Source organism: Ovis canadensis, chromosome 23 (genome assembly GCF_042477335.2).
Source record: "Ovis canadensis isolate MfBH-ARS-UI-01 breed Bighorn chromosome 23, ARS-UI_OviCan_v2, whole genome shotgun sequence".
Lineage (NCBI taxonomy): Eukaryota > Metazoa > Chordata > Mammalia > Artiodactyla > Bovidae > Ovis > Ovis canadensis.
In genome coordinates, this window is record NC_091267.1 from 45,804,387 (window position 1) to 46,301,846 (window position 497,460).

Consider the following 497,460-nt stretch of genomic DNA (forward strand, 5'->3'; position numbering starts at 1 on the left):
TTAGCAGGGATGGCCATCTCTGCTCCATGAAGCATTAGTTGGGGTGATTTGATAAGGACTAGAGAATTACTCCCAAGAATGGTTCTCTCATATGGCCGACAAGTTGGTGCTGGCATGTCAACTAAGAGGTCTTGTCCGCATGGGCCCCTCCACAGGGCTGCTTGGGATTCCTACGATGCAGGGTTTCAAAAGTGGTTGTTCCAAAATTCAGGACTCTCCAAGTCTCTTAAGGCTTGAGTCCACAAGCTGGCACATCATCACTCGATCTGTGTCTACAGAGCCCACCAATATTCAGAGAACAAACATGGGCCCAATCTCTTTAAGGGAAGGATGTTAACCGATTTGTGGCCATCTTTAATCTTCTACAGGACATCAAGGCTTAGAATGGATCAGCTATGGTTACTCAGCTGATGAGACCCTTTTCTTTCTCCACCAAACTATTCTGGATTGGTGTGATGATTAGTGCACCAAAATTCATCTAAGTCATTTGAAATTATTTCTTTCCTTTGAAACCAGTAGATAATATATTCAACAACTCTTCTAAGTTAGAGTACAGGGATGAGTTCTTAAGAGTAATTTTTAAAACTACAAAATGCTATGAAACACATCACTTCTGAGGCTGAGATCTAAGTGTATATATAAAACCCTTTATTTTAGTTTCTACCAATGATTTAAACAGTGGACTTTAAACACTACCTCCCATAATATTTATCACCAGTAAAATGCATATGAATGCATTATATGTCCTAAATCTAAGAATCTAAGCAATTTTAATTCCAAAATGTTATGTTTATCAAATTATCTCAAGTAGGAAGGGAATTCATTTGTTACCTAAAAATATCAAAGATTAGAAATGTTCTCTTAGAGGTAAGACATCTTCCATGGCGTGAAGGTCCCATTTTACGGAGAAGCTCTATAGATGAGGTAACCATTTTGCTTTGAACAATTATATCTTGCAACCAAACTTGCTGGAAAGAAACTATTCCACCAAGTGGGAGATAACTGACCTGTGATGCTTCATGTTGACAAATGAGGTTGTTAAGCCATCAAGACTTGGGGAAGCATCCTTTGCAATAGAGAGACCTGGCTGTCATCACCGTAACCAAATGGTCACACTCTGCATCCATATCACTAATAGAGGAACAATCTGACATTATATGCTTCCCAGCATGATACAATAGGAAATATGCACTCACCCCTGTAAAGTATTCTTGCTAAAAATGTTTAATCTACTTTAAGACCTAACCCCTTTTTCAGCTGAGGTTCCTCAACTGAACCATCGATCACAGAAAATGAGTTGTGACAATTTCCTCAGTTCTCTCAAGAATGAAACGTAATTGTATTGTGTATTGTTCAGTCACTCAGTCGTGTCCGAGTCTTTGCGATCCCATGGACTGCAGCATGCCAGGCTTCCCTGTCCTTCACCAACTCCCAGAGTTTGCTCAAACTCGTGTCCATCAAGTAGGTTACGCTAGATGCATGGACTAGAACTCAATTTGCTATATGAGTGCCTTAGGACAATACATTATCTCAATTCTTTCATGGATCTTTAGTTGTGAAGGATCAAGTTAAATGAGGAAAAGGCAGACCATCCTGAGTTGGAGGCATTCCACAAAACTCACCTGGTCTCATCAAAAAAAAATGTCATGAAGAAAAAGTGCTGGTTGTTAATTAAAAGGGAACTAATGAATTCTCTCAGTAGATTTTTGCCCATTTTTTTACCTTCATTCTAGAATTCATATGGTGTATGCTGTTTGTATTAAGCTTGATTTGCAATATATGAACTTCACTCAAGCTACTGCATGATTCAATCTCTTTCTCCTTTTTATGGCTGTGTAGTATTCCCTTGTATAAATATCCATCTTCTTGCTAATGGACATTTGGGACAGTTTCAGTTTGGAGAAATGATGAATTAAGTTGCAATGAGCATTCTGGCACAGGTCTTATAGTGTTATAAATAATAATTTCCTTTGAGAATATACTGAGGAATAGAATTGCTTGGGTCATAGTCAGTATATGTTAAATTTTATTAGATATTGGCAGACAACCTTCCTACATATTTGAACCAATTTGCACGTTGAAAAAAATCTGAGAGTCAGCAGTTCCCTTGTGGTCCAGGGAAGTTCCCTGGTTAGGACTTCATGCTTCCACCTCAGGAGGCACAGGTTTGATCCCTGGTGAGGAAACTGAGATCCCACATGCTGGGAGGTACTACCTGGTGAGGGGGGTGGCTTGGGGAAGGATCTGAGACTCCCAGTTATTTCATAACCTCACCCCTTTTGGGAGAAGTTGAAGAGCTATTAACAGGGAAAGGGCATGAGGAAGCCTTCTGGGGTGATGAAAGCATTCTATTTATCAATCTGGTTACTAGTTATGTAGGGGTTGCTGTTGAGTCGCTCAGTTGTATCCAACTGTTTGCAACCCCGTGAACTGCAGCACGCCAGGCTTCCCCGTCCTTCACTATCTTCCAGAGTTTGCTCAAACTCGTGTCCATTGAGTCAGTGATGCTATCTAACCATCTTTCACCTACATAAAAAACTCATCAAAAATCTAAAACTGCTATAAAAGTCTAAATTCACCAAGATATACATTTAAGATTTGTACGCTTTGAATATAGGTTTCATCTCAATTAGAGAAGAGAAACCAGGAGACTTTTAACCTAACAGCCAGTTTTATAGGTGGGTCTTGATTGGCTCCTGGTTCAAAACAAAAGTCAATTACAAAAGATAGTTTGGAGTCAATTAGAGTCTTAATATGCACTAAATATTAAATGTTACGAGGAAATGATTTTTAGTTTTCTTAGATGGAATGGTTATTTTGTGGTTATGTAGGAGAATGTCCTATTGGGAAATGCATGCTGGAGTATTTAAAGGTAGTTAGAAAGGTAAAACGTCATAATGTCTATAGCTTACCTTCAAATGATTCTGTGAGAATGTTTGTATGTGAGAAAGAATGTACACACATAGAGATAAAGATAAAACAAATACAGGGGAAAAAAATGTTCACCATTGTTGAATCTAAAGACTGCTGGTAGCTCAGAGGGTAAAAAATCTGCCTGCAATGCAGGAGACCCAGGTTTGATCCCTGGGTCGAGAAGATCCTCTGGAGAAGGGACTGGCAACCCACTCCAATATTCTTGCCTAGAGAATCCCATGGACAGAGGAGCCTGGAGGGCTGCAGCCCATGGGATCACCAAGAGTCAGACATGACTGAGCAACTAACACACACACACACGCACATTGTTGAACCTAGGTAGTGGATATAAAGGTGTTATTTTTTCAATCTTTCTAAATATTTAAAGTCTTCTATAAGCAGCAATCCCCAACCTTTTTGACACCAGGGACTGGTTTTGTGGAGGACAGTTTTTCCATTCACACTTGGGAGATGCGGTGGAGGATGGTTTGGGGCTGATTCAAGTGCATTACATTTATTGTGCATTTTATTTCTTTATTACATCAGCTCCATGTCCAATCATCAAGCATTAGATCCTGGAGGTTGGGGACCCCTGTTCTATAGTAAGTTGGGGGTGGAGGGCAGGGGTGGAAGATGTAGAGCCCTGAATGACCAGCTCAAAGTGCAAAGTAGCTAAGAGAAGACCCAAGAAGGAAATCTAGGAATCTTGGCTCCTAACCCTCTGTGCCATCCCCTGCATTGTTCCTTTCTGTGTTGCAAACTGTTTGCTAAATTTGGATATGCCTTTTTAAATTAATTTCCCTCTGCAAAGTACTCCCAATAGTCTAACTAGGCAGCACAAAGACACCCCCAGATTTCTCTTATAAATAAATTGTACTTGCATTCTGCCTGCAAACTCACACTTCCCTCTGGAGATCTTCCCCTACCCCCCCACCCTCTCACCTCCTTCCTCCCCCTGCCATCCCCTCTCTCCATCTCTCTCTTAACCACTTTCAAAATCTCTCCACAACCACTCTATCCATGCCCACATTCCCTTCTTCTAATGCAGAAGCTAAATTGAAAGCTGAGTGGCCCTGCCAGCACACAAAGCCCCATGATTCCTACCCCTCCCCAACACCCCCAGGGCAGGAGGGGGACTCAATGGAATGCACCACGTCTGTTTGAGGTTCACTGGCCCAGCTGCAGTGCCCAGCAGAGCTTCTTAGGTGGCTGGGCCGCTTTGAAGGTTTACTTTCAATTAAAAAAAATAAGAAAGAAGCCAAATCAGCAGCTGTCAGGGATGCAGGGAAGATTTATTCAGGGTGGTCAAAGGGGAGTTTGGCCGGCAGGAAAGGCCTGGAGGTAGACGGGAAGGAAATTCCAGCTGGAGAGAGAAATTCCTCCTGGCAAGGTCAGGCCTGCACCAGGCTAGTCCTTCTGGGTCGGGCTGCATGGAATCCTGTTGCTGGGCTGGGTCACGGGGGAAAAGCGTCCTGTTGCAGACTCTTGGAGGATGGGTTTGGGAGGGGAGCTACCAGGGGAAGCAAACGGGTAGGGCCTTGAAAGCATAGCTTATTAATCAGATGAAACCAGGCCTGCGGGATCAAAACATGACTGATTTTAAAATTGCTTCCTGATTCAAAAGCTGGTGTTGCCCACCTTAGAATGTGATGAGGGGTGAGGAGGCCAGGTCCCTGGGCAGTTCTACAGGCGCAGAGCTTCCATTGAAGTCTGCCTGTGTGGAGAAGCCACGCAGATGTGCAAAGAAGAGCAGCAGACAGAGTCTGTAGTTTTTATCACCTTTCATTTCCTGTCTCTCTTCTTCTGTGGCTTTAGACATTTGATGGGCTATTGTGAAAACTAATGTGTGCTTTTCAGATGGAATGAGCCAAGTCCTGCGTTAACCCTGATCCATGCCCAGGTAACTTCTCAAAGTAGAGTGAAGCTACAGGCATGAGTCTGAAAAAAATTCTCAGCCCCGCTCCCTGTGTTTACACCCCTTTTCCATCCCACCCAATCTTGGATGGAGTTGGAATAGAGAAGCTAGAGTGAGCTCCATGCTCTATCCCTTTTGTGCAGAAGCAATAACTGTCCATTATTATACCTGTTCCCACAGTACAGTGGGTTATTGTTGAAGCTGCTAGTTATACTAGTAGGTGTTGCCTAAGTATCCCAGACCTCATTAGCTGGTGACTATTTTAAACATAACTGTATATAAACGTAGATATGTACATACACATATATACATATAATAGTTTTATTATTATATACAGGGGCTTCCTTGGTGGCTCAGATGGTAAAGAACCTGCTTGTAATGTGGGAGACCCAGGTTCATCCCTGGGTTGGGAAGATCCCCTGGAGAAGGGATTGGCAACCCACTCCAGTATTCTTGCCTAGAGAATCCCATGAACAGAGGAGCCTGGGGGGCTACAGTCCATGGGGTTGCAGAGTTGGACATGACTGAGCAGCTAACATTACTGCCACAGAGAGACGTAATATTTTTAGAAACAAATTGTGATTAAGCTCAGCTTTGATTTCCAGACATTGGACTTGTGCCTGTCCTGACATTTCTGTTAATCCCTAAAGAGGCGCCATCATACATGCCCACAAACCAGTCTGTCAGCTGCGATCAGCATGGAGTGACCACCCTCTTTTCTGCCTCCAGCTCTCCTTTGTCCACCATACATGGAGCCCCCTGGGTCAGGGGGCAGGGGTAGGGGAGGCCCAGTGCTGCCTCTGCCCACTGGGAGACTCCAGCGGTCATCCTGGACTCCAGATGACATGCTGCCTCTGGGGAGCCCGGCATGCCAGAGTCAGATGTCAGAACAACATTGGGTTCCTCATGGGTGGAGGAATAGCTTCCTTGCTAGCTCTGCCTCATGTTTTGACATGTGGCCACCCAAGGCTGCTCTGTTACGCCAAGAGAATCACAAAGTCTCAATGTTTTACCAACTTCTGGGATCACCTCTTGCCTGGAAGGTAGTCCTCCAGTAAAATAATTTTATTAACTTCTGGTCCTGGTTCCTCTCTTTAGAGGAGCTCAAATATAAGCCAGGAAAATAAATATATATTATTTTCCACTCCTTTATTTTTATTCTCTTTCTTCTCAGCTTTTCTTTTCTAAAATAAATTTAAGTTGGAGGATAAAACCTCATAGGATTTTAATATGAAACACTGATGATAGAGATGAGATGAAGGTATTATTTTCATCAACAATATCTGAGACTCTCCTTTCTCAAAACTTTGAATAAATCTAAAAATCCTATCATTATGCCAACACTTAGTTGTATTTTTCTTTAAGCTGAGAGTTTCAAAAACAGATTTACCTTATGAATCATAAATAATACCCACAGTGTGAAATAGCCTTATTCCTGAGAAGTTGACCATAGAGAAGATTTTCAAAAATGTACAATATTCTCCCTATGAGCATCCATTATATCAAAGAGTCTCATAAGAACAAAATTTTAGCACTGAGAGATGCCCCAATTAAATGATAGGAAAATTTTTGATAAGAAAGATTTTAAATGTGGCTAGACTCATGGCATCCAGCATGATATGAAATTGGAAATTACTTTATGATAAACATAATTTCCCTTTTTAACCTCCTGATCGTAGAATTACTAATAAAAAAGAAGCGCTGTTGCGTCTTTGAGGCTGTGCGCTAACTGAGCTGCAACACCAAATCTAGCCAGTAGGTGGTGCTTTCTTAAACGGGAAATACTTGAAGTTGAAAATTATTTTTTTATGAAGACACATGACTGCAGCCATGAAATTAAAAGCTGCTTGCTCCTTGGAAGGAAAGTAATGACCAACCGAGACAGCATGTTAAAAAGAAGAGACATTGCTTTGCCAACAAAGGTCCGTCTAGTCAAAGCTATGGTTTTTTCAGTAGTCATGTATGGATGTGAGAGTTGGACTGTGAAGAAAGCTGAGCGCAGAAGAATTGATGCTTTTGAACTGTGGTGTTGGGGAAGACTCTTGAGAGTCCCTTGGACTGCAAGGAGATCCAACCAGGCAATCCTAAAGGAGATCAGTCCTGAATATTCATTGGAAGTACTGATGTTGAAACTGAAACTCCAATACTTTGGCCACCTGATGCGAAGAACTGACTCATTGGAAAAGACCCTGATGCTGGGAAAGATTGAGGGCAGGAGAAGAAGGGGAAGACAGAGGATGAGATGGTTGGATGGCATCACCGACTCGAAGGACATGAGTTTGAGTAAACTCCAGGAGTTGGTGATGGACAGGGAGGCCTGGCGTACTGCAGTCCATGGGGTCGCAAAGAGTTGGACACAACTGAGCGACTGAACTGAACTGAAGATACTTGAAGGTAGAGGACCATGACTTTACAGCTACCTGTGACTGTTAAAGTTTTGAATACTTTGGGATATGTGAGAAATAGACAACGCTTTTAACAGATCACTGGAATGTAAAGAGTAGATGTAGGGAAAATGCCAATAAAGTAATAGTTTAGGAAAGATGGGCATAGATTTGTATATGTGAAAACTTAGAAGAGAATTATTCTTTTCCAGTGACTTTCAGGGAAGGAAGAGTTTCATAAGCTTTGAAATTCCTGAAATGCAGTGATTTTTTTTTTTTTTTGAGCCAATAACTTGTAGTTTTTACAAAGGAAAGATTAGCAAGTGAAACTCATGAAATAGGCAAGAAAAACTTTTTATCATCCTAAGGAACTTTAAGAGGTTCTTTGAGAAAAGACTCCTCCTCTTGGAGAGAGAGAGAGAGAGAGAGGGAGCTGGTTTATCTGTGTGTTCACCTGTGGGTTGGGGGGCAGTGAATCTGTGTGGGGGCATGTGTGTCCATATGCCCCGCCTTGAGTGAATGCTTTGTGGCAGCCTTACCTCGCTAGGGAGAGCAGTCACTACTTGTTTTTTTATAGAACTTGTGTACCCTTAACTGCTTTTCTGAGTTTAATTCAGTATAACATATTGGCTGTTATCAGATTCCTGTAAATTGTAGCTCAAAACGGCATTACCCATTTATCCAGTGGCTGCTCAGAAATAAAAGGGAGAAAAATTATGTGGAATTACTGCCATCTGGTGGAGAAAATGGGAGACTGCTGGTGTAGAGTGAGGTGGGGGAAAGACCTTCAGATTTGAACTTTGTTGATTCCTCATGCAAAGAACTGACTCACTGGAAAAGACCCTGATGCTGGGAGGGATTGGGGGCAGGGGGAGAAGGGGATGACAGAGGATGAGATGGCTGGATGGCATCACCGACTCGATGCACATGAGTTTGGGTGAACTCCGGGAGTTGGTGATGGACAGGGAGGCCTGGCGTGCTGCAATTCACGGGGTCACAAAGAGTCGGACATGACTGAGCGACTGAACTGCACTGAACTGATTTGATTTTGTTTCTTTAGGATTTAATTCAGGTTTTTGTTTAGTTCACTCACATTCACCTCCTAAAAGCTCTGATTCACTAACTACCTCCTCTGTCGACTAAGAATAGCTGTGGTATCTATTTTACCGATACCATCTCTAAGGAATCCTATCTGGCAAAAGGAAAGCCTCTCATTTAAGTTTCTGCATTATCCATACAAATACTATTCTGATTTAACCATGCAAATTCAAGCCATCTGCAGGCAAAGCCGTGTCTATACTAGTCTAGGAGTACAGCTACACAACCTTGGCACAGAAGGGCCGGGTTGCTTGGAAAGATACAAGGCCAAGCGGGGCAGTTTGCAATGGTTCTGCTCTAGGGGCTCTGCCCTCTCATCCGTACAAGCATAACTATAAGAGAAATAATTCATCACGCTCTGTCACTACACTGCAGAGCACATTAGTGTGCATATCCCTGTTGATTTCAAGCCAGATGATACATAACTCCTTAACAAACTTGCCCCCCATTGCCTGCTACATTATAGAAACCCCGATGGGGCTATGCTCTCAAAGCAACAGACGTTTCCTCGGTCCTGAGAATAGTGTAGAGGAGTACGGCTTTCCAATTCCAGACCTTCTTTTTCTTGGTCCTCATGAAAGCCAAAAAGTAAGAACACTGAGGAATAGACCATTGTGCCCAGCTCCATACCACGGGGGACTGCAACACCTTGAGAGGTACTCCTGAAAGTGAAAGTCTCTCAGTCATGTCCAAATCTTTGCAACCATGCGGACTGTAGTCTGCCAGGATCCCCTGTCCACGGGATTCTCTAGGCAAGAATCCTGGAGTGGGCATCCACACCCTCCTCCAGGGAATGAACCCAGGTGTCCTACATTGCAGGTGAACTCTTTACCCTTTGAGCCACCAGGGAAGCCCGTTGAGAAGTACTCCTAACTCAGGGGTAATGAGGCCCTTCAGCCCAGCTTGAGCCACGAGAAGCCAGAGGGACAAAACCCAAAAATAAGGGTTGAACTCAAAACTCAAAAGTTGAGATTCCAGAAGCCAAAAAGGGCAGAAGATCCAACCAGTTGCCTAACCGCCACCTCAGCCATGACCCAGATGCCCTAGAGTGGGGTGGGGACACAGGAAGGATGGAGTAATAATTTAAAAACAAGTTGTCTTCCCATTTCTAAGAAGGAGCTGATAAGTGTCTTTCTATGGAGAAAAAAGGCATGTCTTTTACATCTTTATCTTGACTTGGAAATTTTAAGTTAGAGTGAATGTCCAAAAGATGTTTTAAGTGACCTAAACATTTCTTAGGATTTCTGTCTCTGCGCTTACATTGTCCATCTGACCTTGCAGGCTGATTGCCTCATCCACTAGAGACCGCAGCACATTCATCAGAATGGGTTTAAATTCCCAATCTGATAATTCCAACACCCACACTGTGCTGCTTCTGATGATTCCTCAGTGCCTTCAAATTGTGGTTTTAGCCTTTTGATATGCTTTGTAATTTTTTCTTCATAGCTGAATATCCTGCATAAAAGAAACCACCATAGACTTCTAGCAATGTGGTAGTGAGGTCTGGGGGAGGGAAAGTTTTCTGTAGTCCTATGATTAGGTCTCCATCTTTGAATGAACCTGTATCTTCGCTGTGCACTCCAAATGTATTTCTGGGAGATTTTTTATCTCCACAACTTAGGTGAGTCAGGACAGCTAGAGACGGCTGGAGTTGACTATTTCCCTTCCCCCAGGTCAGCTAGGCTCTGATATTATCCCAGCAGGTTAGACTCTGGTTAACTAAACTAAACTTTTCCTGAAGGATGTTTTCTTTTATGGTCAGTTCCTTATGATCAGTAGTAAGAGAGCAGAGAAAAGCAATATAAAAATTTGAAAGGAGAGATAAATTTGATTTCTTCCACTGATCTTCACAGAACTGCTGCTGCTGCTGCTGCTAAGTCGCTTCAGTCGTGTCCGACTCTGTGTGACCCCATAGATGGCAGCCCACCAGGCTCCCCCGTCCTTGGGATTCTCCAGGCAAGAACACTGGAGTGGGTTGCCATTTCCTTCTCCAATGCATGAAAGTGAAAAGGGAAAGAGAAGTCGCTCAGTCGTGTCCGACTCCTAGCTACCCCATGGAATGCAGGCTACCAGGCTCCTCCATCCATGGGATTTTCCAGGCAAGAGTACCACAGTGCGTTGCCATTGCCTTCTCCCTTCATAGAACTACTCATCATTAACAAAACTGGCTCATTCTACTAAAAGTCCTTCTTCTCTTATTCCCTGGTAGACATTTAATCGTATTAAGAAACTGCTGCAGGCCTGAGCAAGAATAGGATCAAAAAGAGAGGCTATTTAATACAAAGTGTATAAGCAGTCTGTAGATTGCAGTATCTGACTTAAGATGGAAATGTGAAGAGACTGAACCTGATGATTGAAAGAGAAATGCACATAGCTAAGAACAGCTTAGCATTTCCAGTGGTCATGTATGGATGTGAGAGTTGGACTGTGAAGAAGGCTGAGCACCAAAGAATTGATGCTTTTGAACTGTGGTGTTGGAGAAGACTCTTGAGAGTCCCTTGGACTGCAAGGATATCCACCCAGTCCATTCTAAAAGAGATCCGTCCTGGGTGTTCTTTGGAAGGACTGATGCTAAAGCTGAAACTCCAATACTTTGGCCACCTCATACGAAGAGTTGACTCATTGGAAAACACTCTGATGCTGGGAGGGATTGGGGACAGGAGGAGAAGGGGATGACAAAGGATGAGATGGCTGGATGGCATCACTGACTTGATGGACATGAGTTTGAGTGAACTCCAGGAGTTGGTGATGGACAGGGAGGCCTGGCGTGCTGCAATTCATGGGGTCGCAAAGAGTTGGACATGACTAAGTGACTGGACTGAACTGAACTGAAGAACAGCTTGTTTTGACCTTTCTCTCCCCATGGTATAGCTTTAGCCTCACATGTGTATCTATCCTACTATTGTTATGTTGTCTAGTTTACAATGTTTCAAAATCAGTTATCTTTGCTACTAAATCATTTTGCAGTGACTATGTTCCTGTAGAGAAGTAACCATGACCTTTAAAAAAAATACTGTCCTATTACATAATAATGTTTGTCTTTTTTTGTCTCAGTTATCGCAAAAGAACAAGCGATATAAATCTTTATCTCTGTCTAATACTCAACTTTCAGAGGCTGGATTGAATACACCGGAAAGTGGACACTCCCCATGTCAGTTAGCTATTACTGAATATCAGAGTGTTCCCCAGATGTAGTGACTTTCATTGCTCAGGAGTCTCTGGGTCAACTGAGCAGCTCTCCTGGTCTGGGCAGTGCTAGGCTGCAGTCAGCTGGCCTCATTTAGCCAACATGTGCCCAGGCATCTCCAGTCAACTGTTGAGTCAGCTGGAGGCTGGCTGCTCTTAAGATGGTCATAGCTACACCAGCTTGCTTCTGTCCTGGGATGGGAACATCCCCTGGAGAAGGGAAAGGGTACTCACTCCAGTATTCTGGCCTGGAGAATTCCATGGACTGTATAGTCCATGGAGTCACAAAGAGTTGGGCATGACTGAGGGACTTCCACTCTACTTCATACAATGTTTGAGTGACTGAGTCTTAACCATTGAACTGCCAAGGAACTCCCAGCAAATTGTTTTCCTGAGGGAAGGTGGACCCAATATTGCTACGTCTTACAATTTCTAAGAAAACCAAAAAAAAAAAAAAACCTGAAAATCTCAATTTTAATGTTGAATTCCCCAGGTTTTAAATTATTGTTGTTGTTCCATCTCTAAGTCGTGTCCAACTCATATTCATGTCCATTGAGTTGGTTTTCCTATCCAACAATCTCATCCTCTGCTGTCCCTTTCTCCTCCTGTGTTCAATCTTTCCCAACATTAGGGTCTTTTCCAATGAGTCAGCTCTTCATATTAGGTGTCCAAAGTATTGGAACTTCAGCAACAGTCCTTCCAAGGAACATTCAGTGTTTTAAGTTTTTAAATAATAACACCCAAATCCACTGATCCTATAGTCAGACACTTTTATGAACCACCAGCTTGGCATCTCTGTAGGGAACCCACCAACGATAGCCACTGCTGAGTACCATGCTTTCCTGGACTTCATTCCTCCGTCACTTGCATCAACATTAAAATGTTGTACACTTCTTAAGCACTAAAGTCCACGTGATAAGAACAGAGGGGAAGTAGATTTTATTGGAATGAGGGTGCTGGGCATAGTGTTGCTAGAGCTGCTCCAGGTTTTTGCTCAAAATCCTCCACCTCCCGACTATTAGCAAGAGTGTCCTTGCTCAAAACCTGCCGACCCTGCACCTTTAGCAGGTGAACATAAATCTTTAAAGAATCTAGAGATAAGAAAGGAAGCTGCACACACGCAAAGAGAAAACCCAGATAGAACCAAGATGGCAACAAATCTGACCTCTAACAAACTGAATCTCATCATATCTTGATTTTACTACATTAGCATATTAGTAACACACCTACCAGTAGCCAGGACCAGACCTTAAAGACCAATGTTTCTGCCTTGCTGGCTCCCATCAAAGGTACTAGCAGAAGCCCTAACTGCATTTTCCACCCCACCCCTGAGGGCAACCTAAGCACAACTGGCCCCATCCCTTTGGTTGTCCAAGCTCTACCATTGGCATCAGAAATTAATCAGGCCTTCAAACATTAACCCTCTAATGATTTCTCCAAGATCCTAGGTTCTCATAACTTCACTTCTCTTTTACTCTCTCTAGTCTTAAAGATGACCAAGAGCTCCAGGCTTCAATGGTGCAGGAGCGGCTGAGAGGAGCTACCCCATGCCTGAGGTCAGGGGTGGCGGCCAAGAGGAGCTACCCCACATCTGAGATCAGGGGCGGGGGCCGAGAGGAGCTACCATACGTCCAAGGAGTGGCAGTTTCACGGGCACAGCAGGGCCGAGAGGAGCTACTCCACATGCAAGGTCAGGAGAGGCGACTTCGTCCAAGGTAAGGAGCAGCGATTGCACTTTGATGGAGCAGCTGAGAAGAGATACCCCACATCCAAAGTAAGAGAAACCCAAGTAAGATGGTAGGTGTTGCGAGAGGGCATCAGAGGCCAGACACACTGAAACCATAATCACAGGAAACCAGCCAATCTGATCACATGGAACACAGCCTTGTCTAACTCAGTGAAACTAAGCCACGTGTGTGGGGCCACCCAAGACGGACGGGTCATGGTGGAGAGGTCTGACAGAATGTGGTCCACTGGAGAAGGGAATGACAAACCACTTCAGTATTCTTGCCTTGAGAACCCCATGAACAGTATGAAAAGGCAAAAACATAGGATACTGAAAGAGGAACTCCCCAGGTCGGTAGGTGCCCAATATGCTACTGGAGATCAGTGGAGAAATAACTCCAGAAAGAATGAAGGGATGGAACCAAAGCAAAAACAATACCCAGCTGTGGATGTGACTGCTGATAGAAGCAAGGTCTGATGCTGTAAAGAGCAATATTGCATAGGAACCTGGAATGTTAGGTCCATGAATCAAGGCAAACTGGACATGATCAAACAGGAGATGCCAAGAGTGAACGTCGACATCCTAGGAATCAGTGAACTAAAATGGACTGGAAAGGGTGAATTTAACTCATACAACCATTATATCTACTACTGTGGACAGGAATCCCTTAGAAGAAATGGAGTAGCCATCATGGTCAACAAGAGTCCAAAATGCAGTACTTGGATGCAATCTCAAAAACGACAGACTGACCTCTCTCTGTTCGTTTCCAAGGCAAACCATTCAATATCACAGTAATCAAAGCCTATGCCCCAACCAGTAACACTAAAGAAGCTGAAGCTCAATGGTTCTATGAAGACCTACAAGACCTTTTAGAACTAACACCCAAAAAAGATGTCCTTTTCATTAAAGGGGACTGGAATGCAAAAGTAGGAAGTCAAGAAACACCTGGAGTAACAGGCAAATTTGGCCTTGGAGTACGGAATGAAGCAGGGCAAAGGCTAATAGGATTTTGCCAAGAGACCACCCTGGTCATAGCAAACACACTCTTCCAACAACACAGGAGAAGACTCTACACATGAACATCACCAGATGGTCAACACAGAAATCAGACTGATTATATTCTTCGCAGCCAAAGATGGAGAAGCTCTATACAGTCAGCAAAAACAAGACTGGGAGCTGACTGTGGCTCAGATCATGAACTCCTTATTACCAAATTCAGATTTAAATTGAAGAAAGTAGGGAAAGCCACTAGACCATTCAAGTATGACCTAAATCAAATCCTTTATGATTATACAGTGGAAGTGAGATATAGATTTAAGGGACTAGATCTGATAGGTAGAGTGCCTGATGCACTATGGACGGAGGTTCATGACATTGTATAGGAAACAGGGATCAAGACCATCCCCGTGGAAAAGAAATGCAAAAAAGCAAAATGGCTGTCTGGGAAGGCCTTACAAATAGCTGTGAAAAGAAGAGAGGGGAAAAGCAAAGGAGAAAAGAAAAGATATAAGCATCTGAATGCAGAGTTCCAGAGAATAGCAAGAAGAGATAAGAAAGCCTTCCTCAGTGATCAATGGAAAGAAATAGAGGAAAACAACAGAATGGGAAAGACTAGAAATCTCTTCAAGAAAATTAGAGATACCAAGGGAACATTTCACGCAAAGATGGGCTCAATAAAGGACAAAAATGGTCTGGACCTAACAGAAGCAGAAGATATTAAGAAGAGGTGACAAGAATACACAGAAGAATTGTACAAAAAAGATCTTCACGACACAGATAATTACGATGGTGTCACTTACCTAGAGCCAGACATCCTGGAAAGTGAAGTCAAGTGGGCCTTAGAAAGCATCACTACGAACAAAGCTAGTGGAGGTGATGGAATTCCAGTTGAGCTATTCCAAATCCTGGAAGATGATGCTGTGAAAATGCTGCACTCAATACGCCAGCAAATTTGGAAAACTCAGCAGTGGCCACAGGACTGGAAAAGGTCAGTTTTCATTCCAATCCCAAAGAAAGGCAATGCCAAAGAATGCTCAAACTACTGCACAATTGCACTCATCTCACATGCTAGTAATGTAATGCTCAAAATTCTCCAAGCCAGGCTTCAGCAGTATGTGAACCGTGAACTTCCAGATGGTCAAGCTGGTTTTAGAAAAGGCAGAGGAACCAGAGATCAAATTGCCAACATCCACTGGATCATGGAAACAGCAAGAGAGTTCCAGAAAAACATCTATTTCTGCTTTATTGACTAGGCCAAAGCATTTCACTGTGTGGATCACAATAAACTGTGGAAAATTCTGAAAGAGATGGAAATACCAAACCCCCTGACCTGCCTCTTGAGAAATCTGTATGCAGGTCAGGAAGCAACAGTTAGAACTGGACATAGAACAACAGACTGGTTCCAAATCGGGAAAGGAGTACGTCAAGGCTGTATATTGTCACCCTGCTTATTTAACTTATATGCAGAGTACATCATGAGAAACGCTGGGCTGGAAGAAGCACAAGCTGGCATCAAGACTGCTGGGAGAAATATCAATAACCTCAGATATGCAGATGACACCACCCTTATGGAAGAAAGTGAAGAGGAACTAAAAAGCTTCTTGACGAAAGTGATAGAGGAGAGTGAAAAAGTTGGCTTAAAACTCAACATTGAGAAAACTAAGTTCATGGCATCTGGTCCCATCACTTCATGGGAAATAGATGGGGAAACAGTGGAAACAGTGTCAGACTTTATTTTTGGAGGCTCCAAAATCACTGCAGATGGGGACTGCAGCCATGAAATTAAAAGACACTTACTCCTTGGAAGGAAAGTTATGACCAACCTAGATAGCATATTCAAAAGCAGACATTACTTTGCCAACAAAGGTCCGTCTAGTCAAGGCTATGGTTTTTCCTGTGGTCATGTATGGATGTGAGAGTTGGACTGTGAAGAAAGCTGAGTGCCGAAGAATTGATGCTTTTGAACTGCGGTGTTGGAGAAGACTCTTGAGAGTCCCTTGGACTGCAAGGAGATCCATCCAGTCCGTCCTAAAGGAGATCAGTCCTGGGTGTTCACTGGAAGAACTGATGCTGAGGCTGAAACTCCAATACTTTGGCCACCTCATGTGAAGAGTTAACTCATTGGAAAAGACCTTGATGCTTGGAGGGATTGGGGGCAGGCGGAGGAGGGGACGACAGAGGATGAGATGGCTGAATGGCATCACCGACTCGATGGACATCAGTTTGGGTAAACTCTGGGAGTTGGTGATGGACAGGGAGGCCTGGCATGCTGCAATTCATGGGGTCACAAAGAGTCGGACACGACTGAGTGACTGACCTGAACTGAACTTTCGTTTTTTTAATATGTATTTTTAAATAATTTTAAAATAAATATCTTTAATTTTAAAATTTAGTAAGTACTTATAAACCAGTTATACTGGGAAGTGGAGGCTAGTAATTACTCATACTAGAATAGGAAGTTTCATTTTATGATAAGTCTCACTTGAAGATATCTATAGGCGGTTATATCAAAGTTTAGATATATAAATATGTTTCTAGAAAATGGGATTATATCATTCTTTTCTTTAGAAACATCTACACAAAACTAATAATTGTGGCTGGTTCTTGGGTAAAGAAATTGTTTAACTGTTGTCTTTTTGTAATAAGTACATATATTTTCGTTATAATGAAAAACATTTTAAAAGTTCTTACAGTGCAGATTTAAAAGACTGAGACTGACATTCCCTTTTTAAGGAAAATGCCTCATGTGCGTGCCTTTTCAATAAATAGCTATGAAGTGCACTGTACTAAGAGAACCCCAATGTATTGGGTTGGCAAAAAAACTATTTGGGCTTTTCTGTGAGATCTTATGATAAAACTCAAACAAACTTTTTGGCCAACCCAATTAATATTTCTGCCCCAGGGAATCTAAACCTTATTCAAGGTTCACAGTCATCTTTATACTAAGTAGCTAATATGTGATAGACTCCTAATTTACATTTGTTTCATGAATACCTCAATGTACCATCAAAAGTTTTTATTCAGAGTCTCACTTCATAGAAGATTAGCCCTGTTCTGTGCATTTCTCATACCTGGCTCACATTTCATCACTTCTGAAACATACATTTCTCACTTTTCAACAATTCTGAAATTAGAATAGGACTTACCTATAAGTGTGATTCTTTTAAACCTTGTTTCATAGACAATCTGCAGCATTTTCTCTTTTATAATATAAGATGGTATGTCTTAGATGGACAGTATCTTGGATTGAATGAAATACAATACATATTACATTTTCTGACTTTAGAAAATACATATGACTATTTAGGCATGTTTCCTCCAAGGTTCAACTGGAAAAAGTTTTCATGGGGCCACTCCATTCAATGATCATTCAAACCTCCAGTAATGAGATGAAATCCACAACTACTGATTTATAAATGTTAAAACTAACAAGCTACAGCACTGTAAAAACTTGTGTGTTTATGAGGGTTTATTTCTCAAGTTTTTCAATTATGATTGAATATCAAACATATTTCCTATTTTGAAACTAATGTTAATGTGTAAGTGTATGTAAAAACCCATGTGCATTTCTCAGCATTTATGATATACTTCAAAGATTTTCGTATTTTAATGTTTTTGATGAATCAAAAGTTTAAAAGATCTAAGATATGAAAATGACTAATCTGTATTATAAGAATTGTAAGAAATTGTAGAAATACTGGTAAAATCTTACTGAAGAGATTAACTATGAAATCACAATGAAATGTTATGACAAAGACAGGTAAAGAATACTCTAAAAAATTAATAATGACAAAAAGACCAAAATGTCACGAGACTAATAAAATGCAACTCATCAGTTAGGTATAACCTACATTAACTGCATAGTGAAGGAATCACTCTGAGCACTACAATATAAAATATTGAGCACATGAGTTAAAAGATCAAAGACAGAAATATATTTGATTCATAATTATTGACACATACTAGTTCTGTGAATGTTATACCAGATACATCAGGTTTAATCTTATAGTCCTTTTGCATCTCTTAGCCTTTCTCATTCTTTCATATTTTCTCATGGAGAAGTTTTAGCTGATGTGCAAGTTAGGACAAGGGGGCAGGAAGGAAACGGGAAAGCCATCCTTTCAACCCATTACCTATCCCTCACCCTGTCATCCTATGATTGCCAGGGACTCCAAGATTACTTCATTGAGAACCTTCAAGAGCTGCAGTGACCTCCTCTTTCCCCCATCATCCCACACTTTCTTCTTTTCTCGGATCAGGAATGCAGAGTCTGGAAGTATACATGCCCTCTGCTCTTTCATCTGAGCATCCTCACCTCCTCACCCTCACTCAAACCCTAATTCTCCTGCCCAGTGACCATAACAGCGTTACCCACCCCCAGGAAAAAGGGCTAAAGAGCTCGTTTTCCTTTTGTATGCTTTAGAGAATGATCTTAAAACGTGATGAGTTTTCATCACTGTAAAATGAAAATGGAAATTCACTTAAGACTGTGGCAACACTGAACATCTAGAAAGAAAACCAAAATTTTTGAATTTCACAATCAAAGTTATCTTAAGATCTAAAAGACAAAGAAGAGGTGATGACTAAGAAAAATATAGTGCTTTTGTGGCTCTGAGTTTACAAAAATATTCTTGTCAGTTTCTAATAATGTTGTTATTCACCAGAATAATTTTCCACTGACTTATAGGTTCCAGGGGTTTTTTATTTGTTTGTTCAGTGTTTCAAGTGTTACATTTTTATGGACTTTTTCAGTAGAGTGGAAAGGGCACAATGAAAGCCAGACTCATTTAAGTGAGAGCAAGACTGAAATTTACATAAGCAAAACGATTATCTTCAATTAGATGTTGACCGATTATGTGATAGTATGGACTGCTTTTTCACCCGAAATAATTTCAAGAAGGCCTTCTGAAAACTCTTGTGACACAAGGGATACAAAAAAGGATTGACAAAGGAATTGAACCACTGAAGCCAAAATGTGAACTCGTACACAGCGTTTGAGAGATCTGAGTGTGTGCCATGACATGAACGAATAATTGTGAACAGAGAGTAGGGAGCCCAGCAAACAGCAAAAACACCCAAGAGAATGGCCAGTGACTTGGCTAGTTTCTTGCCTCTGCGCAGCTCAAGATGTTCCCTTTGGTGAAGAGCTAGGGAATCTGAATGGGAGAGAGAGCTCGTTTTGGAAGCGGTTAAACTATTCATCTGGGGTCTTAAGGAAGACAAGAGGCTGCTCTTTCTTCCTGATTTCTCAGAACGAAGGGATGCTGCTGATTCCTCCAGGTTGGAAAGAGATGGCCTCGAAAACAGTCCATTCCTGAATGAGCGTCCACTGCTACTGGAAGGGGCAGAAATGAATCCAGAATGCCCCCTACTGAGATGACTGCGCTTCCATAGGCTCCAGTAAATATACATGTTGAAATAAGCCACTAGCAAGACTGGGATCACGAATTCGAAGAGTAACGTGAGGGCAAGGATATGCCATTTTTCAAGGAATTCAGGTTTGCAATCCGCCCCCAATTCCTTCCTAGTCTCTGAAACTAGTATTGGCCCATGCACTAAGAAGGCCGCCACCCAGACGGCCACCATCAGAGTCACAGTCTTCAAGGTCCCAGTATGTTGAGCTCTGTAAGACACCTAAAAGAAACCAAATAAATTATTTTTAATACAATGAGCACATGTTGATTGCACAAAGCATACCGTCAGCCCTCAGGAATTTCCGTGATGTGCACAGTGGAGCTGGTCACTGAATCTGGGTAATGTGATTGGGCCGGGGCAGAGGGTTTGGTTTTGGTGAACCCTGGGCCTAGATGTAGGCTTTCTTACAGTTTAAGGTTAAACATCTGACACTACGGAAAATGTCAAGGTTAATATCTAAAAGAAGAACACAATTTTTCCTAGTCCACAGACACTAATCTGAACTGTTAACTGAAACTGAGTGAACACGTTCACAGTGCTTTTAACCTGCCAGCTGGGTCGTGAGCAGCATTTTTAACAAATTGGGATAATCAATGTCAGAATGCCTCACACATCATAAGGCTATGTATTGTTTGATGAAACTCTTGCTTTGGGAAAACATTAATAGATATACATAAGAGAGAGAGAGAAATGTGCATACCAAATCACAGTGTAAAATGCATTTATCACTGAAATCACAGTAAAAAAAGTTTGAAAGACAGAACCTATTCTGCAGTTTATGCTGAGCCTTCCAGGTGGGGTCAAAAAGGACAGAACTCTTACATTCCTCCCACAAGATGATGCACAAAAAGAAAGAGAGTTAAATCAGCTGTAGGAAGAGACTACAGTGTTACAAGCAAAACCTAGCATTTATTTCTACAAACGTATCCACCCAGCAAAAATGGTACTGAAGCAATGGTGGCCAGCCACTTGGGGAGATGAGTGAGTGCTGTGGTGAGTGCCACGGTCTTTTTTAGGAGTGAAGAATACTCTAAGCCCACTTGAGCACAGGGACAGGCTTCTATCAGGAAAGATGAGATTCTGTGGGGGAGGATTGCTGTCAGATCCCAGGACCTTTGATAGATTCTAAAATCTTAAAGAATATCTTCTATAAGAAATCTAAGATGCCAACTACCTGTATTAGGGGTAACCATGTGACCCAAGACTTTTCCAAGGGGACTTGGAGCAGACAATCTCTCCAAACCCCTTTCAGATCAGTAAGATTTCTTCCAGCCATATTCCATGTTTCTCTGCTTATACTCAAGGGAAAGGAAATGATTTACCCATGACGTGGGAACACACTTCCCTTTTCACCATCTTTCAAGTACCATTTTCTCTGAGTTTTTAAGTCTTGTCCTGAAGTATGTTCTCATTTTTATTAAAAGGGTATAACAGTGCTAAGCACTGTCTTTCTTTAATGGCTTGTATGTGCTGAGGAGGGCTCACCAACGGGCTAGAGGTAAAAGGAGGTTTGTTTAAATTTTTTAAGTTACTTTTTTAGAATTGTTTTTTTCCCCCCTTTTTTTCACCCTTTTTCCAAATTACTGGTATTTCTGAGGCTAACCTAAAATGTATATGGTGCTAACCACAAGCTCCCATGTACAGTACATCTTTTTGCCTTCTGCTTCTCATACCACTAATTAATACTTGCACTTAAGTCTAATGATTATGAAGATAGTAACAATACCCAGATGGTCATAAAGCTGCATTTAGTTTTTTAATTGCTTTGTTCAGCCTTTGTAATGATATGGTACAATACGCTGGAAAGTGATCTCTTTTCTGTTATGTATAAGGTCAAATGGAATAACAGACATCCAAGGGAATTGAGATGATGATGCCAGTCTCTTCCCTCATCTCTGGGTAGCATGTTAGACAGATGACAGTTCAAAATTGCTTGAATCCAGGCCCATGCCTCCCTGAAATTCATCCGTGGCCCACTTCTCACCTTTTACAGAATATGTCCATTATTCAGGATGTCTCCTCTTACCCTGCCTCCTTCCCCACTTCCATAAGACATCCAAGCATTCTGTCAGTCAGGTTTCTTTTGTGAGGCAGAGCAGCCCCTGGAACGTGCTGGTGTTAATAATGAGATGGGATTGCAGGGCCATTCTAAGTGCTTGTCAGGCATGGCCATTTGCATTGAACCTTCCTTTCCTCAGTTATTGTCAGATTCCCATTTCTCAAGCCCCTCCTGTTACCCTGACCTGTTACGCTGTCTTCTCGACTTTTAGCTACAGCAAGGGCTCTGTTCCCCATGATCACTTCCTACGAGCTCCTGTGGTCTTTGAAGGTTTCCTTCTGGCTTCCTACAGCTGGGCTGGAACTCAGCCAACAGAGGTGCTGGTGCTGCCTGCTCACCCCCATGAGCATTCACACACCGCTGCCTCTAGCACCTGTTATGTTTGTCTCTGCCGTGTGCTAGGGACCCGGGTCCAGCTGACCTGGCCCTCACCAAGTTTACAGCCTGCATTGTCAGGGAATTTCTCAGGGCAAGACCAAGAAATAAACCCATCCATTTTCCTCTCTGGGCATCACTCCTCAACTCTCTGTAATGTCTAAGCCTTTTTTCTAACTGGGAAAGCCGCCCCTTTCCTTTACACAAACCTGAGGTTCACTCAAGAGTTTGAGCCTGCAATGAAGAAATGTCCCACTGAACACTAACTAGGAACACTCAGTTGAGATTAAAAAGAAGACACAGAAGGAAAGGAAATGTTTAAAGTACAAATAGGGAAGATAATTAAATAATTAGCACTGCTTTTCAAACATTTTGACTGTGACCTCAAGTAAGAAATGCATTTTAAACCCTTAAGGATACTGACAGAAGTATTCATAAAACAGTTCTTACCTTTATTATACACAGGGTACTCTGATTTACTCTAATTTGTAAGTTCTGTTCTACTTGTTTTCATGTTTTTTCATTCTAAGAAAAAGTGATGTACCAGGCCACTGAACTGACTTCATGACTCAATAATGAGTTACTGCCTGCAGTTTGAAAAATAGATTATACGCTTCTAGATTGCTAATCCAAACTGATCTGTACTCTCTCCAGAGTTCATCCAGTACAAACTGCAGTGGACTCTGGTGCCAGTGAAGTACTCAATGTCAAGTGTCTGGCTGTCCCACCACATCCCATTCTCTACTTCTTCCTTGCCATATGGCAGCTCAGCTAGAGAACACACTTCCTGGCTTCCCTTACAATAAGGTAAGGCCATGTGGCTACATTTCACCAGTGAAAGGTGAGTGGAAATGATTGTGTGATTCTGCACTACTTGGTTAAAAGAAAATCCTTTGCCCTGGACTTCTGCCTTCTGCTCTTCTTTTCTGAAACCTGAAATGACAACAACTTGACTTTGAGCATGCCAAGGAGGTTAATGACTTAGGATGGGGGTTAGCAAACCACTGATCATGGAGCACGTGTGGCCCACCAACTATTTGGATGATAAAGTTTTATTTGAGCAATTGCAACAGAGGTCATAAGTGCCTGCTCTAGAGAGTACAGAGCCTGGGTCCCTGGGTGAGCTGCTGGAGCAGAGCCTTCTAATCTTCCTGAACTGTTCTATGAGAGAGAAATTAACTTCTGCCTTATAGTCTGAGTCTCAGCATTTTGGAATCTCTTTGTAATGGTATTTTATCCTATCCTTATCCAATGCGCCCTCCCAGTCCTGTCTGCCTCCAAGATGCGCAGCTCTCCCAGGACAGAGCTGTCCCTAGCCTCTCAATGCCTCCAGCACCACACTTAGTCCCTTTGTTTATGGATCCATTTCCACATTAGACTGTTATGTTCCTCAAAAAAAAAAAAAGACTGCAGATTCAGTGCTGTATTCTAGTCCTTAACAAAATCCCTGTCACAAAATCATTCCCTATACATTTAGGTCCCTGGGACTCGGGAGTGAAGGAAGTTTCCCATCAAGGCCTCAAACTCTTCAGATCACTGTCCCATTATTTCTGTGGCCTCCTCCCATCCTTCATCCTTCCTAACATCAATCTTATTCTCTCCCTTGTTGCTGATAAATTTAGCTTGCTTAAGAACTGTCATGAACTAATTGATGAGACTATTCCAGATCTTGGTTAGTTCAGACTTGCTTGGCCTGGGTCCTAAACTGGCACTGGTTAGTTCACTGGTATAGCCTGTGGCTTCCCTGTACACTGTTTTTTCCTTTGGTCATTCAAACTTAATTTCCTCATGACATGCAGAAGTCTGGGAGTCTTTCTACCTGCCCACCAAGTTCAATCGTGAAGAACACATTTAGGTCTCAAGTTTTCTAAGGAGTTGAACAGATAAACCTACTGTGAGACTCATGCATATCCAACCTACTACAGACTCAGTTTACCACTTCTTACAACTTGCCTTGGATTCTGTTGGACATTTTCCGATTCTCATTGGACACAGGGCAGTGACTTAACCAAACACACAGAAAGTGTTCACTAACAGCCAGTGAGAATTTAGTGCCAACAAAAGGGTAATCAGGCTTCTCTAAGGTTGGTCAATTAAACAAACAGACAAAAATTCTTGCTTAGGGACCCAAAATTTATAAAATTTACAAATATCTAATCTTCTAAGCAGGATAAATTAATGTTTTGACTTACAGCATTTGAGACTGACTGGTATCGATCAAAGCTGATGAGTACAATGTTATACACAGATGCTGTACACAAAAGATAGTCAGTAGTGAGCCAAAAGACACAAATGTTATTTTCAAACTTCCAGTTGAAGAGCTTGTGAGGGATGAATAAAGGAATGGAGATCACACCTGCATGGGGGGAAAAAATGAAGGTTAAAAAATATAGCACGTATCAATGAATACAAAGAGACGCAAACACGACACAATGAACTATCTAAAATGACCAAACCTGCTTGATTATAATTTAGAAATTCATGGTATTTCATCAACAAATTCAGTACTGATCTCTTACATGTTCTTTAAATGTCATTTTAAAAATAGCTGTCACAAACATCATACCTTCAATGGCTCCTTATTACTTTCCAAATTAAGTTCAGGTCCCAACATGTTTTGTGTTCATGATCCAACCCAGACAGGATGGACCGCCCTTCCCCTAAACACATCTCACATTGCCACATCTTTTTGCTTTTGCCAAGAACATTCTTCTTCCTTGAAGATCTCTCTTCTACAGAGAAGTCTATTTAACTCCTTCTCATTCTTCACTTAGTGTAAAAAAAAATGATATCTTTCTTATCATCTTTATTGGAACTTCCTAGGTAGAAGTGACCCTTTGTCACCTGCCCTCTCCTGGCACCTCAGTCATCTCTCCCTCTCTCGTGTACAGACACATCCTACTTTATAACATTGTCACGTGTTAAGATTGGGACCATGTTGGAAGTCGGTCTTCATATTTTTCACAACATCTAGAACTGACTAATGGCACACACATTTAACTCAAGTAAATTAATAACAGCTAATAGGTTTTGTACAATTGCCATATGCCAGACACTGTCCTGTGTGCATTACATATATCATCTCATCTAACTGTCATAGAAACTCTGTAAGGTAGGGATTGCTGCTAAGTCACGTCAGTCGTGTCCGACTCTGTGTGACCCCATAGATGCACAGCCCACCAGGCTCCTGTCCCTGGGATTCTCCAGGCAAGAACACTGGAATGGGTTGCCATTTCCTTCTTCAGTGCATGAAAGTGAAAGTGAAGTTGCTCCGTCATGTTTGACTCTTCACAACCCCATGGACTGCAGCCCACCAGGCTCCTCCATCCATGGGATTTTCCAGGCAAGAGGTAGGGACAGTGTGAGAGAAAAAACCCTCTGCTATTCCTCCACTCCTGGCTCACTCCTCTTCACCCTTGTTGTTGTTCAGTCACTAAGTCATGTCTGACTCTTTGCAACCCCATGAACTGCAGCAACTCAGGCTCCTGTGTCCTCCACTGTCTCCCAGAGTTTGCTTAAATTCATGTCCATTGAGTCAGTGATGCTATCTAGCTGTCTCATCCTCTGCTGCCCCCTTCTCCTTTGGCCTTCCATCTTCCCCAGCATCACAGTCTTTTCAAAGAGTTGGCTCTTCACATCAGGTGGCCAAAGTATTGGAGCTTCGGCTTCAGCATCCGCCCTTCCAGTGAATATTCAGGGTTGATTTTCTTTAGTATTGAGTTGTTTGATCTTCTTGCAATCCCAGAGACTCTCAAAAGTCTTCCCAACACGACAATTCAAAAGCATCAATTCTTTCGCACTCGGTTCATGGTCCGACTCTCACATCCATACATGGCTATTGGAAAAAACAGAGCTTTGACTGTATGGACCTTTGTTGACAGTGATATCTCTTCACCCTATCTGACCTCAAATACACCACACCCACACCCACACCCTCAGATCCTTGCGTGGGTATCCTGACATGCAGCACACTTCCCTGCTGTTTACTCAAGGCTCCTTCTGTTTACTCAAGTGAATCTTCCTCAGAGAGCCCCACCCCTGAAGTTAACACTGTAACCTCTACCTCCAACATACTTCCTCCCCACTATGTTTTTCTCAGTAGCAAATGATCACCCTCTAAAATGTCATGTAATTTTATTTATTTATTTATATTGTTTATTGTCTGTCTCCCCACCCATGTTCCCCGAAAAAGTACAAGCACCATGAGGGCAGGGATTTTTTTTTTTTTTACTGTATTTTCCCTGATATATCCCCAGCACCTAAAAGGGTGCCTGGTTCAAAATAAATCAGTATCGGATGAATGAGTAGATGAAAATGGGGAAGTCTATTTTCATTAAAAATTGCTGTCAATCCTGTATAGCCCCTTCTTTCTGAAGCCAGTTAAGAAGCTACATCTTGTGGAAAGTGGAAGGGAGATTCAAGAGGAGGGGACATATATATAGCTATGACTGATTCATATTGATATATGGCAGAAAAGTGAAAGTGAAGTCACTCGGTCATGTCTGACTCTTTGTGACCCCATGGACTGTAGCCTACCACACTCCACTGTCCATGGGATTTTCCAGGCAAGGGTACTGGAGTGGGTTGCCATTTCCTTCTCCAGAGGATCTTCTCGACCCAGGGATCGAACCTGGGTCTCCAACACAGTATTGTAAAGCAATTATCCTCCAATTAAAAATAAAGTTAAAAAAAAAAAAACTGCATCTTCCATGAGAAGATGACAGTCAAAAGGTAGAGGGGAAGCTGAAAGCCCTAGTGAATTCTTTGGACCAACAGAGCAATGTGTGGATAACAGTGATTGTATTGAGGGTGCTATGGACTGAACGTTTGTGTCACCCTCCCCCAAAATTCACATGCTGAAGCCCGAATCCCCAGAGTGATAGGGCCTATAAGGGGGTAATTAAAGTTAAATTAGGTTGTAAGGGTAGAGCCCTAATCCAACAGGCTTAGTGTCCTTAGAGGAAGAAACACCAGGAAGCTCACTCGCTCGCTGTCTCTCAAGGCCAGATGAGGATGAAGCAAGATGGCAGCCATCTACAGGCCAGGAGGAGAGCCCTCACCAGGCACCAAATCAGCTGGCACCTGGGATGTCCTAGCCTCCTGAGCTCTGAGAGAGTGAACTGCTATAAAGTTACTCAGACTGTGGTGGTTCTGTTGGGGCAACCCAAGCTGACTAACACAGAGGGAAAGAGAAGAGTCCGGACCTGAGGCCTCAAGGCACCAGCACACTTCACTCTGTTACACTTCGCTTTGTTGCACTTCACGGATACTGCATTTATTATGAATGGAAGGGTCATGGCAACCCTGCATCGAGCAGAGTCGGGCAGCCGGTATTTCTTCCAATAGCCTTCGCTTCTTTTGCGTCTCTGTGTCACATTTGCTACTTCTCACAATATTTTTATTTTTTTATTATTATGTTTGTTGTGGTGATCTTTGACATTACTGTTTTAATTGTTTTGGAGCTCCATGAACTTTGCCCAAATAATTCAGTGAGCTTCATAAATGTGTGTGTTCTGACTGCCTCACCAGCCTGCCATTTCCTTGTCTCCTCAGGTTTCCCTATTCCATGAGACATAACAACATTGCAATTAAGCCGATTAATAAGCCTAGAATGACCTGTAAGTATTCAAGGGAAAGGAAGAGCCAGCGAATATGGCAAATTTCAGTGTTGTCTCATTTTAGGAAATTGCCACAGGCACCCCAGCTTTCAGCACCCACCACCCTGATCAGTCAGCATCCATCAACATCAAGGCAAGACCTTCCCATGAGCAAAAAGATTATGACTGTGTTAAGGCTTGGAAAATGGTTAGCATTTTTTACCACAGAATATTTTTAAATTAAGGTGTGTACATTATTTTTTTAGACATAATGTTATTGCACACTTAGTAGACTGCAGCTATACCTTTTACATGCACTGAGAAACCAAAAAATTCATGTGACTCTTATTTTGATTTTTGCTTTATTGCAGCAGTCTGGAACTGAACCCACAATACTTCTGAGTTATACTAAAGATACACTTTGCCATCCTGAAAATGTGGTTCTGACTCTGTCATCAACAATAACCTTTTGCCCTTGAAGATACTGTCTGGATCACCCATCATGTGCTTTGTAGCCCATACATACCCACACAAATGTAGATATGAAAAAGGTACCCATAGATGGAAGCATTGGTCATGTGATAATTTAGTGGCTCAGATGGTAAAGCATCTGTCTACAATGTGGGAGACCCAGGTTCAAGCCCTGGGTTGGGAAGATCCCCTGGAGAAGGAAATGGCAATCCACTCCAGTACTATTGCCTGGAAAATCCCATGGACAGAGGAGCCTAGTAGGTACAGTCTATGGGGTTGCAAAGAGTCGGTCACGACTGAGCGACTTCACTCGCTCACTCATAGATATAAATAATATTTTTCTGGAGTAATATATAGATGAGATATGTTAATGCACCTGATACTAAAATTTTTCCTCAATAAATCTTTCCTTTTCAACTAAATTCAGCCTAGGAAGCTGCTCAGGTGGCAAAAATTTTAAGAAATTACTTCTGTAGGAGGCCAGTTCAAAAACCTGTGGCAGGAGGACATTCAGCCAGAAAGCCCACCATATGGAGCACATGATGCTCTAACCTGCACTGGCATCACCACATGGATGTGGAGCTCTGGATCTCATGACCCTAAATATTAAGAACTGCTATCTTACAGCTACAGAAAATCTCTCATAAGGCCCATCTTGGCCCACCACCACCACCGTGAGGTCCTATAGGCTCAGAGCTAAAAAGACACACTTCTGAGCATGGCAAAGGAGAAGGAACAGGACTGACAAAAAACTCAGATCTAGTTACAAAATGCTCTCGAAGACGCTGCCAAGCCCTGTGTTGTCATGGTGACTACTGCATTAGATCAGTGGACCTCTGGATGGAGCTGGCAGGGAGCAGGGAAAATGTGAAGGATGAGACCAGCTGATTAAGAGAGATTCTGGCCCGTGTCCAGCTGCTGTCATCAGGAGCAAAGCCATTTCTTTTCCCATCCACCTGACGATAGAGGAGGACCGCCAGGACTGCTGAGTCATCACATCTGCAGGGACATTTCTCAAAGAGGAACCACAGATTGTGATGCTCAAGACCACAGTGGTAGGCCTGCCATGATGCTGACCCTGGGCCTTATACAGAGGCACTCTGTTCTTGTCTAGAACCATCTTCATTCAAAAGCTTCAGGCCTCAGTCTTTCTCCCTTGGATATATTTTTACTCCATCCCTTCTGACCATGAGGTATACAAGTCCGTCCTTCCTTTGGAATAGTCAAAATACATCATCCATTTTAAATGTTGAGTATCATCTAAAAGTTGTACAGCTCTGTGAAGAAGGAGGGGGATACATATATTTATAATAGAATATTCTCTGTTCATATAAATATACTCGTGTATTTATCTGTGCAGGCTTCCCTTGTGGCTCAGAGGGTAAAGCATCTGCCTACAATGCAGGAGACCCGGGTTTGATCCCTGGGTCGGGAAGATCCCCTGGAGAAGGAAATGGCAACCCACTCCTGTACTTTTGCCTGGAAAATCCCATGGACGGAGATGCCTGGTAGGCTACAGTCTATGGGGTCACAAAGGGTCAGACACGACTGACTTCACTTTCACTTTATCTGTTTATGTGAGCATAAAGGGCTTCCCTGGTGGCTCAGCAGTGAAGAACCCACCTGTCAATGTAGGAGATTTGGGTTCAATCCCTAGGTCAGGAAGAACCCCTGGAGAAGAAAATGGAAACCCATTCCAGTATTCTTGCCTGGAAAAATCCCATGGAACAGAGGAGTCTAGCAGGCTACAGTCCATGGGGTCACAAAGAGTCAGACGTGACTGAGCAACTGAGCACACACCCTTGCACATGTGAGCAAAGAGAGTGATGTGGAAGGATCTGTATCAAGTTGTTGGTGTTGGTTACCTGGAGAGGCAGAACTGAGGAGAAAAATGAGACTGCTGCATGTTTTTAATGCTTCTATATTCGTTCTCCACTTTTTTCTGTGATCCTGTCATTTCTATACCTGGATTCCTAAGTCAATGTTTCCAACTAGAGATTCCCTCCAAAACTTTTATCATTGCAATATCAGAAGCATAAACTGCTTTCCCAAATGCTCCCTATTTCTCTGAGGAATGTCATACTTCTCTCGTCTCCAGAACTGGGTCTTTAACACGTCTTTCTCCTGCCTGACAACCCCACCCCCATTGCATCTCGCCTCCTAAACTTATTTCCACTCTTACCCTCGTTGGCAAAGTAATGTCTCTGCTTTTTACTTAAAGCAGAGACATTACCTTGCCAACACATTTCTGTCTAGTCAAGGCTATGGTTTTTCCAGCAGTCATGTATGGATGTGAGAGTTGGACTATAAAGAAAACTGAGTGCCGAAGAATTGATGCTTTTGAACTGCAGTGTTGGAGAAGACTCTTGAGAGTCCCTTGGACTGCAAGGAGACCCAACCAGTCAATCCTAAAGGAAATCAGTCCTGAATATTCATTGGAAGGACTGATGCTGAAACTCCAATACTTTGGCCACCTGATGGCAAGAACTGACTCCTGGGAAAAGACCCTGATGCTGAGAAAGACTGAAGGCAGGAGGAGAAGGGGACAACAGAGGATGAAATGGTTGGATGGCATCACTGACTCAATGTACATGTGTTTGAGCAAGCTCCAGGAGTTGGTGATGGACAGAAAAGCCTGACATGCTGCAGTCCATGGGGCTGCAAAGAGTTGGACTGACTAAGTGACTGAACTGACCCTCTCTCAGAGCCTCACTGCTGATTTCTGCCAGGGTCACTGCAAGATTCTCAGAAACCAAGCCACCCCCTGCTCCAGCTTCTCCCACCTCCTACATCTCTTCTGATGCCTCTAATGTGAAGCTTCAACCCAGTTACTCAGTTAAATGTCACATTGCCTTCTGAATAAGCTCCAATCCAGACTCACACTAGTATTCAAAGGCCTTCATTGTATAGATTCCAACTATTCCATCTTCACCCTTTGCTGTTCTCGTATAGCCCATTTGCACACAAGCCAGCCTGGAGCTTACACTTAGAAAGCTATATGCAATGATTTTCTATCAGCATATCGCTGTTGATTCTTGGAATTCTCTGCCCTCCCCATCTCTGCCTATGGAAATTATTCCCATCCCCTAACATTCATTTTGGAGGCCACTATTCTCTAACAAAGGCAATGGCACCCCACTCCAGTACTCTTGCCTGGAAAATCCCATGGAGGGAGGAGCCTGGTGGGCTGCAGTCCATGGGGTCGCTAGGAGTCGGACACGACTGAGCGACTTCACTTTCAATTTTCACTTTCATGCATTGGAGAAGGAAATGGCAACCCACTCCAGTATTCTTGCCAGGAGAATCCCAGGGATGGGAGAGCCTGGTGGGCTGCCGTCTATGGGGTCGCACAGAGTCGGACACGACTGAAGCAACTTAGCAGCAGTAGCGGCAGCATCCTCTAACAAAATGTGTTCCCCTTGCCACCCACCAACCGCTCCCTGCCGCCCACCTCTGAATGCCTATAACACTTCGTAGGTCTTTGTAGGTTCTCATATCAATTTGTCCTGTTAGTCATTTCTGAACTTCTCTTATCTACTGTACTATTTTGAAGGCTTATTAAAGAAACAGATTAACCTAGTCCTGTCTATCTCTCCTCATCATCTATTTGCACTTGGTACTTAACAGTACTTATACATGGTAGGTACTCTACTAACATTTGTGAACTTGGTTTGAGTTGACATTTGTCTACAGAGAGATCAAGAGTGAAAAGACTAACACAAGTTGAGCAATCACTATGTTCCAGGCACTAAACTTAAGTGTTCTGTTAGTCTTGCTCCATTTTAACATAATTGTAAGTGTTTATGTAGCTATACACAATAACAAATTAAGAGGTCCTATAAAACAATATCAGCAGTAGACACTTCTGCATATTTACTTATTATTACAAGGATATGCACTTCCCTGGTGGCTCAGCTTGTTAAGAATTCACCTGCAATGTGGGAGGCCTGGGTTCAATCCCTGGGTTGGAAAGATCCCCTGGAGAAGGGAAAGGCTACCCACTCTAGTAATCTGGCCTGGAGAATTCCATGGACTGTACAGTCCATGGGGTCACAAAAAGACACAACTGAGTGACTTTCACTATTCACTCACTATTATAAGGATTGTGGAAAATGATCATCAGGCAATAAGAAATTATGAAGTGCACATTTTCAAAGAATGATTACTTTGATTTCTATGATCTTATAGTTATTTAACACTATGATAGCATATCATATGCAAAGTAGGTTAGTGTTGGGTGTACTTTACAACATGCTATGATATATCATATCATAAAATAATATCAGCTATACTATTTGACCTGAACATCCTATTTTCTGATTGTCCCAGTTATCAGTATATGCATCATTTCCTATAACTCTAACACTGTGATATTAAAGAAACTATGCTTACTTAAAAAGGAATACTTATAAACCTAAACATGCAAGGAAAATAGCTCCAGAAACAAAAATAACTCTTAGATTAAAGCAATACTGGACTTATTTTTATTCCATAAAAAGAAACTGTTTTTAGAGGAAAATTCCCCTACAAACCTTATTTACATATATATATCATTCCCATATAGTACCATACAGCCTCCCCTGAATTTAAATCCTTAAACTTTTTATTTCTAATAGTACCCAATTTTATACAGTCCTTTGAAATAATAAAAGCTCATTTTATGCTTTTAGAAATAAATTATAATCGAGAAAGATTATCTTAAATAAATATATGTAACTTACCAACAAAGAAGTCCGAAATGGCCAAGTTAAGGAAAAAGTAATTACTTCGATGTCTAAGATTTTTGTCCACCACAAAAGCTAAAATGACCACAGCATTTCCTAGCATTATAGCAAAAGCTAGTAAGCTCATTAAAAATGCTAAAGCAATGTTTGAAAAAGAATTTATGTCATTACTAGCTGTCCTCACATCAGAAGAATTTGTGTCATTAGCAAATGGCATCACATGAGAAGAATTTGTGCCATGAGTAGACATGACATCAAACTTACTACAGCGAACTAAGCCAGCCAGACAATTCTGACAAGTGTCTTCTCCAGTCGAATACCTAAAAGATATAGTCTCCTACACATAACAACATTTTTAAAAAGTCTAATGCTGATCTCATAGTACTTCCTGATTCTTGATAAAAGCAAACTTGTGGTAACAGTTTCCTCTTAACTGACACTGAAGAAGTGTTTCCAAAGACAGTGAAAGGTTTTATCTTAAACATTTTGATGTAACTCATCTATTTCCCATTAATAGAACAATATTATATGAAATATAATTGATACACTCTATAGGTAAGAAATTGGGCTCAGATGAGAAGATACAGATCCAGTTAAATGTCCCCTTCTGACCAAGATATAATATCAGGGGCTGAATTCACCATCGCAGCTGAAACAGTGAAAAAAAAATGGACAAAATTTATGAAACTGTAGTTTTTGAGGCACTGGACATCAGGAAATGAAGAATATTGATCCCTGAGAGAAGAGGAGAAAATGAGGAGAGCCCCGCAGTTGCCCCAGCTCACTGTCTTGAGAATTCTTCCAGGGCACGGAGCAGAGAAGGGTACCCAGGGGAAGCCCAGCAAATTCCCTGAGATAGGGAGGGTAAGCTGAGAGTTTGGCAGTGCCTGACAGAACTCTGAGCTGGGGAGCTGAAGAGGGCCCTCCTCAAGCATTCACCAGAACACTGACCAGCACAGAGTGTGAGGAAACGTCCTCAGACAGGAAGAAGAGCCACTCAAAAAGATTAAAAATACCCAGGAGTCACAGGGAGCCAGTTACAAACTTTGTTCCCACCAGTTAGACACAAAATCTCAATTCATGAGGCATTGAGTAACATTACATATTTAGAAAGGTCTTCCCTCAGTAGTCAGAAATAGGTAGCCCCTTACTGAATACTGCTAGAATCCTGCCTCACAAATCTTAAAAGCAAAACCTTAGAGGATCAAACTAGTTCCAAGTGACTTAACTGTAGCTCAAGAGTATTTGTAGAACATAAAAATATCCAGTCCCCAACAAGGTAAAATTTATACCATCTGAAATCCAATTAAGAATAATCAAACATGCCAACAAGCAGGCAATAACACCCATAATGCAGAGAAAAATCAATCACTGAAACCCATAACTGACACAAATACAAAGACATTAAAGCGGTTATTCCAGCTGTATTCCATATTTTTAAACAGATATATACAGATACAATTTTTAAAAACAGGATGGTAGAGTAGAAGGATGTGAACCCATCTTCTCCTGTGAAATCTCCAAAATTGCAACTAAGCTCTGAACAACCATCGACAGTAGAATGTTGGATCCACCAAAAAAAGATATCCCACTTCCAAGGGCAAAGGAGAAGCCCCAACCAGACAGTAGGAGGGGCGAAATCACATTTAGAATCAAACCCCATAGAGATTTCTTCAAGAAAATTAGAGATACCACGGGGACATTTCATGCAGAGATGGGCACAATAAAGGACAGAAATGGTATGGACCTAACAGAAGCAGAAGATATTAAGAAGAGGTGGCAAGAATACACAGAAGAACGGTACAAAAAAGATCTTTGTGACCCAGATAACCACAATGATGTGATCACTCACCTAGAGCCAAACATCCTGGAGTGTGATGTCAAGTGGGCCTTAGGAAACATCACTAAGAACAAAGCTAGCGGAGGTGACGGAATTCAAGTTGAACTATTTCAAATCTTAAAGGATGATGCTGTGAGAGGGCTACACTTAATATACCAGCAAACTTGGCAAACTCAGCAGCGGCCACAGGATTGTAAAAGTTCAGGTTTCATTCCAATCCCAAAGAAAGGCAATGTTAAAGAATGTTCAAACTACCACAGAATTACATTCATCTCACACACTAGCAAAGTAATGCTGAAAATTCTCTAAGCCAGGCTTCAATAGTACATGAACCAAGAACTTCCAGATGTTCAAGCTGGATTTAGAAAAGGCAGAGCAACTAGACATCAAATTGCCAACATCCACTAGATCATAGAAAAAGCAAGAGAATTCCAGAAAAACATCTATTTCTGCTTCATTGACTATGCTAAAGCTTTTGACTGTGTGGATCACAATAAACAGTGGAAAATTCTGAAAGAGATGGGAATACCAGACCACATTATTTGCCTCCAGAGGAATCTGTATGCAGGTCAAGAAGCAACAGTTAAACCAGATGTGGAACAACAGACTGGTTCCAAATTGGTAAAGGAGTCCGTCAAGGCTGTATATTGGCACTCTGCTTATTTAACTTATATGCACAGTACGTCATGCGAAATGCCAGGCTGGATGAAGCACAAGCTGGAATCAAGGTTGCTGGGAGAAATATCAATAACCTCAGATATGCAGATGACACCACCCCTATGGCAGAAAGTGAGGAGGAACTAAAGAGCTTCTTGATGAAAGTGAAAAAGGAGAGTGAAAAAGCTGGCTTAAAATTCAACACTCAGAAAATTAAGATCATGGCATCTGGTCCCACCACTTCATGGCAAATAGATGGGGAAACAATGACAGACTTTATTTTCTTGACCTCCAGAATCACTGCAGATGGTGACTGCAGCCATGAAATTAAAAGATGCTTGCTCCTTGGAAGAAAAGCTATGACCAATCTAGACAGCATATTAAAAAGCAGAGACATTACTTTGCCGACAAAGGTCCCTCTAGTCAAAGCTATGGTTTTTCCAGTAGTCATGTATGGATGTGAGAGTTGGACTATAAAGAAAGCTAAGTGCCAAAGAATTGATGCTTTTGAACTGTGGTGTTGGAGAAGACTCTTGAGAGTCCCTTGGACTGCAAGGAGATCCAACCAGTCCATCCTAAAGGAGATCAGTCCTGGGTGTTCACTGGAAGGACTGATGCTGAAACTCCAATACGTTGGCCACCTGATGCGAAGAACTGACTCATTGGAAAAGACCCTGATGCTGGGAAAGATTGAAGGCAGGAGGAGAAGGGGGCGCCAGGGGATGAGATGGTTCGATGGTATCACCGACTCAATGGACATGAGTTTGAGCAAGCTCCAGGAGTTGGTAATAGACAGGGAAGTCTGGTGTGCTGCAGTCCATGGGGTCATAAACAGTCGGACATGGCTGACTGACTGAAGTGATAACAGATATAAAGGGCTTCCCTGGTAGCTCCCCTGAAAAGAATGTGCAATGCAGGAGACCCCGGTTCAATTCCTGGGTTGGAAGGTCTGCTGGAGGAGGGCATGGCAACCCACTCCAGTATTCTTGCCTAGAGAATCTGCATGGACAGAGGAGTCTGGCAGGCTACAGTCCATGGTGTGGCAATGAGTCAGACACGACTGAGTGACTAAACACATAGATAAAAAAGATATTTTTAAAAGACCCAAATGAAACTTCTAGAAATGAAAACTGAAATGTATGAACTAAAGATTAATGACAGATCAGAAATTGTGGAAGAAAGGATCGTGAACATGAACACAGAGCAATATAAACTACTCAAAGTGAAAAATGGATGTAAAAGAGAATTTTTCTTTTTAATTTAACAGAGCTTTACTACACTGTAGAACAACTTCAAGTGACTTAATAAATACCTACAGGAGTCCCTGTAGGAAAGTAGAAAAGAGGGAACATAAGGGAAAAAATTGCAGAAATCATGGCCAAAAGTTTTCTTCATTTGATGAAAACTATAAGCCAAGAAGTACAGTGAAATTTAAACACAAGAAACTTGGTGAAAACTGAACAAAGCACATCAAATCAAACCCTTAAAAACCAGTGTTTTAAGAAAAAGTCTTAAAAGCATCCAGAGGAGGAAAATTACATACAAAATAAAAAAATATATGGGTGGCAACAGATTTCTCATCAGAAACAATGTAAGCAAGAAGATACTAGTCAACATCTTTCAAGGGCTGAAAAAAAAATCAACTTAGAATTCTGTACCTAATAAAAACAATTTTCAAAAAAAAGTTGAAATAAAGAGTTTTTCAGATGTATAAAAACTGAAAGGATTCACTATCAGGAAACTAGCACTACAAGAAATGTGAAAGGAAGTTCTTCAGGCAGAGGAAAATAGATCCAAATGGAAATAGGAATCTATACAAAGGAAAGAAGAACAGAAATGGAAGTTTTCTTGCTTGTTTCCCCTAAATAGAAGTAAGGTACTAAGGAATAAGGCTGCATTTTGTTTCATTTTGTCTTATTATTTTTTATTTAAGTATGATATATACGACCAAAGTACATAAATCACAACTGTATAAAGTATACACATCATAGATGTGTAACTGATTAATTTTTATAAATCGAACATAGCCCTGGAACTACTACCCCAGGCAGGAAACAAAGCACCTTGGGAACTTCCCTGGAGGTTGAGACTGGGTGGTCCAGTGGTTGAGACTACACACATCCAATGCAGGGGGCTTGGATTCCATCCCTGGTCAGGGAACAAAGATCCCACATGGCATGACCTAAATAAATAAAGGAGAAATTTTTTAAAAAGAAGCAAGCACCTCAAAAATTCCTTTACCTAGTCAGTCAACCCTGTGGGTAAAGCTGTCTTGACATTTACAATCATAAATTAATTATGCCCATTTTTGTATTTTATAAATGAAACTGTTCAAAATTTACATTAAAATACTTCATATATTCTATATGACATGATTAAATTATAAGAAACTTGTATTAATATATTCTACCCCAGTATAATTTGTTAATTTCATTTGCAGTGCTTCTAAATTTACTAAAGTGAAGAAAAAAAGAATTGGCTACATTTCCCCTTTTCTTATAATTTCAATGGAAGGGGGAAAAAAAAAACTATTTTTTCTTACTTGGTAACTGTAAGCTGAGCCTGGAGCTTCCTTATTGGACAAATCTACTTCATATGTATTCATTAGGTAACCACTTCAAAAACCTACAGTAGGATCTGGGTAATAAAAGAGGATATATACCTCAGAACCTGCATATCTTTCGAATATATATAGTTTTCCAAAGGAAAGAGACTGATGAAGGAAGAAGCAAACTGGTTCTTCCCATTCCATCCCATTCCTCTTACCTCACACTTGGTAGAAACTTAGAATGAATTTAGCCTTCCAGCTACATCTCTTGATATCAAGGTCCTCCGTTCGCTGCCCATGCAGGCAACAATAAGGAAAATAATATCACATACCACTGACTTATTTTACTTATCAATCCAAAAGTAGTAGGTTAATAGAGGGGTTCTCTGGCGGCTCCAATGGTGAAGAATCCACCTTCAATGAAGGAGACCCAGGTTCGATCCTTGGGTCTGGAAGATCCCCTGGAGAAGGGACTGGCTACCCACTCCAGTATTCTTGCCTGAAGAATCCCATGGACAGAGGAACCCAGCAGGCTACAGTCCATGGGGTCTCAAAGAATGAGACATGACTGAAGGACTAGGCACAGGTTAATAGAAAATTGGCATGGATAACCAACACACTTGCTTAAGAAGACGGCCATGACAAAGAACCAAGGGACTGATATACAAACCTCCAGCACTGGGTTTTGCAACATAAGGTGAGGGGAATTAAAAATAGGCTTTTGTGAGATAGATGATTACACTGTTGTGGTGAAATTAAGGGGGAAGAGTTTATCTTTTACAGGAATTTACAAACAAGTCCCCCCTACCTCATCAAAATTTTCTTTCTCAGTGGTGGTTAATCCCTAAAACTAGAGCTACCATTAAGAATCCCAAGAGTTGGACACAACTGAAGTGACTTGGCATGCACGTATAGTTGATTTAGTGTTAATGTTTAATTTATTCTGTATAGCAATGTGACTGTTATACACAGATATACATATAAAAGTTACAGATATATATACAGATACAAAAAGATACAGATTTATATTAAAAGTTATATCTTTTTCATATTCTTTTCCATTATGGTTTATCACAGGGTATTGAATGTAGTTCACTATGCTCTACTGTGGGACCTTATTGTTTAGGATTATCATATCTTGTGCCAGCCATATAGACCAACCCAGTGAGTTAACCAGAGGGACCTTCATTAGGGAGAAATATTTGGATTAAAGTAATGATAAGTGGAAGAAAATTGAAATTATTGCTAAGGGGAAGTTAGCTAATCAATAGGTGTTACAAAAGGCAAAGTCTAATAAATTTTGGTACCTTAAGAGAAGCATAGAGCAAGAGAATATTATTCTCTTAGTTTTAACTCAGATGCCCTTTGGGTGAAGGACTCATTTATCAAAATATTCTCTTTTGAATAATCAAGAAGTAAGCAGAATAGCCAACCCAGTGATCATACATATACACATTTGTGAGAGTGGTCTGTGTCCTCATGATGGATGAACGAAATGTCTGACCGTAACCATATGAACAATACGAAGGTGGCTATGTCTTTTGGTTACTATTTCATAGGATAGAGCTATTATGGAAGACCTGAGTTAGGAAGAAAATAAAGGGAATATATATCCACACTGATTAATAATCATCTAGGTTAGCAATTGCACGCCCATTAATTTTGATGGTGAAGATTTAAGGAATATGAAAATAGAAGCTCATCTTCTGGAATGCAAGAGTAGAAGTTCATCTTCTAAATGTTCCTTTGTCAAAACATTGTGTGTGAAAATAGCTCCTTGCCCAACACTGTGGGTGAAAAGCCATAAAGAGGTAGAGGAACAATGAGACTCTCGGATCACTGAGAAAGGAAAAGAATTTAGTATAACTTGGTATACTTGGATCACTGAGAATGAAAAGCCTGAAAGTCTGTGTGGATGGCTGTGGGAAGCTCTATGTCATATCCAAACCAAATTCCACTTAGCAGTCACAAGTACTTGCAGTATCTTACAGCCTAAGGGGGGTCAATGTGATCAGCTGCCAGGTGTATTTCCTAATTGTAAGAAAACTTTTCCTCAGTCGTGTCCAACTCCTTACGACCCTTTGGGCTGTAGCCCACCAGGTTCCTCTGTCCATGGGATTTTTCAGGCAAGAATATTGGAGTGGGTTGCCATTTCCTCCTCCAGGAGATCTTCCTGACCCAAGGATCAAACCCAAGTCCCTTTGTCTCCTGCCTTGCAGGAGGATTCTTTACTGCTGAGCCATTAGGGAAGCCCTAATTGTGAGAAGCTAATACTCTAAATGTCAACAGCAGGTCTAGTGGATCAAACAGCTTGAAAAAAGAGAATCTTAGGAGAATTAGGAGCTGGTCTAGGAGTAATTGATGAAGAGGGATTCACTTTTAATGAGGAAAGATATTTTGAAGGAAAAAAAAAAGACTTCTGGGACAAATGGGGGACCTCCAAGGCATTTTCCTCCAGGAGGAAAGATAAAGATGGCAATTGAATGGTAACACAGCACTGGGAAAATGGGCTTTTCAACCAGCACAGACACTGTGACAATCTGCCTAAACTCAGCAGCGGAAACAGGCTTGTACATCACCACATCTGGGCTCTTCGCTGTCGTAACTCAAATGGAGTCTGAGCTGCCTGAGGCCCAATAACCAGAGAGTCTCACTGCATGGGAGACCTGTGGGCTCTACAGTCTGTGGAAATTTGTAACTGGAGAATGTTACCTCTCAAAGTGCTCTGTAGCAACTGTAGTGTCATGACTGATGGCGAACCATTCCTTTCCTGTAACATGACTAGCAGGTATTGGACAAGACTTTAAACAGGACTAGGGGGCTCCCCATAGAGAAGAGTTATTCCCAGTTGTGGAACATCTCGCTAAGAACCACTGTCTCTCAGACAGAGAAAAGGAATTTGACTGTGTTTTCAAGAGGTTTGGAGTCCTGAAATAACAGAGACACACATGGTCTCTAACCTACACCTCTCTGAGAAAAGGTAGATTTTGTTGGAATGGACAAAAATAATGATATGTAATTACATCTGATTTATATTGTACTGTGTATCCATGACACTACTGTGTGGTATAATACACAAATCATAGATAAATTTAATATTGTAGAAGCTAATACAATTTATGGCATTACCAAGGCTGATCTACTGTATTATGAGATTATATTAAAACCCCCTCATGATGTTCTTCCTATGGAGGAGAAATGGCTTAATCTCTCTCGCCTAATGGATATGTACATTAAGTGCTGATAACTGTAAGTCAGGAAGACAGAAGTATTATAAAGTTAGTTCAAAATATGAGGAGGTTTGTGCTAGTCTGTACTAATATTATTGGATTGTTCATCTGTTTAAATCCATACCAAACCCTTCTTAGTTATTACAGATGTTTGCAATTTGGTGAATTTTGATTGTCTGTGTGATTATGTCATGCTTTAAGGCAAGTAATTACTCTCAAACCAAGAGTTATCGTTAGGTCTAAAAAGGGCTTGCTCATAGGTCAGGGAGCTAGACCATGCTGTGAGGGGAAGTTCCAGTTCCAGAAGAACTGGAATTAGCCAGATCAAGACACGGAATGTGCTGGTTAATGGAGTTACTTTGGAACCATGAGTTTGAGGAGTTCCCAGCCAGTCTGTTCCAGCTTTGAGCATTGTTGATCGATAACAGTGAGACTGATGATTTGCATCTGCTCTTCATGTCTCAGGAAGCTGTGCTGTTGGGCGGATTATGTAGCAAGAATATGCCTATGTAACCAGCAGGGAATAAGAAACCCTGGCTGAGACTCCCATTCTGGCTCCCTAGGTTCAAGGTGCTCAAAGTCAGTTGATCCTAGGGAAGAAGCACACATGTGTGGCCCTTACAAAGAGAGGACATCTGGAGCTCAGCCTGACTTCTCCAGACCCTCTTTGTAAAGCAGCCTTGGGCGGTGACGTTTATCTTTCCTCTATGCTGATGCTGTATCAGATCCCCTTCCTGCAATAAACCACGGATTTGTAAGCATTTTCATTTTGGTTCTGTGAGTCTTCCTTAGTGGTTGAATGCTATCTAGCTGTCACCATTAATGCAGTTAGATTCCAGATGCATTAGAAAAATAAGGCGTGACAGCCATAATTTCTCACCCTCATCTCCCCTTCACCTCCCCACCCCCGCACCACATACATAAACACGTACACACTCTCTCCTAGGATGACAGCTCACATCTCTCACCCAGGAGAACGCAGACCGCCTAAATAATACACAGTGGAAACTTGAGTCTGTCAAAAACTGCAAGATACAAGAAACTCCTGGGACTTGATCTTATCTGTGGGGTACGGGGAAATCCCAGGAAATAGTGGGGAAAGGGCTTTGGTAAGAAATGGGGGTGATTAACGAAGAAAGACATGAAGAATGGGCTAAAATAAAAATGTTAAGTAAGTCTGAGAGAACATTCACTTGGAACACTGCTAAAGCCTTATATCCTCACTCACTGTGGGCGCAAAAAAGCTGTCACAGGACCCATCCATAAAACCCAAGCCAGTCTCCATCCACAGTACTGGTCAGACTCTACTGAAAGTTTACAGTTAAGAGCTACCTAAACCTGCATCAAGGATCAGTGTATTCGAAATCAACAAAACCGAAGAGAAGCCCAAGGCAAATAGGGAACAAGAGACAAACCGACAGGTGTCTTAATTTATGTAATCCCAGAAGCAGATCCTGAGACAAAGATCTATACAGGAAGTTTGAGAGCTGATTCCAGGAGTACTAGGAGAAGAGTGGGAAAAGGAAGCAAGCCAAGAAGGGTGCATTGAAGTTACACTTTGACTAATGAAATCTTAATCCTCCTGGGACACTCTGGAAGCCAGTGTAGAATGGGCTTCTCAGAGTTATTCCCATAGTTGTAGGGGGGCCACAAATCACTGGATAAAGATTGCTAGAGTTTGAGGGTGGCATCAATTCTCTGGTATTTCCAGCCTGAGGTACATATGCAGAGCAGTATCAGGCCACCAGAAAAAGCCATCAGCAAGGAAATGCAGATGCTGGCAGGTGGGAGGCCAGAAGGTATGAGCCACAGCAGTGAGGCCAAAGGAGATAACTGACTACATAGTTATAATCCCAAGAGCTTTTCTCCAGCAAAGAGTAATAGCAGCCATCTTTCCAACTTTTACCTTTCTTAGATGGCAGCTAAGGACTCATCTTGTAGACAAGAAGGAATGGGTTTTGTCTCATTGGTTACATTAGGGGCTCCCGTGTAGGGTTTTTGAACTTGAGTGCTGTGTCCAGCTATATCATACTTTAGATTCATATCCTAGAACTGAGCCACCCAGAAGATATATGCCACCCCTTACCCAGTACCACTATGGACACAAACCTGTTAATGGATAGACACCAAGGAACAAAATTGACCTAACTAAAGGTGTAAGGGTGCTCAGAATACCCTCACAGAGTGAGTAGGGTATGTGAGTTGATGCTACTAGAGTGCTGGAGTTGATGATGTAGTTAATGAGTGGATGTTCCAAAGGGTAGATAAAACTTTATTAAGAAAATATATTATGCAGGTTTTAACCCTGTTGCAAGAGGCCAAATGACATGCAAAGCCTGAAATATTTGCCATCTGATCTTTTTTCAATGTTGACCCACTACTGTAAGCCACAAGTGAGTCCCCCAACCCTAGTCAGGCTCTCAATACCTCACCCCAGGAGAGGAGATCTCAAGGAAGAACCAGAAGGATTGACTGGTCTGCCTTTCTATTGTCGGGGCTCACCAAGACCACCTTCATGTTCTATGATTTGCTAGAAGGGCTCACAATGCAGTAAAGATGCTGTACTCACAGTCACAGTTTAAGTCAGCAACAGGATACAAAGTAATGTCAGCAAAGGAGAGAGTCCAGGAAAGACCAGGCACAAACTTCCAATTGTCCTCTCCCAGTGAAGTCATATGGATAGTGCATAATTTTAGCAATGATGAGCAGCAACACGCATAAACTATTGCCAACCAGAGAAACTCACCTGGGCTTTGGTGTCCAGGGTTTTCTTGGGGATTGATCATATGAGCATTTAGCATCCACATGGTTGATCTTCATTACCCAGTCTCCAACCCTTCCAGAGATCACACTGATACCACATGGCCCAAGATTCACACCATGAATCACCTTCTTAACACAGACTATCTGGCTTTGCCTAGGCCCCAAGTAAACAAAAACACTTACATGGCTAAGATATTCCAAGACCTTAGAGGTTATTTCCTAGGATCTGATCAGTGGCCAAACTTTTCTTTGAAATAGGAAGCATTTAGACAACCCAGGCCTGCTGAGTTAATCCTTCATTGCACCCTTGCCTTAGTGTTTTCCCAGAACTGGATGAATGATGGAGAAAAAAAGAAGTAGCTCAGGAAAACATATCAAGGAGCTGGATGGAGAACAGCCTGGGGAGAGGCCTGAGGCCTCCTGAAGAATGAGGAGCTGTGTTTCCTTCACCTCACAGTGGGCTCCTTCCTGGGTACTCACGGATGGTATGTTTTCAGTTGTTACGTTCTCTCTGTGATCTTTCAAAAGCTTTCCACCAAGTTGGAGGACATGAGTCAGAGAGAACTAGACAGAGCTGTGGGAGCTATAAAACATGGTATCATTAAACAATAAGAAAGCTTTAGCAAGTACTCCTTTAGAAATGCAAAGGGAATTAAATACACAAACTGAAAAGCATACAGAAAAGTTATGGCAGCTTAACTTAAGAAAAAAAGGAGACAAAAAAAATCAATATGTGAAAAAGAATAAAAGAAGGAAAAAGCTATAAAGAAAATGCAAGATAGTCTCAGGAAGAAAAGAGCTTGGTTTTTGTACTTTCCCTTCATCCCTCAATGTAAGCCTGCTAGGAAGTCCCTGCATGGTGATGGTTTTAGTCTCTTGGTGGTGGTTTAGTTGCCAGCTCATGTTCAACTCTTGTAATCCCATGGACTGTAGCCTGCCAGGTTCCTCTATCCATGGGATTCTCCAGGCATGAACACTGGAATGGGTTGCCATTTCCTTCTCCAGATGATCTTCCCAACCCAGAAATGAAACCCAGATCTCCTGCATTGCAGGCAGATTCTTTACCTACTGAGCGTGAGGAAAGCCCTGTTCTCCTGTTGGCTGAAGGAAATGGAAGACGTTGGAGGCTGAAACCGAGCAAGATCTGTAGGGTTCCTGGGCATGGAAACCTTTTTGTGTTCCTCATTTCTTCTTTGCAGATGACACCACCCTTATGGCAGAAAGTAAAGAGGAACTAAAGAGCCTCTTGATGAAAGTGAAAGAGGAGAGTGAAAAAGTTGGCTTAAAGCTCAACATTCAGAACATGAAGACCATGGCATCTGGTCCCATCACTTCATGGGAAATAGATGGGGAAACAGTGGAAACAGTGTCAGACTTTATTTTTGGGGGCTCCAAAATCACTGCAGATGGGGACTGCAGCCATGAAATTAAAAGACGCTTACTCCTTGGAAGAAAAGTTATGACCAACCTAGACAGTATATTCAAAAGCAGAGACATTACGTTGCCGACTAAGGTCCATCTAGTCAAGGCTATGGTTTTTCCTGTGGTCATGTGTGGATGTGAGAGTTGGACTGTGAAGAAGGCTGAGCACCGAAGAATTGATGCTTTTGAACTGTGGTGTTGGAGAAGACTCTTGAGAGTCCCTTGGACTGCAAGGATATCCAACCAGTCCATTCTGAAGGAGATCAACCCTGGGATTTCCTTGGAAGGAATGATGCTAAAGCTGAAACTCCAGTACTTTGGCCACCTCATAAGAAGAGTTGACTCTCTGGAAAAGACTCTGATGCTGGGAGGGATTGGGGGCAGGAGGAGAAGGGGATGACCAAGGATGAGATGGCTGGATGGCATCACGGACTCAATGGACGTGAGTCTGAGTGAACTTCGGGAGATGGTGATGGACAGGGAGGCCTGGCGTGCTGCGATTCATGGGGTCGCAAAGAGTCGGACACGACTGAGTGACTGAAATGAACTGAACTTTCTTCTTTGTAGGGATTAGGCTTCAGCCTCTATGAGCTTCCCTGAGTTCCAAAGGGCAGGTTGCTATCAGAAAAGGGAGGCCATGCAGAGACAAGGGAGGAGCAGTCAAGAAACAATAATACAGCCTTGCAGGCAGGGTCCTGGTTCTGCCTCAAGGGATACATATAACAGTATCTAAATGAAGATGTTAACTACTAGACAAGGCATTCTTCATTTCAGAGATAAAATCAGTTTCTTAACCTCAAGAACCACAGAAGCTCCTCAGGAGACCACCTGAAGCTAGATTAAAGGAATGCAAGCCTGCACACACCCTGATCCTTATCAGCAACCTCACCCTTTAACCATTGATGTAAAACTTTTCACCAAATCCCCCAGACTGGGACACACAATTCTGAGGGCAGGGGCCCACTGTATCCCTCTTTGTCTGGCAAAGCAATGAAACTATACTTTTCTACTTCACCCCAAACTCTATGAGATTCCATTAGATAGTGATGTACAGAGGCCGTATTTTTGGCATCAAGACTATGATACAGAGTCCATCATCTACTGGGTAAGATTAAGCCTCTTGCTTTGTCCTTTTCTTTGTTCAAATTAATTTTTGTTGGAGCATTGTGGATTTACAATGTTGTTAGTTTCTGCTCTATAGCAAAATGAAACAGATATACATGTATCTACTCTTTTTTAGATTCTATTCCCACATAGGTCATTACAGAGTATTGAATAGAGTTCCCTATACTATACAGTAGGTTCTTATTAATTATCTATTTTATATATAGCAATGCATATATGTCAGTCCCAATCTCCTAATTTGTTGCTGGCCCCCCCACCTCTTTTTGCCCCTGGTAACCATAAGTTTGTTTTCTACATCTGTGACTCTATTTCTGTTTTGTAAATAGATTGATTTGTAATATTTTTTAGATTCTAATCATCAACATCATATGTTATTTATTTATCTTTTTATGTCTGACTTAACTTTACTCAGTATGACAGTCTTTAGGTCCATCCATATCACTGCAAATGGCATTATTTCATTCTTTTTTATAGCTGAGTAACATTTTATTACACACACGCACACACACACACACATATATATTCCTTCATCAATGAACATTTATGTTGCTTCCATGTCCTTACTATTGTTAGTAGTGCTCCAATGAACACTAGGGTAAAGTGAAGTTGCTCAGTTGAGTCCAACTCTTTGTGACCCCATGGACTGTAGCCTGCCAGGCTCCTCCATCCATGGGATTTTCCAGGCAAGAATACTGGAGTGGGTTGCCATTTCCTTCTCCAGGGGATCTTCCCAACCTAGGGATCAAACCTGGGTCTCCCATATTGCAGACAGACTCTTTACCCTCTGAGCCACCAGGGAAGAACACTGGGGTACATGTATCTTATTGAATTACGGTTTTCTCCAGATAGATACCCAGGAGTGGGATTGCTAGATCATATGGTAACTCTGTTTATAGTTTTTTAAGGAACCTCCATACTGATCTCCAGACTTTCCTGGTGGCTCAGTGGCAAAGAATCTGCCTGAAATGCAGGAGATGCAGGTTCGATCCAGGGTTGGGAAGATCCCCTGGAGAAGGAAATGGCAACCCACTCCAGTATTCTTGCCTGGGAAATCCTGTAGACAGAAGAGCCTGGTGGGCTATAGGCAATGGGATCGTCAAAGAGTGAACACAACTTAGTAACTAAAACAACATCAACATACTGTTCTCCAAGGTGGCTGTATCAACTTACATTCCCACCAATGGTGTAGGAGGGTTCCCTTTTCTCCACACCCTCTCCTTACTGTGTCCCTCTTGACAAAAGCAAGATGAATCTTTAAGTCTGTGTTCAATTGCCTTCTATTCACTTTTTTTCCACAGTGACTGGATAAGGCAAGGTAATGTTTATTTCTGTTCTTAGCTATATTAGAAAGTTAATGAATTAAGTTAAAGGATCTAAACAATGTCAATAGATCTTGGACCACTAGTCACAATCCACTAAAAGAAAATTATTTTACTTCTTTGTTTAATAGCAAATTGCTAATTGTTGGCAGGGTTTATTTATGTATATTTTTGTTTACAGAGCTTGAATTTTTAAAGAACTGTAGATACTTAAAGAAATAGACATACATCAGATGTGATAGAGAGGGAAGGGAACTGGCACACAAGTTACAAAAAGACTTGACACTTCAATAAATCTAAATAAATTCAAATAGAGCACCAAGAGTAAAATTCTGAGCTTTGCTCCTAACAACTGTATGTTCACACAAAGTGAGAGAGTGAAATGTAGCCAATGTGATTTCATCATTATCCTATTTCCTCAATGTTCTCTACTTGGCAGCCCATTTCTGTGAAAACAGTTCGACACAACCTAAGGCTAGGTCTCCAGGGCTGTCAAATTGCTTTCTCTTTCCACATAGAATTGCAAGGAAAAAAAAAAAAACACAAAAGGTGTAAGTTATCTGGACAATCTGTAAAGTAAATCCCTGTTTACTTTCTGGACCAACCTACTCAGTAGCCATTCACCATCTTATCTACAGCGGTTAGAGTCATCTTGTTTACTTTTGCACCTTATCTAATACTACAACATCAGCAGTGTATTTATCAACCTTGCTTTCCTTCCTGCTTCACAATGAATGCTCTCTAGCCTCTCCAGTTTAGAGACTGGAATTAAGAAATTACATAAAATAAATGCTTCATTGGCAGGTGGATTCTTAACCACTGTACCACCAGAAAAGTCCTGTATCCATAGTTCTGCCTATTCTGGGCGATTCATATAAATAAAATCATATACTACAAGCTCTTTTGTGACTGGCTTCTTTTACACAGTTCAGTTCAGTCGCTCAGTTGTGTCCGACTCTTTGCGACCCCATGAATCAAGCACGCCAGGCCTCCCTGTCCATCACCAACTCCCGGAATTCACTCAGACTCACATCCATCGAGCCCGTGATGCCATCCAGCCATCTCATCCTCTGTCCTCCCCTTCTCCTCCTACCCCAATCCTTCCCAGCATCAGAGTCTTTTCCAATGAGTCAACTCTTCTCATGAGGTGGACAAAGTACTGGAGTTTCAGCTTTAGCATCATTCCTTCCAAAGAAATCCCAGGGTTGATCTCCTTCAGAACGGACTGGTTGGATCTCCTTGCAGTCCAACGGACTCTCAAGAGTCTTCTCCAACACCACAGTTCAAAAGCATCAATTCTTCGGCACTCAGCCTTCTTCACAGGCCAACTCTCACATCCATACATGACCACAGGAAAAACCATAGCCTTGACTAGACGGACCTTAGTCAGCAAAGTAATCTCTCTGCTTTTGAATATACTGTCTAGGTTGGTCATAACTTTTCTTCCAAGGAGTAAGCGTCTTTTAATTTCATGGCTGCAGTCCCCATCTGCAGTGGTTTTGGAGCCCCCAAAAATAAAGTCTGACACTGTTTCCACTGTTTCCCCATCTATTTCCCATGAAGTGATGGGACTGGGTGCCATGGTCTTCGTTTTCTGAATGTTGAGCTTTAAGCCAACTTTTTCACTCTCCTCTTTCACTTTCATCAAGAGGCTTTTTAGCTCCTCTTCACTTTCTGCCTTAAGGGTGGTGTCATCTGCATAGCTGAGGTTATTGATATTTCTCCCGGCAATCTTGATTCCAGCTTATGCTTCTTCCAGTCCAGCGTTTCTCATGATGTTCTCTGCATATAAGTTAAATAAGCAGGGTGACAATATATTCATCCATGTTGTAGCATGAATCTGATTTCATTCTTTTTAAATGACTGAATAATATTTCATTATGTGGATAGACCACGTTTGTTTATCTATTTGTGTATTGATGGGCATTTGGGTTGTCTCCACTTCTGGGCTATTATGAATAATGTTGCTATAACATTTGTTTCTAAGTTTCTGTGTGCAAATATGTTTCCAATTCTCTGGAGTTTATACCTAGGAACAGAACTGCTGGTAACTCTATTTTTAACTTTTTGATGAACAGCCAAATTGTTCTCTAAGGCAGCTACATCATCATTTTGTGTTCTAATCAGTAATACACAAGGATTTCAGTTTCTCCACATTATTGCCAATACTAGTTATTTTCCATTTTAAAAATTATTATATTATCTTAGTGGATATGAAGTGATTTCTCATTGTGGATTTGATGTACATTTCCCTGGTGTCTCCTAGTGTCAAACATTTTCTCACGTGCTTCTTGACCATTTGTATTTTGTCTTTGGGGACATGTATATTTAAGTATTTGGCTTGCTTTTCAGTTGGGTTGTTTGTTACTTTGTTGTTGAGTTGTAAGATTTCTTTACATATTCTGAATACTCACCTTTATAGATCTACAATTTACAAATATTTTTCTCCCATTCTCTGTGTTGTCTTTTCACTTCCTGTGTCCAAGGTCAGGGGCAGCGGCCGAGAGGAGCTATCCTGCATCCGAGGTCAGTGGCGGCGGCTGGGAGGAGCTACCCCGCGTCTGAGGTCAGGGGCAGCGGCCGGGAGGAGACACCCCGCGTCCTAGGTCAGTGGCGGCCAGGAGGAGACACCCCGCATCCGAGATCAGGGGTGGCCAGGAGAAGCCACCTCACGCGAGGCCAGGGGCAGTGACCTTGAGGAGCCACCCGGAGCCCGAGGCCAGGGCCGGCGGCCTGTAGGAGCAACCCAAGGAGTGGTGGCTGCGCAGGCACAGGAGGGCCTAGAGGAGCTATCCCACGTTGAAGGTCAGGAACGGTGGCAGTAAGGAGATACCCCTCGTCCAAGGTAAGGAACAGTGGCTGTATTTGCTGGAGCAGCCGTGAAGAGATACCCCACGCCAAGGTAAGAGAAACCCAGGTAAGATGGTAAGTGTTGCAAGAGCGCATCAGAGGGCACACACACTGAAACCATACTCACAGAAAACTAGTCAATCTAATCACACTAGGACCACAGCCTTGTCTAACTCATGAAACCAAGCCATGCCTGTGGGGCAACCCAAGATGGGTGGGTCATGGTGGAGAGGCCTGACAGAATGTGGTCCACTGGAGAAGGGAATGGCAAGCCACTTCAGTATTCTTGCCTTGAGAACCCCATGAACAGTATGAAAAGGCAAAATGATAGGATACCAAAACAGGAACTCCCCAGGTCATTAGGTGCTCAATATGCTACTGGAGATCAGTGGAGAAATAACTCCAGAAAGAATGAAGAGATGGAGCCAAAGCAAAACCAATACCCAGTTGTGGATGTGACTGGTGATAGAAGCAAGATCCAATGCCGTAAAGAGCAATATTGCATAGGAACCTGGAATGTCAGGTCCATGAATCAAGGCAAATTGGAAGTGGTCAAACAAGAGATGGCAAGGGTGAACGTTGGCATTCTAGAAATCAGCGAACTAAAACGGACTGGAATGGGTGAATTTAACTCAGATGACCATTACATCTACTACTGCGGGCAGGAATCCCTCAGAAGAAATGGAGTAGCCATCATGGTCAACAAAAGAGTCCGAAATGCAGTACTTGGATGCAATCTCAAAAACGACAGAATGATCTCTGTTCATCTCCAAGGCAAACCGTTCAATATCACAATTCTCCAAGTCTATGCCCCAACCAGTAATGCTGAAGAAACTGAAGTTGAACGGTTTTATGAAGACCTACAAGATCTTTTAGAACTAACACCAAAAAAAGATGTCCTTTTCATTATAGGGGACTGGAATGCAAAAGGAGGAAGTCAAGAAACACCTGGAGTAACAGGCAAATTTGGCCTTGGAATGCAGAATGAAGCAGGGCAAAGACTAATAAGAGTTTTGCCAAGAAAATGCACCGGTCATAGCAAACACCCTCTTCCAACAACACAAGAGAAGATTCTACACATGGACATCACGAGATGGTCAGCACAGAAATCAGATTGATTATATTCTTTGCAGTCAAAGATGGAGAAGCTCTATACAGTCAACAAAAACAAGACCGGGAGGTGACTGTGGCTCAGATCATGAACTCCTTAGTGCCAAATTCAGACTTAAATTGAAGAAAGTAGGGAAAACCACTAGACCATTCAGGTATGACCTAAATCAAATTCCTTATGATTATACAGTGGAAGTGAGAAATAGATTTAAGGGTCTAGATCTGATCGATAGAGTGCCTGATGAGCTATGGACGGAGGTTCGTGACATTGTACAGGAGACAGGGATCAAGACCATCTCCATGGAAAAGAAATGCAAAAAAGCAAAATGGCTGTCTGGGGAGGCCTTACAAGTAGCTGTGAAAAGAAGAGAGGTGAAAAGCAAAGGAGAAAAGGAAAGATATAAGCATCTGAATGCAGAGTTCCAAAGAATAGCAAGAAGAGACAAGAGACAAGAAAGCCTTCTTCAGCGATCAATGCAAAGAAATAGAGGAAAAGAACAGAATGGGAAAGACTAGAGATCTCTTCAAGAAAATTAGAGATACCAAGGGAACATTTCATGCAAAGATGGGCTCGATAAAGGATAGAAATGGTCTGGACCTAACAGAAGCAGAAGATATTAAGAAGACGTGGCAAGAATACACAGAAGAACTGTACCAAAAAGATCTTCACGACTCAGATACTCATGATGATGTGATCACTAATCTAGAGCCAGACATCCTGGAAAGTGAAGTCAAGTGGGCCTTAGAAAGCATCACTACGAACAAAGCTAGTGGAGGTGATGGAATTCCAGTTGAGCTGTTTCAAATCCTGAAAGATGATGCTGTGAAAGTGCTGCACTCAATATGCCAGCAAGTTTGGAACACTCAGCAGTGGCCACAGGACTGGAAAAGGTCAGTTTTCATTCCAAACCCAAAGAAAGGCATTGCCAAAGAATGCTCAAACTACCGCACAATTGCACTCATCTCACATGCTAGTAAAGTAATGCTCAAAATTCTCCAAGCCAGGCTTCAGCAGTACGTGAACCGTGAACTTCCTAATGTTCAAGCTGGTTTTAGAAAAGGCAGAGAAACCACAGATCAAATTGCCAACATCTGATGGATTATTGAAAAAGCAAGAGAGTTCCAGAAAAACATCTATTTCTGCTTTATTGACTATGCCAAAGCCTTTGACTGTGTGGATCACAATAAACTGTGGAAAAGTCTGAAAGAGATGGAAATACCAGACCTCCTGACCTGTCTCTTGAGAAATCTGTATGCAGGTCAGGAAGCAACAGTTAGAACTGTTCATGGAACAACAGACTGGTTCCATATAGGAAAAGGAGTACGTCAAGGCTGTATATTGTCACCCTGCTTATTTAACTTCTATGCAGAGTACATCATGAGAAACGCTGGACTGGAAGAAACACAAGCTGGAATCAAGATTGCTGGGAGAAATCTCAATAACCTCAGAAATGCAGATGACACCACCCTTATGGCAGAAAGTGAAAAGGAGCTAAAAAGCCTCTTGATGAAAGCGAAAGAGGAGAGTGAAAAAGTTGGCTTAAAGCTCAACATTCAGAAAACAAAGATCATGGCATCTGGTCCCATCACTTCATGGGAAATAGATGGGGAAACAGTAGAAACAGTGTCATACTTTATTTTGGGGGGCTCCAAAACCACTGCAGATGGAGACTGCAACCATGAAATTAAAAGACGCTTCCTCCTGGGCAGAAAAGTTATGACCAACCTAGATAGTATATTCAAAAGCAGAGACATTACTTTGCCGACTAAGGTCCGTCTAGTCAAGGCTAGGTTTTCCCTCTGGTCATGTATGGATGTGAGAGTTGGACTATGAAGAAGGCTGAGCACTGAAGAATTGATGCTTTTGAACTGTGGTGTTGGAGAAGACTCTTGAGAGTCCCTTGGACTGCAAGGAGATCCAACCAGTCCATTCTGAAGGAGATCAACCCTGGGATTTCTTTGGAAGGAATGATGCTAAAGCTGAAACTCCAGTACTTTGGACACCTCATGAGTAGAGCTGACTCATTGGAGAAGACTCTGATGCTGGGAGAGATTGGGGGCAAGAGGAGAAGGGGACAATAGAGGATGAGATGGCTGGATGGCATCACAGACTCGATGGACGTGAGTCTGAGTGAATTCCGGGCGATGGTGATGGACAGGGAGGCCTGGTGTGCTGCGATTCATGAGGTCAAAAATAGTCGGACACGACTGAGCGACTAAACTGAACTGAACTGAACTGAAGCACAGAGGTTTTAATTTTGATGTATTCCAATTTATTTATTTTTCTTTAGTTGCTTATGCTTTTGGTGTCATATCTAAGAATCTATTATTTAATCCAAGGTCATGTGTCAGGGTCCAGCCTCAGCAGAGTCTAGGGATATCCTCAGGATGGACACCGTTGGAGAATGAATGAATCAATGACACGGGGTGACCAAGCTTCAGTGAGCAAGGCCCGTCACTTTATTTTCAGAGAGGACTTTTATACCCTGAGTTGTACACTGAGCAAAGTGAAAAATGCAGAGTCAACTCAACATTCCATCAGTATTAACTGTTATCAATACCAGGTTCCTTCAGGCAAGAGTCTTATTTTTTGTATATTGTCTTCTGGCCCGGAGGCCTGTTGATATTTTATTACCTCTTTTTGAAAAACACAGCAATAATTTTTGAGAAACAGAACAATAATTTTCCCTTGAAGTGTTTCTTCTTAAATTTCTAGTCTGCATCACCCTTAAAGTACAGAGTTATATTTTTATGGAGCAAAGATTCAGTGGATTACAGCAAAGAAAGAACTTATTAATTCACAGTCTAATGTTGCTTATGTTAAGGCTACTGCTTGTTTTTTCTACATCCTGACTATATGCACTCCCAGGAACACAGTGGATAAGGGATGTGGGAACTTGGCAACAAGCATTAGCTCAATAATGTTGCAAGAGTCTGGATAAACCTGCCAAGTAAGCTAGAATGCTAACAGGGGGTTTGAAATACCCCTTTCATGCCCAGGAGATTTATCAACTAGAGCCCTAAGTTGATTTTTTTTCCAGAAAAAGGTGGTTGGGGATAGCTCCCTGTTATTGTCAGAAGAGTTGGTGAAAGGCATAAACATAGTAAGACAGATGGATTCTGTTTTTGGGGTAGATGCTCAAGCAGGTCCAGGGGGTCTCTGGAGTCCTGAAGCCTTGCTTATCAGGTCTCTTCCACATGACCTTGTCATGGGTGGGATCTCCCATGCTGGCACCCGCCATCTCCCCCGTTTTTATTTTTTAAGACAGCCAGGTGTAATTCAGGCGCGAGCTTCTGAGTGCTCTGTCGAAGAGTTTTGACAATACAAGGAAGAATAATTATGAGAAGCAGAATTAGAGTGGCCACAGCAGCATAGCTAAGAATAGTAGACAGAATAGTAGACAGATTTTTTTCTTGAAATAAAGTTAGAGAGTGTATGGAAAAAGTCACTTGTTTCTCCTGCAGCAGCAAAATCTAATCAGGAGTGTTCCATGGTCTTTATCTGATTATGAAGTTTCTCTAAATCTAAACTAATGTTGGAACTATTCCATACCCTCAAAATGTGATTTTTAATTTCCTCTTAGCCACAATCCATTTCATTTACCCTCAGGGGTGCCACACAAATCCACCGGCAGTTGGCATGACAGGACAATGCAAACTCCACTTTTAAAGCCTACAATTTAGTCCCAACATGCATCACCGCCTCCTCCACGGCATCTACAACCTCTTGTGTTGCCAACACCAAAGAAACATTCCTGGACATAGTATCAACATACTGGGCAGTATGCACTTGTTGAGTCAATGACATTGCTGCCACAGCAACAGTAACAGTAATAGTAGTAATTGAAGTAACAGAAGTAATTGCTGTTATTAAAGCTGAATTTTTTAAGATTAGGGAGGATCACGGTCTTTTGTGTAAAACCGTGACACCTGCTTAGTGGGTGGTTCTTTCGGGATCTCCACTGCTGGTTGACTTAGAGTCTGCTGGACTTTCCAGGTGGGTGGTGGAGGCAGGAGCAGAGGAGTGCTCTTCTTCTTTTGTAGTTGAGGCGATGGGGGAACCAGGTGCCCAGGGGACTGTGACATGGTGAGTCAGTCTGTCCAGGATCCAAACAGGAGAAGTGTAATCTTGTGGAAACACACAAGCATACCCTCTACCACTAGTTAGGAACACATTTGGTCCTTTCTACTTTTTGGTAAGGAGGTCTTTTCACTTGACCAGGGGCCGTTTAGCCATAACACCATTTTTTTTGTCTGGCTACCCCAATTACACCTACGGGGGTTTTATGGCAAAGGACTTGCCAAGCAGCTGTCAATTAAATTTTAAATTTTTAAAAGTTATGTTTTAAAAAATTAATTTAGAGATATGTTAAATTAGGTCTAATGTTTAGTTTAGGTCTCTGTATAAATTTAAATAATAAATGTATAACTTTTTAGTCTCATTTAGGTATACAGATATACCTAAATACAAAATGTATTTATATATGTATTTATATACAGTAATAAGTATAAATTTATTGACATATAATATATATAAATCAATGTATTTGAATTAATCTTTATAATTATTAGATTCATCAATACATGTTACAGTAATATAAAATGTATATAACTAATATTAATTAATATAAATTAATGTACTGTAATAATATAAGTATGCAGTGTACATATATATGTATATATAATATACATATTAATTTATATATAAATTAATTAACTATAAATTTATAAATAAAATTAGGTATATCTTTATTATACTTTATTTATCAGTTCAGTTGCTCTGTCATGGCTAACTCTTTGTGACTCCATGAATCACAGCACGCCAGGCCTCCCTGTCCATCACCAACTCCTGGAGTTCACTCAGACTCAGGTCCATCTAGTCAGTGATGCCATCCAGCCATCTCATCCTCGGTCGTCCCCTTCTCCTCCTGCCCCCAATCTCTCCAAAATTCAGAGTCTTTTCCAATGAGTCAACTCTTCACATGAGGTGGCCAAAGTACTGGAGCTTCTGCCTTAGCATTATTCCTTCCAAGGAAATCCCAGGGCTGATCTCCTTCAGAATGGACTGGTTGGATCTCCTTGCAGTCCAAGGGACTCTCAAGAGTCTTCTCCAACACCACAGTCCAAATGCATCAATTCTTCGGCGCTCAGCCTTCTTCACAGTCCAACTCTCACATCCATACATGACTACTGGAAAAACCATGGCCTTGACTAGATGGACCTTAGTCGGCAAAGTAATGTCCCTGCTTTTGAATATGCTATCTAGGTTGGTGATAACTTTTCTTCCAAGGGGTAAGCATCTTTAAATTTCACGGCTGTAGTCACCATCTGCAGTGGTCTTGGAGCCCAAAAAAATAAAGTCTGAAACTGTTTCCACTGTTTCCCCATCTATTTCCCATGAAGTGATGGGACCAGATGCCATGATCTTTGTTTTCTGAATGTTGAGCTTTAAGCCAACTTTTTCACTCTCCTCTTTCACTTTCATCAAGAGGCTTTTTAGTTCCTCTTCACTTTCTTCCATAAGCGTGGTGTCATCTGCATATCTGTGGTTATTGATATTTCTCCCAGCAATCTTGATTCCAGCTTGTGTTTCTTCCAGTCCAGCGTTTCTCATGATGTACTCTGCATAGAAGTTAAACACGTAGGGTGACAATATACAGCCTTGACGTACTCCTTTTCCTATATGGAACCAGTCTGTTATTCCATGTCCAGTTCTAACTGTTGCTTCCTGACCTGCATACAGATTTCTCAAGAGACAGGTCAGGAGGTCTGGTATTCCCATCTCTTGAAGAATTTTCCACAGTTTATTGTGATCCACACAGTCAAAGGCTTTGGCATAGTCAATAAAGCAGAAATAGATGTTTTTCTGGAACTCTCTTGCTTCTTCCATGATCCAGCGGATGTTGGCAATTTGATCTTTGGTTTCTCTGCCTTTTCTAAAACCAGCTTGAACATCAGGAAGTTCATGGTTCATGTACTGCTGAAGCCTGGCTTGGAGAATTTTGAGCATTACTTTACTAGCATGTGAGATGAGTGCAATTGTGCGGTAGTTTGAGCATTCTTTGGCAATGCCTTTCTTTGGGTTTGGAATGAAAACTGACCTTTTCCAGTCCTGTGGCCACTGCTGAGTGTTCCAAACTTGCTGGCATATTGAGTGCAGCACTTTCACAGCATCATCTTTCAGGATTTGAAACAGCTTAACTGGGATTCCATCACCTCCACTAGCTTTGTTCATAGTGATGCTTTCTAAGGCCCACTTGACTTCACTTTCCAGGATGTCTGGCTCTAGATTAGTGATCACACCATCATGATTATCTGGGTCATGAAGATCTTTTTGGTACAGTTCTTCTGTGTATTCTTGCCACGTCTTCTTAATATCTTCTGCTTCTGTTAGGTCCATGCCATTTCTGTCCTTTATCAAGCCCATCTTTGCATGAAATGTTCCCTTGGTATCTCTAATTTTCTTGAAGAGATCTCTAGTCTTTCCCATTCTGTTCTTTTCCTCTATTTCTTTGCATTGATCACTGAAGAACGCTTTCATACCCATACCTAATTAGGCAAACAGTTTAAATATAAATTTGTATATTTATATTTAAATATATTATGTATTTATAACAATGTATAAGTATTATTAATTATACCGTCTGTTGATAACTATGGAATTGAGAAAACCCTCTTCTGAGCAACTCCTAACGGAGGCCCCTTACTCCCATATGTAGGAGGAGGCATGAGGGGACGGGAGTGTCCCATGTTTCTCTTTTCCTGTTCTGGAGATTTAACTATTTGCTGTTTGGATCTTACAAATGGTCTGATTGGGGATGTTTCTCTCAAGCTCTTAGGAGTATCTTTAGCTAAAAAATACCAATCTTCATCAGAATGATAATGAGCTGCTGATTCTTCTAAATCTTTTTCATCTTGGGGTGAAAGCTGTTCCTCCTTTTCATCCCCGTTTTCTAAATGACTATTGGTGTTCATGGCAGCCAGCATACTTTTTAAATGCCGATAGCTAGGCCTGGACTCTTCTTCCTCACTTTTTTCCTTAGTAAGCACTCGTTCAGATTCATGAGCAGGGTCTAAAGCATCTCTAATCATATTTCATAAGGAAAAGGTATCAGTTGGCACCCTTTCCAGACCATGCTGAGTGTAATAAGTTTTTAGCTGTTTCCCTACCTTTTCCCAAGTTTTTAAGTTAACAGTGCCCTCTTCTAGAAACCAAGGGCACTGCTCTTGTACTAATGTAAAAAAGGATTGAACACTGGCTTTTTAAACTTTGATTCCTCTTTTGTTTAACAGTTGCAAAATTACTCCTATAAAGAGTTGTCATTCTTTTGACTCACTTTTTCCAATGTCAAAAATTTTTGTAGAGAAAGAAAGATTTTTGTCTTGTAAAGGTTTGTTTCAACCTCTGTAAAGGAGGTTTCTTTCAACCTTTCAACTGGGTTTTTTCAACCCTTCAACTGGGTTTCTTTCAATCCTTCACCATCCAGTCTTACTCACCCTACCTATCTTATGCAGGGGGGTCCGCGGCACCCTGAGTGGGGTCCTAGTCATCCTGAAAACTGGGGGAGAGTACCTTCGGATGTCCCTGTTCGGGCACCACTTGTCAGGGTCCAGCCTCAGCAGAGTCCAGGGATATCCTCAGGATGGACACCATTGGCGAATGAATGAATGAATGACACGGGGTGACCAAGCTTCAGTGAGCGAGGCCCGTCACTTTATTTTCAGAGAGGACTTTTATACCCTGAGTTGTACATTGAGCTAAGTGAAAAATTCAGAGTCAACTCAACATTCCATCAGTATTAACTTTTATCAATACCAGGTTCCTTCAGGCAAGAGTCCTATTTTTTGTACATTATCTTCTGGCCTGGAGGCCTGTTGATATTTTATTACCTCTTTTTGATAAAGGGTGGTCAGCCAGAACAATAATTTTCCCTTGAAGTGTTTCTTCTTAAATTCCTAGCCTGCGTCACCCTTAAAGTACCGAGTTATATTTTTATGGAGCAAAGATTCAGTGGGTTACAGCAAAGAAAGAACTTATTAATTCAAAGCCTTTTATTGCTAATGTTAAGGCTACTGCTTATTTTTTCTACATCCTGACTATATGCACTCCCAGGAACACAATGGATAAGGGATGTGGGAACTTGGCAGCAAGCATTGGCTCAACAACGTTGTAAAAGTCTGGATAAACCTGCCAAGTAAGCTAGAATGCTAACAGGGGGTTTGAAATACTCCTTTCATGCCCAGGAGATTTATCAACTAGAGCCCTAAGTTGATTTTTTCCCAGAGAAAGGTGGTTGGGGATAGCTCCCTGTTATTGTCAGAAGAGTTGGTGAAAGGCATAAACATAGTAAGACAGATGGATTCTGTTTTTGGGGTAGATGCTCAAGCAGGTCCAGGGGGTCTCTTGAGTCCTGAAGCCTTGCTTATCAGGTCTCTTCCACATGACCTTGTCATGGGTGGGATCTCCCGTGCTGGCTCTCGGCAGTCATGAAGATTTACTATTATGTTTTCTTCAATGTAGCTTCTTCCAAACCCTTACAAAACAAAAACAAAATAACACAGCAGTACAGTGGACAGACAAAAGAACTGAAGAGTGTGATTTTCCACAGTCTTAAGTAGAGAATTTATTTCCAAATCCAGTCATTATGACTACATTTAAACAAGTCAGATTTATTTTCTTGGGCTCCAAAATCACTGCCGACAGTGACTGCAGGCATGAAATTAAATGTCGCTTGCACCTTGGAAGAAAAGCTATGACAAACCTAGACAGTGTATTAAAAAGCAAAGACCTCACTTTGCCAACAAATGTCCTTATAGTCAAAGCTATGGTTTTTCCAGTAATCATGTACAGATGTGACAGCTGGACCATAAGAAGGCTGAGCACCGAAGAATTGATGTTTTCTAATTGTGCTGCTGGAAAAGACTCTTAAGAGTCTCTTGGACTCCAAGGAGATCAAACCAGTCAATCCTAAAGGAAATCAACCCTGAATATTCATTGGAAGGACTGATGCTGAAGCTGAAGCTCCAATAATTTGGCTACCTGATGCAGAGAGGCAACTCATTGGAAAAGACCCTGATGCTGGGAAAGATTGAGGGCAGAAGGAGAAGGGGGAGACAGAGGATGAGATGGTTGGCATCATCAACTCAATGGACATGAGTTTGAGCAAACTCCAGGAGACAGTAAAGGACAGGGAAGCCTGGCGTGTTGCAGTCCTTGGGGTCGCAAAGAGTCAGACACTACTGAGTGACTGAACAACAAAAATATATACAAACCTGGTCTTAAAAACTTCTGGTTTTGCATGTAAGGAACTTGGAAGTTGCCACTCCCTTCTGCCAAGTCAAAGAATGAATGGACTAAAAAATAAACTCTTTTAGAATTCATAAAAGAAGAAAGGACATAGGGCAAACCACTCTCCCCAAAACTGGAGAGATAGACACACAGTCCTAAGTTACTAGAGCAGAACAGAGTTTGAAAACAGGAAATGCCATGGGAACTAGCGCCAGGGGAGAAAGCCTGAACTATAAGATCAGTGTCGACAACTCTGAGAGTTAAAAACTCCAGTTAGGAGTCTTCCCTGGCAGTCCAGTGATTAGACCCTGTGCTTCCACTGCGAGAGACTCAGGTCCCATCCCTGGTCCCTCATGGCATGTGACACAGCCAAACAAAAACTTTTCTTAATAAAGAAAAACAACTAAAGGGGGATCCGCTCACAGGGAGGTACCCACAATACTGTGAGATTTACCTCCTGGAGCTTGACCAGGTTCCCACAGAAATGTCAGAAAAAACCCACGCATGCAGGGGAAGGTGAAAGGAAACACTTTGAAATATGACCGAGCAGTCTGTCCTTCTTAACTAGGCCTACCCAGTGGAAACTAGTTAACTGGAGCCTGATCTACCAGGGCTTTATCAAACCCTAACAGATATGATGAAAGGGAAGTACCCAACTCTAGCCCACTGAAGCTATCCTGTCCTATCTAAGAGGGGAGGCAGAAAAAAAAGAAAAAAGAAAAAAAAACTTGAGAAACATTTGCGAAGTTCATAGTCCAGAGGCATAGGCTCACTGAGAGACTGAGATCCCCTAATAATCACAGAACACTGAACACTTCCTCTCCCCCATACACACCTCACCAGCACATTACTAAAGGCCTGTTTACAGCAGTTTTTTTATACAGTACATCATGGCTGGCCTTTCAAGGAAAAGAAAAAAAAAATCACAAGGTATACTAATAGGCAAAGACAGTTTGAAGAGATAGAGCAATCATCCAAGCCAAACATGCAGGAATGTTAGAATTATCAGGCCAGAAATTTAAAACAACTATCATGAATATACTAAGGGTTCTAGTCAGAAAATGTAGGCAGTGTGGGCAAGAACAAAAGGGCAAACATTAACTGGAAAAAATAGATGCAGCCCCATGTTCATTGCAGTGTTATTTACATTAGCCAAGACATGGAAACAACCTAATTGTCCTTCAACAGATGACTGAATAAAGAAAATGTGAGATATACATTCTATAATATTCTAGTTTTGGAAACAGTGGCAAACATTTGTCACCCCTGAGTTCAGTTCAGTTCAGTCGCTCAGTCGTGTCCAACTCTTTGTGACCCCATGGACTGCAGCACCCCAGGCTTCCCTGTCCATCACCAAGTCCCAGAGCCTACCCAAACTCATGTCCATCACATCAGTGATGCCAACCAACCATCTCATCCTCTGTCATCCCCTTCTCCTCCTGCCTTCAATCATTCCCAGCATCAGGGTCTTTTCCAATGAGTCAGCTCTTCACATCAGGTGGCCAAAGTATTGGAGTTTCAGCCTCAACATCAGTCCTTCCAATGAATATTCAGGACTGATTTCCTTCAGGATGGACTGGTTGGATCTCCTTGCAATCCAAAGGACTCTCCAGAGTCTTCTCCAACACCACAGTTCAAAAGCATCAATTCTTCAGTGCTCAGCTTTCTTTATAGTTCAACTCTCACATCCATACATGACTACTGGAAAAACCATAGCTTTGACTAGACGGACCTTTGTCGGCAAAGTAATGTCTCTGCTTTTTAATATGCTGTCTAGGTTGGTCATACCTTTTCTTCCAAGGAGCAAGCATCTTTTAATTTCATGGCTGCAGTCACCATCTACAGTGATTTTGAAGCCCCCAAAATAAAGTCTATCACTGTTTCCATTCTTTCCCCATCTTATTTGCCATGAAGTGATGGGACCAGATGCCATGAACTTAGTTTTCTGAATGTTGAGCTTTAAGCCAGCTTTTTCACTGTCCTCTTTCACTTTCATCAAGAAGCTCTTTAGTTCTTCTTTGCTTTCTGCCAAAGGAGTGGTGTCATGTGCATATCTGAGGTTATTGATATTTCTCCCATCAGCCTTGACTCCAGCTTGTGCTTCATCCAGCCTGGCATTTCACATGATGTACTCTGCATAGAAGTTAAATATGCAGGGTGACAATATACAGCTTTGATGGACTCCTTTCCTGATGTGGAACCAGTCTATTGTTCCATGTCCAGTTCTAACTGTTGCTTCTTGACCTGCATACAGATTTCTTAGGAGGCAGGCCAGGTGGTCTGGTATTCCCATCTCTTGAAGAATTTTTCATAGTTTGCTGTGATCCACACAGTTAAAGGCTTTGGTGTAGTCAATAAAGCAAAAGTAGATGTTTTTCTGGAGCTCTCTTGCTTTTTCTATGATCCATCGGATGTTGGTAATTTGATTGCTGGTTCCTCTGCCTTTTCTAAATCCAGCTTGAATATTTGGAAGTTCATGGTTCACATACTGTTGCAGCCTAGCTTGGAGAATTTTGAGCATTACTTTGCTAACATGTGAGATGAATGCAATTGTGTGGTAGTTTGAATATTCTTTGGCATTGCCTTTCTTTGGGATTGGTATGAAAACTGACCTTTTCCAGTCCTGTGGCCAGTGCTGAGTTTTCCAGATTTGCTGGCATATTGTGTTGAGGGAAGGCAAACATGTGTCATTGGCAACTCACAAAATCCTAGGGATAGGAGTACCAGAGAAACTCCAAGAAAAGAAAGTTCAACTGGTGTATTTATGAGAGTATCAGAATATGGATCCATGCCAATGGTTCATCCTATTATCTAGTACATCACTGGATTGTAATTTTGCTTCCTAAATATCTTTGAAATCCATCTATTTCATCTCTCTTGCCATTATTCCTAGTCCAAACTATTAAAATCTCTTTATTACTGCAATAGCCTCTTAAATGCTTTCCATGATTCACTTTTGTTACGTTTCAATGTATTTTTTGCCAAGCAAGCAGAGTTATGTTTCTAAAAGACAAATCTGATTGTTCCCTTCTTCTGCTTAAAATCTTTCAGTTGTTTCATATTACTCTTTTTAAGATCTTATCAGGGTCTACAAGATTCTGCTTGACTGATTCATCACCGACCTTTTCTCCTTGATCTCACAAGATGCTCTAGCCCCATGCACTCTAGTGACATCAACACTTCATTTCCTATAAGTAGAAGTTGTCAATAAATTTATAACAGAAAAATGAACTGTTAGGTAGGCTCTTCCACCAATGAAATTCCCCAGATCCTTTATTTCAGTTGGGAATTTTTTTCTCAAATTCATCAGCCGCATGCCTTTGGACAGTTTCCATCAGCTATCATCCTTTCACTGGAGTTTTCTTTCAGCTTTCTTCCCTCCTGCTTTGTTACTTCACCACAGTTAGAACAAAACCACTGCCACTCTAGACCACTTAGGGTCCTGTCACTATTTCTTCAAATTGCAGCAAAATACACAAAATAAAACTGCGAATCTCAATCATTTGTAAGTGTACCATTCAGTAGTGTTAGTGTGTTAACACTGTTGTACAGCTAATCTCCAGAACTCTTTCAACTTGCAAACCCCAAACTGTGTACCTGTTTCCAACTTCCCATCCTCTAATCCTCTCAATTACTATTTTACTTACTGCCTATATGAATTTGACTACTCTAGTTCTCTCATATAAGTAGAATTGTACAGTATCTGTCCTTTTGTGATTATTCACTTATGTCCTCAAAGTTTATCCATATTGAAGCATATGTTAGAATTTCCTTCCTTTTCACAGCTGAAAAATATACCATTGTGTATATAACACATTTTGTGTCTCTTTTCATCTGTTGATGGACACTTGGGTGGCTTCTACCTTTTGGCTATTGTGAGTAGTGCTGCTACAAACATAGATGTAAAATCTCTCTCCAAACCATGCTTTCAATTTTTTTGTGTTTAAAAACAGAAATGGAATTGCTGGATCATATGGTATTTTATGTTTAGTTTCTTGAGGAATCACCATACTGTTTTCCATAGTGGCTTCATGATTTTATATTCCCACCAATAGGGAACAGGAGTTCCAATTTCTCCACACTCTTGCCAACATCTGTTCTGTTCTTTTGTTACTAACCATTTTAATGGGTGCAGAGTGTTATCTCACTGTGGTTTTGATTTGCATTTCCCTAATTATTAATGGTGTTGAGCAGCTGTTTGTGTGCTCATTGGCCATTTGCTTATCTTCTTTGAATAAATGTCTATTCAAGTCCTTTGCTTATTTTCAAATTGCAGGGTTTTTGTTGTTCAGTTTAAAGAGTTATCCATATATTCTGGATAGTATTTTGAGTACTTATTAGAAACATGATTCACAAATATTTTCTCAGATTCCATAGGTTACCTTTTCACTCTTAATTGTCTTTGATGCAAAGTTTTATTTTGATGTTATCCAATTTACCTATCTTTACTTTCTTCACCTGTGCTGTTGGTGTTATTTCCAATGAGTCTTATTAGTTTGTATTTTTATACTAGAATCAGATATAGATAAAATAATAAATGGGAAATATCGAGTTTAAAAGAATAAAAAGTTTCTACATAGAGTCAACACTGATGCCTACTTTATCCATAACTATAGTCTTATTTTTCTTGGAGCTCTATACTCTTTCTGCTTTTTTTCCATGATGCAATATAAACATCTGGTTCAAACCTATAGGCATTTTCCTTCTATATATTGTCAAGTCTTACCTCTGACAAAATATTCAATCCTGCCAACATTCCTTCTTTGACAATATTTCTGCCAGTTTTAAATCTGAATTACCCCTTGGCTTCAGCTGTGCCGCTGTGCTTGACTCTATGGTGGTGTTTCTTACTGAAAGGACAAAAGACTTCTCTGGGATTTTTCATACACACCTTCCCACACAGCCCACCAGTTGAGAATCACAGCTGTACAGGAGCCAGCAGCCTTTCTTCCTGCACACCACTGCTCGTCTCATGACTCACTCTCCTGTCTGTGGTCCAAAGAGATTCTCCATGTTGATTGGAGATCAGCCCATAATGCTGATTTGATCATTCCCTTTTTTTTCTTTTTTCCTTAATATTTATTTACTTGGCTATATCTAGTCTTAGTTGCAGCATGCAGAATCTTTTTTAGTTGTGGCAGTTGCAGCATGCAAGATCTTTAGTTGTGGCATATGAACTCTTAGTTGTGGCATGTGGGATCTGGTTCCTTAATAAGGGATTGAACCTGGGCCCCTTGCAGTGGTAGCCCAGTGTTTTAGCCCCTACACAAGGGAAGTCCTTCCCTTTTTCAAGAAAGTTTCTGTGGGTTCTTTCATCAGGTAATCCAATTTCTCTGATGTCTGGCTTCTCCTTCATCCAACCTAATGCATCTGGGCCAGACAGAACCAAAGCATCACACCCAAACTGGCAGCATTCAGTAGGCAACAACCTGAGGGGTAGATGAGTAAGGTGGTAGAGCAATAGCAATGAAGGGGCATCTAAATGGCAGTGAAATGGCTTCCCAATCAGAAAAACAGGTTAGACTTAAATGGCACCTCCAGCTACCCAGTTGCCCAGGTCAGGACCTGAATGCCATCTTAACTCCTTTCTTCCCTGCTGCCCTCAAATCTAGTGCCAAGTTCTCTCAACTTCACCTCCTCAGTTCAGTTCAGTCGCTCAGTTGTGTCCAACTCTTTGCAACCCCGTGGACTGCAACACACCAGGCCTCCCTGTCCATAGCCAACTCCCAGAGTCTACCCAAACTCACATCCATCGAGTTGGTGATGCCGTCCAACCATATTATCCTCTGTCATCCCCTTCTCCTCCCACCTTCAAATCTTTCCCAGCATCAGGGTCTTTTCCAAAGAGTCAGCTCTTCGCATCAGGTGGCCAAAGTATTGGAGTTTCAGCTTCAACATCAGTCCTTCCAATGAATATTCAGGACTGATTTCCTTCAGGATGGACTGGCTGGATCTCCTTGCAGTCCAAGGGACTCTCCAGAGTCTTCTTCAACAGCACAGTTCAAAAGCATCAATTCTTCAGTGCTCAGCTTTCTTTATAGTCCAACTTTCACATCCATACATGACTACTGGAAAACCCATAGCTTTGACTAGACAGACCTTTGTTGGCAAAGTAACATCTCTGCTTTTTAACATGGTGTCTAGGTTGGTCATAATTTTTCTTCCAAGGAGTAAGCATCTTTTAATTTCATGGCTGCAGTCACCATCTGCAGTGATTTTGGAACCCCCCAAAATAAAGTATTTACCTCCTCAATACTCCTTAAATCTATTTATTTCCATCCATTTCCCCTATTAGTAATTCAGGCCATCGTCATCTCTCATTAGAGGCTCTTCTTTTCATGCCCTTTTGTAGTGTAAGAGGAAAACAGACTTTCCCTCTACCATTCTGAGTTCTTGGCTAAAAACAGATTAACAAGAGAAAAACAGTTTATTAACACTATGCTGCATGTATACACTGGAGATAACCAGGAGAAAAAAGGGTAAAACTTTCTGAGATGGACCAAGCCACTACGTTAAATACCATCCTCAGTAAATACAAAGGAAAGATTTGGGGAGTAGGGGGTGGGGAAAAGGCAATTTACAGGAAGGTGAGAGAAGGAAATGTTTCTCAGCAAAAATTGCCCTGCTGGCAGATAAATCTCAGGTTAAAAAGTTTTATCTGGTAAAAGCTCTCTTCCGGGTATAGGTCCCCTTCTAATGTAAATTTTCTTTATGAATGTAATTTCCCTTACAAAAAGGTAACTCCTACTCTGTTTTCAGAGCTTCTGCTGTGTTTGCAGTTTTCAAAAAAAAAAAAAATCAGCTCAAAGTAACTCAGTGCCAGAGATATATTAGGGTGGCATATTCAGGTGTCAGTACCAAGATCTTACTGATTTACAGACAAATCTGATTCCACTTCTTTTACAGTAATATACTATCCCACCTACTGAGCTCCCACTTTGTGTGAAGCTTTACACTAGTGACAATTCGCACATTATCTCATTTTATTCAACCCTCCAAAAATCCTGAGGAAGGATTATCAGTCCCCCTTTACAGATGAGAAAAATAAGGCTCAAAGAAGTAACAGATAAGTTACAAGATGGTTCCATGCCCAGTGAAAGCAAAATTTAAATCCAGCTCTGCCTTCCAAATCTACTTGATTAGAAACATGTACTTGTGATGTATGTCTGGCTGTCAAATGACAAAAATAATACAACTTGGTAATGAGTTTGATGTTCTTTATTCAAGGAAGAACAGTCCATGGACTGGTGGAGTGCAGTGCCTGGCAAGCAGCAGAACACCCTTCCTGAGAGATTTTCAGCAAGTGCTATTTTTATAGGGATTAGAAGAGGCAAGGCAGGAATGGCATGATTGGCTAGGAGGTCAGGAATTACCTTCTAAGGTGAGCAGGTCCTATTTTCTCGGGCAAAATAAGCTAGCTAAACTGAGCTGGAGCATTGTGATTGGTGTTAGGTTTTCTGGACAGTCCAGGCTGACTTAGGTTTTAGGTTTGTGACATGGGACAGGCCACTGGGGCAGCCTCCCTTTTGTGCATCCTGATACTATGAATTAACTTTATCATGCCCCTAAACAGTATATAGCTGAAAATCTGGGCTAACTAGAAAAAACAAACAAACTTTTTTCTAGGTCCAGAGACCCAAATCCTATCTGTTAGCATTATACTTTTGACCTGCCTGTTTCTCTTTCTACTTGGTCTACACGAAGGGTTGGCAAAGTATGGATCACAAACCATAGTTTGTCTCCTGAGTTAAGAATGGTTTTTACATGTTGTGGTATTGTATTTATAGTTAGAAATATGTATCTGGTCTTCATCCCCATCTCTGGCACACAACTCTTAATAGTTTATAATAGTGAGAAACTGGAAAAAAACTTAAATATTGGAAACTAGTTTATACTAAATGGTGAGTAAATTTTGATATACCCAGAATAGAGACTATGACAAAGCCATAAGAAATTAAGCCATAGAAGAATATTTATTGACATGGGAAAATGTTAACAATATACCTCTATATGAAATATGCAAGATACAAAACAGTATATACAGTTTAATACCATTTTTATGGAAAGAAAAATAGCCATATATACAAAATCATGCATAGGAAAAAAAATAGAAGCATACCAAATGTTAATAACGTTATCTCTAGACAGTGGAATTACAAGTGGCTATACAATTTTCACAATAAATTTTACCTGCCTTCCAAACAGTATCTGCTTCATGCTATTCTTTCTTGGTTGTGATCAATTTGATATAATTTCTCTTCAAATAGGTTCTGTACCATGATATATACCTCTAAATCATATTGTTATTGCCATTTAAAAAGTAGATGCTACTTGCTCTTTCATACTGGCATATGGAGAATATTTCTAACTAACACAATATACTATAAAATATGCCACAGCATAGATCTGGCTATAGAGAATTATTATTTGGAGAATTTGAAAACCTTCTAATAAAGAGAAATTTTAAATAGAGAAAAGGATACTATAACTAGTTAGGGGTCCATAATGAAGAGTGTGAAATAACTCAGGTTCCATAACTGGAGACTTCTGGATCTCTCTTTTTTACTAGCTGACTTTGGGCAAAGGATATTAGGGTTTTTTTAGTCTGGAAAATGTGGTTAATAAAAGAAGCAAAAATAAGTTGTTGTTGCTTTTTTTTTTAGTAAGGGAAAATGGGACCAGAGATTAAAAGGTTTTCTATAAAGATGAATCCCAGGGATGGGGCAGCCTGGTGGGCTGCCATCTATGGGGTTGCACAGAGTCGGACACGACTGAAGTGACTTAGCAGCAGCAGCATAAAGACCTAAATACATGTTAGATAAAACAGCTAGAAAGAAATTCAAATTTGGTGTTGCAGAAAAATTAACTCACATTTTTCTGTAGCACCAGTTCTTACTGTTTTTTATCTTCTTTGACAGGTTTTGACATGCCAAAACAGAAATCATTTTAATGTTAATTAATAGCCTTTAAGTTCTTTAACAGTTAGTACATAAAACATACTTTTTCATGGAATTTGAAGTAAATGTTTTAAATAAATATGCGTTACAACAATTAAACACACTGACAACAAATGTAATTTAGATTTTACCTCTCAGAATTCATTCCAGAGTAAAGCAGTTTACTAAATTCTAATTAAAAATACCAAGTCAAGATGTTGTATCTCCTAAAACATTAGAGAATAGGAAAAAAAAACCAATGTGTCCACTTTTTTTTGATGTTTTCCATGCTCCAGCACCATTCCAAACTGCTTATTTCTGTTCCCTCTCTTCGAAAGAATTTCAGGCAAATCTGTGACTAATTAATCATTTTTAATAGTTGCGTATAACTATTATCTGAAAGGGAATAGTTAATGACTTATAATACCTCACAGACAAATTTATTTTCTAAATGCCTAGTGGCAAATTGTACAACTTGCAAATGAAAAAAGCAACTTTTACAAAAAACTGATGAAAGGAAGATTTTATAAGAATGGGGGAAAAAAAGAGGGATTTTCTGTTTTTCCCATCAAAGATTCATTCTTTCTCTCCAGAAATCATAGAGCTGAGAAAGATAGCTGGAGTATGAATAGGAAAAGCACACCACATTTACGGAACTCCACAGCACACCGTCACTCTGCACCAGCAGCGTTCTGCCGCCTCTATCCCACTCCATAAATGTCCCATTAACCTATCACAGTGGCGGCACAGTTCTAATTCCTCAATGAAGATCACAAGAAAAGTACTTCCAGGTTGTTCGAAGAAACCAGACTATTACACCAATACATTTCAGCGGTTGGAGGAGACTACTGGCACACCGTATTTATTGCTTAACAGTACTAGAATTAAACAAAAAAGTAGAGACTAGAAAATCACTTTTAAAATTCACAAATACCAATTTGCAACAGAAAATTGAGGCATAACACTTATACTAACAAATCTGTTAGATGAATTATCACTTCAGCACATTAACTGCAGGTGTATACGCCTGGATTTTCACTTAATCCATTACTCCATGATGAACACTATAAAATGAAAGGTGACAGACTTATGAATTAAAACCACAAGAAGAAACTCTTGAAGATCATCTTCAATGAGCTCCTACTCCAATAAACCATAAAGAGCAGTAAAAGGTAATACTCACTTAACAAAATGAGAATCCCAATGACGAGAAATCAGGTATTTATGTCCCTCTAGAGACACTTCTTCCCCACCTAACAAAGGCACTTGACATGTAATGAAATGGACAGTTAACTCAGGTACTGCCCTGGGTAACTGTTACCTTTCTAAAATTAGATGCAGTGGTGATTAACTTCAAATTAATCCTTCTGAATCAGCCTGAAACACACATGAAAATATCACAAGTTCTCTATTTTGGCAGATGATGTAACCAAAGAACAACAGATATGCTGGTGTTCACAATGAATTGGCTGACTTGAACAGTCCAGGGTTCTCTCTCTGCACAATATATTCTTGGATGACCATGGAAATTGTATATAATTATAGGCAAATTAACCTTTCATATAGTTTCGGATGTTAATGTTCACTCCTTTTCTTGTCTTTTCTTACTTTTTTGTTCTTTCCCAAAGCCTTAGATGATTCCTCCTGAAAAAGATGTAAATTAATGTAGTATCTTCCTGCACTTAGGAATCTTAAATCTAGTCATACAGAATATGCAGAATAGTGAAAGTGTAATTACTTCCATATGTATCATCTTTCCGTTTTACAAGGCTCTTTCACTTATCACACTCTATTTTAATATTTCCAAAACAGTCAAGGGTAATCAAAGAAAACATTTATCTCAGTTATCTAACAAATGTATATTTAAGTAGTATCAATTTTATTTATAAGTGTATTTTTATTGGACTTCCCTGGGGCTCAGACAGTAAAGAATTTGCCTGCAGTGCAAGAGACCCTAGGTCAGGACGATCACCTAGAGAGGGAATGGCTTAACCCACTCCAGTATTCTTGCCTGGAGAATTTTATTATTTTCTGTGAATATATATATTTTGGCCATGCTGCAGAGCTTGAGGGACTGAACCCATGTCCCTGCAGTGGAAGCCTACAGTCCTAACCACAGGACCCTAGGGGATTCCCCTTAATGTTTTTTAATCTATTGTTCATTTTCCAAAGTAAGGCAGCAAAATTTAAATGAATTAGATATGAACATATCTGAAATATGAGACAAAAATCTCAAAATATAAAAGAAGGCATCTAAAGGCATGCCAGGGAAAAGGGGATATACTTTGACACTAACAGAGAATATTAGAATTTTATGGATGTTTAAAGACCATCCAGTTCACTGTAGCATTAGCTGCAACTTCTACAGGCCTCAACTTTAGGGAGTGGAAACTGACTGGTCTTAAGGTTTTTATAAAACCCCATGAATCTATGAAATTAAGGTCTGAAGAGATGAACCAATCTGCCCAAGATCACACAACTAGTCACTCACACTGTTCTGACCAAAACCTAAGCCTCTAGTTTCCTAGTTTAAAGGTTCTCCTAATGTACGTCACTCATTCTAATTCACTCTTAATTTTCTTTTTCACGTTTTTCTTGTAATCTCACAAGCAGTAGTGAGACACTCTTTAGACATAGTATCAGTAACCACTTACCGGTGAATTTGTGTAGTTCTTCTCCACTAGAATGTTTCTGGCACAGTTGTTGATATGTTTGAAGCGATCTGGTCCTAGCAGAACCCCTCCATACCAGCGTGATACCACCACCATGACATCTCTCACATTCAAAATCTGTTATTTTCAGAAGCATAATTATGTACAGATATGGACAAGTACAAATGTGAGTTTTAAAGAAAAATGAAAAAATATATATACACACATATAAAATTGCACATAAAATTTCCCCCCGACTTTAATGGCATAACCATGAGTGAGTAGAGTGAGGTTAGTAACAACTGAGGGGACAGATGTTAGAATGAGAAGGGAATTTGGAAAACAATCACTGTGCTCCACAATGTCCTCAAATTCTAAACCTGGAGGCCACCAGTCAGAGTGAAGGGGAGGTCATACTGTAGGTTACGCTTCTTGGTAACTTCAACCAGAATAGCTGCTTAGGCAGGTTTCTACTCTTACGTCAAACAGCAGCACAAAACCTGCTTTTGAACAAACCGCTAGACAGAACTGAGGCTGTATGAGTAATCTCTGGTGCCTACCAGTAAGGTTTTCCACAGTTTGACATTTGTTAAATAATGCCCTTAACATGAAGCCCATCGGTCTACAGGCCTGACACCCACTATGTTCCTATCAAGGGAAGGGCCTGGTTAGAAAACAAACCTCTACATACAATGGCAGAAGAAACTACAGCAGCTACCTTAGGGAAAAAAACCAACCCATTCTTAAAATTAATGAACAATCAATGGTCACCAGATAGATGAAGAAAATCCAGCAGCATGAAAGAGAAAGGGCAAGATAAACTAAAATGGACAAGGAGAAATTTAAGGAAGAAAACATCTGAAAAAAACCCTAATTATTATACTCAGAAAAACTGCAGAAGACACTTGCATTCATAAAAGCAGAACAGCAAGCACACTATGAAAAGGGGAAAATAGACAACAAGAAAGAACTCCTGAAAATTAAATATGGTTGCTAAAAAAAAAAAATTTTTATTCAACAGATATTTTGGAAGGCAGTCAAGAAAATGTCTCAGAACATAAAGCAATGAAATGAACAACTTAATAAAAAAAAAAAGAAACATTCTGGATCTACCCAGAAGTCCAATATCCAACCAACATGAGTTTTACAAAGACAGAACAGAGAAAACAGAGAAGAGGAAACTGTCATGAAGAAAAAAGGATAACTTTTTCCAGAGCTGAAGATAATCTTCTATTGTCTATCACTGGAAGAGCTTGAAAGCACAGCACAAGTTATTAACCTTTTCTTTCTGCCCCATATCCAGTGGTTAAAGTTATCTCTCAATCAATGTTTAAAAATTATCTCCTAATAAAACCAAATATGGCTCATTATATATCATATAACTGATTGACTTATTCCTAAATGGAGCTCTGTTTGGCTGAGAAATTTTATGGCTCACAGAACAGGACTGAAAGGGTTTAACTCACACTTACCTCCATGAGATGGAGAAGACGCCCACCAGCTGCTGTTTCCCCGTCATCCTCACAGTCCTGTAAGAAGGTCTGCTTATCCTCACAGTATATTCTAGAAATCCATATCACAGTGTTACACTTTGAAACCTTGAAATACTGAAATAAATGTTATACCCCCTCATACTTGTTGCCATCAATTTACTTCCAAAATTAGCATATTTATTTAAAAAATCTTTCTTGATATACATTGGTTTTATTTTCACTGATGATTTACTATCCAATATGCTTCCCTTTTTATATTCTGGAAAGCTAAAATCAAGGGTACTTCCTTTGAATCAGAAATGCTACAATTTCAGAAAGTGAGCTTACACATATGACACTCTCTGCTTCATTTAATCTTGAAGCTGAGATTAGATAGAGTAGTCACTAAAAAACGTTTACTGAGAGTCAGCTGTCTGAACATTACACATAAGAGGCACTAACAAATGGTATAAAGGAAACAGCTGGTACACTGTCCTCAAAGAGCCTAAGCTCTAGTGAAGGAGAAAAAAAGTACATTAAAAAGATGGAGGTGATAAAACCAACCTAAATCAATATTTTATACTTTTCTAAAGTCTTTATTCTAGCCATGAAGCATTTATCTTCCCCACTATAAGGATTATAAGATTTATTTTTCTCCAGAATTTCCCCTTGGATAGTTATCAGTATCAGAAATAAATCACAGGGTTTTTACCCATTTAAATTATCTAGAAAGTTAGCATCTGGAATAATAAATAGGGCTACACTGTAGTTCAACAAGCTTGGAAGCTAAGTAAGAGGTATAAAAAGAAAACAGTGCCAGTTAAGATATGCCATCTAGTGGATTTTTTGGGCCCCTACAAATAGTAATATTCTATCTAGGACCAGGCAAATATAGCAAAGATATCTTTCCAGCTATTGTGATAAAAAGCCAAATACTACCTTATCTATACACCTAAGTCAACTTTATTAGTTTTATTATACCAATCATATTCATTCATTCATTCATCCGTCTTTCCATCCACCAATCCATCTATCCATCCACCAATCCATTTATCCATTCATTTACTCAGTAAATATTTACTGCCCAGTTCGATCCCTGGGTTGAGAAGATCCCCTGGAGGAAGAAATGGCAACCCACTCCAGGGTTCTTGCCTGGAAAATTCCATGGAAAGAGGAGCCTGGCAGGCTACAGTCCATGGGGCCACCAAGTGTCGGCTAAGACTGAAGCCACTGAGCACGCATGCATGCATACACACACACACTGAACCAAGCTCTACTATTATTTAGAGTTGGCCTGGTTTCAAGAAGAGAGAGTTAGTACTATTAAACAAAATTCTGTATGGCAAATTTAAGGTAAAAAGGAGTCAGGGATTGACTTTAAGGAACAAAAGAAATTTAATTATATAAATCAGTACTGTTAGGTTTTTGTTTTTTTTAAAAAAGAAGTACCATGGACACTTTCACTACCCCTTTCCTCACATGCCAGGAAGACAAAGATGCAGCATCCAATACCTGTGTGGACCAATGGCCTGAAGAGTGCCCCATAACTCCAAAGCAGGGACACAGCCCCAGAACCAGGAAGTAACCTTAAAAGGACCCTAAGCATTCAAAACACACAACACAAAGTCCATGGACCACATACAAGTTATTTCTTTAACTCCCAGTGGAGTCCTTTAAGCCTCCACTTTGTGCCTTTTTAGTCTTCTCTGACACACAATTCTGACAAGCTAAGTTCCTTCATTTCCAAATATCAATTATATAAGGGGGTGATTTGGAGGAGCTGTTACATGCAGTCAGCTGACATCTGTGAGAAGTGATAGTTGATCACCATCAATATGCAAAAATACTCAAGTACTTAAACCTGGGGCTTGAAATACAGTATCTGGCACATTATTTATTTTCAGTTCAGTTCAGTCATCTAGTCGTGTCCCACTCTTTGAGACCTCATGAATCGCAGCAAGCCAGCCCTCCCTCACCATCTCCCGGAGTTTACTCAAACTCATGTCCATCAAGTCAGTGATGCCATCCAGCCATCTCATCCTCTGTCGTCCCCTTCTCCTCCTGCCCCTAATCCCTCCCAGCATCAGAGTCTTTTCCAATAAGTCAACTCTTCGCATGAGGTGGCTAAAGTATTGGAGTTTCAGCTTCAGCATCAGTCCTTCCAAAGAACACCCAGGGCTGATCTCCTTTAGAATGGACTGGCTGGATCTCCTTGCAGTCCAAGGGACTCTCAAGAGTCTTCTCCAACACCACAGTTCAAAAGCATCAATTCTTCGGCACTCAGCCTTCTTCACAGTCCAACTCTCACATCCATACGTGACCACTGAAAAAACCATAGCCTTGACTAGACGGACCTTTGTTGGCAAAGTAATGTCTCTGCTTTTGAATATACTATCTAGGTTGGTCATAACTTTCCTTCCAAAGAGTAAGCGTCTTTTAATTTCATGGCTGCAATCACCATCTGCAGTGATTTTGGAGCCCAAAGAAATAAAGTCTGCCACTGTTTCCCCATCTACTTCCCATGAAGTGATGGGACCAGATGCCATGATCTTCATTTTCTGAATGTTGAGTATTAAGCCAACTTTTTCACTCTCCTCTTTCACTTTCAGATAACGTAAAATCAATATCATGTCCAGTGACTGTTGAAGGGGCAGCCACATAGCCATGTATTGACAGGAATAAGATAGAGATAAATAACATTAAATTCTCAAATTCAGATCTATCACTTAACGACGATGTGATCTTGAAAAAGTTCACCTTTTTACAGGGGCACAATCACTTAAATAATTAGAATTAATGCATGTAAATTGAGTGCACAGAGTGGGCACTCAATAAAGATGTGAACTAAATAAATGGTACCTATTAACAATTTTACAGTACATTCTAACCACTGAGAGCAACCACAATCTAATCTCTCCTTTTTACTGATGACCCTAGCTCACTAAAACACCAAAATTCTATACCCTGATACTCTAATAAGTAGGGAATTATGTAACAAATAGGTTTTTGGAAGATTTGGCATTTAATGGGATGTGACTTAGTAATATTAAAAACACACCAATCAAAAGTGATAATTTTTTTTGAGTTTTCTGAATTTTAGATAGCCTAGATTTTACAGATAGTCTCAATCACATTTTAAGTTTATACCAAATTCCTATGTCTATATTCTGATCTATTTTAGTCCTAAACTATGTTAAGTCTGTATAAATTTGAATATTTAAAAAAATACACCCTTCATCTCTTTACAACAAATTTTGCAGAGATTTGTATAAAACTTTCATACTCAAAGACGTGTAGTGAAAGAAGCACTCCAAATTCACTGCTAATAGGAGCATAAATTGGTTTAAAAAAAACTTCAGAAAAAATTTGGTAATATGGATTAAGAATTTCAAAAATGTTCACATTTTTTGATAATTCTACTTCCAGGAATCTATTCATTTTTTCCTTTTTAACTATACTTCTGTTTCATTTCAAAAAAGAATATGAAATAATCAGAACCTATCCTAAGGAAATAATCTAAAAAGTATACAAAGATGTTCACAGGACTATTCTTTATAATAGTTTTAAAAAATGAGAAACAAAAAGGAAATGGTTAAATAAATTGTGGTGTGGAATCTCAAACAAGTATTACAAAGCCATTAAAATAATGTTTAGAAAGCAATATAACAACATGGAAAAATGCTTTTGTTATATTAAGGAAAAACCTGGATACTAGAATGAAGCATTAAAAAATAAACTTTGCATAGAAAAGATAGAAAACATTTCACAATATCAGTTACACTGAATGGCAGAGAATGGTTAACCTTTTCCTTTTTTTTCTGCCATTTCCAAATATTTTACACATGAATATTACTTTTACAATGGAAAAAAGAAAACACATAATTGGGTGTTTGTTTTGAATCATGCATCTGTTTCCCCCTCCTTTTTTTTTTTTTTTGACAAACTGCACATTCCTAAAGTAGTGATGATCACTTACCGGTACGCATAGATGTTGTGGGTGGCACTAGCAATTTTCTTATTCTCATACAATTTGGCAAGAACCATTTTCACCTTAAAAGCAGCAACAATATAAATAAACTGATATATATTTTTTATTTTCTCTGTAAATGCTAAAAAAAATCTTAAAGCATATTGATATACATTCTGTTGAACTGAAATTAACAGTTATTTAAAGAATTAACTACATTTTGAAAAAGCCATTTCCAAAGTTTTCTCCTCATTTTTAGGGGCAAAAACTGAATTACTCCAATTGGTACAAAAAAACAGTTCTAGAATTTTTGAGCACCAGTTTTCAACAAATATCTGAGCAGTAACCATGTCCAAGATACCTGCATATAAGAAATCTTCCCCATACTGTAGAGAGAAAGTTAAGTGAGAATATGAGAATTTCTAGAAATGGCTCTGAAAATTTACCAGCGTGAGAGGTGCAGAGTAATGGTATGTTTCAAAACTTATGAAACCAAACTCTTCCTGGAAGAAATAAGGTTCAGAGAGGACGTAACAAGAGCCAGAACTTGAAAGATAAGTGACAATTCTGCATCAAAACTGAAGAGTAGGGTGGGGCAAGAAGAAGTCATTCCTTCAGAGGAAAGAGCATGTACAAATGAACCAGATTTAGTAGGAAGAAATAAACAATGCTTAAGTTTAACTGGAGGCTTCCCTGATAGCTCAGTTGGTAAAGAATCTGCTTGCAATGCAGGAGACCCTGGTTCAATTCCTCGGTCGGGAAGATCCGCTGGAGAAGGGATAGGCTACCCACTCCAGTATTCCTGGGCTTCCCCTGTGGCTCAGCTGGCAAAGAATCTGCCTGCAGTGCAGAAGATCTGGATTCAATCCCTGGATTGGCAAGATCCCCTGGAGAAGGGAAAGGCTACCCACTCCAGTATTCTGGCCTGGAGAATTCCATGGACGGTACAGCCCATGGGGTCACAAACAGGCAGACATGACTGAGCAACTTTCACTTTGGGCTTCCCTAATAGCTCAGTTGGTAAAGAATCTGCCTGCAATGCAGGAGACCCAAGTTTGATTCCTGGGTTGGGAAGATCTGCTGGAGAAAGAATAGGCTTCCCACTCCAGTATCCTTGGGGTTCCCTGTGGCTCAGCTGGTAAAGAATCCACCTGCAATGCAGGAGACCTGGGTTCAATTCCTGGGTTGGGAAGATCCCCTGAAGAAGGGAAAGGCTACCCACTCCAGTATTTTGGCCTGGAGAAATCCATGGACTACATAGTCCATGGGGTCACAAAGAGTCAGACATGACTGAGTGACTCTCACTTAGCTGAAATGTAACTCCAGATAAACCACAATATTTTTATTATAAGTATGACCTATGCAATAATGTTTATCTGAAATTCCAATTTAGGTAGGTATCCTGGCAACCTTAACAGGGACATAAAAGAGAAAGGTTCAGAAAGTGACCAACAGTTTTATGCAGCTCTGCCTTTAGAGTATGAATGTAATGACAGATGTATCAGATGATTAGAGCAGGGTCATAGCACAAAGTGACTTGTATAACATGTTTGAATTTCTCCTTGCAGCCAAAGGAAATCAGCAAAGATTATTGAGTATGCGGGGGAAGAGTGACACGTGGTCAGATCTTCCAGAAAAGTAGTTGGCAAGGGGCACGGATAAAACTGGAGGTAGGAAGACTGAGTTAGAGACGGGGACACCAACTTGGATCAGAAATGATGCTATCTTGTGTTTCTCAGACTCAGATTCCTGATTAGTAAAATAAGTAGACACTGACCTCTAAGATTTATTTCAGCTCTCACAAATTATGATCCTTTAAGTCTAAGTGACTATAATCAGAAATGGAAAAGGGATCCAGGATGAAGAGATTCAGAATAGAATGTGTAAGGATTCTGGCAACAAGAGTATAAGTAATGGCCAAGGGCAAAACAGGGTTTCTGAGGGAAAATCTCAGAAGTTTGCACCAGAAGCTCTTATCCCAACCACAAATTAATGAAGAAAAGAACTTCCTCTTCCAGAGAGTAACAGAGAATTAAAAGGCAACCTGGTGCAAAAAATTATATTCCTATATATAGGGCTTTAGAAGAACTTGGAGAGACCAAAGGGAAGAAGACCGATGCTTACTCTAAGACTTCTCTGGTTAATTTAACTTCCTATGTGTACTGAAATTGTCTCTTACATTCATAAACTTTAGGGTAGATTATAGCAGCAAGGAAGAAGAAAACAATTCTGCTGAAGAGATTGAGAAAGACAAAGACCTATGAATACCATTTTTGACTGAAAAGTTTCCCTAATGATATCCTTTGGTGGTTATCAGGTCACCTAAAATCAGAAAGCTGAAAGGAAAAGGAATTCAGGCTGGAAAGACTGAGCTCAACCAGTCTGTCTACTGTCCCCCTACCTGGGTAACAACAAACCAGGCTAGGTTTTATAGAACTCCCCTGTGATATGACAAATGATTTTTTTTTTCACCAATGATTTTTTAACAAGTTAGTAAGCATCATAATTTTCTATGCCACCACAATGGGTTTTTCTTCTTTGAAAATCCATTAGTTAAGCCCTAATCAGAGTCTGCATATAATTTTGAAAGCAGTCATCAACAGAAATAAATATTCCATGATTCCCAATAATTTGGGGGTAGAAAAATCAGAAATAATTTTTGTCTTGAATGAAAATTAAAAGCAAAAACAAATATTTTATTGCAAAACCATCTGCATGAATTACTTTGATAAAACAACATCAAAGTGAACTGGACACATAAATTTACCTGTTTGGGACAAACTACTGGAGCCAAGTGTGCCTGAAAAGTACTTCTTCGGTCTGTAATAGGAATGCCATGATCAATCGGAGGTAATTCTTCTATTTCTATAAATGTAAAGAATTATGTTACTTTTTAAAATTCTTACATACAAATACTGAAAACCGGGCAAATGGTATAGCGGAGGGAGTTAGCAAAGAGATGTAAATTACATGGCCAATCAACTCAAATAACCAATACTGTTTGTCTGTTAAATTACAATTTAAAATGTCCCCCCAGTATATCCTACATTAAGATAAAACTACTTGACTTATAAATGCTTTTCACCTGCTAAGTGGTCACCCAGTGAAAATGGCAGGTTGGCATGCAAATACTGGACTGTTTCAATAGTATAAGTTGGCATAATATCTAACTTTTAAGAGTATAAAGGAGTCCTGAGACCAAAAAGATCGGCTAATACAGAGTATTTATTTATTTTACTGTTGATGGACCTCTGGGTTGGGAAACCTATGACTTTACTTTGTATAGCTGTAATATAATGTTTTCTGCTAATAAAACCGTTCCTACTTCGTAGGACTGAATTAAATATATCAACAGTACACCATATTGGTATGCCATTGAGTACTTGATTTCCAGTTATTCTGCCCTTTAAACAAGCTTAAGAACAATTAATTTTTTTCTATTTCTACAAGTTAGTTTACCTTACAAGTGATAAAATACTTCAACTAATTCATACAAAAATATTTCTGGAGCATTTCAAATAACTTGCCTCAAATCCCTGCTCTGGTTTATGGCAGGAATAGAATAAGAAGCCAGGTTTATGGAGGATGTTTGACCTTCCCCCGAGTTGTTGTCTTTTTGAAAAGATTGTGACCACTGTACTGGTACACTACTAAGGTCAATATGAACTGGATGTGATTTATTATGATTTTAATTTTCACTCTTTTTATAGTGAATCTTCTTTCTCTAAAGAAATCCTATGCCAAATCCACAAATATGTAAATGAATAAAATGAGAGCTACTCAGAGTGAAGCAGGGGCAGGGTCTTCTCCCCCTACTCATTCACTTCTTTGTCCTCTCTCTTCCACTAATTTTGAGAAACTATGCAAGAACTTTACATTTTCATTCACTATTTAAAAGGTACTATATGATAGCAGAGGAAACTCCCTATCTTCAAAGAAAATGAACATCCTCTCAGGTCTACCATGTTTTTGTAAGACAGGTGAGGAACTGACAATATCATTCAAAATTTTAAAATACTAAAATGGAACATACTTTCTGATAGAAACAAAGAGCTAATTTATCACAGCAACCTAGTCATAAGTTGAATACTACTCGATTATGGAACAAATTTGAGCAAAAACTAAAATCAAAGGCGTTTCATTAGCTTTAATTCAGTGGTTGCACCTTCAATTACTGTATTTATATTTGTTAGCACAGACTAAAATTTAACTCTGAGCCATCAGTAGATCTAAGATTTTAAAAATATAAAAACAGTATGAATTGAAAACATTAACAGAGCTTCTTTCTTAGTTTCAATTTCTCCCACCACTAATTCAAAACTCTAACAGCAAAAAAAAAAAGAAAAGAAAAACTAAGTTTCTATTTTTGTCCTCACTATTCTGATAGACTTAGAAAACACCAAAATGACCAAAAGGCAGGAAAAATATAACCCAGTTCTCTGTAAATAAGAATTCCTTAAAATGTGACAGTTTACTAAATCTCTCAGAGATCTAACCAGTCCATTCTGAAGGAGATCAACCCTGGGATTTCTTTGGAAGGAATGATAAAGCTGAAACTCCAGTACTTTGGCCACCTCATGCGAAGAGTTGACTCATTAGAAAAGACTCTGATGCTGGAAGGGACTGGGGGCAAGAGGAGAAGGGGACGACCGAGGATGAGATGGCTGGATGGCATCACGGACTCGATGGATGTGAGCCTGAGTGAAGTCCGGGAGATGGTGATAGACAGGGAGGCCTGGCGTGCTGCGATTCACGGGGTCGCAAACAGTCAGACACGACTGAGCAACTGAACTGAACTGAACTGAACTGAACTGACACCATTCCAAAAACAAATCATAGTGCTACCCCCTGTGCTGTGCTGAGTCACTCAGCTGTGTCTGACTCTTGGTGACCCCATGGACTGTAAGCATACCAGGCTCCTCTGTCCATGGGGATTCTCCAGGTAAGAATACAAGGGTGTGTTACTATGCCCTCCTCCAGGCGATCTTCCCAACCTAGGGATTGAACCCAGGTCTCCCACATTCCAGGTGGATTCTTTACGCCTGGGCCACCAGGGAAGCCCAAGGATACTGGAGTGGGTTCCCTATCCTTTCTCCAGGATATCTTCCCAACCCAGGAATCGAACCGAGGTCTCCTGCATTGCAGGTGGATTCTTTACCAGTTGACCTACCAGGGAAGCCACATCACTACTGTCCTCAAAATAAACTGGTAACATTCACTATACCTGTTCGATTCTCACTGACATCAAAATCCAAAGTTTTAACTTGATTTTCTGGTTGACATGCTAAAACAAGATCATCTTCACATTCAACATCTTCCTCTTCAGTTTTCTTCTTTACGTCTGGGCCTATGTGGATATGAGACATTATGACTGATCATACGACAATAAGAAATGACACTTAAAAAACTTTGAGTCTTCATCTCTAAACGTCAGTCTTCAACAGAAGGAACCAGTGTTCACAAGTGGTTGTCTCCAGAGTTGGGACAAGGAAAATGTAAGATGAGCTGGGACATCTTGTGATTGTAGAGAGTAAAGGGATGTTCAGAAAAAGATGGGAGCTTATAAAAATAACACAGGAGCCTACCTGCGAGCACTCTGAAAGGCCAAACCTGGAACAATCTGAGCAACAAAATAATGACAGTATGGAATTTTAGCTCACTAAATAAAATAAGTTCATTCTAATGTAAATAATCAAATAAATGTGGAGAAGAGACATCTTGTTCTAACAATATAATTACAATTAATCATACCAAGAAGGAAAGAAAGAAGTGAGAATCACCATATTGTTACAACACCATATTGTTTATAAATATTGTTGGGAAGATACACTAATAGATACTAAAATCAGGGGGCGGGGGGATGACAGTTTGAAGACAAATAGGGTATTAGCACAGCCTCAAAGTATCTCCCCCAAGAGACTTATCAACTGTGATAATTTGATATGACAACCTAGATAGACCATGGTACACAGATACTTGGTCAAACACTATTTTACATATTTCTGCAAAGGTATTTTTTAGATGGAAACCACATTCAAATCAGTAGACTTAGCATAAAGCAGACTGCCCTCCACAATGCAAGCGAGACTCATCCAGGTAAGGTCTTAAAAGAAAAAGGAGTGACCTCCCAAGACAAGGAGGGAATTCTGCCAACACGCAGCTTTCACAGCCTTGAGTTTCAATATCATTTCTTCTCTAGGTCTCCAGGCTGTCAGCCTACCTTGCAGATTTTGGACTTTCAAGCTTCTATAATTTTGTGAGCCAATTCCTTAAAATCAATCAACCTCTCCCTCTGTCCCCAACCTTTCCTTCCCCCCACCTCTCTCTATAAATGTTGAGTTGGCCAAAATGTTCATTCAGGTTTTTCTATCACATCTTATGGAAACCCCAAACAAACTTTTTGACCAACCCAATACACAGATACATCCACACACATACATACATACATACATACATAAGACACAAACATTTTATTAGTCTGTTTCTCTGGAAAACTTGACTAATACAGTAACTTTATAGTGGAGTCAGGTACCCCCTTAACCAAGGGATCAAGGTAAATATCACCAATAATAAAGTAGACTGATATCATCAGCTCCTTGATATAGTACATACACTATGGAGGACACAATATCATTTCTGTGATATTTTTGCCAAAATGCCTAGTCTTACTCCAATCATGAGAAAACAATGGACAAACTCAAGGTCATGAAAGGTCATAAAAGTCAAAGAAAGAATGGGGAACTATTTATAGAGGAGTAAGGAGAAAAAAATGCAACAAAGAATCCTGGACCAGATCCTAGAACAGCAGAAGGAACACTAGTGAAAATATTGTTATATTGTATTTACCATCGCTTGCTTTCTGTTCTTAATAATTATACTATGGTTACATAAGACACTACTCAGGGAAGCAGCTATTTCTACTATTTTTGCAACTTTTCTGTAAGTCTGAAACTAGTTCAGAATTTTTTCAAGTATAAATAGCTGTAAATAACTACTTCAAGATTTAATATTTCCATAGTAGAAAAAATAAAATAAAGAATAAATACATACTGAAGATTAGTAGTAAAATAAAAATGAATTACTTGTCAAGTGGGTGCCCTGGAGAAGAAAATTCTCATGACATACCCTGATCACTTCCATTTTAATATGAAGTCTAGAAAATTTTTTATTAAAAAATTCTGAAGAAAATTTTTCAAAATTATAAATTATATAACCTAAATCAGTAACTCAAAAAACTGAAGTGTGGTGAAACTAAATTACAGATATAGGTGGGAAAAGGAAAATACCACATTAAAATCAACAATTTAAAAACCTTCCTAAGAGGTGAGTGATTCTAAAGTTCTGGAGTTCTAAATTTCTACTGGTATACGTAATACTTTTGCAATTATCCCACCCTAGAATGGGGGATTGGCACAAACTAATTTTAAGACCACTCTTCTCAGACACCCTGAAATGCCACAAAATCAGAACATGAATCATAAAAAGTCAAAGAAAACACTTCAAAAAATACTGTCCCATGATCAGAATATCTTCAGACCATTTATCCCTCTGATTTTAATGGAAGCAGTAAAAATACTTGCTTCTATAGAAAAACTGCAAAATGCTCCAAAAATATATATATTTCTATCAACTTTAAATGTTTACTGATTTTGCTACGGGAATCCTCAATAATTGGTTTCCTGTAAATAACCTTCTAAAACTTAGTCAATAGACTATTGAATTGTTGTTCTTTAATTCTTCTTCTCCCCAAACTAAAAACAATTCTATCAGTGATAACAATAAAACTCTATTTGGAAATAAAATCATGCTTAGTAATTTTCCTTTCTAAAAGGCTTTTGTAGTACCTGGAGCAAAGACTAGCAAAGTAAACAGAAAACATAAGAAACTTCTATGCTGTTATATACTTATGATTCAATGAAAGAATAATAATAAAGCAAAATATTAATTCTCAAATGTTCTGAAATTAGATAGTGGTGATGGCTGCACAACTTTGGAATCTACTAAAAACCACTGAATATACATTTTAAAAGGTTAATGATCATAGTATATGAATTCTATCTCAATTTAAAAATCAAATTTCAAAGTCACTTTTTATACCCTAAATATCAGTCAATGTGTTTTCCAAAGTTCTTTTTCTATAAACATTACACTCATTTGAAGCTAATGTCTAACATATCAATAATGCATGAAGAATGTTACATGGTTGATATTGCCATAGAAAGCAAAGGCTTTTGAGCAAAGTTCTTTAACCATAAAATTCTATCTCTGTAAGAGCTTACAATAATCTGAAACCAAAGAGGCTGCACCTTATTGAAAGGAATAACCATATTTACACGAGTAAAGAACTTTTCAGAGAATATATTTTATTATATAAAACCATATAACAAGATATAGATCTTTATTAAAAGTTTCAGTGAGAATATATACATGAGAATTTAATTACTGTAAATTAAAAGAGCAATGATAACGTTTTTCAAACCTACCTGGTTCTGTCATCTGAGATTTTTGTATTAGGACATCTCTTATTTTCTCCACCCACAGGTAAAGAATACTTTCACCAATATTCTGGCTAAACAAAATTCAGGGGAAAAATTGTTATTAAAAAAATTATTTCTCAAATTCAAGATAATATAGATATATTTATAATCTAAGAAATTAAATTATATCTAGCCATGTGTTTTCTTTTTTTTTTTTCTGCCTTGCTGCACAGCTTGTGGGATCTTAGTTCCCCAACCAGGGACTGAACCCAGGCCCTTGTAGTGATAGCTCCAAATCTTCACCACTGAACCACCAGGGAATTCCCTAGCCATGCCTTTTAAAAAGAAATTATAAAAACATGAGATTTACTAACATTTGTAGATGAGTATTTAATACATCAATATTAAAAATCCCAATGGCTTCCAAATTAACATTGCTTACTTAAAATAAGTAGAAGAGCTACAACCAAAGAGGGGAAAGAGAATTTCTGAACTTGAAAGGAATTAAGATAGATATAAACATGATTTTGTTTCTGTCAGTGAATATAATTGCAGTACTGATGCCCAGTCATTGCTTGCTTTCCTAAACTTTTTGAACAATTTCAAACCACTTATTTTGTATACTTATTTCAACAATTAAGAATACAAAGCATTTTAGAAACTCCCCAAGAAAGCCAATTTACAAGACTAATGCAATGCAAAGCTTTAGATTCTTATTTTGTTTTCCACATAATATTCTATTGCCCAAATTCATTTCGGTTCCAAAGAGCTGTCTGGCTGCATCAGATTATTGAATCCATCTCAAAGGCTCACTGAGAAAAAGAAGTCATAGTTCATTTCCACAGAGTTATGTTAAATGATGGCAACAGCAATAAAATAAAGGCCCAAGTGTCTGTTTTTTAGGGAATGATACTAATTTTAGATGTGTTAATATGTGTGTTTAAGGAACTCACCGAACTACTTCATAACACCTTACCCCTTCCTCTAACAGTTGCTCTTGAAACCATTATCTCTCTTTATCACCACTCATCAGCACCCAAAGGAAGCTTTCAAAACAAGCATACAGAAGAAAACAACACTGTTTTCAAATAATTCTGTACCCTCAAACACTCCCATCCCACCTATAATCCCTGAGCACTAAAACGACCCTCTGTGCTCTTTGACAACCTGTCTTATTTAGAGAGGGCAAAAGTCAACTGGAAAAGTTTTAAAAATTAAGAACGTTGGTTGAGTTTCTTTTAAACAATTCCTACTCCCTTCCTCTCTCCTCCATAAAAGATTCAGAGGTATAGAGACAGAGAAAGGTAAAATGTATTGAATATATACTAAGCCCAAAGTACATTATATATTGATATACCAACACATTTAATGCTCATAATTTGCTAACAGAGTAGGCTTTATTTTCCCATTGTACAGATGAGAAAGCAGGCCTGGAGAGATCAATTAACTTGCCTAAGACAGTCTTGTAAGCAGTAAGAAGTCCAGAGCGAGAATGGGAATGCAGACTTACTCCAGAGCTCAGGTCGCCCACATCACTTTGCTCTCCTAGCAAGCAGCTGTGCCCTTAGGCAAGTAAGACACTTGAACTGCCTCAGTTTCCCCACCTACAAAACAGATTTACAGCATCTTGTCTTACTTTACAAAAGCAGTCTCTTCAAGTGGACCTGTCTTAATTCACTCAACAGATCTGCAAGGGCCTCGCCTACACACCAGGCACTATGTGCAACCCTGAGGGTACAGCAGTGAATGAGAAACCTGGGTCCTTGGTCTCAGTGCTTGCAATTACTGTTCTTAAAAACATATGCTTTTATATGTAATTCTCTCCATCTCCTAACCCCATTCTATTGAATTCATCACATCATCATCATCCCCAAAAGCAGGAGCACTAATATCTAGTGTTTATTGAACACCTACCATATGTAAGGTGTAGAAAATGCTTGGTTACTTCATTTAATCTTTACAGCCCCCTTTGAGACGGAAAAATCATCCCTCTGTGAATATATACTCATATTCAGATTTGTTATTTTTGTTAGGGGACTTTTGGGGGAAGGGGCAATGGAAAATGCCTTGGAAGAATTTCTGCAGTTAATAACTAATTTTTCTAATAATAATAAGACATTAAACCTTAACTCTAAATTTCCTCTCCTCTAACCCATGGCTTCCTGAAGAAAAATATTCCAGAGCACTCCATCTAACATCATTTATTAACTACTTCCTTTGTCCCTACTATTTAACTAGATTTACTGAAATCTAGCTTAAGGAAGTGGTAGTAGATGTGAAAGGTTTCCTGAAGAAAATGAAAATTCTTTCCCTTGGACCTCCAAATTCTATCACTGATGGTGGTTTGGGTGATGTCATTGTTCCTGCTTTTTTGTGTTTTCTCTCACAACAGTAGTTTGTAAACCCACCCCCCTTTTTTTAAAGAAGAGTTGATTACTTATATCTTTTAACTGCAGACTAGGATTTGGTGGTTTTCAAACTTTTGCCTTCACTGTAATGAAATCTCTCACGGAACCAAAAACAAATTAAAATAGACAAAAGCTGGAGCCCTCCCTCCTGTGCCCTTCTTTTCCCGCACCCCAGTGGTCCTGGAGGAAGTTTGCTGAATTCTAAAAATCTGTGCAAAATCAGAATATTCATTATACGGTGAGATGCTAAGCTTTTAATTTATGAAATTATTGCGATATAGTAGCTGAATATAAAAAGTCTAGAACAAATTTTTTTCAAATTGAATAAAAGATCAACTTGGATTAAAAACTGCTATTTTAGTTGAGACATAACTGTGATTAACTATACTTAAATAACTATAATCCAATTCAGAATGATCAAAACAAAGTCAAGTTACTTGTGACTCTCATTTGACCTGTGGCTCTAATTTTAATTCTCCAGTATGTATATTTGTTATTTAAGGGTAAAGATATACACTAAAATGTACTACAAAGCTGGGTAACCTCAGACAAATCATTCAATCTGAGTTTCCATCATCTCATTTAAAAATGACAAAACTTGATGAGACGACTCTTCTGACAAGAACAAAAATGAGAGCTGCTATTATAAAGTGCTAAAATATATCACATGGATTATGTCACTTAATCCTCACAATGATATTATTTTATTATCCTCATTTTACAGATGAGAAAGAGGTCGCATTATTTCAAAAACTGACCCCAGAAGCCTGCCCAAGACACCCTTAACATCAGCTTGATTAAACTTCAGACAGGCAGAGCTTCCTGACTCTAGGCCCTGACCTCTCTGTTCTTAGAGCATTTTCTTTAGAAAACTTGTCATTATAAATTCTTCTTTTGCTCCTTTGAGATTATGGGTATCTTTTTAGAAGCTATGTCAGCTTTAGAACCAAGGAGTGTCTTTCTCAAGGACCTGGGAGCCATTCTTCTGAAATGCAGTCATCAAGGAAGAGAATGCCCTGTTGCCCAGTCTCTGTTGGAAGGAGCATCTAACTACTGATGAGCCACGATCTGCACACACAGATGGCCTGACCACGAGAAATACTTGCAAACTCAGAAAGTAACTGAATGTGCTGGACACTCTCTGATCAACCTTCCCCAGCATTCCCCCCTGCTTTTCTACAGGTTAGCACAGCTTATCCCAGCCCTCAGAAACCGTGCTGCCTTTTGTTTCAGCCAGCTGAGTTCAGAGCGAGTTCTGCCTCTCTCCCCTGTTACAATAGTCTTGAAGAGAGTATTCCTCGCCTGCTTAACTTGGGTTGGTGCACTTTCTGCTTTGACAAGGCTCATTCTCTAGGTTCCAACTCTAAGACTTCATGTGATACATCACACTGTGAAGAGCTGTGGGAAATTAATCATTTTCTTGGATTTAAAAGTAAATATTGTTGAAATGATCTATCATAAATTCAAATTTTAAAAAAGCTTAATCTTTTTCATTTTTCTCTTAATACCAAGTGGTATTAATGTTTGAAATATTTTTAAAATCCATCATTTACCTTTGTTTTATAAAAATCATTATTTTCATATATTCAAACTATCCATGTTTAAAATGCAAAATGTTTAAACAAAAATAAGGTATGATAAGCAAATAACTCTACATCTACCCAATCACCAAATCCTAGTTTATGTTCTTAAGTATTCCTCTAACTGACCATTCTTCTCCCCTACATTCTTGTTGCCTCAATGAAGATCTCCCCTGTCTCCCTCCTAGTTACTGACTGCTGCTCTGACGGAGTCCCTTCCTTCAGACTCTTCACTGCCCACCCTCCACACTGCCATCACTCCCCTGCCTAAAATGCCTGGAGCCTAAAGATAATGTCCACTCTCCTTACCCCAGGTAACAGGTTCTTCTTACACCTATATCAATTCCTATCCCCAGCATATCAGACTGTTTGTTGAACTCTGCAGTTCCTTCTATCTGAAAATCTCTCCCTTTCTGAGTATCTGCCAAGCACCACACCCAAAGGTCGCCTTCACAATGGAACCCTCCTTTGCAACCTCACCACATTTCCAGAGACCTCTAAAAGGAACAGCACTTGGTCCAAACCTCTCAGCAATTATGTCACTATAGTGTATTGGTACACATCTATCTTAATTTTTAAATTCCAAACTCCTAACAGAGTGCTAGCATATAGAAAATACTTATAAAATTTACTGGACAAGACTGTTAGCTTTCAGATTTCTTCCCTCCTTGGCATAAAAGAAAACATAGTTCACCTTCTTATCCAGGCAAAAAAATTTTTCAGCAGTCAAAATGATTCTAAATAAATATGAAAATCTTGATAATGTTATAATATTTAGAACATAATGAAACTATAAACATTAAGAACTATATTTATATATTTTAAATGTTTACTTTTCAATGACCAATAGCATTTCACTTGTTGCCCCTTGCTGGGATTTTATGGAAAAATACCATTAAAAGTTGTCACACAAAACTTTTAAAAACACAATCTGCGTTTCTACCTAGACCACATGTGTGAAAAGAATACTATTGGACCAGGGTTATTTTCAAGTGCCTTTAATAAACAAGATGGGACAAACAATATCCTATCTTCAGAACAAACTGCTTTGTTATTTCTGATCCTTCCTAATTCTCTAATAGCTCAAGAGAACCAGCTAAGGAGATCGGCAAGTTGTGCCCTATAGGAGGGTATCTCTTAATAAAGGGGGCACTTTGGGGTAGAAAAAAGGCAGATGGGAAGCCATTTCAGAGTGCATGACACTGTGCAAAATAGAAAAATCTCACTGATGAATATGACTAACAGGACGGAAGGCAAGTGTGGGAAGATTTTCCAAGAAGAGGAAGTGTTCAACACCATCAAAAGTTAGAGGCCAAATAAGATAAGAACTGAAAAATGAACATAAGATGTAAAATTACGACATCCTTGGTGAGCAAATCTGCACGTTATTTATCTTATTCTACCTTAGGGGCTACATTGGTAAATAGGCATAAATAGAAGATTACAGAAAGAAGTTTGTTGGGGGCACAAAAGTTGGAATGGCCAGTAAGATCATGGACAGAAAACATTTCATTGAGAAAACATGTAATATCTATATTCTGAGGACTATGGAATCACTAAATGGGAGCATCTCCCATTGATATCTCCAGTTCTAGGTTACTTCTTGAGTCAAATGTAAACCTAGGGACTCAAGGAAGACCACACTTCCTCTTGGTAAGAACCAACAGAATCAATTCCATGAAGACTCAGTATTTTTAAATTTACTATTCTGTGAGGGAAGGAACCCTGGTATAGACACAAAGTGGGTTTTCTCACTGTGCCAGATGGGGAGGCCACCTAGAACGTGTAAGACAATCCTTATCAGTTCCTGGATTACAGTAAAGCTGATATTTCAGAACATTATTTGTTGTACTAAATTAATATATCCTAATACAATTCACCCGAATCACAGAAACATCTTCTCGGGACTATTGCACCAGCCTCCTAATTGATATCCCAAATGTAGTTGCTCCTTTCCAGTCAGTTCTCCACCCAGACACAGAACGGGCTTTTCAAAATGAAAATCTCACCACAACATCAAAGTACTTTTCGGCTCTTCTAAGCTTCCCATAGGTCTCAGGACAAAGACAGACACTCCACATGGCCTACAGAACTCTCCATAACTTCCCCTGCTCACCTCGCCAGGTTCCTTTCCCACCATGCTCCCTTTTCCCCCCAACACCCCCTCCTTATACCACCATTATTTTGTGTCTTCATATGTTCCAAACTCCTTGACACAGGGCCTCTGCACATGCTGCGGCCTTTCACTGGAGTTCTTTTCATTTAAGTAACTCAGCTCTTAAGTCAAACAAGCCATCCCTCACCTCCTACTAGGTCAGGTCTTATTTCAAACTCAGTACTACACATTAATATCCTTCTTTCACAGAACTTATCACAGCTGCAGTTTGACATCCATTTTTACAGAGTTATCAGTAATATCTCCCCTACCAGCAAATTCTAAATGCTATGAAAACTGGGACCATTTCTGTTTTTACTAATTATATATATCCAGGATCTAGTATAATACCTGCTATGTAGTATCTGCTGAATGAATGAGTGAAAAATACAGTATACTATCAATAGACTCTCAGTCCTATGGCCTAATACAAGAACATTACCATTAACAGTACATGGTAGTTTAAAGAGTAATTATGCTTAGGATTCTGCTGTTACCAGTTTCATTCAACATAGCCTATGAAAATATCAAAATAAGAACAGTGTCTCTGAATTTACTTTCACAGCTAGCTAAGTGTTTTTATAGCTATTAGTTCTAAATGATACTTTTATTTTTGTTTCTAAACAGAATTTATATCAAATGTATATATAAAACTATATAATCTTTCAAGGATTCTTTAACTGTACTCTTTTTGTTAATGGAAAAACAGATTAACGTAAAGTTTACAAAAGGGCCTAATATATCACAGTTCCAATAGCATTGTTTGGAGTCACTAATAGCATTGTTTTATCATCCATTACTTACATGTATATTTCCTCAAGGCTATTAGATAAATCTGCCCGTTCTTGCCCTTTAAGCCAAGGAGCACTAAGATTAAATAAAACAAAATAAAGATGATTACTCAAAGACTGTGTTTATATCACAAAGAAAAAATACTGATTAATCACAAACTGATTTTAAGTTTTAAAACTTTTCTACTTTGATCAAAATATTATTTTATGTTGTAAAATCGCAACAGTTCCAAAATGCTTTCATTTGCATTAACTCATTTAGTCCTCTCAGGAAACCATGATGACACCAACAAATTATTCAATTAAAATTAGTTTAAAAAATTGAGGAGTGCATATCATAAAAGCTGCCTAAGTTTACCTAAGTGGCAGATATGTTCCAGAATCTATATTTCCAAATTCACAGTATTTGCCACACAACCAGAGTTCCCAATTTTTTCTAACTGATGTCCCAAAAAACAACTCTAACAAGTAAGTCAATTGCCACATGACTATAAATCAACATTTTCTGAAAAGAGCACTTATGTTTACAAGCTTTCTATAATCCTATCTTTCATTCTCAATGAATAAAAATGAAAAATTACAGAACCATGAGTGACAGCAAACTTTACTGCTGTGGTTTTAAAACACTCAGGGAAACAGGTTAGGAATGACTCTACAGACCAAGGTTTCTAGATTACTAGACTGTCTAACGAGGAAGATTCCCTTCCCCATCTCTAACGACATTCTGGAGCTATTTTATCCCCTATGAATCCCTTGATTCTTTTATACTAAGTGGCAAACGTCAGTGTGTTTTTACATAATTTAATTTTTATTTTTTTTAATTTTTATTTTTTTTTAATTTATTTTTTAATATGTCTTTATTTGGCTGAGCCAGGTCTTAGTTGCAGCATGTGGGATCTAGTTCCCTGACCAGGAACCGAACCCTGGTATTAGGAGCACGGAGTCTTAGCCACTGGACCACCAGGGAAGTCCCCATAATTTAATTTTTAAATGTAAATACTCCACATTAAGTCCAACGTGTTTTTACTTTCTATATACATTTTGACATTTTCTATATACATATTGACTACAGTCTATATAAACACAAGGTACAGTACAAACAATCTTTGCAAAGTAAAACTCTTTATAAAAATATAAATGTAGAAATATAGCTTACTTCAGTTGATAAATAGGTGGAGCTGTACCTGGGTATTCATTTGGTAGCATCACCTGCAAAGCAGTTTAAAAACAAACCTGCTTATACTTTATCGTGGTTCAAAAACAACAACATTCATAAAGCCAGTCACCAGACAGATTTCTAACTTGCCAAACTAAGACACAAAACCATTGTTTTATCAAATTTCAAAAGCGAATTCCCTCCTCACATTTATGCTTCCACCTTAAATAGTTGCTAGTTGCTCAGTCGTGTCCAACTCTTTGCGACCCCATGGACTGTGGCTCACCAGGCTCCTCTGTCCATGGAATTCTCCAGGCAAGAATACTGGAGTGGGTTGCCATTCCCTTCTCTAGGGTAAATATGTTGTGAGTGAGTGAGTGAGTGAGTGAAGTCACTCGGTCGTGTCCGACTCTTTGGGACCCCATAGACTGTAGCCTAGCAGGCTCCTCCATCGATGGGATTTTCCAGGCAAGAATACTGGAGTGGGTTGCCATTTCCTTCTCCAGAGGATTTTCCTGACCCAGGGACTGAACCCGGGTCTCCCGCATTGTAGGTGACGCTTTACCGTCTGAGCCACCAGGGAAGCCCTAAATATGTTGTTAAGATGATACCAATTTTTTAAGGAGATTATTTGCCAAAGTATAAAAGCAATTAAAATTAGAAAAAGTAGGGTGGACAAAGACAAAAGGGAAACTGAAATAGAGTCATTATACCCCAACCCCGGATGACGAGGGTGGCATTGTAACATGTTCCAGATATTTTTATTAAAAAAAAAAAAATCCTACCAAATACTATTAAATAGCTAACACTTATTAGAAAACCATGCATATTTCTTTTGAAATCAGTATTACTATAAAAATGAATACTGATTAAAAACTCAATTTGGCATCTTTTATGTTGGAAGTACAGACAGGCACCAAAGAATAAGCATTAAACACAAAGCTGTTAAGTTTCATGTATGTATCCTAACCACAACTGATTCCCAATTAACAAAGAAATGAGTTATCTATTCTATGAACCATCTAAATTACTAATCTATTCTTTCTCAGAAAACGTTAGCCATCTTCCCAGGTTTACACCCTCTTCTATTAAATGGAGAAGATAATGAAAGGAAGTGAAACTGGAGTCTGCCAAAGGTACATGAAGAACACTTAAAGAACTGGCATAGGAAAGACGGGTATTATCAATGCAAGCATTACTGGAGAATGATCTAACTACCCATACATTTAGATCATCAATCGTTAACAAAAGTCAGCAACAAAATGACAAATCAGAGCAAGTCACACAAGAATAATTAGAAGAATACAACAGTAGTCAATGATACAAAATCAATACTGTAACTGGAAAACGGCTGTAGATGAAGAAGAAAAATACCTGTAAGCAAAGTGTCCACTTGGGGTCATCTATATCGTCGCTAATTCGAATACAAAATATTTTGGCGCAGTCATCAATGACACACCATTCCTCGCCATATATAGCAGCCATTGCTTCAATTTCCTCATTCTGAAAGAGATTGATGAGGGGAAAAAGTTAAAAAATTTTTGACTACCCTAAAAAACTTGAGTCTTCCTTACTGCTTTATAAGGTATTTGCATTTAACATAACCATCTTGGGTGAAGGAGCCCTAAAGGAACGACACCAAACGTTCTCAGCAGTGGGTCGAAATGTCCTACTCCCTGGGTACCAGACTCTATAGCAATGACTGACGCCAGCCTTGCTCCTACGTCCCTATGCCTTTGACCACTACTGAGCCAAAACATATATGCACTCCTATATTCTGTATGAGACTCGCAAGTGAAAGGATAAACGTATCTTCTCCGCTCCACCTTCTCTTTTTAACAGGTAACCCCTCCCACCCGCCCCCAACCCCTGGCCCACTGCTACCTATTACGTTTGCCCTTATATTACTACTGCCTATCTCCTGCTTGTTTTGAATTTGGCCACGAGGCTGGGTGATTGTTGGGGTTTTTGGTAATCAAATCCTCGAAACGTTTCAGAAATAACCTTTGGTTTCAGGTTAAAAATAAAACGGGATCTAAAGGAAAAAATGGGGAGCAACGTACACTTCCAACTTTGTATGATTTCATTTTGTCCTTAGGGCCCTTTAGGAAAAGCTTCAATAGCGCCCACGTGAGCCACGCGCTGGGGGTAAGCTCAAGCCCAAGAGCATTAGATCCACGGGTCCTCAGGGGACTCCAGGGTCCGTGTTATAACTGCCCCTTTTGCAAACGCAGAAACTGGGGTCTTAAGTGGCCACTACAAGATCACCCGGCAGAGACAGGCTGGGGAGCAGAACCCTGGTTTCTGCCTCCAGCCCGGCGCTGCTGAGTCGCGTGCTGATGGTTGACGATGGCACCGTCCAAGGCAGGCCCCGTGCGCCGACGCCCGGGAGCCGCCAGCGCGATAGATGGGCTGAGATCAAGCGCCGGGAAAATGGGATACGGCTGAGGGAATGGCGCAGCCTCAGCCCCTGGTGGTGCGGGCAAAACCGGGGGTGGCCCCGGGCAGAAGCCCCCTCGGCCGAGGAGGCCCGGGGCGGCAAGACGAGGCCGAGCCGAGCCTGGAGGTCGGCGCCCCGCTGGGGCCTCACCTGCCTCTGGTCGCTGCCTGCGTCCCCCTCAGCCATGTGGCCCCGGGAGCTGCCGGGCGGCCACCGCCTGCCCAGGTCCGGAGTGCGGGGGCGGGGCGCTGCGGCAGTGAGCGGAGCGCGGGCGGCAGCTAGACCCGACCCGGAACCGCAACCCCGCCACGCCGCGCGGCTCGCCTTTGCTTCCGGGTTGCGGGCCAGGTTGGGCAGGGGGCTGCCGGCGCTAGGGCCTCGTCGCGCCAGCCTCTCCCCACCTCTTCCGCCGGGCCTCTGGACGCAGTCCCTCCCAAGCAGCGGCAGGAGTCCGCTTGGAATTTGCTCCTGAAACACTCCGGGGCTGGGGGCTTCTGCTCGCCCACGGCGCCGTCGGTGCTATCGAACTCACCCGTAGACTGGGGAGTCGGGTTCACCGCAGCGTCCCAGGACAGGACTCACCGCAGTCCACAGTCCCAAGACTCATCTTTGCATTTTAAGCAGGGTGGTTTGGTTTTGTTTTACGTGTTTTAAGATGTTTTGTGATTTGAGCAAGGGTAAGATTAATTTCCCCAAAACTATAGAGCAGGAGAGGGCAGAAGGCAATTTTGAAAACCTGCTGAAAAACTTAGAACTCGCTGTTGTCTTGTGATAATTTTCTTGGGTGTCCTAGGACTATTTTTCCGGGAGAGCTTTCGCTCAAGACTCTAGGTTTTACCAGTCAACATAAAAGTCCTTGTCTCACTGTCCAAACATTTGGATCTGTTTGTGTCGTTTCTCCTCTGTCCCCAACCCATGCATTCCAGTATATTGGTTGTGGCTAACATCTGTCACTTTACATGAGACACCTTAATCAAGTCCTTTAATGTCTTATTCGAAACACAGTTCATCCCCTTTTGCTTCACTTTCTTCACGCGCACACACACAAACTCAAAATATTGCACCTTTCCTCTCGTCTTCCCTAATCACGGGCGTGTTTTATTCCCCGCTTTGAAACACTTATCTGAATCAGGAGAATTACACGAAGAATTCCACCCGAATTAACTTTGAAGGGATCTTATTATAAGTCTTGTGGATTTATTAATTCAACAGACATTTATTAGGTTCTTACTGTGCTAAGCTTTGGAAATGCAGATTTAGATGTTGTGCACTGCCTTTAAGAAGCTAAAATGAGGGAGAACAAAAGTAAATTAGTATTTAAATGGGTGGGAATTACCATCTGGCTCAGATGGTAAAGCATCTGCCTACAATGCAGGAGGCCCGGGTTCAATCCCTGGGTCGGGAAGATCTGGAGAAGGAAATGGCAACCCACTCCAGTATTCTTGCCTGGAAAATCCCATGGACGGAGGAGCCTGGTAGGTTATAGTCCACGGGGTCGCAAAGAGTCGGACAGGACTGAGCAACTTCACTTAGTAGCACAAGGCGGAGAAGGCAATGGCACCCCACTCCAGTGTTCTTGCCTGGAGAATCCCAGGGACGGTGGAGCCTGGTGGGCTGCTGTCTATGGGGTCGCACAGAATCAGACACGACTGAAGTGACTTAGCAGCAGCAGCAGTAGTGCAAGGAAGGGCCTCTACTGAATGCCTTCGCTGTTCTCTTGAAATGATCACATTGTTAATCGGTTATGAGTTAACAGAAATTTTAAGATTTTTTTTTTTTAAAGGAAGGGCCATCTATTCGAATTTTATTGGGTTTCTCCTTCCAGAAGATGCTTGAAGAGAGTTACAGAAGAAGAGGTAGAGATTAGCTCATTGAAAAAGGAAGGAAATTGTTTTCGATGGAGAAAAAAATATTAGCAGAAAAATTGTGGCCCGTTTAGGGAACGTCATGCATTTCATTGCCTCTGACATCACAGCTGTCAACCTCTTTTGTCATATGACTTGCATAATCCCTTTATGATTGTCTCCATAAATCTGCACATGTGCACTCATTTTGGTTCCAAGAGAAGGCTTGAAGGACAGCCCTCTTTCGTGTCAGCCACACCCCCTTCCTCCAATTATTTGGTTTGGATAGTATGTTTTCCTTCATCTTCAGTAAAAGTAGTTTTAAACTCCTCCTTCCAATCAAGTAGGGCCCCAAAGTTCATGTGTGACCAGTCCATCACAGTATTTTTCTTCTTGGTGAGGATTTGCCTGAAAGTTACCTGAGGTTTGGGCTTCCCAGGTGGCGCTAGTGGCAAAGAACCTACCTGCCAATGCAGGAGACATAGATGATCCTTGGATCAGGAAGATCCCCTGGAAGAGGACAAGGAACCCACTCCAGTATTCTTGCCTGGAGAATCCCATGGATAGAGGAAACTGGCAGGCTGTCATCCATAGGATGACAAAGAGTTGGACACGACTGAAGCAATGTAGCGTGCACACACGCACTGTGAGTTTTGGCCACTGTGCATTTCCAGGTTGCCTGAAGATTTCTGCAGTTACCATCCTAATACTACCTAGACGACTGCCTATTCTTAAACAGCTGTTTTTCTTCCTTCACTCTGAACTCTACTGATCTCTTCTTAACATCTTACAACTTGTTGCAAAAAATAGTAACTGTCACCCTTAAAAAAGAAAAAAAAAAAAAGCCATAGAATCCTTTCTTCAGTGAAAGCTTATGTAAAACAGATTAGGTTGTTCTGCCTGAAATAGTGGTGTTGGGCCTGAAGTCCCAGCTACCTAGCAACCTCCCTCCCAGTGGACCTGCAAAGACATTCAACCGGGATTTTAAAAGTATTGCATTAAAATATAATAGAAAACAATGCGCAGCACAACTTAACCTTCTAAACAAGGCATAGTATTAGTATATCTAGTTTCTCATACATAGCACCTCTTTTCTTGCCACAGATATCAACCCAGTCTATTTTACCTTCTGGAGACTGCACCCATGATTTTCTATTGATTCCTACTTCTTTATAGCTAGAGTCTTTAAATCTTCTTTTGAGCTCAGATTCTAAATTGAAGTTACTCTTTCTGCCAAAGTACACAAAAATATTTATACCACCACTTTATGAAATGATTCATTTTTAAGGCATTAACTACTTTATGCAATATCCCATCACACTACAAATGTTCCTTTCTGGGTCTACACACAGAGGAAGTTAAAGTATGTCCTTATGAATACTAACATGATTTGAACAGCTTATTATAACTATTCCCACCTAAAAATGCATTTTAAGGGGCAGGAGACTAAGGATGTTGCAAATTGAGATTGTGGCTGTGTCTATTTCATATTGCAAAGAGGACCTCTGTAAGCTTTTTTTTTTTTACACTTCACATCATTCCCTGCAAACAACCCTGAATAAGGTTCTAAACTCAGATATTCAAAGAGCACTTTGGAAAAAGAAGAGGGAAACAATTACTGAAGTAATAAGTGTGGCAGACAACCTAGATTTGCAGAAAGCAAGATTTTATAGGCAATTTAGTTGAAAAGGCTTTACTTAATAGGAACTTTGAGCAGTTAAGCAGTTGCTGAGAATGGACAGCAAATAACAGATTTGGAAAGATGCAAGGTCTCTACACCAGATTCTGCTGATTTCCCTGTCCATTTACCTAAATGGCTGGTTACTGAACATCTTCAAACTCAGTATGTTCAAAACAACTCAGTATCTTTCTCCCTAATCCTACTCCTCTGCTTATCTTCCCCATTTCCATATTGGCAACCCCTGATCCCTGCATCATACTTCCCTCACGGCTCAGCCAGTAAGGAGTCTGGCTGCAGTGCCGGAGACCCAGGTTCAATCCCTGGGTTGGGAAGATCCCCTGGAGAAGGAAATGGCAACCTGCTCCAATATTCTTGCCTGGAAAATCCCATGGACAGAGGAGCCTGGTGGGCTACAGTTCATGGCGTCATTAAGAGTTGGACACAACTGAGCATCAATAATTTGCCAAGCCTGAAACCTGGGAGGAATACTGTACAATTTTCACTGTCTTCATACACAGACAAGTTCTAATGATTCTGATTCCTTAATATCACTTACCTTCCTTATATTCTCCTAGTTTTTCTGATTCCATCTGGACCCTCTTTAAGTTACCCACCTCACATCTGCCAGAGGAATACTTCAAAATGCACATGTCTGATGTGTCTTTCCTCCCTGGAAATCCTTTATTTGCTCCCCATAGCTTTCATGGTAATACTCAAATACCCTAACACACAAGATGTGTTCCTGGCTACCTCTCTGATTTTATTTCCTGCTATTTTACCCAGACCAGCCTCAACTATTTTACTGAAGCTTTCTTTGATGAAAAAATTCTATGGATTTAGCAGGGGGCAGGGGGGAATGTGAAAACTGATATTTTACACCATAGAAACTGTGTGGGCTGTGAAGACATACAAAATGGAAATGTTACTCTGTCAGTCATGTCCAGCTCTTTGAGACCCACGGACTGTAGCCCATCCCTGGAACTCTCTAGGCAAGAATACTGGAGTGGTTGCCATTTCCTCCTCCAGGGGATTTTCCTGACCCAGGGATAGAACCCGGGTCTCCTGTAATACAGGCAGATTCTTTATAATCTGAGCCACCAGGGAAGATGTACAAAGAGACCAGTGAATGGAGTGAAGGAAGAGGATGCATCTGTTTAACAATAGATGGACAGCTTCGTGGTATTAGGATGATAACTGCAGAAGTCTTCAAGTGATGGGGAGGCATGTGGCCAGATCCCTCAGAACTTGCACATAGAGGAGAAATATGATTGCCTGTACCAGAATTTCTATGTAGAGTGGACTTCAGAACCCAATATGATTGGAAGGAGGTGCTTAGAAATTTTTGCTTAAGATTAAGAAACACCTTGGACTGCAAGGAGATCCAACCAGTCCATCCTAAAGGAGACCAGTCCTGGGTGTTCATTGGAAGGACTGATGCTGAGGCTGTAACTCCAATTCTGTGGCTACCTGATGCAAAGAGTTGACTCACTGCAAAAGATCCTAATGCTGGGAGGGTTTGGGGGCAGGAGGAGAACGGGATGACAGAGAATGAAATGGCTGGATGGCATCACTGACTCAATGCACATGAGTTTGGGTGAACTCCAGGAGTGGGTGATGGACAGGGAGGCCTGGCGTGCTGCGATTCATGGGGCCGCAAAGAGTCAGACACGACTGAGCGGCTGAACTGAACTGAAGAAACATAAACTGTCCAAACTAAATACATGGAGGGAGAAGGAGTCATACTCAGACCATAAAGGACCAAAGTTCTCTCTTGGTACCAAAATGAGTGCATATAGGTAGAGAGATGTGGAAATGATCATTAACAGGTTATATAAGCAATGCGACAAAAGGGGTTGACAGCTGTGATAACAGGAAGAGGAATGAGTTATTTGAGTGGGAAAAAAACCTAAGCTGGAATTATATACATCTGACTGTAACTGAGATGACTGTCACATCAGGGAATGGCCTGTGAACGTGAGGAAAGAGGCCTGTGAACAGTTCTCCATAAACCTATTTCAACCTACATTGATGGTTTGAATAGGGGTCTTCTAAATATTCTCTAGGACCTTGCTACTTAAGGTGAGGTCTGTGGACCAACAGCATCATGTTATCTAAGAGCTTGGTAGAAGTATGGAAACTCAGGCCTCCATGCCAGACCCATTGGGTCTGCGTTTTAGTAAGATTCCTGAGTGGTTCTCATGCAAATTAAATTTTGAGAATCTTGTGTGATGGCCATGGGAAAGCACTTCTCAGATCTTGGAGGACAGGGAGGGTAATTGACTGAGGGCCCCACTATGCTCTGAGATCTGTTACTGTGTTTGCACTGTGAGACTGTACTTCCCGTGGGCTGCCTTCAGCCAGGCACACAGCAGTGACCCAGACCGACCCATTCCTGAGGGATAAGACACTCCTGTAATGGGAGGCTTGGGCTTCTGGGCTCCCAAAGGTCTTGCTGAACTTTCCTTAGGTTTACTGCTTCAAAGTCACTGCCAGCAATGACTGCAGCCATGAAATTAAAAGACACTTGCTGCTTGGAAGAAAAGCGATGACAAACCTAGACAGCATATTAAAAAGCAGACATCACTTTGCTGACGAAGTTTCATATAGTCAAAGCTATGGTTTTTCCAGTAGCCGTGTATGGATGTGAGAGTGGACCGTAAAGAAGACTGAGTGCTTCTTTTGAACTGTGGTGCTGGAGAAGACTCTTGAGAGTCCCTTGGACAACAAGGATATCAAACCAGTCAATCCTAAAGGAAATCAACCCTGAACGTTCACTGAATATTCATTGATGCTCCAATACTTTGGCTACCTGATGTGAAAAACTGACTCATTGGAAAAGACCCTGATGTTGGGAAAGATTAAGGACAAGAGAAAACGGGGGCAACAGAGGATGAGGTGGTTGGATAGCATCACCTACTCAATGGACATGAGTTTGAGCAAACTCCGGGAGATAGTGAAGGACACGGAAGCCTGGCATGCTGCAGTCCACGGGGTTGCAAAGTCAGACACAACTGAGCAACTGAACAACAACTGCTACACAGCCTTCCTCTGTCCCTTCTTTCTGTCTCTCCACTCAAGGTCAGATTTGCATCAGTTTGATGGCTCTCAGAGCCTCTTCAGGCTCTTTCCTATTTTTCCTCACAGGCATTTCCTCCAGCAAGTTTCTTGCACATTTAAGCTCAGGTTGGCATCTGTTTCTTCAAGACCCAGCACGGGCTGCTCTAAGATACACTGTAACACGGGTGAATTCTGCCTACATAGTACTGACTTGAAGTCATACATGTTCCTGAAATATTTTTCTGAGGGAAATATGTCCTTAAAATATTTAAGAAGCAAAACACAAACACCTTGGCACATTATTAATGAGTCTTTCCTCGATTCCTGTGCTTATTGTATGCTCCCAGCTAATGAAAGCTAATGTGGCAGATGCAGGCCAGTGAATGCTGAGGCTGTAGGTTCTCTTTGTCCCATTTGTGCTCTGGCCAACCGTTTGACCAATTATGCCCAAGAAATGTGACAGAGGCACAAAGGAGGATTCACATGATGCATATTAAAATATAAGTTTTAAGGAGAAGCTCTCAAAAAAAAAAAAAAAGTCAAGGAAACAGAGCCAAGATTAACAAGCAACTGGGGAAGGAAGGAAATCCTTGAATATTTTAATATCACCATAAATAACACAGCAGCCTAAGAAGGTTAGCTGGCAATTGTACAAACAGTAGCAAGAAAGAATAATAATTTTAGGCACTTCCTGACTTCAGGAGATTTGAAGAGAATGGAAGGGTGACACCTAATGTATACTACTAGAGCTCATATCGGAGAAGGCAATGGCACCCCACTCCAGTACTCTTGCCTGGAAAATCCCATGGATGGAGAAGCCTGGTAGGCTGCAGTCCATGAGGTCGCTGAGGGTTGGACACAACTGAGCAACTTCACTTTGACTTTTCACTTTCGTGCATTGGAGAAGGAAATGGCAACCCACTCCAGTGTTCTTGCCTGGAGAATCCCAGGGACGGGGGAGCCTGGTGGGCTGCCGTCTATGGGGTCGCACAGAGTCAGACATGACTGAAGTGACTTAGCAAGAGCTCATATACCATGAAACCATAGGGTAAGGACCCTGATAGCACTGGTCTGATCAGCAACCCCATTTCAGAAATAGGCACCCCTATCTCCAAACAAAGTGTGCGGCCACTTCAGTGACCTCAGGGGCAGGGGATGGTTTCTCAGTAACAGTGTGTCCAAAGGTGTATTCCATAGAAATTTATTCCTCAGAGAGGAAGGTCATAAACTGAGGTGTTCCGTGGTCAGTCGAGTTTATCATCTCTGTGCTAAACACACCTCATCTGATAATTTTGTGTTAAAACTCTTAACGCCCTTAATATTTTAACATACGATATAAATCTCCAAGAGAGGATGGTAGTACGCAGCTTTTCTGAAAGAATTTAACTAAGGAATCCCCACCTCTCTGCACCCCCTAAAATCTTAGAGCAGTAGAATTACTAGAACGCTTTTAGATAATCACTATCCCCACTTAGCATCATTATACCTTATGTTCCCCTGGTGATGCAAGTTCAAGGTCACTGTTGTATTTATTTCTGATCCAATACTAAGAAGGACCTGGGTCCCCATTTGCCAAAAATACTAACTCTGGCTTAGAAAGAAAAAATTTTTTTTTAATTTTTAAGAAACCTCTTAACAAAGTTCTAGAAGGGATAGTTACCGGTTCTATTGTTAGTTGTTAAAACCTTAGAACAGATTGAGTTACGGCCAACAGAGAAGAGGATCAGGGAAGGGAATGAGAGGAGGGGCTTAGCCTCCCTCAGCATCACACACAGTGACCCTGTCTTGGCCCTGGGTTCTTCCACCTCCTTTCGTCTTACGTGGTACTTCAGTTTTCTTTTTCTCTTAAGGTTTTCCTCAGACTGAAAGTAGAAACAGAATAGGATCAGCTCCCTCTGTACCCCAAAGGAGATGATCATGTGAAATTTTTAAATGCCTGATGAAAATATTGGGGCTTCTCAGGTGGCGCTAGTGGTGGAGAACCTGGTGGCCAAACCAGGAGACTTGAGACAAAGGTTCGATCCCCGGGCTGAGAAGATCCCCTGGAGGAGGGCATGGCAGCCCACTCCAGTATTCTTGTCTGGAGAATCCCATGGACCGAGGAGCCTGGCGGGCTACAGTCCCTAGTGTCGCCAAGTGTCAGACATGACTGAATGGACTTAGTAAGCACATATCCTCTAATGCTACTTTGTTCAGTAACACTGTAAAGTTTTATTTTTTCCTATTGTATCAAGTCTCAGTTCCTCTGCTTGGCTTTCAAAGACCTTCAGGTCAGCTTTCCTAATGCAGCCGTTTAATCCTATTCTCTAAGACTCTCCACTGTAATTGCCAACCCTGTCTATTGTTACTGAAGCTCCCCTTCCAGGCTCACTGCTCATCCTAGTCCAGGCCCTCTCAGCTTCCCCTGGACCACTGCAGTAACTTTTTAGTTCATTTTCCTGACTCCAGACATTTCACTTTCCCATCCTGCTTCCTGCCAACCGAACGCTCTCACTGAAGGATCACTGTGATCATGCCAGTCCTTTGTTCAAAAGTCTTTCCGTCTTCTGCAGTCCCCATCTCGGTAAATGGCACCTCTCTATACCAACTGCCTGTACCAGACACTTGGGCGCCACCCTTATTCTTCCTTGTCTCTCACCCCACTCATGGAATCAGTCACCAAGTTCTGTATGTTCTGTCACTTGTATCTCTCAAGTCAGTCTCCCACTACTTTTCTCCATCTTCAAAGTCCTTGTCAAAGCTGAGGCCCCTTGACTGGACCGCTACCTGCTTCTGACAGCCCTGTAACCTGCTTCTGACCTCACTGTCTTTCAGCCCATTCTCTGCCTTGCCACTTGACATATTTCTCTCTCTGATAGAGCTCTAGTGTTGCGACTCTCTTGCTTAGAACTCTTTGGGGTTTTAATTCCATGCCTTTGAGGATGAATCTCAAAGTCTCTGACACTCTGTAAAAGATGCTTTGTGATGTGGCTCGTTTTATGTCTCCAGTCTCATTGCTTCATCCCAACTCTCTGTCCCACACCTTCTCTTCTAGATTTATTGAACTAGATCCACTTCCTCTCAGGAGGCATGTGATCGATTGCTCACCTGCTTGACTGCTCACCTCGAGCCCTTCTCCAGTGTTACTCCCTCTACCTGGAATGTTCTTTCCTCCCACATCCAACACATTGTTTTGGACTCGGCTTCCTTGGTGGCCATTAGCATGGCTCTCTTCATCTTTACCTTGCAAGCACCCAGTACAGTGCCTGGCATTGGGTGGGCTCTGAATTCAGAGAAGTTAAATTGTTCATGGTCATACAGCTGGTAAACAGGTAAAGAAAGTGAAAGTGGTGTTAGTCGTCACTTAGTCATGTCCACATGGACTGTAGCCCACCAGGCTCCTCTGTCCATGGCATTTCCCAGGCAAGAATACTGGAGTGGGTTGCCATTCCCTTCTCCAGGGGATCTTCTTGACCCAGGGATCAAACCTGGGTCTCCCACATTGCAGGCAGATTGTTTACCATTTGAGCCACGAGGGAAGCCCCTAACAGGTAGAGAGCTGGGATGCAATTCAGGTTTCTGAGTTTTGTGTACCTGCCATTTTACCCCACTCCAGTACTCTTGCCTGGAAAAATCCCATGGACAGAGGATTGTGGTGGGCTGCAGTCCATGGGGTCGCTAAGAGTCGGACACGACTGAGCAACTTCACTTTCAATTTTCACTTTCATGCATTGGAGAAGGAAATGGCAACCCACTCCAGTGTTCTTGCCTGGAGAATCCCAGGGACGGGGGAGCCTGGTGGGCTGCTGTCTATGGGGTCGCACAGAGTCGGACACGACTGAAGTGACTTAGCAGCAGCAGCAACCATTTTACTGCATTGCCTCCTAACTTGAGATAAAACATTTTAGACATAAAGTCCCAGTTCATTCATTCATTCAACAAATATGTTTTGATTTCCTAATATGTGCCATGCGTAGTGTTAGATAGGGGGCGAACTGGTGAACAAGGCATTCCTTGGCTTTAGTATACTTCTACTCTGATGAAAGATACAGATGAATGAAGACACGTTTGTATCACTATGTGACAGATATTATTATAGGAGTACATACAAGGTAAACCTGAAAGACTACAGGAGGGGGTCAGGGAAGGTCTTTGGAGAGACTTGATTTCTAAGCTCTGACAGTACGTAGCATAAGCCTCGGGAAGCTGAGGAAGCTGAGGAAGAGGGTTCAAGACACAAAAGAACAACATCAGCAGAGTCTTAAAGCATCAGAGACCATGGCAAATCAGGGAACTGAAATTTGTTCACAATTGCTGAAGTGTAGAATTGTTCAGTCGCTCAGTCGTGTACAATGCTTTGCGACCCCATGGACTGCAGCATGCCAGGATTCCCTGTTCTTCACCATATCTTGGAGTTTGCTTAAATTCATGTCCATTGAGTCAGTGAAGCTATCCAATCATCTCATTCTCTGCTGTCCACTTCTTCTCCTGCCTTTGATCTTGTCCAGCATCAGGGTCTTTTCCAATCAGCTGGCTTCTCGAATCAGGTGGCCAAAGTATTGGAGCTTCAGCTTCAGCATCAGTCCTTCCAATGAATATTCAGGACTGATTTCCTTCAGTGTTAACTGGCTTGATCTCCTTGCTGTCCAAGGGACTCTCAATAGTTTTCTCCAGCATCACAATTTGAAGGCATCAGTTCTTCAGCACTCAGCCTTTTTTATTGTCCAGCTCTCACATCCATACATGACTACTGGAAAAACCATAGTTTTGATTATAAGGACCTTTGTAGGCAAGATAATGTCTCTGCTTTTTAATACGCTGTCTAGGTTTGTCATAACTTTTCTTCCAAGGAACAAGAGTCTTTTAATTTCATGGCTGCTGTCACCATCCACAGTGATCTTGGAGCCCAAGAAAATAAAGTCTGTCACTGTTTCCATTGTTTCCCCATCTATTTGCCATGAAGTGATGGGACCAGATGCCATGACGTTCATTTTTTAAATGTTGAGCTTTAAGCCAGCTTTTTCACTCCCCTCTTTCACTTTCATCAAGACACTCTTTAGTTCCTCTTCGCCTTCTGCCGTTAGGGTGATGTCATCTGCATATCTGATGTTACTGATATTTCCCCCCACAATCTTGATTCCAGCTTGTGCTTCATCCAGCCTGGCATATTGCATGATGTACTCTGCATATAATTAAATAAGCAGGGTGACAATATACATCCTTGAGGTACTCCTCTCCCAATTTTGAACCATTGTTCCATGTCCAGTTCTAACTGTAGATGCCTGATCTGCATACACGTTTCGCAGAAGGCAGGTAAGGTGGTTTGGTATTTCCATCTCTTGAAGAATTTTCCACAGTTTTTCTGTGATCGACATAATCAAAGGTTTTAGCATAGTCAGTGAAGCAGAAGTATATGTTTTTCCGGAATTCTCTAGCTTTTTCTATGATCCAATGGATGTTGGCAATTTGATTTGAAGTGCAGACTACCACAGATATAATGACAGGAGCTGAATGGTGACATTGCAGGAAGCAAGGAAGAGGCAGAGTAGTGTTCTAAGCAAGAGCATTGTGTTCAGTTCACTTCAGTTCAGTTCAGTCGCTCAGTCGTGTCCGACTCTTTGCGACCCCGTGAATCGCAGCACGCCAGGCCTCCCTGTCCATCACCATCTCCCAAAGTTCACTCAGACTCACATCCATCGAGTCTGTGATGCCATCCAGCCATCTCATCCTCTGTCCTCCCCTTCTCCTCCTGCCCCCAATCCCTCCCAGCATCAGAGTCTTTTCCAATGAGTCAACTCTTCGCATGAGGTGGCCAAAGTACTGGAGCTTCAGCTCTAGCATCATTCCTTCCAAAGAAATCCCAGGGTTAATCTCCTTCAGAATGGACTGGTTGGATATCCTTGCAGTCCAAGGGACTCTCAAGAGTCTTCTCCAACATGACAGTTCAAACGCATCAATTCTTTGGCGCTCAGCCTTCTTCACAGTCCAACTCTCACATCCATACATGACCACAGGAAAAACCATAGCCTTGACTAGATGGACCTTAGTCGGCAAAGTAATGTCTCTGCTTTTGAATATACCATCTAGGTTGGTCATAACTTTTCTTCCAAGGAGTAAGTGTCTTTTAATTTCATGGCTGCAGTCCCCATCTGCAGTGATTTTGGAGCCCAAAAAAATAAAGTCTGACACTGTTTCTACTGTTTCCCCATCTATTTCCCATGAAGTGATGGGACCAGATGCCATAATCTTTGTTTTCTGAATGTTGAGTTTTAAGCCAAGTTTTTCACTCTCCTCTTTCACTTTCATCAAGAGGCTTTTTAGTTCCTCTTCACTTTCTGCCATAAGGGTGGTGTTATCTGCGTATCTGAGGTTATTGATATTTCTTCCAGCAATCTTGATTCCGGCTAGTGCTTCTTCCAACCCAGCGTTTTTCATGATGTACTCTGCATATAAGTTAAATAAGCAGGGTGACAACATACAGCCTTGACGTACTCCTTTTCCTATTTGGAACCAGTCTGTTGTTCCATGTCCAGTTCTAACTGTTGCTTCCTGACCTGCATACAGACTTCTCAAGAGGCAGGTTAGGTGGTCTGATTGAAATCTTGGAAACAGCCTCTTACTACAGAGTGAAGAATAGATTAGGGCTGAGTGTGGGAGAAAAGGTAGGATGGGGAGAATAAGGAAGAGAGACCAGAGTGCTTGCCACTGAGAATGAGAACAGGAGGGAAGCGGGAGAGGAGCTGCATTTTTAGTTGTGCTGAGTTGGATGTGTCGGTGTTTGGTCAGAAGCTCAGCAGTGGTTTGGGGACCTGCGTTTCAGATTGGTGAGACATGAGCAGACAGAGGGTTAGGAAGCCATGGGGACATGGAGCTCTTCTATGGAGAGTGTGAGGAGAAGGGGAGTTTACGGAAGAACCTGCGACACTGCGGGGAAGGAGCTCAGAGAAAGTGAGAGAAGAGCATTCCCAGGTGGCGGGAAGTGGTCACTGGTGTCAGACGCGACCAAGGGTCAGTTAAGGTTAGGACACTTAATGGACTCACAGGCTTTTGCAACAGAGAGGCCTTTGGGGTTCCCAACAGGAGCAGTTTTAGTGGAGTAGCGGGAGCAGAAGCTGCTACAGAGAGATGATAGAGTGCAGAGGAGACGGTGAGACCAGCGGAGACTGAGTTTTAAAGCTGTTTAACTCCACAGGAGTTACTGATCTGAAGCTGAAGCTCCAATCCTTTGGCCACCTGATGGGAAAAGCCTACTCATTGGAAAAGACCCTGAGGCTGGGAAAGTTTCCTGATGCAGGAGGAGAAGGGGATGACAGAAGATGAGATGTTTGGATGGCATCACTGACTCAGTGGACATGAGTTTGAGCAAGCTCTGTGAGATAGGGAAGGACAGAGAAGCCTGGTGTGCTGCCGTTCATGGGGTCGCAAAGAATCGGACACGACTGAGTGACTGAACAACAACAGCTCTGAAGGAGGAGGGAGACAGGGTACCACTCTCTGGAGGAGGGTTTTTAAAAGATGGCAGCGATTGGAGTGGGTTCATCTTGAGAGCTGGAAGATCTAGGAGAGGGTTGATGCTGAGGAGGGGGGCTTGGAAACGTAAGAAGGGCGTGACTGCAGGTAAGCATGTTGGTTTGGTGGTACGAAATTTGGAGGGTTCTCAACTAATGGTTTTGTGTCCTTGGTAAAAGTGCAAGTGAACATGTTAGTCACTCAGTTGTGTCCGACTCTTTGCAACCCCATGGACTATAGCCCACCAGGCTCCTCTGTCCATGGGATTCTCCAGGCAAGAATACTGTAGGTGGGTTGCCATTTCCTTCTCCAGGGGATCTTCCTGACCCAGGGGTTGAACATGGGTCTCCTGCATTGGCAGGTGGATTCTTTACTACTGAGCCACCAGGGAAGCTGTCCTTGGTAAAGTGGGCAGCACAGTCATCTGCTGAGGGTGTCCTGGGGAGCTGGCAGGTAAGGGATTTTAGGAGAAAAGAAAGTGCAGTGAAGAGCAGGAAAAGAAGCTCAGTCCTGGCCCCTTATCTTCTCACTCTGTTCTTTGTCCCTAAGCCATCTCCTGCAAAGCTGAAGGCTCACCTCCCCTCGACACAGATGGTCACAGATGTAGCTCTCTGGTTCAGAGCTCCCCTCTAAGCTCTCAACCAGAGTCTACCTGTCACCTCCATTTGAGCCTCCGCAAGCTCTTTCCACTACTTGCCCCTTCAGTTTCCACTCAGAACTTCTAACAAGGAAGGACAAAGGATTGCCGGGCAGTGCTGAGAATCCAGCCAGTGTCTGTTTCATGAGTCGGCACTGTGGTCTGCACGTGTAGGTCCTGCGCTAGTTTATGTTGCCCACCCCCTCTTAGCCAGTTTTGCTCACAGTCTTATCTGCTTAAAAACCATTTGTTTCTATTTTTTAGGTTTAGCTGAGACAGTACATTTGAAAATATTCCATGCACCGTGTTTCCTCTTTTCCAAGAGTTCTTGTTAAAAATTGTATGCATTCCCGGACTTTGTTGTCATTCAGTTGCTCAGTCATGTCTGACTCTTTGCGACCTCACGGACTGCAGCATACGGCTTCCCGGTCCTTCACTATCTCCCAGAGCTTGCTCAAACTCATGTCTATTGCATCAGTGATGCCATCCAACCATCTCATCCTCTATCGTCCCCTTCTCCTCCTGCCTTCCGTCTTCCCCAGCATCAGAGTCTTTTCCAGTGAGTTGGTTCTTCCCATCAGGTGGCCAAAGTATTGGAGCTTCAGCTTCAGCATCAGTCCTTCCAATGAATATTCAGAGTTGATTTCCTTTAGGATTGACTCATTTGATCTCCTTGTAGTCCAAGGGACTCTCAAGAGTCTTCTCCAGCATTTCCATATGCTCAAATCCTATCCATTAATGACTGAACTTTTTTTTTTTCAAACTTTAAACTTTTTATTTTGTATCAGGGTATAGCTGATTAACAATGTTGTGGTAGTTTCAGGTGAATTAATGGCTTAACTCTAAAAGCCATCTTTCCTCTAAAGCATTCACTAATAGCCCCGGCTTGCAAACGAAACTTTCTTCCTCTTATTCCTCCTTTATCTGAAGTTTTCTTATGGTTCTTATTATTTTCTATCTCTTAATTCACCTGCTGATTTATAGGTCTTACATTGCCTCATCTGTGTCCCTAGGTTCTTAAATTCCTGAAGACAAGGCTGTTTCAGAGTTATCTTTTTCTCTCTCAGCCTTAAACAGTGCCTTGCACATGTATCCACTCACAAAGTCATGTCAGTTACTAGGTTAATATGTATTTAATGACTAATGAAGACACGAATTAATTGATGATGAATGAGAGGTTCTCTGCTCTTATAAGTCCTTGCATGTCATTACTCTAATCTTCTTTCTGTTGGTAATCCTACAATATCATGGATATTTGTGCATGATTCACAAATCTGTTTCTAGCCCTAAGCTTTTACCCCAAATAAATTCTCACATCTTCAGTTTCTTGGTGCATCTCTCAAACTTATTATGTTGAAGGTACTCATTTCCCATTTCCTACTGTTTCTGACCTAAAGCTGAAGCTAAGTGTATATACCACCACTTCTATACACCTTTGTTCTAGTCCTCACTGATCTCGTCTTCCCAAATTCTTTAGAATTTGTTTTATCAGTTATAAGTGTTGTTGTTTTTTTGGTTAGTTTCCATTGTATAGTTTGCTTCCAAAATTAGATTATAAACTTCATGAGGCCACAAATCTGCATATGAATGTAATCACTTTTTTTCTGCACTACTTCCCTTCTTTCTCTGATCTCTTTTCTCTTCCAATTCTATCAGTTGAGAAAAAAATTCACCACCACCAGAGGGCAGTGGAAAGGTCAAGATAATGAGGTTGGGAAAAAGGCAGTTTAGTTTCACAAAAGTGGATATAATAGTACTAAGATTACTATTTTTAGTTTTATAGAAACATATGTGATTTGCTTAATCCTGGGTGTTAATTTTAAGAGATAAAAGTACAGATTGGGTTTCAGAATGCTACGACTGCTGGAGCCTGATCACAGGCTGGAGCCTCTGGAAATGTAAGCCCAGGAAAGAGAAATCAAGGCAGCTCACTAGTCTTCTTTAACTTTTTAAAATAACAGCCTGTGGAAGGCTAATACAGTTTATTCTGTTCATCTTTACATTGAATACCTGGTGAGAGCTGTGTGGAGTGGGCATTTGCCTCCTAGGAGAAACTTCTACCAGGAATAATTCAGCCAGGAGAGTGGTTTGAGTTGCACAGAGGAGCCCCGATGGCTACAGTCTGCAGGGTCGCAAAGAGTTGGACACGACTGAAGTGACTTAGCACGCACGTGAGGCAGTGCTACAGGAAGTTCCTGGGCTCCAGACAGGTAAATTCCTCTTCGCAATGTGGTTGAAGACCATCTGGCTTAGGTGTGATGTTGGGCTGGTAGGTTTCTGCTGACTCTTCCAAATCTAAGATCCAGGAGTCTGGAAGCTGATCTGTACTTCCAATTTAGGCCCCAGGCTGGCCCATCAAACCCCCTTTCTTCGATCTTTGTGATTTCACCAAGTGGATGAATGTGGCATGTTATGGCTGCTCATCAGGTGCTGACAGGTGACTCGGGAATGGACAGTGGGAGTTACTGGGGATCTGGAAAAGAGATGTGTTCTAGAAGTTTCAAAAGAGTTGCAGAGACCTTGAAGTGAAGGGTGGCTGTTGAAAGGCAGTATCAACAGGATTGTTTGTTAGAGATCAGGAACAGGAGAGCTGAGAGCAAGAAAGGGGTCATCACGGTGTGAGGCTCTTTCTGAGTTCAAGGAACAGAGAAACAGGTTACATTAGGTGTAAGAGTGTAGGGATTTACTGCAACGATATATAGAGATAAAAGCAGAAACATCTGTGCTACCCTGACAGGTGGTTGGAGACACAGCTGCAGCCAGTAGTTAGCGCCTCTCAGCAGGGAGCCTCACCCTTCATGCCCTACACGGGTGTTTCCACACAATGGAGTCTCAATCTCTCTCTGCTCTTGCCTCAGAGATTCCCGGTCTCCTCCCCTCTCTCCTTGACCGCCCACGGTTTCTGCTTTCTCTCTGCCTTCACTTTCCTCTGTATGTTTTACTGCTTCTGCCCTAAACACTGTACTTTGTACACTGCACAGTCAAATGGACCCACAGAGAATCTAGATGGTTTACACTAGACAGTTTATACTCGTAGTTTAATACTACCCAGCAGAGATCTTTTCTGTTGGGCAGAGCGTATCTACGGACTTTTGGTAAGCCTGAGGAAAGGTGCTGTTTTGTTAGGTCCTGCCCCTGCGCCTTCTGCTGAGCCAGGAATCAGAGGCTGTGTAAGGAAGCCCTCAAAGAGGGGCTGTGGGCAAGGCAGAATTTCTGAGGCTTCCAGGAAGGGGTAGTGTAACTGTCAGGCACACTGCTTGACCAGACAACTATGGATGGAAAAGCAGGGGTGTGCTCGTGATGAAGAGAGCAAAGGGCTAAATGTGGAGCTGAAAATATTGCCCAAGGAGCCCGTACCTTATGGGAAAAGCTATGAAAGGAAGGGCTTGATTGAAAAACAAAGAGAGACTGTAATAGGCATTTTTGTGACTGTGGTTGCTCATAATTCATTGGTCCTTCTGGTAACAGCACTGGACCTCGCTAGCGTGTGCGTGCGCATGCGTGGGTCAATGGGGCACTACTACTCTCACGGAAGGTAGTTTTGTGGGATTGTCAGCCAAAGTGCCCTGCCCTGTATACCAAAAAGTGTCTCTCTATCTGTTTCTCTCTCAAGTTCGCCTCTTCTGAAGAGGAAGACGAAACGATAGGAAAACAAAAATGAATGGAGTTTATTTTTTCCTGGTGGGAGCAACCTAGAAAACCTGTAGACTAGCCCCCTCCTACCCAGATCCCTGGAAGTGCCCTAGTCCTGTCCTGGCTGGGCCAGATTTTCAGCTGTTTATTTGATACTGTGCAAAACATTCCCTATTTGCTTAGGTTAGCCAGTGTCACTGCTTGTTGCTAGCAATCAAGGAACTATAGATAGAGGGGACCTTCCTAAACTTTTTGTGTGGGGACCCAGCAGAATCAGTCATTGGTGGAAGGCAGTTGATTAGACATCTGTGTGTCACATACCTGGCAAAAGAGGGACAGGTACAGAATTAAGTTTAGATAAAAATAACTTAATATCTGAAAATGTACCAACTCATTTCAGTTATTAAAAAATCTGAGTGTATGGTACAAATGACAAAAAAATTTAGACAGCTTTAAAGAGATAAAAGACAATGACATCACAGTTTTGATGGTATTGGGTTAATAATAACTACAAAGTACTTAATATGTAGGTGTAGGGGATGGTTAATTTCCCCCAACTCAACAGTTTGTCTGGATTTGCCTGATGACATCTGACCTATTTTTCAGCATTCCAGGCAATAATTACCCAAAGCCCTCCCCAAAGTCTCAGTCCATAAAACCCTCCTTTTAATAAGCCTTAATAAGCCTTTAGTGTGCCTTCTGCAGCACTTTAAAATCACATGGGCACCAGGGGAGTGTTTTTAAAATATGCAGTTTGCGAAGTGCATTCTGGGGCATTCCAGGCTTAACAAAACTGCAGGGACACAAACATCATCTGGAGGGAATCTTATTCTGGTGGGAAACGCTGGGATGTGGGGTGGGCAGTAGTAGTTGTGGGCTCCTGGGCTTCCCAGATGACTCAGTGGTAAAAGAATCCCCCTGCCAATGCAAGAAACATAAGAGACGCAGGCTCGATTCCTGGGTTGGAAGATCCCATGGAGAAGGAAATGGCCACCTACTCCAGTATTCTTGCTGGGAAAAGCCCATGGACAGAGAAGCCTAGTGGACTATGGTCCATGGGGTTGCAAAGAGATGGACATGACTTTGCGACTGAGGATGATGAAATTATCTGAAACAAGCAAATGAAATTATCTGAAAGAACCCTAAGTGGATCCAGTCTGAACTAGGCCGTGGATAATTCTGATGAAGCATATTGTGATCTGAAGATGGTTAACTTTCCCGTTGGGTCAGGCAGGCCTGGGAATGGCAGGGCAAAGAGTTAGTTTCTTCCAAATCCCTTTTCTATTCACCCAGAGCTACCAATTCTGTCCTAGTTACATTCATTGTAGATAAAGGGTGACACAGTAACTTTAACATGCTCCATCTGCAAAGTTAAAATATCTACCTGTTCACAAGCTCAGAAGAGTTTATTAATTGTTTCCACATGTTCTGTGTCTATCAAACACTTCTCTAATTAGAGTATGATACAGTTGGGGGCAATATAGTAATTCTTTGTTGTTATAGAATAGCACTATCCATTATGGTTGCTGCTGGCTACATGGCAGCCATATGAGGAAGTGGGCTTCCCTCCTAGCTCAGCTGGTAAAGAATCTGCCTGCAATGCAGAAGACCTGGGTTTGATTCCTGGGTTGGAAAGATCCCCTGGAGAAGGAATTGGCAACCTACTACATTATTCTCGCCTGGAAAACCCCATAGACAGAGGAGCCTGGCAGGCTACAGACCATGGGATTGTAAGAGTTGGACACGACTTAGCAACTAAACCACTACCAGCCACATGGTGGCTATTTACATTAAAATTACATAAAGCTCAGTTCTTTAATCATACTAGCCAAAGTTCAAGAGCTCAGCAGGCATATGTGGCTGGTGGCTACTGTATTGGACAGGGTAGAATTATATTAATAGAACATTTCTATCATTGCAGAAAGTTGCATTGGACAGTAGTGCTTTACAATAAGAATTGTTACATCCTTAATGTGTTTATATCTGTACTAGTCAGGAATAAAAATGCCAAAGAGATACCTTTTCCTAAAGATTGTCTATATATATATCAAAGAGATGCCCGTAAAAATATGTACAAGGAGTGATCTTACCAAGATTAGAACTTTTTATTGGTAGTCATGGTGATTACCTCCTGTTACTTTCATCCTCCTATTGGCTAGAATCTTTACAAACTCAATTTCGTGAACTGAAAGAAGAAACGAGTAGTGAATTTAGGCAATTAAATCATGTTAGTGAGAATTAAGACCTTTGTGGAATAATGAGGATAATTATTCAGGTAGTCAATTTTTATTTTGGCTGTGAAGGAATTCAGTGTTCTTAGAAAATACTCTCTGAAGTTTCCTTGTGAGGCAAATATGACTGCCTTAGTTACCACACAATGCACCCTTGAAGCATTGTGCTCTTCAAGTGCCTTTTTCACTAAGAAAAGAGATGTTAGCCTAGGATATATAAGCAAGGTTTCTTGTGTTCTCCAGAAACATTCTAAGAGGTCTGACACAGCATGTGTCACATACAAGCGCAATGACCAACTGGCCTGCAATAGGCTCTCAGCCAGGATTCTAGACTTAACTGAAAACCTACGCCCCTTAAATACGATACCTGTTTATTAATGTTCATTACAAAAGAACACGTTCATTAAATACACTGGAAAATACAAGAAAGTTCAAAGTGTTTTCGCATGCTCGTAACCTCGTCTTTTTCAGCTTTGCATATTTTTAAAAGGCGTAATTACACTAGAGTGTGTACCTTCACATAATAGACTATGTGTTAACTACTCCGGCTAGACCTGTTGTGCGAGTCCGTAGAGACGGACTCCATGAGAGGTGTGTGATTGGGGGGACGAAGTGAAGGAAAACTTGTAAAATCTCTTTAAGCATACCTTACTCATATCCATTTTAGATGCTTACACCTGTATAGCTTTTAAAGATCACCCTTTGTCATGTGAAAAGAGAGGTGCAGCTAATTTACACTGCCGATTACGCTCCCACGAGTAAAGTCGCAACCAAAGCAGAAAAGAAAAAGCCTGGGCAGCTGGGTAATGTATTGAGTATTTATAAATATATTTGCTTTGGCTTGGAGGGCTTCCTTTCCGTGCCACAGCTCCTGGGTGTTCTCGAAGTAGGGTCCGTCCTTCTCTTGGGGCGGGGCGTGTGGGAGGAGCGTGAAGTCCTTGTCCCTCCTGACAGCAGTTTGCAAATCCTGGAACCATCCTCGGCGGTCGGGGCGGACTGGAGAGTGTTGGGGGCGGGGCGTGCCAGGTCGGGGGCGGGGTGTGCCATTCGGGGGCGGGGCCGGGGGCCGAGCGCGCCACACGGCCCGCGCGCCGGTCACGTGGTGCCCGGGCAAGGCGTAAATAAAACCGGAGCGCGCGCGCGCTCGCGGGGCTGGCCGCGCGGAGGGGCGGCGCCACCTCGCGGAGTGGTGCCAAGCGGCCTCTGGCTCCGCCGGGCGCCGGGATCTCCGAGACCGACGATCCGCGGGGCCGCGAGTCTTCCGGGAGTGCGAGCCAGGTGACGGCCGCCTCCTGGGCGTTAGACGGGCAGCCTGCGATTGTGGTCCCCACCCCGGGAGATCTGGAACCCGGGTGACCGCGTAGGTCAGTTTCCTAGGCCGGCTTCAGGGCAAGCGGGCTCTCCCCTGCATGGTGCTGGGGGTGGTCTGTCCTCGCATGGTGGGGAGTGAGGGCGCGTCTCCGAGGATTGGCACGGTCTGGGTCTGGAGGTAGCGGGCTCGGACCCAGACCTCGACCGCCCCGAAGTCCCTGGCTGCTCTGGCGCTGCGGGGAAGTTGTTGCAAGTAGTAGGACGTTGGCATTTGTTGCATTTCCACTCTGGGTGCTAGGACTTCGTCCCGGTGCCTCAGGCATTCCCTGAGAAGTCATCAGCCGCGTGCTTTCTAGGTACTTGGATGTGTGCATCCCAACTTTGAGTTTCCTACTATCCTGCAGAGGGTTGATTCACAGTGGAAGTCACGAGCTGTTCACGTGACCCTTCTCACTGTGTGCCTCGTGGTCAGTTCCCACTAGCACCAAAGACCATCAAAGGAGCTCAGAAACAGTATGAAAGATTGCAGCTGCCTAATAGAAACTATGCTGCAGTCCACGGGGTCGCAAAGAGTCGGACACGACTGAGCGACTGAACCGAATAGAAACAAAGATTTATTTATCCGGTGGCCCTGCTGTTTTGCAGGAGGCGTTGAAAAGGGTTGCCTTGATGTAGTTACTGTTAGTTGTGAAAGTCTTAGCTTTATGCAGATAGTGAAGTGAACAGTTGGCATGTGATATTAAGTTAAACTAGACTGTTAGAATGTTGCAAATTTAGTGATTAGGTGTTTGTGGGTAGAATCAGAGATGTATTTTTCTTGACAATCTCAGCCATATGGTAATATTGTAATTGATGCATTCTGGGTTTAGAGTTCGGAATGTCCTCACCTCTTATTTCAGAATTTGAAAAATACTTGTTTTGATGGCTTAGGAGTGTTCGCGTTCTGACTCTGATGCAAGGAAATTTTTTGCAGTGAGTAGTAGGTATAATTTCCGGATCCCCCTGGTGAAATTTTAAAGGTCTCTGTGTTAATTACAGAGTAGTTACAAAATCCACCCTCTTTTCATCTCCTGGTTCTACTCTTGGAGCTCTACCTACTATAATCTGTGGGCGGAGAAAGGGGAGAAAACTGTCAGTAATGGTTCCTTTTTAGAAAGTATCTTTTTCTTCTAGCCTTGAGCAACTGATAAGCAAAACAGGAGTTAACTGCTGCAAGTTGAATAGATTTATCTGAAGCAGTTGTGTATTAGTGTAGGGTTTTGCCAGGGTCTGTTTATCAGGTGACACTTGCTGAATATCTCCTTTTTCCTCAGTAAAAGGTTGTGGGGGTGGCTGATCCTTGTCTCTGGAGGCTCTCAGCCTTGCAGGTGTTATTTGCCCAGCACTTAACACCTGTAATTCAGAGCAGCTAAATGTTATTTCTGTAAAACATTGCTTTTTCCACTCTTTCCCCAAAGCAAAGGGAAATGATGCTTGTTTGGAACCAGCGACTAGGTAGAAAAATATAGCGTTTCTTTTGCATGATAACATGATGCAATGTCTGTTTAACAAAATAAAATTTTTCTTCGTGTGGTTTTATTTTACCTAGATACATCTGTATTTAATCATAATATATCAATCTTCATGCTTTGACAGTTTCTTACCTCTTGCTATTGCAAGGAGCTGGCAGGAGATGGTGATGAACAGGGAGGCCTGGCGTGCTGCGATTCATGGGGTCGCAAAGAGTCGGAAACGACCGAGCGACTGAACGGAACTGTACTGAGCTTTTGTACATTATGTGCATTCACTGAGAAAAGTAGTCAGGAGAAAGTAGAAATCAGCTTAACTAGTAACATATGGGGGAGAAAGCCAGGGCATGTAAAAAAATTTGAAGTGGTTAATAAGCCAAGTCTGGTGGTAATTAGAACTTTATTGATTTGTAAATTCTTTCTAGTTCCTAGAAAAAGGACACGTGTTAGCAGTATAGTTGGCAACAAGCTTATACGGATCTTTCCAGAAGTCATTAATGAGGGCTCAGAAAAGATGCTTTCGTGCATTTTGTACGGAATATATTGGTGATCATATCATTTAATTATCTTATAGGATGCTCTTGATCCCTAGAAATGTAGGATTTTCTCTTACGTGTCCTCTTTCACTAATAACATAGGCAAGTATAAGAAATACTTTTAAACGCTTAAAGAGGATGTAGTAGGTCACTCTGAGTCACTATACTCATCAGCCAGCAAACAGGGAATTACTGTGTGCTATACAGTGAAAGTGGTCTTTAACTGTGCAGTTTCCCAGCATGTGACAATGAAAAGTAACCACATTTTACTTTGGTTAAAGTTTTCCTTTAAAGAAAAAGTTCTGGTTATATAGTGGGTAACTGATCAGTACTGCAACATATTTCATTACGTTTAGAAGATAATTTTCAAATGTGGAAATAGGAAACATTTAAATATACTTTATCTGACATATAAGGAATTTTATCATTAGAATGTGACAGTTGATCAGCCTTCTTTTGGTGAATATTATTGTTATATAAAACTAGATTCATCTAATTTGTGGACTTCTCTTGCTTCTATGGGTCCAACCTATTTTGAAATTATAGTTAATAGTTTTTAGAATCTATGAAGTTCAAATTCAAATCAGGGATGAATGTAAGGGTTAGTTCTTGGTTGTAAAAGCAGATAAAATCTATAGCAATTTCAGATTTTAATAATTTCATAAAGCAGGGAAGCTTATTTAATTTTTATCGGTTCTTTTAAACATTAGCATTTTCAACTGAATGAAGATAAAATAATAGCAAGAAGGCTTATTCTTTTATTATATCTGTATGGCATCCAAGTCAGTATGGGTATATAATATGAATAAGAGAAGATAATGTAAATAGGTCAAATATAATTTGGTATAGGCATTTTACATTGATTTCAGTGGCTTACAAATTGTATGTCTTACTACAGTTAGAACTGTAGTAAGGTGTCTCTCACCTATAGCCAGGTGTCTCTCATTTCTCCATGATGCTGTTGATCTGGGCACAGAGTCCTGTTGAAGTTAGCAAGAAAGTTTCACTGAATTAAAAATATTGATTTTTAACTTAATTTTATAATTTTAAAAGAGAGGCAGGTGCTTCCTAAAATGACTTTAAAATTTGCCGTCGTTTTCCTTAAATTGCCATATTTTGGATATGTTATTTCAATGAATAAGGCTTCTTAACATGAGAGGATTAAGCTAAAATTCAGATTCAGCTTCCTCGGTGTTCACACATGTGAACAATAACTAGGATCAGGGACCTTTAATTTTAGAGGCTGAATTGAGTTTTATGAAATGCTGCTGCTGCATTAATAATATTTCACCTTGACTAGAAGTTCTAAACTCTGGTTGTGGCTGGTAAAGTCATACCCTTAGCAAGTACCCTTTGTGCTTTTCAGTTTCTTCATCTCTAGAAGTGGTGTTAGATTAAATATGAATCTGTCTGCTGCTGCTAAGTTGCTTCAGTCATGTCCGACTCTGCGACCCCATAGACAGCAGCCCACCAGGCTCCCCTGTCCCTGGGATTCTCCAGGCAAGAACGCTGGAGTGGGTTGCCATTTCCTTCTCCAGTGCATGAAAGTGAAAGTGAAGTCGCTCAGTCATGTCCGACTCTTAGCGACTCCATCCATGGGATTTTCCAAGCAAGAGTACTGGAGTGGGGTGCCATTGCCTTCTCCATGAATCTGTCTACCAAGGCTAAATTCCTAAAACAAGCAAAAATGCATTTAATTATTTGTTTTATCACAAATGTCATAGTTTTATACATAAACGTTTGTATATGCCTAGGTACAAATAGGTATATACACACACATACATACACCTGGGATACATAATATAAAAGAACTGAATGATTACTTGCTAGGAACTAATAAGATTGATAGCAAAGCTATTTTATTTCTGTCATATTTTAACATAGTCACTTTGATTTTTAATATTTTCCTTATATTAAAATATAGTATTGGAAAAATATTGGGGAAAATATACCATTAAGCAGTTGAGTACTTTGGAATACAGTGCTGAGCACACTGGGTGTTTGTTTTTTTTTTTGGTTTGTAAAATATATTCATAAATATTTAATTTTTCTCACTATTCAAATTCTTAGTATACAGTATAATTCAAATATTTTAATGTATTACCAAGCATAAAATCAATATCTGAGAATCTGAAAAATAATCGCAACATAGTCATAAGGTGTTTTAAATAGTTAGCTTCCTTTGACTTTTTACTAGTACAAAAGCTATTTGGCACTTGTTAGACTCAAATTTCAGATGCTTTCTCATTTTTTAAAATTGTAAATTACATAGAACATAAAATCTTTTTAGCCATTTTAAAATATATTATGCAGTAGCCACTGTCTCTGTCCGTCTCTAGAACTTTCTTATCCCAAATGGAAGCTCTGCACCCATTAAACACTAACTCTCCATTTTCTTCTCTTCCAGCTTCCATTCACCACCATTTCAATTTTTGGCTATATGAATTTGTCTACTCCAAATATATAAGTGGAGTTACGTATTTGTCCTTTGGTGTCTGGCTTATTTCACTTCAAATAATGTGTTCTGGCTTCATTGTTATTGTGGCACGTTTCAGGATTTCATTCCTTTTTAAGGCTGAATAGTAGTCCATTGTACGTATGTAGTACATTTTGCTTATTCATTCATCTGCGAGGGGGCACTTGGACAGCTTCCACCTCTTGGCTGTTGTGAAGAACACTTCTGTGATCATGAACAGATACCTCTTTCAAGAGTCCCTTCAGTTCTTTTGGGCGTACACTCAGAAGTGGAATTGCTGGATCATCCGGTAGTTTCATGTTTAAGTTTTTGAGCATCACCATGCTTTCCTGATATTTTATGATGTCCCGTTAAATATTGCTATATTTGTGATCTAATAAAGTTAGCCTTGGATGTCTTTGAATTTTAACTTCAGACACCTTTAAGAACTCTTTCAAAAGACAAGTAATTTTTTTTTTTTTCTTTTAAGATTGCACCATGTGGCATGTGGGATCTTAGTTTCCCCAGCCAGCGATTGAACACAAGCCTCCCTGCACTGGGAGCACAGTCTTATCCACTGGACTGCCAGGGAAGTCCCAAAGCACATCATTTAATATTTTGAATTTCTGGTACTTGAGTGAATTAGCTCTGATTATTGAACTTTACTGTCTTTGATTTCTCTAGGAATGTTCTTCTTTGATTCTGTAAAAGTTCAGCTGGAACAGTAAAGAAAAATAGCATTCAGTTTGTAAAATAATAGACCTCTGGCTGAACTGAACGAGTTGATTGCCCTTTAAGTTACAGTTTTAGGGTTTCTCTGCCAAGATTTCAGAGTTGTTAGGGCCGTAGAATTTATCCACTGTAATTAGTGGAGATTTAGTGGCATATATCAAGTATAGGAACCAGTTTAATTAAGTAATGTACAGGCTTCCCTTGTGACTCAGCTGGTAAAGAATCCGCCTGCAATGTGGGAGACCTGGGTTTGATCCCTGGGTTGGGAAGATCCCCTGGAGAAGGGAAAGGCTTCCCACTCCAGTATTCTGGCCTAGAGAATTTCATGGACTGTATCGTCCATGGGGTCGCAAAGAGTCAGACATAACTGAGCAACTTTCACTTCACTCACAGTGTTTATACAACAGCAAAATGTAAATTTGCTTTCCACAAAATAATTCAGAATTAGAAGCTTGTCTTCCCCAGTGAACCTTGGAGGAGGGGAGTCAAGGCAAAGTGGCCTCTAGTCTCCTAGTTTTTGAAGCTCAAGATGTTTTTGTCTATTTTCTTGAACACTCTTGGCTATTAAAATCTCGTTAATTAATCTTAAAAACAAGAGTTTGGAGCTGCTTGTATGTGAAAAGAATGGCTGAATACATCCACAAAGTGATACTGAAACATGTCTATACTATGTGTGCTGATAGAATGTTGTTCAAAAATCTAGTCTCATAAGATGCGTTAAGGGTTTACTTGTCTTTCTTTTGGCTTAAACATCAGAGACAGTGCTTTTCTGAAATAAACTCTCCTGAGTCCAAAGAATATTTTTTAACATCTGTTCAACGTTTGAATTTGGATTCTTTGATTTTTGTATTCTAAAGTTAACTGTTGTTGTTTAGTCACTAAGTTGTGTCTGACTCTGTGACCCCATGGACTGCAGTACCCCAGGCCTCCCTGTCCTTTATTATCTCCTGGAGTTTTGTCCAATTCACCTCCATTGAGTCATGAGTGATGGCGATGCTCTCCATCCATCTCGTTCTCTGGTACCCCTTCTCTTCCTGCCTTCAGTTTTTCCCATCATCAGGGTCTTTTCCAGTGAGTTGGCTCTTCACATCAGGTGGCCAAAGTATCAGTCCTTCCAATGCATATTCAGGACTGATTTCTTTTAGGGTTGACTGGTTTGATCTCCTTGAAGTCTAAGGGCCTCTCAAGGGTCTTCTTCAGTGCCAGAATTTGAAAGCATCGCACTCAGTCTTAATGGTCCAGCTGTCACATCCGTACATGACTATTGGAAAAACCATAACTTTGGCTATGCGGACCTTTGTCAGCAAAGTGATGTCTCTGCTTTTTAATAGATTTGTCATAGGTTTCTTTCCAAAGAGTAAAGGTCTTTGAATCTCATGGCTTCAGTCATGGGCCGCAGCAATTTTGGAGCCAAAGAAAATAAAATCTGTCACTGTCTGCACTTTTCCCCCTTCTATTTGTTAACTGTTAACCACAAATTATTCATAAGTTAGAGATGTATTAATATCAAATTAGCAGTGATCATCCTAAATTATCCTGGAATATATATTTTAAAAGATCTTCCTTTTTTGCTATGGTTTTAATATCTTGTGGCATATAAGGGGGAAAAAACCTTCATTTTTTTGATCACTGGATGAAAGTGTACCACTTACAATAAACACGTTACTTTTAGACCTTCCTATCAGTCTATCTTGATTGCTTTGATCTTGAAAAACTAAGTTCACGTTCATCCATTCATCCATCCACTTAATGTTTGGTTGCTTGCTGTGTTCTAGGTACCTTGCTGGATACTAGGGATTTAGTGGGGACACATAATAGACTTGGGACCCCTTTTCTAATTAAGTTTCTAGTGTAGTATGGGGAGAACAAAGAAATGACCACACGAGCACCTACAGACTAATGTTTGTGGCAAACATGAGGTGCTGAGAAGGCTTATTAAGGGGAACTAGTTGAAGTTGGGAGTGGAGATGGCAAGTTAGACCTCGAGAAATGTGGACAGTAATTTATTTGTACAGTTAACTTTTCTATAACATAAGTTATTAGGAATTCCCTGGTGATCCTGTGGGTAGGACTCTGCATTTTCAGTGTCATGGCCCAAGTTCAATCTCTGGTCGGGGAACTAAGATCCTGCAAGCCTTGCATTGTGGTGCCTGCCCCCAAATATATATAAGTATTATACAAATGTGTTTTATATAAAATATAAAAATGTATAGATAAAACATAGCATAAAAATATATAGATAAAACGTGGATTTTTATGTTTTTAAATATAAAAATACGTAGATAAAACATAAAGTTATCCTAATGCAAGGCCTGGTTTTATTCATTAGTGTATCACGACCTAATAGAACAGTGCCTGTACCGTGGTCCGCCCTCAGCGAAGTGTTTATTGACGGTAATGCAGTGACAGGAAAGAAAGGGGAAGGGATGCTGGCCTAGTTGGTGGTGAGCAAACTGCAGCTCCTTGTGGACTTCACGGTGGACACCTTCCTAGCCCATGCTGGCTACCTAGATCCATCCAACCTGAGTGAAGTTTTAGCTACTGCAGATGTATCGAATTCGGAATCTTCAGGTATGCATAGATAGCAGCACACTTTGCCTTATAATGGTTCTTGGATTAAGAAAAAATACAAATGTTTTTATGTCTTGGTTTGGAATATCTTAGTTTCTTTGCGGCATAGCAGAAAGGAACATAACAATCATGTTTTACTGGGCTAATTAAATAGTACTGTTATCATTTTAAGAAGTTTTCTTGGTCTTTAAATTACAGATATTTTTGGAGCTGTGCTTCTTTGACTTGGTGTTAGAGCCACTAAGGGAGAAGGAAGAAGTGTCAGCCCCCTCTCCTATCCCCCCACCCTCCCACCCCCCGCCATTCCTTTCCAAAGTAACAGAAGTTTAGAAAGGAGCAGTGTTGAAATGCCTGCTTGCATTTTGGAGTTTATCCTCAAGGTCTTGCTTATTTGACTATGTCTCAAGCCAAGTGTTAACAGTTACAAACCTTTGAGTCTGCTTAGCCTTCAGACAGCAGCTAGGTTCAGTGGATGTGGTGGTAAATTGTTTTGAAAAGGAGGGACGACTCCCTCCCCCACAAGCCCACTGTCAGCAACTGTCCTGTCTCATACTAAGACTACTCTCACCTATTAAGGTACTTAGGAATCTGTGTCTCAGGAAGTTGTCAGCATCAGAAAGGAGCTCTATCTACCCAGCCCCCACTGGCCCCTTAACCCCTACCCCCAGCCAGCTTCGTGTGGGGCTTCCTCTCTTCAAGGCTAATCCTCCCCTTGGGCTTTTCATCCACCTGCTTCAGGCTCTTCTAGGATCTTTTGCATCTTCATTCTTTCTCCTGTCTTTCAAGCTTTTCCTCTCTCCTGGCTCTAGCCCCACAGCTATGAACATGCCCAGGTATCTAAAAATCTGAAAACGGAACTTATCACCAGCCGTTCAAAACAGCCTCTCTAGAGGAGTTTGCCGCACTCTCTCCCTGTCGCCCCCTTTTACTCCTCAGTTTACCCACGTCTGTCTGCAGGTCTGTCATTTCTACTTGAAATATTCTTGAATTCTCCTCCTCCTTGCCAAACCAGTTGGCATTTTCAGGCCTTGTTCCTGCTCTTCCTTTGACATTTCACACCTTCTAACCCCTGGAAACACTCTCTCTTGGGTGGCACTCCCACCCTCCTCTGGTACCACCCACCCCTGCCCCCATCCACGCTTAGATCTTCGTTGGTACGTCGTCGCTGGCCTTCTTTCCCTTCACTCTTGGTCTTCTTTCAGTAAGAGGTCCTGATTACCCCCATGATTTTAATGAACACTAATGTACTGACTATTGTACTTGTCCTCTAGAACTGTTTTCTTGTGCTCAGGCTGGTATAAGCTGGTTGCTTACCGGACGTCTCTCTCTTTTTCCCACAGGAATCTCAAACTCACCACAACCAAATGGAATCACATCTTCACCCAAGACTGTTCCTGGTGTAACAGTTGTCCAGCTGGGGCAGAAACCTTTGTCCTGCTGGTCTTGGTGACCTCCTCAGTCAAGTCCCAGCTTGAATTTCACTTTCTCTGTGGTTCCTTCCTTCACTAATGCAGGTAAAGGGCTAATCACCCCCCTTTGTCCTCTGGACAGCCGCTATCCCTTGCTCATTACTGTACTTGGAGCATGTTGGTGTGACCGAGCACATGTGTGTCCTGTCTGGAGGGCAGGGACTGTATGATACCGCCAGTGCCTGTAGCAGTTTCTGTCCTTAGTGGGTGTTTTGCAACCTTTGAATAATTTTTTTATTTTTTATTTTTGACCATGCCACTCGACTTTCAGGATCTTCGTTCCCTGACCAGGGATTGAACCTAGGCCCCAGCAGTCCTAACCACTGGACCACCAGGGAATTCCCAAACCCTTGAATAATTCTTAATCTCAATTCCAGTGCTTATCAGTAACTGTCATGGTGAATATGATATTATTGAATATCATATGATATTCATATGAATATTACTGTGGACTGTTTAAATAATAGACTTGACTGTACCCTTTTCATATTTATTATACAGAAGTTGAAAAACTTAAAACTACAACTTTTTTTCTGTAAACCCAGTGTGGTAAGAACCCAAGGTAACATTAAACAACTTCTACTATGTTCTGAAGATACTTCAAGTGTTCTTTGATTCATTCTTGAAAAGCAGGAAAAATATATTAAATGAACATTTTTGCGTGTATTATGCCAGCAAAAATAGATTGTCACTTCTTATATAATGTACTTGTCTTGCTAAAATATATATATAAAAAATCACCTGTGATGAAATGTCCATTTAATTTTACAAGATTTTTTGTTTTATATCTTCAGTAACTTTCTTATATTGTAGGGAGTTCAGAAAGCACAACCCTCAAAAGACAATCAAAGCCATTCATAATTTCACTGTGAGAAGTAACCACTGTTATCCTAATGTATTTTTCTTTTTTGGTGAATATGTAAAACATATACAGAGATTGTTACAGTAAATCCATCTGACTTGATGATACATTGCAGTGCCATAGTTTTAGAAATTCCTTTTACAACCTTGTTGATGATTTTATAGTATTCAGTTTTGTGAACAAACCTTTACTAATGGACATTAACATTTTTGCTTTATAAATAGGGCTGCAGTGAATATAAGTATTAAGCTTTTTAAATGACTAATCGAATGTTTTAATAAGCATGCATTATAAATGAATGCGGAGGTGATTTAGGGTGGTTAGTGTAAATGCCGATCAACAATCTGTTGAGAGGAAAGGACATTATGGTCACTACTAGATGACATCTCCTAGGAAAATATTCTCTGAAATCAGTCCCTGGGTTAGAGTCTGAGTTTGTCTTCCCTGAGGGTTTATAAGAGCCCTTTCAAGGGGACATGAGTGAGTGCTGGGCACAGTTATCTGGTAGCGCTCTGAAGAGACCAGGTTCTGGGCCCCTGTCCGGCAGGAGTCTATGAGGTACACAGGCTGCTCTTCCTGTTCTTCTGAGCACACGGAGGCCCGGCTCTAGTTCTCAGGGATGGGTGGACGCAGAAGACTTTCAAGGAGGAACATGGGCACCCACAGCTGATCAGGCAGCAGAACACAGGCGCGCAGGAGCGTGACTAGCATGAAGCCCAGACAGTCCAAGGATGGTTAAGACCCAAGCCAGGCACACTTAACTCCTAAGTATCTTACTCTTTACCCACTGCCTGCTGGCCTTCAGAGTTTCTCATGAGAAACACGATCATCTTATCGAGGAGCCCTTGTGTGATGTTTTGCTTTTCTCTTGGCTTGCTTTCAAAATTCTGTCTTTTGAAAGTGTGAGTATATATCTCCGATTTCATCTTGGTGTTCCTTGACTTCTTGAATACTTATGTTCATGTCTTTGACCAAATTTGGGAAGCTTTTGGCCATTATTTCTTCAAATGCTCTACCCCCTTCTCTCTTGTGGGACACCTGTGATTCCTGGGTTGGTTTGCTTGTTGGTGTCCTACAGATCTCAGTTGGGGTCACTTTTCTTCAGTCTTTTTTGTTTCTGGTCCTCAGAGTTATTAATTTCTGTTGTCCTGTCTTCAAGTTCACTGATCCTTCCTGCTCAAATCTGCTTTTGAATCGCTCGAGTCAAATTTTCGCTTTAGTGACTGCACTTTTAAGCTGCAAAATTTCTTTTTGGCTTCATTTTAGGTTTTCTATCTTTATTTCCATTTTGTTTATACATCTTGACTTTCTCTGCTTCTTCCTTTAGTTCTTAATCATTTTTAAGACAGTTGTTTTAAAGTCTTTGTTTGGTATATCTGCCATCAGTTTTTCCTCAGGGACAGTTTCTGTTGACTTGGTTTTTTCCTTTGAGTGGGCCCTGCTTTCCTGTTTCTTTGTGTGATTTGTGTCTTTTTGGGAGGGAACAGCACTGCTGAAAACAGGACATTTGAATCTAATACAGTAACTCTAGAAATCAGATACACCTTCTTCCCCAGGGTTTGCCATTTTTTTTTGTTTTGATGTAGACTGCCTCTTTGCTGAAGGCCAGCCTGAGGTATAAACTTAAGGTTGTCTCATGTCTTTTGAGCTTTCGGGTGGGAATGAGCAGTCGCGTTGTAATTTCCCCCACGTATACATTTGGCTGTAAATGTCCTAGTTTTTATTAGGGGAAATTTAGGGGGAAAATGGAAAAATGAATGGGGGGCAAAAGGGTGCTAGCTGTTTAAATCTCCTGGCATTCCAGTCCGTTGGAAAGACTTGCAACCAGGGGCCAGATGCAGCAGCAATGGCTGCCCACTTGTTTGTCTGCACGTCTGTGATCAAAAGCAGCAATCAGTGATCAGAGCCAAGCTCCCCAGTATTGGGAGGACAGGGTCCTCTTTGCCAACCTTGACTGCAGCAGGCTTCTCCAGGAGCATGTGTACAGATGCCTGCTGAGTGTCTGAAGGATAGGGAACCGCTGCTCTGCTAAGAGCTGAAATCACCAGTTACCTTCCAAGTCTTCCCTGGCAGTTGCAAGTCTTCAGTAGGCTCCAGAGTTCCACAGTAGTTACATCAGACAGATTTTGCGAGTGCACTTGTTCAGGTGGAAAGACAGGTCCTGGTGTTTCTTCCTTGGCCATCTCCTGGCATCCTCCCTGGGTATTTGTGTATTTTGAAATTATTTCATCTTGACAGTTTGTTGTCTCTTCCTCCCTCTGCAACATATGTGTGCAATAACTTGTGTATATAACATGTGTATAATAACTTGTGTGCAAGTTATATATAATATGCATAGTATTAACAGTTTACTGGACTGCACATTTTCTGTTCATGCCAGCATTTGGTGTGTTTACTATTTTTATTTGTGCTAATGAGGTAGGCAAAAAATACCATTGTGCTTGATCTATTTGCATTTAACTGATTATTGTGCTCCGTCACTTCAGTTGTGTCCAACTCTTTGTGACCCCATGGACTGTAGCCAGCCAGGCTCCTCTATCCATGGGATTTTCCTGGCAAGAGTACTAGAATGAGTTGTCATGCCCTTCCCCAGGGATCTTCCTGATCCAGGGATCGAACCCACCTCTCCTTTACTGCAGGTGGATTCTTCACCTTCTGAGCCATCGGAGAAGCCCAAATGATTATTAGTATGAAAGAAATTTCTATTTTTTCTGAGATAAATGCTTTGAATTTGGTTGTTTTCCTCTATAGTTGTCTTGAGGCTTGATAAGAAAATGAGAGTTTATTGATAAGTATGGTGGCTCCAGGATCCTTATCTGTAATTTATTTTCTCATAAGTTTCCAATGTGTTCATTTAGATCATTCCAGTCTTTAGATAATTCTATGTGAACTGATGAGTTGCTATATTGTAACTTTATAGACATAAGGTTGTTAATGTTGTACTAATAACTGTTTACAAAATACTTTGATAGTTTTCATAGACATAGTCTTACCACAGGTCGTGAAGTTGATTGTATTTTGCAGGTAAGGAAGCTGAGGCTTCAGAAATAATACACAGGGCACAGAGTCTCAAGATCAGATTTTGACCCTGCAGCTGATTCGTTTAATTGTTCCTTTTGTCTGTCTTATTAGCTACAAAATGAAGATGATTTTTTTCCCATTTATCTGTTGGCAGAGTATCCAAAAGCTAATATATGTTCTTAGATTCATAGCAGTGTTACTATTTTTTAAATCTAGAAATGAGTACAGACGCAGAACAACAGCTTCTCCATCATGCCAGAAACGGCAACGCTGAAGAAGTAAGACAGCTGTTAGAAACCATGGAAAGGAATGAAGTAATTGCTGACATTAACTGCAAAGGTAAGCCTTGAATGTATTTTTTCACTTTTTTCTTGTGAGTATGCACTAGGTGGCTCAGTGGTAAAAATCTGCCTGCCAATACAGAAGATTTGGGTTGGAAAGAGGCTCTGGAGAAGGAAATGGCAACACACTCCAGTATACTTGCCTGGGGAATCCCGTGGACAGGAGCCTGGTGGGCCATAGTCCATGGGATTGCAAGGAGTCGGACATGACTGAGCGACTAAGTTCACACACAAGTATACACTACTTTATCATTTATTTACTGCTAATCCTTTTGAACTTGCCTGCCATAAATTTCCATCTCTTATCCTAAGAAGAAGCCCTGTAAGAGTGGGTACTCTTCTACTCCCCTCTAAGTAAGAGAAATTGAGTGCCAGTCTTCCTTTTCTTAACTTTTTATTTTATATTGGAGCATAGCCCATTAATAATGTGATAGTTTCAAGTGGAGAGCAAAGGGACTCAACCGTACATAGACATGTATCCATTCTCCCCCAAACTTGAGATCCAGTCTTAAAATTGTCATGGATCCTAAACCTTATGAACTACAAGGCCTTAAAGGCCACCTTAAAAAAAAAAGGCCACCTTAAAAAAAAAAGGCCACCTTAAAAAAAAAAGGCCACCTTAATGAGATGAGCCCACAGGATACATGCTATGACAATTTCTTCTCCTCAAAGACGTTGCAGTTGAAGCAGCAGTTTTGAGTGTTTATGTCCAGGATTATGTGAAGTACCTTAAAATACTGTCAGACAGGATCCTTCCCTCACTGAGATTAGTAGATTACTAGCTCAGGCTAGTCTTTATTGCACAATATGTACAAAGTATGGGAGCTATGACGTGCGGAGTATCATGGAATATATAAGAAGTATGTAAGTAGAACTTGAAGGATTAGTTTCTTGGCGGAAATCATCCTAAGGTGATGTATGAAGAGTGCATAGACATAACCAGGTAAAAATAGAGAAGAAAAGGGCTCAAGGCAGAAGGAAGGCCATGTGCCAATGTCTTGAAGTGAGAAGCAGCCTCGATGACCGGGATTTTGCAGATAGGAGGGGTGAGTAAGTAGCAGCCACCAAATCACAGCGTGTCTTGCGTAGCATGGTTACAAATATATTAAACTCAGGTGTGCATAGAATTTATTTTTTAAATTGGCTCAGATATTTCAACAAGCGCCTTCTCCTTCCGGGAGTTTGGAGGACTAAATATTAGTCTTCGGGTCCCTCTCTCACAGTGGCTTTTTCGTAAAACGATTGGCCTCCCAGAGCCTCTCACCTGTGTCCTTTCCCATCTCAGTGTGTGCTAAGTCGCTTTAGTCGTGCCCATCTCTTTGTGACCCCATGGATTGTAGCTCGCCAGGCTCCTCTGTCCATGGGATTTCCCAGGCAAGAACACCTTCTCCAGACTATCTTCCTGAGCCAGGGATTAAACACAGGTCTCTTTTGTGTCCTGCATTGGCAGGCGGTTCCTTTATTGCTAGCGTCAACCTGGGAAGCCCATCTCATTAAGGTGGACTTTTTTTTAAGGTGGCCTTTAAGTGTGAAGGCGAGCCTTTCTCTGTGTGTACTGCCTTTGGTTCCTCTGCAGCCCCTCTTCCTAGCACGTCCTTGTAGCTAAGGTAAAACACACAGGAAGTCACACGCAGATGTTCCAGTTTATCACAAGCACAGAGGTGCTCCTTGGCTGCCTCAGGAGTCTCACCTTGGCTCTTGCTGATTCCATGTCACCCTGACCCTCTCTGTGTGTTCCATCCGACACATGGCCTAGGCTTGCTGGTTCACCTTGGACACACTCTTTGGGTGTGGCCACAGGGTCTTGAGTGACACGTGGGGGCTCAGAGCAGCTCTGGGGACCAGCATTTGACCTTCCCTCTGCCCGCACTGCTGAATTTACTGCCGAATTTACTTTGACTTGGCCGCTGTGCAGGTTGGTGCTCGGCTCGGTGCCTGCTCGGGGCCCTTTTCCTAGCATCCCACTTGTCACTACCTGTTCTCATTGTTTCCTGGACCTACTTCGCTCTCTGGGCTCAGGGTCAGGAGCCACGTGTCCCATCTTACGTCTTTTCCTCTCACATAGCCCTGAGTCCCTAATGGGTATTTTGTTCTGCCATGTCACATTCCCCTCCTCTGCTCCAGCAATAGACCTCATGGCCTTACCCTCAGTGGGGACAGAGTATTATCTTTGCAGCAGGGAAGAAAACATGCTCCGAGTTGTCCAAAAGTTAGCCCGAGGTGGAATGCTAAAGGAATTCTAAAAATCTTCTCATCCTTCACCAGAAACCGGGTTCTATTTTTTAAAATTTTGTTTTAATTGGAAGGTAATTACAATGTTGTGATGGTTTTTGCCATTCCTCAGTATGAATTGGCCCTGGGTATGCTTGTGTCCCTCCACCCTGAACCCCCCTACCCCCTGCCATCCCTCCAGGCTGTCACGGAGCACTGGCTTCAGACTCTGGGAGAATGAGAGGGTGGGGTGATTGGAGAGAATGGTCCTGAAACATACACATTACCATATGTAAAATGGAAACCTGGCTCTTAATCTTTATCTTGGAGTTCTCTTCTGAATGCCAGAAACGTGCCTGGTTGGACCATCATCAGGGACCCTTTACTTTCTACTCAACCTCCACCCTGACCATGGTTACCTCGGGCTAATTCTTGGAAAGTCACCTGCTAGGAAATGTAAAACACATTTGAGAGACAGTTGTTAATGCTTTTTCAAAATTTCACCCTCATTATACTTGTCAGTCAGGCTTGTCTTAAGGGTGGGTTGAAGGGTTTATGCAGAGGAACAGCATAATCAGGTGAGTGAGTTCACCCACAAGACTGAGTGGGGAGAGCTGGGACTGGGCCTGTGAGTGTTTGTGGGTGGGACTCTTGGTGCCTGCCGTTTCTTGATATTCTATCTCATTTGTTTTTCCAAACGCTGGGAAGTTGAGAAAATGGTAAAGTGTAGTATAATTCTTCTGCAAGATTTAAAGCTCAGAAGTCAACATAAGAGATGTGATTGGTTGGAAGGAATCCAACCGATACGATGTCAGGTTGAAGGGAGAGAGGGAATCTCTGTAGGTGAAGGTCAGTACTTCTAGGCTTGGGGCACAAAGGAGGAGCTAATTGGGCAGTTTTGTTTGCAACTGTTGCCACGTTAGAAGTGTGTGTTCATGTCTGTTGCTAATGGTGAGACATTCTTGCAAATAAATGCTAATATGTTTTAATAACATGCTTTATATAAATTCTGTGAGTAGTATTCCAAGAAACAAGTTTTTAAAACAAAATAAGAGCTTGTATTGGTAATATAAAGATGATTCTGTATGACGCTGTCCTCTCACTTTGTTGAGAGGTCTGCATGAGAAAATACTTGAGTTTTACCCATAATGTGTGTACCTGCTCAGTTGTGTCTGACTCTTTGTGACCCCATGGACGGTAGCCCACCAGGCTCCTCTGTCCATGGAATTTTCCAGGCAAGAATACTGGAGTAGGTTGCCATTTCCTTCTCCAGGGGATCTTTCCTACCAGTGATCAAACTCCCGTCTCTTTTGTCTCCTGAATTGGCAGGCAGGTTCTTTACCACTAGCCTCTCCTGGGAAGCCCATCACCCATAATATCTGCTGGTGTTTCCCAGTGTTGTACTATTCGGTGTAGGGTATAATTTTCTGTACATATTTCTAAACTTGATTATTTCTTACTGATCAAAAATTTTGGATATCCATAATAAATAGTGAAGAGTGTAAAGGATATTTGGAGTATTTTAAGAATAATTTAAGATTTTGGAAATGTCAGCTTCTTGATCCAGAATCCCATGTGGAAATACTGGATGTGAGGAAGCTGCTGAGTAACTCAAAGGAGACTGCTGTGGGTCATGTGGGACTGGAAGCAGTGGGAGTGGTGAGAAGTGTTTAGATATAGTTAACATTTAGGAGGTAGAATTGATCGGACTGATTGAGTTGTGGAAGGGGTGAAAAGGAGAAAGCCAGCAAGTGGTACTTATTTCTCCCATCCAAGTACTAACCAGGCCCAACCCTGCTTAGCTTCTGAGATCGGATGAGATGGAGCCCTTTCAGGGTGGTATGGCCGTAGAAAAGTGGATGTTGTTCTTCAGCTGTGTCTGACTCTCTGTGATCCCATGGACTGCAGCACTCCAGGCTTCCCTGTCCTTCAGTATCTCCCGGAGTTTGCTCAAACTCATGTCCATTGAATCAATGATGCCATGCAAGCATCTCATCCTCTGTCACCCCCTTCTCCTCCTGCCCTCAGTCTTTCCCAGCATCAGGGTCTTTTCCAGTGAGTCGGGTCTTCACATCAGGTGGCCAAAGTATTGGAGCTTCAGCATCAGCAGCTTTTTTCTGAACTGAGAAGTGAGGTGAATAATTGGACAGTTGATTGTGAAAAGTGGGAGTGGGGACAGGGAGTTTTTGTGTGCGAGTGGGCATGTGTGAGATAAGTGAGTTCAACTTTGTGCTTCCTAAGCAGAAGGTATTCCTGTGTCCTCCAGGTGGAGGTGAACAGTAGAGAGTTGAATGGTAGAACTGAGTAACACACGGAAATGTGGAGTTTGAAGTCATGAGCATATATGCAGGTAAAGCTGTGGGAAAGGGCCAGGAGGTGTCTTTGTTGGAGATTCCAGTGATGAACGGCCCAGTCAGAGGAAGTAGAGAAAGTGGAAGTTTGCTCAGAGCCCTTGGAGGAGGTGCAGCGCTCTGGAGGCTCGTGGGCTGGGCGGGCTGACACTGTCCGGTGATGCAGTGTGCTGCCGGCTGGAAAGTGCTCCTAGGATCCGGCGACACAACTTACTGGGATGAAGTGAGGACAGCTTTAGTGATGTGGTGGGAAGTGAACCTAGTCTGCAGTCAGTGGGAAGCTCCTGGAGGGAACGAGGTGGAAAGAGTGTAGATGGGCAAGGGGAGGGTGAGAAGGAAGGGGACGATGGTCAGAGTTGGATGCTTTTGCTCTTTGGATGGAAGACCTGCAAATGCTTATCTGCTCCTTCCTATTTGCGATGAAGAAGGGAGCGGTTAAAGATAAGGAGGAAAAGGAGTGCCCGGAAAGTAGGAGGAGAGCATGGGATCCAGGGTATGGGAAGCGTGATTATCCTGAGGCCCCAGGAGGAAGGGCGGAAGGGTGCCTGTGGGCAGAGGTGCAGGGGTGGATTGGTTGCTAGGAAGCCCAGAGAGTCCTCTGAAAACTTCTCTTTTCCCTGAAGCTGAGAGGAGATTGTTTGCTAAGAAGCAAGTGTCTGGGAAAGAGGCTTGAGGGAGTAGTGGGGATTGAAGTACCTGTGGTGGAGTGTAGGAGAGACCCCTGAATAGGGTGCTGTGGCGAGGACGCTGGCGAGGGCTTCACCAAAGTGTGAGATCCTGACTTGATGGAGCCACGAATCCACGGGGTTCTGTTATTTTTCTTCCGCCGCTGTTAGTGACCTGGCTGTGGTTACAGAAAAACTGAGCGAATGTGTTTATCAGGCTCTGGGGTTTTTCTAAGCTGCTGTGACAAAGATAGGATATTGGAGGGTATCGGCAGAGAAATGTTGATGTGAGGACCGAGAAACAGACGCTGGGCTGATTGAAGGAAGTGAGGATGGTGGGGATGCTTACATATAAGCAAAGTGTTTAAAGAACTTGACGGTTGGTCCCATTGAAGAACCAGCTGGGGATTTGCCTGTGTGAACAAGCTGGGAAGTGGGGACTCTGTTCCTGAGTTCAGACGTGACGGTGATATTCAGACTCGGGCTCTGGGATCAGGTACCCAGTGCAGAGCAGAGGCCAGGTTTGTGGGGAAATGAGGGAAGCTGAGAGTCTGAGATACCAGGTTACTGAAGTGCAGTAGACAGTGGCGGTGGCGGGATCTGCCCCAGAGAGACTATGTTGCCCAGAGTCAAGTGGTGAGGGGTGAGCCACTGGGAGGGTGCAGATGGCAGCAGAGAAAGTCTTCTGGGGTGGGGGTGGAGGCTGGGCTAGCTGTGCTTAATGGCAGAAGCCTCAACAGAGGGATCGTAACATGAGTGAGGTCACCGACCGAAGACCGAGTTGGGTTTCAATGGCGAGATTCACGGGGCTTCTGTGCCGTGAGGACCAGCGGGGCTGTGGAAACTGGAGGGCCTCCCTTGTCCAGGAGATAAAGGAGAATCATTGTCATCAGAAAGAGCTAGCTGCCAGTTAAGGACAGAGGGTAAAGAGAAATGTTTCGTGAAATAGACTGTGGCTCATGGATGTGTTGCCTCTGGAGTTAGGGGCGCTGGTGGGCGCCCATTTGAGAGGGGACAGTACTGGAGTCTAGTGAATGGAAGACAGTCACAGGGATGCTGTTGGCGCTGGCAGTCCCTCTAGGAGCGGTTAAAGGTCTGTTCTGGGCACAGCGAGGCTGATGGTGGATTTTCTGTTGGCTCCTCAACCTGAATCCAGGAGCTGAGAGCAGCCATTCACTTCCAGCTCCTCCTCGGGGGGCCAGGTGGCTTCTGGGCTTCAGTAGGCCCTCCAGGGCGGTGGGCTCTGGTGCTTTGACAAGCTGTATTCTCTCCAGCTTGATTGGGAAGTTGGGTGACCTTCTGAAATTTCTCAGCTCTAAACTATAGTGCCTTTTTTTTTTCCTTCCCTAAACTGAGTTATATTGCTCGTTTTCACCAAACTCAGTTGTTTACCTCTCCTCAGCTGGGATCTGACATTTCATTGCTTTTTATTTTGGTTCTTGTTCTCTGGTTGGCCTCGACCACACTGGTAACCCTTACCCTCGTTTTCTCAAGGTTTTATCTGAAGTCAGGACTCCGTTTTCAGTCCCTATCTGCAGCGCTGACCGCTTTCCAGACACAGGAAAGACTGGTTCTTAGTTTCCCCTTCCTGTCCAGCCCGCTAACACGGGACAAGTTTTCAAAAAGGTGCTTTTCATGAAATGCTGTGGCCAAGAGAAGCGCATCTTCATTTGATGCTGGCAAAATGGTTAGACACTCGGCACGTTAGAGCCACAGACTAGTTGGAATATAACCCCCATCAGGCCTCCTGCCCCCCTTTTAAGAAGAGGACACTAAGTTAGAAGGTGGCAAGAATCTGGGCCCTTTGAGTCCTAATCCATCTCACTCCAAACCCTTCTTAGTGTCGAGTCTCGTGACTCTCACACTTCAGCCGTGCTGGGTGAAAGGGAGCCCCTGGCCAGTATGTTGGAGCAACTATTAGGGAGAAATTTTACTGTAAAGTTACCTCAATAACATCTAAAAATGCCTCTTTCCATTTTTTTTTAGGACGAAGTAAGTCTAATTTGGGCTGGACACCTCTTCACCTGGCATGCTATTTTGGACATAGACAGGTGGTCCAGGATCTATTAAAGGTATTTTTATGGCTTTGATTTTTCAATAAATAAAAAAGTATGGCTACTGTGTAAATTATAGAAGTCTTAGGAACAGCCATTTGGGCTATAATGCATAACAGCCTTAGCAATTGCTTATCACTTGATTTTCTTTGCTAAATACATGAATTTGATTAGCTTAATTAAAATTCTATCTTTTTAGTTGTTTGATTTTTACATTATTGACTTTTTAAAGTTGCAAAAATAGACATAGAAATTAATGAAGATACTACGTTGTTTTTTTGAGCATAGTTTAAAAAAATAGCCAAAGCACATTTTATGTATTTAAAAAATAATGTCATAATCTCTTAATGAGCACTTTTTAATTCAGGAGCTTGTATTTCTCAGTTCTATGATGAATAATTTTTCACTCATACTGATATTTCTGAAATTGGATTACATTTTTAAATTGATCTGTTGGCCCCAAATATGAAATCCAGGAGCCAACGCAGCTCCAGTTAAACCTTCAGTTCCTCCACCATTTAATTTGTGATATCTCTTTCTTTTTCCTCTTAAAACTTATTAAATTGGTGGAGAAAATATGCTGTTTTATTCAGAGACGGTTTTCCTGTTTTTTTTTCAACATTTGTGTTTCTAAAGTAGAGTGAAGGGCAGATAGATTTTTAAACAAAAGAAACTATTTTCTGTCTATCAAGTAGATTTTTACTTTCGGGTTGGCCAAAAATTTCAGTTGGGTTTTTCCAAACAAACCTTTAGGCCAACCAAGTATATTAATGTGAACTGAGTTATTTTTACTAGTGACAACCAGTCACTATTAACAAGTATTTTAATTTTTTAAAATATTTAATATATTCTTAGGGAATTACTTTCACCTTTGTATATTTCTTGATATGTGGAAGATGTTTCAAGCTTTCATGTTTACTAGGCTGGTGCGGAAGTAAATGTATTAAATGACATGGGAGACACGCCTCTTCATCGGGCTGCCTTTACAGGACGAAAGGTGAAAAACATTCTATGTTCAATATTTTCAAGTGAAATATTTGGAAAAGCACTCACAAATGTTTTCTCCTCTATAGTCCTGGGAATAGCAAATAGGAAAAGCCACAAAAAATGTATATACCAGCACTTTGGGTCCAAAAGACCGCAGGCTCTTAGTGACGGACAGTGAGGTCAGTTACGAAGGTCATGGGGCTCCACTCTAGTGTCCCTGATAGAAGCTCATTCAGTGTCTGCTTGTGTCCCCAGGATTGGGGAACTCCTGTACCTTCTTTATCATCTTTAAACAGTTTTATTGGGGAATAATGTACACTGCCTGAAATTCACCTGCTGTAAGTATACAGTTCAGTGGGGTTTTTTTGGTGCATTTACACAGTTGTGCAGCCATGACCACAGTCCAGTTTTGGAACATTTCCATTTGCTGCAGAGAGTTTCCTCGAGCCTATTTGTAATCATTTCTTGTTTCTTGTCAAGCCTCAGACCAGCACTGGTATGCTTTGTCTCTAGATGTTTGCTTTTTCTGACATTTCATGTAAATGGGATCATATCAACATTTGTGTCTAACTTCTGTAGTATAATATAGTTAAGGTTCATCCATGACATAGCATGTGTCAGTAATTTGTTCCTTTTTTGGGCTGAATAACATTCTGTTGTATGCACATTCCACATTTTTAAGTCTGTCTTCTGTTTATTGGAGAGACTTTTCCCTCTGTATTGCCTTGACACCTTTCGTGGAAATCAGTTGATCATAAATGGGTTTGTTTCTGGACTTCGGTTCTCTTTGTTTGATCTATATTCTATCTTTGTACCACACACTGTCTTATTATAGTAGCTTTGTAATTAAGTTTTGATATTGAGTAGTGTAAGTTGTCCAACCTTTTGATCTTTAAAAAATTCTTTTGGCTATTCTCAGTCAAAAGTTTGTTTCTATACAAATTTTAGGATTATTCAGTCAATTCTTATAAAAACACCTGATGGGATTTTGATAGAGATTGTGTTGCCTTGAACCTATAGATAAAGTTGGAACACTGTCTTCCAATCCAGGGACATCAAATGCCTGTACAGTTCTTTAGACCTTTAATTTCGCTCAGCAATGTTTTGAAGTTTTCAATATATAGATCTTGTATTCTTTGGTTAAATTTATTCCTATGCATTGTATTTGTTTTGGTGCTATCTTCGATGGAGTTTTTCTCTTAATTTCTTTTCTGATTTCTTATTGCTGCTGTATAGAAAGACAATTTTTATGTTGTTCTTGTGTTCATGCTGAACTTGCTTTTTAGTGTTAGTGTGTTTTTGCAGAGACCTTAGTATTTTCTATATACAGGATCATACCATCTGCAGATAAAGACAAATGTACTTCTTGCTCTGAAAAGCAAGATCCTTTTTCCCCCTCTTTGTTTTACTAACTAGATTCTAGTTCAGTGTTGAATACGGTGAGAGGGGAAATCTTTGCCTTGATTTTTTTTTTTATCTTTGGGGACTAACATCTAGTCTTTATCCAGTAAGAATGACGGTAGTTGTATATTTCTCTTAGACGCCCTGCATTAGGTCAGGAAGTTTCTTCTGTTTCTAGTTTGTTTTTTCTCTTTATCATGAATGGCTCTCATGTCTTTTGAAATGATCATGTGGTTTTTGCTTATTACTCTATTAATACGGTGAGCGTGTGCTTAGTTGCTCAGTTGTGTTCAACTCTTCCTGACTCCGTGAACTGTATCAGGCTCCTCTATGGGATTATCCTGGCAAGAATACCGGAGTGGGTTGCCATTTCCTACTCTAGGGAATCTTCCAACCCAGGGATCAAACCCGTGACTCCTGCTGCTCCTGCATTGGCAGGCAGATTCTGTACCAGCTGAGCCACCTGGCAAGCCCGTCAATATGGTATATTACCTTAATTTAGATATGTTTAGCCAGCCTTGTGTTCCTATATAAATCCCACTTGGTATTGATTAATCCTTCTTCTATGTTGCTGGATTCTATTTTCTGATATTTTGTTAAGGATTTTTCAGTCTGTATTCCTGAGAGATACTGCTCTGTAGTTTTCTGTAGATGTGTTCGTCTGGCTTTGGTAACAGGGTAATACCAGCCTTGTAGAATGAGGTGAGAGGTGGTTTTTCCTCCTCTGCTTACTGAAATAGCTTGTGAAGGATTAGTATTTTCTTTCTTAAATATTTGATAAAATTCACCAGTGAAACCATCTATGCTTGGATTTTCTGTGAGAGAAGATCTTAAATTACCAAATCAATTTCATTTAATACAAATCTGTTCAGACTTGGTGCTTCTTCCTGAGTCAGTTTTGGTTGTTTTGTCTTTCTAGGTATTTTCCCTTTTCACCCAAGTTGTCTTAATTTGTTGGTGTAAAGTTATTAATAATAGTAATTTATAAATTTCCTTGTGATTTCTTCTTTGACCCACAGGTTAAATAGAAGTATATTGTTTGCTAAATATTTCGAGATTTCCCAAGTTTCCGTTATTAATTTCTAATTTAACTTCCCTTATGATCAGATAACTTACTTTAAATTATTTTTTGAAGAATGTATTTTAAATTCTTTTAAAATTTTATTTTTACAGTATAGCATTTGATCTATCCTGGAGAATGTTCCTTGAGTGCTTGAAAAAATACCTACTTTGAGGCAGAGGATTCTATAAATGCACATTAGGTTAAATTACTGGTAGGACTGTTCAGATCTCTTATCTTTAACTGATTTGTTTTATCAGATACTGAGAGTGTGAGGTCTGCAACTATAATTCTTGAATTGTGTATTTTTAATTTTGTCAGGTTTTGCTTCATACATTTTGTGGCTCTGTTAGATGCATATCCATTTACAGTGGGATTATGTGGGATGTGCATACCTTCCTGATGTATTAAACTCTTTATCATTATTTATGTCTGTCTTTGCCTTCAGTAATATTTCTTACCATAAAGTTAATTTTGTTTTATGTTAATGTAGCCACTCTAGTGCTCTTACAGTTACTAGTTTCTCCCTTCTTTTACTTTCAACATCTTTGAATCTTTGAATCTAACATGCCTGTTGTTGGCAGGATATAACTCAGTTGTGTGTTTTTATCATCTGAAAATTTCTCCTTTTTGATGTCGTGTTTAGCCTGTTGTTCAGTCTCTCAGTCCTGTCCAACTCTTTGAGACTCCCACGGCCTGCCACTCGCCAGGCTTCCCTGTCCTTTACTATCTCCTGGAGTTTGTGCAAACTCATGTGCATTGAGTGAGTGATGCCATCCAACCATCTCATCCTCTGTTACCCGCTTCTCTACCTGCCCTCAATCTTTCCCAGCATCAGGATCTTTTCCAGTGAGTCGGCTCTTTGCATCAGATGGCCAAAAAGTATTGGAGCTTCAGCATCAATCCTTCCAATGAATATTCAGGGTTGATTTCTTTTAGGATTGACTGGTTTGATCTCCTTGTTGCTCAAGGGACTCTTAAGAGTCTTCTCCAGCACCTGCTCTTGTTTTATACAAATATTCTTTACTGTATCATTTTATCCCTCTGGATATTACTTTTGGAGTATATAACAGCAGCTTTATACTTTCTATCTGCTAAATTCAACATATGCAGATAACACCAGTCTTATGGCAGAAAGCAAAGAGGACCTGAGGAACCTGAGGCATGTAGAAATAAATACAATATAGAAAATGTAAGTCCAAAGTTATAGTAATTAAATGTGAATAGACTAAACAAACAAAGGTCCATATAGTCAAAGCTATGGTTTTTCCAGTAGTCATGTATGGATGTGAGAGTTGGATCATAAAGAAAACTGAGCGCCAAAGCATTGATGCTTTTGAACTCTGGTGTTGAAGACTCTTGAGAGTCCCTTGGACTGCAAGGAAATCCAACCAGTCCATCCTAAAGGAAATCAGTCCTGAATATTCACTGGAAGGACTGAAGCTGAAGCTCTAATACTCTGGCCACCTGATGCAAAGAACTGACTCATTGAAAAAGATGTTGATGCTTGGAAAGATTGAAGGCAGGAAGAGAAGGTGATGACAGAGGATCAGATGGTTGGTTGGCATCACTGACTGGATGGACACGAATTTGAGCAGGCTCTGGGGAGTTGGTGATGGACAGGGAAGCCTGGTGAGTTGCAGTCCATGGGAGTCTCAGAGTCGGACAGAACTGAGTGACTGAACTGAACTTAAATTCAACATATGGACCCACTGAAAGTCAGTTTCTACTGCTTTTTGTTGCAGTATGGGCCGTATTTCCTTTTTTTGCATGTTTCACAACTTTTTACTGAAAACTGAACATTCTATATAACGTATTTTAGCAACTCTGAATTCTGATTGTTTTCCTCTTGAGGTTATTATATATATATATTTTTTATTAACTTGCCAGATCTGTGAAATTTGGAATGTGTCTGGCCGGCTGATGTCTCTTCTCTCTCTCCTTTTAAGCATACATACATATATATATATATATATAGAGAGAGAGAGAGAGAGAGAGAGACAGAGAGTAGTTTTCTTTTTTTAATTATATATTTATTTGGCTGTATCAGGACTTGGTTGTAGCATACGGGATCTTTGATTGTGGCACAGGGATTCTCTAGTTGTGGCTTATGGGTTCAGTAGTTGTGGCATGATTTTAGTTGCCCCACAGCATACAGGATCCTAGTTCCCCAACCAGGGGTCAAATCTACATCCCCTGCATCACAAGCAAAATTCTTCTTCTTCTTCTTCTTTTTTTTTTTTACAAACAAAATTCTTAACCACTGGACCACCAGGGAAGGTCTCTGCTGATTTTTAAAAAATTGTCTTAATGTCTGAGCATGATTTCTGTTATGTACTGGATGTCTGTGTCCCCCTGAGATAGAAATCCCAGTGTGATGGTATTAGGAGGCCTTTGGGAGGTGATTAAGTCATGATGGTAGACCTTTTGTGAAGGGGATTAGTTCTCTTACAGAAGAGACCTTAGAGGGTTCTTGTGCTCCTTCTGCCAAATGAGGACAAAGTGAGAAGGTGGACAGACATCTGTGAAGCAACAAATAGGCTTTCACCAGCCACCAGCTCTGTGCCTTCATCTTGGTCTTCCCAGCCTCGGAAACTGTGAGAAATAAATCACATTTAAGCCATCCTGTCTGTGGGGGTTTTGTTGTAACACCTTCAGTGGACTAAATTTCCTAGATTTCACCCCCTGCGTCTGCAGAGCCTAGTGCTCAGCCAGTGTTCGGGTGGAGGCTTTACCCGAATGCTCAGTCCCACGGGGCTTCTGCCCTCTGCTGACAGGGTCCGTGTGAGTGTGAGTGTGTCTGTGTGTGCCTGTGTCTGTGTGTGTGTGTGTGTGTGTGTGTGTGTGTGTGTGTGTGTCTGTGTGTGTGTGGAGCGCTGTCAGCCTTAAGCCATTTCTCACTTCTCGCTCTGCTCTTACTTCGTGCAGGGCCTGCTCCTGTGTCCCCTGCACTCTCAGCCAGGAGTGTGTGGGTGGCTTGCTGCCTCATCCTTCGTTGGTTCTCTCACTTCCAGGCTGCTTTGCCGTTTGCCCTGTGTGGTAGGCATAATATGGCCTTCCAGAGATGTGCTCATCCTAGTTCCTGAAGCCTGTGGGCGTGGTAGGTTACATGGCAAGGGGAAGTCAAAGCTGCAGATGGAATTGAGGTTGCTCATCGGCAGACCTTAAAATAGGAAAGTTGTTTTGGATTATCTGGTGGGCCCAGTGTAACCACAGAGGCCCTTAAAAGTGAGAGGGAGGCAGAAGAAGGATCAGAGGGAGAGGTGCCGAGGAGAGAATGGGCAGAGAGAGACAGTGATTCTGACTTGGAAGATGGAGCAAGGGGACCAAGGCATGTGGGTAATCTCTAGAAGCTAGAAAAGCGAGGCAGTGAGTTCTCTGCTAGAACTCCTGAAAGGACAGTAGCCTTGCTGACGCCTTGATTCTAGCTCGGTGAGGTCCATTTTGAATTTCTGAAATCCAGAACTGTCAAGTAATAAATTTATGATGTTTTCAGCTGCTGGGTTTGTGGAAACAGACTCAGAAGGCTGATATACTCTAATGGGAAAAGGAGCCTTGTGATGTAGGTTTTTCATCTATTTCCTACTGAATTTGCTACTTTTACTGACAAGACCTCTTGTCCTATTGCTCCAAATCATTTCCCTCTGGCAGAGCTACTGGGTCATTGCCAGCCTTGGCCTGGTCAGATTTCTTGGGGAATGGGGGTTGGGGCGTGACCATAGCCTGTGGCTAGGTTAAAGACTCCTGTTGTTCTTACCTGAAGTTCTGGTTCCTGTTGACTGTGCCTCGCAATTTGTTTCTTTAATCCAGTGATCCCCAACCTTTTTGGAACCAGGGGCCAGTTTCGTGGAAGACAGTTTTTCAAGGACCAGGGGCAGGGAGGGGTGGTTTGATGATGATTTAACTGCATTACATGTATTGTGCACTTTGCTTCCATTATTATTATATCACCGCCACCTCAGATCGTCAGGCATTAGATCCCAGTTTGGGGGCCCCTGCTTTAGTTGATGCCTCACCCCATGAAATTAGTAGTTTTATAATTTTGTCCAATTTTGTCCCTATGTTTCAGGATGATAATTCACTGATCTCTGTGCCACCATAGCCAAAATTTACTTCATCTTTTTCCTGGTACTTTTATTATTTCAATGATCTGGTAAATTAACTATGACATAGAGTGAATTTCTTGTTTGTTCTGATTATTAACCATTGTCTAACATACTCCGTAAAGGTAGTTTTGTAATCCCCATAATTGGAAGATTTATGTGCATATATCACAAGTTAAAAATTTATTATATGGTTTTATACTTTTCATTATTATGATTAGGCGTAACTGATTTTCATATAAATTATTAATCAACCCAGTAAGTGTGTGCTCACCATGTTTGAATTAGTACATTCCACACTATTTGGTCTATGGGTTCGTATATTGATATTTGTGGACCAGATACAGAGTCTTTAATGGATAAAAAACCCCATTATACTTAAAAAAAAGTTAAGGTAGTGGGTTAATTGCTATGCTTGACTCTGAGGTCAGAGGAGGGGGGAGGTTAAAAAATGAGCTGCAGATAGTTTGATTTTCCTGACTCATATGTGAACTGCTTGCTGTTTTCCTTCATAGCCCTGCCCTTCTCATTCTTCTCTGTGTGCCTCGGAAAGTTCTTGGCCATCTATTTCTACATGACCCATGTCTACCCATTCTTGAAAGTGTAGCTCAAGTGCTGTCTCCTTAAATTCTTTCCTGACTTACTGCAATGAGAAGGAAGCTGTTATTTTCCAGATTCCCTGAGAATATTATAGCATTGTCATCCATCTTCTACATGGAATCTTCGTTGCTGTGTCTTAATTCTACCACTAGATTGTGTTAATCTTGCTCCCAAGAAATTGTATACATTCCACTTAGTTTGTATCTTCCACAAGCACCAGTCTTACTGCATAATTACCATCTGTGTAATTACCTAGATCCAATCAGTTCATTGGTCTGTGCTGGCTTCTTTGCATATTTGACTATTTCCTTGAACTTGGAACATAAGACCATGCTAAATTAGGCCTTAGTTTGATTTGAACATTAGCATACACATGATGTTATCACTTGTGTTAGAAAATAAGATTGAGCTGAAGCTAAATGGTCGTGCCACGGACAAAACGTTAAAAATTTATGTGCTCAATATCTAAGCATGATTAAATTTTGAAAATGTTTAATTTCTAATTGTACTCATGAAAGGAATCAAATTATCCTCTTCTGATGTGATCTTTTACCACGGAGATAGTTTTATGATTGGGTGGTGATTTGATAAATAGAATGAGGAGTTGAAAAGGGATGTGGTTTGTTACAAAGCACTTTAAATTCTTATCCTGTCAAATATATAAAATGCAGCTTCCAAAATTTTATAAGGAACCTGTAGGCTTTTCTTGGCCCACTAGCGACCTCTACTGTTCTGTAATAAAAATTAATATTTCAGGATTTTAAGATGTTGTATTTAGCATTTGTTTCTTTATTTTTCAAATGCAGTTCTCTTTCTGGGGTTTTTACATCTCCTACAATCAACTGAATATTGGAATACAGTCAATACAGTTAGCAATTGGATTGTAGTATGGACCTTCGTTTGCACTTACTATCTTTTGCTGGAGCTGAGACTACATAGAAATCAAGGCTTCCTGTGTTCTGTATCTCAAGTATTTTGTATCTCTCACCTGGAATCTAGAGGATACAGATAATCCTGGCGTCTGCATAAGCTTTGTCTGTCTTGTTCCCTAGGGTATGCTTTCTCATGCTTAAAGATTGAGTGTCTTCTGTGAGTCGAGCACTGTCCAGACAACTTGATGTGTATTGTTGCGTTTAACACAACATGATATTCCTAAAATTTAGGTATAAACATTGCTATTTCTTGTAGATTGTAGATTGAGCTTCTGAGAAGGCAGACAGAGATGGAGGTTAGTGTGCAACAGGCTTATCAAAGTGCTAAGAGTCACACCTTTGAAAGGAGGGGTGAGCAGAGGCTGGGGTCAAGCTGACCCTCCCACGAGGGCAGCCTCAGCTGACCGTGGGGAGCTCCCGTTGCTGTAATCAGCTTTGGGGCCACAGATGAATCTTCCTCTCCCTCTTGGACTACATGCTCTAGATCCCCCCTCCCCTCGGCTCGCAGATCTTGTCTTTGGGGCTTACCTGGGGGTGGGACTCAGGCCCCCAAGCCTGGAGGTCCCAGTCCTTGGATATCATGCCTTCTTAGACTGGGGTTGTTACGCTTGTCCATTTACTGTCAAAGTTGGACAAGGACACACCAGGAGACACCCTTCAGTGTATCATCTGCACATGAAGTGTGGTCCTGTGTTTCTGTTGTGTACAGTCCTCCTTTCTTCTGATGTTCACGTTAATTACCTCTGTTAAGATGGTGACTCTTCTTGCCTCCTGGTCTTTTGACACAGGAGCCAAATGTTCAGGTCTCCTCTCTCATCTGGCACAGGAATCAGAACGTTTCTGCTAGATGTGGAATATGCTGTCCCTGCAACTGAAGGAAGGCGTTGTGCTTCCTCCTTTGTTTCAGGAAGTGCAAGATGAAAGTGCAAGTTCATCACTTTGGGAGCAGTGTCCTGACGTTCCCCACACCACTGAACCCCTGAGAATTTACTGACGCGAAAAAAGCCCCTGAATCATAAGATGCCCACCCTCTGAAGCACATATATCTTATTAAGACCTTCAGCATTCTCCTCCTTGCTCATCTGGTTTTGTTACCAGGACATCATTGGTGAAGTGGACCAGGGCGATTTCTGCAGGATGCCCAGATGGTTCTGAGGCAGAATTACAAGTGTAAATGTGTACCATTGTCTGTGTGAATACAGTGTCTTCTGTCTTTTCTTCTTAGTGAGGATAGAGAGGAATATGTTTGCCAGATCAGTTGCTGTGTACTACGTACTTAAGTAGTATTAACCAGCTCCAGCAAAGATTTGGCATCTGGCAGAATGGCTAGAATTGGGGCTGTTTGGTTGAGTTTGTGGGAGTCCACTGCCGTCCTCCGCTTTCCTTCTGGTTTCACAGTGACAGAGTGGTGAGTTAAATAGAAGCATTGTAGGGACCGTCAGCCCTGCATACTCGGGGTTTTAAGGGTGGCACTAATTGCTGTCATCCTCTCCAAGTGGGATATTGGTTTTTATTTATCCTGGCCGGGATATCGGGTGGGGCAGACTTAGAGCCTTCGGTGTGGCTTTTTTACACTGTAGACCAAGGCAGGGATGTGAGTGTTTGCCAACAACTTAACATGTCTGCTCCGATTACACATTTAGGGACTGGAGAGTGTCCTCTGGATGTGTTCGTGGACTCAGTGCATACGCTCTGAAGCGGACCTGGCCCAGGTGTCTTTTATTATCTCACTCCTCTGTGTGCCTTGTGTCTAACAGAAGGGCCAGATAATGCTGAGTCTCTTGCATCTTATACTTAGTAACTTGTGAAATGTTTGGGTTTTCCCATTTCCCTGGTGTACAGTTACTTGAGTAAATGGTCATTGGTCCCTTTGGGAATGGTCTGAGAGATTTATGAATGAATATTTGCTTTGGGGCTGCAGAATCTTCGCTTCCAGGGTCTGGCCTCTCCTTCGATAACATAGTTCTAAGTCTGAAATTGAATCAGGTCCAGAGACTGGACAAGGAATCATGACTTTTATTGGAGCATCTGTCTTTGGCTTCTGACCATTGTTGATTTCTTTTGATGGTACAAGTTGAGGTGTATTTGGAAGGCTCCTAGCAGCATGAACAAAGCAGTGGCCCCCATTATAGGGGACAAAATGCCAGAAATGCCATGGCAGATAATTGAAGGTTTTAAATCAGCAGGCATGCTGAGTTGAATATGGATCATACCAGATAGTTTGTGCCCTGGGAGGGCTTGGAGATGCATCATCTACCAAAACACTGAGAAATCGTGGGCAGAAAAGGCCCCAGCACCACTGAGAAACTGTTTCTATGTCCTCTGAGGTCCAGGGCTGCCTTTAGGAAATTGTGTTGTGGGGAACTTCCCTGGAGATCCAGTGGTTAAGACTCCGTGCTTCCACTGCACGGGGCGTGGGTTCCATCCCTGGTCGGGGATCTGCTAAAATCCTGCATGCCACCAAGAAAAAGGATCTGCCTGTGCAGATCTGCTCCATTGGTAGCAGTGGGGACAGGCCCCCCAGACAGTAGAGGCCTGGAGGTGGCACTTACACATCAGAAATCAAGTGGCTGTAGTTAAGGTAATGAATGAGTGAGTTGGCTAGATTCAGAAAGTACTACTTCATGCAAATTCTTCAGTAACTTACTATGCATTTGTTAAATGGGTGCTCAGTTCTGTGTTTTCTCTCCTTTCTTTTCCCTTCTTCCTACCACTTCCTTCCTCCACGCCGTCTTTTTTCTCTTAGTGTTTGACTAATTTCTGTTGACCTGTCTTCAGATTTACTGATTGTTTTCTCAACTGTGTTCTGATGTCTACTGAGGTCATTAAAGGCATTCTTTCTCTTATTTCCAGCATTTTCCTTTAACTTAAAAAAAAATTTTTTTTTTAATTTAATTACTTGGCGGTACTGGGACTTAGTTGCAGCATGTGAACTGTGAGTTGTGGTGTGTGGGATCTAGTTCCCTGATCAGGGATCGAACCCTATCTACCTGTGTGGGAAGGAAGTCTTAACCACTGGACCCCCAGGGAAGTCTCAGGGATTCGCTGTTTTTAAGGTTTCATCCCATATTTTCCAGAGCTGTGCTCTCACAAAGCTGATCCCCCCTCTGGGAAAAGGCACTGCGAAGCCCATTTCTCTCACTGCATCCTTGATTGCTCTTCTGGTTCCTACCTGTTTGTATTTGCTCGTTTTCCTTACTTTTCATTTTAGGTGTTCCTCTGATTTAAAAAAAAATCATTCTTCTCTTTCCTCTTGAAACTGTCCCCCTAAGAAACCCATCCGCACTTAAGGCTTCATCGTTTCTCCTGGAGGATTATTTGGAAATCTATCTTGACCTCATACTTCTTTCCAGGCATCCAGGTCTTCTGTTTTCGCTGTGTGTTTGGGCTCCTCACCGCTTAGGGATCTGGAATTTCACGTTTCTAACGTGGGATATCTCTTCCTTCACACAAGTTCTTTATGCAGTATTTGTATTGGTCATTGAAGTACTTGTCACTTTAAATTCTCTTTTTTACTGACTGCTTGAGAACATGTTCATTGCTTTTTACCTGGACTGCTCTGTTTCCCAGTGCCTTTTCCAATCTTTTTTTTTTTTTCCCAACCTTGTAATTCCACCCTGTCCAGCAATGCCCCAGTCAGCATCCTAATCTCAGCTCTGATTTTCGTCAGCACTTTCTCTTTCTCGGATCCCTTCCATATTCATCATCCAAATATGTTTTCCCTGACGTGTGGAGGGCCTTGTACAATGTAAGAGCTTAAGTATGTTAACTGAATAATTAATGAGTGTGGAGAGTTGGCAGACCGTTCAGAAGAGAACCACATATTCAGCTGACATGAGGGAAACTTGTTAGGGAACAGTGGTTGGAGCTGAAATTTTGTGAAAAAGCATCAGAGACTGCTCAGGACTAAATTAGGAATTCTAGATCCTGAGGGATGAGGATTACAGCTAATCTTTTGCTATCTGTACAAAATGTTAGGTCCAGTGCAGGAGATGAAAGAGATGTGGGTTCAGTTCCTGGGTAGGGAAGATCCCTTGGAGGAGGAAATGGCAACCCATTCTGGTATTCTTAGTGGAAAATCCCATGGACAGAGGAGCCTGGCAGGCTGCAGTCCATGGGGTCGTGGAGAGTCAGACACAGCTGAGCACACACAGTGTTAGAGGGCAGGATGGTCTTTAGTGTTGGCATAGAGAAGCATGGTTTGGCTTAAAAACTTCTTTTCCTTAAATATAAGAATAATGCTACAGCAGACCCTTGAAGAAAATTAAAACTTCCTCTACCCACTGAGATACTAAAAATCACTGGTGACCTCTCTGTTAGGGGTGTTTCATTCCCATCCCTGCAGTAGAATCCAATCACCAAGCTGCCTTCTTTTTTCTAATTGTGATTTAAATAAAAACCTCTTCTGATGACTTCTGCCTGAGCACTTGAGTTCCTCACCTGGCTTCTTAACCTACAAGTTTCTGGGTCTTATCCCTGGCATTTCTGATTCAGTGGGTCTGAGAGGGGCTTAAGAGCTTGCACTTCTGGCAATTCCATGGTTCATGCAGATACTGCAGGTCTGGGGACCACACTCGGGGAACATTTGCTCTTCTTCACAGGGTGGTCAGGTGTTCTTTGTAACTTGCAGTCTGATTTCATTCCTCTGAACCGTTTCAAAGGTGTCGCTTCCCTTGCCATACCCCCGAGATTGCATGGAGCAGCTCCGACCCTCTGCATTGCATTGATTCCCCCTGTAGCCTGTTTTCACACAATTGAAGCATATTCTGTTTTCTTAAAGGTACCTGTCTATCTCTGTGCATACCATTTCTTCTGCCCATTTTCCATAGTCCAGCCCTTTGGGGATTTATATCAGTCTGGCTCCACATTAGTTCTTTAAAAAAAAAAAATGTTCTTAAATTAAACAAGTAATTTGGCTGTGCTGGGTCTTAGTTGTGGTATGAGGGATTTCATCACAGTGTGAGATACTTAGTTGTAACGTGGAATCTTGTTTCTTGACCAGTGACTAAACCTGGATCCCCTGCATTGGGAGTATAGCATCTTAGCTGCTAGACAACCAGGGAAGTAGGGTTTCTTTTTTTTTTTTTCATTTTATTTTTTTAATTGAAGAATTACTTTGCAAATTTTTGTGGGTTTCTGTCATACATCAACAAGAATCAGCCATAGGTACACCCATATACCCTCTCTCCCAAACCTCCCGCCCCATCCCACCCCTCTAGATTGTCACAGAGCCCCTGTTTGAGTTTCCTGAGTCATACAGCAAATTCCCATTGGCTATCTATTTGACATATGGTACTGCAAGTTTCCATGTTACTCTCTCCATACATCTCACCCTCTCCTTCCTCTCCCCACCTCACCCCCCCATCCCCCGCCTCATCCATAGGCCTGTTCTCTATGTCTGTTTCTCCATGGCCGAAAGTTTTACTTTTGTTTCAGGTTTGAAGGAGTCATTAACAAAAGAAACCACTCATTACACCCAAATGAACAATTTCAGTATTTAATAGAGGATTGTATAACTTAATTTCAATATACAGTCATTAAAAGAAAAGAGAAACAGAAACGAGAGAGAAGAGTAGCAGCACATGCATCACCAAATTGGGCTGACCAGCATCCAGGCTTAGACCGCATGCTCGGGAGCCCTGAGGAACAGCAGTCTGGAGTCCTAATTGGGGAAGGGTCTTGAGCAGTGTTTCCACTCCACGGGTGAGACTTCAGATTGCAGGTTCCAGGGTTCCCGCTTACAATCCCATGCCACAAACGGATATCACCATCAATTTGCATGCAAAAATGCAGCTCTGGTTTTACTGTAACCTTTTTACAATGCTGTTTATTTTATCTTGTGAGTTAAGATGATGCTGTCAAAGTGCTGCACTCAAGACGCCAGCAAATTAGGAAAACTCATCAGTAGCCCCAGGACTGGAAAAGGTCAGCTTTCATTCCAGTCCCAAGGAAAGGCAATGCAATGCCAAAGAATGTTCAAGCTACTACACAATTGCAGTCGTCTCGCACACTAGCAAAGTAATGCTCAAAATTCTCCAAGCCAGGCTTCAACAGTCTGAACTGTGAACTTGCAGATATTCAAGCTGGTTTTAGAAAAACTAGAGGAACCAGAGATCAAATTGCCAACATCCATCAGATCATCGAAAAAGCAAGAGAGTTCCAGAAAAAAATCTACTTCTGCCTTATTGACTATGCCAAAGTCTTTGACTGGGTAGATCACAACAAACTGGAAAATTCTTCAAGAGATGGAAATACCAGACCACCTGACCTGCCTCCTGAGAAATTTGTATGCAGGTCAAGAAGGAACAGTTAGAACTGGACATGGAACAACAGACTGGTTCCAAATTGGGAAGGGAGTGCATCAAGGCTGTATATTGTCACCCTGCTTATTTAACTTATATGCAGAGTACATCATGTGAAATGCCAGGCTGGATGAAGCACAAGCTGGAGTCAAGATTGCTGGGAGAAATATCAATAACCTCGGATATGCAGATGACACCACCCTTAAAGAGCCTCTTGATGAAAGTGAAAGAGGACAGTGAAAAAGTTGGCTTAAAGCTCAACATTCAGAAAACGAAGATCATGACATCTGGTCCCATCAGTTCATGGCAAATAGATGGGGAAACAATGGAAACAGTGAGAGACTTTATTTTGGGGGATTCGAAAATCACTGTAGATGGTGACTGCAGCCAGGAAATTAAAAGACACTTGGTCCTTGGAAGGAAAGGTATGGCCAACCTAGACAGCATTTTAAAAAGCAGAGAGATTACTTGGCTGACAAAGGTCCATCTAGTCAGAGCTATGGTTTTTCCAGTAGTCATGTATGGATGTGAGAGTTGGAATGTAAAGAAAGCTGAGTGCCAAAGAACTGATGCTTTTGGACTGTGGTGTTGGAGAAGACTCTTGAGAGTCCCTTGGAGAGCAAGGAGATCCAACCAGTCAATCCTAAAAGAAATCAGTCCTGAATATTCATTGGAAGGACTGATGCTGAAGCTGAAACTTCAGTACTTTGGCAACCTGATGTGAAGAACTGACTCATTGGAAAAGATCCTGGTGCTAGGAAAGATTGATGTCAGGAGAAGGGGATAACAGAGGATGAGATGGTTGGATGGCATCACTGACTCAATGGACATGAGTTTGAGCAAGCTCCAGCAGGAGTTGGTGATAGACAGGGAAGCCTGGTATGCTGCAGTCCATGGGGTCGCAAAGAGTTGGACATGACTGAGCGACTGAACTGAAGTGTGAGTTACAGGATATCATTAAACCCCGGTTGGCAGGCCTCTAGGGACTCAATTCCAAGACCCCACTACCCTGCTTATTTAAAGTGCTGCCTGACTAGCTGTGCTTTTGGGAGGTAGAGAACACAGGCAGTGCTCAGGCAGGTCAGAAGCAAGGTCAGAGGTCTTCTCTCCTGCTTCTGAAGCCTGAACAAGACTAACTCCATTTTACTTTCCCTAACAGAAAGTCCACCACATTAGTTCTTATACTTTCTTGAGAATTGGGACAATTAATTACTAGAATACTGGTGCAGCTGCAGAGATTGTATGAAACAATTAGATGAGCTGGATTGAGAAATAACACATTAACTTGAATATGTCATGTGGTACCCAGCTTGAATAATCTCTGCTCTCTTTCTATAGGCACATGATTGTGGTCTATTTCATGTACTTTACAGGTCACCCATATACAATTCAGCGATTCAGGTATGTTGACAGACCTGTGCAACCATTAACACAAATCAGTTTTAGAACATTTGGATTACCCCAAAAAGAAATCTTGTGCTTATGAGCTGTTATTCTGTCACCCCTTCTCCCCAGGCTCTGGCAACCACTAATTTACTGTCTCTTTAGATTTGTGCATTCTAGACATTTAACGTTAATGGAAGCATATAACACATGATTCTCTGTGACTGGCTTCTTTTATTGAGTATAACATTTTCAAGGCTTATCCATGATTATAGTGTATATCAGTACTTCATTTTTTATTGCCACATAATATTCCATTGTAAGGGCTCCCCTGGTGGCTCAGCTGGTAAAGGATCTGCCTGCAATGCAGGAGACCTGGGTTTGATTCCTGGGTTGGGAAGGTCCCCTGGAAAAGGGATAGGCTACCCACTCCAGTATTCTTGGGCTTCCCTGGTGGACTCAGATGGTAAAGAATCTTCTTGCATTGTGGGAGACTTGAGTTCGATCCCTGGGTTGCGAAGATCCCCTGGAGGAGGGCATGGCAACCCACTCCAGTATTCTTGCCTGGAGAATCCCCATGGACAGAGAGCTATAGTCCAGGGGTCGCAAAGAGTCAGATATGACTGAGCGACTAAGCATAGCTTTTCATTGTATGGAACAACATTTTATTTATCCCACCATCAGCTGATGGACATTTGGGTTGTTTCCAATTTTTGGATATTATGAATATTTTTGAACATTCATGTGCAAGATTTTTGTCATGGACATATATTTTCATTTCTCTTGTGTCTTTACCTAGGAGTGGAATTGCCATACCACATGGTATTTCTATGTTGAGTATTTTGCAGAGCTGCCAAACTGATTTCCAAAGCAGCTATACGCCATTTTACTTTGCCACTGGCCTTGTGTGAAGGTTTTATTTTCTTCACATCCTCATTACACTTGTTGTCAGTCTTAATTTTAGGCATCCTAACAGTTGTGAAATGGTATCTCATTTGGTTTTAATTTGCATTTCCATAATGATTTATCGAGCATATGTTCATATACTTACTGGCCATTTTTCTTTGGAAAAATGTCTGTTGAATCCATTGCCCATATATTTATTTATTTAATTAATTTTAAAGACAAATTTGTAGAGTAGTTTCAGGCTCACAGCAAGATTGAGAGGAAGATACAGATTTCTCATGTATATTGTGCTTACACACATGCATCCCATTATCAACATTCCTCACCAGTGTGGTCCTTTTTCTTTTTTCCCTTAAAGCAAGTTATGACCTGCCGGGGTCCTGCCCCGGTGGATCCAGGGAATTCGAAGGGGAGACGGTGTAGGCGAGGAAAAACTTATTTATTTAGAAATACAAAAGAAATTAAGAGGAAATAGTATAGTAGGAAAATTTAGTGGAGAAAAGATGCTGAATAACTTGGTTTACGTGGAAAACCAATAAAGTTCCAAGGCAAGGAACTTGCACCATCTACGTTAGGCCGCTGGCATCCTCTTGAATAGCATTTGGGTGCCCCATCTTGGGCTCCTTCTCACGTGGATCTTAGAAGCTGGGGCAAGTAAGTAGACATGGCAAGCCTCCACGCCCCAGATGGGAATTCAGCCAGAAAATAGAGTAAAGACACGGGGGAAACCAGTCCAATGACTGGCCCATCCTCTATTGTCCAGAAAAGCCTTTTATACCTTTTTTTGTACATAGAGATCAATGGATAATATAAAATTATGCAGTGTCAGCAGCCCTGACTCTTATCGAGACCAGGCTCTCTCTCTGCATACCTAGTTGTATACACAAGTCTTAGGTGATTTACATCATCTTCTGGCCAGAGGGCCAATTAACATTTTACAGCCCTTTTTCTGATAAGGGTTTGTCAACCAGAAGACTTATTTGCCCTAACAGTGTTGTCCTTCCCAAAGTCTGGTGCTGCTCTCAGAAAGCACTAAATAAAGTTACATTCTTACATAGCAAAGATACAACAATTTATAACAAGTAAAAGGAGTACAGTGATTTATAACAAAGAAAAGTAACTCAAAAGTCTAGTGTTGCTAACATCAAAACTACTATATTCCTATCTCTGCATCCCGATTACATTGATTAATATCCCTCAGGTGCCTAAAAGATAAAGAATATGGAGGCCTGGCAGCAGTCATTGAGTCAACAGTGAAAACCTGTCATCAATATAATTTTTAGCTCTTTAGAAAAGGCTCAGTATCTTTAAGATGCTTTAAGTTTTGTGCCTCTCGCAGTTCAGGGCTGTAAGCAATTCACAAGCTGTAAAAAGTCCGGAGGAACCTGTCAGGCAAGTTAGAGAGCCATCAAAGGAGTTTGAGTTGATGCAGGAGACTGAAGCCCTGAATTAACTTTTTTCCAGAGAATGTCAGAAGAGTGAAAAGCACAGTAATAAAGCAGGCAGACTCTGGTTTTGGGGGGTAGATGTTCAGGAAAACTCAGGGGGAACCCCCAAAGCTGGATCACGCCTTTGCATTTTGTCGGGCTTCCTTCCTCATGACCTTTGTCACAGGTGGGATTCCTCACGCAGGCTCCTGGCAATGACCCTACACTAACATATTGCAACCACCCAAAGTCTGTAGTTTACTTTAGGGTTCGCTCTTGTTGTATGTGCACTGAGAAAAATGTAATGAAATGTGTCTATCCTTACAGTGTTTTCACTGCCCTAAAAATCCGTGCTCTCCTTGTTCGTCCCTCTTCCTACTCCAACACCTGGAAGCCACTGATCTTTCTCTTGTCTCCACAGTTCTGCCTTTTCCCAAATGTCATGTAGTTGGAATCATACAGTATGTGACCTTTTCAGATTCTTTGCTTATTTTTAAAATCGATAGTTTGGTTGGTTGGTGTTGAGTTACTTAGGGGTTATTTACATATTCTAGATATAAATCCTAGATCAGATACGTGATTTTCAAATATTTTCTCCCACTCTGGATTGCCTTTTCACACTCTTGATACTGCTGTTTGTTGTAGAAATTTTTTAATTTTGATTTAGTCTAGTTTATCTTTTTTTAACCTATGTTTTTGGTGTTGTATCCAAAAAATCATTGCCAAATCTAATGTCATGTAGCATCCTCTTATGTTTTCTTCTAAGAGTTTTTAAGTTTTCCACTAAGTCTTTCATCCATTTTCTGTTAATTTTTGTATGTGGTGTAAAGTATGCGGGTCCAGTTTTATTTTTTCACATGTGACTATCCAGTTTTTCCCAGCACAATTTGTTGAAGAGACTGTCCTTTTCCCTTTGAATGGTTTTGGCACTCTTGTCAAAAATCATTTGAACACATATGTGAGAGTTTATTTCTGGACTCTCCGTGCTCTTCCATTGGTCTATATGTCTGTCTTTATGTCATTATAGCACTGTCTTGATTACTTTGATCAGCTTGGAGGTAGATTTTGAAATCTGGAAGTGTGAGATCTCCAACTTTGTTCTTTTTCAGTATTGTTTTGGTGATTGGAGTCTCTTGAGATTCCATGTGAATTTTAGGGTGGGATTTTCTGTTTCTGGACAAAAAAACATCATTGGGATTTGATAGGGATTACGTTGAATCTGTGGATTGCTTTGGGTAGTGGTCGCTTCTCAACAATATTGTCTTCCCATTCATGACTCCTAGATGTCTTCTCACTTAGTTATGTCTTTAAGTTCTTTCAGCTGTATTTTGTAGTTTTAGTGTACAAATCTTTCATCTCCATGCTTAAGTTTACATCAAAGCATTTTATTCTTTTTGATGCCATTGTAAATGGACTCGTTTTTCTTAATTTTCTTTTCTGATTGTTCATTTTATCTTTGCCCATTTTTTAATTGGATTATCTTTTTATTGTTTAGTTGTAAAAAGTTCTTCATATATCTTGCATGTGGTTTCCTTTTCAGATATGATTTATAAATATTTTCTATCACTCTGTGTTCTACTTTCTTTACTAATACGAACTCTCTGCATGAAGCATGAAAACACTTCTCCCAAAATCTTTCCTTTAAAAAGATAGGAAATGCAAAGATATTTTGTAAGAATTTACTAACATATTACACTTCTTAGCAATTTTTCTATTTGTAAAATGTGGTAGTACATTTTATAGAATATTTAGTGAAAAGTATGTTCATGAACACTATAATAGCCTAGAAAATGATATATTAGGCAAGTGGAATATAACTTGTGTCATACAAATAAAATTATATTTTTTTAGAAAAATCTCAAACTTATACATGGGGAAAATGATTAGAAAAAAACCTGCCAAAATGTTTGTGGTGGTCATGGAATGACCAGGACAATAAGTATTTTGTTTTCCTGTCTGTGTTTGCATGTGTATTTAAGGTTTGTTTTTTTTTTTAAACTACAAAAAATTCTATTTAAAGAAGGGTAAAAATTGTATGGCCCTGTGGAAAAAGGAAACTCATAGGAGAATATAACATGTAATGACACAGAATATCAATTCCTGCAGGTATCAGTGTACTGTCAACCTAGAGGTTAGTTAGGGTAGCACTGTGTTTCATCCTGTCTTCCTGTAGAACTAAAGAGCGAGTGTTACCACATCCCCTGCCTGAGTGCTACACACCCTGGTGAAATTAAACAGCAAATCTCTAATAGTTTCCTGTAAATCTCTTGCGTGCTCATCCACCTGTACTGTCTTAAGTTATATAACTGAACCAGTGATACCGGGCTGATTAGTTTCAAATTCCCAAGAGAGCTGTTAGCCACTCAGAGTAAATATGAAGGGTGTAGCTGATACTCCGCTGTTGAAAATTGACTTTGGGAAGTCATGTGCTTCATTATAACCCGTCCCTTTGTTAGTGTCGTATCCCATCAGTCTGTATCACTTCAGAAAATTATGTCTTGTTTCTTATAAACATTGAAATTAATTTTTAAAAGATCTAAGTCTGCTGAAGAATTTATTCTTTTTCAACAGGCCTTGGAATAATGTTAAATGAATGTATTGTCTGCTCTAATTATCTAATTTAAATTACTACTTTAAGTAATAGCTTTGTTAACTCATATTTAGTGTGACCACATGAATCAATTTGGTAAAACAACCAGATAATCTACTTTAAATATCAGTTACAGAAGTGGTCTGTGTTAATTGGAGATTGGCTACTGTGTAGGCAGTCATCAGTTATCACAATTAGTTGAGCTGTAGAGTATTCCATTAATGATGCTTACTTAGTAGTCATTTAATTTAAACAGAGCTGAAGGACTTTAAAGATTCCTACATAGTCATCGTTTCTATTGTAAACATTCAGTAGTAATTAGAAATTTGAATAAGGGCTATAGTACAAAAAGTTTTAGTTTAATAATAGCTAAAAATAATTTCTCTGCTATTTTAGGAGTTGGTAATGCTTCTTTTAGAGCACAACGCTGATACTACTGTTGTTAATGGGAATGGACAGACAGCAAAGGAGGTCACTCATGACAAAGAAATCAGAAACATGCTTGAAGGTAAATATTACAGATCTTACTCGAGACAGCATTTATCTTCATTATAGCCATGGCCCAGGATATAAGTAGAAAATGGCTTCTGAGACGCCAAAATAGATGACACTGAGCCTGTGCTACAAAGATACTGTAATTTGAGAGTCATCGATTGGATGTAAAACGGTATGAGAGCTTCCTCAGATCTTTTGAATTCTTACTTTATATAACATTATGGCAAGTTTTAAAAATTCAATCTCCAGTATAATTAAAAGTAAAAATTAGCGACATGAGAGAGTACAGCTGAAAGGCAGCAAAAGTGTGATAATATAGGAATATAGGAGCATAGAACAGGGAAACTAGAAGTGTGTGGTTCCTGGGAGTCGTGTGATTCTGGCAAGGAGAGCTCTGGCCGCTCTGTTATCCTGAGGGCATCATTGTAACACAACGGCCACAGTAACTTCTTCGTGGATCAGCTTCATTGCTGGATGAACTTCAAGGATTCAATTACATTTAAGAAGACATAGGAGGGATTTCTCTAAAAATAGTTTAAGGCAAAAATATCTCAATGCTTACATCAGGAAACTTCGTTTGTTAGGATTGTTACTCAGATACCCAGGGTTTTGGCTGTAATTATTTTGGGTAGTGTTTCTGTAGGAGAGAAGGGAAGAGTTCTTATTTACTCCCTTATGAATAAAGGTATTGAATTTTAAGTTGCAGTTTCACACACATCCTTTGTTCTTTGCAGTTTAGAGGAGGGCACGAAAATGTTTCATTTGAAGGGCATTGACTTATTTATTATAGTAGTATTTTTATCTATGGACAAGGCACAGTCTTGGTTTTTATTACTTTCCAGTTGGCCTTGAAACCTAAAATCTCCCTTGTTTCTCTAGTTATAAGGTAATGTCTGCTTGTCAGACACCTTTTAGGTCAGTATTTTAATTCGCTCTTGCATTTAATATTCATTTTTAATAAATCAACGCATAACATCTTCTATAAGGCTCGGTATTATGTGATTTTGGGGGAAATTGAACATGCTAGATGTGATCCCTGCTATTTACTAAACCATGATCTGATTGGGAGGATGAGGTACTGTCTCTTTGTAATAAGTGTTTGTAATGACTGTTCTGTCATTTTGTTTGCAATAAGATGAGAACCCAGAACTGCTGGACTGGGATACTGGGTTTGCCTGACAAGTTGACATTTAATGGGGCTAGTTGTAAAGACATGCTCTAAGCACCCGACTTCACACCCTCACAACCCAGCTGTGTTAAGGGCAAGAGTTTGGTTGACGTGATGGGCTCTATGATTTATCAGCTACAGTATGATCCTGGCTGGGGAAGTGGAAGTAGAAATTGAGAGATTTTGCTCTGATTCCCTTAGCCAGGTGTGGTATCATTTGTGGCTAACACGATAAATGGGTCAGACTACAGGGAGTGCATCCACAACCTACCAAGACCACACACAGGGAGACCAGAAATCCTATCACAGGTTTGCATATAGAGATAAGAAACGTTTCACCCCAGAAGGACAGGCTTTAGTAGATACAGCAATCATACTCAAGTACTTCAAGGGCTGTTGCATTGGAAGATGGATTTTCTTACTTGAGGCTGACCAGGGCCAGCTGAGAGTCTAGTTAATGGAGTGCCAGGGAGTTCACCTTTGGGTGCAGTCTACTGTAATAGTGGCCTGGGTTGCCTTAAAAGATGCAGTGAGCTTCCCAGACACTTCTAATCCTGGGAGAGGATAGATTACTACTTCTCAAGCACTAGAGAGGACTCCAGTACCTTCTTCATATCATTTGACTTTTTTTATTTTGAGAAATATCTAACCTATAGGAAGGTTTGAAGAATAATACAACAAACACTTGTACATCTGCACTTAGTCACCAGTTATTAACATTTTGCTACATCTGGTTTACATTATTTAATGTTACTTATGTACTTCTAATTTTTTCCCTACACTATAAGGGAGTAATTTACAGACATGATACTTTAGCCCTAAATACTTCAGTTTGTATGTCTTAAAAACAAGGATATTTCCTTATATAATGATCAACTTCATGAGATTTAACATCAATATCATAATATTACTGTTGCAGAGTGCCTCTCAATTTGGGCTTTTCTCTTCTCATAAAAATTAGATTCAGGCTATCCGTTCTTGGCGTACATTGTAGTTGACATAGGATGAGGTTGTATGCTTTCTACCAATGCATTGTTTTAGGTACTTGATGTCATTTGTTCTACTGTTGGTGAAATTATCTTTGATCATTAGTAATTAGTAGTCCACTGTAAAGGTACTTAGTACATAGTCCCACTTTTGTAATTAGTAGATAATCCTTGGGGAGAAAAATTGAGACCATGGTAAATATCCTAATTACCGACAAACTTCAGATCAATGATTTTAGTGTTCATTGATAATTCTTGCCCGAATCACTTATTACTATAGAAATTGCAAAATGGTGATTTTCTGTTAATGAGTATATTTGCTAGTTTCTCACCTACATTTCAGGTGCACTGCTATTTAACCTATCCTGGGCATGTATGTGAGTGTCTTGTCAGGATAGAGTTCGGCTTCATGATCTTTGGGGTCTTCCCTAACTCTGAATTCTGATTGAAAAGAGCTAGTTTACAGTCATATAACATTTAAAATTTAAAGGACAAATTATTTCGGGGGCAGAGTATTGGCTTTAAAAACATTTTTGAGGTATAAAGTATGGAGATAAAAGTACACATTAGTAATGTATGGCTTGCTGTTTTCATAAGGGAACATATCCATGTAAACAGCACCCACATCAAGGAATAGAATATTACTGGCACTCTAGAAACTTCAAGTCCCTTCAACTGGAGTACTTGTTTTTGTTGGCTAGACCAACAGTCTTTTTTTTTCAGTATCCAGAATGAGTATAGGACAGGAACATAAGCAGAGTTTTCACCTCTAGATCCCATTTTCCTTCATTTATGAGCCTAGACAATCTAGAGAGAAGTCGTAGGGAAACATAATGACCCTTCCTTAAAGTCTGGAATGATCATTATTAAGCATTGTTTGAGTATTCAGAGACTATTTATTGGCTAAACATGCACTGTGTCAGATACTGTCATAAGTGCCTAGGATACACAGAAGAGTAAGAACAGGTACTTGACTCCAGGCATGACTGTGGGGATAAAGTGCAGCTCTGGGAAATACATGCAGTAGCAGAGGTATGTAAGGAAGGCTGGGGACTGTTCTCAAAAGCTCCCAGACAGGTGGCTGTAGAACCAGTGAGAAGAAAGGCTGAAGAGCATCAGTTCCAGCGAAAGAAGGCAGTACTGGGAGCCTGTGTGGAGGCTTGGCAGCCTTCTTCCAAGATGGAGAGGGAGGGGATCTGGGTGTGGAAATAAAAATGTGAGAATAGCAGATGCTGGTATATAGTAAGGTTAGTTCTTTAGACAAAGCTAAACTGGTTCCAGCTATTCGAGTATTCAAGCTTTGTGTTTCCTGTAGTTGAAATGCAGGGGCATGCGTCATGTCTTGAACAACTGTTAGTGCATAGTAATTACTATTAATAAATGTTCATTATTTCTCAGGAAGACCTGGGAAGCTTTTATATTCCTCCCCTGTAGCCTTTGCAGAGGACATTATATACATATTTTAAGAGGGATTATTGCTAACCTTTCTATGAAATTGCTTCTTTTCTGGAAGCCAAAACAGAACTCAGATATAGTAGAAATGAGACCTTATTACATATTCCACTCTCTTAAACCAGATTGCTCTCATTCCCTGCAAGTATGAGCAGCACAGAGTAACGGTAAGAACAGGTACTCTGAAACCCCCCTGCCCAAGTTCAAGTCCCAGCTCCTCCATGTCCTGACTGTGACTTAGGTTAAGTTCCTTAGGTTAAGTTTCTGCCTCAGTTTCTTCACCTATAAAACTGGCAAAATAGTAATGCGTCAAAGAGTAGCTACACAGATTTAGTGAGTTAATATTTTTTAAGTGTTTTGAAAGGTATTTGGCATGTAGTAAATGCTATAGTATTTGTTAAGGACATAAAATATTCTTATAAAAATATGGACTTGATATATAAACCTAAATATATTTATATGGTTTGTATGTCTTAGTGGACATGAGTATGAGCAAACTCCAGGAGACAGTGAAGGACAGGGAAGCCTGGCTTGGTGCAGTCCATGGGGTTGCAAAGAGTTGGACACGACTTAGCAACTGAACAATAATAATGTCTTCCTAGTAACACTGTTTCTTATTATTACTTTTCACATTCTAAAGATCTGGAAGATATGAGCTCCTCTCCCCACTTAATCTGTCTTTCCAAGGCACATAAATAATAATATTTCAGCATAAAAAGATAATTCTTAATTATCTGTCATGGGTATTATAGTGAGTAACATACTTAAAGACCTCTGAATTGAAAACATAAATTCATCTGAACGTGAGGGAAGTTCAGCTCTGTAATCTGAAGTCTAAGGCAGTGAGAATAATAATGAAGTCTCACAGCATTTGAATTACAATTCAAAACATTGTGACTTTTCTCACCACTATCCCTTTATTCTTTATACATCTCTGTGATATATTTGCTAATAGGATCCAGCCTAGAAGTAGAGTAATATGTACCTTTCCTTTTGCAGCTGTAGAAAGGACTCAACAAAGAAAGCTTGAAGAATTACTTTTAGCAGCAGCAAGAGAAGGCAGAACAGCAGAACTTACAGCTCTGGTAAAAAAAAAAATGTGTTTCTTTACGCTGCGGGAAATTTTCGATCTAATGTTGAGTTCATAACGTAGTCAAACTGTGGGACAAAAATACTCGAGATCAGAGTAATAGAACAGAAGTCTCTTAATATCTAAAAACACAGTCTGGTGATACTTTAAGCAGGATTCATTTTACATGATGGTGTTTTTCTCTGATTTACTTCCACACTTTCTACTGAAAACCTAATGGTTAAGAATCTGGTTTTTCAAGGTAAACATTTAATGTAAGGGTAGTTTTTTTTTTTTTAATAAGCCAATTTAAACTTGACGTGTAATGTATAGAATCTTATAAAGGAATATCTTTCTCTAATTTTGATGAGTAATTACTTCTGAAAGGTATGCTGTACTTCCAGAAATTAACATACAGACAAGGGACATTAGTTTTGAAATATTTATATCATGTTAGAACAGGTTGAAAACTTTACCCATTTTGTTTTTTTGTCCTTAGGAGACCTACTTTCCAGTTTCCATTTCCTGAAAATAGTCTCATTAAACACAAAACTCTGAATGTGTTCTAAATTCACGACTGAAGCACGGCTGTTTGCCTTAAAGTTATTTCAGCTTGTTTGAAAAGGCTTCTCTGGTTTCCAAGGATGGGGCCTAAAACGTTTTTTAAACGTTCTGAAATGGAGACTGTAAAGAATTGTTTTTAAAGGAGTCAACCGGGAACAACAAATTCAGTAGCCCTTTAATATTTACACATTTAACATTTATGGTTTTAACTCTTCTGAATGGCTGTCTCTGGTAGACCAGTTTGTAATTCTGTTGTCACAAGTGTGAATTGCAAGACTGGTAGGAGCGAGTGGATCTTTGTGGAATCCCAGTGCTCCAGCTTGGTGTGTGGTGTCTGTCGTCAGGGAAGTGTGGGACCTGAGACCCCACAGCAGCTTGAGGGGAGCATGCAGGGTGATGTGGGTTCACCGCTTTTCCGAGCAGGAAGCCACTGATGGTCGAGATGCTAGGGAGCCCAGCTGCCCAGGCTCAGGAGTGGGAGGGTCCACCTTAGTTATCTGTTATGTGGTTTTATGGGAGAAAGACTGTCTTCAGCATATAATTCACATTGCATTTCTTCAATTGTTAGCTCAACCGGCCGAATCCTCCTGATGTTAACTGTTCGGATCAGTTAGGCAACACACCCTTGCATTGTGCTGCTTACCGGGCTCATAAACAGTGTGCCTTAAAGCTTCTAAAAAGTGGAGCAGACCCTAATCTGAAGAACAAGAATGGTAAGCATGTTGGTGATAGCCATTGATGGACATTTTGAAGTTATAAAAAAAAGGCGTTTCGTTTTAGCATCCAGCCTGTGTTAAACTGTTTAATTTTGAAGTCAAGGCATTTATACAAAAGAAAAAATTTATTGATTTACTTCCCAGTTAAGACCTAAATGTTTAATAATGCCTATTTCACCTGAGGCACTAAAGATGGCTTAAAATCTGATTCCTACCCTCAAGGGGAGGAAATGTACAGTTCAGTTGACTCGCTCAGTCGTGTCCGACTCTTTGCGACCCCATGAATCGCAGCATGCCAGGCCTCCCTGTCCATCACCAACTCCCAGAGTCTATACAAACTCATGTCCATTGAGTCAGTGATGCCATCCAGCAGTCTCATCCTCTGTGGTCCCCTTCTCCTCCTGCCCTCAATCCTTCCCAGCATCAGGGTCTTTTCCAGTGAGTCAGCTCTTCGCATGAGGTGGCCAGAGTATTGACGTTTCAGCCTCAACATCAGTCCTTCCAATGAACACCCAGGACTGATGTCCTTTAGGATGGACTGGTTGGATCTCCTTGCAGTCCAAGGGACTCTCAAGAGTCTTCTCCAACACCACAGTTCAAAAGCATCAATTTTCGGTGCTCAGCTTTCTTCGCAGTCCAATTCTCACATCCATTCATGACTACCAGAAAAACCATAGCCTTGACTAGACGGACCTTGGCAAAATAATGTCTCTGCGTTTTAATATGCTATCTAGGTTGGTCATAACTTTCCTTCCCAGGAGTAAGAGTCTTTTAATTTCATGGCTGCGATCACTATCTGCAGTGATTTTGGAGCCCAAAAATATAGGTTCTTGTTATTTGTGGTAGTTTTGTTCTATTAATACAATGTTGCTGGGACCTCTGAATTGGTGGATACCGAACCATTGCTCATAAGGGAAATACTGAGTGAGACTCCTATGAGCCTTTGGTCACAGCATCCCATCCACAGATCACACATAACCTTGTTTTATGTGAGCCTCTGTGTAAAAACACCTTATTTAATGTATATTATTGATGATTAACACTGAGCTCACTACCAGGAACATCATATCTCAAGCCTGAACTAAGATCCTGTAACATGTATTCTATCTGGAAGGCACATCAGAGGCTTCTTCAGCTTACGAGCACTAGACAGCACTTCATCACCGTGCTTGGGGGCCAGTTTCAGCAGTGAAATCACCAGAAACAAGAAGCAAGAAAGGTGAAAAGTGCGGCCCTAGGTAGACTGTGACGAGGACACTTGTTTACAGTCTGAGGGCTGAGACAAAAGGGCAGAGCATCAGCCTTTTCACTTCAGGAACCAATGCATCAGAAGACTCAATTTTTTTTCTCTTAAAAAAAAAAGTTTATTTAATCAGCCTTTGAAGGCACCTAGTTTGTGTATGAAAAAAAGGCAGTAAAATGGCAAATGTACAGGGTTCATGATGGGTAGAAACATGGAGAGGTGGGAAGAAGACTAATTTTTTATTAATCTGGATGTGTCTGTGAATGACCAGAAAATTGCTATGAGTATTGATTGGTAATTGAAGTAAATTTTAACAATAGGCAAGTTTGTAAATGTGGAGTTCTCAAATAAGGAGGATAGATTATACACCCAGGACAGTGTCGAAGACAGAGTTGGGTAACCTTAAGAGAAGCTGCAGAATGTGTCTTGGGTATTCAGTGGAGGGACATCCTAGTAGGGCTGCTCCACATCCCCGTTTGTGGACCTGGAGAACTGGAATTTACAGTTCCTGAGAAGGGGAAGACTGTAGGAGGGGCAGGTGAGCAGATGCTAAGACTTAGAGGCTTGGTTTTTAAGACATTACAATTTTGAAATACTGTCATGTAATGTACATGATAGAGTTGGAAAAAGAACTTTGAGTCTAGGTGGGAGGGGTCTGGGTAGAGATACAAATTTGGGGATCATGTGTAAAAGCTAGATCTAGATGGATCGAAGAAATGAACATAAGAGTTAAAAACCATAAAACTGTAGAACAAAATGCAGGAGAAAATCTTAGTTATCTTGGGTTTTGCAAAGATTTCTTAAATATGACACACAAAATATGAGTGATAAAATATTGATAAATTGGACTTTGTCAAAATTAGAACATTTCCTCTTCAATAGGCACTGTTACGAAAATGCAAGTTATGGGAGGAAATATTGGCAAAACATATACAACAATGAACCTCTACCTAGGATATATACAGAACCTTTATAACTCTAAGAGGAAGATAACCCAATTCTGAAAAGTTTCAGCCATTTCACCAAAGATACACAGATGGCAAAAATCACATTACTAAAAGATCCATATAGAGATCTAGAACTTAAAATTCATTTCCATGAAAAAAGTGCATTCACATAAATACAGGGAGTATGTACCATGATGTTTATTTCAGCTCTGTCTAAAATATTAAAAAGGTAGACATAAGCCTAACAGCTCGAATCAGCTGAGGTTTGCTTTAATACTTGCGGTAATACTAAAATCGAGAGAACAGGGGCTACTTATATCAATGTGGATAAATAAAACAATGAGCAAAGAAAGGAAGTTGAAGCATAATAGGTAAGCCATTATTTCAGTATTAACACCATACTGAACACGTAAAAGCACTTCCTGGGGGACTTTCCTGGTGGTCTAGTGGCTAAGACTCTCTGTGGTCCCAATGTGGGGGGCCCAGGTTCGATCCCTGGATGGGGAATTCGATCCTGCATGCCACAGCTACAAGTCCACATGCTGCAGCTAAGACCCAGTGCAACCAGATAAATAGACAAATAAAAAGAAAAAATTTTTAAAAAGCACTTTATGGGTACATTCCTGTATAATAAAAGTGGAATACACACTTGAGAATGATGATGCTACCAATTTGTGTCATCAAAAAAAATGAAAACAAAATAATAAAGCTGGAAGTGGGGAAGAATCATCATGGTTACCTGTGAAAGTTAGTAGCAGTTTACAAAATGATTGAAGGGTAAACTTCTAAAAGTAACGGAAGGTGGATACAGATATTTGGAAAGTTCAGCATGCCTGTTAAAAGATGTTAATGTGTTCTTGATAAAAGTTAAGATGGTGCTTTCTGAGACAGTACTTTTTTCTTACTTGTTTTTTAAAAAAAATTTGTTATTTTTTAAAAAATAAGAGTTTTTCTTATTCTACTACCATAAGAGTAATAGTGTCTGCATTTTAGGAAGTTTTAAAAATAGAGAAAGAACATACATTACTCCAATACAGCCTCTGGTATTTTGGCATATTATATACCATTCGGATTTATTCTCATACATATTTTTGAGCATTTTTTAAAGTTTCAAAGCATGCTGCTTTTTTCTGGCCAAATGAGGAAAAATGAAGACACTGAAAAGGTATAATCACCTCTACCCAAACATCCAAAGATTTAGGTTTTAGTTGCTGTTCTATGGTAGGCTAGATTTTTAAAATTTAAAATAGTAGATACCAACTCGAGAGTGTAAGCAAAAGGAGGATCATATATTATTAGTATAAGAATACAGAGATATCTCTCTGTATTTCAAAACAGGAAATGCTGTTCACCATCAGAGGGGATGGAATCAGGAAACAGGATGCTGTTAGGCCCCAAGGCGGCTGCCACTCATTGTGTATGTGCCTCTCTGCACTGTGTGGTCCCTCATTTCTGTCGCTTAGCAGACGAGCTCGTTTGTTTTCCGGCCTACATGAGGGAAGATGGCTGCCTGGTAGCTACATTCAGTGGATCATTGTCCGTTAACCTCAGTTTTAAGTCTGAGTGGGGGGCAGTATGATGGCGCCCACTTGTGTTAGGTGCCCACCATTGGTACAGTCAATAGGAGTTGGGGTGGAGGTATAGACATGGTGGCTGGGGCCTTTCCCTGCAGGGTGTACAAAGGGCAGAGGGTGCCCAGAGGATGGTGATAAGTATGGGCTGGCAAACACCTAGGAGAGTATCTACCATTCTTTCTAGTTTATGGCTTGTAAATAGAGTTGACATATTAAAATCCTAAGAGTTGACTCATTGGAAAAGAGTCTGATGCTGGGAGGGATTGGGGGCAGGAAGAGAAGGGGATGACAGAGGATGAGATGGCTGGATGGCATCATGGATTCGATGGACGTGAGTCTGAGTGAACTCTGGGAGTTGGTGATGGACAGGGAGGCCTGGCATGCTGCGGTTCATGGAGTCACAAAAAGTCAGACATGACTGAGCGACTGAACTGAACTGATATTAAGCATCAGCAGTGTTCCATGTTCTTGGAAGCATGATCTTCATAGCTCGCCTTCTGCGTAGTATTTTGTGTGGGTATAATGGGCTCCATGCCTCCAAACCTTCAGTGATAAGAACAATGATAATTTCTATATTTTTTATGACTAAATTTTCCAAGTCTCTTAAAACAAAGATGTTTTAAGTCAAACTTGTTGGTCCTCCTCTTTGATTTCTTCTAAAACCACTAAGCTTAGGCAGCAGTTGGGGCATATCCGATTCTGTTCTCCCCTAGTGTGTCTGTGGCACGTCTATTCAAGACATGCCGAGCCTCTGCTGTGGTAGTTACTGGCGACCCAAAAGTGAACAAAATCTGTCTCCACGCTCTTGGAGCTTGTGTTCTGGTGGGAGGAGACAGACAAAGCAAAAAATACGTTCAATGTCGGGCAGTGATGTGCGGAAAAATAAAACAGGCCAAAGGGAATAGAGGATGAGTCAGCGGGGCTGATGTTTTGGGAAGCAGGGAGGGAAGGGAAGGTCGCTCTGAAGTGACCTTGAGCAGAGAGCCAGACCGAGGATGGGAGGGAGCCCTGGTGAGGGATTCAAGCAGAAGAGCAGTGAAAGCAAAGGAGAGGCCAGTGTGAAAGCTCAGGGTAGGCGGGCACTTGGCATATTTGAGGAAGAGAGCTGCTTGGGTGCCTAGAAGGTGCTCATCAGGGAGAGTGGTAACTCCAGACAATAGCCAGAGGCTCAGCCCTGCTGGCCAGTGTGGAGGGTTTTGAGCAGAAGAGGTGATGTGAGCGTGTACTTAGAATGTGAGACCCTCAACTTGCTAATCACTTGCCTCTGCACCCTTCATCAAAGCATCCGTCCATTCCTCTTCCATTGTTCTGTTAGCCCTTTCTCATCTACTTGAAGAGCTGACGGTGTTTTCTGTACTCACTCGTGGCCTCATCCGTCACTTTCCTTCAACAGTGTTGCGCGTTTAATGTTTGTTTTTCTAAGATTTTATTCGCTGGTCATCTTTCCCCGTACTATTCTTTGTTGAGGATTTTCCTTGATAGTCGTTCCTTAACTGTTTTTCCAAATGGCTTTAATTTTCGTAGGTTCTTAGTAAAAATGCTGTTGGCCCCTGATTGAGATTGCATGCTTTGTAAATTAATTTGAGGCGTGTTGACATTTGTATTTGGTTTTCCCATTAAGGGCCATGTCTGTATCATGCAAAAATTTAAAAACAGGATCATTCCTGTTTTTACTTTATTTTGTTGTGGTTGATAAGAGGTGCGATTCTGAAATAGCTGGTTATGGTGCCCAACCAGGAAAGGAGGCTATTTCATTCCATTCAAAAACATTTTATTAAATTCTCACAATGTGCTAGGTACTGTGGACATTGAATCTGTATGGGATTTCAACTGGTTGGCAGGAGTTCAGAATTTGTTTTTGGTGTTAGGACAGAATTCTGTGAAAGAAACCACAGTGTCCTTCTCTCTACCTAAAGGAATAGTTTCTCAAAAGTGCGCTGTAGATAGAATAAAAATAACAAGTTGCCAGAGCTTTTCAGAAGACATCCTCGTATGTGCTGGCTAGAAAACCTAAAGTGATTATCAGTTGCTCAGTTAACATTTTAAAAAGTTTTTTCCCTACCAAGAAAGTAATCTGTGGCCAGTTTAAGTTTTATCCATCAGCAGCCTGATAAATCTACCTCAAAAATAAATCTCAAACCCATGTACTTTTCTCCATACCTACTGATGTCCCCATTTTGCTACTAACTCTCTAGTTCAAGCTACCAGCATCTCTTTTTTAAAATCAATTTTTATTGTAGTATGGTTGATCTGTAATGTTTTAGTTTCTGCTGTACAGCAAAGTGAATCAGGTATACATACCCATATATCCACTCATTTTTAGATTCTTTTTGCATATAGGTCATTACAGAGTATGGAGTAGAGTCCCCTGTGCTCTTCAGTAGATTATTAGTTATCTATCTCTAGCGATGTGAGTATGTCAGTCCCAGTCCCCCAGTTTATCCCCCTCGACGACCATAAATTTGTTTTCTATACCTGTGACTCCATTTCTGTTTTATAAGTTCATTTGTACCATTTCACATATAAGCAACATCATATGATTTGTCTTTCTTTGACTTACTTCACTCGGTATGACCATCTCTAGGACCATCCATATCACTGCAGATGGCATTATTTCATTCTTTATTTGTGGCCGAGTAGTATTCCATTGTATATACGTACCACATCTGTATCCGCTCCTCTGTGGATGGACATTTAGGTTGCTTCCGTGTCCTGGCTGTTGTAACTAGGGCTACAGTGGACACTGGGGTGCGTGTATCTTTTTGAGTTACGGGTTTTATCCAGATACATGCCCAGGAGTGGGATTGCTGGATCATATGGTAGGTCTGTTTTTAGTTTTTTAAGGAACCTCCATATTGTTCTCCATAGTGACTGCACAAACATATATTCTCACCAACAGTGTAGGATGGTTCCTTTTTCTCTACACCCTCTCCAGCATTTATTGTTTGTAGATTTTTGATAATGATGGCCATTCTGACCAGTGTGAGATGGTATCTTATTATAGTTTTCATTTTCATTTCTCTGATTTGAGCATCTTTTCATGTGCCTGTGAGAATTGTCTATTTAGATTTCCACCCATTAAAAAATATTTTTTATTTTAAAATTTTGAGCTGCATGAGCTGTTTGTAACTAGTATCTTTCACCTGGACCTTTGCTTTGTAACTTGTATCCTTGCTTTTCTCTTGCGCACATTTACAAGCTTTCCCCACACAGACACTGTAGAGATCTTTTTTTTTTTTAATTTTTATTACAGAAATTATCAGAGCTTAAAAAGAGTATAATTAATGTAGAAATTATCCTCTCTCAGGCATTATCAATAATCCACTCACCAGATGTCATATTATTTTGTCTATAAATACTTAAATTCTTTTTTACAAGATATGGTCTTCTTTAAAAAAAAGTCATGATAGTTGCACAACTCTGAATATACTAAAAACCATTGAATTGTACACTCTAGATGAGTAAATTATATGGTGTGTGAATTCTCTCAATAGAGCTATTAAATGGCCACAATGGCACTATCCTGTTAATAATTTTATAATTTCTCAAAAATCATCAAATAGCGAAAGTCCACATTTCCTCAGATACTGTTGAAAAGTTCTTTTAACACACTTTGACAGAGTTTGAACCATAAGTCAGATCATGTTATTCTTTTAGCTAAAACCTTTCTGTGGCTTTCCATCATATTTAGGATAAAACCCAGACTCCTTGTGCTGGTTCACAAAGGTCTGACCTACCAGCAAGCCTCACAGGATGTGACTTCTCTCTCCCTCTGCCTCTCTCTTGCCCACCTAACTGTTCCTACCTCAGGGCCTTTGCATCAGTTGTTGCCTCTGCGTGCAGGGCCTCTCCCCTGGATTCTCATGAGGCTGGACCCTTTCAGTTTAAACATCCTCCCTCAGAAAGACTTTCCCCATCACTCTTCTAGTCTCCAATCTGAAGTGGCATCTCGGTCATTCTTTTTCAGAACATTCACTTAAAAATGTTGGCACAGCGTGGGTGGTGGTTGTTAGTTGCTGAGTTGTGTCTGACTCTTTGTGACCCAATGAACTGCAGCACGCCAGGCTCTTCTAACCTTCACTATCTTCTGGGGCTTGCTCAAACTCATGTCCATTGAGTCAGTGATGCCATCCAGCCTTCTCATCCTCTGTGGCCTCCTCCTCCTCCTGCCCTCAGTCTTTCCCGGTATCAGTCTTGCCAGTGAATTGGTTCTTTGCATCAGGTGGCCAAAGTATTGGAGCTTCAGCATCAGTCCTTCCAATGAATATTCAGGATGGATTTCCTTTAGGATTGATTGGTTTGATCTCCTTGTTGTCCAAGGGACTCTCAAGAGTCTTCTCCAGCACCAGAGTTCAAAAGCATCAGCTCTTCGGCCCTTAGCCTTCTTTATGGTCCAACTCTCACAGCCATACTTGACACCTGTAAAAACCATAGCTTCGAGTTTACAGACCTTTGTCAGCAAAGTGATGTCTCTGCTTTTTAGTATGTTGTCTGGGTTTGTCATAGCTTGGGTTATTATTTGCTGTATCCCATTTTATTAATTTGTCTGTCTTTCCCTTTTTCTTTATCACTGCCCCCCAATTTTTTTCTGTCCTGTTCACTACTGAATCCCCAGTGCCTGAGAAATTGTCACATAATAGACTCATTAGACAATTTTACAAAAAATTGTCCTACACATACCAGGTGATTGGTATTTATAAAAAGTTTATTTGATAGAATGTGTCACTTCCTGTGTAAATAGAGTTCCAGTCTGATAGGTTATTTCTTCAAAGACCTAGGTTTTTTTGTTTTTTTATTTGTAAATATCTTTTATTTCTCTGGGCTTCCCTTGTGGCTCAGATGGTAAAGTATCTGCCTGCAGTGCAGGAGACCCAGGTTCAGTCCCTGGTTGGGGATGATCCTCTGGAGACAAGAATAGCTACCCACTACGGTATTCTTGCCTGGAGAATTCCGTGGACAGAGCAGCCTGGTGAGTTACAGTCCGTAGGGTCGCAGAGTCGGACTCCACTGAGCGACTAACACTTTCTCCTTTGTTTCTCTAGGAATTGGAAACTCTTGAGGGTATGAGATGATTGTTTGGTTTGTATCCTTTACATAGTGCTCACTTCAGAACTCATTAAATAATTTACACACAAATTCTGTTTTTGTCATTTGGCACAACACAGAGTGCTTGTGTGTGTAAGCTTGAGAAAGTTACCGTGACACCTTGCTGGTTTCATTCTCTGTGATCCCTTTTTCCTTTTGTCCTCAGTTGTGGACCATCACAGACTTAGTCTGTGAGTTGTCTCTGCCTCCTATTCTCCAGCGAGATAGCTGAAGAGCAGCTGTGATGAGCTGAATAATGCTCCCCCAGTGATGTGGTTAGTTGAGTATCTGGAGATAGTGAGAGAATCCTGAATTCTCCAGGTGGGCCCAGTGTAATCACGAGGGTCCTTCCTTTTGGGGAGGAGGCAGGAGGATCAGAATATTGAGAGAGAAAAAATGTAAACAGAGGTTGGAATGATGCACTTTGAAGATGGAGGGAGGGACCACAAATCAAGGGATGTAGGCGACCTCCGGAAAAGGCAAAGAAAGAGATGCTCCCCAAGAGTCTCCAAAGGATGGAAGGCTCGCCAGCAACCTCGTTATTGGCCCAGTGCAACTGTGGATTCATGACCTCCCCAGGTGTAAGGAAGTCATTTGTATTGTTTTAACCCACAATGTGCGTGCTAAGTCGCTTCAGTCTTGTCTGACTCTGTGTGACCCTATGGACTGTAGCCCGCCAGGCTCCTCTTGCCATGGGATTCTCCAGGCAAGAATATTGGAGTGGGTTGCTGTGCCCTCCTCCAGGGGATCTTCCCACCCAGGGATCGAACCCATGTCTCTTACATCTCCTGTATTGCAGGGGTAATTTATTACAACAGCAGTAGGAAACTGACGGATTGACTTTCGGCAAGTAAGCCTGAATGATCACAGAACTTATCCAGAGTGTTCAGAATTTAGTTTGACTTGCTGGCTTAATAGTTACTGAAAAAGAGGCTGTAAAGAATTGAGATGGCAACTTCAGGTAGGTGATTTGGATTGTGGTTGATGGCATAGGAAAGATTATTACGTGCTGTCATAGCAGCATCAGTTTTTAGTAGAATTAAGCTCTTGATGGCTTGCTTTCTTGTATTTACACAGATCAGAAGCCTCTTGATCTTGCCCAGGGTGCTGAAATGAAACATGTTCTTGTTGGTAATAAGGTATGTGATAATGGATTGCATTTGTATATGTAGAAAGAAAATTTGAGTTCTTGAAACACATAGATGCACTTTTAACAAAAACGTGTTCTTTTTTAATAGATCATACACAAAGCTTTGAAACGATACGAAGGTCCTCTCTGGAAGGTAGGTTGGAATGAGTTTTTAATTATAATACCGGGAAAGAAGATTTCTTAGGTGATCTCTTGTTAAAATTTGTTTTCATTATTTTCTGAAGTATGTGATTTAGTAATTATTTGATCTTATAATGTAAACCATTGTTTTACTGCTGGACTTCATTAGGCATCCAGTGATTGTAGCAATTAACTGTCTCTTGTGTTGGTCTGACACCTTTAGATGGCCAAGTTTGTACAGAGCAGAGTGGAGGGATTTCTTAAGGATAGGATTATACTATCATTTTTGTTATGAACATTGATCTGTAGAATACTCAGGAGGAATTTAATATTAAATTGTCACAGAACACACATGTAAAATCTTTCTGGTTTATAAACATTTCTTTGTGTTTTAGAGTTCAGTTATTTTCTAGAATTAACTATTTTGGAGCACGTAGTTTCTTCCGCATTTGAAAGCGCTCCTTCTGTATATTTGTGTACAAGTCTGCTTGTAGTGTATAAAATTTAGGATACTTTTCTTTTTTTAGAAGCTCTTTCAGAACTTTGAGGAAATTGTCTTTGAAGCCCACAACTGATACATTCCCCTGTAAATATCCTAGCATGGTATTGTCAGAACTGGAGACCGTGTTCATTGTTGATCTTACCAATATGGCATTGCTTCTGCTCCTGTCACTCGGTAGGGTGTTTTCATTTCTGCACCCAGTTTCTAGGTGACGTTTGATCATGTTTGAGTGTGCAGTGGTACTGTCGAGATGAAAGGCTCAGATAGAACTATCATAACTTAATTACTTTTTATCAGTCAAGTATTTGAATCTAGATGTATCAGCTTGGAAAAATCTGTGTTATTTTCCCCTTAGAGTTCAAGGTTTTTTGGCTGGAGGTTATTCTGGGTAGTGTTAGAACATGGAGTCCTCTCATGGTATAGGAAACAGTAAGTATTATGATCTTTAATACTTCTTGAGTCTCAGCATGTACATTTTGAATGATTAAAACTTTTCACTAATCTCTTTTCCTTTTGCCTTGATAATCTATATTTATTTTGAAGGCCTGATGCAGTCCATAATGCTTATCGCCAGGGATGCAAACACCTAACTCAAGCAGTATGCACGGTAGGATGACACACGCATCTTTTGCTTAAACTGTGAACTCAGTCCTGCAAGTGATTGTGCTCAGTCATTGGAATAAGCTGCTTTGTAAAATCTTGGGGCTGGAAAGCATGTGTGCAGTTTGGCCCTCCCTATCTGTGACTTAATTCCAGAAAGTTCCATAAAGCAAAACTTGAATTTGGATGCACCAGCAACTATTTACGAAGTGTTTGCATTGTAATAGGTATTATAAATAATCTGGAGATGATTTAAAGCAAGCCAGAGTTGTGTGCAGATACTATGCCATTTTATATAAGGGCCTTGCGCTTCTGTAGATTTTGGTATTCTACTCGTATATCTGTCGCCCACAGATACAGAGGGATGACTGCATATGTTTTTACTTGAGAACAAGTAAAGTTGTGGAATTCCATTTAAAAACTATAATCAAGTTTTTTTAAAAGTCTGTGTATTGTAGGATAAGAGAAGCATGATCCAAAAACATTTATACAGAACACTTACCATTTTGTATATGTATGTAATATATGTATGTGTACATATTAACACGTGTATGCACGTAGATATCTATATTTGTGCATGTATGTGTGTCTTTGAACATGGGCACATCTGGATAATGAAAATTTTTCTGGTGGTAAAATTTAAAGGCTGTATCAAAATCAGGATGTTTAGGTTCTCCATAATCCCATCTGGCTGTTTTACCAGCCAGGAGAAAAGAGTTTTTCCTCCATGAAGATTAGTCTAAGACTGGAGCCTGGACACACTTGTTAGCTTGCTGCTTCAGTTTATTTAGGGTTGTCAGCATGCCACAGAGGTGCACCCTTTTTTTAAAGCATAGGACCCAGGACTTCCCAGGTGGTCCAGAGGCTAAGACTCTGCAGTTCCAGTACTTTCACTGCGCAGGGCGTGGGTTTGATCCTTGGTCAGGTAACTAAGATCTCACGTACTGCACAGCCAAAAGTAAACTGATAGCACCATTTAAAAACAAAAACAACAAAAAACCCAGCACCCACCTTTCTATGTGAACACTGCTGGGGGACCAGCAGCACCACCCTGGAGATGTCACAGGCTCGGTCCCCTGCCTCTGCAGTCCAGCCTCCTTACACACCTGGTCCCTCAGTGTCCTCACACCTCTTTCTCCCTTGCATTGGACCAGAGGGCCAGGGAAATGCTGTCTAGTCTTAGCCATCTAATCTTCTCTTTTGTTGGTGCTTCCCAGCCATTCTCATTTGTTCCAGCTTTTGATTCATTTACTGAACTCAGAGGCTTTTCCTCAATTGGGTTCTTTCTCTTTCTTTTTTTGGTTGTTGTTCTTTCTCATTCTTGTCTACCTTAAAAAATCACAGAAGTTGTTCCCTGATCCTTTTAAAATTTCCTGATCTTTAATTTCTTTAGAATTGCTTAGATCCTTCTACGTTACGCTTCACCTTGTTTATAGTTTTTGCTTCTTCTATAAACATCTGCTTAAAGCCTGCATTTAGGAACCCATATGGATCCACTGAAGGTAATGGGCATTAAATGAGCGACTACTATGAGGCAGGCTCTGTTTACATTCTAGACTCTAAAGGTAGATGCTTAGGTCATTGATTTGAGACCTTTTTTCTTTGCTAATATAGATGTTTACATCTATAAGTTTCTTTTTAAAAAAACTATAGTAAAATGCACATAATGTAAAAGCTTACCTTCTTAGCCATTTTTAAGTTCAGTAGTGTTAACTCTGGGCTTCTCTAGTAGCTCAGCTGATAAAGAATCCACCTGCAATGTGGGAGACCTGGGTTCAATCCCTGGATTGGGAAGATTCCTTGGAGGAGGGCATGGCAACCCACTCCAGTAGCAACCCACTGCCTGGAGATTCCCCATGGACAAAGGAGCCTGGCAAGCTACAGTCCATGGGGTTCCAAAGAGTGGGACACGACTGAGTGACTCAGCAGCAGCAGCAGTGTTGACTGTATTCACTTTGTTGCCCAGCAGATCTCTAGAACTTTCTCATCTTGCAGAACTGAAGCTTGATACACATGCAAGAGCACCTCTCTATTTCCCATACCCCCACCCCCTGGCAACCACCATTCTACTTGCCGTTTCTATGCTTTGACTACTTTAGATATCTCACCTGAGTGGAATTATACAGTAATTGTCAGATTTCTTTCACTTTGCATAACATCCTTAAGGGTCATCCATGTTATAGCATGTGACACTATTTCTCTTCTTAAGGCTGAATAATATCCCACTGTTAGGTATAGACCACATTATCTTTATCTGTTCTCTATTAATGGATGTTTGAATTGTTTCTACCTTTTGGCTATTGTGAATTATGCTGCTATAAACAGGAGTGTGAAAATGTCTCCTCAAGTTCCTGCTTTCATTTCTTTTGGATGTAAACGTCGGTGTGGAATTGGTGGGTCATATGGTGATTCTGGTTTTAATTTTGTAAGGAATTTTTGTACTGTTTTCCATAGCACCTGCGCCGTTTTACATTCGTATCAACACTGCTCCACTTTCTCCACATCCTCCCTGCAACACTTATTTCAGAGGGTTTGGTTTGTTTCTTTGCCATTCTAATAGGTATGAAATGGCATCTAACTACAGTTTGATTTTCATTGCCTTGATTATTAGTGATATTGACCATCTTTTCATGTACTTATTGACCACTTGTATATTCTTTGGAGAAATGCCTGTTTAATTTTCTTGCCCATTTTTTAATCAAGTTTTTTGTTTTTTTCCTTGTTGGTATTGAGTTGTAGGAGTTCTTTGTCTGTTCCAGATATTATCTCCTTATCAAGAACATTTTTTTTGAATATTTATTTTTTAATTTAAATATTTGCAATATTTTCTCCAGTTTCATAGGTTGTCTTTTCACTCTGCTAATAATGTTCTTTGCATAGACGTTTTATGTAGTCTAATTTATGTTTTTTTCTTTTGTCACTTGGACTGTTGGTATCACATCCAGGAAGCCATTTCTAAGTCCAGGGCCATGAAACTTTCTTCCCATGTTTTCTTGTAAGGGTTTTATAGTTTTAGCTCTGACCTGAGGCATCTGTTTCTCCTTGGCTTGTAGGTGGCAGCTTTCTTGCTGCGTCCTCACGTGGCTTTTTCTCTGTGTGCAGGCATCCTTGCTTCCTCCTTCTCTCCTTGTAAGGACATCAGTCATACTGGACTAGGGTCCCACCCTTATGATCTCATTTCACCTTAATTACCCCTTTTAAAACCTTATAAAAGCCCTATCTCCAAATGTAGCTTCACTGGGGATTAGGGCTTCAACATATAAAGCCCTTAATCTGGTTGAGAAGTTCTTTTTCCTTTCCTAGTTAACTGAGAGTCCTCATTATGAAAATCTGTTGAACTTTATTAAATGCTTTTCCCATATTATCAAAATGCTCATATAGTTTTACTCATTTTGTTAATATGATTATGTTGATAGACTTTAGGGTGTTAAAATCAATCTTACACTTCTGGGACAAATCTCACGAGGTTGTGATATACTACCATTTTAATATATAGTTCATAGTGAATAGTGAAGTCGTTCAGTCGTGTCCGACTCTTTGCAACCCCATGGACTGTAGCCTACCAGGCTCCTCTGTCCATGGGATTTTCCAGGCAATAGTCCTGGAGTGGATTGCCATTTCCTTCTCCAGGAGATCTTCCCAACCCAGGGATCGAACCCGGGTCTCCCGCATTGTAGACAGATGCTTTACCATCTGAGCCACCAGGGAAGTCCGATACTGTTCATAAATACTTTGTTAAGAATTTTTGCTTTTTTGTTCATGATGGTTATTGGTTTATATTTCTCCTGTGGTGTTCATATTTCTCCAGTGGTATTATCTGGTCTCACATAATGAACTGGAAAATGTTCTTTTTCAGTTTTCTAGAAGAGTTTGTATAGGATTACATTACTGCTTCCTTAAATACTCACTAGAATTTGCCTGTGCAGTCACATGGGCCGGGGTGTGTGTGTGTGTGTGTGTGTGTGTGTGTGTTGTCGTTACAAATTTGACTTGTTCAGTTGCTATAGGGCTATTCATATTTTCTATTTCTTCTTGGGTCGGTGTTTGTAATTTTTGCCTTTCAAGGAATTTGTCCATTTTCTTTTGGCTATAAAACTTAGGGTAATAATATTCTGTTGTGTTTTTAATGTCTTTGTGATAGGTAATGTTGTACACTCTTTTGCTCTTTATATTGGTAATTTATGTCTTCTCTTTTTTCCAAAGATCTGCCTAGCACTTTGTCGCTTTTATTTTTGAAGTGATTGATTTCATTGAAATTTTTCTTATGATTTCATTGAAAATTTTCTCAGGCTTTTGCTATTTCATTGATTTTTGTTCGTTTTAAAGAATTTCTCCATGTTTTGGCTTAATTTGCTCTATTTTATAGTTTCCTAAGGTTATAGCTTAGATTATTCAAATTACCATACAATTCAAAATATATTCTAATTCCTGTTGTGATTTCTTGTTTGATCCAATGGATGTTTAGGAGTGTGTTGTTAAATTTCCAAATAGTTGGAGTTTTCATGATTGTGTTTTTGATTTACAATTTCATTTTGGTCATTGTACATTTTCTATATGATTTCCATCTTGTCAGATTTATTGAGACTTGCTTGATGACTCTACATATGGATTATTGTGGAGAATGCACTAGAGAATAACGTGTATTTTGCTCTTGTTGGCATGTCCTATAAACAGTCATGATGGTTGGTAGTGTTGTTTAGATCTTTTGTGTATTGCTGACTTTTTTTTCATTGTGTCAATTGCTGAGAGAATGGTATTTAAACTCCAGATATATTTGTAGCATTATTTATTTCTGTTATTGATCACATGCATATTTATGATTTCTTCCTGATTAATTGACCCTTTTATCGTTATCTGGTGGCCATCTTTATCTCCTGTAATAATGTATTTTGTTTTGAAATCTGTTCTGTTTGATATTAATATAACCTTTCAGCCCTTCTTATGGTTATTGTTTATATAATATCTCTTTTTGTATCTACTTTCAACCTACCTATATCTTTATATTCATTTTCTGTCTCTTGCAGATCATATATGTTTGGGTCCCTGTTAACCATTCTGACATTTTTTACCTTTTAATAGAATTTCTTTTGAGATTGTGGTCCACTTTTTTGGATGGTATCACTAATGTTAAGTTCTAGAGATCCTGGATCCTATTATTTTTCTCCATTGAAGGTTATTTCCATTGTTTCAGGTCATTTTCGTGGCCAGGTTTGGATTGTAAACTCTGTTTCTCATACAGTGGCTCTGGTCTGCATTCAGCTAGGTGGTATCTCAGCGACTGCTTGGAATCTATTTTCTGTGCATCAGTAAGAGATGTGAAAAGAGTCGGGGAATCCCATCTCTCTCTTTCCTTTGGAGGACTCCCCTACTGTCTCTAGTATTTATGGCTGCCCAGAGACAGACTGTTATCCAAGTACACCCTTGCTGCTGTTGTGTCCCCCCAGGACTGTGCTACCTCAGTGAACAGTTTTGGGGATTTGAAGTGATAACTGCTCAGTTGTGTCCGACTCTTTGCTACCCTGTGGACTGTAGCCCACCAGGCTCCTCTGTCCATGGGACTCTCCAGGCCAGAATACTGGAGTGGTTTGCCATTCCGTTCTCCAGAGTATCTTCTCAACCCAGGGATCGAACCTAGGTCTTCTGCATTGCAGGCAGATTCTTTACCGTCTGAGCCACTTGGGAAGCTGAACTTGGTCGCAAGGTGATGTGCTCTCCCATCGAGTTGGCCAGCCCTTGTTCAGACTCCAGCTCTTCCTTTTCTACGCCTCATGCTTTTACACGCAGTTCATTTTCTATACTCACATCAAACAAAAGGCTCAGGAGAGTGGCATGAGTGAGAAACTGGAGCTCTGGTAACTAAAGGACTTTGTAGCCCAAGTGCATGCTATGTTAAATATTTAATAGGATGAGGGAAAAAACTATATACCTAGTGTATATTATTAGTATTTACTTTGAGTAATGAAGCATATGAAAGCCAGACTTGATGTAGATAAGCTGCAATGCATTTGATACTCCCAACATTACCACTTTTTTCTCAGTATTTTAAATGTTTACTTGGGTAGATTCATATTGATGTATGGCAAAACCAATACAATATTATCAAGTAATAAAAAAAATAAATGTTTACTTGGGTATTATTGTCATGTTAATAGTGTTGATTTTATGTGTAGATCATTTAAGGGTTCTGTTTTATGGGCATGAATGGTATTGTCTTACTGACTTCTTTATATCCAAGGTAAAATCCACTGATAGCTGCCTCTTCTTTATTAAATGCTTCGATGACACTGTTCATAGCTTCAGGGTTCCCAAGAACAGCCTTCAGCAGACAAGAGAGGTAATTTTATGGATTTATTTGTCTTTTGTAAAACAACATTTAAGGACATAAAGAATATCAAATAGGCTCAATATTAACATCTACCCTCTTGTTGATTATTATTTTTAATGGGAGTGATGATATAAAACTTTTGAAATTTGGCTTATGAATTAATTCTTTATCAACATGTACCTGCAGGTATTTTAAGAGTTTGCTTCTGTGAAAATAAGGGGCCCTTAGTTGTTTTAGAAAAAAGCCTAAATGATTATTCAGTCTGCCCCTGAATTTATAGGTGAGGAAACTTAGGACGGTAAGATTGAAGTGCCCTCTTATGATCCTGCACCTGGCAAGCGACAGAGCCTGGCTCCAGCCCAGGGTTTCTGCTTTATTACACTGTAGACTCAGCCTCTCTCTGTGGTAATTTGTATGATAGCAGCAAGCAAGAAAATTGGGATTAATGTGACAAAAATTCATTGTGTAGTTATTTAATGGAGACTCCATATTCGTTTAGATCAAGGCAGTATTGTAAACTTACCTTGTTTTTTTATAAATTATATAAGGGGTTAAAAGGATCAGTTCTCCAGGGGCTTCCCTAAGTAGTGGGCTTCCCTGATAGCTCAGTTGGTAAAGAATCTGCCTGCAGTGCAGGAGACCCTGGTTCAATTCCTGGGCTGGGAAGATCTGCTGGAAGAGGGATGGACTACCCACTCCAGTATCGTTGGGCTTCCCTTATGGCTCAGCTGGTAAAGAATCCACCCAATGCGGGAGGCCTGGGTATATCTCCTGGAGAAGGGAACAGCTACCCACTCCAGTACTCTGGCCTGGAGAATGCCATGGACTGTAAAGTCCATGGGGTTGCAAAGAGTCAGACATGACTGAGCAACTTTCACTTTTTCCTAAGTAGTGCAGCGTATAAGAATCTGCTTACCAGTGCAGGAGACATGGGCTCGATCCCTGGTCTAGGAAGAGCCTGTGTAACACCTACTGAGCCTGTGCTCGAGAGCCTGGGAGCCTTCGCCGCTGAGCCCATGTGCCCTCGAGCCCGTGCTCTGCAACGAGAGAAGCCACCACAATGAGAAGCCCTCACACAACTGGAAAGCAGCCCCCGCTCTCAGCTGCTAGAGAAAAAGCCTGTGCAGCCAAAAATAAATATACAAAATAAAAATTTTCCTAAAAATGTGTTTTCCAGAATGATTAACTTTTGCCTTGCAGAGATACACTAAACAATCCAAACCATGTCTGTCCTAACGTTTCATAAAAGGGTAAGATTTCATCCTGAGAAATGCTGTGAGAAATGAGGTGGAAGTTAGGTAGGTATTTTTAGGGCAAACATTCCATCTTTTTGTAAATCACTGATTTTTCAAAAACAGTAAAAGTTAAAACATCAGGGCAATTTTTTGACTCTCTTAAAATGATCTGAGTTTCTTGTGCTTATGGCAGCTTAGTAAATTGTTGCTAGATGTATTATTATGCAATAACTTACTCAACAGAGTTGAGAACCTATAATTCTTAAGTGAAAAATTCTCCACCCATTGTTTTGTTTTTGTAATGTGTTTCAGTATTAATATGAATGAATACACAAACTTACAGATGATGTTTTTTAAAGGATTGGGAAAATTTTTTATCCAGACACATTATAAACAAGAGACGTGCATCATTACTTTGTTGTTGGGTGTATTTTGCTTTGTTTTTTTGAAGCCATAATTTTTTTTTCTCCATGTAAATTTTATGCTTTTCAGGTTGTCATAATATGTGTTTCGAGTTAAAAGTGTATTTCACTTACTTAAATCCTTGGATTATCTCAGGACTGGCTGGAAGCAATAGAAGAGCATTCTGCTTACAGCACGCACTACTGTTCCCAAGACCAAGTGACTGATGATGAAGAAGACGATGCAGTTTCTGCTGTAGACTTGAAGGAATCCTTAGAGGTAAGTAGAAAATGTAACTTGACCTGTACAGCTAACTCTCAGGTTTTACTAAGAATATTTTTCTTAATATGAGGTTTTGAAATTAAGATTTTTATCCACAATGCAAATAGTATTACTCTTTTAGTAATATTCTTCTGCTACTTATACCGTCTCTCTTATGGTAATAACTGTCAAATATCTCTGTAAATAGGCTGTAATAATAGGCATGTGCCTATGTATATCTTTTTTGGTTAATATGTTTATGCTGTGATCAGATTATCATTCTCTCTGAAAGCTGCCGCCAGGAGGGGAGGCATGCATTGCTTGTCTTACTGCCCTTTATGACTTCACTGTATATTTCAGAGTTTAAATAATGCAACCATAGTGATACCTTCCCTGGTCTGTAGTTTCATTTAAAAGCACGTGTAATCTCTAACTTTCTTGATTAGAGGTAAGGTTAAAGCGTCAGTGATGAATGGAGAGGCCCTCATCTGAAGTGACATCAATGCCTCATCCATAGAACATACCAACATAAGTAATTGAAATGAAATAGGTATCTTTTTTCTTGGCATCAGTTTTGTGGCTGTACCTTTTAAATGATGAATGGGTTTGGAAGAATTAGAACTACAAAAGGATAATGCGTTTTGATTTAAATAATTATATCGGAACATGTGAATTTGCCTACTAAATTTAATCTTTTTTTAAATGAAATGAATTTATTGCAGAATTTGAATGTTTCTACGTCAACAACTTTAGTGAATTTGTTTACTAATATCTAAGGAATTTTATTGACTTAAGTAAGTAAGTAAAGTCACTCAGTCGTGTCCGACTCTTTGTGACCCCGTGGACTGGAACCCACCAGGCTCCTCAGTCCATGGGATTCTCTAGGCAAGAATACTGGAGTGGGTTGCCATTTCCTTCTCCAGGGGATCTTCCCGACCCAGGGATCGAACCCAGGTCTCCCGCATTGGAGGCAGACACTTTAACCTCTGAGCCACCAGGGAAGCCCTTTATTGACTTAAGGATCTATCAACTTGAGATTCAGATATTTTGTATCCCTAATCTTATTATGGAACATGAAAAAATTTGAGCTCTTCCATGTTTGTTGAAGACATTCCCCAGAAGTTGACTGTTGCCTTACCAGCACCCCTTCTCTTTTAAAGCCAAATATGTAAAATGACAACCATAAACATAATTTTCAGATCGGTGAACTTTGCAAAAGTAACATGTAGCAGAACATCTAAGTAACATTAAACTGTTCAAATAAATAAAGAAGGTTTAAATTTCTATACCCAAAGTCATGTGAGACAAGTAAAAAATAAAACTGTGCTAAATATTTTAACTTTTAATCAGTGTTCCTTAAGTAAAAAGAAATCCTTCCCTATTTATGTACCCTCAACAGAAGGGTAAATAATAAAACCTGGAAGGGCTTACAAGGCATGACAACTTCTTTCCCAGGATTATGGTAATTTTAAGACCTTTTTAATGGAAGCTACAGGTAAAATATAAGTATACTAAGTTGCATATCATTAAAAAACTTCCTTGAGGAAATGTTTCTTCTTTAGCTTCATTTTCCAATTTTAGAGTTATCAAGCACAACTCTATCTTTTATTCCTTAGTTGAATATTGTGTTCTTATGTTAACTTGAAAGTCATGAGGTTTTTGCCTTGTAGATTTTATAGCACCTGAAGTCAGTGAGAGTTTCAGCCAGTATTAAGTACTTGAGGTTTTGCAAGTTTACACTTACTCTTTCTAGCAGAAGTTGAATCCTTCCCTCTGTCTCGATTTCTGGAGGTTGGTCAGAAAAGGTAAAATCTGACATGAGCCTGAATTGTAGCTTGTGGTAGACCCGCTCCAGAACACCCTCAGTCCTTGGACTCTTAGGTTGCAGAGAAATACTGGGACCAATTTGTGAAATAGATCTATTCTAGATGTTTATAGACTTTCTAAAGGAAATGAGGAACTCTCGGACTGGAATGTTCTGAAACTACCTGAATTAACAAAAATTAACCTCATTCCCTCAACATGCTTTTGAATGAGTAAGTAGACTTATAAGAAACTGGGCAGGGGGGCCTAGGGGAGTGTCCACAGAGTGACTGTGTCATAGGATGCTCTTGGTCCCATTGTACCTCTTCAATGAGGGGCCTTCAGAAACTTAAACATTTTATCTTAGGCTTCAGTCTGTCACTGTCTCGAGGTTTGGCCTACAGGGAGAGAAGTGTAAGACAGATCATAAAAATATTGGCCTTACAGTGTTGCCTTCATGGCAACTTGAAAGTATTTCTGAAATAAAAACTGGAAGAGAAATTAAAGCAGGTGTTGGTATAGAGCTTTACTGTCTAATATGATTGCTACTAGATACATGTGACTATTAACATTTAAATGAATTAGAGTTAAATGAAAAATCCAGGAACTTTTTGTTTTTAATTTTTGTAGCTGTGCTGGGTCTTCATTGCTCTAGTTGTAGCAAGCGGGGGCTACTGTCTAGTTGCAGAGGGCCAGCTTCTCATTGTGGTGACTTCTCTCATTGCGGAGCACAGGCTCTAGGGCGCATGGGCTTCAGTCGTTGCTTTAAAGCCCAAGCTGAACAGTCGTGGCACACGGGCTTAGTTGCTCCTTAACATGTGGGGTCTTCTGTGACCTGCAGTCTAGCCTGTGTCTCCTACATTGGCGGGTGGATTCTTTACACTGAGCTACCGGGGAAGTCCTAGTTCCTTATTTTAATTAGCCACATTTCAACTGTGCAGCATTTCGGACTCTCTTGTTGACCATGATGGCTTCTCCATTTCTTCTAAGGGATTCCTGTCCACGTAGTAGATAATAATGGTCATCTGAGTCAAATTCACCCATTCCAATCCATTTTAGTTCACTGATTCTTAAAATGTTGATGTTCACTCTTACCTCCTGTTTTGACCACTTCCAATTTACCTTGATTCATGGACCTAACATTCCAGGTTCCTATGCAGTATTCTTTACAGCATCAGACTTGACTTCCATCACCAATCACATCCACAACTGGGTGGTGTTTTTGCTTTGGCTCTGTCTCTTCATTCTTTCTGGAGTTATTTCTCCGCTGTTTTCCAGTAGCATATTGGGCACCTACCAAACTGGGGAGTTCATCTTTGAGTGTCCCGTCTTTTTGCCTTTTCATACTGTTCATGGGGTTCTCAAGGCAAGAATACTGAAGTGGTTTGCCCTTCCCTTCTCCAGTGGACCACGTTTTGTCAGAACTCTCCACCATGACCTGTCCGTCTTGGGTGGCCCTACACAGCATGGCTCATAGTTTCACTGAGTTAAACAAGGCTGTGGTCCATGTGATCAGTTTGATTAGTTTTCTGTGGTTGTGGTTTTCATTCTGTCTGCCCTCTAATGGAGAAGGATAAGAGGCTTATGGAAACTTCCTGATGGGACTGACTGAGGGGGAAACTGGGTCTTGTTCTGATGGGCCATGCTGCATAAATCTTTAATCCAATTTTCTGTTGTTGGGCGGGGCTATGTTCCCTCCCTGTTGTTTGACCTGAGGCCAAACTGTGGTGGAGGTAATGAAGATAATGGTGACCTCCTTCAAAAGGTCCCAAGCACACACTGCCACACCCAGTGCCCTGAACCCTGCAGCAGGCCACTGCCAACCCACACCTCTGCTGGAGACTCCTGGACACGCACGGGCAAGTCTGGGTCAGTCTCTTGTGGAGTCCCTGTGCCTTTCTCCTGGGACCTAGTGCACACAGGTTTTGTTTGTGCCCTTTAAGAGTCTGTTTCCCCAGTCCTGTGTAAGTTCTGGTGGCTCTGTGGAGGGGGTTAATGACGACCTCCTCCAAGAGGGCTTATGCAGTACCGAGGTCTGCTGCACCCAGAGCCCCTGCCCCTGTGGCAAACCATTGCTGACCTGTACCTCCGCAGGAGACACTCAAACACTCAAAGGCAGGTCTGGCTCAGTCTTGTGGAGTCTCCTGGTGCTCACAAGGCTTTGTTTGAGCCCTCCGAGCATCTCTGGCAGGTATAAGGTTTTTTTCTAAATGCGATTTTGCTCCTCCTACTGTCTTGCTGGTGCTTCTCCTTTGCCCTTGGACTTGGGTATCTTTTTTTTGCTATGATCGAACATTCTTCTGTCAGTGGTTGTTCAGCAGTGAGTTTTAATTTTGGAGTTCTCTCAAGAGAAGATGAGCACACGTCCTTCTCTCCACCATCTTGCAAGCTAAATGTGGTACTTGGATGCAATCTCAAAAACCACAGGATGATCTCTCTTCATTTCCAAGGCAAAAGTGTCACAGTAATCCAAGTCTGTGCTCCAACCAGTAATGCTACAGAAGCTGAAGTTGAACAGTTCTATGAAGACCTACAAGACCTTTTAGAACTAACACCCAAAAAAGATGTTCTTTTCATTTTAGGGGACTGGAAAGCAAAAGTAGGAAGTCAAGAAACACTTGGAGTAATAGGCAAACTTGGCCTTGGAGTACAGAATGAAGCAGGGCAAAGGCTAATAGCGTTTTGCTAAGAGAACGCACTAGTCATAGCAAACACCCTCTTCCAACAACACAAGAGAAGACTCTACACATGGACATCAACAGATGTTCAACACTGAAATCAGATTGATTATATTCTTTGTAGCCAAAGGTGGAGAAGCTCTACACAGTCAGCAAAAATAAGACCAGGAGCTGACTGTGGCTCAGATCATGAACTCCATATTGCCACATTCAGACTGAAATTGAAGAAAGTAGGGAAAACCACAAAGAAGGCAATGGCAACCCACTCCAGTGTTTTTGCCTGGAGAATCCTAGGGACGGAGGAGCCTGGTGGGCTGCCATCTGTGGGGTTGCACAGAGTCGGACACGACTGAAGTAACTTAGCAGCAGCAGCAGCAGGGAAAACCACTAGACCATTCAGGTATGACCTAAATCAAATCCCTTATGATTATACAGTAGAAGTAAGAAATAGATTCAAGGGATAAGATCTGATAGAGTACCTGAAGAACAATGGGTGGAGGTTTGTGACATTGTACAGGAGGCAGGGATCAATATCATCCCCAAGAAAAAGATATGCAAAAAGGCAAAATGGTTGTCCTAGGAGGCCTTACAAATAGCTGAGAAAAGAAGAGAAGTGAAAGGCAAAGGAGAAAAGGAAAGATACACCCATTTGAATGCAGAGTTCCAAAGAAGAGCAAGAAGAGATAAGAAAGCCGCCTTCAGCGATCAATGCAAAGAAATAGAGGAAAACAATAGAATGGGAAAGACTAGATATCTCTTCAAGAAAATTAGAGATACCAAGGGAACATTTCATGCAGAGATGGGCAAAATAAAGGACAGAAATGGTATGGACCTAACAGAAGCAGAAGATATTAAGAAGAGGTGGCAAGAATACACAGAAGAACTGTACAAAAAAGATCTTCATGACCCAGATAACCACAATGTTGTGAACACTCACCTAGAGCCAGATATCCTGGAATACAAAGTTAAGTGGGCCTTAGGAAACATCACTATAAACAAAGCTAGTGGAGGTGATGGAATTTCAGCTGAACTATTTCAAATCTTAAAAGATGATGCTGTGAAAGTGCTGCACTCAATATGCCAGCAAATTTGGAAAACTCAGCAGTGGCCAAAGGACTGGAAAACGTCAGTTTTCATTCCAATCCCTAAGAAAGGCAATGCCAAAGAATGCTCAAACTACTGCACAGTTGCACTCATCTCACACACTAGAAAAGTAATGCTCAAAATTCTCCAGACCAGGCTTCAGCAGTATGTGAACCATGAACTTCCAGATGTTCAAGCTGGTTTTAGAAAAGGCAGAACATCCAGTAATCAAATTGCCAACATCTGCTGGATCATGGAAAAAGCAAGAGAGTTCCAGAAAAACATCTACCTGTGCTTTATTGACTATGCCAAAGCCTTTAACTGTGTGGATCATAATAAACTGTGGAAAATTCTTAAAGAGATGGAATACTAGACCACCTTACCTGTCTCCTGAGAAATCTGTATGCAGGTCACGAGGCTACAGTTAGAACTGGACATGGAAAAACAGACTGGTTCCAAATTGGGAAAGGAGTGCGTCAAGGCTGTATATTGTCACCCTACTTATTTAACTGATATGCAGAGTACATCATGTGAAATGCCAGGCTGGATAAAGCACAGGCTGGAGTCAAGATGGCCAGGAGAAATATCAGTAACTTCAGATATGCAAATGACAGCACCCTTATGGCAGAAAGCGAAGAAGAACTAAAGAACCTCTTGATGAAAGTAAAAGAGGAGAGTGAAAAAGTTGGCTTAAAACTCAGCATTCAAAAAACTGAGATCATGGCATCTGGTCCCATCAGTTCATGGCAAATATAAGGAGAAACAATGGAAACAGTGAGAGACTTCATTTTTTTGTGCTCCAAAATCACTACAGATGGTGGCTGCAGCCATGAAATTAAAGGACACTTGCTCCTTGGAAGAAAAGCTATGACCAACCTAGACAGCATATTCAAAAGCAGAGACATTACTTTACTAACTAAGGTCCATCTAGTCAAGGCTGTGGTTTTTCCAGTAGTCATGTATGGATGTGAGAGTTGGACTATAAAGAAAGCTGAGCACCGAAGAACTGATGCTTTTGAACTGTGGTGTTGGAGAAGACTCTGGAGAGTCCCTTGGACTGCCAGGAGATCCAGCCAGTCCATCCTAAAAGAAATCAGTCCTGAATATTCATTGGAAGGACTGATGCTGAAGCTGAAACTCCAATACTTTGACCAGCTGATGTGAAGAACTGACTTATTTGAAGAGACCCTGATGCTGGAAATGATTGAAGGCGGGAGGAGAAGGGGACAACAGGATGAGATGGTTGGATGGCATCACCGACTTGATCGACATGAGCTTGAGCAATCTCTGGGAGTTGGTGATGGACAGGGAGGCCTGTCTTGCTGCAGTCCATGGGGTCACAAAGAGTCAGACATGACTGAGTGACTTAACTGAGCAAGTGCTCAATAGTCACATGTGGCTGTCACCTTGGACAATGCAGATATAGAGTGTCATCATCATAGAAAGTTCTTTTGGATCAAACCAGGATGGGCTCTTACATTTGGGGTGGTACTAGGAAAGCAGGGGTTTTATTCATTGAGGATCTCTTGATTCTTACAGGCTCTGAACTATACCTGTGTTAAAAGAAGTAATGAACAGATGCTAAATTTTAAACATATGAGAAAGTGATATCAGACTTTCTTGACCAAAGAGTAAATGATTCCTAATTAAAGTGAATGCAGGAAGATGAGTGTACATCAACTCAAAGCTGATAGAGTGGTACCCATACAAGAAATCAAGCATATATATATATATATATACACACACACACATATATATGGAGTACTGGGTTATCCTTGAAGTGGATTTGACTGGAGTTTGGAAAGTTTGGAGATGAGTATGGGGCTCCAGGGCTCAGGATGCTGGCTGTTGTCTGCAGAAGAAGGTTATCTGGGTTCTACAATCCATTATTTTTAAAGTTTAATGTTATTAAGGTACAGTTTTTATGTAATAAAATGAGGGCATTGTAGTGTCTTCAGTTTGATATGTTTTGACAAATACCCTGTGCGGCCGTCACTCCTATCCAGGTGTGGAATGTTTTTATCACCGAAAAAAGATCTCCATTCCTCTTCCAGACAGTGCTCTCTGCTCCATCTCAGGCAGCCGCTGAGCTACTCTGTCATCACAGTCTTTGTCAGCTCTGCCCATTCTAGGATTCCGGCTGCATGGAATCACACCATATGTCTCTTTGGTGGCTGTCATCTTTCACCCACAGTGTTGTGTGTATCAGTAGTATTTTTTTTATTGATGAGTAGAAGGCAGTCTGCTTTGGTCCTTCTTTTGAAAATTGAAGTGTAATTGATATACAGTGTTGCGTTTCTGGTGTACATCAATGATTCAGTTATACATACATACTTTTTCTTACTGTTTTCCATTATGGTTTATCACAGGATATTACAGAATACAGTTGCCTGTGCTGTACAGTAGGACCTTAGTTTTTATTTTATATATAGTAATTTTTATCTGCTTATGCTTCAGCTCTCAATTAACCAGCTATGAGATTGTCTGTATGTGGCAAATAGGCTGGAATTAATGACCTCTCTACTATCCTAGCCACTCCTCTGTAGATACCTATTCTGCTGATACACATTTTTGAACTGTGTCTTGTGTCAGGGTGGACAAAGTAGTTTAATATCAACTTAAACCCAACAGCAGAACTCTGGATGGGAAGGAGCAGCAGCAGGAGACCTGTGTCCCGAGTGGGGCCCAGCTGCCCACCCGGGCGTCTGCCACCCTCTGTGGCTGAGGTCTGTTGGTGTGCTCCTGTTCTTGGGCTCTGTGCCCAGGTATCCTGGGTATAAAATACTGTCACACTTCAGCTATTAGAACACTGCTCGCATGAGAGCTCATTGATGTAGGCTCAATAAAAATGGAAACCTAAGAAGAGTGCCTGACATCGGGTGCGTGGCATGGAAGTCAGTGAGACACCACGCTGGGCTCTGCGAAGAACGTATGAACATTAACCTTCCTAAATCCCTGGTGGCTCCAAGGGTAAAGCATCTGCCTGCAGTGCAGGAGACCCGGGCTTGATCCCTGGGTCGGTAAGATCCCCTGGAGAAGGAGATGGCAATCCACTCCAGTATTCCTGCCTGGAGAATTCCACAGACAGACGCGGGCTACATTCTATGGGGGTGGCAAAGAGTCGGATATGACCGAGAGACTGAGCGTGCACACACTATTAGATTTTTAGGTTTTTGTACTGTAACCAATAGCCACTAAGAGGAACTGATAACAAATTGAAGAATGTGGATTTTTAAAAATTGTGTTTATAATTACTGCTGCTGCAATTAAATGACATTAATTGTTGAGATTAGCAGATACCTGTTTGTATACAACTATGAAACCACATGTGTAGATGGAATCTTTTCTAGCTGACGTACCGTGTAACTCTTAAGTAAATTGTGGATCAGGGTAAGATTTTTGCTGTGAGAGATGCTGAAGGACGATGAATATAGTTCAGGTATTTGAGGATGATGCAGGAGAGTGTTTCTCGTCTTCAGTTGTAACCACAGGAACTACGATTATAGATTCACAGTCTGCAAGTGAAGCTAGTGTTTGCTTTTGTGCACCCAGCTAACTTTTCACCATAGAAAAAAAAGAGAGACAGAAAACAGAAGTATTGACGTGCTCATGGGCAGGGGTATTAAATATGTATAGAGTGAAATGACAATTTTCTATTAATAAATTATGAGTGATACATTTGGTTTTACAGTGGATGTTTCCAGTGGCTCCTGATCGACTTTTTTCTTGCCTTAAGTGTGTATTTAAAGACTAGCTGAAAGAATTAGCCAGCATATCTGTGGTGGCACAGAGAGGTATTGGCGCAGTGTAGGTATTCTTCCTATCCCCCTTCCTCCCCCAAAAATGAACTGCCCTTTTATGTTGTTGGAGCTCTCAAAATGGAGTAATGTACATTTTAAAGGGAACATTGCCTGTCACGGATGTGATACCGTGATTAATTCTGCTGTGGTTGAGCTGAGTTGAACCACTGAAAGATTTATCAGGTGGGAAGCATGCATACCTGTATCACCTTGGCACGTAGGTCTGATTTAGGGGGAGTAAAAATGTTGGGTGATGAGCCAGTTGATGTTAGGAGTACAAAGTAGAGAAGATTCACGCGTGCGTGCTCAGTCATGTCCGACTCTTTGCTGCCCCTTGGACTGTAGCCCGCCAGGCTCCTCTGTCCATGGGATTCTCTAGGGAAGAATACTGGAATGGATTGCCATTTCCTCCTCCAGGGAATCTTCTCAATCCAGGGATCAAACCTTGGTCTTCTGCTTGGCAAACGGATTCTTTCAAAAATGAGCCTCCAGAGAAGAATTCATGCGCTTAATGTATTACTCAACCTACAATAGTGTGATAATCTTGATAAGGTCAAGGTTCTCAGAATATTTTCTTATTGCCATAACCAACCAACTTTACAATGATGATTTTCTTGCTTCTTATTCTTGCTTCTTAGTTTCTTTTAAAGGGAAACTAAAAAAAAACTTATTTCAGAACTACATTGTTAGATTTATCTGAGTTTTCAGTTTTGGACTTACAAATCTATACTAAGATGGGATGCACTTTACATCATGAAACTCTTATGTTTTGCTTTTAGGGATCTAAATATGTAGAATTTTCAGATTACATGGAAGACTGCTTTACCTTATTTTTATAAGCTTTCACTGACTGAAAAAATGTCCTACTGGTCTGATTATGTGGGGGCTGTGCTCACTTAGATTTGCTGAACGAAAATCTGGTTGTGGTTTCCAAATGTTAGTATCATCTGGATTTTTTCAAACAAAAACAATTTCTAAAAGATATACTTAATGAGTGCATTTTATAATTTCTTGATGAATTTAACAAGCCTACTAGGTGTGAATAAATCAGAAATCTGTCAGATATATATTGTGTAATGAGTCAGTAGAAGTAATTGATACAGTTGTTTAGTATCTTGGCATGTTGAATGTATTTAAAATTTAGAAATTTTTGTATTAATTTGTACATGGTTATAGTCAGTTTCTAAGGTGATTTTTCTCTCACCCTTTTCTCTCTGTTAGGAACTTGTCTCAATGATTACAGTATATCAACCTGTGAGATAAAAAGTTTCAATGGCAACATTAAAGCAAGGTAAAAATCCTGTATTTAACTTTCCTTTTGTTTTCTTTTCCAGAAAGCACAGATATGCCAACAGAGACTAGATAGAGACATTTCCAACTTTCTCAAGATGATCAAGGAGTGTGACATGGCTCAAGGTAAAAAAAAATAAAACCCCACTCTTTAAGACACCCATCATCATAGATGTTCATCCTTTGGTTATACATTACAGATAATTTTTGGTTTTGAATTCAGAATTGTATTTGAAAAACAAAGTTAACCTTCTGGGTTTGTAATTCATTTTGGCTATGGAGTGAGAGGTCTGTTTATGAATCCCAGAAGACTTGGGTTTTGGAGTCAAATAGTCTTAGATTTGAATCCTTGTTCTGCCACTTACCACTTGTTACTTTTATGCAGGACAGTTAATTTCTCAGAGGTTTAGTTTCCCTGTCTATAAAATGAAGGGGTTGGCAGTTCCCAGGTCTTGGTCTTTGCCATTCTGTGAACGTATACATGAACTTGTCTAATTATTAATCTCCTTTTCAAAAGTAAATTTTTATACCTTTATTCTTTAGTTATGAATTACCAAGAGTTAATTATAAGTACTCTGGAAATCAAAATACAACCCAGTGCAAAATACAAAAATCCTAATATAAAATCCAATATGCAGATTAGGTTTTGAGAAAAAATTGATTACTTTGTAAATTAAACAGTTATCGTGCGCCTTAGACTTGAGACTTTTAACAATTGCTTTAGACTTTAGCTCTGATATGTTTGTGAATAACTCCACTAAAATTTAATCAACTTAGTTGTCTATGAGATGTCTGACTATATCAATTTTAATCATGATCTAGTTTGTATGTGCCCGGGAAAGGTGAAGGTATGTTGATATCACAATAAACTGAGCATAAAAGTTCTGTATCTGTGCAGATGTACCTCAGGCATCACTTTGCTTCAGTTCAACAAACACTTATTTATATGAGTGATGACAGCTTGGGGAAGGATAGCAGTCACTTTGACTATTAACTGCCAGCTGGAATATTTTGTTACTCAGTGCTGTTTATGCTCAGTGGGATTTTAAATAACAGCTTCATTATATTTAATTCACATAAGCCTAGAATTCACCTATGTGGAGTGTATCAGTGGCTTTTTAGTATGGTCACAGAATTATGCAACTATGACTATCAATGGGCTTTCAAAATACCATCCTCACCAAGAATCATCAAAACTCAGCTGAGATACTAACAACATTTAAAAGATACAGAAACTGTACAGAGTGAGGTGAAAGGTAAAGATGATTTTTTTTCATCTGGACCAAAGTAAGAAATTATATCAGAACTGCAACCAATTTTTTTTTTTTCTTCTTTTGAACCTTGAGACAGATGTCTTGGTTCAGGTCACCTGCATGACCTGTCACTCATAATGATGGCATCCATCGGTTGTGCTCTTAGAGACACAGTGGTATTCAGTACCAAGAGTGCGTTCACTTTGCGCAGTGACGTCTGGGAAACTTTGAAAAATATTTGTGATTTGACAGTGCTATTTCATGTATCCGCAGTAAAAGTCAGTGGGTTTATACATGAACAGTTATAGACATTGTTTTCTGAAAGACTGGCATAGGTAAATAGAACACACCCTCAGGAATAGAGTAGAGATAATTTCATGAATGGAGTTAGAGTCTGAAGGTGACCGAGTCTGCTCTTAATGACAATGGGTTGTACAGAATAACCTGGCCCATGTGGTTTATTCACGGAAGCTGATAGATACACATCCTACTCCAAACTGCCTACGTAGTTTTCCAGTGACATCTCAAGAGGAAAAACTAAAATGTTTGTGGACGGAATCCAGATCTTGTGGTTGGGATTGTTAGTTGGTTTATGTTTTGGTACAAAACTGTATGAATGTGAACTTTAAGACTCCACACCCTCTTTCTTACTGTATCTTCTAAGAATGGTACACATTCCGCTCTGTGCCGCCTACGTCCAGATCACCGCAGCGCCTGGCCTTTACTCTCCCTGCCTTCCATGCTTAAAGGGGGTTGAGTCAGAAGGCTTTCAGGAACTCTTGCAACTCAAATGCTATGAAATACTGCATTATTGCTGCCAGGTTAATTTTAGAAAGTTACAGTTTAAAAATGATTATAAATGTGGTGGGTTTTTTTTTTTTTGCCTGAGAAAATCTTTTAAGTGTCCTTGAAACTGCAGAATAAAATGCAAACTTTTTATCTTGGCATTTAAGGACGCTTACTCCTTGGCAGAAAGTTATGACCAACCTAGATAGTATATTCAAAAGCAGAGACATTACTTTGCCAACTAAGGTCCGTCTAGTCAAGGCTATGGTTTTTCCTGTGGTCATGTATGGATGTGAGAGTTGGACTGTGAAGAAGGCTGAGCGCCAAAGAATTGATGCTTTTGAACTGTGGTGGAGAAGACTCTTGAGAGTCCCTTGGACTTCAAGGAGATCCAACCAGTCCATTCTGAAGGAGATCAGCCCTGGGATTTCTTTGGAAGGAATGATGCTAAAGCTGAAGCTCCAGTACTTTGGCCACCTCATGCGAAGAGCTGACTCATTGGAAAAGACTCTGATGCTGGGAGGGATTGGGGGCAGGAGGAGAAGGGGATGACAGAAGATGAGATGGCTGGATGGCATCACGGAATCGATGGACGTGAGTCTGAGTGAACTCCAGGAGTTGGTGATGGACAGGGAGGCCTGGCGTGCTGCAATTCATGGGGTTGCAAAGAGTCGGACATGACTGAGCGACTGAACTGAAGGATGTTCTTAACCTGATCACAAACTGATTTTTTTAGCTTAATTTACAGTTCTTCTCCCCATGATCCCTGTGAACACTTTTGACCAAACACTGTGTCTTTTGATCCTCTGTTAAAGTAATACTTTTGTTTTCATGTGTGTGTTAGTCATTCAGTTGTATCTACACTCTTTGTGACCTCCATGGACTCTAGCCCATCAGGCTTCTCTGTCCATGGGCTCCAGGCAAGAGTGCTGGAGTGGGTAGCTGTTTCCTTCTCCAGGGGATCTTCCCAACCCAGGGATTGAACCCTGGTCTCCCACGTTGCAGGCAGATTCTTCATTATCTGAGCCACTATCGTTTTCATGAGTGGACCTTAAGCCTAATTTCTACCTGGATTAATGCCAAAGTTACGTATCTGATATGGACAATACATCATTCAAGGTATAAAGAATGCAGTATTGAAATTGCCACAATTTGATCTTTACCAAAAACCTGGCTGCAAAAATGAATAAAATAACTCAAACTTATAAAACTTTTGGAAGACTTCCTGAAGGCCATGTAGTCAATCTGTTCTACCCGACAACTCTAAATTTACCCTTAGTTGTAATAGCCAGGTTTTGACCCTTGTAAATAATGTTGTATAGTACACATATTTGATCACATCACTTTATTACCATAGGATTCTTGGCTATGAGAGTAATGGGTGAAAATGTATTAATGTTTTTGAACCTATTGATGTATACTTATAAGTAACTTTCCAAAACAGATATTACTTTACACGCCAAGTTTAATGCATGCGCTTTATTGCTAAATGTGTATAGTAAATCCCTGGTTGAAGACATTATCATGTTTTCACTTACCGAAAAGAAAACATCTTGAAAAGCACTTTTGTTCAACCCACTTACTTTAGTCAAAGTCCTGGACTTTGAGTAAGGATTATCGCCCCTTCACTGTTGCCATACCAGTCTAAACCATCCTCATCTCCTTCTTGCGCTATTAAAAACAGCCTCCTGACTCAAATCTCACCTGTGTTCTCTACAGTCCCTGCCCCAAGGATCCTTCTAAAGCATTAGTGGGTTGATACTCTTAGCTCAAAACACCCCTTTGCTTCCAGGGCTCCTCACTTAGAGTCAAAGATGAAGTCCTTCTAATGATTTACAGAGTCTTCCTGTCCTGTCTCACCTCTCTGTCCTCCTCTCCTGCCTGCCTCTCTGCAGCCTCACTGGCCTTGCTCTTCCTTAAAGCTGCCTGGGTGTGCTGGCCCTTCTGCCTGGAAGGCTTTTCTCCAGGACTTTCCCTGACCCCTTCCCCCTTGTTCCAGCAGAACCTTGCTTGATGCCCTGGGCCCTTGATCACTATCAACTTTAGAAGCATTCTTAGGGCTTCTTTGCCCTTTGCCCTGATTGGCTCCAGCTGACAGAGATCTTGTCAGGAGATGGGGGAAGGGTGGGAGGAGGGGTAGGTTGGGGTCACCCCGCTCCCTCCTGCATGGCTGTGGTCTCCCTGTGGCTGGACTCCCCTCTCTATGGGCCCAGGGCCCTAGTCTGTGACTCCAGTTTCCACCGCCCTCTCCCTCTGCCCTCTGTCCCAGGATGGGCCTGCCTGCCTGCCTGTCCGCTCACCCTCCTCATCTTTGTGAGTCTCCTCCTTTTAAAATTATCTTAGTTACACTTTGACTTTGTGGGCTCTTTCTGCCATGACGTTATTGATACCAAGTCCTGTCTCAACGTCCACCTCGGACTCTCTGCATCTCCGTCTTTGCGTTGTTCTTCTCTTTGTCACTTAGCAACCTTCGTGCATGTGTGTGGAGTTGGCTGTCTGCCTCTCCTGTTGGAGTATAAACTCCACGAAGGGAGGAACTTTGTTTTATTCATTGATTATCTTCACCTAAACTATGTGCATAGCACATAGTAGGCGCTTGTGTTCCCTTGGCCCTTGTCCAACCTCCCCTCCCCTTTCCACACACACACACACACACACACACACACACGCATTTTGAGTGAATGAAATGAGTAACATATTTAGCTAATAAATTTATAACATTTCTGTTGAATTTGGGGAGAAACAAGTACTACATTTATTCTGTCAAGTTAATGATTATACAGATCATACAATTCCGTGACATTTTTTTTTTTACTTTATTTACTTTTTTGGAGGCTAATTACTTTACAATATTGTATTGGTTTTGTGATACATTGACATGAATCCGCCACGGGTGTACATGTGTTCCCCATCCTGAACCCCCCTCCCACCTCCCTCCCCACCCCATCCCTCTGGGTCATCCCAGTGCACCAGCCCCAAGCATCCTGTATCATGCATCAAACCTGGACTGGCGATCCATTTCACATGTGATAATTTACATGTTTCAGTGACATTCTCCCAAACCATCCTACCCTCACCCTCTCCCACAGAGTCCAAAAGACTGTTTTATACATCTGTGTCTCTTTTGCTGTCTTGCATACAGGGTTATCGTTACCATCTTTCTAAATTCCATATATATGTGTTAGTATACTGTATTGGTGTTTTTTTTTTTTCCTGGCTTACTTCACTCTGTATAATAGGCTCCAGTTTCATCCACCTCATTTAGAACTGATTCAAATGTATTTTTAATGGCTGAGTAATACTCCATTGTGTATATGTACCACAGCTTTCTTATCCATTCATCTGCTGATGGACATCTAGGTTGCTTCCATGTCCTGGCTATTATAAACAGTGCTGTGATGAACATTGGGGTACATGTGTCTCTTTCAATTCTGGTTTCCTTGGTGTGTATGCCCAGCAGTGGGATTGCTGGGTCATAAGGCAGTTCTATTTCCAGTTTTTTAAGGAATCTCCACACTGTTCTCCATAGTGGCTGTACTAGTTTACATTCCCACCAGCAGTGTAAGAGGGTTCCCTTTTCCCCACACCCTCTCGAGCATTTATTGCTTGTAGACTTTTGGAGAGCAGCCATTCTGACTGGCATGAAATGGTACCTCATTGTGGTTTTGATTTGCATTTCTCTAATAATGAGTGATGTTGAGCATCTTTTCATGTGTTTGTTAGTCATCTGTATGTCTTCTTTGGAGAAATGTCTGCTTAGTTCTTTGGCCTGTTTTTTGATTGGGTCATTTGTTTTTCTGGAATTGAGCTGCAGGAGTTGCTTGTATATTTTTGAGATTAATTCTTTGTCAGTTGCTTTGTTTGCTATTATTTTCTCCCATTCTGAAGGCTGTCTTTCCAGCAAACAAAAACCCACTTCCAGTAAATTAAATCCCAGGACCAGACAGCTTCACAGCTGAATTCTACCAAAAATTTAGAGAAGAGTTAACACCTATCCTACTCAAACTCTTCCAGAAAATTGCAGAGGAAGGTAAACTTCCAAACTCATCCTATGAGGCCACCATCACCCTAATACCAAAACCTGAAAAAGATGCCAGAAAAAAAAGAAAACTGTAGGCCAGTATCACTGATGAACATAGATGCAAAAATCCTTAACAAAATTCTAGCAAACAGAATCTAACAACATATTAAAAAGATCATACATCATGACCAAATGGGCTTTATCCCAGGAATGCAAGGATTCTTCAATATCCGCAAATCAATCAATGTAATACACCACATTAACAAATTGAAAACTAAAAACCATATGATGATCTCAATAGATACAGAGAAAGCCTTTGACAAAATTCAACATCCATTTATAATAAAAACCCTCCAGAAAGCAGGAATAGAAGGAACATACCTCAACATAATAAAAGCTATATATGACAAACTTCTCACAGCAGACATCATCTTCAACAGTGAAAAATTGAAAGCATTTCCCCTAAAGTCAGGAACAAGACAAGGTTGCCCACTCTCACCACTACAATTCAACATAGTTTTGGAAGTTTTGGCCACAGCAATCAGAGCAGAAAAAGAAATAAAAGGAATCCTGATTGGAAAAGAAGTAAAACTCTGTTATGCAAATGACATGATCCTCTACATAGAAAACCCTAAAGATTCCACCAGAAAATTACTAGAGCTAATCAATGAATATAGTAAAGTTGCAGGATATGAAATCAACACACAGGAAATCCCTTGCGTTCCCAAACACTAACAATGAGAAAACAGAAAGAGAAATTAAGGAAACAATTCCATTCACCATTGCAACGAAAAGAATAAAATACTTAGGAATATATCTACCTAAAGAAACAAAAGACCTCTACATAGAAAACTATAAAACACTGGTGAAAGAAATCAATGAAATCTTGTAGGGACTTAAATAGGGAAGAAACTGTCAGCCCTCCCCTCGGGAGCAGTTTGCATTCTTTAACAGATGGGGTTTCCTCAGTCAATGCCGTTGGTTTTCATATCGGATTCTTCTCTGGATTCAGTGATTTTCCTCAGACAAACCTTTGAATAGTTCTTTTCACTGAGGATCTGTGAGTAGCGAACTTTCCCTCTCATGTAGATCTTTATTTGACCTCCGCTGGGTTACAGTTACTGTCCATTAGTGGTTTTTTTTAATATATAATTTTATTTAGTTCTTACTTTTGGCTATGGGTCTTTTGTCGCTGAGTGGGCTTTTCTCTAGGTGTGGCAAGCAGGGGCTGCTCTCTGGCTATGGTCAGGCTTCCCAGTGCTGTGGCTTCTCTTGTGGGGGGCACAGGCTCCAGGAGTTGTGGCCCGTAGGCTTGGTAGTTGTGGCTTCTGGGCTTAGTTGCTCCTCAACATGTGGGATCTTCCCAGATCAGGGATCAAACCCCCTGCTTCGTTAACTGGCGGGCAGATTCTTCATCGCTGAGCCTCCAGGGAAACCCCTCCATTAGTGTTTTAAAGATGCAACTCCAATTTCTTCTGGCTTCTAACATGGCACCCCACTCCAGTACTCCTGCCTGGAAAATCCCATGGAGGAGGAGCCTGGTGGGCTGCAGTCCATGGGGTCTCGAAGAGTCGGACATGACTGAGCGACTTCACTTTCACTTCTAACATTCTAATGACGATTCTTTGGTAGGCTTTTTTTTTTTTCTTTTTAAAGTTCTCTTATTGCTTTTCAAAGATCTCCCCTTTGTCTTTGTCGTTTTGCAGTTTTAAAGTGTCTTACATTTGCTATTTGAGACTGTTTTTAATTCAAAGACTCGTTCATTCCTTCTTCAGACTAAGAAAGCTCTTTGTTGTCCCTTCACACCTGACTTCTTCATTCCTTCTCTTCCGCAGATACTTGTTGTGGTCATGTTGGGAGGCTTCTTCTTTTATACCCCGTCTCTTAGTGCCTCATTCTGTTTCTATTTTTTCTGTGTTATATTCTGAGTAATTTCCTCAGATCTACTTTCTAGTTTCAGTTTCTTTCTCAATTTGATCTAGTTGGTCTGTTCAGTCCTCTGACTTTCTAATCCTAATGGACTGTATTTCATCATTGTAGAAATTCTAGGTGGTGGTTTTAAAAGTTTTTATATTTTTCCATAGTACATGTATTTCTATGGACTGCTCTTCCATAGTGCATATATTTCTAACTTTATCGCTAATAGTTTCAAATATATAAAACAGCCCTTTTCAGTGTGTTCTTACGTCTCAAGCTGTTGGTGCAGCCGGTTCTTTGGTTTTGTTGGCTGACTGTCCCTTGGAATGGATTGTTTGCTTCACTTTGGATTTTAACTTTTTATGGAGAGTATGTTTTTCCTCCTCCTGGATTATGGAACTGTCCCTTCACAGTAGTTTTGTTTCTGTTGAGTATGTAATCATTTTAAAATCAGATTGCATACTAAATGTGGTACAAGCTAGGGATTTCTGTTTTTCAGGATGCCCACCCAGAGCACTGGAAGGAAATGCCCTTCTTCACTGCTGCCCTGCCCGTTTCTGTTTTTTCTGGGGATCCAGCCCTTTACAAGGCCTTGCTCTGCTTGGTGAGATCAGAGCCACATTTCCCTTCACGAGGATGTGAAGGAGCAGCTCTCAGCTCCCCAGCTTTGCCCAGCTGACCTCTGACCCCCTCCCCCCACCCCCGGTACTTGGCCTTCCCCATTGCACCTCTGCCTGTTCCTGTTCTGTCAGCCTTGACTTTTCTGTTGGTTTCCAGCATATCTGGGATTTTGTTCTTTCCACCTCTGATATATATTATATTATTACTATTATTTCATCAGCATCTTTATGGGTTTGGGTTTGAAGGATGTTTCCTCATCAGTGTAGTCAGCTAGATACCACAAGTGTCCCATGCACTTTCTAATGTGAAATATGTCAGTAGTACACAAATTGTATTATCTAGAATACAGCCACATATAGCCCTTTTTGTGTGTGTACTTTTCATATATTTACTCGTTTTTAAAAAATATTTATTGATTTGGCTGTCCCAGGTCTTAGTTGCGGCACGGAAACTCTTAGTTGCAGCATGTGGAATCTAGTTCCATCACCAAGGACCGAACCTGGGCCCCCTGCATTGGGAGCGTGGAGTCATAGCCACTGGACCATGAGGGAGGTCCTTATATTAACACTTTGATTCCTTATGACAATCCAGTGTTAGTACATGCCTATTATGTCCGTTTTATAAATAAGCTAACGGAGGCACAGAGGGCTTACGTAACTTGTCTTGGGTCACACGGTTGGTAGAAACCAGACAGAGTTTGATCCTAGGCAGCCTGGCTGCAGAGACTGCTCTTCACCAGTAAAGAACCTGGACTAAATAAAAAAATTCTGTATTTCCTTCTAAACTTTTGATCTGTGAACTAGAAAAGGTTACAGATTTTCATGCCTAGATCTGCACCTACAGTAAAAGGTAGAACTCATTGAGGACAGTCACTTGGCTGCTGCTGCTAAGGTATTGTTCCAGTCCTTAAGGTCTCCCATTCAGAAGTTCAAGGGGACAGTGGAATTGATGCAGGGCCGAAGTCTCCAACTCACAACAAAAAAATCCTTTGTATTTTTTCTGTCAATTATTGTTATTATTTTTTACTCTTGTCCTGAGGCTCTTTCTGGTATTTCTCATCTCAAAGAACACATCTCCATTTGATATGCTTGCCCAAGCCTTGGCGTCATCTTAACCTTGGAGTGCATCCTTGCAGCGATGCGCATCCTGTGTCTCCTGTATCTCCCCGTCCCTTTCTCTGTCCCTCTGTCCCTGCACTGACGCAGGCCACAGCCATCCTGTCCATAGGTTGCAGCTCTTCTCATCTGGCCATGCTCCCTCCAGGGAGTGTTGCACATTGTGGTTTGAGAGGTGCCTCTAAACACAAATCAGCTCTTGAGACCTCAGTGCCTTAGGGGGTAATTGAACTCTGCCTTGACCTGTGTCTCCTCACTTCAGCAATATCACCTCTCACCTCCTCCTCAGAGTTCAGCAGCACTGAACTTTTCTCATGCCTTAGGGTCATTGTTCTCATCATGTGAAATACTAGCTTTTCCTCATCTTCTAGAAACTTCTTGGCTTCTCTAAGACTAGCCTACGTGCTCTTACTTTGTGTTTCCAAATGACCCTCCAACTAATTCGCATCACTACCTCTTTCTGTTTCCATTTCCTGCTCTGGGCAGACCTAGCTGCCTCAGGTCTCAGAAGGGGACAGAAGAACAAGCAAAAGCTCAGGCCACTACCTTTACACCTGCCCAGGCCTGTAATATGGGGACTTCCCAGATGGCTTAGTCAGTAAAGAATCTGCCCGCAATACAGGAGACCCAGGTTCCATCCCTGGAGAAGGGAATGGCAACCCACTCTAGTGTTCTTGCCTGGGAAATCCCATGGACAGAGGAGCCTGGTGGGCTACAGTCCGTAGGGTCACAAGAGTTGGACATGACTTCTTGACTAAACCACCACCAGCACCACCCTGCTCTAAGCGCTGTCCCTGATCTCAGTAGGGACAGGGCACTGGGTGGAGAGCGGGATGCTGTTCTGGTCCAGGCTTCCTTTCAGGCAGCCAGGTGGAGGAGTCAGATAGAGGAGACAAAGTGGTTATGAAACAGTGATTTAGTACTCTTACTTTGCCTGGTCCATAGGAGAAAACACCATCACTTTCTCTCTCCTCACCTTACTCATTGAGGCACAGACTTTACCAGCACTTCCCTCCTGACTTTCCTGGAGGCAGGGCTCCCTGGGTCCCACATGACTCTGTATCGTTTGTTTCATTGATTGTGTTTTCTCTCAAGATTACTCCCAAAAGGTTAGGAGCCACTGCCAGGGCAGTGTAGTCACGGGCGATGCAAGTCCAGTTACAGCCTTTGGTGGAGATTTTAATCCAGTTTTCCTCCTTTCTTCTATTCACTCTTATTTGTAAAAGAATGCAAAATACATTTCATAGCTCTGCTGGCTGCTCCCTGATTTTTGAACCCCAAAAGTCTTCCCAACTGGTGCTTTCTTTTCTAAAATTGTTGAATTAATTCATTTTAGTTTTTCTAATAAATATATGCTTTACTTCTGACTATTCTAAAGACTCCCTCTGATCAATACTGTTCATTGAATAATAATTGTTTTACTTTCTGTTTTCCTTGCTAGACTGTAATGTAAGGACAGAAACTGTTTCTCAGTTGCTTACTTACCCCTTTATCTCAAGCACCTGGAATGTAGTGCCTGCCACATGACAGCCACTCAGTAAATGGTAGATGCAGGTCCTCTTACCTCTCAAGTTCTCATTGATCATAATTCTCAGACTCTTCTCAGAACCAGTATTTTCAGACTATCTGAAAATAACAGTTATAGATATTTTGGATAAATTTGTTTTATTGGACATTTAACAATAACAAACTTATTCTTCAAGATCTGACCCAAGTACCCTTTACTTTTATCAAACTCCCCTTTATTATTCCATCCCATAATGGTAGCTCTTTTCTCTAAATGTGTGACATTTATGTGTGTACAGTTTGTTTGCTTTTTATATCTTGTAGCATCCCTGTTATGATCTTTTTATTCTTTTTTAACTCATGCTTTTAACTCATTTAACACATGCTGCTTGAATTATAAATCTTATACTTCCGTTGCAACTAGTACAGATTTATAGATGTAGATACATAGATCAGATGCTCAGTGGTACTTGTTTAGTGGGTGATTGATTTCAAGCTAATCATCTTAATTTGAACAAGAAATAGATAAATTTAAATTTTTATATCTTATATGATGTCAGCAATCTTGATTTTTTTTCAAGTTATGGTTTTATGCAGTAGAAGTTTTTTAGAAGAGTAGTTGATTTTTATGTCCAGCAATCTTTTTCCCCATTTGGGGGAGAGAGTATTGATTGTCTTGAGGGATTTATATAATTCCAATGGAGTATGAATCACTTTCAAAATACCTTTTCTCATGGACATATTCAGATACATTACATTTTCTGTTTTCCACCACAAGAGAAAAATTGTCTTATTTTGATATTTTCTTTATTTCCTATCACCTTAGCTTTGTCACTAGATAGCTTTGGGACTTTTTATTCTCAACTGTTTGGGTTTACTTAAAAAAAAAACAACAAAAAACACTTAAGGCAACACTGTGTCCAGAAGGACTAGGGTGAGAGGGTGAGGAAATGCCATTCATCCAGTTTTTTCCTCTTAAATATCTTGTCCCCAATGATAGAAATATTTGAGTTAAATTGAAAAACAGACAAAAGAGATTTTTTTGTGCCTCAAGTAAAAAGAAAGTGTAGTTTAAAATAATACATTTATCCACCTGTACTAATTAACCAACCTGTAGTAATATAAATGAAAATGTTTATGTCTTAAATATTTCTGGGGCTTCCCTAGTGGCTCATTTGGTAAAGAATCTGCCTGCAATGTGGGACACCCACGTTCGATACCTGGATCAGGAAGATCCCCTGGAGAAAGGAATGGCAACCTACTCCAGTATTCTTGCCTGGAGAATCCCATGGACAGAGGAGCCTGGTGGGCTACAGTCCATGGGATCGCAAAGAGTTGGACACGACTGAGTGGCTAACCCTTTAGCTAAAATCTAATAATTCTTCTGTTGTAAAATAAAATAACCCAGAGTGATTTGGATTTTCTATGCAAGTCAATGGGAATAAAATATTTTTTATTATTTTTCGTTATTCTTTTAATATTTGAGTCTTTGTACAAGGTTTGGTGTACAGTATTGGGGGGGCGGTTAAAGAGGTTTAGAGCTTACTGAGATTAGCAGCATACAGTGAGCATATGTACCGTGTACATGTGAGCAGAGTAGCGGAGCGTATGCAAAGGGCCTGAGTTCTCAGCAAGGGGATGTGGCTATGTATGGAGTCCAGTACAAGAGGTCACCTCCCACAGTGACTTTTAAGAAAGGCTTCATGGGGAGAATGGCATTTGAACTTGACCTTAAATTTTAGTTAAGAGGAGAAACTTCTTAATTACTATTTCCAGTATTCACAAAAAAGGGAACATCTTTAACAAAAGTTTAGAAGTAGTGAAATAGGATCATATTTCTAGGAAAACAGATATTCCCAGGAAAACAGACTGGCTGAAACTGACCATTTCTGGAATGATTTAAATGTTAATCTAAGGAGTGTAGACTTTTTCTCTGTAAGGAGAACAATGGAGGTGTTCTGTATTAGGGTTTAGTTTAACAGCAAGGAACAAGCACTTCCCCACTAGTTTTAAAACTTACCCAATTAAAAATTGTACATTGTAATCATGGAAACGACAGATTGTGAGCTTTTTATACATGTCTCTAAAATTAAGCTTTTCACATATAATCTTCCAGCATCTTTCCTGAGTTCAACAATATTTTTAGTACAAAAAATAACTTTTTCTCTCAAATTAACTGGTACTATTTAAGTGTCCAGTCCTCAGGGTAGGCCAGATATGGTAACATACTGCCTTTTTGCATTTATTATAGCTCAGTCTCTAAATATTAGTTGGCTAAAGCACATTTGCAGTGATTCCTAGTTGGTAACTTTTCTAGAAGCTTAGCCGTTTTCCTTTATGTAATCAGTATGAGACGTCATTGCATAAGAGGCATACTGGTGTCAACCAACTGGCCTTGATACATAGCCCTGAACCAGTGTGTTTACCATAGTCCATGGTTCTATACCATCCCACCATGCAGGTTAATATTAATTCTAGCATGTTGTTTGGACACTAGATTGTCAGAGAAATTAGGTAACTTTTGACTATTCTGGACAGAAGAATTTGACATTCAATGAGATTCTTATAAAAACTTGTCTTAATATATATTTCTTGGAATACCTTTTGAAAGCTTGTTTAACAATTTGTAAAGTGCCCCTAAAACTCATTGGCAAAAACCCTGATGCTGGGAAAGATTGAGGGCAAGAGGAGAACGGGGTGATAGAGGATGAGATGGTTGGATGGTAACACTGAGTCAACGGACATGAGTTTGAGCAAGCTCTGGGAGATAGTGAAGGACAGGGAAGCCCGACGGGCTGCAGCTGATGCAGGTGCGAAGTGTCAGGTACAGCTTGGCGACTGAGAAACAACAACAGTAAAATTTATTTTGACATTTAATGTTTTATGGTAATCAGTAAGTATCTTAAGTGTGAGATATCTAAAACAGACATAATTGGAGGTAATGATGGCATTTAATAAAGACAAGTATATCCATGAATGGACCGTGCTTCCATTTTTCTGTCCTTTGTGCCACGAAGGTGGAAGATTACTAGATTACCCAGATAATTTACGGGAGGCAGAGGCTGTGTCTGTTTTTTCTTGTGCATCTCCTCACATCCCCAGTCCCCAGCTCTGTGTAAGACATCTGTTGAGGTACTATTTGAGTCACATGGCGTCTAGCATATGGTACTCTCTTTTGCTATTTAGCAACTAAGTACAGAATAAATCTTTACAATGTGTATCAAAGATTGCAAAAGAAGTATGTAAAGTCAAATTTATCTTAAAATTTAGTAGTTTCCAATTATTTGGGTGTCATTAATAATAGCAAACCCTAGGAAACTCTATCCCAAGAGATGCAAAATATGATAAAATGTCATTTGGTCTTTATATCAAGATACTAATAAAAGACTGTTCTTACTTCATTCACTATGATCTTTACCTTTTATTGCATACTTTTGCCTTATGAGTTTTAAGAAATAATTTTTCCAAGAAAAGGACTTATCTTTGCTAAAATATATCTCATTCATGTAAAACATTTGGAAAATTTAAAAAGAGAACAGGTTAATACAACTTGATCACTTAGAAATAATGGCTAAATAATTTGTCATATTATTTGTCATATTTCCTATAGATTTTCTTCCCACTGGAAAATTTTTGTTCAGATTTGTTGGCATTTGATTCCCTTGATTCTTTTTGTTTATTGACTTTGTTTACCATGTTTTAAGAATAGTGGTTTAAGTACATCAAGATTACTTACAATACAGAGGATGCGACAGATTTAATTGTCTTTCTCCCTTTATTTTTTTCTTAAAGCTTTCGTATTATAATTTCTCTGTTTTGATGGAAGGGACAGATTTAAAGGATCTTAATGTATAATTAACATTAAATTCCAGGCTATTTCAACTAAGTACACTTTTCTCACATTAATATGACATTTCACTTGTTTAAGTGACATGTATGCATTTTGTGGTTTTCTCTTGCCAGAAAAAAAAAAAATGAATGATGGGAAAAGTGGATTAAGATTTTCTTTAGGGGGTCCAAGGAAGATACTGATATTATCATTTGTTTCCCAACTTATGTATACGGACGGATATTGGACCTTGACAAGGCTGTATTTTTGAGAGCAAAAGACCTATTTATACAGAACGGTTATCCAAATAAGATGTAGAGGAAGTTGAATTAATACCGCCTTCAGATCTCTTAGCTGTCATGTCAACTAAAGAATTATTTTTGTCTCTTTTTAGCACTTTGCCTTGGAATAAAATTACTTATCTAGTAATGAATATCATGAAAGGAGAAGTGTTAATGTTTTATAAGTAATGATATCAGTCCTTCTTGACAGCTGTTTTTCTTAAACATTATTTATGTCTATAAAATTTTTTTTTTTTTTTTTAGCCCTGGCTCTTCTCCTTTTAAGATATAGGCTTTTCTAGGTCAAGGCTTTCTCCTTTTCTTTTTCTATATGAGTTTATATGCCCTGCATACAGTAGGTGCTTAATAATCACGCCAGAGGTACAGTAATTGTATGCTTAAGGCAGCTAGAAGGAAAAAATGAGGTTAGTAGATATGAAAATATGTTCGTGGTCTTGTTTTACTTTACTATTACTTAAAATCCCACTCATTTATTTTATTTATAGAAATGCTTCCATCGTTTCTTCAGAAAGTTGAAGTTGTGGCTGAAGCTTCTAGAGAAACTTGTGTAGCTTTGAGTGACTGCCTTCATCTCTTCACTAAACAAGAAGGGGTAGGTCGTTTGGAACTGAATTTTTACAGTCATTGTTTGGGTGCCACATGCTTGATTATCCAGTACATCATTGCTTTCAAATTGTCCAAAGATAGGAGGAAACAGAGTTAGGAAAGGAAAGGAAAGCTTCATTTTTCACCAGAAGTTAGAACTTATTTATTCTTGATTAAGTAGATTGATTCTGAAATAACTTGTGTTCATATCATCTAATTTGCTTATGTACCCATGCTTAACAAGTATGTTTATAGTTGATCTATTCAGAGATGTTGTGGCGTTTCGATAAGAGGGGTATGAAAATATTCTAGAAACAAAAGGTCTGTATGTAAAACACAAAACAAAAGGTTTATGTGAAAAATACATGCTTTTTTTAGATAATATATTGCTCTCACATTTACCTATGTGAACTGAACTTAATGGATTAAATGTTCTTTTGTGTTCTTTGCCATTTATTCTTTCCCATTTAAAAATCTGTCATTTGCTCTTCCAGATATGAGTACAAGTGGTATGCTATCCATTAGTAACTGTTTTCCTAAGGACTGAAAAGTCGTTAAAGTGCGTTTTGGCTGCCTGAACTTGGACTTCTCTTTTGTGTGCTTCCCCCTCCCCCGCCGCTACCCCATTTTCATGATTTTATGCACACATGTATGTATGTTTACATGCCATGCTGCACAGCTTACGGGATCTTAGTTCCCCAACCAGGGATTGAACTTGTACCCTTAGTGGTGAAACTGCAGAGTCCTAACCACTGGACCACCAGGGAATTCCCCCATTTTCATGATTTTAATGCAAGCCAAGTAGCAATAGGCATTCTTCCATATAAGTTCTAGGTATATGTTTAATCTTAAACTTTTTAGATTGACACCAAATTTCTGTTTTGTTTGTTTTTTTAGATTCCACATATATGTAAAATTGTAGGATATGTTTTTCCTCTATGTGACTTACTGGTCTTAGCACAATACCTTCCAAGTACACTCAGTTTCCTATTCTTGTTATAATTGATTTGTGCCTTTTGTTTAGAGTTGAGGTTTTGGTAAAACAAGGTAGATTAAAATGGTTATATATATATATATGTTTCTCATATATATAAGGATCTAAAATTCTGTTTTCCCATCTTTAGAATAGAAGCCTTGAGAATTAATAGGAGATTTAAAAAACACTGTGTTTGTTATTTATACCACAAATTCTGTAATCATTTTATTTGGGCAATAAGAAAGTCTATGTGGGAAGTCCCTGGTTGTTCAGTGGCTAGACTGTGCTTTCACTGCTAACGGCCTAGGTTCAGTCCCTTCTCAGGGAACTAAGATGCCATAAGCCGTGAGGTGCAGCCAACAAGGAAAAGTAATAATAATCTGAACTCGTTTAAACAAACTTACAGAAAATTAATAGAATTCTGTTAAATACCTTAGGGAAAAAATAATTGTTCATTAAGCATGATAAATGGCTGAATCATCTCTTGTTTGAAATCATCACTTCTCAGCATTTTTATTTTTGGTGGCTTCTGAATTTCCTATTCTAGCTTGTTTAAATGAGGAATGATATGGTGACTTCAGTAAATCCACATAGGATGATACCATCTTATCAGAACAAACACAACAAATTTTGATGTTGCATGATTCAGGTAACATTTATTACATTGTAAAACTACATTTGCATCACCTGTGTGTTACAGGAGAAGGTCTTGATGGCTCTTTTGTTGAGCCATTCTTGAAGGCAAACACTACATTAGAAGTCATGTAATTCTTGAAGAAGCTGATCTATTCTAATCTTTAACTAATTAGAAAAAGAAAAAGCTTAGGTAATCACCTCCATGTGGAAATTTACATGTACAAAAATATTAGCTTAAAGTTTAGCCTAATTAACCTCTTTAGGTCTTTAAAATTTGTCATGAGGATGAAATAAGCCTTTAAAATTTGTCATGAGTATTAAATAAGATAATTGTGAGCAAAATGCTTAGCATGGTTCCTAAGTAAGCCTTGAGTATGAGTCAGCAGTTGTTACTGCAGGATGCTGTCTAATGAACACTTATGACCCCTTTTTTTCTGATGCCTGGTGCTTCCGTGTCTACCACTGGTTTCATCTTGTTTTGGATGGAGGTGGTGTGGTGTAAAGAATATTTACTGGACCATTTGTGGAATGACTGTGCTGTGTTTCCATCCTTATTATTTAAGGGATGATAGTCTGCTTAAGTTCTCTGAACTTCGATCATGTTTGAAATAAGAGAGACATGTAGAAAATCATTAAGAGCCCTGGTGTGAAAGTCTAATGGACCTTTTTTAAGCCTCAGTCTTTTTCTAACCAACTGGAGGACCTTGGGTGAGTTTCTAAAGAATGAAAATATATGAACTCCTGAATGTTGGGTATGGTGATCAACTGTGTGTTGATGAATAATATGTAATAGAGTATATCAGCATATCAAAAGGGTACAAGGTATTCGTTTCGTAAATAGCATTTATTGCTTCAAACTTTCAGAGTATCTTCAATTTTTTTTTTCACTGTAATTCTGTGAAATATCACCCCTATGGGTCCCTAAGTAGAAATACATGGATTTCCTTCTGAGAAATATGATTATAGATGATGTGAAAGCCTAAAAAATATTTGAAAGATAAATGGTATCACTGAAGTTGGTCTTATCAAGTAGCTAAGGATTACAACATAGAAATTTAATAGCTTAATTGAGGTCAGAGTGGAATAATTATGCACCATAATGCCTTATTTATCAGGCATCATAAATTAAATTTTCATCATCTAAAAATCCTATTCAAAGAGCATTGATAAGATTTGAACTCACAGACCTGAGTCCAGTTCCAGACTCTGCTCTTTAATCCCTGTCTTTGACTCAGTTTTAAAACACAATCTCCTTTTTAAAGTGGTAACCAACCAGGAAAGAGTGTTTTGAGGAGTAAATGAGATCAGATTGTCAAACGCGTCCTATAGTAGGCACCACAGAATAGGGACCAGTAGATGTAAGCGATCCCAGCTCCAAGGGCAGTAAAACATTCCTACTCTAATCTTTTTTGAGGACAGTTACTCTAAGTGTTACACATTCAACTTCTTAAACTAAAATGTTCACCCTTTATCTCTGCTGGCTGCCTCAGGATTGTCCTTTCTTCTGTTCATAATTACTCTGTGCCTTAATACAGGTACCTTCAGGGGATAGTGTTTATAGGACTCTTTTTTGATTAAATGGCCCAATCTTGCTGCTGCTTTTTGAATTCCTTTTTATACTCTTTTGGTTTAAAATTTTTTTCTCTCTTGATTTTTAGATCAGCTGGGTGGCTATCTTTAGCAGTGGAATACTGATTCTTTCTCATTTACCCATACTAATTGCCTGTTTGTTAAAAAGAAAAATGGTAGTAACTAAACTTGGCAAAATGATGTCCTCAGTAAAAATAAGATGTTCTTTATGAGGGTGGACAATGAGCACAGACCTCAGTCTGGACCTGGAGCATTCTAGCCTGTGATGTTCTTTGCTTACTTGGAGATGCTCTGATATGGCCTAGATATTCCAAGTATCCATGTGACCGCTCTATAAATGAGGCATTATGTAGGCATATTTTACATGACATAACACTGTTTATGTTGTTAACCAAAAAAAACCCCAGCAATATATAAAATAAGCTGTAGAGTCTGTGATTGATCTACTAAAGGGAACCTTTGTTGTTGTTGTTTAGTTCCTAAGTCATCTCTGACTCTTGTGACACCATGGAATTGTACCCACCAGGCTCCTCTGACCATGGGATTTCCCAGGCAAGAATACTGGAGTGGGTTGCCGTTTCCTTCTCCAAAAGGGAACCTTGCTAAATGTTTTTAGAGTGATGTGCTTAGGAAACATAACAATATAATGGCTATGGTTTTTCTTTAACTTTGTTTGCAAATTCTGTTGAAAAGGCTAGAAACTGGTTTCGTGAATCATGGTTTCTGTAGTTTTTCTCACCAGTGGGTGGTATCAGTGGGTAAAAGATCATTCAGAAGTCATCACTGGTGCCCTTCTGGTTCTGTGTATTATTGAGCTTCCCTCAATATGATTAGTCAGATCAGTTTTTAAGGTAAACTTGCTTATGTTTTATACTATCCTATTAAATCTTCTGACTGATAAAGAGATATAACCCAAATGTATGGTTAGGACGGTAGTGATGCCAAGCTTGTGGTGTAATGGAACGATTCAGACTCAGTTGGAACCAGCCAAAGGAACTCCTGCTCTGGGCCAGATGCTAAAGTATTTGGAGAAAATTCATGCCCTCATGTGGATTCCTAACTTTGTCAAGGCATGGTTTGTGTTACTCATTTAGCTTTCTGAGCTGTTCATAGGCCTTTAATCCCCCTCTTTCATCTGTAATGTTTACATCTTTCAGGCCTTTACCCTTCTCTCATCTCTATTCTAAGCAAAATTCTTTGTTAAATATTAGGTGATCACTGTATTATGCTGTCAACTCCCTACCACTCCCTGATTCCAGGTGTTGTTGTTGTTTTTTTTTAATCTGTCTTCTTTCCTATTATTGGTGGCATCTGTCTCCATCTTGCTTCAAAAGCAGCTACTGTCTTCTGAATTCTCCCTTACAGCTTCTAGCTCCCTGCATCCCTTTCCAGATCCATTTTTGGAAATGTGATACCGTCTGTTTCTACTTTTTTTATTGCTCAGCTGGTCTACCAAGCCTGTTCTTGCCAGTATCTCCTTGTTGCTGAATCAGAGACACCTTTAAATTATCTTGCTTGTCCTTTGAAGGATCTGCCACTGACTGCTGCTTGCCTTTTGGAATGCTTCTCTGTGATGTCCATGGTGCCTGCCTCTTCTGGCATCTCTTTTCTATATAGCCACTCCTCCCCAGTCGTCTTCTAAAGCATCTTTCTTCTGCCTGTGCTTTGCATGTTGGTAGTCCCTAGGTTTCCGGGGTGACCTTCTCACTCAGTATTCTCCATGGATCTCACCCACTCCTTCAATCCAGCATTCCATGATGATTCAGATATCTCCACCTTGGATCTCCTGAGCTATGAACCAGTATATCCAGATGCCTTTTGGACATTTACATATGGATACATCAGAGGCGTTTCAAAACGAAGTGTCTAAAACTGAGTTGTTGATCAACCCAAAGTTACCTATTGTGTAACTCAAGCTGGAAACTTGGGAGCTGTTTGCTTTGTTTGTCCTCATCTTATCTTTTAATCAAAGACTACTTTTACTTTCTGTAGTTATCTTAGTTGCTCCCCTAACCCAGCACACAGATTCCTCATCACCATTGTGTTAGATAAAGTTCTCAGGATTCCTCTCTGTTGGAGAACTGCTACCATTTCCCAACCCCAGGTTCCACCTTTCAAAACTGAGTTAAAGTCCATCCTATTCTAGGGCTTCCACGCTGTTATATTGCTTATGACATTGTGTATATTTTACTTGTCTGATTATATTTTTACTTAAGTAGAACTCAAGTATCTTGTTTTTGTAGCATCTGTGTCTAGCATAGCGTTTGCTTACTTTGTTGTTGCTCAATTGCTAAATCTTATCTGACTCTTTGCAACCCTATGGACTGCAGCATGCCAGGCTTCCCTGTCCTTCACCATCTCCCGGAGTTTGCTCAAACTCACGTCCATTGAGTCGGTGATGCCATCCAACCATCTCATCTTCTGTTGTCCCTTTCTCCTCCTGCCTTCAATCCTTCCCAGCATCAGGGTCTTTCCCAACGAGTCAGTTTTCGCATCAGGTGGCCCATGTATCAGAGCTTCAGCTTCAGCATCAGTCCTCCCAATGAACATTCAGGCCTGATTTCCTTTAGGATGGACTGGTTGGATCTCCTTGCAGTCCGTAGTGAATGTACATGACTAAATGAATAAGGAATGCACAAGTAGAGAGGACAGGCTTTGGGGTCAGACCAATCAGGACCTAAAATCTGGACTCTGAGCAAATTAATGTGTTTGGAAATTACATTTCTAAATCTGAAAATGAGGATACAAATGAGTTGTTTTATGTGAAGCTCCTCGGTACAGTGCCTGGCACATTTTAGGTGCTCTGTAAACTGCCTTCTGAAACAAAGTCGCCTTTATTATTGTTCATTGTTTCCTCTTGCTGCCTAGTACTACTTTTGTAAACTAAATTCATTCTCTAATTCTTAGGGCCTAGGGAGAAATAACCTGTAGCAAGGTCTCCTCTTTAGTTCCAAATGTGACTTTTCAAAATATGGTAATATTTAGTGACCAATTTAGAATGGGAAGAAAAAATAGAAAGCAAACTGACTTTTCAAAGACACTGTGAAACCTCACTGACATTAATTTCCCTTTTCCCAAGTGTGGCCTTGTCTCATTTTTTACACATTTCCCATCTGTAGTGCAAGTTCACTGCTAGAAGAGTGAGCTTAAAGTGCCCTAGGATCTTGTCAACAAAATATTTAATTTTGTTCAGTATTTCTCTGCTTCCCAAAGTGAGGGACACATTTATATACCATAGAAAGGTTTAAAACTACTGTTGAAAAAAAAAAAAAAAGGTTTGTTTTTCTTCAACAGAGCCTCATAATTAACTAGGAATTTCATTAGCCTGAACATCCCACTGAAGTATAGCATTTACGTGGCGGGTCTGCTTGACCACTGCGCCTTCGTCCACCCTTTAAGTGTGGCCAGAATCTCAAACCATCTATTTCACGCGAGTACGTTTCATGTTAGTACGTTTCACGTTAGTAGGGTTAATTACTGTTTTCCTCATTGCTCAAAGGGGAGCCCCAGGAGTGCATAAAAAAATAAATAGGTGCAGACTAGCTCAGGCTTTGCAGTTAACTCTTCAGTGTGAGCCTGAGTGTCAGTTACCTTCAAGTGGAAGACTGCAGAAGAGAGGATCCCTCTGCTTTCCTGGTGGCGGATTTAAAAGTTGCCAGGGCCGCGTCTGCAGGACGGGCGGGGGACACAGCGCCTGATCCAGGGCCGGGCCGGGTCAGGGGCGCCTCCGTGGATGCTCGCAGAGCGAGCGCGGGGAGCGGACCGCCTTCCCCGGAACCCGGCTGGGCAGCTCCCGGGCCGCGCGCCGCTCCCGCCGCCCCCCAGCAGGTCCCTACCTGCGCCGCGGAGCGGGCGGGCGGGCGGAGGGGCGGGGAGGAGGGACGGACGACGCCAGCCGCCGCGGAGCCGCCCGCCGCAGGCCATTCGCCGGCTGTAGCCCCGGAGGGCGGCGGTGCGGCCGAGGGGCCAGCGCGGACCTCGGGCGGCCCGGGCGCTAGTCCTGGGCCGCGCCTCTCTCCCTGCTCGACCGCGCCGGGAGCCGGGGGCGGGCCGCGCGAAGGTGACTTAGAGAGACCTTGCGGTGCCGCCCTGGGTCGCGCCTCCCAGCTGGGCTGGAGGGGAGGCGGAGGGACAGGCCGAGCGCATTCGTGCGGGAGCCGCGAGCTGCGCCGGGCGGAGCGCGCCGCCGGGGGACCCCCGACCCCGCCTCAGGTGGGTGGGCCAGTGCGGGCGCCCGGGCGGCCTCGCTCCGGGGCCCCGGGAAGGGGGCCGGCCGGGCGGGATCGGGGGCTGTGAGTGGGTCCGAGGAGAGTTGGACGCGAGCGTGCGGAGCGCGGCCGCTGGCGCCTGGGGAGGGGTGCGCGGAGCCGGGGACCCTGTCCGCCCGGCCGCGGTGGGTTTGCAGGGGCTCCTGCGGGAAGAGTCGCTGGGGTCGAGGGTGGAGGGGGGACGGTAGTGGAAGCCCCTTGAACGGGTATTTTTCTCGGCTCAGTATTGGTAGTAGGTCAAGTAGGGCCGGAGTGGGAGGAGTAAGACAGTGAAAGACATTGTTGTCCTAAATAACCTTCCAAGTTAGTGATTTTTTCGTTTGTCTCTGCCCTGGCTGACATTGAGATGAACTTAACCGTCCGCTGTTCAGAGGCTGCTAAAATCCCCCGAAAAGAAACAGAGGAGGGGGGAATGCTGGAGTGGACTGAGAAGAGAAAGGGAAATCATACTGGGGCTGGGGAGCTGGGAAGTGGCTTTTAACTTTGTTTTGATTAGCGATTTTTGATTACTCATAGGCTTTCTTTGTAGCCTAAACCAGTGGAGAGTCACGTTCCGCAGCATTCATCGCATGTGGCTAGTTGTTTTGTGTTTTTCTGTTGTGCGGGTGTTTTTTTTTCTTCCTGGATTTGGAGGGAGGATGGTACTGGGGAAGATGCCAGAGAAGAGCTTCTGCAGCTTTTGAGAGTTATTAAAGCTATTAAAAGTTTCTTAATTTTAATCAGGTTCAAAGACAGAACGAAGGCATTTCATTTAGAAGACATAGCATTGCTTAGCAGGAATCTTTTGCAGAAGAGAAAAATGCTTGAAATGCGTGTTGGTGGAGTAATGTGTAGGCTAGAATCTGGAGATCTAAATATAAATTTCCTTTTCAGTTTGAGGACACATCAGAGTTAATCTCCAGGCCAAATAATGTTTGATTTTGACCCGGAAGCTATTGACTTTGGCAAGTTAGCTCAGCTTCAATTGAGTAGATATTTAATCTGATCGTGAAGACCTGAGAGCTATTTTAGCCTTTGTCACAGTGCCACTTTTACTAGATTGTGGGCCTAATGGGATTTGTATCGCTGTGAGTATAATGGCAGAACTCTAGGCTTCCCTCTGTAGAAGATCTTTAAACGTTAATTTCAGGGGATTTCTGTGATGGTGAAAGTGGCCCACATAATCTCCCTTCCCTTAGTTGTCCACTGTGCAGAATGGGGGGGCGGTTAAAAAGTTTATTAGGTTTTCCATATTAAAAGCAAATGCAAAAAAAAAAAAAAGCAAATGCATCTACTGATAATCAAGGTACTATATAAGTACAGTTCAAGCACATTTTAAATATTGTACATAATTTGTAAGATAATTGTGCAGCATCCTATTTTAAGCTCTATGTATAGTTTATACTTTGTTATTTACATTTTCTTAAAAAGGACTGTGAGTTGTGATTACATAGTTATGACTGTTTATCAACTCCACGAAGATTGTAAGGAAATTCTAATTCCTTTAAAAAGTAGAAATTTAGAATTTTTATTCAGTCTGCATTATTCCTGGATTTTTAGCTTGTTGTGTATATAATCCAGAAGTATACTGCTGCAATCTAATCTCAGAAGCGGCTGGGACATAAATAAATGCCAAGTTTATGTACAATTGAGCTGGTTTTCATTTTGATAACTTTTGTGAACTTTTTGAACAGAAGTACATAAGGTTTCTATTAGTGTGAAGTGTGTGGTTTGTGTGTATTAGCCTTGTGATGCTTGGTGTGATCCAAGACTTACCCTGATACGTTTTTGTATCTCACACTTATAACCTGCGTGCAGTTTGTTTGTGTTGTTTGGTGCCATTTTCTTATCAGAGTGCGGTGCCTGACTTCTACTCTAGCTAAATAATTTTTGAATGAGTTACAGGTATACATAATTTTCCTCTCACTTTTAACTTCAGAGTGTTAAATATATAACCCCTGTACATCTTTATAATGATCCGCGATGGATTTGATATGTTACTTTATGCAAAATCTTCTCTTTAGTTCAGTATTTACAGAATGTTTACCTTATAAGATAGTGCTGTACCAGTCTGTCTCCATAAAACTTAAAGAGATTACTGCAAGAGCCAGATGACTGGGCTCTTAAGAGAAATCACAACATATCCAGTGGGGAAGAGAAAGGGATGAATTCCAGCAAACAGTTCATTAAGACTGGAGCAGAGGGGGATGAGTAAAGAGAAGTCAAGTCTAGATGAATAGAAGCAGAGTCTTCTTGAAAAACTTTGTAAAACATACCTGAAGACTTTGGATTATTTGGGGCAGTTAGAATCACTGAAAGATTTTAATCAGGGGAGAGATTTAATCAGATTTGTTCCTTATGAGAAGGATTAGAGGGCAGGCCTGAAAGCAGGGTGGCCAGGTGCAGAAATTCAAGAGAGAGATAATCAGAATCTGAGCCCAGCTGGTGGCTGTGGAAAGGAAGATACAGAGCAGAGAGGAGGAGGAGACTTTGCGATAAACAAGATGACTAGGAGCCGATCATAGATTGGATAAAAGGAATGAAGCAGGTGGAGTCAGATAACTTTAGACTCATGGGGTAAGTCATGGGCTAGAAGGAGTCTGACGTGTAGAGGGTTAGAGAATGAGTTCACCTTTGAACACGCTGACATGCAAATAAGATCCTCCTGACTAGTCCAGTAAAAACTTGGGAATCTTTAGATTGGGAGTCACCTGGGTTCAACATGGTGATTGAGGCTGAAGAAGTAAACATCACTTAGGAGAAGTGTCCCTTGAAATCAAAGGATTGAATTCTACCTATGGAAGAGAGCCCGTGGAACGGACTGTGGAAAAGCAGCCTGAGAAGGCAGGGTCTTGACCAGGGAGCCCAGAGGACAGGAGGCGAGGAGACAACTCAGACTCATCTGAGTTGAGTCTCATCGCCTCTCATGTTAGGTTTGGTAGCCAGGTGTCTTTGATGAGGGAAGTTTTCAAAGCAGGATAGCATGAAGCCTGGCTGCAGTGAGCGGAGGATTGAGTGGGGAGTAGAAGGTAAAAATGATGAAGATAGACTGGGATTCAGTCTCTGTAGACAGTCTGTGGATAATTACACTTCTGTTCCTTTCTTTCAGTCCTTCACCTCTTATTTATTTTTCTTCTTCCTGCCCTGGTAGGGCCTTCTAGACAATGTTGAAATAGAAGCCCAGATGGTAGGAATCTTTGTTCATGCATGGTAAGTTTTTTTTGGCCTCTAGGCATATGGGATTGAACTTGTCTCTCCTACTTTGGAAGCTCGGAGTCTTCACCACGGGACCACCAGGGAAGCCCCTGTCCCTAGTGTTTAAAAGGAATTAATGATTCCCTGTTAAAAATATTTGGTGCATACCATTTATAAGATAAATGAAGTTCCCTCTCATTCTTATATTGCTGAGGGTTTTTTTTAAATCATGAAAGGGTGTTAAACTTACCAAATGTTCATTTGTCAAGAGAATCATGAGGTTTTTCTTTTATTTGTTAAGATGGCAAGCTATATTTTTAGATTCTTTTTAGCGATAAACCTTCCTCATGTACCTGGAATAAACTTAATCTGGTCATATGTATTATTTTCAACATTAGCCTCAAGTTCATTTCTTTCGGTTTTTAGCATCTGTTTATAAGTGAGATTGGTTTGTAGTTTCCTTTTTTGTTCTGTCCTCATCAGGGTTTAATATCAAGGTTACACTGGCCTCATATAATGAGTTCAGGAGTGTTCCCTTTTGCTGTTCTCTGAAAGAGTTGTATAAAATTGAAATGGTCTAGTTTTTAAAAATTTAGTGGAATTTTCTTATAAAACCAACTTTGTGAATTTTTGGACTGATAATTAAATATATTTAATGGTTATAGTGCTATTTTAGTTTTCTGTTTCTCTTTGGGTCAATTTTGACACGTTATATATTTCAAGGAATTTTACCTTTTCCATTTAGGTTCTGAAATATAAGGAAGTTCTTAATATTCTTTTATTGTCTTTTTCACCTATGTTATGTAATTATATATTCCCTTTTCTAATCTTTTCCCATTTTTTTCTAATATTTGGCCATTTCCAAATGAATTTTGCTCTCTTTGTAAGATCAGACTCATTAAGGCTTTGATTATATTTCAAAGAAATACCTAGCTTTTATCTAGTTCATCTTTTAAATTTCTGTAGTTATCTCTTTTGTCCTTGAGTATCTATACATTTATTCTGTCTCCTTAAAGTGGATGTGTTCAAAATTCTTTTCCAGATTTCAAGTTGTATGTTTAATTCTAGTGTTTTCTAATTTAGTGAATATATCACGGTTAGCTTTATCCATTATTTTGATTATTTTAGGGACTTGAATGAAATATTTCCTAGACTTCATCATTCCAGACGAAGGGCTGCTAATGTATGTAGAGTTGTTGTCTAGTCGCTGAGTCATAGCTGGCTCTTTTGCCACCCCATGGGCTGTAGGTGCCAGGCTTTTCTGTCTGTGGGATTTCCCAGGCAAGAATGCTCCAGTGGGTTGCCATTTCCTCCTCCAGGGAATCTTCCTGATGGGGATTGAACCACATCTCCTGCACTGGCAGGTGGATTCTTTACCACTGAGTCACCAGGGAAGCCTGTATGTAGAATAACGCCCTCCTAATATTTAAACCTGAAACTTCTAGAAGGTTTTGGTGACTTGTTTTTTTTTTCCTCTTATCCAACTTTCCTTGTTTTCATTGCTTGGCATTTCTCTCCGTTTCTCTTCCCCACCTCACTGGTCACTTTCTTCCTCTTTCCCTCTCACCCCCTCTTTTTTATCCCTAGATACTTTATGCAGTGGAAGAAGGATGACCGTCTTCCCTTCCCCTCTTCCCTACTTTTTTCTCTGTCTCCCGAGCTTTCTGCCCTCTGACCCCTACCCCACCTCCATACCCGGAGAATTTTTCCATTATCTGCTTCCACATAGTCTGTCTTGTTTCTTCCTTCTTAGAACCCTGGCTGCAGCGCAAAGGAGGAAGATGCCAGTAACTTGGGTCTAATTTCCTTTAGATGCTCAAAGGTTCATCATTCTGTATCTCATGATTTTTATTATTCCTTAGGCAGTTCAACTGACAGTAAGGTTAGGGAGAGGATAGGGTAGGCCTAGGGAGGTGGCCTAGATGGTGGAGTATGAGCTGCTGTTACTTAGAGTCCTGAAATGTGGTCTCCAGTGTTAGTGACTCAGGACCCCACATTCCTCCTGGGTAACAGGGTTATTGACATAGATCCCTTCTCTCTACTTCATGAGTTAGTGCGAGACTCAAATAAGATATGCATAAACCTGTCGGTCCTGTGTAAGAGAGCCTTCTCATGCTTAATTTTCAGAAAAATGTCTTGAAAGGATTTTGTGCTCAGTTCAGGGACAGAGAAGTGGCATAAAAGTGGTTTGTGGCCTGGGGTGTTGGATCAGAGAAACCCTGGTGGGAAGAAGCAGGTGGAGTGACCAGAGCTCAGCTGTGCTCAGCAATCCAGCAGGATTCATAGGGAGGCCTTCGTCCTCTGGGGCGGGGAGCTCACAGCGTCCCCGGCTGGAGACACGGGCGCGTTGTTACCTGTGGCGGCCGGATCGTAAACTGCATCAATACCATCTGTTCCTTTACCTGTGGTTTTATTTGATGCATTCAGGACACTGTGCCTTTGTGAGGCACTTGAGAAGTTACCCTGCACTGAAAATGTTGATATGAGGGAGATTTTGTTGTTCTAGGGTCTAAACAGCTGCATTACAAATGAAGTTTGGGGATATAATTCTCCTTAATAAAATTTCTTAGAAATGATTTAAACTTTCAGTATTTTCTTCACTTATTTTTGTTACTTTATTTTGTGTTATGGATGAGTTGTTTAAAATCACCAATCCATAGGCTCAGTCTTAGATTGTAGAGTGTCTCCTCAGGTGCTATTAAGGTTTTATTGTGGGCTAAGGTAGATCCCAAGCTTCCCAGGTGGCTCAGTGGTGAAGAATCCACCTGCCAAGCAGGAGACTCTGGTTTGATCCCTGGGTCAGGGAGATTCTCTGGACTAGGAAATGGCAACCCACTCCAGTATACTTGCCTGGGAATTCCCATGGACAGAGGAGCCTGGCAGGCAACTGTCTTTGGGGTTGCAAGGAGTTGGACATAGCTTAGCGACCAAGCGACCACAAAGGTAGATGGGCAGTGTACAACAGAGAGGAAAGTAAAGACTCCTCTTCCATTGTGGTTCCTCCAAACAACAGAGTTTGAAATAACTGATACTGTCGATCTCTTCTCCTTCATTTTTACAGATGAGAGTAGGGTCTGGGGAGAGGGCTCGATACCTCCCCGAGTTTGTGTAGTTAGAAGGGGCTACTCTTAGAACCAGAACCAGGAATCTGCCTCTAATTGCTATGCTGAAGAGCAAGCCACTATATCACACACAGCTTGAATTAGGACAATTCACCTGTTACAGAGAAGACAGTTCACCTTGTTTCGAAGCTGAATTGGCCATTTCTAAGCTAATTTCTCAGCTCGATAAAAGGATACCAATTTTAAAAATAAGCAGATGGCCAAGAATATTGCAGTGTCTTCACATTTTGCACAGAATAGCTGTATTCCAGGTCTTCAACAGGAGACACTGTATCTTTTTGTGAAAATTTTGTTTGGTGTAGAGATCACATTTTTGGAATACATAGAATTTACCATGTCTCTAAATATTGTAAATTTCATCCTAAAATTAAACAAGACTATCAGAATGCTACAGCCTGGGTTATATTTTCTTGATTTTCTGAAAAAATGTCCCTCACTGAATTTTAAGTTGGAATTACCCCTTTGGTTGCTATTGAGGGGACATTTCAAGAGCCAGAAGTGGCATTATTGGTTATTCTGCAAATACTCTTAATCCCCTTATATGTTACACTGAATGAGAAATTAGAGCCAAGGGCAAAGAGGGAGTTGTTTTCCCTAAAGAGCCAGTTTTTTTTTTTTTTTCCTTGTGGATAATTAAAAGGGCATAATTGTATTTCACTTTCTGGTGTGGCCTTAAGAGAATGCAGCCCCAAGTTTGTGACTTGTCCGCAGTGTCTGTGTAGGCACCATTGCTTGTAGGTCCTACCCTAATCTGCGCCTGAAGTCATTCTGTTTTCATGGTTTAGAAGTCACGGATTACAGCATTCACTTGTGAACCGACTGGATGTGGCTGGGCCTTGGAGTGCATTCAGATACCATGATGGTAATTTGAGTATAAAGTAGTAAGTTCTAAGTAAATAGTTGTTAAAATGTTTGGAATAGATTTGTACTTAATAACTGTGGTTTTATCTTATGTGAAGAACATACACATTTTGATATTTAGTTGACTTTGTAATAGATCATTGCGAGAACCCAACTTATACTGTATAATGGATGTTACCATGGGAGCCTTTTTTTTTTCACATTAATGCAAATCAAACTAGCTGTATATTTTTGTTTGCAGAAAAAAGTTTAATTACTTTTATTTGTTGTAAAATTCACGTAGCATCAAATTTACCATCTTAACCGTTTATAAGTGTATAGTTCAGTGGCATTAAAGTACATTCATATTGTGGTGTAACCTTAACCACCATCTATCTCCAAAACTCTTTTCATCTTCCTAAACTGAAAATCTATATCCATCAAACAATAACTCATCATTCTCCTCTCCTCCCAGCCCTTGGAAGTCATTATTTTACTTTTGTCGCTCTGAATTTGACTACTTTAGGAATCTCATATAAGTGGAGTCATACGTTATTTGTCTTTTTTTAACTGGCTTATCTCAGCATAATTCCTTAAAGGTCCATCCATGTTATAGCTTGTGTTAAAATGTCCTTTTTTTTTTTTTAAAGGCTGAATAATATTGCATCATATGTATATATACCACATTTTGTTTATCCACACATCCATCAGTATTGCATTTGGGTTGATTCAGCCTTTTGGCTGTTGTGAATAATGCTCCTGTGAACATGAGTGTACAGATATCTCTTTGTGTCTTTGCATTGAATTCTTTTTAGTGTATACTCAGAAGTGGAATTGCTGAATCATGTGGTCATTCTATTATTTAGTTTTTGAGGACTTACCATACTGATTTCCATAGTGGCTGTACCATTTTCCATTCCTGCCAACAGTGTGCAAGGGTTCTAATTTCTCTGCATCTTCCCCAACACCTTCTCTTTTCTGGGTTTTGTTTTTGTTCTTATGGTAGCCATCCTGTTGGGTTAAAAAAAAAAAAAAGAATTTTTTATAAGTGGAATTAATCCTGTTTTCTATCCAAATATTAACCCCATGGTTGCCAGACTCTCTCTTCTTACATTGGTTCATAATTGCCCTTCAGAGCAGTAGGCTTCCTCTTGTCAAACCATTCAGAAGTTGCCCTGGCTGACGTGTGGTGAAGGATGCATGCACGCTCTCAATTCTTTTTCCTCCAGCCAGTAAAAAACAGCCACACAAACCAGGGATGATTCTTAAGGTTTCCATGGACTTTAGACTTTTGGTTTAAGTCCATGTATGTGTATTCTACTTTAATAGTATCTTTCTGTACTTTAGATACTAAATGTTGATGATTTGTATTTCAGAAGATAATTGCTCAGTTGAAAATAATTTTGTCTGCATAGGAAAATGAAAGCAAAGATATGTTTGAATCATGGAAGATATAAAAGAGACAAGGAACCTGATACACAGTTGACCCTTGAACACCGTGGGTTTAAATTGCATGGATTCCCATTATTTTCTAATAGAAAATACTATAGTACTACATGGTCTGTAGTTGGTAGAATCAGCAGATGTGAAAGAATCTTGGATATGGAAAGCAGATTATAAGTAACAGTGGATTAACCCCTGCATTGTGCAAGGATTGGCTGTACTTGAGAAGAGTCAGGCCTACCTTCAGTTGTGCAAGGGAAGTAATCAAGTAAATGTAATCAAGTAACATTTGTTACTCAAGACCAGAGCATGATAATTCTAAAGTGTTAGAATTGGACTGGGAATTTAACATATTCTGTAGTGAAATTATTATTATTTAATCTTTAGCCATATTTAGTAATACAGAATTTCTATAAACTCTGAAGTCAAAGAAATATTTTAAAAATAAGATGGAAACTTGGGAAAATGTAACCACAAAATTATAAAAAGGGATCTTAGAGGCTAATTTTCCTCCCTTTGCAAGAATCTCATCTCCAACTTCCTGCCAGCGAGATGGTACTTTTACATGCCATGTAAACACTGCCACTGATGGGCATACAGGTGGTGGGTGCCAGTGGTTACAGGCTTGGAGCCTCAGTCAAACAGACCTGGGTCTGAGCCCGGCTCCATCATTTACTGGTTCTATGATCCTTGGCAGGTCATGTCATCTCAGTGAGCTTGAGTTGCCTCATAATTAATGAAACGTACTTCATAGGATTGTGGGAGGGTCACATGAGGTAGCGCACCAAGTATTTATTGCCACCACCTCTGACACGCGGAAGACATACCTAGAGGTTAGCTCCTGCTCTTCTAGGTGCTACTACCGCTGTTACACTTGGATAACCTTCAAGGGCCACCCATTCCACTGTAGGAAAATGATGAATACTAGAAAGTTAAAAAATTAAGATGAGGTTTTCCTTTTCTCTTTTCCTTTTTAAATTCATGGTTTCAAATCTGCGCTCTGTGACTTTTTCACAGAAAAGTAAAAGGGTTTGTCGTTGTCGTTCAGGCCCTCCATCGTGTCTGGCTCCTCGCGACCCCATGGACTGTAGCCCGGCAGGCTCCTCTGTCCGTGGAATTTTCTAGGCAAGAATACTGGAGCTGGTTACCATTTCCTACTCCAGCGGCATCTTCCTGACCTAGGGATCGAACCCTACTCTCCTGCAATCTCCTCAGAGATTCTTTACCTCTGAGCCACCAGGGAAGCCCTGAAAAGGAACTACTTCTCTTGACAGTTCCTCTGGTATTTGGAGCATCCTGTACATTCCTCCTTTCCCCACCCCAGACATCTCCAAGTTCCTTCCGCAGTTACTCGTGTGTCAGCCTTTCCAGACCCTTCCTTCTTACTCTTCACGGAGCCCCTGCGGGTACTGTCTTGAAAACATGTCCCCCAGAAATGAGCCTGGCACGGGTCCCGTACGATGCCCTGTGGGGTGAGGCTGCCTCTCCGGCCTCTCCTTTGCTGCCGTCTCACCCAGCTCACTTTGTTCAGAGGACAGTGGCCTCCTGTTGTGCCGCAGACTCACTGGTGAGCCCCTTCCTACCTCAGAACTGCTACTCCTCCCCTCCCGGAGCACTCTTCCCTGACGCCTGCCTGCCTCTCCCTCACCCCGGTCGCCCGGTGAGTCCTCTGGACACCCTGGCTCCCAGGGCTGCCTTCCCCCTCCCGCCTTTATTTTGTCCTTAGCATTTCCACCGCTCAACACACCGTGTGTTTCCCGCCTTCGCCTGTTTGTCTCCCCACGGTAGACCGGAAGCTGTGTGCGAGCAGGTACTTTTGTCCTCTGTGTTCCCTGCCAATGCCCACAGCCTGGAATGCCTGGCATGGTGTAGGTGGTGGATGAATGTTTGTGGCCTGACAGCACAGTGCGAGCGAGAATCGACTTCCCTCTCCTTAAAAGCTGGACTGTACTCTGCTGGGAAGGGGTGCTTGGGCGCCCCCGGTTCAGTCATGGCTCATTTTTTCTTTTGAAAAAAAAGAAAAAAAAATCAGGGAAAGATTTAAGTGCACTTGAAGTAGGGAAAATTAAAATCCATGTTCATTGTTGTAAGACTTTGAAAATTTTTCCAGTCACTTTGATTGCTTAATCAACATTTTATATAGAATCTTACTTGCTCATAAGGTTTTTGTTTTGCAAAAATCAATATTGGTCATTAAAACAAGAATGTGTATTCTTTAAATGTAACTAAACAGAGCTTTCCAAGTAGTGGGTTTAAGAGTCATGATCTTGTCAACCCTTCCACTGGGCAGAACCCTACACCAGGTGCTTGGTCTCTGCTGTGTGTCAGTTCAGTTCAGTCACTCAGTTGTGTCCGACTCTTTGCGACCATGTGAATCGCAGCACGCCAGGCCTCCCTGCTGCTGCTAAGTCGCTTCAGTTGTGTCCGACTCTGTGCGACCCCATAGACAGCAGCCCACCAGGCTCCGCTGTCCCTGGGATTCTCCAGGCAAGAACACTGGAGTGGGTTGCCATTTCCTTGTCCAATGCATGAAAGCGAAAAGTGAAAGTGAAGTCACTGAGTCGTGTCCAACTCTAAGTGACCCCATGGACTGCAGCCCACCAGGCTCCTCCGTCCATGGGATTTTCCAGGCAAGAGGACTGTCCATCACCAACTCCTGGAATTCACCCAAACTCATGTCCATTGAGTTGGTGATGCCATCCAGCCATCTCATCCTCTGTCGTCCCCTTCTCCTCTTGCACTCAATCCCTCCCAGCATCAGAGTCTTTTCCAATGAGTCTACTCTTCGCATGAGGTGGCCAAAGTATTGATGCTTTAGCATCAGTCCTTCCAAAGAGCACCCAGGACTGATCTCCTTTAGGATGGACTGGTTGGATCTCCTTGCAGTCCAAATGACTCTGAAGAGTCTTCTCCAGCACCACAGTTCAAAAGCATCAATTCTTCAGCCCTCAGCTTTCTTCACAGTCCAACTCTCAAACCATAGCCTTGACTAGATGGACCTTTGTTGGCAAAGTAATGTCTCTGCTTTTGAATATGCTATCTAGGTTGGTCATAACTTTCCTTCCAAGGAGCAAGCTTCTTTTAATTTCATGGCTGCAGTCACCATCTGCAGTGATTCTGGAGCCCAAAAAAATAAAGTCTGACACTGTTTCCCTATCTGTTTCCCATGGACTTGCAAAACTTGGGAAGCAGTGCTTTAAGACACTTGATTCATTAAAAACAAGTTGTTCATTTTTAATTGGAGGATGATTGCTTTACAGTATTGTGTTCGTTTCTGCCATACATCAGCATAAATCTGCCATAGGTGCCCCCTGGCTCTTGAACCTCCCATCCCATCCCTCTCCTCTAGATTGTCACAGAGCACAGGTTTGAGCTCCCTGAGTCATACAGCACATTCCCACTGGCTATCTATTTTACTTAACTCATTATTGACTGGGGGATTTTGCAGAAACTGACCCCTGTGGCTGGCGATTTGTTTTGTAAATAAATACTGAATAGTCTCCAGACAATAAAGTCTGTGTAACAAAAGACATATTGTAAGTAATACATCTCTGGTCAGTAATGTGTTAAAATGTTTTCTTCAGATGGAGTTAAAACCTATTTAGTTGTGATTCCAATGTATCATCCCTTCCACCCCCAATTTGAGAACCATGAAAACTACTCGTCAAAGCAGAATAAACCATCAAAATTCTGTGGACTTAATGGTGTTCAGCATGTATGTGGAAAGGTATTTCCAGAGACAGAGCTGAAGGCATTAGAAACAGGGAGTCAGCGATGGTAGCATGGCCTTGCAGTGGATTAGTCCTCAGCAGTGAAAAGGACAGAACTGCTCATACCTGCAGCAACATGAGTGACTTTGAAATTCTACTGAGCAAAAGAAGCCACACACAAGGAGTACACTGTGCATAATTCCATTGACTTGAAGTTCAAGAGCAGACAACTCTATTGCCTGAGTTAGAGGAATCAGAGCAGTGGTTGCCAGAACTGGACCTGGGAAGAACAGGGAGAGTGACTGTAAAGGGGGGCAGGGACCCCAGGGAAGGAGCAAAGAGAAATGGTCTATATCTTCATAGTGGTGCTGGTTACATAGGGTATTCGTTTGTGACTATTCACTGAACTGTGCATTTAAAATTTGATTTTTCATTGCATGTAAGTAATCTCTCAAAGTTCATTTAAAAAATTAAGAGTCAATAGGGTGTTTCTTCTCCTATTTATAACTTTTTCTGTTTTCATCAACAGAACTCTCAACTACAGAGCCCTGGAATAAGATCTAACAATAAGAACTGTTTAGATTAGGATTTAACTTCTTCGCCTTTAAAAATGATTGTTTACCTCTGGTGGCATATCTCTAAAAAGAGAAATGCATTTCAAGGATACATAAGATATATAAATCTGTGGTGAGTGATTATATAAGAGTAAGCTATTTTTAGGTAGAAGCTTTGCAGCCATGGTGAAGCAAAAGTGTGCTTAACAGAATCTCAGATTGGGTTCCTATAGTAGATGGCTAAGAGAGCCTTGCACACTGCACTATTGGAGAATACCTTATAAGTAAGCATCATTTTGTGTTTGATGCAAATACAGATTTTTCATATTTGTGAATCTGATGCAAAAGTTTGCAAACATCACTTCATAAATAGATACACGTAAAGATATTTTGCTTATTGTGAAATTATGAGATACACAAAAGACATAAAAAATTCTGTAAAGTATAGGCAAGAATATAAACACTAGAACCTGGCAACTACTGGCAGGAAGTTTTGATTGGTCTTGGTCCGTTCATTGGCAAATAACACAAATACAGTATACAGTGCAGTTTAATATCCTTCATTGTCTTCCATAGTATCAGAGTATTTTTCTTTGTCATACATATTCTTTGCAGTATGTAAGAAATGTATTTTAAATTCCCATTGCCACTAAGTGAGCGGTCTTTTCGCTATGCCCTTGTTAAATATGCTCAATTTTTAGCTGTATTGAGGTGTAATTGACGTACAGTAAATCGCACACATTTAAAGTGTAGTTTAGTGAGCTTTGATGGCATGTTAACATTGTAAAACCATCATCACTTTCAGAATTAGGAATAATTGTGTTACTCCCCAAAGCTTATTCCTGCCTTAGTAGTACCTCACCCTCTTTCCTGTTCACAGGCAGCTGTTGGTTAGCTTTCTGTCCCTAATTAATTAGTGCTCAGTAGGCACATCCTAGAATTTTACATATGTGGACCCATACCTTTGTGGGCGTGGTGGAAGTTCAGCTTCTTTAATTATCTGCAGATCCGTCTGAGTTGTTGCTCATGGCAATAGTTCATTCTTTTTTATTGCTGAGCAGTGCTCGACTTTATGGACGTACCACAGTTCATTCACCTCTTGATGGACGTTTGAATTGTGTCCAGGTGTTGGCTACTGCACATCTTTGTGTGGGCATACCCTTTCATAACGTTTAGGTGAATACCTAGGAGCAAGTAGAATGGCTGGATCATATAGGAAATGTATCTTTGTGGGGGCTTTTTTGAGTTTTTAATTTTTAGAAAGTTACAGCATTTATGTAGCATAAAATTAACTATTTTGAGCATAAGATTCAGTGGCATTTGGTAATTCACAGTGTTGTACAACTGTCACTCAAAACATTTTTATCACTTCAAAATACAACCCTGAGGATGAGATGAGATGGAGAGAAGAGTGGGAGGGAGGTTCAAGAGGCAGGGGACATATGTATACCTCTGACTGATTCATGTTGTTGTTTGGCAGAAACCAACATGTTGTAAAGTAATCATTCTCCAATTAAAACAAAAACAAAAACCCTGTACCCATTAAGCAGTCATTCCCCATCCCCAGTCCTGCCCCCAGCCCATGAAAATGACTGATCTGTGTTTGTCTATGTGGATCTGCCGGTTTGGGGCATTTCCTGGAAATGAAATCATTCAACGTGTGACCCTTAGTGTTGCTTCTCCAGCCTGTTTTCGAGCATCGTGTGCACTGTAGCGTGTATCAGGACTTTCTCACTTATGGTGGAATAGTTTCCATTGTATGTGTGTAACACATCTTATTCCTACATCCCTTTATGGATATTTGAGTTGTTTTTACCTTTTGGCTATTGTGAATAGTGTTCCTCTGAACATTTTTACACAAGTATTCGTTTGGACACATTTCAGTTCTTCCGAGTATATGCCTAAGAGTGAATTTTCTGGGTCATATGGTAATTCTGTGTTTAGCTTTTTCAAGGAACCACTGCAGTGTTTTCCACAGTATCTGCTCCATCTTATGTTCCCCACCAGCAGGGCACAGAGATTCTATTTTTCCGCATCTTTGCTAACACTTACTTTCCTGGTGGGTGTAAAATGATAACCTCATTGTTACGATTTGCATGCTTCTAATGACTAAAGATATTGAGCCTCTTTTCTTATGCTTGTTGGCCACTTGTATATGTTTGGAGAAAAGTCTGTTCAAGTTCTTTGCTCATTTTAAAATTGGGTGGTTGTGTAAAAACCTTAGGTCAAAATAACTGCTTCATCAGGATATTACATTTATTTATATATATATATATATATATATATATATATATATACACACACTTTTTCCATAAAACATTTTTATTTAATTATTATTGAAAATATATCTTCTTTGATACATTTTCCCCTTAGAGGTTCATTTAAAAAAAACCAAAAACCTAATTCTTGTAGTTCATTACTCTAACATGGTTTAGCCAAGACATGTTCAAAGCAGCTGTAATTTTCTATAGAGCAAATATCCCACACTAAATTGTTTTTCTAAATATCTTCAGCAGTTTTTTCTATCTTACAGCAGTATTTTCTGACAAAGGAATATATCTGAATTTTTCATCACATTGTTCTTTGCTGTTTTTTGTACTTTGAGAATAAGTGTTTTCTCAAGTGATGTAGCTTTTTGTCTTTTCTATTAAAAACCATGAAAAGACTGCTAAATATTTGATTACATTTAGTGAAGAAATTTAAAGCCTAAAACTTCTGTATGTCTTGTGACTGTAAATAAACCTCCTCAGATTTCTTCAGTGGTATCTTCACCTGCTGGATGGTCAGATTTTAAATGATAAAAATGTCACGACTTCACGTGCTTCTTAGTTTGTATCTCAAGAGATAATGCATGCATACGTGCTCAGTTGCATCTGTTTCTGCGACCTTCTAGACTGTAGCCCACTAAGCGGCTCTGTCCATGGGATTTCCCAGGTAAAAATACTGGGATGAGTTACCATTCCCTTCTTCAGGGCATCTTCCCGACCCAGGGATCGAAAGAAAAAAAGTGAAGTTGCTCAGTCATGTCCGACTCTTTGCAGCCCCATGGACTGTAGCCCACCAGGCTCCTCCATCCATGGAATTTTCCAGGCAAGAGTACTGGCGTGGGTTGCCATTTCCTTCTCCAGGGGATCTTCCTGACCCAGGGATTGAACCTAGGTCTCCTGCATTGCAGGCGGACGCTTTACCGACTGAGGCATCAGGGAAGCCCAGGGATTGAACTGAGACTCTAACATCTCCGGCATTGGCAGGCAGGTTTTTTACCACAAGTGCCACCAACAACCCATAAATAGACGGTGACCTGCACACATCCAGATTTCTATACATATATCTACATACATCCATATTTCATATAGTCTCCTGGAGAACTGGCTTATTGTCATCTGATTATATGTGCCCTGTTTTGTTTTTTAACCAGGGTAGCTGGCAAAGAGCTCCCGCCGGCAGTAGAAGCCTTTGCTCTATTCTCTTTGCTCCTATCGTTAGCATCATTAGTATTGTCTTCAGTCTGGCGTTCTTTTTGGCATGGTCTTGATGCTGTGGTTGTATTTTGTGACTTAACTAAATCTAGATAATACAGTCCGTAATCCTTGTAACCACGCTCTCATGAAGTGCGGTGTGTGTCACGATACCCTGAAAGCAGGCACTTTGGTCGGCCTCTGAGGGGCGTCACCACTCTTCCCTGAAGTTACTGGGCATCCTGCACTTGACCCTCGACCCGGTGATCCATGGAGGTGCGTGTGATGGCACCGTTGTCAGTCTGTCTATATCGTATCTGTATATGTAACATACGGTCTAGCATTTTTTACAAAAGTAAATATAAAAGACTTTCTAATATTTGTATGTCTCATGGATAAATACACTCCGCTTTGGAGACTGTAAGGGAAAGCAAATAAAGAACCATTGAAAAGCTTAACAGTAATGCTGAGTTTGCATTTTAAATAGGTGTACTGGGCAGGAGTGTGAAGCGGCTGTCTTTTTCTCCTTCCAGACTATAAACTATCCAAGGATTCACCAATCTCTTCTTCTACTTTGTATCCCTAGCCCTACCTTGAAATATAGTAGTACGTGCCCAGCAAATATTTTTTAACTAAATTGGAATTCTCCTGAGTTGGCAATTCTTCTTTTAAAATTAATCTTCTGGCGGCACTGGTTCTTCCTTGCTGTGCAGGGGCTTTCTCTAGTTGCCTTGAGTTGGGGCTACTCTTTAGTTGGGGTGTGCAGGCTTCTCACTGCGGTGGCTTCTCTTCCTGTGGAGCACGGACTCGAGGTGCATGGGCTTCGGTGGTTGCAGCATGTGGGCTCAGTAGTTGTGGCTCGCAGACTTAAAGTTGCCTCGTGAATGTGGAATCTTCCTGGACCAGGGATTGAGCCCAGGTCCCCTGCATTGCAAGGCAGGTTCTTAACCACTGGACTACCAGCGAAGCCCCTAAACTGGCAATTCTTATCCAGAAGCCACATTAGAATACTTAGTGGTGCTTTTGAAAAAACACTACATGGCAGTTTCAAGTGTTGGGGGTTGTTCCAAATACCAAATTCTAGTTAGGAGGAAGGAAACAGATAAGCAAGCAGAAAATAGGACTGTGCCCTTCCCTTTAAGGAGACCCGGTGAATTCCTTAAATTACTTCCATCTTTGCCAGAACTTAGTCATGTGGCCACAGCTGCCAGAAAGACTGAGCAGTAGAGTTTAAGATGGTGTTCGTTTTTGTTCAGTCGCTAAGCCATGTCTGATTCTTTGTGACCCCGTGGACTACAGCACGCCAGGCTTTCCTGACCTCCACTATCTCCTGGAGTTTGCTCAAGCTCAAGTCCACTGAGTTGGTGATGCCATCCAACCATCTCATCTTCTGCTGCCCTCTTCTTTTCCCCTCAATCTTTCCCAGCATCAGGGTCTTTTCCAACAAGTTGGCTCTTTGTAGCAGGTGGCCAAAGAGTTGGAGCTTCAGCAACAGCCCTTCCAATGAATATTCAGGGCTGATTTCCTTTAGGATTGACTGACATTGTTAATTAACCATGTTTCAGCATAAAATAAAAAAATTTTTAAGAAGATACAGGGCAGTGAGTTCAGCTAACAAAGTGGGTTTCTTACTAAGGAAGAAGAGGACACTAGATATTGGGAGAAATCACAGTACATGGACCTTGTTCATTTTTTAAGTCTTGAGGCAGTAGATTGGGGCTGAAACTGGGCTTTTTGATAAAAAACCAAGTCAGCTCTACAGCTGCTCTAGGTACACTCTTCATAGTGGAGAATCTTAGCTCTAAGCAGGTTAGGAACAGAAGAGATCTTTAAAAAAAACGAAACCCTTCTCCTGGAGGGTGTGATTGCAGTCAGGTTCCTAGTCTATGTAACAATCTCACCATTTTATAGTGATGTCATTCCTGACAGGAGTCCAAGGGATGGTTTTATAACAAGTGCTTTGCTGTGGTCCAGGCAGCTCTGCTTGCCCTCCCTCATCTGTCTGGCCCATCAGTATAGTAATCCCATCTACCCAAAAATGTGAGGCCCTCTGGCAGTCATGTATGGATGTGAGAGTTGGGCCGTAAAGAAGACTGAGTGCTAAAGAATTGATGCTTTCAAACTGGTACGCTAGAAGACTCTTCAGAGTCCCTTGGCCTGCAAGGAGATCAAACCAGTCAGTCCTAAAGGCAGTCAGCCCTTGTACATTCATTGGAAGGATTGATACTGAAGCTCCAATACTTTGGCCTCCTGATGTAAAGAGCTGACTCATTGAAAAAGACCTTGATGCTGGGAAAGATAGAAGGCCCAAGAAGAGGCAGCAGAAGATGAGATGGTTGGATGGCACCACCGACTCAATGGACATGAGTTTGAGCAAACTCTGGAAGACAGTGAAGGACGGGGAAGCCTGGTATGCTGCAGTCCATGGGTTTGCAAAGAATTAGACATGACTGAGAGACTGAACAACTGCTTCTAAGACTCTTGGTCATGAATTGCTGTCAACAGTGTTATTGGGTATTTTGGTTATTGGCAATGCCGTGGGTTGGAAAGCTTACAGGATTCCAAGTTAAAAGATGTTGGTTTCAGTTTTTTATTCTTCTGCTAACCTTTGGCAAGTTACTTAAACTTGATGATCTTCAGTTTAAACATATATGCATTCCTCATAGTGTTGTTAGGAAGATTTAATGATCTCTAACAGCGTGTAAAAGTGCCTTTTGAAAACTAAAATGCTATGCATGTACTTTATCAGTTGTAGACACAGTAACAGCCCTGTGTAAGCAGAACCATTGTTGACACAAATGCTTATGAAGTCCTTTTTTTTCTTTTTTTTGCTAGGTGAACTCTTATACTGAAGTTAAGAATACACAGATTTTAAGAGACATTTTTGCTCACTTAAATGATTGGTTCTGGAATAAACTGTGAAAAATAATACTTGTTAATACTGGTTAAAGAGATTTTATGATAAAAGTCGTTTTGCATTGCATCAGTCCCCATCTATTTCTCCTGTTACTGCACTCCTGAATTTTCTTCATTTTAAAATGCTATTTCAGCAGTTAACTGTTGAGCATGTCATAGGCAACCCATTCTGGGCACTTAGGGAATACACTCATGAACAGCTATTTAATGGAGAATTTAAGAGACATGGTTAAAAGAATAGGCCTTTTAAAATTCCTGAACTTTTATTGAGTAGGTTGATTTGGAATTTTACCATTTTCATAGAGCCAGCAATGATTTTTGACATTACACTGAATTTGTTTGCAGTGTGTTTAATACATGCCATTACATGGCAGTTTAACATCCTGTTCTGTAATTTACATGATACGTAAAAACCTTTTGAAATTTTTAATGCACTATAATTAGAATAATTTGGAGATTATACATTGATGTGGTGCTTTTAGGAATGTAATTCTGTAAGTGCTAACTTCTAGAATGTAAAATGTTAGTTATGGAAAGTACTGGTTATTGTAGTTCCTTATGTGACTGTTACAGTATCAACTGACTCAGCTTTGCAATTGAAAGAGAAAATTACTATGAGATCTTACTTGTACCGAGTTATTTTAAATGCCAGAACTGTTGAGCAAGGGAGTGAAGTTCATGTGTATTGAATCTGCTGTTGGTGGCATACCATGGAAGTGAATGGTACTTTTCTTTCAGAAGACATTTTTCTTTTTTGCTTCTTCTTTAAAAAAAAAAAAAAACATGTAAAAGGTCAACTTAGACGTATTATCATTTGTCTGTAGCATTATTCTCCCATTGGTTTTATTTTTATGAGAGGTTATTTTTAAATCAATCTGACAAAAATAACTATCAAATATTCTGGGTTTATATTAATTCAAGTATCTTAAGCCTTTGCTTTTAAAACTCATCTATTTACTACATTGCTTGAGTGACTAGTTACTGGGCTCTGTCCTACATGTAGGACTACACAGTTATTGCACAATTCCTCCTTGATTTGAAATGTCTGAAGATACATTTGAGAGTAATGGATTTAACAGATGATTAGCAATTACCAAGCTCCACTGCAGTCATTTTACTTAGAGCTTTATCAGTAAGTCAACAAGCAGGTAACACCCTCTCCTTCATTCCCAAGACAGAGCTGAAGGGCAAAGAAGTATAGAGGCAATTCCCAGCAGTTTCCTTTCCTGTTGGCTGGAGCCAGATTGAGGAACACGGTAGTGCCAGTAAGAACGGAGCATGTAACAGTGCCAGGAGCAAGCCATGGTCTCCTGTAAGCAAAGGGAAAATGCTGGAACAGCTGCTTTGTGTTGGGTTGACCAGATGAGGGTGAATGAGGCTTTGGAGGGCCTTGGATCTGATCTCCTTTGAAATCTCAGGGTGCACTTTTCAGTGCTGTGTGTAAGGCATATACTGGGACCTACTGGTTGAAGACCTCTTTGTTTCCTGTTCTCTTCAGTTCTTACGTGCACCAAGACAAAAGGAACCTCTAAAAGAACACTCGGTTACACATACCTACCTGTCTGCATCTGGACGCATGCTGTGTAGTCTCTTAGTCGTGCCCAACTCTTTTACGACCTCATGGGCCATACCCCACCAGGCTCCTCTGTCTGTGGGATTTCCCAGGCCAGAATACTGGAGTGGGTTGCCATTTCCTCCTTCAGGGGATCTTCCCGACCCAGGGGTCAAACCTGCATCTCCTGCATTGCAGGTGGATTCTTTGCTGCTGAACCACTGAGGAAACCTGCATCTGGACACATACATGCTGCTTTTTTCTCCTCCAGCTAAGGATGAGCTGTCCTGCCTTAGTGAAGGCCAGTTGTACTCGTATGGATTAGATCCCATCCTTTTTTTGCAAACTCAGAAGGCTTATTCCAGCAGTTCTCTCCTTTGACTCCTATATCATTAATTTCCCCTTTGTTGAATCTTTCCCATAGATGTAGAAACACGCTGGCATATATTTCATAATAAAGCCTTATCGACCCTCACCCCCTTTCAGCAATTGCCCCAATTCTCTCCTTTCCTTTCTAGCAGAAAGAATGGGCCATACTTGCCCTTTCCAAGTCCCCTCTCATTTCTTCTGACCCAGTCCTGTGAAGCCTTTGTCTTCAGCGTTCTCTCACTGTTCTGCTAAACCTGTCCTTGTCAAGGTCACCGTTGACTTCCTCATCATCAAATCTAGAGGGCTTTTCTTAGTCCTCATGTTATTTGATCTGTCATCAGTGTTCAACATAATCACTTGTTCCCCCTTCTAGCACTTTGTTTAGGCTTCTAGAATTAGCACACACTCCTGAGTTTTCTTCACTCAACCCCCCACCTTCCACCTGTTTTTGTCTGTTTCCTTTGCCGGTTCTTTCTTGTGTCTCCCACCAGAGGGAAAGCTCAGTCCTTAGATTTCTTCCTGTGCCTGTCTCACTTTCTCCCTTAGTGATTCTATCTAGTTTTACAGCTTAAAACATAATCTATTTGCGAAGGACTCTCAGATTGTATCTCCAGCCTGGAATTTGACCCTGAAGATCTGCTTCCCTGGTGGCTCAGCCAGTAAAGCATCTGCGTGCAATGCAGGAGACCTAGGTTCGATCCCTGGGTCAGGAAGATCCCCTGGAGAAGGAAATGGCAATCCACGCCAGTACTCTTGCCTGGAAAATTCCATGGATGAGGAGCCTGGTGGGTTACAGTCCATGGGGCTGCAAAGAGTCGGACACAACTGATCGATTTCACTTTCTTTCACTTATCTACATGACATCTGCCCTTGAACGCCTGATGATACCACCCACTTACCATGTATGAGTTCCTGCTTGTTCCAGGTCCTTCCTGTAGTCTTCCTGCATTGGGTCAAGATGACTCTCTCTTTAACTATGGAGTCATCCTTGACCCTGTCTCACATCCCATAGACCTGCCTTCAGAATACATGCAGAATCTGACTACTTTTCATCACCTCCATTGCTGTTATCCATCTCTTACTGGGATTGTCCCAGTAGCCTTTTAAAGATCTTTAATTCTAAGCTTGCCCTCCCCTCCAGGTCTCTTATTCAGCTTTTATCAAAGAGATTGTGTTAAGATGTAAATCAAGTAACATTACTTCTCTGCTCAAAGCTGTCCAATGGCTCCTCATGTCAGTCAGAGTCAAAGCCGGGGTTCTCACATTGATCTGTAAGATCTATTGTCTTCCTGGGTAGCTCAGCTGGTAAAGAATCCTCCTGCAATGCAGGAGACCCCGGTTCGATTCCTGGGTCCGGAAGATCCACTGGAGAAGGAATAGGCTACCCACTCCAGTGTTTTTGGGCTTCCCTGGTGGCTCAGATGGCAAAGAATCCACCTGCAATGCAAGAGACCTGGGTTCGATCCCTGGGTTGGGAAGTTCTCCTGGAGATGGGATAGGCTACCCACTCCAGTATTGATGCCTGGAGAATCCCCATGGACAGAGGAGCCTGGTGGGCTACAGTCCATGGGGTTACAAAGAGTCAGACACGACTGAGCAACTAAGCACAGCACAGCAAGCTCTGTGCAGTCCCCCTCCCCTCCCCACACCTTCCTTCCATATACTCCCTCATCTGAATTTCTTCCCATCAGACAAATCTGCTTGGCCACTGATACTTCTTTATTTTTAAATGTCTTTCTTAGTAAGAGGAGAACTGGGGCAGGGGGAGAGGGGGAAAGGGCTTGAGAAACATAAAAAAATTTGTGCAGTTGGAGAGGCATTGGTGAGATAGCGTAGAAGCAGGGCATGAAAGTCAATGAAAATGCTAAAATCTAATGTGTGTGAGGGCACTTTGTAAATCTGTAAAACAAAGTGCGTGTCTACCATCCAGTCTTGAAGATGTATTTCCATACTTGATGGTGCCTGGGACATGAGATCAAATCTTACTTTTCCTGGGCTGAGAGCATGATTCAGCCTAGCTATGAACCTAGATAACCTCTGCTTGAGTTCACATGAGAGCGCTATGCCTCCCACCTCCAGCAACGCTGTCATCTTCTACAAGCAGAAGAGCCTTTGTCATTGTTGTTCAGTTAAGTCATGTCCGACTTGTGACCTCATGGACTGTAGCCCACCAGGCTCCTCTGTCCATGGGATTTCCCAGGCAAGAATGTTGGAGTGAGTTGCCATTTCCTACTCGAGGGGATCTTCCCGACCCAGAGATCGAACCTGTGTCTTCTGCATTGGCAGGTGGGGTTTTTGTTTGTTTGTTTGTTTGTTTGTTCTTTACCACTGAACCTCTAAGGAAACCTGGCAGAACCCTTACCCAGCTGTAAAGGACCAGACCCACTTTTCAACAGCAATGTGGCAACAGCAGAGAAAAGTCAGCATGTCATTGGTCCTCTAACCACAGAAATAAGTCTTAATGTAATTCCTTATCTAAGAGGTAAAATTAGATGTTTTTGTATTTAAGATGTATTTCAGTCTGAAGCCAGTATGTTCTGTTATAGCTGTACATCCAGTGATAAGAAATGAGAAAGGCTGATGCTGAAAAAAGAAGAGCTCAATAAAGGACAGAAATGGTATAGACCTAACAGAAGCAGAAGATATTAAGAGGAGGAGGCAGGAATGGACAGAAGAACTGTACAAAAAAGATCTTCACGACCCAGATAATCACGATGGTGTGATCACTCATCTAGAGCCAGACATCTTGGAATGTGAAGTCAAGTGGGCCTTAGAAAGCATCACTACGAACAAAGCTAGTGGAGGTGATGGAATTCCAGTGGAGCTATTTCAAATCCTGAAAGCTGATGCTGTGAAAGTGCTACACTCAATATGCCAGCAAATGTGGAAAACTCAGCAGTAGCCACAGGACTGGAAAAGATCAGTTTTCATTCCAATCCCAAAGAAAGGCAATGCCAAAGAATGCTCAAACTACCGCACAGTTGCACTCATCTCACACGCTAATAAAGTAATGCTCAAAATTCTCTAAGTCAGGCTTCAGCAATACATGAACCATGAAGTTCCAGATGTTCAAGCTGGTTTTAGAAAAGGCAGAGGAACCAGAGATCAAATGCCAACATCCGCTGGATCATGGAAAAAGCAAGAGAGTTCCAGAAAAACATCTATTTCTGCTTTATTGACTAGGCCAAAGCCTTTGACTGTGTGGATCACAAGAAACTTTGGAAAATTCTGACAGAGATGGGAATACTAGACCACCTGACCTGCCTCTTGAGAAACCTGTGTGCAGGTCAGGAAGCAACAGTTAGAACTGGACATGGAAGACTGGTTCCAAATAGGAAAAGGAGTATGTCAGGGCTGTATATTGTCACCCTGCTTATTTAACTTCCATGCAGAGTACATCATAGAAATGCTGGGCTGGAGGAAGCACAGGCTGGAATCAAGATTGCTGGGAGAAATACCAATAACCTCAGATATGCAGATGATACCACCCTTATGGCAGAAAGTGAAGAAGAACTAAAGAGCCTCTTGATGAAGGTGAAAGAGGAGAGTGAAAAAGTTGGCTTAAAGCTCAACATTCAGAAAACGAAGATCATGGCATCTGGTCCCATCACTTCATGGCAAATAGATGGGGAACCAGTGGAAACAATGGCTGACTATTTTTCTGGGCTCCAAAAACACTGCAGATGGTGATTGCAGCCATGAACTTAAAAGACGCTTACTCCTTGGAAGAAAAGTTATGATCAACCTAGATAGCATGTTCAAAAGCAGAGACATTACTTTTTCAACAAAGGTCTGTCTAGTCAAGGCTGTGGCTTTTCCAGTAGTCATGTATGGATGTGAGAGTTGGACTGTGAAGAAGGCTGAGCACTGAAGAATTGATGCTTTTGAACTGTGGTGTTGGAGAAGACTCTTGAGAGTCCCTTGGACTGCCAGGAGATCCAACCAGTCCATCCTAGAGGAAATCAGTCCTGAATATTGATTGGAAGGACTGATGCTGAAGCTGAAACTCCAATACTTTGGCCATCTGGTGCGAAGAACTGACTCATTTGAAAAGACCCTGATGCTGGGAAAGATTGAGGGCAGGAGGAGAAGGGGACAACAGAGGATGAGATGCTTGGATGGCATCACCGGCTCGATGAACATGGGTTTGGGTGAACTCTGGGAGTTGGTGATGGACAGGGAGGCCTGGCATGCTACGGTTCTTGAGGTCGCAAAGAGCTGGACACAACTGAGCGACTGAACTGACTGACTGATGCTGTTAACTGACTGGAATGTAGCTGGTTGAAAGAGCTTTACTAGATTGATCATCAGAGCCAGAATGTCACCTAACCTATAATTGGATAATTGGACATGGTGTTCTCTGAATACTAGTAATTTACTCCCACTTAGTGGTGTGTCTTTGCCAGATTTAATCATTGCCTCTGCCTGGCTTAACCTCTTGGGAACATAGGTAAATAGCAGGGTGCTTTATAGGAGAAGTTGATAAAATGTATATTCACTGGCTAGCACCAAGGCTTTTTAAAACTCTGAATTCTTTTGTTGGCATCCATTCACTGATGGAGTGAAGAACACTTTGCAAGTATTCCTTGTGAGTTTCTTCTGCCAGCATGAAATTGAGTAAGATGAAAGACGGGTCGTGTTAAGGTGATTTTGGAGATTATTGGAAAGGCTTGAATGTGCATTAGTCTGAAGGAGCTGTAGACACAGAGCAATGTGTCTACTAATAGTTGATAATAATGTGTAACTATTAAATGTGTGATGATTCAGTTCTTAAATGTTTCTAATAAAAAGTTTGACATTTATGTTTACTTGGTTATATGTTGTGGCAGAGTGGCTGAGGGCGTGAATTTTATGTGAAATTTGAAAAAGAAAATGTCCATATGCTGGAAATGGTCTAATTAAATTATAAGCACATGTTGGGTTTTACTAATTTTGTGAAGTTATCTGTTCTTTGAACATTAATAGGGTAGTTATCCTTTGAGTCATCCGTGTGCGTGAATTGATACACACGAAGGTGAAGAGCAGCACTTAGAACTGCAGAGAGGGACTGCATGAAGGTACTGTTTATCTCACACCACAGTTGCTAAACTAGCAAATGAGAGTTTGGAGACAGACTTGGAAAGTAAGACGAGGATTTTATGAAGTTACACTCTGCATAGCTTGATGAGTAGTTTACACTATTTCCAGTGCAGGTATCCTCCCAGTGTTTCTGAATTACTGAGATTATAGCGGGGTTAGATTTGGATTGTTCCAGCTGACTATTCCAGCTGATTGATCTGATTGACCAAAAAGCATCCATGCCAGTGAAGTATGTTTTTAGGTGCTTCTTTGCAGCTCTTCACTAGTGCAGTTTCTATGCTACGCACACCTGCTGTCTCAGCTGCATCCCTTTTTTGGATGGCGAGGTGTTGCCATTCAGCAGGAAGTTTGAGAGTAACATGACTTCAGTATCGCAGATCCTGTTAGGCTTGAAACTAATACATGTGTCCTCAGATCAGCTGACAGATAATAGCGAGGTGAAATCCAGTCTGTGGTCAGAGCCTCTTCTCCACCTTTTGTTTTCACCCCTTTCCCTCCTTCTCTGAAGACCGTCTTCTCTGAGAACAGATGTTGAGGCAGCAGAATACAGGTGTGCTTGCTTTTCATGGATAAAAAGATCAGGATTTCGAGTATAATCTTGTTGGGAGAACTTGATATTTTGGAGCCTCAATCATTTATTTTGTCCCTTTTCTGAAATCTAGGGATTGAGTTCAGGTATTTAAATTTAACATAGATGTTTTAAAGCATTAAAACCAATTTTTTTTCAGTAACTATAGTAGTTTCCCCCTTTATCCTTGGGGAGGGTATGATCCAAGACCGCCAGTGGATGCCCGAAACTGGATTTACTGAATAATGTGTATATGTACTGTTTTTTCCTATACATATGATTACATACATAATCATATACCTATGATTAAATTTAACTTATAAAGTAGGCACCATAAGAGATTAACAATAAAATCAGTAAACTAGAACTTACATATTTTTTACCCAAAAGAGGTAACTTAGTTGATTCTTAGGTAGAACAGTTGGAGAAGGAAATGGCAATGCACTCCAGTATCCTTGCCTGGAAAATCTCATGGACAGAGGAGCCTGGTGGGCTGCAGTCCACCGGGTTGCAAACAGTCAGGCACGACTGAGCGACTAACACTTTTTAAAACACTATGTAGAACAGTACAGTGTCAGTAGCACATTTGCATTTTGATACTTGAGCAGCTAACAAAAAAAACCTAAGCTTAATGAAAGAGGAGTGGATAGGGGTGAAAGAGTTTGAATCTGCAATGGCATTTTTTTGAATCTGCAGCAGTGCTGATGTTTTTCCATCTAAAGAAGGGTTCGTTTTGGATATTATGATGAATTCTGTAGTCCTTATTTATAGATAAATGAATTGCCTGGTCAAGTGGAGGAAAAACAGCTTTTTTTAAGGTTGATTTCAGCTATACCAAGAGTATTTCCTCCTTGGATATAAAATTTTAGATTCTAGGAACATTTGCATGTATTTTTCAGTTTCTTAAAAATTATAATATACCTATTTAATTTTTTCCTGTTTTCTGGGTCTTCTCTGCACATTATTGCTTACCATTTATTGCTGTTTATATTTCATTATTGTAATTCTAATAATAAGTATGTTCCTATAATGATAATAAATACTAAGGTACCCAAGGACTAGAGCTGTTACCAAAATAATGAGGGTTTAATTCTGTTTTTATTACACACTTAGCATTTTCTGGTAAGGCTATATTTTAAGTCATATCCGGGATTCTTGGAGCATTGTCCCTATACGTGTGACTGTGGAGTCAGAATGTGGAGGAAGATGCTGTGTCCTTGGGGACCACAGGAAGGAGACTGAGAGAGAGGCCAGGAAGTGGGAGCGGAGTTTAGCAGAGCGCAGCTGGGAGCCGTGGGGAGAAGTCACCAGGGTGAAGACCCAGGGGCAGGCGTTTTGACTGGAGGGGGTTTTGGAGGTCACCCTAATTTTGCCCCGAATTGTTGGAACAGCCCTTGGCTTTGGGCCTGGAGGGAGAAGTCCAAGAGGCTCCCGATCTGGACCCAGCATCCTCCTATGCACTGCTGCTTCCTGAAACATCGGATTTCATGCGTTGAGATTTGAGAAATAGGTTGTGCTGTTGAATTTTTTTCTTTTTGTTTTCTTGAAGACCACTGAGTTGAAGCCACCAATGAGACTCTTCCATGGCAGTAGAATCCTGATTTTATAGGTAAAGAAACAGGCACAAGAGAAATCTGAGATTAGGTGGATCCCAGCTCTTCCAACTCCTGTCTAAAGACCCACATGACCCCTAGAAATTGAGGGAGTTGATGGAGTAGCTGTGATTTTCAGAGTTCTAATACAAGAGTGGATGAAACTGTTCATACTGAATCTGGTACCTGCTATTTTATATGAGAATTAGACTACTTAAATTTTAGAAGGCTTTAATTAACTTCAAATTCAGAAGCTCTTGAATTAGATAGGAAAAACAGATTATATCATCAAAGGAGTATGACTTTGCCTTCTCTATAATCTTTTATTTACTTACTTTTGTTCACTAAACTCAAGGTAAAATATGCAACCAGAATCAAAATCTGGATTGGAAAATGGTAATTAAAATGTCATTACCTAGCCTCTTGTTTCTCTTTATTTGATATACCAACTCTTTTGAGAGTAAACCGGAGGATTATGTCTTAATCTTTGATGTGGTTCACATTTTAATATTTACAACAGTTTTAATTCTTTATTTTGTTCAAAAGCTGGTTTAATTTGATTAATGTTGAATGAAATACTATTTAAAATAAATTTTTATATGATTTTCAAATTGACTGATGTCCTTCTACTAAGGTCCTGATCACTTGGGCTGAATTTGTTTGCTTTTTCTTAATCTATTTGCATTGGCTGGAGCTGTTATGAAAAGAGTCCCCACGGGAAGAACAAAATTAGCTTAGTAATTTTGCTCTTTCAAGCGTGCGTATGTAGCACCACTGTTTTCATTCCTGATGTTGCAATTGAACTGGGTCTAACGTGAGTTATTTTCACATCCTTTTGAGTAAGTCTGTCTCTCCTGTCACTCTGAAGTCTTTTTTGTATTATCTGTTTTCTTCTAGGTGAGGAATTTTAAATTGGAACAGGAACAAGAAAAAAACAAAATTTTATCAGAAGCGCTGGCGACTCTAGCCACTGAACATCACGAATTAGAGCAGTCTCTGGTTAAAGGTTCCCCGCCTCTGAGCATCTTTAGTGAGGACGAGTTCTATGATGCACTGTCAGGTAATTCTAGAACCCCGCCATCTGGGTCTTTGGTAATTCACAGTTGACCACCTAAATGTTGTTTTAAGGTAGATGTCACCTTGAGTTCCCTGGAGTAAACAGATGGAAATGTATTGCTACAGCTCCCCAATGACCTACTTTTTGTGTGATTTTTTTTTAAGGCAGGAGCCCGAAAGTTTGAAACAGAAGTCGTCACTGAGTCTGCCTTTTTGACAGCCTGTGCTCCAGTAGGGCCAGAGGGCTGTGAATCTGGTTTATTATTTTATTCACTGACTGTTAAATACCTCCTGGTACAAGGTGCTATTACCTGTTAAAGGACAGAGAGGTGGATGGTTTATATCCTCAGAGAGGTCTAAGAGTAAAGGACACAGATAAGGAAGAATTGGTTATGGAATTGGTTAAGGAATATGGTATGCTGGGTGCCGAAGGGAGAGGTGAGGCCACGGTGTACCTGGAACAGAGAAAAGGAAGAACCTCCCTTGGCCTCAGAGCAGTGCAGCACCCTGGCAGCGGGCAGGGGCTTCAGAGCCAGATCCTCTGAATTGAAATCCTGCCTCTGACACTGGTGTGAGCTGTGTGACCTTGGGCAAGTCCCATGACCTCTCTGGTTTTCAGCTTTTACATGTTTAAAATGGGGATAATTACAGTTTCCATTGCAGTGAGTCGAGTTGGAATTAAATGAGTTCGTATGTTCAGTAGTGCCTGACAGGTACCAGGTATTCAAAAAATGGGCGATGTATGTGGAGGGGTAAGAATGACTTTCAAGAGGAGGTACTGCTGAGTAGCTTTGACTTTCTTTGAATTTCCTTTAGAATTTGAGGTGGATGTGGGCAGAGTCATGGAAGGAATCCTGGAGGGGATGGCTGGAGACGACTGAGACTGAGAACAGTTCTATGTGAGGAAATTAAGCGCTTATTTAGTAGATGAACGTGTGCAATTGCTGGGTCTCAGAGAACTTGACGGTGGAAGCAGGAGATCTCAGTGGACATGGAGTTAAGGGGCACATTCCTAACAGGAAACTACAGGAAGCGCAGTGAGAGGTCACAGAAATGAGAGCTCCAGAAAGTTTGGTTAAGGAAGTTAAAGTGCTGTGATGATACAGGACAAGGAAAGTGATGTTGGTGGACTTAACAGAGAAGAGGTTCATTGCAGAAGATCAGCAGAGCACACAGGAACATTAATTTTAGAAGTGTGACATGATCAAAAGATGGGGGAAAGCTAATTCTAACAACCTGATTGGGGAATAATTAGAGAACGGATTGTAACGACTATGATGATGGCTATTAGATGGGGTATTTGTGAAAATAGTGATTCAAATTGGGAAGAGAAAGTAGAAATCAGATTTGAAAGCAGCGGAATGAGTGGCGGGGTTAAAGGAGGCTTTTAGCCTGATTGGGGGAAGCGGGAAGAGGTCACTAAGGCTGCTGACATGTCTTCCCTTCTGTCCTCTGCCACATCCTGTACCGTTATCCCCTGTGTTCCTTCTGTTCGGATATCCAGAAAGAGATGTGAATGTAAAAGAACCTACATGCTTCAGCTGCTCATCATTGATAATCTTTTTTTAATATATATATTTTATAAAATATAGTTGACTTACAATGTTTCAGTTGCACAGTAAAGTGATTCAGTTATACATATATACATATATTAATTTTGAAATTATTTTCCTACGGGTTATTACAAGATATTGCCTGTAGTTCCCTGTGCTATACAGTAAAGCTTTGTTTGTTGCGTTTGTCATTGATGTCTTTAAAAAGAAATTAATTTTTAAGAAAGATCGTGTTATAAACAGTTCAAGAGAGAAGTTCTTATAGTGGTGACCAGTGAAATTTTCCCTTCATCCCTCATCCTAATTGCACGCTTCCTCAGAGGTTCTTGTTAACAGCTTGATACATTCTCTTGCAGACCTTTTTAAAGCAATCCCATGTATATGTGCCTGTGTATCTATGCTGTTGTTTTTTTTAAATGGTGGGTGGAAGTAGCTATGTAATTGTCCTGGGTCTGCTTTTCATGTTACAATGTATTTTGGAAATATACACCAGTATATTTCCCACCAGTACTACAACTCTAGCTCATTCTTGTTAAAGGTTCCGTGAAAGTCAGTGATACGGTTGAGCAGAATTTTCTGTCATTCTCTGCCTGATAGACATTCAGGGGATGCTCTCATCTTTCCGCTTCTCGGGTGTATTTTAACATTTGTTTCCATAGTCGTCTCCTCGGGGAGAAGGAGATAAAAAGAACTACAGTCTCTCGGTCAGGACTGGAAAATGAATTTCCTCTCAAGTGCCAGTTCAGGGCTGTTTGCAGTACCTGCCTCTTGCTGGGTTGCTGTGTTGAGAAGGATCCCGGCGCGGAGTCCGCACCCCGCTGAGTCCGCGCGTTCCACGTGGCTGGAGGAGATGAGGGAGAGGGACTGTTGCCCTGAGTGACAGGCGAGCAGTGACAGGTCCCTGCCCTGCGTGACCCACCTGAGTTTTATTACACTTGCCTGAACGTAGTAGCCTTTCTTGGGCCACTCCTCCTCCTTCCTGCCGCAAATCTTGGGAATCCTTTGGTGCAATGTAGAACTCTATTAGAATTGCGAGTCGGCTACCCGAGTTGAAGTCTTCCCCTGCTGGCGACGTAATTCACTGAGATCATAAAAGCCATCATTTGGGAATGACTTCATCTTCTCACTGTAATCTACACATTAGCCTTCGTTCCCACTTCCTCTTTCTCTTCTGTTACAAAAGAAGTGTTCCCTTTTAATTAAGGCCATTTCCTCCTGATTCGTTCTGGTACCCATCTCCAGAACTTTGGTTTAGATATTTTTTCACCTACAGTTTCTTCTCCCCCCCCCCCTTTATTTTTTTCTTCAAGTTTTATTGAAATAATTGACTTACAACCCTGTCAGTTAAAGGTATACAGCTTAATGATGGGGCCTAAATCATGAAATGATTATCACAAGTTTAGGGAACATCCATCATCTCATAAGGTACAAAATTAAAGAGATAGAAAAAATTTTTTTTCCTTGTGATGGTACTTCTAAGTTAGGATTTACTGTCAACTTCATGTATAACATACAGCGGTGCTGATTATATTTATCCTGATCTATGTCACATCCTTAGTTATCTTGTAACCAGAAGTTTGTACCTCTGAAACCTCCTTTCATCTATTCTCCCTCCCCTTTCTCTGCACCTCCAGTAACCAAAAATCTGAGCTTTTCCTGTGGGTTTATTTGCTCTTGAAGCAATGTAATTGACCTATAACACTGTGTTAGTTCCTGTTGCCCGCCCAGGGATGCCCTTCCCTGGTGGCTCTGACAATAAAGAATGTGCCCACAATGTGGGAGACCCAGGTTCGATCTATGGGTCAGGAAGATCCCCTGGAGAAAGGAATGGCAACCCACTCCAGTGTTCTTGCCTGGGACATCCCATGGACAGAGGAGCCTGGCAGTCTACTGTCCTTGGAGTCGCAAAGAGTTGGACATGACTGAGCGACTAACACTTACTTACACAACATAGTGATTTGATATTTCTGCACATTTTTTAACGGTCAGCTTAAGTCTAGACACGTGAAAGTTTATACCTCTTCATCTCCTTCACCTGTTTCTTTCAATACCACGTTATCTTAAATACTAACTTAGAATTCCTATAATAGTTTCCCATTGTTGTCAAAAGAAGTTACCGTAAATGTAGTGGCTTAAATAATGCAGATTTATTCTCTCAGCTCTGGAGGTTAGAAGTCCTGTAATCAAGGTGTTGGCAGGTCTGTGTTCCCCTGGAGGCTGTAGAGATAATCTGCCCCCTTGCATTTCCAGCTTCTAGAGGCCACCTGCATTCCTTGGCACGAGGTCTCATCCTCCCGTCTTCAAAGCCAGCAAGTTGACTTCTGATCTCTCTGACCTTCCTCCCTTCCTTTTATAAAGACCATAGCAATCACAATGGACCCATCTAGATAATCCAGGGCAACCTCCCCAAGTCAAGGCCCTTAACTCAGTCACACCTGCAGAGTCCTTTTTCAGTGGAAGGTGACCCCTCCACAGGTTCCAGAGACTAGGAGGGACAGTTGTTCTGACTACCACAGTTCTGGAATTTGTTTCTCCAGCCCTGACCTCTTGTGAAATATGTATATACTCAGTTGTTAGCTGGATAAATAAAAGATGGATTCTTGATCTTCCTCCTAGGTCCTTTTCCTCCTGGAATTTGCTTAATTTTAGTAAATGGCGCCTCTTTCATCCCCTAAAGCTGGAAATCTGGGAGATTCATGGCACTCTCAGGCCCCCTCCACGAAACACAGCCTAGGGCCCGTCCGTTCTGCCCTTCAGTCTTACCTTGAATCCATCTGTGTTCTGTTACTGCAAGGTGATCATTAAAGGTGTAGGTGCTGCTGCTGGAAGACTGTTGATAAACGGTGGTTCTACCAATTCCTGTAGCCTTTGGAAAATGACTTCGCTTTCCTGTGCCACGTTTCTGCATCTGCAAGTGGGTCATAGGATTATCGGGGGGAATAAACAACTCGTGTGTACTGTAAGCAGTGCTGGCGCACTGAGGGGCTGCCCCGCCTTCACTCGCAGTATCGTCACCTGCACTGTGCCTGCTCTTGTCCAGCCTCTTAACTGATGGCCGTGCTTCCCACCTTGCCCTCTTGACTTCATTCTGTACATACCACCCACACCGATGCTTTATAGACAGTCATGGCATCACATTCCCCTGCCCAGAATCTTTCAGTGGCTCTTCACTGCACCTGGAATAAAATCCAAACTCCCTAACGGGCCTTCCAGGCTCCCGACGTGAACCCCACCCTGCCCGTCCTTGTTCGTTCCAGCCACACCGGCCATCTTCCATCCTCACCACGCACATGTGACAGAGGCTGTTGGGTGGGAGGTAAACAAGAGCAGGAACAAGTATACAAACTTGCATTTCATATAATTTCTGAATCAGAATAATAGAGTAAATCAAGCCTACCTTAATGTTTAAAAGAAATGAGAAAAGTCTTTTAAAGCTACTTCTTTTAAAATACTTCTAAATAATTTTCAGTTAATGCTTAGTCTGCTTTTTAAAAGTCAGTTACAACTTGTTACTTCCTTTAAAATTAAATCCGTGTGACTTCCTGTTTTCCCTTTAAATTTTTTTAGATAAGTAGGGTCAGTGAAAATGTACTACAGTAGGTGAGACAAACCTTGATATAAGCCTACAGTGTAGAGTATTTTTTCCAACCCCACGCGGGTCTTTTAATTATTTAAATTTTTTTTTCCAGTATGCTCAGTGACTGAAGATTTCATCAGATCCCATACGGCAAACATTCTTTCTCACAAATTGGGTTGAGTTCCATTCTATAACAGATGAGAAGGCATTAAACCTAATGAAGCCTCACTTCCTGTCTTCATTGCACGTCTATCTTTAAGGAATGAAATGGTTATGTTGAGTGAAATTTCTGATACTACTACCTGTAAGTGAACACTTCCTGGGAAGAGGGCTAAACATTCATATGTATTAAAACAAAGGATTTAATGAGAAACTAGAGACTGACTAGTTCTGTAGAAAAATTCTATTGTGCAAGTAAAACACAGAAATTATAATATGTAGTAGGTTCCACTTCAGGGAAGAATGAAGCAGCTCCTTCTGCATGTTCTGCCATCTTTCCACTCTTTCCATTGCACCTGCTTCTCCTACCAAAACTCTCAAATGTCTCTAAATGATCACCATCTCCTCTTCTGGGCAGCTTTTCCCACTCCCTCAGTTGTTTCATCTTCTGCGTTTCTTGCCTTTACATTTCTTTCAAGGCCCTTTGGTTGTGATGTGCCTGTCTCTTTTCAGTGGTAGTACGTGTGTGCTCAGTTGCTTCAGTCGTATCTGACTCTTGGCAACCCCGTGGACCATGGCCCGCCAGGCTTCTCTGTCCATGGGATTCTCCAGGCAAGAATACGGGAGTGGGTTGCCACGCCCTCCTCCAGGGAATCTTCCCAACCCAGGGATCAAACCCAAGTCTGATGTCTCCTGCATTGGCAGGCAGGCTCTTTACCACTAGCACCACCTGGGAAGCCCATCTGATGGGAGAGACCCTGTCTATTTATATTCCTGAAGTACTTAGCACAGACTAAACTGCTCTCTAAACGTTTATTAAGTGCAGGTTGTTGAACAAATGTCATTGATATTTCTGCCCTCCCTAAAAATATATTGGTTTTCAATCAAGAACACAAAAGAATCCATAACACTTGCTAATTTCATGCAGCTTGCGTGCTCCACTGTGGATACTGTGGGGAACAGGAGGGGTAGGTGACAGAGGGAGTGAACTGGGATGATTTAAAAGGTAAAATTTGTTCTCCAGGAATTTACCATAATGTGGGAGCTAAGAGACTGGCTCTCAGAGAGAGGGGTAAATGAAAAAGTAGCTAACGGGGAGAAAATTAAAGGTGCTTGACCTTATGCATCGCTAGTGATTTCCTAAGGCATTATTTTTGAAACGTTTCTTAACCAGTTAAATAACTTCATGGCTCTTGCTCTTTAGTACTGGTCTGGGATAGCAGTTGCACAAAAATTTCTGCCTTTTGAATTTTAAAACTTAAAAATTTATTGTTTTTCTTACTGTCTGTTCGCTTTCCTTTTTAGAAACATGTTGAGATCAGTTGTGCAAAAAAGGCTTTCTTGCTTAAACTCTTAATGCTATTTTGGTCAAAATGCGCATGAATAATGCATCCAAATCCTATAGTGTAGATTGGCAAAACCAGTGGAAAGTTAGGTTATGAAATCGAAGCCAGCTTTAGCATGTCTCAGCAGTTGCAGGGGTGGGTGCTCATGTCTTTTTAAATCAGAGCTTTAAGAGTGGAGAGTGGTAATATAATGACTTTGATTTTGTCTGGAGGAGAGTAACATAGGAAGTTATGACCCCTGTGAAATAACGTTTAATCCAACAACTACAGTTGGTAATAGCTGAGAAAAGTAATGACATCTGCTGAGAGTTTCACATAGAAGATGCAGGGTTTGATCAAAGTGACCAGAAGTGTGGGCAGGAAGGCTGATAAGATACCATGTGTTCCGTTCTTTATGTTCCTAAGCCCATTATCCTCCTGCATTTTAGGTTTTTTAAAATTTATTTATTTTTACTTATTTCGGTTTTTTTTTTGGGGGGGGGGGGGCTCTTATGGGTCTTCCTTGCTGTGTGTGGTCTGTCTCTAGCTGTGGCTAGCCAGGCTGCGCTTCCCTACGGTGGCTTCTCTTGTAGAGCACAGACTCTGGGTGCCTGGGCTTAAGTACTTACGCACATGGGGCGCGGGCTCAGTCGCTCTGTGGCTGTGGGATCCTCCTGGACCACACACCAAACCCGTGTCTAACTGCGTTGGCAGGCAGGTTCTTACCCACTGTACCACCAGGGAAGTCCTGTGGTTTAGTTAGTTCTGAAATACCTGGACATTTCCTGCCTGGGCCATTTCTGTGAGTCTTTACTGTGGTCTGGACCTGCCCAGAACTTGAAGAGCTCACTCACTTCTGTATTCCTAGCACTTTTTTCTCTTGTCCTTATTTATCTATTGAATGATTAGCCATGCTACCTTGTTCTTGCCCTGTTTCTCATTATATCACTTTTTGTGCATTTCTTTCTTGTCTTTCCCTAAGCCTGCATTTCCCTCAAGAACAGAGACCTTACCGTGTGAACTTGTGTATTTCCTCTGTTGCCCAGGACAGAACACGTTCATTGGTTGGTGTGATGTGCAGCAAATTGGGTACCACAGACTGTGACTGTTATTAAACACCTTTTGTGTGGAATATGGTACAGCATTCTGTGGAAAATCTTAAGTAGTGCCAAGGGCTCTTAATCTCACTTTGGGCTTATAGCATTAAAAATTATCCAGCAGCTTACTCATGATGTGTATATGTTGTAGGTAAAACACTGGTGAACGTGATTTATCCTTTGTGTGTGCGTGCATGCTCAATTGTGTCTAACTCTTTGTGACCTTATGGACTGTAGCCTGTCAGGCTCCTCTGTCCGTGGAATTCTCCAGGCAAGAATACTGGAGTGGGTTGCCATTTCCTACTCCAGAGAATCTTACGCAGCCTGGGATCGAACCTAGCACTTCAACCTTCATCAGGATATTAGTACATCTCCTTATCTCTCCCGGGTAATCAGTTATTCCTGGTCCCCATCAGCTGTCTTTATCTTTCAGAAATGCTGTGTCCTATACAAATACCTTTGACCTGCATCACTTTGCTCTTCTAGCATTCTCTCTTGAACAGCCTCTATTTACGTTTGTTCTCATGATTTCCCAGCGGCCACTCTTGACCGGGTCACCACTGTCACAGGCTCAGCTGCCTAGGTGCATGGTCCTGTCCCAGTTTGCATCTTTGTCGGCCTTTTACCAGCACTTCAAGTTGCTGATGCCCCCTTCCTTCGTGGAGCGCTTTCTTTACTTGGTTTCCAGAATACCACCCTCATTTGATTTTATTTCTGTTTCCTTTGCTAGTGTTCTTGCATCTTTCTCACTTTTGGTAGTAGAATGTCTTAGAGTGCAGTCATTCTTTTCTTTTCTGCATTTACCCTCAAGATAGAGGTCCCTAGTCGCCTGGTCACAGACCAGTATTGGTCTGTGGCCTGTTAGGAACCAGACCACACACCAGGAGGTGAGAGATGGGCTAGTGAGTGAAGGTTCATTTGTATTTACAGCCTCTCCCCATTGCTTGCATGACCGCTTGAGATCACAAATGACGGTGGTCTTAAAAATACGTTTGAGACAATTTCAGATCTCCATGCATTCTGAATTAAAGTCAAGGTAGAATATTCTAAGATTGCTATAAAAGCACTGAAAAGCCTGCTTCCATTTCCAGCATTCTCTCTTTGTGAAGCAAGGTTTTCTGCAGTACAGCAATCAAAAAGTTCACGCAGTAGACCAAACATAAGCAGTGCATTATGGGTGTCACTGTCTTCCGTCAGCCCTGGTTTAGTTGCAGGAAAACAAGCTCAGGACTGCTACTGATTGTGCATTATGGAGAGTTGTATCATCATTTCACTACATATGCCAGTTTAATAATAATAATAGAAACAGATTGCACGATAAATGTAATGCGCTTGAATCGTCCCAAAACCATCCCCCACCATCCAGTCTGTGGAAAAATTCTCTTCCACAAAACCGGCCCCTGGTGCCAGAAAGGTTGGGCGGTGCTGCTCTAGTGCCCTTGTGCTCAGAGTGAGTTCTGAGTAGCGTTAGCGTCACGTGGGAGCTTGTCGGAATTGCAGAACCAGAGGTCCCAACTCAGTGAATAAGAATTGGCAGTTTTCTTCACATCTGCAGGGGATTGTCCAGACATTAAAGCTTGAACAGCTTGCCTTGCGTTACGTCACCTAGTCCCACACCTGCGAATATTGCCCAAATTCTGATAAATCTGTCAGTTTGTGTCTGTAGACTCAGTCTTGTCTCTGAATTTCAGACTCCTGTCTAATTATCTACTTGACACGTTCACTTAAGTGAGATCTCCTAAGTGTCTTAAAATGTCCAGAAGAGAATTCTTCACTACTGCTCACAAGCCTGCCCCTCCTGCATATTTTGGTGGATGAAGGATGCGTCTTTACAATTGCTTCAGCTGAGGTTGAGAACCTTTGAATTATCTGTCATGGACTGTGGGTGGTTTTGTTTTGGTTTTTAAAAAATTGTTCTTTGATTTCTTTTTTTTTTTCGGGGGGTCGGGAGAAAGATGTCGAATCTACGTTCAGTCCGTCAACACATTCTGTCAGCTCTTCCTACCACATTCAGCAGAATCTGACCCCTTATCATCATTCCACTCTCACCACCTGGGCCCCCGTCATCTCTCGCCTGGACTGTGACAGCTTTCTGACTGGTCTCTCTGCGTGCGTCTTCATCTCCGGCAATATTTTAAGTGCAGCGTTCAGAGGGACCGTTTCCAAACGTGAGGCGCTTCAGATCAGTTCCCTGCACGGGACCCTGTAATGGCTTTGCTTCCAGCTGGAATAAAAGCCAGGTGCCCTCCGTCTGGCTGCCTGCTGCCTGCTGAGGTCTGCCCTGTCCTCCTCAGTCCCTTCCTTCCATCACTCCTCAGAGGCTGTCCCTGCTCCTGCCAGGTGCGTCCCCTCAGGCCTTCGCTTCCCCTCACCCGGAGCTCTCTCATCCCAAACATCTGCAGGGCTTGCCCCTCCACTCCGTTCCTTTTTCTGCTCAGAAAGACCATCACTGTATTATTCTCTCTCCTTTTTCTCTTGCCTTAAAAAAAAAAAGAATCTTTCACACACATTGTTCATTTGCTCCTGGACTCCTACAAGTAGAGTGTAAGCTCCTCTGTGAGGGAGCCGTTTTTCTTGGTGCCTGAGTAGAGAGTCAGTGAAGAGTTCTCCAGCAGGGTAAGGTGGAGGTGGAGTATGCTTTGTGGAGGAAGCTAGCGCCCACGAAGGTAGAGAATTGTTTTCCAAGACATCGTGAAAATGCACTCTGGCCGAAGCAGGGGTTAAGCGTTCCAAATGCTGAGAACTGGTGATGAGATGAAGCCACAAAAGTAATTCAGGACCAGCCTGTAATGAGTCTTGTGATAAGGTTCTGCTGAAGAATTTGCTTTTTAATCTGTAAGTGATGGGGAGCAGCAAACAAGTATACCGATGATGTCAGGTTAGTATTTTATAAAGTTTCCTTTTTTAAAGTAAACATTGTGAATTTTTATAATATGCTTGCATTATACTAAGAATTGGAAATTAAGAGCAAATAAAGCATGATCCCAGCTCAGGAGTTTACAGTCTGTTAGCAAGTGTGTATGTTGAGAGTTAAAATTGATTTGAGATCCAGGTGTCCTTCATGAGAGATGACAAGAGTTTGCATGAAAGCAACTTGGATGGAAAGTTTCAGTTCCTCTCTTTATTGCTTTAATGAATACATATCCTGACCTTTGTTCCTCAGGGAAGCTTGCTTGACATTTGGGCTAGATCAGATCCCTACTGTTGATGCCCCATGCATCATCAGTTCAGTTGCTCAGTCATGTCAGACTCTTTGCGACCCCATGGGCTGCAGCACACCAGGCCTCCCTGTTCATCACCAACTCCCGGAGCTTACTCAAACTCATGTCCGTTGAGTCGATGATGCCATCCAATCATGTCATCCTCTACTGTTCCCTTCTCTTCCTGCCTTCAATTATTCCCAGCATCAGGGTCTTTTCCAATGAGTCAGCTCTTCGCATCAGATGGCCAAAGTATTGGAGTTTCAGCTTCAGCATCAGTCCTTCCAATGAATATTGAGGACTGATCTCATTTAGAATGGACTGGTTCAACCTCCTTGCAGTCCAAGGGACTCTCAAGAGTCTTCTCCAACACCACAGTTCAAAAGCATCAATTCTTTGGTGCTTAGTTTTCTTTATGGTCCAACACTCATATCCATATATGACTACTGGAAAAAATAAAGCTTTGACTAGACAGACCTTTGATGGCAGAGTAACATCTCTGCTTCTTAATATGCTATCTAGGTTTGTGATAGTTTTTCTTCCAAAGAGCAAACATCTTTTAATTTCATGGCTGCAGTCACCTTCTGCAGTGATTTTGGAGCCAAAATAAAGTCTCTCACTGTTTCCATTGTTTCCCCATCTATTTGCCATGAACTGATGGGACTGGTTGCCATGATCTTAGTTTTCTGAATGTTGAGTTTTAAGCCAACTTTTTCACTCTCCTTTTCACTTTCATTAAGAGGTTCTTTAGCTCTTCACTTTCTGCCATAAGGTGGTGTCATCTGCATATCTGAGGTTATTGATATTTCTCCCGGCAATTTTGATTCCAGCTTCTGCTTCATCCAGTCTAGCATTTCTCATGATGTACTCTGCATATAAGTTAAATGAGCAAGGTAACAATATACAGCCTTGACGCACTCCTTTACCGATGTGGAACCAGTCTGTTGTTCCATGTCCAGTTCTGACTGTTCCTTCTTGACCTGCGTACAGATTTCTCAGGAGACCAGGTAAAGTGGTCTAGTATTCCCATCTCTCAAAGACTTTTCCACAGTTTATTGTGATCCACACAGTCAAAGGCTTTGGCATAGTCAATAAAGCAGAAGTAGATGCTTTTCTGGAACTCTCTTGCTTTTTTGATGATCCAGCAGGTGTTGCCAATTTGATTTCTGGTTCCTCTGCCTTTTCCAAATCCAGCTTGAACATCTGCAAGTTCCATGGTTCATGTACTTTTGAAGCTTGACTTTGAGAATTTTGAGCATTACCTTGCTAGTGTGTGAGATGAGTGGAATTGTGTGGTAGTTTGAGCATTCTTTGGCATTGCCTTTCTTTGGGATTGGAATGAAAACTGACCTTTTCCAGTCCCGCAGCCACTGCTGAGTTTTCCATGCATCGTAGTGCCATAGTATTTCCTGTAGTTGACATTTTATACGATTGTTTTTTTTTCCCTGCCCTGTCACTCAAGCAGATAGAACATTCCTTGAAGAACTTTGCACCCCTCACAACTGGCATACATTTTGGCACAGATTAGGAGTGAAGATATTTGAGTGAAAAAAATTTGGGGGTACATTTCAAAGGCTAAATTGAACTTGAGGATGAGTTGGTTGTGGAGGATAGTGATGTTCTTAGACTTTGCATCTGTTTACTGAAAAGTCCTACTTTGGCCCAAAGCATCTCAAACTCCAAATAATGGAAACTGGACTTGTCATCCTGACCTGCCCCCTTGTCATCCTGACCTTGCCTGTCTTGGCTGATGGCTTCCTCGTCTACCAACCGTACAAACTACAAATGTGAAAGTCATCTCTTACCTGCTTTCCTCACATCCTCCCCATTTCTGAGTATCTAGTTGTCTTCTTGTCTTTCTGTTTCTCCCCCAGTGTTCATGGTCAGTGAATCTATTAAGTTATAGTCATTGTTACAGTGGCCCTGGGATGCTGATGCATCAGAAGGTGAAAATGTTGGTTGCTCAGTCGTGTCCCAACTCTCTGAGATGCCGTGGACTGTAGCCCGCCAGGCTCCTCTGTCCATGGAATTCTCCAGGCAAGTATACTGGAGTTACTCACTCCATTATTCTTGCCTGGGGATCTTCCCAACCCAGGGATCAAACCCAGGTTTCCTGAGTTGCAGGTGGTTTCTTTACCGTTTGAGCCACCAGGGAAGCTCAGAGTTGTCTGTAAAGTCTCAAATGGGTCTTAACCTCTCCCTGACAGAGCATCCAGAGGCTCCATACTCCGTACTTACAGGGTCAGTATAGACTCTGTGATCTGACCCGCTTTGCAGCTTTATCTCTGATGACCACATCTTTCCCTCCTGGCTGCCCTCCTCTCTGGCCATGCCAGATGTTCTTGGACACACACCTTGTTCTTTCAGGCCATTGGACTGTTTGCTGTTCCCCTTACCCCTGGTATTCTCTTTCCTTGCCTTGAATTCTTAGTTATCATGGCAGCTCAAATGCCATCTCTGCATGGAAACTTTCCCTGGTTTCCCTAAGAGTGGCTTCTTCAGCTCTTCCCACACTTTGTGTAAACATTGGTTTACTTGTGTGTCTTTCACTAGCTTGGACTTTGACTACTTGGAGGGCACCACCCATATCTCATTAATCTTTCTAAACTGTTTCAGCAACAAGCCCTTTACCTGGTATGTGGTAGCTATTTGGTGAGCGTTGATTTATTAAACTGAAGTCACATGAAAATACTTCATTTTCATTTGTATCAATTACTTTGTAACTGGTCCTTAGTTCTAGAATTATTTTCTTTGTAGAATGTATGCATAGGTGACCTTGAAAATGATTTTAAGAATGTCAACAAGACAAATGGGAAGCTCCAAATTTAGTCATCCAAAACAGATAAAATTTTCAATAGCCCATACACCACATTTTGAATAATTCCTCATCTGCAATTACATGTGCAGATTTTGCAAGTTGCGGAAAACAGTAGTAGATTTAGTTGCTTGGGGACATGCCAGTCCTTTTAAAAAAAAACTCTGTGGTAATCAACACTATACCATTTGGTTCATTTTGACCTTGTGCCTCATTTGGGGAGGATATGTCTAGAATGGCTCTGACTCTTGTCGCTTGCTGCCAAGATTCTGTTTCAAGCTTTTGTCACTTCCTCTGTAGGTTATTGTAGCAATCTCTTGGCAGCCCCTTCTGGACTCATCCTGATTCCTGATTTTCTGTTTACAATTTATTTTGAATGTAGTAGGCCTCATTGATTTTCCTTGTGTCCTTTGTGTTTACTATGTTATTTTTTTAGTCTGTAAAATTGTATTTTAAAGCTGAATAAAAATTTAGCACTGATAGTTTCAGGTTGGGTTACTTTGGGTTACCTTGGACATTCTTAGAACATGCCTGGTTCTTGGGGAAACCATAAACAATGAAGGTATTAAATTGAGCGTGTGTGCCTCTTGACCATTTCCTGTTAACCTTAAGTAACGGGGAGGGGTTATTTGGACACTATCCACAGTCTTCCACATCTTGCTCCTTTGTACTGTTTGTTCTCAAGCTAGTTTTCAAAGGTCATGTTAAAAAAATGTTTATCAGGAGAACATAAGAATTGTTGGCTTGTTTCTATTGTTAACTTTATGACCTCTACTTTCAGCCTTTTAATAGGAATAACTCAAAAAAAGTAGCATAGAGGTAATGAACCTCTTAATCTGAAGGGTTTTTTGTAAGCCACTTTATTGAGATATGATTGACATACAAGTTGTATATCTTATACAACTTGATGAGCGAAGTTTCCAAAGCCAAGTTAACCCAATCACAGCAGTTGGCTTCCATGATGTTTGGTTGAAAGGCGGGGATAGTGTTCAATCCAAAATGTGTTAGAAATAATTTTAAGTCCCCAACTTGGACAGAGCCTTCAAGATCTGGGCCATCAGAGACTTGTAAACAAGCTTTCTACTAAGACTGTTGATTTAATTGGGAAGATAATCAGGCAGAGATTTTGTCTGCCTTAAATGCTTGTACATGAACTAGAGCATTTATCTTGTGGGAAATAAAAGGAAGAGTGAAAGACTAATTTTGTTCAAAATCTCGCTATGGATTTTGTTAAAATCTCTGCTACTGTGTTTAAAAATACACCTGTATAAAAATCCATCAAGATTGCTCTGTGTCTGTGTGGCTTTGCTTCGTCATTGGCGTTGAGGTGAGAGATGACAGGACGAGAATATGGTCCACACATCTGGCATGATGGATATGTGGCTTTGGCTTGACAGGTTTTTGTTTGCTTGTTTGAGTTTTGTTTTGGTTTCATTGTGGTAAAATATACATAATGTATGGGCTTCCCTGGTACCTCAGACGGGAAAGCGTCTGCCTGCAGTGCAGGAGATCTGGGTTTGATCCCCAGGTCAGGAAGGTCCCCTGGAGAAGGAAATGGCAACGCACTCCAGTACTCTTGCCTGGAGAGCTCCATGGATGGAGGAGCCTGGTAGGCTACAGTCCGTGGGATCGCAAAGAGTCGGACACGAGTGAGCGACTTCACATACATAGTGTGTATATCATTTTAGCCATTTTTTAAGCATGTAGTTCAGTGGCATCCAGCACATGATGGTGCAACCAACACTGCCATCCATTGGCAGAACTTTTCCATCATCTCCAAATGAAACTGTACCCACTAACCAGCAACTCCCCACCTCTGTGGCCCTGTTTGTTTTTAAAGCATGTACAGTACTCTGTTACTATCGTGACCACCGTATGACGCATTAAGCACAGTCTTTCCAATACTTGATACTTTCCACTAAGGCATTACTGTGTTGCCCGGTAACACTGAATGGCAGATAATGTCTGGTCTATTTGATACGTGTATGTTCAGGCAAAATTGAAAAACCTGATGTTTTAAGATTGAATTATCACCTTAGTTGCACTAAGATCTGTCACTTGAAAATTAATCTTATAGGCAGGCTTCGCCTTCTTAATCAATAAACCTCCACAGTGGCTGTGACCTTTGCTACTCAGGTAAACATGTTTGAATTTAAATATATCTGAATCTGTGGGTCTGCAAATGAAATGATGCTTTGCTGGAGGCAGATTGGTACGACTCATACTATGAAGGCATGGAAGTTGAGGTTGGCTCCCTGTTGCCAATGGGCTTCCCAGGTGGCTCAGTGGTAAAGAGTGCAGTGCAGGAGATGCAGGTTTGAAAGATTCCCTGGAGAAGAAAATGGCAACCCACTCCAGTGTTCTTGCCTGGAGAATCCCATGGACAGAGGAGGCTGGCAGGCTACAGTCCATGGGGTTGCCAAAGAGCTGGACATGATTTAACAACTAAACAACAACCTTATTGCCAACAAAGTAAGTCTAAGCATGTAGTACTATATACATAGTACTAGAAGTAACTGAGTTTTTGAACTTAAACATTTACTGAAGTATAGTTGTTTTACAGTGTTGTTAGTTTCAGCTGTACAACAAAGCGAATTGGCTATACATATATGTGTATCCCTCTTACTTGGATTTTCTTCCCATTCAGGTCACCACAGAGCATTGAGTAGAGTTCCCTGTGCTATATAGTAGGTTCTTATTAGCAACTGAGCTTTTTGTTCTCCATCAACAAGTTTTTATCTCGAGGACACTGTGAATCACATCATTGATGTCATTTCCTTCTGAAGCTAGAATGCTTAGAGATGACCGGGCGATTTGCTTCTAGCAGGTGTAAGAACCTCATGGCAGGTACTGGGGTACTACCCTGTTCCTGCTTCATTTTATACCCTCCTTGTCCCACTGCCTGCCCCTGATTTTTGTTCACCCTGAGTGGTCAGCTTCATGGCTGAGTCATAGCTTCATGTCCACCCAGCCGCCCCATCACCACTCCTTTCTCGTGTCGTCCACTCCCGTCTCCCCAAATGTTCTCTTCTCCCTGCCGTGGACTGTCCATTCCCTTTGCTCAACAGAGGACAGTTCCTCTATTGTAACTCTCTCCCCTACCCCCACTCTTACTCCTTGTCGGCTTACTCAGCTCAACCATCAGTCACAATCTCCTCTAGACAACCGGTCCCTCACTGGGTGAAGTTGGCTGATACCGCCTGTGTGACCCATTGCCCCCATGCAGACTTCTGTTCTGGCACCAGGAAAAAAAATTCATTGAACTCACGTGTTCACAAAACAGTCTGCCTCTGCTTAACGGTGGACAGGGACCGGATCTTACTGTTCCTTGAATCCTGTCATGCCTTGCACAAGATAAAGAAAGAGAATGAATTAAGTAGTGTCAGATGTGGTAGATGAGTCACCATAAGAATTCACAGATGATCACTGGACTGACTTTGCAATATGGAGGTTGTTGGTAGAGCCCTTCAGGGGAAGGGTGGGCATAGCCTGATTCTGTTAGAGGGAGAAGGAGGTTGGGAGCATGGAGCAGACAAGGAAGAGTTGGGAGGAACAGGGAGAGAGCCTAGGAGAGGGGGCAGAAAGAGGAAGTCACGTGGAGCGATCAGAGTCTATATTGCCATCTTACGTGTGTCTGTAGGGGTAAAGCATAGCGCTCCCATGCTTGGGTGAAGGTGGTTGGTCTCCAGCTGGTGTTCAGTAAGGCGAAATCTTATTTTGAGTCAAGTCTTTACTTCACAGCAGCTCTTTCTGCCTTACCTCTTGTTAGTGTTTACTGTGTATCTGCTTTTTGTTAAGAATTTTCTTTTGAGGTAGATTTGTCCCCATCTTAAGATTTGTATCCCTTCAATAGCAAACACAGTATCCTGTGCAGAGTGATGTTCAGTAAATGCTTGAAGTTTTTGCTTCAGTGCGTTTTGGTTTTCCTGACATCTAAATTATAAAGTAGCAATGCATCATGAATAATACTAACCAATAAAGGCAAAATTATTTTATTTGGCACTTGAAATTCTTTTTTCACATGAAACAGGAATATGTAGACGTGAACAAACCACCCCGGTCTACCCGCCAAGACCACTGTCACCTCTTGGGTCCGGGTTGTGCCTCATGCTGCTTCCTCTGGAAACTCCTCTCTCAGCACAACGTTCATTGTTTTGAGACTTACCTGCCATACCATTGTAGGCAGCTAAGGTGAGGGCAGCTGGTGCCCAAAGAAAATGAACTGGACTGGACATGGCTTTCTTGGGCCTAAGCTGTTTTGTGATCTAAAGTGAAACTGAAAGTCACTCAGTTGTGTCCAACTCTTTGCGACCCCATGGGCTATACAGTCCATGGAATTCTCCAGGTCAGAATACTGGTGTGGGTAGCCATTCCCTTCTCCAGGGGATCTTCCCAACCCAGGGATGGAACCCAGGTCTCCCCCATTGCAGGCGGATTCTTTACCAGCTGAGCCGCAGGGGAAGAGCTAAGCCTGGCCTGAAATGCTTGCCCTTGAGCAGGTCTCAGTAATTAATGATCAAAGGGAATGAAACAGAACTGTTATCAGGCAAGAGAAGTTACAGTAACAAAGTTAATAAATCAATTGTAAAGACTCCCAGTTCTGTTTTCAAAGTAAACATTAGCCTGAAGCACTTTGAGCTCTTTTGTAGAATTCCAACACCCCTCCCTCTGCCTTGAGCCCTCAACCACAAGATCAACTGGAACCTAAGGAAAGATGCTCTTGGCCTTTTCTGACCCTCATAACTTAAGTCAGCTGAAGCTTGGAGTCCTGTCAACATTTGCCCCAGTTCTGTGCAGAAATTCTCCTCTGCTCAAGACCCCTTCATGAATAGGCATATACTGCCCAGGCCACTTGATGGTGATGCGTGCACACTTAGCTTAAAACTTTCCTAGTTTTGGTGTTGGGGAGATGTTGCCTTGAGAAAGATCCCTGGTGTTTTCTTTATTTGCTGCAGTTAAAAACTCCTTCCTTCTCCCGCTCTTTGGCTTGGTTGTCTCTCTTTGCTTGATACCCACTGAGAGATGAACCCAATTTTGGGGAGATAGCACCTCTCCTGTATCCTTTGCTACTGTGCCCAGGACAAACTTCTGTCACTTCACTGTTCTCGTTTGGACATTTAACCTGTTTACCTGAACCAGACTGATTTTTCTTTAAGGCAGAATAAAATTAAATTTTTTTTTGCTTGTATTTTAGAGTTGTAAAATGGTAGCCTGATTTTTTTTTGGTCTTAGTATTATGTTAAAAGTATTTTTCTATTTTATTATAATTTTAGCAGCTGCTTATTTCATCAAAGGAATAACCGTCTCCTGTCACTGGCTATGCAGGTTTTCAGTGTTTTGCAATAAAATGTTACTACCTGCCAAAATTGACAGTGAAAAATAAATATCCCTTAAACTTAACATTAAAATATTTTTCATTGCTATAAGGTATATGTCAGGACAAAAAGCTATATTTATAGAAAATGAAGATAACTTCCCTAGTACTGAGTTTTTGGGCAGATAACTTGCACCATTCCGAGGGTCCAGAGTTTAAGGTGTGCTGGGCAAGCTGCAGCTGTGCAGCAATTGTTACTAATCAGTTCTAATGTGATATAAAGAAGGGCCCATGATTTGGGCTGAGCTGCAGAATGTAGTAGTGGGAAAAGAAAGTACTATTTCCTGAGCACCATAATACATACTAGGCAGATGGGTGAAACTTTTATTTAAATAGGGAGTTTGCTTGCATGTATGTAGGAGGACTTCCCTAGAGCAGAGGACAGTTGTGTGTATGGTCATCTGCTGAAGGATAGTTGCACGTTATCTGGAATTGACTTATTAATATAAATGTAGGCATCTTTTAAAGTCTCTTGGAGATTGAGTGGCTGCTACTTTGAATGTTATGCAGAACATTATATATATATGCATATATATGTGTTAAATTTATATATATGCAGAACGTTAAAGAGTCTGAAAACCCAACTAACAAACCAGGAGAGCGTCAGCAGGCTCGTTAACCCCAGAGCACCTTGGAGGTGCTGAAAGGAAAGGAAGGCCATGTGTGTGCGCCTGAAAACTATACCGTATTGTATGGAAAGAAGTCCTGCTATTCCCGATCAGGCAGATGGCTCCACACTCAATACACAGGCAGTTGGGAATGTGGCATTTTCATTCCTAAAAATGCCTGCCTCATAGTTAGATTCTCTATGGCTACTTCAGGCTGTTGCTGTTGAGAATTTAAGTAATATAAAAACCAGAAGTGTTTTTTTAAGTATTTAAAAATTACCTTTGTACCTCTAGTATCATATGAAATGTATGCTTTCCCCAAGTACAGCCAACTGTAACTTTTTCTTTATATATGAATTTTTTAAAAAAGCTTTTTCAAAGTTATGTTTAAACTGCTTTGAGAAGGGAAGGAAAACAACAACTTCTTTTAGAGGGGACACCACTGAATACAATTTCCTAAAGAATTAGGTAATCTTTGTAAAGTCTCTTTTAATGTATGAAATCTGTTTAATTGTAAGTTTATATAATCCTGTATCCATTTTCTAAATCCCCTTTAGCCTTACTGGGTGCAGGTTCTCTGAAATCCCTGAGGAGGAGGTAACGGCTGGATTGTTGAAGGACAAAGTAGGCTGCTAAAGTTTCAAAGCCTGATGCATGAAGGGAGGGAATCCATTGTTACGGCAGCCTCGCACCAAAGCCCAGTTCATTGACTGTGAACCTGCTCTGCCGCAGATTCCGAGTCCGAAGGGTCCCTGAGCAGACTGGAAGCAGTGACCGCGCACTCCTTTGACGAGGAAGCAGAAGCCCCGAGCAGTAGACAGCACAGAATGTCCGAAGGCAAGGACTGTGGTGGTGGAGACGCGCTCTCCAATGGCATCAAAAAACACAGGTAGGAAGGCCTTTCCCAGCCAACACTGCCGCCTCTGTTCTCAAGCGCATTTGGGTTTGTAAACCAAAGTGTGTGGCCGAGTCCTTATTTTTTATTTTGCTTTTTCCTCTCTGCTGAACGTGTATATTGCTCTAGCACCTCAAGGAAAGGATTCGACTTAAATACTTAGTCCATTTACAGAAAGAACATCATCAGCTGTCATTGCAGGAACTAAGCTCAAAACGTGGTTTTGGCTACCATTTTAGGGAACCGTAAATCCTTCAACTGGCTGTTTAGAAAGGCTCTTCAAGCTCCCTGTTGAAAGTGATGCTGGCTTCCTTTTTTTGAGCATGCATCTTTAATGACTGCCTCTCAATGCTATTTTAGTTTCTTGTCATTTGATCTTCCTGTTGGCTTTGTTAACAATGGATGGTAATATTGCCTGCTTATTGAAACAATTTAGTTACATTTAAACAGAGACTTTTATTAAGACCTGGGGTTTGTTGAACATAGCCCTTTAATACTGTCTAATAACATTAGTATTGTTTTTTTATTCCCTTGATGATTTAGTCCTAGAGATTGTCCCAGTTTAATGAGATGTCACAGACACTGGAGTTCTCTGGTTTCACACAAGTTTATAGGCACAGTGCCTTGTGTACATGCTGGTATTCATAGGGTACAATATTTTATCAAATTGTCAGTGAAAACTGTATTCTGTTGTCATTGTAAAAAGCACTTTGGGGATAAGTACTTATTAATTTCTACAAGTTTTTTTTTTTTTTAACTGTTTAATATTTATAGATTTGTATAGCTTTAACTTTGTTTCTCTATAGGATTCTGGCTACCATTGGTCTCAAATGTTGTTGTACTGAAAAATGGTACTCAGCACTTCTGATATGTATCTGTCCCATGTTAACAAGGAATGTTTTTTCTTTGTACGTATTTGAAAAAAATCAGTGAGTTTTAGAAAACAGACCAGAGTTTTCTTCTGTGCAGTTAGAGGGTATCTTCTAAACATGCTTGTTGGTGTTTATCTTTTGATGGAGGTTATCACAGCAGCTGTTGTCCTGAGCCGTGAGGGCCCATCCTGACTCTGCGCTGCAGTTGCTATCCTCTCCTTTATGGTCTGGGACTCAGTTCTGTGCAGGCCATAAAGTACCTAAGTGTAAACCCAGCAGATCTCAGTTTCCTGGCCTCTAAAGAGAAGACAGCCTTTAACTGTTTAACATACATCATGATGGTCTATTGACAACACAGGAGAAATCTTTGGAATGTTCAAAGTACACAAGTAGTGAGATAGAATCGTTAAGATATCGGAAGGAACACTGTGCTTATTAGATGCTGTCAGAGCCTATGGCTGAAGGGGGAATTTCTTGGCTTTTCAAAAGCCTGGGAGCCTGTTTGTGTGTGTGCCATAATGCATCATAACAGGAGTTATTTTGCATCTGACAGAAATTTATTATATTAATACTGTATTCATGTAGTCTGTGTTCTCTCTTATTAGTCCAACCCAGAATGGCACAGATGTGGAAGTCTCTTCCCTTAAACCCCCCACCCCAACTGCCTCCCGTCCCCTGCTGCACTTGAAGTCACTTTATCTATTTCATGTTCTTAGCCAACGGAAGTACTTAGGCTTTACTTTCTGTAGTATGGATTATGGAAACAACAGGTTCCCCCCAAATATAATATATGAAGCCACTGCAGACCCTGTTCCTATTCCTCTCTGGTGTGTCAGCATGGAGTCCCTAGGAGAGTGCCCACCACACGGGCGGCACTCGGTGTAAGTGACCTCTTTTAACTCTGTTTACTCTCCTTCTCCTCAACAACGATCTGCTTAACTCTGGAGAACCTCTGCCCTCTTGTTCCCTTTTCTACCCCCTTATCATAGGATGACATCATGGAGTGCAGTTTGAAAAATCTCTGACCCAGAGAATCATAAGCTGTAAGGCCTATGTCGTGGTCAGTTAATGTAAAACAAGGTATGCCAGACTCATTGAGTTTATTTCTATGATAATTAAAACAGAGATATTATGGATCTTTAATTCATCCTACTTGATGATTACCACAAAAATAATTCATCTGTTGACTAGGTAAATTAACTCATCTCTTAAATAAAAATTTGGACTAAATGAACTGAGTTCTCCTCTCACTCTGAAAGTCTTGTGATCGCTAACTGAAATCTTGGAAACATGGTTTTTCTACCATATTGAAGTTTAGGAAACTTCTACAATGTCTTTTGATATGATTAGACTTGGGGAGAAAAAGTATTTTGTGTTTTTTAATTCACTCTGAATTCCTGATAGGCTGTGTACTCTGCTGGCCGTTGATCTTTTCTGTGGTTCTGTGCGTGTCTTTGGGCTTTTAGGTTAGTTGGTAGAGAAATATCAACAGAATCAGAGACTGATTTAAGACCTAGAACCAAAAATAGTGCAGAGATGGAATACATACAAAATAAGTGCTTTGTTTTGATGGCACTTTTTTCCAGAAAATACATTGAGTTGCCTTGTGGAAGGTTAGCTTTCACCATTCTGGTCAGGTTTATGTTTTTAGGGCTTATTGTCGTCTCAGTGGTCTGTGTTCTGTGGGATCAGTTCTCTAGTCTTGGGCCCAATTTATTACACTTACTCTGAGCTCTCCTCTTTTAACGTTTTAGGAGTTTGACCTAAGTTGGTATAATTGGTACAGATACTGATATTTATCTAATCTGGATATATATAATGTGAAAGATGCTAACGTAGAACAGGCTAGTCAGAATCTGAAATGTTGGATTCATGTTATGATGCTATAAATGGTATTCCCAGTATTACTAGATTAAAAGATAAAAGCCTATGATCATCCTAATAAAGAAAAAACATTCAATGAAATTAGGCATTCATGATTAATAAACATTAGCAAATTACAAATGGAAGAGAACTCCTTTAATCTGGTTAAAAGTTGGAACACATAAATACTTGATAATGAACTATAAACAACAGTTCTAATTTCAGGAATAAGAGAAGGATGCCTGCCATCACCTTTTCTGTTCAACATTGTTCAGAGGCCATGGCTAGAGACATAACACAGCCCCCAGATTTAGGAATAAACAGAACCATAGATGTCTACAGATAAATCATTATAGTTACGATGAAAGTTTGGCAAGGTTGCTTTGCTACAAAGTCAGCTAACTATTAATACATTTCTGTGCACCATCAACAGACAAAAACTGCAGTTAAACCTGGGGGTGGAGGTCGATTTTAGAATATTTATTAAAAAGTCACTTACCTTGAAATAAATACTGAAAGATATAAAACTTATCAAGAAGGAAAAGTCATTATCATAAGTTTGATTTACCAAATTGATCTATCGACTCAAACATGCTTTTAAGTGAAGTTGCACTTTACCTTGGAAGTTGGAAAATGGTTTCTGAGCTATATCTTTAAGCTCAGAGGGCTTTGAGGAGCCAAGATACTGCTCAAGAACCTGGTTTGAGGGAGGGAAGGCATTTGCCTGACTAAATGCCAAGTTGATTACAAATCTTTGGTGCAGAATTGTCCTGCAGGCAAGACTGATCTGAAGAATGAAAGTAAAAGGTCCAAAGACCCAGACGTATAAGGAAACCTGGTATATGTAAGAGAGGCAACATAGCAGATTGTGGAGGGAAAAAATGGACTGTTAGGTTAGTGCTGCTGGGAGAATAATTTAATACAGAAAAAAAAAAAAAAGGAAATGGCCCTCTATTTCACAAATATAAATTAAATTCTAGATGAACCAAACATAAATGTGTAAGGCCAGAACTTAATAAAATTTTCATAAGAAAATGTAAAAATACCTTTGCAATTTTAAAATAAAGAAGGGTTTTTTACAACAGAAATGTGATAGGGACTAAGTTGTATCTGACTCTAATTAATGTACTTGTTCTTGATGTATTTACCTGAATAAAAGCCTTGCATTCTTTCATAAATGTGGCCAAGAATCTTAAATGTTCAGTTTGCTGAAGTGGTAGATTCAGACTCTAGACAATCCCTTAGTTTACCCTTGGTTTATCCCTCGTGACTACTTTAGAATTATTGGGTGACTGAATAACAGCTGTTTTCTGTGTGTGAAGAATATCCTGACATGTTGAAGTCAAACAGAAAGGTTGAGAATATAAGTTAAGGCAGTCTGCCAAGAAGTAGGATTATACTGAGAAAATGTTGTTAGTTGTGTATAAAAATTATTCAGCTTCTGATATATTTTATCAGTAGTACAAACCCACCTGGACTTCCCTGGTGGCTCAGCAGTAAAGAATCAACCTGTCAAAGCAGGAGATGTGGGTTCAGTCCCTGGATTGGGAAGATCCCCTGGAGAAGGAAATGGCACCTCAGTCCAGTATTCTTGCCTGAAAAATCCCATGGACAGAGGAGTCTGGTGGGCTACAGTCCAGGGGGTTGCAAAGAGCAAGGCATTACTGAGCACACACGCACACATAGAATTACTAGCAAGTCACCCCACTCAGAGGCCCGAAGGTACCCTGGGCAGAAAAACACCCTTGTCTGTCAGGAAATGTTTGGGGTAGCTCCTTGTCATGTAGTGACCAGGGGTCTAGAGACACCTAAGGACCTAGGGGGAAGAGCCTTGCCCAGAATTAGCCAGATTTGAGGTAGTGCCTGGGGCTTCCCAGGTGGTGCTAGTGGTAAAGAACTCGCCTGCCAATGCAGGAAACACAAGAGACTCAGGTTCAATCCCTGGGTTGGGAAGATCCCCTGGAAGAGGGCTTGGCAACCCACTCCAGTATTCTTGCCTGGGAAATTCCATTGACAGAGGAGCCTGGTTGCGCTACAGTCCATAGGGTCACAAAGAGTCAGACACGACTGAAGCATGCAGGTTCCAGAGACACCATGTTTTATGCTCTCACGTTACTCCCTGACTCAGGGTACTTGTTTTCTCTGGAAAGCAGAGGACTGTAATTAAAAAAAAAAAAAAAAAGTATCACTAGAAGCTCACGCAGCTCTCCTGTGGGGCCTTGCTCATTAACAAAGCAGACCCCAGCCTGTGTCACTAGCCCAAGCGAGAAGAGTGCTCGGGACCAGGAAACAGGTAACAGCTCAAGGAGAGAAGGTTGAGAGAGAAGGTGCTGTGTCCTCTAAAGAGAGAAGCTGGGCCAGGGCCCCGCTGGGCTGCAGCCTGGGCAGACTGCCCACAGTCCTGTCTCTGGAACCGTGGGTCTCTGTCATCAGAGGACACGGAGACTGGCAAGTTGGATGACAGTGGCTAACGCTGAGGAATAAGAGCCAGCAGGCCACTCCGATTCCGCGCGGCACCTGTCTCTCCAGCAAAAACATATTTGGAGATTCCTTGACCAGGAGAGGGGATTGCCAGCTTGGCAGATGGGGGTTAGTCAACCAGCAAAGAGAGTTCAAAAGATAACCTGAAACAATAAGAAAAACTTTATCTAGGGTAAGAAGCTGGCAGGCTGTGGTCACTTGGGGTTATGTTAAGAAAGGGGGAAAAAGGTAGTATGGGTCAAGATTTATAATAATTATCTTCACAAACCAAAGCGGACTTGCTGAACTTACTGCCAAGAGTGACTCTAGGAAAATGGAGGCATCTTTTTTTTTTTTTTTAAGGCTTCCTGAGGGTTTCTTTTTCTTTTCTTCAATATTTATGTGTTTGGTTGCATCAAGTCTTACTTGCGGCACTTAGGATCTGTCGTTGCAGTACACCAGCCCTCTAGTTGTGGCCCTCGGGCTTAGTTGTGCCAGGGCATGGGGGATCCTAGCTCCCCAACCGGGGATTGAACCTGTGACCCTGTATTACAAGGCGGATTCTTGACCACTGAGGAAGTCCTGGAGGCTTCTTTCTAGAGAACTCAACCTCTTCCCAACCAATTTTAAAAAGTCAGTTAAAAGGAGTTGCTCTTTTGAAAGAAAGAGCCGAGGCTTAGATGCCCACAGGCCCATCTTCTGATCTTGCCCTGACCCCTAAAATGCCTCTTGGGAGCTTGGGGATCTATAAAACACAGTTGGAAAAACACAGACTCTTCCCAGTAACACTTGGTCATGCTTAGGAATTCTAAGCGAAATACTTAACAGTTAAAAATTCTGGGGCTTCCCAGGATGCTAGTGATAGAGAACCTGCCTGCCTTTGCAGGAGACACAAGAGACACAGGTTCGATCCTCGGGTCGGGAACATCCCCTGGAGAAGGAAATGGTAGTATTCTTGTCCAGAGAATCCCATGGACAGAGGAGCCTGGTGGGCTGCAGCCCGTGGGGTCTCAAAGGGTCGGACACGACTGAGCAGCTTAGCACACAGCATGAGCAGATTTCAATTCTTTTGGTCTCATTTGCTTTGATGTTAGTCAGTTGGGTTTTTCTTCAACAGCTCTTTAAAAATGTATGTGTGTGTGTGCAAAGATGATTCTCTTTAAAAATATTTAATTGGTGATTCATGTGGTTCAAAATTCAGAAATGTAATAGGGTATATTTTGCAAATTTTAACTTCCACTTTTTAAACTTCCACTCCTCTGCCTTTTCCCAATTGCAATCATCAATACATACAATTTTGTTTTTCACACTAATGATAGAAAATGCAGGCATACAGTTCTTGCCCTTGCTTTTTAAAAATACATATGTGCCAAATTATTTATTTGACAAATATATTTTGATGAGCTACTATTAATGCCATATTCTATTCAAAGTGCTGAGGTTACAGTAATGAACAAGCCAAGCCCTTGTTCTGTTGAAGTGCCCATTTCTGAATTGAGGGAGATTGAGAATCTTTCTGTGATCTATCTGTACTTTTTTCCTGTGAATTGCTAATACATCTTGCCTATTTTTTTCTAGGAGTGTTCAACTTACTAATTTTTAGCTGCTCTGTAATACCATTACTAGCTTTTTGTATGTGATACTAGTTGAAAATATTTTTTTCTAGGTTTGTCAAAAGGGACGATAATTCTTAGAAAAATCTCTAATTCCTCCCACATAGCAGATAATTGCCATGTAATTCTTATCACTATATGTCCTTTGAAAAAAAGGACCTTTGACCTAGAAAAGTGTAGCTATTAAGAGTTACTTGGGTTTGATCTCATATCTACCACATTCCTGACTGTAAGCAAGTTGTAATCACTTTGAAACCCAACTTCTTCTGTAAAAAGGATATAATAACAGGGTCTACCTTGTTGGGTTGTTGTGGTAATTCAATGAGATAATCTTTGCAAAGGAATCATAGTGATTTTTACTCATTAAATCTCAGGTGCTGTTATTAGTAGAAAACTAATAAACCTTAAGCAAAAGTAAATAAATGGAACTATTTTTTTTTGTTTTTTTTTTTTTGTTTGTTTGTTTTTTTTTTTAGTTCATAAGAAAAGGACTTTGGATGGGTTTTAGAAGTTTACTTTGGCCTTTGAAATTTGAGAAACAGGTTGTTGTTCAGTTGCTAAGTCACTTTTGACTCTTTGCAAGCCCATGGACTGCAGCACACCAGTCTTCCTGTCCTTCACTGACTCCCAGAGTTTGCTTAAACTCATCTCCATTGAGTTGGTGATGCCATCCAACCATCTCATCCTCTGTCGCCCCCTTCTCCTCCTGCCCTCCATCTTTTCCAGCATCAGGGTCTTTTCCCGTGAGGCAGATCTTTGCATCAAATGGCCAGAATATTGGAACTTCAGCTTGAGCATCAGTCCTTCCAGTGAATATTCAGGGAAACAAGTAGCTAAAATAAAAGTGTTTATTTTGAAATACAATTGTTTTCTTTTGAATGTGAGATAAGGAAAACTATCTCTTATGGTTTCTTTTCATTATATTTTATAAGGACATTTTAAAGTAATGGTTACATCTAAACATAGTTTTTCTTCATTAAGATTACAAAGGTATGGCCGGTTGTAAGCTTATGTTGTCAGAAGTGTAAACAGGAGGTGACTAGAGGCTTGAAGCCTGTTATTCATTCCTTAGTCCCTTGATATTACCTTCCCCATGCAGAGGTCTCATTACTTCTCTTTTCTATCCCTAGGCTTCTTGAATCTCTTAGGTAAATATCCATTTTCTATTTCAGGTTTGCTTTATATGCACTTATAATCCTCAGAATGTCAGAAGAAAGAAGAAATTAAATATTTAATAAAATGTATTTCCTTGCTTGGCATCTTACTCTATTTGAAGATGCAGCCTCCTTCTCTTCCATGTGCATAAACACAAGGTTCTGAGTGCTTGGGAAATAGTCGGTGTAGCTTAGTCTTTTAATGGTCTGCCTTATTCTGTTTACTCTGGCCATTTCTTAATGGTAATTCATAGACTGGGCATCTTGGCTTTTGATGACCGGTGGGATTTGGTCTTTACAAATACATCGAAGTGTCTTCCATTGGAACCGTGCCAACCTGAATTTTGCCTGAAGGAGAAAACAGCCTCAGGGGACATAGAGTTCTGTATTGTTGTGCTTGTTAACACAGAAAGATTTTCCTATTTTAGATGGCACCATATATAATAATAAGGAGTTGTTATTGTTGTTGAATTGCTCAGTCGTGTCCAACTCTTTGTGACACCATGGCCTATAGCCTGCTAGGCTACTCTGTCTATGGGATTTCCCAGGCAAGAATACTGGAGTGGGTTGCTATTTTTTTCTCCAGGGGATCTTCCCAACTCAGGGATCAAACCCCAGCCTCCTGCATTGCAGGTGGACTCTTTACCATCTGAGCTACCAGGGACGTCAGTAAGGATTTGCAAGATGTAAATTAGGAAAGTTATTTTGTTTTCAAAACAAAAAGATCCTTTAACCGTTTCTTTGCCTTGTACCTTTAAAATCTTCGGAAAATGTGGTTCATGCACAACTCTTTACACAGCGCATTCAAGCCTTGTAGAACGTGACAGATCCTATTCATGGGGTACAGCCTGTTGTTGAGTCAAGTTGGTGCAGCACCATGCTCAGCCAGGATGTGAAGTCTAAGCATGAGCTGCCATTCCGCTGCAGTGAGTATTCTCAGAGCCAATTCCTTGCTCTTCTGGAAAAGACTCACATTAATTACACATCCTGGTTCTCGAGCAGGAAGCGTTGCCTCTGTATCTGACAAATGTGGAAAGCATAGATGACTGTCATCAGATCTGCACACTGTGACGATATATGGGGAATATAATATGACTTGTGCTAGAGCAAAGAGACGGAGCCTGGTGTCCTACTAGAGCTGGAGTGAAATAGTGTGTTCTGGGCTGTGAGAAACCCCAGTTTCAGCAAGGCTGGCTGGGTGAACCAAGTAGATTATTTATAAACACAGATCCTTCACAATATTGTCTCGCTTTTGTGCTTTGATGTTTTGGGTCTTTGAGTCCCTTAAGTAGATTGTGAAAAATTCTAGTAGGTGAAAGTGTACCATGATAATAAAGCAATCGAGAACTGTCAACATAGTACGCTTTCCTTTTGCATCTGGTTCTGGCTAGATGACATAGCATAGCTTTGTGGCTTTGGCTAGCATTTAGCCCATCCATGCTTCATCTCTGACTTGAGCAACACCTCACAAAAGCACAGTCCAGAAGCAAGATGTTAGAACCTAGGTCTGACTGTTTGCTGGAGCCACTGTCTTCTGGCTGTAGTGTGTTAACGTCAGACCCAGAGTGCTTCTGCATCTTCAGATGCGTAATATTAATGGCCCCAACGTACATTTGGATTGTAAATTGATATATATAAGATACTTTCACAAACTCCATAGCTTTCGATTCTCAGAATAGTCTGAGTCATAGGTAGGGCAATTATTATTATATCCTCAATTCAACAGATGAACAGATTGAAGCACAGAAAGTTTAATTGACTTGCCCAAGATCACTTAACAAATAAATGATAGGACCTGCAGGCAAGCCAGATATTCTGACTTCAGAGCCTCCATTATTTTCTTAAAATTTAGAGTCTTCATAGATGTTTAGAAGAACAGAGATTTATATGCTTAGGCAAATTCCTGGATTGATATTCTGAAATGTAAAACAGTCTGTCCCAGCTTTTAATCAGTGCAGTTCTGTTTGTTTCTTTTATGTAATAATTTGCAGAGAATTAACATCATCATAGTCCCAGAGAGTTTATTAATCACCCATCTGCTGTTGGCTCAGAGCTAGGCACTATTGCTAATTACAGTGGACATGGAACGCATTTTCTGGGCCTTTGCACATTTCCACTTGTATTAACATGAGTATACAAAAGAACACATGAACGCATTGAAAATTCTGCCAGTTTCAAACAGATATAAAAATTTCTCTTCCTATAATCTCTATTGTCTACCGATTTCCTACCAAAGTAGAATATTCCAAAGGATGTAGGAGTGATTAAAGGTGTAATGTTCCATGGAAATTGTTCCTCTTCAATAACTGTGTGTTCTCTTATTATGAGTGAAGGCCAAGATTTTTGGCTTTTTTCCCAGGATTATGATTGACATTATCTTATTGGAAAGAACAAGAAAATCTCAGAAGGTGAGGTAGACTTCTTCCTCCTGACTGTTGTGTTTGAGGACACTGTGTAATCTTTATTAGCAGAAGAAACCTTCTTAGGAAAGAGAGGAATACTGTGCTTTGCAGTACAGGTATCTTACTGGGCTCCAAGAAATCAGAAAGGAAACTGGCATGTATGTCAAATAACGTCCATGGAGGTGTTATGTGTCGCAGAGAAGAAAGGAACCAGAAATTCATCTCTCCTTAGAAATTCTGTCCCTCTGATGGGTAAGCAGTCAAAAAGATCTCAGGTTACTCTAAAAGGAAGTTAAGTCAGGCTATTGAACTGGCTAAAGCAGATCACAAACTGTTATGTTCATTCTAGAAAAACGCGTGTGGTTTAAAGGGCCAGCTGCTCTCTGAACTGAAGGGCTGGTTCCTGGATATGTTTTCATCAGTCCATGTTGGCTTGGCAATGTGATGATTCTGTAGGCTTTCCTCTTAATCCAGTAATGGTATTAAAAAGTTCAGAGCTACAAAAAGAGGCAGAGTAGTGTTTGCAGAAGGATACTTAATTATCCAGTGCATATCTGCTCCTCTGTGTGTCTTCTCTTTTTGTTGACCACAGCTTGCATAGTCCCCAGACTCTTGTTTTGGGGATCTGAAGCCCTTAACTGCAGTGTCCAGGTGACACGCAGCCTGTTAGACACAGCTTTGCTCCAGAGTTGTGTTCAGGTATCAACCGTTGCCATCAGGCGCTCAGGGCTACTCTGGGGTCTTGCCATACCTCTCACTGCCTGCTGCCAGACTCCTAGTCCAGCTGGAGCACACCCGGGTTCTAAGACGGGACCTTTCCTAGTGTAGTGTCCAAGAAACTCCTGTTATAGTCAGGAAAGGCTGCTTTCCCATTTCCTGCCAACAAAATTACTGGCAGCAAAACAGCTTTAGATCCTTTCTGGAATGTGGGAAGGTGTTAGTAGAAGATTTCGTGCTCCCTGCGTCTGTGCTGCTTAGCTGTCCACACTGCAGAGGGGCTTAGGTCAGCCTTTCAGATGAGACAGGGACGAAGAAACTGGCTCTGACTTGTACTGCGCACAGCAGCTTGCATTTTGTCTGTGTTCTCTGTCTTTAAGACCATTTCCTTTAGGTCTTAGATGACCTTATCATGACCTGCTCTCTATACTTCATTAGTTTACATCTGTTCCAGCCCCCTCATTGCATGAAGTCTTAGTTAATTCTTTGAGATAAGCTGAGCAGAGAATACATACTCTGTCCCTAAGTTAAGTAAGGTCGGCCTTAACTTAACGTGTCATGCCTTCTTGCCAGCTGTGCCAAACACCATTCAGTAGGCTTGACGTGAGGAAATCCTGTTGCCCAAGGGGCCAACTTCTCTCTAAACTGAACGACTGCATTCTGGGTATGTGTTCATCGGTCCATGTTGGCTTGGCGGTGTGATGTTTCTGTAGGCTTTCCTCTTAATCCGGTAAAGGTAATCAACTAACAAGAATAGGAAGTCAATTTATTACGTTACTGAAGTTGGACAAAGAATTCTAAATTTTAGGAAGCCATATGGAAAGCAATTTGAAATTTTAAATATGCATTTTAACTTATTAAAATGAAAATAAGTAATAGCTCTTATAAAACAAGGCCATATAATCATCTTCATCTCCTTGCTATATAGAGCCAGATTTATTAAGTGATAATTACAGGCTTTTCATAATTTAAGAGATCAAAATGAAAAATAATCTTTAAAATACACTGCAAAACCAGATAGCAATATCAGATAATTACATAAAGTTACCACAGTAAGCTTAAAATAGGAAACCAAGTTGTTGGACTTTTAAAAATATGCATAGTCCCTGAAAAGGCTCTGGACTAGTCTTAAGGATCTCATCTTAGACTTGTACGGAGTTTCTTTTAAGACTAAAGGCTGATTTCAACATGAAGATGTCTAGGAGCAGATTAAATACCCAGCTGTCCACCTAACCCCATGACCTGCATGTCTGACTCAGCCCTAAGTTAGGTGCTGATTCTGGGTATGCAGAGAGAACTTGCAACTCCTCTGTTTGTCCGAATTCAAGTCTGGAAGTTGATAGAAGGTACATTACAATATCAGTGTACTCAGAAGCAGTCCAAGCTTGCTTCTGTTGAAAATGGAGATAGACAGATTTTAGAAATGTCATTGTATTGTATAGATATATTTTAGTTATTTTGTGTTGATACTAATATATTACACTTATGAAATGTTTCATATAAACAAAATGCCTTTGAAGATCTTATATCTCCGCATATAAGTACAACTTTATTTACTCTTCCATGACTGAAGAGTGATAGCATTTTTAAGACTATGGACATAAATCAACTTTGGAGGGCAAGCATTGTTTTCCTTGGTTTAATGAAAACATCATTTTCATGATGAAAAAAAACCAGATTGCATCAACTTAAGCTGAAATTCCTTGAGTTGCAAGGCCAGAGAAACTTGTTTTATACCCAGATTTAAATGTTAAAGTATTGAAACAGACTCCAGAAATGAAATAACATTTTGAAACTGAAGTATCTCAACTGTAAACATTCTTGAGTATTTTGTGATCCAGCCTCCTCTTAGTCACAAAATCAATTATGGTAGTTGAAATTCAATCCATATTTATTGAATCAATTTTTTTTTAATTGACTTGTTCTAAAGTTTCCTAAAGATACCTTGTGGAAAGCGGATGACCCCTTTGCTGACTGTCTATGCCAGTGCTTCCATAAACTAGTCTTTTGACCATTGTTGGGGAGAGGGGGTCCCCTAGGATCCTTTTAGGGAGAACCACAAGGTTAAAACAAGTTGCTTAATATTACTAAGATATTAGCCTTTTTAAAATTACTATCCACTAATAAGCATACAGTGGAGTTTTCTAGATACTACGTGATGGTGCGACATCACTGATTCAGTGCAGGAGCAGTTATGAGCAACGAGCTATCTTCTGTAAAACCGGACATTAAAGGGACTGCAAAAGTGTTTAATAATGCCACTCTTCTTACTAAGGTATTCTTGTTTTGGACAATACAGTTACTTTTTTCCACAAAAATGTCATTTAAGTTAGCATATTTATTTTACTGTTATTAATAAGTAAAACTTGTGTTTTTTATTTTTTCTTCTGATATAGTAAGTAGTGATAGATGTAATCCACTATAAAAGAAAACTCACTGGGGTCACAAATAACCTTTAAGAATTAAGTAGATCTTAAGACCAAAAAGTTTGGGAAACCAACAAAGTATAATTTCTTTTTGCTTCTTTGTTGAAGTAAATTTAGCATGCTTTGAAATTCAAGCTCTTAAATATACAATTTGATGTGTTTTGGCAAATTCATATACTCATGAAACAAACCCTCCCTCCCCCCATCAAGATGCAGACTGTTTCCATCACTCCCGCCCCGCCCCGCCCATAACCACCCTCCATTGTCATTTCTGTCGCGATAGGTTAGTCTTGTCTATTATTGAACTGCATTGCGGATGGAATGTGCATGTGCTCTCTCTCTCTCTCTCTCTTTTTTTTTTTAAACTTTTTGCCATGTATTGGAATACAGCCATTAACAATGTGATAGTTTTCGGTGAACAGGGACGGAACTCAGCCATACACATACATAAACATGTATCCATTCTTCCTCAAACCCAGTCCCATCCAGGCTGCTGCATAACAATGAGCAGAGCTCCAGGTGCTGTACAGTAGTAGGTCCTTGTTGGATATCCATTTGAAACACAGCAGTGTGTTGCGTGTAATCTCTTTTTTAGCCTGGCTTTCATCGCTCAGTGTTTCTGAGAGTCATCCATGTCATGTGGTTCAGCGTTGAGTTTGTTTAATGCTGAGTGATAATGCCGTCGTTTGAATATGCAGCAGTTTGTTTCTCTGTATCCCTGTTAATGGACATTTGGGCTTTTCTCACTTGGGAGTTTTATTGAATAAAGCTGCTTTAAGCATTCTTATACACGTCTTCCTTATGGACAGTTTTTCACTTTGTTATGTAGGAGTAGCATTTGGGGGTTCTAGAGAGGGTGTGTACTTAGCTACAGAAAGTTACTGTAATGTTTGCCAAAGTCAGTGTACCATTTCTCTGTGTGAGAATTTCAGTTACACTGCAGCCTCAGCAACGTTTAATGCTTTATGGGTATAACACAGAATCACGTCCTGGTTTTAATTTACATTTCGTAAATGATTTTGAGCACTTACACATGCATTTATGAGTCAGTTTTAAAGTTTTTTTTGGGAAGTGCCTGAGGCTTATGCCCATTTTAAATTGAGCTGTATGTCTGTGTATTATTGATTTAATTTTCAAAATTAATTTTAGTGGAATATAGTTGCTTTACAGTGTTGTGTTTCTGCTGTATAGCAAAGTGAATCAGCTACATGTTTACATATATCCCTTCTCTTTTAGATTTCCTTCCCATTTGCATATAATTCAGTTTCGTTCAGTCACTCAGTCGTGTCTGACTCTTTGTGACCCCATGAATTGCAGCACACCAAGCCACACTGTCCATCACCAACTCCTGGAGTTTACTCAAATTCACATCCATTGAGTCGGTGATGCCATCCAGCATCTCATCCTCTGTCGTCCCCTTCTCCTCCTGCCCTCAATCTTTCTCAGCATCAGGGTCTTTTCCAGTGAGTCACCTCTTTGCATGAGGTGGCCAAAGTACTGGAGTTTCAGCCTCAGCATCAGTCCTTCCAATTAACACCCAACTCATCTCCTTTAGGATGGACTGGTTGGATCTCCTTGCAGTCCAAGAGACTCTCAAGAGTCTTCTCCAACACCACAGTTCAAAAGCATCAATTCTTCGGCACTCAGCTTTCTTCACAGTCCAACTCTCACATCCATACATGACCACTGGAAAAACCATAGCCTTGACTAGACGGACCTTTGTTGGTAAAGTAATATCTCTGCTTTTGAATATGCTATCTAGGTTGGTCATAACTTTCCTTCCAAGGAGTAAGCGTCTTTTTATTTCATGGCTGCAATCACCATCTGCAGTGATTCTGGAGCCCCCAAAAATAAAGTCTGGCACTGTTTCCACTGTTTCCCCATCTATTTGCCATGAAGTGATAGGATTGGATGCCATGATCTTCGTTTTCTCAGTGTTGAGCTTTAAGCCAACTTTTTCACTCTCCTCTTTCACTTTCATCGAGAGGCTTTTTAGCTCCTCTTCACTTTCTGCCATAAGGGTGGTGTCATCTGCATATCTGAGGTTATTGATATTTCTCCCAGCAATCTTGATTCCAGCTTGTGCTTCTTCCAGCCCAGCGTTTCTCATGATGTACTCTGCATGGAAGTTAAATAAGCAGGGTGACAATATACAGCCTTGACGTACTCCTTTTCCTATTTGGAACCAGTCCGTTGTTCCATGTCCAGTTCTAACTGATGCTTCCTGACTTGCATACAGATTTCTCAAGAGGCAGGTCAGGTGGTCTGGTATTCCCATCTCTTTCAGAATCTTCCACAGTTTATTGTGATCCACACAGTCAAAGGCTTTGGCATAGTCAGTAAGGCAGAAATAGATGTTTTTCTGGAACTCTCTTGCTTTTTCCATGATCCAGCGGATGTTGGCAATTTGATCTCTGGTTCCTCTGCCTTTTCTAAAACCAGCTTGAACATCTGGAATTTCACGGTTCACGTATTGCTGAAGCCTGGCTTGGAGAATTTTGAGCATTACTTTACTAGCGTGTGAGATGAGTGCAATTGTGTGGTAGTTTGAACATTCTTTGGCATTGCCTTTCTTTGGGATTGGAATGAAAACTGACCTTTTCCAGTCCTGTGGCCACTGCTGAGTTTTCCAAATGTGCTGGTATATTGAGTGCAGCACTTTCACAGCATCATCTTTCAGGATTTGAAATAGCTCAATTGGAATTCCATCACCTCCACTAGCTTTGTTTGTAGTGATGCTTCCTAAGGCCCAGTTGACTTCACATTCCAGGATGTCTGGCTCTAGGTGAGTGATCACACCATTGTGATTATTTGGGTCAAAATATCTTTTTTGTACAGTTCTCCCGTGTATTCTTGCCACCTCTTCTTAATATCTTCTGGTCCATGCCATTTCTTTCCTTTATCTAGCCCATCTTTGCATGAAATGTTCCCTTGGTATCTCTCATTTTCTTGAAGAGATCTCTAGTCTTTCCCATTTTGTTGTTTTCCTCTATTTCTTTGCATTGATCGCTGAGGAAGGATTTTTTTAATCTCTTCTTGCTATTCTTTGGAACTCTGCATTCAGATGCTTATATCTTTCCTTTTCTCCTTTGCTTTTCGCCTCTCTTCTTTTCACAGATATTTGTAAGGCCTCCTCAGACAGCCATTTTGCTTTTTTGCATTTCTTTTCCACGGGGATGGTCTTGATCCCTGTTTCCTGTACAGTGTCACGAACCTCCATCCATAGTTTATCAGGCACTCTATCAGATCTAGTCCCTTAAATCTATTTCTCACTTCCACTGTATAATCATAAGGGATTTGATTTAGGTCATACCTGAATGGTGTAGTAGTTTTCCCTACTTTCTTCAATTTCAGTCTGAATGTGGCAATAAGGAGTTCATGATCTGAGCCACAGTCCACTCCTAGTCTTGTTTTTCCTGACTGTATAGAGCTTCTATATCGTTGGCTACAAAGAATTTATATATAATCAGTCTGATTTCAGATGTTGACCACCTGGTGATGTCCATGTGTAGAGTCTTCTCTTGTGTTGTTGGAAGAGGGTGTTTGCTTTGGCCAGTGCTTTCTCTTGGCAAAACGCTATTAGCCTTTGCCCTGCTGCATTCTGTACTCCAAGTCCAAATTTGCCTGTTACTCCAGGTGTTTCTTGACTTCCTTCTTTTGCATTCCAGTCCCCTATAATGAAAAGAACATCTTTTTTGGGTGTTAGTTCTGAAAGGTCTTGTAGGTCTTCATAGAACCTTTCAGCTTCAGCTTCTTCACCGTTCCTGGTTGGGGCATAGGCTTGGATTACCGTGATATTGAATGGTTTGCCTTGGAAATGAACAGAGATCATTCTGTCATTTTTGAGATTGCATCCAAGTACTGCATTTCAGACTCTCTTGTTGACCATGATGCCTACTCCATTTCTTCTAAGGGATTCCTGTCCACAGTAGTAGATATAATGGTCATCTGAGTGAAATTCACCCATTCCAGTCCACGTTAGTTCGCTGATTCCTAGAATGTCGATGTTCACTTTTGCCATCTCCTGTTTGACCACTTCCAGTTTGCCTTGATTCATGGACGTGACATTCCAGGTTCCTATGCAGTATTGCTCTTTACAGCATCGGATCTTGCTTCTATCACCAGTCACGTCCACAGCTGGGTATTGTTTTTGCTTTGGCTCCATCCCTTCATTCTTTCTGGAGTTATTTCTCCACTGATCTCCAGTAGCATATTGGGCACCTACCGACCTGGGGAGTTCCTCTTTCCGTACCCTATCATTTTGCCTTTTCATATTGTTCATGGGGTTCTCAAGGCAAGTATACTGAAGTGGCTTGCCATTCCCTTCTCCAGGGGACCATATTCTGTCAGACCTCTCCACCATGACCTGCCCATCTTGGATGGCCCCACACGGCATGGCTTAGTTTCATTGAGTTAGACAAAGCTGTGTCCGTGTGATCAGATTGGCTGGTTTCCTGTGATTATGGTTTCAGTGTGTCTGCCCTCTGATGCCCTCTCACAACACCTACCGTCTCACTTGGGTTTCTCTTACCTTGGCGTGGGGTATCTCTTCACGGCTGCTCCAGCAAAGCAAAGCCGCTGCTCCTTACCTTCGACGAGGTCACCCCTCCTGACCTTGAACGTGAAGTAGCTCCTCTCGGCCCTCCTGCACCCATGCAGCCGCCACTCCTTGGACCTGGGGTTGCTCCTCTTGGCTTCCGCCCCTGACCTCGGGCATGGGGTAGCTCCTGTAGATTCTGATTATCAATTTTATAAATATGTGGAACACTTTATGACTTTGCGGAACACTTTATGACTTTGCATCATCCTTGAGCCGAGTCCATGCTAATCTTCTCTGTATCATTCCAGTTTTAGTATATATGCCGCTAAAGTTAGCACTGGATATAATCCTTTATCAAATATATGTTCAGTTCAGTTGCTCAGTCATGTCTGACTCTTTGCGATCCCATGAGCTGCAGCATGCCAGGCTTCCCTGTCCATCAACAACTCCCGAAGTTTACCCAAACTCATGTCCATCGAGTCGTTGACACCATCCAGCGACCTCATCCTCCATCATCCCCTTCTCCTCCTGCCTTCAATCTTTCCCAATATCAGGGTCTTTTCCAATGAGTCAGTTCTTCACATCAGGTGGCCAAAGTATTAGAGTTTCAGCTTCAGCATCAGTCCTTCCAATCAATGTTCAGGACTGATTTCCTTTAGGAATGACATATGTAGTATATATATTTTCTCTGAGTTGATAGCTTACCTTTCCATTGCCTTAATAATAAATAGACCTCTTAATACCTTCTTTGAACACAAGGTTTTGGTTTTATGAAATCCATTTTACAACTTTTCTCCTTTATGTTAGGGCTTTTTGGGGTTCACTCTAAGAAATCTTTGCCTCTGCTTCTCCCAAATATTATCCATTGTCCTTGGTTCTGTCTAGTATCATTAATGATGTGTGTTCTTCAGGTTAACGTCATCAGTATCTTTTAATGAGAATGACATAATAGTTTGAGAGTAAATAATAGCCCTTTTTGATTGCTATTGAAAAATTATAGGACAAATGGATTGTGGGACTCAACCTAGAGCCCTAGTTAATAGAAAACCAACTGGCATAAAATCTCAACATTTACTGAGTACCTGTGGTGTTCCAACCACAGTTTCAACAGAGTTCAGAATCTCATTTAATAAGAATATAAGTAAATGCTCAACAGGAGCCTTGCATGTCCTTCAGTAATGAGTGGAGGGTTAATAAGAGTGTTATATTCTCTATGGTTGTTTATCCTGACCAGGAGGAAGAAAGGATAGAGAGTGATCCATTTCCAAAAGTGGAACTTGATACTTTTTAATTAACTTTTAAGTAAGAGTATCTTTTTGCATTAACGTTGAGATTACTAGGCTTTTTCTGCCCATTATTTTCTTTAAACGTTTATAAAAGATTTGCAAATTGTACCCCAGATGAACTATGTAAGATTTTACATAATTTGTGAAAATAAGGCTTTTAATTACTATGATAATTTACTCATGCAGCATCATTTTGAAATCTAGTCTTCAATTTTTTGAATATAATTTTTTTTTTTTAGTTTATTCCTAATGGCTTCCTTGTTTGGAAGACTTTCATTTTGGGTGTTTAGCAAACATCAGTAGTGCAAGCAAAATTACAAATGGTTAGTTTCAAATACAATCTGTGTTCTTTAGGGTTATATTTAAACTGGGACTAATGGAAGGGATGATTTGGGGGAAAAGAGAAGAATTCTGATAGCTGAAAAGGAGAGGTGATAAGCACCTAATGAGTGCAAGAAGAAACACACACAGAAGTATAAAACACATAATACATGTGTAAGTGTACACATGTAAATTTTCAGTGTTACAGTTATACATGTTTTAAAGTCTGCTTCTCTATGAAATTATTTTCTTAGATTTTTAGTTCTTAGGATTCTTTTGATCTTGAATCAAAGGTTAGAATTAGATTGTTTTATGCTTTTCTAAATATCCTAATGAATATTCTGCTAAAAATGGTTATTCCTTCAGAAGATTTAAGAAATGGATCTGAAAATATATGTTAAGGAATTTGGTTTTGAAAATGTTTCCTTAAGAGATCACTTAAAGGCAGAAAATTTGATTATCTGTGTTCTTCATGCCTCACTTACCACTTATTCATATCTTTCATTTTTTTGCTGGTTTTCTTTCTGTTGCTCATTTTAACTTGAGATGTTAGGTAAAGACATACAGCATCTGTTAGCATGCAAAATACTCTGCAATGTGGGGCATGCAGAAGAGAATAAGACATAGTCCCTGATCTCAGGAGGAACTACAGTCTCTAGTAAGTGACAGATGTGTACAGAAATAACAGAGGATATGAATGAAGACAGGGAAAATTAAAAACTGTGGAATTTAAGTATACCATGGAACACCAATAAACCTCATTTCTTGAAATTAGCACATTGGAGTGCATTTAAAATTGCATTGCTTAGAGATGTCTGGCAAACACATAAGCATCTCTCATTATTAGAGAAATGCAAATCAAAACTGCAATGAGTTATCACCTCACTACCCATCATCAGAAAATCTACAAACAATAAATGAGGGAGATGGTGTGAAGGAAAGGGAACCCTCTTGCACTGTTGGTGGGAATGTAAATAGATAACAGCCACTTTGGAGAATGGTATGGAGATGCCTTAAAACACTAGACATAAAACTACCATCTGACCCAGCAATCCCACTACTGGGCATATACCCTAAGAAAACCATAATTGAAAATTGGCATATGTACCCCAGTGTTTTTTTGCAGCACTGTTTACAATAACTGGGGCATGGAAGCAACCTAGATGTCCTTTGACAGATGAACTAGATGAGGAAGTTGTGATATATGTGGGATATTACTCAGTCATAAAAAGGAACAAATTTGAGTCAGTTCTAGTGAGGTGAATGAACCTGGAGCCTGTTATACAGAGTGAAGTCAGAAAGAGAAAAACAAATATTATATATTAATGCATACATATGGAATCTAGAAAAACGGTGCTGATGAACCCGTTTGCAGGGCAGGAATACACATGCAAAATAGAGAACCGACTTTGGACACAGTGGGGGAAAGGAACGAGAGGATGGGATGAATTGAGAGAGTACAATTGAAACGTATACATGACCATGTATAAAGTAACTAGCTAATGGGAAGTTGCTGTATAACACAGGGAGCTGAACCCTGAACCAGTTTTTTAGATTCAACATATAGGCGACATCATCTGTATAGCTCTTTCTCTGTCTGACTTCACTCAGTAGGACAATCTCTAGGTCTATCTCGGATGTCCCTTTTCTCACTGCAGATGTAGCCTCCACCTGAAGTAGATCAGCCAGCCATATCACCCTGCTGGAGATTAGTCCTGGGTTACGGAAATGGCTACCCACTTCAGTATTCTGACCTGAAGAATTCCAGGGACTGTATAGTCCACGGGGTCACAAAGGTCAACTGAGTGACTTTCACTTTCATGCTGGGAGGCAGGGGCATGGGCTGCAGCCCTGGATCCCTTCCCCTGGGTCTTTCCTCCCCTTTTGTGAGGGCCTACACTGCATGTGCTGTTCCCATGGGACACATCCATGCCCATTCCTAAGACCCAGAGGAGCTCAGTGGCCTGGTAAAGACAGGCGCATCTCCCAAAGGTATGGGGGCCAGTGGTCTGAATTTTGCACAGCATGTTCAGAGCAAGGGGAACCCAGCACAGCCTTTGTGAGTCACACTTCACGTTAACTCGGTTCAGCTGGGGGTCTGTGTACACCCTGTGATGCAGGGCGTGGTGTCGGGGCAGCGGCTGAGCCCCGAGCAGCACGGAGATGAAGCAACTGGGATGGGACCTTCCTTTAAAGACCAGTCATTGTGCCCTTGTGTCCACAGTCAGAGTGGCATCTGTATGGTTGAAAATAGAACCGGGCCACATCGCTCTCAGTCCCTGGTACAGGGTGTTTTCTCTCTGTGTGAAGGGAAAAAGGAAGCATAGAATTCAGGATAATGACTCTCAGATAAACTCGAAGGCAAGAGAATGATTGATCTGTGTGCTCAGCCTGAAAACTCTGAGGCCCTCTCTCCATGGTTCTGATTTCTGCCTGGAGTAACGCTGCCTCATCCAAGATCAGTAGGGAATTCTTATTATTCTTCCCTACCCCCGCGTGGAAGGAGTGAACATTTAAAATATAGAAACATACCCTTTTAAGTACAAATCATTTTCTTTAAACTTTGATCTACCTAATTTCAAAAAATCCATTCCCTCTGCTTCTTTAGATAATACTGCAGATTTCACCTCCTCTTAATGATTGGGCTGTGGACTGTGTTGCTTCTCATTGACTTTAGACTCATGTAAGTGAGTAATTTTGTGCTCTTCTCTACAGTCTGAGAGCAATCCTAGCCTTTTGTGTTCAGAAGTAATCACGGAAATCCATTATGTCCAATAGTAGACACAGGTGATTTTTGAGCATTTGAAATGTGTCTAGTGTGACCACCAAGAAGCTGAGTCTTTAGTCTTACTTAATTTTAATAAGGATAGATTTTATTGTTAATTTCATAATATAGTTTGTAAAAGTGAAGCAGTACAAAGTATTTTGCCGTTAAACATAACATTACTGCTTTGGTAAGACTGCATTTCATTTTGTTAAAAATGTGGTAGCTAAATTGAGATGTACTCTAAGTGTAAAATCAACACTGGATTTTGAAGACGTGGTGTGGGAGAAGTATAAAATATCTCACTAATATTTTTACATTGATTACATTTGAAATGATAATATTTTGGACCCTATTGGGTTTAATCAAAGATATTATTAAACTTAATTTATCTTGTTGCTTTTTTTTAAAAAAAAAGACACTGCAAAGTTTAAAATTATCTGTGAAACTCTCATATTTCTGTGATACAGTATACAGTATGTATTAGTTGCTCAGTCATGTCCAGCTTCTTTGCGACCCCGTGGACGTAGCCCGCCAAGTTGCTCTGTCCATGGAAGTCTCCAGGCAAGAGTACTGGAGTGGGTAGTCATTCTCTTCTCTAGGGAATCTTCCTGACCCAGGGATTGAACCCAGGTCTCCTACATTGCAGGCGAATTCTTTACCATCTGAGCCACTGCAGAAGTCCCATTTCTATGATAAGTCTCTCAACTTTGGCACTACTGACATTCAGTTCAGGTCAGTTCAGTCGTTCTGTCGTGTCCGGCTTTGCGACCGCAAGGACCACAGCACGCCAGGCCTCCCTGTCCATCACCAACTCCCGAAGTTTACCCAAGCTCATGTCCGCTGAGTCGGTGATGCCATCCAACCATCTCATCCCCTGTCTTCCCCTTCTCCTCCTGCCCTCAATCTTTCCCCAGCATCAGGGTCTTTTCAAATGAGTCAGTTCTTCACACCAGATGGCTAAAGTATTGGAGTTTCAGCTTCAGCATCAGTCCTTCCAGTGAATATTCAGGACTGATCTCCTTCAGAATGGACTGGTTGGATCTCCTTGCAGTCCAGGGGACTCTCAAGAGTCTTCTCCAACACCACAGTTCAAAAGCATCAATTTTTTGGCCCTCAGCTTTCTTTATGGTCCACCTCTCACATCCATACATGACTACTGGAAAAACCATAACCTTGACAAGATGGACCTTTGTTGGCAAAGTAATGTCTCTGCTTTTGAATATGCTATCTAGGTTGGTCATAACTTTCCTTCCAAGGATCAAGCATCTTTTAATTTCATGGCTGCAATCACCATCTGCAGTGATTTTGGAGCCCCAAAAAATAGTTAGCTACTGTTTCCACTGTTTCCCCATCTATTTGCCATGAAGTGATAGGATTGGATGCCATGATCTTCATTTTCTGAATGTTGAGCTTTATGCCAACTTTTTCACTCTCTTCTTTCACTTTCATCAAGAGGCTCTTTAGAAGCTGGATGATTTTTTGGCGTGGTGACCTGTCTTATTCCATGTGGGACGTTTAGCAACATCCCTGGACGAGCTGATGGAGACCAACTTCCCACCCAGCGCAGGAATGCCTGTCAGGGCCATGACCGAAAGGGATCCTCCAGCATCTGTTTGAAGCCCTTCCTTGTTGAGATCTCTTGTCTCCCCTATTTGGAATTAACTATAAGACAGGTTATATTTTATGTTAGCTGTTATGTTGTTATTTAGTACCTAAGTTATGACGGCCTCTTTGTGACCCCATGGACTGTAGCCCGCCAGGCTCCTCTGTCCATGGGATTCTCCAGGCAAGAATACTGGAGTGGGTTGCCATTTCCTTCTCCAGGGTATCTTCCCGACCCAGGGATCGAACCTGTGTCTCCTGCATTGGCAGGTGGATTCTTTACCACTGAGCCACCAGGGAGGCTCATAGCTGTTATGTTAGCTTTATAGAATGTTAGGTTTATAGTATAGTTACCTTGGCTGTCCTGTAGCTCCCACCAGTGACCCTAGTGTTGATCTCTTAAGTAGCACAACATAAACCAAATTCTTTTTTTTAATTTAGTTTTTAATGGAAGGATAATTGCTTTATAATATTGTGTTGGTTTCTGCCATACATCAGCATGTATCAACCATAGGTATACACATGTCCCCTCCCTTGTGAACCTCCCTTCCACCTCCCACCGCATCTTACCCCTCTAGATTCTTTATGAAAGGAGTAATGTGTACCAAAAGGCCTTATAAATTTCCAAAACTCATTCATCAAATACTTAAACCTCTATTCCGAGTAAAGCTTGGATGTCTCTTATCTCCTGCCTTCTTGCTTGTAAAATATGTCCTTTTTTTTTTTGTTCTTCTTGCCTTTAATTAGAATAGTAACCTATACACATACATTTAATGTAAGCATCTGTTGGGGACAATACAGTCCCTTATTCAGTTTTCACAAAACTTATTTTAGGCTCATAACTTCCTAGACATAGATTTTGCTTTTTAATAGACAAGAGATGAAAAATGTAGTTGATATGCATCTCTAAAACTGTATTATACATGCAAATGTTAGGTAATGGCAGAGATTCTATCCCTTGATTCAATTGTTCACATCATCGAGATTGATAGTCTTAGATTGTATAGAGAATGTGATTTCAGTACCATCTGTGGCCACTTATCCAGCAGATTGGGCAGATAACAAATCTGCCAAATGAGCAGTGTATGTTCCTAAAAAAAGGAAAATCAGAAGGATTCTACCACGGAGGATCTTAAAATATTATTTATTTTAAAACTTAAAATTTTAGTAACTTGTATAATTTGAAGTAGTTTATAGAATATAGATTCTATAGAAGGTAAAAATTTTAATATTTTCTTTTTTAATTTTAATAGGATAATTACTTTACAATATAGTGCTGGTTTTTGCCTTACATCAACATGAATTGGCCACAGTATACATGTGTCCCCTTCATCCTGAACTGCCCCCCTGCACCTTTCTCCCCACCCCATCCCTCTAGGTTGTCCCAGAGCACCGACTTTGGGTGCCCTGCTTCATACATCGAACTTTCACTGGTCATCTATTTTACACATGGTACTGTATATGTCTCAATGCTATTCTCTCAAATTTTCTTTAATATTTTAGTTACACGGGTATGTTGCAAACAGCATTGGAAAACCAGCACCCTTGACCATAACCTAAGATAATGGAAAAGAAAGCATCGTTATAAGGGTGTTTCAGGAAGTTGTTCGGGGCACCCCCTGCTCCTGCCCCTGGTAGTGCTGAGATCTCAGGATGCCTGAGCTCAGGTTTGTTGCTCATTGGAACAGCAGACCCTTCGCCGACAACAGCCACCCTCCTCTCAGCAACTTCTCAGCTCCTGCAGAGGCTTTGGGAATGTTCCTTCTCTAGAGGTTAATTTGTAGAGGATTTTCCCGTATATCCAGAATTGGTTGAGTTTGGTTCAGTATCAGTACCTCTGGGAAAGTACTGATATATGATGCCCAGCCTAAATTTTACTTTGGGTTTGGAGTTGGCATTTTCCCATTTAATTTCTTAAAAACAATCTGATAATAGGTTATCAGATGGCATTTTTGTTTCCATTATTTAATAGCTAAAGGAAAATAATTTATTGAGTATCAGAATGTGAGAGGTCTGTCTTAGACCAGACAGCAGGTCAGATATGCCAGAACAGTGTCCCTTTGAGGTGGTTTGAATAGCTGGACAGCAGCGCAGGAGGGTTAGGAGAATTCTGATCAGGACAGCTGTGAGGATGTGGGGCCAGTTGATCTGCTCTGAAATTTTTGAGGGCCCAAAATAGCAGTGACTGGGAATATAAGCCCAGAATGACCCTGTTTTAGCCTCTCTATGATGATGCACCTTTTTTTCCAGTTTTGTTGAGAAATAATTGATATACCTCACTAAGGTTAAGGTGTACAGTATAGTGGTTCGAGTTACATATATCTTACATTTTGCAGTATTGTGACATGATTACCACAGTAGATTTAGTCATCATCCATTCACCTCTCCTGGTGATGAGAACTGTAAAATCTACTTTCTTAACTTCACTATGTATCTTAATTATATCTTCCAGTGTTACCTATAGTCACGTTGTACATTATATTCATGGTACTTCTTTGTCTTATAATTGAAAGTTTGTGCATGTTGACCACCTTTCTCCATTTCTCTCCAGCCACAAATCTGATCTTTTTTCTGTGAGTTTCATGAGGGTTTTGTTGTCATTACTGTTAGATTCCACATGTGAGATCGTGAAGTATTTGTCTTTGTCTGACTTGTTTCACTTAACATAATACCTTCAAGGTCCGTCAGTTTTGTTGCAAATGGTCAGGTTTCTGCATTTTTTTATGGTTGAATAATATTCCTCTTTGTGAGTGTGTGAGTATGTGTGTCTGAGAGAGAGAGAGAGAGAGACAGAGAAGTACATACCACATCTTACTGTCCATCTATCAGTGGACCCTCAGGTTGTTACCATGTCTTGGCTTTCATAAATAATGCTGCTATGAACATGGGGATGGAGACATCTTTTCAAGTTAGTGTTTAATGTGTTCCCAGAAGCAGAATTGGTAGATATTATGCGAGTTCAATTTTAATCTTTTGAGGACCCTCCACACTCTTTTCTGCAGTGGTTGTACCAGTTCACAGTCCCACCAGCAGTGCACAGCTTTCATTTTTCTCCACATTGATGTCAGCATTTGTAATCCCTTATCTTTGGGTGATGCTATTACAGGTGTGAGGTGATGTCTCATTGTGGTTTTAATTTGCATTTCCCTAGTGACTAGTGATATTTAGCATCCTTCGTGTTGTTGCTTTTGCACATGCAGATTTTTACGTGCATATTAATGTCTCCTTAATGTATGCCTGTGGCTTTCGTGGTGATGACAGTAGCTTCTTTTCCCTACTGCCAGTGCTATTAAGGTTATATTATTTTTCTTTTCTTTTTTTTCTAGAACAAGCCTGCCCTCCCCTATGTTTTCCAGAAATGACTTCAGTATCTGGAGCATCCTCAGAAAATGTATCGGAATGGTAAGTTAACTCTGATTTCCACAATATGAAGCTGATATGTGTTTCATGCATATCCTTGAAAGAGAATCTTAATGTTGGCATTAAGTGATACACAATGTTTCTGAAAACTTTTGAGAATCGGAAATTAGGAAAATTCTTATCACTAGGTTTTCCTGACAGAATTTTAACCATTTATTATGTTATTTAATATGACTTTCATGTGACTTTTCATTATAAGGAAATAGGAAAAGAAAATGCTCTTGCCTCATTGTCACACCACATTTGTATGTACCCATGGGATTACTCTGGAGAAGGCACTGGCAACCCACTCCAGTACTCTTGCCTGGAGAATCCCATGGCCGGAGGAGCCTGGTGGGCTGCAGTCCATGGGGTCGCTAAGAGTCGGACATGACTGAGCGACTTCCCTTTCACTTTTCACTTTCATGCATTGGAGAAGGAAATGGCAACCCACTCCAGTGTTCTTGCCTGGAGAATCCCAGGGATGGAGGATCCTGTTGGGCTGCTGTCTCTGGGGTCTCACAGAGTCAAACACGACTGAAGCGACTTGGTGGCAGCAGCAGCAGCAGCATGGAATTACTCAGAAATACTCTCAGAAAGAACAGACTCCCCACAGTATAGAATATAATTTCATTTACACTTCTGTGCACAGAGCAGATTTTTGTACTTTGTAAGTGTGGTATATGTCAGACATTTGGAATGTATTTTTGCTTAGTTATCTGCAGGTGGATCTGATTTTTCGGGAGGAGAGAGATGGATGGCGAAACTGACTATTATATAAATCCTACGCTTAGTCACTTCAGTTGTGTCCAACTCTGCGACCCCATGGACTGTAGCCCACCAGGCTCCTCTGTCCATAAGTTTCTCCAGGCAAGAATACTGCAGTGGATTAACATTTCCTCCTCCAGGAGATCTTCCTGATGCAGGGATCGAACCTGTGTCTCCTGCCTTGCAGGCACATTCTTTACTCTCAGAGCCACCTGAGAAATCCATATAAATCCTTAGATTCCCTTTAAAATAGTAGTCCACGTCACTACCTTATGCCAGTCAGACTTGGATTCTGAGTAAAGTTCTCTTACTTCTTCCAGCATGACCTTTGACCAACTAGAATTATGAAAATTTTAAAGCATGTGAGTCTTGAGCTGCTAAAGAATCTGCTTGGGCATGACGTTTCTTAATTTTGCAATTTAAAGTGCATCCTTAGTACCCCAGGAACTGTCCCTGCACTGGGAAGTGTACTGTGCTCCATCGTTTCAGGCGTGTCCGACTCTTTGCGACCCCATGGACTGTAGCTCACCTGGCTCCTCTGTCCATGGGATTCTCCAGGCAAGAATACTGGAGTAGGTTGCCATTTCTTCCTCCAGGGGAATCTTCCTGACTCAAGGATCAAACTTGCATCTCCTGTGTCTCCTGCATTGCATGCAGATTCTTTACCCACTGAGCCACCTGGGAAGCCTACTGGGAAATGTAGTCACTTCCTAAACATGTTCATTCTGATGTCTGAAATCCTTTTCAGCTGCTGGGGTGCCCATGTTAGCATTTTTCAAACACTCGGGTTCTCTGCATGCAGTAATGTCATCTGAGACTTCCTGAACATAATGTCCAAGGAGATAATCTCAGAAACGTCTATTTTAAGGGCTTCCCTAGTGACTCAGTTGGTAAAGAATATGCTTGCAATACAGGAGACACGGATTAGATCCTCAGGTTGGAAGATCCCCTGGAGAAGGAAATAGCAGCCCACTCCAGTATTCTTGCCTGGAGAATTCCATGGACAGAGGAGCCTGGCGGGCTACAGTCCATGGGATCACAAAGAGTCAGACATGACTGTGCAACTAACTTTTACTTTCACTGTATGGAGAGTAACTCAGCTAACCTCTCTGTAGCTGGATAATAAGATTTATGCCGGTCTTACCACTTCCTGTCTTTGAGACCCTGGGCAAGTTGCCTTGCTTCCCTGAGTAAAGTTAGAAGAATAATTAGTACTTTATAGCTGTGTTGAGAGATACATAAGATAACTTATGTAAAATGTCATGACAGTCCCTGGTTTAGCTTAATGCTCAACATCATTATCAATAGTTAATGACACTTAGGGTTTTCCTGATAGCTCAGTTGGTAAAGAATCTGCCCGAAATTCAGGAGACCCCAATTCGATTCCTGGGTCAGGAAGACCCAGTGGAGAAGGAATAGGCTACCCACTCCAGTGTTCTTGGGCTTCCCTGGTGGCTCAGATGGTAAAGAATCCACCTGAAATGCTGGAGACCTGGGTTCAATCCCTGGGTTGGGGAGATCCCCTGGAGGAGGGAAAGACTACCCACTCCAGTACTCTGGCCTAGAGAATTCCATGGACTGTATAGTCCATACGGTCGTAGAGTCGGACAGTACTAAGAGACTTTCACTTTTGCTTTTCAATCACATTTAATCAGAACACCTGGGCTCTAACTCCATTTTGTTTACATTAAGACTCATCAGGACAAGGCAAATGTATATATTCTTAAGTAAAATGTTAATTATGCACATTAATCTCTTAACTGCAATTTTCAGGACAAAAAATGATATCCTATAGAATTAATATTTTCAAACCTTTAGTAAACGTAATTATCAGTGAGATCCAATATGTAAGTATATCAGTATGTGTGTGTTTAAAGCTAGTTTCATAAAAAATGCTCATCATTAAAACAAATGATATTTTTCTATTAGATCAATGCTGACTCTAGCTCATTAAATTGATTTTGTAACCTGCTAATGAAAGAGCTCCCTGGTTACTCAGACGGTAAAGAATCTGCCTGCAATGCGGGAGACCTGGGTTTGATTCCTTGGGTCGGGAAGATCCCCTGGAGGAGGGGATGGCAACCGACTCCAGTATTCTTGGCTGGAGAATCCCCAGGGACAGAAGAGCCTGGCGGGCTACAGTCCATGGGATCGCAAAGAGTTGGACACAGCTGAGAGGCAGAGTACAGCACAGTGTATAAAATCCACAGTTACTGTAGAATTGGAATCACGTTTGTTGAGTCAACAGAATTTGTATGAAAACCAGATGTGGTTTGGTGTTTTTTGGTGATCAGGGAAAGTCCAGCTTTCTGTATTTCTCTCTCTTAAGTCTGTCTCCTGCCATCTCCTGTCTCACTGGATGTCAGAGTTAGCAGTAGTGTCCTGAGTTTGTTCAGGCTACTAACTGACAGTCATCTGGTGTATGTGTCAAGCAAGCATTATATCTAAATGGAAATTAACCATCCTTTTAAAGATGGTAAATAATGTTATGTTGGCATACTTGGAAAGATGCGCTATTTCTCCAGAAGAATGGCTTTACCTTTATTTTTAGGTGCAGAACTGTTTGTACAGAGACAGGCTGAATCATAGATAAAGCAAATAAAAACAGAGCTGTTTGGGTTGAAAGGGGACCATGGCGTGTTTTGAAACTTGTGTCTGTAGAACTTTCTGAATAAAATCATAGAGAAAGAGCTGCAGAGGAGGCAATATTCGGGGCAAGTGTTCCCTGGTGATGTTTTGTAAGAGAGTAATGTTCTAGATGAATATTTATTCATGTGATCTGGCATTTGGAAGTATTGTTCTTTGGGCGCTGTTGTAGGTTCCCCTCTAAAGGGCAGGAGAATCAGTCCAAAAGGGCCAGCATTGTGCACAATGGAGATTTAAAGTACAACAGGTCTTGAGAGAGAAAGCAAGTAACATCCCCAGAGTAAATTTTTAAAGTAGTTTTTGGTATCAACCTCTCTCATATCTGCCTCCTTCTCTCCCCTCCCAAGGAAAATAGGTCAAAAATTAGAAGGTATTAGCATTCATAGGGAGAAGGCAATGGCACCCCACTCCAGTACTCTTGCCTGGAAAATCCCATGGACGGAGGAGCCTGGTAGGCTTCAGTCCATGGGGTCGCTAGGAGTCAGACACGACTGAGCAACTTCACTTTCACTTTTCACTTTCATGCACTGGAGAAGGAAATGGCAACCCACCCCAGTGTTCTTGCCTGGAGAATCCCAGGGATGGAGGAGCCTGGTGGGCTGCTGTCTATGGCGTCGCACAGACTCAGACATGACTAAAGCGACTTAGCAGCAGCAGCAGCATTCATAGAGTATTAACATTCATAGAGTTTATTACCTTAACTTCAAAGTGTCAGTCCCAGGTGGTGCTAGTGGTAAAGAACCCGCCTGCCAATGCAGGAGACATGAGAAACAGGTTCAATCCCTGGGTCAGGAAGATCCCCTGGAGAAGGAAATGACAACCCACTCCAGTATTCTTGCCTGGAAAATCCCATGGACAGAGGAGCCTGGTGGGCTACAGTCCATGGAGTTACAAAGAGTTGGATAGGATAGAAGCAACTTAGCACCCCTCAGGTAACAGCCTGTATGAGGTGCTAGGTGGCTGTGAAACCAATTGGAATTCGAATTTGAAGTGAAGGTAGATTTGAAAACTCTCCCACTGCACTTTGGTGATTCTGTTCCACTTAGCAGTCCAGACACTTGGCTTCAGGTCCTTTCTGTGTGAGTAGCTCTCAGAAGCCATGGACAGACCCTTCAGCTAGCTCTTCCCATAGCTTCACATTCAGTTTCTTCTTTTCATGATGAAAAGAAAGTGTCGGTCGCTCAGTCGTGTCTGACTCTTTGTGACCCCATGGGCTGTAGCTCACCAGACTCCTCTGTCCATGGGATTCTCCAGGCAAGAATACTGGAGTGGGTTGCCATTCACTTCTCCAGGGGATCTTCCCGACCCAGGGATTGAACCTGGGTCTCCTGCATTGCAGGTGGACTCTCTACAATCTGAGCCACTAAGAAGGCCCTGGCTTATCTTTTTATGATAAGAAGTCTCAAAAGTTGCAGAGGAAATCTGATACACACCATAGCTTTTCATGACATCTCTGTCGACTTGAGCAGTGAGAGCAGAGTGGGGAGAGTGGACATTCTGCTGGAAACCTCCCAGTCCCCTCCCAGCTCTCGAAATCAGTGCTCCTCATTTATGATGTTGTAGTTTATGGCATAGTGTCAGGAAGCCAGTAAGACATGGCTTTTAAGAATCCATGGTAGGCGCTTGCCTGCCAGATGTGGTCTAGGTATAGCTTCATTTTATCAGGAAGGAATGGAGGAGGAAATGGCAACCCACTCCAGTATTCTTGCCTGGAAAATCCCATGGACAGAGGAGCCTGGCGGGCTACAGTCCGTTGGGTTGCAGAGTCGGACACGACTTAGCACCTAAACACCACCAATCAGGAAAGAAAGTCAGTGTCTTCAGGCATGTGACGTCCTGGGCCCGAGGACCTGCTCCAGCCAGGCTTATTGTGCTCCATCCTCCACTGCCACACACAGGACACATTTTCCTTTGCTTTCTTTCCCAAAAGAACATAGAGACTTAGATTTCCAAAACTAATGACACCCTTTTTTTTTTTCTCCCTATTTGTTTTGGACAGGATTATGTTACCCAATGTTGGGTTATATACTACATGAAATGAATACTTTACATAACTGGAATTCAATCCTAAGTCTCTCTGTGATTGAAGCTTTTACTAAGCAGATTCCCATCTGAGCGTTAATACTGGTGTTGGTTGGGAGTTTGAATTCTTTATTCCTTATTTCCTTACTCCCATCATCCTTTAAAGGATTCTAATGTCATAATCCCATTGTCTTCTGTGTCCCCTGTTTTCTTTCTCCTCTTCTCTCCAATCCTTTTACGATTTGTCAGCAGGACTCACCCAGTGGTTAGGTCATGGGTCACCATGCTTAGTGACTTTGGAAACCAGAGCCAGTGCCAGGTCGAGCAACCAAGACATCTGGACAAAAAATTTGAGTAGGTGCCTGCCCCTGCGGGCACTTCTGCTAAATGTCTTGGAGTCGTAAATATTAATGTTCAGTTCAGTCGCTCAGTCGTGTCCGACTGTTTGCGACCCCATGAATTGCAGCACGCCAGGCCTCCCTGTCTATCACCAACTCCCAGAGTTCACTCAGACTTGCGTCCATCGAGTCAGTGATGCCATCCAGCCATCTCATCTTCTGTCGTCCCCTTCTCCTCCTGCCCCCAATCCCGCCCAGCATCAGAGTCTTTTCCAGTGAGTCAACTCTTCGCATGAGGTGGCCAAAGTACTGGAGCTTCAGCTTTAGCATCATTCCTTCCAAAGAAATCCCAGGGCTGATCTCCTTCAGAATGGACTGGTTGGATCTCCTTGCAATCCAACAGACTCTCAAGAGTCTTCTCCAACACCACAGTTCAAAAGCATCAATTCTTCGGCACTCAGCCTTCTTCACAGTCCAACTCTCACATCCATACATGACTACTGGATAAACCATAGCCTTGACTAGACAGACCTTAGTCGGCAGAGTAATATCTCTGATTTTGAATATACTATCTAGGTTGCTCATAACTTTTCTTCCAAGGAGTAAGCGTCTTTTAATTTCATGGCTGCAGTCACCATCTGCAGTGATTTTGGAGCCCCCCAAAAATAAAGTCTGACACTGTTTCCACTGTTTCTCCATCTATTTCCCATGGAGTGATGGGACTGGATGCCATGATCTTCGTTTTCTGAATGTTGAGCTTTAAGCCAACTTGTTCACTCTCGTCTTTCACTTTCGTCAAGAGGCTCTCTAGTTCCTCTTCACTTTCTGCCATAAGGGTGGTGTCATCTGCATATCTGAGGTTATTGATATTTCTCCCGGCACTCTTGATTCCAGCTTGTGTTTCTTCCAGTCCAGCATTTCTCATGATGTACTCTGCGTATAAGTTAAATAAGCAGGGTGACAATATACAGCCTTGACGTACTCCTTTCCCGATTTGGAACCAGTCTGTTTTCCATGTCCAGTTCTAACTTTTGCTTCCTGACCTGCATACAGATTTCTCAAGAGGCAGGTCAGGTGGTCTGGTATTCCCATCTCTTTCGGAATTTTCCAGTTTATTGTGATCCACACAGTCAAAGGCTTTGGCATAGATGTTTTTCTGGAACTCTCTTGCTTTTTCCATGATCCAGCGGATGTTGGCAATTTGATCTCTGGTTCCTCTGCCTTTTCTAAAACCAGCTTGAACATCAGGGAGTTCACGGTTCATGTACTGCTGAAGCCTGACTTGGAGAATTTTGAGCATTATTTTACTAGCATGTGAGATGAGTACAATTGTGTGGTAGTTTGAACATTCTTTGGCATTGCCTTTCTTTGGGATTGGGATGAAAACTGACCTTTTCCAGTCCTGTGGCCACTGCTGAGTTTTCCAAATGTGCTGGCGTATTGAGTGCAGCACTTTCACAGCATCATCTTCCAGGATTTGAAATAGCTCTATTGTAATTCCATCACCTCCACTAGCTTTGTTCGTAGTGATGCTTTCCAAGGCCCACTTGACTTCACATTCCAGGATGTGTGGCTCTAGGTGAGTGATCACACCATCGTGATTATCTGGGTCGTGAAGATCTTTTTTGTACAATTCTTCTGTGTATTCTTGCCACCTCTTCTTAATATCTTCTGCTTCTGTTAGGTCCAGACCATTTCTGTCCTTGATCGAGCCCATCTTTGCATGAAATGTTCCCTTGGTATCTCTAATTTTCTTGAAGAGATCTCTAGTCTTTCCCATTCTGTTGTTTTCCTCTATTTCTTTGCACTGATCGCTGAAGGCTTTCTTATCTCTTCTTGCTATTCTTTGGAACTCTTAATGTTAGATTATTATAAAAGGGTGAGGAAGATCTGTTATATTGTAAATACTAAGTTACTAAAGTGGAAATATTCTATCATTCTTAAAGTTACTCAGTACAACCAAATTCCATAAGAGATTTGAAAACTTTATCTATTTTTTTGCTCCTTTAACTCCTATTTCCGTTCTATATTTACTATAGAGTATTACCCTAACCTAATTTTTTTCATCTTTGTAAGTCTTCTATTGAGTACTGTATCATACTTTGCTATCCCAAAAATATAGAGTAAAATTAAAATTTAAGTATTTATATTTTATGGCCATAAGACTTGAGTACTAGAAGTTTCAATTTCTTCTTACATGAATGATCAAAATAACAAACGTTACAAAGTTTATGAAACTGTACCACAAAAGATAAAATGTTATTCATTAAAAAGGATTTTTTCATTTGGGTTAAGATATCTGAGAATGAATTTCATGCATTGCTAGAATGAGACAGGGCAGTAACAGTTATGTTCTTATTTTTTAGTAGATTTGAAGATTAAGAAGGCTTGCTTATATTAATAGATGGGAGTAGGAGTTCTGTGTTTTTTTAATATCTAGCAATATCATCCATTCTTTGGCCTTTTCCCGACTGTACGTTGAGTCAAATGGTAATATATCACCCATCAAAAATAATTTTTTATGATCCACAAGTTGACAGCTCAATTAAGACTTCTTTTAACGTTATTGGAAACCACATTAGAAAACTCTTAACTTGCAGGAGATTTTGTTACCCTCCCTGGAGTCCTGGGCGTCTGGGTCTCTGGGAAATGCAGCGGAGCTGCTTCGCCAGGGCTCTCAATTTCTGTTCCTGTAACTCACATCTACTTTGCAATACTGAGAGTGGGCTGAGAAAACGGAAGATATTTTCCCTAAAACGTACCTTGTATAATCTTTTTTTCATGAAATTCTTTTGTCTTACCATGAGCTTTAAATGTTTTCCCTGAAAACCTTAGACTCCTCTCATTCTCTTGATGCAGAGTACCTGCCACGTGACCTCAGACGCATCCCCGGTCAGTCACTGTCAGGACTGTGGTGTTATTTTGGGGTTCAGATAAACACGTTGGTCTGTGTCACGACAACTGTCTCATTCTTGAATTCTAAATATAAGCTCTAGATAAGATCGGAGCTTTGCCCAAACGGGTACATTATAACATAAATACCGACTTAAGAGACAGGAGGCAGAAGAGGCAAAGTAGTTAAACAAAATGTGTCATCTCCACCACCCCACTCTACGGTGATCTGAAATGAATATCCGAGAAGTGACCGGAAGACCCTGCTTCTAATGTCGGGTCTTTGTCTTATGAGAAACAACAGGCCTTGACTTAAGGAGATTTCCTTGGTACGAACCAGTACTGTATTTCTTTCTTCTTTTTTTTCAGCTTTTTATTTTGCATTGGGATACAGCCAGTTCACAGTGTTGTGATGGTTTCAGGTGAACAGCGAAGGCCCTCAGCCATGCATATACATGTATCCATTCTCCCCCAAACTCCCTCCCATCCAGGCTGCCACATAACATTGAGCCGAGTTAGCTGTGCAATACCATAGGACCTTGTTGGTTATCCATTTTAAATATAGCAGTGTGGCCAGTACTGTATTTCTAAACTTCCTTTGCTTGGCGCCCTGAAGATTTTCACACATTGGGGCAAAACTGCTACGCTAGGATTCAGGATGGTGTAAGGGGTGGGGTCTCCCACCCCTCCCTGCACCAAGTAAATGAAAAGTGAAAATGTTAGTTGCCCAGTCGTGTCCAACTCTTCGCAACTCCGTGGGCTGTCCATGGAATTATCCAGGCAAGAATACCGATGTAGGTTGCCATTCCCTTCTCTAGGGGTTCTTCTCAACCTAGGGATTGAACCCGGGTCTTCCGCATTGCAGGCAGACTCTTTATGAAACAAAGGGCGTTGTAAAAGAAGTGGGAAAAGGGCCACAGAGTGACTTCCAGTGCAGGTGCATCCTCGGCCCATCAGTTCTTAGGTAGGCGCGCGTGTGCAGGGTGAGCACCCACGGGTCCGTTCCCCTTCAGCATCCCTGCCCACAGTCACAGGGAACCTTCGGGGACTACGGTGTGGAGACCGTGGCTCTGGTCCAAGCGTCCAGCCAGTGCTTTAGGCATCCTTCCGTGTTCCCACCTGGTGCTGGTCTAGTAAGAGGGCTCGCGCAGCCTCCCAACCCTGACAGTGTACAGCTACAAGACAGGAAGAACAGGAAAGGAATATATTGCCCTTCAATGCTTTTCTTGTCTTTTTCCTCCATGTTTCCCCCCCCCCCCCCCCCCCACTGGCTGCATCCAGCTATCCATGGTGTGGTTCATTCAGTTCACACACAGACACCCCTGTCCGGTGTGTAGTTCCTTTGTTTCTGGGTGGCGTGCTCCCCAGGGCTGGTCTATGAGAGCCGAGGAGCAGAGGTGTAACCACAGAAAGAGGCAGGAGAGTGGCAGGCTTGTTCAGTCTGTGCCTCCAGAGTGGTCCCCAAGGGCTGTCCTGCGAGGTTTTGGTGTGGCCACTTTGGGTGTGATTGGTGTATTAGGATGGCAAGAACCCCTCACGTGATGGTCAACTTACAGAGGACAGACCTCTTGTGGAGAGGGAGGGGACTGGGTAGCATGAGATGGGAAAGAGACCTCTGACTGTCCAAGGCCCTTCTGTGTAAGGAGGATACATTTTCACGTCTTTGGTAGCTGTGCAAGGTAGGAGGGCTGTTGTGGAGAGAGGATCCAGTGCCAACCTTGGCACACCCAGGGGACAGAGCCCAGGCTGCTACCAGTGCTGCCCGTCAGTGAGGAACCTAGAAGCCCGCCTAGTGCTTGGGTCGCACACCTGGGTGAGCATCCTGCCTACTGGCAGACTTAGCTTAAGACCCAAGCTGAGCTGCTCTCTCTAACCCGGGTCTTAAATATTTGCTCGGTTGGCCATTATGATGCTAGGCGTAACACTTATAAACTGTTTCTCATTTCAGACTTGGCCTTGCCTGTGGGTTGTTTATATAGTGCTTAAGGGACAAAGCAGCCTGCTTTTTTTTTCTTCTCAGTTTGTCAGCTGATGAGCAGCTGCAATTAAGAGTTTCTTCGGTTTCATCATTGGTTGCTATTAATTTGCATGGATAAATTTAAACTTTGCTTTCAGCTGGGTCACAAGGTAGAATTGCCTGGCATAAATATTTAATTTTTCCAGCTGACTGAAGCTTTCAGTGATAAAAGCATTCTAGCTCATGTTTCTTCCTGAAACTTGACCTTCATAATATGCATTGTTGCTTTTCCTATTACTGGAATATATACCCTATTCATTGGTTGTATACAGCATCTAGAGAATCCAGTACCAAACTTCATTGTCTTGTAAGTAAAAGTGGTGTCTCTGTGAATTTCCAAGAAGGAGCGAAATATAATTTGTATTGCCAAGTTTTTCATTATATATCCATTATATAAATTTCATTATATAAATTTAAATTTAAGCAATTAAAATAATTGTAAGATTTAGCTCAGTTCAGTCACACAGTGATGTCCGACTCTTTGCGACCTCATGGACTACAGCATGCCAGGCCTCCCTGTCCATCACCAACTCCTGGAGTCCACCCAAACCCATGTCCATTGAGTCGTTGATACCGTCCAACCATCTCATCCTCTGTTGTCCCCTTCTCCTCCTGCCCTCAATCTTTCCCAGCATCAGGGTCTTTTCAAATGAGTCAGCTCTTCGCATCAGGTGGCCAAAGTATTGGAGTTTCAGCTTCAACATTAGTCCTTCCAATGAACACCCAGGATTGATCTCCTTTAGGATGGACTGGTTGGATCTCCTTGCAGTCCAGGGGACTCTCAAGATTCTTTTCCAACACCACAGTTCAAAAGCATCAATTCTTCGGCACTCAACTTTCTTCACAGTCCAACTCTCACATCCATACATGACCACTAGAAAAACCATAGCCCTTGACTATATGGACCTTTGTGGACAAAGTAATGTCTCTGCTTTTTAGTATGCTGTCTAGGTTGGTTATGGGGCTTCCCTGGTGCTCAGACAGTAAAGCATCTGCCTTTAATGAAGGAGACCCAGGTTCAATCCCTGGGTTGGGAAGATTCCCTGGAGAAGAAAATGGCAACCCACTCCAGTATTCTTACCTGGAGAATTCCATGGACTGAGGAGCCTGGTAGGCTTACAGTCCATGGGGTCGCAAAGAGTCGGACATGACTGAGCGACTTCACTTCACTTCACTTCTAGGTTGGTTATAACTTTCCTTCCAAGTTTAATAATAATTACAGGCTAATAGAGGCAAAAAAAATTGCAAGTTCATTGCTATATTTTAAATAATCTGTTAGACTGTTCTACACAGTCGAGGTGGTTTTTATGGTTGTCTGGATCTGTATTTGTATGTTCTACCAGGGCTTTTTCTGTCCCTTCCACTCCCTGTTACTTGGGCCACAAGCTTGCCTTTTCATTTTCTTGAGTGCTTGCATTCTGAATTGCTGAAAGAAGCAGGAGAAAGGTGTTTAAATTATTCTTGATGACAAAATTGGATGTAAAGACCCTTTTAGAATTTGGGAAGCTTTTCAAATGATTAAAAAGGAATCTGCCCATTGAATGGATGATAAAACCATGTCCTTTGTGACTTGGTCTCCAGAGTTGACACCACACTCTTTCATTGACTTGCTGATTCATATGAAGTCTAACCAACAGGTGCTAAATAGCCAGTATCTAGCAGGCTTGTGACTGTCCCATTCTTGCTTGTTTATTTTCTCAGGAATATATATGTGAGGGTATGGCAATGCATAGCATAGAGATAAAAGATTAAGGCCCTAGGCCTGGATTCCCATCTGGCGTCATCATCATTGTCTAGTTGCTAAGTCATGTCTGACTCTTGTGACCCCATGGACTGTAACCTGCCAGGCTCCTCTGTCCATGGGATTCCCCAGGCAAGAATACTGGAGTGGGTTGCCGTTTCCTTCTCCAGGGGATCTTCTAACACAGGACTCGAACAGGTCTCCTGCATTGCCGGTGGATTCTTTACCGACTGAGCTACGAGGGAAGCCCTGAGCCACCATGATGATGGTGTGTGCATAGTGTGTATGCGTGCGCTCAGTCGTGTCCAACTCTTTGTGGCCCCGTGGATGGCAGCCCACCAGGCTCCTCTGCCCGTGGAGTTTTCCAGGCAAGAATACTGGAGTAGGGTGCCATTTCCTACTCCAGGGGATCTTCCCAACACAGGGATCGAACTCGCATCTCATGGATTTCCTGCTTTGGTAGGCGGATTCTTTACCAGTAGTGCCACCTGGGAAGCCCACCATCATTATGAAAGCAGCAGGTGTCACCCACTGGCATATCTTTTGTTCCCTCAGTGAGTGTTTAATAGCCATTCTAGTATTTTTAGGGGGAAAAGTTCAAATTCAAACTTCCAGGTAAAGTCCTTCTATTCCTTTACTGAATAAATCCTTTTAAAATTCCTTTAAACCTCACCCTGCTCGTGTGCACCACAAAGCAAAATGTAGAAACGAGAGCAGAGTCAGAAATGGCATCACTCATGTCACATACCGTCAAGGGCCAGGGCTCACATCGCCGCCCTGGTGAAGCCCCTGTCGTCTTGGCGATTGGACCCGACAGCCAGCCTTGGCAGGACTACATGATGCCTCCCGGCTGGGGCGGGGAGGAGGGGAGAAAGAGGTGTCCTTCCCTCACTCCCTCACCTTTTAAGGTCAGAATTCAAGCCACACTGCCCCCAGGGTGGCGCTTCTGCAGCTTGGCTGCCAGGTGACAGGACACGGTATCCCAGCCTTTGAAGCCACCTTGCCTCCTCACAACCTTGGAGGGCTTGGCCGTCTTGCATGTGCTGCTAACAGTAGTGATCCCATAGTTGACATGCATTGCTCGCCTAATGTATGCCTGGCGCTGTTGTGAGTGTTTCGTGTGAGCTAACTAATCTAATCCCAAAAGCGAAGTCCCCGCTTGGTGGAGAAGTGACACCAGCATTAGGTAGCAGGGGCGTGTGCTCTCAGCCCATTCGTTTCTTTTGTTCTTTTCAAGTTATAAGATGCATACAGTGTAATGGTTACCATTCTAACTGGAAGCGTGCAGTTCAGTGGCATTTGTACTTTATCCTTGTGCTGCTTCACCGCTCTCTCTCCACGAAACTCTTTTCATCTCATGTAGCCGATGCTCTGCATCCCTGGGTCAGCAAAGCCCCCTCTGCCCCTCTCTCCCACACCCAGCCCTGGCAGCCACTATTGTGCCCTCTGTTCAGAAGGCCTTCTTTCAGCCACAACACTCTGCTGTCCTGGGACCCCAGGACTGGACCATTCTGAGTGTATCTAGCTGCTCCTCCTTTTCCATCATGCCAGATACACTGTATTTCTTTTGTCTAATTTATGACTAGCAGAATGTCAGCCTGTGTGTCCTAAGGTGGTCCACTTTCCATGGTTCGAGGTTGTCAGCTTCCCCATCCCTTCCTTTGGCCAGGCTGAAAGTGTTAAGATTTTTAAATTGTACCTCTTGTTTTACCCCTGATTGTAAGAGAAATACACGTCCCTTTTAGGAAATTTAGAAAATACAGAAAAGCGCAAAGATCATCAAGATTACCTGGACTTCCAACTCCTAGAGACAACCGCTGTTAACTTTTTGATACCGCTACCTTCTAATATTTCTCTATATAACATACAGTTTACAAAATATTTTTAAACATGTTGCATTGTAACCTACTTTTTCACACATTTTCCCATGTGAACTAGCGTGCATCATTCAACAAGAGGGTTCTGAGCTCAGGGAGTTTGTATTCCGGTGAAAGAGTTGAGAGAGGCTAGTGCTTTGTGATAAACGCCCAATCGGAGTAAACTCGGGGACAGTGGGAATACACGGGAGCACGTGGGAGCAGGGGCACCTGTGTTGTGCTCTGTTCTGAGGGCATGAGGACACAGGCAAGTATGAGCTATTATCCCTTCCCTCGGGAATTGTATCACTGGGTACTTAGCAAGTTGTGTTGGTTAATACTTCTGACATAGCAGCAGGTCATCCAATCTGTGATCAGATGCTCACTTGTACAATACAGATTATGTGTTCCAGGAGCTGGGAGAGATGAGAAATCAAGGAGGAGAGGCTTGAACTGGGCTTTGAAGTTCTACCGGGGAAGAGATACCAAAAAAAAAAAAAATTATGGGAAGTGAGGGCATTCCGGGTCAGGATTGGCTATGACAAGACATTTATGTTTTTAAACATTAATTAATTAATTAGACTGGGCGGGATCTTTAGTTGCAGCATGTGGGATCTAGTTCCCTTGAACAGGGCTCAAATCTACACTCCCTGTATTGAGAGTGTGGAGTCTTAACCACTGGACCCTCCAGGGAAGTCGCATAATGAGACTTTTAATCTGGTGTCTAAAGCAGTGCCTGGCACCTAGTAGGTGCTGAGTTAAAAGTTTTTAGAAAGATATGTTGAAAAAAAAAAAGTTGGAAGAATTTTATTTCTATATGTGTACTTTGTATGGTCAAGTTGCTTTAAAAGAGACCATCTTGGTGGACTTTTTTTTTTTTTTTTTGGTACAACTGACAGATATTTAAAGTCTATATCAAGATGATTGGATGTATGTATGTATTGTGACAGGATTCCCCCATCAAGCTAATTAACACACCCAGCTCCTCACATGTGTAGCATTATTTGGTGACAGCATTGAAGTTCTCCTCTTTCCTTCATACAAAACAGCATTATCAGTTGTCTACCATGTTATGTGGTAGATCCTCAGGACTTATTCATATTATAACTGAAAGTTCATACACTTTTACCAACTTCTGCTTAATTTCCCCACCCTGAAGCCCTTAGGCAATGACTTTCTACTATGTTTTTATTGGTTCAATATATATATATTTTTTATGGTTCGCCTCTGTGTGACACAATACCGTATTTGTCTGGTTTATTTCACTTAGCATAAGTGCCTCCAGTTTCATCCGTGTTGTCATAAATGGCAAGATTTCCTTTTGTGAGGCCAAGTAATATTCATGTATATGTGCACATATAGATACACACACACACCTGTGTTTTCTTGATCCATTTATCCATTGATAGACACTTAGCTTGTTTCCATTGTGTATTCTTGGCAAGAATTAGTTGACCATAAATGCATGGATTTATTTCTTGGCTCTCTATTCCATTCATCCACCTGTCCATTGCTATGCCAGTTCTGTACTATTTTGATTAGTATATCTTTGTGATAGAGTTTGGAATCAGGGGGCTCGATGCCTCCAGCTTTGTTGCTCTTTCTCAAGATTGGCTATTCAAGGTCTTTTGTGGTCCTATACAAATTTCAGGATTGTTTTTCCTTTATCTGTGAAAAAATGCCACTGGAATTTTGATAAGGATTGCATTGACTACATCACTTTGGGTAGTTTGGACATTTTAACAACTTTTGTAATCCATGGGGCTTCCCTGGTGGCTTAGAGGATAAAGCGTCTGCTCACAATGCGGGAGACCCGGGTTCGATCCCTGGGTAGGGAAGATCCCCTGGAGAAGGAAATGGCAACCCACTCTAGTACTCTTGCCTGGAAAATCCCATGGACGGAGGAGCCTGATAGGCTATAGTCCATGGGGTCGCAAAGAGTTGGACATGACTGAGCGACTTCACTTCACTTCTTGTAATCCATGAGTACAGAATATGTTTCCATTTATTCCTGTCTTCTGTGATTTCTTTTGTTAACGTCTTACAGTTTTCAGTGTATAGATCTTTCACCTCCTTGGTTAAATTTATTCCTAAGTATTTTATTCTTTTTGATGATATTGTAAATGGGATTGCTTTCTTAATATCTTTTTCTGATAGCTTATTCTTGGTGTATTGAAACACAACTGATTTTTGTAAGCTGGTTTTGTACCCTGCAACTCACTGAACTCACATATTGGTTCCATTGGTGTTTTGGTGGAGTCTTTAGGGTTTTCTATTTATAATATCATTTGCAAATAGAGATAATTTTACTTCTTACTTCCTAATTTGAATGCCTTTTCTTTTTCTTGCGTTAGTACTCTGGCTAGAACTTACCATGAAAGGATGAATTTTGTCAAATGCTTTTTCTGCATCTATTGAGATGATCATGTATTTCTATTCTTCATTTTACTAATGTGGTATATCATATTGATTGCTTGGCTTGTGTTGAACCATCCTGCTTCTCTGGACTAAATCCCACTTGAGCATGGTGTATGACGCTTTAAATGTATCGTTGAGTTCAGCTTGGTAATGTTTTCTTTTACGTCTGTGTTCATCGTGGATATTGGCCTATAATTTTCTTTTCTGGGTCTGCTTTTGTCCTTCTCTGGTTTTAGTGTCAGGATAATGTTGACCTTGTAAAATGACTGGAAATGTTCCCTCCTCTTCTGTTTTTGAATAGTTTGAGAAGGATCAGTATTAATTTTACTTGAAATGTCTGGCAGAATTCACCAGTAAAGATATCTGGTCTTAGACTTTTGTTTGTTGGCAAGCCTTTGATTACTGCTTCAGTCTCTTTACTAGTAATTGATCTGTTCAGATGTCCTATTTCTACATGATTCAAGTTTGGTAGGTATGTTGTTTCCAGGAATTTATCCATTTCTGAGGTTGTTCATATTTCTTCCTACAGTCTTGATTCCACCTTGTGATTCATCCAGCCCAGCATTTCTCATGATGTACTCTGCTTATAAGTTAAATAAGCAGGGTGACAATATATAGCCTTGTTGTACTCCTTTCCCAATTTTTAACCAGGCATTTGTTCCATGTCGTTCTAATGGCTGCTTCTTGACTTGCGTACAGCTTTCTCAGGAGACAGGTAAGGTAAGGTGGTCTGATACTCCCTAATGTTTATGTTTAGGATTCTGTTTTTTAATCTTCATTCTAGATTTAAAAGTGGACTACTTTGCCCCATTCAATATTTGACTGTCCTTCAGTTAAACTTTTCTATAAAGAAAATGACCATGATTGAATGAACAGATTGGAAGTACTGCTCCTCCCTTTGATGTTAAAAGAAAATCTGACTTCCAGGCAGCAGTGGTAGGAGTACAAATAGGATAAAAGCTTTTTGGAAGGCATTCAGCTTGGGAGTAACAGTAAAAATTTTAAATGAGTGCACACCTTTGACCTAAAAAACCCACTTATAGAAATTTACTTTAAAACCATATTTGCTCATGTTCTAAAAGATTAAATTGTTCATGGGATAGCTATATACCATAGTATATAGTCCATGGTATAGCCATATACCATAAGTGAAAGTGAAGTTATTCAGTCGTGTCCGACTCTTTGCAACCCCGTGGACTGTAGCCTACCAGACTTCTCCATCTGTGGGGTTCTCCAGGCAAGAATACTGGAGTGGGTTGCCATTCCCTTCTATATATATATAGACTTAAAAATTTTTTTTAATGAATAAATGTAGCATTTGCTAATGTGCCCAGAACTAGTCTTAAGTGTTTTGCAAGTAATGGTCTTAGAAGAATGCTTTGTAGTAGATTATGCTATATACATTGTTAGATTAATGCCATGGTATTGTAAGGAAGCTGGCAGAGTTTAACTCGGCCAGAGTTGCATGACTGCTAAATGAGAGAGCCTGTCATGGAGCTCAGTCTGGTTCTGATGTCTTAACCACTGAATAGTACAGGGATTACAAAGAGCTTGACAGACTTAGTGGATGTACTGTATGTGTGTGTAAGACCTCCAAACACCGGGACAGCAAAAAAGGCAAGTCAGTGAGCCAGTACACAGAGCAGATGCCATGCTTTTAAAAAATCCAGTAAGGTGTATGTGTACACACACATGTACATACATGTGTGAAAATACACAGCAGTGTACCCCAAACTGTTGTTGATGCTTTGCCTCTAAGGAAAGAAGCATTTTCATGTTTTTACGTCTATTACTGAGCATTGCATACTCCTCTTTTTTAAAAAAAAAAAAAAGAAAAAAGAAAAAACCCATGAAGGTATTTTAAGTAAAAGGGAGAGTCTGAGACATCTCAGTTAAGACAAGCCTTGGCAGTCCCCCCTTTCTTGACTTGGCCCACCAGTGAGTTTCTGCATTTACCAAGATCTCAGGGTGTTACATAGTAAAGAGCCTTCTGTTCTTTATCTCCTTATGCATTCCTGTTCTCCTTTGTCTTCCCAGAGAGGCAGTGTAAACCTATCATTTCTTTTCATTACATTGAGATGCTACATCTGTCTGCATTCTGCAGTGTTTTATGATAATACATGAGCTTCTTTTGTGTGTGTGCGTGTGCACATGCTGGTTGTAGTTTTGTGAAGGTCACTTTATTCTTAATTGTGTACATGTGTAAGAATGTAGATGTTTAGAGGGGTGGGAGGAAGCAGATGGCATTCAGCCTGGATGGTGCCTTGGGGTTGTTCACATGATCGTGGTTTTAGTTAGCAGGTTTCATGAAAGACCTGATTCCCACGAGAAAGGTAAATAATGATAGGTGGAAGGTTGGGAAGATTATCAGAATAATCTAGAGAAAACCAAGATAAGTTTGTTATCTAATGAATTTTTTTTTTAAGATCCTGTGGTGCTCCTGTTTGCTGGCAGGATATGGTCGTGGAAGTGACAGTGTTAGTTGCTCAGTCGTATCTGACTCTTGGCTTCCCCATGAACTGTAGCCCACCAGGCTCCTCTGTCCATGCAGTTCTCCAGGAAAGAATACTGGAGTAGGTTGCCATTCCCTTCTCTAGGGCATCTCCCAACCCAGGGATTGAACCCAGGTCTCCTATGTTGCAGGTGGATTCACCTTCTGAGCCACCAGGGAAGCCCCAGGATATGGTAAATAGAGGTGAAAGGTTGCAATTGAGGTTAGAGGACCCCTGCCCAGTCATTAAATTATTCTCGGAAGTCTACATGATTGTGTCATTCTATCAGACAGAATTGAATATCTATTCTGTGAAATATACATTAGCCGTCTAGCACCCTAGTTCATAATGCATATGAATGTGCTCAGAAAACCTCAATATTGTCTGTGAAAAGCAGTCTGAAGTTCTTTTGAAAAATCATCCCCCAAAATGGTCTCTGCGGTAGCTTCCTAGCCCAGTGTGGAGATGTTTGGTCTTTGCGTCCCCATCACCTTTATTTGTCATTTGCTAATTCTGAGCTGAGGCAGACTTAGTAACAGTCGTCATCTCACTGATCACTAGTAGACTGCAAGCTCCTCGAAGCCAAGGAAGACCGTCTGGGTAGTCTTTGTATTTCCTTCAAGGCCTAGAACAGTATATTCCACATGGTTAGATGATCTGGGAATACTTAGGAAATTGAACTAATACTAATTAAATTTCCTGGGTCGCTGTTTTCTGTGACTTTCTTTCCAGGAACCTGTTATGTCGGGACGGAAGCATGTAGGTTTACTGTGTATTTTGGACATCAGTTTCCATTTTCTTATTCACTAGGAACTCTCCAAGATCACCATGCCAGTTATATTTAATGAGCCTTTGAGCTTCCTCCAGCGACTCACTGAATATATGGAGCATACATACCTCATCCACAAGGCCAGTTCGCTCGCTGATCCTGTGGAAAGGATGCAGGTGCGTGTCACCAAGCCCTGGGAAAGACTGAAGTCTTGGAAGGTCTTCTCTGCCACCTCCCCTGCCTCCCCGCCCCCAACCTACACGCACAGAAGTCATGTTAAGTTTAATGCTAGGTTAGGAAATGTTATTAATACATAGCATGTTTGGATTGTCATCTGTGCTCCTTCCGCAGACCAGTGAGGATTGGAAGAAAGCAGAAAGGTCCAAAACCAAACCTGAGTTTGGTGAGCTGTTTCTGATTCATTGTTTTAGAAAGTGGCATTGTGTTGGGGGAAGACAATTCAGCCTTTCAGACTTCTCAGAGTGTTTCTAGGAAGACATGTATATACATACACATATAAATAAACGTATTTATGCTTATGTGTTTATATAAATATACACATACTACTATAGGTTAAAAAAGAGGACAAGAAGGAATTGTACGTCTTGATTTTTTTTTTTGAAGGGAAATATTCATGTGATGTATATGGATGGACTAGATACAGGGAGAGTGGATACACTGTTCTCCTTCCAACAAAGCAATAGCATTCTAAATGGAGTCTTGTGTCCTTTCATGTATGTAAAGCAGCTTTTCCCAACCTCATTGGACTTGATACCAGTTTGTTTGGTTTTATCTCTTTACCCCATCCTAAAAGGGATGTGAAAGTGTTAGTCACTCAGTCACATCTGACTCTTTGTGACCCAGTGGACTGTAGCCCACCAGGCTCCTCTGTCCATGGGATTTCCCAGACAAGAATACTGGAGTGGGTTGCCATTCCCTTCTCCAGGGCATCTTCTAGATCCAGGGATCAAACCTGAGTCTCCTGCATTGCAGGCAGATTCTTTACCATCTGGTGATGTACTTTTTAGAAATTTTAAAGGAATTAAAAGTAATGTCAGATTTGAGAGTCTTTTTTTAAAGTCCTTGAGAGTATTTGTAACACTGTGAGTATATTATGAAAACCACAGTTGGGATGACTTACAGGAAGAGACTCAAGAGTCATTTTAATTCTGAATATCCACATTGGCTTATTAGTTTGCTTATTAAGCCATCTTAAAAATACAACATAATTAAACTCCACAGAATCATTTTGTAAATTACTGTCTTCAGCAAAAGTTCAGTTCCTGAAAGAATGAGGAGCCAGTGAGGCTATTTTTAACTAATGCTAACTCTCTGTCCCACAGTGTGTAGCTGCATTTGCTGTCTCTGCTGTTGCTTCGCAGTGGGAACGCACTGGAAAGCCTTTCAACCCACTTCTGGGAGAGACTTACGAATTAGTTCGGTAAGATCTTCCACTCTATTCCAGGCGGATAGTTGAATTTGCATGATTTATATAGCTCTTCAAATGAAAATGGATATTTTTTGAGCATTTACCAACATTTTGTATGACTGGAGAAAAGGTAACAGTTTTGATGTTTGTTTCTGTGATAGTTGTTATTTTAGAGATTGTCAAAAATATGAAAGCATATATAAAGTGGACCATTATTAAAAGTAAATACGAGAATTTCAGTATTCCTGATCTTGCAGGATTAGCCATCATCCTTTCTAGTTATGTAGCTCATTAGGATAGATTTTTAAAAAATAACTGTATAAAATATATTAGCATAAACTTAGATTGTTGGCATAGAGGCAGTGAATGTATCTAAGGGTGCAGTACTGCCTGCCTGCCTGCAATTGCTTGCTTCTTTACACACAGATAATTCATTTGGCTTTTGTTTTTCTGAATCTTTCTCTTCTATCCACAAGTTTTGATCTCATTTATTCCCTAGATGTTTGAAAAGGAGACACTTTAGATTCTTCTGTCTTAGTATAAGGGATGATAAGTTTTAACTTAAGGGATGATAGTATAAGGGATGATGGGATGATAAGTTTTAAATTTACATGGCTAGTATTGTCAATTCATGAAAATCACCACAATTCATGGGTATTCCTTGTTTTAATGTGTTTAAGTAGCTCGATGTATAATAACACTGGTTTTAGTTGTTTGGGGTGCATTTTTGCATTTTCTCATGTATTGTCCTTTTCATCAGGATGATAATAAAGAATTGTTCAGTTTGTCAAATCCATTTCCTTAATACTTTAACATTGCTTTTGAAAAAGATTTATTTTTAATTGGAGCATAGTTGCTTTACAATGTTGTATTGCTTTCTGCTGTACAACAACATGACTCCGCTCTAAGTATACATATATCCCCTTCCTCTTGAGCTTCCCTCTCACCCCTGCACCCTCCTTCCCACCTCTCATCATCATAGAGCACCAAGCTGAGCCCTCTGTGCTATACAACGGCGTCTGATGTATGTTTTACGCATGGTAGTACATATATTAACATTGCTTTCAGACTGAAATGACAATAATGTATATATTTTGTGGTGAGTTTATTATAACACTACCTTTTTTTTTTTTTTTTTTAAAATCTTAAGAGATGACCTCGGTTTCAGACTCATCTCTGAGCAGGTCAGCCATCACCCACCCATTAGTGCATTTCATGCTGAAGGATTGAACAATGATTTCATCTTTCATGGCTCAATCTATCCCAAACTGAAGTTCTGGGGGAAGAGCGTAGAAGCAGAACCCAAAGGAACCATCACGTTGGAGCTTCTTGAGTGAGTTAGAATCATACCTTTTACTCATTTCATGTGTACGTACTCATTAGCATATACACTTACACGCAGACCTGACCTTGTTGTTCGAAAGCTGGAGAAAACAAAGCTGCTTTTATAAGACATAAATTTTCTGCTGTCATGTAAAAGAATTTGAGAAATGTGGCAACAGCCGTGGTTAATCAGCCTAGGTATGTGTAAACAGTTTAACTATGACAGTGGGTTTATTTAGATCTATTTTAAGATTAAATGGAGTTAATCAGTCCGTGACATTATCATGGTGGTAATGCCTTGTTTAATCATCTTTTACAATTAATTCACTTTGAGAAATATTGAAATAACAATCACATTGGCACATCTTAGACATTAGGTTAGTTGAAAGTTCTCTCCTTTTGCGATATAAAAAGATTGCCATGAAATATCTCTCCATTTATTTGTGTCATCTTCAATTCTGTTCATTCCCGTCTTACCATTTTCACTATACAAGTCTTTCACTTCCTTGCTTAAATTTACTTCTAGGTATTTTTTTTTTTTGATGCAATTGTAAGTAAAATTGTTAATTCTGTGCTCATGGATTGAAAAGGTACTGTTAAACTTTGTCATACTATACAAAGCAGTGTACAGATTCAGCGCAGTCTCTATCAAAATTCCAATAACATTTTTTGCACAAGTTAAAGAAGACAATGCTACAGTTTGTATGGGATCACAGAAGACCCCAAATTGGCAAAGCAGTCTTGAGAAAGAAGAACAAAGCTGGAGGCATCATGCTCCCTGATTTCAAACTGTGTTACGAAGCTATAGTAATTAAAAGATAGTTATTGGCATTAAAACAGATACATAAATCAATGAAACAGAGAGCCCAAAAAATAAGTCCATGCAAGTAGGGTCAATTAATTTAAACAAAGAATCCAAGAATATACAGTGGAATGACTGTTCTCAGTGGAGTTGGAGAAATTGGACAGACACATGCTCAAGAGTGAAGCTGGACCACTGGTTTACACTACACACAAAATTGACTCAAAATGGATTACAAACGTGAACCTAAGACTGAAAGTCATAAAACTTCTAGGAGGAAACACAGGTGGTGGACTCCTTGACATAGGTCTTGGCAATGATGTTTTGAATCTGACACCAAAAAGAATAAAAGCAAAAATAAACAAGTGGGACTATATCAAATTAAAAAGCTTCTGCACAGTAAAGAAAACCATCAACAAAATGAAAATGCAGCCTACTGAATAGGAGAAGATACTTGCAAATCATATAGGGTAACATCCAAAATACATAAAGAACTCATACCACTCAGTAGCAAAAGAAAAAAAAGTAATTAAAAAATGGGCCGAAAATCTGAATGGACATTTTTTTCAATGAAGACATACAGATGATCAACAGGAATGAGAAGATACTGTATGTCATTAATCAAGAAAATGCAAATCAAACCACAGTGGAAGGGAACCCTTGTGCATGGTTGGCAGATGTAAATTGGTTCAGTCTCGATGGAAAACAATTTGGAGATTCCTCAAAAAATTAAAAGTAGAACTACCGTGATCCAGCAATTCCACTTTGGGATAATACTTAGCCAAGGATAACAAAAACATTATCTCAAAAAGATATCTGCACCCCCATGACATTATTATACATATTATACCTGTGTAATGTGTTATATTAATATATATATACCTGTTCCACACAACAGCCAAGATTTGGAAGTAACCCAAGTATCCATCATTAGATGAATGGATAATGAAATTGTGGTACACACACATACACGAATATTATTCAGCCATTAAAAAGAATGAAATCTTGCCACTTGCAACAACATGGTTGGACCTCAAGGACATTATGCTAAGTGAGAGAAGTCAGAGAAAGACAAATACTCTATGACCTCCTTATATGAGAAAAAGAAGGAGAAGGAGAAAAAGTAATAAACAGAATTTAATCCTAGAGTGACTCAGATATTGAAATTTGTATCAGAGATTTTAAAGCAGCTGTTATAATTATACTCCATGACATAAAGATGAATACTCTTAAAGTGAATAGAAAGACATTGAAGCAAAGAAATTGACATATTTCTGGAAATTTTAGTACTGAAAAAATACAATAACAAATGTAATAGCTGGGATAGATTCAACAGCAGAATAAAGATAATATGTACAGAATCCACAGGCTGAAAGCTATAAAACCCTGGTTACAGGAATCAAAGGCTGTCTTGAGTAATGGAGCATCTACCATGCCTCACTGTACTTGGAATCCTTAATGTAATTCGTATGTTTGTTCTCCTTTAATTGATCTATAAACAGTGTGTATTAACACAATCCAAATTTAAAAGTCCTAGGATGAATTTTGGTAGATCAAGAGATAGTGGATCCTAAAATTTATTTGGAAAGACAGATGAAACACTGTAGCCAAAATAGTTTTGAAAAGGAAGAACAGAATGATAGACTCCTACCTCCTAATTTTAAGACTTTACAGTGAAGCTGTTGCCATCGAGACTGTTGTATTGACAGAAAGACAGACACATACATCAGTGGAACAGAGAATAGCATCCAAAAACTGACCCACAGAAACATGGTCCATTGATTTTTCATGAAGGTGAAAGAAAGCACTATTGAGTAATGAAGGGCAGTCCTCTCTACAAATGGTGTGAGAACAGTTCAACATGCATGTGTTAAAAAATGAACCTCAACTTACACCTCACATCCTAGGCAAAAATGATCCCAACGTAGATCATAGGCTAAAATCTAATGTACAGCTTTAAGCTTTTGGAAGAAAGCAAGAGAAACTGTTTATGACTTTGGGTTATGCAATGACATCTTATAATACCAAAGGATAATCTAGAAGAAACAAAATTGATAGATTTTATAAAAATCTGTTGTTCAGTGAAAAACACTCTTAAGAGAACAAAGAGAGAAGTTAGAGATGGATAAACATTATTTGTGAATCATTTATCAACAAAGAACTTGTATCTAGAATATATAAAGCATTCTCAAAACAGTAAGAAAACAGACAACCCAGTAAGAAATTAGACAAAAGATGTGAACAGTTACTTTACCAAAGAGATATATGAATGACAAATGAGCACGCAAAAATATGCTCAACAGCATCGGTCATTAGAGAAATGCAAAATTAAAATCATAGTGAGATACCACTGCACACCTGTTAGAATGTCTAAAATCAAAATTTTTAGAGCTGACAGTATCAAGTACTGACTAGGATGCAGGGCAACCGGAAATCTCATATATTACTGGGGGATCTGGTAAAAGAGTAGAGCCACTCTGGAGAACAGTCTGGCTGTTTCTTACAGAGTTGACCTTCTGTTAACCAGATGATTCAGTTCACTCATAGGCATTTACTCTGGAGAAATAAAGAGGTGTATTTTCACAAAGACCCATGCCCAGATGTTTATAGGAGTGTTACTTATAATCACCAAGAACTGAAAGCAACCCAGCATGCTTCAGTGAGTACATGGTTAAAGGAAAGGAAAGGAAAGTGAAGTCGCTCAGTCATATCTGACCCTTTGCGACCCCTTGGACTGTAGCCCACCAGGCTCCTCCCTCCATGCGATTCTCCAGGCAAGAGTACTGGAGTGGGTTGCCAATTCCTTCTCCAGGGTATCTTCCTGACCCAGGGATCGAACCCGGGTCTCCCTCATTAAAGGCAGACGCTTTAACCTCTGAGCCGCCAGGGAAGCCCAGATGGTTAAACTGTGATACATCCGTATAGTAGAATACTACTCAGAAATAAGAACAAATTATTGATACATAGAATTTAAAATGTATTATACAAATGAAGTTAATCTCAAAGGGGACATGATGTATTATCCCATTTATATGACACTCTAGAAAAGGCAAAACTATTGCAATGGAGAACAGATGAGTTGTTTAGGAATTCCAGGTGGGGGAAGGTTTGACCATGGAGAGTCAGCATGAGCGAATTGGTGGAGGGTGTGATGGAATTGGTGGTTGTGGTACTAGTTACAATGATCTACACATGCGCTGAAGCTCACAGAACTAGATAACCCCAAGAAAAGTGAATTTTACTGCTTGTGAATTAAAAATACATTTAAGCATAAGTGTACGAAGATGTAAAATGAGTGTTTTCAAAAGCAAAGAATGTGTAAAATTGGAACTTACTCACATACACAAGTTTTTCCCTTTGGCAAGCTGGAAAGTACCAAATAGACCATTTTTCTTTTCTACCTCTAAATTTATTATGTTTTCACCAAACTTTTGAAGGCTTAAGATGGTTATGTACATAGTTTAATTTGGAGTTTGGTAGAAGCATAGTTTTGTTTTGTTTTGAAGTTTTTGCATCCTTTTAAGAAACAATAAGAATCAACCAAATGATACCTATTTTACTGGGATTAACATCAGCAGTTTTTATAGTCTTAGAGTTGAGTGCTCTCCAGCAGCCTGATAGGTTATCCTGAGTCATGGCATTTGAGGCAGATGTGCTTTTTAAACAGAGTAACACTTCTCACTTCTTTGTCTGGGCTTTGGCTTTCTGTTTTCTAGACACAATGAAGCATATACGTGGACGAATCCTACATGCTGTGTGCACAACATCATCGTGGGAAAGCTCTGGATTGAGCAATACGGCAATGTGGAGATCACAAACCACAAGTGAGATGGTTCATCGTCCCCGTCCCTTCATTTGCATCAGAGGGGTCTGGTAGTCTTTCTGTAAAAGTTCTAGTAGAGGACATCCCTGGCGGCCCAGTGGTTAAGACTTCGCACTTCCCATGAAGGGGGCCTGGGTTTGATTCCTGGTCCAGGAATGTAGATTCCACATGCCATGTGGTGTGGCCAAAAAAAAAGTGCATTGCGTTACAAGGAGTTTCCTGGCAGTCCAGTGGTTAAGACTCCACACTCTCACTGTGGAAGGCCTGGGTTCAGTCCCTGATTGGGGAACTTAGATTCCACAAGCTACGCAGCTCGGCCAAGAATATATGTATAAATCATTTTTAAAAGTTCTGTATATGTGGATAAATTAAAAAAAAAAATTCTAGTAGAGTCTAATGACAACTTAAGAACCAGGCAGTGTAACTCTGTAGTAAATAGAAGCCAGTCCATTTAATGAACAGGATTTAGTAGCTGGGCTCCCAGGCTAAGTTGCCTCATGGCATGTGGAATATTCAGGACCAGGGATCGAACCCATGTCCCCTGCCTTGGATGCTGAACCACTGGACCACCAGGGAAGTCCTTAATGAATAGAGTTTATATTTTTAAGTCTCTAATTATGGAAGACTGGTGAACTCAGAGCTTCGGCAGCCTCAGGGAATCTTCATTCCTCCCTCCCTCAGCTCATCTTGCTGACACCGTTTAGCTTGTATTGTTCACATGGGGCCAGTGACAGGAGGGATAGGAGAGTTGGAAAGAGGTGGATTCAAATTCTACTGTGAGCCTAGGCCCGTGTCCTAGTCAGCTCGGGCTGTGGTGAGAGAACATGGTGGACTGGGTGGCTTCAAGGGCAGCATTTATATCTCATGCTTCTGGAGACTTGGGAGGCCCAGGTCAGGGTGGCCTCAGACTCAGTGCTGGGGGAAGGCCCTCTTCCTGGTTTCAAGTTGGCCATCTTCTCAAATCTTCACGGGGCAGAGGGAGGGATCATCTCCCCAAAGTCTCTTATTCAAAGACCATGCATCCATTCAGTTCCACCCTTAGGACCAGATTACCCGCAAATAGCCTTACATGGGTGATGAGGCTTCACCATATGAATTGGAACGAGGAGTAGGTAGATATTCATTCCATAGCAGCAACTCACTTATTTTTTTATGGATCTTGCTTGCTTTTCCTTTGTGGTGGGTTCAGTACTGATTATGGATTAATTGTGATACTCTCTGTGTGGAGCCTTGTGTGAGTTAGAAAATCATTAAACAGCAGGCGCTGCCAGAGAGTCACTGTTCTCTGCTGCTGCTTCCATGTTGAACAATAACCTGAGCTCACTGTCTCCTTTACAGGACTGGGGACAAATGCGTGTTGAATTTTAAGCCGTGCGGCCTTTTTGGTAAAGAATTACACAAAGTTGAAGGCTACATTCAAGATAAAAGGTAAAGTTCCATTTTAAATGTTGACTGGTACAGGTGTTGTTCACTAAGTGTTGTTATTAAAATCTGCCAACACCGGGATTCCCTGGTGGTCCAATGGTTAATACTGCATGCTTCCACTGCAGGGGGCACAGTTCGATCCTTGATGGGGAAACTTAAGATCCTACATGTGGTGTGGTCTGGCCAAAAAAATTTAAAAAGGAAGATAAAGAAAATCTGCTGTTAGTTCAGTTGCTCAGTCATGTCTGCCTCTTTGTGACCCCATGGACTGCAGCACACCAGGCTTCCTTGTTCATCACCAACTCCTGGAGCTTGTTCCAACTTACCGAGTCAGTGATGCCATCCAGCCATCTCATCCTGTCATCCCCTTCTCCTCTTGCCTTCAATCTTTCCCAGCATCAGGGTCTTTTCCAATGAGTCAGTTCTTTGCATCAGGTGGCCAAAGTATTGGAGCTTCAGCTTCAGTCCTTCCAATGAATATTCAGGACTGATTTCCTTTAGGATTGACTGGTTTGATCTCCTTGCAGTCCAAGGAACTCTCAGGAATCTTCTCCAACATCAGTTGGAAGAAGCATTAGTTCTTCGGTGCTCAGCTTACTTTGTAGTCCAGCTCTGACGTCCATACATGACTACTGGAAAAACCTTAGCTTTGACTAGACAGACCTTTGTCAGCAAAGTAATGTCTCTGCTTTTTAACATGCTGTCTAGGTTTCCTGCTGTTATCTAGGAAACAGCATTTCAGGAAATTGAAATACTCTTCTGCAAGAAATACCCATTTCTTTAAAGAATCTGATTCGTAAGCATCTTTATTTATGAAAAGAGAGGCTTTCTTGATGGCTCAGACTGCAAAGAATCTTCCTGCAATGTAGGAGACTCAGATTCTGTCCTTGGGTCTGGAAGATCTCCTGGAGAAAGGGTATGGCTACCCACTGCACTCTTGCCTGGAGAATTCCGTGGAGCCTGGTGGGCTACAGTCCATGGGGTTGCAAAGAGTTGGACTTGACCGAGTGACTAGTACTTTCAGTTTATGATAATATTCAGTTACCCCAAGACACTGGTTTAATTGTTGGCTCAGCATTGATTTCTCTCGGCAGTAAAAAGAAGCTCTGTGCCCTCTACGGGAAATGGACAGAATGTTTGTACAGTGTTGACCCAGCCACGTTTGATGCTTACAAAAAAAATGATAAGAAAAATACTGAAGAGAAGAAGAACAGCAAACAGGTAAACAATCCCAGAAGATGGTATCGAGGGGATCCCTGGATGGTGGCCTGTTAGTGGGTCACGGTGTTACCTTTTATACTTGGTGCCATGCATGTGATGTTTCTCCTTGACCTTTTTTTTTTTAAATTTTACTTTTGTTGCTGTTTTTAACACCAAAAACATTTTGCATTGGCTAAAGCCAATTGGAGACCCCGGTTGGATTCCTGGGTCGGGAAAATCTGCTGGAGAACGGATAGGCTACCCACTCCAGTATTCTTGGACTTTCCTGTGGCTCAGACAGTAAAGAATCCGCCTGCAATGTGGGAGATCTGGGTTCCATCCCTGGGTTGGGAAGACACTTTGGAGAAGGGAACAGCTACCCACTCCAGTATTCTGGCCTGGAGAATCCCTGTGGACAGAGGAGCCTGGCAGGCTACAGTCCATGGGGTCGCAAAGAGTCAGACATGACTGAGTGACTTTCATATAGCTGATTTAACAATGGTATGACAGTTTCAGGTGAACAGCAAAGGGACTCATCCGTACATATACATGTATCTGTTCTCCCCTAAGCCCCTCTCCCGTCAAGGCTGGCGCATAACATTGAGCAGAGTTGCATGTGCTATACAGTAATGAACAGATGATCGGACTTGCTAGTGAATGCTTGGGATACTCTCCTATGGAGTATGGGTGTGTGCTATGCAGTTACACACACAGTGTTGAATTCACATCGCTTTGGAAAGTTGGAGTTCGTCTTAGACAAATATTCTTACTCTCCTTTCTGTTTATGTGCGTTAGCAGTTGAGCTCTTCTGAATATTTGAAATTACACCCAGAATAATCAGGTGGGTTTTCATGCGGACAGCAGTGTTATTGCCCTCCTCTGTATCTGAGATCCCGGGAGCTGAGAGCATCACAGTTAAGGGAAATTGTTGCTTGACGGCCATCCTCCTCTTGGGAAGCTTCCTCCTAATGGGACAGTTCAACCTTAGACTCTCCCCTTGTGAGGCCACAGCTTCTTGTCGCAGGACCCTGGGAGGCTGGACTGCTCACTGGAGTCTGAGCTAGAGAGAGGTTGCACCTGTTTGGACAGGAAGCGTTGGAGGACTGGTTATTTTTTTCCAGTAACGGGCATCAGGGATCAGAACATGAGCTCTGCTTGGAATCCTGCCTCCCCCGCTTCTGAGTGGTTTGATCTTAGGCAGATCCCTACCCTCTCTCTGCCTCAGCACCTCATCTGTAAAATGGAGACAGTAATGGCACCGTCGTGTCAGAGCAGTTGACAGAGGTCAGGGGCCCCGGGTGAAGACAGCTCAGGTACCATCCTCTTTGAGCATCACAGCCTGGCTCTCTGCTCCCGGCTCCCCTCGCCCCGCTGTGTTGCTTGCAAGAGGCAGAGCCTTGCTCTCCCCTTGCAGAAGTGGGGTTCAGTACAGCAGAAGGCATTGCGGAAATTCCAGAAAATCTCCCTCATGTCCCATAAAGCCCCGGTCAGTCTTTGCAGACAGAAGGGCCTTGCCCCTTGGAGAAGGCACCCTCACGCTTTCCCCATGTCTAGTCTCACCTCCCAGGGCCTCGGCCACTGTGGGTTTCTGATGCTCCTGAGGATATTGAGATGCCAGGCGAAGCTTGTTACCAGTGTCGTCCCCTCTTTGTTGCTGTTTTTAAAATCCCATGTCTCAGCCAGTAGTTCTAGATTTGGTAACAATGACATTGGGAATATGACTTCACTTTCCAAAGGCTTAAATTCTTTATATATAAAACTTTATGGGCTAGTTACGTAAGGACTAAATATACAGAGAGCTGCTGGCATAGCTCCACTGGGGAAGGGGAGGGAGCAGGCAGGCAGTGGAGATGCTGCTTTCTTTTTTAGCCTGACGTCTTTCGATTGAAAACTTTCAGGATCCCTGCTGGTTTGGGTCATTGATAAATTTAGTTAAATGCTCCAAGAATTTAACCTTTTCTTGCCCTCATAATGTTCCACGAACTACTTAAATGAGTTATTTTGGATTTTAAAAAAAGCTTTAAAAATATCAAAACACGACAGTAAAGGCATGATGACTGCAGTGGTGATGGTAAAGCCTTTTTGCCCATAGCCCCTAAAAATGACACAACACAGGCTTGCAGGCTCCCAGCATGGACTCAGTCACTCGACCCGCATTTATTGGCTTCCTGGCCTGGATCGAAAGGTGAGGCTGTGAGAGTGAGAAAGGCTCGGTGCCCTGGCACTCATGGGGTTGCATTCTAATGCCGCACAATGAAAACTGCTTATTTTACAATTTGTTGGTGGTGGTGGTCAGTCATGTTCTGCGACCCCATGGACTGCAGCACGCCAGGCTTCCCTGTCCTTCAGTAACTCCCAGAATTTGCTCAAACTCATGTCCATTGAGTTGGCGATGCCATCTGACCGTCTAATTCTCTGCCACCCCCGGCCCTTTCCTCAGTTTTTCAGGGTCTTTTCTGGTGAGTCAGCATTTTGCATCAGGTGGCCAAAGTATTGGAGCTTCAGCTTCAGCATCAGTCCTTCTGGGGAATATTCACGGTTGTAAGCACAGTCTTTTCAAAGCATTTCGGTTTTGTTCCTCTGTTGGCTCTTCCAGGTGAGTGCTTCTGAGGAGTCGGATGAAATGCCAATGCCGGATTCCGAGAGTGTGTTCGTCATCCCCGGGAGCGTTCTCCTGTGGCGAATAGCCCCGCGGCCTCCGAACTCGGCCCAGGTAAGGCCTCCTGTTTACTTGGATCTGATGGCGCTCTTTGCCCGGCCTGGATGGAACCAAGAGGAGGGCGGGGGTGAGAAGCGGGTCATCGAATTGCTCCTCAGTCATCCCTCTGTGGTTCCCGCCCAGGCCCTGGCATTGCTGCCGCCCAGGCCTCCTGGTGTCTGGCCAAGATGCCTTGGGGTGGGCATTTGTGGGGCTTCCTCCATACATACGGGTGTGGGCCTTTGAAGGGGCTTCCTCTATACTTACTGAGGAGTAGGACTGACTCTCTTTAAGTCCGTGGTGATGCAGCCAGGTCTACCAAATGAGACTTTTCATGTAAATGGAGACTGTTGGTTTACTCATAGTTCTCCCTGGAGGTGATGGTGGTGTCACCTGGGGGGTTTCCTTGAGACAGACTCCCACAGCTGGCACAGACCTGGGAGAAAACATGGAGATGTGTGGGTGCAGAGAGGCCGGCCATCATCACCCTAGAAAAGAGCAGGGGATCCCCGTAGAATCTTCTAGCCTCAGGGTTTCATTCTGCATTAACCTCCAGTACATGTTAATCTGAACATTTTCTTCTTTTTAGATGTACAACTTTACTAGCTTTGCAATGGTTTTGAATGAAGTAGACAAGGAGATGGAGAGCGTGATTCCTAAGACAGACTGCAGGCTGCGGCCTGACATCAGAGCCATGGAGAATGGGGAGATAGGTAATGTGCCTGGCAGCTCCAGGGAAGGTGGATTTCTTTGAGGAGGATGGTTTGCCTTACTCCCAGTCACTGTCTGCGTTTTAGTCTGTTAGGGCATAACATTTTATATGTTCGCACAAGCATCTTACATGTTAGCATTTTAGGTGTTAACACAAGGCATCCCTGGTGCCTCAGATGGTAAAGAATTCACCTGCCAATGCAAGAGACCTGGGTTCTATCTTTGGGTCAGGAAGATGCCCTGGAGAAGGGAATGGCAAGCCACTCCAGTATTCTTGCCTGGAGAATCCCATGGACAGAGGAGACTAGTCCTCTGTCGGGCTAGTCCTCTGACTAGTCCTCGGGGTATAGTCCTTGGAGTCATAAAGAATCGGACATGACTGAGCACCTATACTTTTCCCAGGTGATGCTAGTGGTAAAGAGCCTGCTGCCAGTGCAGAAAACATAGGAGACTCGGGTTTGATCCTTGGGTCAGGAAGATCCATCCCCTGGAGGAGGGCATGGCAACCCACTCCAGTATTCTAGCCTGGAGAATCCCATGGACAGAGGAGCCTGGCAGGCTACAGTCCATAGGGTTGCACAGAGCCATGCACGACTGAAGTGACTAAGCACATGTGTGTTAATTTGCCAGATCTCAGTTGCAGCATGGGGAAGCTTTCAGTTGCGGCATATGGGATCTAGTTCCCAGACCAGGGATTGAACCCGGGCCCCCTGCATTGCGAGTGCAGAGCCTCTGGACCATCAGGGAAGCATTTTAACATGACTTCTGAGGTCTTAAGAATAAGCAGGCTCCTTGGGTAAAGACAGAGGCTGTGGAAGGAGGTGAGAGGTCCTGGATGCCAGCGTCATCTCTCACCAGCTTGGGGCTGTGTTAAGTTTTGACATGCCGTAACTGTGGTGCTTGTGTTCTGATAAAGGGTGGCTGTGCTACCACATGCCTCCATGGAGTGAGTGTGCCAGGTGCTGTTCCGGGCAGCCTCTGCTCGTACAATAACTGTTTTTTCACTGCTACGCTGATTCTAGATCAAGCTAGTGAAGAAAAAAAGCGACTCGAGGAGAAACAGAGAGCGGCCCGCAAGAACAGGTCCAAGTCGGAGGAGGACTGGAAGACGAGGTGCGCCGAGGGGCTGGGGTGTGTGGATGGAGGTGGGGGGCTGGCAGATGTGTGGACTACAGAGCGGGGCTCACCACACCCTCCGAGTTGTCCCTGGGCGTGAGAGAAAAGTACTTTCCTTTGACCAAGTTCAAGCTGAAAGGGCTGCACATGTGCAAAGAAAAAGGACTATTTGGAAATTAAGGTTAAAATGTTTCTGTACAATTCACACAGGTCGATGTCAATTAAGCAAACTCTCTTCCTTATCCAGCAAAACACTTGTCCCTTCTATAAGAGGGAAAGTAGAGTTACAGATTTTGGTATGAAACAGGCTCAGAGTTGTTTGAGTAAATTTTAGGAGCTTTGCTTATACATATATCATGGATCCAAGGACATTTAGACAATTCCTTTACTCTTCCAAACATGGCACACATCGAGGAAATACAGTTTGTTAAAGTGACATCTTGGATTCCAATAAGAATCAGAAACTGGGCAGTAAAATGTCCAAGTTTTGAAAAATTTTCAAAAGAATCAGGAGTTACTTAGTCACTTGGGTTGAGTAATAGAATCTCTTATAAACAGGAATAGAACGAAAACATTTTTTACACTTATATAATAGAAACCATTGTCCCATTATTCAGAGTTGTTAAGTAAATTTCAGAGCCAGTGTGGGCATAATTTCACAAACAGTTTAGAAGATATTACTTGGTAGCCCCTTTGGCATCTTCTACCTTTATTAGAACCAGGAATGATCTTAGGTATCATCAAGTCTAACAGTTTTGGGATTCTTTTTTGTTAGCATCAAAATCTTTCTTGCCAATGAACATACGAAGAATTTGCAAATACAGAGCACATGGCCACAGAGCTGCGGAGGTAGGATGAGGGCTGAGCATCGAGGTTCACCTTCTCCCACCCGCGCACATGCAGAATCCGGGGGACCTCTGAAAGCCATTAGTCTAGAAATCCCCTTGTACGTGAAGAAACAAATGCTGGTTGTATTTCATTTGAGAGAGTTGCTCAGGGACAAGTACACCCTGCAGACCATGATTAGAAAGAGCCACAAAAACCAAAACCACACTGCTTTAGTACAATCCTTTCTGAAAAGACTTGATAAGTTTTTATCATTGTTTTTAGTCTTTTCCAGAAAGCCCACTTTGTGCTGTATTTCTAATTAACTCCTTTATTTTTCTGACCACATTTTCAAGTGTGCGAAGTAAGTGAAAGTCCAATAAGCATGTTTACTGTTGAGTGAAGTCTTACTTTCAGAAAGCAACGAGCTTTGGACAGCTCTGTGGTGGCCTGGAAATAAAACTGGAAGCTAGGTTTGTGAGCTCCAGTTTGGAGCCTTACACATGCTTGCTTCCACTGCTGTCTCTTAGCATCCATAGTTCTTATATGGATATACAGACATTAAAAACGATGCTGCTGACCCTTGGTCAAAAGAATATGTGCTTGGAGCCCTTTCCCATTAGGGGTGAGAGGTGGTGTTCGCTGACTGGGTCTTCTGGCTGATAATGTGCTTTTTGAGCAGCTGGGTTCAGTTTGTGTCGGGGTAGAGGTTGTGCAGCTTCTAAAGGGGTGTGTTTTGCAGGGGTGAGTTGAAACCCGTCCTTACTATAACCTGTCCCAAACTCATCCACACTAAAAGCTGGCTTTCATGTTGATACCAGTTTCAATCATTTGAAAAAAGTTCAGGCTCTGGGATTTTTCAGGCTTTAAACTGCAGTTCATACACATGAAAATGCCTGCTTGTGAGCCTGCGCTGTTTTCTGAGAGAAGCCCAGAGACCTTAGCAAGTGGGGTTATGTGGAGAGGAAGGGGTGGGACTGGGGAGAGACACGGCTTTGAAGAGAAGGTGGGTGATGACGCCACAAAATGTGGTGAAGCCCTCTCTTCCCCCAGTAAGAGCATGATGCAGAATTAACCGCGTTCTAGAATGTTATATTATGTAGAATGTTATATTACTGATTACATTATAGAATGTTGTATTACTGACATGGGGCTTCCCTGGTGGCTCAGATGGTAAAGAATTTGCCTGTAATGCAGGAGATCCAAGTTTGATCCCTGGGTCAGGAAGACACCCAGAAGAAGGGAATGGCAACCCACTCCAGTATTCTTGCCTGGAGAATTCCATGGACAGAGAAGCCTGGCGGGCTCCAGTCCATGTGATCACAAAGAGTTGGACACAACTGAGCAACTAACACACACATGTCAGTCATTGACTCACACACATTACTGACGTAGACTCATGGATTCTTAGAAACATTGACTAAAAGGCAGCAAAGACATCTCCCCATCCCCTCTTTTTTTGCCCATGCTTGTCTAAAGTGTTTGACTTTGGAAAGACAGCATGGACTTTTCTGTTTGTGGAGGGGATACACCGACAGCAGCAGAGGTTTCCAGACCTGAGTGCTGGAAATGAGAAGACCAGACATTGAGAGAAACTCTAGTCCTTAGTATCAGATCCTCAAACCTGATTGTCTTCCGTGCTGTGTTCCAGTTCTTCCCAAGAACAAGTGCTCCGCACAGGGAGGCCCTGCAGACATGGCCTTCAGTGGCTTATGTGTGAATCCAAAAAAGTCCTTTGTTATTGAATCTCCTGGTCTGTGGTCTCTTTGCATGTGACTTGCCCGTTGTCCACTTTGTATGGAGGAAGTCCTGTGGTGCAGGCCTGAGGCTTGGTTAATTTTTAGAGTCATTTTTGATGACCTTGATTTTGATTTGATTGATTTTCTGAAGTGCTTGGATTTTGTTAAGCCTGGTTACAAAAGTGCTTTTATTGCTTGGACTTCTGAGACCAAAAGGAGTGAAACTGTATGCTTCATTTAGACAAAAATTCTGTGACTTTGATCAAAGAAAAATCCTTGAAGTGTTTTCAGCGTGGTTACCAAAGTCTTAAGAAACACATATCTTGATAAATATTTGATACTGATATTTGACTTTAAAATTTTTTAATTAAGGAAAAGTTAGTCCCCAAAGCCAAATAACTTCTGTAATAATTTAGAAATCTGGGCCTAATGGGCATTTACTTTCTCAGCCTTCAAGGAATTCGCCTAATCTGAAGCACGTTTTCCGTCTTGGGGCTTTTCGTGTTGCTGCAGTGGTTAACAGGGACCACTTGGGATTTATCTAACCTCACTTTAATTGTTAAATATTTTTGAGGCAATTTATTTGGAAAGAATGACAGACATGAAACTTTTTATAAATATTACTCTGAAAAACTAAATCTTACTAGAAAATGTTACACAAATTGAAATTGGAACCTTTTGAAGAAGTAATTTTGCATTTCCATTACCTCAAGAAAGCTGGGAATATTTAGGAAATGGGTGAATTCTTTTAAAGGGCAAGAAAATTAGGGCAGCTTTTTCTAGAGTTTGATCAGATGGGTAAGGCTGTTAGAAGCTAGATGCAGCCTATAAATCTACGTTAGTGTGGAAAGAGACCAAGGAAGATGTGGGCCAGATTAATTTCAGTGGATTATGTGTAACATAGTATGTTTGGAAACTGATCTTTAAAAAGGCTTATTTGATATCATGGTTAGCTTGAGCAAGTTATTTAACTTCTCTGACATTGAGCTCCTCATTTGTGAAATGGAAGTAGTATTTTGGGGTGGGGAGATTTACTCTGAATCAGGCACCTTCCTATTACTGTAGGTAGACTGTAAAAGTCTCCTCACCCTGAGTCCTTATTCCTCATTGCTTAAATGCTGCTTTATTCTGGAAGGTAAGTGGTGGACAATTAGATACCGTTACTGAATGCCATGGAAAATCCTTATCTTTCAAGTGGTCTTATTACACATTTCAGAATATTGTTTTACATATTCTGAGCACGACTGGGTGCATGCTCAGTCATGTCTGACTCTTTGAAACCCCCATGGACTATATGCAGCCCACCAGCCTTCTCTGTCCTGGAGTGGGTTGCCATTTCCTCCTCCAGAGGATCTTCCCGAGTCAGGGATGGAACCCATGTCTTCTGCACTGGCAGGTGGATTCTCTACCACTGAGCCACCCGGGAAGCCCGTTGTTCTACGTAAGTGCTCTCTAAAAACATTTCTTAAGTCTTGGAAACCTCTAGCTCACAGAATGAAGTGAATCACTGCAGTAGGGGAGTCTGCAAGCTGGTGAAGCAGTGAGGATTCTGTGATTGCAAACAGTTTCCCTTGTAAATCTTGTCTTAACAGGTGGTTCCATCAAGGCCCTAATCCCTACAGCGGAGCCCAGGACTGGCTTTATTCAGGCAGCTACTGGGACAGAAACTACTTCAATTTGCCTGACATTTATTAAAATGTAGACAAGTTGGGGCGTTTTGACTCATCTGCAGATAAGTCTTAAACCTATGTTTTAAAATTTTCTTCCTTGGTTTCTACTCATCTTTTAAAAAAAAAAACAGAAAAAAACCCTCTCATGATAACTTGCACCTCACCCAACAGAAGTGGGGTATAGGGTGATACCAGTGATGAAAGTCTTAGGAAAAATGGGTAATTCTGCTATCCGGTCGTGCTTCTTTGGAATACTATTTTATACAGAGGTATGGGAAACTGCTGGCAAATATGCTTTTGATGGTTGCTGTTGCCATATTTACCGAAGGTTTATACCTAAATGTAACTTTAGCTTTATGGAATTATATAGTAACCCAAATCAAGTTATTTTGAATATTTTTATGCTGCCATGCTTGAATGTTTTAGATTTAACTTTGAAATGTTTAAAATTCTCCTATACAAGGTTTATATGCTCAAATATAGAGAAGGTGTATGTCATTTTGTAAAGACACTGAAAAGATGGCTTTTCTTTACACTAATCCTCTCAATTTTGCCCCCTCCCATCCCTAAAAAGAAAAAAAAAAAATGCCTGAATGTTTGGAAGAGACATTCCTAATTTGAAAATTCAAAACTGGAAAAGGTATTTCATTTGCTTATTTTAGTACTCTGAATTTACTTTTACAATTTTCTATAATTAATGTCATTAGAATTAAAAGGTGTTTGAATTGTATGTTTGAAAATATGTATAAAACCTAGCAATTCACAAAAGTACCATAGAAATAGAGGTTTTAGGCACCATCATTACATAATGACAAACCTTTTTAAATGCTTCAACTTCCAGTGGCAAATGCCACCAGGGAAACTCAGTTGTATTCATGTATTATAAATATCAAACTATATAAAAGGAGGTCTTGTGCATTTCAGGTTTTCAAGGCACCTGTGTACTTAGGATATGTACGGAGACCTACTGTACAGTAGCTTTGCCCCTTTAATTGGGGTACATTAATCATATGGTATTTATCTACCCAACCCCAGACTGAGATTTTGCTCCTAGGGGCCTTAGGTTAACTGCCAGTAAGTTATTTCAATGGCTGTCTCAAAGTTAACAAGTGTTATAATGAAATAATCTACCTGATGCTAATAAAGGCTTTAGAATGTTCTAAACAGTGTGGTTTCATTTAAACTTTCAAATATACTCACAATTGCAATTCATGTGATCCTAAATTGTCAAGAGTGTCCTTACAAAGAAGTTCGCACTGAGTGTCTTCTGGGTAAGTACAGTAGAAGAATATGGTGCCACTGTATTCACTCGGTGTGAGCGCAGGGAATGAGTAAGTGGAAAACCTTGCTAGAAAACTGCTCGAGTGGAAATATATATTTTTTTACAATGTGTGCTTAAGACCTGGTTATGTTGTTTCTATACCCCCTAAGTTAAAAAATAAGCAAGATGACAAGGTTTTATGCTTGCATGAAGTTTATTGATATAGTGCGCTTGGTGGCAGACTCCACCTTGAACGTCGACTCAAACAATGTCATTTTCGGCATCTGTTAGGAATAATGTAAACAGTAAATTGTTTATTCATACAACTGAACATGTAAAATGAGTGGATGATCAGAAATGCAAGTCCTATGCTCCTGCTCTGCTAAGCTCAAAACTAATGTTACCTGTGCATGCACACTAAAATATCCTGGCATCTCATGCTCAAGACAGCCATTTGGACAGTTCCACCGAAGTCTACAAAGGGTGTGAGTAAGTAAATGTCCTAAGGTATTTTGAAAACAGTGCCTCCTTAAATATAGTCATTATGCCACTTGCACTTGCCTCTAATTGACATCGAGCTTCTGGGGTTCAGATGCTGTCTTCGGGTTCCCCACTAAACTCTTAATCCCATCTTTTCATTTGGGAGGCAGGTCCCCTCTTCCCATCTGACTTCACCTTAAGGGTCTCTCGTCTGTTCTTTCCTGCCTTTGGACTCTGTGGGCTCCTTGCGTGGCCAGCTCCTCCTAGGCACATGTCTGTTTACACTGGGACCAGATCACCTCATCTAATAGACGAGGGCCTGCATCAGTACCTCTGTGCTCGTGTATGTGGTAATAAGTACTGGTTGAAGAAAAAGGTACTGATTTGTGAGGATAAAACTACAGTTAACGCTGCTTTTTTAGCTCTTTAATGTGTCTCCACCCTCTTTGTTCTGCTCTGAGTACTCACTGTACGAGGGAGCACACTTACCACATGGACCGAGTGCTGCCTCTAGAATTGCTCAACTTGCTCCTCCCCGCCCTTTAAACCTGCCAGCTAGATTACAATGACCACATAAGACTGTCTTTTTGTGACTCCATCCCTTTGGCATCTTCTGCAAGGCTAGACACAGGACTAGGTGTTCAAAGGTAAAGGAGCTGGTTGGTGCACGTTTGACACCAGAGCCTTGGTGAGCATCCCTGGTGCTGTGTGCCTGCCATGCACCGAGTAGTAACTGGGCGTCAGGGAGGCATGCACTCAGCTCACTGTCTTAAAATACCTTTGTCTACAGGTCAACAAATCAAATTGCCAAGAACGCAAAGGCCCAGGTACACGAGGAGGAGAATTTACCTGCCAGTTTTAAGTTTCTGCTCTGCGAACATGGGCAGTAGTCACGGTTATTTCTCCAGCAATACCGTAACTTCCAAAGGGAGAACGTTTGTCACCAGATCCTGAACCTCTTTTGGCTACATCTTCTACCGGGAAAGCAACGGAAAGGAACACTGGGCTTTTTGGTCTGGGCACAGCTTGTCCACTTGGAGGAGGACTAGCATTCTGGGGGGCGGGGGCGTGTCTCTGGAATTTCTGGTCTGCAGGAAGAGCAACGGGCACTTGCACTGCGGCATATCTCTTCACGGCCTCTGACTGGGAAACAACAGCGTGTCCAGGAACAGGCTTCCAATCCTGTGCTTCCTGAACATTTGAGCCTACTAAAATAAAAGGCGGGGCACTGGTCTTCTTGCTGTCGTCCATCATCACATAAGTTGGAGAAGTAACTTTCGGTGGATGCTGCAGAAATTGTGGATCCTTAGGATTAGAAAGATAGAGGGTCGCCTGGGGGAAAGGCCCAGGTGCAGGTGGCGGTGATGGGTGGCCTTGTTGATTCATATCAGTTAGACAATAAAGGGTCCACATGTTAGAATATGGTGGTGGTTGTCCTGCTTCGCTTGCTGCTATCGCTACAAAAAAAAAAAAAATTTGCAGGCGTTAAAGGTTTGGTCTCTGTATCAGGCGCTATGCACAGAAATGTAATTTTTTTTTTTTACATATAAACAAACAGCTATAGTAATATGTGCCATAAAGCATGCTATAGAGAGGGCTAAATAAAATGTGTTTGGTAATGTGAAAGAGAGATTCTCTACAGTTGGAAAATGAGAACAGTGTTTTGATAGCAAGTGGCAGGGACACTAGGGTTGTGGCTGAGGAGCAGTCTCATTCTAAGCTGCTGTTTCCAGGAAATTAACTTTAGACCTGGCTTCTCCAGGGTCCTCAGGAAATGAAGAGTCAGCACTTCCAGCTCCACCAAAAGAATCAACTTAAGAGCGTGTGAAGCCACTGGAAAAAGAGTTACTGCATCTGCATAATGATTCTTCTCTTCTCGGAAGAAATCGGCACTCAGCACTAGGTGGCATCTTTTGATCACATAATCAGGTATCGGGCCCTCACAGGTGCCATCGTAGCCCGCCATTTGGTCACCACACACAAAACATCACATACTCTAGGACTCAGTACTTGAGAGCACTGCTCGGGCTTAGGCGAGCCTTGAAATTATAGGTCCTAGGTGGCAGTAGAAGGCTGCGTGTTCGCAGAGTGGCTCTTTAACGAAGAAGAAAAAAAAGGTCTTGGGGTGCCATCCATCCACTTCCACCAAGGATGCTATCATGTCAGGTTAGAGTTGCCTAGTTGAAGCCAGTGCTGTTGTGGAGAACTGAGTCCCAGAAGATGGGACAGAAGAGCAACATATAGCCTTTGTGCAGCTTTTTTTTCTTCCTTCTTCAGGAAAGAAAAAGACACTATGCACATGATTAAGCTGCGTTTTCAGGCTCCTGAAACTGATCCCTCTGGAAGCTAATTAAAGATAAGCACAAGCGAAGTCGTCAGGTGTCTGTGAAATACCTTCAGTGCTTTGGAAGCAGTTAAGCCGCTTGAGAACAGTAACTTGGGATGAAGTGCTGCCCAGGCCACAAGTGTAATGCCAGCGCCCACAGGCTACGCTCCAACGCTGCCCCCTGCCTTTCCAGCTGTGCAGAGTCCCCGTCACACTGCCAGACAATTTCATCCCTAAACACCTGCTGTGGTAACACCTCTTTATCATTCTGACTCTGGTAAGAGTCGTGATTGAGAGAGCTTCTGCAGAAGGAATGGGGGGTGTTGGTCCCTGCACGTCCCAGCTACCTCAAGGGAGAAGGGCTGCTGCACTCGTCTGGATGAAGCAGGAGGGTGGGTGGACCGAAGGCCACTGACTAGACCAAGATGGGAGGTGAGACGGTGCGTCTGTGTCACGGGAGAGCAGTAGTGATAGTTCAGCAGCCAAGCAAGCAGGTTGATTTAGGCTCCTGTTGGGGTAATGATGGAAGCCAGCCAGCCTTGACACGTCCATCCTTCCTGCTGCCGCTACGACCCTGCTCCCCTGAGGGACAGAACTTCACCTTGACCTTTCCCCTCTCCATCCAGCTATGAAGCTGCTCCCTCCACTGTGGGAAGCCCCCAGGCAAGACGGCAGTGCTCAACTGGCCCCCCAGACCAGCTTGCAAAGCTCTCCCTCAGCGCGAAAGCAGTCAAACACACCACCATTTCTTCCATGTTTCCAATGCCACCACCTAGGTAAATGCGTTGTTGCCATTCGCTTTTACACTCACGAGTGAGAAATTTCAAACCAACACCCCGTGATTACAGTTTTGCAGTAGCAGGATCCAGATCACATGAGCACGTTTGTGCCTGACAACAGGCTCGAACATCTTTCGCGACACGGTGTGTCCAAACAACGGAAGAGCACTCAACCAAACTTTGAGGCCAAGCGGTGGTGATGTCACTTTAAAATCACTCATCTCATGAGAGTAAAATCTCAAATACAACAAAGCCTTTATTTAAATAGGTTTGGCATTTTCAGTACTATTGAAAGACTTCTGACCAGTCTGCAGGGAGCCTACCTAGATGGTCACCTGAAATAGAGATGTCACCAGAAGTGTAGTTTTTAATTTTGTAAGTAATTTTCTTACCTGGCTCCATCAAACCTCGTTGGAAGGTGCTGCATCCCGTTCTGGGTCCATTTCTGGTTCATAAAGACCTTCTGGAACAGGAGGTTGGGGGCCACTAGATGATCTTATGGACCCTGAGCGCGCGGGTTTGACCTCCGTCTCCTGGGACGCAGGGTTTTCCCTGGACTCCTGCCCAGCACTGTCAGGGGCCAGCGCAAAGATCTCCACTTCAAGGTGCATAGATTTCTCAGAGCTCACTGCTTTGGTAGAGCCGTCTGCCTCCACATGGACTGAGGAGTCATACTTTGTACTCTCCAACTGCACAAATTTTGTGGAACCCACAGATTTTTCAGACCCGCCTGAGGCTGTCTTGCCTACTACAAGTATGGGACTGTGTGGTGGTGACTGCTCCTTGCTTTTAAGACGAGCAACATGATCAGAGAAGGGGATAACTATTTGTTCTGGTAACTGCTCAACATAAGTAACTCCTTCGATTACAGGCTCATCATTATAGATAGAGGCTATGTGCATGGTGGATGTCACCTCAATGTCAGCCTGCAAAGGGACCTCAGAAGCATGGTCACAAGCAGGAGGTTCTTGTTCACCCTGCAAGGGGAATGAGGAAGCCGTTGGTGATTCAGCCTTACTGCCCACACGTACATGGACAGATTGTTCGCTCACAACCTGCTCTGCTACCATCTTGCCAGAACACACACTAGGAGTGGCCACCGCGTTCTCTTCAGCAGCCTTCGAGCTCAGCATCTCCTCGAAAATACCAGGCATACTTGTTGCCACATCCACCATTAAAATTTCAGATTGATCAGAATGAACAGATGGAACATTACCTAACATCTGAGCAGCAAACTGGGCGGGGTCCGCAGGGACATAGGCAAACTCGGAAGTGACGGCCGCTGGCAACGGTGAGGACGGTGGGGTAGCGTTCTTAGGGCTGGTCGGTTTGGACGGGCCCCGGGGTGCTTCGCTTGCGTCCTCAGGCTCTGAGGCCAGGTCGGCCTGGACTGACGGGAACTGAGTGGTTTTGCTGCTGAACAGCAGCGCTGCTATGTTATCCTCCTCTGTGTCTGTCGATTTTTCCATCCGTTTAGGCTCTAGGGAAATGGTAGATGTTTTTTCTGGCTCTCTCACACTTTCTGCTTTCTTCTCTTGTGCCGTTCCTTCCGACCATTTCTCCACTAAAAATGAAGGTCAAATGAGTTAATAAGTACACAGTCCTCAAAAAAGGAATTTTAAAGGAAGCATAGATTGAGCATACCAAAGTCATCATGTACACAACCTTCAAAGTTTTGTTTCACTCTCGAACATCTGTAACTTAAGTGTGGGCAGTGAAACTCCCCTGTCCTTATCTACTGAAGAGAAATAAGGGACTACTTAAGTAGCACAATGACAAAAGCTAATAATCAGATACCACCTTCAGCTGCAGCATAAATCAGCTGAAAACATCCCTGAAAAAATCCCCTGATCCAAACTTCCACAGAAAACTGGGGAAAGAAAAAAACACTTCATACCTTAAATGAAACACATGCTGTCATATTAAAAGGCATTCTTTAAGAAAACTGGTATATAAAGTTCAATTTACTCAACTGTAAAACTGGGCTACTATAGCATATTTTTACATTAGAAAATGTCATGTATTCTTATCTAAACACGCTAGCACCTGCTGGCAAGGTGGGCTGATGCAGCTGAAGCACTGACCCAGACAAGAGCAGCAAAGAGTTCTGGAAGTGGGCCTCAGCAAGTCCTTGGAAGGGAAGAAAATAACCATGGCTCACAAGGTCAAGTCAACTGATGCCATACAGAAACTCCCAGAGCTGGAAAACTGCTGTAAAGTCATTTCTGGACTCAACATTTTGCTTGTCACTCATGTTTGTCTAACCACCTGAGTCATGACTCAAACGTTTTCATATCTGCCCACTTAGGATTACCTCTTGGGGGAAGCATCTTCCTAATGTCATTAAATCAGCAAGGAAAGTTAAATTTGCCTCAGGAGATTATATTTGCTTCAAGTCAAAACTCTGGAAACGTGTCTTCATGGTAAAGAAACCGGTGCTTGGGGGTTAAGTCCTGGCCCTGAGAGTGTTCTCCCCCAGCCCCTTCTCCTACACTCTTGCTCTTCCCCCTGGGGGCAGCCTGCTGCTTCTCATCGATGATGCCAGGCAGGGACTCGTTGACCTAGGTGGTCCTTTCTCACTGTTCCTGTGGGTTATCCATGGCAGCTGATCTCTGCTTTCTATCTGTGGTCAGTCTTGAGCCAATGTTTCTGCTTCTCCTCCAGTGCTAGGAAGGAGTCCTCTATTTGATGTTGACACAGGACTCCTCTCTGGCCTTCTGCCTTGCTTCCATCTTTCACAAAGGGCCTATGAGTGTGAACTTCCTGTGTCTGGAGTCCCTCCAGCCGAACACCTGAGCCCACCCTTAGGGCAAAGGCAAGGTCAGGACACCCACTGCTAAAGGAACTTGAGGCCTGTAGTGCAGTGAAGGTAGGAGAGCCACCATGAAACCCAAGCCCACTCCTCTCTAGACTCACCTGCCCACTCTATGCCAGCAACTCTCTTTTCCCTCATGGGGACTTCCAATCCCAAAGCTGGCAGTCATTTATTTACCATGAGCATTCTCAAGAACACAACCAGCTTTGAGATTGGATCACTGAAGTCCATAGATCGCCTGCATAGGACCCATCTGAGATGTCACTTAGAGGAATTCAGCAACTGTGAGAAGGCCATGTGTCCTTTTAAAACAGGCTTATCAAATCTAAGAGACTAATCCTTATGCTTCTTATTTTTGCCTTTGGAAGTCCCCTATTAATGACCATTCCGGAAAGGTAAGTGTTGGTAGCTCACAGTCGTGTCTGACTCTTTGTGACCTTATGGACTGTAGCCCACTGGACTCCTCTGTCCATGGAATTGTCCAGGCAAGAATATTGGAGTGGGAAAGGTAAAGCATTATATAATTATGAATCATAACAACTCAGAATTTATGACATTGCTGCCTTCCCTACAACTTTTCATAGTAAAAAGGTATATGAGAAAGTCTGGATCTTAGGCCTAACTGAATAGATTTAATGGCCAAGCCAATGGTTCTGAGCTTCAGCCTCCAAGTCTGTAAGATCTTGAGTCTTTGTAGAGATTAAATGGAATTATTCACCTAAAAGTTACTCTATAAAGTAAAGTCGCTCAGTCGTGTCCGACTCTTTGTGACCCCATGGACTGTAGCCTACCAAGCTCCTCTGTCAATGGAATTTTCCAGGCAATAGTACTGGAGTGGATTGCCATTTCCTTCTCCAGGGGATCTTCCTGACCCAGGGATTGAACCCGGGTCTCCCGCATTGTAGACAGACGCTTAACCATCTGAGCCAAATAAATAACATATAAATGGGGAAGGAATAAATCAACACCTAGTTAAAAAGTTTTGAAATGTGACATCAAATTTTAAATCAGCTTTGATTAAAATTAGTTGGCTATTTCTTAATCTGGTGATAAGATGCAGGATGTTTTTCCCCATTATACTATATGTCTATATATATACACACAGACACATATGTCACATTTCATCACATTGAGATCAAATGCCTTAAGCTATAATAACGGTTTTGAAATGTAAAGCACTAGATTAACCACTGGGTTTGGTTTAGAATACATAAGAGAATGTAACAAATATATACATATGAGTTATCATATATATATAACTTAAATTTACATTGAGTTTCTGTTTATCTACAAAAGGTAAAACATTCTCTCCTAATGTTTTAAAGGTCTGTTTAACAGTTCCAAAGATTGCTGACTTGTAACCTTAGCTTTTGTCTGCCTGAGAATGTATTCTTTCATTTTAAAGGATGTATTCATTCTAGGTTGGCAGCTTTTGCTTTCAGCACTTTAGAGATGTCATTTCATTGTCTTGGCTTCTGTGGTTTCTGTTAAGAAGTCAGCTATTTGTCCGATTATTCTCCTGAAAGTAATACACCTCTTTATCCTTCCTGTTCTCATGATTTTTGTCTCTTTCAGCAATTTGACCATGCTGTACTGAGGTGTGGTTTTCTTTGTACTTATTCTGCTGGGGGCTCAAACTTCTTGAATCTGTAAGTTGATGCCCTTCAGTCAGCCTTAGATAATTCTTGGCCACTTTTTCATCTACTCTCTTTTCTCCTTGACTCTAGTTACACATTTTTCCCTCCTTTTGATCATGTCCCACACCTATCTTACACTCTGTCCTCTTATTTTTCTTCTTGCTTCAATTTGGGTATTTTCTACTACCCTGTTTTTTAGTTCCTAATTTTGTCTTCTGCTAGTAAAGCTATTTAATAAAAATTTAATTTGAAGTTACAGAATAACCATTTGTTGTTGTTTTTAGAGCCTTACTCTGTTGACGTTCTCCAGCTTTTCATCCATGCTTTCTATCTTTTAATTACCTTCTTCTAAATGGTGTTGATCTTGTTCTAATATGGCAAATATGATCCTCCTGAGACTTCATTTTATATTTTGTCAAAGTAGGTATATTACACTTTCTTACTCCTAGCACGTTGTCCTTATTCCCAGGCTGTGATGTTCCTGGGGTCTCAACTGAATTGCCAGTTTCCAGAAGTCTCTTCATTTAGGCTGAGTCCAAACTCCAAAGCCTCCCCACAACACTGTACCACTTGTGAAAATCCTACTTAGCTTTCAGTCTTCCAGCAGCTCTTCTCTGCTAAGCCTTCTCAAACCTTGGAGTCCACACATGAGCACCTTAGGAGTTGGCAAAATAACCAAAGAAAGTATCTTTGCAGACTTTTGGGAAACCCTTCTCTGCAATTGCCTCCTCTCTGGTGCTGTCACCTAGATCCCAGCCCCGTCAGTAGCCCCAAACTCTGCTGCTGTTTTCTCTTCCTGGAGTTACTTCCAGTCTCTGCTTAGTCTCTTTTCCTGCACACGAATTTGAAAAATGCTACCATGGTGAATATGGGGCTCAAGTTTTGTGAACTTTTGTGGTTGAGCTCTGGCTCTGACCCACACATTGTGTTTTTCTGCTGCCTCCTAGTTACCTAGGTAGAAGCGTAACGCATACTACCTGGGTGCTGGTCTCTGACTCCACTGTATTTCTACTCACACTTCTACTTTCTGGAAAGGGTGGTCTGTGTGCTTAATTCACTGAAGGACTAAGATATTCTGCATAATTTGGTTGTCTTTAGCAATTAAGGACTAGTTGACAGTATTTTGGTCCCAGCTTGGACATTTTGCACTTAGCTCTCTGCCGGGTTGAGTCACTTCACTTTTCCCATCTGGATTACTTGCTAGTCAGGACTCTGAGACATCTAAACACATTTGGACCCACCAAAAGCCAGACAGACCATAGGAAACAAATATTTTCCCAGGCCTATCTGAGAAAGACTCTCCAGTGTTTCTAATCCAGTGCATCACATGCAGTTAGTTTATTCAACCAATATTTCCTGAAGGTCTGATCATGACAGTGATAGTGTAGGGTTTGAATGTAGCATGTGATGTGCTAAATGCAGCACCATGCTACCAGTGAGCTACCAGTGAGCTCCTGAGAAGCATGCATTCTTCTAGGCAGCCCAAGAATGCAGAGAACAAGCCACCTGCTTGGGTCTTAGGGAATTCTGATGAGAAATTCTACCTACCTTCCTTATCGCCAGTTTTAGCCTCAGCTAGCACTTTTCATGCACCACAATCCCACTGTCAAGAAGGACTTTCTATTTCCCTCTCCTGTGCCACAGGAAATGGCCTTGGAGCCTGTCTTTTTCCGTGCCTCCTCTATCGTTTATCTAAAGTAAAAACTTGATTCTGGTAACATTAGGTCTTGAAAATTCTAAGAAAATCTCTCAACAAAAACAGGCTCTTCTACAACTCCAAAGTGTTACCGTTTTTATTATGAACCGAGTAATGGATTTATTATGAATCGAGTAATGGATTCTTTGCTGCAGACTCTATTGCCTTTTCCCTAAAGCAAATTAATGCTTCAATGGGTAGAGATCAACAAAGCAAATAGGAAAAAACAGGAAAAAATTTATCTTTTAGAAATATACCTACAACACTGAAGAGTTGGGGTTGATAGGGAGCTATCAAAGTGTCTGGCCAGCAGTCAGATGCTTAGCTTATAAGGCCCAGGATGGTCTTGCTTCTCATACTGACCTCTCCTTGTGTTCCTGACCTCATCTGGTTTTCCTTATCTGCTTCTCAGCCCAGCGTTCTCCTCTCTTAATCCTGACCCTGTATTTCTGTCCCTAGTCTTGACAATCTGACCCCAGCTCTCAACTATACCCTTTTTCTTATAGCATAGCTGCTGCTAAGTCGCTTCAGTCGTGTCAGACTCTGTGCAACCCCATAGATGGCAGCCCACCAGGCTCCCCCATCCCTGGGATTCTCCAGGCAAGAACACTGGAGTGGGTTGCCATTTCCTTCTCCAGTGCAGGAAAGTGAAAAGTGAAAGTGAAGTCGCTCAGTCATGTCCAACTCTTAGTGACCCCATGGACTGCAGCCTACCAGACTCCTCTGTCCATGGGATTTCCCAGGCTAGAGTACTGGAGTGGGGTGCCATTGCCTTCTCCATTCTTTAGTATAGACTACTCCCCAAATACTTAATCTTCCCACAGCATTAAAGCATGAAGGACCTAAGCCCCACTCCCAACAACATCGCCAGATAATTATTCCAGTTTTTTAACTTAATGAAATTCTTATCTTGGTACAAATTACCAGCCTGCCTAGGCAAAGAAATGAAAGACTCCTTCTGACACAATACTCATCCCTGTTTAGGAAATCAGTATAGCCTTACTTGAAAAAATTGCCCAGAAAAGTAGAGTGAACACCCAAGCCTCATAAAATTTGGTATGGATAGTCTTGAAATAGATATTCCTTTTTTGTTTAATAAAGGTGGATAAGCTACAAGTATGTGTAATGAATTCTATAAGGCATAAAGATAGAATTGGGCTTAAGAAACTGGAGACATTGTTATATCTAATATGAATACATAAGACAATATTTAATGGTACACATAACTACTCTGATGCTACATAAAAACTGAAATTGGGCTCAGTGATCAGCAGCAGTTCACAACTATGGCCACACCAAGAATGTCCAACCAGAATCAGTTAGAATAGTTAACAGGCTAATTGGGTTGGGGACCTTGGTGGCCTAAGCCTTCTTGATTCTTCCAAAGTAGTGGCTATTTCCTGCCTCTGTTGGAAGCCAAGACAGGAATAACATTGGAAACTAGACTCAATTAAGCTTAGGAGGATGGAAGGTGCCACTCTGATGGAGAGACCACTGCCCTCTTCATGGAGTGGTGGAAAGGTCAGAATTAGTACAATCTGGGCTATAGGCTCCATACAAGAAGCTGACAGGAGGAAGAAGTGAAAAGTGGGAGATAATGTGGGAAAAGAGAACTGAGATTTCGCTCCAAGTTCAAAAAGTAAAGTTTTTTCTAGAGAAATGTTACTGGTGTGTTACTCTGTCTATTGTGGAAAGAGAGTCATACTACTAGGAAAATCTTCATGCTACTAAGAAGATCTAAGTTGAGATCCCAACTCTATCAAATAGTATTTTAGAAACTTACAAGTTACCAACTCACTCCCAAGCATCAGATTTCTCTTGAGTAAAACTGAGTTGTCTTAATTGACAAAATATACTTTTTTGCCTAGGACAAAACAGGTAGTCAATAAATTCTATTCTCCTTCTTTTGCTAGATATACTGAGTGGTAGAACTTGACACAACTGTTTTGCCTTAAAATAGTGCCTGAGTTTCTAAAGTCCCCTCAATGACTCATGCAGATTAGTGAAGAAATTCTCCTAAGACTGAGAAATAGAAACGCTTTCACTGACTGATACAGTAGTGAGACCTATTTAATCAAATGGCAGAAAAGTCAAAAGAGGATCCAAAAGAGGGTTTTTCATGAGCACCTTTGGGAATGAGCACACATAGGTGAAATATTTGCCAGAGTGGAGGCTGGATAGAGGCAGGCTCTGGAAAATGGGAGAAAAGATGAGAAATGACAGAAGTGAGAAAAGTTTGCTCCCATATCTGGTTCTTTTCTCTCCATCACCTGACTCTGCATGAAATTCTGAAGGTGGTGGGCGATAGGTAAACAGTACTGGTCCTATGACAAGGCCTACCAACAGTGGGGCTCCTTCTAGGAAAAATCCCAAATTGAAGTGTTTGAATCAAACGGTCTGTGCAGGACATACTTATCTCCATACTTCCCATGCATACGGGTAGCTTGGTAGTAATGCTGCTAGGCAGCAAACTCACCAGTTTGGAAATAACTTTGGGGGATACATCTGGTATCTGGGAGATGAGTGGACACCAGTGCATTAGGGATGGCAATTAAGCTCTTGCCCACATCATTAAGTGTTAATAACTGGTGCTGTCTTTTTTTAAATAGAGGTATAGTTGATTTACAATGTGGTGTTATATATAATAATGTAGAAGTCCATTAACCCATTTGGGATGACAATAAAAGGCAGACATCAATACTGGATTGTAACACTGAACTCATTATATTTTCTGGTCATACCTTTGTGTTACCTTCCCCTGCTCTGTGGTAAACTAGAACAAACAACATTTGTTTCTGCTCTGCTGTCTAAAGAGCAATCTGTCTCTACAGCCATACAGTGAGCTTGCTTTCAGGATTATCTGTACATGCTCTGTCAATTTCCTTGATACCTATAGTTTATAGAAGAGAAAGAGCAGTGTCTCTTACCCCTTACCTCCATCAGAAGTACGGCTGCTCCATTAGTTCAGTCTGTTTATTTTGAACCTGAGATTCAAAGATGTTAATCCCTGCTGGACCAAAATCCATCCCTTTAGTCCATATCCTAAATTGAATGGTGGATAAACTCTTCAGTAAACAAGTTAAGTCTCAAAGGCTACCACTTAGTTACCTGCCGCCATAAAGATTCACTGACTTTATCACCATTCTCAAACATAGCCAGCCTGCACAGCCAGTCCTCTCAAACAGCTCCTGGTATAAACTAGTACAAAGGCTATAATAACTTTGCCTCCTGTCCCTCCTCCAGAAGATCTTCCTGACCCGGGGATCAAACCTGTGTCTCTTACATCTCCTGCTTTGGCAGGCAGGTTCTTTACCACTGGTGCCACCTGGAAGCCCCAAGGTTATTAGCAAATCCCAGACCTATTTCCCATGGTAAGCTGAGAATACCATCAGGACCCTGTAGGGAAGCCGCCAGACTAGACAATAAAACATTCCTATTTGAGTGGCGACTCACTCCCCTACCCTGTGAAATGCTGACTCTTGATATTCCTTGTCTTGTTTTGTTTCGGGTGTGTCTGTCACTGTAGGTCCAAGCCCTCAGGATTTTTACATTTTCTTAGGTTTTATCCCTAATTTCTCCCTATCTCGGCTAAGTTATCTATTGACATCAGTAGCAGAGAATAAACATGGCTGTAACTCACTGATCCTACCTTTTTTCTCTATGGTCATTCCAAAATGTTGGTCAGCCAATGGAGCATTACTTAGTTACTTCTCACACTCACTGTAAGTCACCGTTTCCTCCACAGAATTCTTCCAAAAGCTTTTTCTTTCAATTCTTTTAGACATGTGTGCCTGTTCTTGGGATTTAACCAGTATAGACTCTTTTGCTCATATTGATCTTTCCAAATGTTCATCATGTAAATTTTGCCTTTTACATTTTTCCCCTTCTGACTTCCTCACTGTTCATCCATCCTCAGTTTCATTGTTATGTTCACATAAGATAGACATTTACATACATATACATAAAATAATTTTTTCCTCCAACCAGATATATACAGCCTTATAATCCCAAAAACAGGCCAGAGACCACATAATATGAAAAACTTTTCTGAATTTTCTATGAAAAGTATGTTTAATGACACCTAATTGCTGCCCTGTCCTCCAAGCTGGACTACAGTTTAAACCGTCATGGGGAGGGGAAAAACAAGGGTGACTAACCTTTTCTATTAAAATAATCTTCCGAGAGAGTTTATATACAACATTCCTAAGTAATGTGTCTCATTATAATTTGAGTCTTTACCACTACAAAATTCAGTTCAAAGATGGCATATTGGAAAGGGTTTACACACCCTTCCTTCTAGATCTCATGGTACCAACAAAAGTTGAAGGTTTCCTGCAAAGTGTCAGATTTCTTAAAAAAACTGATTCAGTAATAAAAAATAAAGCATCAGTGTGATTAAACATCAGTGTAATTATTTAAACAGACAATATTTGTATCATTAAGTTTGAGCATATGTTAGGCATGATACAGTAATTCATAACTAGGTTTTTATGAAACTGTTACTACTAATGGTACTTACCTTTAATTTGATGAAATTGTTTAACCAGATCTTTTATATCCAGACAAGAATGTCCTGAAGAAATAAGAACAGGAAATGAGATACATAAAATTCCCAATTTAAAATACTTTCTTGTTCAAAGCAACAAATGTATAATCTAAAGCAGTAACAAACCTTCTCTAAAGAGAATAAGTTCTCTGAAATAAACTGCTGCGAACTGGGTGATGTTGGGCGGATGGGTTTTGAGTATGGCTCTGCTGACTCCCTCAAGCAGAGTCTTGAGGCCATAAGGTACGACAAGTCTGGGCTTTGAAGAAATCATGCTGGCGGGATGTCTGTAATCTCAACTACAATGAAGAAAAACAGTCTTATAAATAGTATGGAAGTTTACTATTGAAAATGTTATGAGTTAACTACAGTTTCTAAGAATAAACCTATTAAAATTACTAGTTTTAGTGCAGATCTCTAGGTATTTATTCAAGGAAAACTAATGTTTAATGGTAGTTTGAAAAACAATAAAAACCATACTACCAACAATATATCATGTGCAGATGAGCAATCAAGTACTGTTATAGAAATCCATGGCAAAAGCCCTGCCAGCAACTCTAGGATGCTACTAAAAACAAAGAACAAAAACCAGACAAAACCTGTTTTTACAAAATTCAGTAAGTATTTTGTGCAGTAGAATTTCAAGAAAGATAAATTATTAAGCTCATTTATCTGTGCCTAAGAAACATCCTTCCAAACCACATTGGGAACTGGCTTTTCTGTACATTCATCAAATAGAGTAAATTTCTACAAGAAAATATTTTCCCCTCACTCTCCTAAGCATATCCCCAGACACACTGATCATCCTTAAGTGTATATATTTTAGCTTTGTTTTTAAAATTAGAGTAGTTACATGTGGTATTATACCACCCACCACCATCCATACCTCTTTTCTCCTATCTTCCCTTAACCTCTACCCTAGTTTTCCTCTTTCCCTTCTCTTGGCTTTCTGGATTTTAAGTGGTACCAAAGGCATTGCATAACATTTACTGTAACTCTAAGCTGCAGAGGTTGCTACCCTAAACTGTCAGTGTTTGTGTGTGTTTTATTTCATTCTAAAAACATTTAAGAAGGCTTATAAATACTCATAAAGAACAAAATAAAATATTTAAGGAACCCAGTTCAGTAGTTAAGAGGGAAATTATGGTAGGAAAAATAGGATTAAGCCACAGGTAAAGTTAGTATCTCAATACAAAAACCTTAGGTCCTACACTAGAGATCGATAGTCAGATCAGCCTTCTGAATTACCAAGAAGCCATCACATAATAAACAGTTAAATGATTCAGGTTTCCTGAGATTAAAAAACAATAGATGCTTGGGAGAATCACAGATATTCTGGGCACTGGGTCCCAGGAGAAATTTCTCCTATGGGTCCTCATAAAGAGAACAGTGTAATCATGAACCAGGTCCTCAACAATATCTCTATAATAAATAGAATAATGAGTTTCATAGGGTAAGTGACACAGTTCAGTTACAGCCATTATACAAGGAGCCAGCCTCTAATAAAAAGCAACTCATGTGGCATAGCAAAATGCTGAATATTTAAACGTACAACTTCCCAAAGGTCAAGAAAAAAAATGTTTTGGCCAAAGCAAACTCTTTGAGAACATAATTAAGGATACTATATTCAAGTCCCTAATGAAAACTTACTATTAAGAGTTTCATCCAACAGCTTCACTGAATTAAACCGTCTTTAAACTAACTAGTAGTGTACCTCTGGCAGGCCCACATGCTGAAGGGACACAGGTAGTAATTAAATGCATGGCACATGTACATTTCTTATGTATTTTTTCAAGTATATCCTGTGCACCCCAGTGTGAGCTGAGTAGGCAGGTAGTGTTTTCAAAGTGGCTTACCAGGAACCCCGACAGCTAACTGTAGTCAGCACTTGGTGCTACCAACTGTGAGGGGAGCGCCCCTACCCCACCCCACCCCACGCGAATGTGCGGCGTATTTAGTGCCCCAGGACCAAGGGTTGTGCGTCCTGCAGTGCAGTGCCTTACAAAGAATCGTCCTAAAGATGAGAAATGACCGTGACACGGATCGTACCTACATCACCGGGTAAAGTCACACATAGGGCCGTTGAGGGCTGTGTAAAATGACAGCTTATTAGTTCTCCCCAAACTTATATTTGACAAATATTTGTCTAAAACCAACAAATTTTACAACCCCTACCCCCACAGAGAAGTAACGCCTGAACAGGAACGGCGCGCCTTTGGCTGAAGATGCGAGAGTTGGGGGCTTCGGAGCCACAGGAAACGTCAAGGGTACCCACCACTCACTCCCTAAAGACTGCGCCGGGTGTTCGTTTTTGCCGTTTGGTTGGTTTGGTGGAAAGGGCAGAGAGACCTGGGAGAGCAGGCGTCCCGATTCCACATCGACTACTTTGGCGGTGGCGGACCCGCTCACCCGGACCCCCAAGTCCAGTCCGCCTCAAGGGCGCTGACCGCCTCACTGGCGGATGTGGGCCCGCCCCTCCCCGCAGGCCTCCCACTCCCCTGACTCTAGAGGAACCTTCCAGCAACCACACCGTGCTCGAGAGACCTCGAGGGCCTAACTGTCGCCAAGCCGGAAGAGGGTGGGGGCGGCGCGGGGTGGGGGGGTGCTTTCGTCCAGATCACCTTCTCCTTTCCGGCTACGCTCTATTGAGCTTCCTCCTTGCCCCCTTGCCGGCGGCTCCTGGAGGAGACTGCGCGCCCGGTAGGGTCTTTTATACTCCTGGGGGACACGTCAGGCCTACGTCACAAAGCCTGGCCCTCTCTGAGCTCTGAACGGGCGCGGAAGGAGGCGGGAGTTTGGCGGCCACAGCCAATGGGAAGCCGAGAGACACAAAGGTCGGAACTCCGCGGAGCAGGGAGGAGTGCTTTTGCCTTTTCAAGCAAGAATACAAAGGAGCATAGGAAACGGGAGTCTCCACACCATAGCAGGCTCTCCATTTTGGGTCTAGTTTCGAAGAAAAGAGATTTACGGCAGTTTTGTCTTGCTGTCACTGCATCACACTACTCTCCCCTGTCCCCCTTATTCTGTTGCTCTCTACTCACCTTTTTGAAAAAAAATTCTGCCGATGTACACAACACACACTGGTACAATAATAGGGTGCAGCACAGCCCTCCTCTCAAGAAACATGCCTGCTGAAAGAGAATTTGGCATTGATCCCGAATCTTCCTGTTTCTCGTAATTCCAGATCTTGCAATACTTCAGGCATGGTATATCCTTCGCAAACCATACCATCAGCTGCAGGTTGCAAGTCCGTAAGGACAGTGTAGCTTTAGCTCCCTTTTACCCAAGTGAAACTGACTCCTTCAAATACCCTCTGCTTTTTCTCTACCCCGTTCGGGCTCTAATGTTTGTGCTGGGCATTTATACCATCGGAGTCATGATGGTCAAATTCCAAGCAGCTTTCGTTGTAATCTATTTCCACACGTTTAAAAAGCAATAAGAATCACTGTAAATCAACGATTAAATATCATCAGGGCACATATCTGACAAAACTTTAACTTGAGAAAAAATGAAGACTACCAGAGCAGGTTACAGTAAGAAGCAGTGTTAAAACCCTGGCCTACATCTATGCTGCACACACCACTTTATGAGGATATTAATTTGTCCATTACCTACTGAGTGCCTATTATGTGGCAGACAAGCCCCTTCTTCTTATGAATATTACATTTTAAAAGAAGAAATGCCCTTTTAGTGTGACTTTTGAGTGTGATGATAGATCTGCAGGTGGTAGTTTTTGGTGCTCATCACTGTCTCCTCACCCCCTCCCCCCGACTTTGTAGTGTAAGTAAAAGAGAAATGAAAGTGGACGATTCCTTTCCACTTGTTTAGTTTAAAATATATTTAATTATCATAGGTGTAACGACACTGAGCTAAGAACCCCGAGTACAAACATTTGATATCTCATTTATGGTGACTTTTGGAATGAGGGACATATGCTTACGTAACCTAACCAAACTTGGTCTGTCACCTTGAACACCGACTAGGTGTTACATACTGTGCTAAATCTGCAACACAGAAGGCAAGCCTATATACTTTTCCACATTTCTGTAATGTGGAAGTTCTGTCCAAGTTCCTCTGAAAAGCAAACTGTTTCAGCATAAGCACCTAACAAATGTTAAAACCTCTCTGCGCTGCTCAATTTCTAGAACTCCTAGTGATCTGATGTGGCTTTACAATCTTCTTGTCCTTGTGTTCATCTCTTTCAGTCACTGGGGATCTAACTAAAATACAAACCTACTTGGTTCTCCATTGCTCCCCGTCCCTCCCTGCTTCAACAGAAGTCCACGGTTCTTGCAGTGACCTGTGTAACTATCTCATCTTACCATCTGGTTTCCATTGACCCTCGAGAGACTGGACCTGAAGACACATGCAGTTTGTCACTCTGTGCCTTTGCTCATCAGGTCCAAGGCCTGAGACATCTTTCCAGCCATCATTTTCACATGAATGCATCTTTCTCCTCCTCTAAAACTCAGCTCAGCAATCTCCTGCTTTAGAAAACCAAAGGGTTAGAAGCATTTTTTCCATCAGCCCCATAATATGTATAACTCTGCCATATAGTTGACTCTCTCAGATTTACTAAATACTTACCAAAAGATGATAACCTAGGGCCATCTCTCTCTAATGTATTCTATCTGCATTAGACTTATCCTAGGAGTCTGTTAAAAAGGTCTTCCTAAGCCTTACTTCAGTTCAGTCACTCAGTCATAACTGACTCTCTGCGACCCCATGAACCGCAGCACACCCGGCCTCCCTGTCCATCACCAACTCCCAGAGTCTACCCAAACCCATGTCCATTGAGTCGGTGATGCCATCCAACCATCTCATCCTCTGTCGTCCCCTTCTCCCCCTGTCCTCAATCTTTCCCAGCATCAGGGTCTTTTCAAATGACCTTTGCATCAGGTGGCCAAAGTATTGGAGTTTCAGCTTCAACATCAGTCCTTCCAATGAACACCCAGGACTGATCTCCTTTAGGATGGACTGATTGGATCTCCTTGCAGTCCAAGGGACTCTCAAGAGTCTTCTCCAACACCATAGTTCAAAAGTATCAATTCTTCAGCACTCAGCTTTCTTTATAGTCCAACTCTCACATCCATGCATGACTACCGGAAAACCATAGCCTTGACTAGACAGACCTTTGTGGACAAAGTAATGTCTCTGCTTTTGAATATGCTGTCTAGATTGGTCATAACTTTCTTTCCAAGGAGTAATTGTCCTTTAATTTCATGGCTGCAATCACCATCTGCAGTGATTTTAGAGTCCCCAAAAATAAAGTCTGACACTGTTTCCCCATCTATTTGCCATGAAGTGATGAGACTGGATGTCATGATCTTAGTTTTCTGAATGTTGAGCTTTAAATCAACTTTTTCACTCTCCTCTTTCACTTTCATAAAGAGGCTCTTTAGTTCTTCTTCACGTTCTGCCATAGGGTGGTGTCATCTGCATATCTGACGTTATTGATATTTCTCCCGGCAATCTTGATTCCAGCTTGTGCTTCCTCCAGCCCATCATTTCTCAGATGTACTCTGCATATAAATTAAATAAGCAGGGTGACAATATACAGCCTTGACGGACTCCTTTTCCTATTTGGAACCAGTCTGTTGTTCCAAGTCCAGTTCTGACTGTTGCTTCCTGACCTGTATACAGATTTCTCAAGCCCTACTTAGAACCTATTGAATTACTATCTCTCTGTAGTTGTAAAACTACAACTTGAGAACCACTCCAGAGTCCATCTAAGTTACAAGTGTGTTGCTTCTACTGAATATCCTGATCAACTAGGAACTCAGCCCCCTTGCTAGTTTTCACAAGTTAGCCAAGTGGGTGAATATCACTTTAACTGAAGGAGCCCCACCTTTAGGAACTAACTTTACCTTTTTTTGTTCTCCCTTCCCTGCCCTTTTCTAAATTTTCTAAGTATTTCCTTTTCCTAAGTTCAAGTTCAAGCCTCCCCCCACCCCAACTATGTCTTTTCTTGGGAGGATCTGGGCCTAAAAAGATTTTTTCTATAAAATAAAACCCTAGTGGCCCAGCGATAGACTCTGAGCTTCCACTATATGGGGCATGAGTTCATTTCCTGGTCGGGGAACTAACATCCCACAAGCCAAGTGGTGGGGCAAAAAAATATGTAAATAAAATGTACAAACAACATCCAAACCAAAATAAAAAGACATAACAAACAAAACGTGACTGTGTGACCATGTATCTTCATAGATAAAGATCCATATTTGAATACTTGCCACCACAATCTGCTTAAGGAAGCAATCAACTAGGAAAGTTTACATAGCAAAGCAAAGTGTGTATGTATTTTAAAAAACCATGTATGCACTGTCTTTCAATTTTAGTTGTCAGAAAGATAAAAATGCAAATTCTCTAAATAACTGACTTACACAATATGGGACAATAAATATTCTAATTTTCTGTGACATCTGAAAGTAATAATTCTTTACTTAGCTATCATGTGCTAAAATCAAAAAGATACCTACCTATCCCAATAAAAGTAAAATCTTAAATACATTAATCACAGAGGTACATATTATTACTAGACCATGCCTCAAAGTGTGTCAGATTATAATTGTGTTCCAAGTACAGAAAATATACATTAGAGATTTCTCTCATCATAGGCACAATCTAATACAAAAATATATCTGACACTTAGAAATTAGAAGGTCCACTTGACAGCCTCCAAAACAGGAAAAGGGGAAGGAATGATGCCAATATTAAAAAAGCACACACAGATGCAAACATGATTATTGATTATTTTCTTCATCAGAGAGGGGTGAAGAGCAATTTACACCAAACTAGGTTTCCAGGCAGATAACAGTAACTCAAAGGTTGGGTAAGTCACAGCACGCAGGCCAGACTGTTATAAATTACTCCACTCAATCATGTACTCAGATTTCAGTGAATCTAATGGCTTTGTGTACTCAGCGCAGTTTTGCCATTTTAGTATTTTCAGAACCACTGTCTACCCCCTCTCAGAGCTCTACCACCAGGTTCCAGATAAATTGCCAGGGCTGCATCAAACCTAGCAGCTGCTGCTGCTGCTAAGTTGCTTCAGTTGTGTCCAACTCCATGCGACCCCATAGACGGCAGCCCACCAGGCTCTGCTGTCCCTGGGATTCTCCAGGCAAGAATACTGGAGTGGGTTGCCATTTCCTTCTCCAATGCATGAAAGTGAAAAGTCAAAGTGAAGTTACTGAGTCGTGTCCAACTCTCAGCGACCCCATGGACTGCAGCCCACCAGGCTCCTCTATCCATGGGATTTTCCAGGCAAGAGTACTGGAGTGGGGTGCCATTGCCTTCTCTGGAACCTAGCAGAGACAGTTTAGAAACATATCTATACATGGACTAGTAAAGAGACTCACTGAGCAGTGTTGCAATCATGTATATTCAGTGAAGTGAACTGAACACAGATTTATTTGAAATCCTGAGATCTCTCTGGAAAAACAAAGTTTTAAAGCAGTTAAAGCAGAAAAGTATGAAGCCTTATGTAATCTTTTACTACTGAATAATAAGTAGTTTGAACAATGCCTGATCTGAAAATTCAAATAAGTATGAATACTGGAGCAAGAACTTCATGATTCAGAATGCTCCACAATCATAAGTGAGAAATTTGCCATATAAACTATAACCAACAGGACATGAAAATGGCGAGAGCCATATTTTAAAGATTCATAACATTCTTTCCTTCAAACCAGGTATCTAAAATTTTTAGACACCAATTTTTCCCTTCAGAAGGCATCTACCTGGCTCCTGGATCTTCCCATTCATGAAAGTAGGTAGGCATCTTTTCTCTCTGGCTAGCATCTAAAACCCATGCAGCAGTCCCACTAGAAAGAAAGTCAATGTTAATAAGCGCTTTGTAAGTAAAAAAAACATGAAGCAAGTTCAGCCAAAGTCAGTGAGGAGTAAACATTTTTTTTAAAGAAACTATTATTCCCTCAAAACCTGATTAAGTAGATTAAAGCTGCCAAAGCTCTAGCTGCCCCTCCCATGTTTGTTTTGAAGTGAAATATTAAAACTGCTGATGTTCTATGAGATTATACTTCAGCTAAAAGGATATGTAAATTAAATGACACCCCAAGAAGATATTCTATAGGGTACTGGAAATTTTAAAAATAACTACCCTTAAGATTGATCCAGGTTAGCCACACAATGATGACATAAATTCTAAAATGACTGAGGTATTTAGATTCTTTGAAAACACAGGTATGCAGTACTGAACAAAGAGGTAAATTCAATGACAATAAAAATTAGCAACAAAGGATTAAAAAATAACTTTGAAGTCTATTTACAATATCAATAACCTGAGCTAAGGGGGAAATGATTAAATCCTGGCAATAGACAGCCCAGCAAATCCTTCACCAGCAAATACTTTGAGGCAAAAAAAATCTGTGTGCTTTCAAGAACAGCCTTTTCATGCAATTTGCTGAAAAAGTTCCAAAACTTGGAAATTAGACAATTAATAACAAAGGATGGGAAACACCTATAATGTAGGTGTTACTAATCTTGTCTGTAGTCTAGGTCTTCTAATACATTCGCAAAACAGCTATACTTTGGCCTGTAAAACTATCTTCTATTTGCTTTCATGTCAGCTTTCAAAGGGAAAAAAATGTTTGTCCTTTGAAACATTTTTGTAGACAATCTGGAGATAAATATTTTGATGACGCAACTTCAGCTGAGAAGTATTTTTTTTTAATAAGGAAAACTTGGAATTCTGGGTTATATTTGTTTTTACAATAAAAATTATTTGGTCTGTGGTCAGGAGACCTGCATTCTATTCAAGACTCTATAATAAGAGGAATAATTAATTGGAATAATTCAATTTGCTTTTTTGTGCCTGAGGCTCATTTTCTGGACAATGGAGATTAGAATATCTGTGCTATTATTCACAGGAATAGTTTGAGGATAAAGTAAAACTGGAAAGCACTGCTATTTTTTCAAAACACAATATAAATACTATGTTGTGATACTGTTAATAATTTTATAGGTACGTTGTGTCACCCAGTCAGATGTGTGCTTCAGGTAGGCATTCCTACAAGATCGCAGGTTGAATATTTAGTTTACTTTTATTTTAAAAATAATAAATCACAAAACTAAAATGTTTGAACAAGGTCACTTAACCCTCTCCCCAGGTGGTTAGTTATTATTACTACCATCATCATCATTTTTCTTTTTTAAGCTATGTGTTTAAAAGAGGAGATCTTTAATACATCAGCCTAACTGAGGAAACGTGTCCTGGGCCCAGATGGTTTTCGGAAGAAAAGCTGATCTTCGTAAGAGCGGTGTGCTCTGCTTTTAAAGTGCAGAACCTGTGTTGGGGAGGGACACAGCAGGAACTCGGGGTCTGTCACTGAGGGACCAGTTCCCTCACTGAGGCCAGAGCAGCATGAATGCGGACATGCAACCTGTTTTCAAAGTCGTAGCCAGAGAAATCCTCCTGCAAGACCAGAGAGAGAGACTATTAGCTAAGCTGTCGGTGCGCCTACAGTATTAACCACACTGCACCTTGTGCTTCCCACAGTAAAACTCCTTATGCTCCTAATAACGGCTGCACATTCACTTTTTTTTTTTAATTCCCCAAACTTCAAATTCTTGTCTGTTTTTAAAATGTCAACTGAATATTATTAAATGCTGTCTTTGGAAAATTTCCCTTATGTTATTTGAAGTTGCTGCTAAACTTCTCAACTCACAAACACAGTTGTGAAATCAAGTTATTTTCCCACTCAAACAAGAAGAGTTTCTATAAAGCATGATGAGCAATTTCATAGGAATTTTTTGTGTAATTTTACTTAAAAATCAACTGCTCACTGATTCAGTTATGACTTCCCCCTCCAGAAATATTATCAACCAGGACAATCTTTTCACAAAACCTCTTCAATTCAGGCTCAAGAGTACACACAGAGGACAAGGTCACTGGAAAAAGAGAGATTGGGGATTTTGGGGCATTTTTACCTTTGCTTGAAGAAGGAGAGTTCTGCCTCTTCCTACAGTCTATGAATATAAGAAAAACACATTATCTCTTAACACCTATGTTTATATATACTCAAGCAGAAATTGTTATAATAGAAGATTTGTTAATTCCAACAATTCATGGTGACCTAGAGGGGAGTCAACTGCTCATTCAAGCATAATGACTCAATTTTTCTTTAATATAATGATGTTTACATCAAGGAATTACTTGATAATTTTTCATAATTTTAACTATTATTCTATAAACAACTAAAAGAGTTAAAATAGTTTAAGACCCTACTAAACAATCTAAATTTGATAATTTAAGTTTATTGGAAGTCAGTAAGCTAGATCTCTTTTTGAAGGCAATACTAATTGAGAACAATCAGCTTCATTGTTCAAGAGATAAATCATACTTGTTGTATTTTATGTATATGTATTTTAGGTTGCATTAAGAGTAAAAATTATCTTAAAGAATATGGCGTTAGAAATTTCTACCAAAATTCATAAGAACTGCATTTTCTCTTTTGGTAAAATTAGAATTTCAAATGACAAGACTTATCAGATGACATATTTAAGGATTAGGCTAGAATATTTCTGTTGATTTAGCTCAACTTTTTAAAAAATCCATATATTTGAAAGCTGACTTGAATTTATTGAAACTTAGAATTTTATATAGTCAATAACTGAGCTTCTAAAAGAAGGTATTAAGCAAATCCAGCACTGTTAAAATTCTGTTTTTTAAAAACTGCACCATTGTGCTTAAATATACATCTTAATAATCCATCAAATTTAAAAGGTATTCTAAAAAATTTTAAGTAATCCTACACATCATCCTCATTTATTCTCACTACAGTCTTTATTAAATTGGAAAGGCAGGTATTTTTTATCCTGTTTTATAGATTAGGAACAAAGTATATGGTTAAGTAACTTAATTGGTATCATACACTAAAAATAAATGATAGCACTGGGATCACAATGTAATTCTGTATTCATCTGAATAAACCACATTACATCATATTATAATGATTATATTATAATCATATTATAACTCTAAAAAAAAAAGAATGATTCTGCCTCAAATGAATTTTTGTTCCAAAAGCTATGTTTATCATTGTAACTCCAGGGAATAGATTACGTCCTTCAACTCAGTGATACAGGATTAGTAGCTTCTTGGATTCATCCCATGTGAAATCAAGGAAAACAAAACAACAAAAAAAACCCCAACTTGTTTTAAATGAAGGATGTTTTGTGCCTGTTCACTTCCACAGTTTTGCTGATGAACACTATTTAAGAAAATAGGCAAGATCTTACCTCTGGTTTGTCTAATAGAAGACAGCCAAGTTCATAGCAAGCATATGGCTGAACGTATAAGTTATTCTGACGACACAACTCATCTTTGACAGCTCTCTGGAAGAACTGAAAGTAATACAGATGTTATTGGAATGAACTAACAAAACTGCCTCCTCACTTCCTCCTCCACCAATTAAGATTGTCATCTTTGATAAACAGATACTGTCAGAAAAGGAGCCCATAGGTGAAGAAATATTCAAAGGCTCTGAAGTCACATTAAAAACGAACATGAACCATCACCAACTTCTGGCATCTGAGAGGATGACCTTCATCTAATGAAGTGGATGAAATTCATGCTGTGACGGGAGACTGGCTTTGTGCAACGCTTTTTCCTTTTTCTCATTCACAAGCCTATATGTAGCTTTTCATAGTTCAGTTTCCTTAGCTATGACACCACATGAACAGTTTACCTGAACAGCATCTTCCGAGTTCCCTAGACATTTGTGTATGGCACCAAGAAGCAAATACTTTAATCCAACGACAGATGAATCATCTACTCCATGGCAAGCTTAAAGAGAAGTAAAGACAGCAAGAAGGGAATACATTCACTTTAGTATCATCAGGAGTTAAGAATCTCATTGCTTAGCAACTTACTGAGTTCAAACTGAGAAGGTTCCCCTTCCTCATCCATTAGTGAGTCTCCTTAGTCCAAGAAAGTGATAATCTTTCTTGTGCCTGCCAATTATATTTTATATTTGCATGTGTGTTTGAATTATCTCTAAATACATAGCCTACACTTGTGCATTCAAAAGAACATAGTCCGTAGGATTCTTCACTGTTCCTTTGAGTTAGACATTGGTAGACATTCCAGACTTGCATCAACAATCAGGAATGGGTTTTAAATTATGAATCTTTTTAAATAACAGAGCAGAACTTGCGCATCCGAAAACGATTTTATTTCCTTTCAAGTAATCTCCTTGGGTTCTCTGGTGGCTCAGATAGTAAAGCGTCTGCCTACAATGTGGGATCAACTCGGGTTTGATCCCCGGGTCGGGAAGATCTCCTGGAGAAGGAAACGCCAACCCACTCTAGTATTCTCGCCTGGAAAATCCCATAGATAGAGGAGCCTCTTAGGCTGCAATCCATGGGGTCGCAAAGAGTCGGACACGACGGAGCAACTTCACCTTCTTTCACTTTTCAATCTCCTTGGGAGGGTTACATGCCTACTCTAAATACAAGGCCTCAGTGTACAACTTCTTTTGGAGATGTATTACTCTGCTCTGGAATATCAATACTGACAAACTTTTTGACCTTTGAGAGGAAACCTGTTTTTTTTCTTAATAAGCAAAAGACATCTAAGTCTGATGATAAAAGCATGGGACTCAGGGGCTTCCCTGGTAGCTCAGGGGTAAAGAACCCATTTACCAATGCAGGAGACATGGGTTCGATCCCTAGTCTGGGAAGATCCCACCTGCCGTGGAGCAACTAAGCCCGTTTGCCACAACTACTGAGCCTGTGCTCTAGAGCCCGGGAGCTGCCACTACTGAGCCCACGTGCTGCAACTACTGAAGCCCCTGCACCCTAGAGCCTGTGCTCCGAAACAACAACAAAAATGCTGCTGCAATGAGAAGCCCGCACCCTGCAATGAACGGCAGCCCCTACTCTTGCCCCATCTAGAGAAATGCCTGCATGCAGCAACAAAGACCCAGACTAGCCTAATTCCACTGGAATTCAATGGAAAATGCTATATTTGATCACAAACTAGTGTCACTGCAGAACAATCCGATAAATCTGAGTCCAAAATATTAATACAAAATCAATTCTGGAGAAGGGCAGCATATACCTAAGATGACATTTCCAAAAGATTAATAACCCCGATGATCAGAGAGCATCACCACACACTCCTGAATCTGTCCCTTCCAGGGCTTTCTATCCCTAATACCTAAGTGATGGAATTTTCTTAACCACTAGGCCATCGGTCCCAGAGAGTGACAGATTTGTACTCTGAGTCAGAGCAGATGAGTGAGACACTGAAGGAACAGGCTGCTGTGTGTACTTTCTTTTTTACCTTGACTCATCCTCTGTAGGTTCGGTGGGGAGCAGTTGGGGAGGGCTTTCCACAAGTACAACACTTCGATGGATGCCAGCACGCAGAGTGCTCTGGTTGGGGTTTGTTTCCGAAATCTCTCTGCCTGCAAGCAGTTAGAATGATTAGGCTACATTTAAAACAAACAAACAAACTAAAAAAACAAATACTTCAGAGACATTAAAAAAAATGCATGGTTCATATTTGATATGAAAAATCCCCTCCCACAAAGAAAGCTAAAAATGAAAATTTCTCTCTGAATTTTGCTTTCTTATTTTTGTTATATTGGTAGATATGCCTTTCTCTCATTATTCAATTCAATCTACTGTCGAGATCCAGGACATATTTTAAAAATTGCAGGATGAAACCAGATTCATTTTGGTTTGAGTCAAAGAAATTTATAAAAGCTGGGTGACAGATATTAACTCAATGGGTTTATATGAAGGCTGTAATACTAGAGGCCTTTTAGTTATGGTTTTATTGACTTTTTAGTGTTCTAATTAGTCCCAGTCCTCTTGGGGGCATTCCCCATTACAACCCAGTTTATACTCAACTAAACCACTAAATGTTCATTCAATAAAAACGTCCAACTAAAAACATGCAGAATTCAGGATATGACAAGTTGTCCTATAACCTACTATAATTCAGCTAAACTGTATTCTTAAAAAAGTACAGAAATATATGAGGGCCTTTCTCACTATAGCCCTGGGCCTTTCTGCTGGTCAATTTGATGCATGCTCTTGCTTTTTATTCATCACCCAATGTGGCAGTTTCACTAGATGAGAACCCAGAGTCTGTATCTCTTGCCCAGGTTCTGCTGATCTGTACTCCTCTGAGGCTACCTCACCCTTCAGATATATGCACTCCCTCTCCAGGGCCTCACGAGCTCCATAGGGTCAGTAATGTCTCTTTTCATTCAAAGAAACAATAGCAAACAATAGCTTTAATTATTTGCAACCAACCAGCACTTTGCATTCGGAGCAGGATGACACTCCAGAATATTCTCTCACAGTCGTGAGCTACTTGCTCAGCAAGGAGATCAGCTTTGCACAGGATTCCCTAATTTCCTAGGATTTCCATTTGCTGTCCAAGGTGACCATGGTTAGAAATATCCATTATAAATGACACACCAGATCAACAAGTTCCAACAAACCTTTTTCACAGAAAACTGTTCAATCTGATTGTTTTTCCTTTTGAAGAGCTTCTGAACTTCTTTAAAGACAATCTGTGCCCCGTCCACATCACCGGTGGCTCCCTGACAAACTGTAAGAAACCATCGTCATAATCTTTAAAGTATTTAGGGGGAAAATACCACTAAGGGATACCCAGGTCGATGACGCTTGGAAAAGGTTATTACCAAAGGAGAAAATGGGAGGAGATATTTGTAAAGACTGTTACATGTGGGACTACACCAACCTGCTGATCCTCATTCCACTGATTCAATAATTATTTCCCTGCTGCTAGGTTCCCTGAACTTTACAGGAACATGTTGGGGAAACTATCGTCGTAGATATTGTCACGGAGCACAGTCCCATTAGAGCTCACACACTTGGAAAGTGGAAGAAAAATGAAAACTAGGCAAGAACTGGGAGGACTGTGAAAGCTTCACACTGGTAGAGGGACATCCCTGTGCCTGGAAAGAAAGTCATGAAGTAGTCCTGTATATGACAGTCCTTCACTGTCATGAAGTAGTCACGGGTATGTTCATTGGGCACCTACTACCTACAGCCACCATCAAGGATGTGAAGAAGTAGTACACGTGCTTACAGCCAGAAGAAACTTGAATTTCAGCTGGAGAGAGATCACCCACAATTCCAGAGCTACAATGGACGCAGGGAAGAGCACCTTGGGAGTCCAGGCATCAAAGTTACTTTCAAAAAGCTCAACGAGGGAAGGGATGGTTCCTCTTTGGAGTGGTCGGACAGCTCTAAGGAACAATGCAGCCAAGCTGAGCCTTGGAGGGGGCTAAGACTTTGATCTTCATCTACCCCGAGCCCCAGGCAAAGACTCAAATCACACTGCCTCTGCTTCACCTGCTCTCTCCCTTCTCCAAACTTCATACCAGGCTGCAGTCCCACCTCCTCCATCTGACTTTACCAACCACTCTTTGTCATCCTCTTTGCAACTCCTATGACACTGAATTCCTTTCTGTTAATTTCTTGATTTTGTCTTTGGCACATACTGTTTTTCAATCCCCACTTGGAATGCCCATTGATTTGCTAGTTATTCCTTCTTTATTTGAGCAATCCTAAAACTAGATGGTCCCATTCTCACATTTTGGGGCTTGGTCAAGCCAGGCACAGGGCTGTGGCATGTCAGAGGATGAGCAGCTACTGGAAGGTCAAAGAAACATAAGCAGCAAGGCCTGGAGAAAGCTGAGGATATCAAGGTGATGGGAAAGGCAGAAGATTTCTACTGGGAATCACTGGGATTAGCCTGACTATGAAAAGGGAGAGATAATCCTATTCTCAGTTTTGGAAGCAGTACTGGTCCCAATGTGGGGTCTGAACCCATCCAAAATGACCTCATCTGTTGTGTTACAACATTTCAAAACCAGAAGGAAGGTCGGTGATTGTTTTGTAAAACAATTCGATCGTATTAGAGACCCAGGAAAGTTAAAAGACTTGCCTGAGGTCACACAGTAAATCAGTGAAAAAGAGTAATTTCTGCTGCCCCTAGCTTGGGGTTTCCTTACATAACTGATAATATTATTATATAGTCATATAATTTTCTAAAAAGGAATGAGCAAATGTGGGCACACAAGAGAGTCATAAACATCAACAATATCAGGATCTGAATCACCTTTGCAGGTCTATAACACTAGTACCTCAGATCCTAAAGCATATATATACCACTTCCTTTTCATAAGTTACAGACAGTTGTCTCAAAGGATGCAGATATTAGAAAGCATGAGCATCTCTGATTTATCCTAAGTCTGAGACCTACACAGACTTAGGATGCTTGGCCCGTCCATAAGGACTAAGCTTTATTGTTGTCATTAGTCGCTCAGTCGTGTCCGATTCTTTTGCGACCCTATGGACTGTAGCCCATCAGGCTCCTCTGTCCACGGGGTTTCCAGGCAAGAACAGTGGGGTGGGCTGTCATTTCCTTTTCCAGGGGATCTTTCTGGACCAGGGATTAAACTTAACGTCTCCCCCACTGGCAGGTGGATTCTTTACCAATGAGCCACCAGGGAAGCCCTTAAAGAGATATTCTAATCTTTTGGGGTAACTTATTTTGATGTAATTTCAAACTCATAGAAAATTTGCAAGAATAGTACAAGGATATGGTCCAGCCATCCCACTTCCTACATTACACTTCGGGTAATGTACTAAATGGCACGGAAACCAGGGTTTCAAAAAGAACCACATTCCCAGCAGCATCATTCACGACAGCCAAAGGGTGGGAACACCACCAGTGTCCACGGACAATGAACAAATAAACAAAACGTGGCCTGTACACACGATGGAATATTATTCAGCCTTCAAAATGAATGCAATCCTGACACATAGAACGCGATGGATGAACCTTGAGGACACTATGTTAAGTGAAATAAGCCAGATTCAATCAACAGATACTGTTGAGGCTACCTGCTTAAGGAACCTAGAATAGTCAAATTCATACAGACAGAAGGAGCAGAGTTTATTAGGGGTTGGCATGGGTGCGGGGGGGGGGGAGGTGTGTGGCGGGGGGTGCGTAGTTCTTGTTGAAAGATCATAGAGTTCCACGCCTAAAAGAAAAGAGGGGAATGAGAGAGTCAATTCCTAGGTAGGCTGATAAGAAGTCCCAAGTCCCCGAGGAGGAGAAAGGGGTCTGGGGCTTTGGGAAGGGGATAGAGGTCTGGAGTCCTCAAGAAGGCGAAAAGGACAAGCACTTTTTTCCACATTGGTTTGTCTTAGTCAATGTAACGATGTATCTTGCTTGAGGACATGTTTCTCCTTAACAAGAACCTTCCAACTAGTCTTGTTACCTTAAGAAGTATGTTGTGGGGATGGGTCTGGTAAAAGTATATAAGGCTTTGATCAAAACTAGCAGTGGGGCACTCTCCATCCCCCTTCTGATGTCTGTGTCAGAAGATTTCTCTGTCCCTTTTTCACTTTAATAAAACTGCTACACAAACACACACACAAAATAAATAAAGATCATAGAGTTTCACTTTTCAAAAAGAAAGTTGGGCAGTGGTGATGGCTATCAAAGAACTTAACGCCACTGAACCACACACTTAAAAATGGTTAAAACAGGGAATTCCCTGGCGGTCCAGTAGTTAGGATTCTGGGCTTTCACCTTCAGAGGCCTGGGGAAATAAGATTCTGCAAGCTGTCCAGTGTAGCCAAAAAAAAATTTTTTTTAATGGTTAAAGTAGATTTTACATTATGTATGGCAAGGGTGAATGTCAACATTCTAGGAATCAGCGAACTAAAATGGACTGGAATGGGTGAATTTAACTCAGATGACCGCTACATCTACTACTGCGGGCAGGAATCCCTCAGAAGAAATGGAGTAGCCATCATGGTCAACAAGAGAGTCCGAAATGCAGTACTTGGATGCAATCTCAAAAACGACAGAATGATCTCTGTTCGTCTCCAAGGCAAACCATTCAATATCACAGTTATCCATGTCTATGCCCCAACCAGTAACGCTGAAGAAACTGAAGTTGAACGGTTTTATGAAGACCTACAAGATCTTTTAGAACTAACACCAAAAAAAGATGTCCTTTTCATTATAGGGGACTGGAATGCAAAAGTAGGAAGTCAAGAAACACCTGGAGTAACAGGCAAATTTGGCCTTGGAGTACAGAATGAAGCAGGGCAAAGGCTAACAGAGTTTTGCCAAGAAAATGCACTAGTCACAGCAAACACCCTCTTCCAACAACACAAGAGAAGACTCTACACATGGACATCACCAGATGGTCAACACCGAAATCAGATTGATTATATTCTTTTCAGCCAAAGATGGAGAAGCTCTATACAGTCAACAAAAAGACGACCAGGAGCTGACTGTGGCTCAGATCATGAACTCCTTATTACCAAATTCAGACGTAAATTGAACAAAGTAGGGAAAACTGCTAGACCATTCAGGTATGACCTAAATCAAATCCCTTATGGTTATACAGTGGAAGTGAGGAACAGATTTAAGGGACTAGATCTGATAGATAGAGTGCCTGATGAACTATGGAATGAGGTTTGTGACACTGTACAGGAGACAGGGATGAAGACCATCCCCATGGAAAAGAAATGCAAACAAGCAAAATGGCTGTCTGGGGAGGCCTTACAAATAGCTGTGAAAAGAAGAGAAGTGAAAAGCCAAGGAGAAAAGGAAAGATATAAGCATCTGAATGTACAGTTCCAAAGAATAGCAAGGAGATAAGAAAGCCTTCTTCAGTGATCAATGCAAAGAAACAGAGGAAAACAACAGAATGGGAAAGACTAGAGATCTCTTCAAGAAAATTAGAGATACCAAGGGAACATTTCATGCAAAGATGGGCTCAATAAAGGACAGAAATGTTCTGGACCTAACAGAAGCAGAAGATATTAAGAAGGGGTGGCAAGAATACATGGAAGAATTGTACAAAAAAGATCTTCATGACCCAGATAATTATGATGATGTGATCACTAATCTAGAGCCAGACATCTTGGAATGTGAAGTCAAGTGGGCCTTAGAAAGCTTCACTATGAACAAAGCTAGTGGAGGTGACAGAATTCCAGTTGAGCTGTTTCAAATCCTGAATGATGATACTGTGAAAGTGCTGCCCTCAATATGCCAGCAAGTTTGGAAAACTCAGCAGTGGCCACAGGACTGGAAAAGGGCAGTTTTCATTCCAATCCCAAAGAAAGGCAATGCCAAAGAATGCTCAAACTACCACACAATTGCACTCATCTCACACGCTAGTAAAGTAATGCTCAAAATTCTCCAAGCCAGGCTTCAGCAATATGTGAACCGTGAACTCCCTGATGTTCAAGCTGGTTTTAGAAAAGGCAGAGGAACCAGAGATCAAATTGCCAACATCCGCTGGATCATGGAAAAAGCAAGAGAGTTCCAGAAAAACATCTATGGTTTACTGACTATGCCAAAGCCTTTGACTGTGTGGATCACAATAAACTGTGGAAAATTCTGAAAGAGATGGGAATACCAGACCACCTGGCCTGCCTCTTGAGAAATCTCTATGCAGGTCAGGAAGTAACAGTTAGAACTGGACATGGAACAACAGACTGGTTCCAAATAGGAAAAGGAGTACGTCAAGGCTGTATATTGTCACCCTGCTTATTTAACTTCTATGCAGAGTACATCATGAGAAATGCTGGACTGAAAGAAACACAAGCTGGAATCAAGAGTGCCGGGAGAAATATCAATAACCTCAGATATGCAGATGACACCACCCTTATGGCAGAAAGGGAAGAGGAACTAAAAAGCCTCTTAATGAAAGTGAAAGAGGAGAGTGAAAAAGTTGGCTTAAAGCTCAACATTCAGAAAACGAAGATCATGGCATCTGGTCCCATCACTTCATGGGAAATAGATGGGGAAACAGTAGAACAGTGTCAGACTTTATTTTTTTGGGCTCCAAAATCACTGCAGATGGTGACTGCAGCCATGAAATTAAAAGACGCTTATTCCTTGGAAGAAAAGTTATGACCAACCTAGATAGTATATTCAAGAGCAGAGACATTACTTTGCCGACTAAGGTCCATCTAGTCAAGGCTATGGTTTTTCCTGTGGTCATGTATGGATGTGAGAGTTGAACTGTGAAGAAGGCTGAGCACCGAAGAATTGATGCGTTTGAACTGTCGTGTTGGAGATGACTCTTGAGGGTCCCTTGGACTGCAAGGAGATCCAACCAGTCCGTTCTGAAGGAGATCAACCCTGGGATTTCTTTGGAAGGAATGATGCTAAAGCTGAAGCTCCAGTACTTTGGCCACCTCATGAGAAGAGCTGACTCAGTGGAAAAGACTCTGATGCTGGGAGGGGTTGGGGGCAGGAGGAGAAGGGGACGACCCAGGATGAGATGGCTGGGTGGCATCACGGACTCGATGGACCTGAGTCTGAGTGAACTCCAGGAGTTGGTGATGGACAGGGAGGCCTGGCGTGCTGCGATTCATGGGGTCGCAAAGAGTCGGACACGACTGAGCGACTGAACTGAACTGAACCATAATTTAAAGAAACCTCTCAGCTATAAGATAAACAAGGTTTGAAGATCTAATGTATAACAACATGGTGACTACAGACGATAATACTGTATTGTAAATTGAAATCTGCCAAGAGTAGAGAAATAGAGAAAAAAAGAAAAATGATTTAAAACAACAACAACAAGGAACTAAGTCCCCAGTGGCAGTGCTTCCAGTCCTGTAATGCCCATCTTCTCAGGCGCTGCCTGTAACGCATACCAGTCCTTCAAGCCAACTCAGATAACAGCTCCTGCAAGGAGTCTGCACTGAGAGCTCTACGGCGCCGAGCCCTCTTTATGTGAAGCTCTTCACACATCATCTTCACGAAACCCCTGTGGAGAGGTGGAGACTGGAGTCTTTCATGCTTTGCCATCTCCTACAACCGATGTGATCCTGGGATTTTCAGTGAGAATAAATGCTCCTCTATAGAGCCACACTGTACATTTATTTCTTCATGCTCTATGCTCCACAAAGATTTAAAAAAAAATGCATAGCTCATCAGTATCACCTTTCTAGATTCCATCTATATGCGTTAATATATGATACTTGTTTTTTTCTTTCTCACTCACTTCACTCTGTGTAACAGGCTCTAGGTTCATCCACCTCATTAGGACTGACTCAAATGTGTTCATTTTTATGGCTAAGGAATATCCTATTGTGTATATATATATACCACAGCTTTATCCATTCATCAAGCAGTGGAGACGCAGACATGGAGACAGACTTGTGGACACAATGTGTGAGAGGGTGAGACGAATGGGGACAGTATCATGGAAACACAAGGACCACATGTGAAACAGGCAGCCAGTGGGAAAGTGCTGTATTATGCAGGGAGCTCCAATCAGGTGCTGTGTGGCAACCTAGAGAGGTGGGAAGGGGTGGAAAGCTCAAGAGGGAGGGGACATATGTACACCTGTGGCTGATTCATGTTGATGTATGGCGGAAACCAACACAATATAGTAAAGCAATTATCCTCCAATTAAAATAAAACAAATAAATAAATACCTGCCCACACTGACTACCTGATCCTATCACCCCACAGCGACAGCAGCCTCTCTGTTTTGGTTCATCACCGTGCAGGGCACACCAAGCCCACTCAATAAACAGCTGCAATTTTCATCTGAGATGCCTCTGAGTTCTGTAAACCAACCCTTAAAGTATCCTAGCAGCATACTGAAAATATTCCTACTCAAACATCAACAATAAGAGCCAGATGAAAATGGATTAACACCCTGTGGGGTCTATAGGAAGGCCTGCGGGTGTAAGGGCTTCCATCCTGATTGCTAATGGACTGCAGTTCCAGAACATTCTGGATATACACACGGGTCACTGTTAATTCTTTTCCCATTTTAAAGAGACCAGTTGCAGGGATGGAATGACAGGAGATGTTCTGTTAAATGCAAACCTTCAGAGAAATAAGAATATATTTAAAATAATGCTTGGATCAGTTTTAAATTTTAAGTAAAAGAATCGCTTCTGTGGGTGTGTAAGGAAAGCTCATTGCTAGAGGCAGGAGAAGTACACTCCCTGGGTCTCTTCAATCCCTACCTAAACCCTTCTGCATCACACAGGCAATTCATGGGGCTCAGGGCACAGAGAGCTGTTCTGTCCACCAGGTGGCAGCATGTCTTTACCTATCTGTTCATGACAGGGGAAAAGGCAACGTACACTGATACGCCTGTCAGAAAGTGTAAGTTGTTTCTGCCATAATGACATGCAATGTTTAAACACCTTGTGCTCTGCAAAATCACACTAATTATAACAGGGTTAAGAGGCAAAACAATGCTGGAACAGACTACTCAAAACCTGTGCAGCTCAAAACGAGGGCACTAACAATGCAAACAAAGATATGAACACGATTTAAAAGACGTGTTCAATGCTGTAAAATTCTTTAAGCGCCTGATAAACGAACAATAGATTTGAGGAAAAAAAGGAGAAGGGCGAGGGTAAGTTGAGGCTGTTTAGGACAAAGTGTATGAAAACGAGAATGTCATAACAGGCATGTCCAGGACCAGCATGTGATGGACCCAGCCCTGGGGGGGCACTGGAAGGGGCAGGGCGTGCAGCGCCGAAGTTCCCAATGTTCCACTGGGTGGGTGGGAGCTGTATTCAGCTGGTATTTACTTGCAGTCCAAAACAGTTCTTTAGCTACCTGATCTGAAGATCTGATTCACTGGAAAAAATCCCAGTGCCGGGAAAGATTGAGGGCAGGAGGACAAGGGGACAACGGAGGACACGATGGTCCAATGGCATTACCCACTCAATGGACGTGAGTTTGAGGAAGCCCCGGGAGATGGTGGAGGACAGAGGAGCCTGGCTACTGGAGCCCATGGGTTCTCAAAGAGTCAGACACAACTCAGCGACTAAACAGAAACAACAACACGTGCTGTGGGAAACTGTCAAGAACACTCTTCCGCACCCTCTGCCCGTCGCTCTCCATCCAACAGCAAGAAGGCGCTAGTCTGAGACAGAGGAGGGCGTGCTGTGACCACGTGTCCCGGGATCCACTCACCTGCAGTTAGGTAGGCGTAGTAGCACTGGGACCACCGGGACTCATTTTTTAGCCTCTCAAAGGAATCGAACGCGTCCTTGAAATTCAGCTCTATCATGCTGCACCAACCTGTGAAACAGACGTTTTTAGAAAAGGATCCTAAAGTAACACAGGCTTCCCTGGTGGCTCAGTGGTAAAGAATTCGCCTGACAATGAAGGAGACACAGGTTCGATACCTGGATCAGGAAGATCCCTTGGAGAAGGACGTGGCAACCCACTCCAGTGTTCTTGCCTCAAAAATCCCATGAACAGAGGAGCCTGGTGAGCTACAGTCCATGGGATTGCAAGAGTTGGACACGACTTAGCGACTGAACAGCAAAATAACAGGCTTTTCAGCCCATCTGTAGGTTACACATCTCTCATCCTGCTGACTTCCTCTGCAAGTGTTCCATGTAAACCACCTGAGAACTTCATAATTCTCTTTTTCTTCTTAAACATTTTCAGTGGGATGCTTTGAGGAAGACACAGCATCTCTGATTTCACAACCGGTGAGGCAGTATAGAAGGGAAAGGTATAAAGATTTTGAGGAAAATGGTCTAATTTGTCTCCAGTTGTGCAATAAACCTAAGCACAGCAGTGCTTCTCTCCCAAGAACAGGCAGAGAAAAAGAGACTACTAGATTATATAACACTGTGACCACCTCGGAAGTCTCACATACTCACCAGCGCGTTCACGATCACTGGTAATTAGCAAACTGCTCAGAGGAGTAGAGAGCGAGCCAGTGAGACATTAAGTATTTGCCACTCTCCCTCTGGGGGGCAGAGAAAGGACCCAGCTCTCTCAGAGCAAAACATCCTTAGGCTGGCATCCTGGGGGTAGGTAGGGGTGGGGAGAAGCAACAGCAGCAAGGATATAAGGAGTTTTATCTTCTGTTGTTAGTAACAGCAGCTCCCCATCACAGAGCCAGCCCTGTGTGTGCCAGGGACCTGATGTAATTCTCTCTAACCCCAGTGCAGTCTTGGAAAGGTGGCTGATGGTGCCACGCCTGACCAAGGAGAAAGGCTAAGGCATAAAGAGGCTTCGTGACTTGCTCAGGGTCACACGGCTTAGAAGAGGGAAGGGCTGAGGATCAAAGGCCATCGCGCTCTCCTTTCTGCAATCTGCCTAACAAATTCTGTTATCCACTCCACGAAGAAGTCACGTCACCTGACACCCTACAGGGATGAGGGGAAGCCACACTTCCAGGAAATTCAGTGTCAAACTCCACGGGATATGATATGAAGTTGACGTATTTTAGAGTAAAACCTGGGGCTAGTTATTTCCATCCTAAAATAGACTTCAGGGTAAGACTTGGATTCAGTGCAAAAGTAGAGGTGGGAGGTAGCACCAAACCAAAATAAGGAGGCTGAGTTCTGATTGTGCTGTTCCCGCCCTCCACCCACACCCCAGGTTAACCCTAAGACCCCAGCACTGGGTTCCATGATTTCTAAACTTTCTTCAGCTCTAATATTCTGCCCCTCCACAGACCCAGAAGTGGTGCACACACAAGAAAAGGCCACCATGATCAGTCTGCAATATATACAGTATCAGATCTTGATGTTGGACACTTTACTACAATGTTACATGTCAACTCTATCTCCATGAAACTAGAAGAAAAAAAGAGTATCCTAAACAAGAAACATGAAAGGTCACCAAAGCCAGTTCAAGTTCTATACTACCGTGTCTCATATTCCCTTCCACATTATGGCCACAAACCAGAGCTCCAGCAAGTTGGTTGTTGTTGTTTAGTTGCTAAGTTATGTCTCTTTTGTGGCCCCATGGACTGTAGTTCGCCAGGCTCTTCTGTCCAGGGGATTTCCCAGACAAGAATATTGGAAAGGGTTGTCATCTCCTTCTCCAAGGGAAGCTTCCTGACCCCAGGATCAAACTCAAATTTCCTGCATTGGCAGGTGGGTTCTTTACCACTGAGCCACCAGGGAAGCCCCCCAGCAGAGGTTAGACTGCAGAAAAATGTATTTCCCACTGGATCACATTTGATCTTCACTTTCTAAGCTATCACAGACCTATAAAATGTAATACTGTTTATTGGGCAGTTCTCAATCAGTTAGCACTCTTCTTTAAAAAAAAAAAAAAGATTCAGGAAGACAAATGTATCTTTGGCAGGCAAGCAAGCAGCAGGCACTTTAAGGTCCATGCTGCCATGTGACAACTGCCTCCCCAGGCTTCCTCCATCTCTTCTTTTGTGTCTCTGACGACAGCCTTTGGAGTCTCAATTTAACTTTTGGTTCTCATCACCACCTCATCTTTTCTCCCGTCTCTGCTCCCTCCTTCATTCCTTGTACATGAGCTATATACAGTGTGACCTTGAAGTCTTGGCTCAATCTCTAAAAAGCATGAATCCCTTACTAAAATGTGTTTCTGCTATTTCAAGTCCAAAGTTGTGTTTATGCTTCTCAGCATAATTAAGCCACTGTCACAGTCAAGGATTATGGAATCACTAATATATTTTACTGCAGTCAGCCAAAAAAAAAAAAATTATAGCAACAACTTTGGGGGAGCGATCTCCCCCTTTGGGAGAGGGGACCTAAATCTTGGGCAAACAATGCCTCCGAGTCTGTCTATAAATGCATCTCCCGAGAGGGGAGAAGCAGGAGGAAGTGGCTAACACGTGTGCCAGGTACCCTGCCTCACGCTCATTCGGGTACTTTCATTTAAACCACACAGCTGTTCCAAGGGCTACTGCAGGGCGAGGTCTCCTAGTTAGTTGGTAGAAGAGCTAACTGGGTTTGGAATCCATTCACCCAATCTCTAAGCCGGACTTTTCTTCTCAGGTACACATTGGTGGGAGGGAAGAGATAACAGTTCTGAATTTTAATATCCAGTCCAATAAAAGAGTCAAAATTGGTTTGTTTTTTTTTTTCCCCAAAATTGGTTCTTACTCTATTCATTCAACTGTGCCTATTAGCCTAGAGTCAAATCGTCAAAGGAACAAATTATTGGAAAGAAGTAATGAGAATTCACGGAGATAAGTATCGCTACTTCTGCTATGGTAACAAAGTACTGTTATTACAAAAGGCAGCCAGCATTTCACAAAGACACAAACTGCACAGCGTTACCAGTGAAAGAGCGCACAGGCATGCATTAACACTTGCAGGACAAGAAGCTGGACATAAACTGCTGTGTTAATATACTATTTCATGACAGGCAACTGGACCGACATTCAACACTTACCAATTTCATACAGACAAACATGCTGGATTTCCCTCTGGTCTACTGCAAGCTCCAGAGCAGTATGGAAGGAAGTCAAGGCACTGTTGATTTGACACTACGGAAAAAAAATGAAAACAGAGTCACTGGCTTAAGATCTATCATTAACATTGCAACAGAGGGTGAGATGGTTGGATAGCATCACCGACTCAAAGTTCATGAGTTTGAGCAAGCTCCAGGCGACGGTGAAGGATAGGGAAGCCTGGCGTGCTGCAGTCCATGGGGTCGTAAAGAGTCTAACGTGACTGAGCGACTGAACAACAAAAGCGTTTTTTCCCCAAATTCAAAAGTGTCTTTTCCCTTCTAGTTACTTTAAACAGATTAAGCAGTATAGAAGAGAACGATCTGAAGACTTCTGGGGAAATGGCCCCATCCATGGTTGTGAGCTGAACCGAGCTTAGCGTACCTCTTCTGTTCAGCCAGAAAGACCCCCCGGGAGGGCTGGGCCCACAACCCCTCCTGCCACTGGGGCTCTCTGTGCACCTGTACACTAGAACTTGGTGGAGTCCAGTGATGAGCTGAGCTGATCCTTGGGACAGGTGACTTCGGCAGGAGAGGGACTGCACGTCCTCCTCCTGTGTATACCCCCAGGGCCCAGAGAGACTCGCAGTCAGCACTGTCGGGAGCCAGTCCCCAGGTCCAGCCTCAGCCGCTCTCCCTTCTGGGACCCCCTCACTCTCAACCCCACAGCTCAGTGCTATTGTCAGATTGCTTCTGGTCATCACCTCTATTCTCCAGACACTTTAGAAACTGAGGATCCAGATTTCTCTTCCTACTTTTGTGTTCATCCAGTACTGTCTAGAGCCCAAGAGACTCTCAAATGTCTATCCTGCTCTTTCCTGGTTAAATACATTTAGTTTCTCCTTCCACGAAAGATCTCTTTCAAAGTCTGCTGATCTGTGGCCATAAGTAACTGGTGAGAGCACCTAAAAGGCATCATCAGGATGAAAGGGAGGTAGATTAAACCCTAAATATGGCAACGACAGGCGTTAAGTATCACCTATCACTAAGAATATAGTGATATGAATCCTCAATGTCCCGAAGCCCTGATGCACGCTCGGAAGTGTTCCTTTCTCCCTCCCGCGGGTGTCTGCGACGCGATGCTCTTCCACCCCGCACTCAGCACTCTGTCCTGTGCATCCCTCTTTGCTGCTCCCAGGGCACTCCCTTCCCAGTGCTCCAGCTGCCTCCTCTCCCTGCAAGCAGCAAGCATGAAGGGTCTGAGAAGAGGGGCTGTCGGTTCCCCGAGCCCAGCCCCCACCACATTCCTCAGTGATGTGATGCCTGATCACTGCAGGAGGCCCCCGGACCCTACACAGGGCACAGATGAGTCAGCAAGGAGATGTGCAGGACAGGCTGTGACTCAGGAGCACTAGGAGCCGAATGACTCATGAACCAAGGCCACGGCTGGGCCAGTAACTGCTCATGCCCCGTAACCCTTCACTCTGCTGGCAGCAGGCTTCAGGCTGAGCGCTCAATCCCGTGTCACCCCGCAAGTGCTCGGCAGGCAGGCAGAGAACACACGCATCGCTGCCTCGCTAACCTGTGTTCTCAAGGAGCTCAACACTGAGCCGAGGGGACCCTCGCAGGAATGAATCGAGCTCCCTTCCCTAACCGCGAGACGTTTACACCGATTTGTGAGCACAAGGCCAAGATGTGTGTGTGTCTACGTATGCGTGTGTTTAGTTGCTCTGTGGTATCTGACTCTTTTGAGACCCAAAGGACCGTAGCCAGCCATGGTCCTCTGTCCACAGGATTCTCCAGGCAAGAATCCTGGAGTGGGTTGCCATTTCCTCCTCCAGGGGATCTTCCCAACCCAGGGATGGAACGTGCATCTCCTGCATTGCAGGCAGATTCTTTACTGCTGAGCCACTGGGGAAGCCCACAAAGCCAAGATACCAAAGGTAAAAAATCAATCTCTTAAGAAAAGCGCGTGTGTGTGGGAAGATCTGGACACTCATTATGCCCATTTATAACTTTCTGGATCAATTGTTCCTTCCTGGACCTTCCTGGTGGTCTAGCGGTAAAGAATCCATCTGCCAATGCAGGAGACACAGGTTTGATCCCTGGTCTGGGAAGATCCCACAGATCAACTGAACAGAGCAACTCAACCTACGCACCACAACTACTGAGCCTGTACTCTGCAACAAGAGAAGTCACAGCAGTGAGAAGCCGGTGCAACTAGAGAGTAGCCCCCCACGTGCCACAATAGAGAAAGCCCACCCAGCAATGAAGACCCAGCACAGCCAAAAATAAATTAATAAAAAAAGTTTTTCCCCTGCATCACACATGCACTCAACTTAGCCCATTTACACAGAAACCACAGTGTTAGGGTTTCTGCTTTGCATGGATCTCCCCAGTTTCCCAAGTTAATGGCTCTCAACTCTCACACAGGGATGGCCCATCACTACCAAGCTGACCCCAGCCGAGGTCCAGCAGATGGCAGTGCAATGCCACACTCCCCTTCAGAGGGCAGAAAACTACTCAGTCAACATTTATCAGACAACTACTGTGCCCGGGATGGAATGGGCTCCGGAGATACACACATGAGTCCAAACTAAGCTGTCAACTCAAGAAAATAAGAAACCAAGTAATAGCTGAATCAACATTATTTCTCTTAACCCTTTTGAAGAGTCCGAGATAGGTGTGTATTAGTTCCATTTTCAGATGAAGGAACTGAAATGCAAAGAGGTTAGGTAGCTTGGCCAAGGTCGGGGGCTAGCAACTGACTAGTATGTAAGTTCTGCTCCAACTGCCTCCAGAGCATGCATTCTTCAGGGAGAGAGATGCAGGTGTGATTCAATGAAGGATCTGGAGAAGAGGGCCAGTTCCTGGATTATCCAGAGGGCACTAAATACAATCAACAATCCCTACAAGAGGGAAACAGAGCGGACGCAAGTAGATGGTAGTTTAGTCACTAAGCTGTGTCCAACTCCTACAGCCCCACGGACTGGAGACCACCACCCTCCTCTGTCCTTGGGATTCCCCAGGCAAGAATACTGGAGTGGGTTGCTGGTTCCTTCTCCAGGGGATCTTCCTGACCCAGGGATTGAACCTGAGTCTCTTGCATTGCAGGCAGATTCTTTACCATCTGAGCCACCAGGGAAGCCTGATGGAAGCAGAGGTGGTGGCACTGGGACCACAGGGGCAGAGGTCAGAGTGATATGGCCTCAGTCCAGGAATCTACGTGATCCCCAGAGGCAAAAGGCAAGGAATGGAGCTTCCCTACAGCCTCCAAAGGCTGCACTGCCCACCGCCTTGATTTGCACCCAGAGACTTTGAACTTCGAGCCTCCAGAATTGTGAGAGAGAAAATTGCAGTCATTTTAAGCCATGAAGTTTATGGTAATTTGTTAGAAACGTCTTGGGAAACCAGAGCAGCATACCTCTTTAAAGATTAAACTGTGGGGATTTCCCCAGTGGTCCAGTGGCTAAGACTCCGAGCTCCCAATGCAGGGGGCCCAGGTTCGATCCCTAGTCAGATGCCACGGGCGGCAACTAAGACCCGACATGGCTAGCTAGCTAAAGAAGTAAATCAATAAAATAAAAATTAACCTCTGAAGAAAGTTCCAGGCTCTTTGTGTTATAAGCACCCAAATAGAAATGGAAAGTACCGAGGCCATTTATGGAGCTTGACGGCATTATCCCAGGAGCAAGCATAGCTACAAAATTAATTCCACTTCTAGTCTGATCACTCATTAAGGAATTACGATGAACAGCCATTAAAATTGTAGAAATATGTTTCCCTCTTTTCACCAAAACAATTCAAAACAAAAGTGATCCGCGGGAGTCCTTACAGTTACAAATTAAAATAGCCACAGCTCAGCAGAGAAAGGAGAATTATTCTCAATTTGACACTCAATTCCCAGCTTAATTTTTAAAGAAATACATGTACCCTGAAGAAAATACAGAAAATAGATTAGTATGAAAAGGCTAGGACATCAAGAGTTAGTATCACACCGGCTTTTGTCTCATGAATTGTGCCCTGATACACTGTGTCACAAAAACGACAAAAAAAAGCCTCAGTTTCCTTACTGGTAAAAAGGAAGGAAAAACCATTGGCAAGCTTTAATCTGCCTCCAGAGGAAGCCATGAAGAATAAAAGCAGGAATCTCTGCCAGATTAAATGGAGCATATTTATTGCCAAATTAAAAGCAGCAGGACTGACAGCTACTGCACTGTGATTACAGAGATCCCAAGTGTTTTTCCAGTTACTCGGGACTTCCTGAGCTGTCTTCTTAGGCATTTTCTATCTTTTGTTGGAACTGAAAAAGGGATCTGTTGTTCCATTTTATTCTACAAGTGAATATTGCTGGTATGTGGAAATCTTTGGATTTTTTTTTTTTCAAGTATAATGTCTGTTACACTCAGGAATTCTTAACATTCTTACATTTTTTTCTTTTGGATTTTCCACGGAAACATTCAAACCATTTGCACATAATGACCATGCTGTCTCTTCATTTGCAATAGACAACTGTAATTGGGTAGGACACTGGTTAACAAGGGCTTTCCCAGAGGCTCACTGGTAAAGGATACACCTGCAGTGCAGGAGACACAGAGACAGGGGTTCAACCCCTGGGTTGGAAGACCCCTTGGGGGAGAAAATGGCAACACACTCCAGCATCCTTGCCTGGAAAATCCCATGGACAGAGAAGCCTGGTGGGCTACAGTCCAGGGGGTCCAAAAGAGTCAGACACGACTGAGGAACTGAGCGAGTGTGCACACGCATCCACGCGTGCACACACACACACACCAGTTAAAACACTGAATATTAGCAAGCACCAAACACGTATTTGCTTTATTCTAATATAAAGGAAAACATTGGTTTTCATTCCAGTTCCAAAGAAGGAAAATACCAAAGAATGTTCAAACTCACAATTGCACTCATTTCACATGCTAGCAAGGTAAAGCTCAAAATCCTTCAAACTAGGCTACAATAGTACATGTACTGAGAAATTCCAGATATTCAAGTTGGATTAAGAAAAGAGGAACCAGAGATCAAACTGGCAACATCCGTTGGATCATAGAAAAAGCAAAGGAATTTCAGAAAAATATCTACTTCTGCTTCATTGACTATGCTAAAGCCTTTGACTGTGTGAATCACAACAAACTATGGAAAGTTTTTCAAGAGAAGCGAATACCAGACCATGTTACCTGCCTTTCTGAGAAATCTGTATGCAGGTCAAGAAGCAACAGTTAGAACTGGACATGGAACAACAGACTGGTTCCAAATAGGGAAAAGGAGTATGTCAAGGCTGTATTGTCACTCTGCTTATTTAACTTTATATGCAAGGTACATCATGCAAAATGCTGGGCTGGAGGAAGCACAAGCTGGAATCAAGATTGTCGGGAGAAATATCAATAACCTCAGATATGCAGATGGTACCACCATTATGGCAGAAATCAAAGAACTAAAGAGCCTCTTGATGAAAGTGAAACAGGAGAGTGGAAAAAGTTGGCTTAAAACTCAACATTCAAAAATTGAAGATCATGGCATCCGGTCCCATCACTTCATGGTAAATAGATAGGGAAAAAGTGGAAACAGTGTTAGATTTCATTTTCTTGGGCTACAAAATCACTGCAGATTGACTGCAGCCACAAAATTAAAAGACACTTACTCCCTGGAAGAAAAGCTATGACAAATCTAGACAGCATATCAAAAAGCAGAGATATCACACTGCTGACAAAGGTCCATGTAGTCATTTTCCTAGTAGTCACACATGGATGTGAGAGCTGGACTATAAAGAAGGCTGAGCGCTGAAAAAATGCTTTCGAACTGTGGTGTTGGAGAAGACTCTTGAGAGTCCCTTGGACTGCAAGGAGATCAAACTAGTCAATCCTACAGGAAATCAACCCTGAATATTCATTGGAAGGACTGGTGCTGAAGCTGAAGCTCCAATATTTTGGCCACCTGATGCGAAGAGTCAACTCATTGAAAAAGACCCTGATGCTGGGAAAGATTGAGGCAGGAGGAGAAGGGGACAAAAGAGGATGAGATGGTTGGATGGCATAACTGACTCAATGGACATGAGTCTGAGCAAACTCCAGGAGGTAAGTGAAGGACAGGGAAGTCTGGTGTGCTGCAGTCCATGTGGTCAAAAATAGTTGGACACGACTTAGTGACTGAAAAACAACAATGCAGTAATTAGTAATTCAGCTTCTCACAAATTATTTCAGAACACTCGAAAACATTCCAGGTTTGTTTTTAATTAGTAAAGTTAACTTTTTAAGAGCAGTATTAGAGTGTGAAAGTTGCTCAGTCGTGTCTGACTCTTTGAGACCCCATGGATTATACAGTCCATGGAATTCTCCAGGCCAGAATATTAGAGTGGGTAGCCACTCCCTTCACCAGGGGATCTTCCCAACCCAGGGACTGAATCCAAGTCTCTTGAATTGCAGACGGATTCTTTACCAGCTGAGTCACAACGGAAGCCCAAGAATACTAGAGTGGGTAGCCTATCCCTTCTCCAGCGGATCTTCCTGACCCAGAAATCAAACTGGGTCTCCTGCATTTAGAGCAGTATTAGGATTATAGCAAAACTGAGCAGAGAAGTCAGTATTTTACTATAAACTATACCAAAGAATGACAGAGTTGTTAGTTTCTCATAATTGTATTTCTGCCAGATTCTTATTATGTTTAAGAAAAAATGCTGTTTCTTAGGAAGAAATAACTTTAAGATTGTTACAGTTTAGTTGTCAAGCACCATAACATTTGAAACCAGCTTTGTTCCCTTTAATGCATTTTGCCTTCAATTCTGACATTATCATTACTGTCTTTTGTTTCCATTCACATACACCTGATTTATTTTGTCTACACTTTAGCTTTTACTTTTGTATCACCATTTAAATATTTTTAGTTTGCTATGTATCTAGTTTGTTAATTTCTTTTTTATCCTAATCTTAGTTATAATCTTTTGTATAGAGATATGGTAAACATAAATGGATTTAGACAACTAATATTTTTGTATTAATTTCTGATTTTGTTCCTGACAGTTACTTTTTTCTTATTATACAAACTATTTTACTTGCTTCATCCTCTACATTCCTTTAGATGGTGTAAACTGTTTTTACAACTCTGCTTGTGGTCACCTAGAGGTGACCTATTTGTGGTAGCAACTGAAAAAGATCCCCATGCCACAACGAAGATCAAAGACCCCGTGGGCTGCCACTAAGATCCAGTGAAGCCAAAGAAATGAACGAAAGAATGAATGCCTAGCTCTCAGAGCACACTGTGAAGACACAGTAAGTATGAATAATTTTCAGAGTCAGCACTATAAGCTTAGTGTCATATCCTGTTTACTCAGATTTTCACTAGCAATAGCAAGCTGACAGGATTCTCTCAATCCAGCGACTGAGCAAACAGTCCCATTTCTAGAGTTGCAAAAAAAAAAAAAAAGCAAAAATGGAAACAAGGCCAAGTTGTTTCAGGGGTCTGGCCCAAACTCTAGTGCCGGAGGGAAAGCAAGTTCCAGACAACCCTGAGGCTGAAGCGCCAAGACTCTGCTTCCCAAATGAGCAGTTTTCTCCTGTGCCACCTCAAAGGTGTGTTTAACATTAAATGACAGCACCAACTCACAAACAGAGCGGTCTCAGCTCAGAGCCAGTCCGCTGGCCTTCAAATGATGCTGGTGTCACCTACCTCTGTGAGTGAGACCCCAGGGAGGAGAGCGCACGGATGGTGGCGGACTGAAGGATACAGCCTCTCCCGTGGACTCGGCTACTGCGCCAGCGGATGGCGCTGCATCTGCTTTGGGAATCCTCAGTTCTGTTAAACAAGTAAGAGTCTGAAACAGGCACGTTCTCTCAAGACGTTTTAAGTAATCGGTCAGCAGAGTTTGTTAGACACAGGTGGAATTCCTGAGATGTGTTCACACAAATCAACCTCCTCCGAAATGATGATGGGGACTGTGTTTAAAGTAAGAATGCTGAGCAAGTGCAAAGGCTATAAGAAGAGTCCTCTGAAATTCCTAATAAAATCCCATATATAAGGGAGGGACTGTCTGATGTGAACAACATGAGAAATGAAAGAGAGTCAGCAAGAAAAGATGGTGACGTTGTAGCACATTTCTTAGCAAATGCAGTGAGTCCCTAAGCTCTGGACAAATGCCATGTGTTCCAGCCAACTACACAGATTACAGATTAGTGGATGATGCCCAGACTTCTACACCACAGGGATGCTCGCTGAATCCCCACTTCCTCTTTCGTGGCCTGTGCACATTTCTGACATGAGAACTCCCCCAGAGCCTACTGTGATTGAGTACTTGGAAGACACACATCTACAACTGATAATTCAGTCAATACTCTGGAACCTAGAAAAAGGTAAACGGCAGCTATTTCTGGAATACAAGATTTGTATCTGTTCTTTGAAGCACTTTTGTATTTTACCATGTTTCCAAACGAGTATGCACTTTTTAGACATAACAAAGTGTATTCGTTGCTCAGTCATGTCTGACTCTTTGAGACCCCATGGACTGCAGTCCCCCAGGCTCCTCTGTCCATGGGATTTCCCAGGCAAGAATGCTAGAGTGGGTAGCTATTTCCTTTCCAAAGGGATCTAACAAGGTAGTTGAAAATATACATCCTTATGCTACATTAAAAAAATTTTTTTAAGTATCTTTTTAAGTGGACCATTTTAAAGTCTTTATTGAATTGAAACACAAATACTGTTTCTGTTCTATGTTTTGTTTTTTTAGCCATCAGGCATGTGGGATCTTAGCTCCCAGACCAGGGATCAAATCCACACCCCCTGCACTGGAAGGTGAAATCATAATCACTGGACCACAAGGGAAGTCCCCTCCCTGTCTTTAAAGATCATTGCTGAAACAAGCTTATTCTGGTCTAATCATCACCAACATTAAAGCTAACATACGTGGCACCCTTTATCTTGCGCCTGTTAGAGGGAGAGCTGTTGAAATGGGAAGCAAGACTCCAAAGCCAACAGTCCTCACCTCCGTGCCTCTCATTCCACAGACCAGCTCCCCTCCCAGTCACCCCCACCCCTTCTTCAGTCATCACCACCCACAACCACCACCCATTCATCTAGCCCTTGTTACTGTCTTATACACTCCCCTTCTCATGCATTCACATTCCAGTCTTCATAATCAAATTCTAAGTTTATTTTGGGACACAGGCTTTTTCTAGTTCTCTTGGCATCCCCTCCAGAAGGCCTTTTCCATTACAGGCTACAAATCTCTGATTACACACAAATGGAATACAGCAGCAGTGTTTTCAGCACCTCCATGTAAATGGACAGCACCCTCCTTGGTAAGTGAGTTATGGAACCAAATCCACCATTAAGGGTAGAGGAGCTGAATAATGTACCACTTGCAGGATTTCCTTGGTCCCTCAACAGTAAGGACCATGACTTTGACAAAATTGGTGAGGGGAAATGCTTCATACTGGATTTACAACCAAGACACAGTTCTATCTAAACAGGCAAAGTCCTGACCAAGCATTGTGTGCTTAGCCCTTTGCAGAATCCATGCTACATTATTTAAGGCTGACAGGGGAGGCACTGTCCTCTCTTTACAGACAAGGACACAGGCTCAGAAAGCTCAGCCAGCCAGGAAGTGGAAGAGTCTGTTCTGAGCTCCGCTACCCTGTGCTGCCTTTGAAAATTGCAGAAGAGGAACCTATATGAAAGATGACAGTAAATTTAAAAGAAATGTATTTATTTTAAAGGTGCTATCAAAGAATTTTCAACACAAGTGAAGGAGATGATGATGCAAAGAATTAACCCAGAAAAACAAAGACCATAGAAATACATAAAAACAAGTCTACAGTGCTCGCTTCGGCAGCACATATACTAAAACTGGAACGATACAGAAAAGATTAGCATGGCCCCTGCACAAGGATGACATGCAAATTCGTGAAGCGTTCCATATTTTTGAAACGTATACTATCATGTAAGAAACGAATCACCAGTCTATGTTCGATACAGGATACAGGATGCTTGGGGTTGGTGCAGGGGGATGATCCAGAGAGATGATATAGGGTGGGAGGGGGGTTCAGGATTGGGAACTCATGTACACCCATGGCGGATTCATGTCAATGTATGGCAAAACCAATACAGTATTGTAAAGTAAAATGAAGTTTAAAAAAAAAAAAAGTCTACAAAGAGTCACACCCTACACAAAATAAAACAGGAAATTCAAGATAAACAGGAAAACCTGGGAAACTGATGGAGGGGATTAATATCCACAGAGACTTAAGTGAGAGGAACAAATAGAAGCCATAATTAGGAAAGTGACTTTGAAAACTTTTCCTAGAACTGAATGACCTTCTCTGTAAAGGATGTCAAATGGACAAGCTGGTATATGGGTTTTTCCAAAGAGGAATTAAAAAATACATTGTAAAAGGCAGAAATGCCAGGTAGTCACAGTTCTGAAAATTCAAGAACCATGAAAAAAAGTTTTATGTAACAGCTTTGAGAAAATTCTTTCCTTTTAAAGGAAATTCAGTGTACAATTCAGTGGCTTTTAGTATATTCACAGAAGCATGCAACTCGTAAGCCGAAAGAAATGTTAAAAATGATGTAGCTTAGTGTTTCTCAAGGACTTCCTAGTGGCTCAGTGGTAAAAAATTCTGCTGCAACGCAGGAGACACAAATTCAATCCCTGGGTAGGGAAGATCCCCTGGAGGAGAAAATGGCAACCCACTCCAGTATTCTTGCCTGGGAAATCTCATGGACAGAGGAGCATGGTGGGCTACAGTCCATGGAATTGCAGAGTCAGACATGACTGAGCAGGGCACCGTAGCAGTGTTTCTCAAGTGTGTTATACTGAATGTTTCTATGTCTCACAGGCTACAATATGAAAAAGAATCCTCCTGGTCAAGCAACTTGGGTGAACACAGCAGATATGCAGACTACCTCCCTCATGATGCAACACTAAACTCTCCAAGAAGCCCCAGGATATCCTAATTTAAATGATATGAAACCTCTTTTCATGGAATATGTTATTAACTAGTCCATCAAATCAGTGCTCCAAGGAAGATGCTTCAGGAAAACACTGATTTACTTCAACCCTCCTGATTTTCCAGGTACAGGACTAGAGCCCCAGAAGACTGGCTTCACCAAGGTCTCACTGTTCTTCAAGACTGATTGACATGTAAGCAACCATGTGGGAGTAGAGAGGGTTTTCATTCTTCATGAAAGAGCCAAAACCAGACCTTCAGACTTTGAGTCCAGGGCTCTTGAGAGAGAGAGAGAGAGAGAGAGAGAGAGAGTGAGAGAGAGTGTGTGAGTCACTCAGTCGTGTCCAACTCTTTGCAACCCCATGGACTGCAGCCCTCCTGGCTCCTCTGTCCACAGAATTCTCCAGGCAAGAATACTGGAGTGGGTTGCCAAGTCCTTCTCCAGGGGATCTTCCACATGGCAGGCAGACTCTTTACCATTTGAGCCACCAGAAAAGATCTTTTTACAATGCTACAGGTCAAAACCTGAAGCTCTGAAACAATGACAACAAACTCTCAGAGCCACAGAAAAATGAGGACTAGCACAAGAAAAAAAGAAATGCACAGATTGAGGAAAGCAGTGTGCCCACACGCTGAGAGTCCAGAAGCATAAAGAAAAACGGAAGAGTTCAATGCAATACTACGAGAAAACACAGAATTTCAAAGAAGAGCTCTGGACAGGGGTAGGTAAAGTGGGGAACACTATTTCCTAAAACTAGCTCTGTGCAATCCAGCAACGGGAGTTTGCCAGACACTGGCCTAAGGAAAGGGAGAACAAAGACGCAGAACGCCACCTGTGTGGATATGCAAACCTGCTTTAGAATGGCAGAAAAACAATTAAAATACAGTTATCATCTTTTCAATCCAAACTGAAGGAAAAATCAACCCCAGAGTAAGCAGAAATGAAAACAAACATAATCATAAATGCAACTCTGAGAGCAAAGGAAAATACATGCTTCATATACATAACATGTATAAGAAACTCCTCTATAAGAGCAGAGAGTGGGACTGAGAAAGAATTCAGATCATCTGTTGCTTCTAGGGTCACTCCAACTCCACCAGCCTCTCTCCACCAAATGCTCCAGCCCCCTTGAGCCTGGATGTCCCCATCATGGGGCCTCTTCTTGGGTCTAGGCTTGAATGTAGGATCATGCACCATGCTCTCATATCTATCTGGAAACTCCTACTGACTCTTCAAGAGCCAATCCAAATATTCCCTCTCCTGGGTCATCTTCCCCAGAAGATGATGGTTGCACCATGGGTGACCCACACCCTGTTTGTCCTTCCTACATGCCTGTTTCTGTATTTCTCAAAGCTTGGCCTTCTTCAGTGATCAATGCAAAGAAATAGAGGAAAACAATAGAATGGGAAAGACTAGAGATCTCAGGAAAATTAGAGATACCAACAGAACACTTCATGCAAAGATGGGCACAATAAAGGACAGAAATGGTAGGGACCTAACAGAAGCAGAAGATATCAAGATGAGATGGCAAGAATACACAGAACAATTATACAAAAAAAGATCTTCATGACTCAGATAACCATGATGGTGTGATCACTCACCTAGAGCCAGACATCCTGGAATGCAAAGTCAAGTGGGCCTTAGGAAACATCACTGCAAACAAAGCTAGTGGAAGTGATGGAATTCCAGTTGAGCTATTTTAAATTCTAAAAGATGATGCTGTGAAAGCGCTACACTCAATATGCCAGCACATTTGGAAAACTCAGCAGTGGCCACAGGACTGGAAAAGGTCCGTTTTCATTCTAATCCCAAAGAAAGGCAATGCCAAAGAATGTTCAAACTACTGCACGATTGCACTCATCTCACATGCTAGCAAAATAATGCTCAAAATTCTCCAAGCCAGGCTTCAACAGTATGTGAACCATGAACTTCCAGACGTTCAAGCTGGATTTAGAAACGGCAGAGGAAGCAGAGATCAAATTGCCAACATCCGTTGTATCATCAAAAAAGCAAGAGAGTTCCAGAAAAACATCTATTTCTGCTTTCTTAACTATGCCAAAGTCTTTGACTGTGTGGATCACAACAAACTGGAAAATTCTTAAAGAGATAGAACACCAGACCACTTGACCTGCCTCCTGAGACCTTGACCTCTGTATGCAGGTCAAGAAGCAACAGTTAGGACCAGACATGGAATGACAGACTGGTTCCAAATTGGGAAAGGAGTACGTCAAGGCTGTATATTGTTACCCTGCTTACTTAACTTATATGCAGAGTACATCATGAGAAACGCTGGGCTGGAAGAAGTACAAGCTGGAAGCAAGATTGCTGGAGAAGTATCAATAACCTCAGAAATGCAGATGGCACCATCCTTATGGCAGAAAGTGAAGAGCCTCCTGATGAAAGTGAAAGAGGAGAGTGAAAAAGTTGGCCTAAAACCCAACATTCAAAAATTGAAGATCATGGCATCTGGTCCCATCACTTCATGGCAAACAGATGGGGAAACAAAGGAAATAGTGAGAGACTTTATTTGGGGGGGGCTCCAAAATTACTGCAGATGGTGACTGCAGCCATGAAATTAAAAGACGCTTGCTCTCTGGAAGAAAAGCTATGACCAACCTAGACAGCATATTAAAAGCAGAGACATTATGTTGCTGACAAAGGTCCATCTAGTCAAAGCTATGGTTTTTCCAGTGGTCATGTATGGATGTGAGAGCTGGACGATAAAAAAAAGCTGAGTGCCGAAGAATTGATGCTTTTGAACTGTGGTGTTGGATAAGACTCTTGAGAGTCCCTTGGATTGCAAGGAGATCCAACTAGTCCATCCTAAAGGAAATCAGCCCTGAATATTCATTGGAAGGACTGATGCTGAAGCTGAAACTCTAATACTTTGGTCACCTGATATAAAGAACTGACTCACTGGAAAAGACCCTGATGCTGGGAAAGACTGAAGGCAGGAGGAGAAGGGGGCAACAGAGAATGAGATGGTTAGACAGCATCACTGCCTCAATGGACATGAATCTCAGCAAACTCCTGGAGATAGTGAAGGACAGGGAGGCCTGGTGTTCTGCAGTTCATGGGGTTGCAAAGAGTTATAACCGACCGAGCAACTGAACACCACCAACAAATCTAGACTGCTGGGCCAGAGTGGAGGAGCCAGGACTCAGCACGGGCAGTCAGCCTCCAGATCTGAGCCCACAGCTACAGTGTGTATCTTATTACATCATAGGATCACAGCTTCCCAAACACTCAGTTGGTCAGCGAAATGCAGGCTGAATTTCAAGGGATACAATCAAATCCCTAAACAAGAACACTAACATTTCAAAATTTTTATAAGATGAATATGTTCTGATAAATATTAAGAAAATGAACTATAAAACAAGCTAAATTAAGGAAAACCACAAATAAAGTGAAAGTAAAATATGAATTGATTAAAAAAACCAAATCTCTCTCTATAAAAACCAATATGAAACTCTTAAGTCCAATCATAAATTAGGAGAACATAAATTTATAAAAACACCACTAATAATAAAAAGTAATATCACATTTACATGCCTGGATATAGTCATATGTCTTAAAAATATGTGGATATAAGAAAAGTAAAATATAAAACTAAGATGAGTATAACAGCAAGTGGACATCTTCAGATTACTGAAGAAATAAAAGAAGTTATGAAAGAATTAATTTCAAAACAGTACTTAACAACAAATGAAAAATGGTTAATGTTTCAACTTTCAATTAAACAACTTTCAAATGTTTAATGATGGTTTAATTACTTTAATTGACTTGCTTCTCCAAAATGTAGAAAAAAATATTCTATTAAGCAACTCATTTTTTTAAAATAGTAAGTTTATTTCTAAAGCCCAATAAGAATAAGCCCTCTTGGATATTTATATTTATAATAATATTTCAGTTCAGTTCAGTCACTCAATCGTGTCTGACTATTTGCGATCCCACGAATCACAGCACACCAGGCCTCCCTGTACATCACCAACTCCCGGAGTCTACTAAAACTCATGTCCATTGAGTCAGTGATGCCATCCAGCCATCTCATCCTCTGTCGTCCCCTTCTCCTGCCCCCAATCCCTCCCAGCACCAGAGTCTTTTCCAATGAGTCAACTCTTCTCATGAGGTGGCCAAAGTACTGGAGTTTCAGCTTTAGCATCATTTCCTCCAATGAACACCCAGGACTGATCTCCCTTAGAATGGACTGGTTGGATCTCCTTGTAGTCCATAAAAATATTTAAATATATGTTATTTGCTAGTAAGCTACATATATTATTATTACATATACATAACATTACATTTAGAATATATGTAAAATATATAACACATATATATAACTTATTCGCAAATAAAAGGTAAAAAGGGAATTGGATTGAGACAGAAGGCCTGAATTCGAGTTCCTCCTTAATCCAAAATAACTATGTACATGTACACATACTTACATCTCTTGAACCTCTGTTTAGTACGTACAGACGTATGTAAAAAATACAGAGTAACGAGACGTAAAGGGTGACGAGTAAATGAAGAGATACCATCAGAAATGAGGAAAAAATACAAGTATTAAAATTTCCTTATAATACACAGAACCTGACAAACTGATAACTATACAGAAACGGAAGTATAAAAATACTAACATATATTTTCAAAGACAATGGTCACGTATTTGTTATATCTAAGACACAGAATCACAATTGTCAAAGCCACTTAATTTTCATTTTAAAACATCTATAATAGGTAGAAAATAAAGATAAATCAAAAATAGATTCCACCTATCTTAAGGATTTAGTTCAATAACAAGAAGATAAACAACCTTAAATAAAACAATGTTTGGATTGACCTAGAGATTATCCAGCTGAGTGAAGCAAGACAGACACAAAAAGATAAATGCATGATATTGTTTATACATGGAACCTAAAAAGGGTACAAAAGAACTTATTTACAAAGCAAAAGTAGAGTCACAGACATTGAAAACAAACTTATAGTTTCCAGGGGGTAGGGGGCAGGGATGTATAAACTGGGACTGACATAGTCACACTACTATATATAAGACAGGTAACTAATAAGAATCTACTATGTAGCACAGGGAACTCTACTCAGTACTCTGTAAAAGCCTATATGGGAAAAGAATCTAAAAAAAGAAGGCATCTGTATAACTAATTCACTTTGCTGTACACCTGAAACTAACACAACATTGTAAATCAACTACACTTTAATAATAATTTTTTAAATGTTAATATTCCTGAATCTAGTAGGCATCAGAATTAATAGCCATCTGCACATGCAAAGGGGTATGGGAATATGAGTTTTTAAAATATCATTTTACAGTATGAAGAAAAAATAGTCTACGTGTCCCAGTTTGAGAAGACAAACATTATTTCCGAAGAAATGAAATCAGTTGTAACAAAAGCATGTATGTTTCAATGTTCAAATTTTCACAATAAAATGTAAAGACTGTTCTGAAAATGACAGTAATAGAAAAGGGGAAATATATGACAAACATAACTTATGATTATATTAGACAGGAGAATTTGATTAAATAAAAACATTTCTTACTCGAAAGTCAAACTTGACTAGATCAACAGATTATACCCAAAGGAAAAAAGAATATATACTCCTACTGAAAATACCCTCAGTAACATGTTTTGGAAGCATTTTTATTGAGATATAATTCAAGTATTACAAAATTCACAAAGTATACAATTCAGTGGTTTTTAGCATATTCATAGAGTCCAACAACACAAGAGAAGACTCTACATATGGACGTCACCAGATGGTCAACAATGAAATCAGACTGATTATATTCTTTGCAGCCAAAGATGGATAGGCTCTATACAGTCAGCAAAAACAAGACCAGGAGCTGACTGTGGCTCAGATCATGAACTCCTTATTGCCAAATTTAGAATAAATTGAAGAAAGTAGGGAAAACCACTAGACCATTCAGGTATGACCTAAATCAAATCCCTTATGATTATACAGTGGAAGTGAGAAATAGATTTAAGGGACTATATCTGACAGAGTGCCTGATGAACTATGGAATGAGATTCGTGACACTGTACAGGAGACAGGGATGAAGACCATCCCCATGGAAAAGAAATGCAAAAAAGCAAAATGGCTGTCTGAGGAGGCCTTACAAATAGCTGTGAAAAGAAGAGAAGTGAAAAACAAAGGAGAAAAGGAAAGATATACGCATCTGAATACAGAGTTCCAAAGAATAGCAAGAAGAGATAATGCAAAGAAATAGAGGGAAAGAACAGAATGGGAAAGACTAGAGATCTCTTCAAGAGATACCAAGGGAATATTTCATGCAAAGATGGGCTTGATAAAGGACAGAAATGGTATGGACCTAACAGAAGCAGAAGATATTAAGAAGAGGTGGCAAGAATACACAGAAGAACTGTACAAAAAAGATCTTCATGACCCAGATAATCACGATGGCGTGATCACTCACCTAGAGCCAGACATCCTGGAATGTGAAGTCAAGTGGGCCTTAGAAAGCATCACTACAAACAAAGCTAGTGGAGGTGATGGAATTCCAATTGAGCTACTTCAAATCCTGAAAGATGATGCTGTGAAAGTGCTGCCCTCAATATGCCAGCAAATTTGGAAAACTCAGCAGTGGCCACAGGACTGGAAAAGGGCAGTTTTCATTCCAATCCCAAAGACAGGCAATGCCAAAGAATGTTCAAACTACCACACAATTGCACTCATCTCACACGCTAGTAAAGTAATGCTCAAAATTCTCCAAGCCAGGCTTCAGCAATACGTAAACCATGAACTTCCAGATGTTCAAGCTGGTTTCAGAAAAGGCAGAGGTACCAGAGATCAAACTGCCAACAACCTTTGGATCATGGAAAAAGGAACAGAGTTCCAGAAAAACATCTATTTTTGCTTTATTGACTATGCCAAAGCCTTTGACTGTATATCACAATAAACTGCAGAAAATTCTGAAAGGGGATAGGAATACCAGACCACCTGACCTGCCTCTTGAGAAACCTATATGCAGGTCAGGAAGCAACAGTTAGAACAGGACATGGAACAACAGACTGGTTCCAAATAGGAAAAGGAGTACGTCCCATATTGTTACCCTGCTTAGATGCAGAGTACATCATGAGAAACACTGGGCTGGAAGAAGCAAAAGCTGGAATCAAGATTGTCAGGAGAATATGCAGATGACATCAGATATGCAGATGACATCACCCTTATGGCAGAAAGTGAAGAGGAACTAAAAAGCCTCTTGATGAAAGTGAAAGAGGAGAGTGAAAAAGTTGGCCTAAAGCTCAACATTCAGAAAACTAAGATCATGGCATCTGGTCCCATCACTTCTTGGCAAATAGACGGGGAAACAGTGGAAACAGTGTCTGACTTTATTTTTCTGGGCTCCAAAATCACTGCAGATGGTGATTGCAGCCATGAAATTAAAAGACGCTACTCCTTGGAAGGAAAGTTATGACCAACCTAGACAGCATATTCAAAAGCAGAGACATTACTTTGCCAACAAAGGTCCGTCTAGTCAAGGCTATGGTTTTTCCTGTGGTCATGTATGGATGTGAAGAAAGCTGATCACCGAAGAATTGATGCTTTTGAACTGTGGTGTTGGGGAAGACTCTTGAGAGTCCCTTGGACTGCAAGGAGATCTAACCAGTCCATTCTAAAGGAGATCAGTCCTGGGTGTTTATTGGAGGGACTGATACTAAAGCTGAAACTCCAATACTTTGGCCACCTCACACGAAGAGTTGACTCATTGGAAAAGACTCTGATGCTGGGAGGGATTGGGGGCAGGAGGAGAAGAGGATGACAGAGGATGAGATGGCTGGATGGCATCACCAACTCGATGGACATGAGTCTGAGTGAACTCCGGGAGTTGGTGATGGACAGGGAGGCCTGGCGTGCTGCGATTCATGGGGTCGCAAAGAGCTGGACAGGACTGAGTGACTGAACTGAACTGAGCACAATCATTACTACAATATATGTTTAGGATACTTTCATCAACCCCAAAAGAAATACTGTACCTGCTAACAGTTGCTCTATATTCTCCCCACCCATCCCCAAGTAAGCTATCTGCATCCTCTGGGGACTTCATCTACATAAAACCGTTGCACGATGGATGTTCTTGCGTGACTTGGCTTTTTCACTAAAGGTGTCTCCAAGGTTTATCCATGCTGTAGCACGCGTCAGTACTTTGGTCTTTTTTTCAACTGCTGAAAGTTATTCCACCGTATGGATACATATTTATTTATCCTTCATCAGTTGACAGACATTTGAGTTGTTTGCACTTTTTTGCTAAGTTATGAATAATATGGATATATGTTTTCATCTCTCTTGAGTGGAACTTCTGGGTCATATAATCAATCTATGTTGATTGATTGACCACCAAACTGCTTTCCAAAGTGGCTACCCTATTTTTCATTCCCACCAGCAATGAATGAGGGTTCCAATTTCTCCACATGCCTGTCTTCTTACTGGGTGGTCTTTATTGTATCTACTCTGGTGGATGTGAGACAGCATCTCACTTGGCTTTGATTCGCATTTCTTCATAATAATGATGATGAGCATCTTTTCATGTGCTTGTTGGTCATTTGCATATATTCTTTCATGTACATTTTTAATAGTAAATACTATCAATACAGCTGAGATTATGAAGTACACATCTTCCAATTTTGTTGTTTCCAAGACTGTGTTACATATTTAGTGCAATCCCTATCAAAATCACAGTGTGCTTTTTCGCAGAAATGTACAAACTGATACTAAATTCAAGGAACCTGCAACAGCTAAAACAAGGGAGTATTGCCATCTTAGCAGTACAGAGTCTTCTGATATATAAACAGAAGGTCTTATCAGTAATATTTGAGACACTGCTGCTGATACCATGTACAAAATAATGAATGATTAAACTGACTCACTATTCCTTGAGTATCATCTTTCATCATTCAGTAAAAGTTACAAAGTGTGAACTGTGATTCAAACAATGACACCACTGAAGCTATAGCCAAAGGAAATAATTCAAGAAAATAAAAAGTAAAAATATGCTAAGATAATATGTGGTCTTTTCTATCACAGAGAAATGCTGGGAAATCCCAGGTATATAACAACTGTCAAATATCCCAACAACGGAAAAATCAAATTAGTAACCATGGAAATCTACATAGTTTCCATAGCACTTATCTATAAAAACTATCTTCAAATACGTAAACACTAGATTTGTAAGCAAAACTGCCTGGAGTTTCATACATATACATTACACATCACAAACCAACTTGAAGCAAAACATCTTAATTATTGCTGGGCTATTTTTATGAGGTTGCTTACCATCTTAAAATAAACTATTATGTATGTGTTTTAAAGAGAGGCGCCCCCTTGTCACATGCAGCAAGCATTAGGACATGATGTGACAACCCACTTGCACGTGACTCAGCATTATTGCTGCTGAGCAGTGGAATCGGTTTAGCGGCATCGCTGTCAAGGACACCTAACAATAGACCCTGCCTTTAACCCCTGCCCTTAGGACCAGGGCCCGCGTAAGCAAGGCAAAGCTCATCCTCTTAGGCACATTTAATGAGCTTGGGGATATAAATTGGTGTTAACCTTCTACTGGCTTTTCAACCCAACGGCCTGTAAGGGTAGAGATAAAAGAAGAGCAAATGCATGTAACCTATTAGCAATTTGGGTTATCATCATCTCATTTCAGTGAACAGTCATTAAACCACACACTGGATTTATCGCACTGGAAAGTGAAGACAAATTGATCCTCCACCTCTCCTACATCAGATTAAACCCATCTCTCACTCTGTGTCCTAAGAATAAATGGCTGCCCTACCTCCTGGTGCCTGAAGTCATAACAAGAACCACGGAGATCGGAAGAGAAGACTACAATTAATAGAACCCTGGGGAATTACTTCTCTTCCTGCATTGCCTTCTTCCTGATCCTATAAATAACAACATTACCTCATGCTGGCAAGGCGTGCTGTTCAGATACAAGAGGCAGGCTTGCTCGTCAACGCTGCCACCCGACAGCTCTGGTTAGTCATAAGTCCCCGAGACGGGTGCCTGGGCACAGGCCCCCCTGGGTTTGCCATTTCTGCTCTGGCCCCTAAGTTCCAAGTCCCCTGCAGCCCTCCTGCCTCTTGTCTCTGTCTGATAAATTAATCACCAAGGGGATCAACCTTCACTTTTCTGTCCCCGCCACAATCATGAGCTGAGGGGCTAAAAAAAGCAACACAGATCTCTCGTTTATTCTAAGGCGCAAGAGTGAAACAATTAACTGTCATCAATAGAAGTACAGAGAGAAAGAACTGCAACCTGAAATAATGAGTGGGAGGAAGGTCCAGAGACGGAATGATGGGGCAGAAGCGTAAAGGCCTTTCACACAGACAGAACCGCACAGGTAACAGAAAGTAAGGCCACGGAGCACCAGGGTGACAAAGTCAAGGGCAACCATCAAAGCCGTCCCTGTGGGCACTGCTCACGGGGAAAAGAAACCACATCCTGTCACATACCCTTGTCGGAAGCAAGGGCTGGTAGGGGGAGTACAAACCCAAGCAGGCTGTCGCCTTGAGGCCCTGGGCACGCTCCCTCTCTTGGTTCTCATGGAGCAAGGCCGTCATCACTGTGACCATGAGGGGCTGTCACAGCACAGACCCCAGCCGCCTGAGCTAGGGGAGTGCAGAGGCTCAGCCCTCCAGCAACAGACCTCAACCACACCCACTTACTTTTTTCAGTTCAGTTCAGTGGCTCAGTCATGTCCGACTCTTTGTGACCCCATGAATCACAGCACACCAGGCCTCCCTGTCCATCTCCCGGAGTCCACTCAGACTCACGTCCATTGAGTCCATGATGCCATCCAGCCATCTCATCCTCGGTCGTCCCCTTCTCCTCCTGCCCCCAGTCCCTCCCAGCATCAGAATCTTTTCCAATGAGTCAACTCTTCACATGAGGTGGCCAAAGTACTGGAGCTTCAGCTTTAGCATCATTCCTTCCAAAGAAATCCCAGGGCTGATCTCCTTCAGAATGGACTGGTTGGATCTCCTTGCAGTCCAAGGGACTCTCAAGAGTCTTCTCCCACGCCACAGTTCAAATGCATCAATTCTTCGGCGCTCAGCCTTCTTCACAGTCTAACTCTCACATCCATACATAACCACAGGAAAAACCACAGCCTTGACTAGACGGACCTTAGTCGGCAAAGTAATGTCTCTGCTTTTGAACTTGCTATCTAGGTTGGTCATAACTTTTCTTCCAAGGAGTAAGCGTCTTTTAATTTCACGGCTGCAGTCACCATCTGCAGTGATTTTGGAGCCCCCCAAAAAATAAAGTCTGACACTGTTTCTACTGTTTGCACATCTATTTCCCATGAAGTGATGGGACCGGATGCCATGATCTTTGTTTTCTTACTTTCTTAGTTCCTGTAAATGTATTTCTTTTGAGTCATGCTTCTTTAGCCAGCCCATCAGGACTTCAGTATCTGAGTTGGTACCCTGACACCAAATGTTGAGACCTTCTTGCATCATCACCTTCTGTGCTGGCTGTAGAAACAGGCTGAGATGCCACCAAGAAAAGGTGACAGTCCTTGATGACCAGCTTCCTCCCTTAAAGAAACACCATCACTCACCCTGATCAACGGACTTCCTGCCAACAGACTCATCAGTCCATTCGATAAAAACATACTGAGCGCCAGTTTCGTGGGAGATCCATTTCTGCTCCTGAAGAACAAAACCTGTGGTTTTTCCATGCCAACATGCAGGACACTTAGAAAGTATGGGTGCAAGCTTGGAAGACAGTTTCACAAAAAGTTCCCAAACTTCATAAAGTAACTTCTTTAGAATATGTCCATCAACTGTCATTCATTCAAATATTTGAGCAATTAGAGAAAGACTAATATTAAAAAGTAAGTTTCATAACTAAGTAGTTACACCATGTAAGGTGTGTATATATACATAAAACCAAATACATGTATTTGTATATTACATACTAAGTAGATTATTAAAAGGGAGGAGAGGGGAATTGTGCCAATCCATATTATTTAAAAAAAAGAAGACTAGAGAGAAATAGGAAGTTTACTGAAATGTAGACTTGTTCCTAATAATTTTAAATAACCAAGAAAAGTATTCATTAATCACTTGGATGGTAATGGACTTATCACTACCATAAGTTTAAGGGGATGAAAAATATATTAAAATCAAAATAATAACCATTAGCTTATATTTTAAAATGGAGATTGCTATATAATCCCTGGGTCCACTTCCTAACAGCGGTGTGCATTATGGAAATTCAGGGTACTTTGCAGTAGCTCTAAGTCCTCCATACTTACTTTGCCCATCACAGGCCTAGCTCAATTGATAGCTCTCAACACCAAAACAAGTTCTTTCTCCTAAAAAGAGAGCAAATTTGATAACACGACTTTCCAGGCTTAAACACTCAATAACAACAACCATCACTCCACTACTTGGAAAATGTTTATCACATGCCAAGTTCTGTGTGAACCCATGTATTCTTCATGGCTACATGCTAAGTCACATGGGAGAAGCCTAGAGACAGGACAGGTAAGGAGGATAAGACAAGAGGGTGGAGGAGGCTGGAGGTGGGGGTACTGTAGACACACAGCGGGGAGAAGCCAAGGTGGCAAAGAAAGAAAGCTCTTCTTGCAACCTGGCCCAGACTCTCAAAGAGCAGAGGAGCTTGGCGTCCTGAAGATGCATAAGGACCCCACGAACCACTGATGGTGCAGAACTTCACCGCTGTGTAGAGTTAGACCACGACAAAGCGGAATAATGAAGACATGGCCACAAGGGCTATGCGAGTGGTGGGATGGGGTGGATGTGCTCAAGATCACCCTCCCCATGGATTTCAAACTGTCTCAAACAATGCAGAAGGCTGTTCGTGAAACGTAGAGAGTAGGTACCTGCACCTGATTTGCAAATAACATAAAAGAAAATGAACACATCAGCTGGTGTTGAGTCGGTCATCCTGGACAAAAGCAAGCTGGCACAGAAGCAGCTGTTCAAACAACTGGAAGTTCTGAGTCACCGAAGAAGTGAAGTCCAGGTCACATGACGTACTTTCCAAAATTAGGAGCCCCCAGACCATATTCCCTAGAAGCTCATGGATAAAAAGACCTCAAGGGTCGGGGGTGGGAGGGAGGTTCCAGAAGGAGGGGACATATGTGTACTTGTGGCTAATTCATGTTGTTGTATGGCAGAAACCAACACAACATTGTAAAGTAACTATCTTCCAATTAAAAAAAAAAAAAAAAGATCTCAAGAAGCCTTATCTCTAACCCAAATGCTTACTGAAAAGGAAAAAGATTTTCTGCAAGCAAATTTGTCAGCTAAACCCTATAAGCTTTCATAAACTGACTTGGGAGCTTAAAGGCCTTGCAATAAGCGTCTGAGAAGAGCTATGTCACAGCCTCTCTGAGCAATTCCTCAGTAAATGAAGGATGCCACCATCTGATACCTAGCTACATGATCATTTGGAAAGATTAATGAAACACCAGTGTCTGGATGCCATGAAGAAAATGCCAATAATATCTCAAGTTAGCCCTAAAATTCTCTTATCCTGTAAGCCTTCAGGAAGAGCCAAACTGAAACAATCACATTTCACTTGACCCTCAGGCTTCAGCTCACCAATCAAGACCAGGAATGGATCTTTCAGCCTTTTTTTTCTTAAAACCAAGTATCAGCTGGATAAGCAAACTGCTCCATGACAGAGGAGCTCTGAAGTCTACCACCGGTACTCAGATCCCAATGACCTACTGCGAAAGAGACTGAACATCTGCTGGGGGTACCACTTCGCTTTCACTTTTCACTTTCATGCATTGGAGAAGGAAATGGCAACCCACTCCAGTGTTCTTGCCTGGAGAATCCCAGGGACGGGGGAGCCTGGTGGGCTGCCGTCTATGGGGTCGCACAGAGTCGGACACGACTGAAGCTACTTAGCAGCAGCAGCAGCAGCAGCAGTATGTGCCTTCCCAAATCATGCTTATAAATAAGACCCTTTGATGATGCTGTGGCTTCCTCATTTCTAGAACCAACCCAATGACAACGAGTGAGCACTCAGAGTTAGTTTTCACTCAGTCCCTACCAGAGATGATTTGTGGACAAGGTAAAATCATGCTAAATTGAGTTTTTTTGGGGAAAATAAGTTATTAGGGATTTCCTTGGTGGTCCAGTGGTTAGGAACCCACCTTGCAATACACAGGATGTGGGTTCAATCCCTGGTCAGGGAACTAAGATCCCACATACTGGGGAGAAACTAAGCTCACGCATACAGCTACTGAGCCCACACGCTCTGGAGCCTGTGAGCTACAATGAAAGACGAAGCCACATGACTCAACGAAGATCCCGCTTCGTATGTGCCACAACTAAGACTTAAGAAAGCCAAATAAACATAAATAACTGTTTTTCAAAATAAAAGTTTTTTTATAAAAAAAGAAGTTACTAGTTTTCAGTACAAGATAAGCATTGTTTTCTTTTTAATTAACTTATTTTAATTGGAGGCTAATTACTTTACAATATTGTGGTGGGTTTTGCCATACACATGATGGTACATGTGCCCCACCATCCTAAACCCCCCACTCACCTCCCTCCCAACCCTATCCCTCTGGGTTGTCCCAGAGCACCAGCTGAAAAATTAATAAAAATGGAAAGCATCAGTTCAGTCACTCAGTCGTGTCCAACTCTTTGTGACCCCATGGACTGCAGCACGCCAGGCCTCCCTGTTCCATCACCAACTCCCGGAGCTTACTCAAAATCATGCCCACTGAGTCAGCGATACCATCCAACCATCTCATCCTCTGTCGTCCCCTTCTCTGCCCGCCTTCAATCTTTCCCAGCATCAGGGTCTTATGGAAAGCACAATGAAACATAAATCCTGACTTTTGCATTTCTATTTAGCAGTTTCAAAACCCAATTTAGAGCACTCATTGATCAAGGGAGAGACGGAAGGGCATCCACTGATCAAGAGAGATCTAGACATGCCTAACGCCTGGCCTCATTGCTGCACTGAACCCAACTGCAAATGTCAGGCTCTCACCCCCACTAAGCAAGTCTCCTTTGAACACTAAACCTAGTCTCGTCATGTTCAGAGTTATTCAGAATGTCAGTTTCTTAAAGGAAAGGCATCATGCATCTAAGAAAGCATTTACCCTGTCCCCAGCTTTCTTCATTTTAGAAATGGCCACTGAAGTGAGAAGGCTGAGTCAATTAAAATTTTCCTTCTACAGGCTTATTTCCCCCTGCACAGACCCAAGGGAGACGGGAACCTCAATAGCCTGAACATCCTTCCCCACATATAGGGCCCTAACCCTGAGCTTGAAAGAACAATTCACTAACAGCAGACTGGATCACACAGGAGTCTGATCAAAACTACGTTTTTAAGAAAGCAAGAGAAAAGAAGAGAAATGTCACTGAAGGCTCATGAGCCTGACTTGAAAGAAAAACGGTGTCAAAATAATGAGAAGAAAAATGACTTGGACATGGGTTTACGTAAGTCTGATCCTGGGGAGGTTTTAGTGTTTCAGTTGTAAATATTAGTATAATCTTTAAAATATGATTCCATATATAAACGTAAGGCGTCCTTCGATTTAAGGAGACACTTCATTGAGGAGAGACATTATTGGGGAAGTAACATACCCTCTACTGCCAACAAGAAATTAGTGAAAAAATCACTTCCTGTGCTTATGAAAACACTCCTAGGCAAACATCTTCACAAGCACGTGTGGGCTTTTTTTCGGGGGGAAGGGGGCTGACTTCTAGCATGGATTATGTTGTGGATGCCTGGTTAACTGAGGGCAGAGGTTATTACACCTCACACTAATGCACTAGTAGCTGCTAGTGAGCATGTGGGTGGAACATCGTGTTAACAGTCACCTTCTTTCACATGCGTGATTCAGTTCTTACAAAGATTTTCATTTTACCGTAATTAAAAAAGATACATGTACCCCAACATTCATTGCAGCACTATTTGCAACAGCCAGGACACGGAAGCAACCTAAATGTCCACTGGCAGATGAATGGATAAAGAAGTTGTGATACATAAATACAGTGAAATATTACTCAGTCATAAAAACGAATTCGTGTGAGTCAGTTCTAGTGAGGTCGATGTTATACCGAGTGAAACCAGACAAGCAAATATCATATCAATGCATATATATGGAATCCAGAAAAATGATACTGATGAACCTATTTGCAGGCCAGGAATAGAGACTCTGACATAGAGAGCAGACTTATGGACGCAGTGCGGCAAAGAGAAACTTTGAGAGACTGGCACTGAAATATATACATTACTGTATGCAAAACAGCTAGTGGGGCGCTGCTATATGACTCAAGGAGTTCAGCTTGGTGCTCTGTGATGACCTAGAGGGGTGGGATGTGGTGGGAGGTGGGAGGGAGATTCAGGAGGGAGGGGACATCTGTATACCTATGGCTGATTCACGCTGTTGTATGGAAAACACCAACACAGCACTGTACAGCAATTATCCTTCAGTTAAAAATAAATACATTTTTAAAAAAAGATTTTCATTTTTCTTCAGTTCCTTGTGCCCTCAAGCAAGCTGACATAAAAAAAGAGGTGCAGGTACTGGTAGGCAGGCACTGAGATGGTATATTCTTCCTGTAGATGACTGTGTACAATTAGGGGCACATACTAGTACTCAGACACACTCAGTTATGTCTGACTCTTTGCAACCTCATGAACTGTAGCCCGCCAGGCTCCTCTATCGATGGGAATCTCCAGTGGGTTGCCATTTCCTTCTCCAGGGGATCTTCCCAACCCAGAGACTGAACCGTGTCTCTTATATCTTCTGCATTAGCAGGCAGATTCTTTATCACTGAGCCACCTGGGAAGCCACCAAAAAAAAAAAAAAAAAAAGAGGTGCAGAGAGAAGCAGAACTCCCTCAAAGGCCAGGGTATGTGGTGTTTCTGGAATGAGAAAGCCTAGCCTAGCTCGCTGGGTGAGCTCAGAGGTCACATGAAGCCTGTTCAGAACCCTGTTGACCTTCCCTGTAAAATGCAGGGGATCTTTCTCTCTGTCCTGGGCTTGTTCTGAGGATTAAATGGGATGGTGTGTGTGAAAGCCCCTGGCATAGGACCTAGCCACATGAAGCGCATGAAAAAGTAATATGGACTACTACTGTTTCAGAGTCTTTGCTGTCCTTGACATTTCAGGCAATAACATGAGCATGAATCAACTGTCAGCCAGGATGAACATTTGGAAATAGACTATTGGTAACTCCAGAGAAGGAAAGAATATCGTATTGGGTTGGTCTAAAAGCTTGTTCGGATTTTTCACGTAACATCTTATGGGAAAACCCGAACAAATGTTTTAGCCAACCTAGTATTTTAACTAAGACATTCACAAGGGCTCCCGTGTCTTCAGCTCAGGGCACAGCATCTTGTCTTACCTCTGAGGGATCCCGGCCCTGCTTCACCCATAGCTACGGACAGAAGGGAACTGAATAAACACTCCAGGTTCCTTGAAGAGGCTCCCACAGCGATGATGAACGCAAGACGCAAAATGTCAGCCCTGTGACATTCTGGCTCCTTAGGAACTAGCCCCTTCTGAATGACAGTTAGAGATTCAAGCAACAGAGGCTTTATTTTTAAAAAGCTGGAGAAGGCACAGTACCTCTAGTCGTTGTATGCGTCCCTTGAAAAACATAAAGAGGGAAGAGTTTGGATAAGCAGCTTCTTTTTTGAGAAGAATTTCCTTCGCTTCATCCAGGCCGGCTTTGTTATCACTGCCATCCAAGGCAAAAAATGGGCGGACCACAGTATGATACCAGAGCAGCGCTAATCTGAAGAAGAGGGACAGAACCCGTGAGAGACGCGCACTTTGCTGCCAGTGTTTCCAATCTCGAAAATAAGCAGCCTGTGCTCCTCCCATACACGCTTCTTCCAGAAAACTCGCTAAGCAGTCCCTGAGTAAGTAAAACTCTGTATCTTTCCCCGTGTTATGTCGATCCATATTTGGAAAACCACGACTTTCAAGCACAATGTATAAATCAGCATACTCCCGTCAGGGGAGGAGAATAAGGTGACAGGAGCACGCAGTTCTTCTAAGGCTTCTAGACGGACTGCTGAAGGCATCATTAATGTAAATCTCTGAATTCTACTCTGTACTCATCAATGCATAAATTAGAGACGGTGACTGGTGATCATGAATTTACTGTCCCCTTATAATTACTTTCCACATTACTTTTTACAAAAGGAAAGCGTTTGTTTTCCCTTGTGTTCACAAAAGTTAGACTGTAAGTAAGCCTCACACCCTGAATTTAAATACAGGAACCATAATCAAAATTACACCAAATTAAGTAAAAATAAGTTACAGGAATAGAAGAAGGGCCCTTTCTCTGCCTTTGAAAACCAAACAAATAAGTTACTTAAAATTCTCTCACTTCAAACTTGTCCCTTGCAAGAAAAAGGCCATGTTAAACTAGGTAAACAAAACAGAGTCACTGGGATCGGCTTTAAAAGACAAAAATCGTGTAACCAACACAACAAATGTTTTTATGTAAATATATGCTTCCAGTGTGCATAAATTTGATCCTTTTCTGGAGATCAGACTAATTCACATTATTTTTAATTCAGTTCATTCCTTTCTCAGAAAATGTCTTTTAAAAAGACATATTATCACAAGTTATAAACCTGCTAAGTCAAATTAATGAAGGACCACTGTTAGTATAATATAATGAGTTTGGGAAGGCATGAATATTTTTACAAGAAAAAAGGAATGACCTTTTTACAGTCGCTACCAAACAATTAGGAGTAGACATCCAAATTCCTCAATACTGACGTAAGCAGAAATCTAGCTCACTAAGGTTCTCTGTGATACCAACATCTTTTGGAAAAATTCTGACAAGTGGTGCAATATCAAAGCACAAACAGTATTTCATAAAATCATTCAAACTGCAAATAGTAGGAGATGTTTTAGTTCAGTTCAGTCACGCAGTCATGTCCGACTCTCTGTGACCCCATGGACTGCAGCATGCCAGGCTTCCCTGTCTTTCACCAACTCCCGAAGCTTACTCAAACTCATGGCCATAGAGTCGGTGACATTTACCAGATTGAAAAAAAAAATACAATTTTTAATTGATGATGAAATGGATAAATCCTTGCTCTGGATGGTTATATCAGCTTCTTCACATTTTTCTATTTAAATAATTATAATTCAAGTCTGAACAATACCATATAACTCAATTTAGTTGAACAGCACAGACTATCCAGGCCACAGTAAGAGACCAATGGACCAACTAGAGTCCTCAAGAAAAATTATCCAACATGAGGATATGAGAGATTTCAGAATCACAGAACAGCCTTATGAAATTTATATCCTCTGAAATCCAAAATCAGGATTATGAATCTCAGTGACTGGTCAGGGTCACTGCTTTTAAATGCTTATAAATCATGATCACTTTGCCTGCTTAAAATACAGGACTCATCAAAAAAGTAAAATAAATTTTGAAAAGAAAATGGTGAAGAAGAGGGACTTTTCACAAAAATTAAAAAATGAATAAATAAAAATTAAATACAGGACTCATGGGACTTAAGAACAGTGCTCTGTTCTCCAAAAGAAAGTTAGTCACTCACTCATGTCTGACTCTTTGCAACCCCATGGACTGTAGCCCACCAGACTCCTCTGTCCATGGAATTCTTCAGGCAAGAATACTGGAGTGGGTTGCCATTTCCTTCTCTCTGTTTTCCAAAGTTAACTCCTTAACATCACCAAAAACACGGTCCTTGGCATTCCATTGAAACATAAAAGGCATGGCAACATGTCAACCAACCAAGCACTGATTTTACCTGAAGTTTCCCATAAAGGTTTTGATGGTTGCTTACTTACTTTCAACTATATTATCTACCAAAGCATTGCAATATAGCTACTCACGTAGCTAAAGGGGCCTTCATGTCCTTACTTTCGCTTGCATACATCAGTGAAGAAAGCCCCTGCAGGCGGTCTCCAGGAAAACCCAGCAGGTTGATGATTTTGAGCAGGTTTGGGGGCACCATGGATATGCAAAGGTGAAAAAGGCCGTATCCAAAGCTCACAGCACCTTTCAGTCTGTTCAGAGACTCCTCAGACACCCCTTCAGCCACAATGTGGTTATCATTTGCAGCGTCAGAAGTCAAAGCCTCTTCTGCTAGCTTCTTCTGATACAACTCCTGAAGAGCGTTGATGTCCAGATAGCATTTATTGTAAATCTTCCAGGCTTTCCTAAGGATCCACCCACCTTTTATATATGCTATAAAGAGAAGCATGAAAAAAAAAAAAAGCATTTGAAATCATTTTCCTACACTAATAATAAATATATTGAAGAATGACTTGAAAAAAAAAAAAACAAACTATTATCCACCATGACAACTGGTTTTTCTTCACAGGGCTTAAATTCCTTGTTTGAGGTCTGTTTCGGGGCTTCCTGGGTAGCTTAGTTGGTAAAGAATTTGCCTGCAATGCAGGAGACCCTGGTTCAATCCCTGGGTCAGGAAGATCCCTGGAGAAGGGAATGGCTACCCACTCCAATATTCTTGCCTGGAGAATTCCATGGTCAGAGGAGCCTAGTGACCACAGTCCCTGGGGTCGCAGAGTCAGATATGACTGAGTGACCAACACTTTCACTTTACTAGTCTGGATGGCAAGAACCATGTATTATTTTGTTCATTAAATAGAGTCAACCACACAGTAGTGAGGGCGCAGCATCTTTGCTGCTGTTCAGTTGCTCAGTCGGGTCTGTCTCTGCGACCCCATGGACTGCAGCACCCCAAGCTTCCCTGTCCTTCACTATCTCCTGGAGTTTGCCCAAACTCATGTCTATTGAGTCAGTGATGCTATGTAACCATCTCATCCTCAGCTGACCCCTTCTCCTTTTGCCTTCATTCTTTCCTAGTATCAGGAAATAAATGCAAGCACCATCTGAATCCAACTTATCCCACAGGTAGTGTCAAATCCTCTACCGCATTCCTGAACCACCACTGGCAGTCTCTATGAAACCACTGGAGTGCTCTTGGCTAAACCTTATTACACCTGTACTTTAGACACTTGGCTGTTCTGCAGCATCACCTCCAAGTAACAGTGCAGATTCCTTCCTCGGGTGGTATGGAAGAACCTGTCTCCCTCCCCAGCCTCCCTGCCTCTCCAGCACAAATGGTAAGCTGGTGAGTCCTGAGGCAACTCAGGAAGGAAAGAATACCTGCCCTCTAGCAGTCATCAGACCACAGCCACTCACTACAGGGAGCCCTGAGGAAGCTCAGGAGGTGAGAACAGGATACTGGCCCCAGATAGCTGAGGTGCATATCAACAGAATGATTTCAGTGAGCCCAGACTCTTGTATCTTCCCATATATAGAAAAGCATTTAATCCCTTAACTTGGGTTATCTGGTTTCCTTTAATCAACAATCATTTTTTGATGTTCACACTACCTGCTCTTTGTTGCAAAACTTCTATATAACCTGACTCCTCCTTCAACTCCTTGGAGCAGTTTTCTCAGAATTACTTGAGACACTATCTCCTCGGCTTGAAGGCCTAAAAATTCCTACTGAATAAAAGAGCTGTCAACTTTTAGGTTCTGAATTTTTTTTAAGCCCACAAAGATAATTTCTAGAAAGTCCACATTTAGGAGGTCACAATAAAAGTTAAATCCTTTTTACTTGAGCCAAAGAGAAACATACCATCCTCAAGCATGAGATGGAGACAGAGAAGAAAGAAAAGGAAATTGGCTGCCAGTAGTCCAGATCAAGAAACGTGTATGTCATGACTTGGCAGCAACAAACCCTTCTTCACTTCGGGTTTGGAAGAAAATGCTTTTCTCATTGTGATTTATAGTTGATTTCCTTATTGAACACTCATTTTTTTCAAGTAGACCCTAGCTTCCAAAGAGTGAGATATCTGCCGTCAGCAACAGAGATATAAAACCACATAAGAGGAAGAACTAGTATCAGAGTTAATCGTACAGTGAACTCTTGAGAGCCTCCATTCCAATCTACACCACTGAAGATATCAAAGCTACAAAATCCTTGTACAAAATTTGTCTTGGGCAAACTTAATAAGAATCAGTTTATATTCCTCATTAAGGGTTGTTAAAATGTTGGTCATTCAAGTATGTTAGGAAATCTTTAGTCCATGCTCAGGCTTTCAATAACAATTTTCTGAGAAACAAACTGGTTATATTTCACTTTCAAGGGTGATTATCGCAGCTTGATTCCCACCCACACACCAAAAAAACCTGCCAATTTATCACTCTATCTAAGGCACAGGTAATATCTCTAAGTATGACAGACTAGCTGCAGACAAGAGGATGAAAACGATTTTGGAACTAAAACTATTCCACTAAATTCACCTTAAGCCCTCATGGTATCAATTTCTCAAGTAATAAACCAAAATCACACCCCAAACAGGTGCCACATGTTTCCAAAGACTGAAATACAAGGCGTTCTAAAAAAAAGTGTGGGGTATTACCAATTGTGTCCACTGAATAGCAAAAACTGTTAAAAAAACAATGCTTTAGCATACCTGACAATTCTTGCTTTACAAACGAGAGCACAGCCAGGTAAACTTGACAGTCAGCTATGATTATCTGCCTCTGAAGCCGATCAACCATAGAGGGGGTAGATTTTCGGACATCAACCTGTTTGGTGGGAAGAAAGTACACACGGATAAATCACACCCAAGAACAACAACACTCTTTCCAAAAAAACTATTACTTTACTGGGTGGAATAACTTCACATAGGAAGTATGGAACAGTTGTCACTAAAATCCAAGACCAAATTTACACAACACTCTGAGCCTGGGAGTTCTAGCTTCCTCCATTAAGCCTAGCTTTATTTTGTTATCAACACAATGCTGTAACTCAAAGAGCCTTGTAACTAAAAGACAAATATTCTCAATAATAGAAACACTTCATGGGGAACATGAAAGCCCACACAAAACTTTAGTGTCTTACCATTTTCAAAACAATGTAAGTTAAAAAGTTATTACATTATGTAAGTTGTATATATATAAGTTAAAAACCTAGTTCAGTTCAGTTGCTCAGTCATGTCCGACTCTTTGCGACCCCATGAATCACAGCACGCCAGGCCTCCCTGTCTAGACAGTGTATTAAAAAGCAGAGACATCACTTTGCTGACAAAAGGTCCACCTAGCCAAAGCTACGGTTTTTCCAGGAGTCATGTACAGTGAAAGCAAGACCATAAAGAAGGCTTAGTGCCTAAGAATTGATGCTTTTGAACTGTGATGTGGGAGAAGACTCTTGAGAGTCCCTCAGACTGCAAGGAGATCCAACCAGTGTATCCTAAAGGAGATCAGTCCTGGGTGTTCATTGGAAGGACTGATGCTGAAGCCGAGGTTCCAATACTTTAGCTACTTGATGCAAAGAGCCAACTGACTGGAAAAGACTCTAATGCTGGGAAAGGTTGAAGGCAACAAGAAAAAGGCACAGCAGAGGATGAGATAGTAGGATAACATCTCCAACTCAAATGACTTGAATTTGAGTAAGCTCCCAGAGAGTGGAGGACGGAGGAGCCTGGCGTGCTACAGTCCATGGGCTCACAAAGAGTTGTGCATGACTTAGCAACTGAACAACAGGAACAAAAACAACAAAGTTATTTATTAAAAAAAAAATTACTAAAGGCATAAAACACCACCCCAGGTAAATAATGTGAAAAGCCACTTGACAGTCATCTGCCTTCAGGAAGGACCCATATTAGGGTTCATTCCTTTGGTGCATGCGACTGAGATGTGAGGGTTGGAACCTGATTATAACGTTAGTTGAGGAGAAAACACTCTCAATTAAAAATTAGCTTTGAATGAATCACAAACTGCACTTGAAATTTTAGTCGATACCCTCTAAAGATGACTACCTAAAACCCTATTTTTTAGTAAGATTTTGGTTTTATGAATGCTAAATGAAGAAAATTCACTCTGAAATAGAACAGTGCCTTCTTAACATAAGGTAAACTTGAACGAAACAGGTTAAATAGTTTTCATATGCTTTCAGGATGATATGAGAAATGACAGCCTTTTGCAAGCATGACAAAAGTATGCCGAGTATATGTGACAAAATGGCTGGCTTCTCTTTTTTCTAGATTAGTAGAATTCACCCATGGTCCCTGTTGTTCCTGGTCCTACTTCCAGCACCTATTACTTTGTTTGCTCAAGAAAACGTCAATCTATTGATGCCTCTGTTTTCTTTGCTTATAATAACATCTACTCTGCAGGGCTGCTGGAAGGGCTAGTGAGATACTCTACCCCATGTGATAATGCTTTTTAAATTGCATTAGGACCCATTACTAATGTTGATTACTAACCTATGTGATGGGCATGGTACTAGATGCTCAGGACAGACACGTAAATAGGCTTACAGTCTAATGAAGGCACACTCATGACCATATAATGTAGCAAATGCTCTGAAGGATGAAGTACAGGGAACTATGGGAACCTGTAGGAGACACATGAACAGGACTTAGGACTAAGTATATGTGTCTTTGGAGAAAATGACATCGAGGAAGAACTAAAGAAGACAGGAACCAGGTCAAGAGGGATACAAAAATTCTACGGAGACGAAAAGTCAATGCCACATAAAGAAGTCTGGGTTTTAGTGTGATGGCAGTGGTCGGGGGGAGGGGGCAGGGACACTGAAAACGAAATCAGCAACATGTAATTTGCATCTCAGTGACTGTACTTTGGAAAACAAATTAGAGAACAGTAAGACTGGAGGCAGAAACGCCAGTGAGGGTTGTCTTAGGCAAGTGGAGACTGTTGGCTAGCCTAGGAAACTAGCAAGGAAAGGAGATGAACTCAGGACGTATTTAAGAAAGAGGCAACGAGACTTGGTCACTGACTGATATAGGGTTTGGAGAGAGAGGAATCGAGAACTCTGGCCCTTCTGCAGCCACAGGAAACGGTACTCTGGGCCCATCTATGGCTTCCTCATGGGAGACCCCAGAAGCCAGAGCAGAGGTGAAGCCACCTGGAGCGACGTAAGGGAGCAGAAAAGACAAGTGGCTCTTGCTGTCTGAAACTAACAGGCTGGTTTGTCAGCTAAACATGTGACACGTGTGAGACCCCTGGGTGCTCCAGAAACATCAGGGGTAGGAGGACACCTCTCTAAAGTCTAGCCCTTTTGCACTGAAAATTGAAAGAAAAAAAAGAGGACAAGTGGATTATGATGTCATTGTGACTATTTTATTACCCAAGACCGGGAAGGCCTGGGGAAAAGGAGGTAGTAGCTAAATTCCTGAATTATGCCAAAGTGCAAAACATGAAACACATATATGAAAGCGTCATGACAATCGTCCTGGCCACAGAGCCAACTGTGGAAGAAGATAATGTTAAGATACCAAGAGAATATGCACTGAAAAGTTCTAATGACTAAGGGGGATTCTACTGCTTTAAGAAACATGCTTTAGGAACTTCCCTGGTGGTCCAGTGCTTGGGACTTCACTTTCCAATGCAGGGGCTGTGGGTTCGATCCCTGGTTGGAGAGCTAGGATCCCACATGCCTTGGGACCAAGAAACCAAAGCATAAAGCTGAGGCAATGTTGTGGCAGAGTCAATGAAGACTTTTTAAATGGTCCACATTAAAAAAAGAAAGAAATATGCTTTACGTAATCAAAAGCTGTAAGACTCGCTCGGTGCTTCAGTCATATTCTAAACACCAAAAACCAAGTAAATGAAGAATGTTCTAAGTAAGAGGCACATAGTTCATAACCCAAAGACACAGTACTTACATTCTTCTTAATTTTATTCTTGATTGTTTCAATTACTCCAGCCTCTTCACTTTCACACAGCTTTTCTGTAGTTTTTAAGTCATCACACGCCAACTGCATTTTTTCTTCCTCAAATGTCATCATGGCATTCTTCCAAAGAAAGAAATAAGGAAAGAATGAATGAATCGCAAGTGTCTGAAAATTTAGGCCAATTTATCACAATACAACTCCGAACTAGGAGGGAGGGGGGGAAAGCCATCTAAATGACTTATTCCTAGCAAAAGAATCAGAATACTACCACACACACTATTCATTGAAAAAAATATAATCTCAATATGAAGAACATTATCTCCACTACACCAGCATGAAAAAATACATGCTTAACACATGTCCTTGCAATTACTGTTCTACAAGGTTTTGTTATTAAACACAGTAACAAAAAGAATCATTGTATACAATTTCTGATTGGCCCACTTAATTCAGCGTCTAGAATAGAGACTTTCTACCCATGCATGGGATCCCTGGGTCCATCAAGCACAGCAAAAAATGCTAATGAAACATCAGCCAGCAGGTACTCTTTGAAAACTATCAGTCTTTTCAGGGACAGCAATTCCAATGGATTCATTTATAAAGAACTCATTTCTTATTGTTCCCAGTGAAAAATTCCCACTGACAGCTAGTTTCTGAGCACCCAATCCTGGTAGACTTTTTCAGGCCACACTGGGATAGAAATGATCACTTCTTTGCTGAAAACCTGCTACTTTCCCCCAGAAGAACTGAGATTTCTGAGATGAATGCGCTACTGGGGCAGAGACAGGACTCCAGGTTCTTGGAAGGACTTGATGAACTCACTGTGACTAGTTCTCCACCTCCATCACATGCAACCTGCCCACTCTGGTATCCTAGGCCTTCTCTGTATGACTCTAGACTACTTTTCCATTCCAACCAGACACTAGCCATCTTTGTGCAAGCCTCCCTCCCTGCTACAGGCTCCCTCCCCCACTCACCTCCTCCCACCCAGCAAGCCTTTTGCCAAGTCTCTCTAGCATCCTTCCTTGCTACACGGGTGGGTACCATTTATGACCCCCACCTGGTACCACTTTCCTTAAGATCTGGAACTATGCTGCAAACAGTAGGCCTTAAGAATTGTTAAAAAAGATTTGTTCTATTACCTGGTAATAAGAATAAAGAAGTCTGAATGAAAACCCATGTCACCAGAAGTTGGTCTGGTGCCTGTCACTGGTGCTGCAAGGCTGCATACAACACGCCCATTTGGTGAGTTTTTTCTGTCTGGAATCTAAATGCTTTCCCCACTTTACTTCTCTCAGTCTCTACTTAGGACTATTTTTTTTTTTTGCAGTTATATACAAGATACTTTCTTTAAAATTATGTTTGAAAGTAGTTTGTATGATAAGTATTTCTGAAAAACAAAAGCATCCAATTTTCTGCATTGCCCAATTTACTTTAAAACCTAACTGCAACCTATTCCCTCAATTCCTAAATACTAACATTCAAAAACACGGTAGTAACTGAGAAACTTTGTCTGCAAAATTGACTTGTCTTCCAGTCCACATTTATTCAATAGTTTTAAACTTTTGATAAATAATAATAAATAATAAACTTTTGATAAACTTAATAAAAGTTTAGTTTCAAACTTTCATTATCCAAAGTCTATTTTCAACTCTAATGCATTTTTAATTTTTGGAAAGTGAAAGTGTCCTGTCCGACTCTTTGTGACCCCTTGGACTGTAACCTGCCAGGCTCCTCCATCCATGGGATTTTTCAGGCCAGAATACTGGAGTGGGTACCCGTTCCCTTCTCCAGGGGATCTTCCCAACTCGGGGATTGAACCCAGGTCTACTGCATTGCAGGTGGATTCTTTACCAGCTGAGCCACCAGGGAAGCCCTCTGATCTTTCAATTACATTTTTATTTTAAAAAGGACTTTGCTTGGAAAAAATATAATACTCTAGAAAACATAAGCATTTAATTTTTTAAATTAAGGAAGGATATTTCATAGAACTGGACATGGAACAACAGACTGGTTCCAAATAGGAAAAGGAGTACGTCAAGGTTGTATATTGTCACCTTGCTTGTTTAATTTATATGCAGAGTACATCATGAGAAACGCTGGGCTGGAAGAAGCACAAGCTGGAATCAAGATTGCCAGGAGAAATATCAATAACCTCAGATATGCAGATGACACCACCCTTATGGCAGAAAGTGAAGAGGAACTAAAAGCCTCTTGATGAAAGTGAAAGAGTAGAGTGAAAAAGTTGGCTGAAAGCTCAACATTCAGAAAACTAAGATCATGGCATCTGGTCCCATAACTCCATGGGAAATAGGTGGGGAAACAGGGGAAACAGTGGCAGACTTTATTTTTTGGGGCTCCAAAATCACTGCAGATGGTGACTGCAGCCATGAAATTAAAAGACGCTTACTCCTTGGAAGGAAAGTTATGACCAACCTAGATAGCATATTCAAAAGCAGAGACATTACTTTGCCAACAAAGGTCTGTCTAGTCAAGGCTATGGTTTTTCCTGTGGTCATGTATGGATGTGAGAGTTGGACTGTGAAGAAGGCTGAGCGCCGAAGAATTGATGCATTTGAACTGTGGCGTGGGAGAAGACTCTTGAGAGTCCCCTAGACTGCAAGGAGATCCAACCAGTCTATTCTAAAGGAGCTCAGTCCTGGGTGTTATTTGGAAGGACTGATGCTAAAGCTGAAACTCCAGTACTTTGGCCACCTCATGCAAAGGTTGACTCATTGGAAAAGACTATGATGCTGGGAGGGATTGGGGGCAGGAGGAGAAGGGGACGACCGAGGATGAGATGGCTGGATGGCATCACGGACTCAATGGACGTGAATTTGAGTGAACTCTGGGAGTTGGTGATGGACAGGGAAGCCTGGCGTGCTGCGATTCATGGGGTCGCAAAGAGTTGGACACGACTGAGCGACTGAACTGAACTGAACTGATCTCATACGTGTTGGTGTATAGGCAAAAGTTATATTCCAGTTTTAAACTGCAATTTTCCACAAGAGTGTATCTATACAGCCAGTAACCATTAAAAGACAGACATTATGGTGTTTGCTTCCTTCCCACCACAACCTCTTCCCACATCAACTTACCAAAAAACTGACAAAGCTGGCTCCAAAACTCATTAACGGGCTATGATTTCTGTTAAGAAAACAAAGTAAAATTAAAATTACTTTCTTGTAAAAATTTTAAAAACATTTGATATACCAGGATCACTGCAGACTCCTAATAATTATTTAATGTAAGTTGTTAAGGTCTTCAAGTCGATTTAATTACCCCAAGAATAAAGTAAAAAAGGCAAGGAAGTTCACATATCTATCACTACAGAACCTCCCCCTCACCTGACTCTTCAAAGCAAGAACAAGGTCATATTATTATAGGTGTTGCTTTAGTAAATCAATCTGATATCTGGGAAAATGTGGCCAAAGGAAGATTATTAACATTTATTTTTTTTAATTTCTATAAATTTTAAAAACTGAAGTACAGTTGATTTACAATGTTTCAGGTACAGAGCAAAGTGATCCAGTTCTACATATATTTTCAGACTCTTTTCCACTGCAAGTTATCACAAGGCATTGAATATATCACACGGCATTCCCTGTGCTCTACAGTAGATCCTTGTTATCTGTTTTATGTACAGCAATATGTACGGTAATCCCAAATTTGTAATTTACCCACCGTGCCCCCCCCAATTCATTTTCCTTTTTGGTAACCATAAATTTGTTTCCTATGTCTGTGAGTCTATTTCTGTTTTGTAAATAAGCTCATTTGTATTGCTTTTTTAGATTTCACATACAAGTGATATCATTTGACATTAATATTTCCTTTTAAAATGCAAAACATGCTCAAAGGTTACCACACATAAAATATTATTTTCAGAGTGGACCAAAAGGTTTTATAACTTAAGCCAAACTCACTTATCCCATGCAAAGAACTTTGAGAATGCCTCATGGAGCCAGTCACCACCCTGCTATAAGACACAGTCATTATCCGATTTTATACATATGAAGCCAGATGAAACTAGTACCAATCCAATTTAAAGAATATAAGGATAAACGTTCTGCTTCAAATTCACAATTAGTACAAAAATCCAAATCTCTGTAAACGGCGCTAAAAAGGAAAGCAAATTGTAACAGCCTTCTTAAAAATAATGGTCCTGCTTTTGTTATTATGTAAATAATATATGCTTATTATAAACAAAGTCACAAACAATGTATTTAGTCAATCCCCTGTAGGAAATTTAGTCTATGTCTTATGTAACCATGTGTGTGTTTGGGGGTATGTATGGGAGGAAAAGTGTGCCATTTAGATGGATATATGTATGTGTACATACACATATACTCAGTGCTCAGAGGAACATCCCTGTACATGTATCTTTGCAGAGAGTCTAAACTTACTCTTGGAATAAACTGCTAGAGGTAGCATTGCTGGGTCAAATGGCAAGCACATCCATTTTCCTCTTGGACTGGGGGTGTATACTGAGGGCAAGGGTGAGGATCAGCAACTCTTATTTGAAATGTTAATCCTCTATCAACTTGGTAGCTACTCCAACTCTACGGTGACGAATAGCCTATCCACCCCCGCATCACAGGTACTTAGATCTACAAGAATTAGGAAGGTCTAGTGACGGGTGAAGAATCCCACACCAGCGCTCACAGCCATGAACCAGCTCTAACACACCTCCCGAGCACGCAGGGCAGGCTCCGTCCTCCCAACTCTGCACCAGCCAGGTCAGAGGTCAGTTTTCCACTCCACGGCTCTCCCTTAACCTGTCATGACAGACTCCCATCTCGCAGTATTATAATCTGGATTGTGTAATCAGGGTCCTCTCCAGAATGCTATTTTCTGCCTTGTCCCCCTCATCGTCATGCCTTACACACAGCGGGCAACCAACAAAGACGAATCAGTGATGGAACGCAAGAGCTCCGCCTTTCAGAAACAGACACACTTCAATCAATAGCTGAGCAGCCCGGCTTCCTCCATCCTTGCCCGCTCCCTGCTCACACATCAGCCACTGTCCATGAGAGAAACGAAAGAAGCTAATCAAGAGCCTAGTGTTGCTACATTTGCTTCTTGTTCTGGACTAAAATTAGGTTTCTGGGAGCCGAGGCTATTAATGATTCATGGTGCCCTAGCCAAGCCCTTAGTACTTCACATACCCTCTTCTCATTTAAGTGACAAATCAGCCCAAGAGAAACATTTTTCCCTCCTTGAGGTACTGTCTCCATAAACCCCAGGCCACCGAGATGCATTAGCCACTTGGTAATGAACTGATGGAGAAGCAGGAATCTTCCTGCTGCCCTTAGCCTGGTGCCGTAAGCACTTCATCTAACAAGAGTCCCTTGTTCCATTCACCTGATCCAGGTGATCATGTATTAATCGAGCTCCTCTAAATCAACCTTGACCCCCACATGTGTTTCTACATGAACTGATTAAACTTGGAGATTTGGAAATGTTCTCAAAGAGTGCAAGAATCATCAACACCAATGCTGGTGGCAAAGAAGGAAAGATGCTAGTTTCTGCAACAACAATAAAAAAGTGTAAGGAGGAGAAAACTGCAAGGGAGCTTGTAAAATACATATAAAACAACTGGGACATAAGAGACATATAAAACAACAAATACAAATATGTGTGTGTGCTTAGTCGTGTCCAACTCCTTGCGACCCCATGGACCATAGCCCACCAGGCTCTTCTGTCCATGGAATTTTCCAGGCAAGAATACTGGAATGGGTTGCCATTTCCTGTTCCAAGGAATCTTCCTGACCCAGGGATAGAACTCACATCTTTTTCACCTCTATCCACACATACACTAGCAACAATTACAAAACGAAACCTAAAATATTATCAATCACAATAGCACCAGAATATTAATAGTTAAGGATAACTCTACCCAAGATGCACAACGCTGCTATGCCAAAAACTCACAACAATAAAGAAAATGAGAAAGTCAACATTTTGCAACAGTGGCACTCTTAACATCTGGGGCCAGATAATTTTGTTGGGGAGGTGCTGTCCTATGCGTTGTAGAATGCTGAGCAGCGTCTCTGTCCTCTACCTACAAGACGACAGGAGTACAAGCCACTGCCTCCCTCTACACACACTGCTCCCAAAGGCTGTGACAACCAGAATGTCTCCAGATTGCCAAATGTAGTATCTGGACAAAATCAACCCTAGTTGTGAAACACTGATGTAAATAAAGAGACATCCAATTCTCAGGGATTGGAAGACTCATAATTGCTGACATAGTACCTTCTCCAGAGAAGGCAATGGCACCCCACTCCAATACTCTTGCTTGGAAAATCCCATGGATGGAGGAGCCTGGTGGGCTGCAGTCCATGGGGTCGCTAAGAGTCAGACACGATTGTGTGACTTCACTTTCACTTTTCACTTTCATGCACTGGAGAAGGAAATGGCAACCCACTCCAGTGTTCTTGCGTGGAGAATCCCAGGGATGGGGGAGCCTGGTGGGCTGCCGTCTATGGGGTCACACAGAGTCAGACATGACTGAAGCGACTTAGCAGCAACAGCAGCAGCAGTTACCTTCTCTTAAACTGAACTGTGGCTCCAATACAATCTCAAGCAAAATCCCAGGGGAGGATGTGTTGAAAAGTTGATTCTAGAATCTACATGGAGATAAAAAGCGCTCTATAACTAAACTAAAAATATACATGGAAAAGCAAAATACTTAGAAGGGCCAAATCAAATTTGCAAGACCAACAAAGCTGTAGATTAACATTATCCAATAACATAACTGAATTAAAATTAAGAATTTCTGGTCACTCACAGGAGACTGAAAATGGCAAATACACATATTCAACAAACAGCTCATCTTGAGACCACATAAAGAACATCCATGAACTAGTTAAAAAAAAAAAATGACTGGCAACCCAGTTGAAGAAAATGGGGGGGAGGCAAAAGTCTTGGACAGGCACTTCATGAGAGGATATCCAAAAGTTAATACATATATTAAAAAGTGTTGAAAAGCACTCATTATCAGAGAAACACAAATTAAAATCAAAATGAGATACCACTATATGCTCATCAGACTGGCCACACTTATAAGGACTGGTAATAACACCATGTGTTAGTGAGATGTGGAGTCTCTGGACTCTAAGACACTGCCTAGCAGTATTTACTACAGCAATATGCCCACTCTACTAAAGCCCCATCCACATTTCCTCCCCTCATCCCACCCACATTTCTGATCTACTAATTACACGTCTGTCTATGACTAAGTTGACTCCTAAGTATATATGTACAACAGAATTGCATTATTATGCCCCCAAAAGACATGTATGGTTTTTTAATAGTATTATTCTTAGCAGCCTCAAACTGGAAACAATTCAAATGCCCATGAACAGTAGAATGGATCAAATAATCGCAGCAGTGGACGAAATAGTCCACAGCTGTGAAAACAACAAACTACTGCTAAAGGTAAAAACATGAATTAATCTCACGGATGTAGAGTGAAGGAAGTCAGATATAGAGTATATACTGAATGATTCCACTTACATGAAGTTCGAAATCACTATTCTGACCACTAATGATGACAGACTGCACAACAGTGGTACCTTTGAGGGGGTAGTGACTGAGAAAGAGCCCAAGGAAGGATGCTGTGATGTTAGAAATATCTTTTATCTGGATGTAAGTAGTTGACACTGTGATATTTACATATTCTTTACTATATGGAAAGTTTTTCCTTATGAAAAAGAGAAAATTCAAAAAACAAATCAGATAAATGATCACTGATATGTATTTGATGCTATTAGTGAATCAGTATTAAGTTTTTAGGTATGAAAATGGTATTACTCCTACATTTTAAGGACTTTTAAAGAGATGTATATGAAAGCATTTACAGATGAAATGATGGCTGAGATTCGTTTCAAAAATAATTTGAGGTAGGAGAATTAAAAGTCAGCAGAAGTGTACATAAAACATGATTTCCCATGACTTGATTAATGCTGCCTGATTGGAACATGGGTATGGATTAAACTATTTTATATACTTTGGAAGCTATAAGCTATTATTTAAAATAAAAACTTTAAAAAAGCATAAAAACACTCCCCAAAGGTGATGTCTTTTGGAATTCTTTGATGAGAAGGATTCTAATAATCACTGTCATAGTTTGCTTTTTGAGTATGAACCATCAGTAATAAAATGACTTAAAATTTTCTGTCTGAAGCCTCTCCCAAAGGTGGGAAAACTGTTAAAAACACAAAGATGCAGTGGATATTCTGTTTCTAAATTTATGAACATTGCCATGGGAATTTAAAAACAACAAAGTTTCTCTAACAGATTAAAAATTGGACTGATGAAGACTGTTTCTTAAAATATAGTGGGAGGTAACATACATATTTGATTCTCAAAGGAATATCCTTCCATTAAGTAATTATAACTAACCGCATGTGCTTTTTCGAATGTAGTTTTATCCCCTAAACATGGTGGCAAATGGCAAGAGTTAAGACTGATTTTTCTGAAAATGTCCTGTATTCATATAATGTTACATTCTTAGAATCTCCAAAATGACTTTTCTCCCCTTCAAATGAGTGGGGAGGCTGGACTTGGTGTATTACCAAGGAAATCTGGGGCCATCTGAACTTCATCAGCCCATGGCAGTCACCTTCAAACCTGAAGACTGAAGAAATAGTCACCTAAACTCAACCCCCTACACGGACTGCTCCTAAAAGGCCTGTGCCTTTTCTGTGACCCATGCTGTTTTCAAGATTACAGTCCAGAGGATCATAGGGGTCAAGAATCACCCATCAAGGCATCATTAAGTGCTTCTCTAGAAGCCTCAAACCATCCTTCAGAGACACAATGTTTGCTAACAGGACCTGTGATAGCCTCTGTGTATTTTCAAATACGGGCTTTAAGGAGACGAAACTGATTCAGCATTTCACTTGTCTTTCTACAAGTAAAGTAAGATAATGCCAACAGAAGAAAAAAAGCTAAGTCCATGAAGTCATTCACTGCAACATTATCCAGAATAAGAAAAACCTGGGTGGGAAAAAGAACTGTATGTATAGAGAAAAAGCTTCGTGACACTGGATTTGGCAATGATTTCTGTGCCAAGAGACACAATCAACAAAGTGAAAAGGTAACGTATGGAATGGCAGAAAATATTTGCAAATCACACCTGACAAAGGGTTAACGTCCAGACTAAATAAAGAACTTCTACAACTCAACAAAAATAGCAAACAACCTGATTAAAAAGCAAGTAAGGGACATGAATCGATATTTCTCCAAAAATGATATACAAGTGACTAATAAGCACACGAGAAGATGTTCAACACCACTAATCATTAGGGAAATCCCAATCAAAGCCACGACAAGATACCACATCACACCCATTAAAATGGACACCATCAAAACAGCAGAAAATATACTGATACAAGTGTTGACAAGGATATGGAGAAATGAAAACCACTGTGCCCTGTGAGTGGAGATGTAAAATGATGCAGCCACCACAGAAATCAGTATCATGGCTCCACACACAAAAAAAAATCAAAATAGAATTACCATGTGACCCAACAATTTCACACGGGAATGCACTCAAAAGAACGGAAACCAGGAACTCAAATAGATTTTTGCATGCCCATACTCTAGCAGCATTATTCACCGATAACCAAAGGTGGAAGCAACCTGAGTGTCCACTGAGGGACAGGTGAACAAAACATGGTGGGTATAAACAATGAAATACTATTTGACCTTAAAAAGAAGTTAATTCGGACACATGCTGCAATATGAATGAGCCTTCAGGACACTATGCTAATCGAAATAAACCAGTTATGAAAAGTACGGTATGATTTCACATGAGATACCTAGAGCAGTCAAATTTAGAGACAGGAAGTAGAAGGGTGGTTGCTAAGGCCTGGGGGTTGGAGAGCATGAGCTGTTGTTGTTTAAGGGATATGAAGTTTCAGTTTTGCTAGATGAAAAGAGTTCTAGAGATGGGCTGCACACCGACGTGAATGTACTTAAATACACTTAATTGTACTCCTAACAATGGTTAAAGATGGTAAACTTTATGTTATTTACCACGTTATTTATTTTACCACAACTAAAAATTTTCTGAAAATGGAAAGAAGTCTACAATAGAAAAGATGAGTCATGAAATAACCAGATGGAATATTATCACCTAGAAAAATGCCTGACAGAATTTAACATGAACAAAAGTTCTGTGTACATTATGTTCCAGTATGTATAAACAGTGAAAAAAAAAAAAAAAAGAATACTGGTTGTGGGGGAGGGGCAATAAGATTAAAGGTGATTCTGTACATGATTAATGTGTGTACCTGCGGGAATAAACAGTCACAACTAAAGATGCTCTGATCACCATGTGCATCTCAGTAATGTCACTGCAGACTTTCTATACTTAGACACCTTCTAGAGAGAAAAGTGCATCATTTAAGTCAATTTAGTTGTTCTAAGTACTCCCTGTGTTTCAGTTGTTGCTTTGATACAATTTCTTAACGGAATATATATATATATATATATTATCCAGTCAATCAAACAGAATAATGGGACGATTCAACAGCAAAACAGCCCAAACCTGCTTACATGCTGCTGCTGCTGCTGCTAAATCGCTTCAGTCACGCCAGACTCTGTGCGACCCCATAGACGGGGGCCCACTGTCTCTGGGATTCTCCAGGCAAGAACAGTGAAGTGGGTTGCCATTTCCTTCTCCAATGCATGAAAGTGAAAAGCAAAAGTGAAGTTGCTCAGTCGTGCCCGACTCTTAGCAACCCCATGGACTGCAGCCTACCAGGCTCCTCTGTCCATGGGATTTTCCAGGCAAGAGTACTGGAGCGGGGTGCTATTGCCTTCTCCGAACCTGTTAACATTGGAGTGAGTTATTCACTTAGTGACCAGCTGTGCCCAGCTGTAGCCCAGGGCACTGTTAACAAAAGGCTGATAGAGAAATGCACCCCACCACAAATGAAAGAGAGAAGTTTATATGAGGGGACTCCCAAAGAGTTGGATTGTTTTCCAAAAATAAATGCAAATGACTTGGATATTGCTTTTCATATTAGCTACTTAAGCAGTGTAAGATCTTAAATGCATCCCTTTCAAAATAAAGAAAGGAGACTGAAGAATTGATGCTTTTGAACTGTGGTGCTAGAGAAAACTCTTGAGAGTCCCTTGGACTGCAAGGAGATCAAATCAGTCAGTCCTAAAGGAAATCAACCCTGAAAATTCATTGGAAGGACTGATGCTGAAGCTGAAGCTCCAAGACTCTGGCCACCTGATGCAAAGAGCCGACTCATTGGAAAAGACCCTGATTCTGGGAAAGACTGAGGGCAGGAGGAGAAGAGAGTAGCAGAGGATGAGATGGTTGGATGGCATCACTGACTCAATGCATATGAGTTTGAGCAAACTCTGGGAGATAGTGGAGGACAGGAAAACCTGGCGTGCTGCAGTCCGTGGGGTTGCATAGAGTCGGACACAACTTAGCAACTGAACAACAACAAAGATATCAAATAGAAACACAACTTTTTGCCATTTGAATGAATTATCTCATTTTTTTCATTTTTAATACTGAAATCTTCCATCTAGTTAACTCCTCCCTACAACTTGTAAGAAAAATAATCAGTAAAAAGCTCAATAGGAAGGAGTTTAATGAAAGCTGAGTTAAAATCTAAAGCATACTGAAGTCCGTATTAACTGGATTAAGTCTTGAAACGTTTCGATTTCTGGGGATGCCAACAACTTGAATGCAGACTTCACTTAATTTGCACTTGTGGGCCCCTAAGTGATTGGCTCAATTTTCACTGCCCTGTGTTTCAAGTTCTCTAACTTTGAGTACACTGTGAGCACAACAGCTAAGATGAACTTGATTCTTCTGCAATCAATTATGTTTCCCAAATATACTGATCTTACATTTTTTTTAAACCCTACTCAGACATGGGAAATTCTCCCAGTGAGTTACTTGGAGGTTTCAACCCTAATTCGAGGATGTGGCAGCAATAATACAGACTGGGATATCTAACCTTCCTGAGTCAAAGATATGAAACTGTCCTCACTGACTAAAGACACTGAAAGTTTTCTCTGTTCTCATATCATGAAAGCGAGGAAGAACAGCGACGTTCTCAGCAACTCACTCACCACCATGCAGTCAACAAACATGGCTAAACAGAGCATGTGCTGGGTGCAGAAGAGGGCCCTCAGAAGGAAGCAAGGAAAATCTCTAGAGCACAGGTCTAGCAAGAAAAGTACCCTATTCCCTCAGATGGTGACCAAGGAAAACAGAATGTGAAAGGATTTTTCTTGACATGATTTGCAATAGATAAGGATATTTTTCAAAAGGAAAGTCTGATTATTCTGAAAGCACCTCAGTTAAAAAGTACATGCTTCCTTTACATGTGATATACAGCATCCCTAGGTCTCACATAGGATCAGAGTGCATCAGTGGAATATTTCCCTTTGAAACTTTTTACAAGCTGGAATATAAAATTCATGATCTGGTTTTTCTAGAAAGAAATCGCCTTCATAGGAATCCCAGTGGATCTATCCCATTCACTAAGTATCATCCCCCTGACAGATCTGAGAATTAGGAAGCCGGTCCACGGACCCCATTGCTCCACTTCTTCTAATTCTCCCTGATAAATTTCCAATTTTAAAGTAGCTTCCCATAGCATGCAACCACCTCTGAGCTTGTGCAGTGAAGGACTGAAGTGTCAAGTTTATCCAAGCCAAATGATAAGGAGAGTGATTAAGAAATTAGGCCCAGGACTTCCCTAGCGGTTAAAAACCCACCTGCCAATGCAGGAGACATGGTTCAAATCCTGGCCCAGGAAGATCCCACATGCCGTGGGGCAACTGAGCCTGTGTGTGCGCCACGACTACTGAAGCTCACATGCCCTAGAGCCCGTGCTCTGCAACAAGAGAAGCCTCTGCAGTGAAACCTGCACACCACAATGAAGAGAAGCCCCCTGCACACCGCAACTAGAGAAAGGCCAAGCGCAGTCAAAAACAAAATAAAATTGAAAAAAAAAAGAAATCAGGTCCAACAAAAGCCAACAATCTACTACCAGAGTCAAAGAAACAAGCGAGGGTTTTCCAGGCTGCTCTTCATTTTCATCAACAGTTATTCAGGTGAAAACTATACATTAACTTAAAAAAACAAACAGATGTTTAATTGTAAAATCATATATGCAGGTCATAACATTCTATAATTTAAAACTAAATGAAAAATGGCCTCTTTTATACACAGTGTTAGAGGAAAAACACTAATAAGCTTTGGGTCATTCTTCCATACAAACTATATTTCTTAATACCAAGTATACAGTATATTGCACTGTGCACCAGAGACACAAAGATAAACACGAAGGCTCATGCCTCTTCATGGAGCCCACACGGTCCAGTTTGGCTGCTAGAAATATTCCAAGAGCAAATGGTGACAGAAAGCAAGTGGACAGTTCATTTTACTCAAAGTCATCCTTTGTCATCATCCTTTTCAAGGATGAATGATGTGTCCTTGAATATCACATTTGATGAAATCTAGCAGAGGCTACTTGCCAACTCTGTCGTTTTCTCTAGCGTTTAAGAGGATATATTAATAAGACTAATTGCATCTCTGCATTTTAAGTCTCTGCAGAGTACTTACCATTTTATATTTATCTCATTAGTCACTCATTTGTTTGAATAAGTGAAAGCTCCCCAAGGTTGGAAGCCCATCTTCACCAAGTGCCACTGTGTTGAGCTTATAGGACAGAACCTAGCAGATCACCAGCCCTAATCCACTGCTGTCTAATAAACCCACCACCCATCTCCCGCAAAGTCCACGCTTCATGCCACTTCATCTGATGGGCCTTCCTCCACAGGTTCTAACAAATTCCCAGAAATGAGACTTTTATCAACTGGAGCCCATAAAAACTCTACTCTAAAAAAAAAATAAACACGCCTGTTTTCTTGATCAGAAGACAGCAGTGGAGGATTCCACAGAAAGGTCTACTCTTTTTCAGATACAATTCATAGTGTGATTCTTGGGTGACGTTTTAGCTAAAGGATAGCCTGTTTCTAAAAACACGGATCCTCGCAATCAGTCATTCAGCTGATGACTTGATTTATGAGCATTTGGATCAGGTCTGATCACCTGTTCAGACTTGTGTTTATCGTCTGCCCACTCTTCTTAGGGATTTGGGGGTCATTAGTGCTCCCTCAGCCGGCCCCAGGGGCTCCCCGCTCAGATCCAGGAAGGCCGCCAGTTCCCAGGGAGCCATGTGCTCAGCAATGTTTGCACTCACAGCCACTAGGGTGGCTGACCGTTTACTTTTGTTACATCGACTGCTTGTGATGTGGCCTTGCATCTTATCAGAAAATGACCTTGCAATTCACTGCCTGGTGCCAAGAAACCATGAAAGACTCTCACTGGAGTGAGAGTGAAGTGAGGCCATCAGCTTGCAGTAGGGCATGGGAGGATTTCTGGGGGCGAGACTCTGGGGCTCCTCCCCACACAGGGGCAGCAGCAGACAGAGAGTCTCTCTCTCCCTACAGCTTGAAGTAATTATCTACAGGTAGAGAGAACGAATGAGCCCCTCTACACAGCGCTGAGAAAATAACTGGGCCCTTGAACCTGACTTCCTTCAGACAAGAGTCCCAGGAAAATCTCCTAGGCACAACTGTCCCAGTGGATGCATTTCTAGGATGAATAACGCATCCCCGTGCATATGGCAAGACACCCCTCACAGCCACTACAGTAATTTAAAATATAGACTGGTTCTACAATTATGTGGCAAAACACAGGACTTCACTTTTTAGGCTTGTCTCTGGTATCCTACGAAGACGAGCTAGTAGATTCAGGGGTGTATGTCTTAGACTTGGGATGAAGGGAGATTTGGGGACCAATTACAGAAGAGACTTCCCTGGTGGCTCAGACGGTAAAGCATCTGTCTACAATGCAGGAGACCTGGGTTCGATCCCTGGGTCGGGAAGATCCCCTGGAGAAGGAAATGGCAATCCACTCCAGTACTCTTGCCTGGAAAATCCCATGGACAGAGGAGCCAGGTAGGCTACAGTCCATGGAGTCGCAAAGAGTCGGACACGACTGAGCAACTTCACACTTTACAGAAGAGAAATGGTCAGCAGGATGCAAGACACAGAGTGCCTGGCTGGTTGGGGAGCTGGCAGCCTGGAGAACTGAGGGCCACCCTCCCAGTATCCCCAGCACCCAGCCAGTGAGGCCTGTGAGGAGAGAGATGAGGAATGACCCTGAAAGCAAAGGGAGAGCCAGGGAGAACAGTGTGGCCCCAAGTTCCCATCTTTCAACTTCCAAATTATTTCCTGAGTTAGAATTCACTGGTGTAATGAACGCTTAGTCACGTCCGCCCCTTTGCGACCCCACGGACTGTAGCCCACCTGGCTCCTCTGCCCATGGAATTCTCCAGGCAAGAATACTGGAATGGGTTGCTATTTCCTTCTCCAGGGAATCTTCCCACCCCAGGGACTGACCCCATGTCTCTTATGCCTGTTCCATTGGTGGGCAGATTTACCACTGCGCCCCCTGGGAAGCCTGAATTCACTAAAAAGGTCTAATGAATAAGACAGACTATTGAGCATGGTGATATTTAGAAGGGAAAACATCTACACAAAAAGCGTTTGAGAGAAAAGCAGGGAAACTTTTAAAATGTTTGCACTCCCCCCTCCCCCGCCCAGTTTTCACTTTAACCCATAAAATTTCCAAATCAAGATAAACTGTGAGAAGGGACCATCACGCTCTGTTGCCTTGGGCTTTCGCACACAGGGTTCCCTGACCTTCCCTTTCCTCACTGGCCCCTGTTCATCCTCCAGGCCGTGGTCCAGAAGGTGCTGTCTCCAGGCCACCCTTCCTGGTCCCTCTGGTCAGGCTAGTGCCCTTCTCTGGGCTGTCCCTGCTTCCTTAGCCTTTGCCCTTCAGAATGCTACTCACACACTAGTGCATCTTTTCCCACCAAATGGTGCCCAACTTGGGCTGCCATCTAGAATGCCATTCATCCACTGAATAAATGAGGGAAGCAGTGCAAACAAGCAAAAGAATAAAAGAAAGCAGAGAAAGTGATATCTGCATGTTGAGTTATGTCAAGGGTATATTGTATATTTCCTTTCATGTTGCCAACCTATTCTGCTAAGTGGAGAAATTCATTACACAGTGGCTGGCTTAGGGAAGGTAAAATGTAAGTGTTTGTCGAATAAGGGCAACAAATAAGGGATTGGTCTACATAAAGAAAAGCGTCTTTCTCATACTTAAGCTACTCCTGACAACAGGGTGCATTCTTACATTTCTTGTTGTAGTTTAGTCGCTAAGACGTGTCAGACTCTTTGCGACCCCATGGACTGCAGCACGCCAGACTTCCCTGTCCTTCCCTATCTCCCAGAGTTTGCTCAAATTCACGTCCATTGAGTGGATGATGCTATCTCTAGTCTCTAGAATAGACAAGATACTTAAAAGTGATTTCTTGCCTTCCTTGTTCACTCACCCTACAAGCCTATTCCTTATTCACCTCTAAGAGTCTAAAAAATATTTATGGTGATATTATAAAGGCAGATTCTGAAAGTAAAACTGCTTTATTATGTAATTATAAATTTTCTCTCGAGTTGGCAAACATCTTAGGAACTTCACAATCACGCACTGGTACGTTCATTTTATAACTGCATTTAATTTTTAACAATCTGAAATTTAAATAATCACTGTGGTTTTTACTAAGAGTATAGTCTACAATAGGAAATAACTAATCTTTTTTTAACCTACATTTTTACAGTCAGCCCAAACCCCAAGAGAACTTCCTGCTTTGAGCAGCCCACTGAAGATAAAACCAAATTCAAAACAGCAGTCACTGATACATCCCATGAAAGCAGTATCTTACATTTCTGTGATGATTTTTTAATAAACAGAATTACAGTACACAGAAAGCAACAGTTACTCAAATGTGTGCATGTTTAGTCGTGTCCGACTCTTTGTGATCCCAGGGACTGTAGCCTGCCAGGCTCCTCTGTCCATGGGATTCGCCAGGCAAGAATACTGGAGTGGGTTGCCATGCCCTCTTCCACGGGATCTTCCCAATCCAGGGATCGAACCCACATCTCCTGCATTACAGGTGGATTCGTTACCTCTGACCCACCAGGGAAGCCCATTTACTCGAAGTTACACTAAAACCGCTGCTCCAGAATAGATATAGAAAAAGACTACCTCTTTTAACCAAAACTTCACATGGAATTCAGATGTTTAGCCCATCATTCTTTTTAAATCAACAAGTAATTCAAATCAAAATGACAGAGCCCTTAGATTTCCTACTCATCCCGGCCGGACTGCCCTCAGGCTGTGTGCAGCTTTGCATAAATGAAAAAGGGCAGCCTGTAAAAAGAGCTCATTTGTTTACGGAAGTAAGAATAGGGCACTTAATTAAATTTAACAAAATCAATTCACTCTCAAAAGCCCTTAACTACTCGCGCAACTATGTCTTAACAGCTTACGAAGTATATAAAAACTCCAAACCTTCATAACATTTTAGAAAGCACATGTATTTGTTTTCCAAATTCACTGGTTTGTTAGTCTCACACAAATTATTAAACTATAATGCTGTATTTTTATTTCTATTCTAGTAAAGGCTCTATCAGACCACAAAATCATATAAAAAGTAACAGATTAAATCTGTCTACAAGAAATTCTGTTCAATATCAGAATGAAAACTTTTTTTTGCCAAATTAAAAATGCTGTGCTAATATCTGGGAAACCTCAGATAAAAACAAACAGGCATAAGAGACTACTACAAACAACTATATGCTAATAAAATGGACAACCTGGAAGAAATGGACAAATTCTTAGAAAGGTACAATCTCCCAAGACTGAACCAAGAACAAATATAAAATATGAACAGACAACCACAAGTACTGAAATTGAAACTGTGATTTAAAAACACTCAACAAAAGTCCAAGACCAGATGGCTTCACAGGTGAATTCTACCAAAGGTTTAGAGAAGAGTTAACGCCTATCTTTCTGAAGCTACTCCAAAAATTGCAAAGGAAGGAACGCTCCCAAATTCATTCTATGAGGCCACTCTCACCCTGATACCAAAACCAGACAAAGATACCACAAATAAATAAATTTATAGACCAATATGACTAATGAACATAGATGCAAAAATCTTCAACAAATCAGTAACAATCTGAAACCAACAAAACATTGAAAGGATCATACACCGCAATCAAGTGGGATTTATTCCAGGGATGCAAGGATTTTTCGATATTCCCAAATCAGTATGATATATACCACACTCACAAATCGAAGAACAAAAATCATATGAACATCTCAAAAAACGGCAATGCATCAAGTAAATATGGTTAAATGGATAAAATGGTGTTCTATTTTCATATCCTTTCTCTTCCCCTGTGGGTCTGGTCTCCAATAAAGCACTATCAACATTATATTCTATAATGATCTCCTATGACTTGAAATAGCAACAATAGGTGAGATTTCTTTCTTCAATAGTTTTATCAAAGATTCAAATAAAGCCTTACATAAGCACTTTATAAATGGTATTTTTGGCATTTATTACAACCTTTCAGTAAATAAACAATATGTCATAAAAATGTTTTAGGTTATAAAATTTGTTTTAAAAGTCACAAAAAAGTACGTTGAAACTGCTTCTCAAGCTTTACTTCACATTCAAATCCTGGCTTTTAATGCAGATTCTCATTCAGGTGAGGCCTGAGATCTCACATTTTAACAGTCCCCTCAGTGATGCTGATGGTCCCAAATCACATTCCGAATATCAAAGTCTTAGAGGCAATGTGCCTGCAATGCGGGAGACCTGGGCTGGATCCCCAGGGTGTGAAGATCCCCTGGAGGAGGGCATGGCAACCCACTCTAGTGTTCTTGCCTGGAGAATTCCCATGGACAGGGGAGCCTGGTGGGCTACAGTCCATGGGGAAACAAAGACTGAGCGACTGAGCACAGAGGCATTGTCAAAATTTCTGCTCCAATGAAGCCATTGAAGTTAACAATGCTGGAAGACTCCTGCAAACTAAAATACTCTGGATTCTAACGTCAACCTTTTAGAAAGGAAAAACTGAACACTGTTAGTATCTCCTCCCAGAAGTAAAGAATTCTTGTGTTTACTAAGACCTGCTTTGTTAAACCAAATTTAAGCTCCCCTTCCCCAAAGTATTTCTCAGTCCTTCCACTGCGACAGCCAGCTCCTCATCTTCCAGTCTCTGGGAGCTGGGGGCCCTGTCTTTCTGTTCCTCTCCTGTTCCTTTCACACCAGCCTCCACCTCAGCCTCACTGTCTCACATTGGCCTTCCCCAGACTCCCGTCCACACCAAAAAAGCAGCCTTCCCTGGGAACACTGCAACGTGCCCCCTTGCCCCTGCCCAGCAGCCTCTGTCCATCATGCAGCAAACTCCTGCCACGGTCCCCCAGCTGTCCGGCCCTCACCAGCTCTGTCTCATTTCTCAGCTCCGCACCCCTGCAAGCCCTCCACCCCTTCACTGCTGTCTCCTCCTCTCAGCCTCTGTATTTTCTCTCCTCTCCTCTTCACACCCGACGCCAACCCTGAAAACGATCCCGCTTTTTCCAGGGTGCCTCTCTGTGACCTGCGCCCACAGCGCATCCACAGCAAGAAACCAGGATTCCCAGTGTTTTCCATGGCTCCAGCAAACTTGGTTATGAAGCACACACACACGTGCAAAACTATTCTTCCCATCAACGTCTGTGACAGAAGTTTCATTCCCAGCAGGTGAAGAATCCAACAGCTGGAGGGTAAAGAGACTTTTGGCAAGAAATTAACATGCTGTCCTGACTTGTGAGATGCTGGACGGGAGAGGTAAATGAGCCTGGGAGGAATTCCTTGAAACACTATGCAGGTGCAAAACAACTTCGATCCTGTGCCTGCTGTAATCACCTTAATGCCATACACCGCCACAGGTTTTCCTCCCGTCCAGAGAGGTCCCACACCTGCACCCCCTCGCATACCCTTGCTCAGGGATGTCTACGGGACCAGGGGTTACAGCTCAGGGCCAGAAACCATCTGTGAACTCTGATGAGACGGCATGTGTGCGCATGGAAACACTGAGCGTGGGGACAGCATGGGAAAGTCTGGGGCCCTCTGTAAAGCAGCCGCAGTCCAGCAGAGCCTGGCAGGTGTCCGGGACACGTCTGGAGCGCCTGGCCTGCCACTCAGCACAGGGCCTGGCGTCTCTGGCCCAGTGCACTCTCAGAAAGCTCTGGTTTTTCTGCCTTCATTTTCCAGTGTGTTGGCTAAGTGCTCTATAACTTGTTTCTCTAAACCTTCAGGTCTAAGATGAGGAGGAAGGAAGAAAAAGGGTTATCACCAAGTAGTTTTTGATTCCCCTCCTTTTTTCAACCTATGCTGCTTCTGTTGAATTTAAGCTATTTCTATAAATTTTACTTTCTACCACTCTTAGTTTCCTTCAGAAGTGTCTATCTTTCACACGTGTATGTTGTGTAACCCCAGCTAGATTCACAACTTCCTGAGGATAGAAACCATGCCTTATTATTACAACTAGTACTAAGTCATTTCAGTCATGCCCGACTCTGTGCGACCCCACAGACAGCAGCCCACCAGGCTCCCCCATCCCTGGGATTCTCCAGGTAAGAACGCTGGAGTGGGCTGCCATTTCCTTCTCCAATGCATGAAAGTGAAAAGTGAAAGTGAAGTCACTCAGTCGTGTCTGACCCTCAGCGACCCCATGGACCGCAGCTTTCCAGGCTCCTCTATCCATGGGATTTTCCAGGCAAGAGTACTGGAGTGGGGTGCCATTGCCTTCTCCAATGCCTTATTTCCCCCATATAATTTCATGTATTTTATCACCAACATGCACTGCTCCACAGGCACTGTACCCAGGAATTTTTATGAGAAGCATGGTCCCTGCTCCCAACTGCTTATAGATGTTCCCACAATGCCTCAGTGCACAGGTATGCTCAACATACAACTGGCTCCCTGAAAAATTCCTGTAACCCTAAATGCCATTAGGGCACTGTATCTTAAAATTAAAATTACATGTACATATATATATGTATATATCTATATGGATAAAAGGACAAGCATTTCAAGAAAAATCTGTGTGCCCCAGGAGAGAGTTGGCAACATATATTAACACGGATCCTTCTAACAAATCATTCCATGTCCAGCCATATGCACAGATAACATTTTTCACAAGTCCGTCATGTACAAAGATGTTCATTAAGCCCTGCTAGGGGTCTGAAGGAAACAGAACTCACCTAAAGAGTTACTGGTAATGAACAAGTACATCCTCTACTTACATAAACATTATGCTAAACAGTTAAAATGATTACTTACATGTATTAACATGGGTAGACTTCAAAAATGAAAAACTAAGTGGAAAATATAATCTGCAAAGGATCCTTATTATATACATTTAAAAACACAGACATATACGTTGTCTATAGAGAGAAATAAAAGTGTAAATGTGGTTGGAAAAGATATGCCAATCTGAGGGCAGCGGGATGGGAACAAGGGAAACAGGCACTGCATCGGAACACAAAGGGGATCTTAACTGTAACCACAATGTCTTATTTCTCTAAAACTATCTGGAGTGAACACGGCAAATGGTAACATCTGTTAATCCTGGGTATGAAGGACACCTTTTTTTTTTTTATAATATGCTGTAATTTTTATATATTCAAAATATTTGATAATATAAAAAATGATATCATACCCCCATTCAAATCATTAAGAGCGTTGATGTCTCTCCATTGTTAAAATGACTAAAGAAAACCAGGAAAACAGATGAGAGGGAAGAGATCACTAAGATAGTTGCCAATTACTAGCTATTCCGGTCTTAATGACAAAGACCCACACTGCCACTGGACCATGCATCAGAGAACGTTTGCATCTCATGTTTGCTAGGTCTCTTCTGAGCTGGCAAATAGCACTCCCGGGCCACTCCCTGCACTGTGCACCCACCACGGAGTCACTGGCTGGGTGCTCTGCCCACCGTGCTCCATGAACGCAGGCTCTCTGCAGGAGGAGGTGAGTGTTCTCCTGTGCTAGCTAATCAATGCTAATCCTGTCATCAAGGGAGAGAAAGTGAGTTTCTGTTATAATGGACTTAGTGTGCAAGTTGTTTTAGAAGCTACAATTAGCCATGCCTTTAGCACTTCTAGAAAGTGGGTGGGCTCATTCTGATGCAACGATCATTTTCACTGACAGCATTAGGAATCTAAGAAGCCATAAATTATGAAAGGACATATCTAAATCTAAGTCTCAAAAGGAAATAATTGTACACATTTCCCACTAAGAATGTAACAATCCCTCAGGTCCCCCACTTATTTTCTTGAATTTGATTCATTTCACTACTGTATCTAATGAGAAATTCAACTAATATATGAGCTTCATTTTAAACTCTCATTGTAGAATGAGACAACTCACAATTGTAGAATGTACAACCCACAATTCCTTTTTGTAACTGCTATAAACATAATCAGAAATTTAGACTGCAGCCCAGAAAACTATGGTACCACCCTCTCAAACTGATGCCTGCAATTGTTTACACATGTACAAGCAAACAAAACTCAACCACTTTCTACTCACCTAAATCTCTAGATTACCCAAGATTAGAGGGAGAAAAATAGATGACCTTAACCTACCAAACACTCCAGCCAGTGGGCTCTTTTCCTGTGTTTACTGAGAGAAGGGCAGTAATTGTGCCCAAACATGTTTGTGCCTGTTGCCTTTATTAACTGCAATTATCGAATTCATTGTTTACTGTGTAAACAGATGAAACAAGACTCTAAAAAGTATTATATATGAAAAATAATCATATGCTTTGAAAAGACTGACAAAGGCATATGACTCTGAAAGCTCCTTTAGGATTAGATTAAAAGCTCCTCAGATTGCTCTGCCAATGACTTCGCCCTCTAGCTCCTCTCTAAAGACCCTGGTGTTCAAAATCACAGGAATGCTTTATAGGTGAGGCTCATGCAGGGAACCCAATTGAGAATCCGTCAGCAAACTCAGAAAAGGCAAGGCCTTGGCCTGACATTAAAAATCAGAACACAGTGTCTACTAGATATTCTTTCAGTATATAATCCCTTGCAATAACTGATTTTCTTAAATTTTATGTATTTATTTGGCTGCATCGGGTGGGTCTCAGTTGTGGCACGTGGGACCCAAGTTCCCTGACCAGGGATCAAACCCATGCTCCCTACATTGCAAAGTGGATTTTTAACCAGTGGACCACTAGGGAAGTCCCTAACTGACTTTTTAAATAGTCACTAGTGATTCATCAAGGTCCATAAGAGGCCCCTCCAATACACTCATTTAGCTCCTTCAATTCCTTTTCTGATGTTCAGTACAACATACATTTCTTTCCCAAGACAGTTAAACATTTGCTATAACATTTCCCAATTGATGACAAATTGATGAAGAAATTGTTACATTACTTAATCCTTCCAATGTGTTCCTCTTTCTGTATTCCTTGTCTCTCTCTGAATGGCAGCAACATCAAGTCAGTGACCTGGAATATCTAAAATTCCTCCCCCAACAAGAAAAATCAAATGAAAACCAAACAGTCCTGTTGATTCTACTTCCTTAAACCTTTCTCGTGGATTCCCAGTGCCCTCAGAGCCCGGGCGTGTGTTGTAACAACTGCCGTGGGACTTCTTTGGCTCCAAGTTAACTGTGTACACTGCACTCCGCATTAGCTTTGTGAAACAAAAGCCTTACGTCACTCCTCTGCTCAAAAACCCCCAATGGCTCCACCAAAGGGCAAGATTAACAACCCATGGCACAGAACACACACCCATCTGCTTCACTAGCAACAACCTCCATCATCGCGTCTCATGCATGCTCTCTGTGCAGCCAGGGAGGAGCACACCCAGAGTCAGAGGCTGCCCCACCTGCCTGAGTGCCCCCATGCCACCTGCCTACTCATCCCCAGGGCACTTCCTCTGACACTATTCCAACTCCCAGAGCCCTGGGTTCAAGACCTGGCTCTGAAGTGAGTGGTCCTGAAAAACGATTTAATTCTGCCAAGTCTCGGTTTCCTCACCTGTAAAATGGAAGGAAATGGCAGTTCCCATCTCACAGGGTCATAGGGATGACTGAGTGAGAACACACGGCAAGTTCCTAGCACATGGTGAGTCCTCATCAAGGTCTGGGATGCTTATCATTATGGACTCAACTATGCTGCCCTCCACCTGCCTCTAATTCACATGCTGAAGCCCTAACGTCCTGTGTGACTGGACTTGGAGACTGGGCTTTTAGGAAGTTGTTAAGGTTAACTGAGGTCAGAAGTGAAAGGGGCTTCTCTTGTGGCTCAGCTGGTAACGAATGCAATGTGGGAGACCTGGGTTCGATCCCTGGGTTGGAAAGATTCTCCTGGAGAAAGGCAAGGCTACCCACTTCAGTATTCCAGCCTGGAGAATTCCCATGGACTGTCTAGTCCATGGGGTTGCAACATCCTGTGTGACTGGACTTGGAGACTGGGCTTTTAGGAAGTTATTAAGGTTAACCGAGGTCAGAAGGATGGGTGTCAAATCTAGAGGGACTGATGACCTTATAAGAAGAGGAAGAGGTTCCTCTCTCCTCTTTCACTCTCCACTTGTATCCAGAGAAAAGGCCACACAAGGACACGGTGAGAAGGAGGCCACGTGCAAGCCAGGAATAAAGGCTCTCATCCGAATCTGACCATGCTGACACTCTACTCCTGGACTTCCAGCCTCCAGAACTGTGAGAAAGTAAGTTTCTGTCGTTTGGGCCCCTAATCAGTGGTGTTTTGTTAGGCAGCCCTAGCTGCCTTGTTTCCCTCCTCATTCTGAGACTCCATTTAAATTAGATGCTGTGTGACCTTCCTCGCTAGATCAGTACTTCTTTGAAAGCACAGAAAGGGTCTCTTCCTCCTAGAACCTAACACGGTAATCTGAACACAGTAGGTAATCAATAAATCTTTAATTTATAAATGAAAATAACGAGAGTTCGAGTTTAAGCAAACATTACCCTTTCAGGTGGTGCCAGTGGTAAAGAACTCGGCTGCCAATGCAGGAGACATAAGAGACGCAGGTTTGATCCCTGGGTAGGGAAGACTCCCTGGAGGAGGGCATGAAAACCCAGTCCAGTACTCTTGCCTGGAGAATCCCACGGACAGAGGATCCTGGTGGGCTACAGTCCATGGGGTCACAAAGAATTGGACACAACTCAAGTGACTTAGCACGCACACACCCTTCCAGAGAGCTGCGGGACTGTGAGAGCTAAACATCATTGCCAGACTTGCATTTGACTATTCAGAGACATGAATGCACAGAAACTGCTGCTTTGTTAGGTCCATTTTTACTGATCCCCAAGTTGAGACCCTACCTACAAAGAGGTCTCCATATGTAGCCTAAAGAATGAAAAAAGATAAAATGTCTTCTCTCTTGACCTGATTTCAGGCACCTGTCTCCCACAGGTGCACATCCATGCAAAATGCCACAGCCCTTTATGAGCTCCCTGAAGCACAGAGTTCCCAACAGTAACGCTGACACCAAGTTCACTTCACCACCATCATACCTTAATTCTGTATTTTACTTAATACAGAACTGCATTTTAATGAATAATACCTTAATTCTCTATTTTAAAAGGGATTGTATCCAGTGTCTAAGTGGTAAATGGAGAATACTAAGTGTTACAATAACCAATGAACACTACACAGAATGTCCAACATACGTAAGCTTTAAAACAAGTGAGAGATAACATCTCGTGGTCTTATAATCTTCCCAGGGAGACGGTTAATCTGAGACCAGCCAATGCTACTTCCCAATACCGCAGACAAGTCTTCTGTCACATGGGATCTGCACACTTGAAGTATGGGGGAATGCATGACATGGACATAGGACTCCCAGTAAAACTCATATTTGGAAGCAAGGTCTGTTCCTGCAATACTTACTGATTGAGCACCTACCACATGCCAGACATTAGGCAAGGTGCTGGGGATACAACAGTGAACAAATTAGACAATGTTCTTCATCTTAAGGAGTATAGTCTAGTGGAGGAAAGTATTACATTAGGGAAAGCAAGCAATACCCCTTGACACAGCAGTTCAGGATCCCCAGAAGGACCCTGGATGCTGAAACATGCAAAAAGACCTTAATGATAAATGGGAAAAATTATGATTGACCTCTGACCTTTAAATTTCTTTTATCAAAACATTAAACCCACCAGAAATATCATACTCGATGGTGAAAAACTTAAAGCGTTTCCTCTAAGATCAGGCACAAGACAAGGGAGCCCACTCTTACCACTTCTATTCAACACAGTACTGGAAGGCACTCTGCTGATATTTGGGAAAGCTACACCTCAGATAAAAGACAGGCGTAAGAGACTACAACAAGCAACTATATGCCAATAAAATGGACAACCTGGAAGGAATGGATAATTCTTAGAAAGGTACAATCTTCCAGGGCTATGCCAAGAAGAAACAGAAAATATGAACAGACCAATCACAAGTACTGAAACTGAAACTGTGATTTAAAAACACCCAAAAAACAGAAGTCCAGGACCAGATAGCTTCACAAGCAAATTCTATCAAACATTTAGAGAAAGTTAATACCTATCCTTCTGAAACCATTCCAAAAATTGCAGAGGAAGGAATACTACCAAACTCATTCTATGAAGCCACCAAATGCCAAAACCAAAGACACCACAAAAAAGAAAATTACAGACTAGTATCATGATGAACATAATGAAAATACCCTCAAAAAACAAAAAAATGCTAGCAATCCGAATCCAACAATACATTAAAAAGATCAAATACTATGATCAAGTACTATTTATCCCAGGAAGCCAAGGATTTTTCAATACTGGCAAAACAATCATGGTTTGAAAATATACATGTACTCCAATGTTCACTGAAACACTGTTTGCAATAACCAAGACATAGAAACAACCTAAATGTCCATTGACAGATAAATGGATAAAGAATATTTGGTACATATATATAATGGACTATTAGTCACAAAAAAGAATAAAATAATGCATTTGCAGCAAATTGGAAAACCTGTAAATTATCATACTAAGTGAATATGCAGATATTCATATATCATACTAAGATTATATGCAGAATCTTAAAAAATAGTACAGTGAACTTATGGTTACCAGGGAGGAAGGGGAGGGGGAGGGATAGATCAGGAGTTTGTGATTAACATGAACACATTAGTACATTTACACACTACTCTATTTAAAGTATCAATAGATAACCAACAAGGACCTACTGCAGAGCACAGAGAACTCTGCTCAGTGCTCTGTAATAATCTACATGGGGAAAGAATCTGAAAAAGAGCAGGTACACGAATATGTATAACTGAATCACTTTGCTGTACACCTGAAACTAATCCAACACTGTTAATCAACTACACTCCAATAAAGAATAAAAGTTTTAAGGACTTTTAAATGGCAAAAGACATGAGACTGCTCCAAAGAAGATATACAAATGGTCAATAATCACATGAAAAGATACTCAACATCACTCATCATTAGGAAAATAAAAATCAAACCCACAATGAGATAACACTAAAAAAAAAAAAAGAAAATAATAAGTGTCGGTAAGGATGTGGAGAAATTAGAACACTTGTGCACTGTTGATGAGAATACAAAATGGTATCACAATTATGGAAAACAGTATGGCAATTCCTCAAAAAATTACAAATAGAATTATCACGCATGTGGGCTGTGCTTAGTCAACTCAGCTGCATCCAACTCTTTGCAACCCCATTGACTGTAACCCACCAGGCTCCTCTATCCATGGGGATTCTCCAGGCAAGAATACTGGAGTGGGTTGCCATGCCCTCCTCTAGGGGATCTTCCCAACCCAGGGACTGAACGCAGGTCTCCCACTGCAGGCGGATTCTTTACTGTCTGAGCCACCAGGGAAGCATGATCCAATAATTCCACTCTGGGTATATTCCTCCCAAAGTTGAAGATGGATCTCAAAGACACACCTGTATATTTGTGTTCATAGCAGCATTATTCGCAATAGCTAAAACATGGAAGCAACCCAAATGTCCTTTGATGGAGAGATAAATGAATAAATGAAATGTGATACACATGCACTATGGATATCATTCTGCCTTAAAAGGGGACGAAATTCTAACGATGAAACTTAAAGACATGCTAAGTGAATAAGCCAGTCACAGACAGACAAATACTATATGTATTTATACATATTAGTACTATACATATAGTACATATATAGTACTATATGTATTTTAAAGTATAGTTATAAAATATAAGATTCCATTTATATGAGGTCCTATGAGTCATCAAATCCAAAAAGACAGGATGACTGCCAGGGACTGAGAGGAGGAAGAAATGAAGAGTTGTTGTTTACCAGAAACAGAATTTCAGTTTGGAAAGATAAAGTTCTGGAGATGGATGGTGGTGACAGCTGCATAATGACGTAATTGGACTTAATGCCACTGAAGTGTACTCTAAAAATGGTTACAATGGCAATTATATCCCTCTGTATGTTTCACAATTTAGAGAAGTTTAAACTTTCTTACTATCAGTTATACATGTATAGGAAAATTAAAAACAGTAAAATTTATTTACTTAGTAGCTTGTTAGAAACACTGAGCATTAAAGAGTTTTACTTCTCAGTAACTATCAGGAGTCTTTGAACAGCACATGCTTTCTCTTTGTCATAGAACTCAAGATGCAGAGTGAGCATTTTTGCTGCTATGCCTTGGTGAATCGTCATACTTCTCACCAAGTTTAGGTCTGCTTCCAACATTGTAGCCTTTGTGCTTTCAAGGTTGTGAAAGTGCTTCTGATTCCTTTAATGTGAAGGGATTCCTTTTTCTCTGCTGCACTTTTATCTTTGTTTGGTCAAATCTCTTTCAAATGGCCAATTTTGTAAAATGGCACATGGGTTTATCAGTATGAGACAAGGAGGCAACAACAATATACTCTGGGGTCTGTGGGAACTAAGAGGTGTGCAGTGATCAATGACAAGCAGACTCTGCAAGAAGTGATGTGATTGGACACTGATCATGATATGTATTTGTTACATCTATGGGGATTTGTGGGCTAAAGAAGTAGCAGCTTGTGTATGGTTAGTCACAGTTTATACACTGATGGAACTGAAATGTGAACCATGTTATTGGGGGACTGGTTATTTAACTAATAACCTCCAGGAACTGAAATGCATGCAGTTTAGAACCAAGCAAAGCAAGTGCTATCTGTGTATAATCATAAATTGAGGTAAGATGCCCAGAGGAAAGAAACATGATTCTCTGAGAATCTTCAAGAATTTGAAAGTGGTCAGAGTAAGGGAAGAGCACAGACATGCAACATAAGGCTACAGAATGACATGACTGATAAAGCACTGATGTTTTAAGTCAAGGTTAATCTAGATTCTTAAGCTTGTTGAAACCAAAATCACTGTCAACTTAAAGCTACTTTACTCTTCCATTTTTATATAAACCATCATATGAAGGGGCTTCCCTGGAGGTTCAGACGGTAAAGAATCTGCCTGCCATGCTGGAAACCCAGGTTTGATTCCTGGGTTGGGAAGATCCCCTGGAGGAGGGAATGGCAACCCACTCCAGTATTCTTGCCTGGAGAATCCCATGAACAGAGAAGCCTGGTGCGCTATAATCCATGGGATCACCAAGACTCTGACACGACTGAACAACTAACACTTCCACTTCATCATATGAAAAGAGGAGCTATGAACCTATTCTGCAGCATGAGCTTCCTTGGCTTTGTACAGCCCCAGCCTACAAGGAACACAATGAAATTATTTTGAAATATAAGGAAACAAACCAGATAAAGCAGTAAATGGTCTAGGGGCAAGCCAAACAGAACCAAAGCACACTGCAGAGAAGCTGTTAGAAACTTTGGTCCCGATCCTGAGAGCAGGAGGAGGTTATTTTTCGTTTCCTGGGACTGCTACAATAAGTTATCACAAACTTGGTGGCTTAAAACAGTAGAGATTTTTCCTCTCGCTCAGTTCTGGAGGCCAGCAGTCCAGAATTTCCCTGGGCTAAGATCAGGACGTGGACAGGGCTGGGCTGCTCCCTCTACAGGCTCTCCAGAGAAGCCATGCCTGGACCTCTTCAGCTTCCAGGGACTGCCCGCATTCTTGGGCTGTGGCTTCAATCACTGCCATCTTCAAGGCTGATGTCTTCAAACCTCTCTGCTCTGTTTTCATAACAGTCTTCCCTGCTGCGTGTATAAAATCTTACTTTGCCTCCCTCTTACAAGAATATGTGTGATTACATCCTCACTCCGGGAGGATTGGCTATCCACCCAGATAATCCAGGATCATCTTCCCATCTCAAAATCTTTAACTTAATCATGTCTGTAAAGATCCTTTTTTTTTTTTTTTTTGCCATCTAAGGTAACACCAGCAGCTTCCCAGGTGGCTTAGTGGTAAAGAATCCACCTGCTGACATAGGATATATGAGTTCAATCCCGGGGTTGGGAAGATCCCTGGAAAAGGAAATGGCAACCTACTCCAGTATTTCTGCCAGGGAAATCCCATGGACAGAGGAGTCTGGTGGGCTACAGTCTATGGGGTCACAGAGTTAGACATGACTTAGCAACTGAACAGCAAAGGCAGCAAGATAACACACTATGGTTCCAAGGATTAAGATACAGGTATCTTTTGGAGGACCACTTTTCAGCCTACCACTGAGGTCATGAAAGTGTTCTCAGCAGAGACAATAAGATGTGAAAGATCATTGGGGGCTGGGGAGGAGGGACAGAGAGGGTAAGAGGAAACCAGCTGGGCTCTGCAACTGCCCAAGGAGATGTGGTCTGGATAATGTGGCAGTGGAGAGAAGTGAATGGACTCAAGGGGTACTCAGGGAGGAAAACTGGCAAATGCAGAAGATGAGAGAGGTGCCAAGAGGACATTTGAGACTTCTGGAGTCTGTAACCTTGTTTCAAGTGGGGCCACCCACTGAGCTCGGGGACGCCAGAAGAGCAGAAGTACAGGAGACCCTGAGACTGCAAGACTTGCTGGGCGATGCCAAGTTGCACAGCAAGAGTTCTTTTCAGAGGAAGTAGGGAAACCAGCATACACTCTGGGATTGGGGCCAGATGTCCCACTCAGTCTTTTAAACTTGGGTTAAGACTTCACTCAGCAGAGGCAATAAGACATGAAAGATCATTGGGGGCTGGGGAGGAGGGACTGTGTCAGGAGCCAAGTGACAGTGATAATACTTATCTGCATGGCTGTGGAGAGCACTGGGATTAAGGGTAAAATGTGCCCGTCAAAGCGTGCATTAACGGTAAGCATTGATCCCCGACTTGATTACCACTCACTGCTGCTCTTCACCTGCCCAGTAATGCAAGCAAAGACTGAGTCTGCTGTCTGATTACCAGACTGTGATACCTCTTACTTTATTCCAATTTCTCTCTAGCTTTACTAATTCATATTCATTTATTGCTAAAGCCTGATGCTCATTTAGAGTTACTGATCTACTCTGAAAATAACTCTCTAGGCTAAATAAAGTCAATTTTTTCCTACAGTTTTTCTAATTGTGTCATTAATGTGTATCAAACATCTCCCTAACTCATCGGCATTTAGTTCCTTCTCTATCTTAAATCATAAAGACAGACAATCAAATCAATTATTTCCATTAGGATGGGATGGGGAGGAAAGTGGGAGGGGGGTTCAGGATGGGGAACACATGTACACTCACGGCATATTCAAGTCAATGTATGGCAAAACCAATACAATATCATAAAGTAAAATAATTAATTTTTTAAAAAAAGAAAGAAACAAAAAAGATCTCCATTAATAGCAGACGGCACCAGTGTCGATAAGTAACTTAAACAGAGGTCATCCAAACCACACGTTATCAACTAGCTAAAAAGTCTTTCCAACAACCCTTCAAAGCTTATTTTTTAAGTAAACAAAATTGATAATGTTTTCATTAATTTTCTCATCTTTAAATTAACATAGGCTCTCCTTTATTATCTGTGGCAGTAATCCACAAACTGCATGAACACTCTGAGAATTAAGTACACTCAGCTATCTATACAAGCAATTCAAACATTAAATTATCTTAATCACCTAGAAATTCTAGATATCTCTATTTTTCAGTTGAAAAGGCATTTCAAAGTGTAACTATAGAGATGTACTCTTTGTAATAAACTTTTAGTAAATTAGTGCTCAGTAAACAACTCTGAACTTCATAAGAGTTTTTTTCTCTCACCAAAACACTTATTTTCCTTTAGTTTTCAGTAGACCATAAGGCAGAAAGAGCTTCCCTGGTGGCTCAGGTGGTAAAGAATCTGCCTGCAATGTAGGGAACCTGAGTTCAATCCCTAGGTCAGGAAGATCTCCAGGAGAAGGGAATGACTACCCACACCAGTATTCTTGCCTGGAGAATCCCATGGACAGAGGAGGCTGGTGGGCTACAGTCCATGGGGTCACAAAGAGTTGGACACAACTAAGCAGTTAACACTTTCACTTTCTTTTCATAGGGCAGGAAAATTTCATTTGGATTTGGTTCATTATTTACAAGCTTCTTTAACTATAAACTTAGACTTGAACAGAATAGATCCTTGATGAGGTTTCGTTTCAAGGTAAAACTCAGTCTTCTATCAAGAGAAAAGCTCACAATTTCAACTTAGCCTCAACCATCCTCTCTCTTGCTGCAGTTAATGGGATTGCAAAGAGTCAGACAGGACTGGGCGACTGAAAAACAACTGTCTCTCATAAGCCCATCTCTGATCCAACACCACCACACAAGGGACACAAAAAAACCATTCTGTCATTTCTTGCCATTTTTACACTGATAATCTCTCCAGAACAAAAATCCGGAGGAATTTCACCACAGCAGGTTCCAACCCTTGGCTAAACTATTTTAGACAGCTGTTTCCTCTCACCCATGGCCCTTCCCTCCTCCTTTCCCCATGGTATTTCAAGAGGAGTAATTTCAGCTCAATCTGTAATTTTAATAATTCAAGGGAATGAGTGTCTCAACAATCATCAACACAGAAGTAACAAAAAACTTGTGAAAGCCCATGGTTGAGAGCTAAAGAAAACAGCATTCCAGCTATAAACTCATAACTGTTCTTTTCTAGGCAATTGAGTTGCTACAAACCTTGGTGTTGGCCAGGAGATGGCCAATTTCTCCAACAATTGCAGGCTTACAATAGCCAACCCCATTTCGCCTTGGATAGTTCAAGTGTCATATGTCAGACCAGGATGCAACTGATGCAACGTATTTTAGACCCCAATAAAGTTAAGGGGATTGTGGCATCCAGTCCCATCACTTCATGGGAAATAGATGGGGAAAAAATGAAGACAGTGACAGACTTTATTTTCTTGGACTCCAAAATCACTGCCAACAGTGACCACAGCCACGAAATTAAAAGACTCTTGCTCCTTGGAAGAAAAGCTATGACAAACCCAGACAGCATATTAAAAAGCAGAGACATCATTTTGCCAACAAATGCTCGTATAGGCAAAGCTATAGTTTTTCCATTAGTCATGTTTGGATGTGTGAGTTGGACCATAAAGAAAACTGAGCACCAAAGAATTGATGCTTTTGAATTGCAGTGCTGGAGAAGACTCTTCTGAGTACCCTGGACAGCAGGAGATCAAACAAGTCAATCTTAAAGGAAATCAATCCTGAATATTCACTGGAAGGACTGATGCTGAAGCTCCAATACTTTGGCCATCTGATGCAAAGAGTTGACTCATTGGAAAAGACCCTGATGCTGGGAAAGACTGAAGGCGGGAGGAGAAGGGGACATAACAGAGGATGAGATGGTTGAATGGCATCACCGACTCAATGGACATGTGCGTGCTAAGTCATTTCAGTCCTGTCCGACTCTGCGTGACCCTATGACTGCCAGACTCCTCTGTCCGTGGGATTCTCCAGGCAAGAATACTGGAGTGGGTTGCCATGCCCTACTCCAGGGCAGCTTCCTGACCCAGGAATTGAACCAGGGTCTTCTGCACTGCAGGCGGATTCTTTACTGTCTGAGCCACCAGGGAAGCCCTGGAATATTGGAGTGGGTTACCGTGCCCTCCTTCCAGGGGATCTCCTCAACCCAGGGATCGAACCTGCATCTCTTATCTCTCCCGCACTGGCAGGTGAGCTCTTTACTGATAGCGCCACCTGGGAAGCCCTCAATGGACATGACTTTGAGCAAATTTCAAGAGATGGTGAAGGACAGGGAAGCCTGGTGTGCAGCAGCTTATGGGGTGGCAGAGAGTCAGACATGACTGAGCAACTGAATAACAACAAAAGTTAAGGGTGAGCCCGACTGACAAGACACAAAGATATTCCACTCTTCTTTGCTCCAGAGATGAGCTGACAATACATAACTAGAGATTTTGCAATTCACTATTCCAGACAAGGGTGGGAAGGGCATACAAGCAGCATTTGAGGCCTGAACAGTGACTGGTTATCCTGGAAGCAGCCCCCCAGATGCCACGCAGTGTGGATTTCCACTTAAACCAATTGCTTCCCAAGACCCGAGTTTCTGTCATTTAGTAAATTCAACTTGGATTTGGATATAAAAAGTCATGTTTCCTCCTTTTCTGTCCAGTTAGAATAGTACTAACATTTTTTACTTATGATAGAGATGAAGTGATACAAACATTTGAAAATCTGTTTATCCAGTGAGCGATTTACATCATGGAAGTAAAACCTGAGGGAGGGTTGCTATAGTAATGAGGCAAGAGAGTGAATTCAGAAGCAAAAGGCGCCCGTCTAGACGATCAGAGGCCAAAGTGGGAACAACAGCAAATAATGCTTACTAAGCATGGGAACCCAGAGAGACACATCACCCTCAGAAACTTTGCCCTAGAAAAGCCCCACCCAGGAGTACAATGATGCAATCAAGCAGGTAAAGAACAGGTTGAGCGCACATGTACCATGGGATACAGGTAATGGCATGGCTGAGGGTGGGTCCACGGAAAGTTCTGGGAGTCGGTGTATGGAGGTGCCCTACCTGAAATTAAACTGTGTATATGTGTATGTGTGGTGGTGGTGGTGCGGTTCCTGCTAGCTGCTTTCAGAAAATCGACACGACACTTTCTGCCATATCTCCTTCCATTCTAGAGGAATCACTTTTGTGGTCCCCTTGACTTTCTAACTTTGGGGCAATTGCATCCTGATTTCTGAGGATCTGACCCCTTTTGTGTGAGAGTAACCTACTGGGCAAAAAGCTTGCTCACCTCTTCAATCTTGGCCTTTCGATTAGATTTTTAATACAATCATACTTCTTAGGAGATAGTTTGGACTATATAGTTATGGACTATTTTATACCCTGAGATTCACAATTAGGAAGACCCAAGTGGGACACTCGGGAGAGGAGGCCTTTGAAATCATCTGAGGCTGGAAAGACACGGGTCCTGCAGGCTGGCTCTGCAATGAGAAAGAAGATGGGAAGGGGCCCCAGGGGTCCACCCTCCACTTGGAAGGGGACAAAAGAACCTGTGTCGACATCCCTTCCTGGAGGTGTCTGGGCCCTGGAAGAAGCCGTGTGTGAGCTGGAAAAGCCGGGGTTTAGAAGCAGCAGCCAGTGGGGCCATCCCTGGAGGAGGCCTACCCTGCACTTTGCCTCGCACCAGGTCACAGACTCACTGGGGGCACTGCCCCCTCCAGCACAAGCGCTGTCCGGTGGCCCTGCCAGCTAGGGCTTGCCTCCCCTTGCTTCTGATCCCAGCAGCCCTGGGATCCCAGCTGTAGAGACGAACCTTGTCTTGAGCTCCACACCCGCAAGCCCAGTACCTCTTAATGGAGGTCCTTGGGAAACCTGTGGGGGCCGTTTTGGGGCGACACAACAACTGTAGCAGAATGCGCCCAGGACCTGGCCATCCTCAATGTGCCAGAGTCCTGAGTATCACACCCCACGTCCTGCACAACCCCCGAACGTGTGGAAATTCACGTGCATGACACAGTTTTCCATTGTTTAGTTCTAGAATCCACTTCCCTGGACACAGAAGCACAAGACCATTCTCTCCGTGTTTAAATATACCCTTTGTCAAAATGTCTTCACAATTTTAGAAAACTATGCCACCAACAGCAACACCGCTTGTGGCATTTGAGCTGACAACACACCACAGCTACGCCAGCCCGCGTTTGCAAAAGTCACATGCCAGAATTTCACAGGGACATTGAAAACTCCTTTAAATATAGTTAAAGCCAAATTATTAAAGAACCATGAAAATCCAGATATTTCATTATTTAATTAAGGATTTTCATGAATAAGCTTCATTTTTGCCATCCACTATTAAGGATCTATAGCATGTTGAAATCTGTATCATTAGAATTGCACACAGAAATTATTTATTTGGGGTTTCTTATTTTTCTGTCATACTCTGACACTACCTTTGGGAGGAGTGTTATACATCTCCTGCCCCAGCTTTGCTATAAACTTTTTTCCAACTCATCCTCTAAGCTGAGAAATCTATTACAGGCTTTGGTCTCCAGAGGAATTGGTTTGGTGCGGGATTTAAAGATGGGAGTTTGTTTTGTGAGACCCTCTGTCAGCACACATCCTATGTCCTAATACAGGGAATTATGTTGACATAACCCTGACATAGGCTCATTACAAAAATGCCATGCTTCCTTATTTTCTCCATGTCAACAGCCTGTGGCTTGTCGTGGCGCATTATCTTACTTCAATTAAGGCTTTCTCTGCTTTCTCTTAACGTACACAGAACAGTGTGGTCTGTTACCTCTTTTGCGTCAAATGCACCTAAGCTCTCGTTTTTCTGCTATGGAATGGCTTCAGATTGTCTCTCAAATCCAAATTTATTCATTATACACAGGTGCAAGCACGTAATGACTTTATCTTCTGATGAAGGTGTGCTGAGCATTTATGGTTTGAAATACGTGTAATTTTCTATTATGAATCTCTTATTCTCCTTTATGATACTATTTGGGCATTGTGCTGACTTTTAGACAGTGTACGTGTCACGGGTCATTTTTTTCTTAGGTCATTTCATCTATCGATTTCATTTTAGGATCGTGGAAGGAGAATTACAAAACATCTGTTACAAAAACAGGGTGTTAGATTTGAGAGAGTTGCGAGCCACCTGTCTGGAAAGCTTCTCCTCCCAGCCTCCAAGTTTTTCCAGAGACCAGTTCATCCAGAAATTCAGGACAGGGACTGTGGAGTCAGGAAGCTAGATTGTCACCTTCTCATGCCAAAGAGGCAAGTGACGCCAGCACGTCATGCAGCCCCCACCCGGGGCAGCCTAGAGCACCGGGGGTGGCTGATGGGAGACGTGAAAGGTGGGTCTGCCTGCCAGAGGCAACAAGGAGCAGAAGATAGCTCAGCCCAGGAGCTACCTGCCCAGGTTGGATGCAGTTGAGACCCATGGCCACTTTAGAAGCAGAAGACTTCATCAGAGCCTCCACTTTTCCTTTGATGGCGCCTGTCAAGACCAGGACAGGCTGGCTGGCAGCCCTGCTCCACACTGCCCCTCACCAAGCACTGGGCAGCCTGGATGCACCAAAGGGAAGAGGCTGAAGGGCCAGACAGGAGCCCTGCTACCTACATATGAAACACAGAGCCCCAGTTCAGGGCTGCTCAGAGCCTTTCCACAGGGTCTGGATGTGCCCACTACACATCAGAATGCAGCAGGGGTTGGAGGAAGCAAGGCTCCTAACAGGCAGTGCCCCTGGGCTGAACATGCAGATAAAGGGCAATGACAAGTCTGCAGCAACCTCAGGAAGGGTGGCCTCAGGCACACCTGACGAGACGTCTACCCATCTCAGCCCTCGCATCCAGACAGGCAGCCATGTCAACAGCGACCTCACATCACAGAGCTGGATGAAGGGATGGAGGAGCAACCAAGGGGCCATAGCACCTCCTCCTGGGAACCTGAGTTGTGTCATGAATGACAAGTCAGAACCAGTCAGATGACTCAAAATTCTCCAGCACAGCTAAGGAGGAAGGGACCAAGGAAGGGGCAGGAGGGAGGCAGAGAAGCAGACGGGCCAGATCAGAGCACATCCATCCTAGGACAAGACCTGGGACCTCACCCCGAGGCCAGCTGGGAGCCAAAGGGCATCTGAAACCGGGGTGACACACTCCCTGTGGACAGACCTCTCTGGTGGTTTACTGGGTTGCCTGTGGGTGCCGGAGTGTGCATTGCAGACTTTGGAGTGGGGAGTTCACCCCAAAGTGACAGGAGCCACATGGAAGCCAACTTCTCATACTGTAAGGGTTATTACAAAAACAGGATAGTGTGGTGCAGTGGTTAAAAACACAGGCTCTGCAGCCGGACACCCTAGGGTCAAACCCAGCTCACCCACTTACTGTGAGGCCTTGGGCAGCTCAGCCAGTATCACTGGGCACCACGCACCCCACCCCCCACCCCCCGCCCACCCCAAGAGGGAGGTGACAAGAGCACCCTGCACAGGACTATGGGGAAAATAAAGTGAGGATGAACACACGGGGAGTGTGTGACCTAGCACAGAGACAGTACCACCTAGTATTTACCAATAATTTATGATTCTTATGTATTTATTTTGATGTATCTTCGGAAAAGGCACCTAAACCAGCAATTTCCCAGACATTCCAGCTTTGAGTAAGACTGCTAAAGTGACTGTGCAGCAGATTGACAGGTATTCAGTGAGCAACGCCTGCTTGAAGCAGGCACCTGTTTCTCACCTTTGAGCCCAGCACACAGTAGACCTTCTCAAAGGGCTTTCTCTGTCTTAACAGACTGACCGTTTTCCTGTAAGACAACAGTAACTCCCTGTTGTGTATCGAGTTTTCATGTTCTGAAATTCTTGAGCAAGAAGGAAGAGATGGAGAAAGCAACCTTAGCTAGAGGGAAAAGGGTAGAGTTGGCCAACCAGCAAGCATCTCTACATACGAAGAAGAGTCCAGTCCTGTCTTCAAATCAGACATCAGAAATCACTACACCATCGAGACAGCAATTAACAAACAGCCTTCTAGGACGTATGTTTGTAACTATGCACGGTGACAAATGTTAACTGGACTCACTGTGGCGACTGCTGCACAACACACATATAAATAGTACATCATTGTGTTAACACCTGAAACGAGGGTGCTGCGTGTCAACTATACCTCAAAGAACAGGCATGCAAAGTCTCCTGTCCAGAAACTGGGATGCACTTCCCCAAATCATAAGCCTTAAAGTAAGGACTAGATCCCCAGGTCCACCCCCAAAAGATCCATTCAATCCCAGATTAGACCTATGTTACCAGCCGGACAGCATACTGTGAACTTGTGAGACAGAGGAAGCAATGGAAAAAGTCTAAGAGAGGAGTTCCTCCCTGGGCACCCCAACCTCTTTCACGGGGCAGAACTGGCACTAAGCAAGGTTTTGAAATAACAGCCATCTGCTCTCTGAGCTTCCCTTATCTTCTCTCTTCTCCGAGAGTCCTTCTCAGCCAATTCCCTCTTCATAGTCCCTCTGCTGTCACTGGGTAAGGAGGAGGGCAACCCTGGCAGAGGAGTTGTTACTGTTCAGTCGCTCAGTCGTGTCCAACTCTTTGTGACCCCATGGACTGCAGCACACCAGGCTTCCCTGTCCTTCACTCTCTCCTGGAGCTTCCTCAAACTCATGTCCACTGAGTTGGTAATGCCATCTCTGTCGTCCCCTTTTCCTCCTGCCCTCAATCTTTCACAGAATCATGGTCTTTTCCAATGAGCTGGCTCTCTGCATCAGGTGGCCAAAGTATTGGAGCTTCAGCATCAGTCCTTCCAATGAATATTCACGGCTGATTTCCTTTAGGTCTGACTGGTTTGATCTCCAGAGGAGACTGGGGTGTAAAAAGTGGGATGAAGAAGAGTCTGTGCAGGGACTTCCCTGGTGGTCCAGTGGTAAAGACTCTGTGCTCCCACGCAGGAGGCCCAGGTTCAGTCCCGGCTCAGAGAACTTGATCCCACATGCCAAAACTAAGACCCGGCACAGCCTAATAGATAAACGTTTTTGCTCTTTTTTAAGAGTCTGTGCAAAACGTCTAACCCCTGAAGCACAATGATGTGTTTGGGGGGTCCACAGGGGGTTTCGTATAACTAGAGGAAGAGAAAGCCTCATGCCACCCCCACCCCCACTGTAGAGGTGGTCACTTTTTCCTAATAATTTCCTGTAAACTTGCCCGTTATTCTACAGGCAACTGCATTTTTAAAAAACATCCCAATTAAGCCATGTGAATATTTAATTAGAATCTTTTCAGACAGTGCAATAGTTGGGAGGAGAAAAAAAATCCCCCAGCCTTTGCATATACACACCGCTGAGCTGAGAAGGGTGGAAAAGGGCAGCGACTGAGCCTCCTCCCTCCCACTAGTTGCCCACACCATTTCTGCTTCCTGTTGCTTCTCCTTTTTTGCATCTCTGCACCTACGGACTCTCCGGAGCCTCTGGCAGCCAGGCACAGGCACCTAGCTCTGGGAGCAGCCAGATCATGTGGAGCCCACAGGCAACCTGCAGGCTTCCCCTTGGAGTCCAGAGCATCCAACACACCGCTGGGCACATGAAAGGCTCGGACACATATGGGTTCAGGTCTCTTACAGCAGCCTTTCAAGTTTTTCCAGGAAGAACAGTGGTTTGTACCACTGTTTGTACATCAAACTTTCTGTAAGGATCCAGAAAGTAACTACCTTAAGCTTTGTGGGCTGTAGGCTCTGTATAGCTATTCATTTCTTCATGAAGATACTTTGTTGTTGTTCACATAATACTTTGTTGTTGCTTAGTCACTCAGTCCTGTCCCACTCTCTGCAACTCCGCCAGGCTCCTCTGTCCATGGGATTTCCCAGGCAAGAATACTGGAGTGGGTTGCCATTTCCTCCTTGAGGGGTTCTTTCCCAACCAGGGATCAAACCCATGTCCCCTGCAGCTCCTGGACTGGTAGGCAGATTCTTTACCACTGAACCACCAAAGAAGATACTGGGTTGGCCAAAAAGTTCGTTTGGGAAGTGAGTCTAGCTGTATCCTAATAAGTTTATTTACTGGGCTTCCCTGGTGGCTTGGTGGTAAAGAATCCACCTGCCAACATAGGAGACACAGGTTCAGTCCCTGATCCAGAAAGATCCCACATGCATATGGAGCAACTCAGCCCGTGCCCACAACCACTGAGCCTGTGCTCTAGCACCCGGGAGCTGCAGCTGCTGAGCCCACGTGCCACAATTACTGAAACCTGCGTACCCTAGAGCCTGTGCCCTGAAACAAGAGACGTCACCGCAATGAAAGTCCTGCAGACCTGCAGCTAGAGAGTAGCCCCGACTCACCACAGCCGGGAGAAAGCCCGTGTAGCAACACAGACCCAGCACAGCCAAAAATTAAAAAAAAAAACAACTTTATTTACAAAACCAGTCAACCCCATTTGGCCCATGGAGTCTAGTCTGAAATCTCGAATTATACTGAGCCATCTCTACAGTGAGACTGGCTCTATAATCAACCTGCTCACAAACAAGGCCACATGTAATAGTTTGATTGTATATGCCATAAAATGTGTTAAAACAATTTAGGACCTGTACATTCATTTTAAACATGAGTTTTTGTTTTTAATACATTTTTGCCATTTTTATACTTTAAGACAGAAAAGAAAAATATCACAATTCGTTATACCGACTATGCACTAATTCTCTATCAAGCCCTTATTTATGCATATTTATCATCAGTGATCATTCATTCTATTATATGCTTTTTGTTTGACCTGACAATGACCAAACAGGACTTTTTAATAATATCTACAGCCAGAAAGTGGCAGTCGTGTTGGCAGGGGTAAATAGTGCAGATGTCTTAGGGTCAGAAAGAATGCCGGGAATTAAAGCAAGAGATGGAAATGGTGGCCTCAAGGGGCAGAGGGACAGTAAGTGCCAGGCCTGTGAAATAAGAACCGCAAAGCTCGTCAGCTCAGGAGCTCCAAATGTCCGCTGTCCTCCTTGGAGTTCAGAGTTTCACCTCTCCTAGTCTGCCGATTACAAAAGTAACATCTCAAGCCCCAAAGAGAAAGATGGTGACATCAGGACCCTGAGACTCAAGCAGCCGGGTGTTAATTACAGATGTGCGGGCCACACGGTGGTGGGTGAGGGGCACGGAGAGCATGAGTTAACTGAACACCCTGAAAGGCAACACTGACTCACAGGAAACGTGGACCAAGCAGCAGATCTGAGAAGAAAACAAGTGTGGAAAACCCATCCGACGTGACAACCTAATAACACTGATCAGCTGCCAGGTCTCACCCCCCTTCTCCAGATGCCAACTCACATCTCTCTCCTAGAGTTCCATGTCCACCCACCTCCACTCGTGTTCTCCTCTCCCACCCCTCCCCCAACTCCTTCTCTTTCAACCTGCTCACTTCTATCCCATCATGGCTCTCAGCCTCAGTTCCCCTGTAAGATTTTCCTTCAAGCTGGGTTACACATTGCTTCTCTCTAGTCCTACAGGCCACAACAGCCATGGCTACATCTCCAGATTCTCCCCACCGGCCAAGCTTACCTGCAACTCAACACCTAAAAATCTAGAGCCTGCCTCATGCACATAGCCACAGCCTCTTGTCGTAAGTCTGACGTCCTAAAGGTCTGAGTGTGTATCACACACACATGAACATCAGTTAAAAGTGTGTGTGTGTAGGAAGGGGAGTGAGCACTGCTGGATTACAGCACTGAGCCCTCAGATCAACACAAAGAATGTGATTATGGAGGATCAGGATCACACACTTACAAAGGTATATATTGTTGGGCTTAAATCAGCACCAATCTGTCTCAGCCTCTGCAAAAACATCTCCAAGCACATGATGGGGGCTCAGCATCCACAACTGGGCAGCTTGTTATATTATTACTATAGTTACAATAGAAGTGACAGCTCCATTTTGAAATTCCAGCTATGGAGTCTTACGTCTCAAGAGAAAGCCTCTACTGTGTATGTGCATGATGCCAAGTTGCTTCAGTCACGTCCAACTCTTTGCTATGGACTGTAGCCCACCAGGCTCCTCTGTCCATGGGATTCTCCACGCAAGAAGATTGGAGTGGGCTGCCATGCCCTCCTCCAGGGGATCTTCCCAACCCAGGGATCGAACCCGTGTTTCCTGTGTCTCCGGCACTGGCAGGCAGATTCTCTACCACTGAGCCACCTGGGAAGCCCACATTCCTATCTGTATAATATCTAAATTATACAACCCCAGCTTTCCCTAATTCAGAATGACCTTCACGATAGTGTTTCTATGAAGTAATCATTTCTCATTAGGCAGCTGCTGGTGAAACTATCATCCTAGTAATGTGGCAAGAAAGTGACCTTCTTGCCTTAATTTTCTTACAGTGTTACTGTTACACTAGACACAAATGTTTCTATTGTTAAACCGTAATGATAAAATTCTAGAATGTTTACTGGAAAGGGAAGGGCGGTGACAGAAGAATCCTAAGGAATGAGATAATCAAGTTGTTCTCTCTTCAGCAAATAAACTGAGTTTGAGGTGTTCCTCAAAGAGTATGAAACCACTGCTGGGTTTTCCAGCAGCCCGTTCAACCCTGGAAAGGGAAGAGAAGTGTCCCAATGGATAGTAGGACCTAAGTCTTTGAAATGCATTATGTGAGGCCTTCCCTGGTGGCTCAGTGGTAATAATCCTAGTACAATGCAGGTGACGCGGGTTCGATCCCTGGGTTGGGAAGATCCTCTGGAAAATGAAATGGCACACCCCTCCAGTTTTCTTGCTGAGGCAGTCCCACGGGCAAAGGAGCCCACCAGCTATAGCCCAGGGGTAGCAAAGAGGCAGACGCGACTGCGCATGTGCACAGTCCAGGCCAACTTTAAAGAGAAAGGCTACCTGCGTTCGGGACGTTCTGTCTTCTACTCAAACCACGCCATCAAGTAGAAAGTACAATAATAGTGGAGAAAGCATCAAGTTCAAAAGTTAGTGTTTGATGGCTTACATGGTGCCAGCTACCGTGGATTCTAATACTAACCACCTATTAAAATGCGCGACTCCCACTTTACAGGCAAGTAAGCCAACTGAGAAATCAAAGTCAGCAGCTACGAAAGTAGCGAAACTAGGGCAGCCCTGGCTGCCGGGAAGCTGATAGGATGACGCTACTACTATCCACCCCTAAAAGAGTTTAAGCTGCTGGCAAACAAGGTCACGGGGCAAATTACAAAATATAATCAGTCGGATGGGACAGTAAAGAATGGTTTAATGAAAAGAGCCCTGGATTCAGAACCACAGCACCTATGTCCTGGCCCATGCTAAACACTGAGAAGCTGAGTGCCTCATAACTGAGAACACTGAGGACGAAATACACCTCACTCCTTTGTCGTCACTAGAGGAGCTCAAATATAAGGAACTGTGCTTGGCAGAGAAGAGATACCACAACATCGTGTTCCTTTATCCTTGGTTCCCGTTTCAAAACACAAGCAGACAGCCACAGCTCCTAACTATGCAGTGGAAATCCTGCCTGGACACCTCCTCCCCTCACCCCCAACACTCGCAGAGAAACGCCTTCCTTAGCACTCATAATTCACCCTCTAGTAATGATGCATAGAGGCTTCCCAGGCGGCTCGGCAGTAAAGAATCCACCTGCTAATGCAGGAAACGTAGGAGACAGAGTTTCCGTCCCTGCCCTGGGAGGAAGAGATCCCCTGGAGGAGGAAATGGCAACCCACCCCACTATCCCTGCCTGGGAAACCCCAAGGACAGAGAAGCCTGGCAGGCTACAGTCCATAGGGCCGGGAGGCAAAGCGAGTTATTTCATGCTTTCAGTATCTGGGAACCGTGAGACAGGAATTTAAGTACATTAAAGCAATTGGAAGGGGTGGAGAGATCATTAAAGTAACAGAACATTTCAAAGCAAGAAGCAATACCATATCTTGATCAACAACCAAAGAAAACTAACTTGACTCTATAAGACTTTCTCCATCCCCTCTCATACAACATAAATTAGTATGTCTTTTTGGAAAAGTCAAAGCACAGTAAATAAAATTTTTCATTAAATACATTCTCAGATGGCTCGGAGGGAAAAAAAAAAAACACCTGCATGAGAGATTGAGAGACAAGTAAGTCTTTTAAATCTATCCTCTGGAAATCCCTGATGAAACTCTGGGTTGAAATCAGATTTGTATGCTTTAAAAATAAAATGTTCTGAATAGAGCTAAGAAGTTTCCATTTGCGGGTTTTTTTTTTTTTTCCTTCAAAACTGATTTAAAAGTAAAATGTCTTAGTGAAAAAGTTTTTATTTGTGAAATACTCGCTTTGCCATTACGCTTGTGGACGCTCCCAACGGCGAAAACCACCATTCTTTTATGTCTGAAAACTTCAGGCGCCTGCATCCCACAGGCTGAGCTCTCCTCTCATTTTGCTTACAGGCAGTGGCGCTCAATCACAGCTGCATAGGAGTTCCCTAAAACCTACCAAACACCGGCTCTAAAGACCGGCAGCAATTGGCCCTTAAAACACTGACAGGGGAGCTGCCAATCAACATCCTTGAGTCCTGACACTAAAAGGGCAAATCACAAACTTGCTTCCTAAACCAGAAAGCAGGTTCTTCTGCTCCGCAAAGAAACTGAAGCCTCCTCCCACGCACACGAGAAAGCTACGAGGTTTCAGTTCTTTCGCTTCAATTCTTTAAAAAGACGAATCAAACAATTAACTGAACACACGTGTGCTTCCTCTCACTCCCACGTATGTTTAAAATCCCTCCATTTTCTTCAAACCCCTGAGTTAAGAGAAATCCATCATAAATACATACGCTTGCTTGAAAAGCATTAGCAACTCATTTTGGGGATTGAGTTTGAGATAAAAGGCAGAGGTGAATGAGCAGAGCTCGGCTGGATTTTTTTTTTTAACTCCTACATGGCCAGGCAGTTATGCATATCTGTTTTCAAACAATGAAAGCGTCTGGAATGCACAACGATGCACAGTAACGCGAGGAGCACGAAGCAGGCACGCTGCAGCTGGTGTGGCCCGTGTCACAAAGGCAGCGCGGGCGGCGCGCCTCGCCGGAGTCACGGCCCTGCAAGTCCGGGGCTCGCTGCCGCTCAAATCGCGTCCGGTCCAGATCTCAAAGCCCACGGGCTCCGGACCCGGCGGCGGGGGACGCGACCCGCGAGAGAGAAGCGGACCGACACAGGGCGCTCCTCTGGCAGGACGAGGCCGGGAGAAAGCAGGGGAGACTGCGGGTCCCGCGGAGAGAAAGGACCGCGGAGCCTGGGTGGGGGCGGAAGGGAAACGGGGCCAACGTGCAGAGGCCAAGGGATGCGAATCGGGGAAGCGAGGACCCGCCAGGGAGTAGTGATCGCCCGGAAGGTGCGGGGGAGTGGGGCGCGCCGGTCACCTGTATTGTTTGAAGAGCTGGTCCGACTCCCGAAAGCCGTTGTTGAGCAGCATGTTGATGCCGGCAAGGGCCAGCTCCGCGTCCTGCAGGGGCGCCGCCGCCGCGTCTCCGTCGTCCAGCCGCCGCGGCCGCTGCTGCTCCGAGCCGGCCATGGGCGCGCGAGGCTCTGCTCGGGGCCGAGGCGAGGTGGGGTGGCAGCCGCTGCGGCCCCCGCGCGCGCCCGGAGCCCGGCTCTACCTGCGCGGGGCGCGGGCGCGGAGGGAGGAGCCGGGGCCGGGCTGCAGCGCGCGCGGCGGGGACGTGGGCGCCCAGGCCGCCGCCTCCCGCCGCCGCCGCCGCCGCCGCCGCCGCCGCGGGGATTACTCAGCAGCCGCCCGCCCGCCCGCTCCCCCTCCGAGGCGCCCAGCTCGCGCGGCCACCGAAGCGGTGAATCCGTTTCCGGGTGTCTCTCTCCGGGCGGAGCGGGGGCCGAGCCCCGGCTGCCCTCGCTTCCTGCAGCCCCCGCGAGCCACCCGGGCCCCGGCCCTCACACCGCGCCCCTCGCCCGGCAGCCCGAAGCCAGCGCGTTGAGCCCGCTCGGACACCCTCGAGACTCTGAGGCCCGGCCCTTGACCCCCTCCTCCAAAAGTACCGGACCCAGGAGTCGCGGGGAAGCTGGAGAGGGCGAGCGGGATCGGAGAGCGAACTGGGAACTCCGCCCGGGCCGCGGCGAGAGCGCGCAGCGCTTTTACCCCGGGTGCCCGAAACCCCACGCAGGCGGCGCGCGCGCCACCCAACTTTATCCTCACCCTGGGACCGCCCACTAGCCGCGGAAGCCAATCCGCGAGGAGGTGGGCGGCGGGGGCGGCGCCCCGGGCACCTGCTCGAAGGCTGCCCGGAGCTCAGAGTTGAAGAACTAGAGGGGCGAGGGCCTGGGTCTGGCCACCCACCGGCTCCGGACGGTGGGGCAAGGAAACAAATAGGGGTTCAGCTAGCACACACCTAAATATTTAAGTTATAAATTCAGCTGTTCAGTTGCGTTCTACTCTCACTCTAACAATTACACTTTCATATCAATGCAACAGAAAAATGACTATAAAGCTGCAGTTTCTGTAGGACCGAAAAGTCAGTAAAACGCCGAAGATGACTGAATTTAGCCATTACTTACTAAATTCTGATGATGGGCTGGTGGTGTGTGTTGGGGGTTAATATTAGGGAGACAATACATAAATCAGTTTTTGTGAGTTTCCATAAATTAACTCTTCCCGTTTTTATTTTAGCAAAATCAATTACGTATGGTGTTACAATCAAGATTATGATCTTAATGTATAATTAAACCACCTTTCTTAAATCGTCGTGATTCTTTAAGTGTAGTTTATCAAATTCAGTTTGGAGAAACTTTGACCAAGCTTTAACCACTGTAATTGTTTGTAAAACTTAAAACAATGTTCAGGTTTTGAGATAACCCATGAATTCTAAGTATCATATCCAGCATTATAATGGAATCAACAAGATGACTGATCACAAAAAGTTTTCCAAAATAATATAATTTCATACTGTAACTGGCTATCACTTATTTTATAGTCTGTGCCATCCCATACAGTACAGTATCCCCAACAATCTCAAATTTCAGGGTAATGTGAATTGTTGTCACTTCTCAGCTGCTGTGTGTAACTGTTACAACACCAGGCTAATTCTTGAGTACCTCTAGGGCCACAAATTAGAACAGTGAAAAGCAGCAAGAAACTGAATTATCCCCAGCCTTGGGAAACAATACTTTGTAATGGAGGACATCATTGCCTTTTGTGCTCCGAAAAGGATTCGACAAGTGGACCATTTTTTTTTTAACCCAAGCGCACACACTTTTAAAATAGTGTTACTTTCAAGCATCAGCAGGTTATAGGTTCCACTGATCCAGCACTCAGTGCCAGAACTCCAGTGACAGAGGTGTCTGTGTGTTGATAAATGTGTGTATGTGTGTTTGTATGTGTGTGTGTTCTGATGAGCAGGGTCCTTTAACTCAGATCTCAGGTACAATAGTGGCCACATGGCTTACACAGGCCTCTGTCCCAGAAGGAACTCCCCTGGAACACACTGCCAGCGCCCATGAGAGCTGACAACATGCCCAGTGTTTACGAGCTGCCTGAACTTTGGATCTGTGGAAGCATCCACCCCCAAACCTCTGAAAAAATCTAGTCAACAAGGGAGGAAAGGACTTATCTACTGGTCCAGGGGTTAACAGTCTGCCTGCCAATGCAGAGGATACAAGTTCGATCCCTGGTCAGGGAACTAAGATCCCAGGTGCAGCGGGACAACTAAGCCTTTGTGCCGCAGCTAGGAACTGATGCAGCCAAATAAATAAATATTTAAAAACAACAACAACAAGGGAGCGAAACCAGGAGAGCAACACCAATCTTAGCAGATTGCCTGTACTCCCTCAACTGGAGAAGGCAGCTACACACAGGTCTCTGGTCCCTATTACTTCCAGAATGGTGGGTGGGGGGTGGGGAGTGAAGGTGCTGATGGCACCCTGGGAGAAGTTAACAAGTTGTTCCAGGGGCCCTGCAGCTGAGGGTGGGAGGTGGGGTGAACAAAATCAAAGCAATGTTTGTGGGGCTAGTTCCATCTCAAGCACCAAGCACAATGTGTTATGCAGACTTTGTGAAACTGAACTGCTGAAAGGGACCAAGATCCAGTACAACTTCCCAGAACCCCATAATAGGCAAGGGAGGGGGCGTTATGGATAGAGGAAAACTCTCCCATGTAATATACACCAGATGTGTGCTGAGTGGGATTTAACCAGATACCAAAAACAATTAGATTAGCAGCAGCAGCATGAACAGACATTTTCAAATATTTGCTCTGTGATGAGGGACACAAAGAGCATTCAAAGTGGGCTCCATGATCCTGAAGGCAGACAACGCATGGACCTGTAGTTACACTTGTTGCAGCTGTTTGGCACTGCCACCTGCTCAGGGTTCACCTAGCAGGTGGGGAATTAAGGCTGGTTGTGCTTCTTCACTGGCTAATAATGCCAGCTAATGACAGATATTTAAGCGGTTGTGGTGTATATTACTTGCAAAAGGAAAAAAAAAATCTAGATTACTAACACATTAGGGCATGAGGCAATTGAAACTGAAATTCTCAGCACCTCCTGCAGAACCAATAAAATTTACCCAAGTGTTTCCTTTGGAAGGAGAGAGAGGAGTTGATGGAAGAGGGAGAAAGAACCCATTTCCTTTCCATAGACCTCTTGTGGGTATTGTCAGTATTTTGTGGTTCCTCATGAGATTTCATTATGAAAATGAAACTCCAAGTTCAAACGATCAGTGAGAAGTTTTAGATATCTGTGTTATCCTTTACCCAGTAGATTTTGTTTTTAATAAGATGTCTTGTTTGCAAGTAACAGAAAAACCTAGCCCACATGCCTCTTGACATCCGATAAGAAGGCACTGCTTCAACTCTTAACAACAAAAATCCTCGAATTCAGCCACATTAGCTTTTATTGGCCTGTGTTCAGGTCCTTATTCTTAATCAATCAGTGTGAGGGGGGAAAGCGGTGGGGGGGTGGGGGTGGGCGGCGGGTGGCTTATCATGATTGGATTAAGTCCATCAGAGTCTTTTCCCAGATCTGGAAGGTGGAACCAATTCAACCCAAACTCCTTGGTTGGGAAATTCCATATCTATTAGGAAAAGGGAGGTAGAAACCTGATGTGAGAAAGACAACCAACAAACTCTCCCTAACCTTGTATTCTTAAACATGTTTTGGATTTTGGAATCATATTTTAAATGCCTTTAGACACTACACTACTTTAAGAAAATCTTGCTTGTGCTTCAGCATATTAAAATACCTAGTGGGAAGCTGCTATATAACACAGGAGCCCAGCCTGGCACTCTGCGATGATTTAGAGGGATGGGATGAGGGGAGGGGAGGGAGGCTCAAGAGGGAGAGGATATATATATATATAATTATGACTGAGCTGAGTGATACAGCAAAAACCAACACAACATTGTAAAGCAACTTGCCTCCAATTACTATATAGTCAATATCTTATAATACCTATGATTGAAAATAATATATGTATAACCAAATCACCTTGCTGTGCACCGGAAACATTGTAAGTCAACAAAATATATATATTAAGAAAAAATTTTCCTCCAATTAAAAAAAATTCTTTAGTAATACTAATAACCTTAATGTATCTCTGTAACTAATGCCTTAATATATCTCTGTAAATCTGCACCACCAGCTGAAATAAATGCAGGTCTCTAGAATGTCTGGGACTCTAAAAAGGAGAAGAAGAAAAAAGTAGAGAAATTAATATCACACTATATTTTCATATTATGCTAGCTTTGCTATCCAACTCAGTCCTTGAACTCTCCTGAAGATTTAGTAGGCTAGCTCTGTGAGGGTAGATTTAGTTAACTGCTTTTTAATTAGAAGGCAAGTCAGGTCAAGCAAAGGTTGGTATGTCAGACTCTGTGGACGGGGCCTTTCTTTTCTGGTCACAGGTGGGTCACTAGCTGGCCTCTAAGGAGGGGAGCACCCATGGGGGTCCACCTGGCTGTTTCTCCAGCAGGAGGAAAAATGTGTCCGACAGGACAGTCATCCTGCCCTGGAAACCAGAGCAGTGACCACAGAGCACCATCCCCTTCTGATCGGAAACCTCATCTGTCTTTCCCCAAACTAAACACCCAAAGGACCCCAGTGTGTTTAAACAGGTGTTTACTAGAATTTAGATCATTGTCTCCCCCAGGGTGGCTCCAGCAGTGAGGCCTCCTGCCCAAGCCCCTGATTGGGATGCGTCTTTCGGTGGAAATTTGGGTCCTCTCCTGGCCTTCAGAGACTCTCCTTCTCCATCTCCCCACCTTCCTGTTGCTCCCTCCTCCCTGCTCTGGTTCTTTTTGCCTCTCTGCCTTCATCCCTTCCCTTTAACCTCTCTCCTTCCCTTGCACTGGTTCTTGCTGTTCCCTGATCTACCTACCATCCCTCCTCCTCCTCAGAGAAATCATCAAGCCTCCTCCCCTGGTCCCCTCTCTTGACCTGTGCATTTTGCAGCCTCTGGGGAATGCCCAAGGCTTCTCTTCTCTGTTCCCTGACTGTTGCTCTGGAGAGGGACAGTGTATCTCTGGTTTCAAGGTCTGGGTCTGCTGACTTCTGGGGTGCAGTCGGGGGCACGTGGTGGGGGAGGCAGAGGAGTTCTGGTCCCCATGGATGAGGGAGGGGACAGGTGCCAAAAGTTACTCAGTGCCCTGGTGGGTTTTCTCCTGGAGTACCTAAAACTAAGCACAACTTCCACTGTGATTAATTTACATCTGGAATCCCCATTTTTACTAAGGAAATTATTTGCCTTCTCTTCAGGTAATGTTATCCATGCCTTGCTAACAATCCTGGCCTTATTATACTAAGATATTAAGCTGCTCCTACACTAACTTCCAACACAGGGCTTCCCTGGTGGCAGGGAATATGACAATGCAGGAGATGTGTGTTTGATCCCTGGGTCAGGAAGATCCTCTGGAGAAGGAAATGGCTACGCACTTCAGTATTCTTGCTTGGGAGAATCCCATGGACAGAGGAGCCTGGAGGGCTGCAGCCCGTGTGGTCGGAAAGAGTCGGACTCGACTGAGGGACTAAAGAACAACGCTGACAACACATGGCACCATCGGTACCCTCGAACCTCTAGGCTTCTCCCCTGACTGTAGACGGAGGGAGGGGACACCATTCTGTGAATCTGTGTCAGTGGAAGCAGCAGCGATTCTTGGTAGACTTGTTCCTAATCATGAAATGTAGTCAGATTCCCTCAGACAGTCTAGAGTAGGGGGTAGGTGCTCAGCCCCTGTTTGTCAAGTGTATGGTGAGTTGGAAGTTGCAGGGAGATGGAGACTGGGCCAGGCATTTAAATCATAGACTAGGGTTTGGGCTTTGCAAGGCCTTACCTTTGTGACTTGGGGCAATTTTACTTCACCTCTTTAGCCTCAATTCCCTCATTAATGATATGAAGACAATCAGTACCTTCAAGGCCAGTAGCTGAAAGGGTAGGCACACGAGTAAGCTACAGCAGCAAGATACTGTCTGAATCTACACAATTAGTTTTCTAATATTAATGAAGACATGTGGCTCTTTCTTGTCTTATATTGTCAACAGAGTTATCTTTTTTCCCAACAGCATTATCTTGAAATATCCAGCTACAAGAAAATCTGTGCAATTAAGTAACCAAATGTATCATACGGAAATGATTAATTTAAACCATTTCTAATATAAACAGTATAAGTTTGCTATTTTAATGCAGCCTAAGGAAGAAGTGCCGATTTTATTCAAGGAGTATAAAAAATATTAAGTAAAAATATCTAGGTTTTAGAGTTCTTCATTTGGATGTGAATTGTCTCTGCTTTAATAACTCATTAATATATGTTTTTGACACTGCCTGAAGGACTGGACAGAGAAATCAATAATATTTAGTATGAATGTTTTTTAAAAATGCATCTTCTATGTCCTATGCGTGTAACATATTTGTCAGTCAGTTATGGTTGCTTTATCTTTGCAAGAGACACACTGCTAACATAAAATCATGCCTTATTCATTTAATCACTTGTGTTCTGTTCTGGGGTTAAGTTAGCAATCTGGGTGTCCCTATCCAAAACTCAGCACCACTGAATTCCCCATAGTACCTTAAGGAACTAGTTGAAAAAGTTTTCTAGAAATGTGGGTAATCCCACACTGGTGTTGCTTGTGCAAATGAATGGACACCACTGAGCAGAGTGCCCTGATATTCTTGTGTTTCACAGGGCACTCACTGAGTGTTCTCACTGTCAGAACAGCGGTAAGTGCTGCCAGTATCTAGACAAATATTATGAGGCTTCTCAACACTGCGGATGAAACATGTAGTCAAATACATATCTATAGACCTCAGTACAAAGCTTGTCAGAATCTTTTTAATTCCTGGATTTACTCCTGAAATGGTTATAACAGACATTTAACTTTTGAACTGATATTCACTGATTTTCTATTAATTTGCTGATTCTTTACCCTTTCACAGTTAGCATATGAACCACACCAGAACACTTCTATCATTAACTTATAACCAGTCCTTGATTTTTGAGCCCCCAAATAGTATCACCCAGTTTCAGTTCCCCCATTAGTTATCAAAGGGGGTTAATCACTATTTTTTGTTACTTTCACATCTATCTTCAAAAGAAAATCCACCGCAACTGAAGGTAGTTTTAAGAACATGAATAAAATTTTGAAGACAATTCCAGAAAAGGAACTAGAAAGATGAAAAATATCTTTTCAAAAAGCTTTGTATGTAAAGGAGAAAAAAATCCACTACCATGTATAACATTGGATATTTGTTTTAAAATATTCTATTAAACAATCTGCTTCCTTATGAAGAGTACACACAAACACACTAAAAAATTATTTTGAAAATATTCTATAATTAGATAAGCTCCTCTGTCCATGGGATGATTCAGGCAAGAAGACTGGAGTGGGTAGTCATTCCCTTTTCCAAGATGGCTGCACAATTCTGCAAATATACTAAAAACCATTGAAATGTATACTGTAAATGGTGAATCTTATAGTATATAACTCATCAATAAAGCTGTACCTCATATAAAATTTAAATCATTGTAAATGACTGAGTGAAAAACGATGGAAGAAGGGAATTTATGGGTTTTATTTTTTTATTTCACATATCTGATGCAAAAAAAGTTTATTGCTAAAAAAACTTCATCCTGAAGAGTATCCATAAGTCAGTATTAGTTATTGGCTGCCATTGCAACACACTCAGTGCTACATTAAGACTTTACACATTTTGTTCCACTTAATTCTCAAAGGAACCCTGTGAGGCGGGCTTTATCCCAGGTTTACAGATATACAAACAAGCTGGATAATTTTCACAAGGCCACACAGCCAGTAAGGGTTCAAGTGAGGTCTAAAGTCTTATTGGACAGAGTGGGTGAGTCTTAGTTGTTACAGTAAAACCTAGTACCTCCTGGAGGCCTGAGGGGATGTACTCACACACACACACACACACCTGACTGAGGGGGTGTACGTGCACACACATCATTCTGAGTTTCACATGGCCATCTCATCGCCTCTTCCTCAAAGTAATACGCTCTGCTTAGTCGCTCAGTCATGTGCAACTCTTTGTGACACTATGGACTGTAGCCCACCAGGCTCCTCTGTCCATGGCGATTCTCCAGACAAGAATACTGGAGTAGGTTGCCATGCCCTCCTCCAGGGGATCTTCCTGGCCCAGGGATCAAACCCAGGTCTCCCGCATTGCAGGTGGATTCTTTACCGTCTGAGGCTCCAGGGGAGCTCAAAGTAATACACATTTATTTATTTGAATACAGGAAAATATATGATCTCATATGTAATCTGCGTCACTAATACTAGGGTGGAGCCCAAGTGTCTGCAGTTCTACTGAGAACCCCAGGTGAGGCTAACGTCAGGGACCAGCCCTCTGAGAAACAGTTGTCTGAGTGATAATCCTGAAAGTAGAGCAGCTACTGCTCATCTTTGTGCATTTCTTACCCATAGGATATGTTTCAGAAACACTGCATGAATAAATGAGTGAAAGTACAGCTTAACGGGAGATGCTGGTGGTAAAGCATCTGTGTATCCTTGGATGTATTATTGATCTGAGGATAAAGGGATATCCTTAGACCTTTAACACAAAAGTGTGTCATGTAATACCTTAAGAAATTCTGTGCGTTTTGTCAATTAGTGGTTGATACATCCGGAGTTGAAAGACACACTCCACAGAGAGCGGTGACCAGACAGAAGAAGACAGGCCCTCATTAAGGAGAAAAGGAGGATGTGGACACTGAGAAATCACTTAAATCCTAACTCTTGACATTTATTTTTAAATGTGGTTGTAAAAGAAGACTCAGAACATTCAGCTGTGTCAGCGCTAAAAATACACATTTCTTCACTTCTCCTCACCTCCTTCACCCTGCCATCTCCTCTGAGACAAAAACAGTGAACACAGGGGGTGACTGTGAGATGGAAAAGGCAACATGAGAGCAAGTTTATATCCACCAACAAGGAACCGGATGCCCAGCTACCCAGGGACTAGTTTCTCTATTTCCCAAACCACACAAAGAACAACTGCCTTCTGGGCTTGGGCTCTGTCTTCTTTACTCTCCTTTTCAGAAAGAAAACTACCTCTAGTGGGCAGCCCTTCACCTTTGTCCCAAAAGCAAAGTCACTGTTTTCATATCTCTGCCCTACCAGACATGCCTAGTGAACGAAAACAATCTCATGTAAATTTAAAAAAAACAACAACTTTTCATTCCTCTAGACTAAGATAACCATTCCACTGTTTTTCTCTGTAGTCATTCAAGCAAATCTAAAAACCACTTGCCTGTGAAGAGCTTTCTCACACATGTCATACCAAGGTCATAGGTCCACCAGTGATTCACTCCAAGAAGGATGCATTATATAAACTGCAGTGTATCCCAGATGTTGTCTAAGATGAATTAATTACTATATTTTACTTAAAACAAGGGTCAGTTCAGTTCAACAGCAGGTGCCAGCCACTGTATGCTAGGTGTACTGGAAGACAAAGTTAAAGAAGATGTCCCCGAATCTGAGAATCTTCTGGTCTAGTGGTTGAGACAGGCACACCAACAGATAACCTTAACATAAAATGGTCTTTAGAGGTATATGCGGGCTGCTGTGGGGGTTCATGCAGCCTTCCTCCTATGAAGGAAGGAGGAATTCTGGTAACTGAGAAGGGTAGAAAGTGTACCCCAGACAGAGGGACAGCAAGAGCATGGCCATGGGAAACAGCAGACGTCTCTTCTAGAGATGTCTTCTTGTTCTAGAGTGTGGGCTGAGGCAGGAATGGGAGAGGGATGATGCTGGGGAAGGGGGCAGGAGTCAGGACAAGAAGGTTTTCTATGCGGCGAGAAGGAAGGTAAGGGCAATGAGGAGCTGGTAAGGGAATTTGACTTCACTTGACTTTGTATGAAGGGCCACTTAAACGTGAAGAAGACTAGAGACTTACAAGAGGCAACTGCAGAAAACCGGAGCACTCGTTACTCCCTGGTACATGAGCTTCTCAGTTCTCCTCCTGCTGGTGAACAAAACCAACCCAAAGAGGCGTCACAGGAAAAGACGTGACTTGAGTGTGGGTCTCAGGCAACTGCAGAGCTGAAAACAGATGCTCTCTCAGAGATACTGGGACTCTGCTTCTCTTTACAGGTTTAGTTTTTTCTCTCCTGCAGTGGGAGAGCAGCTAGCAAGGCAGCTCTCCATTCTGCAGGACTGCCCCATACGCGGCAAGAGTTTAGCGCTCCTGTCTCCCAATGCCTAAAGCACCACCCAAGGACTTTCCATTTCTCGGAATTCCTAGTACATCCAAAAAAAAAAAAAGTCCTCAGAATGATCCATTCCCCACCTTGAATCATTGTTCTGGGGTATAAGAAATTCAAGGTCCCTGTTTGCCAGATTTGAGTCTTCCCTAACACCACCAGTCTTTTTTTTTTTCCAAATCATTTTATGTATTTATTTAGGCTGCACTAGGTCTCTGCCACTGTGCAGGCTTTTTCTCTAGTTGCAGCATGCAGGGGCTGCTCTCTAGTTTCAGTGTGAGGGCTTCTCATTGCGGTGGCTTCTCAGGTTTCAGAGCACGGGCTTCAGATCATGTGGGCCTCAGGAGTTGTGGCCCGTGGGCTCAAAGCACAGACTCAGTAGTTGTGGGGCACGGGCTTAGTTGCTCTGTGGCATGTGGGATCTTTCTGGATCTGGAATCAAACCTGCATTCCCTGCATTGACAGGTGGATTTAATTTTTTTTACCACTGAGCCACCAGGGAGGTCCCCATCACCAGCCTTAGTAACTCTAAATGGCTGCTGGTCAATTCCATCTCCACTGACTTTAAACTAGTAACCAAGCTAAGAGATCTTCTCAAGTCATCTTTAAATCTAGATCCCACTCCCCACTTTTAGTTTTCTTGTCAGCATCACCCATTCCCAGAGGAAGAGACATCTTACTTTCCAGTTTCTATGCAGCCATTGTCAAGGATGGTTCTGATCAGTGCTGCCCGAGTCACCTGGCAACCCCGATCCCGGCACTGGAGGATAGAGCATTCTGATTGGTTGGCCTTGGTCATGTGGGGAGGCAGCCAGGGGGTTGGCCGAGCATCCTGGCTAACAGCCCCACACAGAATGGAGAAAAGTTGTTTTCAAAGAGAGGAGTGCAGGTGAGCAACTTATATCTACCTCAGAGAATGAATAAACAACACAATTACTGCACACCTCACCCTCCAATGTTCCATTATGTAACAAAGAGGGAAAGAAAAAACATTTTAAAAGCCTAAAACCTCCTACCTCTTCCAAAAACACTGATAGATTTGGAAAATGATCTATTTGAGTGGAACCCAAGAGTAAATTAAGCACAACTTTATTAAATGTCTCCTTAGGACACCGATGATGTAACTGACTTGGAAATCTCCAAGATGTGTTGGTGATGCTGGGGCCAGAGCTGTGAAGGACTGAGGGACTATGAGAAAGACTAGGGGCTGAAAGAAAGATAAAGAAATCAGAGGAGAGCCTAAGGAACTTCACTGACAACAGAGCATCAGTAAAGCAAGGAGAGAATAGAAGAGAGAGAGGAGAAAAAGCAGACAGACAAGGAGAGATGATGAAACTCCACAAAATGCAGATTAGAAGGGTTGGTTTATCCCAGGAAAGCCAAGAGGCTGAATATCTAGAACCAAAGAAGAGGTCAATTGATTCCTGAACCTATTTCTCAATATCCATGACCACAGACCACATTACCAACATCCATGGCACAGATCCAGTGGCCCAAGGTTACCAGTTTCTATCTAAACCCAAACTTAGGTTGACCTGGGGCCCCAGGCAGGCAAGAACCTGCTTCTTCAGAGACACAGAATCTGATAGGAAGACAGATAAGAGGAGACTAAAGGGGACCAGCCGAAAAGACAGTGTCACCAGGCGAAGGAGGCGGAGGAACTTCTCAGCTAGGCAGGCAGGGACATCAAAGGTCACCCGGAGGACACAGCGCCTAGTTTCGTGCGCTGAACTTTAGTCAAGATAACTGAAGGAAGGCAAGGAAACCATATAAAGGTTTTACCTCCATATTTTCTTTGTTTTTTAGATGAGTTCTTGAGTTACAGAATATCAAACTGGATGGAACACAGAGGTCATTGCATCAGAAACCTCAGCTCCTGATCCAACTCTGGTTACCTCTGTTGATCTTGATCAAGTTACTTAACCTCTTTCAGCTTCAGTTTCATCATCGATAAACACAAACCATGGCAAAGTCCCTGTTTGTCTCACAAGTAAACACAGATTGCAGTGATATCCAGGAGTCAGGACCAAGCTACATGACTTGTAACTTGTGGGGCCCACTGAAAAAATGAAAATGTGGGGTTTCTTGTTTTCAAAGCCTAGAGAATTTCAAGATGGCAACCACAGTGCATTAAACCAAGTGCCAGGTGCTTCTCAGAGCAGAGCCGTGCATGACTATAAAGATCCCAGCCCTGCCAGGTGGGATAAGGTACTGGGTTGGCTAAAAAGGTCTCTGGGGCTTTTCCATAATTTATGATGTATTGGCCAACTCAATATATCAAAGTGCCTTTGCTATCTACAAAGAGTTCAGCAAAGTGGTGAGGATTTTCTTTCTTTCCCTTCTCTTCTTGACACTCCAGAATTACCTTAGTTTTCCAGGGCTAACTAAGAAATTAATTGCCTCTCAGGTCTGGGAGCCAGAAGTCCAACATCAAGGTGCCAGCAGGTTCGTTCCTTCTGATGGCTGGCACGAGAGCCTCTGCTCTGGGCCCCTCTCCTTGGCTTGGAGACAGCTATCTTTCCTCATGTCTCCTTACACTGTCTTCCCTCTGTGCATGTCTGTGTCCAAGCTTTCTGTCTTCACAAGGACACTGATCTTGTTGGACTAGGGCCCACACTAATGACCTCATTTCAACTCGATGAGCTCTGCAATATACCACTGTGGTAACACAAGTGGTAAAGAACCATCTTGCCAGTATAGGAGACATAAGAGATGCGGGTTTGATCCCTTGGTTGGGAAGATCCCCTGAAGGAGGAATTGGCTACCCACTCCAGTATTCTTGCCTGGAGAATCGCATGGACAGAGGAGCCTGGTGGGCTACAGTCCATGGGGTCGCAAAGAGTTGGACATGACTGAGTGACTTAGCATGCGTGCATGCAACATCCTCCCAATCTCCAAATAAGGTCACATGCTGAGGTACTGGGTGGTTAGGACTTGAACATATGAATTTGGGAGGGGACTACAGCTCACCCCATAACCAGCATCACCTTCTCTCTACTATTTTGGAGATGTGTCTGGTGGTGTGCAGTCTCATGGGGAGGGAGGCACTGATGGTGGGACTGTGATAGAGGCGTGCTGTGGTGACCGGGGTGTGAAGGGGCCACCGTTTAGGCTAACCAGTGGGACAGCTCCCAGTGGCTGACCTTATGACCCACTCTCCAGTCTCCAAAAGCTCTTCAATTACACCCAATAGATTCCTCTCCGACTTAAGAAAGCTGAAGTGTGTTCCTGTGGCTTGTAACGAAGAAACTCGATACTCAAACGCTGCGCTGAAATTGGGAAGGGTATTGCACGGGCCCTGAATTCCATGCCCTCCCCAACTCCCCTTGGCCCCCTTCTGCTGGCTGGGCCCTGCTGCTTGCTTCTCGCTATAGTCTCATTTCTGGCATCATTGACAGACAGTTTCCCCGAGAGTGGGGTGCTGGTACACTGTTTCTGGGCCACTATGGGGGCAGCTCTGCTGCCCAACCCAGGCCTCCGAGGAGCCTGCAAGGAGCTGGCCCTTCCCATCACTCGAAGGCTTGCGTGACGCCCCTGCCACCTTTCTGGCGGGGGAGGGTGGTGCAGAAGATGGCTGTCCCATGGCATCTCGGAGGGGGTGGGTGACAACCGAATGGAGGGAGAGCCGAATCCCGTGCCACCAGCTTAGACCGGCGAGAGTCAAGATGGCGGAAGCCAGAGGATGAACTCCTGGCCCTTCCTCCCGGTGACCCACAACCCCAAATGCAGAGGTGCCGTCCGGCCTCCCCGTCGAGTCCTGCCGGCTGAGGGTCAGGCGTGATTTCTGTGGCTCGCGTGGCCAGCGTGGCAGAACCTCCACCCGCACCTGCTTCCGCGCTCTCCTTGACTCACTTCCTTTCTCCCTTACTCGCCCTCCTGGAACAAAGCTGTACACTTTAAGCTTTGCCTCGGGCTCTGCTTTCCATCCATTTTGATTCCCAAAAAACCTTGCGAGAAGGCTTTGGTTCAAGAGCTGGGAAGGCACAGGAGAAACCATGTCTTCATACCCCTGTGACCACAGCCCCAAACCACACCTGGGACCCAAAGACAGGACGAGCCCCAGGGCAGGCCACCAGGAACCACAAGCAATGAGGCTGGGGGTATTACGAAAACATCAGTTATGTCAGAGCCACTAGGAGAACCCAGGCGCTCACCCAAATGATGCAGGATGTCCGGCGGAAAACAAAAGAGCTTTCACCTGAGCCAGCCATGGGCAGGCAGCTGTGAAAATGGGGCCAGAGCCACATGTGTGTACTTAAAAGGGTGTGGCTTCTTTGCCCCTAATTGCAGGTTCCTGAGGAGCAGGAGGGAAGTCATTTCTGCCTCTGTACAGTAGCTCCCCACTTCAGTCCTCCCGAGAGCTCCTCTCTCTCCACTTAAACCAGCTCAACGCTGACAGTCTGCACAGCAACGCTGCACCACGGAGATCCTCAGAAATGCAAACTCCGTGAAGCAGTTATTCCTGCTACACAAATGGTGACCCCTTAGGCTACTCAGAGCTCTGTAGATGTAATTATAAACTCTTAGTGCTTCTTTTTGTTTTCAGTGAGGTTCAAGAAATTCCCTGGTGGCTCAGAGGTTAAAGCGTCTGCCTCCAATGCAGGAGACCCGGGTTCGATCCCTGGGTCAGGAAGATCCCCTGGAGAAGGAAATGGCAACCCACTCCAGTATTCTTGCCTGGAGAATCCCATGGATGGAGGAGCCTGGTGGGCTACAGTCCACGGGGTCGCAAAGAGTCGGACACGACTGAGCGACTTCACCTTCACCTTCAAGTAGTCTGAAAAAAATTAATAAAAACTGGCATTTGGGACAACCAAGGACAAAAAAATAAATGAGAGGGAATTCCAGAAGCAAAGACAGTCCTGTCATCTATTAGCTCTAAGGCTTTGGGCAAACGACCAGACCTCTGAACCTCGGTTTCCTCTTCTACAAAATGGAGAATATAATAACCTCTCTGTAAGTTGTTATAAGAATTAAGTCAGCCAGTGTGTGGGAGAAGTCCAGCACATAATCAGTGCTCTGTACGTGTTCTTTATTGTTATTAACATTATGATTACCACAAATGATTGCTTCTCAACACAGAGGTGAGATTGTATGTGAGGACTGCTTCTGGAATACAGCTTGGAAGTATGCAAACACCAGACCAGCCCTCTCTAGACCCAGGTTTCTGATGGAGATATGAGTTTCTAAGCCCAGACTGGCTGAAGGGAATTCCTCTGGAAGCCAATTCCTTAACAGAAGGGTACCACCTGTGGCCAAGTAGAAAGTGGGGCCCTTATTTTTCCCTGGGTCTCAAATTGACAGCACAGAAACCACCTGTTCTAGGTATGCAGGTTCCCAGGCCCCATTCTGAAAAGTTCTGATTCTGTAGGTCTGGGTTTGGGGCCTGGGAATGACCATTTTACATATGTGGCATGTACAGACATACACAGAACACACACACCATGATGCTGAGGCAGAAGGTACTCTGCCCACATTTTCAGAATTCTCCTCTACACTTTCAGACACCCATCCAGTCCTGTAGTGAGCACAAGCGGACCACCTGAGCTCCTGGAAAACACTTCCTGCTCTCTTCCCTTGTACTGCAGGCACGTGTAACCAGGCGATCCTGACCACACAGGTCTTAGTGTAAGGTTATCACAGGTGTAACAGCTTAAGTTTAGAGTTTATGCTACATAGAGATGATAGAAGGCAGTGCCTCACGAACTGAACCTCATTTTAGAAACATCTGGGGAATTTTCGAATCTGCCTCCCAACCCCATGTCCAAATGCAACAGAAAAATGGGCAAGAGACATAAAGAGACATTCTGTGAAGAGGATATACAGATAGCAAATAAGCTCATGCAAAGATAGTCAACCTCATTTGTCATGAAGGAAATGAAAAGTAAACCACAGTATGATTTGTTACTATATACCGACCAGTATGGCTAAAATAAAACACAGTGACAATACTGCAAGAATGTAGGGAAAATGGATCTCTATATACATTACTGGTGGGAAAGTAAAATGGTACAGCAACTCGAAAACATTTCGCAGCTTCTAAAAAACCGAACATGTACTTAACACACAACTGAGCTTACTGTGCTCCTGGCATTTATCCCAAAGAAATGAAAACTTACGCTCATGCAAAAATACAAATATTCATGCCCTGAACCGTAAACCACCAAAATGTTTCACAACAGGTGAATATTAAGCAGATTACATCCATATGATGAAGTTCTAACTAGCAATAAAAAGGCATGAACTATTGATGTACACAGCTTGAATGGGTCTCAGGAAGATTATGCTGAGTGAAAAAGCCAACCTCAAAAATTACACACTGTAGAATCCATTGATATAACATTCCTGAAATGACAGAGGTAAAGAGAAGAACAGATGATGAGTGTTTGTCAGAATGGTAGGGAGAGAGGGTGGGTAGGTGATAGTGTAAAGGGTAACACGACGGTGATATTGGGGATGATGGAATAGTTCTGTATCTTAACTGTGCACGCATGCTCAGTTGCTTGGCTGTGTCCTGACTCTTTTTGACTCCATGGACGGTACCCTGCTAGGCTCCTCTGTCCATGGAATTTCCCAGGCAAGAAAAACCAGAGTGGGTTGCCATTTCCTCCTCCAGGGGATCTTTCCAACCCAGGGATCAAACCCATTTCTCCCACATCTTCTGCATTGCAGGTGGATTCTTTACCACTGTGCCCCCTAGGAAGTTCAGGTATTTTAACTACAGTGGTGGTTACACAAGGCATGGGATTATGCACAGACATTATACCAATGCAAGCTGCCTGCTTTTGATATCATAACTATAGCTGTGTAAGATGTAACCATTAGGGACAACTTTGCAACCTCCTGTGAAGCTATAATTATTTTGAAAATAAAAGGAAAAAAATGCTGATACCCAGCATGCTCACCAGACCAATGAGGTCAGAATCTCTGATGATGGATGAGGTGGGACAAGTCCAAGCATCAGCATATCCATCACAAATCTCCCGGGGATGACCAGTGCAGCCAAGGGTGAGGTCAAGTGTAACAAGGCATCTCGTAGCTTCTGCTGCCACGAATCTGGCATTTGCTGAGTATTGTACTTGATAGAAACAGTTGTCCAGTGTACAGCAGGGCTGTGAGGGCTAGCATTACTTACATAATGATGAGGTTTTTAAAAGTCTTGAAACTAGGTCAACTGGTGATAGTTCCAATGGCAATGGTAAGGTAGGGGCTGCAAGGCACAAGGTGTTGAACTTGTTAAGGAAGACTCTGGGCTTCCCAGGTGGCACTAGTGGTAAAGAACCCGCCTGCCTATTCAGGAGACATAAGAGACACAGGTTCGATCCCTGGTTTGGGAAAATCCCCTGGAGGGCATGGCAACCCACTCCAGTATTCTTGCTGGGAGACTCCCATGGACAGAGGAGGCTGGTGGCTACAGTCCATGGAGTCGCAAAGAGTCAGACACAACTGAAGTGACTTAGCACACATGCATACAAGGAAGACCCTAGGTTTCATTTCCATTTGCTCCCCCAGATTTCTAGACAGATATAAAATGCTCTCTTGGTTTTCAATTTGAGGTTCCTAAGAGATTCCCTGGGCTTCCCTGATAGCTTGGTTGGTAAAGAATCCATCTGCTATGCAGGAGACCCTGGCTTGATTCCCGGGTTGGGAAGATCCCCTGGAGAGGGATAGGCTACCCATTCCAGTATTCTTAGGCTTCCCTGGTGGCTCAGCTGGTAAAGAATCTGCCTGCAATGCGGAAGACCTAGGTTCGATCGCTGGGTTGGGAAGATCCCCTGGAGAAGGGCATGGCAACCGACTCCAGTATTCTTGCCCAGAGAATCCCCCCACGGACAAAGGAGCCTGGGGGGCTGCAGTCCATAGGGTGGCAAAGAGTCGGACACAACTGAGCAACTAAGCACACAGCACAAGCAATTGCCTAAGTGTTTATAAAATATCTGCTGACCACACTGAAGGACCTTCACACAAGATCCTAGAGCTACTGACCGGTTTCCTTTTGCTATTACAATTGGTTCAATTTCCAGAACTTTTTCTCTATTATCTTACCATAAACAAATGAAAACCACTACACAAAACAAGCTGACAGTTACTGAGGGAAATACATTTTTCTTCTTGTATCTTCAGCCAGAATATCTAAGGACTAATCATGAAAATAACAGGACAGCTTTTGCACTGATTGTTTTCCCTTGATTTTAGCCTCCATTTACTTCTCGCTATTTTATTGCTATGGCTTCATATGGGTCCAGGGATTCATGTACCTAATAGTTTTAAATGCTTTCCAAAATGAATTTCTCCAGCTGAACCTCAGATGTGAAAGCTTTGTTAACTGTAATGTCTCATTGAAGATTTTTTTTTTTTTTTCGTATTTGGCTGCTTCAGGTCTTAGTGGTACACAATCATTTAATATTAAAATGAAGATTTCTGGTTGAGTCTCAGTGAAGTCATAGGAACCACCTAAACCTCTAAGATCAAATTGTTTCTTTCCCATTATGTTTCCCCATATAATTAAACTGGTGTACCATTTTAGAAAATGAATTTCTGGTTTACAATAGGTAGTGCCTTTAAATAATTATCCAGATTGGTGTTGCTCATTGTGATATTATTTACATGTTTATGAAATGTGAACTTTGATCCGCCATTTCACTCACAATAGTTCAAGAAGAGTGGAAGACTACATTCCAAGCCTCACAGCTGGAGGACTACATCTTACTGCTTATATAAGCTTTAACTGATATTCACAGTGAACTTCTGGGTCTTTTTCTATAATTCTCAATCAAGTCAAGGGTCAAGAACTACAAGTGGGGGTCTGCTAAATTATTTAATGTCGATAAACAGGCCACATACTTGACACTGGGCTTCCAAGATGGCACTAGTGGTAAAGAACTCACCTATAGTTTTGCTCAGAACCTGCTTATGTCATTGTGATTCACCTAGATGTCACCTAGATGGGTGGATTAGGAAGCCTACGTGTCTTTTCGGCACTGCATTCCCAGGAGCACAGTGGTTGAAGAGGTTGGCTGTGGGCTCCATCTCTGCGTGGCATGTCGGTCTAGGCTGCCTGCCTGCCAGATACTTAGAACTTAGCCTTGAGAGAAGCAGGCTATGCTTCTCAAGCAGGCTGCTGCACTCCAAGAACAAAGATGTCAACTGCACATAATTACAACTAATTAAAAAACCCAGAAAAAATGCTACAATTAGGGGGCCGTGGAGAATGCCTTTTGTGTTTCTGAAAAGAACTAAAAGGACAGGGAGGCAGTGTATTGAGCTTTCTTTGCCAAACATCTTTTCATTTATTACAGTGTGTAATTATACATTTAGTTTTGGATCTACCCTCTGCCCGTAGGCTCCACCAGCGTAAAGACCATATGTCTGTATTGTTCACCATCGCACATACCCAGGACCATGGAGGAACTCAGAAAACTGTTTAATGAATGGAAGACGATAGGGTTTCATTTGTAGGAAGGGAGTTCCAAATACATTTTTCTCACTCATGGGACCTTATTCAACCAAGTTAACTGGACACTCGGTATAACCTCTACATTGTTTGTGTTAAATTATTGGGCCAGACATGGAGGAAATGACATTGTAGCTATTAATGTTTCAGGTAATAAGGCATGATAACCACAAAAGCTTGCATATAAAAAAAAGCAAGTATACTCCAGTGAAAAAAATTTTAATGGAGTAAACTATACGAATATTGAATAAGTATGTTGCATACCTGAAACTAATATTGCAAGTCAAATATGCTTCAGTAAAAAATTAAACTTTCAAAAAGAAAAGTCAGACAAGGAAGCACCCCAGCTGGCAATTGTTTCCATTTCTTTGTCTCTTGAAATTTCTACACTTATTCTGATTGGGCATGTTCTATATCCAAATAATAAAGAAGTCTTGGCAATAAGATTTCATTGCCTCTTGTAATTTATTCTAATACATAACAGTCTTAAAGATGACTACCATACTGCTGACACAGAACAGATGTTAAATTTATTGTTGTTTTTGTGAATTGAACTCAGCAATAAAAAATGAAAACTGCAGCTACTAAATACTTGGTGTGAGTTACAGACACTCTCTTTGAGCTGTTTTTAGTTCAGTTGTGTTTGCCTGAGTTAAAATGCTTTGCTCCTTGTGCCCAATGTCCAGGCAGCTCTTTCCCGGAGGCATCTTCTAACCATTTTGGTTTTGCCCTGATCAGCATCTTGATGGGGATGACTCCTTGCATTAAGTCAGATTCTGAGTCACTGGCTGGATCATCAGACGGTTCCAGGACCTTTTGCAGGGGAGGCCTTGGTAAGTGGTTCCTCCATTTTATTCTGTGTATTTGGAAGAAATACACATTCTTGCCATGTGCAGCGTTTCACAGATGTCGCCTCATATAAAACTTACTGGAAAATCATATTCTTATATTCCTTTGGTTAATGAATTTTTAAATCCATATAACTACTAAGCATGAAGGATTAGTGCTACACACAAGTTAAGTACTTCCTATGAGCCAGGGGCTAGAACGACAGCTATTATTATGATTACAGTGTTTGCTCAACAGTTGGCTTAGGACCAGAAGTGAAGGAGACTTTGCCTTCTCTGCAAAGGATTATGCAGAAGTCATCTTGGCCAAGGTCAAGGGCTAAAGCCTAGAAGCATTATTCATGGATAATTTTTAAACTTAAAGCTTAATTGAGGTATAATTGGCATACAATATACCGCACACATAAAATGTATACTATTTGATAAGTTCTGACATATGTATAAACCAGAGAAACCTGTATATTTGGAGGAAATTCAATTTTGCCACAAATCCAGATCATGAAACAATCCATTCCTCCAATGAGTTTCCTCCCTGGCCCTTCATCATTCCTGCTCCAGCCCACTCCATGCCCTAACCCATGCCTGGAAAACACTTACCTGTTTTCTGTCATTAAAAATTAGTTTGCACTTTCTAGAATGTAACAGAAATGAAAATCTTATAGTATAGACTCTATAGTATCTGGCCTCTCTCACTCAATATAATCATGTTGAAGTTCATACAGGTTGAAGCATGTATTAACTGTTCATCCCTTTTTGTTACTGAGTAGTATTCTATTGTGTAGATACAGCATAGTTAGTTAATTTATCTGGAGGGAAACTTGGATTCTTTCTAGTTTTTCTCCTACAAATAAAGCCACTGTGAGCATTCATGTACATGTCTTTGTACAGATATCTATTTCCTTTTCTCTTGGTTAAATACTTAGAAGCTGGATGGATGGGTCGGGTGGTAGGTATAACTTTTAGGATCTGCCAGTTGTATTCCCAAGTGTCTGTGTCCTTCTCTACTCCTGACAGTGAAGTGAAAGTGAAGTCACTTAGTTGACTCTTTGCGATCTGTGGACTGTAGCCCACCAAGCCCCTCCATCCATGGGATTCTCCAGGCAAGAATACTAGAGTGGGTATAAGGGAATTCCATTGTCACCTAACGCTTGACGTAGTTCATCTTTTAAATTTTAGTTGCTCTAAAAGGTATGTGGGACTTCCCAGGTGGCTCAGTGCTAAAGAACCCGCCTGCTAATGCAGGAGACCTGGGTTTGATCCCTGGGTCAGGAAGATCCCTGGGAAAAGGAAATGGCAACCCACTCCAATACTCTTGCCTGGAAAATCCCATGGACAGAGGAGGCTGGCAGGCTACTGTCCGTGGGGTCGCAGGGAGTCAGACACAATTGACAACAACAAAAGGCATGTAGTGCTATCTCACCGTGTGGATGCAGGACAGGCTGGTCTGGGTGAGGAGGAAAGCTTGGAAATGGGACCTGATCTGACTAAGGCTGCCCCAGGTGTGGGCCCTGGGAGGCTCCAAAACCCAACACAGAGAGATGGGAAGGCCATGAAGATGAATCTCACATGCTTCAAAAATCTCACTGTAGATCCTGGAGCAGAGCCTCCCTCCTTTCCCTCTGCCTCCCTCTGTCCAATTCTCCTTCCCCGATTTACCCTTAGGCACACAAACTTAATGAACCCCAACCGATTCACACACTGTCACATCAGCTATGCAGCACCATGGAGGGGAGCATCTCACAGGCTTGGCGTGTCCCGTCTCCCTTCTTTGCTTGCTCTTGAATCCACTGCCAGCTTTGGCTCTTCAGGTTCCTGAAGCTGACAGGGAGACAGACATGGACGCCAGCTGCCTGGTGACTGTGAGTGGGCGATTTCTATGCTTACTTAGTTGTCATCTAGTTCCAGGGAGACCCCAGTCTCCTCTGAGCAATGCTTTCAGAGCCCTCACTGTCCAAAGATGCACTGTGTCAAGTTGGAAGCGGTCCTGGGTGGCTGCAGTGAGGCGGCTCCGCTGGGTCAGGAGCCCCCACATCTTCCCTCCCCAGCACCGAGCTGTCAGCTCAACTGAGCCCTGCAGACAGCGCCCGCTCACCGCTGCTCAGGGAGTCAACTACTCAAGTTCTGCATCACAGGGGCACTAGCGCAGAGCCTAGCCAGCCACTGCCCAGTCTGCTATTTATAGAAATCTCTCTCTTATGGCAGATGTATGTACTCAGAGGATTTGTGAGCCAGAAACAGGATTCCTGACATGTACATCTTCCAATCGTCCTTTGTTATGAATTCTTCTAAAGAAAGTGACCTGCACCTTTTCAGACTCAAGCAGCGTACCGAGTAGTTACTAGAAAAGAAATGTAAAGTGGGTAAGGACTCAGTTATGCGGTTAAGGCTCCTGTACCATCCCCACACCGCCATCTCAGGATTCCTGCTGCCTTGTAATTACCGCACGACTCCTTCATATGGGTTAGAATTCCTTTTAAAGATGCACGAACATACTCTTGAAGTTGTGAAAACAGAAAAAAGGTGTATCATTGAACAACTGTGTACTGAAGAGACGTGTATTTAGTGGAACCTGCAAAGATCCCTGTATGGGACATGGGTAAACCTATGGCTGACTCATGTCGATGTTTTGTAGAAACCAACCCGATACTGTAAAGCAATTAGCCTTCAATTAAAAATAAATACATTTAAAATAATGAATTTAAAAAACGCTCTCCATGTGGACCACTATTGATGATAGTGTTCTTTCCAATACAGATGATTATTTATTACAGGTGATATTTATTACAGGTGATGCTATAGGTAATATTTCCTTCACAGTATCAATTCCATCATTAAGCAATATAAACTAGCACATTTTCAAAAGATCATTAGCTCATTAAAACAGCTGGGCTCCACTTCATTTTAATAATGTTTCTTTAAGGCATGAATTCCTCCCACGTAGCACGAATCATGATGACAACATTTAGAAGTAATCAATTATATATGTAATTTGAAATGATTACACATTTCTTAAATTCTCAGATGTCAAGAGCATGTTAATTATTCATTTGAGAAAACTGTGGGTTTATTACAACTTAAAAGTTTGCCTAGAAGCCCGGAGTTTCAAGAATCTTAGCTGCCCTCTGAATCAATTCCAGAATCATTGGAGTGGAGTCAGGAATATGAAAACTATAAGGTCAGTAAAAAGTGCATCCTTTTTACTTGTGTCTTGGTTTGGCTGCTCTATTAAACAATACCTGAGACATGGACATGGCTGTAGGTAATAATTATCTTGGCAAGTAGGAGTTAAGGAGCAGGGAGAGACAGGGAAGAAGAAAAAAACTGATATAAGTGCATGTTATTAAGGGGATGGAGTTTATTTGTTATCACTGTAGTTTGTGGTTAACTATAAGAGGCCATTGGAGAAGGAAATGGCAACCCATTCCAGTATTCTTGCCTGGAAATGTCCATGGACGGAGGAGACTGGAGGGCTACAGTCCATGGGGTCGTAAGGAGTTGGACCCAACTTAGCAACTCAACAACAGCAACGTAAGCAACCACAGACACAGTGGTAGAACTCAACACAAGATAATTGTGTTATCTTATAGTTCTGAAGAGCAGCAGTCCAGTTCAGGGCTCCCTGGACTCAAATCAAGGTCTCAGTAAGGCTGTGTTTCTTTCTGGAGGCTCCAGCGGACCATCCACTTCCATTCCTTTCCCAGAGTTGCCTGCATGCCTTGGCTTGCAGCCCTTTCCTCCATCTTCAAAGCCGGCAACATCTCATCTCTCTGACCCTTTTTCTGTTATCATACTTTTTCTGACCACAGTTGGGAAAGATGCTCTAATTGTAAGGACCCACGTGAGGAGACTGGGTCCACCTAATTCAGGATAGTCTTCCCCAACTCAAGGTCTTCATTTAATCCTGTCTGCCAAGACCCTTCTGCCAGTAAAGGTAATATTCACAGGTTCTGGGGTTTGGACATGGACAGCCTTAGGGTTGCTATTTAGAGGTCTCAGAGGTGGTCTCAGGTTGCTATTCAGAGGTGGCAGTGGGTGCTACACAGTAAGGGGAGGCTCTTTTCCCTTGGAAACCCAAGGAGCACACGGAATGTCACAACTGTCCTCCTGAAGCAAGAGGCTGGAGAACCTGTCTACCAGCTCCCATGCCCTGCTGATGCTGGTTCCTCCTGGAGATAACTCACCTGTACTTCCAGGCTGTGGGCTTCCCACATGGCTCAGCGGGTAAAAAATCCACCTGCAATGCAGGAGCCACAAGAGACGCAGGTTCAATCCCTGGGTTGGGAAGATCCCCTGGAAGAGGGCATGGCAGCCCACTCCAATGTTCTTGCCTGGAGAATCCCATGGACAGAGGAGTCCACAGGGTTGCAAAGAGTCAGATATGCCTGAAGTGACTGAGCACACACAAGCACCTCTAGGCTGCACCTGGCAAGGCAAGTGGACTCTGGTGTGCTGGGGTTTGGAGCATGCTGGATCCTTTCAGCACAAACAAGAACAACTTACAAGGAAGCATCTTGACCCTGAAAACAGACGGCCAAGGGGATGCGAACTGGGCAGCGGGCAGCTTCCACATCATGGAATGATGGTTATCTAGGGACCTGAGAAACACTGACTCCTGGAGCGTGGCTACTGGAGCTCAGACCAGGCTCCACCACTCTCTTCACAAATGTGAGGCCTTTCTAGGCCTCTGGTTTCCGCATCTGTTAGCCGGAGGGGCCACTCGGAACCCCTGGAGCAGTGACGAGTGTGCGGAGCAGCTGATGTATGCTGAGTGGTCACAGAAATGGCAGCGGGTGTCTCTACTCATGGATCCAAGAAACACTTATTGAATTCTGGACCCTGCCCTCCTGGAGCTTCTCTTCCAGAGGGGGACACTGGCAACAGACAAGTTAATAAATAAATACACAAGGTCTTACAGGTTACAGCTGCTGCAATAAAGGGCATGACTAGGGTGCCATGACACAGAGTAAGGGGCAGAGATGTGACCGCCCTCTTCCCTTCCAGAAGCGCCTAGTGCATTCAGCTGGCGTACAGGGTCTCCATGACTGTGGGAGGGCAGCCCCCACACCAACCCTGGGGTGAATCAAGGCTGGTCTAAATCAGTTATGGTAATCTCGCTCCCCTGGGTGAGTAACTGGCACAAAAGCCGAGCCAGGAAGATTTGGAAAGCAGCCTGTGTCTGGGGGGGTCAGTGAGGACTCTGATGATGCTAGGTGAGGAGGAAGCCTTGTGTCTTTCCCCTCTTTTTCTTGCCTCGGACAAAATGAATGAGCCATCTGGACTGGCAACGGCCTTTCTGAGATCACAAACCAGCAAGGATGCAGACATTAATGAAAGTCTCACAGAGCAGAAGGCTGCAAGGACTGTCTTTGATGACGTCACAGAGCAGCTGAACCACAGCCAGAAATTACCTCCAGAGTCAGCTCATCTGGGAAAAATAAGCCTCTACTGTTCCTCCATTTTTTATAATGCTACAACTAGTTTGGTTGTAGCTGAACACACTCTTAGCCTATGGCAGGAATCCAGAAGGGATGTTTGAGGCTGGAAGCATCAGTTACGAAACGAGCCAGGGAAGAACGTTCAGGCAAGAGGTGGAGTGTGTGACAGAGGGACAGGGCAGGGTGGGCGGCTGGCCAGTGACCTGGGGTCAGGGGACAGAGGACTAGTGAGGTGGCGGGAAGGAACCCTTCCACGGCCTTGACTTTAGGATGAGGACTTCCAGAAACCAAGAGAAGCCACCTGATGGCTTTAAGCAGGGGAGGAAGGTGTGGTCACAGGAGGATGTACATCCCATACCCTTTGATGTTGAAATGGAAAACCATAAAATCTATAATCCTGAAAGGGGACTGAAAGTTATTAAAAATTATGCTGAAGCCAGAAACTGAAGGCCACTAATAAGTAGTTGTTAGCAAAGAACATTGAAAAGGTAGACTGATGACTCAGTCTTGGGGAGAGGAGACTCTGAGCTTTAAAGCCTTTTATAGCTCATTGTTAAGGAGAAAGGCTGGCAATGCTTACAGGACATCTGCCTTGGAAAGCCTTAGACGATAAATCCTAATCCAGTGGGGTGAACCCAAAGCCCAGATCAGACCGACTTGTTTTGTATTTAGTTTTAGGAAAATGTGCTGGCTGCTTTGTAAGAACAATTATAGAGACATCAGGACTTTCAAAGAGTAACACTACTTACTTCCTTTAGAATGAAACTGCCAATCCTAAAGCAACATATGAATTGACTGGCACAGAAAATTGTACTCAGCCCTCTGTTATAATACCTAAGGGACTTGAATTCTTTTTCATCTTTTTCCTAAGAAGTATCATGCCTTTGGCTTTCTCCCTTCCATTTTGATTGAACTAAATGATTCTAATATATTCACTGGAATAAGTGTCTCTAACATTTATTTCTTAATAAAGAATTCTTTTGACGGATGTGACCTGTCTGATGCATTAAAGAAAAAATCATGCATGATAGGAGGAAGATCGGCAGCCTGATTTGGGATGTGCTGTGGAAACACACTTGTGGACAGATGTGAGATGCACGTAGGAGTTAGAACTGAAAGGATTGGCCGGAGGAACCAAAAGTGACTGAAGAGGACTCAGAGCATTTTGGCGTGAGCCACGAGGTAGACAGTGAGACTGTTTACTGAAATTGGGACATTCAGTAATGCCCCAGGTGCATGGCTTTGGGTGAATCAACAGTTCAGATTCGGGAAAATTCGGCTTCAGTTGCCTTGTTGCCATTCAAGTGGAGCCACAAAGTAGGCAGATGGATGGACGGGAGTCTGGGTTTCTGCACAGAGGGAGGAACTCAGGTGGGGCCCCAGGGCCCCCCAGTATTTGCAGAAGTAACTCCACCCTCATTTACAGGTAACAGTTGTTTGATACCAAAAAGAGTAATAATGTTCACCAACATTTCTGGGCTGTCCCCAGCATATCCAGCTCGCACTGACTGTAACCCCTGGGGTCAACCCTGGACAGCGAGGTCCTATTAATGGTGTGACTCACACCACAAAAGCTGGCTCTGTCTCTGGTGACTAAGCCTCCTCTGAAAAGCATGCCTTTGAAAGAAGATGTGGGTCCAGGTGGTGACTGAGTGTTTGAGTTTTAAGAGCATTACGTGGTATTTCTCTATTCCTGTACAGGAGTCACTTCAAGGAAGAGAGGGTGAGAGGAATCAGAGTCGTGGAGAAACCTTAAGATCACTGGGTGTCAGTTGCTTCCACAGATGAGGTGCCGGGTGAGGAGGCCTCCAGGAGGTACACAACTCGTGTGTGGGAGCCCAGAACAGTGTGGGGGGAACCAGGCGGAATGGAGTTATTCTGATGATTAATTAGTATTTTCATCTGAAGTCTAGGCTTAATAATCTGTTGTCAGTATGCTAATTAGGCGAATTGTCGCTAGGGAGCTAACTTTGTGTGCGTAGTGTGTCCAACTCTGCGACCCCATGGACCCCTCTGTGACCCCAACTCTCATGCGAGCCCACAATGCTCCTCTGTCCACCGGATTCTCCGGGCAAAAATACTGGAGTGTGTTGCCATGCCCTCCTCCAGGGGATCTTCCCAACTCAGGGATCAAACCCGTGTCTCCTGCATTGGCAGGCGGAATCTTTACTGCTGCACCACCTGAGAAGCCCCCTCATTTAAAAGCTTCTGGAAGAAGCCTTTCAGGAAGAATGGATACCCATCACCTGGGAAGTATGACTCTGTTTTAGGGCAGAGTTCACTGTCTTTTCTACACTCCCCCTCCGCCCTCGGATGCATGTGCAAATTGGGGTTCCCCAGATATTCTGACACTCCCTTTCCCCATCACCAACAAAGCAGGAAACAGATGGCTGCTGTCTGGGGCTGGAGAGGGCTGCAGGGTGACATTAGCAGTGGTTCTTCATGCCTTTGAGATACACTCTGGAAGGCTATCATTTCTCTTTGAGAATAGCAGTACCTACTAGTCATACACAAGATACAATGTTTCCCTCCTATTTCCTTGTTCTTGAGGCAAGTTAATGCAGGGATAACCCTGGATGTGTGTATTAAAACACAGGTTTTCTTCAGCTAGTAGTGTTGGGAAAGCTGGACAGTCCCATGTAAATCAGTGAAGCCAGAACACACCCTCTCACTATAATCAAAGATAAACTCAAAAATGGCTTTAAGATGTCAACATAAGACATGACACCATGAAACACCTGGAAGAGAATGCAGGCAAAACATTCTCTGACATAAATCATACCAATATTTGGTCAGTCTCCCAAGGCAATAGAAATAAAAATAAACGGGACCTAATCAAACTTACAAGCTGTTGCACAGCAAAGGAAACCATAAACAAACAAACATAAACAAAAACAAACCATAAACAAAAAGACAACCCACAGGATGGGGAAAAGTATTTGCAAACAATGTGACCGACAAGGAATTAATTTCCAAAATACATAAATAGCTCCTACACAACAACAAAAAAAGCAAACAATCCAATCAAAAAATGGGCTGAGGACCTGGAGACATTTATCCACAGAAGAAACATGGTGGCACATGAAAAGATTCTCAACATTGCTAATTATTAGAGAAATATAAATAAAAACTATAATGAGATACCACCTCACACCGGTAAGAATGGCCATCGGTAAAAAGTTTACAGAAAACAAATGGTGGAGAGGGTGTGGAGAAAAGGGAGCCCTCCTACACTGTTGATGGGAAGGTAAACTGATAGAGCCACTATGCAGAACAGTGTGGAGGTTCCTGAGAAAACTGAAAACAGAATTACCATATGATCCAGCAATCCCACTCCTGGGCATATATCCAGACAGAACTACAATTTTAAAAGATATATGCACCCCTGTATTCACAGCAGCACTATTTATAATAGCCAAGACACGGAAACCATCTAAATGTCCATCGACAGATGAATGCAGAGAGATATCATAGATACATACAATGGAATACTACAAAAAAGAACAAAATAATGCCATTTGCAGCAACGTGGATGCAGCTAGAGGTCATCATACTAAGTGAATAAGTCAGAAAGAGATAGACAACTACTATATATCACTTACATGTGAAATCTAAAATACGACACAAGTGAACGTATCTATGAAGCAGAAACAGACATGGAGAACAGACTTGTGGTTGCCAAGGGCGAGTGGGTGGGAGAGGAATGGGCTGAGAGTTTGGGATTAGCAGATGCAAACAAGTGTATATAGGATGGGTAAACAGCAAGGTCCTAGTACATAGCACAGGGAACGATATTCAATATCCTGTGATAGACCATAATGGATAAGAATATGAAAAAGAACATATATATGTATGTATAACTGAGTCAGAGAAGGTGATGGCACCCCACTCCAGTACTCTTGCCTGGAAAAATCCCATGGACAGAGGAGCCTGGTAGGCTGCAGTCCATGGGGTCGCAGAGTCAGACACGACTGAGGGACTTCACTTTCCCTTTTCACTTTCCTGCATTGGAGAAGGAAATGGCAGTCCACTCCAGTGTTCTTGCCTAGAGAATCCCAGGGACGGGGGAGCCTGGTGGGCTGCTGTTTATGGGGTCGCACAGAGTTGGACATGACTGAAGCGACTTAGCAGCATAACTGAGTCACTTTGCTGTATAGCAATAATTAACGCAACACTGTAATTCAACTATACTTTCAAATATTGCTTAGTGGAAAAAACAAAACCAAAAAAATGTAGCTATTATTATGCAGATGAGACCAGCAGGAGATAATTGCCACTGAAAACAGAACTTGTTATTTATACTCACGGATAGCAGTAGGAGAGGACACCCCATGATACTGGGGAGCCACACGGGGAAGATTCCAGGTCGGTCAGGAAGCAGAAGAAGAAGAGAACAATGTGGGCAAGGACCCGCCCTGCCCTGTGGTCTCTGCAGAAGATTGGGAGAGGCAGGGTAGGCAGGGTGAGGATGGGCTAGCTTGAATAATTTCAGTGACTCTGGGGCATGGGACTGTCTCCAGGTGCATGGTGACTGGCCCCAAGGTGATCATGGTAAGGGAAAAGGGCCCTGTGTGTGAGAGCCACAGAGAAGGTGGTGGGCTCTGGCTTGTTTTGTTAGCACATGACAGGCACGTGCCCACTGCTGAGTGCTCCACTCTCTCTAGGAGTCAGCTGTCTCTGGGAGCGGGCAGCCCCTCCAGGGTCAGCAGGCCCCTACCTCCCTGAGGTCATCAGAAACACTTGGTTCACATAATGTGGTCATCATCATTCTATGAGGACTGGACATAACCTTGAGACATACTCTCTGAATTTCAGTTTACTCCTCTGCTAAATGGAGTAATAATACCTGTTGTTTTTGCTGTGCTCAGTTATATTTGACTCTTTGTGACAGCACGGACTGTAGCCTGCCAGGCTCCTCTGTCCATGAAATTCTCCAGGCAAGAATACTGGTGATTTTCTGGTTTAGTTGCTAAGTCATGTCCGACTCTTGTGACCCCATGGACTACAGCCTGCCAGGTTCCTCTGTCCATGGGATTCTCCAGGCAAGAACACTGGAGTGGGCTGCCATTTCCTTCTCCAGGGGCTCTTTCTGACCCAGGGACTGAACCCAGGTCTCCTGCATTACAGATGAATTCTTTACCACCTGAGCCACCAGGGAAGAGGTTCCTTCAGTTTTCACCAAATAGATGAGCTGCCAAGTCATCTCTGAAATTCTTCCCTTGACTGATTTCCCTCTGCTGCTGCTAAGTCGCTTCAGTCGTGTCCAACTCTGTGCAACCCCATAGACGGCAGCCCACCAGGCTCCCCCGTTCCTGGGATTCTCCAGGCAAGAACACTGGAGTGGGTTGCCATTTCCTTCTCCAATGCATGAAAGTGAAAATTGAAAGTGAAGTCGCTCAGTTGTGTCCGACTCTTTGCGATCCCATGGACTGCAGCCCACCAGGCTCCTCCGTCCATGGGATTTTCCCGGCAAGCGTACTGGAGTGGGGTGCCATTGCCTTCTCCAGATTCCCCCCTAACCTTTAGTAGTAAAATAGACGATGCTAAGGAGAGTGAGGTTGGGAAATCTCTTCACTGTAATTCATCTCCCACTTGTGCTTTTTCTTTCTTTCCTTCCTTCAGTGAGTATTTATTATGCCTGAGGCACAGGGAGGAAGCAATTTACATAAAAGAATTTACTGGAAGGAAACAGGACAAACAAACTTCAGGATGTCTCTCATTTTCTTACTATGCAACCAGGTTTTGCTTTTATTTTAGATTTATCTCCATTTTTGTGAGTGTGTAAATGAAAATACCAAAAGAAAAAAATTAAAGTCTGAGGCCAGAGAATGCCTGCCCTGGGTAGTAATTAGTTTTATTTTTCCTTTCCTTCGACCTCGGGGGTTCACCCAGCTTGTAATTATTCTGCAGTGTCTTCAGAGCAAAGGGATGTTAGCTCTTGGATTTGTGGAACAACTGACAGCGCAATAACAGTGGGTAACTAGGACTTGAAACATTCCCCTCTCAGCTGACTCTGGAAGCAGTCATCTTTCTCTGCAACCCTAGCTTCTCCCCATCCAAGGTCAGCAGCAGGTCAGGTTCAGAGATGCAGAGAGATGTCACACTGTTACTACCCTTCAGGTACCCTCCAACTTGGTCTTTCCACTTTTTGTCACCATTATATAACCCAGGACTTGGCTTTGAACTTGTGGCAAATCTCTTAAGCTTTCTGAGCCTTTCGGGTCTGCAAGATGGGGTGAATGCACTCACAGTCAGTTGTTTTCAAAAGAGATGAGGTCAGAATGCCTCCCTTCTCCAGACTTCACCAAGCCTCCTCTGGGGCTGTGGTGGGACCCTCAGTGTACAGAGCACAGACAGCAGTCCAGGCTAACGCACCCTCTTCTGTACCAGGCAGGGCTTTGACTTTGACCTAGCTAAAGCATGCTGGTGCCTCAAGGAGTCTTTTGCCTTTGTTCCTTAATGCTACAGGTGGGCTGGGCTTCCCTGGTGGCTCAGTGGTAAAGAACACGATTGCCAATGCAGGAGACACACGTTTGATCCCTGGGTGGGGAAGATCCCCTGGAGAAGGAATTGGCAACCTGCTCCAGTATTCTTGCCTGGAAAATCCCATGGACAGAGGAGCCTGGTGGGCTACAGTCCATGAGATGGCACAAGAGTCAGACACAGACTTAGTGACTAGAGAACAACAGGTGGGCCAGACAATGTTGGGCTTTTTTTTTTCCCCTCCGGGGTGAGAAAACCTGCCAAAGACGACAGCTCCAATCAGAACCAGGGCCAGGCCTCCAGCCCTTCAGCTAGCTCACAACATACATTCTTCCTTCTACATCTCCTACGTCTGTAGGCGGCATGAAACTCAAAGGGACCCATTAGTTGTTGCGATCTTAGTGAGAACTCAACAACAGAATATAAACAGTAGGGAAAGATTGAAGGCAGGAAGAGAAGGGGACGACAGAGGATGAGATGGTTAGATGGCATCATCGACTCGATGGACATGAGTTTGAGCAGGCTCTGGGAGTTGGTGATGGACAGGGAAGCCTGGAGTGCTGCAGTCCATGGGGTCGCAAAGAGTTGAACACGACTGAGCGACTGAACAACAAACAAAATGAGTACGCTCCAACAGATGCCGGAGAAGATGCTCGAAGGACTCTCTGCCTTATGGACCCTTCAGTTTCAATCATCACGCCCCGGCCCATCGGCCCCTGGATTTGGATCCTCAGCTACTGCAGCCCCCACTGCAGCTCCTCCCTGTGGTCCCTCCCTCACCAAAGACTAACCTCTTGTGGCCAAAACTACTGACAAGCAAGCTCGGACTGGGCACCAGCCCCATGCACCTTGCTTGCTCCGCGACTCCTTGTGAAATCTGGAAGCGTCAGGGAGGCGTGGTTAATAACGCCGCACAGTGCCCCCTATGGTCACCGGTGGGACATCAGGCTCAGCAAAGGGAAACCAGGGAGGTTGGCTGCGCAGCCGTCCCCTCCTCAATTGACTCCATCCCACAGCCCGCATCTCAGGTGATGCCGAGGTGGTAGATCCTATGAGCTCGCTGGTTACACCCTTTCAAGTCTCTGATTTAAAAGCGGAGGCTTTAATGTGCAACAGCTGTAGCAACTGGGCAACTGCTTTGCAAAGAATACCCACAGTAGGTAGCAAGACATAGTCAAGGTCAGAGGGAGGCAAGGGGTCAGCCTCCCCTCCCCTGAACCATAGGGAGGGTCAGCCTGGGGTAAGCGTCAAAGGTGAGAAGAGACTAGAGGTGAAAAGGTGCTGTCAATGGTAGTGGGTGAGACAGGCCCTAGGAGTGATATCCCCAAAGCTTCAACTCCAACCTGTGCTAGGTAACCAACCGTGGAGCCAACTGCTACAAGGTCAGAAGCAGCTGGCTTTATTCAGCTGGTTTTCTCCGCAGCTGTAACAGCTCAGGAGGTTTCTGCTACTCAGCATCTATCCTAAGGCTACACCTACCCTTATTTATTTATTTATTTATTTATTTATTTATTTAATTTTTATTATTATTTTTAAATTTTAAAATCTTTAATTCTTACATGCATTCCCAAACATGAACCCCCCTCCCACCTCCCTCCCCATAACATCTAATGCAGATTCTCTGTCAGAGCAATAACTGGTTTGGATGCTAGCAACAGGATCATCTTCTAGGCAGACCTAAGAGGGAATGAAATGTGATGTCCTGTTTAATAAAAGTATTTGCTCTGTAACAATGTATTTCCCACATTTGCCTGATTATGAGAATCACCTGGTGTGTTTATTAAAAATCTAGATTTCTAGACCCTGACCCTACCTAGAGAATCAGAATCTCCAGAGCAGGGGGTTCACCTTTATTCATGATTCTTTTATAATCTTGTCATCTTCTGAGAAGTAGGTCTGTGATTTTGGCTTTGTTATTGTTCAGTTGCTCAGTCAAGTCCAACTCTTTGTGACCCTATGGACTGCAGTCCACCAGGCTTCTCTGTCCTTGGGATTTCTCAGGCAAGAATACTGGAGTGGGTTTCTTTTTTCTTCTCCAGGGGATCTTCCTGATGCAGGTATCGAACCCATGTCTCCTGCATTGGCAGGCAGATTCTTTACTGTCTGAGCCACTAGGTAAGCGACGCTGGCTAGCTAAGCATATTGCCTGCCGATTACCTATTGAAAAAGCAGCGCTGTACTGGCTGAGCAAAAGTGGGGACATCCGAGCAACATCTGAGATCAAGGCAAAACCAATCACTTGTTATACCTCATTCCCATGAGTGAGCTCTTGACCTCTCATTTCTCCCAAGACTGGATTTCTCCAAACGCGTTAAAAAATTATCATTTTGCTTTAGGCATGAAGCGGAGGGCAGAGCTGAGTTTCTGTGAGTCCAGTTAACATTCTCCCATGCCGGTGCTGCCATGGGATCATAACTGTGGTTCAAGTGTCAGGGCATCTGGTTGAGCGGGGTCGTTAGCTCTCAAAGAGAGATTGAGCACAGCAAGGGAGTCATCTCCAGGTCTCTGGGAGTTTGATGTAACCTTGGATATCCCCTCATTGCTCTTGAATTTTCTGGGGGTGGGGGCAGGTGATGACATATCTTGAAGAAAAGAGGATTTTAAACGGCTTCTCTGGTCCCTGCACAGGGAAACCACGTGGGCCTCAGTCACCAGGGGTAAAATATCTATTGAAGGTTGTTATGGACTGAATGTTTGCCTGGCTGTCAAAATCCACGTTGGAGACTGAACCTCCAATAAAATTGTATTTGGAAACACTGCCTTTATGGAGG

The 497,460-nt window shown here is 41.8% G+C and overlaps 5 protein-coding genes and 3 non-coding genes across 28 annotated transcripts; 3 read left to right on the forward strand and 5 right to left on the reverse strand.

The window, feature by feature from the left end:
* Positions 1-17,672: 17,672 nt before the first annotated feature.
* HRH4 (histamine receptor H4) lies at positions 17,673-45,112 on the reverse strand. Of its 4 annotated transcripts, XM_069569280.1 has the most exons (6): positions 44,970-45,112; positions 43,884-44,054; positions 37,902-37,996; positions 37,423-37,541; positions 24,263-24,426; positions 18,143-19,855 (listed from the first exon to the last, which is right to left on the reverse strand). In XM_069569280.1, exons 4-6 carry the CDS (start codon positions 37,478-37,480, stop codon positions 19,055-19,057), a joined length of 1,023 nt encoding a protein of 340 aa, XP_069425381.1. In that variant the 5' UTR covers positions 37,481-37,541; positions 37,902-37,996; positions 43,884-44,054; positions 44,970-45,112; the 3' UTR covers positions 18,143-19,054. The 4 variants fall into 4 exon arrangements, with proteins under 4 accessions (XP_069425379.1, XP_069425381.1, XP_069425380.1 ...); XM_069569279.1 differs by lacking the exons at positions 37,902-37,996; positions 43,884-44,054 and adding an exon at positions 38,126-38,198 and having other exon boundaries at positions 44,970-45,048; XM_069569277.1 differs by lacking the exons at positions 37,902-37,996; positions 43,884-44,054 and having other exon boundaries at positions 44,966-45,101.
* A 23,857-nt stretch (positions 45,113-68,969) lies between these two features.
* On the reverse strand, positions 68,970-97,589 carry IMPACT (impact RWD domain protein). The gene is made up of 11 exons (XM_069569264.1): positions 97,199-97,589; positions 95,983-96,111; positions 94,609-94,661; positions 93,466-93,528; positions 86,525-86,610; positions 83,266-83,388; positions 80,809-80,906; positions 78,051-78,124; positions 74,075-74,165; positions 72,606-72,740; positions 68,970-71,595 (listed from the first exon to the last, which is right to left on the reverse strand). The coding sequence occupies exons 1-11, from the start codon at positions 97,232-97,234 to the stop codon at positions 71,527-71,529; spliced, it is 957 nt and encodes a 318-aa protein (XP_069425365.1). The 5' UTR covers positions 97,235-97,589; the 3' UTR covers positions 68,970-71,526.
* Positions 97,590-118,705: 21,116 nt separating this feature from the next.
* On the forward strand, positions 118,706-338,692 carry OSBPL1A (oxysterol binding protein like 1A). 5 transcript variants are annotated; one of them, XM_069569001.1, is made up of 29 exons: positions 118,706-118,983; positions 128,073-128,246; positions 132,301-132,423; positions 139,639-139,724; positions 140,629-140,703; positions 161,794-161,905; positions 166,498-166,583; positions 167,700-167,844; positions 177,774-177,835; positions 177,935-177,979; positions 178,824-178,897; positions 179,012-179,075; positions 185,304-185,402; positions 187,187-187,309; positions 197,990-198,071; positions 213,781-213,887; positions 250,625-250,787; positions 271,224-271,380; positions 298,736-298,811; positions 318,809-318,943; positions 320,111-320,208; positions 321,347-321,529; positions 326,038-326,145; positions 327,483-327,572; positions 328,664-328,790; positions 331,366-331,482; positions 332,057-332,180; positions 333,201-333,291; positions 337,451-338,692. In XM_069569001.1, the coding sequence occupies exons 3-29, from the start codon at positions 132,303-132,305 to the stop codon at positions 337,551-337,553; spliced, it is 2,853 nt and encodes a 950-aa protein (XP_069425102.1). In that variant the 5' UTR covers positions 118,706-118,983; positions 128,073-128,246; positions 132,301-132,302; the 3' UTR covers positions 337,554-338,692. The 5 variants fall into 5 exon arrangements, with proteins under 5 accessions (XP_069425102.1, XP_069425103.1, XP_069425105.1 ...); XM_069569002.1 differs by lacking the exon at positions 140,629-140,703 and having other exon boundaries at positions 118,728-118,983; XM_069569004.1 differs by lacking the exons at positions 118,706-118,983; positions 128,073-128,246; positions 132,301-132,423; ... (11 more) ...; positions 197,990-198,071; positions 213,781-213,887 and adding an exon at positions 220,768-221,294.
* LOC138428564 (U6 spliceosomal RNA) lies at positions 289,665-289,771 on the reverse strand. Its single transcript, XR_011252503.1, has one exon. It is a non-coding gene; the product is annotated as a U6 spliceosomal RNA (small nuclear RNA).
* Positions 338,693-338,984: 292 nt separating the features above from the next.
* Positions 338,985-360,228, reverse strand: CABYR (calcium binding tyrosine phosphorylation regulated). Of its 12 annotated transcripts, none has more exons than XR_011252395.1 (8): positions 357,957-360,227; positions 357,391-357,552; positions 356,110-356,196; positions 353,195-353,367; positions 353,042-353,095; positions 342,767-343,938; positions 340,119-340,726; positions 338,985-339,073 (listed from the first exon to the last, which is right to left on the reverse strand). XR_011252395.1 is itself a non-coding variant. In XM_069569014.1 (8 exons), exons 4-7 carry the CDS (start codon positions 353,340-353,342, stop codon positions 340,128-340,130), a joined length of 1,149 nt encoding a protein of 382 aa, XP_069425115.1. In that variant the 5' UTR covers positions 353,343-353,367; positions 356,110-356,196; positions 357,391-357,552; positions 357,957-360,228; the 3' UTR covers positions 338,985-339,073; positions 340,119-340,127. The 12 variants fall into 12 exon arrangements, 7 of the variants coding, with proteins under 7 accessions (XP_069425115.1, XP_069425114.1, XP_069425113.1 ...); XR_011252396.1 differs by having other exon boundaries at positions 356,110-356,199; XM_069569014.1 differs by having other exon boundaries at positions 343,591-343,938; positions 357,957-360,228.
* Positions 360,229-362,114: 1,886 nt separating this feature from the next.
* TTC39C (tetratricopeptide repeat domain 39C) lies at positions 362,115-462,925 on the reverse strand. 3 transcript variants are annotated; one of them, XM_069569007.1, is made up of 14 exons: positions 462,171-462,925; positions 419,049-419,097; positions 415,942-416,070; positions 412,726-412,840; positions 410,107-410,461; positions 407,848-408,016; positions 379,278-379,371; positions 376,068-376,175; positions 367,549-367,658; positions 366,378-366,501; positions 364,780-364,877; positions 364,331-364,435; positions 363,020-363,058; positions 362,115-362,504 (listed from the first exon to the last, which is right to left on the reverse strand). In XM_069569007.1, the coding sequence occupies exons 1-14, from the start codon at positions 462,320-462,322 to the stop codon at positions 362,415-362,417; spliced, it is 1,737 nt and encodes a 578-aa protein (XP_069425108.1). In that variant the 5' UTR covers positions 462,323-462,925; the 3' UTR covers positions 362,115-362,414. The 3 variants fall into 3 exon arrangements, with proteins under 3 accessions (XP_069425108.1, XP_069425110.1, XP_069425109.1); XM_069569009.1 differs by having other exon boundaries at positions 410,135-410,461; positions 462,171-462,922; XM_069569008.1 differs by lacking the exons at positions 407,848-408,016; positions 410,107-410,461; positions 412,726-412,840; ... (1 more) ...; positions 419,049-419,097; positions 462,171-462,925 and adding an exon at positions 401,833-402,941.
* On the forward strand, positions 389,094-389,200 carry LOC138428553 (U6 spliceosomal RNA). The gene has a single exon (XR_011252493.1). It is a non-coding gene; the product is annotated as a U6 spliceosomal RNA (small nuclear RNA).
* A 14,105-nt stretch (positions 462,926-477,030) lies between the features above and the next one.
* On the forward strand, positions 477,031-477,103 carry TRNAW-CCA (transfer RNA tryptophan (anticodon CCA)). Its single transcript has one exon. It is a non-coding gene; the product is annotated as a tRNA-Trp (tRNA).
* Positions 477,104-497,460: the final 20,357 nt, after the last annotated feature.

What these genes read in the sequence shown, in the direction of transcription:
- CABYR (XM_069569014.1), bottom strand. Translation starts at nt 353,342, where the DNA reads ATGATTTCTTCAAAGCCCAGACTTGTCGTACCTTATGGCCTCAAGACT. An exon ending in ACTTATTCTCTTTAGAGAAG is followed by an intron (nt 353,096 to 353,194) that starts GTTTGTTACTGC and finishes TTATTTCTTCAG; the next exon opens with GACATTCTTGTCTGGATATA. An exon ending in GTTTGCTGCTCAGATGTTAG is followed by an intron (nt 340,727 to 343,590) that starts GTAATGTTCCAT and finishes TTTTTTTTGTAG; the next exon opens with CGATAGCAGCAAGCGAAGCA.
- TTC39C (XM_069569007.1), bottom strand. Translation starts at nt 462,322, where the DNA reads ATGGCCGGCTCGGAGCAGCAGCGGCCGCGGCGGCTGGACGACGGAGAC. An exon ending in ATGAAGGCCCCTTTAGCTAC is followed by an intron (nt 408,017 to 410,106) that starts GTGAGTAGCTAT and finishes CCTCTTCTTCAG; the next exon opens with ATTAGCGCTGCTCTGGTATC. An exon ending in TGTTTGTCTGTATGAAATTG is followed by an intron (nt 376,176 to 379,277) that starts GTAAGTGTTGAA and finishes TCTGTTTCACAG; the next exon opens with GTTGGTGCAGCATGATAGAG.
- HRH4 (XM_069569278.1), bottom strand. Translation starts at nt 33,112, where the DNA reads ATGTCTACTCATGGCACAAATTCTTCTCATGTGATGCCATTTGCTAAT. An exon ending in CATTTCGGACTTCTTTGTTG is followed by an intron (nt 24,427 to 32,859) that starts GTAAGTTACATA and finishes CCCCCCATGCAG; the next exon opens with GTGTGATCTCCATTCCTTTA. An exon ending in ACCAGTCAGTCTCAAATGCT is followed by an intron (nt 19,856 to 24,262) that starts GTAAGTCAAAAC and finishes GGTTTCTTTTAG; the next exon opens with GTGTCTTACAGAGCTCAACA.
- OSBPL1A (XM_069569001.1), top strand. Translation starts at nt 132,303, where the DNA reads ATGAGTACAGACGCAGAACAACAGCTTCTCCATCATGCCAGAAACGGC. An exon ending in AATCAGAAACATGCTTGAAG is followed by an intron (nt 161,906 to 166,497) that starts GTAAATATTACA and finishes TTCCTTTTGCAG; the next exon opens with CTGTAGAAAGGACTCAACAA. An exon ending in GCCTTCAGCAGACAAGAGAG is followed by an intron (nt 185,403 to 187,186) that starts GTAATTTTATGG and finishes GGATTATCTCAG; the next exon opens with GACTGGCTGGAAGCAATAGA.
- IMPACT (XM_069569264.1), bottom strand. Translation starts at nt 97,234, where the DNA reads ATGGCTGAGGGGGACGCAGGCAGCGACCAGAGGCAG. An exon ending in AGCCTTGAGGAAATATACAT is followed by an intron (nt 86,611 to 93,465) that starts GTAAGTAATGGA and finishes AATTTTGTTTAG; the next exon opens with CCAGAATATTGGTGAAAGTA. An exon ending in CACAACATCTATGCGTACCG is followed by an intron (nt 74,166 to 78,050) that starts GTAAGTGATCAT and finishes ATGGATTTCTAG; the next exon opens with AATATACTGTGAGGATAAGC.